Source organism: Brienomyrus brachyistius, chromosome 13 (assembly GCF_023856365.1).
Source record: "Brienomyrus brachyistius isolate T26 chromosome 13, BBRACH_0.4, whole genome shotgun sequence".
NCBI lineage: Eukaryota > Metazoa > Chordata > Actinopteri > Osteoglossiformes > Mormyridae > Brienomyrus > Brienomyrus brachyistius.
In genome coordinates this window covers 24,557,508-25,093,124 of record NC_064545.1, presented here as the reverse complement: position 1 = coordinate 25,093,124, position 535,617 = coordinate 24,557,508, and the positions used below count along the sequence as shown (strand labels likewise).

The 535,617-nt window shown below is 44.8% G+C and overlaps 23 protein-coding genes, 5 long non-coding RNA genes and 1 other non-coding gene across 64 annotated transcripts; 12 read left to right on the top strand and 17 right to left on the bottom strand.

Moving 5' to 3' along the window:
• Positions 1-16,452: 16,452 nt before the first annotated feature.
• Positions 16,453-19,219, bottom strand: LOC125706829 (uncharacterized). Its single transcript, XM_048973668.1, has 3 exons — positions 18,908-19,219; positions 16,871-18,816; positions 16,453-16,467 (listed from the first exon to the last, which is right to left on the bottom strand). The coding sequence occupies exons 2-3, from the start codon at positions 18,074-18,076 to the stop codon at positions 16,453-16,455; spliced, it is 1,221 nt and encodes a 406-aa protein (XP_048829625.1). The 5' UTR covers positions 18,077-18,816; positions 18,908-19,219.
• A 541-nt stretch (positions 19,220-19,760) lies between these two features.
• On the top strand, positions 19,761-29,707 carry slc7a6 (solute carrier family 7 member 6). Of its 2 annotated transcripts, none has more exons than XM_048972979.1 (10): positions 19,761-20,093; positions 22,819-23,336; positions 23,755-23,880; positions 24,077-24,221; positions 25,133-25,256; positions 25,621-25,724; positions 27,099-27,195; positions 27,641-27,790; positions 27,937-28,120; positions 28,415-29,707. In XM_048972979.1, exons 2-10 carry the CDS (start codon positions 22,841-22,843, stop codon positions 28,480-28,482), a joined length of 1,494 nt encoding a protein of 497 aa, XP_048828936.1. In that variant the 5' UTR covers positions 19,761-20,093; positions 22,819-22,840; the 3' UTR covers positions 28,483-29,707. The 2 variants fall into 2 exon arrangements, with proteins under 2 accessions (XP_048828936.1, XP_048828937.1); XM_048972980.1 differs by lacking the exon at positions 19,761-20,093 and adding an exon at positions 20,726-20,820.
• Positions 29,708-34,835: 5,128 nt separating this feature from the next.
• On the top strand, positions 34,836-54,723 carry mmp15a (matrix metallopeptidase 15a). The gene is made up of 10 exons (XM_048973212.1): positions 34,836-35,678; positions 41,118-41,266; positions 41,962-42,084; positions 42,699-43,006; positions 46,625-46,786; positions 47,195-47,421; positions 48,583-48,721; positions 50,011-50,161; positions 50,318-50,433; positions 50,965-54,723. The coding sequence occupies exons 1-10, from the start codon at positions 35,559-35,561 to the stop codon at positions 51,393-51,395; spliced, it is 1,926 nt and encodes a 641-aa protein (XP_048829169.1). The 5' UTR covers positions 34,836-35,558; the 3' UTR covers positions 51,396-54,723.
• A 19,081-nt stretch (positions 54,724-73,804) lies between these two features.
• On the bottom strand, positions 73,805-94,109 carry LOC125706490 (uncharacterized). The gene is made up of 3 exons (XR_007382003.1): positions 93,906-94,109; positions 82,029-82,074; positions 73,805-73,893 (listed from the first exon to the last, which is right to left on the bottom strand). It is a non-coding gene; the product is annotated as an uncharacterized LOC125706490 (long non-coding RNA).
• A 1,640-nt stretch (positions 94,110-95,749) lies between these two features.
• On the top strand, positions 95,750-118,909 carry LOC125706826 (cyclic nucleotide-gated cation channel beta-1-like). The gene is given in 31 exon segments (XM_048973666.1): positions 95,750-95,755; positions 95,921-95,945; positions 96,735-96,828; positions 97,249-97,430; positions 97,582-97,639; positions 99,854-99,929; positions 100,379-100,403; positions 102,330-102,549; positions 102,923-103,180; positions 105,281-105,683; positions 105,782-105,812; positions 106,325-106,721; positions 106,723-106,940; positions 107,752-107,911; positions 109,369-109,419; positions 109,789-109,887; positions 110,315-110,469; positions 110,618-110,803; positions 112,213-112,421; positions 112,564-112,614; positions 112,727-112,813; positions 113,255-113,319; positions 113,482-113,604; positions 113,701-113,842; positions 114,419-114,578; positions 114,711-114,808; positions 115,058-115,141; positions 115,469-115,587; positions 115,926-116,072; positions 116,412-116,604; positions 116,925-118,909. Coding segments are annotated over 31 exon segments (4,371 nt in total). The 3' UTR covers positions 117,174-118,909.
• Positions 118,910-119,366: 457 nt separating this feature from the next.
• LOC125706483 (kinesin-like protein KIFC3) lies at positions 119,367-149,594 on the top strand. 6 transcript variants are annotated; one of them, XM_048973201.1, is made up of 21 exons: positions 119,367-119,630; positions 130,188-130,308; positions 131,402-131,535; positions 133,047-133,218; positions 133,986-134,143; positions 138,910-138,975; positions 139,186-139,326; positions 139,773-140,012; positions 140,197-140,370; positions 141,850-141,997; positions 142,083-142,213; positions 142,287-142,398; positions 142,707-142,882; positions 142,977-143,081; positions 143,173-143,303; positions 144,151-144,274; positions 144,819-144,948; positions 145,583-145,812; positions 146,721-146,870; positions 147,717-147,846; positions 148,681-149,594. In XM_048973201.1, the coding sequence occupies exons 2-21, from the start codon at positions 130,227-130,229 to the stop codon at positions 148,701-148,703; spliced, it is 2,757 nt and encodes a 918-aa protein (XP_048829158.1). In that variant the 5' UTR covers positions 119,367-119,630; positions 130,188-130,226; the 3' UTR covers positions 148,704-149,594. The 6 variants fall into 6 exon arrangements, with proteins under 6 accessions (XP_048829158.1, XP_048829162.1, XP_048829160.1 ...); XM_048973203.1 differs by lacking the exon at positions 119,367-119,630 and adding an exon at positions 119,665-119,680; XM_048973202.1 differs by lacking the exon at positions 119,367-119,630 and adding an exon at positions 125,838-126,031.
• Positions 133,561-138,633, bottom strand: LOC125706491 (uncharacterized). The gene is made up of 2 exons (XR_007382004.1): positions 138,352-138,633; positions 133,561-134,548 (listed from the first exon to the last, which is right to left on the bottom strand). It is a non-coding gene; the product is annotated as an uncharacterized LOC125706491 (long non-coding RNA).
• A 593-nt stretch (positions 149,595-150,187) lies between the features above and the next one.
• Positions 150,188-161,960, bottom strand: katnb1 (katanin p80 (WD repeat containing) subunit B 1). The gene is made up of 21 exons (XM_048973209.1): positions 161,193-161,960; positions 160,679-160,702; positions 160,510-160,554; positions 160,089-160,219; positions 159,796-159,913; positions 159,154-159,254; positions 158,997-159,038; positions 157,930-158,013; positions 157,468-157,583; positions 157,138-157,209; positions 156,885-157,035; positions 156,357-156,541; positions 156,094-156,245; positions 154,873-154,923; positions 154,509-154,570; positions 153,693-153,905; positions 152,958-153,107; positions 152,384-152,460; positions 151,315-151,389; positions 150,980-151,096; positions 150,188-150,603 (listed from the first exon to the last, which is right to left on the bottom strand). Exons 1-21 carry the CDS (start codon positions 161,209-161,211, stop codon positions 150,468-150,470), a joined length of 2,121 nt encoding a protein of 706 aa, XP_048829166.1. The 5' UTR covers positions 161,212-161,960; the 3' UTR covers positions 150,188-150,467.
• A 188-nt stretch (positions 161,961-162,148) lies between these two features.
• Positions 162,149-164,812, bottom strand: tmem208 (transmembrane protein 208). The gene is made up of 6 exons (XM_048973213.1): positions 164,639-164,812; positions 164,237-164,332; positions 164,044-164,103; positions 163,660-163,796; positions 163,249-163,333; positions 162,149-163,156 (listed from the first exon to the last, which is right to left on the bottom strand). The coding sequence occupies exons 1-6, from the start codon at positions 164,642-164,644 to the stop codon at positions 163,019-163,021; spliced, it is 522 nt and encodes a 173-aa protein (XP_048829170.1). The 5' UTR covers positions 164,645-164,812; the 3' UTR covers positions 162,149-163,018.
• A 365-nt stretch (positions 164,813-165,177) lies between these two features.
• Positions 165,178-172,048, top strand: lrrc29 (leucine rich repeat containing 29). 2 transcript variants are annotated; one of them, XM_048973210.1, is made up of 7 exons: positions 165,180-165,964; positions 166,811-166,912; positions 168,162-169,148; positions 169,881-170,099; positions 170,201-170,413; positions 170,516-170,733; positions 171,043-172,048. In XM_048973210.1, exons 1-7 carry the CDS (start codon positions 165,938-165,940, stop codon positions 171,209-171,211), a joined length of 1,935 nt encoding a protein of 644 aa, XP_048829167.1. In that variant the 5' UTR covers positions 165,180-165,937; the 3' UTR covers positions 171,212-172,048. The 2 variants fall into 2 exon arrangements, with proteins under 2 accessions (XP_048829168.1, XP_048829167.1); XM_048973211.1 differs by lacking the exon at positions 166,811-166,912 and having other exon boundaries at positions 165,178-165,964.
• A 361-nt stretch (positions 172,049-172,409) lies between these two features.
• Positions 172,410-198,979, bottom strand: elmo3 (engulfment and cell motility 3). 2 transcript variants are annotated; one of them, XM_048973207.1, is made up of 21 exons: positions 198,822-198,979; positions 195,230-195,328; positions 194,550-194,590; positions 193,182-193,254; positions 192,460-192,510; positions 191,005-191,174; positions 189,741-189,840; positions 189,520-189,671; positions 186,700-186,778; positions 186,008-186,058; positions 185,717-185,839; positions 185,436-185,558; positions 183,047-183,151; positions 182,690-182,798; positions 182,297-182,433; positions 177,796-177,959; positions 176,663-176,775; positions 176,246-176,350; positions 176,015-176,094; positions 175,853-175,933; positions 172,410-175,504 (listed from the first exon to the last, which is right to left on the bottom strand). In XM_048973207.1, the coding sequence occupies exons 2-21, from the start codon at positions 195,305-195,307 to the stop codon at positions 175,292-175,294; spliced, it is 2,148 nt and encodes a 715-aa protein (XP_048829164.1). In that variant the 5' UTR covers positions 195,308-195,328; positions 198,822-198,979; the 3' UTR covers positions 172,410-175,291. The 2 variants fall into 2 exon arrangements, with proteins under 2 accessions (XP_048829164.1, XP_048829165.1); XM_048973208.1 differs by lacking the exons at positions 186,700-186,778; positions 189,520-189,671; positions 189,741-189,840; ... (4 more) ...; positions 195,230-195,328; positions 198,822-198,979 and having other exon boundaries at positions 185,717-185,898; positions 186,008-186,043.
• A 760-nt stretch (positions 198,980-199,739) lies between these two features.
• e2f4 (E2F transcription factor 4) lies at positions 199,740-213,319 on the bottom strand. Of its 4 annotated transcripts, none has more exons than XM_048972972.1 (11): positions 213,299-213,319; positions 211,354-211,753; positions 208,685-208,794; positions 208,269-208,430; positions 207,951-207,994; positions 207,773-207,837; positions 207,085-207,355; positions 206,776-206,946; positions 204,824-204,871; positions 204,694-204,738; positions 199,740-203,374 (listed from the first exon to the last, which is right to left on the bottom strand). In XM_048972972.1, the coding sequence occupies exons 2-11, from the start codon at positions 211,507-211,509 to the stop codon at positions 203,259-203,261; spliced, it is 1,188 nt and encodes a 395-aa protein (XP_048828929.1). In that variant the 5' UTR covers positions 211,510-211,753; positions 213,299-213,319; the 3' UTR covers positions 199,740-203,258. The 4 variants fall into 4 exon arrangements, with proteins under 4 accessions (XP_048828929.1, XP_048828926.1, XP_048828927.1 ...); XM_048972969.1 differs by lacking the exon at positions 213,299-213,319 and adding an exon at positions 213,032-213,170; XM_048972970.1 differs by lacking the exon at positions 213,299-213,319 and adding an exon at positions 212,954-212,976.
• A 5,697-nt stretch (positions 213,320-219,016) lies between these two features.
• On the top strand, positions 219,017-231,336 carry LOC125706789 (cytochrome P450 2F2-like). Of its 4 annotated transcripts, none has more exons than XM_048973620.1 (10): positions 219,017-219,365; positions 227,872-227,945; positions 228,383-228,545; positions 228,635-228,787; positions 229,011-229,171; positions 229,276-229,449; positions 229,796-229,934; positions 230,057-230,244; positions 230,630-230,771; positions 230,915-231,336. In XM_048973620.1, the coding sequence occupies exons 1-10, from the start codon at positions 219,170-219,172 to the stop codon at positions 231,106-231,108; spliced, it is 1,584 nt and encodes a 527-aa protein (XP_048829577.1). In that variant the 5' UTR covers positions 219,017-219,169; the 3' UTR covers positions 231,109-231,336. The 4 variants fall into 4 exon arrangements, with proteins under 4 accessions (XP_048829577.1, XP_048829578.1, XP_048829576.1 ...); XM_048973621.1 differs by lacking the exons at positions 227,872-227,945; positions 228,383-228,545; positions 228,635-228,787; ... (3 more) ...; positions 230,057-230,244; positions 230,630-230,771 and adding exons at positions 220,914-221,076; positions 221,166-221,318; positions 221,542-221,702; ... (3 more) ...; positions 224,046-224,187; positions 224,331-224,443 and having other exon boundaries at positions 219,043-219,439; positions 231,028-231,336; XM_048973619.1 differs by lacking the exons at positions 227,872-227,945; positions 228,383-228,545; positions 228,635-228,787; ... (4 more) ...; positions 230,630-230,771; positions 230,915-231,336 and adding exons at positions 220,914-221,076; positions 221,166-221,318; positions 221,542-221,702; ... (3 more) ...; positions 224,046-224,187; positions 224,331-224,768 and having other exon boundaries at positions 219,045-219,439.
• LOC125706791 (cytochrome P450 2D3-like) lies at positions 219,250-260,441 on the top strand. 6 transcript variants are annotated; one of them, XM_048973628.1, is made up of 10 exons: positions 219,250-219,265; positions 234,690-234,792; positions 235,230-235,392; positions 235,482-235,634; positions 235,858-236,018; positions 236,130-236,303; positions 236,538-236,676; positions 236,799-236,986; positions 237,499-237,640; positions 237,785-238,193. In XM_048973628.1, exons 2-10 carry the CDS (start codon positions 234,775-234,777, stop codon positions 237,976-237,978), a joined length of 1,332 nt encoding a protein of 443 aa, XP_048829585.1. In that variant the 5' UTR covers positions 219,250-219,265; positions 234,690-234,774; the 3' UTR covers positions 237,979-238,193. The 6 variants fall into 6 exon arrangements, with proteins under 6 accessions (XP_048829585.1, XP_048829581.1, XP_048829580.1 ...); XM_048973624.1 differs by lacking the exon at positions 219,250-219,265 and adding an exon at positions 259,977-260,314 and having other exon boundaries at positions 234,596-234,792; positions 237,785-237,897; XM_048973623.1 differs by lacking the exon at positions 219,250-219,265 and adding an exon at positions 244,761-246,577 and having other exon boundaries at positions 234,596-234,792; positions 237,785-237,897.
• Positions 239,379-240,733, top strand: LOC125706793 (uncharacterized). Its single transcript, XR_007382075.1, has 3 exons — positions 239,379-239,859; positions 239,985-240,338; positions 240,425-240,733. It is a non-coding gene; the product is annotated as an uncharacterized LOC125706793 (long non-coding RNA).
• A 137-nt stretch (positions 260,442-260,578) lies between the features above and the next one.
• Positions 260,579-265,521, top strand: setd6 (SET domain containing 6, protein lysine methyltransferase). Its single transcript, XM_048973629.1, has 9 exons — positions 260,579-261,225; positions 262,040-262,135; positions 262,298-262,442; positions 262,817-262,958; positions 263,591-263,785; positions 264,175-264,298; positions 264,405-264,585; positions 264,737-264,879; positions 265,145-265,521. Exons 1-9 carry the CDS (start codon positions 261,199-261,201, stop codon positions 265,463-265,465), a joined length of 1,374 nt encoding a protein of 457 aa, XP_048829586.1. The 5' UTR covers positions 260,579-261,198; the 3' UTR covers positions 265,466-265,521.
• A 43-nt stretch (positions 265,522-265,564) lies between these two features.
• Positions 265,565-290,421, bottom strand: cnot1 (CCR4-NOT transcription complex, subunit 1). Of its 12 annotated transcripts, none has more exons than XM_048973608.1 (50): positions 290,249-290,419; positions 289,909-289,986; positions 287,839-288,126; positions 287,445-287,552; positions 287,206-287,304; positions 287,030-287,098; positions 286,881-286,935; positions 286,571-286,774; positions 286,202-286,370; positions 285,921-286,047; positions 282,027-282,137; positions 281,728-281,898; positions 281,489-281,616; positions 281,085-281,325; positions 280,858-280,977; positions 280,498-280,620; positions 280,187-280,338; positions 279,919-280,069; positions 279,619-279,820; positions 279,342-279,467; positions 278,736-278,860; positions 278,353-278,639; positions 278,186-278,263; positions 277,601-277,841; positions 277,281-277,421; positions 276,925-277,104; positions 276,724-276,840; positions 276,342-276,452; positions 276,076-276,153; positions 275,749-275,926; positions 274,361-274,509; positions 273,913-274,209; positions 273,689-273,829; positions 273,490-273,594; positions 273,288-273,407; positions 272,980-273,174; positions 272,705-272,847; positions 272,251-272,359; positions 271,834-272,003; positions 271,421-271,652; positions 270,951-271,190; positions 270,553-270,716; positions 270,142-270,259; positions 269,957-270,058; positions 269,702-269,875; positions 269,391-269,540; positions 268,859-269,039; positions 268,599-268,731; positions 267,416-267,550; positions 265,565-266,814 (listed from the first exon to the last, which is right to left on the bottom strand). In XM_048973608.1, the coding sequence occupies exons 3-50, from the start codon at positions 287,938-287,940 to the stop codon at positions 266,736-266,738; spliced, it is 7,131 nt and encodes a 2,376-aa protein (XP_048829565.1). In that variant the 5' UTR covers positions 287,941-288,126; positions 289,909-289,986; positions 290,249-290,419; the 3' UTR covers positions 265,565-266,735. The 12 variants fall into 12 exon arrangements, with proteins under 12 accessions (XP_048829565.1, XP_048829569.1, XP_048829568.1 ...); XM_048973612.1 differs by lacking the exons at positions 289,909-289,986; positions 290,249-290,419 and adding exons at positions 288,586-288,737; positions 289,370-289,900; XM_048973611.1 differs by lacking the exons at positions 289,909-289,986; positions 290,249-290,419 and adding exons at positions 288,586-288,737; positions 288,893-289,348.
• Positions 272,551-272,676, bottom strand: LOC125706928 (small nucleolar RNA SNORA35). The gene has a single exon (XR_007382106.1). It is a non-coding gene; the product is annotated as a small nucleolar RNA SNORA35 (small nucleolar RNA).
• A 2,048-nt stretch (positions 290,422-292,469) lies between the features above and the next one.
• Positions 292,470-297,792, top strand: si:dkey-29p10.4 (E3 ubiquitin/ISG15 ligase TRIM25). Its single transcript, XM_048973065.1, has 7 exons — positions 292,470-292,769; positions 293,721-294,082; positions 294,599-294,694; positions 294,904-295,152; positions 295,528-295,550; positions 296,141-296,286; positions 296,760-297,792. Exons 1-7 carry the CDS (start codon positions 292,517-292,519, stop codon positions 297,311-297,313), a joined length of 1,683 nt encoding a protein of 560 aa, XP_048829022.1. The 5' UTR covers positions 292,470-292,516; the 3' UTR covers positions 297,314-297,792.
• A 43-nt stretch (positions 297,793-297,835) lies between these two features.
• LOC125706391 (aspartate aminotransferase, mitochondrial-like) lies at positions 297,836-303,527 on the bottom strand. Its single transcript, XM_048973066.1, has 10 exons — positions 303,328-303,527; positions 302,091-302,247; positions 301,512-301,640; positions 301,346-301,405; positions 301,092-301,253; positions 300,847-300,951; positions 300,265-300,415; positions 299,179-299,344; positions 298,837-298,987; positions 297,836-298,719 (listed from the first exon to the last, which is right to left on the bottom strand). Exons 1-10 carry the CDS (start codon positions 303,411-303,413, stop codon positions 298,597-298,599), a joined length of 1,290 nt encoding a protein of 429 aa, XP_048829023.1. The 5' UTR covers positions 303,414-303,527; the 3' UTR covers positions 297,836-298,596.
• Positions 303,528-311,286: 7,759 nt separating this feature from the next.
• On the bottom strand, positions 311,287-324,818 carry LOC125706759 (calretinin-like). The gene is made up of 11 exons (XM_048973580.1): positions 324,622-324,818; positions 319,127-319,203; positions 318,828-318,917; positions 317,665-317,745; positions 315,690-315,746; positions 313,953-314,030; positions 313,530-313,585; positions 313,379-313,418; positions 313,101-313,154; positions 312,124-312,195; positions 311,287-311,832 (listed from the first exon to the last, which is right to left on the bottom strand). Exons 1-11 carry the CDS (start codon positions 324,710-324,712, stop codon positions 311,716-311,718), a joined length of 813 nt encoding a protein of 270 aa, XP_048829537.1. The 5' UTR covers positions 324,713-324,818; the 3' UTR covers positions 311,287-311,715.
• A 9,256-nt stretch (positions 324,819-334,074) lies between these two features.
• Positions 334,075-341,793, bottom strand: pnp6 (purine nucleoside phosphorylase 6). Its single transcript, XM_048972336.1, has 6 exons — positions 341,450-341,793; positions 338,554-338,723; positions 336,912-337,015; positions 336,298-336,473; positions 335,412-335,596; positions 334,075-335,252 (listed from the first exon to the last, which is right to left on the bottom strand). Exons 1-6 carry the CDS (start codon positions 341,470-341,472, stop codon positions 335,056-335,058), a joined length of 855 nt encoding a protein of 284 aa, XP_048828293.1. The 5' UTR covers positions 341,473-341,793; the 3' UTR covers positions 334,075-335,055.
• A 3,046-nt stretch (positions 341,794-344,839) lies between these two features.
• Positions 344,840-351,785, bottom strand: cmtr2 (cap methyltransferase 2). Of its 4 annotated transcripts, none has more exons than XM_048972335.1 (3): positions 351,671-351,785; positions 348,486-348,640; positions 344,840-348,376 (listed from the first exon to the last, which is right to left on the bottom strand). In XM_048972335.1, exon 3 carries the CDS (start codon positions 348,354-348,356, stop codon positions 346,047-346,049), a length of 2,310 nt encoding a protein of 769 aa, XP_048828292.1. In that variant the 5' UTR covers positions 348,357-348,376; positions 348,486-348,640; positions 351,671-351,785; the 3' UTR covers positions 344,840-346,046. The 4 variants fall into 4 exon arrangements, with proteins under 4 accessions (XP_048828292.1, XP_048828291.1, XP_048828289.1 ...); XM_048972334.1 differs by having other exon boundaries at positions 348,486-348,663; positions 351,671-351,730; XM_048972332.1 differs by lacking the exon at positions 348,486-348,640 and having other exon boundaries at positions 351,671-351,755.
• A 585-nt stretch (positions 351,786-352,370) lies between these two features.
• Positions 352,371-425,462, top strand: hydin (HYDIN axonemal central pair apparatus protein). The gene is given in 87 exon segments (XM_048973665.1): positions 352,371-352,431; positions 352,690-352,820; positions 354,536-354,661; positions 356,984-357,103; positions 357,709-357,843; positions 360,036-360,235; positions 363,747-363,871; positions 368,823-369,027; positions 370,052-370,235; positions 371,438-371,537; positions 373,252-373,370; positions 373,514-373,737; positions 374,524-374,591; positions 374,768-375,003; positions 376,530-376,630; positions 376,725-376,860; positions 376,944-377,108; positions 377,692-377,844; positions 382,545-382,783; positions 383,648-383,740; positions 383,742-383,916; positions 385,647-385,790; positions 387,217-387,360; positions 387,854-388,167; positions 390,121-390,234; positions 391,448-391,577; positions 392,080-392,274; positions 392,525-392,734; positions 393,106-393,246; positions 393,368-393,542; positions 393,858-393,988; positions 395,166-395,296; positions 395,398-395,534; positions 395,690-395,817; positions 395,902-396,096; positions 396,599-396,748; positions 397,443-397,682; positions 398,246-398,378; positions 398,505-398,642; positions 398,973-399,146; positions 399,783-399,938; positions 400,230-400,393; positions 401,088-401,207; positions 401,717-401,900; positions 402,074-402,209; positions 402,373-402,532; positions 402,802-403,014; positions 403,568-403,987; positions 404,286-404,504; positions 404,619-404,818; positions 405,064-405,246; positions 405,384-405,503; positions 405,745-405,904; positions 406,127-406,299; positions 406,744-406,942; positions 407,268-407,388; positions 407,632-407,731; positions 407,988-408,156; positions 408,369-408,607; positions 410,150-410,264; positions 410,405-410,609; positions 411,149-411,384; positions 412,083-412,228; positions 412,893-413,088; positions 413,428-413,533; positions 413,973-414,206; positions 414,750-415,119; positions 415,723-415,878; positions 415,961-416,055; positions 416,762-416,987; positions 417,232-417,453; positions 417,605-417,731; positions 417,876-418,041; positions 418,210-418,357; positions 418,829-419,036; positions 419,215-419,436; positions 419,588-419,757; positions 419,983-420,181; positions 420,297-420,455; positions 420,618-420,898; positions 421,152-421,371; positions 421,614-421,826; positions 422,054-422,217; positions 422,779-422,929; positions 423,200-423,430; positions 423,575-423,799; positions 424,434-425,462. Coding segments are annotated over 87 exon segments (15,348 nt in total). The 3' UTR covers positions 424,935-425,462.
• Positions 425,463-429,119: 3,657 nt separating this feature from the next.
• Positions 429,120-509,754, top strand: necab2 (N-terminal EF-hand calcium binding protein 2). Of its 2 annotated transcripts, XM_048973583.1 has the most exons (13): positions 429,120-429,486; positions 437,237-437,261; positions 452,370-452,478; positions 458,156-458,181; positions 459,266-459,363; positions 487,533-487,669; positions 488,078-488,202; positions 491,937-492,016; positions 497,425-497,481; positions 500,742-500,854; positions 502,126-502,203; positions 508,410-508,501; positions 508,774-509,754. In XM_048973583.1, exons 1-13 carry the CDS (start codon positions 429,169-429,171, stop codon positions 508,800-508,802), a joined length of 1,287 nt encoding a protein of 428 aa, XP_048829540.1. In that variant the 5' UTR covers positions 429,120-429,168; the 3' UTR covers positions 508,803-509,754. The 2 variants fall into 2 exon arrangements, with proteins under 2 accessions (XP_048829540.1, XP_048829541.1); XM_048973584.1 differs by lacking the exon at positions 497,425-497,481.
• Positions 502,095-502,552, bottom strand: LOC125706763 (uncharacterized). Its single transcript, XR_007382073.1, has 3 exons — positions 502,488-502,552; positions 502,292-502,415; positions 502,095-502,176 (listed from the first exon to the last, which is right to left on the bottom strand). It is a non-coding gene; the product is annotated as an uncharacterized LOC125706763 (long non-coding RNA).
• Positions 508,460-512,249, bottom strand: LOC125706762 (uncharacterized). Its single transcript, XR_007382072.1, has 4 exons — positions 511,557-512,249; positions 510,373-510,462; positions 509,745-509,868; positions 508,460-508,539 (listed from the first exon to the last, which is right to left on the bottom strand). It is a non-coding gene; the product is annotated as an uncharacterized LOC125706762 (long non-coding RNA).
• A 21-nt stretch (positions 512,250-512,270) lies between these two features.
• slc38a8a (solute carrier family 38 member 8a) lies at positions 512,271-522,987 on the bottom strand. Its single transcript, XM_048973664.1, is given in 7 exon segments — positions 512,271-512,275; positions 512,402-512,515; positions 512,733-512,847; positions 513,312-513,365; positions 517,032-517,322; positions 520,064-520,279; positions 522,799-522,987. Coding segments are annotated over 7 exon segments (984 nt in total).
• Positions 522,988-525,486: 2,499 nt separating this feature from the next.
• On the bottom strand, positions 525,487-535,186 carry LOC125706731 (oxidative stress-induced growth inhibitor 1-like). Of its 2 annotated transcripts, none has more exons than XM_048973546.1 (7): positions 535,038-535,186; positions 532,740-532,882; positions 532,167-532,251; positions 531,395-531,534; positions 530,782-530,973; positions 528,928-529,019; positions 525,487-528,845 (listed from the first exon to the last, which is right to left on the bottom strand). In XM_048973546.1, the coding sequence occupies exons 2-7, from the start codon at positions 532,755-532,757 to the stop codon at positions 527,897-527,899; spliced, it is 1,476 nt and encodes a 491-aa protein (XP_048829503.1). In that variant the 5' UTR covers positions 532,758-532,882; positions 535,038-535,186; the 3' UTR covers positions 525,487-527,896. The 2 variants fall into 2 exon arrangements, with proteins under 2 accessions (XP_048829503.1, XP_048829504.1); XM_048973547.1 differs by having other exon boundaries at positions 531,398-531,534.
• Between the last annotated feature and the right edge of the window lie 431 nt (positions 535,187-535,617).

Here is a 535,617-nt window from a genome sequence, read left to right as displayed (position 1 = left end):
ACCGAACTGGGGTTGACAAGTTGGGGTTTACACAAAGTTGGTCTATAATTACAGTCCTTAAAATGACCGCACACATGCAGAAACAACACAGATACACCACGAATGGTAGGGAAAGACAAGGAGGTTATATGGCAAAGACACTGCAGGATCAGGCGAGGATCGAGCATAAATGGCACACTAGCTCTCACGACAACGGTTACACACAGGGGCTACTTACAACAGCTCGCAAGCCTGCTGGGAAATGCAAAGTGACCTTCCACATCCACCAGTGCTACAATACAAAGACTAATGAGGAGTAACAAGCAACAGGCGTGGCCACTCAGGCCGACGTCAGGGAGGAGACAGGATGGGCAGGACACTACAGCACAAATTTAGCCTATTGTTTTAAACACCGTAGCTAGGTAAAACTGATAACAGGCGGTGTTTCAAAGTGAGAATGGAGTCGTTAAAAAGTTAACAAACCAAAAAATGCTTGGTGCAACGTCAGGTTTGTGTATTTTCTTATGCTGAAATTGAAGAAAAAAAAAAGCAACTGAGCAGTGAAATAAGCTACCAATGTGTCCTTAACTCACATAACTGATCCCGGACCTCAAAATCATATTATTTTGTCTGTATGTTTGCTGCTCCTGTTTGTTTTGGATTGTATTCTTAGCTGAGTGCTGTAACTGTTTACGTTCAGTGATTATAATTACTCGCCACAAGCTTGGTAAACTTTGTTCTTGCGTTTGTTCAGTACAGTGACTTTATTATGAATTGTCCCATGAAATAAATAAATGACAGTGTTTCAGGGTTTTAAACATGGTATGAATCCATTTCAATGACTATGACAGCTGGCCATTTTCCATTCCATAATAGGTATGAGTTTTCAAAGCCTTGTTAGTGATGGATGTGGAACATAAGATGTTCCAAGTTGTTGCAGACTCACCCACGTTGGCTGGTGTAAAACCCAGATGCATCTACATCAGAGTAGCAACAAAAACAGTACAGTACGAAGAGCTTGTCTTTCAAGGTTTTCTCTTTCATTTAAACGTAAGGGAAAGTGATACAGCTACTGAGCTTAACCAAGCTGGATCTGGACAGCTCTAACCAAACAGACGAGTGCCAAAGCATCTCCTTCCAAACCCCAAGCCAGCAGCACCCACCCAACCCCCCTTAGTGTTTCAGGCCCCACCTCTCATTGCTGGCAGTTGTGAATCGGGGACCCCAGGGCGGTTTGCGGGAGGTAAGTGTGGGGGTGGAGGCGGTAATTAGAAACAGAGGGAGTACAGGGGGGACTGGTCAGAAATAAGATATAGGCTGTTTTTTTGTCATTTTTGGTAGCAAGCATGCATGATTCTCTCTATCACAAGGGCCTTCTGAGCATTAGCCGTGTCTACAAGGGTTTGACAGGTGTGAGCCATAAGCTCTGCAGTGATGTTCAGCGGCTTATCTGCAGGGCCACAGCCAAAACTCTCAAGCGTCAACTCCTGCGATGAGGAGCTGTGAGCTACAGCCACCCAGCCGTACATGATGTTTGACTGCCTTCTTGTGGCACTTCTGCGAAAAAGTCCAGGCTATGGGCTTGCTTCTGTGGAAGTATAGCATGTCCCCAGCAGCATTTCTGCCGTGGATTGGTTGCCACAGATGGAAAAATTAAACAGAACGATGAAAAACTTAGGACAGACCAGCGTGACACTCAAAGATCGGTTACAGAAAGCCCTTAAATAAATCCCACAGCTAACTCTAAGTGTCAAACTTAAGGGGAAAACCTATGGTGTTTTGCACAGTCAAATCTAAAATGCAAAATTAAGGTGTTCATCATGAAGGGTATCCATTGGGTTCTTCCAGTCCAGGACGCACTTCTCGGGATGCGTTCATGGACTTCGGTTATCATCATAAACTAGGCCATTTTATGGTAAAGAATCAGTCAGAGGAACCTTAAGTTGTTTTCCTTACTTTGGTTTCTAAGGTCTTCTGTGCAACCGTTTAATGAACTTTTGGGAATTCCCTACATATAAGACCAAAATAAGGAGAAAAACTTAAACACTTAAGTGAACATTTTAAGGAATCCTTAAGGAAAAGACTTAATGGTGTTTTGTGTAACCAATTTTATTTTAAGGAAACTTAACTCCGGCTTTAAGGGAAATCTTACCGTAAGGAGTTTTGTGCAACAGACCCCAGTCCTTTATCTGTCAGGAAGTGTTTCTGTTTACTTCAATGCCTGAGTGCAATGGGAGGAAATAACATTCAATCCAGTGATTTTCAACCACAGTGAGAGATTGTAAAGTGTACCGTGGGAAATTATCTATGTATTTTGTCTTATGTTGTCTTGTATGTAAACCTGCTTTTAAAGCCTTGGACTAATGATATTTCATTTCATTGTATGCCCACATATTTTTAAATGACAATAAAGTTTAATTTGACTTGACTACTGCAACAGGCCACTGCCTTAAGTAACATTAACTAAGGAGCAAATCAGTCAGCAGAGTCAAGAACGGAGCTCTGTCAGCTTTGATTATGATGTAATTCTCAAAGTCACACAAAAGCACAGCAGCCCTGAACTGTCTGCCAGCAAATCCTCACCTTAATCAACAAAACGTAGCCAAGTGGGGAAAGTGCCAGATTGATTGTAAATCAGGCTTGAAGGACAATGACAGTGACTCCTGGGTCCCATTATTTAAACAGCTTTAAAGCTTTTAGTGTGTCAAGGTGATTCAGCTGACGGTTCCTTTCTAATCATGATGCCACCTTTTCATAATGGAAGCAAAAACTCTGATATACAACAAAGGACTATGGAACCATGGAGCGACAAGAAAAAATGTGGTCAGTAACAGATGAGCAAGGTTCTGCGGAAAAGCAGTGTTTCGGTTCTGTGCTTTACGTAAGTCTCTAATCCAGCAGTTATACACTGAATAATAGCGTGAGGAAAGTCACAGAACCTCAGCGTGGTTTTCATAATTACACCTTCTGCAAATGAAGACTTGGTCACAATAGAATGTTTTTAGTGCAGATGCAGCTAGTTTAAAAAACATCAAACTGTTCCTCACAACTATAGGAATGAGGCAGCTCAGAAATGAGGCAGCACGCAACAGAGAGCTGGAGAGATGATAATCCACCCATCCATTTGTCCTATTCATGTACAGGTACAAGGCAGAGACTAACCCAGGAAGGGGAGCCAATGCAGAGATGATAATGCTGAATTTAATATATCCATCCATCTATTTGTCTATCCGTACATTTTCTGTACTTCCTTGTGCTATGCAAAGCTGAAGGGTCTGGAGCCAATCCCAGACGCTACACATGCAAGGCAGGGAATAACCCAGGATGGTGCGCTAACCCATCACAGAGCACTAAAAAGTAGATAATTATATTTTCAAGGTATTAATTAATTTAATTAAATAAACTTTATTGAATAAGTGGCATTAAAGATGCCTAAATCTATAAATTTTAGCTGTACTACTCCCATTGTGCCTCTTTTCACATATCGCTGTTGTTTTTATGCTAAATTTGATTACCGGTGACAGAGGATTAAACTAGCAGTGAGGAGAATAAGGCAAGTCCCACTTCAGAAGCCTCGTCACTGGACAGGAGATGGTGCTGACAGGCAATCAGCAGCACTGAAGGGACGACAAAGCCTCAGTCTGAGAGTGGTGCTTATCCTCAGTAATGGAACAGCTCACTGTCCTGCTCTCCTCATCTGCTAAGCGACTGTCACTATTGGCTAGACGATCCTCTTACAAAATGTGTTGGTTTTAAGGTAAGGAAACCTTAAAGCAAAACTCAGAGAAGTGAGGATGGTCAGGAGAGATGAGGGTCATCAGGTTACAGCCCACTTTTATACCCCTTCCTGTATCTAACAATCAACACAGGATAAAGCAAAGGCCAAGAGAATGAAAGGGAAAAGCTGAAGCGAATGGATAAAGCAGATGTTTCTAAGTGAAAAGCTTGGTGTGTAACCGAGGGGATTTGGGGTTTTGCCTGGTGAGTGATGCCCAGTGGCGCTGAATAGACAGGCCAAGGAGGTTATGAGTCCGAACTCCCCGTAGGGCCACATAAGAACCTACCCACCACTGTCATTCCCCTAACAGACTCCTTTGGGGGGGGGGGGGTCTTCTTTCCTCCCGCTCCTTTGGATGTGACACTTTTGTTACGTTAGAAGTTATAACAGCTCAATGTATTCAGTATGTGGTGCCTGTCTGTTTTGCACATTTGACTTATTTTAATTTGTCAGAGTCATATAATGTGTACAGGCATGTAATGTGTTAACATTATTTTTAATATTTCTGAAGGTTGCAGTTTTAAATAATATTTTATAAAATTGATCTGCCTCCAGCTCAAACCTCCCCCTTTTTTTCTTCTAAATTGCCCCCACCCCTGCAATTCTGTGACTCTCCACCGGGGGAGGGTGGTGCCCTACATTGTGAATGTACTCCGTCAACATTCACACGCGTTTTTGTGAAAAACACCTTCACTGCGTTCCTGCCTCCAGTCCTTGAATGCAGTATTCTTCTCAGTACTCTAGATGGCGACAAAACGCAGCACATCCGCTACTTTCCCATGAAGCAGGGGCCCATACTCGCCTGATCTGCTGCACAATTCCTGGAGCAGAAACCCCAGACCCTAGACTGCAGATGCCCACTAGGTGAGGGAGTGATCTGGAATACAGCCCTTTAAAACCAGGAAATGCCTTTTTATAAACCTGACACAAAGATGCTTACTGTCTAACTAAACTAACTAAATCTCCTAGAATTTCCCCCCTGGGATCAAGAAGGTTCATCTCATCCATTTTATCTTAATAAACAGCTGCACATCGAGGTTTTCTCTGTGCACTTCACAGATTCTGAGTCTTTATGCATGGAGTAGAATTCACTTAACACCGTGACTGCAAGACTTCTGCGTTTCAAGCGCCACTAACAAACTAAAAACGAAATTCTTGTGGTGTGACAGTATCATATGTCACTGCCTGATGTACTTTTACTTTCCTGTGGTTACTTTTGCTGTGTTAAACCCAGTCAATGACTGACGGCTCAGTGTCAGCCCTCCCAGGTTTCGGAACCACATTTCTCGCATCACTACTGACAACCAGAGAACACAAAGCTCGTCACTGTACAGGCGTCTCTTTAACAACTGCACAGCCATATTACTGGCAGTAGCACTGACCTTCTGACATTTTGTACAATTAGGCATCACACTTTTACACTTTAAAAATAACTAGACAAATATGGGCTGTAATGTTTAAATACAATCAAAGAACGTTCCAAATATCATATACTGGACGACTAAATAAGTAGCTGGAGCAACAGTTGAATGAAGTTCTAGAATCTCTAAAAATTGGAAGCGTTCCACAATTTTGGCCACTAGTGTAAATGTCTTTGGAGCACAAAAAAAGCACAAAATGGCTGAAAAGCTGCACGAACAGGACACTTAGTGATGTCTGCATGTCAACTGACAGCTCGTCCCACTCATTAAAAAAAACTACATATCTGGTATTCTGTTTCCACGATGTTTAAATGAAAAATAAAACTCAAAGCAAAATTTTGGTTGCATGCATGCATAATGCACTTTGCTGCTGGATTGTATGGGTTTCAGTGCTGTTAAGCACTCAGCTTCTCTGAGAGCTCAGCTGCAGAGCCAGACCTAAGCGAGTTTCAAACGCAGCTTTCAACGTGACCTTTCGTGACTAATTGTGACCACACAGCCGAAAGGTGCTACTGGGGATTGTTCTTGTCTGCTGCCATCAGATACCACAAGGCCACCATCCGGCGGTACCCCCCCACCCATAGCCATAATCTTTGTAACAGTAAAAGACTATTTTTTTTTGTTTGTTAAATAGCACATCGGCCAATTTATTTAATACTTTTATCGTTACTTCTTTGTTTATAAGTTTAGTATTTCTCTTTTATTAATATTTATTTGAACATAAGAAATTTACAAACGAGAGGAGGCCATTTGGCCCATCAAGCTCGTTTGGGGAGAACTTAACTAATGGCTCAGAGTCATTAAAATCTTATCTAACTCTGATTTAAAGGAACCCAGGGTTTTAGCTTGTACTACACTAGCAGGAACAGTATTCCATACTCTAACTACACGCTGTGTAAAAAAGTGCTTCCTCAGATTCATTTTAAAATGTTCTCCCGCTAATTTCCACCTATGATCATGAGTTCTAGTATTTACACTAATATTGAAGCAGTCATTTGGCTGAACAGCATCCAGACCTGTTAGAATCTTATACACCTGGATCATGTCCCCCCTTAGTCTCTTTTGCTCGAGGCTGAACAGTTTCAGCTCAGCTAACCGCTCCTCATAAGACATTCCTCTAAGACCAGGCCTTCTGGAAATCTAAGTAGATCATGTCGTAGACCTTTTTGTGATCAATTTCTCTTGTAGATTCCTCAAAGAACTCAAGTAGATTAGTTAAACAGGACCTACATCTCCTATATCCATTGGCTATCCATCAGAATGTTATTTGAATCCAGGTAATCTACTATTTTCACTTGGATTATAGCTTCCTTTACTTTTCCAGTTATGCAAGTTAAACTGACTGGTCTATAGTTTGCTGGATTACTTCTGTCCCCTTTTTTGAACATGGGTGTTATATTAGCATTCTTCCAATCAAAAGGTACCACACCAGTAGATAAGGATTTTTGAAATAGTAAAGTTAAAGGTTGGCTAATAATATTCCTCATCTCTTTTAAAACTAAAGGTAAGATCACAGGGTCCTGCGATTTTTTGTCATTTACAGCCAATATTTCGCCCTATCAGCTGACACCTTTAGGGTCACCTGACTGGGCTCCATCTCACACGCATTTTCAATTTTTTTTTAATTCTGCATTAATTAAACAGAATCCATTGAAATAATGGCGATGTTCGAGAACTGGTGCCCTCTGTTGTGAGGATGGGACAGAGTGTAACAAAAAGCCTAAACTACATCACAAAGACGAAGTGGGAACACAATACAAATTATAAAAAAAATCAACTTTCCATATCTTTATTTTCACAGTATAATGCCTACTGTACTGCAGTGAGAGTCTATACTGTATGTTGTCCCCCCACCCACCTCTGGAGGCGATGGTAGCCAGTGTGCCATTAACATTAACAGTCCATAGTATTCTGTTTTTCAGAATTCTATTTGTGTCCAGTGTACTTTCTAATTTGCTTGAAATATGTTTACTTGTTTACACGATGCATGCGATGACTTTGCACCTTGTCTTTTGCGCTCAAAGCATGTCTGTCTGTGCATTACATGCTCACTGCTGCATGCACAAGAATTTTCCTCTGGGACCAACACAGTTTATCTAATTCTAATTTTAAGGAGGAGAAGTCTTCGTGGAGGTCACTGTGCTGCACATTACTCAGGTCTGTCCAAGTAATATCCGGACACCACATGTTTGGTTTATAAATCTTTTAGAAGATTTTATTTTCTCCCACAGCCCCACGCATAACAGAGTATTTTTGGTCTGATGCACCTAATGCCTGGGAATCTCACCACATACTAGATTGTTTTTTGCTGAAGTGGTGCAGCGTTGCCTTTGTGTAGAATGACACCTGATCTCTGGGCGTTCGCCACTCTCTGCCATGTCATTACTGGCCATTTGATAGGATTTCAAGCTGTTCTGGCAGGAAAGCACTCTTGTGTCCAGCTGTCTGGGGTTTCTGAAGTAGAGCCTAAACATGTTCAGTATACCAGGTTTGAGAAGGAACTCCTCCCAGATTAACTGCGATGTCAACCCTTACGACATAATGAAAAAACAATATTATATATCATTATATATGATATTATTTAGAGGGATGATCCTCACCATTTCAACATGTGCCCCCCATACCCTGCTAAATCTACACCTATAGTTCAGGGTGTTGTTGTTGCAGTACAGGCGGGTGTCAGGCCAATGGAGACAGCTTCCAGCTGGAAGGACTTGACATGGCGCAAATAGGGTTGCCAGATTTTAGACAATTTTATGTCATAACCACAAAGGGAGGGGGACACCCTTTCTTCAGTTGGTTTGGGTGGGGGGATGAGGGCTTTTCAAGTGCATCAGAATAACACAACTCCCAGTAATGTGAAAATAGTTACAGATTCAGCGAGACAGGGCAGCAGTGAGTGGGAAGGACACTAGACTGGCCAACCAGAAGTGAAGGGTGGATGTCTGCAGAAGTAATGGCTGAGAGTGAGACGAAGACAGACTTCCAAAACAAGGATGGGGGGGGCACAAGTCCAGAACATGTGGGTGAGATTAGCTGGTGCCAGGCGACATTTATCACAATTTGGATCAGTGCCAGGATAGATGTCAGCTAATTTGCTTTTAGATCAACGGACCCTGTGAATAACTTTGCATCTTATGACCACGTGCAGATAGATGATGTGTGGACACGACTCAGAGATGACTCTCTAAATCAAGATCCGTGGACCAAGCAGGGTGCAAACTGTCAAAGGCCGAGGGATGGTACATGAAGATAGTGCTGCAAAATGCTGAAATGGTTAAAAAAAACAAGATGGTTCTAATATAAGAATGAAGACATTATTCATTCTGAGGGATAATTACTGTGCCAAGTCATAGCTGTCTCTGCGCAAGATTAAAACGACAAATTAAAACAAACGAAATACAAAAACGTAATTCAAGACGGTAAAAAAAATTCCTTAAAGGTGCTAAACATAAAAGAAAAGCTAAAGATATGAGACAATGAGGTACGGAAAGAATGCAACTAAAATGGCAGCATGCAGGTGCAAAGAGGTGCCAACAGGATTCCGTATAAACGTGATTCTGATTTCCGAGTTCTTGAATAAGCTTTTAAACTGGAATAGATGAGATTTGCCAAACACATTTAATAACGTGAATCTGGATAATGTGTGACTTTGAGGAATCAAATAACCGAATATATAAACGTGGTTTAAATAACAAAAAAAAGACTTTTGAACTTGCAGATCTGATAACTCAGGGAGAGATATAAGGCAATGCATGGGCTGCTAGCCGCCCCATACATGCGAACAGCAGCAACTAGGCTCTCTGTGCAGTTCTGCTAGTATCGTCAGCATTGGGCAGAAGAAATCTAAAACCTCTGGGAAGTTTAGCCAGTGCATGAAGAATATTGAAACCGTACACCAAGGAACAGCCTGAAAACAGCCACAGCCCTCCCTTTTGCAGAGATTGCATCACTCTTCCCTTGTCTGGTATGTGGGCTGCCCCTTGCACATTCTTCTCTTATCCAATGCTTTGCCATGTCTTGGTACAGTACTATACTATTCTATACCAAAGACCAGCTAAACGCAAGTTCTTACAAATGGTAGGTTTGTTAGTTTCACATAGAATACACTCCTTTTTGGAACTGAGGGGGTGGAAATACTCATCCCTCAGTACTTTTGACATAATCAACACTCATTTTAAATTTAATCATTATTCTTTTCCCAGTGAGTGATGTCATCAGTGTCTAGTGGATCCTCCTGCCAGAGCAGAGCCCCCCCCGTTATAGGTGACTGAACACCCCTCTGATTCTGCCTGGTAGCGTTGACTGCATTACATGAATTAAAGTTCTCATTAAAGGAAAAAGACCAGGAGACCTTAACAGTCTATAATCCTATTATTCAAATCTCGGTCCTCAAGGTCCGAGCGCTGCTGGTTTTCCTGCCTTCCTTTACCTGTGAGCCAGGTGTGAATCAGTAATCATTAAACTAACTACCTGGGAGAACTGAAAACCAGGCCTGGATTTGGAATCGAGGTCCAGGTTTGAAGAGCCCTGGTCTATAAGTTGAGAGGAGATACAGAGAGGACTGCTGAGGTATAATTTGATTGTCATGCATGTCAATATCTGAATAAATGCACTTGCCTACTGTCTTCTAACAACATTTGGCTGACCTGTCCCGAGATAATGAGGGTCCATCCATCTTGACAATTCTGCAGAGTACACTATGGACCTGCTCCTTATGTCCTCTGTATAGCTGAAAATAAGACATTCAGAGGCTCGGGATTAATGTAGTGCTGCCGTCCTGGTCACACGAGGTCATTTCATTTTAGTTCAAACAAATGGCCTTTGCTTCATCATGAACTGCTCATGAAAGAAACCAAGTAACAGGTTACGGTTTTATTTACAAGTAGTCCACACACATATTTCATTATAAAATGCAGAAGTGTTACTTCAAGCCCTTCATTGTTATAAACAACCAAACATAGTAAAAATGTACTTGTGAGATAAACAGTGTTTTTCCTAGCTGTGGTGTACAAAAGGCACCGCACCTCAAAGGGAATTAGAATAAAAATTAAAACGAAAAATTCCGAGCTCTGGAATGTATGTGTAATTCACATGCCAAATTTTATTAAAAAAAGGTGATACATAAACATCATTGAATTTTTTTTATTAAAATGGAATGACCCAGAAGTAAATGAAACTGCGCAATCTCAAGTATGTGTCATTTTTATTTGTGGGTAATAAAGATGTCATGAATGGAACTACAGTGAAATTATGTAAGGGTTCCTGAGACAAAAGGTCCCTGAGAACTCTGTGATCTGCAAAGTGGAGGGGATGTTCTACCTCTGGCTCAGTGTGTGGTGGATCAAGATGGACTCAGTGTGAAGTGGACTCTTGTCTGACTGCGGTAATATTGTGCAGTGCCACACATGCCATAATAATGCTCTCTGTGGGGTGACTTTCACACCCTACAGTCATCTCAACCCTGCCTCTAATCCTGCTGTGGGGCAGAATGAAGCATGACTGCAGTCAACGTTACCCTCCGTCCCCAAGAAGAGGCCCATCCAACTGCCCTACAATCACAAGTTACATACCCTGTGCCAGTTTGCTGCACAGTGCACATACCCTATAAGTTCTCGGATCATTGACACGGCTTGGCCATTTCGCTTTGACGTTGGAGATTATATGTAGCACATGATCTTCAGAGTGGATACAGTGAGGTACAAAACATTGGGAAATAAAACCTCTTAATTAGAATAAAGTTTTCCAACACTATGCATTAATGCATTGGACTGACTTCCGGTCCCTGAATAGATTTTTTACTGAAGGATCAATAATGATATTTTGAGCTGTATCTAGGCATAGAATGACATTACAGAACCCTGCATCATTTACATATATACAATTATATTAGAGCAATAAATCGTTCAGTAACTGCAGCAATAAACATTTATATGCCGCTCTTAGTCACAAAGCGAAGTTCCAAGCGTCTTGCACACTGATGTTTAATTACAGCACACTTAGCACTGACGTAAACACCGTAGAACTAAAGATACAGGACAAATACAAAGAAAATACATATTACATATTTGCTAACAATAACATACATACAACGATAAACTCAAAGTACAACATACCACTTTTGCCTGCTTGTGAGCTAAGAGGGAATGTCTGAAAATCCTTGCTTATGGATATTCTCTTAATTTTTCATGCAGTCTACAACTCCAGCGCCGCTCGCAAAACTTATTCCTCTCCCGCCAGCACACAGGAAATGACGTATAAAATATACGTCCGAAACAGTTAAAATATATGCAAAATATTTAAAGGAAACAACCCTTAATCAAATAAAATCCCCTTGCATTCTGCAATGTAAATAATATTAAATATAAATATAACACATATGAAATTAATCAAAAGCAAATGAATCTATTGAAAATGAAGTAGTAATGCCAGCTAATGGTAATAACAAATTAAACCAGATTACAATTTAAAACAAAGTTTACTTCTGTCAGCACACTCCCACCATCACACAACGTGTGATTTTTAACAGAACCTGAGTTAAATTAAGTGTTTTGACAGGAACATTATACAAAATATCTCAATGAATGACCGCACTTAAACTACATGTGGAAAACTTTATGCTTAAATTTAATCAGCTTCAAGTAACAGTACCGTTTTATGTATAGGTCTTTCAAGATAAACAGGTTTACTTGTGCGTGTGCCCTTACTATCTAGTGTTGTATCACTCATCAATAGTTTAAGCCTTCTGACCCTTCCATCACTTCCTGGGAAGACTTCAACCACCTTGGCCATCTTCCACTGATTCCGTGGTGTAGCATCATCCTGGAGTAGGACAATGTCATTTATTTTGGTGTTTCTTTGGTTCTTGTTCCATTTACTTCTCTGTTGCCTCTTAATTTAAAAGGTATTCTTTCCTCCACCGAACCCAGAATTCATTTGCTAGAAACTGAACTCTTTTCCATCTCTTCTGAAGGTAAAGGTCTTCCCTCACGAACTGTCCAGGTGGTGGTGCGATAATTGAGGATTTCATCGTCAACAAGTGATTCGGTGTTAAGGGCTCTGGTCCTGTCGGATCGTTAAGGTGTTCTGTTGATAATGGTCGGCTATTCACGATGGCCATCACTTCATACATGAAGGTTCTTAATGAGGAGCTGTCCAGTCTTCTGGCAAACTGGTCTAAGATCGCAGTTAAGACGCTCCGTACAGTCCGGATCTGCCTCTCCCAGACACCGCCCATATGGCTGGAAGCGGGTGGGTTCATAACAAAGTTGCATCCCAACTCCTTCACACGTTCTGGTTCCATTCTCTTCATCAATTCCAAGAATTCCTTTCTTGCACCTACGAAATTGGTGCCTTGGTCGCTTTGAAGTTTACTTACATTGCCGCGAATAGCAACAAAGCAGCGGAGCGCATTTATGAAGGCATCAGTACTAAGGTCATCCAATACTTCCAAGTGGACAGCCCTTGAGCACATGCAGGTAAATAGTAGCCCATATTTTTTCAGCTCCTTTCTCCCATCCTTAATGTAAAATGGTCCAAAGCAGTCCATTCCACTATAAGTGAATGGAGGGGTGGCTTCCATCCTTTCTGGTGGTAGGTCAGCCATTTTTTGTTCTTGATTACCCCTTCTCAACTTCCTGCACCTTATGCATTTATAAATGAGGGATGAGACTTCATTGCTACATCCTAGAATCCAAATTCCATTGGAACGTACTTCATTAATGGTCATTCCACGACCTTGATGCTTGACCCTTTCATGGCAGTGTTTTATAAGTAACCGAGACACGTGATGCCCTTTTGGAAGGATGGCTGGGTGTTTAACATGAGGATGGAGTGCGGCTTGTGTTAATCTTCCTCCCACTCTCAGGATACCATGGTTGTCTACAAATGGGTTTAACTTGTGTAATTTGGTTGATTTATTCAAAGCTACTTCCTTCCCTTGCTTTAGAGACTTAATTTCATCACTAAACACTTCTCCTTGAACCGTACGAATTATGAACCGTTCAGCATCCATTCTTTCCTCAAGAGTACTAGCTTCATTAGATTTTTGTGTCAAACCCTTTACTATCCTTGCATGGCGTTTGAGTCTTGCTATGGCTTTAATCACCCTCTTCCAATCGGAGAACCTTTTCAGTAGATCTGATAAAGATCTCCTTTCCTCTGCTTCAGTTATGTAAACCTGGGCTCTTTTGAGTTCTGGGTCATCTTCATGAATCTCTCCTGCCTTAGTCTCTTTCTCTTCAGGGAATTCTCTTTGCCACAAAAAATCTGGTCCCGTAAACCAGTTTGACTCTACGAGCTCCCTCGCAGTGAGTCCTCGAGAGGCGTGGTCAGCTGGATTGTTTTCTGAGGCAACATAGTTCCATTGGCTGGGTTCTGTGCTCGACCGGATGCGCTGAACTCTATTTGCCACAAACACGTGGAATCGCCTAGCGTCATTGTTAATATAACCGAGAACAACCTTGGAGTCGGTCCAAAAGTAATCATGGGCATTTTCCAGCTCCAGTTCTTTCTTGAGCAAATCACTCATTCTCACGGTTGCAACTGCAGCTGAGAGCTCCAATCTTGGAATTGTTGTTACCTTAGTAGGGGCAACTCTCGCTTTCCCCATAACAAGAGCACAGTGGACTCCTCCAGACTTTGTCACAGCTCGGAGGTATGAACACCCTCCATAGCCGGACACACTAGCATCAGAAAAATGATGTAGTTCATACTGTTGAACTTCAGTGGATGTGAATGGTACATACCACCTTGGTATCTGTACTGAAGACAGGTTTTGGAGGTCTTGCAGCCAAGCCTCCCAAGGCAGCCTAAGGTCGTTAGGAAGTGGCTCGTCCCAATCCATCTTATCTTGACACATCCTTTGTAGAATCCTTTTCCCAATCAATATGAAAGGGGCTACAAACCCAAGAGGATCAAAAATAGAGGCCACTGTAGACAGCACTCCTCTTCGGGTAAATGGATTTTCCTTCACTAATACTCTAAATTGTAAAGTGTCTGAAGCTATGCACCACTGGACCCCAAGCGCCCTTTCAATTTTGGGTTCTCCTAGAGCCATATCCATGTCAGTTGTGCCTTCTGCGCATTCCTCCCTTGGAATTGTGCTACTTACATCTTTATTGTTGGTGATGAATTTGTGCAAGCAGAGTCTCCCACTGTTACAGAGATCTCTTGCTTCTCTCACAAGCTGGATTGCTTCTACCTCAGAGTCCATACTAGTCAAACCATCATCAACATAAAAATTACGTTGTATAAACTTCACTGTAGCTTGACTAAATTTGTCTTCACCCTGCGCAGCAAGATGCTTAAGGCCAAAATTTGCACACCCCGGGGAAGAGGCAGCGCCAAACAGATGTACCTTCATACGAAACACTGATGGTGGTGCTTCCATGTTGCCTTCCTCCCACCATAGGAATCTGAGGTAATCCTGATCTTGTGGTGCAACATTGAATTGGTGAAACATTCGCTTCACATCACACATAATGGCCACCTTCCCTTTCCGGAAACGACACAAGACCCCTACAAGGGCATTTGTGAGATCTGGTCCAGTCAGCAGATGTTCATTCAGTGATGTATTCTTAAATCTTGCAGAACAGTCGAAGACAACACGGATCTTGCCTGGCTTCTGGGGGTGATAAACCCCGTGATGAGGGATATACCATGCCGGCTGATTGTTTAACTCCATCTCTGGAACCCTTTCAGCATTGCCTTGCACTAAAATATCCTTCATGAAAGCCACATAGTCCTTGTAGTATCGTTCATCCTTTATCAGACGTTTTTTCAAACACTTTAACCGGTGTTCAGCACAAGCCTTGTTGTTTGGCAGATTTGGCCTTTCTTCCTTAAAGGGCAATGGCATCTCATAGTGCCCATCTTGTCTTTGTTTGATCCCTTCTTTCAGCTTTGCTAAAAACTGAATATCTTCTTGTGATATTAAAATTTCACTAGTTCGTTCATTAAAATCTGAATCAATGAGTTTAATTATATCTGTCAGAGCGAACATTTCCCTTATTTGACTTCTAAAGACAAAGTGTACGTCAGACTTGAGCTTGCTAGATGGTGTGATGCTTGGCAAAACTTGTTTGGAGATGATACGGTGACTTACACCTATTTCATCTTCATAGTCATTGCTGGAATTATTGTAACCAACGATACTCCATCCCAACACAGATTTCAGTGCAAACGGCTGGTCTTCTTTGCCACTGATGACATCTCTGGGAAGTAAGGCTTGGGGACAATTATAACCAATTAACAATCCTACTTCACAGTCAAGTTCAGGAGACATTTCATCCGCTAAGTGTTCCAGATGAGGCCAGGATCGTGCCGTTTCACTTGTGGGTATGTGAGATCTATTTACAGGTATGTAATTTCTTGTATAGGTGGTCGGGAGCTTGATTTTTGTTTCAGATTTAATACCTCTAACTTGAAGTCCTTTCATTTTTTGGCATGACACAACCTTTGTTTTTGAAGTTATAGTGGAAATTTTAAGCTTCACACATTCTTTCTTGGCATTCAGCATCTCCGATATGTCCTTGAGGATGAATGCAGTGTCACTCTGGCTATCAAGCAATGCATACACCAGAATTTCCTTATCTGGTTCAGTCACTGTTGAAACGTAAACTGGAACAATTGGTGAGGTATGGGTGTTACCTCTTTCTTGTACAACTCTGTTGGAGGTTGCTTGCTTAGATTCTTGCATTGTTGCTGATTCAGATCCCCTTTCTTTAGACTCTTGGTTCAGCTTTAATTGTTCTTGATAGGTTCTTAGTCCTTGTTCTTTATCCTTCTTCTCACGATCTTGGTGTAGGCATGTGGGGTGACGTTTTGAACATTTTTCACATACGCTTCTGGATGCGCAGCTTTTGGAGTTATGGCCACCCTTCAGACAGCCAAAACATAACTTCTCCAATTGTACAAATTTAACTCTTTCTTCAACTGGCTTACTCATAAGCTTGCGACAACTATGGAGAGTGTGGCCTTGTTTCTTGCAAAAGATGCACATGAATTTTATCCTCTCGGAGGAATTAGTGGTAAACGTTTTGGCACCAAAGTTGCGGGTCCGTTGAGTCCTTTCATGATCCGATGACTTCATCGCTTGCAAAGATGTGATAGGGTTGCACACAATTCGGGCTTCTTTGTTGAGAAAGGCTACAAAATATTTTAAATCAGGGAACCTCATGTGTTCATCCTGGAACTTTGTGACTGTTCTGTTCCATCGTGAACTCAACCAATCTGGTAACTTGGATGCGATCCTTTGGTTTTCAATACAGTCATCTAGAGCTTGTAGACCTTGAACGTAGGGCATGGCAGATTCAACGCTGCTCAGAAAATCTACATATTCGCGTAGATCATTACTGTCTTTGGGGTTAATCTTATGCCATAATTGTATCTTGTCTCGATACGACTTGCCAATTACAAATGGATTACCAAATCTTTCATCAAGTATGTCCCAAGCAGCACGATAAGCAGTTTCTGTTCCAACCAGAAAATGACCTTCAATTGCTCTCTTAGCTGGCCCACCAACATACTTACGCGGAAAAAACAGTTTCTCTTGAGTTGGCAGGTTCTTACGATCAATTAGTGTCTGGAAGGACAGCTTCCAGTCATTGTATTTTAGCGGATCTCCTAAATAAACAATAGGTTCAGGAATAGGAATGCGATTAGCTGTAATTGCTTCAGCAAGTGTTCTCACGAGGTCGTTAGAAGATTCATGAGAGGTAGCAAACGTGGCGGATGGTGGGGTTGGAGTTTCTAAAAACCTGTTTCGTTGTGGAGAAGAAACTGAGGTGAACATAGGAGGATGCAGGGAAGAAGCTTGGGTGGGTATAACTGGTTGAGGGAGAAAGACTGGTAAATTTGGTTGAGTAGGATAAACCTCTTGGCTTTGCTGAGAGGGAGGAGGTGGTAAGCTTTCTTCCTCATCACCGTTAATGCTTTCGACATATACTTGTAGCCTTGCTTGTGCCACATTGTGCCTTTTCAATTCCTTCAACTGTTCAACTTCTTTCCTTTTCTCTTCCAACCTCAATTTTCTAGCTGTGCTTTCTGAGATAAATTGAGCTCTTTTTCTTGCCTTCTCCACTTCAATTTCCCTTTCTTCAACTTCTCTCTCTGCCATTAACCTTTGCTCCTCCACCTCAAGATTTCGAATTTCCTCCTCATACTGATGTTGTGTCTTCATTATTTTAATTATTTCTTGCGTGGCTGCTACATCAGCCGCTGCTTGATGTTTTTTCTGTAGTAACTTGTAGAAAGATTGCTTGGACCCCTTAGAACCAGTCCTTGACTTACTGGTAGTTGCAGAGATGACACTGGACACTGTGGTGTCAAACACTGACTCAGCATCAGGCCAGGATAAGATTTCAAAGTCAGAGACTCCATCGAGGTAGCATCGGACCTTTTCGTTGGCAACCCTAGTGATCGCATGACATGTGTCATTTTTTCTTCGGATTTCAGGTTCTGGGCTTGTAATATCTCTGATTTTGTCATAAATATTATCGACATCAGACTGGATGGTATTAATCATGTTCGCAACCTCATTAATCAAATCTGCATCATCATTGTTCTTAATGGATCTTTTCAAACCGTTGACGTGATACTTCCACCTTCCATACATCCTTTCAAAATCCCTTTTTAGATCATTTAATTTGGCATCTAGCAGCTCTTTTCCCTTTTCTGTGAGTTTACGTATGCGTTGGCTTCTCCTGAAATCTGGAATCTGTTGTATGTTAACTGTCTCTGACTGGTGCTGACTGTCTTGAGCAGCTTCTTCAGTATCTTTACTGGGTTCAGCCTGCTGTCGTAGGGCGAGGTGCTCTGCATCGCCACCTTCTGCGGAAGGGCCTTCAAGGCTTACTTGATGAATAGACTGCAGTATTTCCTCCTTAGTAGTTGACATGTTAAAATGTGTTGCGACAAATACCTTAACTACGTGAATTCAGTTGAAATGTGCCCCTTTCAAGTTGCTAGTTGCTTTCAATAAGTGCATAAATATAACTTAAATTGCCTTAGGTAAACCCTTACATAAACATATCAAATTATAAATGCTAGAATTAAATACTTGAAAATCACAATGAATTCTATAAAGGTCAAACAGTGGAAAATGTTAAACATGTCCTTAGAACAATATTAATATAAATGACACACTTGCATGAAGTTATACGAATGATTAAATATTTCACGCGAAAACCTTAAATTGCCTAATTCAGAAATACGGTATTTATGGTTACTTTACTAGTTTGCTAGTTACGGACAACGTAAATATTCACATTTGCCTTTAAGCACAAATAAGATACGGCACAACTGAAACCTTAGCTGCAGTTTACAAGTACTTGCGCTACTTCCAAGACCCAAATTCAAGGTTCTTGCTTTGCCTTCTCTTGTCTGCTTGCTTATTTATTCAAATGTTACCGCTCCAAATGTGGCATTTCCCATGACTTGCGTGCAGCGTCTCTCTCTCTCGGTCGCTCGCCGACTTCTGCACTTCGCGCGTAGCTTCACTGGACTTGCTCTCGGAGCTTTCGCCGAAGCAGAGAAGTGTTCTACTATGCCGCTCTTAGTCACAAAGCGAAGTTCCAAGCGTCTTGCACACTGATGTTTAATTACAGCACACTTAGCACTGACGTAAACACCGTAGAACTAAAGATACAGGACAAATACAAAGAAAATACATATTACATATTTGCTAACAATAACATACATACAACGATAAACTCAAAGTACAACATACCACTTTTGCCTGCTTGTGAGCTAAGAGGGAATGTCTGAAAATCCTTGCTTATGGATATTCTCTTAATTTTTCATGCAGTCTACAACTCCAGCGCCGCTCGCAAAACTTATTCCTCTCCCGCCAGCACACAGGAAATGACGTATAAAATATACGTCCGAAACAGTTAAAATATATGCAAAATATTTAAAGGAAACAACCCTTAATCAAATAAAATCCCCTTGCATTCTGCAATGTAAATAATATTAAATATAAATATAACACATATGAAATTAATCAAAAGCAAATGAATCTATTGAAAATGAAGTAGTAATGCCAGCTAATGGTAATAACAAATTAAACCAGATTACAATTTAAAACAAAGTTTACTTCTGTCAGCACAATTTATATAATTTATGATAAACCTGCAATTTGGTGGAACTTTATCCTCAGAGATTTATGTCTGGGGGGAAAATGATATGCAGCACCCTATTGGGTGCCAGTACTACTGTGCATAACGCCCGAAATTAAGTTGCTTTGTGTTCAGCATATCACTCAGATGTGAATGCAAATCCACAGAGAGTGATGCTTTAAACGGACTGTTGAAACCTGAAGTGATGAACGGTAATAGTTCTCCTTCTCTGATCTCGGTTTCTTGAACGGAAAATCCAGAAATTGCGCTAATTCTGGAGTAAACATATTGGGGTTACCTGCTAGACACGCTTTCTCCCATACTTAAGGAACCAGCTGTGCGGAACAAGCCCTTGGAATATGGTAAACAACTGGAACAGGATGCGTGCGGCTGCTGTCACGTGACAGACCCAGATGTACGTAAAGTGCGTAAATGTGCGGCATGTGGAGTAAAACCGATGGGAAACGTGCCAGCGCTAGACGGCGTCGGCAGCGAGGACGGGGCACAAAGGCGCAAGCGGCTGGAATAGGGGGCATTTACTGCTGAAACTGGCCAAACTGACAGGGCAGAGAAGAGCGTTTTAAGCGGCGACATTTTCCTTGATGGAGCATATATTCCATAAATATCCATATAGCTATAGTATATTTTAATGCTGTTTTATTATAACGTTTGTGTGAAGGATTTCGCTTCAGCCCGCTGGTTGACGCGCATCGTACAGGGATGTGTCCGTAAACCGTAAATAAGCAGAAAATCGCTTGGTTGTTTCCTTCAGAAATTGGACGCTTCTGCTCAGAAAAGGTAATATATCGCTGACTGCGACCCTGTCATCTTCAAGGCTTATACTGGGAAAGTTTTCAATTGACTGAAAAAGATGAAAACTGCTGTAATATCCCTTTATTGTAGATAAGGAATCTGTATATGCGGTACTATTTATTCATATGTGGCCCCTTTATGCTACATATTTTTGTGGTTTGAATTTCCGTCATGAATTTTGACATTTACTGGCAATGACGCGGAAATTCGCACGAAGTTATTATTGAAAGGAACGGCGTGAATACGATGTTGATGTAAAAAGATTTTTACTCTAAGATAGATCGGTCGCAAGAATTGCCGTACCACTTCGATAATGTTAATTACACGAATGTCGAACTCCCTTTTGTGGTGAATATGTTTTTCAGGCACAAAGAATATTAATTGGCAATGGCAAGTCTTACGCTGGTTGGATATAGAAATACACGTACAGTTTGGACGGATTACAGTGTCTTTTAATAGATCTTTTAAAAGCTTTTTTTTTTTTTTTTTTTAGACTTTTATACCTACGCTTATATCGTAAATCTCTTTCATTACTCTGTGGTTTACGTGAATAGTGACTTTCGTAACTGCAGTGGTGTGCAGGTTACACTGCAGAGATATTCATACACACCTCAAACAGTTTTCTTGGAGATTAGTGCCCAAATGGGAGACCACTGTGCCGATGTCCCACTGTGATTAACGGAAATTCATTGGTGCTGTATCAGCAGCGCAGGTAAATGAATATTTTAATTAATTCGATTAATCATTAATTAATTAATTGCTTGATTAGAGTAAGTAGATATGAAATAAACACACTGACGGTATTTGTTGATACCCTAGATTACTGCCTTTGGGCCTGATGAAGTCACGGTATATCCCTTTTTCCCAATTTACTTTTTAAGTAAACATGTTTGCGCAAGCTAGATAACTCCTCCGTGGATTGAGGGGGGGCTGTGTTCCTCAGGGAAATGATCACATCCAAGCTTGATAGTACCGCAAACAAATCACAAAAGAACATCTGAGACTGCAACAGCTAAACAGAAGCATGAACCAGATTAACCAAGATGACATAATCTGTTTTATGTGTGAAGAAGCACATTCTCTTCTTTACATCTGAGAATAATTAAGTGAACAGGGACTTCTGTGGTTAAAAAAAAAAAAAAAGTGTGTCTGTTCTGCAAATGATACGCTGGGATTGACGCCTTTTGCCATGTGCCTGTTCTGTGGGGGTGCAGAGGATGGGATCATGACTGTGCAATTCTGCTGAATGCAATCAAACTTGGGGAGATGTTGGTACAGTTGACTGGGATTAATTATCTCCTCTACATGCTCCCTGGGTGTCATCCACTACCCAATTATCTTCATTCACAGTTTTTGTTACTCCTGTCAAACAAGCTCATCAAGCGATTGCATTCACACAGCTATATGAAGTTACTAATCAATCTGGGTCTAAATGCAACTCAGTAAAGCGAATATCAGTTGGGAAAGAGTACTCTCCTCATCAGTCTGACATGACATATGAGTGACTTCAGACATCGCATTTAAACAAATACCGGTTAACCCATTTAGCAATGCAAATAATTACATGTCCTGGGAAAAAACTATGGCTAGCTGTCTTTCCACATTTTTTACTGTTGAGTACATACTAATCGACGATGTTATGTTCAGGCAAAATGTTCTTGTTGAGCTGTGTGGAATGATTCCTCGGATGCATGCATGCATATACAGAACTGTGCCAAAGTCTTAGGCAGTCAAAGAAAATCGTGTAAACGATCTTCATGTTGGTGTAACACTTACTGTATCGTCAAAGTGTGTCAGCTTAGCTATTTCAAAGCCTGTCCTAAAATCACCCCAGTATTTCCAACCATGCAATACTCCAGTCTGTTTTCTTGACTAAATCACTACCCCACCTTGTTCGGCCAATCAAAACCTCATAGATTTAGCTAATGAGTTAAGTTAATTAATCAATTAACTGAGATGGTGAAGAAATTTAATGAATGCATGGACTGACTAATGTGCCCCTGGGGAGAGGTTTGGGAACCAAAGCAGTGTTCTTCTAACCAGCCCATAAAATATCTGTAGCTTTTTACAGAGAAAAATACATTTATTTTTGTTGTGTTACTGTTAATTTGTAAGATCTAATGTAAAATTCTGTTTTTATTAAGTGAATGTACATTTACTACCCAGTTGTGGGGACCAAGTGTCTCCATAATGTGATAGAACCTGTCAGAACCTGATGATGTTGTGGGGACCATTTTTAAAATAAAAATCTGTGACTGCAATCAAAAAACTAAAAATGCCCAAAGTCTTGTATTTTGTTTGGTTACTTATGGTTAAGGTCAGGGTTAGGTCAGGGAATGGACAGTCCCCACAAAGATATGAGTGCAGGAGTGTGTGTATTTGTGCTTTGTGTATTCACAGTAAAGTATTCCTCACCTTTGTGGCTTTGTAGAATAGAGTAGTTTGAGGTTGTTGGGTTTTCTTTATAGTGTTAGATTGTCTCATTAGATCGAGTCCCAAATGACAACAGGTAGCCTCATTTTGTACTACATGTAGAATGTTCCCTCCAAGTGCATTGACGCGAGTTGGAATGTAAGCAAAATGAGTAATATGTTTTTTTACTGGTTCAGCCAGCAGTGCTTTGAGTTTGCTATTGCTGGTTGCAGAACACAGATGCAGTTTGGTGGTTGTGGTTTATTTTTTTGTTTTGTTTCTATATTGCTTCATGCAGGGAGAGTTGGAGGTTTGTGGAGATGGGCAAACATCCTGAATCAGGTGAAACATCGAACGGGAGTCCATCGCTGCTCCCAGTCAGCACAGCGGAGCCGGTGAAAGAAGGGATGCAGTTGAAGAAGGAGATCTCGCTTCTCAATGGCATCAGCCTAATCGTGGGAAACATGATTGGCTCGGGCATCTTCGTCTCCCCCAAGGGTGTACTCATCTACAGTGCCTCCTTCGGGCTGTCGCTAGTCCTCTGGGCCATCGGAGGAATATTCTCAGTGGTTGGAGCACTTTGCTACGCTGAACTTGGCACCACCATCACCAAGTCGGGTGCCAGCTACGCCTACATCCTGGAGTCCTTTGGCGGCTTCATTGCCTTCATCCGCCTGTGGACGTCTCTCTTGATCATCGAGCCCACCAGCCAGGCTATCATCGCCATCACGTTCGCCAACTACCTCATCCAGCCGCTCTTTCCCAGCTGCGAGCCACCTTACGCCGCCTCACGTCTCATCGCTGCCGCTTGTATCTGTGAGTCTCTCTGGGATCAGGAACCTGGATGCATTTGCAAGTAGCAGTTCACAGCTAATCTAAAAAAGAATTTAAGCTGTTCTCCAAGTCTAATTGCACCATTATTAAATTCATCCAGTGATTTAATATTAACAAAATAACCAATGCAAATTACTAAGAACTTCTCCATTTGTTTTCCTGCAATTTACTGTCCTGGAGGTTAACCTATAATGTGTGCTTTACTACACTCAATTATGTGGTCCACGGACGTTGTAGCATTTATAGTCTGGGTTTTGTTAAGAATTACATACCATAATTGCTTTTTTTTCCAAATCAAAGTGTTTTTGATACGTTTCATTTGGGTGTGAAAATTTGGGAAGTTCTCTGGCGGAAGCAGCGCTCCCGGATCCTCAGTGTGTTCTCCCTCCCAATCTCGTAGGCTTTTTGACGTTCATAAACTCGGCCTACGTGAAGTGGGGCACTCGCGTCCAGGATATCTTCACCTACGCCAAGGTTATAGCCTTGATAGTCATCATCGTCACAGGCATCGTGAAACTCTGTCAAGGTGGGCGACTGATTAATTCTCCCCAGTTGCTTTGAAATGCCCCTCTTTTCTGCCGCTGTTGCAACTCCCACATCCGTTTGCGCTTTTGCTCATGTCTAGCTGTGAGCTGTTACTTATCACGTTATGGGTTTTTTTGTGCTAACGTAATATGTTTTTCTTCTCACATTCTCATATATGTGTCTGTGTTTGGACATAGGACACACCATAAATTTTGAGGATTCCTTTCAAGGCTCGTCCTGGAAACCAGGTGACATCGCCCTGGGCCTCTACTCTGCGCTGTTCTCCTACTCTGGCTGGGACACGCTCAACTTTGTCACAGAGGAGATAAAAAACCCGGAAAGGTTGATATTGTGTTACTCTTTCCAGAATGTAGTATTCAAGCATTGCTGCCTTGCAGATTTCCCATCACCAGTTTTTCAAGTTCTTTGGCAGTGAGCGCGGTCATCCTGAGCTGAGGGCCCAAATTCTTAATTGCCTGTGATTAAATCATTAGGCAACTTCATGGGTAGCATTGATGTGGCTGCTGTTTGCCCTCTGGATGTTCCTCCAGTCGCGACAGAACACAATCTCGTGAAGCGTGATGACTCATAGTGTGGAGAAAAACAACTTGAACATGGTGACATCAGCTGAGCAGAATCGGCAGTTAGGAAATGCCTTTAATTAAGAAAAGATTTCAATGCGGAGGTCATTGAAGCACACAGTTAACAAGTTTAACTTGTTTACAGCACATATCTCTGCAGAAACATAAATCTATGACTCTCATATGACACAGCACTCTTATTGCTCTGGATTTCCAGAATTATAGGGGACTTTTTCCCTAAAGGGATGGACAGAAATGACTGTATTATGGTCAGTCTGTTTGTCACCGGAGCTGTATATTCCTCACATTGTCCTCTAGTTTGGCCTTTTCTTCAGTGAACCGTCACTTAGGGATACCTATTGTGTGACATTGCACCATAGTTAAGTTGGGGGAGAGGTTTTTTGATTAATTTCTTTTGTTTTATTTTTGTTAAACGTGTTTTGTCTGGCCATTTTGCAAAAAAAGGGGCATTTCTTGGTGAAGGACAGTAAGGTTCATATGTGCCCTTCCCAGAGAAATGGAAGACATGCCGAAACCAAAGAAGATCCCTGGCATACCACAGTAATATTACATTTAAAAAGGGACATTTAAGGACAGATTCCAGGAATGGTTTCCAGTTTGATATGAGAGGTTCCTGATCTTAATGGGACTGGATCTGATGTGTCTTTACAGAAATCTGCCTTTATCAATCGCCATCTCCATGCCAGTTGTCACTGTGATCTACATCCTCACCAACGTGGCTTACTATGCCGTCCTGGACATGGGGGCTATTCTTGCGAGTGATGCTGTTGCTGTGGTAGGTGTGAGGTCACATGGATGAGTTCTGCCTTTTATATGAGGGTCGCTCAGTGGGAAAGGGATCTTTGCCTGTGTACAGAAGGTTGTGGGTTCAAATCATGCCGTCACATCAATAACATGGGTCCTTGAGCAAGGTTTTTATTTCTAACTCCTGGTTATCTGGTTTTGCTCTGCATCACTTTGGACAACAGTGTGTGCTAAATACACATTAATTATAATATTTTTATGCATCTGGTATGAACTGAATGGCACACAGGTAACCAAAAGTAGAAAATGTATTCTGTGTATTTACAAGTTAGTATATGAATACTGAGGAGTCAGCAGTGCCTGTGTGTAAATGTAAATACCGCATCTCCGTGCAGACCTTTGCTGACCACACGTTGGGCGTGATGAGCTGGACTATTCCCATAGCTGTGGCTCTGTCCTGCTACGGGGGTCTCAACGCTTCCATCATTGCGGCCTCCAGGTGAGCAAGCATTCCATAAAAACCCAAGTAAAAGTACTCATTCTGGATACTTTGTTATTGCTTTGTCAGCCTGCCTTTGGCTGTCAGGTTTCCTGTCGTCTCATTACCGTCTTATTTTACTCATCCCGGCCCCAGGTGTGTCTGTGAGCTGTGCAGACACGTACTTCCTGTGTTACTTCAGGTGAATGCCACAAACATGTTGTGTCACAGTGTAATTTCCAGTGAGGGAGGCAGGGCTCACCAAACTGTATTCTGTTTTATTCGCTATTCACTTCTTACATTCTTCAGGCTAACCCCGAATCCTTTATTGTTAATGTCCAGAGGCCTTGGTTTGTACGGCAAACATTCATTAATTGCACCTCTGAAATGCTCTCTGCCTGCTAATTTTCATTGTTTTATTTGTTGCCATCTGGAAGCACTTTATAATATCTGCTGTGACCGGGTCTTCCTTCTGAAAACAATAACCTTTTATAATTTTGTGAAGGGGGAGTTGGCCTGTTCTTTTATATGACGTATTTTTGTCACATGGGCTTGGCGTTGGTGCCCTTTGTGTTTGGCCTGGAGTCCATGAAAGCAGGTTTGAGGCTATTAACAGCACTCGAGGCTATTAACAGCACTCAAGGCTATTAACAGTACTCGAGGCTATTAACAGCACTCAAGGCTATTAACAGTACTCGAGGCTATTAACAGTACTCGGGGAATTCCTTGTCAGATCATTATACTTTTGGACTTTATTGTGACAGATCTTAACAGAACTTGGCACGCTGATCCACAGAACAGAAATTGCACTAGCATTGTCTAGGATGAATATTAAGGGACATTTAAGCTAACAAAGTGTGAATTTATAGCCCTCCCCCACACCCCAATGATTTTGACTGGCCCCCTTAAGTTGCATGAAAATGGTTCTCATATCATTTTAAAGCTCTTTAGCAGCTCTATATTTTGCGTGATACTGTGCTACCCCCAAAATGAAAAATTACCATGATATCATGAACATATCATGAACATATCATATCTTATATGTGGCGTCACATGTCTTCATGTCACCAATGGGCCTGAAATAGTACGGCAAGCCCAGGTGTCATGAATCACATCAGAATGGCTGCTGGATAAAGGACCGATTAGTGATATGAAAGCATGTGATGCCGCCTATAGCATTAACACAAAATACAGAGCTGGCATTTCTGTCCACACTTTATTAGCTTAAATCTCCCTTAATTATTCAAGACGCGTGCAATTTCAGTTCCATGGGTGACCAAATCAGCACGCCGACTTTCGTTAAACTCTGTGACGATATGAAATGGAGTTACCCGCTGTGTCCGAAGAGTGCATTACTGTCTTTTGTCCAACTGCCCTCCGTCTCCCCGCTGACAGGCTTTTCTTCGTGGGTTCTCGCGAAGGCCACCTCCCACACGCCCTCTCGATGATTCACGTAGAGAGATACACACCCATCCCTGCTCTCCTCTTCAACGTAAGGCCTGGCTGCTGTCATGCTTTATCTCTGGGGAAACTGGTATATTACATGTAGATTAAATGCATTTCATCAATATAATATGTATTTTGCTGTACATTTTAATTTCTGTGATGAAAACCAATTATCTAGGGAACTTTTCTGACTGTAAAATGACAAACATAACATTTGATACTGAGAGAAACATGACTTTTTCCTGTTACATGGTGGAATTTGCCATTCATTATGAAAATTACCATTCACAATTCTCAAACATTTTCTGTAAGGACTAATGCAGAATACTCAGAGAACAAGTAAAACTGTACACAGATTTGGAGGCAGGAAACAAAATTAAGTAACTACTCAAACAATTAATTAATTTCAATATAAAGGAAAATGTTTCAATATTTGGTTGCCCCCTGCTGGTAAGATTGATGGTCTGCAACCTTCAACCTTGCACCTACAGTGTGCCATGGCGTTGATCTACCTGGCCGTGGAAGACGTCTTCCAATTAATCAACTATTATAGCTTCAGCTACTGGTTCTTCGTGGGTCTGTCCATTGCTGGGCAGATCTACCTGCGCTGGAAAGAACCAGACAGGCCAAGACCTCTCAAGGTGAGAGTAAAATGACAACAAAAGCAGACCAATTTTTATGCCTTGGTTTTTTTGCATTTAATAAACTTTTCATTTGCTCTCTCCTCCCAATCCTTCCCTCCTCTTGTGTGTGTGTGTGGGCATCCCTTATATCTGTGTTACTGTAGTTGTCTCTGTTCTTCCCCATTGTATTCTGCTTCTGTACTGTGTTCTTGGTGGCTGTGCCCCTCTACAGTGACACCATTAACTCTCTCATCGGAATCGCCATCGCCCTCTCTGGGGTGCCCGTTTACGTGCTCGGCATCTATTTACCAGAGTCCAAAAGGCCGCCCGTCATCAAAAAACTGCTCCGTAAGTAGCCCCCTTCCCTGCACACCTGCTCCCAAACCGTTTCTAGCATCATCTACCTTTACTCAAGGTCACTCTCTTGAATCTTTCCTGTATGAAAATTGTGAGACACAGAAGTTCTCTGTAAAAGAGCTATGGCAGAATAGTTAATGTGCGATATTTCTGCTGAGACACTAAATAAAATTCAAGAAACCAGGCAATGTAGCATGTTTTATGTCGGATATTTGGACATAAATATCGAGGTGGGTGTGCCATCCAGATGCCTGCCTGTGATCCCTGACCTCTGTTTCCTCACAGGTTCCCTCACACACTTCACGCAGTTTACCTGCTGCTGTGTGCTCACAGAGATGGACAAGGCGGACTAGACCCGCGCTCTGCCAAGCACACTATACACTCACCTTGGGGATCCAGTAACCTTTGTAGCTTTCAGTTCGTCACACCGGGGGCAGTGCCTGCAAGACTGAGAAATGTCTCCTTGTTATCGTACCACATCGACTCCTCCAAAGGTCTTTTGAACATTTCAGGACTTCATGCCTTAGCACGAGATGGTCAGATCACCATGTTCAGCAGTGGATGGCTTCACACAGCTTCACCTTCAGGGTTTGTTCCAGTGACAGGCAGTGTTGCTGGGTGCCGCTGGTCGGTGCTCGGCTGTGGAGAACCACAAACAGTATGTATGTGTGGCCTAAGGTGCTGGCTAATGCACCAGGGCTCACTGTGTTGTGGATTATTTTGTTCTGCTTCAGTGCTAGACCTGACATTTATGTTATCAAATGTTCCTCGATACTGTAACACCAGTGTATACCTCTTTAAAAATATATTTTTCAGCTTTTACTATCTCAGACTTTTTAATCTCCCTAAGTATGGCTGCACAAAGAATAAAATAATTGAGACTGGCTTTCGCAAGCAAGGGGAAGGAAGCTTTGGGAAGGTAGAGGTTTCTTTTCATTTTTGGGAAGTTTGTGGAAGGACATAGAAGGTGTTCTGGCTCCACCCAAAGCAGCTCTTTGTGTCCGTGCCCATCTGTGCAGGAAGAATCATCAGCCATCGTGGTACAATGCAGTTATATTTTTCTGTATTGTGTTGTTTTTAGCCAAAAAGAAAAATCGTGCAAGTACCACATACTGCTCTCTGGAAGGTCGAGCAAGCTCACTGCATGCAGTGACATGAACAGCACTGCTTAGTGTCAGCCACTGTGAGCAATTAACTTCCTGACCTCTAAAGAGGCTGAACATCCATTCTCCGTTTGCATTTTACGGTGCTGGGCACCTCTGCCAAAAGATGCCTTTTTGTCTTGCCTGACTTTCCTAAAATTATAATGTTTACAATTTTACAGATATATAGTTTAGCGTTTGTAAACACCAGTGGGGATTCTTATTTTTTTTCATCTATTGAACGGTTTTTGTTCCTCTGGAAACGCAGGCAATGGTTTGTAATGCTTGTGTTGGTTACTGGGCAGATGCTCTGGTGTTCAGTGTGACGATTAAAGTCGTGGGGGGGGTCACATCCAGCAATATAGCTTTAATGTTCAAACAGCTGTTTTGCATAATTTATTCTCAAACTCTAAATAAAGTTTTATTTTAAACCTTACATTGTCGTGATTGTCTCTGAATGTGGGCATCTTTGAAGATCGATATGAACGGCTTATGAAGTATGGGAGGCAAATATGGCTGAAGATATTTCCTCGAGATATATAACAAGGCAGATGCTTTCGTCTGGTTGTTAGGGTTAGGATTAGGATTAGCATGGACGAGGCTTATGGTGCTGTGATCATCCATCCATCCATTTTCCAAACTGCTTATCCTATTGGGTCGCGGGGGGTCCGGAGCCTATCCCGGAAGCAATGGGCACAAGGCAGGGAACAACCCAGGATGGGGGGCCAGCCCATCACAGGGCGCACTCACACACCATTCACTCACACATGCACACTTATGGGCAATTTAGCAACTCCAATTAGCCTCAGCATGTCTTTGGACTGTGGGGGGGAAGCCGGAGTACCTGGAGGAAACCCCACGACGACATGGGGAGAACATGCAAACTCCGCACACATGTGACCCAGGCGGAGACTCGAACCCGGGTCCCAGAAGTGTGAGGCAACAGTGCTAACCACTGCACCACCATGCCGCCCCAGTGCTGTGATCAGAAGGGTGTCAATTCAAATCCTATAGTACAGTGATTTTTTTCACCCTTCAGCCCTTGAGGAAGGCCCCTAACCCTCATTTGATCCAGGAAATGGCCGACCTTGTTTTCTCAATTGGATGTCGCTTTGGATGAAGTAATTTGCTAAACAAGTAAACGAAAATGTAAAGCAAGGGAGTCATCTCATCCGGCACCAGTTTGACATCTTCCTCCAGTGGAGTATTTGTAGACTCGTTCTCATGCTACAGTATCTGCCACAGCATGACTTGCCAAGAGACTTGATAATGTTTGTTTTTATATATTTTCATTTTTTGACTTCAGGCTTCAGGTAAGTGATTAAGTGATTAAGATCAGCAGGCCAGAAGGCACCTACAAGCTGTAATATTAATCTCACATTAGGGGTGTCGACATGGAAATTGTAGGACTGGCAGATCCTTCACTGTAGCTGTGCGGCTGTTTTTTATATTTTTATTGAAATATTTCTGGCATAATTCTGAAGTCTGTATCTGACACTATAACCTTAAATTTCCCCTTTGTCCACATTTCTTCATATAATGTAAAGATCAGTTCTGACATTTCATACTGGTATTGTCACCCTCTGCAGAACTCAGCACTGATATGAGGTCCTCTGAGGCTCTTTAGATGGTGGTGCGATGCATCACATGCGTCAATAAGACTGCGCTGTCCGCATTTCCTACCCCTATGTAGCAGAAGGCCTAGCAAACTTATACAGGCTAGGCAGATATACTGAGCGTGCAGGGAGTTCAGGGTGCAGGACAGGTAGGGCACAGTTAGGGGGCAGGTTGTGTCCTGATGCAGGAGAATGGAAAGCTCAACCAGCTGAGACCAACCAGACAGACAGATGACGCCTTGAGGATGTTCCTCTAACTCCTTCCCTTCTCACTATCAGCCTTTCCACTCTGCAGCAAGGAAGGAGCCACCTCTACTATGGCCAGGTTGAACACAGACACGGGAACCAAGAACCCCGCCCTGGTAACCAGCTTCAGCACTCCATCTGTCAGATAGCACCTTCATTCAATGGACATCCAGAGGAATCACAAATTTATCTCCACCTCTAGCACGTAAATTATACTCCAACATGAAGTTGGTCCTCCGTATCTGCTGGGGATAAGTTCCTGAACCCCCCCCTCCCCTATGGATACCAAAATCCATGGATGTTCAAGTCCGTTCAACAAAATGGCACAGTATTTGAATATGGCCTACATACATCCACATTCTTTAAATCATCTCTAGACCTAATACAATGCGAATTAAGGAAAACAGAGTAGCCAGAGACGTGATTATATCAAATTAAAAAGGAAAAAGAAGAGTATTTCTCATCAATATAGCACTTCATAATGCTAGGTTTGGCTAGACTCCAAATTTAAATTAAAGTTAGGGTAAGACTTAAACTGAGGGCTCCGTACTAAAGCCTACAAACATGATTTGAGTTGAAGCCGTTCTGCATGGAACATCTCAGAATGATTCCTCCAGGGTGCCGTAAAACACAAATCAGGTAGAACAGGAGTTATTTGGCTACAGTCATCACTTCTTTAACTGGCATAACCAGTTACGGATGGTAAGACACTGACTCACTTTCTACCAGAAGGCACTGGATGTGTTCCAGCTCTCCCAGACACTTTTGACATTGTCTGGTATTGTGTACATCCTGAGGCTGAAGACCTGAGTACTCAGTACTGAAAAAGACAGCATCCAGATTATCAGTCCAGAGAAAGCGGACATGTAGAGCACCATTGATATTTCTAAGGGGAAGCCTCACATGCTGATATGCCTCCATCTAGATGATGCCAGCTTCTCCTCCCCCAGTAAGATCCACGCTGCCATTTTACACAGAACTTGTGCTTGACCAACAAGCTGGAAAGTCCAGTACACAAGTCAGACAAAGGCAAAATGTAGGGTATGTGGAATGAGGTAACACATACATGTTTGTCTCATGTAGAAGATAAAAAATTTCCATCAAACCTGTCATAATTTAATTAACAGGAGGTCATTGTCACGCCGCATGCTCCACGTCAGCCCCGCCCACGTAGGCGGAGTTCACCGCGTTTCGCGTGAGGGCAACACAGTCTTATGCCCGGAGCTCTCACCATGTGGTCACCATGTGAGGCCATGTTAATGCGCCTTGCTGAGCAATTTCTTGTCTTCCGTCTCTCCCCTTCTCCCAACCTGTTCCGTCAGCCCATTGTGCTTACCTTGCCTTATCCTCTTCCTTTCCCCAGACTCGCTCCCGAACCTGACCTGTCATCCCTGCTGAGACCGGCCTCTCCTGTTCCCCTTCCCCGGTGTTCTCGTGTCCCGTGGTTACTTGTAGGACAGATCTTTCGGCTTTGGACCCCTGCTCACGGACTTCAACCCCTCTCTTTGACTAGCCCTCTCGGTACCTCTGCTACAGTGCAGAGAATAAACCCAGTGGTTGTGCGCACATCTGGATTCCTGTCTCCTTATTTGGGCCATCATCACAGTCATATCTAAGGCAAGGTTAGACATGATAAAAGAACCAATTATGGTCTACAAATGGACCAACAATGCATTAGAGATGTAAGAAGCACCATAATAAGGAATGAAATGGCCTGAAGAGGTAAATCAGAAGATAAAATTCACTGAAGGCCCCAGCCCAGCCCATACGGCACAACTTGAGGAGGTATCACTGACGTAGGTGTTCAACTATATATGGAACAATGTGATTGGCTGAGCCAATGTGTCAATTTCTCAGCACTCTTACTGTTTTGATTGTGCTATTCAGATTAAAAATGTTTTTCTTTGCTACATACGTGTGCTGTTGTGCTTGTGATAACCTTGTAAAAAAAAGATGTAGGCCTAAGTTATTAATTAATAACTGGGGAATGTGAATTAATTCCCCTTTCACGTCCACTGTGCAGCACGTCGTCATTTTCTCTTGTTGGTAAGAAGCCGTGAGATCCGCACTATGTGGGCAAATTCCAGTGGGCTTTACACAATTTGATCTGCGGCTCTGCTTAGAACCGGACTCGCGTTCGCAAATAATAATAATAGACCTAATTACTTTTCGCCAGCAGAGGCCGCCATCGCCTTTCATAGCATTTGATCCATTTAATTTAATTTTACTTCGTCTTCAAGTCTTTTTAGGGAACACTCAAGCATCAAGTTCGCCTGTTGTACGAAAGCTTTGGGCTTTATTAAATTCTCCTAAAAACGATTATTACCAGCCCCAGTTTCTTTGGGTGCCACCAAATGACACTTTTGTCAAAGTATCTTTAATAGGCCAGAAATGATGAGGAGTTACTAAAATGCAGTGTCGTAAAATCCAAGTGAAGGGCAGCAAAATCAGCATCACAAATGAAAAAAAGTATCTCCGGATTTTTCTTGAGTACATGGGTCTAACTGGAAAGACCCCACACAAACCTTATGAATGCACAATATGAGAGTCAGACTCAACAGCAAGTTTTAATTACGAGGCGGAGGCAACCAAGGGGGAAACGTTTACACATTTTCCTAGAAGTGCTCAGAGTTTTCTTCTGAACACTATGCTGGAAATACGGCAAACAACAGAATAATTATTTATTTCACCTTTTACCCACCCACCCCAGGCCGAAAAAAATGTTACAACACACATTGACTAAAAAAATACGATCTTCACATCTATTTAACGGTCAATTATTAAGCGTATGAACAAAACCCAGAATAAATCAGGTCACGTGGTTACTTAACTATAAATATTCGTTTCAATATCTTTACATCTGCAGTATTTGTACAGCCAAACCCTAGACTGGGTCATAACTTATGTGAGCTTTGTCTAGTTGTTTGGGATTTCTGTATCTGATCAGAAAGTCCATTCAGCTGTTAATAAGCCCCCACCCGATTGGCTTCTCGCTAATTTTACTGTATTGAGAAAGATGCTCTCAGCATCCCTGCCTGAAGCCACTGCCCACCCCATCCCCGCACACAGCAGAATTAAACGTGTCTTCCGGTGCCACGTCCAGATACGGCGCTTAGAGAGAAGGACGATCAGCTTATCAGTCCTTTTGAGGGTTACATTTTACACGCTAAAGATGCTTATTTACAGTCTTACGTAGGCGATTCAGAAGTGGACCCGAAAATGCATATCATGTCAGATGTAATTTACGGCGCGATTGCCTTTAACAAAGCTTTATAAAATGTATATGTACCATTCAGTGCTTAATAAATATGCCCTGAATCACGCAGAATTAATGAATTAAATTATAATTAGTGGTACCGTCAGCACTTGCTAATCTGAGCGTGAGTATATCCGAAGATGCACAGATCATACGCTGGGACACTATTAAAACATCTGGCACAAGCTAAATACTGTCACATTTCGGCTTCTACTTCTATCGTTTTTAGTTTGTTTCACCAAATGAATCACAAAATATTCATCGACACAATTTAATTAATAAATCATACTCTTGTCGGATCGCTATTATGTGAGTAAAGTGAAGTTTAAGGAAGCGTGGTTATATCTTCTTCTCATCCGCCACCCATCGCCAGCCCCCTCCCCATCCAACCCCCCATCCCAATGAGAGATCTGAAAGGGGGCGTCCAACAGCAGTGTTTTATTAAGCTGAAGAAAGAAGGAAGGCAGAAGAAGTAGCCTGCATGTCGGCAGGGTATTATCCGTATGAACTGAAAGGGATCTGGATTGAACCCCCTGAGTGTTTGCTGATTTGCAAGTATATTTTAAAAGTTGCAGATATTTTTTGTCCGTCCTGTTCTCAAGCCTGTTTATTTCGGAACAACTTCTCTGGTTTGGTGGATCTAGCGCAATTAGCTTAAAACCAAGAATATACGGGAAACGGTGAAATGAGCACATTTAAGATGCAATAAGTTTATTTTTTATTACGATTTGCGGAATGAAAGAAAACTGCATAGGGTGTTTTATTAGGACGCACGAGTAAAAATGATCAGTTCTGTTATAATCTGCGCTGTCAGTCTGTTTGTTTGACGGGAGGCAGGAAACGTAACTTACAGCAGCCTGCAAGCGCAGGAAACGAACTTCTGGACATTTGTTCTACAATAAATAGAAATGACCTGTATACTACATGGCAGATTTGGTGGATGGAGCGCGTCCTTGAGAGTGACAGTTCGGATTATTGTCCGCTTCCACAATTTTTGATGCGGCCGATGTGTGTTTATTGCCTCGGCTCAGTCTATTTTTTCTTTTGCTGCACCAAGAAACAAAGGACTTAAATTTCCAAGCTTAATTAAACAGCAGACATCGCGTAAGCAGTTGTCCTTGTCAAGGTTGGATTGATCTGCTTGCTCTGCGAAGCGCCTACATAAGACCATGATGTCGCCGGTGAAATGCTGGACTGTGCTGATGATCAGATGGAGCTCGGTTCTCTCCTTCCTGATTTTACTGAGCAGCAGGACTCATGCTGGGCAAGACCAGTCCTTCAATCCTGAGGTGATGCATCGTTTTTTATTTTTGATTGATCTATTACATTGAATTCCTTTCCATTCATTTTCTTGCACTTTAAAATTCCAGAAATGCAAGGTTTGGTACATTAAATCAGTTTGTAAGCAGTAAAAACAGCAACTTTATCTAGTATTAGAGTCATGTGAATAAAAATGTACACTTGGTCAGTTAACTTCAGCAATTTCCAAACGTGACAGATGATAGTAATGGAGACATTGGAAAGTATATTAATTTCATTCTGACTTACTGCCGACAGTGGTGGACTCCTCACTTTACTTAGACAGGCACTAATGAGTGGATGGTTACTAAAGTTAATAAACCTACTATGAAAATATTACCATTGGCAGCTATCTAGCATATTACACCTTGTACATCATCATACATGACTTGGCTTGGTAGGTTTTGTGGTTATAGCGGCTCGTAAATATGTGTTCTTCATTATTTACAGTACTGTAACGTGGTTCTTTTGATTTCTGACCTTAAGCGGCGCACTTCGCTGCCTGCCCTCATTCCCCCCCCCCCCCAAAGTACACATATCGCCTGAGTTCACCGGCTTACTGGACATGCTCGCAGTGGAGACCATATGTGGACATGAAACACCCTGTACAGTTACTCTTGGAGCAGCGAGGAATTGGTAGAAAACGCACCGCTGTTACCTTGTCTTGATGCCGCAAAAGTTTCTTATTATGAATGAAGCTGTTAAAAGCCGCGTGTGGTTCCGACGCGGTTTGTCTGGGCGGAAATGTCTCATGGCTTCTTGCATGCCCCTTTGCCTCTCCTTTCATTGGGCACTGTAGGCCTTTTCATTACTTCCAGTATCAGGCTGCACTTGCTGTTTTAGTAGGTTCAGTCACTATCCCTCCTTGAATGACCACCCATCTCTTCCTTCCTCTTCTCTCCTTTTTGCTCCCTCTTACTCTCGCCCCCACCTTTGTCTTTGGGCTGCCTTTCTGACACACCTGTCATAAAACGGTCTGCAGGCTTAGACAACAACACTGGCGGAGAAGCAATGGGGGGGACAGGCTGGATTTGCCCCCACTCTACGTCAACAGCCATTGTTAAATGTTGACTGAAGGGCTTGAGGGCGACCACTCCAGACGGAGAGTATTGTCCCCTGAATTTGCATTTATCTGCCTGTTGAGGCGTCTGCTCCCCTCCCCGAACCGCGCCTCGCATTCACTGATCCACAGACATGCAGATAGACACGGTAACTATGCTGCTTTGTTGAATCTTGGTGGGATGTACAGACTGGCTTATGCGATAGAGAGATAGAAGCTCCAGAGAAACACATGAGGATCTGACTCACATTGAAGTGTCTCTACAGCCGTTGTCTGCCTTCCACGTAACTTTGTATGTGTCCATTTCAGACGGGCTCCTAAATGCCTCGAACTACGTCACAGAATTACTAACCCTAATACCCGGAGACCAGATCTCACACAGCAATATGTGGCTGGTCAATTAATGGCCAAAGACGACACCAACACAGTATGTTAGACCTGTAGACAGTGTGTATTTTACTAAGGATTCTTTGTTTAAAAAGAGCTTGTAGTCTGTCTTTGAAAAGGCATGTTGCTTGTTGGAAAAGCTAGTTCGTCTTTGACCGGATGGCGTGGTATTCAGTCCTACCAGACGCTCATCACACTGAAAACCTGGAGGTGGCAAAAATGCCACCAACCAGGAAGCTGAGAGGAAATCATCTCATATGACATGTGGGTGTCTGTCTTCCTGTGGCCGTTTTTATATTGACTTGGTTGGCTCCTCTCTCTACATTTGCACATCTGTCAATGATGGTACCCCATGTTATTGACTCCAGGTTTCATCTCCAACTGGAAATTAAAAAAAGTAAATTTATAACTATATTTTGCATATTGTTTTCTTAAATTTAGCTAAAATAGAAACAATTACATGCTTCTAGAATAGAGGGTAAACTTCCTGTAGCTGAAATAGAAAGACAGATGGTTGGTGGATCTTTGTTGTCTGAAAGATGATGATGTGATGCACTTGAATTTAAACCTGTAATATGGGAAACAAACGGGTTGTTTTTTCCACCACGGCCAAATAAAGGTCTGGTTGAACATGGCTGAAATTAAAGATACAAATACGCTAACCTACACCCACAGAGGAAAGTGAATGGTGCCTGACAGTGTGGAACGTTCCGCAATCCCTCAAGAACATATCGGCAATATAAAACTAGCAGGCCCCACTGCACTACTGCATATATGTTACAGGATTCTGGTTTCTGACGGTTGAGAGGCTTCCAACGGCAAGCGAAATGTAGCATGTTCATCAGAATAATCAATATTGACAATGAGATAATGGCAGTAGCTGATATTTGAGTATGGATTTATCAAGGTCGGTATTGGATTTACCGTGGGACTGTATTTATCCTTTATCCACCTTTGACCACCCTCTATTACATAGATGGCTCCCTTTTTGAGTATTTCGCCTTATTTATACACAGCCTAACATCTGCTCTCTCTCTCTCTGCCTTTACTCAGCCTCTCACTGTGCAATTCTTCATTCCCCACAAGTCTGTCGTTCTTCTTCTCAGTCTGGTATCTCTGACCCAATTCCCTGGGCCCCCCATCCTAAAGGAGGCCCAGCATGGCCCCCCAGGCCCACAGCTCAGCTTGACTGTCTGTCCCACGAGCCATAATGACAGTGTTGTCTGCTCCCTCCAGGGTGGCCAGCCCAGAGCAGGGAGATGGGGGGGGGGCGGGGGGGTTAGGGGCGGTGCCACCGCGGCTCAGCTGCTCCGCTTGTGCCTGCTGAGCAATACAGCTATTTTGCCGACAAACGGAGTAGACACACCAAGGCCTGTGAGGCTCTCTAGCCATTCAGGAGGTACAATGAACGCTGTTGTTCATCCCGCCTTAGTCCCGGCATTCCAACATGGTGCTCATCTGAAGGATTCCTGCATCCGATCCTCTCATTCCGATTTCCCCAGTACTGTGCCGCCGCTTGGGAATGTGAGGGCAGAGCAGCTATTTCTCTGTAATGGGAAGTGATGCCGAAGGAAGTGTCGTTAGTTTCCGAAAGTGGCTGAAAACCAGGATCCAGGAAAAGGTGCGGAACACATGGTATCAGATACAGGCTGTGTATTTATCAGAAACTATTACTGCCATCATCCAAGGATAAAAGAGATTGTTCAAGAATGCAGTAACAAGATCACTACCAAGCTGGGGATTTGAACCAACAGCCTTCCGATCATAAGCACAGCATTCTAATCAGCTGAGCCTATATATATATATATATATATATATAATATATTTCAGATATAATGGATTTAGAGAGAATTGCAGAACATACTGTATGTGGTGGGAATGCAGTTAGGAAGGCAAACGATAGATCAATGAAAAGGTGGTTTGTGGGTTCAGATGGATTCGAATTTCTTTTGTTGGTTGAAGGGCCTGATAAATTGACCTTTTGTTCAAGATCATTATTTGTTCTTTGTGGAACACGGTTGCGGTGTTCATAGTGCATCTACTGTGGAAGCAGCTTAAACTCTTATGGAATCCACCACAGTTCAGTTAAAAACATTCATCTGCAGATGCTCTTTGGCAGAGCACAGCGACAGGCTCTGCTCAGAGAATGCAGACACAGGACAGGTGTGAGATATAATTCCACTGTCTCAAAGCCCCACTGAAATGAAAACTTCCCCCCTACTCTTTCAATATGGTTTCTCACAACCAAAAACACATTTAGTCGGAAAGGGCAAGTTCCCAGTCTTCTGGAAGTTAAACCATAATCCAGCTGTTAGTATCTTGGCACTTCTTAGCCCTGGCCGAGCGACGGCGCATTTTTACTTATCTGTGTCAATCTCTCTGTCAGTGGATCTTTAATCCCGGCACTGTAACTCCAGGTTATCATTGAGAAGCACTTGGCAAGGAAGTGCATGAGTGAAACATGTGTCTCCTTAGATCTCTCTCCTGCACGAGCACCTTGAAGGATGCACTGTTGCTGTCCTGGAAATGGATGTTGGCAGAGAAGCCCCGACACATCCTTTGATTCAGAGTATTACACTGCTTCACTGCTTCACTGCCCTGCAATAAATACCTTCGTACAGCTGATGCCAGGGGCCCTTTTGTGGAACCAAGTGGAGTTGATGGGTGTGTCAGAGCCCCAGTTTCTATTCTTAATTGATTTTTCTTCAGACACACACACACACACACACACACCCTGCCCTCCAAACCTCAATAAACAGGACTGCTTATCTCAAGGTGTAGGTGTGTCACAAACAGAAGGGGCATTCAGACATTCACAGGGCAGCAGATCTGAAAAAAGGAGGCCGTTGTTGCCCGGAATGGGAGCAAGGAAATGTTATAAATGAGTGACTAGGGAGCAGAGAGGAGGAATTGTGTTTTGACACTTAAAGGTTCGATTCGCTTTTCTTTTTCAGCTGTTTTGACGTATGGGGAAGCACTTGGGAGGGTAAAGCTTGCTCTGACCAGACCCTTGGTCAGAGGCCTTAGTGACAGTAACGCACCGTTACCATGGAAATGCAGGGGCGTCGTGCCACAGACAGGTCTCGGCCCCTGCTCGGAAAGGTTTTGAGTGGCACGTCATGTGGCAGGATAGGTCTCAGCACCTGATGGAAGGCCTTAAGCTGGCAGACAGGGTCCTTCTCATGACTGTCATCCAGGAAACACGTCCCACTTTCTCACACGGTCTGGTTCTGGCAAACACTTGCTGTGAGAAGCTTTACAGAGACACGTGGAAGCAATACGGCTTGCTTTATTCTTATAGGATCCGTTTGAACGCAAAGAGCTATATCCAAAATCCTGCCAGCTGTCAATGCACTTCTGAGAAAGATGGGAAATGTGTGATATATATTTTTATCACATTAATAAAAATATTACCATTTGGTTCTGCTTTAGGAAGTTGTTTATCATCACAAGAACATAAGCTCCTGTCAACAAGATCATTTGTCCTTCAACCATGTGCCATTCGACGCAGAAGGAGATTCGATGGTTATTATAATAGTTATACATGCTGGTGAAGTGCAGTCAGACTGCAGCTGAACACATTTTTTCTCAGTCCATGCTTACCAGGGGTCTCCAACTCCGGCCCTGGATAGGTGTGTCTCACCAGAACAGGTGTGTCTCATCAGAAGCCAGGTAGCATAGAAAACCTACTGGATAGTAGCTCTCCAGGACCAGTTGGAGACCCCAGATGTACACAAACAAAACACCGACATTTCTCATGCTGCAGTGATCGTGACTTTTCCAGTAACATGGGCCTTCTCAAGTTGTGATGGAGTCATTGGCAACCAGTTCCACTCTCCCTGTGTCATGTGATCTGCTGACTTCTGACTCCCTGCTGTTTGTATCGCCCACATCGACAGTCCCTCTGGCTGGGCTAATGGACTAATGGTATCTGCTTGCGGTGATGCTGAGCTGCCCCCCCCCCCTTCCTGTTCCTTCCCAGACATGGTTACGGATGTACGGGTACTTACCCCAGGCCAGCCGGCAGATGTCCACCATGCGCTCGGGGCAGATCCTGTCCAACGCCATCAGGGAGATGCAGCGCTTCTACGGCCTGAGCATCACCGGCGAGATGGATCCAGTCACTCAGACGTACGCTGCCTCCCCCACTGTCGGGTCGGGTTGCACTGCAGTCTGTCACCTGAAAACGGTCAAATAAATTGCTCCTGGCCCACTGCGCCTAAGCGTGTCACGGGAGGGATTACAAAAGCAGCAGGAGGGGCAGTGGTGGGGCCGGTTGGCAGTAACCTGATAGCTCTGTGATGGAAGCCTTTTCAGGAAACAGCCCACCCTGTTTCTCTAATATGTCATGTGTAACTTGACTTCATGCAAACGATTGAGAGGAGGTTGTCCACATATCACATATCCTACTGTTGAACCCTGTGTAGCATCTCAGTAGCTCAATAGCTAGGAGAGCAGCATATCACTTTGAACGTCATTGCATTGATTTATCTAGCTGTCTGATGTGCTTAAGTCAATATTCCGCACTACTTGAATTTGCACAAACTACAGTATTATTCACATACCTTTTACATTCACTCCTCTCTGTTGAGTTTTTTGTGTCTGGTATTTAGTCTGTCTGTCACCCCGTTATTGTTAACTGTCTACTGTCATGGTGTATTCAACAGTAGCAAGTTGGACCAATAAAAATGTCCTCCAGCCTTTGCTGTGTGGCAATAAAGATTCTGATGCAGAACACTGACCATGGAGTGTGTTACCCATGGAAAGTTGTACGAGCTAGCTGGGAGTTCCACTTGCAGTCGACGCTAATGTCTCTCTTTGGGCAGGGCCATGAAGAAACCCCGCTGTGGAGTCCCAGACAAGTTTGGGGGTCAGATCAAAACCAATGTTCGGCGGAAGCGCTATGCGCTCACCGGCCACAAGTGGACCAAAGACCTGCTAACGTTCAGGTACAAAATGAAGTTTGAGACACTGTCAGAAAGCTGTACTACACACTAACATATTTTTGATTGTACTTTAGCTAGTGTGTCTCTATGTGCCTGTGGTCGGAAAGTTGCCAGGTCAAGTCCCATTCTCTGAAGATTTGTCACATTTCTGTAAAGCCATTATCCCCTCAAGATGCTCTTGGGTTATCTCATAAACTGCTGACCCTGCATTCTGAACCCAACCTTTGTTTTCCAGAGTATGCATGAGGGCTCTTCAAATCTGGTCCTTTCTTTCCAATTATCCCAAACAGTTAGTTTAATAATTACTGATTTTGACTGATCGCAGATGCTTCACACCTGGCTGATGCAAGGCTGGAAAATTAACAGTTCTTGGCCCTTGAGGATTGTGATTTGAATAGTCCCGGTATACATGTACGTCCCAAGAGTGACAAAGAAGAACAAGATATAATATGCACATATTAAAGAAATATACTTATGCAAATGTCAAAGTACAGCTTCATTTAACTTGATCGTCTTACTGCAGCTAATTTTATTTTGCATAGAATGTTGGAGTGAAGTATATGTCTTGATTTGAGGTATATGTCTTGATTTGAGGTATATGTCTTGACTTCTTCCAGCATACAAAACTACACACCGAAAGTGGGGGAGTCCAACTCATATGAGGCTATCCGCAAAGCCTTCAGGGTGTGGGAGAAAGTGACACCCCTGCGATTTGAGGAGATTCCCTACCATGAGATCAAATATGGCCGACGCAAGGAGCCTGATATTCTGATCTTTTTCGCCTCTGGTTTCCATGGTGACAGCTCACCTTTCGACGGTGAGGGAGGTTTTCTAGCTCATGCCTACTTCCCGGGTCCCGGCATGGGTGGAGACACACATTTTGACTCAGATGAGCCTTGGACAGTTACCAATGAGGACCATTCCGGTGAGTGCGTTGGCCGTCCTAGTAGAATGCTGTGAAAGAGATCGTTGTTCTATAGGAAATCATTTCCATCAGTGACATCACTGCTCTGAAGTAAGTAGGAGGGTGTCTTTGGCCAAGGAACCTCATGTTTTAAATTATCTAAGTTAATTCTGTTAACTGACAGTATGATTGTTGCGAGGCTGACGGTTTCAGCTCACTTTGTCACTCTTTCAGCTAAATGTCGACATGACACCTTCAGTAGTAATGGGAAAATCACATCCGTCTCATTCCAACTTTTATAATTCTACAGAACTACCTACAAAAGAAAATGGAATGTTGAGATCATCTTGTTCTTGTTGTTTGGGCTCCTTAATGAAATTCATTCAGGTCAGTTTATATGAGGACAAGCTGATTCAGGTTGATAGTCTTTAGAAAGAACCTTTTTATTGTTGGTATCCGGGGTTAAAACCAGATCTCAAGTTGCAGACCCTGATCTTCTTGACTCCAAGTCAGCTAAGTAATGCTGATATGATTGGTGAAAGTCTTGAATCTTGACAGCCCTCCATTGGCTGATCGCCACACTTCTTGTTTTTTCTGCTGTTTGTAAACTTCAAAAGGCTAGATGATCAAACCAGCAGGGTAATGTCACCCATTCATTCACTCAGTCCCACCTGCCCCTCCTCACATCAATACTCTAAAACAGTCGTAAAAAATATCGACGGGTTTGAGCTGCCTTGATTGTTTCGGTGTTTTTCTCGCAGTTTGATTCTTCACTTATTTTCTCTTAAGCGGCGCCAGGGAAATAAATGTCTGAACCTTTTCCTGGAATAAAGCAGCAGTTTTGTCATTTCCTGAGTTAAAAGAGGCACAGATGGTTAGCCGCACATTTGTATCGTTAAGTGTGGAGGTATCGTAGGCAGAGGGTGGGGGCAGCCACTTTCCCGGGGCCCTTTTATGGAAGAAATGACACACCGAGGTAATGTGCAAGATAGCAGGTCTGCAGTCCAGGAGACGGTGTCAGGCGCATCTCTGCGCAAAGGTTTAGATACCGTCGTGTAGCGCGTGTAGGCAGTAAGGAGATACTTATTTTAGCCTAAATTGTAGGTTTCATTGTCATTTCAGCCATATGCACAGTATACAGAGAAATGCAACATGCATAGTCCAAGACTATGGTGCAACACAGAGAACAAAAACAGAAATAACACAAGACTATACAAGTGCAGGCAGGACAGAACTATACAGAGTGCAAAGAGAGAGAGAAAGATAAATACAAGGGCAGCAATACAACGTTACAGGACAAGGCAACATACTCGTACAGTGCAGCTGACAGAAGCAGTAACGGTACTGCTGTGAATGGATGCAGTATTATGACTGTATTCCAGCTGCAGAAGTGTGCAAAAAATGCAAGATTGAAGCGGTTAACAATAAATAAATAAAATAAATGTGCAAACAATAGTGGAAGCAGGACAGAGAGTGTGTAGTATATAATAAACAGTATATAATAAACAGTATATAATAAACATTTATACAATATATAATAAACAGTTTACTGTATGATTAATTCCACGCAGCTTTTGGAAGGGGAACAAAGATTTCTACCACCAGATTAGGAGATCCCTAATCTGCTAGGAATTAAGCTGTGTGGTTGTTTTCTAGCGATTGTAGCAAATTCCTAGCAGAACACATAAGAGTCCTTGGTATTATCTTGTGGAAGTGCTCATGGTTAATAACCAGTAATTTACAGTAGAACTGCGACATTTCTGAGACAAAAGGACTACGATGTCTGAAATTTGTCTGCAGAGCCAACAGCTGATATCCCCATATCAGTAAAACGGAACAGACGGCTAAATGCTGGGGGATCTGCTAGGATCTCTGAGCTGTGTATGTGAGCATGCAAGAGAGCCTTGATGTTAATCTATCCACATTTTTAGTGCAAATAGATTTTAAATGGGCCTTTGTACATGACTGTCACATGACTGTCACATGACTGTCACATGACTGTCACAATCCCCACCCCTTTTCCATGCTCCCGCATCGATACTCAGCACCCTAGAATGACTGGAAAGATTGGGGGCCCAAACATCTATATTTCCTGTGACAGCCTCAAGGATAGATGTGATCTCATCCCTGATCTCTCCTCCCCAAAGTCACGCAGCTTTGCAGCCTATCCTGAATCACATCAGGACACGGGGATCCCACTTCGCCAGACTAAATACGCAGACTAAGAGAGAGCAAATCTAGGAAATCGAAGTCTCATGCAGGCTTGAAGAAAACGCGGAGGCACCATTGAAGTGAATGGATTCTGTTTCTGGGCTTTTTCCATTAGCAGGGTGCCGATAGAGGCAGGTCATTGTAACTGTGCTGCTGGAAGGTCAAGACCCTGCTTTACTGGAATGGCTGCACCCCATTGATCAGGGGCCATGTGCATTTGCAGAGTGGAGCCTTTAGGAGGGCGGCCAGCCTTACGTGAAAAGGGAGGCGGTCGGCTATACTTAGGCAATGTCAAATAAGCCATCAGGCAAAAACATAGATGGGGAGGCAATAAAATGGTCTTTTAGGGCTTAGTACATTTTTGCGGAACATGAGAAAACAGCTGACGCAAATGGTGTGGTTCTGTAAAGCACGAAAGATTCTCAGTAAAAGCAGGGCACCACGCAAGGCCTTCTGCGAAACGCCTGGCCCTTATCCATACGACTCCATTAGCATCGCTAACAACTGCAGCGATTAACTCCGCGGGGGAGTAACGTAACGTAATGCTTGCCATTTTTTTTTTCTTAAAACATGCAAGTAAAAGGCTCTACTTGCGCAAACTCACACGTCTCTCCCTGACACGCACATGCACGCACGCAGTGACAGTGGAGCATACGCGTGGCATGCTGTGGGAGGATGGGATATCGCAGGGGGGTCAGTGCCCCCTCGCACTTTCGCTCGCACAATCGCTCACACACGCACTGGCATGCCCACTCACACAAACCCCACTGTGCAGCTCTTCCTGCCTCGGCCAGGGGGAAGTGGCCCAGGGTCAGGGGACTGAGCGAGAGGCCGGACACAAAGAGCTGCTTGAGACTCTACCTGGAACAGGGATCTGCAGTAGCAGGGAAAGCCTGGCTTTCACCATTACTGTATTCATTCTAAAAATAGTGCGGATTTCTTTACTGTACACATTTATTTCTCTCCAAGCAAAGAAGTTCACGCTATAGCAGAAATCCCATAATATACTTTTAATACCTACAGGACACTGGGCCTTATGTGTAGTGAGTCTTGGTCCCGGAGTTTTGTGTTTATTTTCAGAGTTTCTATGAGTTACGGGTTGTGAGGAGCGGTTCTCCGAGTTCCTCGCTTGAATTAGCACGCAGCGATGTAGAGAGGCTATAAACCTTACTGAGTTTGGTGCAATAAAACCACGATTCGGACCGCTCCGAGCCGGTTACGAGATCCAGTGCATGTGCCGATTTTATGAGATGCAGGTACCACTCGGAACCCAGCGGTTTTATAGTTCCAGAAAAACCGGAGCGACTCAAGAACACAGACCACACCTTTAGTCTGTTTATCCACTGATTTAGAACTTTGCAGAATTGACACAAAGCACGGAAACAATGGTGTGCATTTGCATTAAACGTTATGATTCTTTCCGTTCAGGCAACGACCTCTTCTTGGTGGCTGTGCATGAATTGGGCCATGCGCTGGGCTTGGAGCACTCCAACAACCCTCAGGCCATCATGGCTCCCTTCTATCAGTGGATGGAGACGGAGAACTTCGAGCTGCCTGAGGATGACCTACGTGGGATACAGCAGATCTACGGTAGGCCTCTCTGCTGACAGGGCTGCAGCGTGCGATCCCTGCAAACAAGGCACTTGTGTCTTTCTCATTCCCAGCCTCTCTCCCTCTCCCCCGTGCTTCACTTAAACCCCCAAAGGTCCAGCAGGAGCAAAGGGATGCGTATGCTACCCCAAGCTTTTGTGTCCCAGCTCCGTAAATCTGACATTTTTCATTAATAGAATTTATAGAACAGTCTAGCTTAATGAATCACTGACTCAGTGCAGTAGCTTGTATTGGTAATGCTGGGGGTAACTAGTGCTTGACTTTGACCTCATACTGAATGGTTGGTTCTTTCCACCAGATCTCTCTCAGTGTATCCATTAGGGCATTAAGTCATCATGACACCCCCTGATGTGCTGAAGGCATTCCAACTCATTCTGTTTTCTACAGGACCACCAGACAGCACCCCTACCCAGACCTTGCCACCCATCACGCCTCGCAGGCCTGCCCAGCCAGAGCCCAGGCCTCCCAACCCACCAAAGACCCCACCTGGCCCCCCCCCTCGCCGGCCAGACAAGCCACACACCACAGACCGCCCAGACCACTACGGACCCAACATCTGCGAGGGAAACTTTGACACTGTCACTATGCTCAGAGGAGAGATGTTTGTTTTCAAGGTGAGGTGATCACTTGTCTGCAGTGAACAAACAATCCAGAAGAGCAGACATGGTCAGGCATGTTCACAGAGAATAAACACCCTGGTTTTCTCCCAGGTGGTCAAAGTATAAAGACAAAGTCTAAGATGTTTTTTGTGCTCTGAGATAGAGCATGAGGAACCTGGTTATGACTCGAGTTAAGAGGCCTCATCCCTCCATTTTCCGATTCACATTTTAAAATATTTCTTGACAAAGCCACTGAAAGAGGGGCTTTCAGTCTTTGCCACACAACTCAGAGAGGGAAATTCCGGAGTTGCCTTATTACAGTCACAATGGCCGATAGTGTTAGTGTCATTTCCCCTCCTGACTCTCATACTCACAGGATGATTTAAAAACTGCACAGACATGTTCCCGTATTTGAACTGAGTTTACGGCATGAACTTTAAGAATTTCAAAATCAAAAATCACCATTAATTTATTCATGGGCAAATTAATAACTCAGAGTCATTGTGAATGCCAATAAAATGGAGTGTGTAGCTGCGGTGACGCTTCTGTCAGGTGTTCACTTACGCTGCTGTAATTGTCTCTGCGTTCCAGTCTGTCTGACTATAAGACTGTTATTCAGATCACCCATGAGTTACTGAGATATTTTCACATTGACCTTTGAGCTACTACCCCCCTAACTAATGTAGCCCGTGCCTTTAAGAACAGCCTTAAATTACTTGGCAATGACTGGCAGTCACAGTCCATTCTTACACCCTGATAAACAGAAATATATCTCTGAATGCACACAAGGGAATCCAGCATTGTTTAATCTACTGTCAGATGTGTCACACTGACAAACAAGTGGGAAAGAGCGGTGTGTATGTGTGGGTGCATGTGTGTGGGGGGTGCGTCCGCGGGTAAGGGGTAAATTTAGGGGTCTTGGCAGCTTTCCTTCTGCTTTCAATATTGGATAAAGCTGAAGCGATCTCACAGTTTGGAGGCAAGCCAGGGCGATAGGATGTATAGAGGTCAGCTTGGCTGCCAGGTTCTGGGCAGGATTTAAGGCCTTTGTTACTCTGTTTTTAAGGAATGGACTCAAATGTCGGCATTACTGTGCACAGGGCTGCAGTCTCCCCGTGATTAAAGCCTGTCCCTGTTCTCTAAAAGGCCAACGGTAGCTCTCTCTCTTCCCGACAGGGTCGTTGGTTCTGGAGGGTGAGGCGTAACCGAGTTTTGGACAACTACCCCATGCCCATCGGCCATTTCTGGCGGGGGCTGCCTGGTGACATCAATGCTGCCTACGAGCGACACGACGGGAAGTTCGTCTTTTTCAAAGGTGCTTCTCTTATTTCTCTTAGTTGTTCCAAAGTAGATCATATTTCTATGCAATGACTGATAAATTAGCTTTATTTATGTTAATTGGGATCACTAATTAAGACAGTAACTGAGCCTTAGAAACATGACAGATGAGAAATCAAGGGCCTCGGTTGGTTCGTGATGCATTTTCCCGCATAGTCAGGATGTTGACGCTCAGCACCTTTGCTGTAACCGGAGCCTCTTAGCTTCAGTGGATCGGATTTATAGTTTTCCTCAGTTATGCTCACAGGTTCTAACTCACGCTTTGAACACTGGAAAATTCACGTTAGCTTTGTTTGTTGCTTTTCATTATTTGTGTGTTTTCTTTTAAGTTGACATTGACAATATATATTCACACACCCTCCCCCACTCAACTCCACCTTGCTCAGTATTATCCTGGCATGTAACATCCCAGTTTTAAACCAGTTAGACTATAACTTGTCTTTGGGGCGAGGTAACATATTCATTTTTTGGCTTGTTTGACTGTAAAGTGCAATTTTTATAAAATTTTTAAAGTGAGAAACACTGTAGAACTTCCTGGAAAAACCATACTTGTGTCTCTTTAAGACAGTTGGCACTATTCTGGAAAACGTCTTAAGGGTAAATGATGTCACTGCCAAAACCTTCCAAAGTCTGGGTAGTTGCCATTGACGAGAAATACGAGGCAAAAAAAAAAGCAGAATTAAAAAAATAAAACTTGGAACCAAACATCTGGCAGATGTGGAGCTGTGGATTACATCAGCCAGCGGTTTCCAGATGCTGACTGCAAAGGTTTCGCTTCTTAACAAGGGTCTGGGTTGGTGGAATCAGGAGAGATGAAACGGACCTCGGCATGGCGTCTGTTTGCCCGTCGTGCTGCATAACCGTCTCACGCTGTAGAAACGTCCCGGAATGCTGTTAAAACCTCCATTTGTGAAAAGGTCACGTGACCAGCAACTGACCTACATACAACGGTGATGTGGCAAGGATTGAGATTCCTGCCTCGCGGTTGTTTCGGGACAGTGGATAACCCCAGACTGCCATAGTTTCCAACCCCCTGGGAGCTGCACTATTTCAAAATCAGCGAAAAAGACTCATAAACGTGTCGCTCATTTTTGAGTGTTTCTGCACAGTAACAGATACAAGCAGCCTGAGCTGGCAAAGCTGCTAAAGTGGCGTCTGCTAAAGAAATACAGCAGTAATCGAACGCTGCAGTCAGTGTGGAGGGAGCAGCTGCTGAGATTTGGCTACTCTTGACTACTCTTCTAACGTTGCTTTCCTGGTCTGCAGGAAGTAAATATTGGCTGTTTAGGGAGGCAAATCTGGAGCCTGGCTACCCTCAGGAGCTTACAGAATACGGCCAGGGCATCCCGTACGACGGCATCCAAACTGCCATCTGGTGGGAGCCTTCAGGGTTCACATACTTCTTTAAGGAAGACAGGTAGATACACTGCCTTTGTCGGCCAGCTAATCGTCACATTTCTTACTTTTTCATAAGCTTCATTACGTTACCTTTACAGTTTACTGTTCTCTAGCGTGCACTTTGCCCAAGCATGCTGCTTCACGCCGCTGTTCCTCCCTGCTCTCTCTCTGCTAGGTACTGGCGATTTAACGAGCAGTCCCGCTCTGTGGATGTGGACTACCCCAAGCCAATCAGCGTGTGGGGCGGAATTCCACCCTCTCCCAAAGGAGCTTTCCTCAGTGATGATGGTGGTGAGGGAATCGGGGGGGGAGACGAATGGCCAGGAAAATACCTGTAACTGTGCTTCACAAAGGAGGAAAATGTGTGTGTCTGTGTGTGCGACTGTCGGGGGGGGTGGGGGGGAATAAGAGAAAGTAAAACACAAAAAGATAGAGAGAAGGAAAAAATGACTTCATCTTTGACAGCCTTTTTTCACCAGCTTAGCCTCCTGGTCGTTATTCTTGGACCCTTGATTGCCTATGGCAGGGTCCAGCCACTCAGCTGTGGTATTAGAAACTGCATGCCAGATCTGATTCCGGTTGTTTTTTTAAGTGACAGGTGCGCGTCTGGAGTAAAGGAGCCTGCATTTGTTCCACTGGACAGATATACACATGGATGAGGTTGATGCCAGATCTGGTTTCGTGCCACAAGACGTGGTCATGAAAACCTCCCCATTATGCATTTCTGTGTCGCCCCGTTTCCGACGTGGGGGGGTAATCCACGCATGCGCCGCCTCGGCTGGCTTCCGTCCCTAACGATTGCCTGTCATTGTCTTTTTGCAGCTTATACATATTTTTACAAAGGGACCAAGTACTGGAAGTTTGACAATCATCGAATGGCGTGTGAGCCGGGATACCCAAAATCCATCCTCAGGGACTTCATGGGCTGCACTGTGGACCTGGATCCAGACAAGGACACCGACACAGAAGCGAACCCCAGGTGGCCCGATGTGGATCAACCACCGTTCAACCCAGACGCGGGCCGTGACCGCACCAATGACATAGACTACAAAGACGAGGACAATGAGGTGGACGTGATCCTCAAGATCGACGAGAACGAAACTCGCACCATGAACATCATCATGGTGACTGTGCCCCTGGTCCTAGTGCTGTGCATTCTGGGATTGATCTATGCCATCATCAACATGCTGCAGAGAAAAGGGACTCCCAAGATGCTTGTCCACTGCAAACGGTCCCTGCAGGACTGGGTTTGACCAATCAGCCTTTGACTGGAGCCCACCTCCTCCATTACTATCATCGTGTGCACATCCACAAAGTAACACATGCAGACACACACATACACATGTAAACACACATACACCCACTTTACCTGGTGCTCAGCCCAATCTGTTAACTGTAGTCTATTTATATCGAAAAGATTGCACATTATTTTTGTCCTTTTTTCTACGTTTTTGTCTGAATTTATTGTTTTGTTGTGTTTTTGGAATTCGTGTCTACAGTATCTTACTTTCTCTGCCTCGTTCAAAGGATTTATTTCATGACTTGTGTACAAACACAATCTACCAAAAGACTGGAGCCTGCCTGAGAATATCATCTTCAAAAATTTGTGCAGAAGGTGCAGGTCTGTGCAGCGGCAGGCTAACATTATCTTAGGACAGCGGAGTGTTTTGTCGTCATTCTACTCACCAACCCACTGCAGTTCTGATCCTCTGTCGATGAAGGCCTTACGTAGATGTGTACTTAAAAGCCACCGTCGTATTGTCGCATAGCAGTGCTGCAGATCTCTGGCAGATTGACTGGACATCATTCGCAGTTTTTTGAGCGGGTTTGGTGATTGCTGGGTTTGGTACAAAGGCAGATTCACAGTCACCCTCTTAAATGTTAATACCATGCATTTCTGGAGTATGTATCTATATAACCACCAAGATCCCAAATGGAACAGACTAAACAGTATTCATCACAGATGGAAACGCGAGCTTCCAAGGCTTGTACAAGTTTGATAATGTTTATAGAGCTCAGAATTCAGTGATATTTATAAAGTCATGGTCATTCTTCATTTTCTCAATGCTATAATATTCAAGAAGTTGTTGAGTCCATTGTGCTGCAGATCCAGGACAGACCGTGGAACTCAGCACCTTCAGTCCTTTGGATGCCAGCACCTGTGACTCAGTGTCAGTGGTTTAAAGTCCCCTGTGGACCTGCAGCGCCCCCATGTTGACGCCCGAAGAATCCTTTGAAGCCCTTTTGTTGTATTAGACATAACAAAGTCAGCACAGATGGTGCTCCTGCTTAATGGCACATCATGGATCATTAAAAATAAGTCCGTGGAGTAATAAATGCATAAATATAAACAGGAATAGGAACTTTTGGGGGGAAATGATTCAGAAAATAGAGCTGGGGAAAGCGAACTGACTTATTTCAAAATCCAGTCTCTGAGAGGGGAATTATTGCGAAGTTCTTCGATGTTAGCCACACAAGGTGCATTTTGGCCAGACCCCCCCATTGGCCATTTGTCAGTAAGACCTGCCTAATTCAGCCATGAGCCTTGGTGAAGGTCGGTTTCTCCCACGTAATCTGCATCTGTGTAATGCAAACCAGACTGGGCTCAAAAATACCAAGCAGCAAAGGCTTCGCAAACACTCGGCAGATAGGACTGCCTAACGTGGCTCCCTTTGAACCCCCGCAGACGGCCTTCTCTGCGAGCCCCGCTCCGGGTCGCCCTCTTATAATCACAGCGCCTCTGCGCTGCACGCCGATACCGCCAGCTCGTGTCTCTACACACCTGTTGGCTTTCAATGACTGCTAATCTGCTCTTTCTTAAAAGGAAAAAGGGCCAGAGAGATTACCCTCCGCGATAAAGCAGGTCAAGCAGCAAATATGCTCCAAGTTAAAGATTAGCCTTTTTAGTTGCCCTAAATGAGTCCATTGCGACTGAATGGAGCCCATACAGCTTCCAGATCCAATGTTACCAATTTACTGTGTGGGGCTTGAAACTTAAGGCTTGTAACTCTTGCTGAGATAGAGGGCTCTGCAACCCCGGCGCTGTAGTCAGTGATGAATCCTGTTCAGTATGGTTGCTTTGCAGCCCCCTCGCCCCCATTCCCGCCATACACCCCAGTGTCCCTGGGAGGTTCGCAGAAGACTTAATCAGAGATAAAAGCCCATGCACTGTCTGCCGGGGCTGAATGGAGCACTTAAAGGTGCAGGTCAGTGAGAGTCTCTGAGTGGTCTCCTTCACTGCTTACTCGCACGCTGAAGGACTCAAGCTGCCTTTGACAGGAAGGGGGGGGGTGTCAATTTACAGAACAGCTGTATGTTTCTCTCCAGTCTCCCAACCCCCCATGCAATAAAGAATTGGCTTAGAGCCACCCATCTTCCGACCACTTATCCTGGTCAGCGGGACCTGGAGCCTGTCCCAGGGAGAATAGGGGAGCAGGCCAGGGTACTTACTGGGCAGCATGCCACTCCATCACAGGGCAAACACAAACACACACACACACCCCAGGCTCCTTCCACCTATATTGCTTTTGTGTCCTACCCAGCCTTCCCAGTACCATAAACAGAAAGCTATGCCAACGGAACTACACCTTGTGTAGATTTGATTTTGAAGTGGAGAGAAAGATGAATACTTCCATTACCTCGTTTAGATCCTGCTGGACGGCCTCCATTTCTTTGGGTAAAGGAGAGTTCAGGCAAAGTCGATTGAGCGAAGAGCCAAGCAGCGCCAAGCTGACGTGCCAGTGTCTGGCCGCCGTGTGCCAGGCTGTTCTTGCCACTGTCCTTCCCCTTGTCCTCTCCAGTGGTACTCTACATTTCCGGTACTCTGTATACATATACATTCACAGATGACAAGATGAGTTCCATCGTTCCCCAAGTATATCTCTCTCTGCCATCTCTCTTAACCACTAGATCTCACTTCAGGGTATCAGATATTGTTTTATATTTTAAGAACAAAAGACAGCAGGATTGTCATGTTTCATGTTGCTTTCTAGACATTTTTGCCCTTATCGTGCGGCCGATAAATTACAGATAGGAAACTGAAAATATGTTTTCCCCTTTCAGATGTACTTATCGGCACAGGGCAAATGCACGTGCTCTGTAGTGACCAGTGGTGCGGGAGAGTTGCTCTCCATCATGCTGTTAGATGTCAGTAACAGCAAAATGTTTTCAAAGCAGCTTTGTATCCCAGGATTAAGACCATGTGAGCCTCAGAGGGGATCCCAGATATCACCTTACAATCCACAAATGAGTTCAGTCTATAGCAACCACATGGTCTTCATTATAATCGAAAATGTCATCGGTCAAGTAATTTGTCACATTCCTATTGACAATATTTTTTATCTTAATTGTTTAAATTGTAAATAGTACTTGTGTTTAAGAAACATATAATGGGTATGCAGGTTTTTATTTTTTTTTATTTTAATGTTAATTTTTACTTCGTGAGTAACATTCCGTTTTTCCGCTGCAGTCACAGAAAATTTGATACTATTGATTTGCGTGTCGTTCACTGTTACATTGTGTTTAATGATCCATGCTGGACATGTGTAGCTCTTACACAATAAAAATGTTATAAAAACCAAACTGGTCTCTCTTATAAGTGTGATGGGAAATACATGTATTCTGACAGACCATACTGACCTTACAAAATAAGAATAGACAATAAATAGCACAATAAAGTCTTTCAGCTGTATTATCGGAGTGGGTTTGGAAATGTCAAAGATGAAATCAGTTATTTGCATGTACTGTAACTGAGTTATTGCACAATAACAATGTACAGTATAGCACAGAGTACTTGCGCCATATTGGGACGTCAGGAAAAAAGGGTAACCCCGTCTCCTGCCCACTTCCTTCTCCTGCTCCCAGGGTGCGATAATGGGTCACAAGCTCAAGTCTGACTTCCGCTTTTTCAGGACGAGGAACATGTGCTCCATGGGAGTCCAGCCCTTTACTCTCAGTAGGTCTCTTAAGGTCAAACAGGAAGAGAGAGGAGGTGGTAGGTTCCAAGGTGCAGGTGTAGCAATTTGTCAAACATTCAATCCAGGAATTGTAGAACTGAAGGATGTCTTTTCAATGCTGGGTGTGTTCTTGCGTGGATTTTTTTATATGCATATTGCTGCATGCAAGATACCTAGTATATCTCCACCAAGATCTGTAAGAAATAGCAACTGAGCTCCGCAAAGCCTTTGAAAATAAGATGCATAACACCAATATGACTGAATCCTACCAACTGCCTCCATAGAGATGGTAACTTCAAAGAGGAAGCTTCAAAAAACAACAGAAATAGGTCAGGGGAATTTTCATAAAAGCTTCTTCCCTTTTGGCTTGCAACATGCTCCCACATTCGAAGCTGACTTGGGCTCTCATTCATTATTACATCAATGCTTATGTTATCATGCTACAAAAAACACACACACGTCCTTTTTGCTTTTAAACTTCCAGACTAATGCTTGCCGCATCTGACACATCATTCATTCTCTGACCTCATCTTCAGCACAATACTCTTCTTCTTAGAATGGCCCAACTTAGTCCTCCTCAGTTCTGCTTTGAAGTAATGCATCTCTGTCATGGTACTGACACAAACAGATATGGGTTATAAAGTACCTATTAAACAATACCAGGCAACTATTAACTAAGAATATATTACCAAACTGTATATATGTATTTTGCTGCTGTAACTCTCTACTCTATCCCACACAAAATCGGTTTCCTCACACACATTCGGAGAGCATGGTTTTGGCCAACCAGTTTTCAACCTGCATTTCCTAAACAAGAGGTCTCTCCTCTCCTAGGTGGGGCATTCAGCAAGTGGAAAGAATTAGAGAAGCACATTGGGTAAGGGCACCATATAGGCCATGAAACATCTGGACTGCTCAACCGAAGGGCAGCCTGGCACTGAAGCACGCTGACATCACACTCACGCCCGCCCGTTTATTAAAAGTGACAACACTAAGCACTTTTTAAAGGCACAATTAAACAAAACAGGCTGGCACTGGACCCAGGGACCAAACTCTTCGGTATGAGTTTGGACTTGCTGGAGCCCTCTGCAACTGGGCTGTTTATTTTATGTTGAAATATTTGCCACATTCGATCGGCTCTGTATAAAAAAAAGGGTAATTATTTTGTAACACACAAAATTCCGCCTGTGCAATGCACACATGCTGGCTGGGGGACGGCTGGGGGACGGCTGGAGGACGGCTGGGGGACGGCTCGGGGACGGTTGGGGGACGGCTGGAGGACGGCTGGAATACGGATGTGGGACGGATGTGGGACGGCTGGAGGACGGCTAGAGTACGGCTGGAGGACGGCTGACTTCTTCCCAGTTGGCAGAGCTCTCCCGTGTTTCCACTGCACTACTTTTCTCCTTGCAGCTGTAGTTGTATTTGCAATTATATAAATGGGGTGCCTTACCTTTACTCAGCTAGACCACATTTACCCTGGTTCACATTACTAAATAACCAGCCAATGCCCCCCCACCCCCCCAGTGAAGGGTCTACAACAACTACCAAATGCTAAAGAAACAGTTACATTTAGTTGATGTCAGTGAGTCATTCCTAACCTCCCATATTTTATCACGACAACTGATGGGATCAATGGATCGTCTTGGGGTTGCTGCTTTCAGTTGGCTCTTTATTTCTTACAGCAAGCTTTGCCACAAAGGGTCATTTCAGAGACTAGCGATGAGCTCACGCAGACTACTGAGGTCTTTGTACAATTGTACTACTTGGAAATGGTTCAAAAGCAGATTGCATTCCTTCTGGTGATTGGCAAAGCGGCCCTAGCACTGTTGGCTCACATCTCTGGGACGTCGGTTTGAGTCTCATGGGTTCCACGCATGTTTTGCCTGTGTCACCGTGAGGTATCCTCTGGGTACTCCAGTTACCCACCAGCACCCTGAGGTTACTTGGCGTTACCAAATCGTTCGTAGGAGTGCACGTGTGAGGGAATGGTGCGCTGAGTTGGTTTGGCACACTATCCAGGGTCGCTTCCTGCCTTGTACCCGCAGGCTTCAGGATAGACTCTGGACCCCCTCTGACTCTGAACAGGATAAGCGGTTTCAGAAAATGAATGGATGGATGGCAAAGAGGCCCAGGGGAGTCGTGGGGTGAATAGCAGGCAAACTGGTCAACGTTTTCCTAAGCTATGGTTTTGCTTGATACACAGTCGCTTGTCAGCACCTATCGAACCTCAGGGTATAACAGATACCCTGCTAAAGAAGTAGCATTGACGGAAGTCACATAATTCTGGTGACTTGGCAATAATGTAGCTGTGTATCGAAACAATGCGAAATGTATTGCAAGTGATGATAATCTGCTGAATGTCGCATGCAGTTCCAGCGCATGGGAAAAGCCCACAGCTGGCCTGGCGTGTTATGTTGGTTACTGGAAAGGTCACCGGAAGATGAAGTTTTGCTGCTCTGGGTCACTCCATTTCCTGAGAGAAAATCCAATCCCTGACCGGGAGTGAAGGCTCTGCTGGTTCTGCAAGGGGCCAGGGTCCAGTTCCCACAGTCTCTTCAGTGCCTGATATTACAGGCCTTGGACCCAAGAGTATTAAGGACCCAGCGTTGCAGAAACAGCGACTCCATCCCGGGATGCAACAAATGCTGCACTGTTCTCTGGTAAAACCCGGAGCCAGACAGGTGGCCGTTCTGACAGCAGAAAGCAGCCGGGAAATCATTCCTGTAACATTGCAGCAACATCATGCAGTATTACACAGACGCTTTGGCCCACAACATCATTGGGTCACAGGAAGTGAGAAGGCAAATGATTCATCAGGTTGACACCTTCACAATATTTAAAGCATAGGGTCTTCTCAGACAATCAATCTTGTTTGTTTTCAAAACAAAATGTAAATAATTGTCCTGCATTCGTGTTAAGGGGTGTGTGTTTGTGATGGACAGTACTGTGCAAAAGTCTTAGGCAGTCAAAGAAATGCTTTAAGTTATTTAACTAGGTAGTGAGCTCATATTTGCTCATAAAAATGCAATTTACCATTAGTACATATGCATATTAACAGTGACACAATAAAAAGTTGAAAAGTCTCAAAAATTTTGATGGATGGTTATATGAACACCACTTCTGTTCCCAAATCTCTCCTCAGGGGCATGCCTAAAGATAATATGTAAAGAGAGAAATATGTTGCTGAAAAATCGCAATCTTGATTTCGAGTAAAAACATCGCGATTTATATTTTACCCAAAATTATGCAGCCCTACTCCTCTTTTTACATGTTATGTCCGTAACAGACATAACAAGGAACAAAACAAGGGAAAAAAAATAAATTAAACATTAACCAAATAATGACATGGATAAATGCCAAGGGTGCGCACAGTGGGTGCAGGCGCCCACATGTTCAGCATATAACGCGACCAGGTGACTGGCCCGGGGGGGTCTATTTATATGGGGCATCACTGGAAACAATAAAGCAAAACAGCTTCATGACTCTGGATTAGTAAATAATGATAATAAAGAGGAACGAAAAGCATTCCTCCATAAAGAAGACGTGAAAAAGAGACTTAATACGAAGCACAGATGACAGGAAAACAGCTGTAACCCAGACACCGGTGAGGCTGTTTAATACGGAGGAGAGCAGTACATGTGAAATGTCAAAAAGTCAGGGTATTAAGTGTATCAATTTAGACTAAAGAATAAAACGGAAATGTCATAACTGGATTATTGCAGAATACCTGATTTTTTTAAAGCCAAAACTAAAAAAAATAAGTGGAGCTTCAGCACAAAAAAAAATCAATTGACTTATTTTGAGGACCAGGACAGAACACTGAACGCCGTTCATACTTAATATCTCTTCACTGGGACAAATGTAAAAGCAATCAGAGATTTAAATGCTTTACGTTTGGCAGTATGCAGTGAATTGGGTTTGCCTCATTACTCTGTGTGATATTTGAGCCCATATAAAATCATTGTTAGCCAATAGTTTATGATTTTTGTTCTTCTGTTAGGGTATGACATGCTTAAATACATGTCATACCCTATCTCAATACAGATGTTTTGAGGGCTGGTAGACTAAGCTACTGAACACCTGGATGGTTCCCTTCTTCTTCTGTGGTAGAGTTCAATTTTAATAGTGTCCTCCAGAGTTTTATGTTAAACTGTTGTAATATGTCATGAGAATGCGGCTGATTTTACCATATGTGAACCAGATATGGCTTTTTAGCACCATAACTTTTGTCTTACCATTATATGTTGAATACCCTGTGATACCGTTGAGAAGCTACTTTAGAAAGTGCATGAAGAAACCAAAGAGAATTTGTGTTTCACAATATTGTCTTGAAACAGTAAAATATACACGAGGGCTACACCGGAACCATACCCAGCTGCTAGCTTGTAAACAAACTCATTCTGTTTTAGTGCGGATCCCTGCTAGCATGTCCCTCGCCTATGACTGTGCCATATCTGCATGAATGAGCAGTTATTTATATCCCCTGCATTTGCGAGCAGACTCAGCGTATGTGGACAAGTCGTGCGGTCAGTCAGTCAGACATTCCGCATGCGTGATGCCTGTCGAGCGGGCAGATGTCCGCTCTTTTGCGAGCCACACCTGGGAAGATCAGCATCTGGGGACCAGGCAGCTCTGGCCAGTGACTGTCGGCGAAAGAGAGAAGTGGAAGACGAGAGCTCTTAGAATTCCCCAAGTCAACAGTAACAATATGCAGTTGGAAGAGTCTGTTGTGAGGCTTTATCATGCAAGGCAGAAAAGAGCCAGTGAGTCTTAAAATCTCAAATGAAGACGTGTTACTTAATTTATCTTACCTGCAACTTAACACATAACACACCACAACTATGGCTGCTGGTGCTGCTGTTTATGTCATTTATATCTACTGTTTTTGTACATTAATGTGTCTATGTACGTTCTGACCCCCCATGCTCTCTGCCTTCCTTCCCACGTGTCCGGATGGTGCCTGGGGTGGGCACGGTCTGAGCTGCAGTCCTGGTTCAGTCCCATGGAAGGGTGACATTGTCACTGTGACTTACGAACTGTAACATTGTGGGAGCGGCCTTCAATCTGCCACCCTCACAGGCCAGTGTGGAGAACTGACTTATTGATGGAGCTTTGACCTTGATCACAGTTTACACCTTGCTTTTAGCAAACAAGCCCCCTCTTTCCTTTTCCAATAATGGGGGGCGGGGGGTTGCCAGTTGACCTTCGACCCTCAGGGGTTTTTTTTCCTTCCCTAATTTGGAGTTCATGGTTCTTCTCCACCGCTATTGTCTGGTTTTCGTTCTCTTTTCTTTGTCTTTCCTTCTCCCCGTTGTTGTACTATTCTGTCAACACCCATGAAGTTCTAACGTATCACAACAAACCCATGTAAAGCACCTAGAGGTGCCTTTATGGTGAGAGGTGCTATATAAAAACAGATTAAACTGATTTGAGTTTAATTGAATTAATTGGTCTCAGATAGAATCAGTCACTTATCCATTACAGTATATGTGTGTGTGTGTGTGTGTGTGTGTGTGTGTGGCATATATGGTATACCATCCATATGGTATATATTAAATACTCCAGGGGCACTGGTACATGGCGTGACCCTGCACTTGGACCCCAAGCTTCACTCTCACCTGTACATGTTTTGTTTGTGTCTCAAAGCAAAGCATGATGGGAAACGCGAAAAGCAGCATTCCGATGTGCCTGGATTCATACTTGTGCAAAGGGCAAATAATGCATCATTTCATTTCACAGTTCAGTCGATCTATCAGAAGTAGGAAATGCAGCACAGATCACTACACAGCAGAAAACCAAAGTGCTCAGTGCGTGTGCTTGAAAACAGGGCCGTGCATCGCACTACAGAGCAGCTTACAGTTTTGTGAGCTGCAAGCTTCAGCTGTTCTCAATAGACACCTTCACGCCGCCCATGAAAGCGCCATAAATCCACACACAGGATATAAATAATGCAACCTCTCACAAAGAAAGGATGGAATATAAATTATACAATGGACAGGGTGTGACTAGGAAGCCTGCTGACCAATCTTTTGCCTTCTCTTGAAAACAATGGTCTCCTCCCATCAGCACGATATCATTTGAATCTTTGGAAACGATCAAGAGGCAAACATGACTGAAAACCCCTGCAGTCTACTGACAGTTTTACATGGCATCTATTAATACAGCTAGAAATTTCAACCAAAAAACCCAGCTTAGGTGCCTTACTCAAGAACACAAGAACAGCAGGGGCTTTTGTGGGGCGTGAACTTACCCAGTCAAATACACGTGGTCCTGTTGGAAACACCTACAATTAGGCCCAAATGCCACAACACAGTCTCTAAGTTCAGGTAAAAACTAGCAATTTCATTGCCTTGCACCAGTTGCCATTAAATAGTCATAATATCCCTCAAGGATATTTTTCACCCATTCCAATGCTGAAGAAGGCCTTCATTACCTCTCTATGACCTCAGAAACCCTGCAGGGCAGCTGGAGTAATGCAGATGATACTATCGCACAAACTCCCCAAGCAAGTCCTGTTTCCTTTATGGGATCGAGTGCAAGGCCGATAATCACTCGCTTTATGTCAGTCCCTCTTCCTCCATCAGAGTCGTGATTTTGTTTTCATAGCGTTGTTAGCAGTGTTAGTGTTTACGACAACGGAAGGCATTTTTGTGGGTCATCACAGAAAGAGAAGTCCTCCATTCCCTGCACGAAGGAGTCCAGCAATCTTCTCACTTTGGCCTACATTGGTTGAATGAGCTCAGTGTCTGAAACAGGGCTTTAAGCAGCAGTTTAATATGGAGAGAAGCAAGATAACGTACTTGATCAGACAGAATGTGATGGTGTGTTAGTTCTGGTGCCTCATCTGGGTCTTGGAATGACAGGCAGAAGACAAGATCTAGGTCAGGGGCAGTAGCTGTTTCTGCCTGCCTGTTTTAAATATATTATTATTAAAATTTAAGTATTTATCCTAATGCTGACGTGGTCTAAGCCCAGCTGCTGTGGGTTCTTCCTTATTTTGCACTAAAACCTCCCAGAAAGGACCGGTTGCCTTCTCTTACTTACACGCTCCTTTGTAAAATCTGCATTATGTTTAACTGTGTCTACATTTTTATTGTGTTAACTGCAATTTCATTTATTGTCGTACTGTAAGAACCTTCATTTGAGTCTCAGCTGGTTTTGTGTTTCTGGTCGGAAGGACATGCAGATTGCTTAGTAAAACTGACCTAAATCTTGAATCTCATGCTAGTTACATATATGTTCAATGTTACAAGATTAGATGTGTGCCCTATTCAAGCATCAAGTAGGCCTTTATAATCATTTTTAACCACACACTGTTAGTGCAGTAGCACGGTTAGAAACAAAACAGCATTTCTCTTGAACAAAAATGAATAGAAGACTAATATGTAACAACCTAATGACATAGACTGCATAGTGTTGCAATCTGTCCAAACATTGCGGGACAGTGGAAAATGACTGAAACAGCCTTGTAATATCAACCCCGAATTAAAGCCCATAAATGACATGGCAAAGCTGAGCTGATGGATGAGCGCATCTCTGCTGCAGAAGCACATTCCTTCTTCAAAGGCCACAGTCATGAAGGCTGCAGAGAGCAGCAGTAAATGTAGGAGCCCAAGAAGGCCAGATAAGTGAAATGGGAACTCATTGCATCATCTGAAGATGAAAGACGGCGAGAGGAGGATGAAGGCGAATATGTACCCCGGCCCACCCCATGGTGTATTTGGGCAGTATTCGTTCATTAATCATGGAAGCGACAGGATGGCTACTTGATGGAGATGCGGGGGGGGTCCGTCAGGACACAAAGGAGGCAGTGTTGTTATTATAAAGAGAAGCACTGTCCTGGGGTTTCAGAGCCCCACGGAGCCTCCCCCTCCCTCTCTCTGATCACTTCTTCTTCTTCTTCCCTCTCTACTTGCTGTGATTTGTGTTTATCTTACTTTCCCACTGTCATTCCCTTCTTCCTCCCCACACGGGGATACATACTGTTAAGCCTCCCTCTGTCTGACTCTTCCCTGGGCTGGAAGACACGCATTTTTGAGGTTAATGATGTAATAAAAAAGCTATGCACAGAATTTAAATATGGAACGAGGCAAGTGTAACAGATTTCAATAGGACTTCTGTTGTAAGGCTCTTCACCACTCACAGTAATCAATAATCGGGCCATTAATATGATCCATGACAATAAATCCATTTAGCTATCTTCGTGATCTTCTTCTGAAAGTTACTCCGTCTGGTTAACTTGACCAGACCACACAATGAGGCCCTGTCCCGTGCAGCCGAACCTCGACCCATTAGATTACATCAGTCGTCTCCTTCCCGTTACCAGGTGATTACAGATGACAATGGGATGGACACTCGCATGTACAAAGTTGCTCTGTCTTACCCATAAGTCAGTGAAACAACCCAAAGATCTCTCTCTTTGGATCTCCCTGGGTGCAGAGTCTTTGCATTCTGAAGGTATCTATCTTTGACAAACAACTGCCGAAATGAGTCTTCAAAAAGACATTTTATTACTTTTAAAAATATAAGAATGTTTTTATCAGGTCCTACAGTTATTGCATATTCTTTGACAGCTGTAAAAAGTTTGATTGAAATCTTCATAGAAAAAATCACAAACAGAAGAATGCACAGCTGACCAGTGTCTATGGACAAATCTTTGTGGGCACATCACTGCCTGGAACTCTGCAGTCATTACAGCTGTTAAGATTAAAAGAGTAACTGATTATATGTTCACTGAGTCACGGCATCTAGCTGCTGATACAAGGCTAGGCATTTGCAAAATTTGAAGGAGGTTTACTCAACAATTTCCAAGCACATTTCACTAGACTATACACTCTTTTTTTCTGAATTAGCTTGAGTTTGTGGTCTAGTACTATTTGACTTATCTATTTTATCAACTTATTTTATTAGAGGAAGATGTCAACATGATCACGTCACACTGTTTTTCCATTGGTTGGGTAAACTTATATTTTCCAGTATACTGTACATTTCTGCTGAACTATGAGGTCAAACTGACTTGAAATATTCAAATGATATTATACATAAACGTGTGTGGGTGTGTGTATATATATATATATATATATATATTATATTTATATATATATATATATATATATATATATATATATATATATATATATATATATATTTCTCAGCTACAGATAAAAATAACTCAAAACCACTTCTAAAGTAGGATAGGAGCAACAACATCTAAGGCTACACATGGTCTGTTCCACTTCCCATTGTCATAAATAACAGCAAAGTAATAACATTTTTTTCCTATCTGAGAAACATTGAGAGATAGAAGGGATGAATGCCATCTGAATGCAGGAATGCACTAAGGAGTTTGGGGGGATTTAAGGTTACTGTAACCTTCCATTAGAAACCTCGTTAACCAAGAGTAGCTCCCGGTAATTTATTGGCAGAACCTGTTCGAAGGCCAGAAGCTTTACTGTTGGTCTGACCAAAGGACCTGCAGTCGTAATACATCAAAGTTAATCTCTGCAGGACAGCGCTTTGTGTTCACTGAAAGGTCAGGGAGTGCTGCATAGCAGGAGCTGCAAAGGATTCTGGGCCTTTTCTTCAAAAGAAGCAACTTTCAGTCTGAATCTGCCATTCACACTACATTTTCCTTCTCACTATACCGATTCTGTACCATAATTTAAGCATGTTGTTTAAACGCCATCAAATGCACAAGTTTTCCATTGTTCCTTCTTTCATCTGCATTTATGAACTCTTATAAAACGTACCACTGACCACCTTAAAGGGGTGTATGACATTTGCCTGACGGGCGGGTGAACTAAAGAGGTCCAGTGAACTGAGAGGGACACAGCCGCTTGCAGGGGTTAGCAGGCTCGTAGGATTCGTCTCAAACTAAAGCCATAATAACAGAGCTCCACTGTTTATTGCTTTGATTGACTCATCACTGCTACTAACTGAGCTTTTTCCTGGGGAAAATTAAGCAGATTTCTCAGAGAAAACAATTCAGGATGAGAGGGAGAAGAGGCGGCAGGAAAGGGATGATGTCAAAGATCATATCCTGCTGGCGGAAAATTTTCTGATGAATGGAGCTACTGGCCACAACACCAGCCTGGAGTTTCCTCACAGAATGAGGTAATCAACAGATTCCTGTCAAAGAAGATATCACACTGCAATGCACTGCATGGCAGCTGGAATACCCCCACAGATACAAAGTTGATATTACAGTATATTGACACTGCAGCATGTTTCCACTGTACTTCCCCCCCACATTTAATCAGTTCTTTGCTTTTCATTTTTTTTAGCTTTGGCTTCATGATTCTATTGGTTCTATAAGATTCGTGACTATAATAGATGTATTTCCACAAAGATCTGTTAGACACACATGTAAACACATGCTGTATCCCTGAATGCTGTGTGTGCCAGACCACAATGAGCAATTCCCATTTGACTGTAAGATCCTGTCGAAACATCAGGTTACAAACAAAGGATACTAACCAACAGATTGTTGTTCCAGAAAGAATGGTGTGTGCTAGGCCCTTCCTTACCAGTGAGGCTGGCAGGAAGTCTGACATCACAAAGCCATAGTGAGGGCTTAATTCTTATGTTTTGGCTTTTAGAGGGAACCCAGCCCACTGTAAACACCTTTGTGGCAGAGACTGATGCATCATGGTAGGTAAAGAGGAACGCAATATTTGATCTAATATGCTAACATTCTGTGTCATTCATGACATCCCTGATCTAATTATATCAGCAAATGAGGCAATCAGTAAAAATGAATCCGTCTCCCATTAGTGGCCTCATATTTCTTGCAAAGGACATGGTTTCAATAAATCAATAGATCAATTCCTGGAAATAGCTCCAGGGAAATGAAAATGTCACAATATCAGTGCGATATGGATTAAATCTGAAAATTGCGCAGGCCATCATGCTAACCCATATCAATCACTTCTAAGCAATTTTATCACCTGCATGTTGAAGATGCAAATGCTACGTTGTTTTTCAGACAGTTTATTCTACTGATAATACTGGGAAATGTTTCTGCTCCAACTTAGAGTTGAATGTCTAAATAAAATGAACGCAATTCTGAAATCACCAGTGTTCATCTGATTTAAGTGGGAATAACTCCAAATACTCCTCCTGTGAATGTACATCATTCCAGTGGCTTCCACCGCCCGCTTCTTTTTAGCAGTGTACAATTTTAATGGAAAAATGGGAAACCTAAAAAACCAAACAAGTACTGACCCAGGATCCTACAAAAATAAACTTATTCACTTTTTGAAAAAGCTAGTTGGTGTAAATACATACTGCGTTGAATGGCATGACCCCTCTGGAATCTTCCTTCAGTCAACCACCTGTCACGACATCTGAACAGAGTTAAAGAGAACAGAGGTTAATTAGCAAGGTCCTGAGCACAGTGCACCGTCCAGGCAAAAGGGCACATCTCAGACCGCAGCAGCCCCACACGGTCAGCTTCTTAGCCTGTCAGTCCTCTCCTCTTTGGCAGGCGAGCCTCCATGGTGACAGAGCCTGGGGGTCACAGACCATGAGGTATGTGGCTGAGGCAGTCGAGCGGGACACAGGTGCCGAGTTACAATGGGCATCAAAAAGATCAACATCACAGAACTAAAGAAGTCCGGGAAATCACCGTCAACAACACACAGATGATAATCAAAACCTAGATAATGAGCCAAGAGTCAGAAACAGAAACAAACACAAACAACAGATAAAAAAGCGGACAAAAAGCCAGATGAGAGACTAAAACCAAATGGGAAAAAAAGCAAATCTCAAGATTGAGCAAGGAGACATTTACCATCATCATCTGGAGGTGGGCGTGGCCACGGAGGACGACTACGCCTGCGGCTGGAAACTAGTAAACAGGATTCAGGAATATGACACAACCCTGCTTCTAACAAAACACATTTTTCCCCCAAGGAAAAAAAACATGCATTATAAAGAATCATGTGTATTATACAATTTTACCCAACTGAGATTTATTGTGATTAATGGGGTTGGCCATCGGGTGTCAGTTATATTTATGGAACCGGCATGGAAGGAAAAGAAGATGACCAACTGTTTGATAAAATAAAAAAATAATCAACGTATGCGATACAAAGCAATCTGTAAATCTAATCTGTAAATGAATAATATTAACAGTATATTCATTTCACTTCACCATGGACTGTATTTTTTCTATAGATATGCTTAAAAAATAAAATGATGCATATTTTGTTATTTATGATTTTGATGCAGGTGGCAGCAGGGGTGGGAATGTGAACGGCTGGTCAAGCCAAATGATACGCTAATCTATGTCATACAGTCTAGCAGGGAGGTGTCTGAGAGAATGGACTTTGATTCTATCTTCTCATGTCGGTGTGTCACTGCCACAATGCTCGCACTTACATGTATAATTGACAGAATATTTGAGCCCATTGTGTTCACCCCCCGAGACTCTTAACTAGTACAATGGATACATTTTCAGCTCTACTGCTGATGTCATTCGGTAATTCAAAGCCCATCAAGGAAGAGCTTTGGGTTTTTGTTGTCTGCGTGAGGACAGGTACAGCCTAAAGACTCATGAGGAGATGAGCAATCAATTAGCATACGCTTGTCAACTTTGATAGGAAGCAGATGGCAGTAATTAAATTTTACCTATACATTGTGGCTGGAATATACAACCGTTTGGTCATGGTGCCCCCGTGTCTGCAGTAGAAATCAGTATCCTGGCTAATAACCCACCCTGTGAAGACCAAAGTTAATACTCAGGTTTAATCTCCAATCACTACTAAAGCTGTCATTTAAGCCTATGACCTGAGTTCCGCTGGACAATGGTACAAGGAGTTACATCAGGCTCACCTCCAGACTCCAGCCATTGTCACATCATTATCCCGTAGCCTTAAGGTCGGAAAGACGGCCATCGCAACCTTTAATTAACATTTGTCTAACACTGGAGAAGACGGGCTATATTCCCGTATTAGAAAAGCGACACCCGAATGAATTTCAGCCGTCTAAATTAATATTGCTTCTTCACATTAATGCTGAGGGGCTCAGAGACTGGACATCCTTCCATAATTCTATCAATGGTTTAAACATCCACACTGAAAACAGGGCTGGGGTGTCTCCTTCAGCGGACCACACCTCCAGTTCAGAAGGACGTCTGGTTTATATTACTTCCTGATATTCCAGTTTCTTTCCCAGGATTGTGAAAACTTACACAGCTGTTTCTCACAAAGACATACAAACAATAGTTTTTTTTGTGGGTTTTATGTGGCTGGGTTAAAAGCAATAGGTTCCACTAAAATAGTAAATTTAGCTTCCAACGTGTATTCTAGCATAGGTTTAATTCTCCCATGACCGTGACTAAGATGTGCAGTTGGAAGATCAATGGATCGGTCAACAGATGAATGTTTTTCTTCATAATCCTCCATTTTTTATACCACCTGTATAAGGAAGCGGAGTAACACTTTTATACCAAACCAATGAAGTCATGGTTTCAATGTGCATAAAATCAGTTAGCAGTAACGCTTATATAAACATCAGTACATGCTGAGGTTTGGTCCACCTTCACATGCACTAAATTAATATTCAGTTGAAACACTAAACCACAGTAACTCAGTAAACAGATACCTGGCATTGCTGGGAATTTGAAGCCACTGGGGGATAATATATTTGTTACTCAACATAACTTCAAAAGAAGGACACCCAGAGATTTTCATCATGTTCATAAAAGAAACTGAGGTGAAACCTGAAGAGGAAACACACACTTCAGGTTAAATATTAATCCAGATCGTAAGAAGGTCTCCGCAGTATTTACACACTGAGCTCACGCCCCTGCAATTGGTGAAGCACTGCTGCACTTTCAGAACACAGAGGAATTATTTCTTATGATCAATAGGATCCAAGTGATTGTTAGGTGGCAAAGGGCAGCATAATGATTAGTGGCTCGTAACCCAGTGGTTCAAGTCTCAGGAGGAACAGAGGTGTAATACCCAATTAGCAAAATACTTTACCTGAATTTGCATCACTTCAATTCCTCTAATGAAATGTCAAGTAAAATGTTACTTCATTTCAATATTACTTCACGTCAGTTCAGCAAAGACAATTTAAAAAGCTGTGCTTTCAAGCAGGTGAGAGGTCTTTCAACACAAGATGTACGTTTGACCTCAGTCGTCTACCTGCTGTATTTGAAAAAATCGCACCGCAGCGTCACATCAAGAACCTCGTGTCTTATTTGTTTATTACTTTTTCCGTTTGCGGCTGATGCCGTTCTGCATTCCAGACGGACGGCGGCTTTTGTGCTCCTTGAGGGCAGAAAAAGGAGGAGTTGAGTCTAGAGTGGCAATGGGTTGGAGTCAGAATGTCGCCACTAATGAGCTCTAACGAGAAGTGGGACTCATTGAGTCGCCAGACGTGTCCCCAAGCAGGGAAGCATTTAACAGCCAGTGGTACTATGGATGTTGTTTTGTCTCAGTGCAATTAGCCAGCGTTGATGGGTCCTCCTAAGCTGGACTCTCAATACATCTGAGTTGTACTTATTTGACCGGCACAAGATAATGATACATTCCAAGGAATGCAGTCTCCTGCATTTATTTTCTTTCCACATTTCGCAAGTGCCCATTATTCTAAAGAATTTGCCTTTTAACAGAGCGTGCCAAGTACCTGTAAATGAAGTATGTCTTCTTTGCGTTTTCAGCACGCAGGAATTCTCGTAAGTGTCGGCAACGAGGTATGTCGATAAGTTTCAACTCCGCTTTGTAAACACTTGGGGTGTGAATGGTGTTGACAAGCATTTGGAGTAAATGGTCCTGATCAAATGCCTTTGCCAGAAAAAAATTATAAAGTTAAGCAGAATACACAATCACCCTTAAAAAACTAAAAGCATAACATGCAAGGCCCCCACCCCCCAGCCAACACCAACCCCATCTTCTCTCTCCCTATAAATTTATGAGGTCTTTGTCTTTTCCTGTCAATAGTGTATCATAATTCCCAGTTCCCAGGCTAAATAAGATAAAGCTTCTAATGTGATTGAGCGAGCCTCTTTTAGCCTGCCCAGTAAAAGGTTGCATCTCAGAATCAGCCGAGCCTTCAGCTAATTTAATAAAAAACCCATCAGCCTAATGGATCCTAGACTGAATTGACCACAGCACCCCCCCCCCCAGCCCCCCATCTCCACCCACAAACTGCCCGCCCTGCATTCCCTTAATCGTCGTGGGAGCCAATTGGAATTCATGGAGGTACGCTCTGTATCTAGCACATGCCAGAGGAGAAGGAAATGAGAAAGGTGTTGGAGAAAAAATATGAGGAAGGTGAGAGAGAAGGACAGGAAGAAAGGGAGGTGCAATGCCACGGCCCACAACCGGGTCTTTATTAAAAAAAACACTGCGACACTCATCTGTGAGTCTGCAAATGTTGTGCTGGCCCTCTCTCCTTTTCATTTTGGGCTAAAGGTGAAGTTCATTAGAGCCCAGGGTAGTATTACTGCAGTGTTTTTTTTTTTTGGGGGGGGGGGGGGGGTTTCTTTGGAGGACAGGTCTGTGTTTTAGCTTGAGCTGGCCGGAGACTTCGGTGCTGGTGAGCATTTATAGATTCAGGAATAATTTCCCCTCAGCCAGACGCACACAAATGCAAAGACGCACAAGCCTACACACACACACACACACACACACACACACACACACGCACACACACACATCCACACACACGCACGCAGACGTACAGTAAAACCTATGAAGAAACCCACATGCCCAAACATACAAACCCCAGGCTTCACTGTGTTCTCCGGCAGCCTGGTTGTGATTTATTTCCACATGGAAAAGGAAATGCGGACATTTGGACGCGTGTCAGAGAGTCACAAGAGGACGTGTCCTTGAGCTGTAAATTCCTTCCCTTTCCCTTGTATGCAGCCTTCCCAGTTTATCTATGAATGCCAAAGCATTCATCTAAATCCTGTGGATACATGTAGACTGCAGTGTGTTTTTTTCCACTGCTTCCATCTCATTTAGTTGCTCGTGTTGAGGGCGAAGCGTCATGCACATTTGAATTTGGTGTTTGAATCACGTTTCAGTCACAGCAGGCAGCCATTCGTAAAACACATTCTTCTTTTCTATGGAACGTAAGTGAAATGTGTCGGATTAAATCCTAGATGGATCCAACACTGCTGGAAGTTCCTGTACAGTAAGATCGTATATTCAAATGATGCCCCACTTTGACATATGCACAAGTACAAAGGCATTCGTACATTTTTGCTGTGCTTTTTGAGATATCCATGCACATAAATATGCAGGTGAGAGAAAAGCGTGCGGTCGAGGCACAGGGTCGGGGGGGGGGGGGGGGGGTGGCAGGGGTGTTGCTGAAAGGTTCCACAGAGATGTGACTACTCTGCTGAGGACAGAGTGCTACAGGCACAGAGGTCCAAAAGCCAGCTGAGAGTCTATAGGAGGCGGCAGTTTTGGACATCTAGAACATCTCTAATGTTCATTAAGTCGCAGACAATGTCAATTTAGGTGTCACGACTTATGGACGTGCAGAAAGGGTGACATTTTAGAAATAATGGTTTATATTTTTATACTTTTTTCAAAGCTAGGCCCTCTACACAAAACAGTGGAGATGAACTAGTCAATGTCCTGAAATGCAGTGGAGAGTGGAGCTACAGATCATATTATGGAGACCAGAAGTGTGACAGGAATGGCCAGAAAGCACACAGCAAGCAGCACCCTCAGAAACCAAATAAGTCTGTCCCAGATGGTCGGAATCATATAGGAGAAGAGGAATGGTGGAATGGGTGGGGATGAAAGATCTTAGAAGACCATAAACCACATGAATAAAAGTGAAGAGTTTGGCCCTTGCATATGGAGAAAGTGAGAGTTCTATGGCTGGCTGGGGTGTGGAGCCCTTCTCCCCAGCCTCCACTGAGCTCTAGGGTGGGGTAGGCTGGCCCCAATCGAAGCTTGAGCTGGAAAATGGCACCCCAGCCAGATCATGTCACTTTGGCAATCAGACCTGACTACTGACAATCCAACAGCCCTACGCCATGTCTTTCCATGCCTGTCCCTGTCGCCGCCGGACTGGAAGGCTTTTTCGTGGTTAATTAAGGCAGCAATTTGTCGTGAGGGAAAAAGTGTCTTTGGTTACGGCTGCACCCACCCACTTAGACGTAAACGGCTCGCTCCCCACCTAAGAGCCAGGTTAATAGGCATGTATGCGGCCCACGCTCTCAGATCCCGGGGCCGATGCCACAAAGAGCAGCGCAGGATCTCCCACAAACACACGCATGTGCCGGAGTTCACATTTTCGCCGACTGTTACGAAATGCCCACGTTAATGAATCACAGTGAGTACATTTCACGACACAAACACATAGTCTTGGCTGTCCTTCACAGGGAACAACCACTCACTGGTCCCGCTTTTGATCTTGTGTGTAAGAGCTATAGGAGGGACCCAGGATTCGGAAATATTTCCACAAGAAGTTGCGGCAATTCCAACGAGAGACACATGGAGTGCATGTCTGCAGTGTGTCCGCTCGATCCGACAGACGGTACATCGCTGAGGGATACGTGGATGACAGGATCCAAGCTCTAGATCACTTTCCAATTATGAGAAGATTCAGTCTGTTGCTCACTCATCCTGCAAATGCTTTAAGCAGAAAACCAAGGTGCCACACATCCCCACCAAGCACAAACGGCCACTTGATCCAAAGCCAAAGCCCAATCCAACCACAGTTGATTTACATGTACCTCAATTAGTAACTGCAGATTAAGCTCTCTCTTTGAAATGTCCAAAGTGTGGCAGAACCGAATTCATGTTATCCATCCACCCATCCATCCGTCCTTGACCTGCTTGTCCAGTACTGGGTTGCATGGAATCTGGACCCTGGAGCCCATCCATAACTGCATAGGGACAATCCAAAGGAACACCTTGAGTAGAATTCCAAACAACTTTTATTTATTTTTACCTTTTTTCATGGAAATTTTGGGACCAGCCTTTGCTGGAAAGGGAAGCGCATAGATCACATAGTCAGACTTCAATGGATGCTGTACACACTGCGATTTAAGACAAGCATCAAACCCTAGTGCTTGACAAACAGAAGTTCCCAATTTTCCTTCATTCTGTCTTTTATTTGGACTCAGATGTCGCCACAAGAGAAATTACATTAAATCCTCTCACAAAAGATGAAAACTTTTTAAAAAATAAGGAAAAGAAGGCTAATTCTATTTATCGGAATATCTTGGGTTTCCCTGGAAAACTCGGAAGTACACAAAAGTTTTCTACTGTTTCGAAAGATTATTTTAACTTAAACTCGTTATACTGTGTAATACAATGAGCCAACTGAAGTCAGGATATGAAGCATCTGGCTCATGGGCAGCTGTTGTTGGAGATCTATGGTGTTCCAGAAGGATACAACAAAGTCCTCAATCATGGGGCAAAATTACAAGGAGTGTCGGGCTCACGGAGAGAAAGAGAAGAGGATAAAAAAGGAGTGGAGAGGGACATGCTACATATTTCGGGGTGGCTCACCGGAAAGGCTCCGCGGTACCTTGTGTTTGGATGACGATGCCAGATGGACTGGGGCTGAGCCAAGGAAATCTCTCCTCTAGGCTAACGAGAGCTTCTGCTTGCTAATGCTAGTCAAGGCTCGCTCATAGAACACCTCTCATCCTGCAGCAACGTGGGTGGCAAGGGGAGGAAGAGCAGGCGAGGCAGACAAGCGGACAGACAGACCTTAATTGGGCACAATGCAGGGGAACCGCTGGCCTGGCCACTGGAGTTTCATGGAATGGGACCAAGAGTTTACAAGCGACAGCAGAAGCCAGGGGCACCTGGTCAAAGGAAACAGAAAATCATCGCGTACATTTACAAGCTGTAAAATTACTAGCCAGCAGAGAGCCATCCAAATTAATGACCTATATAATTTTAATAGGTAAAGCTCAGAACTGACATCGTGTTTGTCTTTGCCTTTGGATTTTTAAAATAAGATACTTTTCTAAAGCAACATCCCTGTCCAAAACATGTAACCCTTCAACACGTCGACAAATGTGTAGTACAAGGAATGAAAAAGATGTTCATGGAGTAAACAAGTGTGAAGGAGCATGTCTGGGTGTCCTTCAGAGCATCACCACCTTCAGCAAGTGACTGGCAGGTTTTTGGAAGCCACTGGGCCGCCCAAGCGCTGTGCTGGAAGGTAGCATCTAATTCTGACTGCAAACCAAGCTTCCGTGAAACATAAGGTACAAACACGTCCCCTGACACAGAAGGTACAAACACGTCCCCTGAAACAGAAGGTACAAACACGTCCCCTGACACAGAAGGTACAAACACGTCCCCTGAAACAGAAGGTACAAACACGTCCCCTGACACAGAAGGTACAAACACGTCCCCTGACACAGAAGGTACAAACACGTCCCCTGACACAGAAGGTACAAACACGTCCCCTGAAACAGAAGGTACAAACACGTCCCCTGACACAGAAGGTACAAACACGTCCCCTGAAACAGAAGGTACAAACACGTCCCCTGAAACAGAAGGTACAAACACGTCCCCTGACACAGAAGGTACAAACACTTCCCCTGACACAGAAGGTACAAACACGTCCCCTGACACAGAAGGTACAAACACGTCCCCTGACACAGAAGGTACAAACACGTCCCCTGAACCTCGGGCTTCCACTTCCACTATCTGCTCGGCCCGGTCGGTTCCTGGAGGTGGGCACGGCTTTGGGAGCTGATGTGCTTATTTTACATTTGTCACCTGGCAAATGGACTCGCAGTACTTTTGGCTTAAAAGCATAGATATTTTCTGACAGCTTGTGACGAGTTAGGCAACCACTAGAGAAACTGCTGAGGTGACAGGGTCTGTGTGTAGCCCTGCACCGGCTCATTCAAAATGCAACTCTACTGCTTCTGCGTTTCACTTCCATCCCTGCCGAACAAAAACCGGTAACTGGTGCTGATATTAGTAACTTCACTGGCAAGAAATGACTGAGGAAGTCTAAGGACACAAAGGACGAGGGGTGACTTACTGTAATTTTCAATGAGCTGTTTTTCTTTCCATGGACAGTGTGTGTCAGTAGATGTGCATTGAAAATCCTACAAAAATTCACACCTTTTGGTGGTTTGTACCTGTATTAAATAAAGACTGTTGATCTTGGAAGATACATGGAACTGTGAGGGTTTCAGATGTGCTGTAAAAATTGAAAGTTGTCGATCTTCAGTCCTTATCACTGGCTGAGACAAGTCTCTCTCTCTCTCTCAGCCTTTCTCTATTTCACCCTGACGTCTTTTACATCTGTTTCAGGGAATTTTTTTTCTTGGTTACACATGGAAGCCTTACACATCCCAGAGCCATCCTAACCCACACGCACACACTCATGATTTCATTAGAAATGGGTGAAATAAACTCAGAAAGGTTGGGGGATGGGGCGTCGATAGACCTTTTCCTGTTGGAAAAATATACAAAACAAGCCTGCATTGAATTGACATCACATGGTCAGCAGTTATAGAGGAGACCTCTGAGGAAACAGGCCCCCTTACCGGCCCTGCTGATGATGTAAAACAGCTCGGGAAGCAAACACACTGGTGCAAGACTGCCGAGTCAGGGAATTTGATGTCTACTGGGAACCATGAAGATATGGGGAAATGCGAGCATTTAGCATGGTGGAGGCGAAGAGGAAATTTATATTTGATATATGCACATTAATTTGAAATATTATGTGAAGAGGTCATATGTGAAAATAAATACACATATTAATCCAGCACACTGCATGAGAAGACCGGGGGGGCGGGGGGGGGGGGTCTTTGACAGTGTTAGGGTTAGTGTAATGAATCCTGTGATGAAGGGTGATATGAGAAATGAGAGACAAAGGAGGGCATGTTAGAAGATGATCTGAGGATACCTGCTGCTTGTTTGTGGCGTGTCTCCTTCCCGTCAGGCACTGTATGCGTCTTTCTAAGGGACTGACATGAGATCTTAGAGACACACTGCAGTGTGGGTCAAAGCCCATGCAGTGGCCTAAGCAAGGCTCAGTGAACAGGAAGAATTTCACTGCCCATTTTTTTTCCAGTACTCAGGAGTATATATGTAAATCTAGCTGGTCAACAGTATAGGTGACATAGGCGGCTGCCTTGGGCGCCAACTTCTGAGGGGTGCTGACCGGCCAGCCAATTTGACTTTTCCTCAGACAGGGGGCGCCAGTGGGGATGCCCACCTAGGGTGCCACGTTGGCTGGGACTGGCACTCACTGCAGCATGAACTTAAATTACTGAGATGGATGATAAAAGATACGTGTACTGGGGAGCGGGGGGATGGCAATGGTTAAATAGTTTAGACGGGGGGGGGGGGGTTGGGCTTGTGGCGCCAGAAGTTTGAAAAGTCACCAGCTCCTCAGAAGATGCCCTCCCCCCGGGGGACTGCCCATGCTGCTCCTGCCTGAATCTGCCCCAGCACCTGCCAAGAAGAGTCACTGGCATGCAGTGCTGCTGAAAGGATAAAAAGCAAACCTCCGCCCAACTACTCTGATGAACTGTAGACCCTCACACTGACAAATATAGCCTGACACAGGGAAAACAAAGAAGTTCACCTCAGAGCCAATGACAGTTATTAACTGACAATCTACTGCGCAACACTCAGAACGCAGCCGAACCGAAGTGAGCGTGGTGTCACTGAACCAGCATACCTGGCCACTTCTACCTGGGGCCATAGCGGCTCCTCTCTAATCGTCAGGGAATGCAAGGCACTGTCTGCCACAACATGGGGCTGGGATTTCATATAAACGGGGGCTTCATGTCCCATTCCTACATTCCCCACATCACCAATCTCATTACAGGCCTCACTGTATCACTTGGGTCCATTTGCACAACCTCTGCTCCCATATCTTACAGCTCCTTTATTACAGGATTTGATTACAGTATTTCAACATATAAGAAAGCCAAACGATTCTCATAACACTGAACCCAGCACTGTAATGCAATAATATAATCCCGCGCTTATCCAGCCTGCTGTCTTTATTAGTCTTCAGAAACGTTGCCCCAAATAGGTAGTCATCTGGATTATGACACCATAATGGATCTACGTTCCTTTTATTCAGTTTGTAACTAGAAGGAAATCAATACCTATCCCATAATCATCGCTCACTGGCATTCATTACTTTTGCTGCGTACCATCTAATTAGCAGCCTGGTCTGGGCCCTGCACTGGTGCTCAGTCAGCATGATGGGCCATTTAGCCTTGTCCTGCCGTATTTGTTGCAATTAGCGTATGACTTGCTGGTTAATTCAGCTTGTGCTAGACTGCAGATCCCGTAGAGCTGTTCAGGGGCATGTCACACAGCCAAGGGGGAAGTGCGTTTACATTGTAGCTACAAGTGCCATAGAAGGAGAGTCCGTCGGGCTACCCCGTGGCGGAACAGAATGAACCGCAAGCAGAGATTCATGAATTACTGAACGCAGCCCGGTGAATAGGCTCCCTGTGTTTACATCACTGTGTGTGTGTGTGTGTGTGTGTGTGTGTGTGTGTGTGTGTGTGTGTGTGTGTGTGCATGCACGCGTATGCATGCATCTGTGAGCTTGTGTACATGATTTCCTAACTTTCTTCAAAATGCAGCACAATAATAGAGAACCTGACCTTGCAGGGGAGTAAATGTTAATCAATGACTCACAAGTCATGAAACGTTTGGTATCAACTTCCATATGTTTTTGAGGTTTGTTGAGGTGAAACGTGACACTGATGGATGTTGTGAGGAGGAAACATACCCTTGAACCGTTCCCTTGTCTTTGTTACACAAAAACAACCAAACAAGAGATGCATTTAGCTCCGCGCTGACTCAGACGTAACGCAGACCTGAAAGGAGTATCCTGTGTTTATGGAGGATCGAGTCGTTGCAAATTCTGTATATTTTCTAATGTTTTGTTTTTCACCAAAATATCATTTATTTCCTTTTCGGAATTAAATCCTTTGGGTCATAATAAGTCAGGTATAGTAAACAATGCAGTGCATAAGAATGTTTTGAGTACAGCTCTGGAAAAAGTAAAAGACCAATGGCTCACATTTTTGAATTTATGGGTATGTACCTGTGTAATATAAAATATATATATATATATATATATTTCTTTTTTGCAAACTCCAGACTGGCTCTTCCCTGCTTCTCATTGATGAAGGGCTTCTTCCTTCCTTTATGGGTCTTCAGTCCTGCTTCTAGGAGCCTGTTATTCATTGTCCTAGCAGTGCACCTCACACCACTTAATGTTTCCCGTTCTTTTTGAAGGTTACTTAACGTCGTCCTCCGATTTATGAGGCTCTGCCAGATCAGCTGATGCTTCTGCACTCAATCTGGCTGCTTTCTGGTTATTTCTGGTGTCTCCTGCTTCACCTTGTTCTCCTGTATTGCTGTCATAGAATCTTCGAACCTGGCTGCAGCCTGCTGTGCAGTGTAGCCTCCTGCCAGTGGAACCAGGATTAAACCAGGACTTAAAAAATCAGATTAAATAAATAAAATATATTAACATAATATATATATATGAAGTGGTCTCAATTTTTTCCTGAGCTTTATGTGAAATAAGATACGAAAATGGTGTTTAAGTTTGGTGATCAAACACTAAAGAACTATCAGGGCAGCTGAAATATACAGCAATAATTTCTTGCATTCTGGTTTTGAGATAAATCTGTTAGTTCGACATTGTTGAGTCACTGTGATGGCGCAATCGCCCCCTGATTAAATCGTTTACCTCTTGATGTGATGGAGTCATTGTGTCCTGTAAGGCACTGTGTACTAGGGCACAGTTCTTTGAGCAGTTTCATTCATTACCCTTAGTACATTATACATTATTTCAGACATAGTGCCGTTTGAAATGTGCTTTGGAGACGGCACAGTCCTTCCCTGACTGATGATAGCATAATTTCTCAACACTGCCACCCAGAGATTCAATTCCATCACTGCATCGAATTGTGTCAAAGGGCCCCGCGCCTTTTCCGGTTCTTACACCTGTGCCTGTATTCCTCTCGACAGCATTTGTGAACGTGCAGGATGAATGCTATCTGTCAGTCCCACTACCCAAGTGCCCATGTGCTGAGAGAAGGGAGGGGGCGTCGTCTTCCTTGACCAAGTCCAATTGAAAGGAGCCTGTTGATGGGCGATGGAACCATTAAAATGAAGATGCTTATCAGCTGTCTTTACCCACAGTCTTGGCAGGAAGTGCTTCAGTAACTGACAGGCCAAGTCATCAGACGTTTCCAGAGTCACCGGCAGACAGGAACATTTCTAGTCAATTGCAGTCATGTTTTCATTAAATGTTTTGCGTGTGTTTACTTTCAAACCACTTTATTAGCATCGTAAACATTTTGGTAGCAAATATTAGCGAATGAAACTGAGTAATGTTCCACATGGCATAGTTGGCTCAACCTCATGTACACTCTTCGTGATGTCAGGTCGAGACTGCAGTGAAACCCAACACAGGACAGCTCTTGTGGGGCAAGATGGTGGGCTTTGAACACTAAGCTCAGAGATCCCACACCTCTGGAATGGAACCTCTTCCTCTGTTCCTGTCTAACAGTCGACCCCAGGGAGTTGAACCACAACCATCCATAACAGTTCCACATCCTCGTCCCCCATCCCAACCCATAACAAAGTGCTGTCAGCAGAATTACAACCAGAGTAAACTGTGTTTGCTTAACACTTTGTTGCCTGACAGCTGTAGACAGATCTAGGTGTCAAACTTTCTAACAGGAAGGGGACGGGACCCCATTAACTGCTGTCATCGAGGGAAATGGGGATGACTCCCCTTACTCAGAGCTAGAGGCCCAGACCAAAGATCAAAGAAGGTGTCAATAGCTTGTCTGCACACTAAGACACCGCTGTTATTCCCCACTACTGAAAAGAATAAACAGAGAAAATATGGTTAATTCTGCTCTAGATAACTGCATGTGGCATGAATTTTTAGCCTGAGACAATAGAGTGTACTTTGGCGTCAAGGAGAAACCGCAGCGACGAAATCTATCACCGTGTGAAATCCCAAGAGCCATGAGAAAGAGAGGCCAAGAAATCTATAGGTTTCTCTGCCCATGTTAAAAGGGGGTGACTGGTGTGCAGTGGTTACAGACTTGTGACCTGCACAAAATAATTCCACAGAGCTCCGATTACAAGGTGGCAGCCTGGAGTAAACCTTTAGCGAGATGTTCAAAATGAGTCATAAATTTACTATTCACATAAATTGCCTCAATAAAATACCCCAGCTGTTTAAATAAGCAAATCGTACATTGATTTGGAAGAAAGTTTCAGCTAAGCAACCAAAATCTAAAATTCAAAGAGGCAATCATCGTACCTGATTCCAAGCCAGATAATATTCTCTCAGTCAGACAGGGGAATTGAACTATTACCTCATTGCAGCTGTAGGGCAGCAAGGGCCGAGCAGACTGGTGCACTCCCTTGTGGTAGGTGGCATTAACGAGTCTGCGCTATGTCCCGCACCCAAACCAGCCAAGGAGGACATAAATCATATGTGTGAAACGCAAGCCAAAAATGCAGTGGCCGACCACAGCCACATCCTGCTCAATACTAATGCAATAATTGTTAAAGTACGGCGAGGAAGAACAAGATTGGTTGACAATTCCTGCGGCCTTGGAGGGAATACGAAAACCAACTGTTATGGTTTCCGGGTCCACTGCAATGCCCAATTAGGAGTGGGTGCACTGGCAGCATGACCCTCGTTTATTGCCACGGGAGATGTCCCAGCACGTCACTGGAGACGTCACTGCGGTGTGTCTGCTCAAGACGATAATGCTGCTGACCCTTGACGAGCTGATGGACGACCTGAGCTTATTCAACGCCGAGGGGCAGTGAGGGTGGGGAAAGGGCTGAGGTCTGCAGAAAACGTTTCACTGTTTTCCCGAGCACAATACATCTCCCCAGGAAGAGACAGGATATGGGAATAAAGGGGGGTAATAAAGCATGAGTAATAAAGCAGGGCTGCATTTTCATCAAGAATGTAAGGGGTGAAAGGCACAGACTACAGTGCAGTCATTGTGACACTGAACTTGCTGCACTTGAAGATGTCTACCTCAACATGCAAGGGCAGGCTGTTAGCGACTCAGTGACTCATGGCACTCATTCGAGGAGTGCAACATGCAAGTAGGTGCTAATTGTTCTTTTGTTCCCGACCGGCACCTAAAACATTTCCTGAATAAAAAGGTCCAATTGCTTCAAGCTTTCACAAAGTAATTTCTGATTTTGCAGATGAGTGAGAAGCTTGAGTCTATTTCCTATGAAACATTGTCTCTGAAAGTATCTTTTTCCAATAGTGTTAACTAGACTAGCTTTTTGCTCTTTAGAAGAGAAGTATATTCCTAGCGTAAGCTTCGGTCTATTGCATTTATCATCAGATTTGATCAAAAACAGCTTTACAGGCTCTCTGCAAGCTCTTTATAGTGATTAATGTCCATTTTTTATAGCACAAAGAAGCTACTTTTCTGGAACATTCTTAGACATAACAGAAGCTGGCTATATTCCATAGGCAAAATATATTTGATGACAGCTGATATATTTGTAACATAATACTCAGCTGGTTCAGTCTTTGTAAATCGCAAAATTAAAGTATCCTTATGAATCTAGAAGCTGTCAAATTTTATTCAATGTATGAGAATATATGCTTCAGTATATTAGGGGTTACTTACATCACTGACATTTAACTTAATGGGAATCAATAAAGTAAGGAAGGATTGCAAGCTGGTTATCAGAACATGTTGTGTGTGATGTATTAATGTAGCCCTGGAAGTTATTTTGATTCCAAAGTGTATCCCTAGAAGACCTGAGAAGAAGATAGAGTTCAAATGTGCTTTTTCTGCACTGTAGATCAGGGCTGCTTGACAGGAGAAGGACCTACAAAGACCAACTATAAATCAAGCACACAGTCACTGTGGTTGAAGACTAGCTCTGACAAACACACAAATACGCAGAGAGGTATACATACAATCGCCGGACAGGCAGGCCAGGCCGTTAACGGTGCCATCGGCATCCTGCGGGGGAACAAAGGGAACCATGGGGCCAAGCTGAGGAGCGATATGTCAAACACTGTCAGCTGGCCTACATATATGTAAAAGCATAAAGAGAAGAGAAAGATCAAAGAGACAGGCAAGGGTGTCCTCCGTGATATCATCTTACACCAAAGCATTCTGTCTAACCCCTTCCCAGGTTTGGAAAACCATGCTTATTATTTTGTAGGCATAATAAATATAATCAGTTAGAGGGACAGTTGGGAATTCTGCTTAAAGATGTCCAGATTCCAAGAGGAATGCAGATGAGTGAGATTGCTGTGGACTTCCTCTCCGGCACCCCTTCCAAGTTACTGGCTTTGCAACAGATTTGTCCGATCAGACATTTGACAAGTTGACTCAGATGTTTATAACCTTCAGCCACAACCTCACATGCCTCCACACTGTCCCCACAGCGGACACAGAATATTGACAGTGCACAAGCCTGCTTTGAGAGTCCCGCCAAGCCCACATGGTCAAAAAACAATATAGGGGTGACATAATCACCATAATGTTGCTTTTGAGACAGAAAGGGATTCTCAAAGGCTGAGCCTGAGGAAAGTGAACTATAGCCAGGAATATTCTGGGAAACATACTGATTGGGCACATGATGATGGCTCAGCATGGTTACCCAAAGGAGGCAAGGAATCGTACAGAAAATATTGCATGAACTGAGCATCATGTCAAATCAAATTTGACGGGGACAGCTACACGCAGAAATGGACCTTCCTGCTCTGCACACTGATAACCAAAAAGACACTCTTCAACCTCATGCTTTTACAATTAGCCAAATAGCCAAAAGACCCTTGCAATTTTACCCATGTACAGAGAACGATATCTTAAAGGCAGTTAGGCCAAGTACCTTTGAAAGCAGGGCCCTTCCTAGGACTTAAGATGGCAAAGATGCAAAGGTATCTCTTAATTGTGTTTCAGAGGAGTCAAATTGCAGCACCTGCCCAAATAAATCAAAAACCCAATACAAATCAATTACGTCCCAGTGCGTCTTATTCCTCCAACCAGAACCACAATCTCTCCGGGTCATTTTTCAGTTTTTTCCCCATTCTGTGCTGGATCAGCAGTAGGTTGGCTGATCCAGGTGGTTCCCAGGCCGTAACTCTAAACGCTGCATTAGTTTTTATGTCATACTGTGAAGTCAATCGCACACTTTAAAAGGAGCTCCATCAGGAGGGAAGAAGCCCTTTCATCTCCCGTCACCTGGAGAATGGATTAGTCATGCACTGCGGTGGGGGACCCACGGTCAGGTCAGGTTCTACAGATCCCAAGAAGGAAATGGTCTGGTCCCCCATTTCCCAGGTGCTGTGTGTTTGTAACGGTTCAGTATCGTGATCAGTCATGTCCTTAGCCTCAAATCCCAAACACAGTACTGGCTGAAGTCTATGTGGTGCCCAAGGCAAGCTTCACCACCGGCACCCCTGGCCAAGGCAAAGTGAAATTGGCTTCCAAAGTAGACACCCCCTCAGAAGATGGCCCCCCAGTTAAGCCACCTATGTTGCCTAATAGGTGGATCAGCACGGCACAAACCAATATGCAGGAGACATATTTCTTCATTGTCAACTTTGAACAGTGGCGTAGTGTCTCGCTTTATATTTCGCCAGTTGCAGAAGCACTGTCGGAATATTGGGATGCAACTTGATAAATTAGCACAATCAAGCCACAAGGGCATGAGTAAAACATTGAGTAACACTTTGTTTACCGAAGCAAACAGATTAGATAGAGAGGGAGCAGGTAGGATAAGAGAGAAGCACCAGCCAAGGACACATTGGCAAAATGGGAATCCACCACAAAACCTAATCTGTAACCTTCTGAGGTGAAGGACACATGCACATAGTGCACACATGCACATAGTGCACACATGTACACTATACAAGACCCGGACCTGGAAGGAACGGATCGGATAGGCTCAGATCGCACCATTTCTTTACACAAAAAAATGTCTGTTGCTGATGGAACCTCGATTGGCCCTCGGAATCCCTGGTTCAGCTCGGGACCCCGGTACAGTGTAGGATCTACCTATCCATTTTCAGGACGAGCGTAACATGGCCTTCAACGTTTGTATCTCCTTCCAGCAAGTTGCGATGTTGTGTGTGATGTTGTGTGCGATGTTGTGTGTGATGTTGTGTGCGATTACCCAAGGTACCTCTTGGGTAAACCCAAAAACAAAGAGGTAGATTAGAAATTTAGAGCAAAACGGGACATTTCCCACGGATGCACAAACACTGACTGTTGTGTGATGCCCTTTTATGCTCAGATTCTTTGTTTACACGACCTCACTATCCGACTCCCTGAAGGACAAAGGCTGTGAAACATCTACAGTGAATCTTTCAGTTAATGTGTGGATTACCATTAAGCCGTGACCATTGTGTTACAGGAAGGGGTGTCCTGGAGCCTATCGCAGGCTGTTTGGGACACCTGGGGTTTGCCTAGAAAGGAATGCACATAAATACATATACTAACTATATTTAAAGATGACTGCTAATCTAACTGCATGTCTTTAGAGGAAACCCGCTGACACGCGCGGAGACAGGACTCAAATCCTCAAACCTAGGGGTGGACAGTGAGCCACCACACCAACCACAGAGCATGATTATACCACCCAATTGCAGTTTATATGTATCAAAGGAAATTCCATCCATCCATCTTCTTTTACCATTTGTCCTATTCAGGGTCACTGAGGATCTAGACCCTATGGGTACAAAGGCAGGGAACAACCCAGGATGAGGCGCAAACTCATCGCATTGGCACACTCACTCAGGCACACCTACACGCAATTTGATAACCTCAATTAACCACACAATGATACAGGGAGAACATGCAAATGGTGGAGACTCAGCCCCTAACCCCAGTGGTGGGAGGTAACAATACTGGGCACTGCACCACCGTGCGACTCAAAGAAAACCAGCAAGCATGGGAGTAGAGGAGAGAGAGACAGATGGGAGTATCAAAAACCCCAAAGCAAATTCAAAACCGAATACTGACTTCGCAAAGACGCAAAGCAGTGCAGCATTGCCTTTAAAATTTAAACACACATGGATTTTTTTTCTGATACTTTTCCTGTTATTTTTCCATATTGAAGTATTTTGTTTGAAAATTTTGTTTCATGTGACATTAAAGATACACAGTTAACTCGCACTTGTTATAATCAATGTTTTTCCAGCCGTAAGAGTATTTTCATCAGCAGCTCATTATCTGCCATGAGATTCTCATTCCTAGCACACTGTGTTCAGTCTTGTATCCTTCTTTAATGTAAGGCATGCACACATATGCGGTACGTACAAATCAGTATCTTGTATATTTGCACATTTATATGGCATACTGCATGCACCTTTGGCACACACACACACTGCCACTTTAGTTACCTCCTCACATACCTCATCTATTTATCCTTTTTCGTTTTTATACTTGTATTCTATTTTACACTGCAATATAATTAATTTTTCGGTATTTCTAAGCTGTCGCTTTAATCTCTTCTTTATTTTCTTCTACCCCATTCTTTTCTCCCCTATATCTTCCCCACGTTGTCTGACTCTTATCTTACTCAGCAATTAAGCATATTAATCCCAGGCTGTCTGTCTTGTTTTCCCCTGTCTCTTCCAATCATGCTCCTTTCCCAGTAGCTTTAGCTGCCTGCCCCAGTTCACCTTCAACTCCCCAAATTTAACTGCTCCTTTCTGTCCAGCTGGGTGGAGTCCTGTACAGCATTTGGATTCTGTCCTCTGAGGTTTAAAAACCTGATGGATTCATCCCCATTTGGGTCTCGACTCTTAATGTCTTCTTTCTCCTTATCCTGAGTTTTGCACAGTTGGGCAGAAAATTCTACCGTGTTCTAGAGAAAGGTCTAAAATGTAAAGGTGGGGGCCGTTTCTAAGATGCGGGAAACAGCTCATCTGGTGGCAGTGACCACAGCACGTTCAAAGTCGCTTAGAAGATGAATCGTAGCCATTTCATTGCTTAGTGGCAACGTAACTGAGCCTCTTGATACATGCATCTGCATGCTGTATGTATTCAATCGCAGCCACACGACTGGCAGGTTGTACCAGAAGACTGTATGCATTAATGGGCAGGTGGGACATGAGTGTAATAGTGATATTCAATCACAATTTAACTGATACTGTTTAATATGCGGCACAAAAATGCAAGGTCATAAAATGACCCAGGTAGATAAACAACAACACAAATTCGGTAAAAGATAGCGTTTGATACCGTTCTTTTAGTTTTGCTTTTAATAGGATTTCTACAGACATCATAATGCCAAATGCTATTCTTTAAAACAGCACTGGAACAAAAATTTCTGTGCGAACAGAGAATGTGGGGCGTGCTGGGTGTGGCTGTGGCACTGACCCCTACCCTGGCTCTCTTTCAGTGCGCATGGGTCTCTTCTTACTTCCAGCGTCCAGAAACATGTGGCTTGGGTGCACTGGGGTTTCCAAATTCCTCGTGGTAGTGGAGGGTGTGTCCCGTGATGAACTGACGTTCTGTCTAGGACGTCCCCTGCCCTGAAGTTTCAGGGATGGACTTAAAGCTCAACATGAGCCTGCACTGGATGAGAGTTTGTGGGAAATGGATAGTCAGAAACAGGACTGCACCAATCATTACTTTATAGGTCATTACAGGCCAATCAGAGGATTTGAAACTGATCGTGCAAAAAACAGACACCTTACAACATCTCATATTGTTCTTCTGTGTTGCTGCAGGATTTTCTGTATTTTATCTAAAGCCGGACTGATACCTTTAAGGCTGAAGTGTATAGGAGACGTGGTCATGTTGTATTTCCTGAGCTAATCTAGTGTAGCTGAAGAAACTGAGGCTGGTATCTGAAATCCTTTCTTCAGCTAACATGGGAATTATAGTCTTTAGGTAGCTAGTAATCCCCTCAGACCACATTAGCAACCTTATTGTGTCCTGGCCTTCTCATTAGCCTGAGAGAACCTCTATACCTCAGAGAACCTCATAACCAGGCTGGCCTTCTCATTAGCCTGAGAGAACCTCTATACCTCAGAGAACCTCATAACCATGCTGGCCTTCTCATTAGCCTGAGAGAACCTCTATACCTCAGAGAACCTCATAACCATGCTGGCCTTCTCATTAGCCTGAGAGAACCTCTATACCTCAGAGAACCTCATAACCAGGCTCTGGACATCCGTTACATTGTGTTTAAGACCCAACCCTCTTATAGACAACCAACCTAACAGTAAAACAACTAATGAGAGGTAGAAACTGCTAATAATGCATCTCCGCTAAAATGCCCCTTACGTCCTGCATCAGTGGGGGATACACATCTTTACTGTCAGAACTGCGCAAGAATATTTTCACAGCTGTTCCGCGTGACCAATTAATCAGCCTTTTTATTTTCAGTTAAATGCTTGAATGATTCACCTTTCCGAATCATTCCGGAAACTGTCCTGTTTTGCTTTGTCGGCAATATCACACCCCCCAGCCTCACCAGAGCACTCTCCTGGGTTAGTTAAGCATACAGGCACATAAATCCTCAGTCTGTATTCCTCTACCCCTGGTCATGTGTGTAATACTTGTGTATGTCCATTTGTGGTTTGCTCTGTTTGTATGTAATAGCACAATGTCTAGCCAGTATACAAGCGAGAAGCGTGAGAGGCTAGTTAACACTGAAATGGCTTTTGCAACAGTATTAATTAATTGTACATGGTTTGTCTCCAGACTAACCGCCGAAGACACACCACTCATCAAAATATCCAGTACCTGCAACCCCCATAAAAAAAGAGGTCAGAGGTCATCAATTGCTCCAATAGACATCCGAGGGACCCCATGAGGACCCTCACTGGCTTTATGTCAAAGAAAACTTCTCATTGCGTTTTGATCTTGATACGGAAACTGGCCAGGTGTGGCTGATTAAAGAGCCTTTATTATTCTTCGTGGTTTCTCTCTCCAAGGTGGAAGCATTTGCCAGTAACACATCAGCCCTGGAAAGGGACTCGTGAGTCACTGTAGAAAGATGCACACTACACCTCAGTGCCCTCTCTCAGGCTCACGTCCGAACGCTTCATACTCGCTTAGGTGTCCTTTGGGGTTAATCCGGTCTGGCCTCTCTCACGTGGCCTATTGTCCGTCAGGCCGTAATCCTGTTAGCAGAATTCCGACTCGCCCTAATCCACACAGGAAGCCGGTCACTCTCCCGCAAAGGGCTGCCTCATTGCCTCTGGAACGCCAGGGTACAACTGAACCCAACACACAGGTAAAACTTCATCTATCTCCCTGTTCCTGAAGGCAAAGTGTTTGTTGCTCAGGGGTTTCTGAGTTTTACTCAGGTACTGGAACAGGGGCTGCTCGCGGGGGTCTCTGGCATAACTTAGAGTGAGGTAACTGTAAGTCTTAGGTCATTTACAGTAACCGAGACAGAGCTCAAGGCAAACTGCAAAAAGGGATCTGGTGCTAATTTGTGATGCAGGAGTGCGTGTGCGTGAGTGTGAGTGTGGAGCGTGTCTACAGGAAAGTGAAAATTAGGTCATTTGAATGATGGCGCTAAAATGTTTTTGGAGACTAATGGGTAGGCCAGGTCACTGAAGGGAAAACAGTGAAGTCAGTCTAAAATAGGGTGAAGCTCTTTTTCTCCCGGGTGAAAAACACCCGTGTGTGTTTTTTTAGCTGCCTGTGTGTGTGTGTGTGTGTGTGTGAGAGAGAGAGAGAGAGAGGGGAAGCAGACAAAGTCACCTCACCACGCTGGACGGCCCCAGCTCCCTGCTGTCTAATTTATTGTCATCTGGCTTGTTAAAACTAAGCATACAGGTGTATAAATGTCACGCTTTCGCAATACAAATTGTGGGCACCACGCCAAGATGATGCGATCACCCAGTCAGGATGCTGACCTCCTGGAGCAAACACCACGAGGTGCAGGTGCATGAACACTCAGGGAGATGTTTACACAGCTTGCCTCTTAAAAATACAAATTAAAAAAAAAAAAAAAACTAAAGTTCTTTTAGACGGCCTTGAGTTAACATACTCATTAAACCTCGGTCACAATCGACAACCGACCTTAAACACCTCTCCGCTAATGTGTAGGTATTAAAAACCCATCGAATTTGAAGCTCGCAGAATTTGCCAAATGTGCAGAACTGATCCATAGGTGCCTAGAGGTGATTTGTGATTATATAGGGTGAGCTGTAAATCTAAAATGTCTGAACGTGGGTCTGGCAGTTCCAGACACTGGTCTGCACGTGGCCTGAGGTCTGCGTGGTTCTCCAGGAAAGAAGCTGTCTGTTTCCACCACCGATGACAATTCCAGTAGATTTATAGGAAGAGCACGGAGTTTCCCTGTGATGTCTAAGGTTATTTCATTCACCCTTAAGCTCCCACTTTTGGTTGTCTCTGTTCCCCTGCGACAGGAACTGCTGCAGTCAGTTTATCTCAGATGTTACCTGCCAGTCTGCTAGTCTGCAAGAGATTAGGGTCAAAGTTAAATCACTGATGAGGCTTTGTGACCCCCCACCACTAATTACAAAACTGCAGTTTAGTTTAATGCCAATAACAGCAGGGGTATCCATCCTGTTTGACCAGGCTTCTGTGTTAATGTTTGTTTTTCTGCTTTAACACCAAGCTTTTAACGTCGGATAAGATCAGGCGACGTTTTCTTCAGTCTCATGGTTTTGTTGTACTAACTGTTTCATCGGGAATTTTTAATTTGGTATGAGCGAGTACGACTTTGGGACAGAGGCCAGCTTCTGACTGCGACGGATGGACTCTCTGACTGTCCTGCGTGTTAATTTGATCTCCTTGCTCCATTTCAGGATGCTTAGCTGGGTTGTGAAAGTAGTTCCTCGACCTCCAGAGCCTTCTGGAAAACCGGATGAAGGGAAAAACAGCCAGATAGATGCGCAAGTGAGTCTGGACAGTTTCATGACAAAGCTGCAGGTTCCCCACTGTCTTCAGGCGTAAAAGAACAAAAGATTGAAGTTTATACTGCTAATAGACGTTCTTCATTTCCCAACAGGAAAATGGGACGTTTCAAGACAAGGTCACAAAAGGAGGTGAAGATAATTTTTCCAACAACACTGAAAAATCCTTTACCCGTGACTCTAATCTCACGTTTACATGTGCTCTTACTGACAGTACAACTGGAACCAGGGCAAATTACTGCTGTTGGTGGACTGAATAGTTTTGACAGCCAGAATTACAGTGCTTAATAGAGTATAATGGCTGCCACCATAAATACAGTTCTTTATGTACAGGAACATTTGAATTTATATTGTGTGCTAGCAGAAGGTGACATAGTGGTTGTCTTGGTGACCCGGAGCTCTGTGCTAACAGGTAATACCCTCTGGCCCAGATTGGACTGACTGCCATATTGGACATTTTACAGGGTCAGTTAGCTGAATGCAGGACAGGGGTTACAGCAAATCTGGAGAAGCATGGATGTGGTATAACAGCTACAGGTTGACACGTTAAATTGCATTCTGGGGGTTTTAGGGAATTGATGCAGGTTTCTTAAAGGGGCCTTGTCCCATTTTTTTTTTTTTTTTGTTTTTATACTTTGTCAGCCAAAAAAATGCTTAATTAAACCACATACTCCTGTACCTCTGTTCCACCTTTAAGAGATTTCCACCACATACCTCTCAGAATCAATCGTAACAGAAACCCCACAGGTATACGCGATGTGCAAGTATATGCGAGTAAATCCATGTTTTAAATATTACTGTTGTTTTTCTGGTCATTAAAATGTTCACTTTATCATTGTCAGTAGTAAAAGTATTGTGTTTTTTTTTCCTTATTTTTCACCAGAGGCAACGTCTGCACAAAAAACCAAAAGACCGAATCCACAGAAGTAAACAAGTAAGGATGTGACTGGCATGTTGCGTGATCCTGCTTGTGGGGATTTGCCTGTTTGGAGTCATGCGTACAGTGTGCTGTACTTGTGCACATGATTTAAAAAGAGTGCAAATAACAGGAGAGATACAACGGCAGGAGGCCATATGGAGATGGTTTTTTACCAGCTCTCTTTAATCTGCTGACCCTTTCGCTGAGCTGGGGGGGGGGGTGGGGGGGGGGGGGGGGAGTTCCATAAGACAGGTATTAGGGGGATCAGCAGTGTCAGTTTGTGAAGGATTAAGCAGACATCGTAATGGCCTGGTAACAGTCACAGCACTGAACAGGGAAGGAATGTTTGGTTTTTTTAACCCATTTAAACCTCCCTGTCGACCCACAGCAGCCAAGGGGGAGCGCTAAACCGGGCTTTCTAGTGGGGTCACTAATGCATTGCCGCAACCCACTGCATCCCCCACACACACCAAGGTGGGAACCGGAACCGCGCCAATAGATCATTCCTGTGCTATCAGTATACACGATGCATTAAACCAGAGTTTGTCAAACCAGACCCCCAGATGGTCCCACTTATTTGCTCTTCCCCAAGTCTACATTCCCGCTCCCAGGAGCTGGGAGGGGGCAAAAACGTGGGTCCCTGGGAAACGGTTTAACAAACACTGCATTAAACAAATCAACATAAAATCACTTATTTTGCCACCTTACTTGACACTTGACAAGTGCAGGTGAGTAAAAAAACTTGTGTGCGAGTTTCACAACAGCAGCAATGGAGTGCGGGTGGTACAAATAGGAAGTAGAGTGGCACCTCAGTACTCAGGACTCATTAGAACTCCAATTTCTTAAAAGTCCGAACCAACCCGTAAAAAAAAAAAAAAAAAGACCTAGAACTCGATCTGAATCTCAGAAGTCAAACCGTGAACGCCGGCCTGAGGTAACTTGCACGCGCGGGGTAATGAGTCAGGCGGCGCGTCTCTCAGCGGGAAACAGAGGGTGACGCTTCGGTCTCAGCCTCACGTTCGCTGCGATGGCATCATTTGTTGGTAATTGTCCTTTTTTATTGAAAATATCAGGTAATACGCTGTACTTTATATCATTTTGGTAGCCACTGCTCACCAAAAAGGTACGAAATAGTATAGTATTAGAAACCCCAATATACAGTATTGTAACGCTGAATAGCGGGGAAATCAGGACAATAAGCTCAATAAATACAATGAACAGCCACATGAATGCAAGTATGGTGGATTGTGGTGGCTATGGGTGACAGAATGGGTTCATTGACCGGAGCCGTCACCAAAGACCGAGCAGGCAGACAGTGATGCTCTGCCTGCAGATGACGTCTGACTTAATGCCTGCTTCACTTTCTGAATGGAACCTGCCATGAGAGGCACAAGCACCAAAGCTATTACTGCTCAGCTCTCTGCACTCCTCACTCAGACACCCATCCTGCTTCAGTCACATGTGGCTATTTCACTGTCATTTATCCGTCTTCACTGATCCTATAATTCCACACTTAGCTTGTCTTCTGTTTCAAACCCATTCCAACAGATGGCAGCGGAGACCAGGTCAGTGCATACAACAAGCTACATTTACTGTGTCCTGAACAGCCTCGGGACCTAGTGCAATGTCACAGTCAACAGCAAGACGGTCGTTAAGTGTATTTCAAACTATATATTAATTATTAATATAATGTTATTTTAAGCGAAAAGCAAGGCAAACATTAAGATCTCCACCTTCCTGGATGAGAACTTTGATGTGTGGGTGAACATTCAGAGGTACTTAATATAACTTCACTATTGTGTGTTTTCTGTCCTTGTCATGGCAGCAGTAAACCTGCAGGAGAGTAAGTAGACAAAACAATGCTTTCAGAACCTCTCCAACTTCTAGCTTACAAGAGGTAAACCAGCTTAGGCCATTAGTGTCAACACAACCTGAATATTATAACTGCTATGTGTACACATAATGTACACTGATCACTCCAAAAGTAGTTGGTAACACATGTTCTGCTACCGTTGCAAACCTTTACAGGAGCTCCTGTGTACTTATACGCTGTTAATCATTACTATACTGTCAAGGTCACTACAGTCTGTTTCTCTAGGACGCATGTAGTACATAGCACGATATTCCTGCTTGGCTGCAAGCTCAGTTATGTGAATTGTTCCCCCCATCTTTGTATGTGCTGCCCTCTAGTGTCCACCAGCATCTACACTGAGTCTCTTTATAACTGTCTGGTTCGATCCTCTATAGGCACGATGAAAAAGTAAACGAACCAGAAAAATCTCCAGAAATAAGGCCAGAGAGCCAGAAAAATGTCACAAAGGTGAGGCAACTTTCCGCTGTACGATACCGCTAATAATGGCAGACTTTGGGTGAGATGTGCTGCTATTCTGCATTAATGTTGTGTACATAAATCAGGGCGCCTCAAAGTCAAACTTTGCATTGCTAGTCATCGTGTAGTTTTACCATGTCAGCAGCCGGGGGCAGGGGTCCCCCTCAATAAAATTTATGGCAATAATTATCCCATTATTTCCATACAAGTTGATATCAATAATTATCGCGATATAATTGAAGTCGTTATTTCTACTTTTGATTAAAATTCCCCTACAATTGCCCTGAAACTAGGGGTGGAACTCGATTAAAAAAGAATCTAATTAATTAGAAGCTTTGTAATTGATTAATCGAAATTAATCACACTTTAATCACATTTCAATATTTGACACGAGAAATAGGAAATTTAAGCTTGGTTAATGAATAAATCAATATACATAAGCTTAAACTTCAAAATCTAAACAAGATTCCCATTAGTCTACTACACAGACCAATAGACGAGTGCAGAAAACACAGAGCAAACTGTTTCGGGAACACTGAAAATTTTGACCAAAAACGCCAAAGTACTGACTGACACCTGCTCCCACATCGTGTATGAAAGACCAAACAATCCAATTTCAGTCAAAACTCCCTCAAGTCTCCCTGGCCAAAAATAGTCTAACATCTAAAATGGTATAATTACTTACCTGATAAGCTGTTATGTGGTTCGCGATCCGTGAAAAAGGTAACATGAGTTGCGTTCGACTTCATGCAGCCGCTTAAAGCAATGCATTCTGGTCGTGACGCAATGCATCATGGTTAGATGGTCAGATGACAATGCAAAACGTCCCCGCGCGTTACCATGTCACATGGTACAAAACTACGCGAGAGCAAGACGACATAAGACGGGTTGTGCAGCGCCTCTCAGCTGGCTGCACAAACTGGAACCGTCTCTGTGACGACACAACTTTGCCTTTATTAGCTGGAGAGTTTAGTTAAACGCATGCATGCTGCATGATGTTTGTATTTCTCCTCAAAAGCACGTAAAGCAGTGAGAAGTGGTTTTCAGTTAATTTACCTGGTAAAATGAAAAATAAATAAAGCCCAAGTCCAACGCACCCATTAAGAAACATCCATCCATTTTCCAAACCGCTTATCCTACTGGGTCGCAGGGGTCTGGAGCCTATCCTGGAAGCAATGGGCACGAGGCAGGGAACAACCCATTGCAGGGCACACTCATACACCATTCACACACACATGCACTGCTATGGGCAATTTAGCAAGTCCAATTAGCCTCAGCATGTTTTTGGACTGTGGGGGGAAACCGGAGTACCCGGAGGAAACCCCACGACGACTTGGGGAGAACATGCAAACTCCACACACATGTGACCCAGGCGGAGATTCGAACCCAGGTCTCAGCGGTGTGAGGCAACAGTGCTAACCACTGCACCACCATGCCTCCATTGCTGCTGTCAAAACAAGTAGTATTATCGGTCACTAGCTAAGCAGTTTTAGTTTTGCAAATTTTGTTTTCTATTTTCGGATATGAACTTAACTTCTTAATATGTGTTTTTCGGTAGACTAATTAATGTCCTATTATTCGGATTGTAAACCTTCTGAACTTCATTCATAAAACAAGAGTTCTGGCTATTCCAGAGAGGATCGCACAGGTGAACTACGCCAATGTTACGCATAACAAAAGCACTCTCTATTCTCCACTTACACACAACTGCCCTATAGCCTGTACATAAACTACTGCTAAAGAAAAGGGGTAAAGCACGGCAACCCTGCCCATGTTCAGTGTCATTGGCCGCGAACCAGCATAAGCCCCTCCCACTAATCATGTATTTGAATAATAAAATACTTATCTTGAATAAGGAACAAGAACCTCCCTCGAGGATTGTTTCATAAATAAACTGGGCTGCGATGAGGAAACTGAGTGAGCTGGGCAATGAGTTCATGCCCATACACGAGAGAATTAAAATAAGCAAACTTAACCTAACCCTACCTTCCCACAGGAGGCAATCAATCCTTCCCCCTTAAAAGAAATGAGCTGCATCCTCATTACCTATCTTCATTGTCAGCAGCCCTAACCGGTTGTACATGATACTCCCCCATCTCAAAAATTGCCCACAGCCAAACTCTCCAGCGGATGCTATACAAATTACTTGGCTCCGTCGCAGTCATTCTTTATTCCTCGTCCCTCAAAGCTATTGGAGTTGTTTTCAAAAAACCCTCCAAAGAGGGTGTTCCTGCACTACCCCCAAATTATTCATGGGCGGGGCCTTTGGATCCAAAATGAACAGTCTGTGATTGGAGCTAGCTGGTGAATCCAGCATGCGTGTGACAGGTAATGGATGCCATGTTTATTTGTATGTTGTATATAAAACGATATTACAGTACAAATCCCTTTGAGGTGTGCATTAGATCTGTCATGAGTCTATGATGGCTTAACAGGTTACAAGTCCTTGTATCTCCCCAAGTTCAAACTGAATCCCTCTTAATGATCTAACACACTCTTTCAGGTTGAGTGAAGAGTAAAAATGTCCTTATGTCTGTGAGCTTGCCTCCCATCCTAACCAAACTTTGCTCATCTACTTTCATTCTTCTCAAGCTTTCTTCCTGACTTAAGTATAAGAGAAGCTTCACTAGATGAGCAGTTATAAAATGCTGTGAATGATGTCAATTATGATAACAAACGTGAATCTTTATTCTTTCTCAGATATGCAATGCAAAGGATATCCCAAGTAAGTAAGACCAGCTGAAAGACATCAGTCTTTACTGTTCAGCATCATCCATCCATCCATTGTCCAAACTGCTTATCCAACTGGGTCACGGGGGGTCTGGAGCCTATCCTGGAAGCAATGGGAACAAGGCAGAAAACAACCCAGGATGGGGGGCCAGCCCATCACAGGGCACACTCACACACCATTCACTCACACATGCACACCTACGGGTAATTTAACAACTCCAATTAGCCTCAGCAGGAGCAGTGTGTGGCTCTGTGGGCTAAAGCCTGTGTGCCTGTAATCAGAAGGTCGCAGGTTCAAACCCCGCCTCAGACTGTGGGTCCTTGAGCAAGGCCCTTAACTCCCAGCTCTCTGGGCGCCGCTATGGGTGGCAGCCCTTCGCAGACACCTTCCTCTATGAAAAAAGAGCAAGTTGTGGGAGGCGTAAAGACAATTTCCCTACGGGGACAATAAAAGTATCGATTATTATTATGTCTTTGGACTGTGGGGGGAAACCGGAGTACCCGGAGGAAACCCCATGACAACATGGGGAGAACATGCAAACTCCACACACATGTGACCCAGGCAGAGATTCGAACCTGGAACCCAAAGGTGTGAGGCAACAGTGCTACCCACTGCACCACCATGCCACCCCCTAGTCAGCATAATATGGGTTAAATTAAATTAATGCACTGTTAACAGGTGCTCGGCACTTTTGTTAATATTGGCAGTGATGTTTCTGTGTGTGAGTGGTTAGAAGTGTTATTCTCTTGGTGGTGAGATTACTGAGGCTAACGCTGTGCCCAGATGCAGAACTGGTCCCGCAAATATCAGTGTTGGAGGTCATGTCTGACAGAGAGCCTTCAGAAGTGGACAACAATAAGCAACCTCTCTCTCCCAGGTGTGAATATCTCTGATCTGCTATTTTTTATTAACAAACATGTGATTTTTTTAGATGAGGCAAACAATATTGGTTACTCACCGAGTGTTGCAATTTGAAGTCTACCAGTCATCTATATTTTTGGAATGTAAATTTAATGTTACCTTGTTGACAGCATTAGCCAAATCTCAACATGCACTGCGATGCAATGAAGTGCATTGTGATCTGAGCAGCCTTTAGAAGTTAAACGAAAAGACAAAAAGTTATATCTGAGATTTTCCAAAAGCACGTAACTGGACCTGACTTTATGCCCCCCACTTCCTGTTATGCCCCCCCCCTTGTTCAGATGTGTTCTGCAGCCATGCATTAGACATTGAGTAAGGTCTGCTTTCTTTTTGTCAGTAAACCCGAAATTTAAAAACTGCCTGCATTTGTACGCAGAGTTCTTGGCTGGTTGAAGCACAGCTTTGAGAAGGTGATCCCCCAGCCCCCAGAGGTCCACGCTCCTGTCAACACAGAGACCTCTTTGGAAAGGGACACCCTTGCGTCTTCTCCAGCTGCAACTCCATCTTCATCCGCCACGCCACCTCTAGCACCAGCTCCAGCCCCTGAAGTGGAGAAAGGTGGGGGAGCTTATCATGCACTGCCAATCATCTAACCTGAATGAGTCACCAACTTTACCGGTTTCCTTAGGAGTTCGGCAAGCTGTGATTGACCAGACCCATGCCTGGTAGTGCTGGTGCTTTCAGTCTGTTTGTATCTCTCCTCTCTCAGTGGTCTCACCACCAGAAGAGCCATCAAAACACGTGACAGAAGAACCCCCATTACCAAAGTAAGACAGCAAAAAGGGATTTAAAAAAAAAAAATCCCGTTTTGACCTGTAGTCTATCCATCTTTGTCAATATTGAGGTCTATCAAATTTTATAAAATTTATTTATCCTCCAGAAGAGGGCGCCATTTAATAGTCCATGTTCTTAAGACAACGACATATTTGTGGTAGAGGTGATAGCATGAATGGTCACACAAATTGTACTGTTCCAGCAAATACCATAGGGACTGTTTCAGGCAAACTAAGAAACAGAATTATAGCAAAGACAAGTAAAACACAATCACCTCAATCAACTCAGGCACCTAACAAACCCAGAAACAAAATGCAAACCACAAAACTCAGGAAGCAGAAAAACTGATACAAATGAAACACTAGACAACATCCATCCATCCATCTTCCAAACTACTTCTCCTACTGGGTCACAGGGGGGTATTGAGCCTATCCTGGAAGCAATGGGCACGAGGCAGGGAACAACCCAGGATGGGGGGCCAGCCCATTGCAGGGCACACTCACACACAGGCACTCCTATGGGCAATTTAGAAAGTCCAATTAGCCTCAGCATGTTTTTGGACTGTGGGGGGAAACCGGAGTACCCGGAGGAAATCCCACGACGACATGGGGAGAACATGCAAACTCCGCACACATGTGACCCAGGCGGAGACTCAAACCCGGGTCCCACTAGACACGAAAATCTACAAAACAGAAAGACAGAGGTGGATGGACTCAAACACACAACAGAGGGGTTTATAGGTAGACACCCATAGAGCCATCCGGCAGTCTAAGTGAGCTGGTGAAACACACTAAGGACAACAGGGAGTAGAGGATGGCCAGCGACAGAGGCCGGCCACAGAGAGGAGACACGAAAGGCTGGGGCAGCCCGGCGTAGACCCTGACATAATGTCGGGTTACAGTTTTGCTCAGTCACTTGGTATATATGGTACATTTCTCAGATCAGAAATGAAATTCTCATAACTACTTGTACAACCTCCACATCATCGGCTCCCTTGTGCACATCATAAATGTAAAGTCTCTTTTTTTTGTTCAAATTGCAAATGCTTTGGCTCAGTCATGCAAATGATCATGTACAGTCATCTGCTGATTCCTACATTTTCAACTGTTTATGTCATGTTGGTCAAAATGTATTATACTGGTTCCACCACTGGAATAGACGTACCCCCCCCCCCCCCAAAAAAAAAAACATCTAGGCATTAGTTTGTTGCATAAGTTATTACATACAAAATGGATGAACCAGTTGTCATAATTGGTCAAGCATATTCTCTATACATATCTATTACAGTCTTTTTTATATAAATGTGTCCTAAATTGATCAATTGCTGTCAGTTGTATCTTGACTTTCACCAGTAGAGGGGAATGTTTAAGGCGTTAGATCGAGCAGTGATCAGCCAGTTCTCTGACATTGCACAGAGGTGCATCAAGCATTCAGTCGCCAAGCATATATTGACAGAGCAACACAGTGTTGCAATGTGGCAATGGAAGCACAACAAGGAAATGAGCAGGGCAAACAGCCAATGAGAAGAAGAGGAGTGAGGCTGCAACCTCGATGCCCAAAGTTCTCTGCCAGCCTGGTCGATGTGCCCAGCACACAGAGGGTTAAATACCATCAAGCTGATAGTGCTGCAGTACTGATATATAGAGAGAAAATGGATGTGAACCTCTCTAACAGCAATGTGCAGTAGGGTCCATGGGCTCAGCCGCTTCTTTGCTATGTTGCCCAGTTGCCATTTTCTATTATACATATATCTATGTAAACACTTCTGCTCTCATGCTTCTTTGCATATTATGCATTTCTATCTCTATGCCTGCGTTTCTGTACTTATGCATTTTGTAGCTGCTGTACTGCTGGTGTGACAATGAAGCACTACTGCACACAAGTGGTGCAACAATGAGGATTCTTATATAACTTGTTTATATAGAAAGACAAGCGCATCATTTGTTACAGGGGAAACAGTACATTTTTGTTTTGAGAAGCTTGTTTTACAGGCTTTGGCTTTCATGAGTATCTTTATTATAAGGCAATAAAACGGACCTAATGTCGATCTTAAATAAAGGCCAATTTTAGTAGATTACTGCAGCCAGCAGCTGGAGAAATAGTTTGGAAGCTTCTAGATGGAATGGGAGCATTGTGGGGCTAGAATAGGATTGTGCATTTATTCTTCAGTGGCATTAACAGAATGTGTCTGTATGCCCGTCTTGTAGTGTGCTGAGCTGGATTTTGCAGGAGCTGAGCCGCTGGATGCCACAGCCTGCCGTCAAACACAAAGACAGCACTGCGGTGAGTCAGGCGCGAGGACCCTATAGCACAAGGCCATCAGAGTGAAAAGGGTCCTGAGGTCTGCTGTCCTCAGTTCTGATTGGCTGAATAGCAGTGACATCATCTGCTAGATTCAGGGCTAGAAGTTCTATCGTCTGCTTAGTTGGAGCCCAGGAACCTTTGGCTTTGTAAGTCAGTTGTAGAAAGGTAACAAACACATTTACCATGCATTCAGCAAAAGACCTGATGGAACCCCCACGCTCCCCAACACACACACAGACATAGAAGTATGACTTAAATATATAAATGTCTGACCCTGTTCTCTGGCATCAGGATTTGCTCTCATCAGTATCTGTGTGTCTCAGCAAGATGATGATCTGCGTAAATTACAAAGTGCACATGAACCTGTACTCATACTCATACAACTGCCATCATTCTTCAATAACTTTCCCTGTCTTTTTGTTGCATAGGGTCACACTGAGGCTGTACAAAATGGTATGTGACAGTTTTTTTTTTTTTTAGAATAGATTTAATCACATTAGTCGGCTGTCTGCACACAATGAAGGGACAAGAGAATTTCATAAAGTCAAGCCAGCAGGAAATACAGGCTGACATTTTTGAGAAAACACCAGACCTGAACCAATCCTGTCCAGGTTTATGTTTTGTAACACTTCGGCCAAAACCATTAAACACTTACACTTGCAGGACGTACCTAGGCAGAGATCTCCTATGTCAGAGTACAGAGGGGGGCCATGGTGTCCCTGTGAGGCTGTAATGTGAGATTTAGACTAACTCAGCTCCTCTTCTCCTTCCGTTTCAGGGGGGAAGGTGCTGACAGCCTCTCAAACATAAAGAGAATGAAGACTGAGGAAAATTCTGCCACACAGACATGCTGATAGGAACAAGGACAGACTGATAGGCACACAGAGAAACTGACAGGCACATGGACAGGATGACAGGCAGACAGACAAGCTGGCAGGCACATGGTCAGGCTGACAGGTACAAGGACAGACTGATAGGCACACAGAGAAACTGACAGGCACATGGACAGAATGACAGGCAGACAGACAAGCTGGCAGGCACATGGTCAGGCTGACAGGCACAAGAACAGGCTGACAGGCACATAGACAAGCTGACAGGCACCCATACAGGCTGACAGGCACACGGACAGGCTGACAGGCACACGGACAGACTGGCAAACATAAAGAGAAATATGAAGAAAGTATAATTGACTCAAAAACAGACATAACTGCTTTGTAGAGAAACAGAACAGCTAGAACTAGCAGCGTTCACATAGCTATAATGCATTACAAGGGAAATGTTTATATTGCAGAGTAACAGCCAATTAAATTGTCATGGAATATGACCCTGAAATACCAGTTGTCCTTGTTTTGTCCCCAGTTAAAGACTGTGTTGTTTAATTGTTTAATACCTTTAGCATGAGAGGACAAATTACAAGTTGGAAATCTGGTACTTATAGTTGCATCACACCTTGGTGCTTTTAGCTGCGGTGTACACAGTATGGAATTAGTATGTTTCACTTTTCAGTATTGCTGTAATGCACTGGTAAATCACTGCCCTCGTTTGATCACTGCATTCGCTTGTTAGGTCAAACCAGGCAACGATTGATTAGGCATAGAAATCCCCTCCGCCACGAGTCTGCATCTCTCATCACTGTGTTTGAGCTCCCAGTATGCAGCTGCATGTTTTTTGTAGCTGTACCTCTTCACCCCCTGAGTGAACATGATCAGAGCCTGAAACTACAAAACTGTAAATCACTGTTTCTTCAGATATTTCTGTGTGTGTTTTTTCCTTTCTCTGCAAACAGCTTCCGCATGCCTAAGGCAGCTATCTTGTTGAAAATGCTTTGTGGTATAAAATAAAGTCATGAGCCAGAGTACAGAGTACAGTGTGTTATGTATGGGGGGGCATTTTACAGTGTTCAGGGCCTTGCTTGTCCATGCTGCATTACTGTACTGGCAAAGTGTTACTCAACACTGACAAGAGCAGTTAGTCAGGCAAAACACACCAACATCGGTTATGCTGAACCAGAAATTCTTTAAGGTTTCCACAGATAATAGTAAATCTACATATGATTTAATAAAACCATTAAGAAAGTTGTAAGCTCCATTCAATGGTTTTAAGTTTAATGAAACTATTTGGGCAATGTTTAAGGTAGACGCTACATCATAACATTGGTTATTACTTCTAATGCTTTGTGTGACTTAATCACGATCACTGTTTTTTCTTAGCTGTTATTTAAAGGTCATTCTGATGATTGTTATGATTGAGCGTGCCAATCCCAAATGAAAGAAACCTCACTGCTGGTCTTGTTCGTGCTGACTGCCACCCCCGTGGTTAATGCTGATCATGCAGTCAGACTGGCAGCATTGATCCCACACATGGCTGCCTTTCCTCCAGGCTGTCTATATCGCGATCCCGAGGAGATGGCTCTGGAAGATGTCGATCCAGACTGGGAGAGGGGAAAGTGGGAGATGGGGGACGTGAGCGTCCCTCTGGGCCGCCTGCCTCAGGTTATTCAGCAGGAGGGTGCAGGCACACAGACTGGGCGCTGGACCCCTATCATGGACCGCATCAAGCGGGAGGCCGAGGAGGCCCTACTGGCAACTCTGGAGGAGAGGCAAGGATGTAGATTTGGGACCAATATTGTAGGAATACTGTGTGTGTTAAGGGAGCCGGGGGTTCAGGACTGATATGGTCCCTACCAGTGTTGAAATCAAGCCTACGCTCTTGAATATGGTTAAAGGTTCTTTGTTGGCATATATGCCGTAACCAGGCCACCGATTTCAGGAGGAGAACTGGGGAAGATGTCCCACACCTGGGTCTGAGGGTGTCCGGGAGCGGGTCCATGCTGTAGCTTCATGACATAGAAAGATCTTTTCTCTGTTTTGAATTAATCACTTTAGTCATTCGAGAAATGAGACTTTGATAAGCCACGATGGGTGGGGTTACCGTGTGTGTAGTGAGTTAAATAGGCTGGCGATCGCTTCAAGAGTTCAACGCCAAATATACCATGCATACTTCCTGCTAGTCCCCGCCCCAGAATCCTCTACTGCACCTCGGATTGGCAACCGAGCCCTGTTTGCTTTCTCCAGACTCCAACTGGAGAGGCTGGAGTCTGCGAGGATGGCGGAGGAGTTTGCCAGGCGGGCCGTCGAGAGAGCGGTGAGGAAGCTGGCGGAGGAGCGGGTGGAGGAGCGGGCCGCCATGAAGGCGTGGGAGCCTCAGGCGGAGACAGACGGTGGAGAACAGTAAGATATGCAGCCGAATCTCAGTCACCAGCCTGCCCCACACTGAGTTATATGAGAAAGGTCCGGGCACTTCTCCCTCCTTGACTCTGGATATCTCTGTGCTGCCTTGGCGGCGCCTCAGTGGCGCCTTGGCGGCTTCCCGGCTTGCGATAAAAAGCGCTATGTGAGAATGGGAGCTGTGACGTAAGTACGTGGCACGGCAGCAGATCGCCATGACACAGAGACCTCCCAAAGTCCTGTATGAACATCCCAGCCTAACCACTGTTTGTTTCACAAAGATGTCTAGATATCCAGAACCAAGAGAATGAAGAAGATCCAGAGTAAGTCCTGTTCCCATTCTAATTTAGTTTCTGTAGTAGATTAACAAGCCAGCATCACTCAGTTATTTGGCCAAACGAGATGGTGGGCAGCTACCTGACCTTGGGTGCTTCCCCGGTCATGTGCTGCACAGGTTACTGAGGATACAGGAGGAGAGCGAGGAGGAGATCGCAGAGAATTCGACGGCAGTGTAAGAGCCCTCAGCCTGCAGAGGGTCTGCAGGGCGAACATCCACACTCTATGCCTCCGTATCAGTGGGTTTTTGCATGGTGGGATTATTTTTCAGAAGGGTTCTTCAATAATATGCACTAAACTGTTACATTAACAGTGGGGACCAGAGATCCTCTGCATCTTCTGTTCATATATAGTCTGAGCTGCTGACTGTGTAAGGAAATTGCTGTTGTACCACTGTATAATGATACTATTGTTCTTAATAGTTAATTTTCAATACATCCAAAAAACGTTGAGCCTGGAAGCAGCCTGCCGTGCAGTGTAGCCTTCTACTAACAGAACCAGAATTAAACCAGGATTTAAAAATGCAGATTTTTTAAAATATGGAGTGGTCTCTTATACATTACATGATGCACTTGTAGATTCAAAGACAGAAAGACTGAAAAGCTAACATGCAACAAGTCCAATGCAATAGATTTTCTCGGTCTTTTGAAACAGCAGATTGATGCTGAGGTGGAGAGACTTACCAAGTTTACATTACATTCGTTTTACTTAATTTACTTTGTAGTTATTTTCAATTATTTAAAAAGGAAACTAATTAATGCTTTAAATATTAACCGTTTACTTCACTTTTAAACTCACATGCTTTACTAAGTATTCATTGTTGAATCTTGAATTCATTTTTGGCAAATGGTGTTACCCTGAGTCTTTTTCTAAAATAAATTATTAATGAGCATGAAACGACCTTTGATGTGCAACAAATTGACGTGTTTTCCGTAAATGTTTGTGAAGTCATTGTCCCATATGTTCCCGCCTAAGGCACAGAATGCGTTCGGGCTTGTCCCTACAGGCCATCGCTTCACTGTAAACTCCGGAAAATCCCAGTAGGATGTTCATTAATTATTCCCGCTGCTATAGCAACACGCTTCCCAGTCATAGCAACTGCGCTGCTTCTCCTCTGGACGGTTGCCTTAGAAACTTACCTCTGCTTTCATGTTTTCTGCGCTGACACTGCAAAAGGATGGCGCAATCTCCACTTACTGCACGAGAAATATGATTTAGAAGCTCGATTTATCTTTCGCATACGCTTGTTCCATGCGTATTTGGTTGCACTTTATAACTCCTTTTGACATGACTGCTAATGTGTAAATTCTAGAGCCGTCCTCTTTTTTACAGAACCTTCCGGTGGACCTTTTGTAAGTGGATTTTTTGCTATTTCTTTTTTTGTCTTCATTCTAGGGCTGCTTGTAAATATGCTCTACCAGATAGTTACGGTATTCGTCTAGTAGCTGTCGCTGCCGTTTTAAAACCATTAAAAAGTTACGCAACACTATTGCCATTCCCGTGATGTTTTTATTCTTTATTTCATTGTGAATGTTAGTTTGCTGCACGATTTGGATGCTAAAGGGGTTTTTGTATATATTGTGATAATTTCGCCAGTATTTAACATGATGTCACTGTTGCAAACGCTTGGGATGTTTTGTATTTAAAGAGCAGCCGCGATGTAGGCATTGCTGTGGGTTCCGTCACATACTGCATAGGACAGTTAATACTGCACATGCTCCGGGTCTTGAGTGTGTTGTTTTCCTGACATTTTTTGGCTTTCCACAGGTGCTTCGTGTGTCCCGTGGAGAATATACGCAGCCCTCCAGAACGCAAACTACAGTCTTCAGAGACATTAGCTCAGAGCCCCCCTCCACAACCACACAGAAATTCTCACTGGGAACCAGGGGCGGATGAAGTCAAGGCATTATCACCTCCTCTCGAGGACCAGAAATCAGAATCAGTAGAGACAGAGCTTCCTTCACCCACAGAACCTGACCATCTAAGGACATTATCTCCTCTGACTGAGGAACCAGTAACTGAACCATCATCACCGCCTAAACCAGCAGTGGTAACAAAGAAAGACTCACACAGCAGAATTTCCCCATCTGAAGACAACGCGGATTGTCCACCAGTGACCAAGCAGCCAAAGAGTAGCGAGGATCAGTGTCTCGCCCCAGTTTCTGCACAGGTAAGACCAGCGTTGCCTTGCTGCCAAACCATTGTGACATCCTGGTTATGCAGCTCCACAGTTCAGTCATTTATAGCTGTTCATTTGCACCATTGCAGGGTGAAGATGATAAGGGGGTCAAGTGTGAAGGCAAGTCCGCATGCTTCGTTAAAATGAAATTCACAGATGCGCAAATCATCCTTAAATGTAGTGTATGACACTGTGGAGGGCTTGTATGTCTTGCAGACTGCTTATGGTTGTGTTTCTCAACCCAGACAGTCCCTATTTTTGCTCCTTCTCAGCTCACCGGGTGCTGGGAGGGAGCAAAAACGTGGAGTGTCTGGGGTCCCCGAGGACCGGGTTGAGAAACACTGGCCTATAGTGTAATTAACACGAGTAAATAATGTAATATTGTGATTTTGGGCTTTTTGTGATTCCCTTATTGAAACACAGGACAGTTGAGACCATTGTGTCTCGCAGAGCAGAGAGCGCTTGTGAGGTTCTCAGGTTCAGCTTCTTGATGGTCGCTGTCCTTGTGCTGATGCTGAGTATGAATTTTCCTCAGCTTAATAGGCTGACAGTTGTAAAAAAAAACAAAAAACAAATCTGTCAGTTTTGCAGAGCATGAGACAGTGACAGGCTGTGTTGTCTCTGCCTTTCAGCCCCAGGCAGCTGTCCTGCAGTAAAACACTGTCTAATGCGAGTCCCCTACATGCCTGACTGCCTCGACCACTGCAGCCGTCGCCTGCAGGATGGTGGCGTGACTTTGCCGAAACTGCCCCCCATGCCGGAGTTGCCCCCTCAGCTGGCCCAGCTGAACCACCACCTGCAGCTACACCTCTACCAGCTCAACCAGCACCTGCAGCCACACCTGGACCTGCTCAACCAGCACCTGCAGCCACACCTGGACCAGCTCAACCAGCACCTGCAGGCGCAGCTAGCCCAGTTGAAACCTCAACTGCCCCCACAGCTCGTTCAGATACCCCAGCTCAGCCGCCAGTACTACCTCAACATCGTGAACCGCCTGAACAGACTCAAGCCTCAACAAGATGCCTAAGCAGAATCTAGCCCTGGAGTTAGACCAACTAGTGCAGCAGGACCCCGCCCTGCTCTCGCGGACCCCCTCCCCATCCTCCCCTGGCAGCACGCTGGAGCTTCCCAATGTTCCCAGTTACCCCCGCCTGCCTCCCATTGGCCATTCCAAGCTGTTATCAGGCCTCTCTAATCCTAGCTTCCACATTGAGGAAAACCCCAGCCTGCCCTCCGCCCGACCCTCAGGTGAAACATTCGCATCATCCTCTAGTGCCACACAAAGGCAGCTCCATTACAGCACATTTTATCTGAGTTATGATTGAAATCTGGTCTCATTGTATTATCTCAAAACAAAATATCTTAGTTACTTGATAAATACACATTTAAGAAGTACACTATCATTCACCTACTACATATTCGGGTGGACAGTCAAAGAACTTTGAAGCCCTTTTCATCAATTTTAGTGAGGGTGTACAGTTTTAGTGAGGGTGTACAGTTTTAGTGAGGGTGTACAGTTTTAGTGCGGGTGTAGTTACTGTTTTCTGCCTTTATGGGGCAGCCTAGTGCCATGCCGTCACACTGCGGTCACACTGCCGTCACATCCTGAACTGTAGCATGGTGCATCACACTGCCGTCACACTGCGGTCACATCCTGAACTGTAGCATGGTGCGTCACACTGCCGTTACATCCTGAACTGTAGCATGGTGCGTCACACTGCATCCCAGGTTTCTCACAAACATATATAATGCTGTGCTTCTCAAGGGTCTCACTTACTTGGAGTAGCGTTCCTCAACCCAGTCCTCTGTGACCTCAGACAGTCCACATTTTTGCTCCCTCCCATCTTCCAGCGCACCTGAACCCCAAATACCTAGTACAGGTGCATTGGGAGCTAGGAGGGAGCAAAAAATGTGGACCGGCTGAGGGTCCCCAAGGACTGGGTTGAGCAACACTACTTCAGATAATTCAGAAAATTCAGATAGCGGATGTTTGCCACTTAAGTTAGCAGAAAGAGTGACTTTGTGGTTTTAGGATGCTCACTCAGACTCACTCCCTCAGAGAGCTCCAGGTTAAGCATGCACCCCGCTGTCAACGTGGAGGATGTGGACACAGAGGGAGAGCTGGGAGGGGGTCCTAGCTACCTGCCTGAAGTTGTCACCCCACACAAACCCAACCTTAAAACCCTGACTGTGCCCGGCTTGAACATGGCCTCTCGGAGGTGAGCTGACGCCTCCGATCAGCGTACTATTACAATGCTATGATGAAGGGTTAGGGTTATATCAAAGCAAAATGTTTTAATCATTGGCAGAAGAAAGTATTTCTACCTATGCGTTCGTCTTTGGCTCATCAACGTGGAAATGATATCTTTAGGTGCAAACGTGTGATGCCAGTGTTGCTGTATAAGCAGGTCAATGCACTGCAGTTCGTGCATTATATGACTTAAACACACTACGCAGTTTTTCAGTGCACAGTGCATTGGGTGGTTCTTTGTCTCCACAGCCAAGTGTTCAAAAGCGTATAATGCATGGCCCGTCGTGCATTAACCGTGACATTACGGCCTCTTTACATGGGGAGATGATAAAACTTCATTCCTTTTGTATATCTCTCTTTTTCTCTTCGTATAAAGCAAATCAGAGGACAACGAGTAAGAATGCAGCAGAGATGAGATTTATGGGTAGCTGTAGCTGCAGAGTGTACAGTGTATCAGCTTGATGTGTGCGGTTAGACGCTTACACACTCCACCGCAGCTCATCCCGCTCCTGCCCCCTTAGCTGTGCCTTTCTCTTTTCCTGATCTATGTGTTTCTTCGTATTCTGTGAGCCCTGCTTGGTCGGAGCAGTGAGATCCATCCCTCCATCGTTGGTGGCTTTCTAATCACAGGAGCATAGAGATTTGTCTTACATCCCTTGTGCTTCTCCTTCTGTTCCAGTTTTTATTCTAACATTTCCAAATATAAATAGTTATGATGTATAGCAGTGTTTCCCAACCCGGTGCTCGGGGGTCCCCTCCCAGCTCCCCAGCAAAAATGTGGACTGTCTGGCAGGAAGCCGGGAGGGAGTGAAAATACGGACTGGCTGGGGGTCCCGAGGACTGGCTTGGGAAACCCTGATGTGTAGCACGTGATCACATGTGGAACATGTAAAATAGCCCACCTCATAGCCCACCTCATAGCCCACCTCTTAGCCCACCTCATAGCCCACCTCATAGCCCACCTCTTAGCCCACCTCATAGCCCACCTCTTGTAAAACAGCTGGTGAAACATTTCTTGTAGCTCAGAGTCATTTTACCTCACAGTGTAATTGTGTGCAACAGTAAGATATATGACTATCGTTATAAAAGTTGTCATTATGACTGTTTTAGTATAGACGTTGGATGTTATCAGTCTAAAGCAATGTTATTAAAATATTGTGTGCAGGTTACACACATAATCATATGCAAATTACTAGACTTTTACAAGAATGTTTCCAAAGTGTTAACGTTCTGTGTATTTTACACTGCGAATGACAGAGGATTCATCTGGCATAGACAGATTGTATCGCAACTGACTTGACCCCAGCCTGGTAGTTTTACAGCTTGTCCTCTGTCTTTTCATTCCTCTATCCTTCCTTCTCTTTCCGTCTTCCGCCACATCCTGCGGCCCCCCCCATGTCCAACCCATCTCCCTCGTGCGGGCAGATGCATGGGTGGATCCAGAGGCCCCAAGTTGCAGTTATTTTGGACAAAGATGTAAGACTCATCCAAGCAAACCCAACTGCCTGTTGCTGTTGCCATTTACAGTCAGCATCCCCACATCCTGGACATCATATGTTCAGATCCCGCCTGCCCTCACCATGCCTTACGGCTTCACACGTCTGAGTCTGTGACCTCCCCTGCTCCAGATTAAGCAGAATCCAAACAATATCTCCTGCCAGGTCATGTGTGTTAACCCAATAAAGCCCCATTTCCAAATGTCATGCAACCCATTCCATCCCCAAGTGACTCATCATGTTCCTTGGCACAGAATCATGAATCATAACCTGCTGGATGTCACATACACGCGTGGTATCCATCGCGGCTCCTGCTATGCTGCAGCTGATCTTCTTCTGCCCTGTCCAGAAAAAGGCTGTACTCCGAGGATGATAATGATGAGGAAGATGGAGAGAGAACCATCAGGGCCTGGCGCAGCCAGAGCAGCCTCCTGAGTGCTGATGAAAGGTGAGCGGCCTCCTGGGACGTGTGTTCGACATCCCTAAATACAAAGCCTGACATCTATAAATATTACACCCAGCAGCTCAAATTTCTGTTTCAAAAAGAAGAGAAACACAATGTCACTGGAATAAATACCTGTATTTCAAATGCAGCTAATTTTATGCTAAAATCGGGAATTTCTTTTGATTTTAGTATTTTTAGTAGTTTTTTAGGTGTTATATAGGATTCTTGATGATCGTTAATTAAAAAATATATATATATATGATTATTTCTTTATATATGAGGGCTACTAGAAGTGAGCTCTTCTTAATAAATACGCTTATTCCAGCTGTCTTTGCGACGTCACTTTGCCGATGCTTTTTGGTTTCCCTGCAGGCACACACAGTGCTGTGATGTCACTTCCCCTTTGCCAGCTTGTCATTGTTCTCCGCAGCACAAAGGACCGGCCGACCTCCGCCTTAAGCCAAACGAGCACCATTGTCACCGAGCGACTCCAGGAGCTGGTGAAGCATTTTAAGGAAAGGACCGAACGCGTCAAGGAAAAACTCGTCGATCCGGACGATTCTGATGACGAAAGCCCCTCTGGCTGTGAGTAGGCGCGTGTGGGATGCGCTGTGGTTTATTGCTATGGATAGGTAATCATACCTTTTACAAAGCAAGGTTGTTATCTATCTAATATAGTGACATTGAGCCATATTAACACTCGAGTCTCTCACGTTCACCTCTTTATATGCAGCCCCCTCCAAGAAGCCTGCAGAGAATCTTCCTCCAGAGGAAGAGAAGAAGGACGAGGCCCTTGGTCCATCAGACAAGGATGTAGAGGAACACTACTATGAAAGGCTGTGCTGCAAAGTGAAACTGCCCTCATGGTCCAGGAAGGTCATGAAATACCAGCTTCCTGAAAGTATCGACCCCTTCACCAGTGAGAACTTAATCTGCCTGTCCTTCTGTTTACGGCAGTGTGTCCCAGTCCGGGCCTCGGGGACCCACAGACGGTCCACGTATTTGAGTTTTTATTTGTAGGGGATTATGGTCTGCCTGTGCGGCCCTCCAGGAACCACAGCACTGGTGAACCTCATGGATGGCTGCTAGACTTTAACATAGTTAATTATCATTCACTGTTTAATGACAGTGAATGTTTGTACTTTAGAGGCGTGAATATGAACCAGCAGCCACACAGGCAGAAAGACCAGCAGAGTGACTGAGATAATTACACGAATTTAGGAACAAGTGGATTCAGGCCTGTGACTGATTTATTTACATGATTCAGTCATAATAGCAGGTAACTACTGAAGCATGAAAAGGGCCATTTTATCTAATGCGAGAAAGTGAATTTCAGAGGCTTATGGCTTTAAAATGCAGACACATAAATATCAAGTTAGTTAATTACATGTTCAGAGACTCAGACATAATAAACAGGAGAAAGAGGCACCTACGCATGGCTTATCAGCCTGCAGAATAAAACGTGCTCTAAATGGCCTTGGGCTTCTAACTGGAGCAGCCACCGAATATCTAAAGAAGCGCAATAGGCAGAACCGAGGCACCGTCCTCCTTGCCTGAAATGCGAAGGCCACTTTTTTACCAGCTTGTTCCACCAGCCACACTTCAGAAGCGACCATCACAGAGTCTGTCAAGTACGTTAATGCGGGAAGAGAGATTTCAAGTGTCATCAGTAAAATTGCTAAAAAAAAAAAATCCACGGGGAGAATTAGAGGAACCAGAGGCACATGCGAGCAGGTTTCTGCAGTCTGGAGTAACGGGCGTGTGGAATGGAGCAGGTCTTCCAGAAAGCACAAAGGAAATTCAGTGTGTGGTTCCACCTGCTTCGCCAGACCCTCTTCCTGTGAATACTCCCACCTTTTGACACACCCACTAACCATCTGAAATGCTTACTAACCTTTCGACACGCACACTAACCTTTATACACTAACCCTAACCCACTCTGTCCTGCAGAGACTCACGTCTCCATTTATATGGTCAAAGGCTCCTGGGCTACTTAAGCTGTCAGAGTCCCCCCTCCCTCCCCGCAATATTTTCTATAACAGTAAAGTTTGTGGGCCAGAGGGAAGGGGGTGGGGTGCAATTTTATTAAACGAGGTTAGTTGAGGGTCCTAACAGGAGATGTGAGGGAGCAAAAATGTGAACTGTCTGGGGGACTGGGGTTTTCAGAGGACCGGTTTGATAAACACTTGACACACCTCTGAGTGGAATGTAAAGTTAATAAATGGAAGAATCAAAACATCTAGGTGATGAATGTCTCGCAACCCAGCTGGGCCAGTTATCAGATAAGTGTGTCCACACCACTGACTCCGGTTATCTCCTTTGCTGCAGACCTGGTCTATGTTCTCTGGCTCTTCTTTGTCACGATTGCCTGGAACTGGAACATATGGCTGATCCCAGTGCGCTGGGCCTTCCCGTACCAGACCCCGGACAACATCCACCTGTGGCTGCTGGCGGACTACCTGTGTGACGCCGTCTACATCCTGGACGTCCTGGTGTTTCAGCCTCGCCTGCAGTTTGTCCGTAGCGGGGACATCGTGGTGAGTGAATACCGAGCAGAGTGATGGATTCCCTGCTGTATATATAGTTATACAGCTCAGCTGGTCACTTTGCTATAGACGCGGGTTTCTTAGCGAAATCCACCCATTTTTAATGTCCAAATCATTCCGGTTTTTGTTACAGTGTGACAAAAAAGAAATGAGGGGCAACTACACGAAAACGCTGCGTTTCAAGGTCAGGACAATTTTTTCAGCATACTAGTTACTTCATATACTCCTGCATTTTGAGAATGTATTGTCATTGATCCTTTACTGAATGTTTATTTTAACAAAACCGCGTAATACAGATGGATATCGTATCTCTCATTCCACTGGAGTTGTTGTATTTTAAGACCGGCTTCAATTCTCTGCTTCGTCTCCCTCGGATACTGAAGGTGAGCCTTCATGAAACAATCCTGTGTTGTTGAAGTCGGCATTTCCTGTTCCTTTTACACGGCGAAGCTATATGCCCAAATAGGACTAATTCACAGTTATCGCTAAATAAACGTCTCTTCGAATCATATTACTAAATCAGAGGTTCTCAACCTAGTGCTTGGAGTTCCCTACATTTGTGCTCCCTCCCAGTTCCCAGCACACCTGTACCAGGTAGTCAGTGTTCTTGATTGCTTGGGTCAGTTCTGCTGAGAGCTGGGAGGGAGCAAAAATGTGGGTTGTATGGGAGTCGCTGTGGACCAGGTTGAGAAACACTACTGAAGTCCTGGAAGAGTAACACTGTAGAAGTGCACTGCTCTTTGTGATGCAGGGCAACCCTCAGTGTTCAACGCATGATCAATAGAGCATGTAATGAGAGCCCTTCTACCATTTTCAACCAACAGTTCATGTCTTTCTTTGAGTTCAATGACCGTCTGGAAGCCATCTTGAGCAAAGCTTACATCTACAGGTAAGATGATAATGTGGCTGATTAATACCTGAGGGGCCTAAGACCCATTCTTATTTGACTTCTCCCTGAAACTGTCCCTTGGTAGCAAATGAAACATTATACGTTTGAGTTCTATAAAAATGCCATGAGGTTCCAAAAACATGTTTATCCCTCTCATGTCAGAGTCATTCGTACCACCACCTACCTGCTCTACTCCCTGCACTGCAATGCTTGTCTTTTCTACTGGGGCTCAGATTACGAGGGACTTGGATCCACTCAATGGGCATATGATGGATCGGGCAACAGGTATACAGACGGCAGTAACAAAGGCGTAATTGGATTCCTGAGCTCTAATTTCCCTAGTCATGGTTTAACAGATTCATATTCTCTTCTGTTATCCAGTTATATTCGCTGCTATTACTATGCTGTGAAGACCCTCCTCACCATTGGGGGGGTTCCTGGACCCACCACTCTTTTTGAGACCCTCTTCCAGCTGGTCAATTACTTTGTAGGAGTCTTTGCCTTTTCCATAATGATTGGACAGGTAGGCTTGAGTTACATAATCAGCTTGAGGTACATAATCGATCGCTTCCCAACCTTATTTCTCATGGCATACCATGAATATTGGATTTTTGTTTACCTGAGGGTTTAATTTAGCTGAAGGTATTAATTATGGTGCCACAAAGGTAAATGTTCTGCCTTCAGACCTGATATGTTTCCCATTGAGTTGCAGCCATATTGTTTTGAGACAAAAGTAAAAAGGATGAACTATCAATGGGGCAGTGTTTGGCTCAGTGGGCATTCGTTAAGAATTTCAATTGATTATTTATATATGGGGCTTAAGTTGGTCCTTAACAGTTAAGTTAAGGACCGATCATTCTATAGGGCATAACTAGCAGTTACTAATAATTATGACCCCGTTTCCAATAATTGATTGGAAGATGGATGGTTAGATGGGTGGTATGTATAATTAGCACAAATACAGATTTATGTTTGGTTTAAGCCCTCAAGCCCCACAACCTGAACCCATAATTTAAATTGTGTGACACCTTTCATTAATAACCGGCTACTTCCAAACGCCCGTTTGCAGCTGATTCCTCACTTCGCTGCGCTCTTACAGATGAGAGATGTGGTGGGTGCAGCCACAGCGGGCAAGACCTACTACAGAGCCTGCATGGACAACACCATCAAGTACATGGCCTCCTACCACATCCCTCGTGATGTGCAGAACCGGGTCAAGACCTGGTATGACTACACCTGGCAGTCCCAGGGAATGCTGGGTAAGAAGCATCGAGTCACTTACCGGCAAGATACATTCTGTTTTGCTGTTACTGAATTCCGGGCCTTTCCAGGTTTCCAGGAAGCTTTGAGTGTCAGTGTTTTGTGCTTCTTTCCGTTCATCCCGGTGTCAGACGAGCAGGGGTTGCTGGTACAGCTGCCAGATAAGATGAGGCTGGACATCGCTGTGGATGTCAACTACGACATTGTCAGCAAAGTGGCTTTGTTCCAGGCAAGCGAGCGCTGGACCACGTTTCACTTCTGCTACATCCAGTCTGCATAATCACCCCGTTTTCCAATCATTCAAGAGCAACATTATTCCACTTATTTAACATTGTAAACCACATTTTCTTTTGATTAAACAGTGACTTGACTTTTCCTGATGGAGCAGAAATTACCTTTGATTTTAGAGAGTGTCACTGCCTGCTTACGCTCCTGGTTTTTGTTTTTGTGTGGTTTCATATCTCCCTTCTTCTTCCAGGGTTGTGACCGACAGATGATTTTTGACATGTTAAAGAGACTCCGCTCCGTGGTGTACCTCCCAGGTGACTATGTTTGCAAAAAGGTATATATGCCTATCCTCTTTTTTTATGAATCCGCAACAATAAACCTACGTTTTTTACATTATCCTCTCATTTCATTTAATCACTCACTTCTGCTTTGTGGATGTGACTGGAGTAGGGCAAGCCTAGGTTAGTGAACTTCATGTGCTTGTAAACAGGTTACATGCTGTTAATCTTCTAGTAATTTGAACCACCCCCCAGGACTTTGTTCTCTGTAGCATTTCAGTATTTTTTCTTGTTTGTTGTGGGAACAGCAGCATGCCATTGGTCACCCTTGAGCCAATCACGGTCTGTCTAGGAAATTAATGCTCCGCCCTCGGCCACTGCAGGGAGAGATCGGAAGGGAAATGTATATCATCAAAGCCGGGGAGGTCCAAGTGGTGGGCGGGCCCGACGGGAAGACCGTGTTTGTGACGCTGAAGGCAGGCTCTGTGTTTGGAGAAATTAGGTGAGGAGTTACTCCTGGAGTGTTTTTGTTTCAAGTGCTCATCTGACCTGCATCTAACCTGCACATCACTCGCACATGTAATTATTGCTGTTATCATTATTGCTATTATTACTGCTTCTACTGCTACTATTATTAAACACATTTTCACTCATGATTCTTGCATTTGATAACCAACACATTCATTTTGTTTTTTATGGTCTGTGACTCAGACATATGAAGCCTATTGTCCCACGTTCATTTATCGTGAAAATAACTTACTTCACCACGTTACTTTGAGTGAACATGGGGAGGGAAATTCCTCCCAAACTCATCTCTTCTGTCTGTCTCCTGGGGGGAAGCTTGCTGGCATTGGGAGGAGGGAACCGACGGACGGCTAATGTAGTGGCTCATGGCTTCGCCAACCTGTTCATCCTGGACAAGAAGGACCTGGCGGAGATCCTGGTCCATTATCCTGAATCCCAGAAGCTGCTGCGCAAGAAGGCCAAGTGAGAGAGGACTGTGGCCTCTGCGGCCTCCACAACTCCGACATGGCGCTTCTTATCGCAGCTGGGGAATCACATGCTTGGTCATATGACCAGCCCTGTGACCGTGCCAACACAGAGTGCTGCCCAGTCTCTCTGGGGAGAAGGAGGTGGAGCTAGGAAACAAAAAAGCCCTCATTGCATGAGAAAACACATTTGGAAAGGAGTTGGGTAGTTTCATGTGATGAGAAGGAAATGACGACCTTTGGTACAATGTTGCGAGCATAAAATGTGCATGATGGTATGAAAACATCAAAATAACTAATTCATTCATGCTGTTTTTACCATCATTCTCCCTCCCAGAAAAATGTTAACAAAAAACAAGAAGCCAGCGGATGATAAAGGGGAGACGAAGGACACCACCCAAGTGATCCCACCCCGTCCAGAGACTCCGAAATTATTCAGGGCAGCTCTGGAGGTGACAGAAAAGTCTGGCATGAAAGGGATCTTCTCTAAACTGAAGGGCAAGATAAACACATCCAGCTCCACCCTAGAGGTATGACCTTGGATAATCTGTAGACTGACTTCCCGTTCATAACCTCATTCAAAAAATACAAACTTTTAATTTAATAACGAACTTTGGTAACATCTCCATACAATGGTTCTCTCCATGATGAGACACGCACGGTTTGAGTCGAATGGTTTATTTCTCATTAAGCCCCTCAGCAGTTTGGGTGTTAGACCTGTCTGTGTAAGATGTGGGTCTGCAAGCCGGACACTGGGGGTGATTGAATGTTTATACTTCAGTTTTTTAGATGTCCTCCCCAGGGGTATTGATCCTTGTCCCTGTCTGTGGTTTCGTCTCTGTCCTCATAGCCGTCCAGCTCGTCCGCGATTCCCCCTCCCTCCCCCGTGCACCGCCGCTCCCCCATCCCACGCAAGCTCCCCCATGATGACGTCGACGTGGTGTCTGAAAGCTCAGACTGCTCCATGCTGATACGGATGACACCCGGGCACGGTGGGGAGGAGATGCTCTCCGTGGAAGTGTGCCCTGCGGAGCAAGAGGAAGCAGGAGACACAGAGGATGGAGAGGAGGGCAAGGAAGAGGAGGAGCAAGGGAAGTAAAACATAGGAGAGAAGAGAAAGGTGGAGAAGGAGCAAGAGAAGTAGAACAGAGATGAAAAGGAGAGTTCATGTCCGTGCCTGAAAGACTCAGCTCTCCTGCCAGTAAATTATAACTTAATCACAAGATGCTAAAACCCAAAGCCTAGATGCTCGTTTCCCTCCTACAGGCTCTATCATTAGCTGCCAAGTAACCGGCACTTCGAGCCACTCCCAAAATGACGTCGTCATTCAAAATAGAGATAATGTGTGCTTCTATTCCAAAGCGGGTGCTGCCCCTGGAACCACTGATCTGAGTCCGCAGCAGTGCGTGGCGGAAAGCTGCGGTCAAGCGTCTGGAGATGATTATGGTTATGCTTTCAGAATATCTAGTTATATTCTGCATGTCTAGTTTCAGTCAGACTCCGGCATACTGCTCCTTTTTATTTATTTATGCATTATTTTGCTTTTTTGGATGAATCATGTGGTGTTTGTTCCAAATGGAATGCCCCTTGACCCAGTAGGTGACTCTAACACCCAAAACAGGCTGGCAGAATTCATTTGACAATCAGACTGTCTTGATATGAGGAATTGCGTTTTTTATGTGTTATAGGCTGTGATACACAACCGGAACTTTCTTTCTGTCCGTCAGCTGCTGACGAATGTGCTTAGGGGTCTGCAGCAGGCAGTGATTAAGGACCCATCTTATCAGGGACACGTTTATTGTTGTTGTGTCCTTGGAAAGGGTGAATAAATGGAACTGATCAGTGGCTACTCACCTGTGTAAATAGGCGAGAAATGACCTATTTTGAGTTGAATCTGCGCTTAGCAGAGTTTTGCATTGGGCTTGGTGCTGCTGACATTCATGCTTCTCTTTCTGTTCTTGGCCGAAGAGGAAAAACTTTGAAACCCTATAAGTTCCAGGATGAGTGGATATGGTGTTTTTTTTTTTTTTACATTTTTTAGTTTTATTTAAAATGTAATGTAATGATTGAAAGGCAAAGTGTAGTAATATTAAACATAATGGTCATGCAGAATAATAATTTAGAAGAAAGGAAGAAAATCTGAAATGAAAAAAGTTCATTGTTTTTTTTTGCAACCTAGTAAGAAAAAGAAGAGAGACAATTAATATGAAAACTATCCTGTTAGGGATGATGCTTTAGTGCTGATTTTTTGGTGTGTGATGTGTGGCTCTTCGGGTTAGGGCCCTGCACCCGTGATCAGAAGGTTGTTGGTTCAGAGCTCAGGGTCAGCAGTTATTTCACCATTGGGCCCCTGAGTGTGGCCCTTAACTCCAGCTGCTCCAGGGACTGGCTGAGCCTGCTCTCTCAGCTGTACATCAGTTTGCATAAAAGTAAGTAAATTCCATTATTCATAAGGGAACAGTACATGCATCTTGTTTCTATATCACTAGTGTCATTTGTGGGCTGCAAGGGTAAGCATACATTTCAGTTTAAGGGCAGTAAAGAGAGACAGTACATTTAATTAGTGTTTCATACACTTTGATCATCCTCCGATCTGGATAAAGTGCTTAAACAGTCCGACTTTTAATGTATTTAACACATTAAAATGTCGCGAATTGGTACATTGGTTTCAAGGTCAGCATTTTTACCAGCAATACATATTACCATTGTTCATTCTTTTTCTAAAAAATAGCAGGAATATATGTCATTTAATATCCAACACAGGGAAAATAACTGTACAATTCACGTTGTACGTGTAATTCACTGTACAATTGTTTTATTAAAGCTTGTCCTGTACATATGTCGTTACGTATTGTAATACAGTGCACAGAAAGTACTATATGTGAATATAGGGAAATATAATTTTCTAGCAGAATTTTGTAGTTTGTGGTGACATAGCATTAATAATTAGGTTGACTTAAGAACCAGCTGCTGAAACTGCCAGAAATACTGTAAATGCACAACTATATGTATAGAATATACTTATTAGTTTATTTGTAATTTTAAAAACCCGATTGTAAAACAATTATTTATTCTGTATAGAAGCGTACAACTTTTTTGTGTTTACGAACGGTTTTCGTCTTGTGCAGCCTGTAAATAAATGCTGAGTGAAAAATAAAAAGCACCTGTCATATGTCTGTAGGTGTAGAAGTAGTTATTTGACGTTAATAGCGGCCGTGGAAGGTTGGCTGGGAATTGCTGTAATCTCTGCCAGGGCTGCGTAGACGTCGCTGCTGGATGCGGTTTAGCCTCGTCCGGAATTTCCCGTTGCGTCGCAGCCGGATCAGCCCTGGGGTTTCGCTTCAGAAATTCCTCCCCCCGTTAGTAAGCGTAAGTGCAGATGCAGACAGCTGACCGACTGCCTGTCTTCACGATGAAGGCAGTTAGTTAAAGGCGCTTTTGCTGACATGTGCAGCTTCACGCTGCGCGAACATCGTCCCTAAATAGCCGGAATCGCCTGGTCAGGGGAGAAACCTGTAAGTCCAGAAAAAGTGCGTGGAGATCGTTCGGGGAAAAGGTAAGTCAACTAAGTGCTGCAGATGACACCGGTTGTAAATCACGTGTCGTGTAAGTTATACTCGAGGGTCTTGTTGGATATCGAGAGTTATTTTTTAATTGTGGTGATCGATATTTAGCTACACGTTGCACGATTGGACATTATTTGTGTACTATACAGTAACTGTTTGCTGTTACAGTTACTAAAATGGCAGATTGTTTGCTGATCGCTCTTACATTTGCAACATGAGTTTGGCAGAAACCCATCGTTTTGTTTTCTTTGACGGCTCTTACCACTAACTGCAGACCGATCGTTAATAATTAAATTGCTAAAACATTTACAGTTGAAGGCTACTTTCCCCCAACTCATGTACAAGAAATTTTAAGAAATTAGATTGCGCCCCAGTGCGCAGTACATAATGAAGCATCTTGTTGAGCGTTAACTTATTTTCGCTGGATTAATATTATGGTATTGTTATAAAGTATATTCCTGTGTTTTTGCTAGTGTGAGAAAGTCAATTGACAGAGGATGTTAACAAAGAGGATGACGCGAAGCTTCAGGCGACCCAGCCGACGGATATTCGAAAATAGCCTCCAACTCTAGTATATTACACTGGCAGCACGTATCAATGATTAAAAAATTGTAGACCTACACTGCATGCAATTTTTTTACAAGGAAAAAAATACCTGCACCCCTGTTGGACGCTATAATACTTAGTGACGGTGAAAAATGAAGCTGATGGGGGTCCCATGGTAACTGTGTGACATTTTCCCGAGTCCCCCAACCTTTTGTCTTTGGGCGAGGAACCCGCGTATTGGGTCACGGATACGACATTTAATTATCTTGGCTCATTCTGAAAGCTGACAAACCGCAAATGTAACGTATTATCAGGTATTGTTAAGATAAAAGCTGCCATAATAGTTTTTTTTTTTTCATAAGCGGTGGGTTTTTTAATCTCTCGACGTGTTTAGCTCCCGATGAGGAGCATTGACTTTTCTCAGAGTCTGGCATTAAATCACAGAAGCATAAATGACAGCGTTTGGAGAGCAGCCCGTGGCAAAGGCGGTGGAAGCGGAAAAACGTGCCGCAAATGGGCAAGTAATGGCATGTGCACATATCCTGAAACTGGGATTAATTACCGTATGAATTACCGGCTTGTGATCGCTCGGCTTCTTCTGTAGCCATTCTTACCTGTTCGCCAATATTCCTTATTAGCCTCCTGTAATTGATCTGTACATTCTTGGTTTAAATTTGCAAACTCTTAACTCAGTTGCAGGTGCAGCTTTAACTTGTCACGGAGTAATATTTAGTATATTTCTGTATAAACATTGACTAAATATTTAGCTGGTGTTTTCTCGCTAAATTTTGAGGCTGCTTTATGGTCTTTATCTTTGAACGAGTTCATATAAATATGGACTTTTTTTCACAATTAAGCATTAAGATCGAAGAAAAGCAGATTAATCAGACTCCTGTGAGTGATATTGTGATATGTAAGTGGGTTGTCCGTCATACTTTCCAGTGTTTCCCGCAAAAGTGAGTCATGCTGTTTTGAAATGTTGCTCCTTCAGCCCGTAACCAATAATTATAAAAGAAAAAGATTAAAACCAGGCAGCTGGAAAAAAGTAACGGTACATCCAGCAGGGGGCGCTCTTTACTTGACTGCACCATGGCCCTTTACTGAGGGTGAGTTTGAGTGCATAATTTTGTTTCAAAACTTTTCACAGATTTGTCAGTGACTAGTTGTACCTTCAGTATTTTTGTCTGACTTACTTTTGTTTGCTGTTGGAAAACATGTATTTGCAATTCTGTTGACTGTTATCTTTCAGCAGTTAAATATCTCTTTAGTATACATGAAATGGTGATTGGATTGTGGTAATGATCTCATAAAACACTGTCAAATTGTATTTAGTTCATAATACGTTTGCCCCCCCTCCCATCCCCCCCATTTCACACTGTGGAAAATCAAATGGGAATTCATGTGTTGGCAAGTGAGAGACGCCAGCAGATCTGCAGGCCTGATTTTCCCCAGCGGCGCTTCCTGGCTGCTTGCAGACGCTGGCGGGTGGAAACGCACGTCTTATGGTAGCTGTGCTTCATTCTTTTTCTTGGCTTGTCTTGCTTTAAGACTGGATGTGTTTAATATCTTTCTTTAGCTTGCAGAAGCTAAATTGTTGCTCTTTAGGTTCTTTTACAAATGAGGGTTCAGACTCACATGTAATAATAGAAATGATAATAATAGGTAGATAGATACTTTATTGATCCCCACGGGGAAATGAAAGATCGGATATTTATTTGTGTGAGTGCCACTTCTGGCTGTTTTTCCAAACAGTATTCCCTTCCCTTTTCCCTTTGGTGTTGCTTTGTCAACATTTTGTGGGCGTGCTTCTCAGTGAGGGTTTTTATAAGGTGTCACAAACCCAGAGGTCGCTGTGCTGTTTAACGTACTGCGCCGCCTTGCACATTTAAGCAGCCGTTTTGTTATGAACATTGTTTTAGCAGACAGAGAGCTCTGCTTTTGTTCTACCTCATGCATAACCAGAAGTGGTCAAGTACTTTCAAACCTCACATTCTCTGAGTATATCTCTGTGGTTGCTCCGTACATTGTGCCTGCCCAGGATGGGAATCCTGGATGAGAGTGCAATTGCCTGTGTCGCGCTGTGAGGTGGCTGTGAGGATGCTTCCTGGGGCTTACGGGTTAATCGCCGCGTTAAACCCGCAGGAGCCTGGGTATTTGCTGCCACCATGGGCTTGGCGTGATGGAACCCAAGCATCTCAAGCTGCGTTAAATAGTTTGCTTCACAAAAATCTCTCATACATCCGGCTTTTAGAAAGTCATTCATTTACAGGCTTGTGATTGTAAAAACTTGCATTTTATAATGCATCGTTAAAATTCCTTGATGGCTGCTTTTCCTGGAGCGGTTTAGATAATGTCCAGTTCATTAATGAACAATATAACCATGCATGGTGATTTTACACTTCGATAACCGGTATGGTTGCTATCTATCCTGAGCTCTCTGCCCAGCACCTTAGGGGGGGGCTATAATCAGGCAGTGACGTTGATTGCTCCCCCCGTGTGCAGGTATAACACAATATGAAAGCGCCTGTTCCCTTGGTTACCACAAAGACTAACATCATCTGAATTGTCAGGGTGTGTAAAGCCGAGGAAACTTTTCTATTTTGCATTCTTCCTGCCAAGTGCAGGCTTTTGCGTAGACACTTCACTCCACAAGGGAAATAAGACGACCCCTTTAACGTGGAGAAGCTCGATCGTTTTTCAGAACTAGACACATAGCCTACAGCTTCATATTATTGAATTTGGGAAAGAAAATACTTTTTTCAGTAGGATATCAGTAGGTGATGTTGTTGCGCACGGTCGAACAACATTCCATATACCCACCCTAGTTTCTGCCCCAACAAGATGACCTTTGTGTCTGTTTTATGGTTCAGAAATGCAGGCGATACGCACTGGCTCACATCCTCGTTTTCGATTTAATCAGTCCATCGGAAAGATCCCTTTTGTTCTTGAGAAAACAAGGATGTGTGTATAATGGAGGATACAGATGAACTGGTTTGGCGCAGAGCAAGTCAAGTGCACTTTCTGTAAAAGAACGTTGGGGTGGGGAGTGGGGGGGGGGCGGGTGCGGTTTGCTTTGAAAAGTCACAGCCGTGCCCGTGAGGCTCAAAGCGTGTTATGGAAGGCTCCCAGTGGGATCGAGCGCTGGGTATATGGAAGTGCTGTGCTGCCCTGCCACTCTAGGTCACTGAGGAATGAGGTCATCCCACCAAGTGGCCAATCACGGTGCAGATTTTGTGTGTCATGTTGCTGCTCAAACAAGCTACAGTGTTTGTCTGTGTGTGCAAGAGGGGGGTCTTTCAAATGCAGATGATTGTATTTTATTATCCCTATCCAGACGGCGCCATCCTGGGCGATTTCTACTATCTTGACAGACGTTCTGATCATTGGGAGGAAGCAGATCTCCTCCTGCTTTATTAATATGCAATAAGCATCAGGAGACCAGTGGGCTGCTTCTGAAGATGGTCAGAGTGCAGCAAGGTTAAAATGGGTTCTGATTTGAATTTGGATGTGGTGTCCAATGAATTCTGTACATCAGCTACTAGACCAAAATCCTTCAACCTCTGGACACTTCACTGCACTGAAAGTTCTCTGAGCTCTCCCTCAATCGGTGGACTGCTTTTCTTTCTGGAATGTCAAGCACTGGAAGTTCACCATGCGTCCAGTAACCTTGCTGCAGAGGTAGAGGTTGCGTTTGTTGGGAACTTGGATAGGAAGTCGGTTGGTGTGATTTTCAAGGGAAGCGGCTGCGCATTTTTGCAGACCGCTGAAGGAGCCAGAGATGGATGGTTACTGTGTAAATGATACCTGGGTTGTCCAGCAACCTGCCTGTTCATCCAGGAGCTGTACAGCAGACAGAAATGGACAGAGTGTCGCGGCTTTGCAGAATTAAACGCAGTAGCTCCCTGCAGCTATTGCGTATTTTGTGCACCGCTGGTCCTGTCTGTGTACAGCCTCATCAAGATGAGGCACAGAGCCCAAGAAGTGGGGGAGAGGTCCTTTCCGGGTCCAAAGAACTCCTGAGATGGACTATGGCTGCACGTTCAGCACTCTGTCACTAACGATCAGAATCACTAGGACAGGCAAAATAGATCAGAGTATGTGGCCGACTGCAAAAGAAAGACACAGGTGAGACATTCCTGTCTCATTTCTTGAATTTGTATCTAAAGATTTTGTTCTGTACCTAAGAAACAAATATACCTAAAGTAAAATACATGCTTGAAGGCCCTTTGATAATTATAAAGGAATAATGTGCACAAGACGTTCTGCTGGTTCTGATCCGCGCCTCCTGTTATTTGGATAAATCTGCTTTCCCTTTGCAAACTTTCTGCCTGACTCAATTTTTCATTTATGATGCATTTACCTTTTATTTGGTTAGAGTACGTTTGGCAGATATTAAAGATTAATGACACTTTAATGTAATGATTGTGTGACCATTTTGGGAAGATTTGTGGAAGTTGTATTGATAGTTCCTCTGAAGTCTTTCTAGTAGTTTCTAGTGTAGCTTCAGAATGGCAAACCTGGAAGCCCACAGTCAAGACTATAATGGCTTAAATTGTATATTAACGCTTCTTGTATCCATTCTTTCTCATGGCCTTCAGTCTTTTGGTCCCAGCGCAGACTGAATTTTCCATGCGAGGGGGCTAAAGATCACCACTCAAGCCCTTTTCATTTGGTGATGCTTAAATCTGCCATTGGAATGACCTGCAAGGGATTAGCGCTTGTGTAATTAACTCAAAGCTCGGACCCCCTGAGCAGTTCTGCAGGGCTTTTAAGCTGGACGGACGGCAGTCACATGACTGTTCACATGCATAGAGAGACCTTAACTGAGCCAGTGTGTGCTCAGGTTTCACTACATTTGTGGTGGCAATTTTATGATAAAATCTCCATATAGATGCCATTTTGCTCGTCATCATAACAGTTGGTACAACCGTCTAGTTCTCCAGTAGTAATTTGCTGAGTCTGCACCTGATTAATAATTCATGAGCTCTTGCCTCATTGGCTTGGTGGTGGCAGTGGCCACTCCCCTCTTTGTATGTGAGTGATCGGACATAATAATATTTGTCGTCTTCATAACTCTGATCCTCATTTTCCAAAATAATTCCGAACGCAGAACAATATACGTACAACTTCATCATCAAAACCCAAAATTTTCTAACTTGCTGTGCAGTACCTGCTTGTCAGGATTTTTTATCGCACGTGTTTAGACAGAGACGTGGGCAGCTTAGTTTCTCGTGGGCACGACCCAAAATGCTGAGAGCAGGTTTATGTCCTTGATGGATGGTGCTGATCAGGGTGCCGCTGTGCAGTTTAATTGGCCGTTAACGGACGGCATTGATGTTGAAGGCTGGAGTGTTAATTCAGAGCAGTCCTGAGCGTTCATGGGGCTAATGGTGTTCGAGTGAATTATATGGTGTGTATAAGTGTATGATAGAGGGGTCTGTGTCACAGGAGCAGCGAACAGGGAGGGCTTTGTGGGTGACAGAGGAGCCCTCCTCCTACTCCTCACACTGCTCTCTTTGTCACAAATTTCAGGCAAGGAAAGAAGAGAGGAGAAGAGCAGCTTACTTTCATTTGTAGATGAAATATTCATTCTGAGCTTTAGGGGGGGTCTCTGGGGTCTGAGGGGAGGGGGTGCCAGAATTGGGGAGGTGTATTTGTTCCCAAGGAGGGCTCCGGCATCCGCTTGCTGTTACCAAGTAACAGGAAAGAAACAGAGCATTCAGGAAGGAGCGGGCGCAGGGCTAGCTGGGCGTCGGAGGCACGGTGCCCCGTGCACATGTGAGCGGGCAGGCGGGACGCCGGAAGATGACCGCATGGCCAGGCAAGCCACGCTGCAGGCAGGGAGGTGAGTTGGGCACAGGCAGGCGGAGGTAGCATGGTAATTGGCACCAGACGGTGCCGTCTGCATCATATTATCCTGCACTGTTTAGCTCATTATGACCCAGTGCATCCTCACTTTGCCTTTTCTTTGATCCTCTGTGCCAGTGCTTCCACACATTTCTCTAATGTTTGCTCTACACACCTACAATACATAGCAAGATCGCTAGATATGAGATACTAAGATTTATTGATTCCTATTTAGTTTTTGGATTTTGTTTTTGTGGTTCTCTAGAGCGCAAGAAAAATTCTTTGTTTATTCTTACACGCCTGTCATTCAAGAGTAACGATATCTCTAACTGGAGTGACTCGTCAGACTGGATTTTGGTAAAATAATATGACATTTAACACTATCGGGCAGCAGCAGAACATTGCGATCGCACAGCTGCGTGTGTGAAGGGTGCCTTTTGTGGGCACGTGCCTCTAAAAAGGGAGATGACTGATACTGACCGGTGAAGCGGGGGGTGCAATGCGATCCCAGACAAAAGATGTAGAGGCAGCCAGTCCGCGGAACTCACTCTTCTGGGGAAACATGGCTGAGCTTATGGAATCTACTCGGCGTTTAAAAAGCCCCTTTTTACGAGTATAATTTATTCATGGTGAAGTGTGCGTGTAATGACAAGGTACTTGTCGGAAAAAAGGAAATGCCTTGCTGATTCCGGATTAGCGAATACGATGAACTTTTTCAGCGTGATTTCTCTTTGTTACGATTATTACTCCATTTAGACAGGTTATTCAAAAAAATAAAAAGGGGACAACAAAATAAGGGGGGAGTGACTCGGTTTTCGCCTACTGGGAACTGTCTTGTGTAATTTTTTTGTGCTTTGTTAGTATAAGCTAGGAATAGATGAAGGTAATGCCACACTCCAAACAAATGAATGTTCATTTTCTCTCACACACAACACTCCCATGCGCTAAGAGAATCGCGCGCTACTCTCCTCCGTCGTGGTCGTCTGCGCGCTGCCGGTTACCGTCTGGCTTCCCAAAGCCGCAGCCTGGCAGGTTCGCGGAGCCGCTTTCCGTCACAGCCCCGCTCCTGCCTTATGCCTCCTCATCCCTGCGCTCTCGCATCCTGCTGTGCCGACGGCTGCATGCAGAGCCACGCGACAAACACAGCAGCTTCCCGCAACCAAATAAGGAATAAGCGCGGAGTGGCTCGGCGCGCGGACGGGGAGCGCGTGCAGCTGCAGCGCCCATAGGAATGGACGTTAATCTGCGCAGGATCGGCCGCTACAAATCAGCGGCGAGTCCAGAGGGAGCTGCACGGCGGCAGATAACGGAAATGGGCTAATGAGATGCAGCGAGTGGGAGGATGTGATCTAGTTTCTACTACTGTACAGCTAGGGGGTTTCTACTAAGAGCCCTCTCCAATTTGTATGGTGTCAAAAATATTAATATGCAACGTATAATACCTTAGGTCATTGCTGAAATGTGGCAGTCTGGTATGCAGCATGCTGTGGAATATGGATTAATAAGTGTGCAATTAATTGTCTTCATAAGTTCAGTGCCTGAAATGCTATTTTAGGATCTCCAGGTTCCTCCTCTCTTTCTGAGTAGGATTTTTTGTGCGTGGGGGAAGTCCTCCATCTAACAGGTCTTTGTCTGAATATGTAACACACCCCCCTCACGGGAATTCCTTTGTTAGGTTGCAGAGGTAGAAGGTGCTGGAGATATATTCTCTTATGGACGAGGAGCCATACTGTCGTCAGGTGGGGGGAGTGTGTTATGTTTGCTGTTGACATGGTGAGTTAAACTCTAAACTGAAATGCAGTAATTAACTGGTCCCTAAATGCCAAGGATGTGCCTCTGTCCCCTTAACACCCCCACGGGTGCCACATGGTGTCCCCAATGTCACCTTGAAAAACACTGAAGTGCTGATGTCAGGAAACTGTCATGTATGGTCTGTACAGTAGTCTCCGTTTTGCTCTGTTAGTACACAGTCTGTGTGCTGCCAGCAAAGGGTGGTAGAATAGCACTTGTGTTTTTAATAACTAATTGAATGCTCTGAATACAATACTCTAAATGTCTTAAAACAGATGTTCATGTCGAAGCTGTCACCATGATTGTTCGCAGTCATAATATAGTATTTGAACAAACATACTGATATTTATGTGGTCGTGTGATATTTTAGCAAAACCAAATGGATGCTGCAGCAACCAAAAAAAAAAAAAAAAAAACCATCTGCTTGAAAGCTTAAAGGATTATGGGAGAAGAGCTGCTCAGATGTGCGTTAAGTCTGAGTGCAGTTAGTGGGGTGAGGGTAGATCGTCATCGCCCGTAGGAGCTACGTATCGGTAAGCGAGAGGGGCTGTGCGAGGACGCACACACCTGTGAATCCGAGAGCCCGGCTTGGGTGAGGGGTCTGGGAAGGAGGTCAGGATGCTGGGTTGGGTGTGCTCCGTCCTCCATAAGAGCTGGTCCGACTGTGAGCAGGAGAGACGTGCCCACTGGTTGGAGCACGCTGCCATGCGGGAGCATGCAGGGCAGCATGTTAAGGTGCAGTAGCCGCATGACTAGCTTCTACTTTGGCTCGAAATAAGACAGCAACAGCAGAGTTTGTACCAGGCAGCTTAATGACAGATGTACGCTCGTGTTGTGCTGTTTGCCTCACTTGTTTATTTCTTTGGACATGGGTGTTTGCTAAATAAACGCAATACATGAAATAGTGATCTGGTTCAGTGTCCGAGTAACTTCACTTTTGTCGGCCGAATTCCTCTTAGCCTTGCTTGTGTTCAGCTTTGTCATGAAATTAACGTAGTATTGTCGCTGAACTGTTGGCCAGCAAACACTTACATGTAAACAGACTTGTAATCTGAAGATTGTTGCTTGTAGTTCCACATGGTGGCCAGATGTGGTACCCTTGAGGCAAAGTTGTAAACCCATTCGATGACAGAGTTCGTTAAGCAACTGAATGTTTACAAGGTTCATACAACTGGGACAATACTTTTATAACAACAGAGGCTAATTATAGCAAATTATTTCACTTCACATCATTTCAGTAAATAACGGTGTTGTCGGAGATGGATTATTTTGGGGAATATATTTTAGCTCGCTAGATACAGGTATATGTACTTAAGATCAGATTATCCACCCATCTATCATTCAGACATTTAGCAACTGCCAGGCTGGGAGGTGGGGAGAGAGCAGGGCCCCGCCCCAGACAGCATAGGATACAAGGCAGTGGCAGTGGGACGCGACCGATAGCAGCCCATCAGAGGTGCACACATGACCTCACACTACAGGCAATTTTAGAGAACTCAGATTCACCTGAGCGCATGTCTTTGGACAGCTGGAGGAAACAGCAGTACCTAGAAGACATCTGTACACTACAGGGAGACCATGCAAATTCCATACCCGCAAAAACCCCCCAGTCCTGGAGGTGTGAGGCAACAATGCTACCCACCGTACTGCCATCAAAATCACATTATATTCCAATAAATATGATTTGCTGTTTCAGCCATAGTCTACACAGTCCACGCCTCAAGGGACTCATTGTTAATGTACAAATCCATTTGCACGCTGTATATTTCATACCTATTTATTTGCATACTTCAGAATAAATTTGCAATAACATGATGCAGAAAGTGAACTGCATTCAAGCATTTTAGTTCATGTAATTATAAGTAATGGGTATGACCAATGTGTTTGATCAGTCTGAGGGTTTAGGTGCTTCATCTGAGCTGCTGCCGTACTTTGTTACACAGTAATAAAATATAGACGGGTAAAACAGTTAGTTACCTAATCATCTGCTCTTTTATGTGTTATCCTTTGTTGTTGTTTTCAGTTTTGCAAATTTTGGTCCAGACCATTTACATTTGGCAGGGGAATATTAAGGTCTTATGTCGTACCTTAAATAAGGTCTTGGATAATTTTTTTTATAGCACCCCCTTGTGGAGAATATTCTTCGAAGCATGGAAAGACCTGTGACTTTTTATAGGTCATTAAAAACCTGTGATATACAATAGGTCATTATAGACGAGTGGCAGCTGCTCTCTATCACTTCAAGCTGTAATCTAAGCAGGCTACAACAAGTGTGTTCTTTATTTGGTGCCCCTTTACGGACAGATGTCGTCATTTAACTGAATATATGTATTGCATTGTTTTGTATTTTTTTCTTAATTTAGCCACCCCAGTGGCCTTGCACACTCCTTAACCCAGCGGTCATGTTTACCACACGAAGAAGCTGGAACCCTGGTCAGTCTCCTTGCTTGCCAGAGCTGTGGAAGAAAGAAATCTCATTGGATGGTGAGTGTCACATGCAAGGGTAAAAACCTGTGTGGCCGCATTTTTCAGAACATTAAGAAAGGCACCTCCTTCAGATTGAAGAGAAAGTCCGGGAGACAGAGAGTCAGACAGGGCTCTTTGATCTGGACATGAAGGGAGCAGCATGATTTACTGGGAGGTACAGTAAATCTGATCTCTGACTTCTCAGTTATCCGGCACTGGCTGAATCTGATTGATTGAATGCGACATTCTCTGTGTAGGTTCCATGCTTTCATTGAGCATGTATGTAGAGGGATTATTAGTCCACGATCACCAGCCGCTTTCTCAGGGTTATGCCCAGCCCAGAGCTTTTTTTTTTATCACCGTACCATTCAGAAGTTGTTTACATGCTTTTATTTCGGGCAAACTTGTCAAATGCTCGCAAAACTCAAACATTTGGGGGATGTGGGTTACTGCAAGACTTCTCACAGTGATAAAATTCTCTTGTTCACAGAACAAGGACCCCTATTCATGTAACAGTCAGTGCTGGTGCATGATAAGAGGAGCTTAAACCAACACAGTCCATCTCAGCTTTAATATGTTACTCATTAATACAATCAAGAACATGCATGAATTCTATCTGCGTTTCCTTGGATTTCAGTGGACCCTTGTAAAGTGCCTACGATTTCAGTAATGCTGCGTACAAATCCTTACGCGGGTATAAGAATGGGTTGAAACATGCTGCTTACTCTAGTGTCGGAGTAACTGGCATTTTTTAACATCAATGCTTTCATTTTTGATTCACTACTGTGCTTCACATTTACATGACATGTGAATGAATTCTTCTTCAGAAGAAACACACACACACACACCACCGTGTTTCTATTTGTTTTTGTAATAAGTAAAACCAGACTTTAAATTTTTCCTGCACCTCTGCATTTCAATGCCTATATATGTGTTTTGCCAAAGCATTTATGAAATTTTCTAATAGCAGAAATAGTTCATTGAAGTCAGTTATGGAGTTCAATAGAAGTTTATTCAGTCTGTCTCTCTGTGTGTGCGTGTGTGTGTGTGTGTGTGTGTGTGTGTGTGTGAGAGAGAGAGAGCTGATGGCCTGGTTTTCTGATTTCCACAGCAAGCTCAGTAAATTTACTGATGAGCAGCAGTAAGGATAGACCCTTCCAGTCTTCCACCTTCCCATCATGCCATCCTGTGACCTCTGACCTCTCAAGCTCTAGTGAGACAGGTGATCAGCAGCTGCTCATACAAGTGAGTCATCTGTCTGTGTGTGTGTGTGTCTCTCTCTCTCTCTCACACACACACACACCCTCTCTCTCACTCTCTTTCCTGTCTCTTGCCCCTTCATTTCTCAGGCAGTGTGACCCTACTCAGGGTAGTAAGCTGGTCTACTTTCATAATCACATTACCAAGTTTGAGACGCACAATCTTTTGTTCTGTGGTCACACTCGAACAGCATTTGTTCTGGGTAAATTTTATATAGTTCACTATGTATACGTTAATGCTGAATGCCTTTTACTGTACCAGTGTATGAAACAAATGAATGTGCGCTGTATTAGATACCACAAATTTTAAAGACCACTAAGAAATTGTGTAAACCATTATGAATAGAACTTGAAGTGAATGAACTGATCAGAGATATGGGATGCAGCCGCGTATGTGTAAGTGTGCGTAGGTATGGGATGCAGCCGCGTATGTGTAAGTGTGCGTAGGTATGGGATGCAGCCGCGTATGTGTAAGTGTGCGTAGGTATGGAATGCAGCCGCGTATGTGTAAGTGTGCGTAGGTATGGGATGCAGCCACGTATGTGTAAGTGTGCGCAGGTATGGGATGCAGCCGCGTATGTGTAAGTGTGCGCAGGTATGGGATGCAGCCGCGTATGTGTAAGTGTGCGTAGGTATGGGATGCAGCCGCGTATGTGTAAGTGTGCGTAGGTATGGGATGTAAGGTCTGCATGTTGTATGATGATTAGTGTTTGTGTCACAGAAAAAATAGATGTTAAATCAGACATGATGGTGCTGCTTCAGCATAGACAGTCTGTGACCTTTGATGTGCTAAGGCATGTCTTTTATTTCACATTTCATATTTGACTCGAGTGATGTCTCTCCCTCCTCATTCTCACTGGTCTTCTCCTTTTAATAGTCATACTTTCTGCAGAAAGTCACTTGGTCCTGCTGTTGGACATCTGCCCATGTGACCCTCATTTTGATGGCTTAGGCTGCCTGTAGCTGGGGATCTCAACTGGTTTTGCCTCAGGACGCATCATCAAGTCACAGCCCAATTTTTTTGTTTACAAATTTTGAGCCAAATTTGTTTAACAAAAAATAGTGCAGTAACAGTAGCACTATGCTTTCATGTACTATTGAAAAAATATCAAAAAAATATTAGCAAAACAATATGTGGTATAGGTGCGTTGGGAGCTGGGAGGGAGCAAAAAAGTGGACTGTCTGTGCAATCCCTGAGGACTGGGATGGGAAAGTTCGCCTATAGTTTATTGCTATATATTTTATAACAGTGCTGAGATGTGCTAGGTGGAGACTGTTTCCATGTTTTAGAGCACTCCTGTATCTAATGGCCAATTCACAGCAGTTGCACACATGTATCTGGTCCCCTTGGATCCTACAGAACGGCATCTTAGCGTTCGTTCCATCTGCCCATTTGTTATGTAGCGTCAACTGTTCTCTTCACCTCAGTGTACATTCTGTCGGTAACCTTGCCTGGCTTTCATGAGGTTGCTTCCCCATTGTGTTCTGACCATGCAGGCCCTGCAAGATAAGGTGTGCCGGTTCCAGGCGCGCCTGCACAGTGAGGACGCCAGCAGGACGCTGCAGCTGCAGCACACGTGCCAGAGTCAAGAGCAGCATCTGACCGGCATCCACCACCAGCAGGCCACGGCACAAGAGCAGGAGAACCCGTGTGAGGCAGAGCCTTCTGGTAAGGGGTCCGAGGTTTAGCTTATGATGGGCAGTTTTTACTGTTAATATGTTTATTATGGGCTGGCATGGTGGTGCAGTGTTGCCTCACCTTAGTTTGCAAGCTCTCCCTGTCATTGTGGGCTTTCATCTGGGTCTGGTTTCCGCCCCACAATCCACAAATGTGCTGAGGCTGACTGGAGCTACCAAACTGCTTATAGGTGTGTCTGTGTGAGTGAATGGTGTGTATGTGCCCTGTGATGGGTTGGTGCCCTGTTCTGCCTTGCACCCATAGCCTCTGGGATGGGCTCGGCGACCCTGGGATACCCCCCGTGACCCTAAAAAGGACAAGCCGATTCAAAAAATGGGTAGATGGATAGTTTATTATATAAACTCAGAAGTAAGCTCAGCAATTCCTTGGATGGTCTGCCATCAGAGGTTGTGCCTTGGATATGGTTGCATTGTGATCACGTTTTTCTGACCTTGCTATGTTTGCATGGCCTTCCGGGCCTGCTCATGGGTGTATGTTTGCTGGGGTAATTCTGTGATTATTTTAAAGTGAGAAACATAAGAGGAGCCATAACTCAGAGGGGCCAACCTTATCATTAGCCAATCATATGTTATGAGTGACAGAGGAAAGGTCACTCTGGGGGCCAATCAGATTTCAGCTGTGGCTGGGGCCCCGCCCCTAATTCGCTCCTGTATGTGTGTTTCCATGTTTCCTGAGATTATCTCAGCTCCCTGCCTCCCATGTCCCAGTACGCCTGTACAATGTAAGCATGTCTGCAGATTTCAGGCACCCCTGTTTGGGAAGCTGCTCAACCCAGGTACCCCAGAGCCCAGAGAGGGAGACAGCACCGCTGCCTGTGGAGGGGCACAGCACACCGGGCCGACTGCGCAGTCAAGATAAGGACCAGGAGACTCTTATAAACAGCCTCTGCAAACAGGTGCGTTACGCCTAGTGTTTGGGCGATTTTTATAAGGAATCACCGAGGGGCTAAAATAGGGAGGCCTGTCTGACTCGCCTTCTATCCTTTAGGAAAGTCAGTCCGCATTGCCTTGCCAAAGCCTTATTTATTTCATTATTCACTATCTTACAAAAATAAAACAAGGCACAGGACACAGGATCGCGAGCATAACCTAATGCAGGCGAGCAACAGAAACTGACTCGAGTCAAGCCGCCTCAACTTCTTAAAGACGACAAATCTTTGTGACAGGCCTGTCTAAACAGCTAGTCCGAGTCTTGATCTTGACTCGTCTCACAAAGCCTTTGTTGTCCACAACCTCCACGATTCTTCCTATGATCCAAGAATTCCGAGGTGCTGAATCGTCCACAATCAACACAGTATACCCTGGAAGAAAATTACGCCGGACATTTAGTCATTTCTGACGCGCCCAAAGCTGTGGCAGATACTCTTTGACCTCCAGAATAAATCTGACATATATTGAACTTGTCTCCACCTCCGATGAGAGATAATTATCTTTGCAAAACATTTTTGGGGGCAATGTTGGATGAGACTTAAGAAGCAATAAGTGATTAGAAGTTAAAGCTACAAGATCATTTAGATCTGTAGATGCCATAGTGAGAGGTCTATTATTAAAAATCGCCTCCACTTCACAAAAAACCGTATGAAGACCATCTTCATCCAAGTGTTGCACCTTGAACGTGGAATTGTGATGAGATCCACCTGGCGGATTGAACATCCACTTAATGCCTTTCTGCAAGAATTCATCATGTATCTGGTCCTGATTCCACATTTCAATACACCCTTTCAGTTCGCGATAAGCACTATCAAAATTTGTTCCATTATCCAAATATAATTCCTTAACTTGTCCTCGCCTTTACGTCGTAAAGCATTAATAAAGGAATCCGTTTTTAGAGATGTAGCTACTTCAAGGTGTACCGCTCACTGTCAGGCATGTAAATATAACTCCATACTTTTTCACTAACACTCTCCCTCACTTTATCCCAAAAGGACCAAAACATTCCACTCCAACAAAAGTGAAAGGAGGGTTGTCTGGAGTTACTTTGTGGTATGGAAAATCAGCCATCTGCTGACTTCCAGGTGCTCCATGCATTTGTCGGCAGAAATAATTTCGAAATAATCTTTCTTATGGCAACCCCCACGCCTAGAATCCAATATTACTCATACAATCGGAATAACATGTAATTTCTTCCACCATGACCTGTCTCCTTATGTATCTGCAATAAAATAAGTTTAACAACAGGACACTCTTTTGGCAAAATGATGGGATGTTTCGCTTCATCACACAGCAATAATTTATTAAGCCGCCCACCCACTCTCAAGACCCCCTCATCGAGAATTGGACTAAGTTTGTAGATACAGCTTGTCTCCTTTACATTGTCTCCCTTCTCAAGTCTAGAGAGTTCATCAGGGAAACCTTTCCTCTGACAAAACTTGATCATTAGAAGCTCAGCTTCTCTGAACTCTTCCAGAGAAAGCGAGACATGAAGGGACTTCTTGGTCCTCTTCGTTTTACGCTCCAAGACCCTCATTTGTTCTCCACTGTCTAATCCTGGATAAGAAAATTTGACTTCAACCTCTTTTCTTTTTCTCTATAACCCTTATCAACCGAGTCCAAGATGAGGAACGACTTATCAAATGTGTCACTGTATCCACATCTTGTTCCACATGATGTTGTTGGCTAATACACATTTTCTAACTTCAGAATCTGCATCACTCAACCTTACCCAATCTTTAGGAACTTCTGGCCAATCCTTCTGGGAATACATCAGAAATGGTGGTCCGCTAATTCAGGTAAACTCTTTAAGAAAAGATTCCACTTCGATTTCCCTTGAAGCAATATCAGCAGGATTATTTAAAGTGGGGACATACCGCCACTGATCTGGACTAGAAACTTAAAGAATCTCTGAAACTCTGTCAGCCACAAAGGTTCGAAACCTAGAAGTCTCATTCTTAATGTACTTGAGCACTGAAGTGCCATCAGTCCAAAACACTGATTCAACCAGATCCATCTGCAACTCCTTTCTCCAGTCTACCCATACGTGCTGCAACTACCACAGCTGTAAGCTCCATTCGCGGTATGGTAGTCGGCCTTAATGGGGCAACCCTAGCCTTTCCCATAATAAAGGCGATACTTGATTGTAAGAGGTCGTTTCGCAAGAGCAGATATGTATCTGCAAAGTGATGCAACTGAGCAAAGGCTAACTGCCCAAAGTTTGCAGGCTTAAAGCATCTTTAACTCCAAAATTCTTCAGCAGATGGAGACCTTGCACTCATTTCAGCCACAGGAGCTGGTATAACATCATCCCAACCTAAGCCATTCCGACAATTTTTGTATAATCATCTTGGCCTTCAAAATAACGAACTTAAATTCCCAGCGGATCATAAACAGAACTGACTGTGGACAACATCATTTTTACTAAAGAACTGTTTATTATCCTCTGCGCATTTCCACAAAGTTGGCACAGCTTGGGGATGATGTTGCCCCAAACAGATGAACGACCATCCGGTACTCTTCCATTCCCTGCCTGAAGTCCCCATTAGGCCACCAGAAGAATCTCAACAAATCAGAATCTTCAGTTGATACCCGTACCTGATGAAACATGGCTTCAACAACCGCTGTCAAGACAACTGGTTCTTTTCTGAATCTAGTAACTACACCAACCAGCAAACTAGTGAGATCAGGTCCTTGCAACAACTGGGCGTTAAGTGAGGTTCCCTTGAACGAGTCAAATACATCCTTTTCTTCATAGAATGGTAAACTCCATGGTGTGGAATATACCATATTCTACCTTGGTCACCCTGTAAGTCTTCCACAGGAACCCTTTAGGCATAACCCTTAATAATAATGTGATTCATAAAGGCAATATAATCAGAATGAATGAATCTCACATACAGTCATCCTCCATTTATCTCTGAACTCATAAGGAAGCTTCTTTATAACCATCAGCATGTTGCCTGGTGTATCCAACTCAAACATAAACTGAACATCTTCCACAGCATTACTGCATCCTCTCAAAAAGAGGCTATAAGCCTGCAATGCTTTTACATCATTAGGCTTAGCTGGTGGCCATAAGAGAAACTTTTGCAAACAGACTGAAGCTATCTTCTGCCCATCACCAAAATATTCCTCCAAGAAGCTCTTTGCCTTTGGATATCCTCTCTCTGGTGCCATTTGTTGACAACTCCTTACAAGCTCTCTTGATTGCCCCCGAGTGTACTGTTCCAGAAAATGCAAACGATCACTTGGGTCGTTTGTTCCATCTTCAACACTCTGCTTGAAAGCTCTCAAAAAGGCATGATAATGAAGAGGATCTCCATCAAACACTTGAAGGTCTCTCCTTGGAAGAGACGAACGATGCTGCTGCTGTACCAGCACAGGTGTAATTTCATTTTGTTTCTCCATTATGGACAGCAGAGCAGCATAATTAACGCAAGTAGCTCCTGAATTGAAATGATTTTGGCATATCCTTTGCGCAATGGGCTCCTGTACAACACATCGGCTCTCCTCTGGCCTAACTCCCTGGCCATCGTAGTCAGAAATGTTCACTGTAGTTGACTTACCAAGTCTTACATATTGCATGGGTTCAAAAGGGGCTGCACTCCTATTAAGTATGCTGGCCTTTCCATAAACAGGCTTTACACTGTCCATTTTATCCCTTTTATTAAAATGAGCCCATGCCATCAGACACAACACTTGGTGTCGCCACCGTTTCAGCCTTCAAAACCTTCACTTTAGCCACCAATGCCACCCCATTGCTTTTATTCAATTTACGTTTGCATTAACTTTGAATCATTTCAATTCGAAATACTAAACCCTTTTGAGTGAGAGCACCAGGTCGTCTTGGAAGTTCGATACCAGATTCATTTGCTATGGAACCAGCCTTTGATCCACTCATATTGCCATTCATATGCACAATACTATCCCAACAGGATCAAGCTTCCGCAAAATTCAAAAGCAACGGAGCATTTCCAATGTCGTCATCCAAAACAGTTCACATGCCCAAAGCACAATCCATCTCGGTACAATCCAAAAAAGGCGGCAACTTAAATGTCGAGAAACATATTCCAAAAATCCAACGACCAGCAACAGTTCCAAATAAAACAGCGACAGCTCCGAACAACAGCTTAGCAGCTTCAAAGATTTCACCTGAACATATTTCACATACCGCTGTTTTAATGCGCTGTGGTGAAGGCCGTGATCCACGCCGCTTCTATTAAAACTTCCCGTCCACTTCAGACGAAGCGTCGTCTAGCTGGCTGCTAGCTGGAATCGTCGAGGGGCTAAAATAGGGAGGCCTGTCTGACTCGCCTTCTATCCTTTAGGAAAGGGTATTTCCTTGCCAAAACCTTATTTATTTCATTATTCGCTATCATACAAAAACAATAACACAAGGCACAGGACATAGAATCGTGAGCATAAATGTAGGCGCTCAACAGAAATTAAGATTCCCACATTCACCCCTTCTCCAGGTTCATTAGCGAGTGCTCAGGCAAAATCACAATTCAGTGCGCCTAACACCACGTGATGCACACCCTTACCGTAAAACAGCGAAAGCAAGCGCAACATGAATCAGACTCATCACCTAGGAAAGTGCACCTGCACTGAAGATGCATTTTCATGGAAATGCAGATGTATATGTAGCAAAGTTTTCACGATGAATTATTCAGGTATTTAGTTAGTTACCATCAGGTGAGGGTCTTCTATTCAATGTTCTTGTAACCAGGTGGAGGACCTGAAGGTGAAGTTGCTGGATCAGTCCCGGGAAGTGGTCAGACTGCGCTCTGAGCTGGTGGGTGAATGAGAGGAACAGCGTTTCTCACCTTCGGGGAAATCTCCGTGGATGCATTTTTGATTACTAAAATTGTATAATAATAAATAATAATAGATTTGTGAAATTGGTCCGTTTTCAATTTGTCCTCTATGGTCCCTCGTTAAATATGTGTGTGATAACCTAACAATGGCATCTGTGTCTGATTAGAGATTATACTGCTCTCTCTAGGGAGCAACAGACCTGGAGAAACACCTTGAGATCTTGGTGTCTGAGAACGAGAGGCTCAAACAAGAGCTGAGCACCTGTGGGGTGTCACTGCCTGATGCTCTAGTGCATCTGCCTGCCTGCATCAACTGCCCGCACAGCCAGGTCAGGGTCCAGCCTGGGGTCGAACAGGAAACCGGCTCTGGGTATAAGTAACTAATGTACATGTAAGATGTTCTGCTTGTGTGTAGCTCTGTGTGTGACTTGGAGGGATAGACCTCTGTGCCTGTGATCAGATGGTCATGGGTTTGAATACCTTGCTCATGAGAATGGTCACATCTTCAGGGAGCCCATGAAAGGCCCTTCACTCTCTGATTGCTCCTGGGGTGCTGGATAAAAGGCAGACCCTTTGCTCAGACCCCAGGCTTCACTCTCTGTAAATGTGCGTGTATGTCTCAAATAGAGAAGTACTTGTGCAAAAGGCAAATTTACTATCATTTCTTTTACGCAGAAAGTTTATATTTGACTAATTTTGTGCATGTAAGCATCTTTCATAATATTCGACGTCCCCGTTGGGCGACTGACATGCGGCGTCTGGCTGCCGGCTGTAGGATGCGGAGTCTCTGCGTGCTGAGGTGGCACGGAGAGACCAGGAGGCCCAGCAAAGGGACGGCTGGCTGGCAGAGCTGGAGAGGAGGCTGCAGGAGAGGGAGACCCAGGTGGCGGAGCAGCAGCACCAGCTAGAGGAGGCACTGAGGGCTCGCAAGGAGGTGGAGTGGACTCTGGGCGTCCAGCTGAAGGAATGCCAGCAAGCCCTGTCCAAACAGGCAGCTCAGCCCCCTCAGATAAGGGTGAGGGCTTATAGGACCCTTAGAACCAATCAGAGATGAGGAAGTCCAAAAAGGCCTCCAACTCCCAAATACTAATCAATTACTCAAATTTAATTACAATTTGTATTATTTATGTACAAAATGCTATATTTCCATACAACTGAACATGAATCAATCCGACTCGCGTCTCCCGCCTCTCCTGCAGTACATCACTAAGAGCGTAGAGGTAGAGTCAGCCCAGGCTAAGGCGGCGCTGTCGGAGGCACAGGGTCGGAACGAGGCTCTGCAGGAGCAGCTGTCGGCACAGAGGCGCCTCCTCTACGAGCTCCAGCAGCAGCTGCAGGAATCGCAGCGGACAGGCAGCCAGCTGCGCGTGCAGGTATGCGGCACATCTGCGGGCTACGGCTCGCCACCCCTGCATCGCTGGCTGCACTGATCTCACTGTAGCATGGTGGCACTTAATTGACCATCAGGGAATGTAAATAAAGGGTACAGCAAATTAATTGCTGTATTATGGGTTCCGTTATCAGCTTCAAGAACTTGGTTGCATGGTTTTTATATAGAATACACGTCAGTTCTGCAGTGTAAGCTTCTAAGACACCCTGGCATCCTCAGTGTGTCTGCTGGTCCCTTTGGTTTCCTCTAATTCTGCGACACTGTGACCCAATTAATAGTTTCCCCCCCAACCCAGCCACATGCTGAAAATATTCCTAATTTACCAGAAGCACTTGGATTCACCCTGGACAAAATTCTTCCAAGGATAGAATGGATCCATTTATCACACTTTTATATTGCAGCCTATTTCTGGGGCATTTTTCTTGTGGAATCAGCCCCCTGCTGTGTCCCGCTCATACCTCAGTAACAGCGTGTAGCCTCTAGAGCTTCTGTTTAATCGCTGTCTTCACTTGCGTTCCAGCTGGGGAAGGATCGGAGCCGCCTCTGCAGCCTTATTGCTAAGGCCATGGGGCGGGGCAATGGAGAGATCATTCGTAGGTTGTCAAAGGTTGGCCTTTTATTTTAATGCTTAGGGGTCAAAGATAAATACAGTAGAAGCGGAGCAAGGCTTTCAATGAGAAGGCTCTGTGGGTTAGGACTCTGTGCCAGTGATTGGAAGGTTGCTGGCTCAAATCCCATGACTGGCAGAGTTATGCTACTGTTGGGTCCTTGAGCTAGACCCTTAACCCCAATTGCTCTGGTGATCCTGCTGTCTGATCCTCACTTTCACATTGCTTTGAACAAAACCTAAATTAAAAAAAAAATGCTTTGATGGCTATTGGGCTCATGTGACACCCACAGAATAATTCTTGTGTTGAAGAAGTTCCAAAGAGCTCCATGTTCAGGTACACTTAAGGATACTGCTTTGCTTTGAACTTTGAATGATGGAAAATATTGGTCTCTCGTTGAGTCTGGTCTATCGCTCTACGGCCCCCAAAGCTCTACTTTATATATGTTGCCACCCTTAGTGCTTCTCCTGAATCCCGCTGTCCTGCAGACTTACTGTTATCAGATACAGTGTCTGCACCTCAAATTTCTCGCTGTAGACTGATGTGACCAAACCATTGCCTTGAACTTAGCTAACCCTAGACCCCCACTTACTACCCATCTCATTGCTTTCTTCAACTCTGCACTCCAATAAGGAATATTTTCCGTACTGCTCCAAAAATCAATGCCTACAAACAAAATATCTAAGAGATTTGGTATAAGGAGCTGACTCAAGGATGAAGAATCAGCATCAACAAGAAGAGAAAACCAGAAAATGGATTCATATTTCATTCAAGAACAGTGGTGCAGGGTTGAGGTGAGAGGAGCCCCAGAGTGTTTGGTTAGTCCTCATGCTGTGTGGTGCCTCTCCCGCCAGATCCTGGCATATGAGGGCGAGATGGAGCGAGCCCAGAGCCAGCTGGAGGCGGAGTTGCAGACACTGGAGGAGGAGAAGAACCGCATAATCGAGGAGGCCTTCATCAGAGCTGAAAATGAGATGAAGGCTGTGCACGAGAACCTGGCGGGTCAGTCCCAAATATGTACATATTTATGAATTTCTTGTCTATAGTAGTACCTATAACATGTGAACGCTGCTGACTGCCCGCTTAGGTGTACGGATGAAGCTGCTAACCCTACAGCCTGCCCTTCGCACACTCACCTGTGACTACAACAGTCTCAAGAGGCAGGTGCTGGACTTCCCCTTAATGCTGAAGAAAGCCATCGCAGAAGCCAAACAGGAGGTGAGGAGGCCGAGGTGCTTCTGCACATTCATATGACCCTGAGGCCTACTAATCCCCGGCCTTGATCCTACAGATCAGCCAGGTGATTGAGGAGGTCAACGCTGCGAACCAGGAGCTACTGCGAAAGTATAAGAGGGAAATGAACCTACGTAAGAAGTATCACAACGAGCTTGTCCGACTCAAAGGTAGGAACCAGGGCAGTGTAGAGCAGTGGTCACCAACTGGCTGCCTCCTGTCCGAATCTGTTCCCAAAGGTGTGCAAATCTGGACAGCTATTTTGTGTTGCCAGTAATCTTAAAACTCACATTTTTGAAAAGGCACAAAGTAAGCCAGCTCTGCAGGGCTCTGTGGGTCCTTCAGTTGCAGCATCTTACCCAGTCATTGTTTTCCAATTTTAGTTGAATTCCCCTGGAATAGACCAATGCTGTTAATCACCTTTTTGGGAGTATGTGTCAGGAACCTCACTTTAATTCCATCCTCGCTGATTTCCCAGGAAACATCCGTGTATTCTGCCGAGTTCGGCCGGTCAGCCAAGGGGAGCTAAATGAAGACAAGAACGTAGTAACCTTTGACCCCAATGATGATGCTGTCCTGCAGTTGTCCAATAAGGGAAAACCACTAATGTTTGAGCTAGACAAAGTGTTCCCGCCTGAAGCCACTCAGGAGGAGGTGAGTTTTGAATGCAGCAGTTCCTTCTGAGTCCTGCTCAGTGTATTTAATTGGAAACATGTTAAATGAACATTACACTTTTCTGAATGACCAGGTTTTCCAGGAAGTTCAGTCTCTGATAACCTCCTGTATCGATGGCTACAACGTGTGCATTTTTGCCTATGGACAGACAGGCTCAGGGAAGACATACACCATGGAGGTAATCAATGTCCAGCTCAACATCAGCTGCCCCCTGAAGTCTTATTGATATGGATTTTAATCAGTCACTGCCTTTCCCCCCCTTGTCAAAGGGAGTGGAGAACAACCCAGGCATTAACCAACGCGCGCTACGGTTGCTCTTCTCGGAAATATCAGAGAAGGCTCCAGATTGGCGCTTTAACATCACTGTCAGCATGGCAGAGATCTACAACGAGATACTTCGGTGAGAATACATTTTAGTTTTTTTATAGATTATAAATAAAGTTCTGAATCGCTTGTATCTTAGGCTGGAAAAATAAGGATGGTCTGGCTATTTTCTTCAGCTTTTGGGGGGCTGCTTGAGATTGGTTGCAGTAAAAGCTTCTGATAAGTGTTGGTGAAGCAGACATCACAGTATGACTAGACCTCTAGTGTCATGGTGTAAGCAGAGCAGACCAGTCACTGCATGGTGTAGGCAGAGCAGACCAGTCACTGCATGGTGTAGGCAGAGCAGACCAGTCACTGCATGGTGTAGGCAGAGCAGACCAGTCACTGCATGGTGTAAGCAGTTTGTACACTAATGCTGTCATCAGCATTGTTATATAACCTATGATGTCTTATTTAGTCCCGGTAGGAGTTTAAGATGGATTATTATTGCCTGGGCTTGGCCATCTGGCTCATAAGCGACTTGTACACATCCAGCTTTAGTGAAGCTCTGTTGTACAACACCTAGCATAAACGTAGCTTTGGTTAGGCTAACGCATTCACTCTCCTGTGCTTGTAACACCGGTGTGTGACTTTTTCTAACCTAGTTATAATTGCTTCAGTTAATTAGGTTCAGCAAAACATAATAGAGGATGAATGTTAAAGTACAGTGCAATGTTCCCTCATCTTGTGGAATTTTCCACTAGCATGAAAACTGGCAAATGACCTTCAAGCACTTGTACCTGGAAACTGATGTGTATTATGCATGAACGAAACAGAAGGGCTTCTGGAAATGAAGATCAGACCATAGTGCCCAATGTTACATTTCGTTCCAGAACCTTCATTAGTTTGTGATACAGCTTATAAAATATGGCATTTCTTCTCAGGAACCTACTGGGAGACAATCCCAGTGAAAAGCTGGACATTAGGATGTGCCCAGATGGCAGTGGTCAGCTATATGTGCCTGGACTGACGGAAATTACCGTGCAGAGTGTAGAGGATATTAACAAGGTGGGTGTACACCTGAACCCAGGGCCAGCCCACCCCTTTATCAGGGTCCTAAACAGAATTTGAATTGGAGCTTCTTGCCTGAACATACACACATCACAGGCTGATCAGACGGGGCGCCCCCTGGTGGCCACTGAGCCCTAAGCAACCACTTAGTTCTCTTATGCATTGGGCTGCCCATGCCTGAAACTGTAAGTCTCACCCCAGATTTACGTCATTGTTTCTGCAGGGTGTGGTTTCATCCCAGACAAAATGAGGCAAATTTTTCCCTCCTTCACTGGGATGACTTAATGTGACAAACACCCTGAGACATGCACTTTTGGAACCGGGGATCTTGTGGAACGTGTTTGAGAAAAGACGAGAAGATCCTTAACTGACAGCCTAACAAAAGACTGGCTTGTGGCTTTTCTTTCTCCATGTTGAAGCATAAAGTTTTAGGGTGGCAGCAATGAATCATTACTTCCATAGGAACACCAGTTACCATGAAGTTTTTTTCTAATACATTTTATAGTTCTATAGTGTAAGCAAACTCCTCCTTGCCTCACAGATTTTTGAACTGGGCCATGTGAACCGGGCGACAGCCTGCACCAACCTGAATGAACACAGCTCCCGTTCTCACGCTCTGCTCGTCGTCACCGTCACCGGCTTCAATACCACCACTGGTCATCGCACAGCAGGTCAGAGCACGAGCACCGAACCTGCGCCCGAGGTGACCTTCTGTCACCATACCTGTAACTGATTAGCAGGCCAAAAACTCACCTCCTAGATCGTCAGGAGCAACCACTGTTTAGATTCTACTTTTTTCTTTTGGAGTCCCATTATGTTAAATGTACACTACCTAGGAACACAGGGACAAATCTAGGATGTTTAAGGTGGTGCCATATGAGGGGCCAACCTTATTAGCCAATGATATGTTTTGAATCGGTGAGTGACAATGGAAGGGGCTCTCCAGGGACCAATCAGCTTTCAGCTGGGGCCAACGCCCCTGTGGACTCAAGCCCTATATACATTATATGTAAATATTTGAGCATTTCAAATATGCAGGAAAATAAAAAAAGGGGATTAATAAAGGGGGACATATCATGGATTATCACTGTTACAGTCACTAATCCTAGCATGTTATTCCATTGTTTTTACTTATATTGCTTGAATTTGTACTTAACGAATCCTTTTAAGTGTCCTAAAAGATGCAGTCTGTGTGAGAATGGGACCTGAAGTAAACCTTGACAGCGATTGGCTAAAAGGCTTTTATGCCGAGGTGTGTGGCTCCGCCCCCATGAGACGTAACAGACGTTTTCGCCTCCCCTGCAGGAAAACTGAACCTTGTGGATCTCGCCGGGTCGGAGCGCATCGCCAAGTCGGGCGCTGAGGGCGGCCGTTTGCGGGAGGCGCAGTGCATCAACAAATCCCTGTCTGCCCTGGGAGACGTCATCCACGCCCTGCGCTCCAAACAGCCACACATCCCCTTCCGCAACTCCCGCCTCACCTACCTGCTGCAGGACTCGCTGAGCGGGGACAGCAAGAGCCTCATGATGGTGCAGGTATGGGAGGGCTGCCGCTCCTGCCCTGTCAGCATCAGGCAGATACGGCGAATCAGGGCATCCAGGCAGCAAGCAACCAAGCTTAAAAATAACCCCCCATGATGTATAAGCTGCCGATAAAAGTAATTATACCACAGCACTGTTGGAGTTTCAGATTTGATTTGTCAGAAGGGCTTTGATACATTTCCTATAACCACATACATAATGACAGCTAGATAAATCACAGTAGTAAATCAATATGCTATTATAAAACAAGAGGTAATTTCAAACTAACGGCTGGCTAACAGTGCAGAACTGGGAACACGCCAAGCTTTTTTTCGGCCATTGGAAGTTGAGCTACTGATGAGAACCATTGACTCCTGTCATGCTGGTGCCTGCAGCACAATCAACCACTGCTTCGGCCAGCTGAGCATGTTGAATTGGCATCGGAGCTAGTTACTGAAACTGACTCTCCGATTGGGCTGTATGTCACCTCTAGTGGTACCGGTGTGTTCCAGTACAAATTCACACAATCGAGGGGGGGGCTGATTGTTTGTTGGCCTTGGCTGGCACTAGTTTATTTTACTGTAGGCTTGGTGTTTACCCAGGTTTAGGGTTAGTGAGTTTTCAAATTAATGATGATGGCTTGGATCGTATCCCAGACAAACGTTTAATCACTGGCAGAAGGAAAGAAGTTCCACTAATAAATGAAGTTCATAAATGTAAAAATAATGTCTTTAGATACAAACGTGTATAGCAAGTGTGAGGTAATCATGGTCTAAGCTTGTATCGCATTAACTCTTTAATTGTCTTTGTCCTTTTTTGGAGAATTTAATTTGGCTGTTTGAGAATGAGGTTTGCTTTCGATGGTTGCTTTTTTTAGCTCAGTCTGATTGTACGAGAGTCACATGACCTGCTCCCTCCTTCAGATATCCCCATTGGACAGCAACACGTGTGAGTCCGTTTGCTCCCTGAAGTTTGCCCAGCGAGTGCGGACTGTGGAGCTGGGTGCCTCGGCTGGCCGAAAGCACGCCGAGAACTCCTCCACATCTTCCTCTCCCACCAATGACAGCCTGGAGGTAAACACACGGAAACACATAGTCCTGGCCAGCCGCAGACTGACGCTGCACTGCATCTAATCCCTCTTCCCGCCAGTGTCTTACTGTGGAAAATAACGCCCTGATGACAAAGCCTTTATTCTTCTGCATGGTCGGCACTCGACGCACATACTCAGGTGTACAGGTGTACCCCACTTACGAGTCTAACACGATTCTGACAAAGTGAAATCAATAAGAATAATTACCATTCATTTGAATGGGAGAAAGTTTTGAGCACTATCGTAATGGATAATCACAGGGGTCACCAAACAGCTTGAAACAAAGGTGTGGAGATAGTAACTGTAGACAGGAACAGGTGAAAGGCGTTACTAGAGAACTAGGTGTGGCTCCCAGGGCAAAAATTCCCAAATCTCAACTCCTGTTACTTCTAACTGAAAAAATCAGCCTCATATTTGTTCATAATTTGGGAAAGAAATTAGTTTCAATTGTATATATAAAAAAATCAAAGGATCCCTGCACCGTGCATGATGTCAGCTGCCGGAAATACTCCTAGCGCTCACTCTGAACCAATAAGCTCTTCGTGTAGAGAGTTACTCTTACCACAAGCTTTGTATATTTACACTACTTGAGTTTGCAGCTACTTTATCAGGTACCACGGATTTACTCCTCTCTCTTGTGCATCTTCTGTCTTGCATTTATTCTGTCCTCGTTACGCCCTAATTGTTACTTGTCACAGTGTCACCAGCAGAAGCAAGTTGTGCCAACAAAAACTTTACACTGGTCTTTGTAAGATATGAATTATGCAGTTAGTACCTGTAATAGACGTCCTACCCAAGCATGACATGGTCTGGGACTTGCTTTATCCAGCTGGACTCCCCACCCATGACCCCCGTGTCCCTGCCCCTGTCCCGTGCCAGCAGCGTCAGCTCCCTAATCAGCACGACGGCCAGGAAACCGGGCAGCACGCGCAGGAGGTCACCATCTCAGCAGGCCTCAGGTCAGTGCGTCCTGCTGGCTCCCTGGACACCACTGCAAGCCAGGTTTGATTTATAACTGACATGAAAATAATGGTCATTTTTCACACTGGTTTGCCTCCTAAATTCCTAAAAGGATAATTTTTAGCATGCAAATTTCACCACAATAACAGCATTTAAAAATGTACTTGTATTACTAACACGACTAAGTAAAACTGAAGTCCTGCGTGCAAAGTAACAGCTGATTAAATAAATGAAGATCCTGACTTATAACAGGGTGTACACTGGAAGACAGCTTATTGAGCATGATCAAAGAAAAGCAGCCAACACTCTATAAGCTGGAATCGCCATACAGTTTTCCTTAGAGTTTATATATTGTCTATTCTGCTTATGAATCTAAACCCATTTCCAACTCTAAACAAAAATATTTAGTAATTTTACCTTTAATAGTCGCACGCGTGCATCAGGGATCATCGGACAGTTCCGCACTGGAAATCTTTCTGCCCTGTGCTGCCCTTTGGGCTCTTACTGCCTCCCAGCTTTGCTCACTGTACTGGTTCTGACTGGCTGGTTAATTTACAGACTGATATGTAAACAGAGACAATGACTGCTGGGGGACAGTAGCCAGGTAGGTGGGTTTTACAGGGAAAAAAAAATATGCTATAATATGTTACACCCATCTGTGTAAACGGTCTACCAACGTACCCACATTTAACTGGCCTGGGATACTTGAGTTCATCCATCCTCCTTCCATCACAGCTGCTGACACAGTGCTGGCCTGCATGTTAAATCCTGCTATGGATTTTCATTAGCGGGTAACAGAATGCTAACTTTCTGTCTTTCCCCACCTCTCTTAGGAAAAACAAAACTCTTGCAATGAGACGACAGAGTGCTAGATGCATAAGTTTAAGGTCACTGAAGCTCTGAAGAAAAATATTGTTCTACGACGTATGGATATTTATTTGTTGCTTTTATGAGGGTGGAGGGGGGGGCAAGTGTAAGTGTTGGAGTCCAGTTGTTCAGACTTATCTGAAGCTTTTGGTTGCAATCCTCGGCGTCCTATTTGGGCTGTCCGCACTAAAGGGGCCGGGAGATCTTCATTACTGTACATGAAATACGAAGACCCCGATCCAGTCTTCCAAGCATCTATCACAGTTGGGGGGGGGGGGGGGAGTCTTCCAGACACAGTATTTCCACATAATTTGCACTTTAGATTAAGACGTTGTTTTTTTGCATTTAATAACATTTGTATTTTGTAAAACAAAAAAAATTGTCTTGAAAGCAGAGATGATGCAGCATTAGAAAAGGTTCCTCTTTGCACCAAATAAACTATATTTAAATAAATGCTAGAGGACCCCATAAACTTTTGTACACCTTGTGGCAATAAGCAATATTTTAATAATGTACAGATTATTGGTTATCTGAGAAATTCCAATTCATGTTTCAATGCATGCATTTTTGTGAATGAAAGGACCTGTGAATCAAAGATTGGCAGGAGCAGAAATGCCATTTCGCCTCCACAGGAAACATACAGGGTACTGAATTAGTAAAGATGTCAGAAATGTAATTGGTTCAGATTGGTAAATGACTGTTTAAATACAGCAGTGTAGAAATGAAGAGGCCTGGATGCTTGAGGCTTTGCTTGATATCCGAACAAAGAAATTTGTGAAAATGAAATGCTGTTTGTATCTACTTACATCTGCCTGTTTGTACGAAACTGCTGCAGATTTATATAGGGTTTTGTACTTTTAATAAACACATACAGTCTTAATGTGTAATATTTTATTAGTCTTACTCTACGGAAATTTGGGGTATGGTAAAATAAATTCACATTGTAATCATAAAATGAGTTACTGACCCACCTGACTTTGCCTATAATCATGTGCTCGTTCTAATTTAGCTGCACTTACCTACAGAGAAGGTTCTTACCTGAGAGAAATGTGATGAAGTTGCTTCCTGCTTTTTTTGGGTCAGAATAAGCAAAGAATTAAAGGTTAAAAGAACTCAAAACAAATATCAGAATTTGGGTGGCAAAAATACACACGTAACAATAGATTTTATTTCACTGTGTGTGTCTAAAAGGGAGTGGTGTTATAATCTTACATGCATAGGACAGTGATGTTCGCCCTCTAGTGGCTGCCAGATTGCACACAGTTGGGTTTCTGCAGTGTGACTGATTACTATGGAAGGGAAGGATTGGCCCTTATTGTAGAAATGGGTGTGTCTTGTACACTTTATCCATGGTAAGTACAAACTTTGCACGCGGTCATATTACATTTCAGAAATGAATAGAAATGCATGGTTACTTCCAGCACCGAAGATGCATTAATTATACTTTAACTTATTGCATTGAGTAAACAAAAAAAGTTTTCAAAGTTTATTTATTGTAAAACTTTTTGACTGACAACTTTCTACAGTGTGGCTTGTTTCAAAAAAGTAAAAAAAAAAAAAAAATCAGTTAAAACCTTTACAGCTCGCAGAATTATATTAAGATGATATACCAGCTGGTAGCAACAAGTGATTTAGTCGCGATGTTCAGATGAACGATTCCACATGGGGAGATGTGGACAGCGTCCGGTGCCGTGGTGCACAGAGGTGCGGGCAGCACACCAGGGGGGGGGGGGGTTCCTTCATGACCCTTCTATCAGTTGTCCAGAGGAGCCATGAGAAGATGTAGTTCTTTGAAGGCACTTCCATGTCGACCAACCTGACTGGCCTTGTTCTTCACAACGTTGCTGAGGTTCTTCAGCAGTTTGTAGCAGGCTTTGCATTTTTGGTGTCTGCACAACACAGTGGTCACGCCGAGGACAAACACATACGACCAGAGGTGGCAATTTCAGGTCCAGAAAGTAAAAATCCAGACCATGATTTACTTTCAACCAACCAGTTGAGCATAAAGAGTCACAGAGTACTCATCTGGTTGGTTGAAAGTAAATCATGGTCTGGATGTTTAATTTCTGGACCTCAAATTGCAACCTCTGCATACGACCAACAAGATCTCATTTATGATAATCATGATACCACTAGTTATAGCAATGCGCCAATGAAATATTTAAAATATTTAAGATGTATTTTGCCTCCCAAACACACCACATGCAACTTCTGGCACACAGACTTTGCAAACGGATAATTTGCGGGCAAAAAGCAAAACCTCACCTTTCTTCACGCGATATATCCACTCCAACAGAAGGGGGCGCTGTTAGCGTGTCTGAGATCAGAGGCCAGAAGCGTTTCAAGATGAGCTTTAAAGAAGTGCATCCAGTCTGGACATAACTAATGCAGAAAACGGAGGTAGTAGTGATCAGTCTGGCAAAAAAAACCCATTTTGTATTTATACAAAATTTATGATGTAAAATGTAGCCGATAGCAGAACTATGGGGTCCTTGCTGAACATAGAAATTCTATAACAGCCAGTTTGAGTCTCTGTACCGGTGGAGCACTGGACAGTACTGCTACTGCTGAACGTTCCACCCCATTCGTGCTGCTCTTACCTCTCATATTTACTTTGCAGCAGCTCTTCTATTTGGGGGAGGATAGAGGTGCACAGGTCCAGTTTCCACAGTGACCTGGTGACAAAGTACATATCAAACCACGGCCTTGTTTGGCAAACTTTCATTAGGATCTATACAGGAAGAACGTCCCGGATGCTCAATACCAAGTGAGACCATTATTCAAGCAAAATACTTCCAGGGCTACTGAATATTTCAAAAGGAAAGAGACAAATATTTCATCCTTCTGTGAGCGTTTACATTTCCATCTCTGGTATAGTTAACAGTTTAAATATTAAATTGACCATCTTTTACATCAATTATGTAAAACACATTTACAGTTGACTTAACATATGCTTTTGTCTACACTGATGTATCCATCCATCCATCCATCCATCCTCTAAAGTGTCTTATCCTATTCAGGGTCGCGGGGGGTCTGCAGCCTATCCCAGAGGCGGGGGGTGGAAGGCGGGGGACAACCCAGAATGGGGCACCAACCCATTACACGGCCACACACACACACACACACACACACACACACCATTCACGCCTATGGGCAGTGAACCCCAATTAGCCTCAGCATGTTTTTGGACTGTGGGGGAGAAGCCAGAGATCCAGGCCAAGGCAAATAATACATTACAAGCATACAGCCCAAGGAGAAAACGAGGCGCAAGTGCAGCTGATCTCCCAATGAAAGCCCAGTACCAACTGTAAGCAGGTTCAGAGCAAGACGTCTACAGCACATACAAACACAGCAAGATCTTAATGGAGCTTTTCCAATAAAAAGAAAAAGAATTCAGGGTTTCAAAACACACAGGAGACCAGCTGAGAGATCAAAGAGCAGTACAGTGAGATCAAAGAGCAGTACAGTGAGATCAAAGAGCAGTACAGTGAGATCAAAGAGCAGTACAGTGCTGTATGGGGTGGTCCCAGAACCGGAATGTCCAGTTATAACAAGTGAGACAAATGCACAAATCAGTGATCCAAAGGGAGACGACTGTACTCCTCCTTTGGGAGACAAAGCTGAGGACAGATTTCACATAAAAAGGAGCATGGACTGATGCTCACTTACGGTTTGAGGTTGAGGATGTTGAGGATGTCGACAACAATGGACAGGTCATTAATTGAGACAGCTGAATCTAGGGAAGTCTGAGGCACAAAGCAGAGGACTTGCGTCACACCCTGGGGTGCAAAGTCATGTACGAACTGCCAGAGCTCCGCCAAGTAAACACTAACGCGGGCCAAGGGATGACAGGAACCATTATTCAAGAAACAGATAATCATCCAGCATTACATCAGCAGCCAGAAGGTATATCTCCAGTAATAAGGCTACCAAGCTGGTTAGTGAGTAGGCTTGTGAGTTGCCAGTCAACTAGTTTGACCAACTTCCCAGTGGTTATCGGTTTGTATTTGTTTAAACAAAGCAGTGATCCCCAGGATAACCTGTTCATCATGTCCTCCAAGTGGTAAGTTACTAAAGCACAGACGCCTTCACATAACCCTTCCTTTTGTGATTCATAATTAAAGTTACCCAAGGTCGCCATGGGAACCACTTCTAGTCTTTAGCCGTGTCACACAATCAGTGTTTTTTTCCATCCCATCATACCCATCTTGGTTATCTAGGAGCCACACATGGGAGCCCTTGCCTTGACGTCTCCGCTGCTCCAAACCGTCCTGACGGATTCTAGGTTCTTGTGCCGGCTGGTGAGCATGACACACATGGTGTCGTGGCCCTTGCGGATCTGGGACAGCGCGTCCTCATCACTCAGCACAGACACTTTGTTGTTCTTCGCCACCTGAGGAAGCAATAAAACATTCAGCACCGACCAAAAGAACAAAACAAAAAAAAAAAAAAAACTAAATTAAAATTAAGCTGCTAATTTCTTCATGCTCAGAAAACTAGCACCAGATAATTAATATTAAACATTTGTAAGAGTTTGAAAGAAAAGCCCACTTCTAAGGAAATTATAAAGAAATCCATACCAAAGGAGGACATTTCAGGCCCAGAAAGTACAAAACCAGACCAAGGTTTTACTTCAACCAGCCACTTTAATACTCTGTGACTCTTTAAATGCAACTGGCTGTATGGAACAAAATCTTTTTCTGGATTTTTACTTTCGGGACCTGAAATTCCCACCTCTGCCAGTACCAAATATACACAAACCCATTTTATTAGCATGAATATAAAGTGTAAGTATACAAGACACTTTAAAAGCATACTGAACAGCAAAAACCAGTTCTATTCCATCATTTCCCCCAGTGTTGTCTGCCCATACTGGGATAAAATATCCCTTTACTTTACAACAGCCTGATATACAATTCTGAGCATCCCTCACAGGGGTGATCAGCACAGGTACAGGGGCAGACAGCACCTGACTAACCTGGAGGAAGTCGCCCACGTTGAGCCCAATGGGCTCGTTTCTGGAGGACAGGATGACCGTCGGTTCAGATTTGGGTTGTGGTGGGCGGGCAGCGTGCTGTACTGCAGGGGGCCGGGGGAGCACGGGCTGAGGGTGGCCAGCGGCTGTGACTATGGTGGGCTCTCTGACGGCGGGTGTGGATGAGGCGATAGGGATGATCTTCAGGTGACCAGGCTGAAGGCACAAGCAAATATTTACATCGGGGGGGGCAATCTTATCCGCAAAAGGGTGTGTGTGCAGGGTTTCGCTGCGACTCTCTAATTAGGCGGCTAATTAGAGGACTGATTGGCTGAAGAGTCCTCACACCTGGGTGTGAACAGCTGACCTAAAGGTTACCCCAAAAACCTGCATACACACACCGGCCCTTTGCAGGTAAGACTGTCTACCTCTGATTTACATCAAATACTTATTCTGCTCCACCTCCACTTCCACATACTTATTCAACATATATTGTAACTTAGCACAGAAATATATATTTACAAGTACAGGTTATGTTGGTGTTCGTAAATTTTAATTCAGTACGCCTAACAAACATCATAGCCTAGCCTTGAACTCTTACATCGGCCTACAATTGGACAAAATCATTAATACAAAGCCTATTTCATAATAAAGTGTTGTCATGTAATTTATGTCATGTAATTTACCGAATAATGTACTGAAAGTGAAAAACATTTTCCCATCGTAAAAAAATGCTGTAACACGGACCATCGTAACCCAGGAGGCGTCCATTTTCCTCACAGTTATATCCATTTCAGACTTAATCCCAGCTACACTTACCATCAGTTTGTCAGGCACTGGGGTCGTCTCCATCACTGGGCTGGGCCTCACCAGGAAACTCTCTAGAAAGAAAGATTTGATGTGACCCATAACGCTCATTCATGATGTTCAGAGAGGTTCATAAAATGACAGACTTCTATGAAAACATTTACATGCATTTTGTGTGTAACGTTTACGTGGCTCTGGGTGTCTGCTCTTTCAACCCTCTCTTTGAGAATATTGACAATGGCGATAATGACTCTTCTGAAGAAGCCAACGTCATCATGAGAAGTGATGGATGAAGACAGACGTCTGACCTTCCCCAAGAGTGAACGACCTCTGACACAAAGGGCCTTGTCTAGTCGGCAATATTCAAAGCACTCACCATCTTCAGGGGGTGCTGGAAATGGCTCCGTTGTCCTTGGGGGTGTGCGGGCTACAAAGGACAAGTGAGCAGATTATGAACTGGACTTGAATGATAATTAGGGTGTCAAGATTCATATAACAGCACATTCTTCATGTGGCTTAAAAAGCTACACCACTGTTATTCAGAAGCAATATGAACTTCAGTCATAAGCTGTTTATATCCATGCGTCCTAAAAGATGCAGAAATATTAGGTCAGTGATTTGCTATTTTCCTGAATAGACACATAGCACACTAATGCGGTCATTGGTTGTAAGTAGACAGCAAAGGAAAATGAAAAGATATGGACAGTATTGTATTCTCTTAGAGAGACTGGTGGTTATCCATCAATCCATCTTCCAACCACTTATCCAATACAGGTTAACAGGGAGCCAGCTAACCTATCCCAGGCACCCTAGACGTGATGTCAGTTCATTAGAATTTAGAAACAGAATCTAGTGATCAGTGATCATTGTTGACACACCACAGCACACAGTGCACAACAATGAAATGCATCCTCTGCATTTAACCCATATGCGACATAGCAGGGGGGGGCAGCTAATTCAGCGCCCGGGGAGCAGGGCTTGGGGGCGGTACCTTGCTCAGGGTACCTCAGTGGTGTCTTGCTGGTCAGGGATTTGAACCTGCAATCTTTCAATTACAACTGCGCTTCCCTAACCATTAAGCCACCACTGCCCACGGCGCATGCCACCACTGCCCACAGCGCATGCCACCACTGTCCATGCCAGCAGCATAAACATACAATCACAAAAATCACACGTGCCTTGGCAAAACGATTTTCCTGGGGATAAATGAAGCACCTGGGGGTTAAAGGCCTCGCTCAGGGGCCAACTCAGATTTGAACCAGCAACCCTCTGGTCACAGGAACAGCATCCTAACCCACTGAGGTGCACACGGGGCTTATAAAAAAAAATCTATAGCTCCTTAAAGAAAAATATTTTGAGATTACGTGGAGGGAAAATATGAAAGTGATTCAACATATTCAAAACACATAAGCTGCTAATTAACTTGCTTCATAGACCAATTAATGATACGAAAACAAAAATATGCATACATCACGGTCTAATTAATGAACTATTCAGCTGGAAGACAAAGACATTGCCGCCCCCCCCCCCCCCCAAGGGTGAGTCTAAGAATTACTGAAGGTAAGGGGGGAATTTTCCAGTAAGCAGCGGGGCTTACAGATGGCCATCTTCGGCTGAAAGATCTCCTTGTAATCTTCTGCATTGCGAATCTCTGCAGTAGACTCTTTCTCCTCCTTCTCCTCCTCGCTGCTGGGGCTACGCCTCTCGCCCTCAGGACTTCGTCGGTCCGTGTCCGGATTCTGCTTCACTCTATGCAGAATTGGCAAATTAGCCGTTTATTTTTAAACGCCAGGAGTATTCGGAGATTTCGAACAAGGAACGAAGAAGTATTGTAAGAGGACAGAGCGTGACAGACGTCACCTCTGTTTGCTACAAGTTGTCAGTGGACGCTGGTAGTTGCGGCGGATGGTGGTGCCCTTGGGCGTAGGGTCTGCGAGAGGCTTGTCATCCTGGATCACCCCCTGGATCACTGAGCCGGACTTCTTCACACGGTTCAGGTCCACAACGTACGAGGAGACATTTGTTAAGTGATATGAGACTCCAATCTGATAGGAGAGAGAGCGTAAGAGAGGGAAGGGGGAAGTAACACAGCAGCTTAGTTAGGACGACAAAGTGAAAAGATTAAAGCCTTAATGCACTAATATCATGTCCAAATCTTCTTTATGCATTTATACAAGCAGGTAGCATAGTGATTAAGAACAACCTAATGTTCGCCTCTAAGTACCAGAATCAGCCCTGGTGTGAACTTAACTTGTTCGAGGTGAATATTATGTGGAGTCGAGTGAAATATGAAACGGTCAAGTGAAAGACGGAACTAGTGGACATTTTTCCATTGCATTCCTAGTTAACGGCTGCTCAATACAGAGTGAGCAAGCGGGAGTGACACACCAGCTGGTTGCTGCATATGGCCAGATCAGCCACCTTGCCCCAAGCGACAGGCACCACGTCAAAGCAGCGATCGGGCTCCCAGCCATAAACCCGCAGGGCGTCCTGAGCGCCGCTGTACAGGCAGCATCCGTCCGGGTGGAATGAGATGCACCTACAAAAGACAGAGTGCGGCGTTCGGGTCACAGGGATCTCAATAAAGGGGGGGAGGGATGGGGTCCGTCCAGAAGTCGTTTCAGTAAAACCCAAGACAAACCTCACTGCTCCCGTCTCTCCTTCAGAGGAGCCGATCATCTTAAACTTCTCCAGATCCCACAGCTTGATGGTCCTGAACCACAGAACCAATCACAACAGAGACAGATTAGCAGTCATTTTCTCCTGAAACTGTCCATCTGGCCCAACTTTTACCTGTTACTGTCATTTTCATTTCTTACTAGTGAATCCTATACCAACAGCACTATACCATCGAATTCCAGCGATGAAATACCGCGGAATGTGAGCCCAAAGCCTTTCAGGTACCTGTCAGAGCTGCCGGAATTCCAGCGATGAAATACCGCGGAATGTGAGCCCAAAGCCTTTCAGGTACCTGTCAGAGCTGCCGGATGCCAGAAGGTACTCATTGGGATGAAACTGGACGATGTTCACTGCACCAGTATGAGCGGTAAATTCCGTGATCATCTTCCCAGCGGTCAAGTCCCACAACTGATGGCATGAAAGTGAATAAGAGGCTGGAATTTATTTTTTGAAATCCTCAAACTGAGAATTATGGTTTTCACTTTGGAAAAAAAAACTCAGACACCTGACAAGGGCAATTCCAACATTTGGAACGTGACACTTAGACTCATTTTGGCAAGCAAAGTTCACGAGCTTAGTATTAATAAGCCTATTTCCATATATTTTCATGTAACCTACTGGACTGAAAAGGCGAGTCTTCAAAATTCATATATTAATTTACAGGTTCGAAATACATCTAATCGGCATTGTGGATGGTGGAATTACCTTCACTGCTTTACCCCCACAGTGAGACGGCAGAGCGGACCCCACTCACCTTCACTGTGGAGTCGTCACTGGAGGACACGAGCCACTTCCCATCGGGGCTGAAGGACAGACACCGGACTGCCTGCGTATGACCCTGTAAATATAAGAATGAATATCAGCTCAAAAGTAACTGGGAATATATACTATCAAGTGCAGGGGCTCAACCAAGCACAGCACATGGACCCACACAGACACACAAACATATTAGACTTGAGGCAGCAAGTTGCCGTTTCGTTTTTTTGTACTAGAATGAATAATATTTTAATGGACCATTTAATTTTATTGAAATAATCAATGTTCATTACCACTGAATATATCCGTCCGGTCTTTTTATTAAGCACTTGGCAGAGGCCGTGATTCATGCTCGATCTATGTGAGCAGCTATTTTAGAGCCTGGCTGTGACTCTGGGACAAACACCAACTCTCCTCGGGTGGACTGGCTAAACATACAGGAATCATTTATCCACATCAGCTTAGGCTCAGCTCAACCAAATAAGGAAGAGCCTCTCTGCAGGTTGTCAGGGCTGCAAGGGCTGGGGGGGGGTCCTCTCTGTTAGATATCCTTTATAAGTGTGTTTACAATTTGTGATTCTGTGCATGCAATAATTCAATAAACATACAGTTTACACACTCATTTCTGTGCAACTCTTTCAGGACGTATGTTTGATGGCACATATATAATTATATAACAAGTCACTGTAACAAGCTGAGAATTCGATATGTACCAAAAGTCACAGCTATCATACACAAAATGGTTTGCCGTATTTTTTTTTTGCTTTCTCTTAGCCATTGGATATAAAATACTTATTTTACTTTAAAAATACACACTGCCTTGTCAGTTTCATTAAAAATGACCAATTAAGCAGCTCATTCACACCACAAAAGCACCAGTACTAACACTAGTTTAGACCATCTGCCAAAAACGCAATGCAAGGTAGAAAGATCCGGTTATTTTTACGGAGCGTAAAATGCAACGATTTTTAAGTGATCATTTTTATGTATATAAATAATGTATGTAACGGCAATAGGAAAAGCAGCACTTTCTGCTTAGAATGGAAGTGAAAAAAAGCTTTTTACCTTATATCTAAAGACACACCCTTTTCTTCTAACATCCCACAGCTGAAAGAGAAACAGGGCAAAGTAGGTGCAACTTTAGGTGGCAGCCAGAAGTTCAGGTGCGTAACCCAAAGTAAGTGTTAGAAAAGCATGTGAAGTCGAAGTAGGTCGTTTTCACCTTGATATTTGTGTCCATGGAGCCTGAGGCTAGATATTCCCCAAAAGGATGGAAATCGAGACTGCAAATGTTCGCCTTGTGTCCCATCAGAGTACGAAGTACTAGACAGGCAAAGGACAATTTAATTCAAGCTGTACATTCAACATATAACATTATTCAATATATAACACAAAAGCCCAATTCAGACAGGATTGGTTTTACCTTGGTCGGCTAAGTTTGTAGTATCAAAAAGGGATTTGACTGGCCAATTCAAATGGGATAAGAAATGTGCAATTTTCAGAGTTACCAGAGATAGCTGGACATAAAACTAAACCTATCCAAATATTAACATCAGAGTTAGCGAATCTAAAAAATTAAACGACAGGAGAATTTTATTTCTTATGTGCCCTATTCCGTTAACAAACTAAACAAATACGAACATACGGCAGAATCGAAATGGATGTAAATTATGGACCACGTCGGTAACAAAATGTATCCTAAGGTAAAAATAATTCTGTCTGAACAGGACTAAAGATATAAAACAAGCAACAAAGACCTAGAAAAACAAGTTACAGCACTGCCTCTTTATGTATTTTATCATGTCGTGATGGGATGGAGAATGTTGGAGAGAAACATAACAAGATTCAGACAAAACAGACTGACTTTTGGCTGCCTCCAGGTCCCAGACACGCAGTGACCCAGACTGTGACCCCGCAACCACCTGCTCCTCCGAACTGCTGAACTGCATGCACTCCACCGGGCTGGTGTGTCCCTTCAGACTCTGCGACACAGACAGAACACCTTCCATTACTTAGAAGGCGCAAGACTACAACACTATTTGGTATAAGGAATGGGAAAGACTCGGGAGCAGGAAAGGTAAAAATCCAGACCTGACAAGTAAAGCTGAATACTGAACTGGATGGGAGATAAAATACAAAAAGCTCTTTGCTCAATACCATTATACAGTTGGGCTTGCTGACCGCCCAGATGTTCACCCGACAGTCTTCCCCACCCGTGGCCAGCAGCCTGCCAGACGTTTTTCCCAGAGCCAGCGAGGACACGTTGCTGGAATGTGCCACAATCTCCTCTGTAAAAGAATCGAGGTACAGCAATGGAGTGCAAGCACAATACAAGATGAAAATTCAAGTGCAGCCAAAACCCCATTAACCTGTACACTCTGTACAACAAACATTCTCCTAATTTATCTAATGACAAGATCCCTTGCCAGTACCCTTTGCCTTATATTGCGTTCAGCTGAGTATATTCGTTCAGTTCACAAGACATTGATTTTTATAATTAGGTGTATGCTGATACAATATTTTCTACAAGGAAAACATCATCTAAAAAAAATCTGTGAAAAATAAGGGTGCAACTCACGCAATCGCCATGACGTCTTGGTTGTGCTGACCCCCGCCATGCTAACTGAACGAGTAACGCAAAAAAATAATGGCAATCTTTTCACGTTTATTCTGCGGTTGGTTCTTCAAATATATATGAAAAAACACAAGAAATGTAACTGTTTAATTAATCAACGACGTCACTTCACTTTCATTGCAGTTGCTTCCGGTGCCTGTAAAGAGAAGAAAGAGTTCAATAATGAAATATTTTATAACAAAAGGATCGAGATACAAGACAGCGCAAATCATTGTCATTGTGAGCAATTTACATTGTTATCTCTATAGGTGTCACTACGGGATGCAGAAAGTGTTCGAGCAAAGTTGTTAGCAGAAGCATCTCTGCACAATGAAACTGGAAAAGTAAAAAAGTAACAAAATGTGCTGTCGTACTAAATACAATCAAGCAAATGGTATTAGGATCATGACTACTGAATACCGAACAACAGCTACACGAACAACTAGCAACCACAATTAAAATCGTACATGGCTGTTAGCAAAATGTCGCTATTAAAGTATAGAACTTGGATATTATAAAACAAAAAACAATTAAATGAACCTGGCGTGTTACTGAGCTGACGTAATGAGAAAACAGCTAGCTAGTTAGTTAGTTAGATTGCATACTCAGCTAATTCTCTCAAATGCAAGTTAAAATGGGGTACGTACCGATGTTCAAACACTTCATAAATAAACTAACATTTCCAGCTGAGTGGATTTATTTTCTTTTTAAGAAAATGAACAGTCTATCCGGGCATTCTTAGCCAAACTGTTGACATGTTTGTTTTCGTTGCCCTCGGCTCAGGCAGTCTGGACGCCCCACGCAGGTACGGTCTTTCTGATTGGTCAAAGTACGCTTAGCAACCCTACCATGCGTCTTTGCTCTATGATAAATATAACTGCTGCAAATAATTATTCGAAGTTTATCAACACAACTCTATGGGTAAGAGATCAAATTCTACTGCTAAATGAGATAGCGAGTTTATATTTTTAACGCACGCCTCAGTTTTCTGCAACACGGGAGCACGTGCGGTACCGCCCTAGTTACTACCAACCAATGAAAGTCATGAATAGTCCAAGAAAAAGTGACGTCATTCATTTTGCGCCCCACCGAGGGATCACAAGTTCGCTGTTGTAATACCACTCATGCGAAAGTATGGCAATTATTGGCACGATATGAGTTATATGCCTCACTGCACGACTGAGTAGGTACAGAACTAAAATTATACTAGGAGCCAGTATAATCAGCGTTTTTCAAAAACACGAACACTCTGAATACGTGCATAAACAATGAAAATTGTAAGTAACAGATATAAAACTGTCCAAATAGCCTTATAGGAAACAAGAATCATTACAGCAGGGGTCTCCAACACCGCTATAATCCAATAGGTTTTCTGTTCTACCTGGCTTCTGATGAGGCGCACCTGTTACTGGTATTTACCATTTACCATTGTGGCTCATCGGAAGCCAGGTAAGATAGAAAACCTATTATAGAGTAGCTCTCCAGGACCGGAGCTGGAATCTCCTGCATTACGGGGTGGACAGTGCACCTACAGCACAGTATCAGTCGGTCACAACATTTTTGCGCCAAGTACTTTGCACCAATTTTCATTCAGACCAAGTAGTTCTGTTACTAAATTTTTAATCGCAAGAACTGTAGTAACTGGTTTGACACAGCTGACACACACCAATGTTAACCATTTTCATAATTCGTTTATAAAGCCTGTAGGTATATTATACTCTTATAAAATTATAGCAATATTCCTCAATTCCCTGCACTATTTATAATTTCATTCCAGTAATGCATAATGTACTTCCAGAGCACTTGCAATCTTATGTATTTTATCAAAATAAAAGACAAAATATATGATCCTAATAAAGCTGTATAACCCCATCAGGAATGACACAACATTCCTGATTGAACATATTTCAACATGCATAGTCCTGGTGATTTATGAAACAATGAACACCATGGAATTATATACCAAATTGTAATACTGAAGCAAATGTAATGTATTAATGACAGCAAACAAATGAAAGACTAGTCTCAGGTTCTAATACAGATCAGTTTGCCTCAGGAATATAAAAATACAGTTTTAGAGGAGTCTATTTTTGAATCCCTTCTAAAAATCATGTTACTTACAGGGGATCTCTTATTAGACATTCAAAATGTCACGACAACATCTAACAACTCAAAAAAAAAAAAATTCCCAAGCCTTTGCACATGAAATGGCACCTGAGGAACAGTACAGCCATTCAATGAGCACCTTTCACCAGACAACTCAAGGTAACAGTGAGGAAAAACAGAATAATGGACTCAATTTGATTTTATATGCTTAAGAAAGGAAAAAAACATTGTCATTGTCAGGACATGCTGATAAATTACAGTCAATGACAAATTTGCCAGTTGGGGCCCTCATTTTTAGCCCAATATGAGAAAAGCAGATTATCCCATAATAATTTAAAACATTATCAGACATCAGTATTTTGCCAAGCTAAAATTTCTTGATTTGTCGTCTCTCCTGTCTTCTCTGTTTCTTCTCGTTAACCTCCTCTGTGGCAGCCGGACTCCCCGCTGAAAACCAGGGACCCAGGAAGTTTACCCAGAGCAAATACAAAGCCCGTACGGGAGCCTGGAGAGCAGAGACAGTGTGTGGTAAGAAAGACGAGCTCAACAGCAGTGAGAAAATAGGTGTGCAATTACCGGTGTTCTGGCAGATCTTACCAGAAGCCAGAGGTACCAGAAGTAAGATGATATTGTGCTGAGAACTTGTACAATGGCAGTGAGCAAAATCACATCTTTAAGGTGCCTAAATTGAGAGAAACAGTCACTAAATTGCAAGGGTCAGTCCCAACCTTAAAAAAAAAAAAAAAAAAAAAAAAAAAAAAAACACACAGGAATCCACGCTAAACCACAATAAAAGTACTATTCCCAATACATCCACACTGCTTCTGCTGGCACACAAGAGAAATATATTTAACCTGAACTTTCACACAGAAATAAATTAAATTGTTTCAAACCATGACTAATTTAGACGAAGCTGTATTTGTTTGTGCCATGAGCAGCTCTTGGTACAATACAGGGCACTGCAGTGGAGAGCAGAACCTGCTCACCTGATGCAGAATCAACACTCACTCTGCCATGCCCTGCTCCATGTTCAGATCTATTCCACCATCCAGTAGACTGCCATCATCTGCAAAGGTAGGTTTGGCCATGGCAGACATGGACTGGTAACTCCCCATGTAGACCGACAGGGCAAACACCAGCAGGATCTGCAGAACAGTGCAGCTGTTGAACTGTGACAAAACCTAAAAGTTCCCTACATGCTAGATTGAACATGTTGCGCATATATCTCGTTTGTAAATTTATTATGTTCTAGTTAACAGACTATCCAATGATCCACAACAATTAATATCCTACAGTGCCATATTTTTAATTTAAAAATACATGTAATGCAAGATATGTTGTTGCATAAAAGTTATCTATAAAGCATGCATGATTTCAGTTAGTCAATCTTACCCATGTCCAAACCGTTGAACTGCTATAATAGAGCATTAGGTTGATAGCAACGAATATTGCCTGTGAAGAAACGTGAAAACGTGCAGTATGGGTCATGCAGATCGGGAAAATGGCTCTCCTTAAAACTCACATAAATTTCAAACATTTTTTATTCATTAATGCAATTCGATAAACACCGCAAATCGGGACTTACGTTTGCTCCAAGAATGACTCTTGTATAGAATTTAAGCGTGGCAATATTCTCTTCATATATCTGTTTCTTGCCTTTTGTTCCCACCTTTCCTTTTGGCTGAAACAAATGTTAGTAAAGGAAACAATGCAGACAACTGATTAATAGGATAAAGAATTTCTGTGTGAAATAAAATCACTATTCAATAAAAAAAAAAAAAAACAAAGAACTATAGCGACCTAACAACACCTGTCTAATAGACAAAATATCACTATATATATCCATCAAAATTACTGTCGATTCATATATGGTAATGGTATATTATGCCATTTGTCATACACGTTTAACCAAGTATAGGAGTGATCAGGCTAGCTAATTATAGCAAACTGGGAACCTTTATCAAAACCTGGCATTAGCATAACATACCGGCATTGTGTATTTCAGACCCGTAGTATGTCGCAGAAAATATTCTAACTATCGACATCCACGTCTAGAGGTGTATTTTAGCTTAATTTCTGTAGTAAAGAAATGATCAAACAGCCAACTACAGCAACACATCAGCATTGAACGAAAGTAAGTTCGGCGCGCAATTTATACGTCATTTCCTTCGCCTGCTTCTTCCTGGTTGAATGGAAAATCGCTAGTGCTGTATATATACGGCAGTTTATATTTTGGATAGGAACTGTCATAAGTGACACCAATAAATCATCGGGTTATAGCGATATGAAATTGTATCGTTTTTGATTTTTATTTCTTTCTCAAGAAATTAGCGCTGACAACACAGACAACGTTTTGTTTCCTTGGGAAAATCTGCTTATTAGGAGTTGCTTTGTCTTTTATACTAAGGATCACACGGAACGTTATAGAGCACGGGATAAAATATGCGATGGTCGTAATATTAATTTTATTACAATCGTAATATTATTAATCATATAATATGCCTATGACTGGGGTAGTGGCGGCCTGATGGTTAGGGAGGCGCTCTTGTGATTGGAAAGTTGTTGATTCTGACTAGCACGGTACTGACCCCCCCCCCCCCGGTGCTAAATAATTGCTGCCCTCTGCTATGTTACATATGGGTTAAATGTAGAGGACCCGTTTCCCTGCGGTGTGTGGACAATGTTTCACTTAACGTAATTTTATTTTATTTTCAAATTACCACTTGTCTTACACGAATTTAAAAACTACCCGTAAAAACAGTACAAATCTGAAATGTATGATCCAATAACCAACTTCAGGGGACAATGGTTATCTATTTTGTTTGACCATTTTCAATAAAAACTAAACGCCCCAAAGGGTCTTCAAATCAGAAAGCACATGTGATGAGTTTGTGGTACACTTATGCGTCCGGCATAATATAAACGCTCAACCGTACGGTAAGACACTCTCTGTATAACTGTTATTGCACAGTGAACTACGTATCCCAGCATTCAAGGCGGCATTAGAGTGACGTTTGGTTGGCTGGGATTGTTTCTGTAGGCGGAGTGAATAGCAGCGCAGAGACATCCACTGTACGAAGCTGGCGATATAATGTAAATTAATCGTGGTCGAAGTCTAACCAGATCTTTATCACAGGATCAGGTGAAAGGGTGGAAAAAATCCATAGATGAAGATGACAGACTCGTACGTAGGAGATCGGTGAACTGCAGGCGGTCAGGCGTTTTTATGAGACGACCCGAGTGCCTCAGTGTTATAACCTGCTGACTTTGGGAGACTACAGTTATAATGGAATCCCCCGAATTGCCAATCGAGGTAAATATTCCGATATTTTTGGCTCTATGAAAATGGTTGGATGACCGATATAACTTTTGAATTAAATTCGTATTAATAACCTGACATGTGACTAATCGTGCCATGCATGGGACAGCTTTAAGTGGTTTTACCTGCGGACAGGGAGTTTTTATTAAGTGGCAACACGACAGTCAATGCAGTATCTAAAAAAGAAAAAAAACAGTGGTTACGATGAACATTCATAAGTAATTAAAGATATTTGCTAAGTATAAGCGTATATCTGGTTGTGGCTCAGTGGGTAAGGAATCTGTTCCTGTAGGTTGTCGGTTCAAATCCCGGAGTCGGTACAGTGATTTTACCGTTGGGCACCTGCAGGGCCGGACAATCCTATTCGTAGCCCCTAAGTTCTGAGGGAACGTCGACTTGTTAACCAATTTCATTTTGCCTCGGATGTGGGCTCTTGGTGGTGATGCCCGCCTAGGGTGCCAACATAGGCTGGGATCGGTTACTGGGCACTGACCAAATCCCTTAACCTCCAAATGCTCCAGGGACGATAATCTCCCGATTTTATTATTTAAAAAATTGCGTCACTTTGGATAAAAAGTGTCTGGTAAATGTTCTGTAAAGTATTACTTATTTACTTATTATTTCTGCGTTTTCTTAATTAAGTCTCGTTGTATTTCCAATTAGAAATTATATGCAGGTCTGTAACCTAACCCTTATATACTAAAGTGAAGGACATTTTATTGCTTGTGTTAAATTTATGAATTTACAATAAATAGAATTGAAGTTTAATAATCCACCAATAAATTCCTGAACATGTAGCATATTTTATACTGGCACATACATTTTTGCCCCTCTGAACAGATAATCATTTACATACTCAAGTTCCTGCAAGTGCATGACAGGAAGGAAGCCTCGCTGGTCTGTAAACGCTGGCATGTCGCTAGCCAAGACAGTCAGTTCCAGGTAATGTGTTCAGTGTTTTCAATTAAAAGTCATTTTCTCGTTTATCTTAACAATAAGCTGTGAAATGTTTATATTGCCAGTAGGGCTGGACTATAGACGACTTGAATGTTTCCTCCATGACCATTCTAAACATTCCATCAGCGTTTACTTTTATATTGTGTGTCAATGCCACTATCGTGCGCCCCCCCCCCCCATCCATGTACTTAATGTGTAGGCCTACATGGAGCATGTTGGTCCGGGGCGAGTTATTTTGTGCCTCCGTATGCAGTATACTGAACATGGTTAGTGTGACAGTGAGGTCTCACTTGATTTAATATTTAACGATATTTCGATTTATTGTTTTACAAAATTTAAACAATAAGCAAAGAAAAACTCACACCTGGGCCTCCGTGAAGCGAGTGGGGGGGTAGGTCCATGGTTTGGATTGGAGGCCCAATATAATATGATTTCATGGGGCCCAAAATCTGAAGCAGTACCCCTGATCTGAAATGTCGACGATGAAAGCAACAGCTCAGCAGACACATCGTCTTTTAAAAATGGAGATGTTGAGGATAAACAAGATGAAGGACACTGACATTGTGGCGGATCTTTGCCGATTTATTGTCCTACACAGAAAAACCTGGTACTGTGTACTGTAAACAGCCGAAAATCATGCCAGCTAAAACTGGAAATACTGTGAACATTGCCACTCAGTTGAACACACAGAATGCAACTGCTTAGTCAGATACCAACATTTAAAATAAAGGACCCCATCGCCCCCCTCGATAATATTTGCAGAGCAGGGGTTAGGGGGTAATATGGAATAAACTGTGTTTCAAAATTGAATTGAGCTTGGTGACGATCCCGTAAAATTTAGGATGGGTGGCAACCAACAATTACAAAGCCGTTCCCTGGAACGGGCTGCGAGGCAGGGAGGGAAAAAACGCAACAAACAGTACTGGCGTTTTCTACGACAAAAATAAGTGAACAAACAACGTTTTGTATGATTTATTAAAACTAGACTTCCGTTTGCACTTCATTCATATTTTTTCATGGTCTTAATCTGTTTTAAGGGATTCTTAAGATAATTTGAGGAAAAATGTAACCTTGAAGTAAAAAAATAATTATATTGTGCTTATTTGTCATATCGTCTGATTCAAAAATATTTTGATAAAATATTTTGCCTTATAGCCCAGCCCTAAATTTGTCAGTAAAAACATTGTGTAACAAAATATTAGTGTTATGAAAGTTTGTACTGGATCCCTTGCAGAAAAACCTAACCTTCAAGCTGCCAGCCTCTCTGTCTTCCCTGGATGTTGTCCGGGGGCTTGCCAGGCTACCTCACTGCGGCCTGGTCATCAGCCACCTTGACGGGTCTGCGGTGTCCCGGGCAGTGCTGACGGAGGTGGGCCGCTACCTGGGTTCTCGCCTGCAGAGCCTCTCGCTTCCGGGCAGCAGCATTACGGAGTCCTCCCTGCTGGCTCTCTTACCCCAGCTCACTGCTCTCCGGCGCCTGGATCTGAGAGGCCTCGACAGCCTCTTCATGTCAGGAGCGTTCCTCAGCCAGCAGGACAGCCGGCTGGAGGTGCAGGAGGCGCTGAGACACCTGGAAGAGCTGGACCTCTCTGACCTTCGCTACCTGTCCGACCTGACCTTTAACCGCCTGACAGGTTGCACCCCACACCTCAGACGGCTGTCTCTGGCCGGGTGCCACATCGCCTTCGAGTTCGACCCATACCGGGGCTGCCCCGTAGGTCCAGACTCCTCTGCGATGCTTTCTCTGCGCAATCTGCTCAAGCTGCTCCAGAAGCAGGCTGGCACCGTGCGTGGGCTCGACCTGAGCAGGACCGGAATCACGCCCGAGTCCCTCAAGTCCCTGTCCAAGATTGAGGGGCTACGTCTGGAGGAGCTGCACCTCCAGGGCTGTAAGGAACTGACCGACCAGGCTCTGATCACGCTCTGCAAATACCAGCCCGCGCTGAAGACCCTGGACCTCAGCTCATGCACCGAGCTCACGAATGCAACGGCCCAGGCCGTGGCCTCCGGCCTGAAGGACCTCCAGCATCTTCACCTGGCCCGCGTCTGGAGGGTGACGGACAAAGGTCTGTCAGAGCTCATGATGCTCCAGTACCTGCAGACCCTGGACCTCTCCGAGTGCATCCACGTCAGTGGTGTGGATCTGCTGAAGGGCCTGCAGTCCCCCTCAGCAGCAGCTTCTCTGGTGGCCCTCAGCTTTAGGGACTGCTGCTACGTCAGGGTCAGTGTCTGGGATAGACGGCCTTTCATAAAAAAGACGATAACTGCCACTATTACTATGCTAATGTATTTTTTGTTGTTAACATTTAAACATGCTGAAAATGCTTTACAATGCAGGATGTACATTAGTGGCAAAACCATGGAAACACCTAACATTTTTTGGTGGTCATGTTTATAAACAAAGTTTTACAAATATTGTATACAAATATAATACACTGGATGATTAAATAAGGGACTGGAGCAACAGTTGAATAAAGTTCTCCAAATCTGAAAAAACTGGAAGCATTTCCACAATTTTGACCACTAGCGTACAGATTCTAGCCCTAAAGAATGGAACAAGCAATGAAAATATGCTATATCCATATGTAATAATCTAAACAACCTCCATAAAATCCGCAAATGCTCTTTGTAACGTAAATGGATTTCTGAAGGCATCTACGATTTTTAGTCTAGAAATCCTGTATTGTTGTTTAAGTCTCCTAAACCCTTTTTTTTGTTGGGGGGGGCAGTCAAAGGTTCTTGCATATTCAGAAAATCATTTTACAACCCCTCTCAATTACTTGGTGACCCCCAGGGACATTGTGATCCACAGCTTTAGAAGTGCAGGTTTAAGGTTGGTTGGTGGTTTAATTAGTGCTTGACGGTTGGGTCCACAAACCTGTACTGGATAAGCTTTGGTCATTGATGGTCATATTACCAGGCTCAGGTTTTCATATGGATTTCCTTCTCCCAGGACATATCGATATTCTCATTGGCCCAGCTTCTTGGCCCCTACATACGCAAGCTGGACCTAACGTCCTGTCAATGCCTGACTGACCTGAGCGTACAAGCCATTGCTACCTACCTGCCGTCGCTACTGGTGCTCAGACTGGGCGGGTGCAAGGAGATCACAGACTGGGGGCTGCTGGGAATGGTCGATCCCGCCACGGAGTTTGGCCCTGACAAGGATCTGGTAGGACAGTCAATCGGCTAAGCAGCGTAGCATCCAGCCTGTACATTGTGCTTAAATGTTACGATCAGATTTGGTTTTCGATCGTTTTCTCGGCTGTGCAGGAGGTGAAGGGCCCATCCTTCACCCGGACCTTTGGGAACATGGGGTTCTTCCGCCCTCCGCCCATGCCTTTTGTGGCAAAGCCTCGACTGGTGACTGAGGACGACCTGAAGACCTTCCGGGAGCAGGAAGGAGTCTCCCTGCTGGCCCTCCGAGGCCTTCAGGAGCTGGACCTGTCCGGCTGCAGCAAGCTGACCGACACCAGCATCACTCAGGTAGGGAGGGGGAACGCTACAAAGCTAGCAGCACATTCGGCAGTGTGTCAGCTGACGTGCTACGGAAACGGCCGAGCTAACACAGCTCCCCTCTCTGCCTAGGTTCTCCGATTCCCTGACTTGCAGCGGCTCTCACTCTCCATGCTAAGCGACATCACGGACCAGAGCCTGCTCTCAGTGGGTTGGCACTGCCGAAGCCTTATCAGCCTGAATCTCTCTTACTGCCCTCTGCTGACCGACCAGGGCATCGTCGGAGCAGCACCCTTCCTGAGGAGATTATGGAGCCTCCAGCTGGCTGGTTGCAGCCAAATTACTGACAAGTAAGAGAGTCTCTTATCGTATACAGTAGTGTTTCCCAATCTGGTCCTTGAGGACCCACAGTCAGTCCCTGTTTTTGTGCCCACCAAGCTCCCTGCCAGACTCCACATATTTTGCTCCCTCCCAGAGCAAAAATGTCGACTGTCTTTGGGTCGACATACAGAAGTAAGGCAATCAGCCAGAAACACAAAGCTATGGCCCTAATGTGTGTATTAAAAGTTTAAACCAGAAGTGCAGTTACACTACACAGTAGCTCAATGGAGTAACACCCAAGTTGAGCGTTATCGGTGACCGGAGTTCCTCTTCCCCAGGTCCCTGGCTGCCATCACGCAGCACTGTCAGAGCCTGCGGACTTTGGACATTTCCGTGTGTAAGGGCGTCACCATGACGGCGGTGGAACAGCTCCAGTCCCACCTGCCCTTCCTGGACTCTGTGAACCACTGCTTGGTGGGTGGGGCCAACCCTACCTTCATTCTCTGAGTCGCCTTTAGAAAGGTCACCTTAACTATGCAGGCCTCACCTTTGTTCCTGACTGGACTTGAACAATATCAGGTCTGTAATGCTAATCGAGCTACCTCCAAAGATGGCTGCAGCACTTCATTTGTAAGCAGTGGCCCATTTAACAGAGAACTATTTCGGGTGTCTTAAGCCAGCAGGGCTGGCTCCTATTCATATACCAGGGGTGTTAATGGGGCCAAACAGCTCTCAAGATGGAAGTTTCTGTTCCTTGTACTTCCGGGTTCAGTTATTTCCCGCAGATACTCCGAGTGAGGACACTGCGATTCAGTCATCGTTCCGTAATAATAGACCTGTATGTGGACTGATGTTTTATAAACAGGGAAATTCAGGGAACTGGATGTAATCGATGAAAGCTGAAGGGACAGAAGACACAGCTGCACTGGAAAACTGCTCATTCTCAACGAGTAGCTAGACGGCCAATATAACAACACTGTGTAGTAAATTTAGGAAAAGTGTAAAGTTTTTGTGACACAATGCTGGGGATACGGGTGCAATATAGTTCAAATTCTGAGAAGGTATTTTAATGTCTCACTGTCTTTAGTAGATATTTCTCTACGAGAAGTCTTTAGCAGAATTTCCTGTGAGCTGAAAAGCGCGTAATGTATGTGTGCGTCCTGAAATAGAGACAATTGGATGTTTCCATTTAAGACGTCCACAATACCAGTAATGGTCAACAGCTACAGGCTGCTGCACAAATACTATGTTTTTGTTTTTTTTTGAAGAATATATGATGTGTAACTTTTTAAATCAATGTGTTACAATCATATTAAAAGACAGACGTACAGGTGACAGATCAGATATGATACACAGTGATGTCTGCCTTGCTGAATGCTGTAGGTGCCTGTATTTGTCAAGTCAATAAGAGCAAAACGTATATATTTATATATACATACACACACACACCACGCATACATATATGTGTGATTGTTTCTGTGACGTGTGTGTGTGTGTGTGTGAGAGAGAGAGACACACACATACACACACATCATGCATACATATATATGTGTGTGTATGTTTCTGTGATGTGTGTGTGAGTGTGAGAGAGAGAGAGAGAGAGAGAGAGAGACACACACACATACGCACCCACACACACACACACACACTTTCCAAGCTGAACCCATGGTTTATTTGCTAAAAGAAATTATTAAACTAAGCAAACTTCTTGTGGTAACAACATGACCTTTACTGCAGGAAGCACAGGGGAACTGATGAATACTAAACAAACACTGTCAAGGTCGTATTACCTTTTTTACTAAAGCTTTTCCTCCTCTTTGGTCTTGGTTGGTACCGCTTATGTTGATGTAAAAAAAAGCCTTAACACATTAAGAGTTTAAACAAAAAAATGAAGGTTCATATAGATGTATTTATAGAAACACATATGCAAAATGTCTCGATATAGAAAACGTTCCTATTTACATCATGCATTTAAGTTTTTAATTAGTTCGATGGAGATTAACCATTTAGTGGAAAATAAAATATAAATACATTGAAGGAATTCCATATTATGCTACCAGATCAGGTCCCACATCATTCCGTAAATAAATTGGTTTAAATAAAAGTTGACATACACGTTAAACTCTTCTGCTTTCAAACTACCCATATCATAGGTCTTTTCTGCCTGCTGTGACTATATTGGCGGGTGGTCAGTCTTACAGTACAATTACAATTAATTAGATAAAAAACAATACGTGTAAATACAAAACAAGCATCACTCAGTTTTCTTGTAGCCTTCAAAATTCTTAAAAATACAGTGACCCCACACTGAAGCTATTTATTATTATTATTATTATTATTATTATTTAAAAAATAAACTAAAATCTTCGACCAAAGTGTTTATCGCAAAAAATGTAGGGACCGGTATTCTTAGGTGAGAATTGTTTAACCAGCAAATCAGTTAAGTTCCCCCTCTTGATTGAGTTGTTAATTTCATTAACACTGATCTGTTCTTTAACAACCTTGATTAAATTAGATTATACTGCAGCTTTACTTGCGCCAAACAGATCTTGATAGTCAGTTAGGGCTACACAATGTTGGCACAGTCTACCCCTGTTGATGCTAAAAACATTCTCCGCTTTCTTAGAAATACAGAAATGGGTTTGTGTGCCTTATGATCAACCTCATTAGCTCCCTGCTGTGGGACAGAATAATGTGAAGCACCGGTATTGTCATCAAGCTAATATGAACGTTTTAAGATCGCCGAGGTTCATGCCAGCCCATCAAACCACCAGTTTAGAATTTAGTCACCAATTCCTTTAAATCTCTGTCTTCCCGACGGAGACAAATGGAGCCAAACAAAGAAATCCAAACATGGTAAGAATGGGGGGGGGGGGGGGGGGCACAGGCTGCTGGTGTATTATTCACGTTTTGTATACTCATCCTGCCAGCATGCCACACTAGTTCGCTTCAAAGAGGTCAAACAAATCGCGGAAAAGTGGAAATGTAGGCCATACAGATACCGAAGCCAGTCAAGTAATTCCATGTTAATGCTGAAGCAGTACTCAGTATCCGTGTTAATGCTGAAGCAGTACTCAGTATCCGTGTTAATGCTGAAGCAGTACTCAGTAGCCGTGTTAATGCTGAAACAGTACTCAGTACACGCCATACTGGTGAGTGCAGCAAATTCCAAAATTCTGTTCCGTATGAAAACGGGACAGCAAATCTCCCAGTTTCATGCAGGATCGACACCTACTCATTAGCCTCTACTCAGTGAAGACCTGAGATGGACATTTCAGGTCCAGAAAGTACAAATCCAGACCAAAATTTTTGTTTCAACCAGCCAATTGAGTATAAAGATTCACAGTCGCAGAGGACTCAACTGGCTGGTTGAAGCAAAGCGGTCTGGATTTGTACTTTCTGGCCCTGAAATATCCACCTCTGGTGAAGATAATTAACAACTTCTCAGAAAGTACCATTAAGTATAAATATAATAAATGCTGGAATAGGTCTAATTGGCACTATATTATTTTTGGCAATAATTTGTGGTTACTGGACAAAATAATATATAGACATGATTATAGCCATCTTCGGTGTACCTGTTTTACAGAAATCTTTCAGTTTTAGCTTTCATGGTAAAGAGCTGTTATGACAATAGCTGTGACCCATGAAGAAATAGTGGAATAACCTTCACTACCGACTGCATCGCTTGCTTGACGTTCCTTCGGAATACATGCCATGTTTATGGGGGTATATATAAAATCCTTAGATTCTGCCATGGTAAGTTTCGCTGTACAATTGCTATGGGTTTTTTGGTACTCAGAAAGCCAAAAGGCTGGATTCTTGAATCAGTTTTCATCCTACAGCTCATTGTCACTTCATTCCTTTACCATATAGGCAGGAGACAAATATTGCACAAGACGACAAAAATCATCATCAACTTTTCCACCAGAGCAGAAGCGAAAGCCTACGAAAACCTTAATTACAATTCTCTCCGCACTCGATGCCATTTTTAAAGAAAGGTGTAGCAGTTTACTCCGTAACCAGCAACCGAAACAGGAGGGATCCGAGCTGGGGTGTCCAGGACGGAGCAGACAGTCTGCCCATTATTAGAATCCAGTTATTTAGGGACACCAAGGGTCTCTGAAGAGGAACACAGCAAATTATTTCAAATAGAGAAATGAGGTGATAATGTACAAACGAGAATTAATTCAATAAAATGAATACCCTCCTCCTATCAGGAAGCTTAATATCTCCCGCGAGACATAAGTGCCATCTGAGTGAGGTTAATTTTGTACCGTTAAACATTAGTAGCACCTCTGTGTTGAAATGCGTTCATTGCATGTGTATCTCCATCCACTTCACCCCTCCCCAGTATCACCGTTTAGAAATCATACAAGCCTTTATAAATTTTCACCTAGAAACTCTCGGAACTCACAAACCGTCTGACCTTAAAATAGGCCCGGTTTCTTTCAAGATTACACTTCACATCCCTCTTACACACAGTTACACCCACTGAACATGACCACAATTGCTCTACTGATGTAACCATACCCCTTGCTATGTCCCTCCTACACCTCAAGAGGGCGCTCCACCCCGACCAATGTCCTACTGCTCAGTCTGGCTGAAGTCGTAGCAGAAGTTAAAGCTGCTCGGAGGTTTGGGAATGGGGGGAGCAGTTTCGGGGATGGGCACGTTTTCCAGGTCGAGGAGTCGGAGCTTGATTTCCATGGAGAGCAGGATATCCAGCTCGCTGCGCATGCTCTCACTGGTCATCTCTTTCCCCAGCAGAACATTCAGTCCGTCTGTCCACAGGCAAAACTGGGAGGGAGGGAGAGAGGAGGAGGTTAGGTGGTTTAGTTGGTTACATGTAGAATTATAACCATGGACAGCTCAGCCACAGACTGAGTGACAAACTAATAACTTGGTGTTCGCATGGCAGCTGACACTGTTCCTGCAGTCACCAGCCCACGACGAGGGTGTGTGACGAGGGTGTGTGACGAGGGTGTGTGACGAGGGTGTGTGACGAGGGTGTGTCCTGTAGGCACGACAGCGCCTCATTCAGGAGATCGATCTGGGTTTGTGTTAGACCATCTTAGCCACTGTACACACAGCGGACAACCGGAGTAAACACAGCGGGTTAGTGGGAAAAGACCCAGAAAGACTCACATCGGTCCTGGAAGAGGCAACGAAGTTGAGGCTGTAGTCCTCGACGTCGTAGGTGATGCTGAAGGCCAGATCTAGGACTTCCTGCAGAGAAACGACATAACTTACCCTTGGCCCTCAATCAGTGAGCATTAAGGTTTGTGCTTCGACGGCGACAGGACTGACCCTATTCTGTCTCCCCCGGGCCTCTCTCATATGGGGACAGTCTTTCCCAGTCAGCAACATCTTAATGTCTGACACAGGAACTGAAACAAAGAAGTTGAGCCGAGTAAGACAGCATGTGCACAACACCATTCTGGAGTGGAGGTACAGTGTGGGGACCTGCTCCGAGGCAACCCAGCAAAGAGCAGAGCTACATGAAGGCCAGCTATCGGCACTCCCAGAGTGTGGTCTCACTCTTCTCCTGAAGGGTCTCGATGGGCGGAGTCTCCGTTTCCTTCTCCACGTCGCCATAGTGCAGGACTTTGTGATTGGGCGAGAGGCGGCAATACCACAGCTTATCTGTCAGGGCGAAATCAGGAGTAGTCAGGGCGGGGGGGGGGGGGGGGGGTCCATTTTTGGAGAGCATGCAGAAACAACACCGTGCATTTCAGAAGGGGCCTCACAGCCCCAGGTCCTTAATCACATGAAAATGACCGAGTGCAACTGATGCCAAACTCCACCAAGACCGACAGGGCTAAGGTAATGAGCCTAAAACCAACACACAGTGCTTCTGATCCTGACCTGGGGCTACAGGTAAGGGCTGTGCAGTGGGACACAAGCTCAACATTCCAGAAACACTGGAGTCAGGCAGACAGTTTCCTCTGGACTAACCCTGCCTGCGGCGGCTGCTGATCTTCCGGAAGAGCGTCCCGTGACACAGGCGGTTCAGCCGCTGCTGCCGGATCAGCTCCAGGAGCTCGGGCTTGAGGCGCTCCTTCAGCTCACTGGCGGGACGGACGCGCATAAGGGCAGGAAGAATAGGGAGATGCGCAGTCAGAAGTGCAGATGGGCGGGATAAACGTGGAAATGCGCAGTCAGAAGTGCAGATGGGCACGACAAACATGAAGGGGTGCGATCAAGATCGCACACAGGCAAGACAAACCTGGAGATGTGTAGCCAGACACGCAGATGGATGAAAGAAACATGGGAGATGTGCAAGTCAGGACCGAAGACAGGAGGGACAGACTTGGAGATGTGCAGTCATATGCACAGACTGGTGGGACACACATGAAGATGTGCAGTGAGGCACACAGACGAGTAGGACAGACGTTGGATTGTGCAGTGAGGCACACAGACAGGCAGGACAGACATGAAGAGGTGCAGCTAGTCAAGCAGAAATGCAGTTAGGCACCAACAACTCACTCACATCACGCATCAACAAACAAAATCAAACATAAATGGAAATGACGTCAGCTAGGGATGTGGGTATCGATTGGCCAGAGCCATTTCGTACAGCCTGTGCCATGTGAATCTGGGTCTCACATCCTAAGCACTGACCTTGCAGTTTTATTTACACCGCTGTACATTATGCTGAACACACAGCAGCAGGAATGAGAATGGCCGCCGTTACGTTAGACTCTATTCACAGAGGTGATCTTATTCTCCTTTCATGTCAAGTAAAGGGGAGTGAGAGACAAAGCCTTCAGTTAGAAAGAGCCGCAAGCCTTCGGCACACGGAATCCATTATTTATAAATGTCACGAGCACATTACTCTACTGACTGTACAGCACTAAATCCAGGGGTGCATGAATCTCCACGTCCTCCTAATCACTGTGCCCCCGCCCTCAGCCGCAGGGGCTGCCGAGGGGCAGATACCCATCAGAGAGACTGCGGCGTGTCGTGAGAATCTCGAAGATACTGGAAGCCACAGTGCATGCTGGGAAAGCGGCGGCATCATGGGTGCAGCAGCAAGTGTCATGCAAAGAGCAAATTAAAAGACGGGAGGGCGGAGGCCTGAAACCCACAGCACGGGCGGTGCGAGGGTCTCTTCCTGGTGGAGGCGCTCTGTCTGACGCAGCTTGAGGATCTCGCTGTAGTTGAGCTGGTTGACCTTGTTCTTGAAGAGCTCCAGAGAGGTGGGCTTACTGGACAGTGTCCGTGTGATCTGCTCCCGGACCACCTGCATCACCTGGGGGAGGGCAGAGGGGGAAGAGGGTGGAGTGGGCGGGGCTTGTTGAACTCGGGTGGTAGCAAGATACGTGCAAGACACGGCTGGTCTTCTGTTAGCTCTGAATTTTGCACTGATATTGATCTACGCTCTCCCTGCCTACAGCAGCAGGGGGTGGGGTGGGGTGGGGTAGGGTGGGGGTGCCATCAATAGGAGCCGTCGATATCTCTAAGCGGCTGTTATCATGTAAACTGCCCAGCAATGTTCAGATCGCGGCTGATTGGCTTTGTACTCTTCACCCTTCTGTGTGAACAGCCTTAGGCAATCCTAGTGGCTACGAGTCGACCGGGACACACCCTACACCACTGTAATCCTCCACGGCCGGGTTTCCCACGCCAGGGTCCTCGAGGACCCACAGACAGTCCATGGCTTTGCTACCATCCTCAAGGACTGGATTGAGAAACACTGCACTGCAGGACACCAGCTGGGGGTGTTTATTCGGCGAGTGTGTGTGTGTGTGTGTGGTGAGCAAACAATGAGGCAAACACACATATTCTCTTTCCCTCACCGTCTCCATCCACACCACCCCTGTCCAGACAACAGGCTGCCGTATCCTAGGCGATGGCTGGCGTGTGCACACGTCATCCACTGAGCTCTTACAAGAAGAGCAGACGGAGCATGGCACCACCTGAGAGCGGAGAGGCTTCTGCGGTACGTAGGCACCAGATTTCAGAAGCAAACCGAACCGCAAGCTGCTCCTGAGCAATGTATGGAAGGGCTGCACGCGCAAGCAAGCACACACACATACATTCCTACCATTGTGGGGACCGTCCATTTCTATGGGCATAACCATAATCCCAGTCCCTCCATCATAAGTAAGGCCAACACAACACAAGTATTTCGGCTAATGTAGTTTTTAAATTGCATTTACAAATTTTTATAAAATTGAAAAATGTCCCCACAAGCTAAAAAGTAATAGGTTTTAGCACATTATTGGACCAAATGTCCCCACAATGTGGTAAATATAAACTCGCAAAGGCAGGCGCACACATACACACACACACACACACACACACACACACGCACACACACACACGCACACACACACACACACACACACACACACACACACTCCCCAACAGCTAAATTTCACACCCATATTTAGACAAAAGAAAAAAATCACAGGGTCTCTTTCAGTTTAGCGATTATTTCAAATGTTCAAATGTGAATACACTTCATATTCACCTTAATTAAATAAAACAATTTTAATAGCTTACTGTCACAAAGAAAAATTGGCTGCAGTAGTATATTTGGAAATATAATTCAACCTCTGGCACCCTCATGCCATCGTAATATCGGAAATAATGCAGACAGGAGGGAGAATAAAAAAGCAACCAGCATCTCCCCGATACGAGTATCAGCACCTTATCGTCAGCCTGCTGTTTCAGGATGATGCAACTTTAAAACACACAGCTTGAAGCCAGTCACGAGTGAAGACAGACACTCTTACCGGCGGATGCCTGCTAATGCAGGTGCCTAAACATACACTATCAAATCAAAAACAAACAGACACGCAAACTCACCAGCTAGCAGCAGCCTCAGAGTGTACAGAGGATCACCTTCATGTGGTCAGCGAGGCAGAGCTGGACACTGGCCCCGCGACGGTATAGTGAACAACACCCCAGCCACCACCCGACGATGCCCCCCCCCCCCCACACCCACCCCCCAGGACCAGCTGGACGTACTTCAGGAAGCACTAACAGCTGTTTCCCTGCGGCTCGGCCGGTCAGTACCGTCCTTCCTGTCCACAAAACGATGTGTGAGCCCACCCTCCCACAGGGCAGCGGTGATATGCGCTGCACCGCACTGCCCCCCTTCACACCCCACCCCCCCCTCCACCAAACACACCCTCCCTCACCCTCCAACTGACAGCGACGCGCCGCTAATGACCAGGAACTTGTGGAGAAGCAGCTCAGTCGCAGGCTTACTGAAGAGGGACGCGGCGAGTCGAGAAAGCAAGAGAGCGAGGGAATGAGGTGTGTGCATGTGTGTCTGAAAAGGGGGTGGGGGGGTAACGGATAACAGGGCGGAGGGGAAAAAGCACTTCAAAAGACTGGCTATTGCTAAAATAAGGCAGGCAAAAAAACTACAAAGTCAGCCCTGCTACAACGTGACTAATCTGTTCCTGAAACACCTCCTGTTCGCTAAAATTGCATAATAAAATACACATATCCACTGGGGATGGAACGGAAAGAAAAATTAACACAGTGATACCAGTGCAAATAATGCATTTTAAAGAAATAATAATACAGTAATTATATAACTAACATCTCCTATGGGTCTCAAGAGAATTGCCTAGTAACCAACCACTTCAACCAAACGCCAAACTCGCTCAGTAAAACTCCCACGGGCGAAATAAACCCCTGATTAAATCACATTCCTTTATCCAGAGTCGTGGCAGCGTGTTTCCAGAGGTAAAGTTCTGTTTATCATCCTAACAGCTCAATCTGATCATCACTTGTGGTCTGAGTCCAGGCCAGCAATTAAGAGTAAAAGTACATGAACTCCACCTCACGGCTCCAGACTGATCAACAGATAATATGTAGGTTCTAGAGCAGTGATTCTCAACCCAGTCCTCAGGGACACCCAGACTGTTCACATCTTTGCTCCCTCCTATGTGGAAATGAAAGAGCGTTTAGAATAAAGTTATATTAAGAAAAATGGCTGGGCGGCATCAGCATGCCACGTGACAGATGTAATCACACACTAGCTGCTGACCTACGTATAAACGAAGGCAGGCACAACACACACCCAGGCTGCGAGGCTATTTGTGTGCACTGTGGACAATGCTAGCCTTGCCCCCCGTTATACGTGTGTGTGTGTGCGCTGTGTGTGTGTGTGTGTGTGTGTGTGTGTGTGTGTGTGTGTGTGTGTGTGTGTGTGTGTGTACAGTGGCGTGCCTAACTAGCCCTGGGTGGGACACTTTTGCCCTCAGAACAGCCTGAATTCAAGGCATGGATTCAACAAGCTACTGGAAACTTTCATTATGGAACTTGGATCCGCAACATTTCTTTGCTGTTCTTCTGTTAGCTTTAACCTCATCTGACTTCTGTTTCTGCCCTCAGAACTGGCACTTTAATTTATCACATCGCAGTCAGTAAACCCTAAAAACACTACAGCGTGAAAACCTCAGGAAGGAGGCCATTTCTGAGATGCCCAGACCAACATGTCGGGCACGTCTGGCAAAATTGCTTTCATCAGCCGTGTTGCCCATTCTTTGCCAGGCAGGAACGGATCCTCTCAACTCCCATCCGCAATCATTGTATTGAGTCAGTCGCATAAGTCTCCGTTTGTAGTAGCTGTGTGTAAATGAGCAGGCGGACCTGAGGGGTCGGCCGCTGGTTGCCCACACATACAGAGAGACGTTCTAAATTTAGCAAGCGCTTTAAAAGCGTAGCCCTAGGACAGGGGCAATAAACCTGCAGAAACTCACATCCTAGCATTTTACCGTGGCCAATTAAGTTGGCTGCATAATTTTACAAGCCCTACAACATGACAAGAATTTTACAAGAACATTAGGTTGTATTTTACCGTTAAGCTTATATAATACACTCATTAACACCGATTCGATCAGAATAACCAACCATTAACTGGACAAGAGCTAGTGGTACCTCTGTTGTTTACAGTTCGCATGGGACACTCCAGTTCTCCCCCAGCTTGGTGGATCCTCTTTTCAGACAGTGGTGGGAATAGCACTGACCCACCAGTCCCGGAGTGAGAGCACCTCAATCCGAGCTGCACGTGTCCATTTGTGTCCGACAGTGAGTGAGTGAGTGTGTGCTGCTCCTATCAACAGTGTCCCTGCTGCTGTCCATCGGTATTTTTATGAGTGGGGGCTGGTGGGGGGCTAGTGCCAATGTAGCTAGTGATTGCGGGGCACTGCCTTCCTGTTCCCACTGCGCTCTAGTGGGGATTCACTTAGTGCCGCTAGTACCCCCAGTTAAAACGCACATACTGCATTGTTCCTGTCACACGTACGATGTGATTACATGCTGAACATCTCCCATGGGTGGGGGGGCGGCTGAAATGCTCATTACAACAGTGCTGATGGGGGAGGGGGGGACATCCCAAATAATTCAACCCAAGACCTGTTGTGGTGGGAAAAGCAAACGGCAGATCTGTGAGATTCTCCCAGTTTCTTTGCATTTCTTGAAGTGATTTAAAATTGATAAATGATCCTGATGTTGGACCGAACCCCCCCCCCCTCCCCCTCCCCATCCCAAAGAGCCTATCTGTGAGTTAGCAGTGGCTCGGCTTTCTGCTCTGAAGCCCAAACGTTGAACCCTCAGTCCAGCTACCTTGTCAAAGTCCTCCTGAGTGGCTCGCATCTCCTTCCAGGTCTTGTTGAGGAGCAGGATGCAGACGCAGAAGAGCTCGTAGAGAATGCGGTCTTGAGAGAAGAAGATGGGGTGATAGTCCGAGCGGGTCTCTGATGCTGGGGGCGGGGCGAGAGAGGGACAGAGGGGACCAATAAAATTCAACGCCACATTTGGTCATGTGATCTAAATGTAGACCCAAAATTATCCATGAGAGCCAGCCTTAGAGAGTCATTTACGTCAACGATCTGATAAGCAGAGTAAAGGGGAGAGAGTCTTTATCAACCAGTGCTGCGAAGGTGCATCTACCCAAAAAAAAGCCCACACGCTCTCGGGGTCCATTCCCCCCAGCGTCGAGACGCCCCCCCAACTCACACGGCTCGCCGATGTGCAGGATCTCACACAGGATGAGTGTGAGCTGGATGCTGCTCCGAGCGAAGGGGCACTCATGCTTGTCCTCACGACTGCTGTTCTCCAGCACAAACTGCGAGGGGCCATTAATGTGGGTCAGGGGCTTACACTCAGGCCCAAAAAAGCCTTTCTAGATTAAGCCCTCCATCTTCAATCATGCTATATCTAGTCTAGAAATATAATCATGAACAGTGTTCTAGAAACACAAACCTTTAGCAGAAGTCTCACGCCATGACTTCTATGGTATATCCTGTCCTCCCCTTTCACCTACTTCCCCCCGCCCTCATTCTTCCTCCTCCATTCGTGCCCCTTGTCCCTCACCCTGCTGTACGCATCGGGGTAGTGGGACGCGAAGTATGTCATCGTCTCCAAGGCCAGCAGGCCCGGGGGTGCCCGGAGCAGGTCCTGTCCAGGGTTGCTGTTGTTCTGTGGAGGAAGATGACCATTCAGGCTGATTAAATAGGGTAAAGGAGGACTGGACCGCCCATCATAAGGGGCTGAGAGGGCGATCGAGAAGAGAGCATGATGGGTAAGGGAAGGCATGAGGAGGCCGTCATCAATGAAAGGCTGCAGGATTAAGTCTCCCTAAAAGCCCTGTCAAAGTAATGGCAAAAGAACTTATCTAGTGAGCATAATGTTTAAAAAAAAGGACAATGGGCTAAAGCAGGAGAGAGAGAGAGGGGGAGAGAGGGGGGGGGGGGAGAGAGAGGGAGGGGGAGAGAGAGAGAGAGGGAAGGGGAGAGGGAGCAGCCAAAAAAAAACATAGGAAAAACAAACAGAGAGAGGGGGAAAAAGGGCAGGGGGCGTGTCTACACGCATGCAGGGAAGCCGGGGGTGGGGAGCGAGCAGGGGAATACGCACAGCCTGAAAGAGTAAGGGGGGTGGAGGCATACTGACAGAGAAGGGGGGGTACACAGAGTAGGGGGCCGCACAGAGGGACACTCACACAGAGTAGGGGGGCACACAGAGGGACACTCACACAGAGTAGGGGGCCGCACAGAGGGACACTCACACAGAGTAGGGGGCCGCACAGAGGGACACTCACACAGAGTAGGGGGCCGCACAGAGGGACACTCACACAGAGTAGGGGGCCGCACAGAGGGACACTCACACAGAGTAGGGGGGCCGCACAGAGGGACACTCACATAGAGTAGGGGGCCGCACAGAGGGACACTCACACAGAGTAGGGGGCCGCACAGAGGGACACTCACATAGAGTAGGGGGCCGCACAGAGGGACACTCACATAGAGTAGGGGGCCGCACAGAGGGACACTCACACAGAGTAGGGGGCCGCACAGAGGGACACTCACACAGAGTAGGGGGCCGCACAGAGGGACACTCACACAGAGTAGGGGGCCGCACAGAGGGACACTCACATAGAGTAGGGGGCCGCACAGAGGGACACTCACATAGAGTAGGGGGCCGCACAGAGGGACACTCACACAGAGTAGGGGGCCGCACAGAGGGACACTCACACAGAGTAGGGGGCCACACAGAGGGACACTCACACAGAGTAGGGGGCCGCACAGAGGGACACTCACACAGAGTAGGGGGCCGCACAGAGGGACACTCACACAGAGTAGGGGGCCGCACAGAGGGACACTCACATAGAGTAGGGGGCCGCACAGAGGGACACTCACATAGAGTAGGGGGCCGCACAGAGGGACACTCACATAGAGTAGGGGGGCCGCACAGAGGGACACTCACATAGAGTAGGGGGGCCGCACAGAGGGACACTCACATAGAGTAGGGGGCCGCACAGAGGGACACTCACATAGAGTAGGGGGCCACACAGAGGGACACTCACATAGAGTAGGGGGGCACACAGAGGGACACTCACATAGAGTAGGGGGCCACACAGAGGGACACTCACATAGAGTAGGGGGGCACACAGAGGGACACTCACATAGAGTAGGGGGGCACACAGAGGGACACTCACATAGAGTAGGGGGCACACAGAGGGACACTCACATAGAGTAGGGGGGCACACAGAGGGACACTCACATAGAGTAGGGGGCCACACAGAGGGACACTCACATAGAGTAGGGGGGCACACAGAGGGACACTCACATAGAGTAGGGGCCACACAGAGGGACACTCACATAGAGTAGGGGGGCACACAGAGGGACACTCACATAGAGTAGGGGCCACACAGAGGGACACTCACATAGAGTAGGGGCCACACAGAGGGACACTCACATAGAGTAGGGGGGCACACAGAGGGACACTCACATAGAGTAGGGGCCACACAGAGGGACACTCACATAGAGTAGGGGGGCACACAGAGGGACACTCACATAGAGTAGGGGGGCACACAGAGGGACACTCACATAGAGTAGGGGGCCACACAGAGGGACACTCACATAGAGTAGGGGGGCACACAGAGGGACACTCACATAGAGTAGGGGGGCACACAGAGGGACACTCACATAGAGTAGGGGGGCACACAGAGGGACACTCACACAGAGTAGGGGGCCGCACAGAGGGACACTCACACAGAGTAGGGGGCCGCACAGAGGGACACTCACACAGAGTAGGGGGCCGCACAGAGGGACACTCACACAGAGTAGGGGGCCGCACAGAGGGACACTCACATAGAGTAGGGGGCACACAGAGGGACACTCACATAGAGTAGGGGGCACACAGAGGGACACTCACATAGAGTAGGGGGGCACACAGAGGGACACTCATGAGAGGAGGGGGCACTCACAGAAAAGCCGAGCTTCTTGAACTCCTTGGCACAGAGGGAACGGCGGCGTTCGTGGCTCAGGCCGCTGTCACTGTCGGCCTCGAAGGCCGACTGCCGCAGGCTGTGTATCTTGTCCCTCTGCTCCTGTGGGGGGAGGGAAGGGTGGCGAGTGATAAGGGCAGACAGCAGAGCATCTGACGGGGGGGGGGGGGCAGACGGTCGGCGTGATCCTGGTTCAGCTCTCCGTCGGTTCGGTTGCTCATCTCATGCTTGGTTTCCATCGGAATGAGGCTGAGCGTCACCTGGCTGAGGGAGTCCAGCGGGCTCCTCATGAGGGGCTCCAGGAGGTTCAGGCTGACCGACTGCAGCACGTACAGGTAGTGCGCCATCTCGTTCCCCACGGCCTCCGAGCTGTGGATGATGTTCTGTGGGCCGATACACCAGAGACGCAGGAAGATCCGCTTTTACGAACACGGCCGTCTCTCTGAAAATGGGAAGCCGCTCTCTCCTTCACAAGAATGACGTGCAGACTCGCAGATGTCAGCCACGACATTTACTGCCAAATCGAAATTAAAGACATAAAATTTCATTACCTTGTAGATGTACTGACGAAGGTTTTTGCTTGAAAGATAAGCCAGTAATTCCTGACAATTAGAAGCAGAAAATGGAAAACAAACATTAAAGGCATTATTGATTACAGGAAAAGAAACAGCTATTTGAATGACAAATTTTTCTAAACAAACCATATTAGGGGTTCTCAACCTTTTATTGTTTGCCGACCAGTTTATGTTGTACAAACCAGTAAAACTAGTCAACTGGGGGACAAACTGCATCCTGTATTGGTTCTACATGAGAAACAGCATATTATTTTTTCCCAGGACAGGTGTAAATTCTGAGGGGTGGGCGATTCGAATTCGTCGATCAGCAGATGAGATTTCAAAAGTTTAACGGTCTCCATGTTTTCTGACGTGATTGGAATGCAGGGGCTCGCCGAAAAGGCGTCGGCTAAATAAATATAGTCGATGTAGTTCATTAAATAAACCCTCCACCAAACCGTCAGCTTTCCCCAGACACAGACCGGTAACGGTCTGCAAACCGCAGGTTGGGAACCCCGACACGAAAAGGCATAATCGCACCAGTAGATGGCAGTCATGTCACTGCAAAAACCTCAACTGTGCAGCGTATTAAGATTAGCATTCATCTGACTCCGATAAAATTCGGAGTTACACTCCCAAAATCTGCATTAAATAACAAAAATGTGAAGAATAAGAGAGATTTCGCAGACCTGCCGGTCAGCTTCCAGCCCAGTCTGCAGCAGGGCCATGAGAAGAGCCATCGCTTTGGTCTGGATCTGCTGATTGGTCCTGTCAGAATTGAGGACCAACAATCACAAACATATAACACACTCGTATTTATATAGTCGGTTGCATTTTCACACAAACTTCCTGCCAAGTAACCCTGAATCAAACCAATACTCGCCCTGAACTTTGCTTTCACTTGCCGTCACCTTTTGCAAGCGAACTTTACTTTGTTCTCCCTCTCACTGACTTAATGCGGTTATCATTGTCATCACGGCAGATTTTTTCATACCAGTTGGAAGCAGCACCTTGTTCTGATGTTAAGCAAACTTGTGTCTTTTGCACACTTTGAAATGCTTTGCGAGCACAGCCCGGAGCCCCCCCCCCCGAAACCCAGCGTGCTCCAGCACGCTGGCCGTAAAAGCAGGCCTCTCCAAACAGCGAGACCGCGTCCACATTCACAGAGGAGGTCTGCCGCTTTGTCAGGTGGTATGTCAATTACCAGTTCAAGCCTCAGCTTTCTTAGAAATGTAATGAGATCACGGGGGGGGGGGGGGGGGTTCTACATTCCCCGGCTACCCAAGGGCAAACCCTGTGAATACTTCCGTAGCATCTATACACCACCAATATTTGCTCACTAATATAGACCACCAGGTTATTGTTTTCCAACTTTTCCATTTCTTTCATCAATTGCAATTCGATTTTTTTTATTGTCCTTAAGCACTGGAAAGTTGAATAAACTGAATTTAAATGAAAATAAAACAAGTTTCCTTTATAACATGGAAAGAGTATGTAACAGTGCATGTCTAACATCCTATTAACTGGTTATGTGGCATAGTCAGATTCTGGAATGTCCTTTAACTTTAAATGCACTAGTTAACTTTTTCATCCCATGAAACGGAGCAGTATTTGACGTCCATTGCAGAAAGAATGCTTCGAGCTTACTTTGATGACTCAAAGACACGACATTTCCTTGCTAATAAAGATACTCAAATGGTCAGCACACTGTAAATTTGTCAGCAAAGAATACCAAGTGCATTTTTAGTAAATGTCAAGTGTGTAACATGCAAACGTTTGACAGGAGCAAGCTAATGTTCTGCTTCACCTACATTGGCTTTAATGCATGTATATGCTATATGCGTGTTCCGTAATTCTGCAAGTACATACAAAAACTGCAAGACATCCATTTCTATTGAGTTCCATTATGTTTTCAACATTACAACACCCTAGTGAGACAGACACAGCAAATGATACAGAAGTGTCAGAATTGTGGTCTCCACCAAAAGTTCACAACCCACTGAAATCACATGCTTACCTAAAGAAAGACTCAGAGACCGACAGGCTTATGGAAAACAAAGGCAGAGATGTACCATAATCAAACCTGGGTAGCAACACCAAAGTGTGCCGCGAGGGGTGGAAACAACATTTTGTGATCAAACACCACATGCATGGCAGTGGAGCCAATCGCTGACTGACATTCAGCAAGACCTGCAGGTCTGACAATGTCTGCCTGTCACTGAGACTCACTGCTGGCTCCTGCTTCGGGGCTAGCAGGTCACAATCCAGACACCATTTCTTAAACGACGACTGCAGAGGCATGATCAGCCTGGAGCTTTCATGGCTGAATGAACGTGAATAAGCACCGAATGATTTGCTTCACTCTGATGTTTTAAGATGACTAAGTCTCAGATGTCTTCAGATCCTGGCTCCACCCCTGGATGACTGTAGGTACAGAGTCCATCGCTTTACCAATATTGCCATTCCAGGGAGATATGACTAAGACGGGTGGCGAGTGGTTCGGCAGGCTCAGACTCTGGGCCTGTGTTTGGAAGATTGTCGGTTCGAGCCCCAGCCGTGTCAGAACAGTCACAAGGGCCTTAACCCCGAGCTCCAGGGTGCTGTACGGTGACTGACCCTGTGCTGTGCCCCCCCCCCCCCCCCAAGCTATGGAGAGCAGGATGGGGGTGGTGAAGAGAAGCATCGCGATGTACTTGTGCAAACGGCAAGTTAAGGATTTTAAAAGCCCTGAATGCAGCTAAAGAAACTGAAGCTGGAGGTAAAATCAATTAAGAAAACACAGGAATGATTCTCAGAAATATTCAATTTACATTTACGTTTGATGAAGTGGAGAACCAGCTGCCACATAGCATATGTTCAGAATGTCTAGCCAAGAAGATCATGAATCTTTCAAAACTAGCGCAACAAATGATTGTGAAGAAAAACCCTAATATTTTCAAGAATTATGGCGCCTTCAGGCTTGTATGCAAGTTAATGATAACGCACTGATACAAGAATTGCATAAAAAGAAAACCACACAATATAGCAGAGGAACTGCTGCGTTTTCTGACACTGAGGTCGTCTGAACTGGCCTCTCAGACGTGAAACGCACAAGTTCGAGACACCAGTGCGATTCTCCGAAAGACTATAAATAAACGTAGACTCGCTACACTATATCCAACCAGCTGAACGTTTAAAGAAAATTCTACAGCACTGCCTAAGAAGAAATTTCCACTATCATCACGATGCCGCATGATTAATCACTTGGCTTTGCTAAAGAATGCAGTGAAATTCCTCCAGGAAAGTTCCAGACTCTCTTTGGAAGTGAACTTCAGCTGCCCTGGTGATTCCTGGTGATTACTGGTGATTCCTGGTGATTCCTGGTGGTCCGTTTCTCTGCTTTAAGCTGGCATGTCACTAATTCTGAAAGTTACCCATATAAGACACCATCTACAAGTACCTGAGGAACATAACCGGCCGAGCGATACCAAGCATGTGAGCATCGGTGGGAGCTTCAGCACTATACTCACACTTGCAGGTGGGCGATGAGTCTCTCCAGGTTCACCTCCTCCTTGACCAGCTTGAAGAGGCTGTTGCTGCTCAGAACCATGTTCTCCAGAATGGTGAGGGACAGACGCTGGATGGAGGCATCCATGACCTTGGCGTTGACAAAGGAGGCGATCTGGCAGAGATGGAGAATGTCACTGGAGGAAGTGCAAGGAAAGACCAACAATGCGTGAGAGTTAGGTACCTTCTTAATGAAGACCAGGGAGAGGTTCTCCCAGGAGACAATCCCATGATCCATCAGCTCTGTGAATCCTGTCAACGCGTGCGTCATTATCAGTGGCGACCTGAAAGGCCAACAGGGGGAGCAAAAGCATGAGGGGGAGTAACACCATATAACCACCATGACAGAAATATCAGCTTCACACTAAAGATGGTCAAACCACACCCCATTAAGCAAGTTTATTTTCAGTAAGCCAGACAGATGTCAAACACATATACTTCCCAACACACCACTTGTAACACATTATTTTTCATTTAAAAGCTGACCCTGATATTTCTGTGCCTGACCAAAACTAAGTGCCTAGACTTTTCATTCAGAGCTTTTCCATACAGAACCACCAACAGAAAGACACCAAAGTACACCAAAGACTATGCATACTATTCAGCGCAAGGGTGATTCTTTGAGTCTGTGAGGGACAGGGGATGGGGGCACTCTGAGGGCCAATCAGCTTTTAGCTTTGGCCAGCACCCCCGTGACATCACTGTTGAACAGCCCTACCTTCCTTGCCTCCAAAAACCAGAACCACTACGCTCTAATCTGTGTGGTATTGGAGGTCACAGCATGCGAGCCGCTGCAGAACGCGAGCAGGCCAGCGCTGCAAAGACTATAGTGACGATAGTCCAACAGCCCACTTCCCCATTCCAGACGGCGGCGTGCCGTGGTACACAGCTCCCTGCTGCACGGCAGCACAGCCCAAGTCGCCAACATTCCTGCAGCAGGCGGCAGAGAGGAGGTGGGGACCCAAATGCCGAGAGGGAGCGGACAGCCCAAAGGCACGAATCTCTGGATTGCAGCCTCCTAAACCAGGCGGGGGGGCGGGAGGGTTGGAGGCTTTACTGTAGCAGCCACAAAGTACTAATGCGTCTGTCAAACAGCACCCAGGCCGATGGCGTCTCAACACAGTCGCCGGGAAAACAGATGGGGGGTTAAAAAATAATGAAACTATCCAGTTTGGAGAAAACAGTGAACTATTCTCCTTAAACGTGGCAACCAGGGGAGTGGAGACAGTAAGGTTGCCGACCAAGGACACTTTGGCATTTTGTCTTCGGTTTGGTTGTAGGACAAGCCGTGAGATTTACATCTCACACCCGTGAGAAGACATAAGGGGCTAAATTCTCAGAGGTAACATGCGAGACTTGACAGGGATACCCCCCCCCCCCCACCGCCCCGCCCTCACAAACACGCTGACGCCCCCCAGCCTCCACGGCTGCGTCAGCTGAGCACATACTCCTTGTCCTCCTCCACGATCTGCACCAGAAGAGAGTGTCCATCCCGGCTGATGAACTCCTGGGCGAAGGTGATGTCTGTGGACACATCTGCCAGCTGCTTCAGGGAGTCGCATCGCACCCCCGAGTCTGCATTCTGGATGCCTTTGTACAGGTCCTCAGCACAGCGGCCCTGAGACACACACAGACACACACACGCGTCACGCACTTCTGCATATCTACACAAACCCACAAAATGCGTCTTTATTAAGAAAGTGAACGTCATCCAAAGCCTCTGAGACACTATTGAAAGTGGGCTTCTCTACACAGAGATCACCGATGCCTTGTAACCGGATAACCTTGTCCGCACACGGCATCATAAACACTTGACATTATCAGCAAACAATGACAGTAAATTCAGTGGAGTATTTGCTATGGTACGTCGTATGGCTGGTGATGGGTCCACAATGAGCCCTGCGACTGGTTTATGCCTGAAAACCCAACCCTCACTCTTATACTGTCCAGCTGGGACAAGGCTCTGTCCACATATCCAAGATCATGCTCTGTAGGCGCAGGGATTAGAACACACTTAATTTCAGACAGACACAGACAGACAGACAGACGGACACAGACACAGACGGACACAGACACAGACGGACAGACGGACACAGACACAGACACAGACGGACACGGACACAGACGGACACGGACACAGACGGACACGGACACAGACGGACACGGACACAGACAGACACACGGACACAGACAGACACACGGACACAGACACACGGACACAGACACACGGACACAGACACACGGACACAGACACACGGACACAGACACACGGACACAGACACACGGACACAGACACACGGACACAGACACACGGACACAGACACACGGACACAGACACACGGACACAGACACACGGACACAGACACAGACACACGGACACAGACACAGACACACACACACACACAGACACACACACACACAGACACACACACACACAGACACACACACACACAGACACACACACACACAGACACACACACACAGACACACACACACAGACACACACACAGACACCTTCTTGGAGGGGCAGAAGCCACACATGCACCTTCTTAATCAACACTTCACTGCCCTGCATTTACCACCTTTGTGAGTCATAAGCAGAGAATTAAAGGCCTTATCCAGAAGCAGACAAAGGCTGTTTCTGGAGACACAATTCCAGCTTTGTTTTGGCACAATATGGGAAAAGGGGGCCGAGGGTATGGGAGGTATGGAGATCCAGCTCTGCCCAGCCTCTGCCCCCACAGATACAAGCAGGCAGAACAAAGAGAATCACGTTTCATCACAGAGGCATTCTGCCTGTTTTCCAGCTTCGACCGGGCGATATCTGGAATTCCAGGGACCCCCCCCCCCCCCCCGCCAGCCCCCTCCTACAATTTCTTAGAATCCTTAGATCAAGGACTCACCGGTGCTTTCGTCAACCGGAGGATGCTACCGTTCTTGATGTCCAGTCGATTCTGGGATTGGGGGGCAACATGAGCAAAAAGGACACGGGCATCAGTCTGGAGCAGACACAGCTGGTAGAAGTAAGAGTCCCCGACTCACAGTGACAAAGCAGCATGGGGAGTAGAGCTGCGGGAAGGGGAGGGTGGGAGGTGCTGGGTGGTGGAGGAGAGAGGGGAACGTGTATCTGCTGGCCCTGAGAGCCTGCTGGAATCTCCCAGCCTGCCAGCACAGCTCCTCTCTCACCCACATAAACACATGCCTGGCTCACAACCCTTCTGGAGAATCTCCTTTGATTTCAGAATTATGAAATTAGGGTGAGACCAGAGACAACGTTTGACCAGGGTCAGTTGCTGAACAGATTTTTAACACTTCAAAAGAAAAGAAAATGGCACCTTTGGGATCTTTGAGTTCTTGTCTATGTCTGAAATTCACATCTTTGATCTGACATTTTTATTTTAATGTTTTAAAAGTCTATTCAACAACTGACGCCCATCAACACTTGTCACCTACATGCCTAACCCTAACTTAGTCATTTTTAAAAACACTTTAAAGCCATTTGTTTTGCGTGGACAAACGCAGCGTCTGTGTTCTCAACATACGTCCATCCGAACTTCTCACACACATCTATAAGAGACTAATCTTTTGTTTGGCAAAAAGCTACAGAAGGAATGGGTTTGCTCACCGACTCTGTGATGTAGGTCTGAACGGCATCTGCATACTGGAGAGCATAGTTATCAGGGCCTGGAAGGTTCCACCTAAACAGACACAGCAGAGTCACACATCTTTCACCACAGTCCTAAAATAAACTTCCATCTGGGGCAGCCGCGTCTAGTCGATGTCGGCGATGACACTGATGCTGAAAATCCGTCAACATCAATATTTTAAACCAACGCATTTTTTTATTCTTATTATTGTGACAAAATTACGCCTATGATCTCTAAAATTCATTATAACAATAGTTCTCCTTTAATATTAGTATGTGTTTATAGCAGAAGTTCAAATAATCACTAAATAAAAAGGTAGTTTGTAAACTGTGCAAAGTTTCGATAGCATACCACAGCGGTACTAGAGCTATGCATGAGCGCCTTAAGAGGAAATTACCATTAGTACGGAGACCTTCTTATCTTTTGTCTTTGAAGCTGCTAAATATACACATTATTAAAGAGATCAATTTGTCTGCCTACTACCTTAGAATTTCAAGTGAACAAGTGTTTGTGAAAATGTTTAGGCTAAAATCTGGGCTTGTTCTACACCGACTGACAGTGCCAGTGTGCGTTTGTGTGGGTCGGGCGCGTCTTTTACCGTGTTTATCCACAATTTCTCCTCTTTTAAAAGAAGTGGCTGCTGAGCTGCCCCTTTCTTCACCTCCACTTCAGTGCTAATCGTTTCCATGATTTACCAAAAACAGTAGCATGTGGTGCAACACTAACCAAATTTAATAAGCGTAAAGATACGCCGAATTCACACACATTACTAACTTCTGGGCATCACAATACACATCAATATTTTACACTAATCTGCTAATCAGAGAAAATAATGTCCGTACAGAGCCGAAAAGCATGTGTCTATTATGTAAAGCGCATGACATAGAGTTTGTCGTTGTCAAAATAAATTGAATATAACTTAAATGGCAAATTTTATGTTCTGAAGGAATATTAACTGTTTAGATCAAATCGACGAAATAGTCTATAGATTAATCCATAGAAAAATAGTCATTAGGGGCAGACCTACATCCATCCCAACACTGACTTTCCTGGTGAACTTCACTAACAAACTAATTCACGTCAAGTCACTGTGAAATTTCATTTTTTAAAAGTTTTGATGTGCAGTCAGGGTAATTAACCTCTGACCTCGCCTACAGTACAGGGGAACGTTTCTCTGATCGACTCGCAGTTACCCAGTGGCTGCCCAGACACCTGTATACCTAAGGAGCTACACACCAGCCACACACATGTACAACGGCTGCAGGTTGTACCACATGACACATAGAGACGCATTAGGATCACGTTACGTCACACATGCAACAGGAGAACGGAGACGCCATGCTTACCCGTCGCAAACCTCCTTGATGACAGCCGAAAGTGGCTTTTTCTGAAAAGACAAGAAGAGTCTTTGTTGAAGGAACATGAGAGGTGTCTCACAAAGGAAGCTCTTAAACGCCTCAAAGGGCACGCTCTTCTCACTGGATCACGATTACAAGGAACAAGCAGCGGGCGTGTGGCGAACCAGGATAATAACTGACAAACGGCCCACACAGCGCAACATGAAACAGAACAGACGGAAAACATCCATTTTATCCCAACGGCGGCAGGCCGCTTACAACTGTGTTTGACTGCCCTGTAATTTGTGGTCTGAAATGTGGTAGACCAATCAGAGGTTCTGCGGAGAGCTTACAGCCAATCAGAAGCTGGCCGGGGCGACCTGCGGTAAAATCCACTTAAGGAACATTTCCCTCGGGCAGGAACTGAGGCCACAAAAACGACTTCAGGGTCAGCAAACATATCATTGACGCTTCACAAGCACTGGCTCAATCCCCTCCAGCACCTGCTCCAAGAATTTTATCTATAATTGTTGAGGTTGGAGGTAAGTGTAGCCAAACGTTCACCAGAGCAGTATGTTTGCGTGTTTGTGAACGGATGCCTCACTACTAATACTTACATCCCGGCCTCGGTCCAGCCTTGCCCAATCCCAAAGGTGGCTTGGTGTCCCACACTGACCCGGGATCCTTACCTGATCTAATTCGATGAGCTGGGGGTACGCCCCTGGCATCTGAATGGCAATCTTGACCACATCCTTTTGAGGAGCCATGACGGGGTCTGCGCTAAAAGCCTGGTTCATAAACAGAAAGACAGTAAGGAAATATAGAGCCACCTGAGAAAGAGAGCAAGAAAGTGAGAGAGGGGGAGGGACCGATAGGGACTTATTAATGTCACAGTCCACACCCGATACTGTGGTCAGCCATCTTCATCAGCAAAGGGGGAAGTAGGAACCATCTTACGGAAAAAAAATAACATCCATTTGTTATTGCACTACTTCAATATCTGAAGCAGATATGCGCTCACACACACACCTCGTTCTCTCAAACTGCCCACTTTTACTATGACAGATCTGTACTTCCTTACTGAATCAACAGGCTTACTCACTGCTACTTCTCTTTTGCTGGTCTGGGAAAGGCACGATCCAGTGACTGCTGGCTTGGCGGTAAATCCACAGCCTGTGTGTGTGTGTGTGTGTGTGTCTGGTCTCACAGGGTCGGTGCTCGTGCACCTCAGTGCCCAGCACTTGCACACCCGTGCACATTTTTCCTCATAACAAACAGGAGCCAAAGTACATTTGCCAAACCGCCTCAAGTGTTTCCATATGTGCCGGAGAGCACCTCATGGGGAAAGCAGATAGAGTAAGCGCCAGGATGAGAGACTGCGGCAAAAAAAGGAAGAGAGAAAGGGCGTACCCCTGTATCGACAGAGTCAGTGACAGGCAGGCAGCTGGGTCATTCTGGGGTTGTCATACGAAGCACACATCCAACACCACGAGCAGAAAAAACTCAGAAAAGCTGTGTGTCACTTTCGATGGATGCGCCTGCTAGAATGGCTGGCTGGCAGGCAGGCAGGCAAGCAGAGACAAAAAGATCCAGGCAGACAGAGACAGACAGACAGATAGGCAGGGAGCGAGGCAGAAAGACAGACAAATCCAGACAGACAGGTAGATGGAGACAGCCAGACAAATACATCCAGATAGCCAGACAGAAACAAATAGATCCTGACAGCCAGGGAGAGAGACAGACAGGTAAATAGATCAGACAAACAGGCAGACAGTGACAAAAACAGTGGAAACTGCGTAAAGTGATCATGTCTGTCTGGGTGAAATTGATCACTATAAGCAGATACTCATTATAACCATTTTTTTCTTTATGTCTCAGGCAGAATACCCTCTGACAATTATATATTTATTACCTTATATTCATGTAATAAAATGGAGTGTTACTATTTACTTAATTTTACTGAGGATTTCAAAATACAATTCAGCTGTTTCAAACGCTTTCCAAATTACAGTACTGTAAAAATCACTGAACTGTGTATAACTCAGAAATGGTATAATACAGTACTGTACATAATTCACTTCAATTTTATTTATACAGCACATTTTCACATTGTCTCAATCGCTTATTGTACTTCCGCTGCAGCATTTTGGAGGTTCATTTTATTCGGTTTATAATAAGCTTTGATGAATCTGTATTTGTCACTGAGAGAAATTTACTTTTTTTTTCCCAGCAATGTTTTTAGTGCACGCCGCAGTAGTGTTCCTTCAAGGGCTCCCCATGCGCATCGCCTGTGTTTCTAAACGTCATCTTCTAGAGAACAGAGACTAATGACCAGGAATTAGGAGTCTCTGTGTGATTTAGGTGGTGCGAAGTTGGGAGAACAGAAAGATGGCGCGCCACTCAACAGCTACAAAAAAATAAATGGACAAGAACAGGAAAGATCAACAATCTGCAACCTCACCAAGCTCACAGTCCAACAGCCTGACTTTCAGCAGTATGTGTGAAAACGCGTGTGCATACTGACAGCGGCAAACCCTTTGTTACATGCAACGGTTCACAATAGCAAAACTCTAAATATTCTGTCACATGAGGATCTGGAACTGAAACTGAAATTTCATTCTAACCTCAGAGGGACATGATTGAAGTTCATTACTCGGGGAAAGAAAAACTAATCCGAGTGCAGTTTTATTAATAGGGAGGAAGTGAGTCTGGAACCTGACTCGAGATCTGTGGATTTCCAGGTGACTCTCACAAAATACTGGGGAAGAAACTCCTGTAAATTTATGCTAATGTTCTGCACACTCAGCTGCTGATCAGGCTTCACAAAAACACACACAAAAAAAATCTATTACATCTCCTTACTGTCACAACAAGCATAGTTCTAGGCCTCAAGATCACAGCAGTCCACCCCACATACACACCTCAGAGAACAGAACCTTATCAAAGTACAAATCTAATCCACTCACGTTACGTGCTTTTGCTCTCGGCCCCAAAACAGCCAATCAGAATCAGTTTAAGATGTGAAGACCAACAGATATAAATCTAGGCAGAGTTAACACTAGCCCTGAAACCCCTGCCAAACAACTGCAATATTTATGTTCTTGTATCATTCTGCATCATCTTTAGCTCAGCCACTCGTACAAAACTTTTGCCAGAAGTAGGTGTTGGGTTGTTTTATCAGATTCAGCACAACTGAACGAGAGGCCTGCAATGATTCTGAGAAGCCTCGATCGTACATCAGGCGGCATGCTAGACAGACGTCAACAAGTCCGTACCAGATCTGGCGAGTGAGGACTGGCTTCACCTTCAGCTACCAAGTGCATGTGTAGGAGTTTTAAGGAGGGGTGAGGTGGGCTGTTATAAAGTTCACCAGTAACAACCCCTTATGGCCATGCCACGCTCTCTTGAGGGGGACCCACACATTGACCACTTCTCATTGTATTAGCTTATGCTGACTGCACTGTCAACCTCAATTAATCAATGCCTTCAAAGAAGGGGACAGCTACTGCAGACCTCCCGACGGACCAGTCTGCATACTGACCACCCCAAGACACCACATTCACGGAGGTGTGCAGTTACCTTCCTCCTGAACTCAAACTTCGGCTGTTTTTAAAATCACGATAAGAGTTAAACACATTATTGAAGTCGAAATCACTTAGGAACGAATACAGATTAACCTGCTAGCAAATCTGTACCTGGCACTGCCCCAGTCGGTGTGTTTGGAGCAGAATGCGGATTAAAATGTCCAGGCAAACAAAAAAATTCGTCCAATCTTTATAACTTTCCACAGGCCTATGCGGATATCATGAATATAACAAATGAATAAGGATGTTACAGCCATAAATCATTTTGCGGAATACTAAGGGCAACTAATTCGTTACTAGAGCAATTAAATCAGTTTCTTTAACTTTTTTCCTTCTGTTTGATGTTGTTTGACACCTGAGTGCACAGAAATATTACAAGTTACAGTCAGAAATGCTGAATAAATTAAAACACACACAGCTCTCTGGAGCAGCACTACTACTAAATACTTTTAAATCTGGCAGCTTTTTAGACGTTGGATGTTACGTGAATAACTAAGAAAAAAGCCAAAGCATGATGAAGTATTAGGCTACATGGTGTCACTGCAAAGGTTCACATTTTAGTGATACTTGTAGCGACAAGACGGTATGAAACAGGAGCCATTATGCTTACGAACACTCCGGTTAGCCGACCGCTTAGCCTTTCGGCAAGCGAAAACAAACCCCCCTTTTGGAAAAAACTTCGCCCTGTTTTTCCTACCTGCTGGAAAATGTGAAGCTATTCCGCCAAACTTAAAGCGCCGATCATCTATTTCCCCCGTCCGAAGCGACAGCGAGCGGCGTCAGGCGCTGCGGTGCTGAAGTTCGTTCCCAACTTTGCGAAGTAATTGATCACTTTGAGTTCCGGGTAGTGCTGCCGCCCGCCGGCCGCCTGAGCGCCGACCGCCCCCTGCCGCCCCTTGGAGGACGGGCCGCCCCCTGCCGCCCCCTGCAGGACGGGCCGCTCGGCCGGTGAGTGCGCGCAGCGTACATTAGATACACTGCTGGTCAAAATTATGGAAAGTCCTGGCATTTTCGGCATTACGCTTTAAAAATCACTACGCGAATATTGACGGTAATGGTTACAAACAAAGATTGTTACAAGTATTATATACGATTAAACAAGTAATAGGAATAAAGTTCTGCGATCTCTAAAAATTGGAAGCGTTTCCACAATGTTGGCCACTAGTCTATATCACCATAAGCACTTCTGGTGTTATTAAAACCTGAAATTACGGTCTGTTTCCTTTTTTCAATGTTCTTGTTTTATTTTTAATTAAAATGAAGTGAAATGAGAAGGCAACAGAGGCGCACCAATCACACGCCTGTCATTTGTTCTGCTTTATAGGAATTGATACGGCGTGGATGAGTGTTTATTAAACATTAAAAGTAAAGCAGCACGCCGTAATTACTTATCACGCCGATAATTTAAGTTTGAACTGCAGATTACTCTAAAATGTAAAATTATTACACACGTTTTGAACTCTGGTAAATGATTTCTTGGTTTGGGTTGGAAATAGTAGATGTGTTGCTTTTGTAGTTGAACAATTGAATCTACTGGTTAGGCCTGACAGTTTTGTTATACCAAAATTCCAACGAAAGTCAAAAAATGTATATGAAAAATAACAGAAGCGACAACTTAGGAAAACATATAAAAATCTTTATTTTGTTTTCTTTTGGGGAAGAGGGATAACTACAACTGTCTGTTACATACTTTTCATTCAAAGGTTCTAAAAACATTGTAAGTTTAGAAAAATACAGAAATACTTCCCTGGAATATGAATGTTTCAGGGACATATCCAACACCTTCCAACGATTTTGGGAGATGCAACTGTTTTACCGGGTGTACTGATGTAAAGTGCTGTTGAGATGACTTGGTTCAATACAGACAACTGAATCAATACAATTTCAAACTGTATATAACAACTATCGAAACATTTGTTTTATATGACAAATATAAAAATAAATGTTTACTTGTATAAAACAGAAGAGGCTCTTTGAATAGTATGAACAAGAAGGAAATGCATCACTGCCCTGTGAAGAACGCATTAAAAATGCGACTCAGAACCTTAAAAACATATCTGGGTTAATACAGGAGTATCTGGTCAGTCACCAAGAGACTGAGAATTTATGAAACCACGACACACAGGAAAGGGCTGCTGTGATCCTCAGGCACCAACAGAAGTACAGCCGGAGTTTTCGCCTGTTCTATGACAACTTTAAAAAGCATTCATACAAATTGCTCTCGCGCACAGAAGGCAAAAACAAAGTCAATGGAACAAGCAACACTTGTGTTGTAAAACCTGGTAGTTAAAGAGAAACTTGAATGGCAAACAATGAGGGAAAACACAGAAGTAACGTTACGCTGATTTTTTTTAAAAGAGGAACGACCCAAAATTACCTGATGCAAGTGGCAGTTAAACTCAACACTGAGTAGAGAGTCACTCCCGAGCCGTACTGAACCCCTGAGCTGTGTCCAAAGGCCTCCCTCATAGCGACAGTGCGTCCAGGCAACCTTATGAAAAGGTTTGTGTGTCAATCAGGAACGTGTATCGCTATGCTGATTCTCAGTTCAATACACATGGGTATGTCTAAGTAACGCGACAAAACAAGGTAAACAGCAAGCAAACAAAAAATACAAATGAAATACACTGATTTACAAGATACTTCCTACAAGGAAAGCAAGCACAGTGATGCTGTCCTGGCGCGTAAACATTTTTACGCAGTTGTGAAAGTTGTTCCGAGACAAAGTCTCCAGAGATGAAAGTTAAGGATGAATGCTGCGCAGAACTTTCGTTAGACCCAGCTGCAGAGGTACTGGCTGGCATGTCAAGGCCCCCCCCCAGTCCTTAAGAAGTAAAAGAATGCACTGCAGCCCCTCCTCTCACATTAAAGCGAGACATCGGACGGGAACCTGAAAAGCAAGAGAACTGAGGGCGCAGGCTGGTCTGTGCATCCAAGCTGAGCATGACAACCTTCCGGAGCTGACATCCCACAAGACTGCTGTACCATATGTTGCAAGCGCACACATCCCTATACACATCCCCCCCCCCGAAAACAGCGTTACTGTGACAAAAGCCTGATGTGCTAAGAATAACAGGAATACAGAAGGTAAGAATATGAAGGACGTGCAGGATTCTGATTACCTTCAACCACATTTAGCACACTGCACAATAGAGTCCTTTTATATGTGTTACAGAAGCCAGTTATTCTTTGGGGGGAAAACAGAAGAGTGAGTAGAGGTGGCTGGAACTCCAGAGCTCCGCTAACAGCCACATCATAAACGGAGAAGAATCAGGAACAGAAATCTGAAGATGCATGTCATTACTACAGGAGCAGTAGAACTGGGTAGCTGTAAAACTGCAGTATGCAAGGTTTATTTTCTGAGGCAGTAAAATGGGAATATATGGCAAAGGCACAAGTGCAAAGTATTTACTGCATGTCTGCACTCTTTCTATTGTATAGACAGGAAAAAAAAATCTGACAGTATTGTAATAGCTTACTGGTTTATGACATCATCCACGTGATGTCAGCATAGCCTGCTTTCAGCCAGTGTGTAAATATGACTGTACTTTCTTTCACTGGAGGAAATGCACTGTACATGCAGTTACAGCCAAAGTGTCTAGAGAAGACATTACCTGAGTTCGAGGGCACCTCGTATCAATCAGCCAGTGTCTCTCTCCGCAAAAACACAGGGCTGCACACTGCCTGTACTTTGCTCCGGTTTGCAGTAAAACCTAGAGGTCTAACCATCCGGGCACCTTAGGGATGGCCAAAAAACATGGGACTGCAGCAAATGCTATATTATATTATTTTATTCCAAAATTCCAGAATTCTCTCAATTTCGACTCCAAATAAGTGGGGAAAAAATGGAGCAAAATATGAGCACTGTAGAGCTCTGATCATTTGTGTGTATACGATGACATGCAGGAGAGTGTAGTAGCAGTATTCTGGACCGTGGTCTATGATATAGGACTAGTCATCGTTGTAGCCGAGAGCCCTTTCACACTCACCTACTACTCAGCCCTGGAGAAAGAGGAATAAGGTCAGTGATTTCCGGGGAAGAAACTCCAATGCTATTAAATTTGGCCTGCAATACAGAACTATGGAAAAGCCAAAGTACGTAAATCTGTTCACAGGTACAGCCTCATTACGGTTCCATTCTGCATACATGACTGCAGAAACAGAGAGATATATAGTGACATTGTTGTTCCATATTTTTTTACAATCGCCACTTCATGCTTTTTGCTCCAGTGCACACAGGATATACCCTCACCCAACCCTATTCAAAATATATATTTATGCATGTATATATAAACTAAATATCTCCTTCCTATTTCTACAGACCATGGTCCTTGTAATGTGGCAGTTTAATAAAACTTTGTGTCTCAAGAAGCTACATGAATAAATGGATATCTGGGGCGGAGCTGTGGTACATACGGTACGGTGTGACATCATTGGTTGGGGGGGAGGGGGGGGGAGAAAAAAATGCTACAGAGACAGGTGACGAGCTGCTGGTGCCGGTCTGCCAGCAGCCGCCAGCTACACTGGCTGCGCTCTGGTGACCCCTCCTGGAGAGACTCAGAATTGCAGCTTGGCTGCTGCCGCCGATGCCGCTGCAGCTCACACAGCTCTGTCAGGTTCGCCTTCTCCATTCCCCTCCGCTTCCTTTAAACTCCAGCAGGCTCTGGCCTCTCGCTTCCTTATGCCAACTCACTCCAATAAGTCTGCGTGTTAAAAGCTCCTTAAAAGTCGCAAATCATGTCCGCCGTCGTTCAACCCAGTTCCTTCCTTAAATATGGTCGTGACTGATTACAAAAGGCATCTTGGTCATGCAGGGGCCTCGCTCTCATATTTACAGCTTGGCAGCTGGAAGTAATTCACTTTGTGTCCCAGGAGTGTCTGTGGGCAGGATCTCGGATACCAGGCCTTCCTGTTTGAGTTGATGGGTCTTAAAGGGAAGAAAAATAATAAACTGCAAAATAACTAAACACAAAAAAATGTCCGTTCATTAGATCAGCTTATAATACAACAGGAATCCAAAAATAGATTAATTCTTCCTTTGTTCCTCAAAAAAAAAAAAAAAGGTCAAAAATATTATCCTCTTTACTTTTGGTTAAATCCTTATTCACAAATGCCCCCCTGGCCGAGTTCGTGATCAGAGGTTCAGAACGGGGACGTCGAAAAGGTCACAGAGACCTTCGCTTTCATCGAGGTTGTAGATGTAATCGTGGTCGCCCGGCGGTGGGGAAAGGCGAAGCAACGGTGAGAAGACTGCAGAGGCGGGGTGGGGGGGTGGGAGAGTGGGAGAGAGCGAGAGAGGAGTCAACCTGTGGACACAACCTCATTAAGGCACCAATAAACACAACATTTTACTTCAGAGACCTGCAATTATGTTTATGTCACACTGCAGATGCAGAGCCAAGGCGACACGATTATACCCTGTAAAACATACATATACCCTGTAAAACATACATATACCCTGTAAAACAGGGCATAATTATGAGACAGTTCTCAAAAGGTTCTTAGGTCTGAGGGAAACTTCCATCCATCCATTCATCCATCTATTTTGAGAAACCTCTTATCCTACTGAGGGTCATGGCAGGTCCAGAGCCAATCCCGGAAACTACAGGCAAAGAACGACCCAGGACGGGGAGCCAACCCATCACAGGGCACACTCACTCACCACTCACTCACACAAGCACACCAATGGGCAGTACCAATTAACTTCAGCATCTATTTGGCCTGGTGGGGTGAAACCAGAGTGTCCGGAGGAAACCCCACGATGACACGGGGAGAACATGCAAACTCCGCACACATGGAACACGGATGGAGACTCGAACCCCAGTCCCACAGGTGTGAGGCAACAGTGCTCACCACTGTGCCACCAACCCTCTTCTAAGGGAAACTTCAATGATCCAATTAAAAGGCACTCGGCAATGCAATTACACTGCCCCCCCCCCCGGCAGATGGATACACACACACACTTACAAATACAAAGGAGTATTTCAATAATAGACTGAAGAATTTAAATTGTAGACAAATTTATGAGATACACACAAATGTAACCACACTGGGGGTGTCACATTTACTTAACCCCTACAGTGAAATAACAATGGACTCATGAGTAAAAATGAGCAGAACCTCACAGGCATGTCTGAGAAGGTATAAGGACAAGTGGACCTCTGCAGGCCTGGGAGAACTAATTTTTCCTGTTTAACTCACACGAGATATTTGCCTGTAATCATACAGTGAAGGAATTAGATCATGAAGGATTTCTACTTAGAGATGATAGACTATTACTCTTTAGTATTCATTTTATTTATCTATGAATGTAATTGAATGAATGCGTATGCACGTCTGTGTGTGTGTGTGTGTGTGTGTGTGTGTGTGTGTGTGTGTGTGTGTGTGTGTGTGTACGTACATATACACATTTATATAACATATTAGATGGCATGTGGTTTGTGCTAATATGTTGTCTGTTAATGTTATTCTAAAGCATAAAAGACAGTGCGGGGGGAAAAGAGGTCAGAACTTCCTGTACAGGCTTTGGACTGTAATGAGCCCAGCGAGAACAAAGTCTGGTTCCTCACCTTCTGAAGCCATGAGCTCCTCCAGAAGATCAGCACTCATTATCTCTGTGGAGAGGGAGAGAGCGGACAAAGTCAGCTGCGGCTGCGAGAGTCAGACACCTGGCCGTCATCCGCTTTAACGGACACCTACCTTTCGTGGGGTCAAACATCTCCGAGAGCTCTTTCGGGAAATCCAGCACTAGGAGAGAGAAGGCAAGTGGAAATATATCTCAGGCACAGCAATAGAGCGTTTGCTAATCCAAGCATGGAGAGAGAGACACCTTCAAGTGGGCAAAGCCTTGGCAAAAACAAGGGCTGCTTGTGCCCCCCTACCGAATACCAAACAGCTGACATGCTACATTTCAAAAAGAAAAAATGGCAGAGAGAGAGAGACAGCAGAAATGAAAGACTGAGAGATCCTGGAGAATCACAGACAGGGTCCCTTAGCCCCGAGCACACCGACGTACCTTCATGCCTTAATACATCTTACGCTGAGAAATCAAACACGTCTCCAAGAGAGTCAGGGGACAAACAGCCACAGAGTAGCTCACCCAGCAATCGACTGTATGCCACAAGTGCATCTGTTCTGCTCTAACAGGTGGCAGTCACATTCCCAGAGAAAAATGACATGATTCAGGAGGACCAAATGTTTCTGAGATAGACCTGTGAATTCAACCAAAAAGCCAACGGCCAATCCCAGCAATGCCCAGTGTTTAAAAATGTTTTAAATAGAATTTGTTTCAAAAGCTATAAATTAATAGGTGAGCATGTTTAATTGCCCCTTCTACTTACTACCCTCACAGAAAACAAGTAAAGTAGCCTTGAATAATCCTAAGTAGATGGGATTCTGCCTTCCTGTGTTGAGTTTCAAATGATGTTAAACCAAACATGCAAGATCTGGTAAGAGACAGACACAGACACACACACAAGCAAATTAAGGGAACAAATACACTCACCAAACCCAGTGTGTCACTCTGACAGGCATTCAAAACCATTTCTTTACATTTAAGCATTTAAATTTAACAAAAAACATGTAAAAAGCAAGTACTAAATTAACTTTACAGAACGCTTACTTAAAATGAACAGTTAAATTAACTTACTTCTGATACAAACTAATTGGGTAAAAAAGAATATATATACTGACATTTCTTCAACTCAGCGCTTGGTATCCAGCATAGTACAGTTATGGCCAAACTAGCAGTGCTGTAACTTCCCATTCATTATTGCAGGGATCCGTTTCTTTCTTTTTTAGCCACACAACCCACTTTCCTGCCCAGGTGTGAGTTCAGCACCCGGCTGCAGATCCCCGTGGGACAAGGCAGGCAGACTGTTGGAGAGACCTCCCAGCAGATGGGGGCGCTGTCTTACCTGCCTCCATCTCCCTCACGCGCACAGAACCTCCGTTGCCCAAACTTACACATGCAGCCAGCCCCCTTATTCTATCAGTTTATTCAATACAGAAAATGAAGAGCCGAATGGGGCATTCCTGCATTTTAATTCAGCGGTCGGCATTCTTGCAATGCGGATGCAAGAGTAGCAGAAGAGTGACTAATTATGCAATTATGCAGGAAGATGTTTCACACATCTGTGTGGCCTAGACGGTAGCGGAATCGTGAACAAGCATCTCGGCGTACACAAATGCACAGTCATCAGCCTCTCTGGGGGGGACGAAACCGATACCGACAGTACACTCATTGCATACCGTGAGCTGTCCTAGATGCAGACCCGGGGAGTCACAATGCACTCTAAGCCAACACACACACACACACACACACACACACACACACACACACACACTTCTTTGCTGCCTACAGTTCAGTATCAGCTCTACAACAGCTCGCTCATAAAACAGATGTGCAGGTTTTACCACAGCCACAGATAACGCCAGACTCACGCTGTACTTTAACCACAGCCCTGTATCTACCCCCCCGTGACTGGTGAAATTTACAGTGCTTCAGTGGTGCAAATCGACAGTTTATATTCAAAATAGCTTCCTAATGTACAGCGAAAGCCGCGGAGATCCCCTACACTCTACAGGCGGAAGGGTAACGGGCTGGACGTATCCAACTGTTCCGTGGGATGAAGCGCGGCAGAGAAACTCACACTCCGACGGGTCAGACTTGATGGGCTCGAAAACCTCCGCGGACGCCGAGATGGACGAACCATTGTCCAGAGAGGCGGATGACTGCAAGGGCTGCGTCTCCAGTGACTGGGTCTGATCCATTACTGTGACTTCAGGAGCTGGATCCAGGGAAGTGCTGTTTCCGGAAGGTTCTGTCACAAGGGAGAGAGAACTGCGCTCACTCTGACTGAAATGAAATGTCTGGTGAGACACTGACACATTCTCATTAATTATGTCTGTTGGTAAAAAATGTGCAACTGCATCCCAACCCAGGCCTGCCGAATTCATACCCGAGACGGGCATGGCGGGGGGGACCGTTGATGCAGGAGAGGCTGTGGTTGGGCTGTGGCTGCTGGGGGGGGTCGTAGCTTGCTGTGTCCCAGGCTGGGTAGCCGGCTTTGGCGTGGCTATAGTCGGAAGACTCTGGAACATCTCCTCAGGAGGCGGGACGGGCAGGACCACAGGAGCTGAGCCTGATGTGTCCTTGTTGACCAGTAAGACCTCGATGGGGCCAGATGTGCTCTTTAAGTGGATCTGGTACTTCTTCTGTCCATTCATCACCTACAGAAGGACAAGAGGCAGCGTTTAGACAGCAAAACAGGGGGGAGAGCATAGGCTATGAGCAAAACACACCACATGGGGGCAGTAGTGAAGGAAATATCTATGTGTGAGTCACATATAATATGGGACATTATTGCTGGAATAATTAAAAGGGTAGGGGGAAAGTGCAATTTAAAACAGTGTTTCACAACCCAGCCCTCAGGGACCCCCAGAAAGTCCACATTATTGCCCCCTCCCACTTACATCCAATAAGGAACGACCACACACCTGCTACAGGTCTGTCCGGAACTGGGAGGGAGCAAAAGTATGGACTTATTGGGGGTCTCTGGGTTCTGAGTTGAAAAGCAGAGATTTTTTTTTTTTTATATAAAAAAAGGCTTCATGGTTGATAAGACCAGGATGTACAAACGCACTTACAGCCTCTGGTATGGGCACCTCCAGCTGTGTTCCTGGGGGTGCACGAATGGCCAAGAGTGTGTCACCTGGGCACACACGCGCAAGACAGAGAGAGAGAGAGAGAGAGAGAGAGATTCAGGTCAAGCACGCTTAGACCATCAGCTGCGCATGAGCACTCAGCCCTGAAGAGGGAGCGTACCTTTAAAACAGCCGCAGATGTCATCGTGGGTAACATATGCCTGCGTGTGTCTGAGTTAAGGGTCAAATGTTGTGCAATTCTGTGGCATCCCATTCCAACAAGGCCGGCCCAAGGTCTACTCCAGCCTGGCATGAAGCAGGGCCAAGAAGAACTGTTCTAGAAGAACCTCTTTATTCAAGCCAGGAGCCCTAGATTTATTGCCTCTCAAACAATCTTCACCTTGCATGCACTTCTTACACGACTCGTCAATCGCATTCCGGGTAGAAGATGAGCTCTGTTCCCCTGCAGCCCTGTGGAGGACGAGGCAGTGAAGGATATCTGCTGTTCTGCGTGTCGTCTGTCACGTTCTTGATGCTCTGCTGCACCCAGACCCTCTGCTGGTCCAGCTCGAGTTCCCGCCGGTCGAGATCCTCCAGCTCCGCCTTCAGGTCGATCAGCTTGTCGGTGATCTCCCGTGTGTTGCAGCCAGGACCCACACCCCTGCATCATGCAGCCCCAAGCAGATTACATGCTGCACACACATTCACGGGGGCAAAACATGATAGTTTCCACTCTACACCAGCTACTTTAATGTATATGGTTGAGATGTCAATAACGCTGTACTACTACTACTACTACTACTACTACTACTACTACTACTACTAACTATTACTAGTAGTAGTAGTTTAATCATCCAACTTAATCATCCGCATGCTTCAGTGAAGCTCTACACGTCGGAGCAGCCCGGGACTCACTTCCACTGAATGCTGTTCTTGGATTTCTTCTCGATGAGACCGATACCTTCCAGCACGTTTGTGATGTCATATATGCGCCTCTTCTGTCTGACAGCCAGAGTGTCTGCAGCCTGAGAGATGCACAGGATCACACACGCATCACGCCTGCTGTTAGCGAACCCAGGCACCATGACGGCCTCAAAATATTCCTAGCGAGACAGGATGGAATTTTTTTTTTTTTTTTATTCAAAGTGCACCATAGTTTTAATTTAGTAGAAACTTGGAAAACGTCAAAATGTCATAAAATACGTCAAAAAACGTCAAAAATACATATATACACACCAGTAGGCTGAGAGAGACCTGCTGAGCAGGCCCCTACTCAGCAAGCACACTCAGGTGACGATAAACTAGATAATCTTATCGGACGCTGTCCTTGCATTTCCACAGCCTAGAGTAACTTCTAGAGGACATTAATGAGCCTGTGTGGCAAAGCCTCGCATTCCTGTATCTGTGTGAGACAGGGAGGCTTGAGGGGTGGGGGCAAAAAAAAAAACAAAAAAAACATGCCAGCTGTCAGCTAAAGCCCCCCCCTCCCTCAGCCCCTACAAGCCCGTTAGCATGAGGCCTGCTGAGGCAACCTGGCAGAAGAGAGCCAGATGGGCTCCAAGAAAATGCCTGCTAAACCGTCCCATGAAGGAGACGTAAGAGTACGGCCGGCATGGCCCACGCGACCCACCCCGGCTGACCCTAAACACAGTGGCAGGGCGGGAAGTCCATGTCTTACCAGCAGAGACAATGAGAAGCCCAGTAGCAGCAGATGGGAAAGTCCCTCCATCAATCTCCGTCACTATCTACTCCAATAACTCAAGTTCAATTCCGTTTGCTGTCGCGGCATGATAAACGTTCATAACAGCAAAGGGTCTCTGTGGCGGCGCCTCCCGTTCCCTCGCTCTCACACACGCGGGTCGCGGCTCCCGCGGAGAGCAGCGTGACGCTTCAATGCTCACTTTGTGTGCGGCTGAGGGAGGTTTTGCACCAACCGCTGCGTATCTTTTTGCGCGGGGAAACGCCGCAAGGCTTACTGACAATCTCTGCGTAACGCCGCTCATAAGAAATGCATCCCCTCAGAAATTCCCCAGGACTCTATAGTCGAGTCTCTCATGAAGAGACTCCCTATATAAGATGACTTGGTATATTTCACACGATTAGTAAAATAGTATCTAAACTGTGCACAAAGCTTTGAGAAAGTTACTTAGAGGTGCACAGGCCTCTCGCCAGTCTCACCAGCTGCCATGGGTTCGTCTCCACAGACAAACACGCAGTGCATATGCCGGGTTCAGATCCATCTCAAAGGGAGAACATCAGGCAGACTCAGACGTGACCTCTGACACGGCCGTCTCAAGACACAGCAACAGACATCAAACGCGTTAGGGAGGGTTTCCCATGAAGGGGCAGCTAGGAGGGGGGGTTAATCATTAGTGACAAGTGGGTCAGGTTTGGTAGTGGAGGCCTTATCATGGCGGGCAGAGCAGAGAGCAGGATGACAGAGCACTGAGCTGCCGAGGTGCAGGGGCGGCACTGCAACAAACGAAATCATCATCACTGCAATAGTCGCGGTCAGGAACGTTACAGACAAGGTCACCTGGGTCAATAAAAAGCGGTAAAAACATTTCACTGGAGCCTAACAGATGGACGCAAGGCTTCCAATTAAAACAATATAGCCCAATAACACCACAGAACTCACTGCAGCACAAAATCAAGCTAAGAACTCAGAGGACACCACAGGCGGTGGGACATGGGGTGCCTGATGGAAAGCTGCAGGACTGGGAATGGGTGGCCAATGCAAGTGCAAAAAGGGGCAGGACTGGCAGGGCAGGGCAGGGCAGTAGGTCTTATCACAGCATAATGTTTAACAAAAGCTTCTGGTTTATTGCCATTTATTCCTGAAGACAGCCCAGTGCTTGGAAAGCGAAATGAAAACCTGGGATTTGACTTTTCTGAGAAGCAAAGCCTTAGCTCATTAGAATGATAACACATTCAAAAATCAAAGGTAAAACAATGGGGGGGGCAACCATGAAGGTGTGAGATAACTGCCAAAACACAGACTTTAAATAAGTTCATTGGCATGGCTAATCCTTCCCAAAACCGAAATCAATGGAAATCCCCATTCAAACAGTCCTGGACAACAACGGTCCGCTAACACGGGTTTTAGTCTTTCAAAGGGCTTAGCGTTGCCACCGTCGACAAATGCATCCTGCAAACGCCCCCCTAGCAGTTACACGGCACTTTAAAAGCATCGCTTATAGTGGTGTAAGCTGGATGGGCTGCGCAGAGGCAAGCGGCCGCAGTCCTGAGGGCATCCCGGGATCAGACCTGTCACAGGCGACCGCGCTGATCGGGACCGTCAACTCGCATAAGTGACTCACTCGCCCATCTGACCTCCGCGAAAATGAGTCAAGCTCATTTGGGATGAAAATGTGGGTCCCAGCGGGGGATACGTGACAAAAATATGAACCAAAACATTCCAACTTTACAAGCAATAACTGGACTACGATCAGCAGTATATACGCGGTACCTACTTGTTCCGAACCGAATCCCAGGCGTATAAGGACATACAGACAGTGAACTTTCAAAGCATCCGGATTCAGAATGTGTTCGCACGTATAAAACTGCTAATATCACACGCTTACTATTTTCAGGTCGAGAACTCCGTCCTTCGCCTCCTGAAGCAAAGTAACGAACTTGGTGGTGAGCAGCCCCAGGCTCTTCTCGTGGCGGCTGGGAGTTTGAGGCTGCAGAGACTCGGCCATGGCTCGCAGGTCGGTACCGGCCAAGTCCACATCCATCAGCACACTGCCCGGTCCGCCTTGCTCGGTCCGTTGTTGTCCCTGCACGCAGTCCTGGCTGCTGACCTTACAGACGCGGTCCCCGCCGCCGGCGTTGAGCCGCCTGGAGCCCCCGGGCTGCCGCGGTCCGGTGCCGGAGTCGGTATGGCTGTCCGGTCGAATAAGGGAGATGGGGCGAGTTCGGTCCGGTCCGGCTACCTGCCTCCTGAATCCTTTCGGCCTGCAGCCACCCGGCAATGAGGTCCTATGGTATGAAGCCGTTAAGGACACAGTGCATGCTGGGATGTATTTGAAACACAGGGACTGTCTGTAAAGTGACGCAGCATAGAGAGATACGAACGATGCATTTTCAAGCGGGCGTTAGTTATGGAAAATGTTTTTCGTTATAACTGAACATAATATTTGTGATCTGACGGACGGAATAACGTCACAATAAAGTGGCCGAGTGTTTGCCGTATTCGTCAACGATGAATGTTCAAAGGATAATGTATGTTGATCTTAACACCTCAACCGCTAACAAATTAAGATCTAAAAAATATTTATACCACGTTTAAAAAAAATCGAAGCTGCTTGCATCACAGAACAGACGAATACTTTTCAGCTTTAGCGTAGGAAAAACTAAAATAATATACTGTCGCCGTGACCATAACCAGGATAAGCCTTCGGAAGATGGATGATAATAAAATATATAAGAAAATTTAGCCGTTGTCAGAAGTTTCAATGTGTAACAATAATTCTGTTTCGAAATGTCAAAAATGTATCAATCTATTCATTATCAAACCACTTAACTCGGTCGGGTTAAAATACGATAAAGCGTTAAAAGTGTTAAAATTATAACACTGACGTTTAGATATTATTCCCTAGTATTGTTCTTAATTTATGAAATTAGAGAATTGGCGTTTAATAAATTATGAAATTCTCTAGATAGCCAAATGGATAACTTGTTAGCCTGCCTGTCAGAAAAAAATATACATAATTACAGCTCATCAACTTAAGGGACCGTACACTGTCAAGCAGAGACCACGTTAAGCGCATAACTAGTACACGCCACACAGGGGCTCCGCGCTGCTGCTCTTTAAGTAAAACGGCCTCCGTCCTTCCGTCCTCCTCCCATTCGCTGGGAGCTGTACCCGTCGCTTCGCAACCAATGAATTGCCAGCTCATCTAAGGGATTCTCGTACAATTCCAATGAAAGGAGAGAACGTTAAAAGCGAAATCTGTACACGGTACACGCGTCATTTTAGGACGTTCCCGTTTCGGAAGTTAAAATACTTAGGAAATTGCACAAATGTCTTCAAACAAAGTTAGTTATAACTAAATCAGATGTAAGAGCGATACCACTGAACACGTTTGTCTCCAATACAGGCCTATTCCTTCCTGACTGATAAAACTGAATGTCTTTAGACCAGTTTTTAATGATCTCTATAAATAAAATTTTAATTACCAAGTTGTTTCTTTTCAAAATTTCATAAAACGAACATAATCGGTTTAATCTTTTGAACGATTAAAAAAGAATATTTACTTTTCCGACGATTAAAGCGCAGTCAATGACGTTTGTCCTTTTGATCGCAGCGGCTTTATAGTGACGAGCGCTGGCAGAGAGGCAGACTCAGTGAAGCAGATGTTTATGAAGTTCAGCTGAATGGGTCACAGACTGTTGGCCACTAAACCACTTAGTGACCTTTATGTGGTTTGGAATTACAGCACTGTAGCACTGTCTGAATGGTAGGAAATAGAATACCAGATGATGGAGCTGAGCTTTTCAGTGCTGCTGTTGTACTCCACTCACGTTTTCTGAGGTGATAAGTAGTACTTGGCCTTTTGTTGTCTGGGCTGCTCGACTATCTGTTGTCAAGTCAAAGTTCACACACAGCATGAGTCTGCTGGGGGGGGTAGGACACTTTGCATGCTTAGGTAATCTTCTAGATGCTTTTTCAACCTACTTGGTGATCGAAAAACAGAAGACTTCCTGTACATTTTTTGCGACAGTTAAACTTCAGATGCAGTCCATTACACAAGGCAGTTGTTTTACTTGTTATTCTGATAAATCTGGTGTTGCATGAACAAAACAGAAGAGCACAGGTCTCTGTTTCCTGTTTGCAGTCTGCTGGCTCAAAGTAAAATGAAGCATTATTTGATTGAAGCAATATGTTATGATCTTTAACAGAAGTTTCACATTCTTCTCAGACGACAATATTTGCTGCAAAGGCTGCAATCTTGATCTCAAGGCTTAGCAATAAGGAGCTGCATCCCTCTGCCTATAGTGTTTTGTAAATACCAGCACTGTATAAAACAAATTAAAAAACTGGTAATAGCACGAGAGGTCTGGGAACCAGTGATACTCAGTAAGCAGGGAGTTGGGTCCATTCTGGAACGCATTTATCAATTCCAGTCCAAATCAGCAAATGGAACTGGAGTTAGGATTGGAAAAAAATATGGCGAACAGAATTGGAATTGAATTTGAATTTTATAGGGAAATTTTAATTCCAACTCCAGTTTTATTTCCTGATTTGAATTGGAATTGATAAATGCATCGCAGAATGGCCCCGACCTTGCTTAGTAGCCTCGATTTCCTTCAACCAAGATTGTCCTCTTATCAGCTCCAGAACACCCCGATCCCCCTCTGCAAGGTACAGATTGATTCTGTGATTGTCATTGACGTGAGCAATGCCTTTATGAAATATCATTTTATTATTAAGCAAAAGTTTGAGATCCAAGGTATAAGATTGCCGTTAAGTAAGCCTAAATTAAATATCTCAAAATGTGACATAACTCATAGAATTGCATTTAATTGTAATATACCTCATGCATAAGAAAGAGGCAACAGGCCAGTTTTTTTATAGGAGAAAGCATGACTAGGTCTACATTAGAAATATTTACAAAAAAATGCATTGGCCATTATTAAAGATGAGGTGAGGGGCAGTACAGGCTCACCCTGGAGGGGATGGCAGCCCAAAGCCACATACACACACACTGCAGGCAGCTCAGAGACACCAATTAGCCTGCCTGCTTGTCTTCGCACCCGTGCCTTGTGCCCTCTGTGGTCTGGGATAAACTCCAGGTCTCACAGCAACACTGTCCAGGATAAGCAGTTGGAAGATGGACAATAATAATTGTAATAATACCGATCTATGTAAAAATTACAAGACTGAGTTAGATTATATTTAACAAGAAAGGTGTATATTGATTTGAGATGTTAGTTAAATGCAGCGATTTTGCTGTTCCTTTAAATTCCAGTAAAATCTTATGTGTCTAATCAGGTTAAAATTCAACTTTTGGCAGGGTGTCCATCTCATTATTTTGTACTTTCATCTCAGTCACTCCTCTCAGATGATGCCCCCCCCACACACACAGTCGTACATCACTGGGGTCGGGGGGGTTACAGTGCCACTGGGAACGGCCAGCTCCTGCTGGGCCCCAGTCTGGACGAGCAGCTGTCAGCGGCAGACAGTGATCTGCAGAGGTGGCCTCGTCTCTCAGCGTTTCACTGCACTTCAGTTTCTTCAATTTAACGCCTTACTGAGAGCGCTGCTTAGCTCTGGGGTGGCTGAAGAAAAGGCCTGTGGGAAATTGTAATTTACACAATATTACCAGCATTTTAATTTAATTTAATTATTTATAGTAATTATTAATGATAATATTTATTGAAATATGTTTTTATTTCCTTAATATTCCAATATTATATTTTTCTGGAAATTCTGTTTCCATCCTGTGTATCCTGTGTATTTTTTCTGTCTTTGCACCTTACGTGTCTTTGCACTCGATCCATCATGCACTACATGTATAGCCCTATTAGTCTGTGCTTTATATATCTTCTGCTGAATGCACAAGAGTTTCCCTCTGGAATCAGTGACGGTCCTGATCACCAGAAGTTGCAAAGAGAGAACGAATCCGTCCGGATATTAACGTCGGAGTCAGCACATCTAAAAATCAAATAACAACAGAATTGTCATTTTTAGGTGACCTGTCTCTTTAACATGAAACACAAAAACTGAACTTTCTCCCATCCCAACCATAGAGTATCTTACAGAGCAGTGTACTCAGTGGTGCGTTACTCATGGGTGTTGTTAGGTATGATCATTCAGGGCTATAACGTCGAGTATTTTAAATAATTCCGCATTCGCTGAAATGCATCAGATAATTCACTCCTTAATTTTTACTGAGGGCTTGTAATAATTACAGATAAGGGGCACCGCTAGAAATTTTGGACCCCATGAAAGCATATGATATTGGGCCCCCAACCCAGACCAATCCAGTTATCTTACAAATTTGGAATCACCTTAAGTCCCCCCTCCTTTTACGGCGCCCCTGATTACACACCTGCCAGATTCGGAATGCATTTAGATTACGGACCTCTTTGGCAATTGCTTCAGCTGGGCTACATTATGGCCTCAGGTAAAACTAGTCCCCTCTGAATAGGGCTGTAATATTAATATTCCCACCATTCCGTAAGTGAAATTGAAGGAAATTAGATGTGTGAACTGCACAGCACCTGAGCAGCCCCCCTTCACCTCTTAAGGAGAAATGGGAGATGGTGGAAGGTCACATGGAAGGACGGGGGTGTTTTCCTTGGTGAGACACCCCCAGGCTGACATTGGCTGGGTCACGCAACCCACAAGCACCACCCACTGCCGCATCCCAACATGTGCTTAACCCCGTCACTAAAGAACGAGCCTCTTATATTCCTAACGCTCGTCTCATTAATGGGCGGTCAGTGCTTGGGGGGGATGGGGGGGCGTTTTGGCTTACTGCAGAGTGACAGACATATGCCATGAATGCACAATGAGTGGCTCCCACAGTGCCCCTCCCACCTGCTCCCAGGACAGAGAGGGTACGGGGTTGGGGGGGGGGGGGGGCACATTGTTTCAGACACAAAAGGGCAACTGTGGCTTAGCCCCTGCGCATTGCAGGTGGTCCCTGGGAGAGGAGGCAGGGTGGGGGGATGCTCACCCCCCCCCCCCCCCCACGTGAATTACACCACCGGTTCTTTCAGCTCCAGTGAATCAGCATGAAGAGGATTAATACAGGATGGGGAAATCTGGAATCACTGTATTTATCTGCTCCAAACAGGCAGAAGCTTGTTTTATACAGGCTTTTGTGTAGCGTTACCAAACCCATCAGAATCGGACAATTACTGTAACTACATCCTTGCTGACCCACCTAAATAATGCATCATTTCTGCATGACAATCCATGGACGGTCTGGAGCCAGTGGGCACGAGGCAGAGAACAACCCAGGATGGGGTCCAAACCCATCGCAGGAGACACTCACACACCATTCACTCACATGTAGGGACATGTTATTGGACTGTGGGGGGAAACCAGAGGAAGCCCCATGACGCCAAGGTGAGAACATGCAGACTCCACACACAGAGATAATGGATCACCACTGCCCCACCGGACCACCCTCCATAACACCGTCACACGTGAAATTCTGTTGGTGAAATATTCTACACCACAAATATTCCAGAAATGGAATACCTATGTTGATATTCAGTTACATATAATTATTTCATCTGATTATGACAAGCTAACATAATTAATATTTACATTAAGATTTACTGGTAAATGTCTGATAAATTGTCTCCCCCTAGTGGTAAAAAAATTTAATTCTTCAATGTATTGATGCAAGAGCTGCTGTCATTATCTTCATCTCCATAACTGCTTCTCCTGGTGAGGGTCGCAGTGGTAACGAACAGGTCACCCAGACTCAAGGTCTTTTAGGGGGATCTCATGACATTAATAAAACAGCAAGGAGATACAATTCCTCCGGCGTGTCCTTGGTCTGCCCCAGGGCATTTGCCAAGTGGGATGTGCCTGGAACAGCTCCCTTGGAACAGCTCCCATGGAACAGCTCTCATGGAACAGCTCTCTTGGAACAGCTCCCTTGGAACTGCTCCCATGGAACTGCTCCCATGGAACAGCTCCCTTGGAACAGCTCCCATGGAATAGCTCCCATGGAACAGCTCTCATGGAACAGCTCTCTTGGAACAGCTCCCTTGGAACTGCTCCCATGGAACTGCTCCCTTGGAACTGCTCCCATGGAATAGCTCCCATGGAACAGCTCTCATGGAACAGCTCTCTTGGAACAGCTCCCTTGGAACTGCTCCCATGGAACTGCTCCCATGGAACAGCTCCCTTGGAACAGCTCCCTAGGAACTGCTCCCATGGAACAGCTCCCTTGGAACAGCTCCCTCGGTACAGCTCCCTTGGAACAGCTCCCTTGGAACAGCTCCCATGGAACAGCTCCCTTGGAACAGCTCCCTTGGAACAGCTCCCATGGAACAGCTCCCATGGAACAGCTCCCTTGGAACAGCTCCCTTGGAACAGCTCCCTTGGAAGCCAACCGGTTGGCATCTGTAATAGACACCTGAACCTCCCCAGCAAACTCTTCAGAATCTGAAGGAGTGGCAGATGTATTTCAAGGTCCCTCTGAATGTCTTACCTCACACTGCACATAAGTCTCATTTTAGCTGCTTGTACTGATGACATTTGTTCTGGTCATTTCCCAGATCTCGTAGACATTGGTGAGGATAGAAACGTGGAATCACTGATAGACCATGAGTCTCATCTCACCACGGATCACCTGCTTCACTGACCCTGAACCTGCTAAGTGCTTGCAAACCTTCAGTTGCTGATCTTCCTGCCAGTCTCATGTTTCTTCTCTCTATCACCCATGAAAAAGCACAGCATTTTTGCACAGCATTTTTGCACAAATAACCTTCGCTGCTACTGTCACGCCCGGACAGGCAGCACCCACCAGTATCTCCATGTTAGCTCCGCCCACTTAGGCGGAGTCCACCAGATTGACGCCCTGTCTTAAGTCCTGCACGTCCCTCGGTCTAGTGCGAAGTATCGAGCCATGTTTATGCGCCATACCGAGCGATTACTTGTCTTTCGTCCACCCGTTATTCCGAACCCTCTCCGTTTGCCTTGTGTGTTTACCTTCCCTTCTCCTCTCCCTTTCCCCAGACTCGCTCCCGCACCTGATCCTCTGATCCTGCTGAGACCGGCTCCTCCAGTTCCCCTTTCCCCGTGTTGTCGTGTCCTTAGTGTACACGTAGGACTCACCTCTCGGCTTTGGACCCCTGCCTCCGGACATCGACCACTCTTCTCGACCAGCCCCTTCTGTACCTTAGCCCTAGTGCTCGCATTAAACCTTCCTGTTGCGTGCATGCCTGGATCCTCGCCTCGTTCTTTGGGTCATCGTAACAGCTACCATACAGTAACTTAAATACTGTATCTTTTTTCAGAATGTTACCACCGTTAATTTGCACTGTATGTTGTCTTGTCGTGTCAATCTGCACTGTTATGCTGTCCTGTCTGCACCATGATGCTGCTCTGTCTTTGTCCTGCTCTGTGCTGCACCATGGTCCTGGAGGAATGTTATCTCATCTCTCTATATACTGTGTGCATGGCTGAAATAACAATAAAACCTAAAATGAAATGACGTGACTTGACTTGACTTGACTTGAAAAGACCCAGGGTACATAGACTCACTCACTAAGGGCAGATTATGCGATGAACAATCTACTGATTTCCAAAAGAGGACCTTGGACTCAGATATGGAGATTCTCATACCCATTGTTACACAGTCAATGGTCCTTTTGTTGAATAAAACAACCTTCCATTTGTGATAATATTTGCTCGCCTGGTCTGGCATGTATGCACAGCGACTTTTCACTCATGGTACAAAGAGCAGTGGGAGGAGAGAACGACTCTGTCTTTCATTAGGCTGCAGAGAGCAGAGCAGTCAGGTAACAGTCACCATGGTCGGCACGCTGCTCCTGCTTTGGATCGGATTCTTCCTGCTCTTCTTCCTCTACAGGTCTCAGAGGCCCAGAAACTTCCCCCCAGGTCCACAGCCGATACCAGTCTTTGGGAATCTGCTGCAGTTAACCTTGGATAATCCCGTCGAGGACCTGAAGAAGGTAGAGTTGAGAGGCATTCTTAGCTAATATGCATGTTAACTTTTAATTATACTGCTCAGAATATAAAGTTGTACTGGTTTATGCAGCTACTGAAGATTAAAAACATTGTTGCTGTAAATGAGGATAATTTCCTGATCACTGCTTAGATGCAGATCATTATAAACAATCTGTATGCAGAACCTATATCTAATGCTTGTTCTACTTGTGTGTCAGAGGTTTGGCTTGGTGCCATCAGGCATTTACATCAGGCTCATGATTATTTCACAGTAAAGTTGCCATTAATTGACTGATGCTCTCTGCACCTCTTCTATGCATCTTCAGGCAAGCTGCATGTTTCCATGTATTCTAAAAGAAAAACTCCCCAAGCAAGAATAGAAAGTCTGTAAGAAATGTTTGGAGACCAATTTCTCCCAAATATTATGCCCATATTTGGAAGGTTGTGTGCCATCAGGCATTTAGAACAGCAGCCACCTCTTCTATGCATGTTCAGACAAGCTGAATGTTTCCATGTATTCTAAAAGAAAAACTCCTCCCATCTGGCAGACGCTATCGCAGCATCAGGACTCGATCTTCCAGGCTGCGGGATATCTTTTTCCCACTAGCCATTAGACTCCTGAACACACTTCCCCCCCCACACACACCCAGACTGCTAACAAATTGACTCCTGCACATCTGCACTTTACACACAAACTCTGCTACAAGCATTTTTGCACTTCTGCCACTTATTTGCACATTTTCCATATATAACTATTATGACCTCCTCTACCTCTATCTCCAAGTATAGTATATTTTTTGTATACCTTATATTTATTTACTTTGTTTACCACGTGCCTATTTGTTACATGTCTTTCTCTCTTCTGCACTGAAAAAAAACTGGAGCCACGTCATCTAGTCTCTCTATGTACCTGTACAGTATATAGCAGAGATGACAATAAAGTTTACTTTGACTTTGACTATAAGCTGACTACAAGAAATATTTGGAGACCGATTTCTGCCAAAGAGAATGTTACTTTTTGCACATTCCACATGTTATTCTTTGTATTTTTCCCCAGTCTGTTAATTTCTGTCTATAAAAAATAAAATTGAAATAAAAAAATTAAAATGTTAAGAAATATGCCACATTTACATTTGTGACCTACAGAGGTTCTTTTAAACGCAATCAGCATATATAACAGGGGTGTCCAAATGTTTGCACACAATTATAAAAATATTTTGAATTTATTTTATTCCTTTATCCTCATTTCATTGGTTTCCAGTCATTGGAATCCAACGCCAATGGGTTTGGGATTCTAAATTGCCCTGTGAGTTAGCAGTAGGCGTGTAGCTCTAAGCCCATATTTGGAAGGTGGTGGGTTTGATTTCCAGGCCTCCTGCTAAGGGAGCGTCTAAGATGACCAAGATGGTACAGTTATTCAAGGGGGAATTTCCATTACATGGTTTCCTGAAAATAATATACGTCTGACTCTTTGTCCAGCTATCAGCGCAATATGGGAAGGTGTTTTCTTTATATTTTGGAGGAAGGCCTGCTGTGGTAATCAATGGCCTGCAGGCAATGAAAGAAGCAATGGTCACCAAGTCTGTGGATTTCGCAGGCAGACCCCAAGGTCTCCTGGTCAGTCACGTCACAGAGGGAAAAGGTAACAGGCATGGACAGCCGAATTTCAGAAAAGGACACTCCACTCCGCTTCTAGTGACTGCTGATAATAACATTAGTTCATTTTTGAAGGGGTCGTAATGGCTGACTATGGTCCCAGCTGGAAGGAACACAAACGTTTTGCCCTCATGACCCTCAGGAGCTTTGGTCTGGGGAAAAAGTCAATGGAAGAGAGGATCCTGGATGAGATTTCGTATGTTATTACATGTTTGGACAGAAGTGTTGGTGAGTATGATCTTTTTCATGCCTACCAGCAAATTCATATAAACTCTTCAACTTACAAAGAAATTTGTTCTGTTTACTACATTGGATCTGTGACAATGTATGTTCATCTGTGAAGCCATCCTTGGGCCCAGCAGTGAATCATGTAATGTACACAGAACATGCCACGTGATCTGTGAACGGCACAAAATGAAGAATCAGTAAATCACGTTGTTGTCTTTGGCAGGACGGTCCATGAGCCCACAGACTCTATTCCACAAAGCTGCTGCCAACATAATCTGTTCCATCATTTTTGGAATTCGATATGATCATGACGACAAATATCTTGAGGATATGCTTCATAGGTTCACAGAGACTGCCAAAATTTTCAATGGACCATGGGCTATGGTAACCATACAGAATTACCTCATTCTCCACAGTTCAATTTGTCTCAATTTCAAGAAATGATATGCATCTTTCATACAAATGACCTTTTCAATTTCACTGTTTCAACCACAGATCTACGATACTCTGCCCCTGGTCCGCAGCTTCCCACTGCCTTTCCAAAAGGCTTTTCAGAACGCTGCTGTGTTGAAGAAGATGGCTGCAGACATGATCACTCAACACAAAAGCACACGTGAGCCTGGAGAGCCACGGGATTTAATTGACTGCTATTTGGATGAAATAGAAAAGGTTCTCAGATTAGTTAGTTATATGCTGGCACATAATTTATCACTTTTTTAATTTCCTTAGAATTTCACCCAACAGAGGGTTTGATTGCATTACTAACAGTAAGAGTTCAATTGTAACCATATCGCTGTAATACAACCTCCAAGCAAAACGTCTTAGCGTCACTGTCCCTCTCTCTAAATGAATTGCACTCTCGTACATTGAGAGAATAAGTTCTTTACACTTTTGCACAACAAGGCTTAAAGATCCACACCTCCAAGTTAAGGAGTCATTCAAAAATACAAACTTGCTGGTGATAACAAGGATTCACTTAATTTTAGCATTCTCCATGGCATATTTGTTCTCTTCTCAGAGAGGTGACAAAGACTCTCCTTTCTTTGAAGACCAATTAATAATCTACATTCTGGACATCTACTTTGCTGGGACAGACACCACCTCCAACACTATGCTGTTTGCTTTGCTCTACCTTATGACCAACCCAGACGTTCAGGGTAAATAAGCAGATGTGAATTTCCTAATACCTTTTTATTTGTGTCATGAAACTTCCGATTTGGTGTCACTCCTGTCGCACACCTGTATGTCTGCTTGTATTTACCAGCAAACTGTCAGCAGGAGATTGATACTGTACTTGGGGAAAAAACCACTGTGTCTTTTGAGGACAGACACAAGATGCCCTACATACAGGCCACGATCCACGAAGCTCAGCGTCTCTCCAACGTGGTTCCCCTCAGTATCTTTCATTCTACTACTAAAGACACCCAGCTTATGGGCTACAACATCCCTAAGGTGAGGCTCCATGCACATTAACAATCCATAGGCACATTTCCCAACAGCACTGTTGTTATCAACTAGGAGAGTCACCAGCAACAACGTTAGCAACTAACATAGTTGGAACCATGGTGCTGAAACATAGCCCGTATTCGGAAACATAGCCCATATTGGGAAACAGAGCCCATATTGGGAAACATAGCCCATAGTGGGAAACATGCCCCATATTGGGAAACATAGCCCGTATTGGGAAACATAGCCCTTATTGGGAAACATAGCCCATATTGGGAAACATAGCCCGTATTGGGAAACATAGCCCATATTGGGAAACATAGCCCATATTGGGAAACATAGCCCTTATTGGGAAACATAGCCCATATTGGGAAACATAGCCCTTATTGGGAAACATAGCCCATATTGGGAAACATAGCCCTTATTGGGAAACATAGCCCATATTGGGAAACATAGCCCATATTGGGAAACATAGCCCATAGTGGGAAACATAGCCCGTATTGGGAAACATAGCCCATATTGGGAAACATAGCCCTTATTGGGAAACATAGCCCATATTGGGAAACATAGCCCATATTGGGAAACATAGCCCTTATTGGGAAACATAGCCCATATTGGGAAACATAGCCCTTATTGGGAAACATAGCCCATATTGGGAAACATAGCCCATATTGGGAAACATAGCCCATAGTGGGAAACATAGCCCGTATTGGGAAACATAGCTCGTATTGGGAAACATAGCCCATATTGGGAAACATAGCCCATATTGGGAAACATAGCCCATATTGGGAAACATAGCCCATATTGGGAAACATAGCCCTTATTGGGAAACATAGCCCGTATTGGGAAACATAGCTCGTATTGGGAAACATAGCCCATATTGGGAAACATAGCCCTTATTGGGAAACATAGCCCATATTGGGAAACATAGCTCGTATTGGGAAACATAGCCCATATTGGGAAACATAGCCCATATTGGGAAACATAGCCCATATTGGGAAACATAGCCCATATTGGGAAACATAGCCCTTATTGGGAAACATAGCCCATATTGGGAAACATAGCCCATATTGGGAAACATAGCCCATATTGGGAAACATAGCCCATATTGGGAAACATAGCCCTTATTGATTTGTCGATTGTCTTTGACTGCTGTTTGAACCTTCATTCCTCCTCTGGGATTAATAAAGTTCATCCATCTACATCTGCCTCTGATAGAATTAACCGAAACACCTTGTCCTCTGCATTCACCCTGTCTCTCATCTTCTGGACCTGCTGCAGGGGACCCTCATTATTCAGAACCTTTCCACTGTCCTGCATGACGAGGGCCACTGGAAATTCCCCCATGACTTTAATCCCACCAACTTCCTGAATGAGCAGGGCGAGTTCGTGAAGCCTGACGCCTTCATGCCCTTCTCCATGGGTAAGAATTTTTAATAATGCCCTGAATTCAGGTGAAGTATGTAGTTCAACAGTGATGTGTTCATCCAGAAAACCGTGATGGTTTTATACCCAGAAATGCTTCAGGTTCCTGGCCTAATGGAGGTGTGTATGATTTTTTGACAGGGCCTCGTGTTTGCCTGGGAGAAAACCTGGCCCGCATGGAGCTGTTCCTCCTTTTGGTGAATCTGCTACGCCGTTACCAGTTTGTTTGGCCTGAGGATGCCGGGGTGCCGGACCTCAGCCCTGTGTGGGGTGTGACGCTGTCACCAAAACCATACAAACTGGGGGTCAGGCTCAGGGGAGACAAGACAGGTTGAAGACGTCATGGAAGCCAATGACTACATACCAAGCCTGACTCATCACAATAAAACAAGTGTGTTGTATTCGACAAATCGTGTTTACATTTAGAAGAAATGAAAAATGACCAGAATAGACTAATACTCAGTTCAAGAGAAAGTCAAAAACGATACAAAATATTCTTACGTATCAGCATCTTTTGTCTTAAATGTTGTATTTGAAGCAGTAAACTTTGTGAAAATAAATACTTGTGTCATTCGTAAAGCTTTTGGCCACGACTGTATGTCACGTGTAAGAGCCACGTGGTTTGTGAAAGTGAGTTTTGTCACCCATCTACATTGCACCCGACCCCCAAGGCTCCCCCCACACATGGTGGGCCCACATGAGGACAGACCAATGTTATTCCTTCGGTCTATGCATGATCCAGCCCATGGGTAGAGGCCTGGCCACCAGGCACTTGCCTTCACGTTCCTGCCCAAGGCCTGGCTCCAGGGCGAGGCCCCGGTCTCTCGGATCCAGGCAGGGGAACATGGTCCGTTGTATTATCAGTCATCATGGGGGGGCCCTGAATCACACTTAGTCTGGCTGCTCACTTAGGACCAAACTGCCTTGAGAGACGCTACCAGTGGCAATTGCACCTGACACGCAAACTCATCCACCACGAAAATGTGGAGATTCACATAAGTACGCATAAGTCTCCAGTATAAAAATATGCCGGATCACTGATTAGCTTTTAAGTAGCAATTAACCAAACTATAGGAAGAATACAAATCTGAGGACATCTAGTTTGTATCAATTTTATTGTGTGGAGACTTAAGAAAAGTCAGCAGCAGTCTAGTGCACATCACATTCTGCAGTACTAATTTTTCCTTTCTTCAGTGTAAAGTACGGTAACCATTTCCACACAGCTGACGTAACTGATACCGCAGAGCAGCTAGCCATCATGTGACCCTCTCGTCTGGTTTTGGTATGTCGCACTAAGGCTACAAGCATTTTCACGATTTTCAGGCTAGACCCAGACCATGGAGAGAGAGGGTTACAGTCACGAGGTTCATGTACGCCTGTCTAATTCTCCTATGAGCAGATACACCGAATGAGTCATTAAATTGTGAATATTAAAATATTAAACCATCTGTGTGTATTTATAAACTGCCTTTACATCTACTGCATATATGTTAATGTCAATTTGGCATGTGGGGTGAGCATGTAATTAGTTTACCAGTGTTTTCTGTAGGAAAAACAGTGGTGACTCTCCCACAGAGGCCCATAGTAAAAAATGGCGGAAGAATTTCTGGCCAACTTCCGGGTCATGGGGACGATGAATAGTTCCAAACATTGACCTTCACGACAGAGAATCGCGTGCAGTTCCATTGCTTACCAATCACTTTAAGCGGTATGTTGATAGAATAGATTTTGGAAACATTCAATGCCTTAGCTGTTATTAATATAGTAAATACTGTTATTCTTAATATGTGCTCAGCATGAACTGTTAATGATTATCTTAATGAATAGTTATCAGGTATCTTAGCAGCTACAGAGGCTACCGTTCCCATTTCACTGCTGAGCTTATTCGTCACTGTACTTGGGTCACATGATTCCCATCAGTGTAAATTTACTATCAAATTTATGGCGAAAAAGCTTAAAGTTATTTTGTGGTCATTCATTTTTCCAAAACGTTAAGTGTTTTTCGCCAAGGTCTTTTGTGTTTTTACGTGCTTTTTTAACGGCTGCATTTGTGTACCATGCTTATACTGTATTTCTCATTATTAATTTGGTCTCCAGTCTGAATTCCTTCTAATACCACTAAAATACCAACTAAAAACTTATGTTTGTCCATATCAGTAAATACCTGTACTGGACTGTGGGGGGAATCCTGAGGACCCAGAGGAAGCCCCATGACGCCAAGGTGAGAACATGCAGACTCCACACACACAGAGAGATAATGGATCACCACTGCCCCACCGGACCACCCTCCATAACACCGTCTCACATCAAATGTTTCAGAAATGGAATGTCTATATTCATCTTCACTTACATATAATTATTTTATCTGATTATGACAAGATAACATAATTAGTATTTATATTAAGATTTACGGATAAATATGGCATGCATTATAAAAGGAACTGATTGGGAGTGTTTCCCCCTAGTGGTAAAAAGAATCACTGCAGTGTTGTCATTTCTAAAGCGGTCAATTCAATCTAAAAATTAAAAAACGACCTTTGGAAATATTTTTTTTGCAAAAGCTGCTATTATTTTCATCATCTCCATAACTGCTTGTGACATTCATAAAACAGCAAGGAGATACAATTCCTGTGGCGTGTCCTGGGTCTCCCTTGGAACAGCTCCCTTGGAACAGCTCCCTTGGTACAGCTCCCTTGGAACAGCTCCCTTGGAACAGCTCCCATGGAACAGCTCCCTTGGAACAGCTCCCATGGAACAGCTCCCTTGGAACAGCTCCCATGGAACAGCTCCCTTGGAACAGCTCCCTTGGTACAGCTCCCTTGGAACAGCTCCCTTGGAACAGCTCCCATGGAACAGCTCCCTTGGAACAGCTCCCATGGAACAGCTCCCTTGGAACAGCTCCCATGGAACAGCTCCCATGGAACAGCTCCCTTGGAACAGCTCCCTTGGAACAGCTCCCTTGGAAGCCAACCGGTTGGCATCTGTAATAGACACCTGAACCTCCCCAGCAAACTCTTCAGAATCTGAAGGAGTGGCAGATGTATTTCAAGGTCCCTCTGAATGTCTTACCTCACACTGCACATAAGTCTCATTTTAGCTGCTTGTACTGATGACATTTGTTCTGGTCATTTCCCAGATCTCGTAGACATTGGTGAGGATAGAGACGTGGAATCACTGATAGACCATGAGTCTCATCTCACCACGGATCACCTGCTTCACTGACCCTGAACCTGCTAAGTGCTTGCAAACCTTCAGTTGCTGATCTTCCTGCCAGTCTCATGTTTCTTCTCTCTATCACCCATGAAAAAGACCCAGGGTACATAGACTCGCTCACTAAGGGCAGATTATGCGATGAACAATCTACTGATTTCCAAAAGAGGACCTTGGCCTCAGATTTGGAGATTCTCATACCCACTGTTACACAGTCAATTGTCCTTTTGTTGGATAAAACAACCTTCCATTTGCAATAATATGTGCTTGCCTGGTCTGGCATGTATGCACAGCAACCTTTCACTCATGGTACAAAGGGCAGTGGGAGGAGAGAATGACTCTGTCTTTCATTAGGCTGCAGAGAGCAGTCAGGTAACAGTCACCATGGTCGGCACGCTGCTCTTGCTTTGGATCGGATTCTTCCTGCTCTTCTTCCTCTACAGGTCTCAGAGGCCCAGAAACTTCCCCCCAGGTCCACAGCCGATACCAATCTTTGGGAATCTGCTGCAGTTAACCTTGGATAATCCCATCGAGGACCTGAAGAAGGTAGAGTTGAGAGGCATTCTTAGCTAATGTGCAACTAATATGCATGTTAACTTAATTAAACTGCTCAGAATATAAAGTTGCACTGGTTTAATCACGTATTAAAATGAGAAATATGCCATGTTTTCATTTAAGACCTACAGAGGTTTTTTTAAATACAATGAGCATTTTTAAGTATACAATTACACAAATATTTTGAGTTTATTTTATTCCTTTATCCAAATTTCATTTGTTTCCAGTCAATGGAATCCAACGCCGATGGGCTTGGAATTCTAGCAGTAGGCGTGTAACTCTGTGCCCATATTTGAAAGGTTGTGGGTTTGATTTCCAGGCCTCCTGCTAAGCGAGCGTCTAAGATGACCAAGATGGTACAGTTATTCAAGGGGGAATTTCCATTACATGGTTTCCTGAAAATAATATACGTCTGACTCTTTGTCCAGCTATCAGCGCAATATGGGAAGGTGTTTTCTTTATATTTTGGAGGAAGGCCTGCTGTGGTAATCAATGGCCTGCAGGCAATGAAAGAAGCAATGGTCACCAAGTCTGTGGATTTCGCAGGCAGACCCCAAGGTCTCCTGGTCAGTCACGTCACCGAGGGAAAAGGTAACAGGCATGGACAGCTGAATTTCAGAAAAGGACACTCCACTCCGCTTCTAGTGACTGCTGATAATAACATTAGTTCATTTTTGTAGGTGTCATACTGGCTGACTATGGTCCCAGCTGGAGGGAACACAGACGTTTTGCCCTCATGACCCTCAGGAACTTTGGTCTGGGGAAAAAGTCAATGGAAGAGAGGATCCTGGATGAGATTTCGTATGTTATTACATGTTTGGACAGAAGTGTTGGTGAGTATGATCTTTTTCATGCCTACCAGCAAATTCATATAAACTCTTCAACTTATAAAGAAATTTGTTCTGTCCACTACATTTGATCTGTGACAATGTATGTTCATCTGTGAAGCCATCCTTGGGCCCAGCAGTGAATCATGTAATGTACACAGAACATGCCACGTGATCTGTGAACGGCACAAAATGAAGAATCAGTAAATCACGTTGTTGTCTTTGGCAGGACGGTCCATGAGCCCACAGACTCTATTCCACAAAGCTGCTTCCAACATAATCTGTTCCATCATTTTTGGAATTCGATATGATCATGACGACAAATATCTTCAGGATATGATTCGTATGTTGACAGAGAATGCCAAGATTTTCAATGGACCATGGGCTATGGTAACCATACAGAATTACCTCATTCTCAATAGCCCAATTTGTCTGTTTCAACACATGAATCTTTCATACAAATCACCTTTTCAATTTCACTGTTTCAACCACAGATCTACGATGCTCTGCCCCTGGTCCGCAGCTTCCCACTGCCTTTCCAAAAGGCTTTTCAGAACACTGCTGTGTTGAAGAAGATGGCTGCAGACATGATCACTCAACACAAAAGCACACGTGACCCTGGAGAGCCACGGGATTTAGTTGACTGCTATTTGGATGAAATCGAAAAGGTTCTCAGATTAGTTAGTTATAGGTTGGCACATAATTTATCACTTTTTTAAGTTCCTTAGAATTTCACCCAACAGAGGGTTTGATTGCATTACTAACAGTAAGAATTCAATTGTAACCATATCGCTGTCATACAACCTCCAAGCAAAACGTCTTAGTGTCACTGTCCCTCTCTCTAAATGAATTGCACTCTCGTACATTGAGAGAATAAATTCTTTACACTTTAGCGCAACAAGGCTTAAAGATCCACACCTCCAAATTGAGTCATTCAAAAATACAAACTTGCTGGTGATAACAAGGATTCACTTAATTTTAGCATCCTCCATGGCATATTTGTTCTCTTCTCAGAGAGCTGACAAAGACTCTCCTTTCTGTGAAGACCAATTAATAATCTACATTCTGGACATCTACATCGCTGGGACAGACACCACCTCCAACACTATGCTGTTTGCTTTGCTCTACCTTATGACCAACCCAGACGTTCAGGGTAAATAAGCAGATGTGAATTTCCTAATACCTCTTTATTTGTGTCATGACAGATTTAAGAAATAAGAGAGAGATCTGGTGTCACTCCTGTCGCACACCTGTATGTCTGCTTGTATTTACCAGCAAGCTGTCAGCAGGAGATTGATACTGTACTTGGGGAAAAAACCACTGTGTCTTATGAGGACAGACACAAGATGCCCTACATACAGGCCACGATCCACGAAGCTCAGCGTCTGGCCAACATGGCACCTTTCAGTGTCTTTCATTCTACTACCAAAGACACCCAGCTTATGGGCTACAACATCCCTAAGGTGAGGCTTCATGCACATTAACAATCCATGGGCACATTTCCCAACAGCACTGTTGTTATCAACTAGGAGAGTCACCAGCAACAACGTTAGCAACTAACATAGCTGGATCCATGAAATTGAATGGTTCCAACTATGTATGTTGCTAACAGCAGCTTTTTGGAAACATAGCCCATATTGGGAAACATAGCCCATAGTGGGAAACATAGCCCATAGTGGGAAACATAGCCCATATTGATTTGTCGATTATCTTTGACTGCTTTTTGAACCTTCATTCCTCCTCTGGGATTAATAAAGTTCATCCATCTACATCTGCCTTTGATAGAATTAACCGAAACACCTTGTCCTCTGCATTCACCCTGTCTCTCATCTTCTGGACCTGCTGCAGGGGACCCTCATTATTCAGAACCTTTCCACTGTCCTGCATGACGAGGGCCACTGGAAGTTCCCCCACGACTTTAATCCCGCCAACTTCCTGAATGAGCAGGGCGAGTTCGTGAAGCCTGACGCCTTCATGCCCTTCTCCGTGGGTAAGAATTTTTAATAATGCCCTGAATTCAGGTGAAGTATGTAGTTCAACAGTGATGTGTTCATCCAGAAAACCGTGATGGTTTTATACCCAGAAATGCTTCAGGTTCCTGGCCTAATGGAGGTATGTATGACTTTTTGACAGGGCCTCGTGTTTGCCTGGGGGAAAGCCTGGCCCGCATGGAGCTGTTCCTCTTTTTGGTGACTCTGTTACGCCGTTACCAGTTTGTTTGGCCTGAGGATGCCGGGGTGCCGGACCTCAGCCCTGTGTGGGGTGTGACGCTGTCACCAAAACCCTACAAACTGGGGGTCAGGCTCAGGGGAGACAAGACAGGTTGAAGACGTCATGGAAGCCAATGACTACATACCAAGCCTCACTCATCACAATAAAACTAGTGTGTTGTATTCGACAAATCTTTGTGTTTATATTTAGAAGAAATGAAAAATGACCAGAATAGACTAATACTCAGTTCAAGAGAAAGTCAAAAACGATACAAAATCTTCTTACGTATCAGCATCTTTTGTCTTAAATGTTGTATTTGAAGCAGTAAACTTTGTGAAAATCAATACTTGTGTCATTCGTAAAGCTTTTGGCCACGACTGTATGTCACGTGTAAGAGCCACGTGGTTTGTGAAAGTGAGTTTTGTCACCCATCTACATTGCACCCGACCCCCAAGGCTCCCCCCACACATGGTGGGCCCACATGAGGACAGACCAATGTCATTCCTTCGGTCTATGCATGATCCAGCCCCATGGGTAGAGGCCTGGCCACCAGGCACTTGCCTTCACGTTCCTGCCCAAGGCCTGGCTCCAGGGCGAGGCTTCGGTCTCTTGGATCCAGGCAGGGGAACATGGTCCGTTGTATTATCAGTCATCATGGGGGGGCCCTGAATCACATTTAGTCTGGCTGCTCACTTAGGACCAAACTGCCTTGAGAGACGCTACCAGTGGCAATTGCACCTGACACGCAAACTCATCCACCACACAAATGTGGAGATTCACATAAGTACGCTTAAGTCTCCAGTATAAAAATATGCCGGATCACCGATTAGCTTTTAAGTAGCAATTAACCAAACTATAGGAAGAATACAAATCTGAGGACATCTAGTTTGTATCAATTTTATTGTGTGGAGACTTAAGAAAAGTCAGCAGCAGTCTAGTGCACATCACATTCTGCAGTACTAATTTTTCCTTTCTTCAGCGTAAAGTACGGTAACCATTTCCACACAGCTGATGTAACTGATACCGCAGAGCAGCTAGCCGTCATGTGACCCTCTCGTCTGGTTTTGGTATGTCGCACTAAGGCTACAAGCATTTTCACGATTTTCAGGCTAGACCCAGACCATGGAGAGAGAGGGTTACAGTCACGAGGTTCATGTACGCCTGTCTAATTCTCCTATGAGCAGATACACCGAATGAGTCATTAAATTGTGAATATTAAAATATTAAACCATCTGTGTGTATTTATAAACTGCCTTTACATCTACTGCATATATGTTAATGTCAATTTGGCATGTGGGGTGAGCATGTAATTAGTTTACCAGTGTTTTCTGTAGGAAAAACAGTGGTGACTCTCCCACAGAGGCCCATAGTAAAAAATGGCGGAAGAATTTCTGGCCAACTTCCGGGTCATGGGGACGGTGAATAGTTCCAAACATTGACCTTCACGACAGAGAATCGCGTGCAGTTCCATTGCTTACCAATCACTTTAAGCGGTATGTTGATAGAATAGATTTTGGAAACATTCAATGCCTTAGCTGTTATTAATATAGTAAATACTGTTATTCTTAATATGTGCTCAGCATGAACTGTTAATGTTTATCTTAATGAATAGTTATCAGGTATCTTAGCAGCTACAGAGGCTACCGTTCCCATTTCACTGCTGAGCTTATTCGTCACTGTACTTGGGTCACATGGTTCCCATCAGTGTAAATTTACTATCAAATTTATGGCGAAAAAAGCTTAAAGTTATTTTGTGGTCATTTATTTTTCCAAAACGTAAAGTGTTTTTCGCCAAGGTCTTTTGTGTTTTTACGTGCGTTTTTAACGGCTGCATTTGTGTACAGTGCTTATATTTCTCATTATTAATTTGGTCTCCAGTCTGAATTCCTTCTAGTACCACTAAAATACCAACTAAAAACTTATGTTTGTCCATATCAGTAAATACCTGTACTGGACTGTGGGGGGAATCCTGAGGACCCAGAGGAAGCCCCATGACGCCAAGGTGAGAACATGCAGACTCCACACACACAGAGAGATAATGGATCACCACTGCCCCACCGGACCACCCTCCATAACACCGTCTCACATCAAATGTTTCAGAAATGGAATGTGTCATGCCCGGCTCGTCCGCTCCTCGTGTGTGCCACGCCCCCTGATTACCCACGTGTGCTTCCCTGATCGTCTCCTGCTGTGTCCGTTTCCTTTGATTAGTCTTTATGTATTTAAGTCCTGGTCTGACCTGTTCCCCTTGTCCGTCATTGTAGTTAGTTGTGGATTCAATGTGGTCTGGTGTTGGTATCCTGCTTGTTCCTAGTTTCCCTAATAAACCCCGAGTTTTGCCCCGATTTCGCCTTGCCTGCCTATTCCATACCAGCCTACCCTCACGATCGCCACTCAGCACGCCCGCGATCGTGACAGAATGTCTATATTCATCTTCACATACATATAATTATTTCATCTGATTATGACAAGATAACATAATTAGTATTTACATTAAGATTTACTGATAAATATGGCTTGCATTATAAAAGGAACTGATTGGGATTGTTTCCCCCTAGTGGTAAAAAGAATCACTGCAGTTTTGTCATTTCTAAAGCGGTCAATCCAATCTAAAAATTAATAAACGACTTTCGGTAATATTTTTTTTTTGCAAAAGCTGCTATTATTATCGTCATCTCCATAACTGCTTGTGACATTCATAAAACAGCAAGGAGATACAATTCCTCTGGCGTGTCCTGGGTCTCCCTTGGAACAGCTCCAATGGAACAGCTCCCATGGAACAGCTCCCTTGGAACAGCTCTAATGGAACAGCTCCCATGGAACAGCTCCCTTGGAACAGCTCCAATGGAACAGCTCCCATGGAACAGCTCCCATGGAACAGTTCCCTTGGAACAGCTCCAATGGAACAGCTCCCATGGAACAGCTCCTTTGGAACAGCTCCCATGGAACAGCTCCCATGGAACAGCTCCCTTGGAACAGCTCCCTTGGAACAGCTCCCTTGGAAGCCAACCGGTTGGCATCTGTAATAGACACCTGAACCTCCCCAGCAAACTCTTCAGAATCTGAAGGAGTGGCAGATGTATTTCAAGGTCCCTCTGAATGTCTTACCTCACACTGCACATAAGTCTCATTTTAGCTGCTTGTACTGATGACATTTGTTCTGGTCATTTCCCAGATCTCGTAGACATTGGTGAGGATAGAGACGTGGAATCACTGATAGACCATGAGTCTCATCTCACCACGGATCACCCGCTTCACTGACCCTGAACCTGCTAAGTGCTTGCAAACCTTCAGTTGCTGATCTTCCTGCCAGTCTCATGTTTCTTCTCTCTATCATCCATGAAAAAGACCCAGGGTACATAGACTCGCTCACTAAGGGCAGATTATGCGATGAACAATCTACTGATTTCCAAAAGAGGACCTTGGCCTCAGATTTGGAGATTCTCATACCCACTGTTACACAGTCAATTGTCCTTTTGTTGGATAAAACAACCTTCCATTTGCAATAATATGTGCTTGTCTGGTCTTGCATGTATGCACAGCGACTTTTCACTCATGGTACAAAGGGCAGTGGGAGGAGAGAATGACTCTGTCTTTCATTAGGCTGCAGAGAGCAGAGCAGTCAGGTAACAGTCACCATGGTCGGCACGCTGCTCCTGCTTTGGATCGGATTCTTCCTGTTCTTCTTCCTCTACAGGTCTCAGAGGCCCAGAAACTTCCCCCCAGGTCCACAGCCGATACCAGTCTTTGGGAATCTGCTGCAGTTAACCTTGGATAATCCCATGGAGGACCTGAAGAAGGTAGAGTTGAGAGGCATTCTTAGCTAATGTGCAACTAATATGCATGTTAACTTAATTAAACTGCTCAGAATATAAAGTTGCACTGGTTTAATCACGTATTAAAATGAGAAATATGCCATGTTTTCATTTATGACCTACAGAGGTTTTTTTAAATACAATGAGCATTTTTAAGTATACAATTACACAAATATTTTGAGTTTATTTTATTCCTTTATCCTAATTTCATTTGTTTCCAGTCAAAGGAATCCAACGCCGATGGGCTTGGGATTCTAGCAGTAGGCATGTAGCTCTATGCCCATATTTGAAAGGTTGTGGGTTTGATTTCCAGGCCTCCTGCTAAGCGAGCGTCTAAGATGACCAAGATGGTACAGTTATTCAAGGGGGAATTTCCATTACATGGTTTCCTGAAAATAATATACGTCTGACTCTTTGTCCAGCTATCAGCGCAATATGGGAAGGTGTTTTCTTTATATTTTGGAGGAAGGCCTGCTGTGGTAATCAATGGCCTGCAGGCAATGAAAGAAGCAATGGTCACCAAGTCTGTGGATTTCGCAGGCAGACCCCAAGGTCTCCTGGTCAGTCACGTCACCGAGGGAAAAGGTAACAGGCATGGTCAACCGAATTTCAGAAAAGGACACTCCACTCCGCTTCTAGTGACTGCTGATAATAACATTAGTTCATTTTTGTAGGTGTCATACTGGCTGACTATGGTCCCAGCTGGAGGGAACACAGACGTTTTGCCCTCATGACCCTCAGGAACTTTGGTCTGGGGAAAAAGTCAATGGAAGAGAGGATCCTGGATGAGATTTCGTATGTTATTACATGTTTGGACAGAAGTGTTGGTGAGTATGATCTTTTTCATGCCTACCAGCAAATTCATATAAAGTCTTCAACTTACAAAGAAATTTGTTCTGTTTACTACATTGGATCTGTGACAAGGTATGTTGATCTGTGAAGCCATGCTTGGGCCCAGCAGTGAATCATGTAATGTACACAGAACATGCCACATGATCTATGAACGGCACAAAATGAAGAATCAGTAAATCACGTTGTTGTCTTTGGCAGGACGGTCCATGAGCCCACAGACTCTATTCCACAAAGCTGCTTCCAACATAATCTGTTCCATCATTTTTGGAATTCGATATGATCATGACGACAAATATCTTCAGGAAATGATTCGTATGTTCACAGAGAATACCAAAATTTTCAATGGACCATGGGCTATGGTAACCATACAGAATTACCTCATTCTCCACAGTTCAATTTGTCTCAATTTCAAGACATGATATGCATCTTTCATACAAGTGACCTTTTAAATTTCACTGTTTCAACCACAGATCTACGATGCTCTGCCCCTGGTCCGCAGCTTCCCACTGCCTTTCCAAAAGGCTTTTCAGAACACTGCTGTGTTGAAGAAGATGGCTGCAGACATGATCACTCAACACAAAAGCACGCGTGAGCCTGGAGAGCCACGGGATTTAATTGACTGCTATTTGGATGAAATAGAAAAGGTTCTCAGATTAGTTGATTAGCCCCCAGCAAAACCTTTTATATTCACTGTCCCTCTTTCTAAATGAATTGCACTCTCGTACATTGAGAGAATAAATTCTTTACAATTTAGCGCAACAAGGCTTAAAGATCCACACCTCCAAATTAAGGAGTCATTCAAAAACACAAACTTGCTGGTGATAACAAGGATTTACTTAATTTTAGCATCCTCCATGGCATATTTGTTCTCTTCTCAGAGAGGTGACAAAGACTCTCCTTTCTGTGAAGACCAATTAATAATCTACATTCTGGACATTTACATCGCTGGGACAGACACCACCTCCAACACTATGCTGTTTGCTTTGCTCTACCTTATGACCAACCCAGACGTTCAGGGTAAATAAGCAGATGTGAATTTCCTAATACCTCTTTATTTGTGTCATGACAGATTTAAGAAATAAGAGAGAGATTTGGTGTCACTCCTGTTGCACACCTGTATGTCTGCTTGTATTTACCAGCAAGCTGTCAGCAGGAGATTGATACTGTACTTGGGGAAAAAACCACTGTGTCTTATGAGGACAGACACAAGATGCCCTACATACAGGCTACGATCCACGAAGCTCAGCGTCTCTCCAACATGGTTCCCCTCAGTGTCTTTCATTCTACTACCAAAAACACCCAGCTTATGGGCTACAACATCCCTAAGGTGAGGCTCCATGCACATTAACAATCCATGGGCACATTTCCCAACAGCACTGTTGTTATCAACTAGGAGAGTCACCAGCAACGTTAGCAACTAACATAGCTGGAACCATGGTGCTGAAACATAGCTCGTATTGGGAAACATAGCCCATAGTGGGAAACATAGCCCATATTGGGAAACATAGCCCATAGTGGGAAACATAGCCCATAGTGGGAAACATAGCCCGTATTGGGAAACATAGCCCGTATTGGGAAACATAGCCCGTATTGGGAAACATAGCCCATAGTGGGAAACATAGCCCATAGTGGGAAACATAGCCCGTATTGGCAAACATAGCCCGTATTGGCAAACATAGCCCATATTGATTTGTCGATTATCTTTGACTGCTTTTTGAACCTTCATTCCTCCTCTGGGATTAATAAAGTTCATCCATCTACATCTGCCTTTGATAGAATTAACCGAAACACCTTGTCCTCTGCATTCACCCTGTCTCTCATCTTCTGGACCTGCTGCAGGGGACCCTCATTATTCAGAACCTTTCCACTGTCCTGCATGACGAGGGCCACTGGAAGTTCCCCCACGACTTTAATCCCGCCAACTTCCTGAATGAGCAGGGCGAGTTCGTGAAGCCTGACGCCTTCATGCCCTTCTCCGTGGGTAAGAATTTTTAATAATGCCCTGAATTCAGGTGAAGTATGTAGTTCAACAGTGATGTGTTCATCCAGAAAACCGTGATGGTTTTATACCCAGAAATGCTTCAGGTTCCTGGCCTAATGGAGGTGTGCATGATTTTTTTGACAGGTCCTCGTGTTTGCCTGGGGGAAAGCCTGGCCCGCATGGAGCTGTTCCTCCTTTTGGTGACTCTGTTACGCCGTTACCAGTTTGTTTGGCCTGAGGATGCCGGGGTGCCGGACCTCAGCCCTGTCTGGGGTGTGACGCTGTCACCAAAACCCTACAAACTGGGGGTCAGGCTCAGGGGAGACAAGACAGGATGAAGACGTCATGGAAGCCAATGACTACATACCAAGCCTGACTCATCACAATAAAACAAGTGTGTTGTATTCGACAAATCGTGTTTACATTTAGAAGAAATGAAAAATGACCAGAATAGACTAATACTCAGTTCAAGAGAAAGTCAAAAACGATACAAAATCTTCTTACGTATCAGCATCTTTTGTCTTAAATGTTGTATTTGAAGCAGTAAACTTTGTGAAAATAAATACTTGTGTCATTCGTAAAGCTTTTGGCCACGACTGTATGTCACGTGTAAGAGCCACGTGGTTTGTGAAAGTGAGTTTTGTCACCCATCTACATTGCACCCGACCCCCAAGGCTCCCCCCACACATGGTGGGCCCACATGAGGACAGACCAATGTTATTCCTTCGGTCTATGCATGATCCACCCCATGGGTAGAGGCCTGGCCACCAGGCACTTGCCTTCACGTTCCTGCCCAAGGCCTGGCTCCAGGGCGAGGCTTCGGTCTCTTGGATCCAGGCAGGGGAACATGGTCCGTTGTATTATCAGTCATCATGGGGGGGCCCTGAATCACACTTAGTCTGGCTGCTCACTTAGGACCAAACTGCCTTGAGAGACGCTACCAGTGGCAATTGCACCTGACACGCAAACTCATCCACCACGAAAATGTGGAGATTCACATAAGTACGCATAAGTCTCCAGTATAAAAATATGCCGGATCACCGATTAGCTTTTAAGTAGTAATTAACCAAACTATAGGAAGAATACAAATCTGAGGACATCTAGTTTGTATAAATTTTATTGTGTGGAGACTTAAGAAAAGTCAGCAGCAGTCTAGTGCACATCACATTCTGCAGCTCTAATTTTTCCTTTCTTCAGTGTAAAGTACGGTAACTATTTCCGCACAGCTGACGTAACTGATACCGCAGAGCAGCTAGCCGTCATGTGACCCTCTTGTCTGGTTTTGGTATGTCGCACTAAGGCTACAAGCATTTTCACGATTTTCAGGCTAGACCCAGACCATGGAGAGAGGGTTACAGTCACGAGGTTCATGTACGCCTGTCTAATTCTCGTATGAGCAGATAGCACCGAATGAGTCATTAAATTGTGAATATTAAAATATTAAACCATCTGTGTGTATTTATAAATTGCCTTTACATCTACTGCATATATGTTAATGTCAATTTGGCATGTGGGGTGAGCATGTAATTAGTTTACCAGTGTTTTCTGTAGGAAAAACAGTGGTGACTCTCCCACAGAGGCCCATAGTAAAAAATGGCGGAAGAATTTCTGGCCAACTTCCGGGTCATGGGGACGGTGAATAGTTCCAAACATTGACCTTCACGACAGAGAATCGCGTGCAGTTCCATTGCTTACCAATCACTTTAAGCGGTATGTTGATAGAATAGATTTTGGAAACATTCAATGCCTTAGCTGTTATTAATATAGTAAATACTGTTATTCTTAATATGTGCTCAGCATGAACTGTTAATGTTTATCTTAATGAATAGTTATCAGGTATCTTAGCAGCTACAGAGGCTACCGTTCCCATTTCACTGCTGAGCTTATTCGTCACTGTACTTGGGTCACATGGTTCCCATCAGTGTAAATTTACTATCAAATTTATGGCGAAAAAAGCTTAAAGTTATTTTGTGGTCATTTATTTTTCCAAAACGTAAAGTGTTTTTCGCCAAGGTCTTTTGTGTTTTTACGTGCGTTTTTAACGGCTGCATTTGTGTACAGTGCTTATATTTCTCATTATTAATTTGGTCTCCAGTCTGAATTCCTTCTAATACCACTAAAATACCAACTAAAAACTTATGTTTGTCCATATCAGTAAATACCTCTACTGGACTGTGGGGGGAATCCTGAGGACCCAGAGGAAGCCCCATGACGCCAAGGTGAGAACATGCAGACTCCACACACACAGAGATAATGGATCACCACTGCCCCACCGGACCACCCTCCATAACACCGTCTCACATCAAATGTTTCAGAAATGGAATGTCTATATTCATCTTCACAGCAAGGAGATACAATTCCTCTGGCGTGTCCTGGGTCTCCCTTGGAACAGCTCCTATGGAACAACTCCCATGGAACAGCTCCCTTGGAACAGCTCCTATGGAACAGCTCCCATGGAACAGCTCCCTTGGAACAGCTCCCATGGAACAGCTCCCATGGAATAGCTCCCATGGAACAGCTCCTATGGAACAGCTTCCTTGGAACAGCTCCCTTGGAACAGCTCCCATGGAACAGCTCCCTTGGAACAGCTCCCTTGGAACAGCTCCCTTGGAAGCCAACCGGTTGGCTTCTGTAATAGACACCTGAACCTCCCCAGCAAACTCTTCAGAATCTGAAGGAGTGGCAGATGTATTTCAAGGTCCCTCTGAATGTCTTACCTCACACTGCACATAAGTCTCATTTTAGCTGCTTGTACTGATGACATTTGTTCTGGTCATTTCCCAGATCTCGTAGACATTGGTGAGGATAGAGACGTGGAATCACTGATAGACCATGAGTCTCATCTCACCACGGATCACCTGCTTCACTGACCCTGAACCTGCTAAGTGCTTGCAAACCTTCAGTTGCTGATCTTCCTGCCAGTCTCATGTTTCTTCTCACTATCACCCATGAAAAAGACCCAGGGTACATAGACTCGCTCACTAAGGGCAGATTATGCGATGAACAATCTACTGATTTCCAAAAGAGGACCTTGGCCTCAGATTTGGAGATTCTCATACCCACTGTTACACAGTCAATTGTCCTTTTGTTGATTAAAACAACCTTCCATCTGCAATAATATGTGCTTGCCTGGTCTTGCATGTATGCACAGTGACTTTTCACTCATGGTACAAAGAGCAGTGGGAGGAGAGAATGACTCTGTCTTTCATTAGGCTGCAGAGAGCAGACAGGTAACAGTCACCATGGTCAGCACGCTGCTCCTGCTTTGGATCGGATTTTTCCTGCTCTTCTTCCTCTACAGGTCTCAGAGGCCCAGAAACTTCCCCCCAGGTCCACAGCCGATACCAGTCTTTGGGAATCTGCTGCAGTTAACCTTGGAAAATCCCATGGAGGACCTGAAGAAGGTAGAGTTGAGAGGCATTCTTAGCTAATGTGCAACTAATATATGTCACGCTCGTGGGTTGCGGGTGAGGCGCACGGACGGGGCGACGGGCAGAGAGGCAGTCGAGCAGGCAAGAGCAGGGTGAACGGGGATTTATTAGTCAGACGAGGACTGGGAAACATCTCACGAATACGTACACTAGGTAACATCAATGACAGACAACGGGTTCAGGCACGCCTGAGACTTAAATACATCAGACAAAGCAAAAGATAACAAGACATGGCTGGGCACGATCAGGGAATCACACGTGGGTAATTAGGGGGCGTGGCACACACGAGGAGCGGACGGGCCGGGCATCACAATATACATGTTGAATTTTAATTAAACTGCTCAGAATATAAAGTTGTACTGGTTTATGTAGCTACTGAAGATTAACAACATTGTTGCTGTAAATGAGGATCATTTCCTGATCACTGCTTCGATGTAGATCATTATAAACAATCTTTATGCAGAACTTATATCTCATCCTTGTTCTACTTGTGTGTCAAAGGTTATGGGTTGGTGCCATCAGGCATTTACATCAGGCTCATGATTATTTCACAGTAAAGTTGCCATTAATTGACTGATGCTCTCTGCACCTCTTCTATGCATCTTCAGGCAAGCTGCATGTTTCCATGTATTCTAAAAGAAAAACTCCCCAAGCAAGAATAGAAAGTCTGTAAGAAATGTTTGGAGACAAATTTCTCCCAAATATTATGCCCATATTTGGAAGGTGGTGGGTTTGATGTCTAGGCCTCCTGCTAAGGGAGCATCTAAGATGACCAAGATAGTACAGTTATTGAAGTGGGAATTTCCATCACATGGTTTCCTGAAAATAATATATGTTTGTCTCTTTGTCCAGCTATCAGCGCAATATGGGAAGGTGTTTTCTTTATATTTTGGAGGAAGGCCTGCTGTGGTAATCAATGGCCTGCAGGCAATGAAAGAAGCAATGGTCACCAAGTCTGTGGATTTCGCAGGCAGACCCCAAGGTCTCCTGGTCAGTCACATCACCGAGGGAAAAGGTAACAGGCATGGCCAGCCGAATTTCAGAAAAGGACACTCCACTCCGCTTCTAGTGACTGCTGATAATAACATTAGTTCATTTTTGAAGGGGTCATAATGGCCGACTATGGTCCCAGCTGGAGGGAACACAGACGTTTTGCCCTCATGACCCTCAGGAACTTTGGTCTGGGGAAAAAGTCAATGGAAGAGAGGATCCTGGATGAGATTTCGTATGTTATTACATGTTTGGACAGGAGTGTTGGTGAGTATGATCTTTTTCATGCCTACCAGCAAATTCATATAAACTCTTCAACTTACAAAGAAATTTGTCCTGTGCACTACATTCGATCTGTGACAAGGTATGTTGATCTGTGAAGCCATGCTTTGGTCCAGCAGTGAATCATGTAATGCAGCGTTTCTCAAACTTATTTGTCCTGGGAACCAGTCATGTCAGGCTTTGGGGCTGCAGGGCCCTGCATAAACAACACCCTCTAACCCCCAACCCCCCTCAGATGCGTATCCACATAGATAGACAGATAGACGGATAGACGGATAGATAGATAGATAGATTGATTGATTAATATTATTATTATTATACCTGACCTGATCTGACTGAATTTTAATTGGTGCAGAAGCGACCCTCCGTGTACCGGCACGAACCCTCTGACAGACCGGCACCGGTCCTCGGCCCATTGTTTGAGAAACACTGATGCAATGTACACAGAACATGCCACGTGAACTGTGAACGGCACAAAATTAAGAATCAGTAAATCACGTTGTTGTCTTTGGCAGGACGGTCCATGAGCCCACAGACTCTATTCCACAAAGCTGCTTCCAACATAATCTGTTCCATCATTTTTGGAATTCGATATGATCATGACGACAAATATCTTCAGGATATTATTCGTAGGTTCACAGAGAATGCCAGAATTTTCAATGGACCATGGGCTATGGTAACCATACAGAATTACCTCATTCTCCACAGTTCAATTTGTCTCAATTTCAAGACATAATATGCATCTTTCATACAAGTGACCTTTTCAATTTCACTGTTTCAACCACAGATCTACGATGCTCTGCCCCTGGTCCGCAGTTTCCCACTGCCTTTCAAAAAGGCTTTTCAGAACATTGCTGTGTTGAAGAAGATGGCTGCAGACATGATCACTCAACACAAAAGCACGCGTGAGCCTGGAGAGCCACGGGATTTAATTGACTGCTATTTGGATGAAATAGAAAAGGTTCTCAGATTAGTTGATTAGCCCCCAGCAAAACCTTTTATATTCACTGTCCCTCTTTCTAAATGAATCTCGTACATTGAGAGAATAAGTTCTTTACACTTTAGCGCAACAAGGCTTAAATCCACACCTCCAAGTTAAGGAGTCATTCAAAAATACAAACTTGCTGGTGATAACAAGGATTCACTTAATTTTAGCATTCTCCATGGCATATTTGTTCTCTTCTCAGAGAGGTGACAAAGACTCTCCTTTCTGTGAAGACAAGTTAATAATCTACATTCTGGACATCTACTTTGCTGGGACAGGCACCAGCTCCAACACTATGCTGTTTGCTTTGCTCTACCTTATGACCAACCCAGATGTTCAGGGTAAATAAGCAGATGTGAATTTCCTAATACCTCTTTATTTGTGTCATGAAACAAGAGAATATTACTGTGATTTGGTGTCACTCCTATTGCACACCTGTATGTCTGCTTGTATTTACCAGCAAGCTGTCAGCAGGAGATTGATACTGTACTTGGGGAAAAATCCACTGTGTCTTATGAGGACAGACACAAGATGCCCTACATACAGGCTACGATCCACGAAGCTCAGCGTCTCTCCAACGTGGTTCCCCTCAGTGTCTTTCATTCTACTACCAAAGACACCCAGCTTATGGGCTACAACATCCCTAAGGTGAGGCTCAATGCACATTAACAATCCATAGGCACATTTCCCAAGAGTATAGTTATTAGCAACTAGCATAGTCACCAATAACAACGTTAGCAACATACATAGCTGGATCCATGCAATTGAATGGTTCCAACTATGTATGTTGCTAACAGCAGCTTTTTGGAAACATAGCCCATATTGGGAAACATAGCCCATAGTGGGAAACATAGCCCATAGTGGGAAACATAGCCCATATTGATTTGTCGATTGTCTTTGACTGGTTTTTGAACCTTCATTCCTCCTCTGGGATTAATAAAGTTCATCCATCTACATCTGCCTTTGATAGAATTAACCGAAACACCTTGTCCTCTGCATTCACCCTGTCTCTCATCTTCTGGACCTGCTGCAGGGGACCCTCATTATTCAGAACCTTTCCACTGTCCTGCATGACGAGGGCCACTGGAAATTCCCCCATGACTTTAATCCCGCCAACTTCCTGAATGAGCAGGGCGAGTTCGTGAAGCCTGACGCCTTCATGCCCTTCTCCGTGGGTAAGAATTTTTAATAATGCCCTGAATTCAGGTGAAGTATGTAGTTCAACAGTGATGTGTTCATCCAGAAAACCGTGATGGTTTTATACCCAGAAATGCTTCAGGTTCCTGGCCTAATGGAGGTGTGCATGATTTTTTTGACAGGTCCTCGTGTTTGCCTGGGGGAAAGCCTGGCCCGCATGGAGCTGTTCCTCCTTTTGGTGACTCTGTTACGCCGTTACCAGTTTGTTTGGCCTGAGGATGCCGGGGTGCCAGACCTCAGCCCTGTCTGGGGTGCGACGCTGTCACCAAAACCCTACAAACTGGGGGTCAGGCTCAGGGGAGACAAGACAGGTTGAAGACGTCATGGAAGCCATTGACTACATACCAAGCCTGACTCATCACAATAAAACTAGTGTGTTATATTCGACAAATCTTTGTGTTTAGATTTAAAAGAAAGATAAAATGAGCAGAGTAGAATAAAACTCTATTCAAAAGAAAGTCAAAAGCTATATGAAATAAACAGAGATCTTTATAGGTATCAGTGTCCTATGTCCTAAATGTTGTATTTCAGAAGAACAATTGGTTTGTCAACATCTAACAACAATAATCACGAGAAAATTATTTTGTAGCTCGAAAAAAAGTTGCAAATGGATTTAATAAGAAAAATTGTTAAATTAACGTCAGGCAGTTGTTTAAGTAACAATCCATTGACTTCACAGATTCGTCAAGCACTATCTTCTTTATAAAGTCTTGATAACAGAAGATTTCTGCAGAAAACTATTAGGTCAGTCTTTAATATTATATTACACATTTCAAATTTGAAATGAACTGCATTAGATGCTCATGTTACTTTTCTGAAAGAAACGTCACATTTCTGTTTAATCTCAAATCTCACTGAACGCAGCATTAGCAACTAAATTCTACAGTAGCCCTGTTGTTAAACTTACCACCTATGGTTAGAAAACGTTACCAAACAGCATTAACCACTAGACAGAAATGAATTTGCTAACAAATTCATGGTGAAAATAGTTTTTAATTATTTTGTGGTAATTTATTTGCCAAAACGTAAAGTATCTGTCCGTAAAGTATCTGCATTATTTCGTCTCCTCCAGTTTGAATTACTTAGAATATCACTGAAATAAACTTGTTTGTTTGTCCATATTGACCTATATTTTTCCCCTTGTTACCCCCAATCCTACTCTTTGTCCCTAAAGTGCGAGGTGTGAATGAAACATTATCTAGTGGAAGTTTTTTGGAATGTTTGCTCAGTTTAGATTGTTTTGTGGAAAAAGAATGATAATGGATTTTGATCATTGGACCCTTTTGAGGCGTTTTGCCAATGAAATAAATAAAACACTGTTGCACTGATTAGGTTGCCACTCCACATACCAAATTGACATTACTATATACACTGCCCAGCCAACAAAATTGTCACCATTTGAATTAAAATCAGCAAGTACTTAAGAGCCAATGATTGGATCATTATTACAGCTCAGCAAAATTATGCAGCAATAAAGTGAAATCAGCTGAGCAACTGAATATCCTGATAGGCCAGGTTATCCCATCAATGGATTTTTTCTTCCCTGTTGGCATGGGCATATTCCAGGACGATAATGCCAAGATTCATCTGGCTCGAATTGTCAAAGAGTGGTTTAGGGAACATGTGGAATCATTTTCACACATGAATTTGCCACCGCAGAGTCTTGACCTTAACCCCACTGAAAATCTTTGAGATGTGCTGAAGAAGACCTTATGGAGTGGTTCAACTCACCTGTCATCGATACAAAATCTCAATGAGAAAATAATGCAGATCTGGATGGAAAAAAAATGTTGAGCTGAAATTCGGGCAAATGTTAAGTGTGCCCTCTCTGAAAACTAGACAGGATTTGTGTGGTATTGTTTTGGTGTTTCACTAAAATGAAATTAATCACTCAAATGAACTGTCTCTAATGAAAAATATCTGAATTTGTTAGTTTAGATTTGTTTTATCATCATAGAGCAGAGAAACACAGCATGGCTTTGTATGTAAACTTAACTCATTGAAGATCTTGCATCATAACTACAAGTTGATCAATAAAAGGCTATAAAAGTAGTGGAATAAGTGTCTCATTTTGATTAAGTTTCATAAATATTATTTGATTGTGCAAGCCACAGCTGCTTAACAGCATAGCACAATTAGCAAAACATAAAACACTGCGGTATACAGTGTTTGTATCAGTCACGATGCTCATCCCACCATGTTTGCTGTTAGGGCATAAAAATGAGTAAGAAGCCGATCAAAAAAACTGGGACAGGTCTGGCACTTATTTGGAAAACACCAAGTTAATCAGTTACCATGCAGGAACTCGTGGACTGCTGGAGCTGACACCTTATCGTGGTGGAGGGGTTTGCAGTGATCTCAGGAGCTATGTTGTCTGGGGCTTTATGCCTGGGTGAGGAACCAGAAGAAGTGCGGCTCAGAAGACTGCTAAGAAGAAAAAGATTTTGGACCCATGATTTCCCTTGCGGGGCGGCATGGTGGTGCAGTGGTTAGCACTGTTGCCTCACACCTCGGGGACCCGGGTTCGAGTCTCCGCCTGGGTCACATGTGTGTGGAGTTTGCATGTTCTCCCCATGTCGTCGTGGGGTTTCCTCCGGGTACTCCGGTTTCCCCCCACAGTCCAAAAACATGCTGAGGCTAATTGGAGTTGTTAAATTGCCCGTAGGGGTGCATGCGTGAGTGACTGGTGTGTGAATGTGCCCTGCGATGGGCTGGCCCCCCATCCTGGGTTGTTCCCCGCCTCGTACCCATTGATTCTGGGATAGGCTCCGGACCCCCCGCGACCCAGTAGGATAAGCGGTTTGGAAAATGGATGGATGGATGGATTTCCCTTGCTCGGACGCGGGTCACCGGGCCCCCCCCCGAAGCCAGGCCTGGGGGTGGGGCTCAAGGGCGAGCACCTGGTGGCCAGGCCTACACTCATGGGGCCTGGTCGGGCACAGCCTGAACAAGGCACATGGGTCCCCCCTCCAATGGGCTCACCACCCATGGGAGGGGCCATAGGGGTCGGTGTGATGCAAGCTGGGCGGTTGCCAAAGGCAGGGACCTTGGCGGTCCGATCCTTAGCTGCAGAAGCTAGCTCTCGGGACATGGAATGTCATCTCTCTGATGGGGAAGGAGCCTGAGCTGGTGCGCGAGGTTGTGAAGTTCCGGCTAGATATAGTCGGACTCACTTCGACGCACGGCTTGGGCTCTGGAACCAGTCTCCTTGAGGGGGGTTGGACCCTTTCTACTCTTTTGGGTGGGGGGACGGGTCCTGACTGTTGTTTGCGCTTATGCGCCAAACAGCAGTTCAGAATACCCACCATTTTTGGAGTCCTTGGAAGGGGTGTCGGAAAGCGCTCCTCCTGGGGACTCTCTTGTTCTGCTGGTGGACTTCAATGCTCATGTGGGCAATGACAGTGAAACCTGGAGGGGCGTGATTGGGAGGAATGGCACCCCTGATCTGAACCCGAGCGGTGCTTTGTTATTGGACTTCTGTGCTCGTCATGGATTGTCCATAATGAACACCATGTTCAAACATAAGGGTGTCTATATGGGCACTTGGCACCAGGACACCCTAGGCCGCAATGCGATGATCGACTTTGTAGTCGTGTCGTCGGACTTGCGGCCACATGTCTTGGACACTCGGGTGAGGAGAAGGGCGGAGCTGTCAACCGATTACTACCTGGTGGTGGGTTGGCTCCGCTGGTGGGGGAGGAAGCTGGCCAGGCCTGGCAGGCCCAAGCGTATAGTGAGGGTCTCCTGGGAACGTCTGGCGGTTTCAACTCCTACCTCCGGCAGAACTTCTCCCATATCCCGGGGGAGGCGGGGGACATTGAGTCTGAATGGGCTATATATTCGGTGGGCTATTCCATTGTGGAGGCGGCTGACCGGAGCTGCGGCCGTAAGGTGGTCGGTGCCTATCGCGGCAGCAATCCCCGAATCCGCTGGTGGACACCGGTGGTGAGGGATGCCGTCAAGCTGAAGAAGGAGTCCTATCTGGTCTTTTTGGCCTGTGGGACTCCAGATGTAGCTGACGGCTACCAGCAGGCCAAGCGGGATGCGGCTTTGCCGATTGCTGAGGCAAAAACTTGGGTGTGGGAGGAGTTTGACGAGGCCATGGAAAACGACTTCTGGACGGCTTCGAGGAGGTTCTGGTCCACCATCCGGCGGCTCAGGGGGGGAAAGCGGTGCAACATCAACACTGTTTTTGGTGGTGATGGTGCGTTGCTGACCTCAACTCGGGACGTTCTGGGTCGGTGGAGGGAATACTTCGAAGACCTCCTCAATCCCACCGACACGCCTTCCGATATGGAAGCAGAGTGTGGGGACTTGGGGGTGGACTCGCCTATCTCTGGGGCGGAGGTCGCTGAGGTGGCTAAAAAGCTCAGTGGCTGGGCCCCGGGGGTGGATAAGATTCGCCCGGAGTTCCTCAAGGCTGTGGATGTTGCGGCACTGTCCTGGTTGACACGCATCTGCGGCATCACGTGGATATCGGGGGCAGTGCCTCTGGACTGGCAGACCGGGGTGGTGGTCCCCCTCTTTAAGAAGGGGGACCGGAGGGTGTGCTCCAACTACAGGGGGATCACACTCCTCAGCCTCCCTGGTAAGGTCTATTCGGGGGTCCACCGGATTGTCGAACCTCGGATTCAGAAGGAGCAGTGTGGTTTTCGCCCTGGCCGTGGAACAGTGGACCAGCTCTATACTCTCAGCAGGGTTTTGGAGGGCTCATGGGAGTTTGCCCGACCAGTCTACATGTGTTTTGTGGACTTGGAGAAGGCATTCGACCGTGTCCCTCGGGGAGTCCTGTGGGGAGTGCTCCGGGAGTATGGGGCACCGGGCTTCCTTTTAAGGGCGGTTCGGTCCCTGTATGACCGGTGCCAGAGTTTGGTCCGCATGGGCGGCAATAAGTCGGACTCTTTTCCGGTGAGGGTTGGACTCCGTCAGGGCTGCCCTTTGTCACCGATTCTGTTCATAGCTTTTATGGACAGAAATTCTAGGCGCAGCCAGGGCGCTGAGGGTGTCCGGTTCGGTGACCTCAGGATTAGGTCTCTGCTTTTCGCAGATGATGTGGTTCTGTTGGCCTCATAGGACCGTGACCTTCGACTCTCACTGGGACAGTTCGCAGCCGAGTGCGAAGCGGCTGGGATGAGTATCAGCACCTCCAAATCCGAGACCATGGTTCTCAGCCGGAAAAGGGTAGAATGCTCTCTCCGGGTTGGGGATGGGGTCCTCCCCCAAGTGGAGGAGTTTAAGTATCTCGGGGTCTTGTTCACGAGTGGGGGAACAATGGAACGGGAGGTCGACAGGCGGATCGGTGCGGCGTCAGCAGTGATGCGGGCGCTGCATCGGTCTGTCATGGTGAAGAGAGAGCTGAGCCAAAAGGCGAAGCTCTCGATTTACCAGTCGATCTACGTTCCTACCCTCACCTATGGTTATGAGCTATGGGTAGTGACCGAAAGAACGAGATCACGGGTGCAAGCGGCCGAAATGAGTTTCCTCCGCAGGGAGGCTGGGCTCTCCCTTAGAGACAGGGTGAGTAGCTCAGTCATTCGAGAGGGACTCAGAGTAGAGCCGCTGCTCCTCCGCATCGAGAGGAGCCAGATGCGGTGGCTCGGGCATCTGATTAGGATGCCTCCTGGACGCCTCCCTGGTGAGGTGTTCCGGGCATGTCCCACTGGGAGGAGACCCCGGGGAAGACCCAGGACACGCTGGAGAGACTATGTCTCTCGGCTGGCCTGAAAACGCCTTGGGATCCCCCCAGAGGAGCTGGATGAAGTGGCCGGGGAGAGGGAAGTCTGGGCCTCCCTGCTGAGACTCCTGCCCCTGCGACCCGACCCCGGATTAAGCGGAAGATGATGGATGGATGGATGAACTCAGAATCATTTAGTAAATGTCCCTGACAGAAAGTCTCATTTATTGCTAAGGAGAGATTCAGTAAATCTCCTATATTTACTTCTATGGGTCTTTCGGAGAAGATTGTCTAGTCGCTACTTTATGTGTGTTGTGATTCTTTCCGGAAAGTTAGAATGTGTTTATGAGAGAAAACAGGGTGCAGGAGAGTGACGGGCATCACAGTGGACCCTGAAGTGAGGTCTTGTTTCCACGGTACAGGGCCTGACATTTGTGGCAGAATCTCGCGATTTGTGCATAATTTTAATTATTCCCGCAAATTCAGCATACATGATGTGGAACATTATTGCACTCAAACTTTCATACTGTGAAGGTGAATATCAGTAACAAAGGAAAGATAAATTTATCTTTATATATAATAACTATGACGGCAGTATTTTATGGAAAAAATGAACTGATATTGACTACAGAATGAGACCACAGAATCGCCGTATAAGGCCACATGACGTCACACCTCTGACCCCGATATATTCGCCCCCCCCCCAAAGTTAATATGAAGCCTACGCCCATGCTAATGACACAGAAACAACACGTTTAGTGTTGCACAAGAAACGTACACGGAGAAAATAACATTTTATGTCATTTCAGAGGGGCAAATGTGTGCATTTCAATGTTTAGGTCACTTTTCAAAAGTTGCTGAAAAGTTGCCAGGGTAGTCGAAAAGTTGCTAAATCTAGCAGCAAAGTTGCTATGTTGGCAACACTGATTTGTTTGGAACTATTGAAGGCATGCATGAACCATGTGACTCCGTTGCAGCCAGATCAATCAGTGTTGCAATTCTTTCTCTCAATGGCTCTCGGTTGCACCAATCAAATTCAATAGAGGGATTACAAAATTTCATAGCAGCTATCAGGTGTTATGACCCCAAACAACTAGGGAAAAAATAGGGACTCGTCAGTCAAAAACACTTCAGGTACATGATTATCATAAATAGCAGTTATGATTCTGGAAAGATTTCATAACTGCAGTGTACAGGTCAGCGCTGTCAAAGGGGTGACTATTTAACACAGGCGGCATCAGATTTTTTGACCCGAGTGTGTCTTTTCAACAAGCAACAATACACCATTCATGTTTATGCCAAAAAATATGTTGAGTGGATCTTTAAACAGATATATTCACCGTCTTTACACACTTCAGAAACTATCATCACGTTATATCCAGCATTCTTTATTAGGGTTGCCATCTACCCCTTATAATACAGGATCGGATGGTATAATACGGTACGCAGCACTTCACGTTCCAGTATGAAACGATAGCACATTACATGACACTCGTGGCAAACTGATTTTTAATTCTGTCAGTAAATATAATGCACTACAATACATAATATGGTGCATCACAAAATTGGCTGCATCAACCAATTTGGTAATAGTTGTGTTTTATCATTTATTTCTTTGAAATTTTACCTTTACATACACTGTAAAAAAATCAGACTAGCTATGTGTTTTGGAGCTCGGAAATGCCCACTCACGTAGCCTCTTGTGTATTTTGCGAATTGTTATTTTGCAAGAATATGTGGTTCTTTCCCCCAGTAACTCTTGAGACAACAGAAAAAAATAAAAATAACATCACAGAATAAAAAGCACAATGGTAATGCCTCAGAAAGGTAAAAGTAATTGCATTATGAAAAATGCGTAGAGGGCAGGCACACGTGAATGAGAACCTCATGTTCATTCCCACAGCATGTGAAGCGGCACCTCTAGGCTTGCAAAATTTGATGAAGAAAGAATTTGGTGTAACACTGGTACCAGTCTGGTACCTGGTGCAATGGAAAAGCACCCCCTGCCCCCTCACCTGGGAGGAGCAATCTACTCATTTCCGAGAGAGGACCTTGGTCTTCGATTTGGAGATTCTGGAACCCGTAGACATCAAGCAGAGACCCACAGACTCCCACCGAGCCCCACCCTTGAGACCGCCGAACCCATGCAGTTGGGGCGGTCTCCTCTCTCCGCAGCTGAAAGTCGGACACGAACCCAGGGAGGTCTTTGCTTGTACTGTGGGGAGGCGGGACACACCATCCGCTCCTTCCCCGTGAGACCTCCCCGGGAGGAGGAAACACTCCTGGTAGGTGGCTCATCGCAAGCTAATTCTACTCCCCAACAGTTAACCGTTCCATTGATTTTGGGTTCTCAGGGTAACCAGGTGGTGATTCGGGCGCTCGTAGACAGTGGGGTGGCAGGGAACTTCATTGATCTCACCCTTGCCCGTCAGCTGAAACTACCCCTCGCCCAACTGATCTCAGTTTTGGGAGTCACAGGAGAAAGAATTAAGGAGGGGACAGTCCAGTTCCGCACCTGCCCCTTCTCTCTCCAGGTTGGAGTCCTCCATGTCGAGGAGATAGCGGTATACGTCCTTCCACATGCCAAGGACCCTCTAATCCTAGGCTACCCCTGGCTACGACAGCATAACCCCCAGATAGACTGGAGAACCGGTGAGCTAACCGCGTGGACCAGAGAGTGTATGACCTCCTGCATGTCTCTACCATGTCGAGCCTCCAGAGTAGAGAGCCCCGAGCCAGAGGATCCGGACCCCAAAGGAGTACCATGACTTCCGGGATGTGTTCAGCAGAGCTCGAGCCTTCTCACTACCCCCGCATCAGAATTGTGACTGCACGATTGAGATCCTGGACGGTCCCACTCTACCCAAGGGGAGACTGTACCCTGTCTCCCTCCAGGAGGAGGCGTCGCTGGAGGACTACATCACGGAGAGCCTGAAACAGGGGATAATCCGTCCCTCCACCTCGCCGATTACCGCGGGATTCTTCTTTGTGAAGAAAAAGGATGGAGGTTTACGACCGTGCATCGACTATCGTGCCTTGAATGCCATTTCCGTTAGAAGAAGGGAGCCCTTACCACTTATCCCTTCTTCCCTGGAACAACTTCGCGAAGCACGGGTGTTCACTAAATTCGGAGTGCCTATAACCTGGTTCGGATTAGAGAGGGGGATGAGTGGAAAACATCATTCATAACCAGCAGGGGGCAATACGAATATCTTGTTATGCCTTATGGTTTAGCGAATAGCCCGTCAATCTTCCAGGCTTTCATGAACAATGTGTTCAGTGATATGATTCATCGGTTCGTGATCGTCTACATAGACGATATTCTAATCTATTCTCCCAATATACAAACCCACATCCAGCATGTCCGCCAGGTCCTGCAGAGACTCTGAGATCATCAGCTATTCGCCAAGAGGAGTAAGTGTGAGTTTCATCAAACCCAGGTCCAGTTCCTCGGCTACGTGATTCGACACGGGTTCGTGGCGATGGAGTAGAAGGTCGCAGCTATCCAGGAATGGCCGAGACCCAGGATGCTCAAGGAACATCAACAGTTCCTGGGGTTTGCTCATTTCTACCGCCGTTTCATCCGTCATTTCAACCAGGTGGCGGCCCCACTCACTTCTCTCACTCGAGGAGCCCCAACAAGACTACCCTGGTCCCCGGAAGCCGAAGTCACCTTTGCTAGACTGAAGAGGGATTTCTGCTCGGCTCCCGTCCTCGCACAACCCCGACCCGACCTTCCCTTCGAAGTTGAAGATGACGCTTCCGAGGCTGGGGTAGGAGCTGTCTTGCTTCAGCAGGATCCTCAGTCTGGGAGAAGACACCCCTGCGCTTACTATTCCCAAAAGTTAACAGAGGCCGAACGCAACTACCTGGTAGGAGAGAGAGAGTTGCTGGCCATCCGTTTAGCTTTAGAGTGGAGGCATTGGTTGGAGGGAGCTCGTTATCCCTTTATGGTGCTAACATACCATCGGAAACTGGAGTACCTCCAATCCGCAAAGCGCCTTTCTGCTCGACAAGCCCGCCGGGCACAATGGTTTGCCCCCTTTGTTTTCAAAGTCCGTTACCTTCCAGGAAACTGGAACATCAAGGCCGATGCCCTCTCCAGGCAGTTCGACCCTCCTACCAGCGTGAGTCAGATCGATCCCATACTTGACCCATCGTGCTTCGCTGCCACCATTACCTGGAACCTAGACAAGAGTATTCAGCAGGAGACCGAGGGGAGGAATCCTCCTACTGGCTGTCCCCCCGATGCCAGATTCGTTGCCCATAAGTTTCGCAGCGCCCTGCTCCAGTGGGTTCACTCCCACCGAGGAACCGGACACCCGGGGGTCGCCGCCACACAGCACCTGGTTTCCAGTCGCTACTGGTGGCCAGGATGGAGGGAACAATTACAACGCTACGTGGAGTCCTGTCCCGAATGCACACAAGTCGTCCTCTCAAGCACCAGCGGGTCTCCTACAACCTCTCCCGATCCCCTCCAGACCCTGGTCCCATCTAGCGATGGACTTCATCACGGATCTACCTCGCTCTGAGGGTAAGACCACGATTCTCACGGTGGTAGACCGGTTCTCGAAGATGTGCCGCTTAGTGCCACTTCCTAAGCTCCCCTCCGCAACTGAATTGGCTGAGATCCTCATAAAACATCTATTCTGATATTACGGGCTGCTGGAGGACATAGTCTCCGATCAGGGTCCCCAAATCAGTTCCCGAGTGTTCAAAGAGATCTATCACAAGCTCAACATCTCCCTGAGTCTGTCCTCAGCATATCATCCTCAATCGAACGGCCTGGCCAAGTGGACCAATCAGGAGGTATCCAAGGCTCTCCGGATGCTGAGCAGGACCAACCCCTCCAAGTGGGCTTCCCACTTAGTATGGGCGGAGTACGCCCTCAACGCCCGGGTGAGTTCAATCACTCACCTTTCTCCATTCCAGTGTGTCTTAGGGTACCAACCTTCCACCAAGCTCAACCTTCAACCCCTCCCAACCCGCTCCCCGACCGTGGGGTCATCCCCACAAGCACCGTCGGTCTCCAGGAGGCGGCCGTCGGGGGGGTACTGTCACGCCCACGCAGGCAGAGGACACCGGACGAATGGGGTTGGCCATCAAGCCTACACAGGCGGGAGCTGCCAGGTGTAATACGTTGCCACCAATTAGAGAGGGTTCAAAAGAATCCAACTTGCCACAGCCCAGTCTGAAGTATTGAGCCGAATGTTTACAAGCCGTACCGAGCAATTACTTGTCTCTCGTCTCCCCGATATCCCAGCCCTACTCCGTTTGCCTTATGTGTTCGCCTTACGTGCCTTCCTTTCCCACACCAGACCCACTCCCGTATCTGACCTGCCTTCTCCACCGAGACCGGCACGTCCCGTTCCCTCATCCCCATGTGTGCCTGTCCCGTCTATCAGTGTAGGACAGATTCCCTGGCGTTTAACCTCAGCGCTTCCCCTTCGACGACGATTTCTGCCTGCTCCTCTTATCACCGTGTTTCTTGGTTCTCCAATAAACCCGAAACTTGCTTGTATACCTGGATCCTGGTTTTCCTGTGCAAGAGGGTCTGACAGCAGGTACGGAATGGGGAAGCAGGCACAGAAGTCCAGGAATTCGGGGGAACGAGGGATTCGTTTGGGGAGACCACACTCGGGAACACGGAGCAGGACTGACATCAATGACCTGACTAGCAAAAGATAACAGTGGGTTTTCACTCATGATACAAAGGGCAGTGGGAGGAGAGAATGACTCAGTCTTTCATTAGGCTGCAGAGAGCAGTCGGGTAACAGTCACCATGTTCGGCACGCTGCTCCTGCTTTGGATCGGATTCTTCCTGCTCTTCTTCCTCTATAGACCTCTGAGGCCCAAAAACTTCCCCCCAGGTCCACAGCCTATACCAGTCTTTGGGAATCTGCTGCAGTTAACCTTGGATAATCCCATGGAGGACCTGAAGAAGGTAGAGTTGAGAGGCATTCTTAGCTAATGTGCAACTAATATGCATGTTAACTTTTAATTATACTGCTCAGAATATAAAGTTATACTGGTTTAATCGCATATTAAAATGTTTAGAAATATACTATATTTTCGTTATTAACCTGCAGAGGTTCTTTTAAATACAATTGGCATATTTAACAGGGGTATCCAAACGTTTGCATACTATTGTACAAATATCCATCCATCCATCCATTTTCCAAACCGCTTATCCTACTGGGTCGCGGGGGGTCTGGAGCCTATCCTGGAAGCAATGGGCACGGGGCAGGGAACAACCCTGGATGGGGGACCAACCCATCGCAGGGCACACTCATACACCATTCACTCTCACACGCACACCTACGGGCAATTTAGCAAGTCTAATTAGCTTCAGAATGTTTTTGGACTGTGGGGGGAAACCGGAGTACCTGGAGGAAACCCCACGACAACATGGGGAGAACATACAAACTCCACACATATGTGACCCAAGCGAAGACTCGAACCCGGGTCCCAGAGGTGTCAGGCAACAGTACTAACCACTGCACCACCATGCCGGCCCCTTGTACAAATATTTTTTATTTTATTTTATTCCGTTATCCTCATTTCATTTGTTTCCAGCCATTGGAATCCAATGCCGATGGGTTTGGGATTCTAAATTGCCCTGTGAGTTAGCGGTAGGCGTGTAACTCTATCCCCATATTTGGAAGGTTGTGTGTTTGATTTCTAGGCCTCCTGCTAAGGGGGTGTCTAGGATCACTGAGATGGTACAGTTATTCAAGGGGGAATTTCCATTACATGGTTTCCTGAAGATAATATATGTTTGTCTCTTTGTCCAGCTATCAACGCAATATGGGAAGGTGTTTTCTTTATATTTTGGAGGAAGGCCTGCTGTGGTAATCAATGGCCTGCAGGCAATGAAAGAAGCAATGGTCACCAAGTCTGTGGATTTCGCAGGCAGACCCCAAGATGTTCTGCTCAGTCACGTCACCGAGGGAAAAGGTAACAGGCATGGCCAGCCGAATTTCAGAAAAGGACACTCCACTCCGCTTCTAGTGACTGCTGATAATAACATTAGTTCATTTTTGTAGGTGTCATACTGGCTGACTATGGTCCCAGCTGGAGGGAACACAGACGTTTTGCCCTCATGACCCTCAGGAACTTTGGTCTGGGGAAAAAGTCAATGGAAGACAGGATCCTGGATGAGATTTCATATGTTATTACATGTTTGGACAGAAGTGTTGGTGAGTATGATCTTTTTCATGCCTACCAGCAAATTCATATAAACTCGTCAACTTGCAAAGTAATTTGTTCTGATCACTACATTTGATCTGTGACAAGGTATGTTAATCTGTAAAGCCATCCTTGGGCCCAGCAGTGAATCATGTAATGTACACAGAACATGCCACGTGATCTGTGAACGGCACAAAATGAAGAATCAGTAAATCACGTTGTTGTCTTTGGCAGGACGGTCCATGAGCCCACAGACTCTATTCCACAAAGCTGCTTCCAACATAATCTGTTCCATCATTTTTGGAATTCGATATGATCATGACGACAAATATCTTCAGGATATTATTCGTATGTTCACAGAGAATACCAAAATTTTCAATGGACCATGGGCTATGGTAACCATATAGAATTACCTCATTCTCAATAGCTCAATTTGCCTGTTTAACACATGAATCTTTCATACAAATCACCTTTTCAATTTCACTGTTTCAACCACAGATCTACGATGCTCTGCCCCTGGTCCGCAGCGTCCCACTGCCTTTCCAAAAGGCTTTTCAGAACACTGCTGTGTTGAAGAAGATGGCTGCAGACATGATCACTCAACACAAAAGCACGCGTGAGCCTGGAGAGCCACGGGATTTAATTGACTGCTATTTGGATGAAATCGAAAAGGTTCTCAGATTAGTTCATTAGTGGTTGGCACTTATGGTAGTGGTGGGGACATGCTGTTGTAATTGAAAGACTGCAAATCCCTGACCGAAGTTCCTTGAACAAGGTACCGCCCCCATGCACTGCTCGGAGGGCACTGAATTAGCTGCCCCCTGCTATGTGACAATGGGAGATATGTGATAAATGCAGAGGAGACATTTTGTTGTGTTCTCATGTGTCAACAATAACTAATCTTAAGAGTAATTTATCAGATGCCACTTTTTTAAAGTTCCTTAGAATATCACCCATTCGTAGTGCTTGAGCCGGGTCTTTTGCAGGTATGATAGCACAGGTTCACGTAAGATTTCAATTAGAACCATATTGCTGTCACCCACATACAACCCCCCAGCAAAGCCTTTTACCGGCACAGTCCCTCTCTCCTAATGAACTGCACTTTCATTCATGGAGAGAATAAGTTCCTTAATGTTTAGCTCAACAAGGCTAAAGATCAAGACCTCCGAAGTAATCAGTCAAAAACACAAACAATACGGACTCGCTTAATTCTGATTTTTCCAAGGCACTTTTTTTCTCTTCTCAGAGAGGTGACAATGGCTCTCCTTTCTCTGAAGAACAATTAATACTCTACATTCTGGACATCTACATCGCTGGGACAGACACAACCTCCAACACTATGCTGTTTGCTTTGCTCTACCTTATGACCAACCCAGACGTTCAGGGTAAATAAGCAGATGTGAATTTCCTAATACCTCTTTATTTGTGTCATGACAGATTCAAGAAATAAGAGAGAGATTTGGTGTCACTCCTGTTGCACACCTGTATGTCTGCTTGTATTTACCAGCAAGCTGTCAGCAGGAGATTGATACTGTACTTGGGGAAAAAACCACTGTGTCTTATGAGGACAGACACAAGATGCCCTACATACAGGCTACGATCCACGAAGCTCAGCGTCTCTCCAACATGGTTCCCCTCAGTGTCTTTCATTCTACTACCAAAGACACCCAGCTTATGGGCTACAACATCCCTAAGGTGAGGCTCCATGCACATTAACAATCCATGGGCACATTTCCCAACAGCACTGTTGTTATCAACTAGGAGAGTCACCAGCAACAACATTAGCAACTAACATAGCTGGAACCATGGTGCTGAAACATAGCTCGTATTGGGAAACATAGCCCATAGTGGGAAACATAGCCCATATTGGGAAACATAGCCCATAGTGGGAAACATAGCCCATAGTGGGAAACATAGCCCATAGTGGGAAACATAGCCCGTATTGGGAAACATAGCCCATAGTGGGAAACATAGCCCGTAGTGGGAAACATAGCCCGTATTGGGAAACATAGCCCGTATTGGCAAACATAGCCCATATTGATTTGTCGATTATCTTTGACTGCTTTTTGAACCTTCATTCCTCCTCTGGGATTAATAAAGTTCATCCATCTACATCTGCCTTTGATAGAATTAACCGAAACACCTTGTCCTCTGCATTCACCCTGTCTCTCATCTTCTGGACCTGCTGCAGGGGACCCTCATTATTCAGAACCTTTCCACTGTCCTGCATGACGAGGGCCACTGGAAGTTCCCCCACGACTTTAATCCCGCCAACTTCCTGAATGAGCAGGGCGAGTTCGTGAAGCCTGACGCCTTCATGCCCTTCTCCGTGGGTAAGAATTTTTAATAATGCCCTGAATTCAGGTGAAGTATGTAGTTCAACAGTGATGTGTTCATCCAGAAAACCGTGATGGTTTTATACCCAGAAATGCTTCAGGTTCCTGGCCTAATGGAGGTGTGTATGATTTTTTGACAGGGCCTCGTGTTTGCCTGGGGGAAAGCCTGGCCCGCATGGAGCTGTTCCTCTTTTTGGTGACTCTGCTACGCCGTTACCAGTTTGTTTGGCCTGAGGATGCCGGGGTGCCAGACCTCAGCCCTGTGTGGGGTGGGACGCTGTCACCAAAACCCTACAAACTGGGGGTCAGGCTCAAGGGAGACAAGACAGGTTGAAGACGTCATGGAAGCCATTGACTGACTCATCACAATAAAACGTGTGCTGTATTCAACAAATCGTGTTTACATTTAGAAGAATAGACTAAAACTTAAATGTTGTATTTCAGAATAACAATGAGTTACGAACTGCCATGGCAAATCTTTAAATGCGTGTGGGAATTTGTCTGTCTATGCAGGTTTTGAGGTCTTAAGGCTGTCGCAGTCCCAAGCTTATGAGTGTGGAACGCCGTCAGGGTATAAAACGTGATACAGAATATCTCCCCACTCTGATTTTTCCCCTATCTATACGACTCCACACGGTGTTTTTTTTACTCTCTGGACACGGCAAAATACCTGTGTTGAGACAGCATAAAAATATGCATTAAAAAACATGCATTTTAATTCCGTATCATCGCGGTACAAATGTACATGTTAAAAAAGCCTTTCAGTACTAAGATACATCTACGCTAATACGTTTTATCCAAGGGCACACAGTTCAAACTGTACTGCATTATATTGGATGCCAAATGATAACATTTCGACTTTTAATCATAACCACTGAAACTCCAAATTTGTCAACATTTCAATTTGTAAATTGCTTTATCTAATATGCTGAATTAGGCCTATATGTCTGAAAGCAAAATTAAACCGTGTTGGTAAGAATGCGTCTTCAATAGTCCAGATAATGGTTATGTTAGTCAAAACATATTGCAATACGAAATACGCATACGAAGCTGGTTACTCACACGGATTCTTTTACACATTTACAGATTCCTATACACAGCTGCAAATCTCAGTACTCATTTACAAATTCTTTTACACATTTACAAATCTGATTATGCACACACGGATTGAAATCACACTCTCCATACACATGTGCAAATAATTTTGCGGCAATAACAGCGCCATAAAAGTAGCTCTTACACGAAACCTACCGCCTGTAGTTAGAAAACGTTACAAAATATTTACCACTAGAAACACATATGAATCGAGAAATCACTAACTGTATATTGCGTCATCAACGAGGGACACTGGTCCTTTTTCCATACAGGCTGAATGGCGCAGATATAACACGCGTACGAGCCACGTGGTTTGTGAAAGTGACTTTTGTGAACAAATTCAGATTATCTAATATTGATGTAATGTTCCTTTATGGAATATGGCATCCGATGCAAAAAGACTGAAGGTTTGAAAATGACTTTTGTTTACATATTAGTACATGCAAAAACAACCCCGCTTTACGACCGTTTCACTGCGGTGGCTGGCTAATCAACGAACTTAAAATTTTCTGAGGCAGCTGAAATGTATATGATTTGTCTAATCTGTACCTTAATCGTTTTCTAGTTTAACCATTATGAATAAACGTATTGTCAATTCTGTAATATGCCTGATATATTTAAGCGGGACAGTGAATTGGTTGCCTTTTCGATTTAACTTGATTACTCGCGTTGATTTAGTACTCGATTTTCTTGTACAAATGTGTAGTTTAGGACACTGACGCTCCATTAGATAAGCACATATGAAAAAATGATAGATGGATTAACCGTCTGATTTAACTACCTGCTTTAATACGCTTATCAGTGGAAAACAGTACCCATAAAATATCCAGATTATTAGGGACCCAAAAGAACTACGTATCGTGGCAATAAAACTAAAATTATATAGAAAACGTCAGGATTAAGACAGGTAATTTGCAGTAAAAATAAGTTCAGTCCAAATCAGGGGCGCTTCTAGCTATTGATAAAATCCCTGATAAAACCTGGGGTTTAATTTTTTTTCTTAAGAAAATATTGGCATCTGGGCGAAAATAGTCGGGACTATAGTAATCGCATGTAACGACGTCCATGGTCCAAATGTCTTTCGATCTCCCCCTTCAAATGTACGCATACAAAGGATGAATTTTAGGCCAAACTCAAGGCAGTATAATCTTGCCCTAAGATCACGTTTCAGACCTAATTTGGTGAATTTATATTAAATAAAACTAATATTTTGTGTTGCAGAGAGATAGCAGCCAGACTATAGATAATTCTGTAGATCTACCACTGAGGAACTTCCTCTCCTGGTGTGAAACAGTGGGGCTAACCCTGAGCGATAAGGTAAGATTTTTAGAAAACGATGTACACACATTACTAATTACACAGTAAGTGTTAGTTTTTGAGAACAACTTTATTATGGATTAGCACTGATTCTCCATGTTAATCAGGCTACTGATGTTGGCTTTGGACTTGATCACATGTTCTGGATTTTCCTGCACCCAGGTCTATTTAAGTAAGGAAGGCACTGTGGCTGAGTATGGCATGCTGGCGAAGGATGACATCGAGGAAGGAGAGACCCTCTTCCTCATTCCCAGGAGAGCTGTTTTGTCTCAGAGCACCACGAAAGTCAGAAATGTGTTAGAGGAAGGTAAGGTGGAGAGGTGATGACAGTCAGCACACACTGAAATGTTAATCCATGTTTTATTTTGGATGACACAGCGATGGGGTGACACTGTGGTTCAGTAGGTAGCCCCTTGCCCCCTGTTCTGCCTGTGTTCCTTCAGGTACTCTGGTTTCTTTTAGAGACATAGAGTTAGGATATTTGACATGTGTGCACGTAACGTAGGTGCCCTGTGTTGGACTGGCATCCTGTACTGGATGTACCCCTTCCTTGTCCTCTGTGCTGTGGCCTCCCTCAACAACACTGACCAGGATCAGCGGTTGGAGCACGGATAGATGAAACCATGATGAATGAGAATGGATATCTGCCATCACACTGACTCTGTTTACAACTTGCTTCAGGTAAAGACTCCCTGGAAAGCAGTTCTGGTTGGGTGCCCCTCCTACTGGCTCTGATGTTGGAGTATACAACCCCCGAGTCCCACTGGAGATCATACCTAGCTCTTTGGTCTGATTTTAAGATGCTGGACCATCCCATGTTCTGGTAAGCATTGTTTAGGTATACCTATATATAGTAAATATGCCAATGTAATCCTACGCAGGCAGTGGCCACTCAATAAGCTTGTAGGCAAGAGTGGGTCCACCGAACGACTTCAGGGGTAGATGGAGTATGCGCAGAAATGCCATTCTGCACACTTTTGTGGGCTGAGCTGTTAATTTTGCATTTATGGCTTTTAGCAAATGTGGGCAATCTCCTCCGACCTCTTATTGACAGGCTCACGATTCTCTCGTTTTCTTGATGTTTTGTGTTCATTACACTGTTCTGTAGTGTACGAAAATCCCAGGATTTCTGGGATGCTGGAACCATCACGTCTTTCACCACCTATCACACATTCAGAATCGCTTAGGTCCTTCATCTCCGCCATTCTAAGGCTTATACACACACCACCTGGATTTATTGACCCTTTGCACGCTGTATGCATTTAGTTGCTGTAAAGTGATTTGCTGACTGTAGGAGTTTGGCTGTTTGCATCAATAAGCAGGCGTACCCGACTCCCGACTTTCAGATTTTCTAGTATCCTTCCAATGTTTCATGCTTCTCATGGTAGAGTAATGAAATATAATATTTGCCCGTTGATTGTTTTGTTATTTGTGATGCTGTGTTTCCCGGTAAAGGTCAAAGGCTGAGAGGGACAGCCTGCTTCAGGGAACAGGGGTTCCAGAGGCGGTGGACACCGACCTCGCCAACATCCAGAATGAGTATGCCGACATCGTCCTGCCCTTCATCCGCTCGCACCCTGATCTTTGGAATCCAGAGACGCACAGTTTTGAGCTCTACAAGAGCCTGGTGGCTTTTGTCATGGCCTACAGGTGAGAGGGTCGGTAGGAAAATGGTACATTCATCAAAATCACAAAACAAACCTCTACAAGCAGAAATGATCACTTTCAGACAGGTCAGTGATCAGTTTCACATTACATCTTCATTTTAAAAGATAATTATTGCTTTTCATTGGTGTCAAGGGTGGGCTTCTCAGCTATAACCAGTGCTGGGGAAGTTATTGGCAAATTCTAATGAGTCACGTACCTTTATTTTCTCAGGGTTACAGATTTGTCTTTTTATTTTTATTTTCGGGGTTTATTTGTACCTGTGATCCCTTACAGTGATTTCGTGATGGAAAAGTGATCATTGATGGAAAAGCACTGCTGTGAGGCTCACGCAGTGCTTTAGGTAACCGTATCAAATCACAGCGTCCCTGCAGTTTTCAGGAGCCTGTGGAGGACGACGAAGATGATGAAGCTGATCCTAACCCTCCCATGATGGTCCCAATGGCTGACATGCTGAACCATATATCCAACTACAACACCAACCTGGAATACACACCTGTGAGACATATGACCCGTTAAGAATAAATCTGTGTTGTTTTTTTTGTGTTGGTCCAAAGTCAGGACTAAATTGGATAAGTTGGAGATGATGGTCCTACCTTTTTAGGAGGCCTTGAGGATGGTGTCATTGCGCTGCATCAGGGCAGGAGAGGAGATTTTCAACACCTATGGACAGATGGCCAACTGGCAACTCCTGCATATGTATGGATTCATTGAGCCATATCCCAGCAACACAAATGACACAGCAGACATACAGATGACCAGTGTCTACAAGGCAGCTCTGCAAGGTGAGCTGACCAATGAATTGTTGCAGTTGACTGGTCACGTGTGAATGCGAGAGTCTAACCTCATTTTCTGTGGTCGTACTTAAGTTGTGTTATGGTCATATTCAGGACCGTTGGTACGGTGGTATCATGTTTTCATCTCTGGGAACCACAGGGAGCCAGAGTGAATCTGAAAAGCGCTTACTGGTGGAGAAGTGGGAGCTCCTGTGCGAGATGGAGATGGTGGGAGACAAGGGCGTGTTCATCTTCAGTAAAACGGTCTCACTCACTGACACGGAGCTCTATGCTACGCTGAAGGTATGGAAGTCTGCTGGTTTTCAAACGTGTAATTCAGAAGGGTGAAGGAATTCTCTAGTGGTTCAAGTGATGGGTGGAGATCAGATTATCAAGCAGCAAAGGTCTAATAATACCTCAAGTACCTAGACACATTCCATACACTACATTTGCAGATGGTAGGGTGGTTTGCCATGATACTCCTCCTCACCCAGCCCACTTATTACAGCTATATAAACACCAGTCTTCTCAATGAAGTCAATTAAGAAAAGGCTTCATTCACGCCTAGATCCTTTGCCTGTCCGCTGAGGAGTTTGAAGAGCTCAGAGCGAACGAGGCCTGGGAGGAGATAGAAGACGAGCAAGAAAAGATGGTGCAGGCGTTCTCCGCAGAGGGTATCTCCAAACTCAAGCCCGCCTGGAAGCAGCTGCTCTATGGTGCCACTCGCATCACCTTAGACTCGTTTGCTGGGGACCTGGAGGCTGACAAAGCGGTCATGGACGATGAGAGGGCTTACGGCCAACTGAGCTGCAGGCAGAAGTGTGCGCTACAGGTGCGCTATGGACAGAAGGTGATCCTGCACCAGCTTCTGCAAATGACACAGACCTGAACTTCTGCTTTATGTCATAACCTTCATGAGAGATTAAACCTCATCTGAAACAACCACACATGAAGTTCTGCTAAAGTTAACAGCACCATCAGCACTAAGTTCTTCAAAACATGCGTTTATTGAATCTTTTTTTTAAACAAATATACAGTTCTAAAAATAGTTCAACAGACCACTGAAGACAACTCTTCTCTCCTGCACATGGCATTGTCATGCCATCTAAATGAAGTTGAATAAAGCAGTTGAATTCAAATACAATAAATCACTGACAGTATACTTCTGGGCAAAAACAGAGAAGGGGGAAGGGGGGGGGGACACAACTTAAATTCAAGTAATGGTCATCTCCCATTTGTCTCAAACCCCTGCAAGTGTTTAATACACCATGCACACTAAATGCATGACATCGGAGACAACAGTGCAGTTGAAGACTTTAATGTATTAACTACAATATGCATACATACAGGAAATAAGTGGCAGGAACTAAAGGCAAAACTATGAAGTACTACAAAATACAACACATGGACCAATACATTTACAAAACATTCAAAAACCTTACAAAATGGGCTGCATTGGTCCTTTCTTGTTGTCATTTTGTAAATTTGGATCTTTATACAAACAAAAGCTGCATATTGCTAATCTGAAACTTGTTTTCAATATTACAAGCATCAGGAAGAATTTTCACCCCATCTTTGAAATTAGTCATTCACTACCCCGTCAGTTAGTCTGGAAAAACTTATCTTGCAGGAATAGACTATTCTCCATCAATCCCTCCTCCAAATTATTCCAATTACAATTCATCTCCTTTAAATAAAACTAGAATGAGTTGAAGCTGTCGCTATTAGATCAGAACGGAACAGAACATCATTAGGGGAAACAAATTATCCTGAAGGCAAAACAAATCCTCAGGGTGGGGGGATGGGGGCACGTTTAGCCTGGTGGACTGTTTCATAAACTACCAGAAGCTGCCTTATGCGTTGCTACTCGTGTTTCCTCAATCATCTCTGCTTTCATCCAGTTTGAGTAACTGCAATCCCTTCTTATTTACATTATCTTCAAAATTATATTCACAGCATGTCCAATTAAAGTTTTATCTCCTGGTTAACAAAAAACAATTATATATAATATCCACAAGATGAAGCTCTGGCAAATGTGTCCAACATCCTTGCCAGGGCTGTCCAGGGCCACAGCATTGTCCTGTATTGGGGGTGGGTTGCTGCACACAGTGGGCTGCTTGGAGGAGGAAATAGGGGTTGAAGCCCGAAAGCCACAGCGCCTAACTGGCACCAGTGCCCTCCATCACTTGCTGTGCTTGTTTTTGTCCCATGCAGCACTGTGCAACTGACTGGAAGAGCCTGATTGGGTAGAGAAAACAAGCTGAGGAAAATTCCGAAGCACGACACAGAGCATTTTACTAAGGATGAACTGCCATCGTCAAATTTCACACCGTAATCCAACTATTTAGGGCCAACAAGGAACTGAGGCTGTACCCACACCAGCAGATCCATGCGGTTTCCGAGCACGTTTCACTAGTGCGATCGTAGTGCGCTTAAGCAACCCTGGCCCTCTTGGAGAGGTGGGCCGGAGCACGGTTAGTGAGCCTCAGGTCAGGTACGAACACAAACTTCACGTCAACGACGCGACTGACACAAGCGTGAACATGTACACTATACATGAACTGAAACCAGACTCAATGGATTGGGTAGGCTGTACAGACTGCTATGCGTGTCTTTTTTCACAAGGTGATTTTGTCGGGGGAAAAAGATACTCCATTCCGCCGTGCCTGCAAGGGTACAAGGCAACCGGGCACCAAGTGTGAGGTACGCCTCAAGATGCAGGTTTAATGTAAGCTATAGCTATTCTGCTTAAATACCTGCTGTGTATTTTTGCACGAGCAAGTCTGGGAAGTTTGTTGGAAGCCCCCGATGTTTACGACAGACAGAAAACGAAGCTTACTTCTCTATCTCTGGTGCACAGTGCACAAAGTCATGGTTCCAAAACTTGAAGGCTGGGTTCTTGATAAGCTCTATGAAGGTGATCAGCAGGCCCCACGGATGTGGCCGGTTCACGATCAGCCTCTCCAGCAGGACCCTATGAAACACACAGTTTGTTCATCACATTAGCCCTCTTCTGCCAGACATCCTGATCAAGAGTCGGTCAAACAAAGGGTTAGTGCTGCGAAGCATCAAGCATAGTCACAGGCAAACAATCCAAAACTTCAGGTGGCCAAGTCACCTAACGTCCATTTAAATACCTGGTGTACTACACTTTCCCTATTTTCTATCATCCAAGCTTTTTATTTCCCTTTCACAGGATGTAGGATGCAATGGCACGTACATATACAAGAAACTGTATGTTATCTCACTGCAATCATGTGGTGCCACTGCAATAAGTACCAGGGCTTTAGATGACGGGCGTGAAGATTTCTCTGGATGCCAACTATATGGGTGTTTACTTACGCCCACAATTTGGTAAGCAGATTAGAGGCACGCCTAAAATACTAACGAGATGCCCAAAAGTAAATCTGTATCATGTCTAATAAATGTCGGACTTGAAACCGGAAAAAGTTCCACCACACCACAGATGTCTTTTGTACCTTGTAAATCCACAATCTCCTCTTTCAAAAGGCTCTGTGGCTGCTGAGCTGCCCCCTTCCTCACCGCCACTTCAGTGCTTACAAATCGCTTTCATGATTTACCCAAACAGGAGCATGTGGCGTCATCCGCTAACCGAACAAACATAAGGATACGCCAAATTTATATACAGATTGCTAACTTTTGGGCGTCACCATAAGCCACACATTATTATTTTAGGCATCCTACTAATCTGCTTACCAAAATGTGGGCGCAAGTAAACGTCAGTTTGGTACTGAAAAGTCGGCATCTGGACAAATGTTTACGCCTGTCATCTAAAGCCCTGGGGATGATCACGCGCGCACGATATCACCATGCACCATAAGATCCGCTTTAGTATGAAAAATGGACAGAAGATTTTCTAAAAACACAGCTTCTGTTAAGATGTACTTCGAAAAATGCAGCCCAAACATCCTTTGCGCACCATACCCTCACCGGGCTTCCTTGGATCAGTGGAAGTTCATCTACCACATGTGGACCAGAAAATCAGTGAAGCAGCACCTTACCTTGTAATCTGCTCCTGGATGGCCTCTGTGTTGGCTTCAGCAAACAGATACAGCATCGTGCAACTGAAGTAGTGAGTGTGGCTGTTAGGATAACGCAGCTGATTGGCAATAGCGTTGAGGAAAAGATACCGGCCTGAAACACAAGGGGAAGGTTGCATTAGTGCATAATGTTACCACCACAAGACGACTCCAGATTAGATTTGAGCTGTACACCATATGGCTGAAACATAACTATGAGGCCCTTGCTGCTTGCAGCTCACCCTCGGTGTCCAGGTCCACAGCCAGGTTCTGGAAGATGTCCATGTGTGCCGAGTGGGTGATGGTGCTCATGGAAGGAGTACTGCCTTTGTTGTGGATATGGGCAATAGCTTGAGTTCCCACATAAAGCACTAGTGCATTAATTAGCTGGATATTGTAGCGATTTCCTGGCTCATTTGACACCTGAAACGTTTAAAGAAATTGCAGTTAATGCCGGTGGTAGAAAGATTATAGGAAAACTAGTCTTTACAGAATCAGCACCGGACATCGGGTCACCATCCCCACATACAGGTTCATTTTTGTGCCCCCTTTAGAGTATCGTGGCAGACGACTCAAAACTGAAGCCCTGCAGGTGCTTTTCATTTCTGCATATTTCTTTAATGGGGCAACATCTAATGACTGCGGCAAGATGCACCATAACTGAACAGCTGAACACAGAAACTGTTTATTCAAAGCTCCGAACAATTTCCACATTCTAAAAAATTTGGCAGAACACTGTACCTGTTTCCAAGGTTCCGCAATGGCACCCCCTACCTGCAGGTTGCTGCGGAGCTCAGACAAAAACGTGACTGGGGAACGGGTCTTCAGGTAAGAGTCCAGATCCTTCTTAAACTGAGATGGCATCACTCCAGTAAAATTAGTGAGGATCCGCGGCGCGATATTGATTTCACTTAGCATGTCCACCTTTTAAGGAAAAGGGTGGAGGGGAGTCAGCAAGCCATTTATAACATCAAGGCAGGTTTGCTTTATTATTAATTGGGACCCATTATCAATACCATTTCAATCCAAATGTAAAAATGGACGTTTTAGTTGAAGCTAAAATGGACAGCAAGATGGGCAGGTACCTTCAGGTTTGGAGTGAAGGGATCAGGAAGCCTCATGTTGCGTGGAAAGGCACTGAGGATCAGGTTACGTAGCTGGATGCAGTTTGGTGGTATGACATCACAGAAACCATAGTGATAGTCACACAGGAATTCTGGGAAGTCATGAAGAAGGACCAGAAGTACACGTAGAGTGCCCTGAAAAAGCAGAAGTGTTCTGTCATCCCCTTAAACGAGAGGAGGGGGATCTTTTGGATATTCCAAACTGTCCAAGTTTACCTTGTAGAGAATTTGCATAGGTTTGTTAAGCTCAACATTCCTCAAGAAGGGAGCCAGGTACTTGAATAAGTCGATCAGCAGCTGGGCATACATAGGCCAACCCTGCAGAGAAAAGGGAAATTGGTAAATGGGACAGATCTCAGAAAAGCAGTCAACACATAACTACATTTGGGCAGCAGTCTTGCCTTCTGTTGCGGGGTGTGCGCCAGCATCCTGGCAATGAATATGCGGTGAGAGATCAGCTCCAACCAGGCATACACAAACCCCGGAGCTTTGGTGGGCCTCAAAATGTGGAACGTGTTACTAGGAATGAGAACAGCAGAATTCAACACCAAGAAGTTAAGTACAACACACACGGCTACAGAAAGATCCCAGCTGCCCCAAAGATTCCACAGATATTCCGTTTCCCAGCCCTGTCCTCAGGGACTCCCAGTCGATCCACACACATCTTTGATCTCTCCCATCTCCTTGTCAGACAGTCCTCGTTTCTGCTCCCTCCACGGAACTGGAGGGAGCAAAAACGTGGACTGTCTGGGGGGGTCCCCAAGGAGTGGGATGGAAAACACTGTCCTAGGTGGTCTGTCAGCAGTGTTTACCAGAAGGCAGTCAGGGTCTGGAAGTTGATAGTTTCCAGCACATGCTCAGGTGCATTCAGCTCCAGAAGAAGCATAATGAAGATGCGGTGGTAAGGCAGCTGCTGGAACTCCGTCTGACGGACGTCGTGGTCTTGAATCAGGACACCCACGACTATACCCAGAACCTGCAGAGCCAGCAGTTACAATCAGGGGTCTTCGCTTTTAAAAATCTCGTATAAAAGTAATGAAAAATTTGATGTGCCCAAATCAAATTTAGGCTTCATTTCCACCATGGAACATCAATATATTTTTGCACTGGTAGCGGACACCTAGCTTACACACTGGTCTCAAATCTAGACTTCAAGCTCAACCCCTGACCAGCGAACGCCAAGACTCATGGCTTCCCCGCCCGCGCCCACCTTGTTGAGCAGATTGATCTTGGTGACCGTGTTGGTAGCTTCCCCCGAGTGTTTCACCAGCAGGGCGATGAGGCGCACGAACGCGTCCAGGTTGTGGTAGCATTTGGCGCGTATGATGGCAGCTGGGTTGTGCTGTTGCTCGGCTTGAGCGCGATAGCTGATCTCCACGCACATCTCCGTGCACAGCCGGAAAAAGCGTGTAATAAGGTCATCGGTCTTCAGGATCCCCTGCTGGTGCATCTGAAAGCAGACAACATGGATGACTACAGTTACTTTGGGGGAAAAGTTTAACGTGACTTCACTTAAGAATTTTCTGGAACAGAAGTACCTTGCTTAAGCAAGAACCCTTGAACAAATGACTGAGGGTCCAGTGCCCTCAACTAGTTCTTTACCCTCTTATGCTGTCAAAGGACTGTATTCTATTTATGAAGTCAGCGTCATGCCCAGAACAGAACGCCTCATGGGAGTACCTGTCCCACAAAGGCAGAGAACGCCTTGGTGCTGTCGCGCCCTGCAGCGGCAGAGTGGTACAGGCTGACCCACTCCCTCAGCAGGTACTCTGCCTTCTCCCTCAGGCCTGGTGGGTCATCGTATTCTGATGCCTGGGAGATCCCAGAGTGCATCATGAAGTTGGGCCCTCCGTGTGCACGATCCATCATGGCTTCATAGTTGGAGCGTACCACTTCCATAAGCTGGGGGAGCCTGGGAGGGTGGGGAAACAGGAACAAGATTAGCCAAGAAACATCTGCAGGGAAAAAAATTTACTTTTCTGCACTTCTTTTTCCAGTTCCTTACTTTTGGGTGGGTTTCATGGAATCCTTATATTCATTAAATGGCCATTTGAAAATGACCCTCCCATCTAACAAAAATCCTGTGGTCTTACCCCTCAGGGGCATTGGCCCTGGAGTGGGCGCTGGTCCTCATCAGAGTCTCGATGGTGTGGAAGAGGTCAGCCTCTGTGATGTGGCTCACAGTACGTTCATCCACCAGCAGCAGTTTCACGAGCTGCATGGCAAACGCCACTGCCATGTAATGCAGCCCGTTTTCCATTGACTGGGGGGGGGAGGGAAGATGGAGTGAATCCAGGGTTCAAGAGTGCAAACTCACTACATACAGTCACACATGTCCCCTGCACACAACAAGGGACCAAGCAATAAGGACCCCAGTAAGATAATCTCTGCCTTTTTCTGGCAGTCCAAGGTAAACATGACACTGAAAACGCAAAACAAGGGGTCTAAAACCTGAGAAATATGGAATTAGTTCACATTTTCCCTGCAAGACTTAGGAAATACAGCGTTACCTGGGCCAGGTGCAGGTCGTACTGTGGCATGTTCACCAAGTGGTTTCTGATCAGGAGCTCCACAGCCTCCACGTTGTACTTGTACTCGTCTCGGCACTCGATCAGGCATCTGGAACGCAATGACATGATGAGTTGTGGGGGGTAGGGGAGGCAACTATCCTTATACTGGGCCAATAACCAGTCAGTGCTGTCAGCATTACTGAGGAGTGGGGAAGTTCTATGCAAGATCCATTCAAAACAGGACGAGGAAGCACATGTGCGATGAAACCAGAGGAAAAGCAAAACCCTGCAGAGAAACCAAACTGTTTCACCCTTTATAAGAGCCACAGCAATGGCGCACTGGGCCCTGTATAAGTGTGAGTTGTTTTGGCACTACAGCGTAACCTCTTCAGTCAGAGTACTTAAGAGGCTTAAATAATAGTGCAACAACCACCCAGTGACGGCGAGCACCTACCGGGTGATCTGCTTGTTGCACCACTGGGGGCCGTAGGCACGGCCGTCCTGCAGCGCCTTCAGCACGAGAAGGTGGCACTCCCTGTAGCGTAGCAGCAGGTCAGGGTCAGCAGCGCTGGTAGCGTCCAAGAGGCCCTCCACAGCCTGAGGAGGACAGCTCATTTACAGCCAGGAAACCCGCAAACGTACATCGCTTAACTGGCTTTCCACAGTGTAGATGTTACATGAGAATAGCTTAAAAAAAAAAAAAAGATATGCAAAAACGGTGTCCCTGACCTTCTGCAGCAATCCGAGTGCAGCGATGCCATCCCTGGAGTTTCTAGCCAGGACCACAGACTCCAGCAGGCTGCGTAGGGCCTGGGTCTGTGGGTTTATGGCCAGTGCCGGGGGAATGGCGTGCAGGTGCTGCTCCAGGTCAGCGATGCACTTGTCATAGATCTGAGCCACGTCATCAGTAGCCCAGGCTTGTTGCTGAAAAGGGGACAGATGCGAAAAATTGCAGCTGCATTCTACTGCAGGTGGACACAGTACTAGCTGTGTAATCAAAGGTCACCAGCACAGAGCACATCAGGAAGACTGCATACCTTCATAGGCTGAGCAAGGAAGCCGGTGGGCTGAGATAGGTCATTGCTGGGTAAGAAACCCGGAACATTCCGGGCAAACTCTTCATAAACCGCTAGCTGTTTAGGGTCCACACCGCCAACCTGTAATACAGGTATATATATTAGGAGGCATGTAGAAAGGCTGCAGTTTTCTCTGCCAGATCAATCCAACCGGTGCATGTACCTTCAGGCGGATCTGCTCAGGCATACGCTCAGCCTGGTATGTCAGTACCACAGGGTCGCAGTAACGCCGGCCCTCCTGTCGAGCGTGCTTCCTCAGCTCAAACTCCTGGTTGAAGGCATGAGAGGGGGGTGGTAGCTGGGTTACACAAAAAGCAGGACTTTGACAGAGCCATCTGGTCGCTAGCCACGTTGACACTCACAGTGGCCAGCCTCTTGTCCATCTCTGGGCTGGCCTTCTCCACAGCGGTCTTCTGGATGAAGCAGCAGGCCAGCTCGCAGTTGTCTTGTGCAATACGGGCTGCAGCCTCCTCCATCATTTCCCTCTGCTGTGGAGTAGGAGCCTGGCGGGATCAGAGAGGGCAGACGGGTCAGTGGATGGTCGCTAGATGTGGCAGTAAGGCATGTTACAAGGCGGACGGCATACCCTGAGGGCAGCAGCGAAGCTGTTCTTAAGGTTGTTGGCGATGCTGACGAGCAGCGGCTCCCTGCAGGTGATCATGGCCATTCCAGCGGTCAGATTACGCATCATGTGATGCGCCGCCACACGCATGCGTGACTCCTCAGAGTCCAGGGCAAAGTCCTTCCTGACTATCTGCTCGCAGGTCGTCATGGCGATCTTGATGGAACGGTCCACCACAGGGTGGACGAGCTCCTGGACCGCACGCTCAATGGACTGCCTCACGCACTGTTTCAGCTGGGGATGGGCTTGCAGAAGTGGGATCTGTGGAATTGGTGGTGGTTGGGGTTAGATCATCTTAGAACATTCCATCAGCATCAGTATTGGCAACATTATGGCGAGTTCTGCAAAAAATCTTAAGCTTAACCCTGAAGCAGAATGATAAATCTCAGGTCAAATTTGCCGGGGAACTTACAGTAATGTTGATGTTGATGTGAGGTGCCAGGCCAGCCAGCGAGTACACATTAATGTCATGGTAACTGAACTGTGGAGTGGGAGGGCCAGTGGCTGTGCAAGTTGTGGCTGTAGAAGCGGGAGGCGTAGCTGTAAACGGAATAAAGTCTCCTGTTGGTCAAAGAATGCCTTTGTGATTAACAAAATGGTGAAGCGTTTCACAATTTCCAGCATTTCAATTGATGTTATACATTGCTAAGCTAATTAACAGTCAGAAAAGGTAACAATGAGTACAGTCGAACCTCGTTACTACGTACCCCGGATACAACGTTTTCACCTTTTCAATGTGCAGGTTTCTAATTCCCGTTTTTAGCCTATGTATTATTCCAATAGCAGCCATTGTTTACAGCGTACACCCTTACAGCATAAACTTCGATACAACGTCCAAATTTCTAGAGAGAATACGAAAACTAACCATCGTTACAACGTACAGCGCTCTTCCCGCGCACCACAACTTGTGTCGCTACACCTACCTGTATCTACCTGATCTTCGCCCGACAATGCACATTTGTCTATTGCATTGCTTGGCATTTAAAGTAAAATTCAAACTTCCCACGTTAAATGAGTTGCCTTGACCGATCGTTACTGGACTGCGTAGTAATGGCTTGTTAAGTGTTGTGTGTGTATTCTTTGTTTATTAAACCTTGTGAAATACCGGTCATGCCGGTAATTGAGAATTCAGAATAATAATGGAAGTAAAGGATTTTATGATTTAATATAATATCATTAATATTTTCAGGCCAAATGCCAATTTGGATGCGAATGTTTATTTTTAAAATCCATTTTGACCAGCCGTTGTGTATTTTCGTTGCCGTGTATCGCCGGCCGGCACTAAGTAATCGTGAGTAATTTAAGGAAAATTTCAAGGATCCAAATGAGCTTTGTTGAATTATTTAACAAGTAATAATGTGTTCGTTTGTTTTGTAGTCAATTTAAGGGTCTGTTCTATTAAAGTTTTATCATTTACGTGGATATTTCGTGAGTTCTTTCATCCATCTTGCACTAAGTGGTTACAACGTTCTATGCTTATAACGTACATGTTTTTGATATCCTGTCTTGTACATAATAACGAGGTTCGACTGTATTAAGTCAAATGACATAAGCTGTATCACACAAGTATGGGAGAGTGCACAAATGTTTTTAGAGGAAGCTACTTGCTCTATTACCCCCATTAGGAATAACAAAGCATTATAGAGATTAATCTATTAGAGCTGAATGAAATAAACCATATCACCATTCAGGATCACCAGTCACCTTAGCACAGCATCCCATTAACCTTACATAGCGTGCTAGACAAAAGCACAAACGAGCAGGATGGAGCCAGTGGATAGAATGTGAAGCAGAGCGCACCTGTCGTGACAATAGGCAGAATTTCTTCAGGTGGTTTGGCTTCTTTCTTTGGTGCCGACAGCTGCTCCTCCAAGTTCTTCAGCTTTTCTTTGTCCTTCAGCAGGTTTCCAGGCTTTAGATCATTGATGTCCAGTGATAAGTTCTTGCACAATACCTCAATCTCAAACTTCAAGTTTAGCTACAGAGAGAAAATCTGTCATTAAACACTGAAATATCCATTCCATATTTGGGTGCTTACTGAGACAAGGTTAGACTGGTTTGATAAAAAAAAAAAAATGGCCAGGGGAAGTATTTGGACCAATGAAAATTAAAGAAAATGAAGAGAACCTTCAGATCATGTTCCTGGTGAAGTTCTGCCAGTACATTCATAATGGCCATAGTCCAAGGGTTCTGGGGTCGAAAAATCTAAAATAATTAAAGAAAATCAAAAAGTGAGAACCCCATTTTTGACTCATGGACTTATGTAAATTACATAACACAAACTGACAGCACTTCAAATCCACATTACTTGCACTCAAGCAGTTTATACACAAGACACAAGAGTAGCCAAGAATCAGTACAATGCGTATCATGCAAACCACAGAGGACATTACCATGCTCCTCAAACTGGATTCCAACACTTTGGCAACAAAAGGGACCACATAGAGTAACTCCTGCTGTCCTTTCACGTAGGCTTCCAGCAAGAGAGACTTCAGCTCCAGGTCCTGCACGGCAAGACAACGGCAAGACAACGGCAACATTCAGTCAAATTTCTCACACATGAATCCTCAGGATGCCATCTTGCACATTTGTTTTGTTTCCATGTAAGACAGTTTCTTGAACGATTCAAATCCAAAAAGGATTATGCAACCTGTCAAGTACATAACTACAGAAGTCTTGAACAGCTTGGAGGGAATTAAAAGCAACACCAGGGGCTTAAACTGAGTTTTATAACACAGTCTGTTCCAAAATCTCCATGCAGAAACATCTACTCACTGTATACAAGATGGGTTTGTTTTTGGCCAAAGTGATCATTCCAAGCCAATGCCCCAAATTTTTCAGCAGAGAACGGTCAGAGAAATTAGCTGCTGCCTTATCAGATGTCAACAGAACCTGCCAAGCAGAAGCACAGCAGCGAAAATCAGTTCAACTGTATTACAAGACAACCGTCGAATAAGCAAAACAATCTGAGCTCACCTTGATGTTCCTGTAGGTCTCATTAAGGACCATTTTGGCAAATTCTGGATTCTTCAAAGTATCCAAGAAGTTTGAGTAGAGGCTGTGGAAGTTTGGCTCGATGCTGACCCTCTTCATGACAAGGTATTGAGAAACCCAAGGCATGAACTCGTCCTTCACCGTCTCCTTCAATTCTTCAACCTTAAAGCAGAAGCCAACATTTACAAGAGTTAGTCCAGACAAAAAAAAATAAAAATAAAAATGCACTTCTATAGAGAACATTCCACTTTTCGCACAGTATTAGTGTTTTAATTCTGGTGAAGTTGTAAAGAGACATGCATTCTATAATGAAGAATTCGTAGTACAGAAAATCTCACCTTCTGCGTCATGTTGGATTGTGACAAGTTGTTAAATATGAAAGCAATCTTTTCTTGGACATTCTCTGGAGGTTCAACAATTCTCTCTGTTTGATCTGTTGCCACCAGCAGTGTATCAATATTGGTTGTGTTTATAGAAGGCTGAGAAAAAGGAGGAAAACACAAAAATCTATTTAACAATTTAAAAATGTGCACAAAAAAATTAAGGAACACTGATGACGCGAAACGATCAGGAATGAGTGGAGTTTATAAACCAGTTTATAAACAAACAGTCAGACAGAGAGAGAGAGAGAAACTCTCCAGGCATTAAGAATACTGACCGGCACATCCTTCTTGAAGTTAACAGCGGTGGGTCGGGTGATGGTAGTGGTTTTAGCAACAGTGGTTGTGGTGGATGTGGTTACCATGGTGTTGACCTGTCCTGGCATAGGAGCTTTAGGGGGAACCTGCGACTGGGCCTGGGCCTGGGCAAGTGCGAGGCTGCCTGGAGTCGTGATAGAGCCCTGCATCTTCACAGGAGGGTCTCGTGACTGTTGTCCATACTCAATATACTGCACACACAGCATATAGAAAACACAGAAAGGAATATTTATTTACAAGTACAACATTTAATTGGAAAAAAAAGGAAGGAGACTTAAAAAATGCTTAGAATAGCTTAATTGATCTCACCTGTTAACTTGGGTTTAGACCAGGGGGGTGTTCCATGAAGCAGGATGCCTCCGATAGCTGGGTTAACAAGCTACAAGTCATGACTGTCCAATAAGCATTGAGGTAAGGACCAATCAAATGGGGGGAAAAAATCATGACTTCTAGCTTAAGTTAACCCATCTATCTGAGAAATGCTGCTTTGTGGAGCAACCCCCAGGTCACTGTGTGAGAGCAGCAATAACAGAAACCTATTTACCTCCTGTAAATGATGAGGAAACTGAGCAAAGTGAGTGATGGAAGCCAAGTGCTGACAATACTGGGGATAGTCCTTTAGCCTAGTCAGAGAAACAAAATTGCAAGTTAATATTCGGAACGACCAAAAAAGTGTACTAACAGCAGATTTATAAATAAAACTAGAGCATACCTGTTCTTAAACCTATCCAATGCGGCAATCCCAAAGTAGTACATTTTTGATCCAAAGGGTTTTCTTAAGGCTTCTAGGACATAGCGCAAGGCCAGCCCGAGGGCCATGTACGTGACCAGACCCTTCTCGATGATGCCACCAAAGAGACAGGCAGTGATGTGCAGTTCCTTGTCCGGATATTGAGGGAAGAAGCGGTACTCCTCAAACAAGTTCCTCAGCATACAGTTGAACACCTCACGCTCACGTTTGATGCTTGAATCCTTGAACCTCTGCAACATTTCTAGCACCTAAACAAACAGGTACAGCCTTCGTTGTAAAACGGGGGGGGGGGGGGGGGGGGGGGAGGTGACAAGTATTAGACAAAAACCAGGACGGGCACTTACCTCGTCAACAGACATTGTTGGATGTGGAGGATGGTTGTAAATTCTCTGAAAGTAGCTGTTAGCCTCATCATCAATTTCCTTACTAAAGTGCTGGTTTGCCTCAGGCCACACCTGAGAAAGGTCAGCTGAGAGCGAAAAGGGACAAAGTCATCTCTCAGCCAGCTTACTGAGCCGGGACAAGCGACCAGCTAACAGCAGAAGGACAAGGTCAGTGCAAAACCAGAAAAAAATACCAATGCAGACCAGCATTCATCCGTGAATTTACAGGGCAAATGTCTGTAGTGCAGTACAAAGTGGTTATTAAGGATCAAGTCTTAAACTGAAGCCGAGCCAATCTGCTCTGGCCAATCATATCAGCCAACAAAAGGGGTCACTTACAAACTGGTTACCCTGCAAACTCCCATCTATCCACTGAAAAGGAAGACTGACCTGTATTTCCTCTTCAAACCAGTGATTTTTTTTTAACAAAACATTTTTTTTGTATAAAGCAATACAAGCTTCAAGAGAGCCTTTTAGAAGCTTTGGATTCCAAACACTGATTTTGAGGAATTACGGCAGTGATTCCTCTCATTCAGTCACAACACAACTTATAGGCCTTCATCTTACTCTGCTGAAAAGTGGGAGGGTTTAGTCCTGGCGTGCTCATCTTTCTGGTCACAAATGGATCACTGTTCACAGCAGGCATACCGATTCCAGACCCAATACTAGTAAGGCTGCCAGTCCCCAAAGGACCTGAGTAAACACAGGGAGCCAATTCATGAGTTGCTGCACGAGAAGGACCAGAAAACAGCTATATTAGTTCCAATGAGATGTGCTGCTGCTACAGGCTGATGTACGCCTGCCTCTGGACCGAAAATACAGCATCTGCAATCAGCCTGATTACCTGGAAGCTGGGAAGAAAGGCTACCGATCCCTCCAAATGGGGTAGTGGGGTTTGGGTTCGACAGGGCAGGAAAGGCCTTTGCTGGCGACTGAGGGTTGCTAAAGGCAGAGCTCAGGGGTGTGGGGAAGCCCTGCATGCTCTGCGTGTGGGAAACAGTTGAACTGCCAAGGCTCAGAGAACTCATGGCAGACAGAGTGTCCATCTGACAGAAGAGATGAAAACAGATTACATGGTATGAAATTTGCACGAGAGACACAAAATCGCAGGTGTTATTTTTTTAAGGCTGAGACGGATCGATACCTGCACTGGGGAAATAGCATCCAGGCTACTGGTGCTTGGAGCGCGTCCCTTTGGCAAAACCCCTGGTGGCGGCTGTCTAGCCTTGTTCATCACACTGCTACAATTGGCCACCATGGTTAAGATAGTCTCAGATAACTCCTGAGACACACTCCTGAAATAATTGGAATTTTTTTTCAATTAAAAGCTGCTCAAGGACACTGGCAGGCTGCCTTACATGCTGGAGCAAATGGCCACACAGACCGCAGCAAGCATGCAAATATGTTTGTACCCTGCACAGGACTGCAGACACGCCAGCGTGGTAGCGAGCGTTTCAGGGGGGAGCTGGGCACTCTTGGGCTGTTCCTTTTCTGGAGCCAAGCTGCCCATGATAGACGGACAGCGCCTTTTCAAGAATGTTACACAGGCCTGGATGAAGGGTTCCTGGAAACAGAGAGCGCGCCAGTTAACCATTCAGCTAGCCAAAAAAATCAATTCAGTGACAGCTTATTCCTTGAAGACACTCTGAAAGGCATTAACCAGGAACTGGAATTCAATTAACAGTGCAAACTGCCAAATTTTCAGCGTGAGAACTGGACTTACCCCGTGTTCTCTGATTTTGTCAGTCAGCCATTTGTCAAGTTTGAGGTATTCACGGCGAGATGCGAGTGCAGCAAGGTCAATTACAAAGGCAAATGGAGTACCGTTTAGCAGCATCGAGAGAGACTGGAATCAAAACATAAACAGCCGGTTGGTAAATGGCCCAAATCATTTGAGTAATTTGCAAAAAATGATATATAATCAGTAAGTTTAATTAAAAAAGGAGCTCAGATTAAACATATGGGGGTTAACTGCAGAGAAAAGTGACTCCCATGGAACACACACATCTTTCCCTCACTGGTTGTTTCAATACGCATAACACAGCCCAAATCCTAAAACGGCACTCCAAGAAGTCTGCCCTACCTTTAAATCCTGAGCCACATCCAGGATGCGGGAGAGCTTAGCCTGGTCATACTGTTCCCCTCTCATGTACCATTCAGCCATCGAGTGCATGATCAGTTGACGGATGGAGGGGGACTGTCCCTGGAAAACACAAATCAAGTGTGATCAGCAGGCGGACCAGGACATTCTGCAGAGAGCCTCTAGTCTCAAGGCATAAGGATGCTCGTGTATGAGACGGGACAGCCCACCTGTCCGTGCCATGCGTAGTGCAAAATGATGGCTGAATTGGGGTGGTTGCCCAGAAAGATTGGCATCAGGGTGGAGATGAGCTCATGGCGCAGGGTGTGCCAGGAGGTGGAGATCTGCAGCAGCGCCAATACTAGCATGTCAGGGCAGTGCTTGATGGGAAAGCTGAAGAGCTGCTTCACCTGCTCGTACTGCCCAACTTCTGACAGTCGTAACAGGCACTCGACCAGGTCTAGGCTCTTCCTGCAATGATGAGCAGGTCTTACAAAGCGGAATGAGACACTGACAAATAATACTCACATTGCCGTCTATATCACACAAACCTAAAGTTCAGGGGAAAAATGTATCGAGATTTATCAAAGCCTTGAAGCCGATAATGTGAAAATACCAAACTGGATTATCATACCACGTTGCTATCTCCCGATTATCATCTTCAGGGGGGGCCTTCAGGATGTCAATAGCAACTGTGTGACATGGATAGTCAGCAAAACAGAAGACCTCTGGGCTCAGGAGAGAATGCTGGATGAAAGATAGCTGGAGGGGGCACAGAAACACAGCTGACATGTGAATAAATTCACCAACGTCTTTCTCCAAAACAAAAAGCTTTCTGATTCGATTCATTCTGAGAGTTAAGTCAAACCTTACCTGCCCTTCAGCATGCTTCCAGGGCCTGTAGATGAGATCCACAGGAAAGACCTCCATACCTAGACCTCTCAGGATGCCATACACTACTATTTGGAGCCCCTTGCTGTCACGGATGATAAACCCCAGGTGGTCTAGCTCATAGGTCACTTCTTTGAAATTCAGATTGGGGTTCTGTAAGAGCACAATACACAAATTTACTCAGACAGGCTGTAGAAAGATGCTATGGCATGCCTAACGTCTTTGGCAGTAAAGACTAAACACGACTACATGACAAGAGCATCTAACAGAACAACACTTACTAGTTCCTTGACAACGTCAATCAAGACTTCCACATTCCAGGTGTGCGCCTGCGATCCATCGCTCTTGTCCTTCCCATCGCTCCATATTCCGCTCCCGGGTGCAGAAATGGACTAGAACACGGAGCAAGTGTCACCTTCAGAATTAAACACTTTTAAAAGGCTGAAGAACTTCAATAGGGAGAAATGAATTCCAAAAGGAATTATTGGCACATTACTAACCAATAAGGCTTTCACCTTAAATGAAAGAAATGATTAGATACATACGCTGCAGCTACCTTCTGCTTAGTAGAGTGATTACTACAGCTTTACAGACTGACTACTCAGAGAGAACCACTAAAACTCACATTTTTTTCACGTCAACTAGTTAACCCTTCTGCATCACAACTTTCCCCATCACAGTTCCGATATTACAAGGTTGGCACAAGAAATTAAATGAGAATGTTTTTGGGAGTTTTGTAAAAGAAGCAGATGAACACAAAGTGTTTAGTAACTCAAATGCATAAATACATGTACAGTGCTGGTTTGGAGGATGGCAAGTCCGTTTACGGCATCCTCTGACATATCATCACGCAGCGATCTAACGTTTCTCATCTCTTTTTGCTTCAGTCGCCAATGGGACCAAAAAGAATTGTGTGGTTTTTTGTCATATTGCAGGGGATCTGTACCCTTAACCAACACGACATAGGTTGAATGTACTTTGAAGTACATAAATATAGGGATGTGTGATCCTCCCATAAAATTATACCGTAATGACGACACCATCATGACCCATGATCTGAATTGCGATCTTTCTTCCCCAATTTTGAAATGCACTGTCAAAAACATCCAAACTCAACAAGCCTAAGGATTCATCTATTAGCACCATTTAATACACAATACTGCAGTAAATACATGGTTTTCAAAATGGTAAACTGACAAACTTTACAGGCCGTGCCTGTATTCAGGAGCTGAATCGCTCCAAGGCTGCATTTGAAGAGCAAATGCATCACAGCAACACGCCAAGGCTGTCCCATTTTAAAGGCTCCTTCAAATGAGGTCTAGAAATGCATTCTTCTTTTGCAGAGTTGGGCAGATCCTTTGCCGCACAACATATCCCAAGATTCATTGCACGGACCTTCGAAGGACACAGCCTACAAAGGCTTATGTAGACCGCGTCCTTTGAAGGATGCAGCCCCCAAATTCAGACACAGCCGCAGATAACTTTCCTTTGTGAAATACTTGACTCTGCACGCCACATCTGTACCCCACATCTGTGTATGCGCAGCATTACACGACATTTTACGATGGTGCACGATTTGTACCGCTTTATTTCATGACATTTTCATGACCCAACCTGATCCTGTTAATCTCTCTTCAGCTACATTATGTTCATCTTATGGACTGTTTGTAAGTGATCTATACCAGCCCAGAATAAAATACATTAAGCGAAATATTCTGATTTGGGATACTTTGTGTTATCAGTCTGTTTAAAAGACACAAGTGCAGGTGAGATGTAGAACTGAGAGTTAGGTGCCCCAGTAACAGTGAGGTAACCGTTTAGGTCCCTACATTAGAGAGGGAACCAAAGCTATAAGTATGTCATGTCACTGGATAGCAGCAATTTCAACTGATGGAAATATAAAGTAATATTTCAGATATGGGATATTTAGGTGTTAATCCAAAAATGGAAACGAATGACTGGTGTGAACACTTAAAACGACAAGCAAAGAAAAAAAATAAAATTCCAGTCAGCGGAATGAAAAAAAGCGACCACTGTAGTTTGTGGGAAATATGACAGCATGATTGGCCGTTAATAGCAAGAAGAACAGATCGGACAGTTGCCAAAAAAATATAATGCAGTGCAGGCATGCTTGACAATGCTGCACAACTGCAAAAGTGGGAGGTACAAATGGGACAGGTGGTACACATCTGTGCTACATTTACAAACCAGCAGAATGACTTCCTACTAGATAGCTGTGCTGATAGACACATGATGATATTTGACCAATCACAGGGTCACATGCATGAAATGTACACAATTTAACGTGAGTTATTGCCATGGCGGGTGAGGAAGTGTGATCCGGATCAGGCAGTAACACGTTACTACTGCCCAAAGTTTCATGCCAAGTTTGGAAATAGGAGGAGGACGTAAGAGATCACAATTTCTATGATTCACATGAAAAATAGATTGTGGATGCCTTCAGGATCGATCACGATACAAAACCATGAGATCGTCCTACATAAAACGTACTCTCTTTTCGCCATTTTATACTTCAGGTTTATATAAATCATTTATTGTGTTACATTTGTAGGGACTATGCCATTCTGTAATAAAAGGAAGGGGAAAAACTGGGGTTCAACGAGATGAAGAGGGAACAATCAGCAGAAATAATGGCACAGCTGCTCCAGCTAATCACTAATATAAAACTATGTTTCCAGACACAAGACTTCTTGGGTATAAATTCATTTCAGTGACAGCTTTTCCTTGAAGACCCTCTGAAAGGAAACGCAGGGTATATAAAATATGCCGCAAGCCATATTCAGACCTAATGTAATTCACAGCTTAGCCATGAAAATAGCAGCCAAGATACAAATACTGAGTTCAACATCACACAACAAAAACCACTGTGATTAAACACAGAACCAGGAACATTAATTCTCAACTCAAATTCTCAACTGAGATGTGCAATCGCATTTCACTTACTAAACCACTAACCTAGGGAGAAAAAACAAACAAACATGTATTTGGTCAGAGTGAATTAGGCCCTCAACAACTACCTGCAAATCGGAAGCCAAAAACTCTGCTGCAGTGGAAAGAAAGGCTAAATCCAACATTTCAGCAAGGTCTCAGTACTGGACAACATAAATACATCAAGCCTGTACCATGTGCACCTAAGAGGTACATTTATGAAATGTCTCAAAGTTACCAACATCCAACCTTATTTAGGAACACTGCTGTTCTTGGACGACCCTCACATGAGGATTATTACGGGTAATGTACCAAACGAAAACATCAAATTTCCGTAGTCCTCATTCCTGGACAGCCAGCCACCTCCAACCAACTACACCATGCACTCCCGATAGTCATAAGCACCAAGCTAGATTTTTAGCACAACTGGCTTACAGATACATAAGAGAGTAGCTAGTGATAATTACTACAGCAGACACTGGAAAAAAAGTAAATCATACATTTTAAGGCCACATTCCCATTTTGCATTCAACACGTCTTTAAGAATATCAAAAGCTACTTTTCATATCCAAAGTAAATTTAACAGCTTTTAGTGGTTTGCGTGTATAACACTGATATTTCTAAGGTCTCCTGCTGGTACACACATACTTTTATCTTCCAACTGTGTAAGCAGTAGAGTATCAAGCGGAGCCTATCACAGGCTATGTAGGACACAAGGCAGGGGAATATTCCGCTTAGGATGCCATTTCATCACAGGGCATACAATAAGATACTATGGGTAATTCAGAAGCTCCAATTTGTCATACTGCATGACTGATTGTTGGAGGAAGCATTCAGGACAAAGCTGACAAAACAGATGAGCTCCTCAAAGAGCAGGGCCAGAATTTAATCCCCCTAGCTACCACCGAGTTACCTACATATACTTTCATAACAAGCAAAAACACTTTCAGCTTCAAGCAATGCCCTTTGCCCCATCTTATGACTTTGCAAGAACAAAGACTTAGGCTAAACAATGCTTTTTTCTGCATTGTTCAGCTTTGGAATTACATATATACATGAAACCGTTTAAAACAGCCTTTGCATTTACGGACACAATCCGGGAAGAATCAGTATGGCACATAAGATCCAAATGTTGACTTACTCAGACTTCAGGGACTAAACACAACCCAAACAAATATATTGATTACTCTTTAAGGATTCAAAAAGAATCAGTCAAATGCCAATACCTGCAAGGGAATCCCATCTGACAAGCCAGAGTGGGTACGAGCCATCATACCCAGGACACGAGCCACCTGGCTGGCAGTAACCTCCCGCGCCCCATACTGCAGGATTATGTTGCGGCACTCATCAATACTAAAACAAAAAGACAGTTGTAATGAGCATTCAAAATAACACATTCATAAGACATTCACAATTGAAAACCAAACAAAAAGCCAAATAGCAAACACTGAAGGGACCAGAAGAGAATAGACTATACTGTGAAATTGAACGGACATTGTAAATTCACCTTGCACAGAACCCATAGCCAACTTCTTGCATGAAGTCTGCAAGCGAACTTTCCATCATGGTCTTTGCTATCCCTCCAGAGTCTGGGAGAATCCTGTCCATCAGAATGTCCCGTTTTTCAGGGTACAAAAGTGGTGCAAGCACCACAGGACAACGTTCCTGCGGGAAATCTGAACCACCACACAAGCACACTTAGCCAGAGAAACAATGCAAAACTTTAAACAAATCAAAAAACTAACCCTAAGTAACATCTACTGGCCGAGAACAAACCCCAAACAAAAGACAGAAGTTTACCAATGTACAAGGTCCCTATTATACCCCTTTAAAACCATATAAAATATAGTTCACTTGTATGAATAGCTCCACGCACCTCGGCACAGAGTTTTGAGGAAAGCGTCAATCTGTTCCTGTCCAACCCCACAGGCTCCCTTCTGTCCAAAAAGGAGATGGGAGAGGAGCAGGTGAAGGACTTCTATAGCAATATCTTGGAATCCACCTTCTTGGTTACCCCCGAGGTCTGCGTCCACGTATGAGCGCAGAAGATCGGGAAGCTTCTGTTTCACAAACTGGGATGCTGAGGAAAGATGGAGGAGGGAGATATCAACTTATCCATTTCAGCATATTACATGGAAATAAACTCAAATGAAATAAGTAACAGCAGCAAAAATTTGTACAATTACCAAATCCTCTTAGGTCTGAGCTGGACGAGTTCAACAAGGCAAGGCCAAAAATCACCTGGAGCAGACAATGCAGGGTTAAAGACTTCAGCCGTGCATTTGCACTGGCAAATGGCAAGGCCAAAAATGAATACAAAAACCAATGACATTACCTCTTGAACTTTGCTTAATTTAAGGACTTTACTCAGTTGAGTAAACAAATGGGGAGATGGCTTCAAACTCTGGAAACAAAGAACATTCGTTAAGTAGGCATTAACAGAACACAGCCTTTACTAAGCTAGAAAACGTCAGGCATCGTACAAAATCAGAAGTAAAATACATTTCCCACCTTCTGATAATGTAACGGATTGTCAATGGCGTAACAAAGGGTTGAGATGAAGTTTGGCTTAGTAATCAGCGACGCACACTCCTGGATCAGAAACTGTGTCTTGGACAAATTGATAAAAAAGGCAGAGAATGACTGATGACAAAGGTCCAAATTTAAGCCGTAAAAACTGCTCAAATATCACATTAGAGCCTATATTTATAGATGTCACAAACTGATTCTTCGATTTAAAAAAAAAATACCTGATGAAAATCTTTACCACTGCTTTTACCATCGCCACTGAAATCCACATGGGAGAAGAGACAGCGTAACAAATGCCTGTCTGCTTCGGGGCCGTGTCGATTCACGATCTAAAGGAGAAAAACTGCTCATAAACAAACTCGTCCAAGCCTACCACCTTCAGCGTTGTGTACTGTGTAACCTTCTTCCAGAGCAATCACACTCATCATAATCAATCGCTATGATCATGATCAAGCAAAATATCATTTAAAACTAAATGCTATTCCAGTATAACTGAGAACAAAGTTAGTGATGGAAGTCAGTCAAGCTTACTGGTGCAAACTTTCAAATGCCTGGTACTTGAGAAAGAGATGAGATGGTACTTTATTGAACCCAGGAGAGAAAATTGGAACTTACATGCTGTATTTCCTGTTGGCTGGCTCTATAGTTTTTCTTAGTTAAATTGTCCACTAGATAGCTGATTTGAGACAAAGCCAGCGAAAGCGAGTCAAGATTCATTGCTGGTCGGGGCGGAAGCAGGTGGCCGAGCCCGGCGCAAAATCACCATTATTCCCCTTTAGTCACCTCAGAGATAGGCTAATTCTGCTTTTCACCCAGTGTGTAAAAATCAGGTATATTAATAGTTTTTGGTTCCGCTTTTCTTGACTGATGTTAAATCCCTCAATCCAACATCAAGTTTGGAATCTAAAACAAGGAAGATAACAAAAGTTTGAGTGTTAGACAAAGCAAACCATATTTTGTAATTCACTCCAAGAGTATTTCTTTTTAATAACGTGTTCAGAATCTCAAAAAGCACAACCACCTTAGGTATATCAACACACTACGCGGAACGTTTATGTAAATTTGTCATGTTGAAAGGGACAGCAATATTTTTACAAACTACACAGCCACACGAAAAGCAAAAGCAACATCGATGCACAACAGATACGATCAACAACAACAAAGACAGTATCTCCACGCGAACAAGACATAACTATCGCCGCAGAAACGCATTACCATTGATTAAAAATATTTTCAATATTGCCGAACTAAAGACTACAGTGAACATCTAGACCCCATCATAGCACGTAACCGAATTTACTCTCTTCTCCACTAGTTACAGACCTAGGCCTCGGGGCCTGCTATGTTGTCCAATTGACTTACCAAAAATACACGGAAAGAGTTTTCTTAAAATGGCCTTCGAGTTAAAACATTACCATTTGGTGCTGGTGACTTCTCGAAGCCTTTCGTACAGGCCATATGTGGCACCATCTACATACTGCCCGTAGTACTGTAGGACTACATCCGACGCAGAGCTGCAAATTGAATTTCTAGATGAACTTTATCCGCCAAAAATCTATCTACAACATCATCACCTCGTAAACGCTGAATTCAGAAAGAATTGTGTAGTTTAGTATAGCCAGGAATAATCATTACTGCTATGTGGTTAGCATGCTAGCCGATCACCCACCTCATCGCATTGCCTTGACAACACGAACATGGTAAGATTAGCTAACTTCCTAGAACAAGCCAGATACGTAATTTCTCAGGGCATATAATACCACGGATACAAACTGGGTTAAGTAAAAGAGCCATCATTTCCCTTGTAAATATTAATCTTAAATCCCTGCAGAACAATCGGCCCATTTAAAAGTCAAAATGGTAGCTTATTTACCAAATTAGCTATACTTAAACATCGATGGACACTAGATGGATGAATAATTTGCTCACTAGTAACAAAAATACATAGATGTTCCACTTTGGCTACCTATCTGTATCAAGCCACAAACAATCTGCAATTAAAATGCATAAATCTGATGCATAAGTCTAATGGAAATGCATGGCTTGGTGGAGCGATTGCCAAATTTACGCAAACTCTCCACGCGTTTATTTCCAACTCAATTGAAACAAATTTTGACTCATAAGAGTTACGAAATAACCAACTCACCGACAGAACAAGTACCCTTTGGTGCTTTTTGTAAATACTCTCCCTACTTTCTCCTCAATGCATTTCCAAAAGCCCACAAAACGAGGTGAGCGTAGCCAGCCGAGCTAACGGGTCAAGCTGATGGACACACCGATTAGAAGTGCGTAACGCCGCGGCTGCACACACGGGCTCTTAATGCCAATACGGCCACCAAGAAGCAAACGAGCCAAAACGTTTTTATGACACCGGAGAATATTAATATTACATCATTTCAGCGATATACGAAAAGCCTTCATCCAGCTATGCTAATGCAGCTAACCAACCCCCTGGGTTAGCTGGCTAGCTACCTACTAGGAATGTCACACTGAATCAATGTTAGCGAGAAGGATTTAACGTCACAATACGATATATGAAATACACAATGTACTACTCTAATCAGTAGTGGCCTCAGCTTTAAAACCCATTAACTCCCGACTTCTTGTCCAGCTTTCGCTTTGTTGCCACGCGAAACTGGCTAGCCAGCTAACGACGTGCCCAAACACGCTAGCTAACTTGCTAACCGGAGGCTCCTTTGCCAGGCGAATGTGGCCGGTTAGCTGCCCATTCATGTAGCAGGTCAGTCAAACGATGCATTTCCACTGCAAAGAAAGTAGCATTAGACTTATAACCATATATAAACGTACGTTCCGCCCCGCGCGAATATCAGTACATCACGCTTTTTAAAGGAATCGCAAAGAAAACACAATTCAGCTAACGTGAATTTCAGTCACAACCCAGGACCCAGCTAGCTCGGCTAAGAATAAAACGGGTCTCACACTAATCAACTACAGTTATAACCACTGTTCGTTTAACCTATAGCCATTCATATATATAGCACGTAAAACTTTATGCTTTGGTTACCTTGCTTCTGATTTTATTTGCAGAAGTTCATTTCTATAGGCTTTACCACTCCCCAAGTGTTATCAAAATTAACGTAGCTTTCAGTCCTATTCAGTTTGGTTTGCGCTACAAAATGGCGACGGAAATCTCGCGCGCCCTCACAGCGCCATCTTCTTCAGCTCGAGCTCGCGACATCGCAATATCGTTTACAAATAAAACAAAAGATTGTATGTGTTTAACGTAGCGCAGCTAGCATAACGTTTTAATTAAAACCAAGAGATTGGAATTATATAAAATAATCTGGAGATTTGATTTGACACGTTTAATGTGCGATTTAGCATGTTGAAAAGTGATTTCATTTTCACATTTTTATAATTCACTATTCCTATATGGATCCTAATGAACATCTTTATCATGTTCAACAGGTCTTCGTGAAAGTTTGCCCTCAGTAATTATGTTGGAAGTTATGCTCATTGAATTGAATTCATGACAGATATTTGATTAACGTTAATAAAATATAATAATATTATAAATATAATAAATATAATAAACATAAAAATTGTCCAAAATTTTGTGGACAGCTTCTTAAAATAATTGTGGTTACCTTATACGATGTGTCACATCTGTATCTCAGACTTAAGGTTCCTATAGATATGCACATACACAGTACTGTGTGAAAGTTTTAAGCGACAAAAAAAATCTGTTTATCTACATCTGTTCGAGCATTAGATTATATAGACATAAACAGTAACACAATAAAAAGTGACAAGAATTTCTGCTTTTCTGTAAAAGTTACATCACTTGAAAAAAGTTGTGCTGGTGGTGCACTGAGTACACCAAATACTGAGGTATATTCGGTACCCCGCAGGGACATATTGAGAGGCACAAGCTCAGCCTTTGACTCATATTTAAGAGGCATTCAGTTCCTATAAAAGGAGACATTTCAAATAGTTTAAACAAAGAGGTAGGTGCTCAGTCACCTCAACACCCCCCCCCCCCCCCCCCCCCCACTGCATGTGCCGGGGTATATACAGTATAGATGATAACTGGAAATACTAGGATGACTCGAGGAGATGATTTTACACGGGTAAGCTGGCACACTTCACCAGGCATGAGAAGTATTCTGTGATCTTGTAGGACATGTTGTAGTTAAGAAATGCAACTAGTTGACCCTAATATCTGAAGGATCATAAAGCCAGGAGTGACAAACACTGGCAAAGTGTTTTACGGAGCAAACACAAATTTGAAATATTTTGTTCGTGATGAACACAAGTTAGTAAGAAGTACATTGATTCCCGTCAGCAGCTTCTTGTGACTTTTCATCGCCTGAGATGTATTTCAAAAATGGTAGAGAGGACCCAGTCAAAACTGGTGGAACAATGGGTACCGAGTAACATAATCAGGTTTCGATTCATCGTGGCACACCTTCAGGAAAATGACTGACATAAACATCATCTTTCAAAGTGATAATGACCTCGACCACAAATACAGTTGACACCTACTATGAAAGGAACTTTGCAGATGGAACATCTACAGTGTTAGATCGCTCAACCCACAGCCCTGATCTCAACAGAACTGAAGCTGTGTGAAGCTCTGTCTGGTCGCTTGGACAGCAAGAAGAACAAAAAGCAGCCAAAGGCAGAGTACTTGGTGGCAGCACTGAGCACAGTGCCCCTCGGGCAGCATGCCAGGTCATCGCGCACACACAACGTGGGGTATTAGCCTAAACGCCAGTCTGATCTTGGACAGGATGCCTTACCGTCGTAGGGAACATAATCACAATCACAAACGATGTTAACACCTGTTCACCTAAGCATATGTTTTTAGAGTTTGTTTAACTGGTTTGCGCTGGGCTGTTTGGGGCAACCTGACATACATTTTATAAGTGAAATATGTCACGTTGGCTTGGAAAACGCTTAGCATAAATAAGGTGGTAGGAGTCCTGTATCACATTTGTCTCAAACCCGGAGATCTGAGGCGCTGAAATCCCGCTTCTATGACTATGGACCTTGCATTGGATCTTCGATCTTCTCCCCCTGTAGTGTGAGTTTCCTCGCACAGTCAAACGACATGCATTAGGCCACTTGTAGTCGTTTGAAAGAATATGTTACAATAAGTATAGTTTTAAAAATAATTGCGCGCCTTATTCTTTCCATGGTGTATTGAAGATCCTGCACGCAGTTTATTCCGTGTTGTATCTTTAAGAGAATAGAAGATCGACGTCTAAAATTAGGCTCCACCTTCACTTTCACTATCTTTCGGTTTGAACTACCCAGCGGTGGCAGTTTAATGGCTGGAATGGGGGCTGCGATGGAAACTGCGGCTGACGTTCGCCCCCCGACGTGCCCTGTATGTGGCCATAGTTGTAGCGAGCCCAGCACGCTGAGATGCGGCCACTGCTTCTGTACCAACTGCATCCAGGAGTTATGGAGCGGCTCCCCGACGGGCCCCTACTACTGTCCGGAGTGCAGGGACGAATACAGGAAGCTGCCCGCTTTCGCGAGGGAGGACGTGGATCCGCCGCAGCAGCGCAACGTTGCAGGTACTATACATACATATAGGTACGGGGAAACATTTATAAAGTTCTGCCTTTGGCTATATATATATCAACTTACGACGACTCAAAACTTTTCTTTTTCAGAAATACCTGACGTAGAACTTCTATATTCTTACTCGACTCTTTTTCTGGTGTGTGTATAAAAACAAAAAAAAAATTCTGCACTACTCAACGGAGTTCTCAGAGATAGTATTCATAGCTTGGGTCCTTATTGAGCTAGCATCGGAAATTCATTGCAGAGTCTCAAAGCACTTATGTAAGTCGCTCTGGCTAAGGGCGTCTGCCAAATCCTGTAAATGTAAATGTAAATGTAAACTTACCATTACATCCCAAAGGTAATTGTTCCTTTGGAACATTTGCTTAAGGATTCAATTATAGGTATTGTATGCAGTGAGACTATAACCTGCATTAAGGAAATTAGAGGTGAACTCCCCCATAATAAAAACAGTAATAGCAATAAAATAATGACATGTGAAATACCGATTTCATGTTTGTTATTCATCGATGAATCATGATGCATCTTTTTCCTCAAGTAGTGACTATATTTGTCCATGATTTGAACTTCAGTAGTGAGTTATTACTAAGCGTTAGGGTCCGCTTAAGTAAAGTGATACCGAAAAAGATAATAAATGTTAAAAATAAGCAGCAGAAAGCTATACAAAAAAATAAAGGAAAAAAACACAGATGTGCAGCAGAAATGCATGTATATGTAACTGGAGCCAGTTTTATAAGGTTGTAGATGTAGGAAGATATTCATGATCTAGAAAAAGCAAAATATATATTTTCTTTAATGAATTGAAATTATTAGGAAAATTACAATTATATTTGATGGTAAGATCTGTAGTTATAGAAAATTGTACAGTAACTATGCTTGATTAGTGTTTCTGATGGGAAATTTCTTATTTTTTCTTGTTCATTTGCTGGACCAAACTGAAGAGCAGGGATATGAATTTTCAGCCTCTCCTGCCAGCTCACCCACCGCTGGTGGCCCTGCAGTGACCTGCCATTACTGCCCCGCCACTGCAATGGGGCGGCCTGCGGCCATGACGTGCCTGGTGTGCGGGGCCTCCATGTGCGTGGAGCACCTGCAGCCGCACCTGGAATCGCCCGTGTTCCAGAACCACCCGCTGGTGGAACCCCTGGCGGACATCTCCCAGTGGCGCTGCCAGGAACACCAGGAGATGAACAAGATCTTCTGCCGCGACTGCGGCACTTGCGTGTGCACCGTGTGCACCGTCATCGGGGTCCACCGTGGCCATGCCTGCATCAGTGTCTCTGAGGCTGAGAAGGAGCTGAGGGTAGGTCAGGATAGAGAGGAAGGACTCGGATACCTGAAGTGTGTGCTGGCTAACAGGTTAATCACAGCCACGGTGGCCTCTGTAGCGCGTCGGCCTGTGAGTGGTTCACGGCCCACAGCTGACTCTCCTAGAAAACTGCTTTTGCTGGCAACTCCATTCCTCCTGCCTCCGCATCAGTGCGCACCTTCCTCCTTCTCCTCCAAAGCCCTGGTCTTGCTTCTCTTCCATGCTGTAAGGTATGGACCTTCTGTCTTACACCATCCCTTTCCTGCTGTGTCGGCGCTGCTCCGGTGATACGACTTGCGGTCGCGCCAGCAGCTTATTTGACACTCTCTGCTGGTGGGCAAAAACAGGTTCTGTTTGGCCTGTAGTTTATTTCTGGTTCTGTCATCTCCTGTTTTAAGTTATGAATAGCACAATATTATTTGCAGAAATGTTACATATCGAGATATCGCGCAGCCCTAGTATCTGCGTTAATGTCTGCTTTAATGAATGTGCTTCCACTTCCGTTTTCAGGAGAAGTTGAAAAGTCAGCTGAAGACGGCGCAGAAACAAGAGAGAGTAGTGCGGAACAGAGTCGATTTGCTCACACAGAAGAAGGAGGATGTTCAGGTGAGCAAGAAGAGACCTGGATGAAGGCACGGATCGTGATGGTGGGATTGTACCGTCCTTTTCGCTGCCCATCATTTTTTGTAATTCTTACTGTCTTTTTGACACTAATTTGAAGGATACACATAAGGAATTCAATGTGTATACATGGCAGTGGTGAGGATAGTGATGGAGATGATAATCGGTGGTGTGCATCTTCCGTGGTCCGTCAGCTGCTTCTGGACAGTGCTAGAAGCAGGGTGCAGGAGCAGTACGCGGCCATGCGAGAAGCTCTGGAGCTGGAGGAGCTGCAGGCCGTGCAGAGCCTGAACCGGGAGGAGAGCTGGGTGATGGGCTGCGTCGGGCAGAAGCTGAGCCTCCAGACGGACCTCCTGAAGGACATGCAGCTTGCTGTGAGCAGCCTGAAGAAGCTGATGTATGACAAGGAAAGGTCCCGTATGCAAGACCAGGCGTTCATCACGGTATGGAGCGGGGGCTTCAATTACAGAACAGCAGCAATGCTGTCTATGGAAAACTTGGGTTCCTTTGGATGGTGAACAGAGTCATGGGGATGCAGGATGGAACAGGAAGGTCTGTAGGCATCCTTGAGATGTGTCAGGAAGACAATCCCCATGTAGTACAAAAATAGCTTAAACGATAAATGTGAGAACGGGGCGATTGCTGCCGGTTGCTCCTTTAACAAATACATTTCACTTATACTATTAATAAAGTTTTTCTTTTACAAGAGAATTGAGGGGTCTGAGTGTCACATGGTTTTTTAAACTGTGCCTGATCATCAACATGCAGTTAAATCACTCTGTATATAACAATTTTAAATTATCTTTGGTTTCCAACAGGAGTACAACAAGATAACAAAAAGGTAAGAAAATTTATATTTTAATCGATGACTTACTGACTGGAAAATGTGGGCACTACTATGTGGGTACTACTGTTATGACGATACAAAAAAGAGAGACATAATTCACTATTCTTGTGCAACCAATAGGACGGACCTCCCTAATGTGACGTCATTCTCTTTGATATGTAATCGCAGTGTTGAAATGACAATGTGTCTGTGCCCCCTGCCTGCGGATTCTAGAATAGTCTCCATGCTGCTTTAATATATATTTACTTGATTATTTCTGGTTGAATCATGTTACACTACTTTCAGCAAAGAAATCATTCCCTAGATGTTTGTTCCAGAACACAGGTTGGGAGCATACAGTCTGATAGAGCGCACGATGTCTGCGAATATTCAGGGAAATCAACAATAACCATTGAATACCAGCTGCATATTTTTGAATCCACCATAAATTTTAAATGGAAAAAAACTGAACCCGGATGACTTTTTATATACAATTTTATTGCTTTCAACCTGTTATTTAAAAAAACAAAAACAAAAAAACAGATGTAAGAAACATTCTGTCTTGTTTTACCGCGAGACATTTTCGATTTGCGGTCCTTTCCCAGCCTGAGTGGAATACCCGAGCCGGCAGAGGACTCCGAGCCTGATGGGGTGGACAAATATCGGCTGCAGCAGTTGCAGGCCTGGGCCGCGCGGAGGGTTGGGGAGGTGAAGCTGTCGATGCCCAGCAGGGATGCTCTGCGTCTGCTCTGTGAGACGCTTCTCATTTCAGCTATTTCTCATTTATCTTATCATTGCATATATTTGTCATTTATTTGACTACTTTGCAGGGTGGTTTTCATAATGTGCCACCAATAAGGATTCATTAATACAAATATAAATGCACACCTTATAGTATTAAGCTCATTCTGTATTTTTTGTTATTTGTTTCTGCATTTCTTTATCATTACGCTCACATAGATACACGCACACATATAAAATTCTTTCTGGTTCTGATCTATATGAATAGTTTTTTACTGACTCTAACTCATGCCACATATGCTGACACAACATTAAACCCAAAAATGTGCAGGGCTCTGGCCCCCCAGGACTGGAGTTGGGCACCCCTGCTGTAGGGTATTCACAGAACATGGACCCAAAACACTAATCCTGATTACTGACCTTTTTTCACTCATGAATGTCATTGGATGACTGCATGTCCCTCGTACATGTTTCCTTTCACAGATGGGACTGTTCCGTCTCTGAACCCAGATACAGCTCATCCGAAACTGGTGCTGTCTGAGAAGAACAGGAAGGTGACGTACAGCGAGGACCCGCAGCCGTACCCCGAACTCGCGGCTCGCTTTAGCGTCTTCCCACAGGTGCTGGGCAGCCGGTGTCACGAAGCGGGCCGGGTCTACTGGGAGGTTGAGGTGTCGAGCGAGGGCCGCTGGAGGGTGGGAGTTTGCGAGGCACTGATCGAGCGGAAGGGAGGTGACAACCCCAGCCGACTGGGATACAACCGCCATTCCTGGTGTCTGTTTGGGGAGCGGAATAAGGTGGAGGTCCTGCACGACACGGTGACTACCCACCTCGGGGACAGCAGTCCACAGAGGGTTGGGGTTTACCTGGATCTGGAAGTGGGCTCCCTGTCCTTCTACAGCGTCACCGAGGGTGGTGACCTAGCCCTACTGCATAGCTTCCAGCACACGTTCACACAGCCACTCTACCCCGCGCTGGCGGTCTCTAAAACACAGCTCACCTTCTGCAATCTGTTCCAGCCGACTGACGACGACTAGAAGTCAAGGCTGCACTGTGCCAAACGTGCGGAGCCTCGGATGTGTCCTGCGTCACGTAAACTACAGAACATTTGGAAAAGGATTTTGAGGGCAATACTGTGTTTTTACTATAATCTTCATAGTTCATTAGCTATAATACTTCTGGAGGTAAAAAGCACAAGACATATTACTTAATTTATTTACATAATTATGTAATTATCTTTGCAATTATGTAAAGGATATGTTACAGATTTGAGTGATTTTACACCATCTATTCAGTAAGCCACAGTAAATCTATACTTTTGAATTTCTTTCCTACCTTATTAGCTTTACACATAAAAAATGCTAATTCATCCATTTAATCAGGTGATTTTTTTTTAGGGATTTAACTTCATGTTGCTGATCTTGAATTATTGCAATAATGAACTGGACTCTTTATTTGCACCGAATGATCTGTTCGACGAGGTCATGGTTTTCATTAAAAACCTTATGAACTTCAATGAGGTAAATTTATATTATTCCTTCAGAAATACACACCAAGGCTTAATGATTATAAATAATTTTATTAGAGATAAATATGACATACAGACGGCATGAGATGAACCATCTAGGCTTACTGTCGATACAATGGCTTTCTGCCACTGACAGACACCGCTCGTGCAAATGAAATATTTTTGACACACACAAACATTACATCCTAAGCAGTGATTGCATTGCAATTCTTAATTAGAAATAATTAATGCTTGAGCACACACTATGGCCTGTTCTACAGCACTTCCAAGCAGCGGTTCTGGGATCTGTATGTTACAGTTAAAAGCTCAATAAAGAGAAGTTTATTTGCCCAGGAAAGGAAACGTAGATGGCTGTGGTTAAAGTTATTTGTAAATTATACTGTGGTTAAATATTTTATTGCTTTGAGAATAAAATTTTAAATGCTTTTTAATGATAAGCAAAGTAGCCTTAAATCAAGAAAAATGTAACGTTATACCTGCCACTGTCCATATTTCGTAACTCAGGTCCACAGAGTTGTTCTGGTTTAACCTTCTCTAATTCATTTCTAATAATCTTGCAGGAAATGCAAAGAGCTACATTTATATTCATTGGCTGAATGCACCAATCATTATTAACTAAAATTAAAAATATTAAAAAGTGAAACAAACGATGGGCAAAAATATCCTGATGCCAGGACGTTACAGTTACAGTAAGGTCTACGTTCCATGAGAGACGCTTTCCGAAAAGGTTGGCGGCAGTGATGTCATCGTTCCTTTGCATTATGGGTACAGGAAACCGTAACGATTTACGGTTCATTTGGTCACAGCATGGATCGCATGTGCCAGGTAGCCAATGTTGTCTGAGGTGACACCTGCCATGGAGATGCGACCGTCCTTCGTCATGTAAATGGAGAATTCCTTAGTCAGCCGCTCCACCTGTGTGAAGCCACATCACCCCCAGTGAGACTCACTCTATGTTGGAGATGTGGCGATGTAATCGTTTGGATATTAACATAGATCTTAATGATGCTCCCCTCCCCACCATGGCCATACCTGCTTCGGCTTGAGGCCCGTGAAGCAGAACATGCCAATCTGGTCGGTGACGTGCTGCCAGTTTCGGGTGGAGCCCTCCTTTCTCAGGTTAGCTACCAGCTGCTCCCTCATCTGGATGATGCGGTTGGCCATACTATGCACCTCCACCAGCCTGGAGGCGAGGGAGAGGTCAGAAGCACACTAAGGAGGTGATAATTAAGGGAGGAACACTCCTAGCCCTGCCCACACAGCAATCTACCAATCACCTAAAGGTGGGTTACTACTCAACATGTGACTCCTCTTCTACCAATAAGAGAGCGGGCAGGCAGAGAGTGGTGGAGAATGCCATGGGGTGCTGCTCACCACTCCTTGCGTAGCTCAGGAGTGTTGAGAATGGTGGCAGCGATGCGGGCCCCGTTCATGGGCGGGTTCGAGTAGATGGGCCGGATTAGGATCTTCAGCTGCGACTCCACACGCCTGGTCTCCTCAGCATCCCTGCACACCACAGTGAGGCCGCCCACACGCTCTCCTGATTCACGGGGCCGACGGACAATCTCCATCAGAGCATTACAAACAGAATGGAGCGAAAGGCATGTGCAGAGCCCATCTCTGTTCTGTGCGTGTGGCCTTGGCACAACCTCAGGGATGGGGTCGCAGCGGCATCAAACCCAGCTGAAAGCTAACTGGTCCCCAGTGCCCCCTCCCAGTCACTCACTGATTCAAAACATACCTTTGGCCTCTCTGTATAAGTTATAGCTTCTCTTACGGCTCCCACCTTAAACAAATCCCAGGGTGAATCTCGATGCCAAGGACACAAAGACTGTACCTGTGGTCTTGACCAGACCGGCCTTGCTAACTTGCCTTTCAAGAACGAACTTGGGTCATAATGAATCATAGGATTAGTTTCGTTTGGTAAGAATGCAACCGATCTATCCTTGATATTTGGGGCAAGGGAGACCAACATCCGACGATTTTTACCATCCTCTGTACTTGTGTTCTTAGTATTGGAACTGGTCTTCAGCAATGGAAGATGACATAAAACGGGTACAAGCACGGTCAAGTACTCATATTGAGATTCACCCCTGGATACGTGTTTCTTCCAGGTACTCCCACAGTCCATAGACATCCAGGGTTTCTCATGATGTATGACTGTGTGGGTGACTGTGTGTATGTATATGTGAAATCTGTAAAATCTAGCTGAGGTTGACTCTGTGTTTCACAGTGCTGTGAAAATGGATACGTCGTGCGATATGTGATGTCCGAATCCCAGAAAAAAGGTGCTTGTGATTAATCACTTTTACATTTTAAAAGAGTGCAGCCCAGACTGCAGAGAAGCTGTTTGTGATGCATGTTGCAGGAACAAAACGTCTCGGCTCTACAGCAAAGGATATGAATAAAAGAATTATAGGGATTATCTCGGGCAGCTGCTTGCGTAAAGACCGTCCTCACCGTACAGGCCCATGTTCTTGGCAAAGGACTGCGCCAGTAGGATGTTGTGTCCTTGCCCGATGAAGTAGCGCACGGCCCAGGCGTCGTGGTCAGTGTCCCCACTGGCAAAGCCCTGGTACGCCATGTCGAAAAAGACCAGCAGGTTCCTTTGCTGAAAGAGATCAGATGATTTATTGTTGTCTTAAATCTTATTGTTGGGAAAAAAAACTAAACAAAACATATTTGATATAAATTTACTGATTTATTAATACTTTGTTATCAATACTTTACTAATACTTCAGGGGGCAGTGTGTAGCTCCTCAGGTTAGGATTCTGCGTTCAAATCCCAGGCAGAGTGATTCCATCACTGGGTCACTGAGCAAATCACCCAACGCTTCAGGGACTGTACCTTCTCAATTGCATGTCATATTCGATAAAAGTGTATTAAATAAATAAAAATGTAAACATCCTTCCATCCCATAAATTCTTTAGGTATTTTTGTCATGCCAAACACGGAGCCAGACTCAAAAGGTGTATCAGAAACCTGTGCACCCCACAGAAGCAGGGTGGTAGCAAGATCGTTTTGCTTGTGTTACACCTGACCTTCACCAGAGCAGCAATCTCCTTCCACTGCTCGGGTCGGGGGTCCACCCCTGTGGGATTGTGGGCACAGGCATGCAGCACCATGATGCTTTTCTGTGGGATTTTCTGACAGGTGAAGAATACAAATGGTCAGAAACCATAAACACCTGGTGACGACGTTGCTGCTGCACAATGAGACCCCCCATGAGGCATCCCATCATAAGAGCCTCAACTACCGCCATACCCCAGATCTGTGGCCGTCTCACCAGAATGTCATCGAGGGCTCCCTTAAAGTCAAAACCACACGTTTTTGGATCATAGTAACTGTATGCCTTCAGCTGAAAGCCTGCGTCTCTAAATATGGGGGTGTGGTTCCCCCAGGAGGGCTTGGGCAGGTAAACATCACTGGTCGCAGTGTGGAAGCGGGACTAGAAGGGAAAACAGCCAGCATGTAAGTTGCATGTCTTCGCTGACAAATGAATTTTGTAAGTGAACTTGGGATAAAATGAAATGGACGTACCAGAAAGTTGGCCCCAACTCTCAGTGACCCAGTTCCGGAAATGCTTTGGACAGTAACGCTCTAAATTGAACACGAGAAGGGTCAATGGTCAGATTAGGGATGAGACAATGAGTATATTCAGGCAGGCATAGAGCAGGGCACACTGTCGCAGTAGCAGCAGACTTACCCTGCCACTCTTGAGCACCTCGCTATCAGGACCCAAAGCCAGCTCTGCGCAGGCTTTGCTGAAGTCTCCAAGACCTCCAATGGGGAGATACTCTTTGTCTAGCTGCTTTGCTGCAATCTGAGCCTCTGCCTTAGTGGGAGAAGCAAAGTTTGTGGAAAGATTCTGATAAGAGCCATTTAAATGTCATGCTAGCAACTGCAATGCAGCCAGAATAACATGCATTATCCTGAATATCAACGCAGAAACAAGAAGTATAGGTCTACTGACAGAAAAGCCGTATTCATAAGCGAACAAAAGTACTATCTTCACGCTTAAAGGCAATATCCGCATATACAACAATCGGAATACTTCATTCATGGATTGTTGTCTGGATTCTGTGCAAAAATGTGCAAGTCACACACTATATAAAGCCTGGCTGATTCCCACAGAAATCCAGATAATAAAATGCTGAAACGCCATTTAATAAATTCAGCCAATCTTGGAATGAGCCCCCATCGATGACCCAAACTCCTGTCAACATCTGCATCCCAAGCACACACACACAGACACACACACAGACACAGACACACACACACACACCTTGCGGACGCAGCTGAGGATGTAGGGTTTGCCCTGGTCATCTCGATAAGCCCCCACACCAAGGTTCATCTTCTTGGGGTTTGTATCCCGCTTGAAAGCTTCTGTGACGCCCAGGATTGGGTCAGGGGGACCCATCTGCACCCCAGACCACCAAGTGCTGAGATACAACAGCAAGCAAGAGGAGAGAGCAGACATTAAGGTAGATGTGACATGACATTTGAAAAGGTAAACGACACAAAGAGCAATTCTTTATATTAAGTATAATAACTAATAGTAATCAGGCCATGTGTGTTTTAAACAAGAGCTGATTATCAGTCCTAACAAGTATCAATGTCAATGTAACCAATCTGAGTCAATTTCTATTACAATATTCTTGTCTCCTCCCACAAATAAACCATGATGCGTATCATAAGTGGTTATAATAGGGAACATTTGTAAAACTCTGAACCACATTGGCATCTTATTAATAGCAGTAATGCATTGAGGATCCGAATACGTCCTTTGAACTGGTAGAAGGACTTTGACTTCTGCCATAGTTCAATCTGACATAAAACTAACCAATAAGAAACAGAGGGTCCGTACATATCGGCCAATCACAGTTAAGCTTCCCGAAAGCCGCAGTGTTCGAGGATCAATGAACCATCAAGCGCACAGCAAACAGTGCGTTCAGAGACCTTTAGACCAGATACGAAAGACACAAAAAGCGATGCAAATTATCTATTTTTATCATCAGCGTCCTTGGAGAATGTTATTTTCACAACGCTGAAAACCGCCATATGATAAGCAAACAGGTAACTGAAGTCCGAAGTCGTTTTCAGCTTTTTTCGTTAAAATGTACATAGGACAGGTTTACTTATAAAACTAATTAAGAAGTAAAATAGTGTGTGTCTGTCTGTCTGTCTCTCTCTCTCTCTCTCTCTCTATATATATATATATATATATATATATATATATATATATATATATATATATATATATATATATATATATATATATATATATATATATATATATATGATGAAGCAGTGAGCAACCTCTTTTAATGCTGTTTTTCCTCTTTTTATACATATAAAACCTCTTTTAACTGTTTTAGAGAACAGTTATAACTGATTAAAATTGTTAATGCAATTTCAAGGACTGAAATACATAGATAATTTAGTTATCTATTCCATTCACATTAATTTGGTGGACTTCATTCACTTTACCCAGTGCAGACGCAAAAGTAGAACGCCTTTACCTGGCACGTAGAGGGGACCCTCCGAAGGGGGGGGAATAAAGCCCCACACTTGAAATGCGTCCGCAAGACTTCAGCATGGCCATCATCAATGGGGAGACGCTGAGGTCTGTTACCAAACCAGTACCACGCTGCAAATGTGTGAAAAGAGACCAGCTGTCATCCAGGCAGGCGAAGAAACTCAACCGTACCTTTAGAAGATTACGTAACTCATAGGAGTGTGAGGTCATCCTACAGCGCCACCTTCCGCAAAACTGATATCGTACCGCCTCTCTGGAATACTGCTCGCGCGCCAATAGCGGAGCCAGAAATCTTAGCATTAGTGCCAGGATCATAGGGCACAAATCAGGGAACATCTAGGATGAGAAAACAAATACATACACAAAGGGAAATCGGGGGTCAAAAAGTCACCTGCATGTCTTCAGACTGTGGCCAAAAGCAGACTATATACTCATTAAACACAGCGAAAACATGCGGATGGAAGCCGCTGGGACTGCATTCAAACCCACAGTTTTGGAGGCGTGAGTAAGCCACGGTACCTCTACAGCCACCATATTCACGCAGGCTTTGGGGGTGGGTCCTAATTAACACCTGTAATATTTATAATATTCTGTAATTTAACAGTAAATATGTACATCCTGAAATACCATGACATAATCTCTGAAAAGAGAATATTATTTAAAATGGACAGACACCAAAAACACATAGTCACTACACTGCTACTAATAGTTGAGCACTACTTGCATTAGAAAAACATTTAATATTGGTCCAGTATTATAAGCATGTATATATTGAGAACTAGTGTGAAATTCTGCTGTATAACCACTTGGAGATGCTGTTGTACTTTTGGTAAATCTCCTTTCTCTGCGTTACGTTACTGTTGAACTCTAGGCCAGTCTGACCACTCTATACAATCATTTTCAGGTTTACCTTTAAAATACACATTGATGCACTTATGATATGTGTCTATGAATTTAGCCATTTGAAAGTGGTATGTGTTTACGGAGTGTGTTTCAAATGATAATTTCTCCTTTGGTGGAGGTATACTGCTTACCTGAAAAATTAGCTGTGGTTTTTCATTGATTGTAGCTAATTTCTGTGCATTTTAGCACTGGCTGGTAAAATGACTATTCCCAGGGAAAAAACAATACAGTAAGGAAAGAAGGAAAGGTGGATTAGGGAATCCCACAAATCCCTTAATTTATCCACCAGAGGGAGCTAGAGGCTACTATTCTGCAGACATATAAAGGAAAGTCGAGCAATGCAATAATAAAACGCATACTGTCGAGTAATGTGCATTCATAAGACAGCGATTTACAGAGGAGAAAAATCTATTGATCGATTTATTATTACCAGCTTTCCAGTCACTTTCATCCAAAAGACTTTGTATTTTTACACCAGAATCAATACCGTAATGTGTATTACTGAAATGATATGGTGCCTAGCTCAGTAGGCTGAGGTTGTGTCGTAAGGTATAGGCTACACAAAGTCTCTCTCTGGAGGCGTAGGCACTGAGGTACCAGGTCTGCTGTTTATTTACAGGGCTGCCAGGAAATCTTACGGCAAATGTATATTATTCCATTATGGACCTACAATTAATAATGATCATTTATTGATCCCCGTGGGCAAACTCTCTTTACGCCTCTTCCAACTTGCACTTTAAGTGACAGCAAGCTGTTCCAGGGAACTGGGGGTTAAGGTTCTTGTGCACGGAGCCACGGAGGTGCCGAGGCTGGGTTTGAACCAGCAACCTTCTGATCACAGGCACACAGCCCACTGAGCCACACACACGCAAAACTGCTGGTGTAGTTTGCAAAGCCTGCAAACTATTTACAAGGTAATGCATGTAAATGCGTGTGCGGACTTCTCTCGAATTGAAAATCTCACTCCTGCCAGCTGACCAAAGTTAGGAACGATTTATTTACGGATCGATTTCGTTTTATTAATAGTCACACTTTAGCCTTCAGATGCTAGTTAATAGTTCTGTTTCTTTATTTAGCCCAAGTTGGAGTCCATGGCGATAAGAACTACCCCATTAGGCTTGTGGATGATTCAGATCAAAGTGAATCATGGCTGAAACTGAGCAATGCAGCCAAAGAACCTTGAAATCTCCAAGGCTACAAGTCTAAAGGACGTGAATTACTCTTTGTGCTCGTAGTTCCCCAGGGCCATGTTATTACTGCCTAATTTAATTTTAATCAATAAAAGAACTTTGTCTTATGTAGCTTAGGGTTCCTCGTAACAGGGCAGATATAATTAACATATTGAAAGGTCAGACTCATTTCCTCATTATCACTTCTGGGTAGTTCCTCTGTATTTAATCCACCTTAAGTCGCGCATACCTTCAAAATATTTAAAGAACGTTCTGCTTTGTATTTATCGCCGTTCTTTTTTCATTTCAGAATTACCATGTTGATCAAATCGTAACATAAAAGACTATGTGGTGAATAATGCACCGTTAGCCTTGGACGCGAATGGATCCCTGTGCATTAAAAACTCCCTCTTTCTCTCCTTTTATTTTCCGGCTCCTCCTCAATGATCCGGTCTTAATTAAGCCAGTGCTGCCGGTCACTCATTTCTGTCCTGCTGTGTAAATATAATGTAAAATCCTTTTCCACGCTTCCAGAACAGTTATCGCTGTGGTTCATGTGTTTCTTACAAGCAGTTCTCCCTGCGGCTTTACTCTGAACTCATCCAGGGCTGCTGGTCCATTTACCGGTTGAACAGCAACGCTGCAGATTAAATTTGCCTACAGCGTGATGTTAGTCCCGTCCTCTGTGCTTAGCTAAGCCCGACTGGAGGAATGACTCAGGGCGACGGGAATTAGCGAAGGTCACACATTCTGTTGGCTTTTTGAAGCCTGTAAAGCTAAACAAAATCATTGTAATAGCTAATTATGCCATAATAAAATAATATTGCTATTCCAGGCCTGTGTTTAAATACTAGAAGTAATATAATTGCACATTCAACCATATATTGTAAAGAAGGAGACAAAGGTCCATGTGCCGAAAAAAACATGCTTTAATCACAATACATGTATCCAAAAAACAGAATCCAAGTTGGAAGACAAAGGTTCATATACACAGGTCAATTAACCAAGATAATCCATCCATCCATCCATTTTCCAAACCGCTTATCCTACTGGGTCACGGGGGGTCCAGAGCCTATCCTGGAAGAAATGGGCACGAGGCAGGGAACAACCCAGGATGGGGGGCCAGCCCATCACAGGGCACACTCACACACCATTCACTCACACATGCACACCTATGGGCAATTTTTCAAGTCCAATTAGCCTCAGCATGTTTTTGGACTGTGGGGGGAAACGAGAGTACCAGGAGGAAACCCCACGACGACATGGGGAGAACATGCAAACCCTGTACACATGTAACCCAGGTGGAGACTCGAACCCGAGTCCCAGAGGTGTGAGGCAACAGTGCTAACCACTGCACCACCATGCCGCCCCTAACCAAGATAATGGTACTAGGAATACTTGTAAACTCACAATACCATAAAAGCTGACCAGTAAGTTTATTAACACACTGAGCAGTTAGTTGCAAGGTGATCAAGACTCCAGTGAAGCTGATCGGAGAATGCCAACTTGGTTTTAGGACGATCTTGGCTGCCTCCTGGTTCCCGTTATGTGATCCATGACATACCGGTATATGCGATACTGTATAGCAAAATAACACTGACTCGATGCCTAACGCTAAACTTTGGTTTCTGCTCTTGTTCTGAGGGTCTGAAGTTGTGTGTGATAATATAAGGATGGATAAAGAAGGTGATGATTATCAATGATACTGATTGTGTCCAAATACCCATTTTACCCAATTGTGGGCATGATAGAGAAAGCTTGGGTTATCTTTCCTTTTTTACTGAAAATGGGCAAACCGTTTGGGAACACAGTATAGAAACACATGAATCGTTATATTTGTCCTCTTAGTCCTTAGTAAAGTTCTGAAACGTGATACGTACCATTTCTCCATATCCACTTCTTCCATCTCCTCCCTATATGATACATTTCTGTGCCCAGTAGACTTTGTTGAAAAAATTTTATCAATTTGTAAATATTACTGATAGAGGGTTAACAGTCTTAATAGCATGGCTGAGTGTTTTTGAAGAGCTGCAGGTGCCCAGAACATATGCATCCTTTTCACTCACTTGTAGAGCTGTAGTATTGTATACTTCCTCACAAGATCAGAAAGGCATTAACCTTCATCTGCTCTCTGATATATTTTTGCTGCCTTAGTATAAATGGAATATTTCTGACATAGAGCTTTTGTTTATACGGTATGTGGGAGATGTAGACGTGCTGAGACTCCATTCCTGTTGTTTACTGAGAGCTAATTTGTTCATTAGCTAGAGATCACACCTGCGATCGTGTGAATCCCAGGAAAACTTTGCCTGTTGAAGTTCTGAGATCAGTGGGCTGAGGTGCTTAGCATGTGTTTACGGCATTTACAAAATAACTAACATATTTCTGAATAAAACGTGAAAAAATACTCCAAGTATGATTAGTAAATCTGGCTCCAAATCAAGATGAATTTAAGATGGACACTTGAGTTTTCCAGCTCCTGTCATGTACAGCTGCGTTTTGCCAGAACTTCTGCTTGCGCCACAAGTTGCTTTAGAGTGAAATGTACGTATTACTAATAAATATCGATCAGCGATCAGCACCAGGGCATTCAAAGGACTGGTTCAGTCACAAAAAAGTTCCGAAGAAGCCGTGTAAAGAACCAGCTAACCGAAGCAGGGAAACAAGAAGAACGAAAGCACAAATAAGTCAACGGACAGTGTAGGTGTAATCTAAAGATTATAAAAACGATCCAGGGCGGAGTGAGACAAACTTGCAATATTCACACAGCACAATATTTGTGGGGTTGTATGTAATATATGTGGAGGGCAACGGTGCTTGCGATAGCTGGCCTGAAATGGGAGGTTGGGAGCTGGCAAACTGGTAGGTGCTGCTCGGAGTGTTGGATGGTGGGAGAGGCGATGGCTGAGCCTTGGGTAGTGCTGGGTGTGGGATAGTGGTGTGTGGGTCTGTGTGGGCAAGACTTGTGGTGCATATAACCAAGTCACTGCTAATGATACAGTAAATCCGCAGCTCTTTCAGGCACATTGTTCTTGGTTTTGCTTCCATCAGCTGTCAAGTCGTTGTCCTCAGTATCAGAAGCACAAGGCCACACACACGGTATATGTATACGTACATGCACCATGTGCTAGGAAGCATCCAATGAAGCGGCTGAGAGCCCTTCCTACAGTTGTCATGGAGACTTTTAAAAAATTGAAATTCCAGTACAGTATTTGAAATGATTTCCTTCCTCCCTCTTTCTCTTTTTTAGTTTCAGATGATGCGATGTCTCCCAAGGGATACCCGAGTGGATCTAATTACAGTGAAGTTTGATGTGGAGAAGCCCGGTTTAACTCTTACCTCGCTAAAATCTCACATGTGCAAAAAATTGCAGCCCTGCAGATGATCTGGTAGTAGGATATGCTGGAGTGCCGGGAAATAGCAATGAGATCACAGACCAAGTAAACTGACAGGGAAATAGTACTAACCCACACCTCCTTTGCAGACTGTTTTCCATAAAATGCAAATTGTGAAAGCTGGCTTAAATGCTCCTCAATGCCTTGCCTTTTCGCATTACAAATTAATCTACGTGAATAAGCAAATTGTGTGTTTTGAATGGTTTGTGTTTTTTGTGCATTGCATCACTGCAGGGGTCGCAGGGATATTTTGGCCTCTGTTTGCGTGTCGTTTGTGACTCATGTTCATCATCATCTGATTTGTCGTGTGACTCTTTATTTCTCAGCTCAGGAAGTTCAGTACAAATATTGTGGAACTTTTCATTCAGAAGAAGCGAAGCGTGCTGATTGGCCAGGTGGTCACCACCGTATGGCCAACCAACAGCCGGGAAAGTAAACAGTGTATAAAAATGCACACAGTACATCGCTCCCTTCCCAGGGATAATATGGATTTTTTAGTTGGCAGAATGATTTGGAATCATCAGCAGCCTTCTGTTGAGGCTCTTATTATTTTTGTTGAAAGTGTGATTTTAAGATGTTTTATTTACATCTCTGCAGTAATGTCTTTGCAAACAGTGCATTAGATAATCAAAATGCGTGTATCATCTATTCAGAGTTTTGCAACAGATAATGGGAACAGTGTAAAGTGCTTGAGGGTCCAGGGTGACACAAGGAAACAGCTTATTTTTCATCTTCTATGGGACATACAGCGATTTGGAGACGGACGTTCAAACCATTTTTATCAGTTGAATATTTAATCTCTAAGTGAAATAAAACTTAATGTTAAATTAGCCTTAGGACTGTGCCTTTCCACCACTCCACTATCGTTTATGTTAAAAATCTATGTTCTAAACCAGTTCTAAACCACTCTACCTGGCTGCTTGACCTCATTGTCACGGATTTGTGTTCACAGTACAGCAGCCATTGGAACTGTCTGCCTCTGTGCCTCTCTAGATTTTATATACTTGACAATGAGAGCTTCATTGGAGCTTATGAAGTATTATAGTCAACGTTATAATTTATAGCTGTCAATAGAAGGTGCTATGATGCTTTCTTAATACTTATGCCGGCCATTATAACGCATCATGGATGGCAGCTGTAGGTAAAGTGTTACGTATATATTATTGTCTGTTCAGCCATAGTTGAATCTTGGTCTCTTGTCATCAACCTGTTTCCTATTGCACCTCTACTATCTGTCACACCCCCCTTCGCAAACCCCACACCGACCTGCAAATTAAGATAAATATTTAATATGACAATCCTATCTGTAATAGTCTGTAATCCTTTGACCAGGATGAGGGGTTAAAAGATGATTAGATGAATGGATGGAATAAAGCACGGACAGTCTATGTAACCGATGTGGATTAGAATAATTGTAACAGGATGCTGTGGTTCTCATAGCTGGCTCACAGCAGACCATGCTGCATTTTAACTCCCTTTCATTTACAGATCAGCCTTTCTTACAAGAAACACAATAAATGAATAAAGCCAAAATTGCTTTTCCTCCAAAGCCGTGTTGGAACTCCAAAGGAGTCACACATGTGTTGTTGTTGTAATTATTGTTGCTGAGTTGCCATGGTTGGAGTTCCTTGCCCAGTTTGAGGTGCGTTGAGGATTGTAATCTCCGTCGCCCAAGGTATTCCTGGAAATGGTTCTTCATTCATTGCTTTGATGGGATAACATGAAATAAAGAGGAAGGCGATTGTTCCAAAGCACAGTTTGCCTACCAATACTGCTACTTTCAGTGCTGGCCCCTCTTCTGAGAACTAATCTCTTCACAATTGGTTCATTTATCCCAGATAAGTCTGGCTGCATTTCTGTAAACATAGACAGCAATGTAGCGTAAACAGCTATGGTGTTAAATGATGAAGAATGGACAATCCCATAATATGCAGGTTTTCTTTTTTTTTTACCTGACGTGCTGAACTTTACTTTTCCCCTTAGGAGGCCCTGTACAGTGTGATAAAATACAGATTTATGTGGAGAATCCCTTCATAACACTGGGAGCCTTTTGATGGGAGCAGGTTCTTCACTGTAATGAAATTGAGTTTGGTGCAGCTGTACTGTCTCTATGGTAACATTTCCACATAACCAGGGATAAATAGTAAACATCCTAGCAGGGCCCAGATTTCTAATGCAGGGACATGAATTATTTTGCCATATTTCAGTAGTTTTTGAGCTGTACCCAATTTTTTATATACAGTGGTCTTTGCCATATGAAATGGATACATACATGAAAGTCTCTTCGTGACACGCTGCTATCTGTTAGCCACGTATAGTGACTCACATCTAAAATTACTTATAAACTGATGTATTGGAGGCTAGGAAATCTGAGCTCAGGAATAGGTTACGTAAACAATGGGGTTTGACAGCTCACGATGCTTTCACAAAACGTGAGAATGACACGAAGCAACAAAACTACAGGCGTACACGGCAGCGGTCTAATCATCTGGGACCTTTATTGTTGTTTCCTTATTGTTACTAAAACACAATACTCAAATAACAAGGGGATAAATTAACGAGATAAAGCGCAAAAGGGCAAGAAAACAGGGTGATGAAGCTCACAAAATAAATAAGTGAGGAATTTCAATAGGAGATCGGAACTCGGACCAAGGTAATTAAATTAGCATATTGATATCTTAAGCACATTTATTATATCTTACTTTATTTCAAGTTCAAAAAATAAACAACCTATTTACTATCGTTTTGCTATTTTCACAAGGGAGTGTGAGGGTGGGCGGCTGTAGGCGAGAGGCAGAGCCCCGCTTGTGCTTTGAAAGGTGTCTTTAGACCGACCAATGGAGAGATCCGCACATGCAATTGGTTAGAGCACAGTTAGGGAGATCTGGGCAGAGGGCAGGGCCGTCACAGTAGCGACTCCTTGCAAAGCACGATTTCCAGCTCGGTGCGGTACAGCCGGCCTCTGTCGGACAGGGTCATGATGCTCTTCTTATATTCCATCATGCTATTGGCATCTATTTCCTGATGAAACGCAAGGGGAAGAAGGAAAACTGAGTCAGTTTGCTTTCCTTTACTCTCGCCTCGCCAAGGGGAAAACTCTTGCTATTCAACAACACGGATAACTATAATTTGCCTGGTTAGCTACTGACTAACTGCCCATGAGCTACTGACTAACTGCCCATGAGCTACTGACTAACTGCCCATGAGCTACGCGGAGGCAGAACTTGTGGGCGGGATTACAGGTTGCAGGTTCAGCCCCAGTAAAGCTTCAGTGCACCATGCTCAGGGAGCCAAGCTCAGTCCCATCTATACCTTGTTGTTCTTCTCATAAAGGTCTTTCAGCAAAGCATCCAGTTCCTGTTCATCAATGTAGCCATTTCCATCCTGTCAAAATAAAACACCCATAAGTTCAGTCTTATTAATTCCCTTTATTATATATGGCTCTGGAAAAAATTAAGAGATAACTATATATTTTTAAAAAATCCACTTTTTTAAATCCTGGTTTAACCCCGGTTGTGTTGGCTGAAGGCTACACTGCACGGCAGGCTGCTTCCAGGCTCAACGTTTCTAAGACAGCAGGACACAAGAACGAGGTGAAGCAGGAGACACTGGGAACGACCAAGAACCAGCCAGGTAGAGGGAGGAAACTACTTCCTAAAGCCAGAGATGGCTGTTAACTTATCCGACAGAGCCTCATAAATCGGAGGACGACGTTAAGTAACCTTCAAAAAGAACGGGATACATTAAGTGGTGTGAAGTGCACTGCAATGAATAACAGGCTCCTAGAAGCAGGACTGAAGTCCCATAAAGGAAGGAAGAAGCCCTTCATCAGTGAGAAGCAGGGAGGAAATGGCACAGTTTGCAAAAAAAATGCGTATTTCACACAGACACATACCTATAAAGTGAAAAATTAGTGAAACTAAAAATTTTGCTGTGGTCCCTGAATTTTTTTCAGAGCTGTATGATATTTTCCTTCAGTTTACAATCGAAATGAAGAATCATATAATAGCAGTAGCTGTTCTTTGAAAAACACTGTCTTTTTGGATGATACAAAGTAATAACAATTGTCTTTTCCGAAATATACTATAAAGTACAGGTTGTTATGAATGGGCATTGAAAGCAGATTAATCACCGTGCCCTCAGCAATGCATTCCAGCAGACCGGCCCTCCACACACCCCATCCATCTTCATATGCACCAGCCCGACACCGATAACGCCAGTTTGACATGAAATGTACATCGTTTTTAGGCTTTAACTACACACCTCAACAGTATGTCTCTCTTATTTACCTTGTCGTAGTACGTGAAGATGGCATTGAACTGGTCGGAGTTCAACTTGACACCCTGTTAACAGATTTGGTGGAACATTTTAATGCAATTTGAACTGAAAATCGATCTACATATTATATGTACTATGAAAACTGCAGCTTTCTTTTGTTTGTCAAAAAGCACCGTAAAATCCTCTTTTCACTTTTTTTGTTATTGAGAAGGCAGATCTGTTGACCATTGCGTATTTCTAAAAGTTATATTTCTATAATTATATTCATTTTGAAGAGTGATGTCGTTACCTTGAACTTGAGTAGGAAATTTTCTTGAACAGGTAGCAGCCTAAAGTGACAACAGAAAAAAGACCTGCTGGTTGGTAGGGAAGGTGTCATGTGACAAGGTGAGTAATGTCAGATCCCATCATTCATTGGTTCAGGAGAATCTGTCGCCCACCTGGACATTTCAGATAGGCCCAGCTTCCCATCACCATTCAAGTCGAACATCTTCAGCTAGAGAGAATGACGTTCATCATTAAGTAGGTGGGAGTCCACCGGAGAAGGCAGGTATTACTCATGATAACAGCAGCCTGCCATCGCTACTCGTGGTGGGTTATGAAAGAAATAAATAGTGACACTTTATTGATCCCTGTGGGGAAAATGGGGCCCAGTTAAGGTTAAGAACCTTGCTGTAGGACCCAATGGTAATACCACAGTGCAAACTTGATACCATACTAGAAAAAAAAATCTAAATTCAACCCTCCCCTTATTTTTGCTGTGGTGACATAAGCATCCAAGGTCAGGGTATGTCCAGGACCCAGATTCATGACGTGCCCATCAGTATGTAATACTAGAGTGACATAACAGCATGAGTACTCACTATTGTTTGGGTGTACTCGTTCAGCTTCTGGTCGTCGTAGTACCGATTGGCCTTCCTCAGCAGGTCCGACAGGAACCCCTGTAACAGGCAGTGATATTAGTTCTAGCACTTTCTTCCTATATGCTACTGGCGTAATGGTTCTGAAACGGAGACCAAAACCGCGACACAAACTTTCACAACGTCGTGTCAATATCCAGCCAAACCCAGCCTCCTCCCTCCTTCCCCTAACCCCCCCCCCCCCCCCCCCCGAGTGCCCCCCCCCCCCCCAACCGGCGGATGCCACCCAGTTCAGCTCTCATCACATTACAACGTTACAATGTTACAAAACTCATTTTTCATTTCACAATTGACACTATTACACATGTAAATCACCAACATTTGTAAGTACTACACATTACACCTTCCAGTATATACCGCAGATGTGGGTCTAATCACGATTAAGTGATCGCGCCTGCAGTAAAAGCCAGGTCAGTTTCATTAGCTAAAGACGGATAATAACCCAGTGATTGCGGAGCACCAGGGCACATTTAAGTCAGTGGTGTGGGAACATTTTGGTTATCCAGTAGAGTATAGTAATTTATTTATCGTATTTAATTTATTTTTTCCCTACATAGTTATTATATGTGAAGTTAAGGAAATCTAACATGTTCTTGAGTGCTCTTCCGTTAGTTGGAGATTTATAAAAATTGTTACATGCCTACTATATACTAATGGTCACACAGCTCATTTCCCCAAATACTGTCAAGTTGCACAAACACAGTAAGCGAACGTGGAACAAGAAATGATGAAACATCTGCCAGAAGAACCCAGAGAAAAACAGAACAGAACTAAAAAAAACAGGAAAACATCCTGAATGATTATCACATTTCCTATTAACATCATTCATTTCTATTATATCAAAGCTTAAGCAAAGTCTTCCAAGTTACGTTTATTTTTTTATTTTTTAATTGCTAGCTGTCTATTTTTGGGAATCGGCCTATACTGAATCGCTGCCCTGCCAGTGTGCTTTAAGCATATTGAGGGATTTGTATAAGCGATTTGTTTGGCTGTCGTGGAGGCCTGGCTCATTTGAATTCATTTCCATTTGCCTTCTTCATGTGGTCTTGAAGGATCAAAAGGCCCCTCAAAGGGAGGCCACAGCGGGCACCTAAACTTATGAAAAATGATTCATTTCCTTTTCCAACAATATTAAATATGCCGCGAGGTGCAAAATGAATAAAAATGCTTTCATGGACCGTAGTCCCCTAGCAGCATCTAACATACATTGATATCTGGACCCCATGCTCATTAGTGTAGCTAGAATCGCAAAAATAATTAGTGCCCTGCTTCACTGTTATTTTAATGATTCCAGGTAGTCCGATCATTCAAGACGACAGGTCAAGACATAACTTTAACCAAGACCGAACTTAATTTCACCAGACCGTCGTCCTTCTTGGGTGCTACTTGGCCTCATCTAGGGTTTGTGTCACTGGCTGGGCTACACAGTGTGGCCTGTGTTCCTATTCTGTTGATCTTTCTTAGTTAACGTAATTATGTATTTTTATGTAATTAGCATAAGCCATTATCCAAAGCTTTTATTTTTTTGTGGGGGGTGCGGCAGAGTGGGGTTTGACGGTTCCTGGAGCAGTCGGGGTTAAGGGCCTTGCTCAAGGGTCCAACTGTGAAATTGCTCTGCTGAGGCTGGGATTTGAACTGGTAACCTTACCCCCCATACTGCCCCCAATTTTCTGACCTTACCTTGAGTTCATTGGCTTCAATGTATCCACTACGGTCTGTGTCATATTTCCTCCATGCCTATAGGGTGAATAAACATGCAAACATTATATACAGGCCACTGGGAACTTATTGCTTGACAATGGACTTACATATCATCGTTGTCCCATGAAAACCACATTTGCTCACTTTTTGATAATTGTGCTTTTTTACTACAGATGGAGCACAGCCATTCTCCTCTGTCTACTAACAGAGTCTGACATCTAACTGACCAAAGAATTGATCTTTTATGAAGTCATATATTTAAGCATTATTTAGGTTTGTACTAGTTAACAATTGCATTAATGATGTTCGTTTGTATGGGTTATTTTACATCACTAATTTTAACAACTTAACATTGGTAGCTAAACACCTAGCTATGCAACATCATTGTTAATTGTGAACATAAAGCGAGATTTAATTTGTATCTTCTTGACACTGAAATGTTTATGTTGCTGACAAGAATCCATGTAAGTCCTTGTACAACATTAAACCATCTTTTGATCGCTGTGCAAAGAAAGGGTTTCTCATTACATTGTTTTAGTAGTTTCTAAGAAAATGTGTTTTCCACCCACACTACTGCAGTAATGGATTTTTGGAGATATGTGTTTTTAATTGGACAGCAACAATATGCTACACTTTCTGTTAAGTGCTTGAGCAAACTTTACTGTATTAGAAAGGGACTATGTCAGAAAGGGTAGTGTTTCTAACCCCACATAGATCAGAAAGTTTGTGAATAATTTTTGTGTGTAAAATGTCTTTCCTCTTTAATTGAGAGAAGGGGAAATGCACCAGTTTTGCACCATCCTTGAAACCTTACTTTAATGCAGATTTTGGCGAACAACTGAAAATGGACTAGGAATGAAAAATGCAACAGTCACAGAGCAGGGTGTGCAATAAGGTGAGAACCAGTTTGCAGAGGAGAGATGAAATTAAAAGAAAAATTGTTTTTCATGAAAGATCTGACACACGTTTCCAATATTTTCCATTGACTAATGCATGCACAATAGCAATAAATATATTTTAATTTCTGTTTGAATCCAGCAGCTGTCCAAATTTCTGTGAGCACAGATCAGGGCGCCAAAGGGAATCCAGCTCTCCTTGGGTCTGTGAAGAATCGAGGCATCAATAATGTAAGACATTCTTATAATATCTTTTTTTATTATTATTCAGCTCCGTTAAAACAGATGCTGGGTGACAAAGAAAATCCCTGGCAACATAACCACAGTACTCTAGTTAACTGAAACAGATCTATGTGAAATCTTCTACATTCATTTAGCACTTTTCCCGCTTGTGTTTTTCTAGTGACAACTGGAAGAGTTTTAATTAGAATGATGCAATTTCAGCCTTCTGCTCATTAAAAAAAAAAGTCATAGTCTATGCAGGGCTTCCTCTGGCTGCCGGGGACATAGTAGTTAAAAAGCAGCATTAACACTGAAGAAGCGCAGGGGTGACTCGCAGGGGTTTGTGGGCATGTGCAGTGGACAGCACTCACTGTGCAGTGGACAGCACTCACTGGGGATGTTCATGGGAAAAGGCGGCAGGAGGCAACAAGGCGTGTCTGAAACCTTCATAAGATTCTCACAAGGAGCCCAAATCTGTGCTGGAAACTCTGGCCATGAAATGGACATGGAGTATCTTACTACTTCAAGATGTGAGTTAGGATAGAATAGAGGTACAATTGGACCGCATCCTACCGAAGGAGACACACTGGATCCAGCCTTTGAGCCACTGATGAAATTTGGACCTCAGGTTTAAATTAAGTACTCCTGTAAAACTCGATATAGGGCTATGGCTCCTTTCAATAAATATCCATACACAGGACATAAATCCGAAATATGATCGTAAGAAAGGCAAAATGACTAAATGGATGACTGTAGTTTTTAATTACAGTTTTGCTGCTGTTATAATTGTAGTTGCATTGCTATTTGTCGCCATCGACATAAATTGGTCCGCTTACCGCCATGAACTCAGAGCTGGATCCTACGTACTGTCTGAAGCAGAGCAGAAAGTTCTCTTCTGTGGGCAGAATCTGAGCCAGCTGGGAATGAAAGGAACAGGGGATGAATGGAAGAAGGAGGCTCCTGCTCTCCCCACAATAGCAGCATCAATATTGCCCCCTTTGGGACTATACAGAGCATGAGGGGTAATGAAGGGTTAGAAGGACCTCATGATTTGGCTCGATTACTCATCCTTTAAATGTTTTCCCAAAGAGACTCTAGTTTTCTGTAATAAGCAGGTGAAGCCCTTTGCTGACTGAACCAAAGCTTATTTAATGTGCAATCCCATGCTAACTGACCGCACTCAGGCATTCCAGCACTGAGTCCATGCTACACGCTACCAGATTACTGTAAGGTCATGATGGTGGTGACCCTCAGGAATGGCTGTTTGTGTCATGCAGGACCACCCAGTATCGCTAAGCACATGATGATCGTTACTGAAGGTCTGCATCCCAACATATATGCTAATACGCCTGCATTTCTGCATCTGTTATGTGTACAACAGCAGAGCAAGCAAAATATTATCGGCACAACCTCAGTGCAAGTAAAAACAAAAGAATAAATGGGCAACAAGGCTGTGCAGTATTAAAGCAGTTAGAAAAGTATGTTATAGACTGCAGTATTAAATCACTTAGAGGAGTATGGTGACGACCACAATATTAAATCACAGTCAAAGGAATATGGTGATCCCTACAGTGTTAAATCACAATTAGAGCAGTGTAGTGATCCCTGCAGTGTTAAATCACAGTAAGATGAGCATGGTGATGAATGCAGTGTTAAATCACAATCAGAGCAGTGTAGTGATGCCCGCAGTGTTAAATCACAGTAAGATGAGCATGGTGATGAATGCAGTGTTAAATCACAATCAGAGCAGTGTAGTGATGCCCGCAGTGTTAAATCACAGTAAGATGAGCATGGTGATGAATGCAGTGTTAAATCACAGTTAGAAGTTTGCAGAGACATCCGCCGTGTTGCAGAGATAAGAGTTCTTGCAGTATGTCCAGCTGTCAGTATAGGATGTTTCGTCTTCCACTTCATATCACTGTTAAAAAAATCTGTAGTTTTGAGGGGAAGTTCTTTCGCATTATTTTATTTATTTAATTGCATTTATTGTCAAACATACCTCTGACATCTCAATTTTCCCATCAGCGTTCTTGTCAAATTTTTGCATGAATTCTTTCATCTTTTCTCTGAAACTGGCATTGCCGGGGTCCTGTCAAGCGAGTAAACATGTGGTTACCTCAGTTTAAACATAATAAGGAGGCAGAGTTGTATCGTACCATCTGTAAGGCCGACTTGGCTGTCATAATGTGGAAGTCAAATATCTCAGCATCTTTCTTGCATGGTGCTTCAAAAGGACCTTTCTTTGATGGACCTGGCGATTCCTGCGCCCTCCTTCCTGGGCACAGCCCCCACACTCACCATGCCTGCCCCTTTCCGTGCTATCTCCAGCTGGCTGATGAAGTTCTCCAGCTCCTTGCCCTCAATGTAGCCATTTTCTGCAACAAAAAGGAGGCCACATGGGATTCACATTTCAGTGCAGCACTCAGGAATATTGTGCTGAAACTAGGCTTAGAGTTCAACCATGACAATTTCTTTATATTTAATTTTCATACGTGTGTGTGGATTATGTTTATATTACATTGTGAGGACCAAATGTTCCTACAGTGTAATAAAAGCCTGTTATTTTGACTTTCTGGATGTGTGACTGCAATCAAAAAACTAATAAAAGCTATATGATTATTATTGAAAATATTGTCATTTTACTTTTGTGTTCTTTGCAGACCATCACCCATCCATCCATCCATCCATCCATCCAGGGAGTAACCCAGAATGGGGCGCCAACCCATCGCAGGTGCCCTTCATTGCCATGAATGGGAAGTAGAATTATTAGAGATTGCAAACCATCTGTGACTTGGAGTCAAAGACGACAATGTTACGGAGGAGAAGGATAAGATGACGCACTGGAGTGAAAGCGATGGAACAGGTTTCCACAATGATCATCGTACCACCACACTGGAAAAACAAGCACCACAGGAACATGCGGCACCCTGGACAGCATTACCATCACCTGGTCAAATACACCATCGCCTGGTCACATACACCATCACCTGGTCAAATACACCATCACCTCGTCATATACACCATCGCCTGGTCAAATACACCATCGCTTGGTCAAATACACCATCGCCTGGTCATATACACCAACACCTGGTCATATATGCAATGCAATTTTATTTATATAGCGCATTATCACAACATTACATTGTCTCAATGCGCTTTACATTTCTGCCACGTAAAGACCCCCCAGTGAGTAAGCCAAAGGCAACGGTGGCAAGGAAAAACTCCCTAAGAGGAAGAAACCTTGGGAGGAACCAGACCCAAAGGGGGGGCCCATCCTCCAGGGGCCAGCAGAAAAAATCAAACAAAACAAGAATTATATAGTTTAAGCTAATATGCAGGGGAGGAAGGAGAGGCATCCGTGAGCCAAGGGCAGGCAGGCTGGAGGGTAGTTGCCGGAAAAGGTGGGAGTTGCACTAGTATACACCATCACCTGGTCAAATACACCATCGCTTGGTCAAATACACCATCGCCTGGTCATATACACCATCACCTGGTCAAATACACCTTCGCCTGGTCATATACACCATCGCCAGGTCATATACACCATCGCCTGGTCACATACACCATCACCTGGTCATATACACCATCACCTGGTCATATACACCATTTTTTGCAAATGCAGCCTTGGACCATGTAATCACACCATGTTGTCGGGAGAATAATTAACAGTAACCGTCCCACCATAATGTTTATGGGAGTACTAGTGCCCTAAATGACTCGTATCTGTTCCTAGAAGAGGCCACCAGGTGGCAGGATGGTAAAAACTGCTAATTCGACCCCTGAACTTTTCCACCTGTATGAAGGGATAAAATCTGCATGTTGATTTGGACAAATGCCTCTCATGTTTATAATGAGGGGGAAATAGCGGTTTTCTCTTGTCAAACCTACGCGCTCATAGACTGATCGGTTGGCTGCGCTGCGACTGCGGGGAACAGCTTAATTAAAATGTGGGCTGCCATGTAGCACATGAGGCTCTCTAAATGGGGGGGGGTGTTTACTGCCTGCCGCCCTTATAGATCATTCGGAAAAGACAAATGAGGGAAATCTTTTGGGAGACAGAAAGGGCCCACGTCTGGTGACCTTACTGGTGATCTGCCGACGCTCATTTCCATCAACCGAAACCATCCAGAGCCTAGAAATGAATGAATGATTTCCCCCATATTTCTGTTGGGAGTTTGCCTTTAAAAGGCATTCACTTTAAAGGAGAAGACGAATGTGTGTATGTGGGCGGGGACAAGTCTGCGGTCGGCTGCAGAACATCTCACTTTCTGTATCTATTTTTACAGGTTGTTTATTTGTACCCATTTGGTTCTTACAGTATAACCAGTAAATAAAAAACAACAAAAAAATAATTGGCAAGTCATTCCACCACCATGAGAATAAAGGCATACATCACACGACTGACCCCATACTGTCATTCAGCCAGACGACAGTGACACAGGGCTTGCAGGCACTATAATGCTGCCATTTATTCAGCAATCCTTGCCGTAATCAATATTCTGATAATCTGTTTGGTCAGTGGGGCTTACATTATGACAGAGTAACTTACGGTCACGTAACACAACCAGGAAGATTCTAGAATATTCTAAAGTGGGAGGCATAAGAAAGGCCACAATTGCTACTGAGGAGCCAGCCTTATCATTAGCCAATCATATGTTTGGAATCGGTGAGTGACAGGGGTGTGGACACTCCAGGGACCAATCAGATTTCAGTGCCCCTGTGGCTCCACCCCCGGATATGCCCCGGTTTTCAGCTAATCGCGGTATCATGAGTGATCATTCCATCTGCTCAGTCTGACTGCTGACACTGAACCGCAAAACAAAAGGCATACAAGGAGCAGCCTGTAGGATGTTACTGCTGACCTTGACACGTCCTTTATTTAGCCACTTTGTTCAATTTCCCACAAGGAATCCATATGAAAATCTCACATATGACTAAGATCAATCCCTCTTTAGCTGGAATACTGAAACAGAGGAATTATTATTGGAGACGCATCTTCATGACCCATGTGACCCTGACCTGGATTCAAGCAGTCAGAAGATGATGGACGATGAAGGGGTTAAAAAAAAATCAATGTACTTGGCAGCTCTTGCTTGTGAATAATATTGACTGGAAGTCTGTCTACAGCAACATCGTACAAAAAATAGTAACGATAGTAACAATTATTATGAATGCCCAGTCTCCCCCCAAATATATCATGCTATACTGTGTGTAGAGATATAACATGTCGTAATATACTGCATATTTAGTCCATAGGAAACTAAACAGTAAAGCTGGCGGTGTTAATTTGGCAATGAGGGTGTTAATGTAACACAGATGGCGCCGACACCGTTAGCATTAGATCGATAGAATCAGATTTGCGCCATAGGCCCTTGTTAGTATTCTGGGGCATGCGGCAGCACCAAGGAGGGGGGAAATCCACGAGCAGATATATAGCATAGAACCGTCACAATCAAATCTGCACTTAAAATGGTGATTCTTCATTAGTGTTAAATCGACTTGTTTCAAAAGAAATGGGAGACACTTTTTTAGAAAACAAGTAAACAGACATATGGATAGGAACCCCGCTCCCCAGAATAGCTCGGATTCCGCTGGTATTACCTGAAAAAACAGGCACGTAAATGACCTTGAGATGCTTTCTCATGTATAACTATTTTCAGCATTATCATGTGGTTTAAACGTCAGGCTCCATTTACTCGTGATGAAACAAACGTCGCTGCAGCGATGGAAAGAAAACACTGAAGGGACGCGCAGCGTTTAATTACCGTATAACGTACGTGGAAAAGGAAATCTGCGAAACGAAGTAAAATAATTGCACATTATTTCTAAGGGTACTCTACGAATTAGAAATATGACTGTTCCGTTTAATTAGAGAAAAGAATCTTTTCCCCTATTTCAAAATCGATGTGCATCCCGTTACATTGACCGTCACATTGTCACCATAATTTGCCAAGCCCATCCTCCAGCATTTGGATATACCACTGCTTCAACAAGTCATTACTATTCAACCGGATCATTTGCGTGGCACCCATGTTATGCATCATTAAATAAGATTAAACCTGCATTCCTTGGACATCTAAAATGTTCAGTGCGTCTCAACTTAAAAAACTCTGTTTCATAAAGGGACTGACCGTTTTCTAGAAACATTTCTCTTAAGAAATCTTGATAGATAGATAGATAGATAGATAGATAGATAGATAGATAGATAGATAGATAGATAGATAGATAGATAGATAGATAGATAGATAGATAGATAGATAGGTTTTTTAGACTTTTTGCGGGGAAGGGGGTTGTGACCTCTCCAATTATCAAAACCAGCCAATACAACCCCCACTCCCATATCAAAATCTCGCCTACGCCTGCTCCTATAGTTCATCATGGTAATAATAATATAGCGATGGGTACCCGCGCTACAATAATATCCTTAATGTTTTGTATTGGGTGCATTTGTGTGATAACCATTCAACCTTGAACATCCTTCTTGGCGCTTTAGGGGTAAATCAGTACTTTGTCAGACCCAGGTGTGTGAAAAAAGATAATCCGCAGGTCTGAGCTGCGGGCAGCAGAAGCGACGCCAGAAGCCGCGCAGCAGCCGCCCCCCGCGGGAGCGTCTGCTCGCCGCCGTCCGTCCCGCTGCGCCAGTGTAGTGGGGATGCGACTCTGATCATGGATAAAATAACCAGTAATGTTATCCTCACCTTCCTCGTGAGCTATCTATCTATCTATCTATCTATCTATCTATCTATCTATCTATCTATCTATCTATCTATCTATCTATCTATCTATCAAAACAGCTGGATATTCTCGTAAGCTATTGGAATGAACCTTATTAAACCGAACCGTGCCACCTGCAGTACATTGCAGAAAATAAAAGTTATAGTTGGTAAAGCAGTCTGTAGGACAGACGTCCTACATGTCAGCTTCGTATGAGAAGTGGGTCACAAATGAGAAGCGACCTTATAAACACATAAACTGAAATGAAGACGGAGCAGCTCAGCACCCAGCGACGCCACATAACAGGTAGAGGATTCGATCCCGGCCCGGTTCTTCATGTACGGCGTTACGGGTGAAATGTGCCATTTTCATACGTTATTCACATAATGTAAACTATTGTATTAGAAGCAACTAAGATCGTAACAATGCGACTTGTTCGAATAAACATATTGTAAACGGTGTGGGTATTTCCCCTAATTGGAAATCTAAGGATAATAAATGAAGAAACTGACGGTAAGAATCTGCAAGGTGTTTCTGATACTGGGTTGTAGCCCGGAAAGAATATGTGGATATTAGTGTCATGAGTGACAGTTCAGGAGTAAGACTCCGAATAAAACAAATGCGCGTATTAAGTTTTCATTATCTAGATTCCCCGATGTAAGGACGCACCCACAACCTATTTCAGGTTTACTGCGCTTTAAGAATTTAAAAATATCTCTCTTCTAGATCGTTTTATACGCAATATGGCTTATGTACTATAAATCTATTTACCACAAACACTGACAGAGTTATGTATATATCAATAATGCATATATAGCATTAATACACATTTCTAACGATTCAAATTAAAGTGAAATTATTATTATTATTATGCTCGAGGTTGTTTAAAAAGCTCCATGGTAACGAAATGACCACTTAAGGCAGTTAAATCGATGATGTTTACCATTTTCCCCATAAAATAATTTTGCTGTTATTATCAGTGCCAATGAGCATCCATCTTCTGTGCTTTTCAAACAACTTTCGTTCCTGTGAAAGTTAACTTGCATTAAAAATAAAATTATTTACGTCGCGGTACTGACCATCACTGTCGAAGTGTCTCCAGATTTCGAGGAACTGGGAAGCTGTGAGCTCTGCCAGGTGGAGGTAGGGAGCCTGCGCCTTGTTGGCCATGATTTCTGCTCTGTGCGCTTTGAAATCCCGCGCGAACTTTTACACAATTAGATTCCGATGCTCACTGTGTCTGATTCTCTCTCAGTCGTCGCTTTTAAACCCCCCGTCATCGTGTTATACCCAGAATGTCCTGAGGGAGGCGCAACGGCTCCAAGATCGCTGCGATTCACCGTTTTTTGCGCACGTCAGTGTATCAGTGTCTCCTTAAAATTCCCCACAACATCATAATTCTGAGAGCGGTGTGTTCATGGTACCGCATGCAGGGCCACCCAGTGCATCGAATTTTAATAATTGTAGAAATGATTTTTTTTTACACAAATTTTTACCTCCATAAGCAGGAAATGACACTTACATTTTAAAACAACGTATTTTTCGCATACCTACACGCTAAAGCAAACAAATACAGCTTACTTGTATGTTTGCTCGTGGAGGGAGACCGCTGTTGTGCTTGCGTCATGTTTCACCTAAACTGTGAACTTCTCGGAAAGTTCACTCACTGGTCACTGATAGAAATCGACCAATTTTCCTCGTACTCCCAGGAAATTCATGTTTACTCCTGCAATCGACCGGCTCGTTGAAGAAAACCGGAGCCGAGGGGATTTGAATGCATGGCAGCGCAGTGCCGCCCAACAGGGAAAGCAGAGCAATAATTGTGCTTGAAATAAGCTCTTTCAAAAGGTAGTTAAATGAGTTTCCCCCTTGTGACTGGGATAAAGGCCAGATTAATTTGGAAGCCACACACTAATCACACCTTGCACAATTACCGAGAGCCAGACTTGAATAGTGTATTTCTTTTTCAGAATATCAGATAAGCTCCGTTCATTTGAAATAACCTTTTGAGCTTCTCAGGTATGGTCGGTGAAAAGATTCACATGACACAGGGATTTTACAGCAAGGGCCACGTTTATTATAAAATTCTTGTTACTCCAGGGATAGAGGAAGATGGACCAGGACTAACGCAGCACCTGACAACACAAAAATCCAAACAAATACCGGACAGACACACCAAAGGAGATTCTGGGTCTTGGGATAGATATCATCCTGGGTTCTAAGTGAGGGTGAAACAACGCAGAACTAACTACATCTTAGAACATCGAGGGGTCAATGGAACTCATCAACAGCAAAAACAACCACTCCCTGGACTTGCTATTCCTAAATCACCAGTGGCCACTCCCAGCCCCTCACTGGTCATCTCCCAATTGTTGAAAATAAAATGAAAACTGTATTTTAGCAGGTGGGCAGATACTAATGTTGTTTTCTACTGCATTCTTTTTTATAAAACTGCATTAGATGTTAAATTTTGGACTTGATATTGCTGCTTCTGTAATCAATTTATATGTTATGGTTGCCACTGTTTACATTTAGCAAAGACAAATATAACAATCTGAATATTTTAAGAAGAACTGAGACAAACTTCCCACATCAAACGCAGAGCAGAATATATAGGTAATAAATATCCGCCTCACTGCACACATATTTCTTATTCTTCACAGCCTATCCTGCAGTAATTGTTGTTTTTATTTTCTTTCCAGTGAAGCAGACTCCTATGAGTGTACAGTGGGCAAAGCCCCAGTGCATGCTGGGTAGTCATTCAGGTGGGGAGAGGGGAATATGGATCAGCTCCTCCCTGGACTGTAATTAGCAACTGCGATAATTCCCTCTGGAATCTCTCTTGTTTATTTCAAACTTACACCAGTTAACCTGTATGCATGTCTTCTGTCATGCTTTTCTGGGGAAACATGATTGTGGATTCAGGTTATATGATTGAGGACTATTCCTATTACCTACAAGATTACCATTGCCTCTTTGGTCCCAGTTAAGCCTTTAGGGGTGATCTTATGTCGGATGGCTAGCACGATCATCTCAACCACCATTTGTCGAGCTTCGGTTGGCTCATCACTGAGGGTGCTGATAGGTCCATTTGGGAGCGCAGAACGCTCAACAAACGCTCAGTAAGGACGTCTGGGACCATCTCCTCAGTGTCTCTCTGTGCTGCACCATCGTTACGGTTGTCATGTTTGACACTAGGAGGAAGTGATGATACATATACAAACTTGGTTTTAATGGAGGAGGGAGGCTTTACTACAAAGAGAGCGCACAATAACAGGAATCAAGAGAACCTGCAGGGGTCAAGCAAGAGGGAAGGAGGAAGAAATAGGGCAACCTAAATACAGTGACCATATGGGGGGGGGGCGGACAAGGGCAGGGGCACATATACACAGACAATGAGTAACAAATGAGAGACAGGCGCCAATAACTGACGCGGTAAGTGGAAAACAATCAGGTGATTAGAGGACGACCAGCGACCTCTGCTGGCCAAATGGAAACATGACAGGCTGACGAGACAGGTGCTTTCAACTGCCTTGGTTGGCTGAGCGGGGTATGGCAGCTAATTGGTATGAAAGAAGAACCATCTCTGTGCTCTGAGGCATTGATCCACAGACAGGTGTCTTTGTTCACTTTTGGAAATTTCTTCTTGCTATTTTTTGCTTCTTTTTTCCTTCCTATATCAAAATACCACTGATTTGATTTTGTCAAGATTCAGTACATTGAAGTTCAATGAATTAGCATTTTTAATGATAGCTCATCACAAATAATGTTTACAGTAAACCCTCTGGTTTACAAATGCCATAGGAGTATTTTTACTAAAAAGGGAAATTAAACCTTCTTGCAAAGTATATTTATCATTAAGCTCTGTGGTATAATGGGCAGTTTTTCATTCCCTGAAGTGTCACCATTGTTAAATTATACTCAGACCTGAATAATACTCATCTAAAATGGCTTTTGGAAGAAGGGACCAGAGAGCAATTTGACTGCTGGTGATGTAATGAGTGATGCTGGTGATGTAATGTGTGATGCTGGTGATGTAATGCGTGATGCTGGTGATGTAATGCATGATGCTGGTGATGTAATGAGTGATGTATTTTTAGTATAAGATTAAAGGATAGCTAAACACAGTGGAGCACTACTATAGGTGTGGGAAAGTGGGACACACACAGGTGTATGACAGAGAGGGAGAAAAGGGGAACTAAAGTGAAAAGCTTGCAGTTGTGACACCATTGATTTAATGTAGCAGGTACTATGAAGGAGCTGAATTATTTACAGTAGATACTATAACGTAACTAGTTATTGTTAGGAAGAAGTTACTAAAGCAGAAAGCTTGTGGGTTTATGTGCAAAAGTAGAAGACCAAGATGGAAAAAACTACAGGAAATTGCATTTGTCAAACCTTTGCATTGTAAATGATTTAATAGAAGCAGCGTGAAAAATACACTCACTACTGAATATGAAATGAAACTGTGACTATTATGTCAAAGCATCAATTGATAACTATAGTTCTTCAATGGAAATTATACTGTACAGAAGACACAGTCTTTGTAAAACACACAGCCTCAAGGTCTCAAGGAAATTGTTCCTTCATCATTGTTTTCTCATGCTATCGAGAAAATTACTCTGCTATGATGGGAAAACAGTATAAAAAAATGGTGAGATATCATTGTCTTTCTCAGCTTTGGTAATTCACAGATTTCCACACATTCAGAAAGGAAAAAGAAGGCAGTTTTTTGGGGGCGCTGTGGTCCTTGTAGGAGGGGTTAGAGCACCCCAAAACTCTTCCCTGGCACAGCCACCGAGGGCTTGCATCTTCAAGCATGCCATTGTGGGCATCTATCAGGCAATTTAAGGGGCTCACAGCTGTGCCAAGATCGACTGGCAGGTATGTGGGACTGTTCCTGCCAGGATCGTTACCTGTTCTGCCCCCTTTCTGTATGTCAGTTTCCCATTTGGCCAACAGGTGTCGCTGGCTATTCCATTATTCTTAGCTCCTAGTGCAGGGGTGCATAATCTTAGGGCCACTGTATATGCAGGTCTTCGCTGCAGTTCCCACATTAGCTTACTGATTGCAGGACTGATTGGATGAAGGGTCTCACACCTGGGTGTGAACAGCTGACCTGAAGGTTACCCCAAAATGTTGGTACAAGGCCGACCTGATATTCCTGAAATACTATAAGTAAAACGTTTGTATTTGAAGAACTAGAAAGATTAGACTTTTAATGTTTTATTAAGCAGATACAATTTTATGTGAATTTAATATGACTAAAAAACACATTTTTAAATATTTCAGTTTTATGTTTTACTTTCAACACAGAATTTGTGTTTGAAATCTTTGGATCCAAGTGGTGGATGTGCACTTTGTTTTTAGAATGTAAAATTTTATTGTCGTCATGCAGAGTGCACGAACAATGGCGATGAAATACAGCTAGCATCTGACCAAAGGTGCAAGATTAGGGTTATTTACATAAAGCAGGATAATAATTTACAGTAATGTGCAGGAGGACGGGGGGGCGGGATGGGGGGAGAGGAATGGAGTGATCAGCGCCGTGATCTGCAGCTCAGCAAAGTGACAGCCATGGGGAACAGCTGTTCCTGAGCCGACTGGCGTGGGCACAGATGTTACTGTAGCGTTAGCTTGGGGGGGGGAGAGAGTAGTCTGTGATTAGGGATGGAGCCATCTTTGATTTCCCTTGCCCTCCTATGACGATGATTAAGGTAGATGTTCTCGATGGTGGGGAGCCGGCTGCCAATAATCCGTCGAGCAGTTTTCACTACTTGATAAAGAGCTATGCGGTGAGGAGCAGAGCGGCCGCGGTACCATATCGACGTGCTGTTGGTGATGATGGTGCAGCGGCAGAAGTCCAACAGCACATGGAAGTAACCAGCACGGCGGAGCTGATGGTCCAGGTGAGATCCGGACGAAGCAGACACCGAGAAACCTGAAGCTGGGCGCATCAGCGATGTAAACTAAATAGTTATACTAGTAAATGAAAAGTATGTTCATTCCGTACCACATAGCACGTACCATTGTACCAGCTTTAAAAATACTCTTAACATACTCTATGTGCAATTTTGGTGTGCTATTGTGCCATTTAAGATACAGTAAAAATATACCATTAATACTTAAATATAATTTAAATAGTATGTGGCCAATATGTTTTAGCATCATAAATGTGTGATTAAAATGCATTATGTTAAATCTATTTAAAGTTTATATAAGTATAAATTAAGCTGGATCAAAAGAATCCAAAGTTATTACACTGAATGTACTTTTAGTGTATTAAATCCATATCATTATCATAATTTTAGTATATTAAATGTACTTTAAGCTGGGTCAAAGAAGCCTGATAAAGGAATGCTATAAATTGGGTGTGCTTAAGTGTGTTAATACCATATTATTTTTTCACAAGGGAATAAAAATGTAATCTTCTTAAAATATTAAAGAAGTGTGTTGTCTTTAATTTTATGCCTTTTGGTTATCAATTCTTCTTCTGCTCACTTAACTATTCACAGTAACAGACATTTAGAGTACAAACTTTTGCATTCCGCTGTTTATTTGGGAAAATGGCCTTTGCCCTGATCAGCCGCTATTGATCTGCTTGTCATTGGGACTGTGCATGCATTCGTAGCTGAAGGCTGTGAGTAAAGGGGACTGGCTGGCTGTCGGGATCCAGATGGAAACTGAGCTGCATGATTGTTTATCTCTGTGTGTAGGTTTGCGAATGAGTGAAAGTACAATAAATGGGCAGGACAGGAAAAAATCCCCGAAAAATTCCAAAAAAATGAGAATGACATCATCCCATCCTGATGCCTTCCTTCATTTGAATATTCCACATGCTGACTCTGCTGTTGGAGGTATGGATGAGAAACAAAACATGCCGCGTTTCCATCCCTATCCTCTCAGAATCCTCTAGCTACAGTGAGGAAAATGTATGGGGATATTTAGAAACCTTGTAGGACAGCTAAAGTCAAAACCAACGTTCTCCTAAATGACTAACAGCTAGAGTCGCCACCTGTCCATTATAATATGGGATCATCTCACATTGGAGAATAAACTGCAGCGTCCCATGTTATACGGGACGGGTAGCAACCTTACTAACAGCAGGCAAAATGTCAGAAGTGTGTCTCTCCAATATCCAATCAGCTGTTTCGGTGCTGATATTCTGCAAAATTATGTGCTACATCCCTGCATAGTTTGCAGACGATCCATACTTTCACTTTGTAGACAGTTTATTAGGCACACATGCTCAAACGGCCTGCTCTTCCAAACAGCCAATCATGTGGCAGCATCTGAAAACATGCAGCATGCAGACAAGGGCACGCTGTTCAGGAATTGGCTGAGCCTTAGAACAGCTTAGGTATGAATTTGCACTACACTGTAGATTTGCACTACACTGCAAACATGCACAAAATCAAACATAGTTTTGTACGCTATTTATATGTTTATTTACATTTTTTGCATTCTACTGTGTTGTGAATGTCAGGCATCTATGTTTTGCATTTGTATCTATGCCCAAGGGAAATGGATTTTCAGCACACTGAGCACTTATACATGGATGTGTTGACAATAAAGAACCTTTAGTCTTGATTGGATAGTTGAACTTGTGTCCCTTTACATCACCATTGTCTGAACGAATGAATTCTTTTCTAGAGGCTTTGTATACTAGCATTTACTCCTTGTGTGACTGAAATAGTGAGCTTGGAGCCTCCCCATAAGAAAGCGTGCTGGAGGCCCCCCCAGCCGATTGATAAAGTCATACTGGGTCGGCCCAGCTTAGACAGCGGCACTGGGCCTGGGCTCCCCATTGGCCTCCGTCACACATTTACAGGGCTTTTATGTCCAGACAGAGCTTTTCTTATTAGTGGCACAGCAGAGCAGTTCAATTTGCTTTTTTTCCTGTTGTTGAGGATTAGATCGCAGCCGTCGTGCTCTTTAAATGCCAGCAAAGGTGAGTTAGGTCTCCCATACTGCCACACCTTATGCTGGAGTGAGACGCGCGCTTGTGTGGGGTTGGGCAGGCTGTAGTCCTGTCTTACATTCAGGTAATGGGTAAAACAATGAAGCTCATGAGCTCACATGTAGCTCCAATCTGCAAAATGCCCAGTACTGATAGTGATGTCTAATGAGCTAATGAAGGTGCACTAGGGTGGAGACCTCGTACGTACATAACGTCTGCATAGAACATCTGCGCATGTGCTTTATTCTGATTATTTTTGGTCTCATAAATGTGGCAATGTGGTGTTTGACATCGGGGAGGTTCAGAAATCTCTAGCATCAATCTATCGTTTGAACAGCCCAGCCATCAGCAAATGGAAGTATCTGTAACTGAACTTAAACTTTCATTGGTTTACGTCAGCCTGCATTACTTAAGGCACGCTAATGGGTTATGGAAGCTACTTTTGTTGTGTACCTGCGTCTGCTGACCTTGATGCTCTCCATCAATGCATCCGTGTTCAGTAAATGCTTATTTGATTGTGATCTGCATCTGTAGGCTACGTCAGGATGCACGAGGTCTTCTGCAGCATAAAACCTCATTTTACTGTAGCACATTTATACACTGACACTGTAACTTTCCAGGGTCACCTAAGCGCCCGAACAAATTAACTTTGGAACAATGCCCAGGACTGGAGAACCCTGGGTGTCCAGGACAGCCCTGACTTTCATCCTTATATTTTATTGCGTGATTAATCAAAAGTGAGACTTCACAAAAATATAGGGTTAGAGCTTCTTTATGTGATACACCTTAAACGGATCATCGGCAACGTATCTTTCCTCATGTTTGCTAGTTCACCACGATTCCTATCAACATGGACGGATTACATACCGGGCCAGCAGGGCCGCTGCCCAGGGGCCCTTGGGGTGCCCGAATTATAATATCTTGTACCCAAATTTCTCTTCATTATACATTTTAAGACAAGCGACTTTTGAGGTCTAAATAGTCTAAACGGACAGTCGATTTCGCTGTGCAGTGATACTAATGTGACGTCTACTTCCCGCTCTGTGAAATTATTTGCATGAAAGAGTAGATGTGGGTTTCTGCTTGCGGGTAAACGCACCTGATTCGGCTGATGTTACATAAAATTCCCAAAGAAACTTTCCCCAGCTTTCAGCCGCGGCTGGTTCTGCTCGGCTCCGAGCTGATTTCGGCGTTGTGCAGTACATAACCCTCTGCACGGCCTTAATCACTAAGGTCATCACAGACATTGTCATTTTCATGGCCCTCATCATCGTCAGCTACATAACAGAGGTGCTCTACTAGTTATTTCTCAGTGTATTGTCACGCACACCTCTTTTCCAGCAGAAGGAAGATGGATGTCAGATTTCATTAGCGACTCTCCGTAATCCTTGAAGCAGTCACCAGCCAGGATGATCTAACTCTTCCTCAACCAGCCCCATCACCATGTGCCTTTATCTGTATTAATCTGAGTCGCTCAGTTTCTTGACTGAGATGGATCAAATCCATTTATCCTCTAGACACCATGCTGTTTTCAAGTGCTGGAAGTTAATTCATTATGACATTTAATCCTGGCGCCTTTCCTCAGGTAATTTTATGTCTGAAACGGGCTAACGTGTTAGACCTTGTGACTTTCATTAAACCCCATTGTACCTTTGGACATTACTCAGCCATCTGTAAGCAAGGATTTGCCATGTAAATAAAGTGCAGATGGCAAAACAAACAGGAGAATCCAAAGATTCCTGCAATATTAAATTGAGGTTTTAACTTCGAACCCACAGACACTGCTAATCCCACTGGAACACACTCAGAAATACTTTGTACAAAGTGCATGTACATTTTAATGAGCCTCACTCAGTCCAAGGTTATTGCAGTTTATAAGCTCATACGTAACGGCATCACTGCCCGAGCTTTTGCATGATATGTGCGTATATAAGCATATAATGCTGCTATAACTATATGCTATAATGAATGTTGTCAGAAACCAAATATTCCTTTACACTTACAAAGCAAACTGCAGATGGAAACAGGCAGAGTGAAGAGGTTCATGTACTGCTTGGCTAAACATTAGAACGACTGAGATGTGTGACATTAGCGTTTTTGAATATGCTGTGATTGTTCCAACATCTCAGAAACTGCCACCCTTCTGGGGAAAAACACCCAGCCACTGGTAGTTCTGCGGGAGAAAACCCCTCATTAATGAGAGGTCAGAAGAGACAAATTAAAGCAAACGGGAAGGCCACAAGGGCGAAACCGATCATCAGTGTGGAAAAAATGGACCCCTCTCTGTTGAATGATATATGCCTCTTGCCAAGGCTTTACTGTATGTGTGGCTGTAATTAATGGATCATACCATGTATCGAATCATGGAGGGGTCAAGCAATAGTAATGGCCAGAGCAGGAGAAACTTTCCCATCTCCATTGATTTGCTGAGTCAAGAAGCATGTGGCTGTTAAAGGTGAAAGCTCAGTAACACGGGAAAGGCCGCATGAGTGATGCTTACAGAATGACACCAGTAGGGAACTGGCTGAAGAGAACAATCATGATATTAGGAAATGATCCAAAAGCCACAGGAGCATCTTCACTACCATTTATTTTCATACATCAGTAATCAACATATTTTGATTTAAAACATGAACAAAAATGAAGAATCGTGTCTCTGCTCTTGGTAAACTGATTGTGCACGCATACGGTACATGATTAGCTTGCATTAAAGAATTAGGATGCTTTACATTTGTTTTAATATTTATGTAGTAAGAACCAGTTTAGTAATTCATAGCAAAATACCCATAGCAATAAAACATTTGTGGAAGGCACATTGTCTGCATAAAGTGCATTGATTATGGAAGACTGAACCACCACATGGACACCAGCAATAGAAATGTAGCCAATCGCCCATCACCAAATAAAGCATTTTTGGCTAAATACCATGGATTGCAGCACCGGGGGGGCCACCCTCCATACCCCTCCCAGTCCCCGCCCTCCCGTACTCAGATGCCTTCCACGGTCCATGCTGAAAACATAAAGAAAATATAACACACTGCAGAGTCCACCCTATACCCAGAACCCCATCTCTGCCATATCCTTGTCAGTTAGGGTGGCCACCTAATTGGGGGGGGTCACTTTGAGCTACTTCAGGTTTTACAATCTACTTTAAAACTGTAAGGCTACTGTGTTTGGCTGATTAGTTCAATTCTTCTTTGACTGGTTTGTTTCCTTGATTGAAAGATTCATGCAGCTGTTTCACATCAACATTAGTGACACATGCATGATTATAAGAGACTGACCAACCAGCACACAGCAAGAACATGGATTAGGTGCTCACCTTAGTGTCACTTACACTTATAGATGCTATCCACAATTACTGGAGATTCTTTTAAGGCAAAGTGCAGTGTCATTTTTTTAATGAACCTTGTATGTGAAAGTGCTGTTAATCAAGTTAGGAGTGTATACTATTTCTGTATTGTAAGGCGTGGGTTTTGACAGCACAATTGTAATGACTGGTTAACTTGTGATTATTATTTCATAGGAAGTAGCACCCATCCACACCAACAGGTCATATTTGGGACACCAGGTTGCTGACCAGCTTCTGCAGATCCTTAGCCCTCCTTTCAATGGCCTCCAGCACCTCCTCGTGATTGGCATGGTTAGTGCAGTTATAGTCACTCACCACCATGTTGGTGATGATGGACAGACCAAGAACACGGAGGCGGCAGTGGCGGGCCACCACCACCTCGGGCACCGTGCTCATCCCTGGATGGCGGAGCGACAGAGATAAAGAAGGACAGACAGGTACGGAAGAATGAGAAAAACCTGCCCGTTTTATGTGAAGAAAGAAGAATTAGGTAGACTTGTAGTGGTGCATTGTGGGTAGACGTGTCATAACGTGCCATGTGACAGATTTAGACTCACCGACAGCATCGGCCCCCAGAGTCCGCAGCAGCCTGCACTCAGCGACAGTCTCATACGTGGGGCCTCCCACCATACAGTACACTCCCTCCTGAAGAACGCAGTTTTCCTTTTCTGCGGTCTGCTTGGCCAGGCGCAGCAAGTCCTGGTCATACGCGTCTGACATGCAGGGGAAGCGAAGGCCGAACCTGAGGCAACATCGACAAGGGGGGCGGAGTTACAGGCCACATGCGCGGGGCATCAACAAAACGCTACATATGAAGGAGGATGTGGCTTTGACTATTAAATCGCAGAATCCTTTGGCTTATTGTACATGCATGTTAACATATATCACACATAATGCTGATGATTTCTGTGTATTAATATTGTAATTCTACATACAGACATGTTTGTCTCCCTATGTGTGTAGACATTTCCTGTTTACTCACATATTAGATGCAGTTGACAAGCCGTAACCTGTATATAACCATCCATTCATTTCCATGGGCATAACCCTAATCCTAACCCCAACCCTAATCCTAACCCCAACCCTAATCCCAGCCCCAACTTTAACCCTAAGCGACCAAACAAAACACGAGAGTTGTGGCTATTTTAGTTTTTTGATTGCATTTACAGGTTTTCATAAAATTGTGATTTATATTGTGGGGACCTGAAAAATGTAATATATACATGACTACACACAGACACACACAGACACAGACACAGACACACACAGACACAGACACACATAGACATAGACACACAACCCCCAAAGAAACAAAATTCAAAAACGGTAACAACAAGCAAAATATTATAATTTTTTTTTTATTATAGTTGACGAGCTGAAAGAGGTATTTTAACAATTGACCCACTCACACACACACAGGCAGATAGACAGACTGCTACTCACCGCTCTTCATTGGGGCCGCGTAAGGGACTCTGGCCTGCCATTCCGGGGAAATTAATGTGGTCCTTGATCAACATGATGTCGCCCACCTTGAATGTGGAGTTCAGTCCCCCGGCAGCGTTAGTGACAATTAACGTCTCCACCCCAAGTAGGGAGAACACTCGTACTGGGTATGTCACCTGGAACAAAAAGATGGGGGGGGGGGCTATCATAGAAAATGTATCTTAAATTCAGTCAGTTGTGGTAGAAAATCTGGAAGTGCTGGTAAAGGGGACTGGAGCAGAGGTGCATGCTGGGATAGTGGTCAAGCCTCGGCTTCTATGTTTGTGTGTGTATTTCTTAATGTCCTTGTCCAGGCAGGAAGCTGAGGAGAACTGAGACAGCAGCATGCTAGGTGGAAAGAACACTGTGGATTTTCCATGGGATGGAAAAACCAGGGAACTGCCCATCAGGATAAGAGAACATACTGAAGAGGTGACCCTGGTCCTGCAGAGCTGGGCAATAGTATTCATACTGATATCCAGTTGCACATTTATTATGGCAAAATTGTATCGGTTTATCCAGTAATTACTTTCATATTTACCAATATAATCTTCTATTTTATCTAATCTTCTCACCTTAGAGCAGCTGTAACCTTCGTAAAAGTGGAAACGGCCTTGCATGCAGACACAGAACTTCCCATTCAGCTCTCCAAACACCAGCTGACCAGCATGACCATGCACTACGGGGGGGGGGGGGGGGGGGCACATCGGCAAAGTCATGTTAAAAACACACCGGTGGGGGGTGGGCAGTGTGAGCCCCCAAAGCACCGCCGTGCTAAAGAATTCCACAACAACTAGTTCACAAATACAGGATTTGTCATGTAGCCAGGAAGGCAGTTGCTGTATTTATACTGTTAAATCGTAGTTTTCCAAACCATTTGCATGCAACTTTAATTTAATTTAATTTAATTTAATTTAGCAAATGAAGGATTACATATAGTAACACTGCATACTATAATACACTGATTACAAATTTGGACGACTATATACATTCATATCTGTTTCTGTGATTCACAGATTCATTTTAAGGCATTTTTAAGGCTGTTGATTCTGGATCATTAACTGGAGACTGCATTAGATGCCGCTCTCCCAGTGTCATGTACACGTCAAAACCCAGGTAATGAGCTAGGGCAGTTGGGTAAGGTGACCCATGGGAGGATCTCTGGAATAGAACCTGCATCACCTGTTGTCCAAATCCCAGGAGGCCTGATTAATGACATCTAGGGCATCGGTGGGAGAAAAATGACACGTGTTTTAGTGTGAAGCAGGTACAGCAATCTCCTACTCTCACTTTTATGGTAGCGCAGTCACCAGGATCTACAATATCACTAAGCACTTTCACAGTAAGGTTCCAGAACCTGGTCCCGGTTTACAAGTTCCTGGGCTGTCTCGACCGGGAACTTTTATAGCTAATAAGCGTTTTGCAAGCTTAATCACTGGCACCAACAATATTAAACACAAGTATAGGGGTTATCCATTGAATTTTGCAATGCAAAATAATATAATGGAAATGCAATCAAAAAATGCATTCATTGATGCATTAAGTGTAACACAGGTACAAAAATAATTCCATCGGTTCGGTTTTTGCTCAACTAGTTCTAATCTATTTCGCCTGCATTTCTGTGTAACTTCCAAGTTGTTACCAGTGCTTGTTGTCAACCGATCAGCAAGCTACTGCTGTCGGTGCCTCTAGAGTAGCTTGTGTTGAAACAAAGAGTTCCGGAGTAGGTACTCCTATGAACTACAACTAGGCTGAGTTAGTTCCTGTGGTATGAACACAACTAAAGTCCCTGGTTCTGGAGAAAGGTTCTGGCTCAAAAAAAAAAGTTCTGCTGGTGTGAAAGCACCTACTGTAAACAGACCTGTTGTTAGAGTAAAACTGGTTGCAGGAGCTTGGTGGTTTACAGATGACACTGCATGAGGTGGGGGATTTATTTTACTCCTTATTGCATGCTACTTCATCAATCTTGACTACAGTTAATAGTGTTCCGGCCATATACTGGATATACTGATTGTACCGAAGCTACTCGAGTCATAATTAAGGTTACAAAACCAATCATTACTGGCTCAACGTGAGCAGAAGTCCTAGAAATTAACCCCGATCCTTTTTCTGTTTTGTCGTTGATTTATTATTGAGTCACGATGCTGGCAGTGTTGTGGTTGAGTCATTGTGATGTCATACCGACGTTCCCTGGCCTTGTACAGAGACCCCACTCACCTGTGCTCTGGGGGAAGTCTGGGATCTCTTTGTATGACAATACAGTCTTGTTCTGCAGCAGATCTGCTAACCCTCCCAGACCGGAGCCACAGATGATGGCTACTTTGGGCTTCTGTTCTATCGTAGCCATCAGCCAGTCTGCTGTTTTTTTGTAGTCCTCGTATGTGTAGCTGAGGGACAGACACAACCTGAATAATATGCTTCCTCATTCTGACAAAGAAGGGCAGTATGATGGCCTCCTAACGTAACGTAGGTTTCCTCCAGTCCAAAGACATGCATCCAGGCTAACTGTCTCTAAACCGACGTGAGTGTGTGCCCCTGTGATGGATCTGCCTCCTGTCCAGGGCGAACCCCAGATTTTGTCTATATGCTGCTGACGCTGATAAGCGGTTAAGAGATGGGTTAGAAGATCAGCAGGGTTTCTGCTGATTGCAGAATCTCTGATCTGCAGGAACATAAAGGCATCATTATTCATACATGTAAACTATGCAACATTCATCACAGTATTGCCTCTTTGTTTATGGTCTCCCAGGCTATTATATGTTGTCTCTGGCCCCAAGATAACAGATCATCAACTAGATCCACATATTCATGTGACAGAGGGAATGGATCCATATTTTGGCATGATGACATCTAGCGTAGTGACATCTGTGTAGGCAGCAGCCCTCTGTCTCTTAGACCACAATGGCAACACCTTACTTAACAGGGCACAGATAATATAGCATTATACTCTTACTTATGTATTCATTGACCACAAACTAAGTCTTAGTTACATACTGATCTCATGTTCGTTCATCATTAATGAATTGTGACGTTTTATCTCAAGCAGTTGCTGTCTTTGTTAGTATATCTATTAATCCTGTAAACCTCTGTCAACTACTGAAGGTACTACAAAAGGAACAAGTAATGAATAATGTGAAATACTCATGTTTGTTCATTATAGGTGAATCGTGACGCATCTTTTATCTAAAGTAGCTACTATATTTGTTCATGATCTGTAATTCAGTAGTACCTGAGAGTTACTACTAAGCATTTGTGTCCCCTCAAGTAAACTGTTACCAACCAACAATCAAGTTTGCCCTAGTTTTGTCAAGTTTTGTCATCAACAATCAAGTCTTCAAGTCTTTATAAATACATTATGGACAAAAGTATTGGGGCACCTGGCCATTACATCTACAAGAACTATTATGAGATCCCATTATAAATCCTTTGGCGCTAATATGGAGTTGGCCCCATCTCTGCAGCTATGACAGCTGCCACTCTTCCTGGAAGGCTTCGCGTCAGACCTCGGTATGTCTCTGAGACCTTTGGCCCATTTACCTCTAACAGCATTTGTGAGGTCAGGCACTGATGTTGGACGTGAAGGCCTGGCTTGCAATCTCTGTTCTAGTTTATCCCAAAGGTGTCCACTGGGGTTGAGGTCAGGGCTGTGCGTGAGCCAGTCAAGTTCTTCCACACCAAACTCACCCAACCATGTTTTTATGCACCTTGCTTTGTGCTCTGGGGCACAGTCATGCTGGAACATAAAGGACCTTCCTTCCCCAAACAGTTCCCACAAAGTTGGAAGCATAGAATTGCGGACCTGGCTTTTCCACTAGGCAAATTTAAAATGTAGATATGTACAATGTGAGTTTTTATTAGTATACATTGAATTATATGGCGGATATCTACAACATGAGTCTTTACTAGTACAAATTGAATTTTGGGTCAGAGAAGCAAAAATTCCATGTAAGTCAATGGTAATACATGATAAGTAAAAATCAAGTTATAGTTAAACCATAATGTGAATTTTTACTAGTAAAAATAAAGTTCTAACGAGTGAAAATGATTATTCTTCATACTGCAGATATCTTGGATGATCTCTTCACTAATATGCTATAATAATTACACTACACTGGTATGCGAGTCTGTCCTGCAATGAGGTGGTGCCCCATCCTGGGTTGTTCCCTACTTTGCGTCCATAGCCTCCAGGACAGGCTCCGGACCCTCAGTGACCCTGAGTAGGACAAGCGGTTACAGACAATAATGGTTGGATGGACTGGATAATTAGACTATAGACATGTTTTGTTTTAAAAATTGTTTAGCTTTGTATCTCATTTTTCAAGGTTTACATTTTTATAATTTAAAAAAATCATTTTCGTAGTGAAGCCATAAAAATCACATGAATAGCTATTATGACTGTGTTTTTTTCCTATCTTTAAATCATGAGTACGAAGCGTGCAGCATCCTGTCCCTTCCGGAGGACCTGTAAATGTCCAGGGTGCATGTGCACGTGCACGTGCCCTGGGGGGCTGCGGCAACATCAGCGTTTTCCATTCAGCACTGAGAGCGCAGGACACCCTTGCTATACCCGGCCATATAACGCTGAAACCTTTCATTAATGACACAACAGACACATTTTCCCCCACTTGACGAAGAGCTTCTCGTGTGGCACATTTAAATGGATTTGGCATGGGCTTTCGTGGAAGCATTTTGCTGCATTTAAATATGCATTCACAACAAGGATGCTTCACAATGCTAGTTATTTGCCCCCCTTCAATATGAAACCATTTAGAATATCACATAAGACTGCATTTAAATTATTCAAAACCTGTTAAAGGGTGACCGGTCGCAAGTGATATTGCAGACGGGCGTTAATGAATAAAGCCATTTTTATATATATATAAATAAATATATAATATATATAATGATACAGAATGTCAGTACTTTTCGATGGGTTTGGCGATGTCTCCTTCCCTGACAATATTCTGATATTGATATTCTGAAATATTATTCTCGTATTATTGTTCTTGATGAAAGAAAGTGTGCTAAGCAGATGCAAATCGGGGTGTCAGGATATAGTAACTGTAATAAAACATGGTCGATTATAAAGATGCGTTTAATCCGGTTACTTTACCTGCTCTCCACAGGCGACGACATATCGAGAGCTGAAGACACCGTTATCGAGTTTAGTGCAGAAACTTGAGGAATGAAAGAAAATGCCGCGTAGGTGTGGAGACAGGAGACCGAAACTGGTCCAGATAAACGGGGCCTCCCCACCTTCGTGGTGGCGTGATGCGGGGCGATTGGCTGCCGACTCGCTTAGACTTTGAGAGGCTTTTATAAAACCAATCCGCTTATTTTGCCGATAGACTTACGGATTGACCCAAACGGGAACCTTCCTGCCTGTAACTTGAAGTAGATAAGAAAAGAAGAAGGTGCTCTTCACCTACAGCCCTTTGAAAAAAATAATAATTATCCAGCTAAGGTTGCCTCCAGTCTCTTCAAACATGGGAGGATCCTGGATTGTGGCGTACTGCCAGCTCCATGAATAACGCGATTTCTTAAAGTTGGACCTGAATAGTTAACAAACCAAGGTTAAATGCATCCATGCAGGGAGCCTCATCCAGACAGCACATAACACAATGCGGGGGTACACCTTGGACGGGATCCCAGTCTACCATTAAACACACACAATGAGACACTTGTCAATGAGACTAGTCACCGAAAGCACTGCGCATTCCCAAGTTGCCATAGTTTCAGATGTTCTTTTCCCAGCAAGCATTAGTGATTGCTACTCCGTACTGAAACCCTAGCCTATAGGCTAGGTATTTTCATGAACGCCTCTGTTATCATAGATCAACAACAAAATGAAGAACTAGATATAACCAGGCAAATGGTGATACAGAATCGCATGGCGCTAGATCTCCTCACTGCAGCGCAAGGAGGAGTGTGCGTGCTGTTGAACCAAACCTGTTGTACATACATTCCTGATAATGTGCATTCACCCAACATGACTAAGGCAATGCAAAGGCTGAAGGACTTGCAAATTGCTATGACCACCGACACAAGGACGCAGAACGACTATTGGATGTCCTGGTTCACTACCGGGGCTTGGTGGTCCATATTACTCAAAATGTGTATACCATTTTTCGTATTCTTTGTGATGTTCTTCTGTTGTTGTATCACAGTGATACCTTGTTTTCGTATAATGATTAATTCTGCCCTGAGCTCTGCTTTCCGAGCCCAGGAGAACATGCTTTTGTCCCTAACGCAGAACATGGAAATAGATGCGGATGAAGAGAAACACGGAGTGGATGCATGACTCCCCATGACGGACGGGCCGAAATCCTCACCGGCATGGCCCAGTCCCGAAGCTTAAAGATGCTACACCCCTGTCTCTTTTATATCACAGCAACTGTATATAACATGATAAACAGGAGGGACTGTTAGAATATTTTTGTTCGTTTTATCATATTATCACTCTCTTAACGTATGTACGTACAAACCCTGAAAACTAACCCATGGCCCAGAGAGAAGTGCAGACAGGATGTTCTCTTCAGGAGCGTAATAGATTGTGAGAGCCTTGAGAGAGAAAGGAGATAACATCTGTCGACAAAGCAGGGGGCCCACCCTGAGGAAGTAATGCTTTGTATTAACCCTGTTGCAAGAAGACCTTACATAGCATTAACTAGTGCTTCCTCACCACCCATGTAACCCCTCCCCTACCCTATAAATAAAGAAGCCAAGGGACTGTCCTGTGTGACACTCGACAGAGGCGCAGATATTGTCTGTTGCACCTGAGTGGGCACCCTTGCGCAAGTAAAACAGAAAGACGTGTGCTGTCTCGTTATTCCTGGGTCCTAGAAGTGGAAGTGTGTGAGTAGTAAGCTGCGGCGCTTCCTCACACAGGAGATTGTAGGAGTGAAAGCTACGGCGCTTTCTCCAACATAACTAGAAGTGGAAGTGTGTGAGTAGTAAGCTGCGGCACTTCCTCACACAGGAGATTGTAGGAGTGAAAGCTACGGCGCTTTCTCCAACATTGTGTGAAGCTTTGAGTCTTGCAAGGTGCCAAGCAGCATCTCATTCACAGCTCCTCCACTCCTGCATGGTCCCCAGTAACAAATCTTTTGCTGAGGGGCGTTTCGAAGATGGAGCTAATCCTGAAGCTAATACAGCTCGACTCCCAGAAAAGTCCCACTGCCCGCTGACTTGTTACGCACTCCTGTGTGGGCCACGATCCGTACAGAGCAGGGGGCCTAACATAAGACACGGATTGGGGGACGGAGATATGCATCACCAGCTGGTAATATGTCCAAGGGGCTTATGGGTCTTAATGCTTGGTGGTGTCAAGGATTCAACTGGGGTGGAGAACCTTCCATTAGTATGAGCGCTTCATCCTGGAGCTTAGCAGTAGCGTGGGACAAAAGAGACGGCAGGCGGCATACTTACCAAACGGTCTCGTTGCTCTACCTGTGCGATAATATGCAGGAGGAATTAATTTCATGCAACTGTGATGTAGATTAGAAGAAATTTACAAGGTAGTTTTCATCCATCCATCCATCTTCCAAACCACTCATCCTACTGGGTCGCAGGGGGTCCGGAGCCTATCCTGGAAGCAATGGGCATGAGGCAGGGAACAACCCAGGATGGGGGGCCAGCCCATCACAGGGCACACTCACACACCATTTACTCACACATGCACACCTACGAGCACAACCCCAATTAGCCTCAGCATGTTTTTGGCCTGTGGGGGGAAACCGGAGTACCCGGAGGAAACCCCACGACGACATGGGGAGAACATGCAAACATGCAAACCACACGTGTGACCCAGGCGGAGACTCGAACCCGGGTCCCAGAGATGTGAGGCGACAGTGCTAAGCGCTGCACCACCATGCCGCCACAGGTAGTTTTCAACAAAACCAAATTATGTCACACAAGTGTCCTCAAGCAACCTCGTACCTAAACGTGTATTATTCTGGCTAATTACTGAAAACACACAGCTAGGAACGTTTTAGCAGGAATAGCTTTTAATCTGTCCTTACTGGAACTTCACTTGCATAGTGTGCTTGTGCAAATTGCTTGTTATGGCAGATCTTTAAAAATCTTTAATAGAAACAGGACTTAAGGAAAAGGAAATGAAACCAGACAGGGAGAGTATGGGGCTGATATGAAGAATTTCTATTGTACCCCTAACCACAAGCTGGTTCAGCTCACTTTCCCTTGCTTATGTTGTTTGTACCATTACATTAAATCATGCATCAACCGACAGCTAATGACAGCTCTCCCCACTACGTGCTTGGAAGCCTCGAGTCTCCCTTCACTACTAATTTACATCAATGTTCAAAACACTGAATGAATACCATTCTTACAGATTCATAAATCAAGAGTTCTACGTCCATGAAGATTTCATGCCTCAATACTGATACTGTATAGGGATTCGCTGCAAGCAGACAAAGAAATAAATATGCACAATAGACAGACTGAACATCTAAGGTGAAGTTACATTAGAAAAATAACCATCAACAAGTTTTACTTGCATATTTTATTTGCAAATGGCAAACAAAAAAGCTTTAAAGATTCAACTTTAATATATACAATCAACCAAAATGTACCCATACCTTCTAGATTTTTCCTGAACACAATGAAACTGTTTATGCATGTATTACTTAACAAGTTTAATAAGACTGATCCCATACTGTATGCCTCTACAGCAGTGGAATGTTCGAGACCTTTCTCTGAACCAGCTGTCAAAACCAATTCCACGCTGCACTTGATGATGCAGTCCACCTTGCCAATACACGTACTTGTTCATCAAAATGCTTGCATTTCTTAGTTTCTATCAAATCCTTAATCGTTGAACCAACAGGCAGGAAACAAAAAAGTGAAAGATTCTGAAGCAAGAGCTCACTACCTGCCAATAACTGAAATTACGTACTTTAAATGTCAGAGAGAATAGCTTGCTTTCCCCTGCCAGTTAAACATTCATTTACTTAAACTAGAACATTTTATATACACACACACACACACACACACACACACACACACACACACACACACACACACACACACACACAGTGTTTGTATATTAGACATTTTTTTCATAAAATAAAACCTTCACATCATAAAAAAAAAAAACCTTAAACTAATTCCATCTTAGACTGCTGCATAAAATAGGCAAGGAAATAAATCTAGATTTCAAATGAAAAAACAAGATCCTTTCAAAGACAAAATTGGATTTGTTAAAATATATTTAAAAAAAAAATTGTAAATGCATATATATGAATTTGACCAAAGAACACAGACAGAGAGGGAGGGATCCACTGTTTTCAAACGATGGCATTTGACTTTTGAGCCACTTAGTCATTTTTTGGTATTTACCTCACAAAAGAAAGAACACCCTCCCCAATAAACTGTAACAATAGTCACGTTTCATCTGTATTCAGTAGTATGGTATGGCATTCCAGCATGTGTTTGGAAAACATATTGCATAACATAGGAAACATCAGTGAGAACTGAAAAGTCTCAAATAAAAATGCACCATACAAAATAAGACTTTTTAAAAAACTGTACTCTGTCAATTTTACAAAGAACACAAACTTCCTTCAGTAACGTATATAAAGGACTCAAAATTCAAAATATATTTCTATTTTCCACATAACAGGCAAAATTCCACGCTAAACATGATTAATCCTGACTGAGCGCCAGTACAAAATTTCAGGTGCCGACATTAGTTAACATAACTCATTGGATCTGGCTCTTTGCATCTGCAAGCTCTGCTCGGCTTCCATCAGCAGGTGCAGCTTATACCTTGCAATGGTCATGTTCATGTTCCACAGAAACTCCGGCAGCGCCCCCTTTAAGAGGACCTCCATTGACACAATCTGCAGGATCTGGGATGCCTGGCTGTCAGGCTCTAGCAAAGTGGACATTTGGCACTGCATGTCTTCCAGGAAGGTCAGTAGTTTACTGTTGGGCTGTTGTTGATAGTCAATGCACAGCAGCATGGCAACAGGGCCCAAGGCATCAGAGGATATGGGGCACCTGAACGTGACAGAGCGAAAGCACTGGTGCAAGGCAAGAACCAGCCCTGCTGTGACCCGTGTGAAGGCAGAGAGCATAGGTACCACCAAGGATGCCCCCACTTGAAGACTTTGGAGCGCATGCAAAATGCTGGTGAGAAACGCATGCTGATATCGTGGCTCGCCATCATGGAGCGTTCTCCGATGCGATGTACGACAAGGGGGCTCTAGAGTGAGCTTCAGTAATGCCTTGTCCATCTCTGGTAAATGGCTAAGCAAGGATGAGCTCCCCACGACCACACACTGACACCCCTGCCCACACACACTATTGTCCAGTTGATTGCATTTCAGCACCTCAGAAAGGATGGAGGGAGGCATTAGAACCGTGCAACAGCTGCAAGGATGTACAAGCGGTCCTGCAGATCCACACTTTCCCAACTCTGACTGCTCCAGAGCTTCGTTTAAATGGCTCAGCAGTGCCAAGTCACAAAAGGGAGTGCTCCTGATTGTAGTCAACTCTGGACCAAGCAAGATGTCCCAATTAGTGTCTTCTGCTGGTCCTTCAAGCACGCAGTCTGTTCCCATTCCCTGCAGGGCATGTTCTTCAGCCTCATCCCTGTAACAGCCCTTTAAAACCTTCTCCCTCCAAGTCATGGACTGCTGTTCTTTCCTTTCATTAAAGGACGCTGACTGCTTTCTACGACCCCAAAGTTTGCAGTTCACAGCGCAGCCTGGGATTACATTTTTGGAGATCCACTTACTTCGCTGGAGGTACTGCACTCGAAACTGTCTGAGGTAAAACTTCACCGCGCAGTTTCTCAATTGTTCCAGTCTCCGTTGCTGTTTGGCACTCATCGCTTGGAATAATTGCAGGTTTTCGTTAATCGTTTGAACTTGATACTTATGAAAGTACTGGCAGATTTCTTTGTGCTGTGTGAGGAAAGATTCCGGAATGAGACTGTTGGGGAAGAGGGCTCCGAGGCTGGTGATATCAGGGCCAAAATTCCGGATCATTTTAGACAGCAAGGGTCTCACGGCTTCTTTCCTGCAGTAGTCTAAGCAGACCACGTAAACCTCCGAGTTACCGGCCTTGCTGGTAGCCGGCTTGAAAACATTAACCTCGCGGAAGCAACAATTCAGTAGGTAGAGCAAGCAGACAGAGGAGTGCTCATAGAACGTGAACATCTTCAGGACAAAGGAGCCCCCCACTCCAAGCAGAAGCAGCGCAGCCACCGTCTCACAATAATGCAGTGGGGTCACCAGAGCTTCCTGCTCATCTGGGCTTCCCTGACAGTCAAAGCTTCCATCTGCCGTGACCAGATCAACGGTGGACATGTTCCTGGTCAAATCCTGCAGCTGAAGCAGATGCTTCTGAAGCATAATATCTCCAGTATTCTCACTACCGAAAAACCAACAGGGCAGTGTGTTGATAATCAAGCGATCATCTGTAATCATGGTGCCAGTGGAGTTGCCTTCGTGATAAGGGTTCAGGGTGTTGGCAACCCACTGCCAGTCACCGGAAAAGGAGTTGGCTTTGAGGTAGTGGTTAAGACTGGCAATGAAAGCGCCTGGAGCTTCACAGAGGTGCACGGAATTCAGCTTCCCACACTGTAGGACCTTCTCAGGAATCAGATGGAAATTGCTCAGGATCTCATAAAACTTGCACCAGGCCTGGGTGCAGATTTCTGCATTAGCAGCGGCACGTACCTCGGCTATTATCTTACCAGCTCTATTGGTGAAGGACGTGTGCTGGTGCCACACCTCCAAGTTTTTGTCACTCAGCTGGTTCTTGACAGCATTTAAGGAATTCTTCAGAGCTTGCAAGCAGCTATGTTGCTGGGCGGTGGGCGTAAATGACTCACTGGGGTCTGGAATATCCCAGTCCCCTGACTGTGGTTTAACATATTTCATGGTTTTTTTGAATAGTTCCTTGATTTCTTCAGCAACATCCACACGGAAGGAGTTAAGATCCGATGATTTTCCAGCTTTAATTTTCCTTCTCCCTCCTTGGGCTCTACTCATCCTCTCAGATTTCCTTATGCCTAAATCATAAATAATAAACAGACAGGTAAGTAAGTGCACGTATAATAAGCAGATAAGATTCTTGGTGAACAGAAATACAATCTATACTTAATGCAGTTTATACCCTACCAGTTTGCAGATGATGCTACGCCACACAAGCGGTGCTGTTGCTCTTTCTTGCATGTGGGTCTTACATTAATCTGGATTGAAGGTCATGTCCACCACAGGACATGCGAGAAAATCATCTTGGTCGGCTGCTTTCGGTCTCACTTGTTTGCATGAGGCTGTGGCATGAAATGTTGTACATCTAAAAGATGAGATGCTCATCTAAAAGTAGCAGTAGTAAACTGTAACGTTAAACACATACTAGATGTTCTTGAAAAGGAGGAGTCATTAAAATGGAAAAGCTTCTTAAGTTTCGTTTCCTATAACAATACAAATGTTCCAACGAAACGTAAACCCCACGCTCTCTGCCAACTTTATCACCAAGATTTCTAAATACTGGAACTATGTTGAAAATTAGCCTTGCTTATGAAAGTAGGCAAGCCAGAATTTCAGGTTAGGATTTCATTGTACTTCATTGTACTTCATTGTTCACACGCCACTGCTTTCTCAGCTCAGACTGAATTCAGAAGCAGAAGAAAACATAAAACCAGACTGAGGCCAGATATTTTTCTGGTTTCTGAGAGCACCAACAACATCACAATCATGGCTCTGACAGTGTCGAGTGTGGAATCAATGCAGAAAACATGTGGTGGCCATGATGAATACACAATCACATTGTGAGCATCGAGTATACACCAACCATAAGAGCTACACGTTACAGAAACAAGTAAATGCAGACAAACCAGAGTTATACCTTACAGCTAAATATACCTATATTGTCAGGGTATGTCTATTTCAAATAGTTACTGATTAAAGTTGGTTCTCTGTATGGCAAAGTAACACCACCAAAGAATCTACTAGAGGGAAGAACAGCACGCTGATTACAGCACGGTGCCACAGGACAAACCACCTGATGGATGAGAGTGGGCGAAACCTCAGCACCACACTGATCAGAATGGAAGAGTGTGACTTTTTTTTTTCCCAGTGGCTCGAGTGCCAATCCTGCCACCAACCCCCAAGTTATTCCCTGTAAGTTGGAGGACCTCCTTGCAGGGCTGGATGTAGATTAACATCATACCCAGGAAGAAGCAACTGCAGGTTAAGGGCCTTACTCATGGGCCCAACGGAGGAGAATTACTCATGGCTTTCACAGGATTCAAACTAGCAACCTTCCACTTAGCACAGGTCCCTAGCCTCAGAGCCACCAGTCTGCCTCCATTCTTTTAGACCTGAATAACATTTCTTGCGTAAGGTTTTGGGTGAAAAATAAAAAAAGGCAGATTTCACAACAAGCTTAATAGTTATTAGCACATGTAACATGCTGATTTAACTTTAAAAATCAAGCACAGTAACATATGTCAGTAACCCTTTCATTTCGTGTTTGATTAAAATTTTAGAACACGGATTGGGTTCAAAATGAAATTATAATGCTTCAGCTGGGTTTTGGGTCGGAACTTGTTACAACAGCTACAGATTAGGGTTGGGTGATGCCTACAGTGAAACATAGCGATAGATAGGCTCGTCATGTAAAGGTACTTCAGATTTTTGCTGGCTCAACACTGGTATGCCTCTCGGCCATCAATGATAGACGATATAGCACTGTCCATCAGTCCAACTCCACTACAAATTTTATATATATGCTGAGCTTGAAGAAAATGTTTTTTTTAACAACTTGCCAACGATGCACTAAAGAATGATTTCTGGTTTTCATGGAAGCTTGTACTCTATTTTAATCAGTATAAAGTGCTTTGTATAAGTGTGATTTAGTTCAGCCAGCCGTTTCTGCAAATTTTATTACAATAGCAGAAGAGGGGCGTAACAGTTGTCAGCAGCTGTATTATTTAATATATTTGTTGTACTTGTCAAAACACTCCATTACAATAGTAAAATATGAATCTTATCGTGGAAAACTGGTTCAGTGAAAGGGAAAAATAACATTATCACGCAATATCTGGCAGAAAAGTAACAAGCGCAGTGTAACATCCTCCTCACCTCTATCTCTACATATTTTAATTCAAAATCTTCGATATTGAAATAAAAAAAATTTAAGGGTGCGTTTTATGGATATTTAGCACACGTGTTAGATAGACTAAAATATTATTTGATTAGCATACCTCGGTATTTTGTGGAAAACTTTCTGGCAGCTGCATGCTACTTTGAGCTAATCTAAACTGTATACAAAAATCTATAGATCAAACTTGTTTTGGATTAGCATATTTTGTAAGATTTACATTTAGTGGATTAATGGTCATTAACAAGTAAACCGATTAACACGGCTGGAGAAATTGCGGTTAAGCACCGTAATCGTGAGAGCACAGACCAACCAGGACCTTTATTAAAGCCTTTAAGTTACAAGTCCATATTCCTAACTACAACTAGCATTCTGGCAGGATCAATCGGGTCATTTTCTGTAACGATCACCAGAGTGATGGCTTCCTTCTTCCATGTAACACAACATACTTTTGTACATTGCCAACAGGCCATATATCAGCAATTAAAACGTCCTATTTAGATATTACCTTTGACAACCCACAGAAATATCTCAAATGCTACTACTGACGATACCCACACAAAGTTTTCAACGGACAGGTAAATCGCACAAAACACGCAACTTTAACTGCCACCAAAGATGCTACAACCAAACAAACATCAGCGGCCCAATTAATTTTACAATAGTTTGGCCGCAAAACTGCAATTGTTCATCGTGACAGAATAACAAAAATCCCAGGAGAAATTTTATTACAATAGCGGAAGAGGGGCGTAACAGTTGTCAATAGCTGTATTATTTAATATATTTGTTTTGATTTCAAAACACTCCATTACAATAGTAAAATATGAATTTTATCGTGGAAAACTGGTTCAGTGAAAGGGAAAAATAACATTATCACGTAATATCTGGCAGAAAAATAACAAGCGCCGTGGAACATTTTTGATATAAAGAATTACGTTTCAGAAAAAAGCTCAACTTGAGAGCGTCTGTAAAGGCGGACAAAACGCCAAGAAAGCGAAAGAACTTCAGGAGAGCACGGGGATCTCCGAAGGCCTACTTCGGCTAAAACTTGGTTAAACTCGAGCGGTCTGCAGGCATTTCACGCCGAGTCCGTGGACTCAGATGCCGCCACACCACGTACCGAAAATGACCCCATTTGGTTAGTATAGTCACCTTCCACATTTCACTACCCTTAACCCGCGACGAAGCAGTTACCCACCTTGGCTGCAGTTTCTGAGCATGCGCGGATGCCTCGCACTGCTGTGACGTCACTGCTGTAGCAAATGCCCTGTAATTCATACCCACAGCGGGGAACGGCTATTGAAGTTAAATTACACCAGCGCGGCTTTGTGTAGCAGCTTAATAGCTGACTGTCGTACCCGTTCAGCATCGATCACCGATTAGTTATTGTTATTTAAACCGTTTTAGAGTTTATTGTCCGTTCAAATTAATAATAGTACTAACAATACTGAAATTAAACAGCATACAAAGAAATATTGTAAATTAAAATTGATACAATAACAAAAACAGAATGGGGCGAAATTCTGATCACCCAAAACAGGAAAATCTGAACGACAGGTACGGTGAAATGAATGCAAAGTTGCAAAAGCACACTAGAATTAAAAGTGACAGAAGAAAAATTACACGCCAGTTCATTTTTTAATATTCAAAATACTTTCGTTTTGTGCTGTCGGCATTAGACATAGAACCGCTAAGCACAGATAAATCGATCATTATAATAGTATTACAAATGCCTGTTGTTTATTTCCGGGATTCCACGATAATACTAATTTATCTGGGTTTTATTAACTTCACCAAACCCTAATGCCTTCAATCTGAAGTCCAGTCCAATCAGAATGACCATAACTAATTTAACAAATCGGAAAGCAGTTTATTGTAGCGCATGGAGATGCGGTGCTATGGCAACTACCAAGCTAAAGACTCTGAAAGATGTACAGAGAGAGAACAGATTATATTTCTGTAAGTATAGTTACGTAGAGCATTTAAGACATATAGTGTATACGTCGACCGGCTTTACCCACCTGAATGCATTTAGAAACATTGCTTGTTTAAGGATAAATCTTTTTTAAAGGTATTATATCGTGTTTGCCAGTTTCTGGGTAACTAAATTGGTACGCCGCAGTTCATTACATTGTAAAGCACTCGTGTTAGAAAGAAACAACACTTTATAAGTTACCTTATGTTGCTTATTTATTTCATGCTTTATTCCATTTTCAGATGCTCACAAATTTGAAATGCTAAGCGGAATGGACAAACCTGCACCCGCCGTTTTGTCCCAGGGCTTGATGAGCAAAGTAAGGGCATCACGCCACCATAGACTAGTCGAAGAGCAACACCAGCAAATTAGAGTAAGTTTCCTTTTTTTAAATAGATCTTTATTGAATTAATTAGCCCAAGATCTTTTTTTTTTTTTTTTTTTTTTTAGCAAATTTCCTATTTATTTTACAATTTCATGTAGTACGATTAGATTTAATATACTTATGCTTAAATATTCATCAGTGTGTATTTTGCAGAGGTGGAAATTTGTGGTCCAGAGAATACAAATCCAGACCAAGATTTTGTTTCAACCAACCAGTTGAGCATAAAGAGTCACAGTCACAGAGTACTCAACTGGTTGGTTGAAACAAAATCCCGGTTTGGATTTGTACTCTCTGAACCAGAAATCTCCACCTCTGGTATTTTGCTATGTTCAAAGTCATTTTGGTTGCAAAAAAAAAGAAAGTTCCTTTATATGAACTGTATCCCGGCTCTCTTGGGGCAGTTTTATCATTAACAAAATAACAGGGTTATAAGGAAACTGCATGTTACAAAATATTGAATCCTTTCAGTACTGAATACTTGAATATTGATTACTTGAATCCTTTCCTTAGGGTTATTTTCAAATCCACTACTTGTGCCTCTGCACATTTTAATTGAAATGAATTGATGTTTTATTTGGCATTTGCAAAGTACAGCTATATTGTAATGTTTCTTTCCATATATCCCATCATGCTCTCCTGTGAGACACATTCCATTGGGAGTGAGGCTTGGGGTCCAAGTGCAGGGTCTCGCCATTTATCCGGCATGCCCCTGGAGCATTTCAGGGGGGTTTGGGTCCTTGCTCTAGAGCCCTGTGGACATATGACTAGTCTGCCAAAGACTTGAAGCAGCAACCTTTCGGCCACAGGCCCAGAGGCCTAACCTGCAGAGCTGAACACTGCCCCAAATATGCATTTCCAATTTGTTGGTTGGCTGATGTGGCAAAATAATTTGCAAGTTTTCCCACTCAATCAAGCTGTTATTTTGATACTTGTCATGTTTGGAACAATGCCAAGCTTAACTTCTGGTATAACTCTTTTTGACATTCAATTTTAAAGCACACAGTAAGTATAAATGAACGTATCTCTGTTGAAAATCATGTGCTTTCATTTCAGTGTAACACAATATAAAATCGCTTAAGGTATCAGAGAGTGACATGACTCCTAAACGATGCTCTCTTAAAGAATGAGAATTATAAGGTAACTGAGAAAATAAAATATATCTCGTTCGTCATATATCTGTGTTTTGGGATAGTGTACACTTTGCTGCCCTTTTCTGATGCCCTTTTCTTATCACTGCCCTAAGTGCAAGTCTGTGTTTTTCTATTCCAGGAAGATATTCATTTATGAAATAAGGAAATATTCTTGAAACATGCTCATATAAAACACTTCATGAATAGATATTGGATACATGATTTTGTTTTTGACGAATATCAACAAGCTATATTTTCCCACTGTTAATTGTTTTAAATTTAGCACTGAATAGCATATTAACATTTTAATCTATTGATCTTCAACTAATCTGCTGAAGTGCTTTGTCTATTTGGCTTCTAAACATACCTGGCATTCTTATGGGTAATTTTCTTGCAGATTATTATTGCCACAGCAAGAGCAGCACTCTGAAAGATTTCCATACTGCAGTATGCTTTTCGGTAGTAATTCAAAAATCTGAGACTTAATTAGATGTGCTGATGATATTTTCTTTGTAACGTTGCAGATATATTAGATTCAGTGGTTGTTGATTGTTGTCCTTTTCTCCGATTCAGATGACTCCATCTGCGTTTGCCCACGAAATGTCCCTATCTACAGAGCAGCGTCTGGTAAACACACATGCAATGCATCCGCCTCGGATTCTGGAGGTCCTGGATATGAGAGAAACCACTCACCAGAAGGTAAGAACAGAATGTATTGTTATACAGAGGGCGATTATGCTGACCCACGCATACTGAAATGCCTGCGATAATAACACATGCACCCCGTATTAGTCTTAAGGAAAATACCAATGAGTAAGCATGACTTAACTGTACTGATTTTTATTTAGGCCTTCTGTGTTTAAATATTGGCCAGTTATTAAACAAGATGATATCTGTTCTGTTCGCCCTGGAAATATAACAGAAAATAAGATTTGCATATTCTGTATTCTTTACATAAAGTCTCCTCCATGAAATAATATGACTTTGTGTTCATTTTATGTTGCAATGAGATCATAAAAATGCTGTTTTATAGGATTCTTCATTCGAAGACAGAACTAGCACAACCTGACCATACTGTAAAATCATCCTGCTTTGGTTTATATCAATGCATAAAGACACAGAGGCATAGTCATCTATGACAGTTTGGGAGTGAAACTTGTGTCTAGGAAGCTGTGTCTTTAAATCCCTGATTGTAACTGTAGTATTTAACGGTACTATGGATAAGCCTGGCTGATAATCGCACAGTGGCATAATGGCATTTCTGAATTATACAGAGGAGCGGCATGGTGGTGCAGTGGTTAGCACTGTTGCCTCACACCTCTGCGGCCCAGGTTCGAGTCTCCGCCTGGGTCACGTGTGTGCGGAGTTTGCATGTTCTCCCCATGTCGTCGTGACGTTTCAAAACATGCTGGATGCCTAATTGGAGTTACTAAATTGCCCGTAGGTATGCATGTGTGAGTGACTGGTGTGTGAATGTGCCCTTCGATGGGCTGGCCCCCCATCCTGGGTTGTTCCCTGCCTCGTGTCCATTGCTTCCAGGATAGGCTCCGGACCCCCCGTGACCCAGTAGGATAAGCGGTTTGGAAAATGGATGGATGTATGAATTACACAGAAAAGGCACATTACTAATCCATTACCCTCTGACTCCTTAACGTCAGTGAAAAGAATGGATGTGACATCTCTACACTGTCCTGTAGGCTCATCGCGCTTTTATTGGTCCGTTTGAGCAACATATTTTTTACAGAATAGATGATACTCAAGCCTTTGTTCCTTGGACCCTGATTCAGTACAGCAGCCAAGGCCAAAGACAATGGTGTGGTAATTGCATTGGCCAAAGACTCTGGATGTAGACTCTTAGGGATCAAATAATCTGGATAATGGATCTCCTGGTTTGCACTTTTCTGCATTATTTTAGCCTTTTCCCTTTCTTCATGGCTTAGGACAGAATCTGAACAGGCCGCTTTGTAGATTCCTGTGCACTTGTTGGGGCTTATTTTATGAATGTCTCTAAATTGTTTCTGGATTCATATTTTCTTCCTCTTCTCAACAACAAAACAAAATCAATACACCTTAGCTGTTCTCAGTTTTCCTGATTTGCTGTCCTTTGCCACATAGCACAGAATGAGCAAGACTAGATTTCGAGTCTCTGGCCATCTAGAATGGCTCAGTGCAGCTAATTAAATAAAAAGCGATGCCCTGAAATTAAGAGAAAGAAGCGGACAGAAGGAGGTGATGGGTGGGGGATGTTGGGCTGGGGTTAGGGGCTACATTCTCACACTTTTGTTTGCGATTGTTGGGACTGATGTCCTTGGTCCAATTGCCTGCAGAGGCAAATCTGTGAAATGGCTACATCAGACATCAGGGTATAATGACAAGAGTGAAGTAAAACTTTCTAAGCCAATATGTGCTCGTGAAGTTTTCTCCAGCCGTCACGGCAAATATGTATTTTTATCCCATCGTCAATCGAAGGGTCCCTTCCATCAAATCTTTGATAAAAAATGGTGCACCGACCAGTGACTTGACAGTATGACATAGACCTCCGTCTGCTAAAAGAGATATTGACACACACTCCATCACTTCTAAGGTGCAGCAGTCAGTCAGCATCAAGTGAAAAGCACTTAAGGACAGCTGATGACTGTCATTTTTTGAGCAGAATTTATGTTTGTGCGGCACAGCTTGTGTCTGTGGTGTAAGTGATTTTAAAGGGACTCAGAATTTTCCTGGTTTAATAAACAATTACCTCCATGCAACATGCAGTGAAAAAGGGTTATCATAGGTATTACTTTACTTGAGGGGGAACAAATAGTATATTAAACTGTTATTTATGTATTAATTAACTGCAAGCTAAGTCTTAGTTACATACTGATCTTATGTTTGTTCATCATTAATGAATCCTGACGCATGTTTTATCTCAGCTATCTACTGTATTTGTTCATGATTTGTACTTCAGTATAGTAACTGAGTTAGTACTATTTGTGTTGATTATAATGACCCCTTTCCATTCCTTTTTCCCATTTTCAGTTTTCATCTGTAGACATTGACCAGGCTTTGTTCCAGCCTTTCCCTTCAGAGATAGTGTTCCAAAACTACACTCCTTCTGAGTCGTATGAGGTACCGCTGGTGCTTCGCAATACTGACAAGGTAAGGCAGATGTCAAAGTGGAGAAAGTTTGGCAGGCTTAATGCATTCATTAGAGGCAGAAGTCAATGATGCCATAAGGACAAATGACCTGTATACCCATCTGCATTGTTTACATTTGCATTTTATATAGCAGACACTTTTATACAGAGTATCATACACTTTTTCGACATCAGTGTCAGCTTGCTTGGGGGGTAAGGGCTCTGAAATTACTCTGCCAACTCTGGTATTTACTCAGCACATAATGTTGTTATCACCTTGAAACTTGCTCACGGAGAGGCATCATATCTTCTTTTGTATCCTCATACTCCCGTTTACCAATCTTCTATACACAGGATGTATTTTGGCTTTATTTTAAATTGCAACTATTGGATTAATTGATGGTTACCAAGACAAAGGAGCTAATCTGTTAGACTTGAGATTTCCTACAATATTTGGTAGTGCAGTTATTCCTTTTCAGTGATAGGAATATCTGGTTAGGCCTTTTGTAAATGCATTGTGCTCAGTCATGCCATCATTTTTCGTTATGATGTTTCACTGCAGACTCACACTGACGCTTTCGATGTTCGCTCGGTGTGATTCAGCGTGTATGTGCTGTGGCTTCTCAGATCCCGCGCTTGGTGAAGATTGTGGAGGAGGAATCCTTGTACTTTACAGTAATTAGCCCAGCGGACGTGTGCAGTAAAGTCGCTCCAGGGTTGGCGTCCACGTTCACTGTCCTCTTCACGCCCCAAGAGAACAAGGTAAAGCGTGGAGGGTGACTCCGTGTCACACATGCGCTTGCAGTGCAGCTGCCCAAGGCCTGCCTGAGAGTGATGTGCAAATGCAGCTGGTTGGATTATGTCAGCATACATTATGCATTTGATAAATAACAATCCAGTACTGGCACAGTAGAGAGAGACAAACTGCTGTGGAAATTCACAGTCACCGAGAGCAAGATTAACAAAAACGCCAGCAACAGATATTTACATCAGTCTTGTCAATGCCAAGAAGTAAAGGGGAAATCGCATGATTGCCTTGCACAGTCCACTGTGTGCAAGACCTCCTTCACACCCCACACTGTGAATCCTCTCCAGGTGGAACCCTGTAAGTCAGTTTTTCCCAACAGGGACCCACAGACTATCCATGGTTTTGCTCCCTTCCAGCTTCCTGCCAGACAGTCCACATTTTTGCTCCTACTGGGAGCTGGGAGGGAGCAAAAACACGGACTGTATGTGGGTCCCCGAGGACCGGTTTAGGAAACACTGCTGTAAGCAGTAGCGGATGGGAGTTCGCTTCCATCTGTGTTGGGAGCATTTATTCTTGTTTTTTTTCTCCGGCTGTTGACATTTCCTAAGATAAGTCACATGACTGCTCTCACGTGGATTCTGGTTGATTCTGAAATGCTGGACAGGTATTAGGAACTCAGCTGTGCTGAATGACATATCAAGTCTTACATAAAAATGTCAAGGTATCTTGTAGGTGAGTTTACATGTTCTCTTAGGATATAACTCATAATAAAAGTTTCTCTGACAAAATTTTGACTTAGTTTTCGTATGATGCATCAGACAGACATTAATGCACGATACTATGAGAAATATCCTTCTGAAGCAGATCTATCTGTAACCATTTGAGACCCAGGGACAACAATGTCATGTCTCAGTGGCTGCTTTCTCATTTCTCTGCAATAAAAAATGGGTTAAGACTGAATGCCACCACCCATGTTAGTGCTCCACCAAATGACAGCGGCAGTGTGGCCTTTGTTTAGCTGCTGCGGGCACGAGGCCACACCCACCACGAGGCCACACCCACCACGAGGCCACACCCACCGCCGCCCACTTCTGTCCCTTCATTGGCCACCATCCTGCCTCTTCTTTGCCAGATTATTGTCTTTGCTATGAATACAGAGGGATAGGCTGCTAATGACATCGCTTTGTTTTGATGCGCAAGGGAACATGGGGGCTTTCCCTCCCTGTGCCTCCGGCAGTTTTAGTATTGTATAGAATGCAGTAAGCTGGTTTGACGATGATGGGGAAATAGCAAATTCCAAGCTTTAGGTTTTATTTTAACACGCACACAGTTGTGTAAGGAAGTGCTTTTCCACCTGCTTTCTGGATTTCCTTTGAAGGAAGTAACGCAAATGCAATGCAAACTAAAGCAAAATATATATAAAATAACGCTAAAATAAAATAACAATAAAAGTGACTGGAAAATAGGAAAGGAAAAATGAGCAGAAATCTGTGTGTTTTTCTCACAAGGCTTTGTAATCTTACGATCTGCTTTATAGCTCTCAGCTCCTATTTAATTGGCTTCCTGAACTGCAATAGTTCTGGAGGAAGCTACCAGGTCTTCCCATGAATAGTACGTGGGTTCATCATTCTCTCCGGGATGCAACAGATGACTGCTAGAGGGTTGCGCATTTCGCATTCTTTTCAAATTCATTCAATTTGTCTCTGTGCGACCCGTTACAATTGCCTCAGATAATTAGCAGAGGTATTTCAAGTTGGTATGAGTTAAGGATGGAATAAATTTTCATGGAAGCGTATGTAGACAGTAGCTCCTTGCAAATAGCAGAACCGTTTGGCATCTAACTGTTCACGAATATGATTTTCACTATTCTTAAATGCAGTTCAAACTGGACACACTTCAATTTTTTTCTCTTCAGGTGACACATAATTTATTGCTTGGTAAAATTTGGACTCTCTTATTTGTACAGAATTTGTGCTCCCAACAGCAATTCCCAGAATTGCCCAAAAGGGGATTTATTTTTAGTTTATTGTAGTTTCTAATTTTACCTAATGTTTTTTATTCATTTGTACTGCAGGGTATTTTAAGATAATTACCAGGCACAAAGGAGCAGCAGCAGAGTCTCTCCTTCAGGTCCATGTCCTCGACCATCATGCTGCCTGCTACCATCCTGCTGTCGTTGAACCTCAGAGTTTCATTTTCGCTGCAGGACTACGTCCACCGCGTCATATGCGTGACCGAGAGAGAACGGTTTGAGGTGCCCATCCGGGCTGTGGGGCCAAGGGCCATCCTGGATTTCCCAGACCACGTGCACTTCTCCGTCAGCCCCGTGAAATGCCTCTCCCAACGCACCCTGCTTGTGCGTAATGTGGGGAAGTGTGAGGCCAGGTTCCAGCTTAACACATGCAGGTGAGAGCAAGTTGGAGGTATAAAAACATATACCTTCACTACAGCTAATGTTGGCAGTTTGGCAGTAGTGTTTGCGCCTGCAGTGTGGGAGGCCTGGGTTTGATTCCTGGCCAGTGTGGGCATTATTCTTTCGGGGGCAGCGTGTGCCTTAGCGAGTCAGGTTGCTGTGTTTGTGATCTGAAGGTTGCTGGTTTAAATCCCAGCATTGGCTCCAATTGTTCCAGGGACACTGACCCCATTCTCTCAAAAAAGACATGGACATTGCTTTAGAACTTCTGCTATATAAATATAATATAAAGACAGATTCATCCTGGGCTGGGTGTATTCAAATGATTCCTATAATGGAGATTAGAGTATAAAGTAGATCTAGCCTGTAATGGAAGTGTAACACCATATTCAAGGGAGTTTTACTTGCACAAAAATGTTCTGAAGGCAGAATGAAAACTTACTGGTTATCTCTCTGAACCAATCGGATTGTAGAAGAGGTGAGTTCAAGCAACTAGAGGAGGTGGGACCAGCCAATCAGATGTCTTGGTCCCGCCTCCTCTACAATCTGTTCTCTCTCTGAACCAATCATTTTTTCGTCTGCCCTCAGAACATTTTTGTGTAAGTAAAACTCCCACGAGCTAAAACCGTGCATGTTTGCCACACTGTGTGTAATAACACTTGGTTCCAGCTGGTGGGAGGCCTCAGGTAACCCTACTGTACTTCAGAGTGCTGTGAAAAATTAATGCAAAGCCCTGTACTCTAAACAGTAGCCCTGCCTGGGAGTTTACCAGCATCGCAACAACATGTGCATCAGAATGGCGTTGCCGTCTGCGCCGGCTCCTTAGCCTGCATTGACCATGCTAAATGGAGGGGCAGTGAGTCACAAAAAAGCCCCTGAGGTTTCAGGCTGAAGCATCAGTTTTCATAGCGCATCAGATATGTTACTGACAAAGTCCTATTTCTCTAATGCAAGCTGAATTCTAAACCTACATTTGCTAAACCTTCACTATATATTTGCTGCATGGATGATTTTAGGATGCATCAAACCACCCTACCTGTAGCCTATGATGAATAATATACTGAGAAATTTGAAATCTGAAAGAATCTAGAAAGATTCTATATATGCTGAGATATATATCTATCTATAATATTTTAGCGCTGCAGTGAATATGTCCTGAATATATTTCTTGTATCTTGGATAGTAAACTATTAATTACTTGGCCATGTTTGCTGTGCAATACTGATTGAACTTGAGTGATCGTCTTATGCTTCCACATTGACAATATGTGCTGAAACTGCCATATAGTTATAACCAAATTCTGGCTTGTTAAGGAATGGGTTTATTTTGTACCATAGCACCATCCAACCATCTACTAACCACATGTCCTGATCCGGGTCATGGGGCCCCAAAACATATCCTAGGTAATACAGAGCACACCCTAAACAAGACGCCAGTCCATTGTAGGGCACACACATGCAACACTTCTACCAAAGGAAACCTACGCTACACAGGGAGAACATACAAACACAATACACATGGAATGGGGTGGGATTTTACCCCAAACTGTGGAAGCACGAGATGACTGTACTGCCCTCTGACTCATCGTCACAGAAACAAAAAGCCCTGAGAATAATATTCTGCTTTGGAGGGGAAAAGAATCATATACAAAGAGGCCTGTCACGATAACAAATTTTGTTGGATGATTAATTGTCCCAGGAATTATTGCGATAAATGATAATATTGCCGTTGTGAGACCATTTTCAACTGATGTAATAATAATGGCATATTAATGCAAGTACACCCTTTCAACAATCAATAAACTTTAATTTCTAAAGAACAATTAACAGCGGGACTGGAAGACATTTTTTATATCCAAAATAAATAAACAAAACAACCAAAAACAATAAATAAAATGGATTATGAAGTCTCTATAAACAAAATCACCCTTGAAATATTAAATATTAGGTTCAGACAGGGAAAACAGGCAAAACTGTCAGTTAAGACCTCTGTAAACAAAAAGTGCGAACTAACAACAAAACACTCCATATGAATAAAAGCAGGAACCTCAACAGGCCGTATGCAAATCCGTTGCTACTTTAGTCTGGCAAATTCCGAGCAAGAAACATAATTTATTGCATATAATCATATTCATATAATTTATAAATATTATTTTACCGCTCATAGTGAACACGTCTGCCTGGGCGAAACTGATAATTATAATCGGATGATCATCATAACCGATTTTTTTCTTCTTCATGTCTCAGTCTAACGCCAGCCACTAAGTTCAACGAATAAGACTCCCCTTCGTATCCGCGGATGTAAGACAAGGCAAACATCTTAAAGTCCTTCTCTAATTTACTCGTTGGTACTTTGGAGAAGGATTTACAAAAGCGATGTACGTCGTTGATCATAAGTTCGGCTAAATCCTGTAAACGGCATGTCATTTTTCACAGACCGGAAATGAGCGAGCCGCATTTCCATGAACGCGGACGCTGTTGGGCAAAGAGCCCACTGGCACGAGAGTTCGTGCCTCATTACTAGTAATGTGCCGTTCGCGAACGATTGGAGCCGGTTCCTGTTCAAGAGCCGTTTTATTAATGTTTATAGAATTGTCCGGGTTTTTGAGCTGCCTAAACATTAAGGACGACAGTGGCCGGAACACGTTGTCTTCCGAAAAAGCCCCCCCACGAGACGGCGTCTTATTTTTAACAAGCTGAAATCAGGTTATGCTAATCGGCATCAGGTTAAACGAAGAGAGGGGCGGGTTTAAAAAGAGCCGTTTAGGAGCCGAAAGAGCCGGTTCTTTTTGGTGAGCTGAGGTAAATGAGCCGGTTTGCTAAAGAGCCGATATTCCTATTTGGTAGAGAGAGACACGAGGAAAACAAACAAACAAGCAAGCATGCAAATGGAAATTATCGCAGCCGGAAAAATTATCGACCTCATTTTAATTATCGTGCAATTAATTGATTTATCGTTTATCGCGACAGGCCTATATACAAACAAATATATTAAAGCAGCACTAAAATGACTTTATTGAAAAGAAATTAAGAATGGCTGAAATCAGTTAATTAGGCTCTCTTGGTGACATGTACTCTGGAAAAACAACGTGGGTCAGGGAAAAGAGCAACACATCTCCTAGGAGTTGATGAGGTTGTTGATTGTGGCCTGCGGAATGGATGCCCACTGATCAGTGTCTCTGTGAAGTTGTCTGGTATCGCTGGGAGCTGGAACTGATGTACATGCTGATCCATGAAGGCCACATGGGTGTGAAACTTGAGCAATCTTGAGGCATTTTGTTGTTCGACAAATCATGCTGAGCTACATTTTGATATGCCACACTAATGCCGTCCAGTCAAACGAAATGTGACATTTTATTTTGCAGATTTGAAGGTCATGAGCTTTTTGTGTGCTTATGAAAAAAAATCTGGATGCAAAATGGGAGCAAACAAAAACTGTTGCATCTATAATAATAGTGTGGCTTCCTGCACTATGTAAGTCCTGCTCTGTGCTCTTTCTTTGCAGTCCTTTTTCAGTGGACCCCCCCCTTGGGACCCTGGGGGTGGGACAAAGCATGCAGGTGACAGTGGACTTCTTACCCAAAAAAGCTGGGGACTACAGAGAGGACCTACGGCTGCATTACCACTCAGGTAACACGCATATCGTGCACAGGTCCACATGAGATGCAAAGCCTTACCCCAACGGCAATGTACATTCCCTTTCTGCAGAAATATTCTCGTTTCCTTGAAATATTATTCTTGTTCTGCTCATGTCACAAGGCAACATGCAACCTCATCCTGAATCACGATTCATTGCAGCATAACATCACACTCCGTCGCTGTTTTTCTATAGCACTGGAAAACTCAGGTCCATATCTGGGCCAGAACACAATTGAAGCTGGACCACATGATCGACCCCCCCCCCCCCCCTCAAACCTCCCCCAATTCGACAAATTCTATCATTGGGGGTGCCCCTTCCCGGTCACTGTGTTTTTTCCAGACACAGTGCACCTGGGCTTTGTGTTGCTGATGGAATTTGGCCCTCGGTGAAAAATCACCTGGGAACCCTGTTCTATAGTCTGGGCGAAACTGCGAATGTGTGTCCAGGAACTAGTGTATAAATAACCCAATGCATGAACGTCCTGCAATATAAATGACAGTCTCAGTCTAAATGTTAGCAGCAGTAGCATAAAAATTTGTTGCAATGTCACAGTAACACTGAGAGAATTTGATTGCGTTAAGCTTGCCAAAAGAAATAAAAATGCAGCCCCCTGTAGACAGGCTGACCTTTCTTCCTGGTGATTCATAAGCAGTTACAGTCCTGGCCACAGAAAAGCATCCAAGTGGAGAAACTGCGCCATCTCAAGGTCATATAGAGCATGGCCACTCGCAGCCTGACTGCATGGAACACAGTCAGTATCCTAGGGATTTGCTGCCTGTGATTGTAATTTAGATGCAAAGTCAGTGACCTGTTATTACCTTTGAGAAAAAAATAAAATAGCAAGAGGAATAAAACATTTTAATGGAAGTTTCTTTACTCCGACATTTCCCTCTAATAAAAAGCCAATATAGAGACAATAAAGATTAAACGAGTACTGATGGGGTATGTATTGGTATGTGTAACATTGACTAGCTCTTTTAAAAATATATTTCGATCGTTAGGTCTAATTCCTTTTCCTCTTCTGCTTATATGCAGATGAGAAACTAAGAGGGACGCAAAAATGAAACTCTGAGCTGTTCCCAGCACACAGTTAATTCTAGGCTTGTGACTGAGGTGTCTGGCTCAAGTGACACTTATGACCCTGTGTGGATTAGCAGGACTAATTAAGCAGGTGCCTGGGAGCGGAGGGGTGGTAACATTACTGCCCCCCCCGGCACACTGTGGGTCTGCCGCTAGCACCCTCGGTATCCAGGCCGTGCTCAGTGCCGTGCTGGTGTGGTTATGCTATTGGGGTGTTCTTGCGGACGTGTGTGTGTGTGTGTGTGTGTGTGTGTGTGTGTAGAGGCGACCGTTTATGAGGACTCTGTACTGGATGCCCGGTCCCATCAGAGAGGCAGCTCTCTCAAGGAATAAACATGCGGCCCTTTAAAAGGTGGCTTTGTCAACATTTTATCACCTGCTTTAATTGAAGAGAAGGCTTTAGCTACATGTGCTTTTTAATTTAGCGACTGCCCCGAGGATCCTCCAGGGATCCAAGGTCAAAAAGCTTTTATATAGTATTTTTGCATAAATTAAGTGTTGTGATGGTAAAAATGCACCCCAGACAGGTGACATCATCTTAAAGTCTAAATGTACTCCTTAACAGGACTTAAAAGAGCGGTATCTCTCTTAAAAGAGTGGTGAAAAAGCATAAAGTCCTCTACCAAGGGCGTAGGTTTGGTTTCAACATGGATAGGGACCAAATCAACCCCAAACCTCTCGCCCCCGATAAACGCACATGATAGTCCGACAATATTGGTGGGGACACGTCCCTGGATCTCAGGAGGATGTGGTGAAGGTAGTAGACGTTCAGGTATTTACATTTTGTGTAATATTTTGTTGCCTTCACAAATTTTTCCCTGTTATTGTATAAACCATTAATAATCATAATAATCAATACTTTATTGATCCCCGTAGGGAAATTGTCTTTACGCCTCCCACTACTTGCTCTTTTTTAAATTTTTCGCGAAGGGCTGCCACCCGTAGCAGTGCCCAGGGAGCTGGGGGTTAAGGGCCTTACTCAAGGACCCGCAGGCTGAGGCTGGGTTTGAACCTGCGACCTTCTGATTACAGGCACACAGGCTTAGCCCACAGAGCCACACGCTGCCCCCAAATTGCATGTGCTCTTCTACTGAGATGTAAACATTCTCTTTAATCTGTGGCATAAATTGTAACTCCAGAGCAGTTGGGTAGGTCTTACACTTAAATGGCACTTTAAACCCAGTGGTCAAACGTGAACACACACCCCGCATTTCACATTCCACATCTGAGGCTGTGAACTCATCTTTCTGTCTTCGCACTGCAGTTTTGCCACTAACGTACTTTTTATCGTACATCATGATTCTCTAAACAAATGCGACTGGTGCAGACAAGCATTCCCTCAGTATGCACATGACACTTGGTCAGGTGATGTGGGGAAATACAGCGAATGTATAATTTATGTGGAGGAAATAAGATTCTGCAGCTTAATTAGTAATTTTCCAGGGATTTGCTGGGGAGACTTTCGGCTCCTTCAAAAGTGTTGATTGCCGGTAAGTAAAATTTTGCTTTGTGGAGGGAAGGTGGCGTGTCAGTTTGGAAGACCCGCATTACATAAGTGAAAAGGGAAAGTGTGAGGTAGAAAGGCAAACCCAGGTTTGCAAACGGGGATGCAGTGTGCGCTAATCGCAGAGGCCAGTCAAATCCATTATGAAAAAGTACATCCTTACATTTGCATGTGCAGGGTAACCCCTGCGTGCTGTGGCTGATTCCGATTGGCTACCAGTCATGTCTACTGAGCCTTGGGGTTGAATCAGGGCTGCCTGCATTGCGGAGTCTCTCACAGACAGCGCATGCACACACACAGAGGGCCCTGCACACAAGGGACAGGCCTCACTGTTGGAGATTGTTGCTCTGTAGTCCCCCATCATTCCTAAAATATCTCTTAAAAAATTATATATGCTTTTTGTTAGGTACAGGCTTTGTATCCTTGACACGAAGCCCTATTTGCCCCTTGTGTAACATTCATTACGGCCCGCGTACTCGCACCCTTTTGCCCTGGTAATTAAGCAGAACATGGGGGTGGATTTATAGCGACGTAGAGTGTGTAAAGCATGTTAATGAATGCTAATTGCCGGGAAGATGGCATGCATATTATTACTGTACAGTGTCTAAGAAGTATGTAGCAAAGACTTGGATTGGTGGGGATTTCTAACATCATATATGTATTGGGAGAATGTTACACTTGGTATTTCGCATATATGCTACATTTATAGCCAGATACACGCATTAGAGCTAGACATTAACTGGATTATGTATAGTATTCACATTCATGTTGTAGATAACATACCCAAGAGAACAGAGGGGAATAGTGTTTAAGCCATTTCGGTTGTACTAATCCTCATTTTCGCTGTTATGTTATCTCAGCACAGGTGCACGCGTATTTCATCGAATACGCTTCGGAGTGGAGGCCGTTCTTTGGTAATCGTATGCAGATGAGCTTCTTGGACAGTTCCTCTGCGTTTTCCCCCGAGGCTCTGTACTCTCATGCTCACTGTTTACCTGCCTTGTTCTTCATCCTTTGTGTCTCTCCTGCTCCGTCTCGAGTCGCTTTAAGATGTCCTCCCTCTATACGTATAAGTGTGCTCTGAGTTGCTGGTTTTCTCACACGCTCCGAATGCACGGTGCCCGGGATGCGTCAGGCCGTGCAGTTTATGATTCATATCACCAGCGCGCCTTTGTTCCTCCTCCTTCCATGTTCTTCAGAATACTTTCCAAGGATTCTGCTGGCACCAGTAACTAGCAGCGTCTGGTGGCGTGATAGAAAATTCCTCCTAAATCTAGCTGGGTTTGCTATGCTGTGAACGTTAGGGGTGCCAGAAGAAATATTAAGAAGATGGATTCCAGCAGAAGTTCACATTTGGTTTGAGCCAGTGTGAAATATTTTACCCCATTGCTTCATTATTTGTATATGTAATTCAGATACGGCAAATCTAGTTACAGTAATAGCGGATTTTTTATAGCGTTATGTGGGGAGAGGGGGAGTGCAAACTGGGTATAATGCAGAGCCAATAGGAACACAAGGTGCTTACCCAAGTGCAATGCCCCTTGGGTAATATGATTGCCTTCTTTAAGACCACCCCCCCTCCCAGGAATGTAAATGCGAGACATGGTTTTTATTTGTTAAACAAATGCTGTGTGGTAATTAGTGCCTTTAAGAACTAATTTTACCCTCCTTCATTTGCAAAGTTATGGTGTATATAACTTGAATGGAATTGTAAGAATTAACTTCTGTGATTCTTTTTGTTTCGACCTTTTGAAATATTGTAAAGTAATTAAAAAAATTAAGCATGCTTGTGAAAATGCTTGCAATTCATTATTACTTTTATTTCTTGTACACTGATAAGGTTTCATTTAAGAGATTTCAAATGTTGAGCCACAATAATCTGCTTTGAATGAAACAACCAAAACACAATGCTTTCTTTAGCTTATTTCCATGTTGCAGTGGCTGCCTTATTTATTTTGCATGTCTCTGTTTTGACATCTGGGGTTGTTGCAGGAATCATGTGACACAGGATTCCATGGAGACTTGTTTGCTTTGATTGGTAACTCGGTAGGGGTAGTAACTAGGTTATTTAACCCAACAGTGCCATCTGGGTGGAAGCTGATGGCAATGAACCAAACCTCTAATGTCATTTTATAGACCCCATGTTTTGCTCTGCCCTTGTCTATGAATCATGCTTGTCTATGGAGTGTCTAAAAGGGGGTTCGTGTACTGAACTGTGTGACACACGTAGAGTTGAATCTAAACACCTTCAGGTGGTGTACTGTATTCCGTCATGTCCTCACGTCTATCAGGCGTATCTGAACTCATCTAAGGTTCATTCTTCCCCTGATGACTTTTTGACGTGGGTGGTGTTTCAGGGGAGGACCTCTGCATTAGCATATATGGAGCCGCCGCGGACGTGAACGTACGCTTGGACAGGAACTCTGTCCTCATGAAGAGGACCTACATCTCCATGGCTAGCCAGCGCTGCGTCACCCTGGCTAACAGGAGCGATGTCATCGTCCACTACCAGTGGAAGTGCTTTGGGACTGAAGAGGAGGAGGAGGAGCAGCTGAAGCTGAGGTGAGGATGCAGCAAACCGTCCCTATCAGTGAATGTGGTAAATTTCACTAGCCCAGTATGTGGAGAAAGGCACCTAACCAAAGGTCTATGCTCCTCCCCCATGCCTTACACCAAGGCTTAGCTGTTAGGATTCTATAGTAGGTGATCCTGCAAAAACAGTAAATGAAGCCAGATCTGATCGCCGCATTAAAATGATAACAACTGTCCAAAGAGGTATCACCAGTTAATTCAGTTTGCTGTAGGTCAGTGTTTGCCAACTTGATCCTCGGGGGCCTACAGATGGTCCACGTTTTTGCTCCCTCCCAGCTCCTGGTAGCAAAAACATGGACTGTCTGGCTGGGAATTAGGAGGGAGCAAAAATGTGGATGGTTTAAGGGTCTCCGAAAACCAGATTGGAAACACTACTGTAGGTGGCCTGGGAACTTACTCGGCATGTACTACCTCTGGGCAGCCTGTGGCTCAGTTGGCTAAGCCTGTGTACCTATAACCAGAAGGTGACTGGTTCGAACCCAGCTTTGGCACGTCTGTGGGTCCTTAGCAAGGCCTTTAACCCCCAGGTCCCTGGGTGCCACAACACATGGCTACCCTTCGCGGCCAACTTCCTCTCCCAAGAGCAAGTTGGGGGAGGTGTAAAGAGAATTTCCTAGCAGGGACCAATAAAGTATCAATTATTGTATTATTATTTACCCGGCTTTCTGGTCATTGAATAGTAATAGTAGTCTTGTTAGATTCTTGCCTTGTTTGGAACCTGATGGAACCTTGTGTACCTGGGCATTCACTGGAAGCTCAGGCTAGCTGCACTTGACAGCTCGACTCTTTGTAATGTGCTGTTTGTTATATGCTGCGTTGTTTTGGACAAAGGTATCTGCTACAAAAAAATAAAGGTAGAAATGTAAATCCTCAGTTAAAGGTAATCAAACCTAATATACTAGCATGAATACAGTATGTCAACCACAGTAAATGCAGTCGCTAATCTGTGAGGGCTGTTGCTTCTCTTCCTTACTCTGGCATCATCCTTGGCCAGGCCCTCTTCTGACCTGCTAAGGGAAGAAGAGAAGAAGATGGAGCACTTTCTGACCGAGTGCACCGATGACCCCGCATTCCGCGATCATCTCTCGCGGCTCTCCAGAACCTTCTTTAAGCAGCAGAGGCAGCTGCGCGAGGAGCGCCTGGTCTTCTCCGGTGACCACATCACCATTAGCCCCACAGTGCGTAGACTCGCCCTGGACCACTAAACCGGAAAACAGTGCTCGTTTTCCTGAGGCTGGGGGCTCAGAATTACGGGGGGAGCTGGAGAACAGTTCTATAGCAGAGAGTCTTGGAGCCCTACATGTATGATATGTACGATATTTAGTGTAGCAGTGATTCTGCTAGATGTCTGTTGGAGTCATTCAGATATTTACAAAGGTGCCAGATCTGCTTGTATCGGTTACGTACTTGTCACGGACTCTTACAGCAGAGTGTTAGTGTAGCGGGCAGCACCGAAGTGTTTGATGCGATATTCATCAGACTTTTTGTTCCCTTGTGTCACTGACTTATTTATACAGCAGCTGTCAAGCCAGTGACAATGACAGATTTATATTTATTCAGTTGGACCAGAATGCGTGTGCTATGCCACTCCTTTTGATTATATACCAGCACCCGCCCCCCGCCCCCGGTTCCTCACATGCAGTTAGCTGCACTTTTCCCAAATGTTCATTCCCTCATTCCATTTTCATAAGACTTATTTTTCATTTTTAGGGCCAATATGTTTTGCGTGTACTGATGTGATGAAATTGGAATATGGATTGGAATATTTGGCCATGTGTGATATTACCCAGAGAGATTTATTGCCCTCTGTACTTCTGTGTGCGTGACAGATGTGTAATGCACATGTGAATGATGTTCTAGCAAACAGCTTTATCTCTATGTGTGGGACATGGGGAGAAGAGCAATTGTGTCCCCCACAGGACCAGGCAGGATTAGGGAACTAATTTCTTACTGGCAGCTTGTGATGCCCCATAGAGAGCCAATCAAACTTTAACTGTCATAGCTGTGACGGTGTATCACAGGGCAGTTCCCAGTGAGTGTGAAAAACACTGCATTCCACTGGGAACCCGCCTTTTTTTGCACAGCTTTTGTTTAGACGCATCAGGCTGTGCCGTGCAGGTGGGTATGACACAGTGATGGCACAGCGGGCGGAGTCGGGTCACTTTGGGTTTTGCCGTCTTTAATGATGTTGCGTCTGCAAATTCACCGTCCTCCGAAATGAAAGGTACTGCAGTTTCCGCAGCCCGCCGTCTCTTGGCCATCGGCATCCAAGGCAAAGCGCTCTTGCTGTGCTTCAGTGCTGTGACCGTAGTACCAGCCAAACGTCGAGCCGTTTGATAGCTCGTGACTTTCAAACGGCAGTCTGATCTCCTTTCCCTAGGAGGGGGACATCTGGCCCGACTCGACGGCCGAGTTCACCATAACTTTTAAGCCACAGGAGGTGAAGATTTATCAGCAGACTGTATACTGCGATGTTACAGGTGAGGAAGCTGGCCGTTCCCGCGGCATGCAAGCTTGATGCGATCATGACAGCATGCGGAAGTGGGTGGGGTGTGAGACAGTGATATCCTCGCATACAAAAAAAAAGTCTAAGTCACTGGAATCTGGAAGTATGGAGCTCCAGTGTAATTCACATCCTTCAAAACTCATTCAGTTTTTGTTTTGGAATAAAATAAAAATATTGTGCATTCAATCATATTTTGGTAAGCTTCTGTTCCAAAGACTATTTTAACCGCAATTAGGGGTGTTTAGTGTTTTGATTATGCAGTTCCAGAGTTCCAGCTTCAACCAAAGACTAGATTAAAAAAGCTGAGAATTGCAGAGCCCTGTCTTCGCTGAGGCCTACCCCTAATCCCTAACCCCTCCTACTTCAGCTCACTGGAATCTTAAGTGATCAAACAAAAGTGATAAAATTGTTCTGCTGTTTAACAGCACAAATAAAATTCTCTTTTAAGAGTGAATGGATTTACATTTCACCACAATTTATATCTGCGGCTCTGATTTTCATGATTTTCTGATGTTCCCGATATTGGGAATGGCACTGCCTTTGAAATGCAGGGGGGGGGTCAGTGTCTGCACTGGCATAAACACTGGGTTATGAGCTCCAGCAAAGGTCATATTGATTAATTAAAACTGGAAAAAAACAAGACAACCTCTGTGCTGGCAATTCTGTAACTGCTTTATGGAGATCAATACCAGGGTAGATGACTGCCTTTCCAAATGATGCCCTTTTGGTAATTATGGGATAATCACAGATTCCATGTCCAGATGTCAAATCCCTGTTAAACGTTTAGAAGCTGGTCACGTTTTTATTGAAGTACAAACTTTGTTGTGTTACGGTCATGAAATGAATGTATTAATCCAGCCAAGAGCAGATCGTTCCTTTTCTCTGGCCTGCCTTCATATATTAATAAATTATGGTTATCAGAGAGGCTTTGAAGCTGAGTCACACTGCTGGTCCGGCCCAGAAGAGTCGTTGCTGTAACATTAAACCTCATCAGGAGGTTCTTTTTGTTTGTTGCAGTTGAGCGATGGTGTCTCTTTCCTCTGACAAGGCCTGTTGGACTTTAGGTGTAATATAGCTCTCAAGTTTGTGGCTGTAGTGTAGAAAATGTGGACCTATATAAAGGGGGCATGAAACAGCCTGGTGGATTTATGTGTCACCCATCCTTCATTACCAGGACAAAGCTACTCATTTCTGTCTTCTGAACCTTTACGAGTGATGATGTCTAACCCTTTTAACACCGGCGAAATCAAACCCTAAAACACTATAGTCTGCAGTAAAGCAGTTCATCTGCCACCCAGTACATTTCTGCAGAAGGGGCAGAAGAAGGTTCTGGATGCAGCTTCTGAAGTTTCTGCTCAGTCTCCTGCAGAGAGCAAAAGATCAATGCTGGCGGCTCTCTCGGTTCATTACTGCCGTCTCACTGCTGCTGGGAGATGCAGCGCTAGTCTGGGTTTCCGTACTGCCTGCAGAACAGAGTACACTGTGAAATGTGAGTGTTTTACGGGGGTGGGAGGCTGGTTTGTGAGCCTCTGTGTCTGAATTCATAGACATAAATTCATTCACTGGATGTGTCAGCTTCTCTTGGTCTTCAGATTGGTTTACTTGGCTTGGATCTCAGTGCTTGTTCGTAAGTGGCTGTTTTTGTAAACAGGTTATGTAGCCGTTTCCCTTCACCTGATCCCATGCAGGTCGAGAGAGTCGCCTGCCTATGCGCATTAAAGGGGAGGGCGTTGGGCCCAGGTTGGAGTTCAGCTTCGACCTGCTGGACGTGGGCAACGTCTTCATCCACTCGAAGCACAGCTATGAGGTGAGAGGTCAGAGTGCCTACTGTAGCAAACCTTTGCATGGTGCCTAACCTGAGCTGCTCCAGTGAAGTCAGACCACCAGCTCACCTATCCCTCACCTCTGGTTCTTTGTCTTCCCTCCTCTTTGGACCCTGTTCATCTGCAGGTGCTCTTGTCCAACAAGGGCTATATTGACGCCCCATTCCGCCTGGTGCCGCCAAGTTCTGCCCAAGGCCGCTGCTTCTCCTTCAGCCCCAGTGAGGGCACGGTCCCCCCAGGCTCCTGCCACGCCATGGTGGTCTCCTTCTCCTCGGGCATCCTTGGGATGTTCAGTGAGGAGATCCTCTTTGCCGTGGAGGGGAACCCCCAACCAATCAGCCTTACATTCAGGTCCTTCATCAGTCTTTCATTCAGCTCATTTCCATACTCAAGACTTGCATTCTGGCTGGATTGATGGGGTTTATGTTTAATTACAAAGGCCGGTTTCAGGTTAGGGTTATGGTGACTTTTCATTCTGACGCTTATTATTGCAGCCAAAATACCCATATTATACAGTACCAGTCAAAAATCTAGACACATACTAAAAATCATCTGTTTTCCACAAGATGACGACCCTAAGCACACCTCCAGGTCATGTAAGTACTGTGTTGTCTTGTGAACAAGGAAAGAGAGTGCTGTGACAGATGACCTGGCCCCCACAATCCCCCCCAACCGGAGCCCCACAGAGCCGGTTTGGGATGAGTTGTATCAAAGAGTAAGAGCAAGGCAGCCAGCTGGTGCCTTCTGGACTGCTGGAGAAGTGGAAAGTGAAAGAATTTGGAAAGTGATGGAAAGAATGGCAAGAGTCTGCAATGTTGTCGTCGAAGCTAAGGGGGGCTAAGTTGAATAGTCTAAAATCTGAGAGAATTCTGACACTTCTTTGGGTCTTTTCAATATTTGATATGTATTATTTCATTGCCACAAGGCCTTTTACGACAAGGTGAGTAACATAGCTAAAATAGACAGAAATGCATTGAAAGTATTTGTGTCCTGACTTTTGACTGCTACTGTACATATAGGATTAACGACTGTTTACTCACTTCTCCTTTCGCCCATCACACAGCCGCGTTTCACCTCCGCTGGCTCCGCCTCGTACAGATCGAATATCATAACCGGTTGCTCTTCTGCCTCTTGCAGGGGTCGTGTAATGGGACCCACCTTTCAGTTCAGCGTTCCCGAGCTCAACTTCGGCGATGTGTCCTTTGGTGGGTGCCTGGAATGCCCAGCTTGCTGTCTGTTATTGTGGTTCTGGCAGGCGGTTTGATTCTCCTGTATCGTGTTTGATTAATTATGCCTGCCAACTGTAACAAGCAGCTCCTCCGTCACCCTGTTAGGGACAAGCTCATCACTACAGGCTTTTTCTGTTTTTGGTTCTTCTCAGGTTTCCCCTGTACCCTGACCTTCCAGCTTAACAACACCTCCCTGATACCCATGACCTTCAACCTTCGCATCCTGGGTGACGGCAGTGGCCCCCCAAGCATCCGCAGTATGGACCAGGTCTCTGACCCAAACCGCACTGACTGGGCCGGCCACAGTGACCCGACGGTCCAGCCAGCGGAGTTTGCGCTCAGCCCCAGTTCCGGCACCATTCATGCCCAAGGGCTGATGGACATCCAGGTATTAATTTGGGTGCTGCTGCGTTTAATTGAAGCCAAGGACATTTTAATTAAAGCTAAAATTAAAATATGGGACAGAAATAATAAACAAGACTGAATTTATCTGTGGATTTTCCAGTTGGTTCTAACTAACATTGACATAACATACATGCATATTATTACATTCATAATTTCTATACTACGGCAGTGCTGGATTCTCAAATCTGATTAGTCAAAAGGGTTTTGATTTTTAACTGCACATGTAGTGGCAGCCAGTAATAAATCAATGTATGATTGTAATCTTCAATACTTGACTGATGTTAGTTAACCTCCTGGGTACAGAACAGAATACAAAATGAACATAAAATGTTTAATCATTGGCAGAAGAAAGTAGTTTACTGGTAAGTGCATTTTCTGCAAATGTGTTTAAACGTGTAAGCCAGATGTACTGCAACCATGGTGTAAGTGGGTTAATGTACTCCAAGCCATGCATAATGCGTTTCGAAATGCACTTCACAGCTATGCATTTAAAAACGCATAATGCACGGCTTGTCATGCATTAACCCTTACATAATACTTACATAATACTTATTATTCTAAATTACATGTATAATCATATCACTGTGAGTCAATAAGCCTGTGACTGTTCTCGCATTTTCTATTTGAAAGGTTTTGAATCAGTTTAAGAAAGACTGTGAATTGTGAGCAGTATTGCCCCCCCCCCCCCGCAACACCCTGCCCGCTTCCTCCACCCGCCACGTACCTCGCGCTGTGTTTCTGAGCGCTGGCCGACTCTGCCTGTCACGCCGTGGCCATTTCCTGTTACTGGGAGCTCCCCAGCACCCGTGGTGATGCGTCTTTCAGACTGGTGTCCCCCCCCCCCGCCCAGTTTTTCACTCGGGTGCCATTTCCATCCCGCTCTGACCCTTTGTCCGGAATATACATGAGAGCACAGGGGGATGTGGGCTCTGCAGAGCCGCTCGATTGGGTGACTGACAGGCGGTCGTGCGACTCCCAGCACGCCTTCAGCGAACTGACACCAATCTGCGACGTGCACCAGCGCTAACAAAAGCGCCGGTGTGTCATATGTCAGGGCCCCTTCCGCATCGATCGAGAGCTCGGCTCCCGTCAGCATGACCGACCTCGCGCCCATTAAGGCATCCTCACACCACATTTCAGCTTCAAATCGATAGATAACAGTCTGGTTTCCTGCACATCCCTGTCACATGATGGTCATGAGGCCCAGTGGAGCTCCTCGCCCCTGGGAATCCCTTGTCATGTGGTGATGCATTTCTTTCTGTTCAGTGACACATGTCTAACATCAAAGACAACAAGCGCTCGGCTGTCAGCCATCTTGAACCAGACAGGCACAGCAAAGGCACATCATGCCGATGATGAAAGCAGGGCAGGAGGCATATTCCTATTTCATTTTTAGTGGGGCAGGTTGGGTGTTTTTATTGAAACGCTGTGCTGTTCCAGTGATTTGTATGATCATTGATCTTTGTAGGCAGTCAGTCATGCTCCCTTTCTCTCTCTTTGAATTCGCAGGTGACTCTGTGCCCTAACTGTGTGCAGATGTGCAGCCTGGCCCTGGTGGTAGATGTGGAAGGAGTAGGGGAGGAGGTGATGTCCCTGCCCATCCATGCGAGGTATGGGGCCCCAAGCGGACCCAGTAAACCTGCCCAGTCCCCTTCACACTCCTCAGTCTGTCTGTCTGTACTTCCTGACTTCTGCTCTGCTCAGATGCCTGGTGCCCAAGGTGCGCCTGGTCAAGCCCACGCTGGAGCTGGAGGGCTGCTTCCTGAACCACCCCTTCACGGTGTCCGTGAAGCTCACCAACGAGGCTGACCTGCCTGCCTGCTACGGTCTGCTGCCGCAGGTCAGGAGGAGAGCTTCTGGGAACCAACCTCTGGTCAATGCTCGGTGTTCCCTGACTGTTTGTGTCCGTGTTCCCCTCCGCAGGAGTACGAGGAGAGGCCCTCTTTCCTGTACTCCAGCCTCCATCCCCGTGGGATAATCCAGCCGCGAGGTGAAGCAGAGATCCCTCTGCTTCTGCAGGCCAAGACCGTGGGCAGGCTGGTGGTGGCCGCTCACATCGCCGTGTTTGGCAGTGAGGAACCCCCACTGGTAAGAGCATCTGAGAACCTCTTTACATTCTTGAGATGCCCTTATGTTGCACTTCTACTCCTTAAATAGTCTGTTTAGGTTATTTAAAGTTGTTGTGTACAATCTCAGAAGAAGGGTAAACATTTGTACCTTTTCTTGTCTTCTAATTGTACCCTGTAGATAATTGTATGTTTTGAGGTACAGAAATGGGCTTTGATGAACATTTATGTACCATTGATGGTACATTAATGCTGTTTGTACCTTTGGGATGTTCCTCAGAGTCTATTTCTGTACCTTAAAAGGTACAATTACAAGGGTAGAGTGACAAAGAAAAGTACACATTTTTACCCTTTTTTTCTGTAGTTCATGTGTAGCTCCTGCTCTAATACTGCTTACACTGGAAGGTCAGCCTGCAGTAGCTGAATTTATGCCTAGGTGACTCTGACAGCATGGATGTTTGCACGGTGCTTGTATGTTGGTTTGGGCAAAAGCACCTGCTAACTGTGTAAATGTATGCTTCTGTATGTTGTGGCCCTTGCATGCTCTTGGCGTGAACGCTTAGGCATTATAACAGAGAGTCTGCCCGCACCATCCCGCCCCGCAGGAGCTGATCCTCTCCTGTGTCGGAGAGGGTCCCGTCGTGCACGTCAGCCCCACAGAGCTAGACTTCGGCAGCATCCCGGTCTTGACCGACGTCTCCAGGACAGTGAGGCTCCTGAACCAGTCTCCCATCCCGGCCCCCTTCTTGGCCCAAATGGTGCGTATGGCCACCCGTCGAACATTTCAGGCATGTCTCCACACAGATGGGGAAAGCGGAAGAAAGGGGGGAGCCAAAGGTCAGCAAAGGTCTATCTTGGTCCGTTTGGTTTTAGCCTGACATCCGGCTTTATTCAGCCTCCTCTAATTGTGTGATTAATGAAGCCTTTTGCTCTGTGCACATCAGGCTGTTGTCGTGGGAAAAAGGGTAGATAGTGACCTTTGTCTGAGGGGCCTGTAACTCTCACCCTAGCAGCATTTCTGTCATGCATTTAGGTTTTCTGCACTGCTAGAAAACACAGCATTATGGGGAAGCAATAGTTTTAAATAAGGCCTCTGAATTAACTATAAGAAAAGTAGTTTCCTGTATGACAGGAAGTATGAAAGGTTATGAAGGTTTTTCTTTTGCAATTACTATATTTTATTGCTTAAGAGAGTGATGTTATTACAAATGCTCAGTTTATGAAATGTAACAAAACGAAACTCATGCATGTATGGAAAGAAACAGCGTGATGCTTTTTCATTAGCCTTTCGGGCCCATAGCCATGCTAGCCGTGCCATCTCTGCCATGCTAACCGTACCACCTTTGTCATGCTAACCGTACCACCTCTGCCATGCTAACCGTACCGCCTCTGCCATGCTAACCGTACCGCCTCTGCCATGCTAACCGTACCGCCTCTGCCATGCTAACCGTGCCGCCTCTGCCATGCTAACCGTGCCGCCTCTGCCATGCTAACCGTGCCGTCTCTGCCATGCTAACCGTACCACCTCTGCCATGCTAACCGTATCACCTCTGCCATGCTAACCGTACTCACTTAAACAAGCTTCGGAGACGTGCACTCGCCTTTCCTTCATCTCTGTAGAATTGGCTCTGCGTTCGCTTATCTCTGCAGCACAAACGCTCGCACTCCTTCTCTCTAGTTTCCATCCCAGAGATACGTCTTTTGCTTTATTTTCATATAAATGCCTTTTCTATACTTTGATACTTAAGCACCGGTCCCAGGTGTGATTAGTGGACATACTGGCAGAAACCTGGAGTTTTGGAAACAATCCTGTCCCATTACATCCTGAGTGCCCAGCAGCCCTAAGGAATTTTAATAATGTAGCAGCCACAGCAGTATTTAGTCCACAATATAAAATATCGTGCTTTGAGAGATATCGCTGTATGCATCCATCTTCACTGCTGTATGCATCAACTTCTAACCACTTATTTTGCTCTGGGTCATGGGGGGTCTGGACCCTATAACACTCTGCTTGATGGTAGGAGTGCGCCTGAACAGGATGCTGTAGTAATACCGTACACTTCTGGACCACACATGTGTATGCGTGGAGGCGTCTGTGCGTTCATACAAATCTCACATCTTCCATGTGGTACAAAATGATCTCTGCAACATTTAGCATGACAACACAGTTTGTTCAATTGCGTCTTGATATTTTGTAACTGAATAAGGATTATTTTTTTTCAGAAACAGAACACTTTGCCATTGTAAATGGATAAAACGTCTTTTCTCTTTTTCCCTACTTCTACTTTTTACGTTCCTGCGGGAGCGCTCATCACTCACTCAGACCATTATTAAGCTGGAGAGCCAACAAATCAAGCGTAATTAGCTTCTGGAAAGTCCAGGACGATCCAAACTGGTGGCAGATTTAATGTCTTTGGTCCTGCTTGATCCGCGGGCGTTAGGCCCCAACCGCCCCCCCCTTTGAACCAACCAGAACGGAGGCTAATGGATTTATGGCCAAGGAACAGATTGTGAAGCTAGGAAGGCAATATCATTGGCAGGTGTTGGAATGGTATGCTAATGAGAAACTATAGAATGTTACTTCAGGAGGTACGGATGGGCAGTGATGAGGGCACCGTAAAACATCTTGTAAATGAGTATTGCTTTATTGTAGAAACATCCTGAGTTTATAGAAGCTGTCCTCAGTTTATGGTCATTATACAGACATCCCAGCTTAGGCATGTTTGAATTCAAGGAGCCGGGAGTTCTGCAGGAAGGAGAGGGGGGGGGGGGGGGGATGCTGGCGTTGAAAGGTGTCAAGCTCCTTGCCTGCAAATTTAACCGCCACTAAATAACAGAAATGACACATTTACGAGTCGTGGGAGTCAGGGAGCTGCTGTCAGTCTGTGGGAGACTCCCAGTACGTCCGGGAGAGGTGGGATGTCTGATTATATAAATCGTGTGGTAAGACAATCACACTACAGCTTAAAGCAGTGTGTTCATTCATGTGTTGGACGATCTGAGATTTGATCCCTTTCTTGCCTCAGAGTTTCCAGGAATTCACAAGGTGGGTCGATTCAAAAACATCACCAGATGTTAATCAATTGCAGCTGCCCTAGGACTGAATGATGACCACTTAAAGGTCTGGCAAAGACGTACAGACCTACCTTATAACCAAAGAAAATTAAATAATACGATACACGTCGCAAATGAGTGTTTTGAACTTGCGAATATGTGTTTCAGTTCTAATTAACGCTTTAAAGTCATTAAGGAGAATGAGTGCATGTAAGTGAGATTTACATTTGGCTCCATTTCAGAGCTCCATCTTCTTAAAAGTAATTTGGTTTAGAGAAATCGATGAGATTAAATCTCCTTAATGCAGGTCTGATCTGATTAACTGGAATTAAAATGCATGCATTCCACCCCCAGGGTAAAATCCCCCCCTTCTAAGTATCTTCAGAGTTTCTTTGAATTAATATATTTCATTCTCATTTTGGCTTTTATTTAAAGACTATGAAGGTTATCATTGGCAGTTAAAGTAAAGGATGCATTAAGCCAGTGATGAAACAGATGGAACAGTACATAGACGCATCCACAGGTTTTTATTCCCATCTTCCATTCTATCTAGATGTGTTTATGGTACAATCCCAAAACAGCACTTAGAAAGCACTTAAAAATTACTTGGATTTTACATGCAGTATGTAGCTGTGAAATGGTATCACAGATGTTACTTTAAATATTATAGTTTTAAAAGTGTAACAATGCCACATTCACAATGTTAATGAGTGATTCATGAAGTAAGGGAGCTAGTTATTTAAAGGACGGCGCAATGTTACAGTCCTGCAGGCAACATGACGTGAATAACTAACAGTTACTTCCAGGACCTCTTCAGTGAGTTCATTATACAGTGAATGATTGTGATAGAAGATGCCGAGGACCATTGAAGTGTTCATTATGTTTGGAATTGAAGCAAAAAAGCAGCATTATGCAAAATATATTTATGCTTTAAAAGCATGAAAACATTATTCATATTTTGAGAATGGGGGTATCCCAGTATCGACATTCCATGCTAATTAGCTTATATATATTTTAGCTTATATATATTTGTGTATAAAAAGCGCTTAAAGCTTTGTTGAGATGAGTCGTACCTGCGATGGCCCCCCCGTAAAAGTAAGTGAAAGGAAATGACCCATTTGAAAAAGTAGCTGTTAGGGAAGTTGATGTGTTTGGGAGATTCCTTCAGGTGAGGTGTTTTCTAAGGTGTTTTTATTTCTTGGCAAACGGATCCCTGGCTGCGACATGGATCAGTAACGGTGCCCTGTGGTTGTTTACTGATGACTTGCAATTTTGCCGAGAAGTTTCCTGACCTGAGTAGGAGTTGGAGGAAAGGAGACGATCCCAGAGCTGACTCCATTAAACTTGACGGATATATCGGATGCTAATTCAAGGACTTCCATGCCGTAAATAGCTCAAGTAAAAACATCTTTCTGTAGCCAGATAATTCCATTCGATCATCCAGTACGTTAAAAAACAAGGTGAATCATTACACTTTTTAATCACCTGAATAATGCTTAATAATAAATTCCTTTCGTTTACGGAAACTATACGCGATATAGGCATTCCAAAGCAGCCCCAGCCTTTTGTCATGATGAAGTGATGCTGGACAGGAAGAAAAGTGTAGCACCAAGGTGGACCTCAGGGCAATGATGGGTGCTCTTACTGGGGGGGTGTCAAAGTCCCTGCTTTTATAGATTATTCAAACAGAGTGATGTGATGTTTTACACCAGGAAATGATACAAGGTGGGAAAGGAAGTAGCCTTCATTAGAGTAGAATTATCCTGCAAGAATGCAAGGAAAGGGGGGGGGGGGTTGCTCTGGGCAGACTGGTCAGGGAGAGGTCTCTGCCTTGTCCTTAGAGTTACCTCGGCTGTGGTTTTGCTACCATGGAGATATTAAATATAAGCCAAATATTAACTCCTGGATGTGTGCTTTGGGCAACACAGTGTCAGTGGGGACCGTCAGACTGAGGGGTGAGATCCCACGCTTGCTCTATGAGTGTGGAGTTTGCACGTTTTCCTCGTGCTGCATGGGTCACTCTGCTATCCTTCTGCAATCCAAAGACAAAGTTCAGCTAACAGCCTAATCTCTAAATTGACCAGTGTGCGTCTGAGCTCTGTAGTGGCCTGGCATCCAGTCCGGCATGTTCCCTGGCTCTGTGCCCTATTCCCCTTGTGATCCTGCCCCAGAAAAATGTTAGGAAGATGATGCATGTGCACTTTTTTAAACACAGAGTCACTTAATGGAAGTTTTTGGGTATTTAACACTTTCAACTGGACCTTTTTAGGGAGGGTTTCTGTCTTTTAAACGGGGCTGCTTATCAGCGGGTTGGTCGTAAGTCTGGAAGGTCGATCGCGGACGCTGCGATATAAGCTGCTCCGCGCCAAGCAGAATGAAGGTGAAAATGCCCTCTGGGTGGCAGGTGCGCCGCCGGTCCCAGTGGCGGGTGGAGCCCAGCGAGGGGGCGGTGGCCCCAGAGGGGGAGCTGCAGCTGACACTGGTGGCTTTCCTGGATGACACTGTGCCCTTCCACGACAAGCTGCACCTGGCCATCGAGCACAGTCAGGCCCGCAGCATCGGCGTCTCCGCCAAGGGCGAAGGCACCACCATCGTCACGGACCGGCCCTTCGCCCCCAGCCTCCACCTTGGCGCACACTTTAGGTAGCTAGCCTCCTTGAATACGCATATGTGTTTGAATAACGGGTGTGGGGGGGGGGGGGGCGAGGACTCTAACGATTATTACTGATGTGGAATAAAGGGTGAAGGAGGTGGGTGATTTTATTGATCTTGATTTATAGACTTAAGAAGCCTTATTCCGAGTTAATCCCTCAAACACAGACACATGCCGATGGAATTCCCCATTCCTGAGAGCGGCATACAGTGAAAATGTCATATAAATGCCCCCCCCCCCCCTCAGCTGTTTTGTCAGATGTATACCGTATTTTTTGGACAATAAGACGCACTTTTTGTCCCCCAGAAGTGGGGAGAAAAGGCTACTGCGTTTTATGGCCCGAATATTGCTCTGCTCACATGCTTTAACCCTCTGGGCTCTAGGCGATGCAGCGTACTCTTAACGTCTATTTCAGTTTACATCTTGCTGAAATCTTAATGTAGAACCATGAAAAAAAAACGCTGTCTAAATCCGTAATCTGTCTTCTTTTCAAAACGTCCATTGTCGGAAGTATTAACATTTTTAAAATTAGGTTAAATCGGGAAAAAAAATTATCGATGTCACCTTTCTCTGTTTGACCTGCATCGTGGGAGTGTAGTGCCACCCTCACCTGAAGATCGCTATTCGCACTGGTTATGAGCTCCAGTGGGCTATTAAGCCTGTTTGTGTGACATTGAGCCCCTGGAGGTAAAGTTCACGGTTTCTTCAGTGTTCATGGATAGCTTATGCATAGAAGACTGGGCATTCATACATTTATCCAGCCAGTTCTATGACGCCTGTGTATGTTAGAGATGTCAAAAAATGTTGTCATATATTAGTTGTCATGACGACTCACCCATCCCCCCCACTTCCAGCTCAGGCGTGTTAAGGTACTGCTTTAAGCTGACGAACCGAGGCCGTCACTCCCAGCAGCTCTACTGGATGACTGATGGCTTCCCCCCCTTTCTGGCGTCGTGCTGCCCCACCTTCCCGCCCCGAGAGCTCCGGGGACGATAAACGGCTAGAATCCCTGCATGCCCCAGAGTGCGACGGGCCCGTCTTTACCTTGGATCCCCCACGCCTGGAGCTGGCACCCGGCCAGTCTGCAGACATGGTGTTGACGGGCGCCTCGCACACGCCCAAGGTGAGAGTCGCGCCTCTTACCAGCTGCGTGGTTATATCTGTAACAGCAGCATCAGCTCTCTCAGTCAGGAAGCTTTTTATTACACTGCTGGCAGCAGCTGATGCGGTCATTTCAAAAACAGTATGACCCAGCGACACTAAGCCCCATGAAAACATATCATATTGGGCCCCCAACCCAGACCAATCCAATTATGCTCCTAACAAAAATGTTCTGAGGGCAGAACTATTGGTTATCTCTTGGAACCAGTCAGATTGTAGAGGTCAGTTCAAGCAACCAATCAAATGTCTGTAGTTGCTTGGACCCACCTCCTCTACAATTTGGCTATTTTTCTGAACCAATCATTTTTCATGCAGCTTTCAGAACACTTTCATGTAAGTAAAACTCCCACAAGCTAATTTTTAAGACTCCTGTCACCCAGCAGCCTTTGGAATCATCCTAACCCCCCCCCCCCCATTTCCATTCAGTTTATTCATAACATAAGGAATTGAATTGTTCATCTTTGATCTCTCACCCCTGGTGGGACCAGTGGAATTCTCCTCACATTCTCTCCACATACGCTGCCTGATATATTCTGTAGCCGAAGACCACAGGCTTTGTGTGATAACAGGTGTGTTGCTGGTGTGACCTTATGGAACCATAGGACGTGATTGATTTCTGTCTCGGTGGTTTTATGCTTATGCCACCAACCTCTTAATCAGTGGAAAAATAAGAACATACAGGTTTGAGTTAAGTAACTCCAGGCAGCTGGATTTGCAACACAGTTTATTTGTAGCTCTGTATAACGAATAGAAACCAGATGGATTAAATGATGCTAAAAATTGCAAATGAGCTAATTTGAAAATTGTTAATGGATGCAGTTGTATAATTAGTGAAATTCTTCTTTTGTGGTTGGGAACACCAGGTGTTGATTCATGCCGAATACAGCATGTAAAGCAGTGTAAGGTGCATTTGTTTAGATATCAGTGCAGGTCATTGCACAGACCACTAATGCTCACTTCCTTATTTCCAAAGACCGTCGCATTTGCTTGCATTCATTTGGCAGTTAGCACAAAGCTAGTAAAACATGGTATGTAGAACATGGTGAATCTGTATGAATGTCTGCATGAATGTCTGCTGGGCATCTCAAAACCAAATAGCAGAGAAACAGTATCAGTATGTATTCACTACTTCACTATGCGGTTTCTATTCACTACTTCACTAGCTAGTGAATCAAGTGGCCATCTTCCTCAGATATTGCCCTACTTCTCACACTTCTGATTTGGAGATTTTGGAGATTAAAAAAACATTAAAAAGCAAGAGCCCTGGATTCTGCACCCTCCTGCTGTATCTGCAGTGTGTTTGCACATCTGTGAGCTTGCCAGTGAGTTCATTCATTGGTGGACAGTGTGTTTGCACATCTGTGAGTTTTCCAGTGAGTTCATATATAAACTGTATTACACTCATTGTGCTTGTCAGTGTGTTGCTGAGTTCAGGCATGTGAGTATTATTTTGAAACAGGTTTTGCTCTCTCTGTACTCCCCCCCCCCCCCCCCCCCCCAAAGACGGCACCTCCTGAAAATACATACCCACACAGCAAAGACTTTTTTTGCCACATAATCTCCTTACAACAAAACAGCCAGATTTAACATGTTTTTGAATTTTGCTTGGTTGGGTTCCAAAGTGCTTGCAGTGAAAGTCAGCGGGATGTCTGGAGAAAGACGGAGGGCCTCTTTCCATGTTTTCACTCTCAGGTCGTCCGGGAGAGGCTGGTGTGTCAGGCAATCGCAGGACCACAGGGAGGCAAGAGAGTGATCCTGACGGCAGACGTCACATGCCACTTTGTGTCTCCTGTCCTGGAATTGTCCGCCCAGGAGCTCAGCTTCTCTGTGAAGAAGGTGTTTCTTCATCATTACCTGCATTTCCTTTCATGTTCTGGTGAAATAACAACTCTGTCCATTTGCAGAGGTGGACATTTCAGGTCCCGACCAACATTTTTCAAATAACCAGCTGAATATAAAGAGTCACAGAATACTCAACTGGTTGGTTGAAAAAAAATCTGGATTTTGGCCTGGATTTTTACTATCTAGACCTGAAATGTCCACCTGGTCCTGTGCTCTCATCACCTTCACCGCATGATTCCTGAAATGAGTATGAAGGACTATCCTGATGCATTGGGCTCTTTTCTGCTAAAATCATTATTTAAGTGTTTCTTGCCCGAACGGAGATGCTCATGACAGAGTGTTTCCTGGTCGTCTCTCCCCACTGGTCGCGTCTCATTTTATTCGCGACATGGCAGTACTCATGCGATATCCTCCCCACGCACCACCGAATCAACGGTCCAACTCCTGTCCTGCTGTGCTGCTGCAAATGTCAAAATGTCAAAGCCATCTCCACTCCTGTCTCCAAATATCTTTTTTGAAAGACACATTTTGCTTTATGGAGAGATCCCGCTCGGGGCCGCTTTAAGGATTTCGGAATTCCCTCAACAGTGTCATCACAGAAACGGGCATCATCCCTGAGCTGCTTGAGTTCCTCAGCATACTTTTCTGCCCCCCCCCCCCCCCCAATCAATAGCAGGCTGTTGACACGCTGGATTCATTCATTTTAAACATCACAGCAGAAGCAGATACATTCACCCACTTGTCCATGTCCCTCCAGCTGCTGCCTTAGCGGCTGCTTGCTAATTTGCTTCTACATCTTTTTTATTTAATGTCAGTCGGTCCCATTTGTCTGTTTTGACAATCCAGCCTAAGCAGGAAATCCTCTTCAGGGATAAAGTCATTAGAGCCCTTAAGCGTCTGCACATGCAGAGTTAAAAACACGGACAAAGAGAACAGGAGATGAGGGAAGTTCTACCTAGCAACTTAGCAAGCATAGCATCTGGCGTTTAGCGCCTTCCTCAGTTTTTAATTACAGCGAGGCAGTTAGCCACAGATTACAGCCCCTCAGATGCCTCAGTGACACGATCCTGATAGTCTACTCTCACTGGCAGATGCCTTCCCATCTCCAGTGCCATCTTGGTCCGCCCTGATCTACTGCAGGTTTACTGAGGTGTCCCATTTTTGTTCCATATAATCCTTTCATAAAGTTTTAACACTTAAGCGCTTGCCCTGCAGTCCAGCTATGCCTGGGATAGATTACAGTCTCTGAGCTCATTCCTGGGATGATGGGAATATCGCGTCCTGTTTGGCTTTGTGGTTTCTATGGAAACCGTTCATTGTACGACGGGACAGCTGCAGCGAGCTGGTGGTTCGGTAGGTGTGCGAAGTGTGTGTGTGATTGGCTGAGAAAGGTAGCGCCATAACACGCTGTTCTTTCCAGGTCCCAGGAAAATCCCTGGTTCCCCTCTTCCAACCTCTAGTCCTGACCAATGCGTCCTCACTCAACCTTTCCATGCAGCTGGTCCTGGCCAAACCATTTGGTCTGTGTGACGACCCAAATGACCCTTCGTTCACTACATCAAAGGTGATCACCCCCCCGGACTGGAGTCTGTTTCATTTTACCTACATGCAGTAGTACTAAAGAAGCCTGTTATGCTCACTAAAGTCTGTCTTAACATTCAGTGCTAATAATATTCATCAGTGTTATGAAATCACTTTTTCATTTTGATTAATCTTGATTACTAACATATTTCTTGCTGTTAAGCCTACTATTGCAGTAATTGTTTACTAATGTCATTCATTCTGTAGAAGACCAAACTGAAGACTGAATTTCCTAAACTTACTCAGTCCATTTTTTGCTGCTGTTAAGATATTGGGAATCAAAACCCACTCAGTCCTCATGCAATCCAACAAAGACCTTTTGTTAAATTTCTGAAACTCACCAAGCCCACAGAAATGTATCTTGTGGATTGAGTGAGATTTAGAAAACCACCCTTCAGATTCAGATGGTAGGTATGGGCTTTTCCTGTTTATTATGCTGAGGGCAGTAATCACCCGGGACGCCTCCTCACTGGCAGCTCCAGGCGCTGGCCGTGGGTCAGCAGGTCAGGCTGTGGGTGCGCTTCGACCCATCCTACGGAGGGGACAGCGTGACCCGGGTGGCTGAAGAGGACCTGGAGATCCGCCACCTGGAGCACCCCCAGCGGGACAGCGTCGGCCTCCGTGGGGAGGTGCACTTCCCCAACCTGCACTTCTCCAGCACCTGCCTAGATTTCGGCTGCATCCTGAGCCACACGGAAACCCAGCGACGCCTCACCCTGACCAACCGCGGCCTGCTGCCCGTGGCCTATCGCTGGCTCTTCCTGGCAGGCCGGCGGCATTGCCGCATTAGGTACAGAAATCCCATATTGCTGTTTGGAATGATCCAGTGCCTCAGGGTAGTTCCTAGCTATCGGAATGATCAGGAGCTAAGTCAAGGTCACCTGCGACTTGACTTTTAGTTTTTTTTTTTTTTTTTTTTTTTGAAGGAAGATTTTAGCATCGGAGCTAAAATCAAGCCTAACGCCGTCCATGCGGTGCCCCATCGATCATGAGGCCACAAGCTCCAATAAGGAGCATTTCTATAGGCCTTCTAATGTAGCTACTGTCAAATGAGTGTTTCCGTTTATTCATCAGGTGCAAAATATGACACACACACACTGAGGCTGCGGTCCCCACAATTTCTTACAGGTTAATAAATCTTAAACGGTCAAAATCAAAACAAGTGGCTAAATAATTAGAACATGCTTATGGACGATATGTCGCAGTCTGTCTCTCTGCCCTGCCCCTCTGTGTTGTTCTCAGTCTGCAAACTGATTGGCAGCTCTTTAAAACCCAAATCATTCCAAAAAAACTTAATTCCACATGCCCTGAATTTATACAAAGACCGACTACTTTCCTTTTCGGCTAATATCTTTAACACTTTCCTATTCCTAGCGAGAAAGATATGCAGGACTTGTCGTTTTTATCCTACTCAACAGTAGGAGTGGCTGCTAATTAGCAATGCATTCATGAATTTTTAATGGATGGTATTAATCCCCGGGGGGCGGGGGTGAGGTCACACACTGACTGCCCTCTGCCGCAGAGCTGTCCCGTAATTAAGCACTTGGAGCCAATCGCCCATGTTGACCAATCCAAGTGCCACACCTGAGCGGTCGTTAGAGGAGAAAGCGCATCGACTGATCTGTAATCGATGCCGGGATGAAGGCCGCAGCTCACGGTGCCCTCGTTGCTTTTTAAATCTCTGAGTGAGTTTTTCTGTCTAAATCACAAGGGCAGGAATTGCTGTCTAGTTAAAAGCATCTCCACACTTATCACACTGATGCATGATAAAGAACAGCACAGGCCTACGTGTCTTATTTCAAACGCTGCAAAATATCTCGTAAAACTTGCACACTCTCAAAATAAAGTATAAAATAATGAGTTTTGTTCTATATTTATATTTATCGTTCTTGCCAGCTGGTTGCCAAGGAGTGTTTTACATAGAAATGTAGCAGTAATATTGGAAAAAGTCATGAAAATTTAGGACAAAAAAAAATTTTTGTTTTTGAAATTGGTATGTAAGTATGTTATCTGTTTCTCAGTGGGGACACTTAAAAAATAAATGTTTAATTATAGTAGCCTACAGTAGACAGAAGTAAAAATTGTGCTATACTGCAAGCATGTTAATTCTTGCTGCTGGGGTGCTTCAGTAACGATAACTATGATTTTTCTATGCTTCTTAGCTCAGATGTGTAGATTTCTTTCCAAATATTGTGGTAAATGCTGTGCAATGCTTTTTTCCATTTATAAATTTGTTTTTGTGCTTCAGGGGCCTGCTTAAATGACGCGGTTAGAGCCATAAGTGTGTGAATGGGTCCCCTGCCCTAAATGTCCATCTTCCAGCTGCTTCCAGCCTGTTCAGGGTCTGCGTGTCACAGACCTGCCACAGCTACCCGCACCCCCCCACTGAGATGCAGTCTGCCTCGTTAACTGCATTAATGAAGCATTTTCTGAATTAAATACCGAGATCAAATGGCTCATTTATCACTTTTAGAGCAACATATTACCTGCAACTTGACATGGGGAGTGCTCGTTTAGTAGGGGAGTGCTCGTTTAGTAGGGGAGTGCTCGTTTAGTAGGAGAGTGCTCGTTTAGTAGAATTAATCTACTGAATCAAGATAAGCAGGGTTAAATATTTACAGGCTTTGTTGTTGTACTCTAATGCCTTTACATTGACTCCTAACCATGTACTGACTTACAAGCAACTGAAATGTTACTGATTTAAACACTGGTGCATTAAGCAGGTGCTGGTATCTTTTCCAAGTAGGTTCCCTCAGGAGACGACTCTGGACCTGGGCCACATCCCGGAGGAGGAGAAGCAGAGAGAGAGTCAGCTGGACGGGTCTGAAAAGCAGGGTGGAATCAGCCAGATGGACTGGTATACCGTATTCTACCATATTATACCGTATTCTACCATATTCGTGGATGGAGAAATGCCCCGTATAACTGTAACCAGGGTTATATTGCATGAATTTTATTGATCCCAAAGGGAAATTCTCAAATGGATAATATCTGCATTAGCAGGGAATCAAACCCAGGCCTCCCATCTAGTAGACAGGAATTCTACCACTCAACCACCAATGCAACACTCAATGCTCAACATGACATCATGCAGTATAAATTAACATGACATAATGTACTATAAATGGGAATACTGTCAAGAATGACCTCATGAAAGTCTGAAGTACATGTACACTCATTTACTGTGAAAGGGAATCTTTGGCATCGTTCTGGGCAGCTAACTTACAGTGTTTTCTTTCGAATGGACTGTGTTGTGGGTCCCAGTCTAGACCACAGACATAACGATCCCTCCTTTTCTTTTATACCTGTCAGTTTTGGGTAATTGAATTCCTTTTTTCCCCTCAAGCTTGTCTGTGCGGTGTGAGGGGATTAGGTTAATAAAAGACAGCACACACAGGTGAATGGCGTACGGCTTGGTGAGAGAGTGTGTGCCTCTCTGTTTATCCTGAAAAAGGATTGGAATTTAAATCACCTTTTTGAGAAACAGCGTGCTTTATGTTTCCCCAGATCCCAGCGGTACAGTGTAAATTAATTATCCCTGTTAGATAATCACCATACATACGGTCTGTGCTGCTTACCTCACATTCATTTCCAATGCAACTATTGCCCTCTGCTGGTAGGAACAAGGCACGCTCACTTTCTGCTGTGAGGACAGTTGGAATTGAAGAAGGAATTAAATAAATAGGCAAGGATTTAAGAAATATGGTGATAACTAAAAAAAGCCAATTTCTACTGCAGTAACCTCAACTGCTGATTCATATATTCTGTCAAAGAGGGTCTGTGCATCTGGGCTGCTCCTTTCCACCTTCAAATGACGGTCTCTCTCATCTAGAACCTTTCTCCCTCTTTCCAGCTAAAGCTTTTGTGGTAGTGGGAGTAAGAATAAAAGGAGATCTTTCCTCTCGCATTCTCTACATTTATGTGTGAAGGACAAGGGTCTTTAAAATCCCCCAGAGCAGTTACTGGATGCACATTTTTTTGTCTGTCATCCTTAATGCACAGATATACTGTAAATAAATGAAGGCAAACAGTGAATGTGTTCAGTGATTGTTGATGTTATGGTACCACAGGAACACTGAGTTTGTTAAAGCTATGGAGAAGCAGCTGGAGAATGAGAGAAACGACCCTGGGGCTGAGACCGCAGACGGGGGAGGTTTTGCCAGGGAGACGTCCTGCAGCAGCTCTCTGCTCCTTGGGAAAGTAAGAGGAAGGGCTTTGTACACACGCACGCACACACACACACACACACACACACACACACAGAGGTTTGTAATCATACCTTTGTGGGGAATCTCCATTCATTTCTATAGGGAAACTCTAATCCCAACATGGCGACCTTAACCCCTATCCACCCCTGACCTTAACCATAAGTAACCAAACAGAATACAAGACTTTTGATATTTTTGGTTGCATTCACAGATCTTTCTGGGGACCAAAACGTCAAAAAAAAAACACACACACACACACGCACGCATATATATATGACAGAGTAATTTCGCTATCAGGCCCTTGAGTAATGCTCTTGACCGCAATTGCTCTAGTCTATGGACTGACTGACGCTGCCCTCTCAATGGTATGTCTTACGTATATGTAACGCAGCGATAGTAGGTGATATGCATGCCTAGAAGGTGCAATATGATGGTGCTGCTGAATCTGATCTATAGATTACTGTTTATGTGTTATATCTGTGTCTTATATCTAGATAGTGTTGGATGGTAATGCACAAGAAATACATAAAGTCGACCAGGACCAGAACACCAGTAGTCTTGAAAGTCGAAATGCTCAAAGTCTCATAGATGTATCTCGCCATGAAGAGTGGGACAGGACTTCTTCAGTCCAACACCAAAGAAGCTTCAGCCAAAAGCCCATGGAGAATTCCAGACTAGGCATAGAAGAGGTACAATCTGAGATAGGATACTGCTTCAGTTTGGATTTCCTTATTGTTATTGCTTATCATTCCAGAGTAGGTCTTGTCTGTGGTGCTTTGGTGGGTGTTTCCTGTCATACCACCCCCCCCCCCCTCCCGGAATAACATTGACTGAGTGGTCTGCCAATTCGCTTTCTTTCTTGCCTCATCTGTTCATCTCTTTCCTCACTTCTACCTCTGTAGGCCTTTCACTCACTTTACCACTTTCTCCATCTTCTAGGTATTTGATATTCTACCGATTTTTGGGGCATTACGGCCAGGTGAAAGCCAGCCGGTGGACGTAACCTTCTACGGACACGCCGGTATCAGCAGTGAAGTGGTAGCGCTGTGTGAGGTAGAGGAAGGACCTACGTATGAGGTTACCCTGAGAGGAGAGGCCTCTCGAGTGACTTATACCCTGGACAGGACTCATATTGACTTTGGTACACAGGTAACGTGAGCCAGCAATGATAATGCAGTCACATTCTCACTGTTAACACAAGTTTGTTCACATTCACCTTGTCGGTAGCACTTTACTTAAGGCCATGTTTTGAGTAATTTATAAAGGCATTCATAACAAATAATACATTCATAAAGCATTATAAACATGGTTAGAAATATTTATAAAAAGCATAACACATTATAGCCATGTGTATTATGTATTATGACTGCTTTATGAAGCTTTCATTTATAACGCACTTTAAGTCATTCAGTCAGTCTTTGTGAAGACACTTGGATTAAGCGACTTAATAACAGTTGGATATTTCCATTGCTATGGGAGATGGCTCCGCCCCATCCTGCTGTCTGTTTTCTCCCCCCCAGTTGTTTGATTGTGTATCGGAGGCCGAGCTCCTTCTCAGGAACACTGGTAAAGTTGACTTTGAGTTCAGTGTCCTGCACGACCAGGAAGGCATGACTCCCAGCCACCTGCAGCCTGGCCTGCCCCTGGTCCTCCCGAACAAGGTGAGGAGGTGACTGAGGCACGGCCTTGTAACTTTGATGTTTCATTTATTTATAGGTCTGTTATTATTTCACTGTATTTTTAGCTGACCGAGCTGCTTTTTCCACTTCCTGTGTGTCAAAGGGCCGTGTCCAGGCAAACACGGAGCAGAAGCTGACCCTCTACTACTTGCCTGGGACACCTGAGGTTTTTCACAAAGCCTTCCAGCTGCAGGTGTCCTACTTCGAACCTGAGATGATCACTGTGAGAGGAGAGGGCATTTTTCCCAGGATCTTCCTTGATCTGCCCAGAAGTCTGAGTAAGTGACTCTCTGAGGCCTTGAAGGGCATCTGAAGCTTCCTGTATGTAAACATAGCATCGATTTAGCAGTAGATTTAAATACCTCAGGTACACAGGACAGGTATCACCTACCCAATCTGTGAAAACATTGGGGTTGGTTTTGAGGCAATTTTTAAAACATTAGGGCATTAATCTGAGGTCATTATACAGCTCAGGGAACAGACTGGTTGATTTAAAAAGCAGTCATTTCTTTTGCCAATTCCCTAAAGGAATTGTAGCACTTGTGATTTAGAATAGAATGAAGTTTTATAACAACAGTTGCCTCCCCATTCAGATGAGGAGAAGTACAGCCTGGTCCTGAAACAGGCCAGGGAGATCCTGGAGAGGGAGAGCCAAGTAGGAGCCGACATGAGCAGACCAGTGACTGGTGGTGGTCTCCTGTCTGTGGATGTCTGCATCCCAACTGTGAGTGACTCTACATCCTTTAAGTCAGTGTCTGTATAGTACTGATTGCCTTGCATATTCCTCCATTTACCGTCAGGTTCCTTGTAGATTCCAGCATGTGTTTGCTGGTTTTAATAAGCATTAATGCACCTGAGGTGTACAGTCATTGTAGCAGTGGTGTTGATGTGATGGTTATCTGTATTGTGTCTTACTACTGCACACTATATAGCCACTAAACAACCTGTTCACTCACTGTGATTAGAGGAATTTTGCTCATTATGCTACATGCATTGCTAACACAGGTGTAGTCAAGTATGATAGATCTGAGAAGGTGCCCTGCTAGAGCTACCCCAGTTAACTCTAAGTGAAACAGCTGTGAAGTGGAAACATTTATTCACGTTCATCGGTGAAGTAGGAGGTAACACGAACTCTCAGACCACCGAGTAGAGGGTTACGGTCACGTGTCCTCAGCTGGAACACTGTCAGTTTCTGGAAGCAACATCTGCAGAAGAACAGTACATTGGGAGCTTGACAGTATGGGTTGTCATGTGCGAGCGGCCATACACAGGTGACAGCTGGAATGGACCAAAGCTCGTCACCACTGGACTCTGGAGCAGCGGAAATGCGTTCTCTGGAGTGATGAATTCTGCTTCCCTCTCAGGCAGTTTGGCGGATGCTTTCTGCCCGAATGAATAATGCCAACCATAAAGGTGGAAGAAAATTCATGGTCTGGGACTCTGCTTCCAGTGAGAGAAGACTTTAATTCTGCATTCTTCACAAGCCTGTAACCTCAACCCAGCTGAACACCTGTGGGACGAACGCCGAGTACAAGCCAGGCCAACATCACTGCCAACCTAATCAGTGCACTTATGGCTGAATGGCAGCAAATCTCATGAATAATATTCCAGCAACTAGTGGACAGCCTTCGTGGAAGAATAGGGATTGTTACTGCAGCAGTTGGAAGAGCCAAATTGATATTAATACCCTTGGTTTCACAATGAGAAGCTGGACAGACAGGTGTCCGAATCGTATTAGCCGTATAGTCTATCTACAAAAAAAAATCACTTTCCATATCAGTGTCACATTAATCAAATGTACAATGACTATGAAATTCTTCTGCTGATACATCTGATAAGGCCAGAATAGTTTTCTCGTCTTTTTTCTACATTCCTACCTGTAAGTGCTTTACCATTCACAGTATGATGCTCTGCTGCATATGGAAGTCGAGCGGCTACTGGTCAAAGAGAATGCCAGTGTTGTGGAGAGTAAGGACCTGGGCTCCAGGGACACACAGACGTCTAGCAGCAGTTGGCGTAAGACCCTCACCAGGTGAGGGCACAGTCCACCTTCTCTATCTGCTCCTGCTCACAGCGGATGTGCCCTTGTGCCATGATATCTGCTTGATGGTTTTGGTCTCTCTTGGCATCCAGGTTCTTGTTGCCTGAATATGTGTTGGACTTTGGCTACGTGATCCATGGTGATGTGCCGACCCACATCGTTAAAGCCACCAACACTGGACTAGTTCCAGTATCCTTCTGTGTTGACCATCATCACCTTGCAGACTCTGGTATGTCTCTGCATGATTTTGCCAGAGTCATGTGGCTCTATTTGAGTTTGGTTTGGATCATTTTTATTACTTTCATTACTAAACCCTGATCCTGTTGCGTGCCAGGAAAAATATAGCTCATAGAACTTGGTTGATCTGCCTTCCTTGCTCCGCAGGGTTCAGCATGGAGCTGGACAAAGTGAGGAACTTGCCTCACTGTGAGACAGAGACATTTGAGGTGAAGTTTGACCCACGTGGGGCTAATCTAGATCTCGGAGAGGTTACCGCTGTCATTCACATCAAGGTAAGCGCTGTCTCAGCCCAAGCTTTGATATTTTTAGCAGTTACATCAGGAATCAGACCAAAAAGCACTTGGTATCATTGGCAGGTGTCAGGTGGACCGACCGTGCCAGTGCACCTCTGTGCAGTCGTTACCATGCCTTCGCTCTCCATTTCCACGGACACTCTGCAGTTTGGCACCATCCAGTGTGGCCAGTGTAAGGTGGCCACAGTCCAGCTGTTCAACCCTGAGCCAGTGCCCTGTCACTGGAATATATCTGGGAAAGATCATGCCAAGAAGAAGGTGATAGTATAAGATAATTACTACATGTTGTCATCTATCTGTCTATCTACAGTGTAATTATTGGCAGCCCTTGTAAAGATCTGTAAAAATGGTTAGAAAAAATATACCTCTTAGTGAAGTGGCCTCATTTTCCAACCATTCATTAAAATATATTTTTATTCAAAGAAAAACAAATCCTTTGTTAAGAAATAATCATTTTTAACAAAAACACATGTGCCACGATTATTGGCAGCCCTGCATTTAATACTTTGTACAACTTCACAGTCACAGAGTACTCAGCTGGTTGGTTGAAACAAAATCTTTTACTTTCTGGACCCAAACCATCCCTTTGTGTATAACTTACATCCCTGTCAATGAATAGATTGTGTTTGTAGCCAAAATATTAACTAAATGCACAGAATTGCTCCATCAGTTCTTATTTGAATCCACGCAAGTTCAGATGGGCGTGTTATCAATGGTCTGTCTTTATCACAAAAAAATTCTTATTTTTCCTTCTATATAGATCGACAAGCACATCCCGCTGTACCTCCGTCAGAAGTCGGGGCAGGAACCAGAGGCCCAGCCAGCTGTGTTCGAGATGCTGCCTCCCACAGGAGTTCTGCTGCCGGGAGAGAGGCTCAATGTGCAGGTCAAATTCACCCCCGCAGAAGGGGTAAGGATGCAGGCCCTCGACTGCCCCCTCGCATGCTCTCTCGTGCTGCGTCCCACTGCCCATTTCTCTCTCGGCGCTCAGCCCTTTCAGAAGCTCTTCATTTCACTTCCACCATGCAGCGTCATTCTGGTTTTTGAACTTGTCAGTTACCACATGGTCCCCGGCGAAGGTGAACGGACGGCATGTGCGAGCAGAGACTGTGTTTCCCTCGTCCGTCTCTGCATGTTCAGTTCTCCTTCCTCATTAGCATGCATGCGAAAGAGGGGGCAGGCTCTCTGGGAGGGGCACCTGGGACTGTAACACATCCATCCATCCATACAGTTAATATACCCACACATACCAAATGTTCATTTATACTGGTGTTTGATTTGAAAGCTTCTTAAACCCAATGAGAAAAGAAGGAGGGTGGAGAAGCGTCATCTAAGAAATGCATCTGTAGAACTGGAGACTTTGTCATTTTAACAATTTATTCCTGGGTTCAGTGAGTGAAAAATTATGTTGTATGTTCTTAATTTTGTTATCATTGTATAGGCCATTCACCTGTTAGAACACATGCACAGAAAATGGTCACTCTGTAGCTTGATGCTCTGTGGTTTTCTCGTTACTCCATTCCCTTGTGCAGTGGTACAGCCGCTTGTTGCCAGGGGGTAAATACTGTCCTTCTGAATTTCAGTGCTTGTCTGCTTCCTTACAGCGGGCATACAGCCAGCGCCTAGTGATCTCGGTAACCCAGAGCATCCAGCGGGTGCTGCTGCTGGCCCTGGGGGAGGGTGAGGAGCCTCAGCTGCGATTCTCCTCCACGCAGCTGGAGCTGGGCCCTGCACTGCCCTTCAGCGAGGGAGAGGAGGCGCAAGTGCTGGTGCAAAACTCCTGCTCCTTCCCAGTCGAGTTCTACTCCCTGGAGTTCGACAAGCAGCACCTGGAGGAAGAGAAGGTCTGGTCATGTGTTTGCTGCTGAAAACCTCTGTGATTCACAGCCTGCTTCCATGCATAGCAGACGCACATTCACATTTGCATTTCACGTTATTAGCAGACGCTTTTGTCCGAAGTGATGCAGATGTGAGGCAAATAGCACGTGAATGTATGCTGACAAGGAGTCAACTAGACAGAAGTGCAGCTAGGCTGAGCTTCCAATGATGTCCAGGTACAAGTGCAAGCAGGACTGAAGCAGAAGGTTCACAACAAGCTCTAGCGAAGCAAGAACCTGATAAAATTATTCATGGGTCAGAAATGAAGCAGAGGAGTTTTTAGGGAACACTAGCAGCTTAATGAGGCATCATGCAGGAATTCATGGAATAGTGGGATCTTGAGGTACAAAGGGAATCTGATGACCACACTAGCAGACATTTGGTTAACAGGAAGGCACACATTTCAAATGACCATTAGTGTTAATTGAAGTTGCGTTTATGCAGCTCAGGAATATCAAAAAATGAAAGTGTCTCTCCCAAGAAGACCTCGTTCTTAGCCACTGTGCATCCTACCTTTGCTCTGCCACAGATCCTGTGTATGATGAAGGCGTACGCATCAGATAATGTTCTGCTGTTACCCCCCCGTGCCCCTGGGGAGACGCTGCCCCCGGAGCTGTTGGATTTTTACAGAGAGCAGACCACACAGAAGCAGGAGGAGGAAGGTCTAGAGCTGCTTGGTGACTGAAGCCAAGCTTTGTGATCTTCTCCAAGTGTTTCTGTGAAATTATTTGTAAAGCTTTTGTTTGACAAGTGATGGTAAGGTATTGGTGTGGCTTTCTGGGTGCCAGAGCCGAAGGCCAACGTGTCCCAGGAGAGGGAGAGTCCTGAGGCAGCCCTGAAGGATGAGAGGAGGGACGTGGTGCTACCAGGGGACCACGAGTTTGAGGAGGACAGCAAGAGGGCCATGGATGAGTCGCTTAATCGAGGTTCTCCTTGTAGGGAGTTGAGGAGCTTTAATGAAGCCCTGGAGCCTCCATTAAAAATGGGCCTCAACTGACCTTGTTTATTAAAATTTTTCTCCCCACCCCTCCACCCACTTTGTTAACTGTTATCATTGCTACTGACCCGCCACCCTCCCTCCCCTTCAACATTTTCTTGTGCGTCTGGTAGACAGGCTGGCAAAGTCTTGAGCTTTGGCCTCGAAGCCAAGGAATATTAGTCAACCCTGAAATGGAGCCTTTCACATGCTCGCTATCTGTCTTCAGTTTACTGAAGTAGCCAATTTTTATTCTTTACCGTGATGCTCTTTTTCTCAGGCCTGCTAAGAGATCAGGGCGGCAGTAAGGAGAGTGTCTGCGTGGGGGACCTGGAACTGAACCCTGTTTCCAGGGCCGTCGCCCGTCACATGGGCATCGACCTCTCGCCTGCGGCTCAGGCAGCTCGAAATCGCAGGGGCATCGCCGTCATCGTATACGGAGCTCCGCTTTCTGGTATCTGTACCTGTCCCCTTAAATGCTGCATTCTCATTCTCTCTTAATGTCTTTTGTCATGAGAAACAGGCAGTAAGTTGAATGTAAGTCCACTCGGGTCGGGACTTGGCAGGGAAAAGCATCTTTATTGGCAATATTTTCCCATTTCAGGGTTAGTCAGGAGCAAGAGGAAATTGGAAGTGGTGTCAAATTAGCCTCTGAGTGAGTAGGGTGAGAGGAAATGGAGCACACTGATACAGAAAGATTCTGAGTTCAAGGGAGGAAACAAATCAATATGAATGAACTCACACAGGTGCAAACCGTACATTTAAGATTTCCTTCCTCCTAATTAGGAGTCATGATTTGTGACTATTTGTGACTATTTGTGTCAATTTGTTGCTCTAAATCAGTGTTTCCCAATCCAGTCCTCCGGGACCCGCAGTCAGTCCATGTTTTTGCTCCCTCCAGTCTCCCTGTCATACCGTCTACATTTTTGCTCCCTATGTGGACTGTCTGTGGGCCCCAAAGGACTCTCCCAGCTCCTACTTAGTACCAAAATACAGGCTTAGTATTTATTACTGTGTGGAGTTTTAAAAGGAGTTTGGGGTGGGAAGCTGTAAAACGATGCGAGATACGAAATGGCCTGCCGCTTACCAGGTAAAACGGAGACGGCGGTGACCCTGGCGAAGTATTACGGAGCGGCGAGCCTGAGCATTGACGCGGTGGTGCAGGAAGCCGTCTCCAGTAGGTGTAGTACCGCTGGGCTCCAGGCGAGGCAGCAGTGTGCCAGGGCTGCCCAGGAACAGGATGCCGGTAAGTTGTACTGTGCTCCCACAGGCTTACTCGGTGTCCCTTCTTGCAGGACCTGCTGTAGTAGAGCCTGTTTGTCAGCTACGTTTGGTTTCATAGACCTGATGTTGTACATAGTGTTATCTTTGTAGGTGTACCGGCTTTATCATGATAGCTGGTTGAGTTAAAAATAAACTATGAATCTCTTCATATCTCTAAGCCGTCTTTTGTACAGTGTATAAATAAAACTGCACGCCTCTGTTAAGTAATGGTCTTCTTACGGTTCTGAAGCACGTTGTGCCCCCCTGCTTCTAGCTCAGGCTGTTGTAGATCCAAAAGCACCAGCTGGGGCTGGGGCCACCCTGAGCGAGGAGGTGTTGGCTGAGCACGCGACCGAGGACAACAAGGCCACCGGGCACAAGCCAGCCCCGATCTCCATGCACAACGAGACCAGCCCCGCAGATCCTGCTAGAAATGAGGTGGGCGGGATTACTGTGCTGTCAATCACTGCCTGGAAGCTAAAGTATCTATCTGCCACACTTGTGATAATCCCACAGCTGGAGTTATACCATGGCGCTGTTGAATCATTAAATCTGATTGGTTGGAAGGGTGTTGATTAGTGATGTTTCAATAAAGCTTCATGAACCGTTTGCAGTATTTTCTGACCCCACTAGATGGTGCTCTCTGTTCATAAAAGGGCTCAGAGCATGCACCAATGCAAAGGTCACCATCTAGTGTGGTAAAAAAATTAAGCAAATGGTTCATGAAGCTTCATTTGCCCATCAGTAGTGTTGATAAATTTTCGATAACTGCGCACACAGTGCCAGCCAGGTGAATTACAGTAAATCAATGTGCAATTATAATCTCTAATTCTTACAGACGTTACTTAAAAATCCAGAAACGGACCACGATTTAAAATGAACAAAAAGTATTAAGGTGTTGAATTATTTGACAGAAGAAAGTAGTTTGGCTAATAAATGTTTTTTGCTTGTAAATATGAAAATAATATATTTAGGTACAAACGTGTGAAATGTGTAGTTACCGTGGTATGAGCGAGTTAATGTTCTCCAAGCCCTGTACATCCAAGCCCTGCATTGTGCATTTTTAAACACAGTCCTGGAGGCGAAGAACCACCCACTGTGCATTGTGCATTAACCCTTACTCATCCTGCAGGGGGCCCCGGCGCGTGGGGAGCTGAGTGTGGGGGAGGCGGTGTGGGGGGGCAGCGCAGAGCTGGGGGGCTGTGTGCTGCCGGGGGAGCTGTTGGTGGACATGCTCTCAGAGAGGCTACAGGTGAGAGGGGCCCAGGCTCCGTGAATATAACAGCCCACGTTATTACACTTTTGGTTTTCTAATTTTATTTTTATTCACAAGTTTCATTTGAAATCCAGTTTCATTTTAGTTTTCAGCATGTTTTATTAGTTTGTTTGGTTTTTAATTCCAGTTTTAATTTCAGTTTGTTTAATTTTAAGTAGTTTTATTTAGACTAAAAGTTGTAGAGGTATTTTATGTGCTTTATCTTTAGAAAATCCAACATGCATCCACGGTGTACATTATATATTCAAAACAGGAGGAAAAGCACCATTCCTGGTTATTAACAGTCATCTGAAAGCGATATACTGCGTTACATTTCCCAGAAGATGAGGGCTTCCTGTAGCTGCTGACAAACACAGCTCTACTTTTGATGCATGTTTCATGTCATTTACCCATATTTCATGTAGTTTATCCTTTGGATTAAAGCTGTAATTCTGGCTCATGTGTGTGAATCGTGATGTGTTGTTTGCCTCCGCTGCGCGGCTCAGCTGAGCGACTGTCACCACGGGGTGGTATTTGACGGGTTGGACACGACCTACTGCCACTCAGCGGCCAGCGCTCTGCAGCTCCTCCTCAGGGCCTTTGACAACCGCCGCTTCATCTACGTGGTGAACCTGGTGCACACCTACCAGGACTTCCAGGCCCGGGAGAAGGCACAGAGGGAGGCTGAAGGTAAGCAAGGTGGTGAGGAGAGCCAGTCTGGAAGGGTAGAGAGGAGAGGAGAACGGACAGGATGGAGAACAAGGCATTGGGAGGCGGTACCTGAAGGAAAGGAAGCAACGAGGTACGGAGCAGGATAAGGAGGTGTAGAAGAACCTGTGTTGTTCATCTCTGTCGTTCCTCAGAGAACCAGCAGAGGGAGAACGAGGAGCGGGAGAGGCAGCGTTTGCAGGAAATGGATGAAGATGAGTATGACGCCCTACCAGAGGAGGAGAAGGAGCGCATTGAGCTCAGGCGTCTGGAGGAAGTGAGAAGACGCAGGTACAGGCAGACTGCTGCTGGAGGACCCTTGTAGGAGTTCAGCGTTCACTCGTATGCGACTGATCACATGTATTAGCGGCCAGTGTAAATATCCTTATGTATTATGGGCGGGAAGGTATTTGTATATATTAGTGGTAGTATGTATCATACACATGTTTTACAGGCAACGAGAGCGGGCAGCACGAGAAGACGAGCAGCGGAGGTACCTGGAGGAACAGGAGAGACTACAGGAAGAGGACTTTAAGAAGAAGAACAAGAGGATGAGGAAGGAGCCTCTAAAAGAGGATGCCTCGGGGAAGAAGAGTCAGCTGGGTGCAAAGCAGGTTTCTGTCATGAACATTAAACAATACATGTAGAGTCCTCTGTGGCATGCAGGGGGCATATACAGGGGCGGGGCCATAGAGGCACTGGGCTCAGCTGAAACCTGATTGGCCCCCGGAGTGCCCCTCCTCTGTCACTCAATGATTCAAAACATATCATTGGCTAAAAGTAAGGTTGGACACTCTGTATTTGAAATCCTGGAATCACCCTTGGCAACATGGATGTCTGTGAAATTCTCCTGCATATTTAAAAGCGGCCCTGTCTTCCACAGTCATCTGCTGGTCTGCGCTCTGACTCAAAGCTGGACCAGCCCCTCAAGGAGACAAAAAGGACACCCTCCGTGGATAACATGGAATCCAAAGAATCCCCTGCAGAGGGCACCAGAGAGCAGGAGGATGGGGCTAAATGGAGGAAGAATATGGAGGGTAAGGGAGGCGGACAGGAGGAGGTGCCGATGCCTGGTGACGATCCGGAAACAGAGCAGGTGACTGTTGTCCACACAAACATGCTACTATTCTGCCAAATGTCCATTTTCCTCATCTTTAGATACTTCCTGTGCATATCCAGAAGAAATAATATTTATTATCAGAAAAGGTTAGTTTTTAAAATTCTCATTCATTTGGTTTATCCTTTGACTGCTACTGGAAGTTAATTGTAAATAGGATGTTTGGCTTTGAACGGCTGCACGTCCTTACATCTTGTTTCTTTTCCTCAGTTTAACTGACTGCAGATTCATTAGCGAGACTCGCATAAATAAAGAAATGCTTCTTTGTTTGTTATTTGTGCTTGTTTTCATATTTCATGTTGCTCTCCTTTTGAGACACACACACACACACACACACACTTGAAAGCAAAGCTTGGGGTCCAAGAGCAGGGTTAACTGTTTATCAGATGTTCCAAAACACTTTTTTTTCTGAGCCACACACAACCCTCCATTTATAGCGCAGCCTGTCATGGGCCAGGTTTGAGTAGTTTTAATTTTCCAGTGACTGTCCTGCTGTTTCTACCCCCCCCCCCCCCCCCCCCCCTCCGAGCAGGGCAGGAGCAGCAAGTGCCACAGGCTGCTGCAGTCTCGCTTCAGGCAGTACGAAATGAGCCAGGCCCAGGTGATCCACATCCTGCAGCACTGGGACCGGACCCAAGGTCTGCTCCTCCAGGCCCCCTCCCTCGAAGACCGACTGGAGGAGTCGGCACCCACCTCGCGTGAGGGCCAGGCCTCCTCTGGCAGGAGGGGCAAAAAGGAGCGGGAGCGAGAGAAGGCGGAGAAGGAGCAGAAGAAACAGAAGATGGACATCCTCGAGCCCAGGCCGCTGCCACTAGGGGGCGATGGCCTGGAGGGGGCTGACAGGGAGGTTCCCTCAGAGGGGGTGCCCCACCTCATCGTCCCTGTGAGTGGGAGGGGCCAAAGCAGCGGCACAGAGATCCTGCAGAACCAAGAGCTCCCCCCACTGGAAGAGGTGCCCTTTCTAACGCAACAATGCAGCCACTTACGCAGCAGTATAAGAACCAAACACATCTTTGTAGTCGTTCATATGCCATATGCAAATTCTACACTTATGACCTCACTTATCTCATTTACCAGGCTGTAGTGCACATCCACAGAGGCTGCTGTGTTATGTTGAGTTGAAATTTTAATTAAGAAGTATTAATCATGTTCTTGATGTGCTACACAGCTTTGGATTTTCGTAGAACATGTGTTCTATATAACTGAATGGTGAGAAGTCGTGAGATGTCACCAGTACGTATGTCCATAAGGTCCTGGATGGCCTGGGACTGGGACCCAGAGGACCTCCTGTCCCTCCTCCAGCTACCTTCTCCATGGTGTCTTTCCCCCTGAGAAGCCGCGTTGCCAGCGAGCAGCCCACCTCCACGTGCTTCACCTTCATGGTACCGTCAGCGGCCGAGGACACGTCAGATGACCGGAGGGAGGTGGAGAAAGATGGGGAAACACTGACCTCCACCTCTCCGCTTAAGGTATGGAGAGCCTTGGCGTGCATGTGGAACCAGCTGAGGGAGAACTAGTGGAACAAATGAGTTGTAAGCAGTAGAATTGAAATATTCTGATGCCGGCATTGGGCCCGCTTACAGGAGGAGCCTGAGACCTCCACGAAAGGCAGGGGGAGGAAGACTGATGTGAGCAGGGAGGGCCATAAGGAGAGGCGTCGAAGCCCAGCCAAGAAGGGTGCAAAGGCCCTCGACGCCCTCCCCGCCCCCATTACGACTGGTGCCCCTAAGCTAGAAGCAGAGCAGAGCACCCAGGCAGAGGTGCAGCAAGAGCGAGACCAGAAGTGAGGCCGCTGCTTGCAATATAATCAAGACCCCCCATAACCTTGAAATATTACAAGTGGTTACAGAAGATGGATGGATGGATGGATGGATGGATGTTTGAAATAATAATACTGCTGTCTCTACTAAAGAATGAATGTACCTGAGCAGGGAGATCCCGCCTCTTGTCCGCCCCTTACGCACACACAGCACCATCTTCCCCCTTCAGGATTTGTCTCGCTGTCACGTATGCCTGTGTCTCTCGCAGACTGACCACCTTTCGCTGGGTCATTCCTCCTAATGGGACAGTGACGTTGAAGATCAGGTTCTACTCATCCGTGCCAGGCAAGTTCGACCAAGTGCTGAACTTTGAGGTGGTGGACACCAGGAGGCGCTATCAGCTGCACTGCAGGGGAATTTGTGGTTTCCCATCCGTCAACAAAGACTACAGGTGAGCACTTGAGTGCTGTGTCTCGGCTATGGAGACGAGTCTGCTGGCATCTCATTACTGCAGTCATAGACCGCAAGGGCGTGTGGTCAGTAATACAGCGTGTAAGTGGTCTGCATTACTTGGTCCCTGTGTTGCAGGGTTGTGTTTGCACACTGTAAGAAGGCCCAGCTTCCCGGGGGCAATGTGAGCAAGACATACATTGCCGACTCTGGCTCATACGAGTTTGGCCCCCTGCTTTGTGGGAAGAACAGAGATAGGTAAGGCATGGTTGGCCTAGACAAAACACTAGAACAAGCTTCTTTTGCATAATGATATTGGGCAACTACTCTTTCGGTTCATTGTGTGTACAGCAAATGAGCTGTATCTGCATATACACTGCATATACACTGCATATACTGTATATATACTGTGTGCATGTATTAAGGTATGGGGACAGAGGTTCAGTTTTCAGTGTAACTCCCCTATCAACATCTCCTTTCATTCCTACCTGTGGGGCAGGTATAAGGAGAGGAGGTACCCAGAAAACATGGAGACGCTGCTCATACACAACTGCTCGCCTCTGAAGGCCGAGGTTCATTTCTGCTTCCAGCATGACACCAAGGCCACGACCTTCATGCTGGACCCACCCAGCATGGCCCTCAACCCCGACGAAAAGCAGGTGCAGCGGCATCATCTCCTAAGATCTCATTAGAAACTACAAGTACCGGTTTAAACAATCTTTTTTTTGTTTTTGCATAGATTTAGGCATTTAGACAGATTCCGTATTTATATTTTAGTCGTTATTCTTTATGCGTTATTCTTGGATTGTGATGGGCTGCGTTTGCTGCACGGCCGCGCTGAGAGGTTACAGGTGGTCGCTTTCCCCTCTGCCCTACTTCAGGGCCTGACAGTGTGGGCGTACCCCACCACCCCAGGCCAGCTTGAGGACAGCATTGTGTGCTGCGTCAAAGAGAACCCTGAGCCCACTGTCTTCCGTATCTCCTGCTGGGGGGTCCGGCCTGAGCTGGACTTGGATTGCAAGCAACTGCAGTTTGACAAAGTCCTGCTAAACAGGTCTGATTATGCACCCCAGCCCACCTCCATGCAGCTGGAAAACACTGGTTTTGTGTTAAATGTACACTGACTGCTGCCCAGAGGTGGACATTTCAGGTCCGGAAAGTAAAAATCCAGACCAGGATTTTGTTTCAACCAGCAACTTGAACATAAAAAGTCACAGTCACAGAGTACTGAACTGGTTGGTTGAAGCAAAATCCTGGTCTGGATTTTTACTTTCTGGACCTGAAATGTCCACCTCTGCTTCTGCCATGCTGATACCATGATTTACATTCCTATGTAATGAAATGTATCAGGTCATTTCTGCTTTGCTTCACAAGTTATCGATTCTTGTCTGCTTTAAGTTCTATCTCTTCTACTTGTTATTTCTCCTCATTTACCTCTTCTTCCTCCACCTCCTACTCTTCCTCTGTGTAATTCTTGCTCTGCCTTTCACCACCTTAGGAAGGTCACAAAGAGCCTGTGTCTCCGTAATAACACCCTCTTGCCCGTGGCCTGGAGCCTGAGTGGTCTGCAGGCCCTGGGGGAGGAATTTACCGTGTCCCTGGACCGGGGCGTCATCCAGGCACAGTCCGAGTACAGTCTGCAGGTTCACTTCCGAGCCAGCAGGCCCACCAGCCTTAAGAAGTCCGTTCGGCTGGAGGTGCGCCACTGCTCTTTGGGGAACGATACAGGAAGCAGGAAACGGGAAACAGGAAACAGGAAGGAAGCAGTCTGACTGTGAAGGGCTTACACAGTGGTTTAGTCCTTGAATGAAGAAGTTTAATGATTTTAATTACTAAATTCCTGTATTTTGCAATAATCTAAATGAACACATACTATTTAAGACTTTTCAAACCAAAAATACAAGTGAAATAGTAAGAAAATAACATATATTGAGTCTGATTTTTATTAGGTACAGCTGCAGTACAAATGTTTCGGTTAGGATTCCCTATCCCTTGACGCTGATCCGTATACATGGATCCCAGGTTCTAGACGCGGAGAACATCCTCGGCGTTGTCCATACAGAAAACATCCACATCCAAGCTGAGGCCTATGATGTCTTGTTAGACATTACATTCCTGAAAGGATCTGACTCAAGTGGATCCAGTAAGGATAGTTTCTGAAATGAGTTTGATATACAAGATACATACATGTTTTGCATTCTTGTGACCTATAATAACCTGCTCCATGTAGTTATATGGCATGCAGATTTTGTATATAACCTTTGGCACGGTGGTTTATGACTTTGACCTTTGTCCTGGTGGACAGGGTAATTCATCTTAATTGACCTGAAACATAGCCGACGTTGTGTTTTGAATCTTAATTAATTTATTTGTGTTTGCTTTACAGAATCTGACAGCATCCTAGACTTTGGGACAATTAGAGTGTTGGAGGAAGCCAAACTTTGCCTGGCCTTGAAAAACAAAGGAAAATATGAAGTTGCTTTCAAGTGAGTTATATTTGCAAAGCACAATAGGCAAATGTTACAGTATGTATACTACTATATATCTCTATACTGTATAGTTATGGAATAACCTTTTGTGAAACATTATAAGGAACTGAAGTTTAAATTGTTAAATGACAGATTTGTAACCTATAATTCAGATATGCCCCTAATTATTCAGGTTCTGTCTTCTCTCTGGTTCTCAGTCTCCATCCTTCCCCTCATTTTAATCTCTGTCTTTCTTTCTACCCGGTTCTACTAGGTTCCTGCTGAAAGGCGCTGACCAGCTAAGGCCAGACCCCAACTCCCTGATTACTGTCACCCCTTCCAGTGGCTCACTCCATCCCAGTGACCGGCCCAGCACTGTGCAGTTTGTCTTCCAGCACAACAAAGAGGTCTTCATCAGAGAGCAACCAATCATATCCCTCCAGGTCAGGTCACCCCGCCTCCACAATATTCTGGTATCAAGCAGACGTTCCTGATGGATAATGCAATATTTATACGTCTGCCTGCTTCTGTTTTTTCAATTCTCTTTTCATTCTTCTGGATTTGATTATATTTCATCATTTGACACATCGCAGCACACAGGTATGTGTTTGGTAGACAAGTTAGTGTAAGTAAAGCACGTTGACGTCTCTCCCAGGTGATCGAGCCAAACATCAAGGAGGAGGGTGAGGTCATCGGCATCATGCCTATCAAGGTGTCGGTCCAGTCCCTCTTCAGCAAATACAGCATCTCGCCCTCCGAGATGAACTTCGGCCCGCTGGTATACGGCACTCGCAAGTGCCTCACCTTCACCATAGAGAACAAAGGAGCGTTTGAGATGCGTTTCAGTATCTGCAGAATGCTCCACGACCAGTCTGTACCCTTCCAGAGAAAAGGGTATGACCCCCTTCCTCCACCCCCAGGGCTGGCCCGGTCCAAAGCCGCCCGGGTGGAACCTCCAGTCCGTGTGTGAATTCTTGTCCTGCTTCTCCATTTCTCTTTTATCTGACTCCAATTGTAAAATTGTAATTCAAATTCAAACTGCTTTAATGACATGAAATATATATGCTGATTATTGCCAGGACATGGTGGAAATTAATCTTCCAAATCTATGGAAACTGTGAACAATTCAGTTGTATCACTCTATTTTCCTGGGCAGCTGCGGCAGAGAGATACAGATTGTTCTGCAAGTTGACGGCTGCTGGTCCTTCTCCTAGAAGAGCTTTTCTTTGTTCCGTATCAAAATTCTGGAATTCTAATTTGGAGCCACATGTGCTGTCCTTCCCTGCATCACATGTGTGCCGTCCTTCCCTGCATCACATGTGTGCCGTCCTTCCCTGCATCACATGTGTGCCGTCCTTCCCTGCATAGCATGTGTGCCGTCCTTCCCTGCATCACATGTCTGCCGTCCTTCCCTGCATCACATGTGTGCCGTCCTTCCCTGCATAGCATGTGTGCCGTCCTTCCCTGCATAGCATGTGTGCCGTCCTTCCCTGCATAGCATGTGTGCCGTCCTTCCCTGCATAGCATGTGTGCCGTCCTTCCCTGCATCGCATGTCTGCCGTCCTTCCCTGCATCACATGTGTGCCGTCCTTCCCTGCATAGCATGTGTGCCGTCCTTCCCTGCATAGCATGTGTGCCGTCCTTCCCTGCATAGCATGTGTGCCGTCCTTCCCTGCATAGCATGTGTGCCGTCCTTCCCTGCATAGCATGTGTGCCGTCCTTCCCTGCATCGCATGCGGCGGAGGTCTGCAGCTACTGTAGATGTTCTTGGGCCAGTGCCGGCCCTGTGTTGGTGAAAATGAGGGTTACCGAACGCCTCTTGCCAAATCACATTTCTTGGTTGGAACTATCTGTTGTATAATCTCAATTACAATTGATTTTTTTTGGCTTAGGCATTTCTTGGCTTCACAGGCTAATCTCCATGGCAACCAGCTCATTTTTTTTTCTACAACACTAATGGGTGTTTAAAATTTTAAATTCTTGGATGAAGTCTAATTAGGTATTTAAATAGCTCAAAAGCCTAAATTTTATATATTTTTCTTCTCTTTGTTTTAGTTTTCTTACCTTTTCCGCGTTTGATTCTTCCCATCCTTGTTTATTGTTACAGATCTATAGCAGTAAGATGATTTTTGGTGGGGGGGGGGGGGGGGCACAGCGGCACTATTGCCTCGCACCTCCAGAGTTGGGGGTTTAAATCCCACCTCCGCTGTGTGTGGAGATCACACGTGTGGGTTTCCTAAGCGTACTCCATGCGTCTCCTCCCATGCATCAAAGATGTTCATTTAGGCCAACTGGCATCTCTAAATTTCCCATAGTGCCCTGCAGTAAGCCCGCATTGGGCCCCATACTGCCTGTGATAGCGGATAGAAGATGGATGACATTGGGCTTCACATTGGCTCTGTGCATGTGAATTCTCACGCTGGCTGTGTCCTACAGCATGGTGACTGTGAAGCGTACACGTTCACGGGAAAGCTACTCTGCAAAGCCCTCTTCTGGCAGCAAAGTGCGTCGCACCGAATCCATACAGCGGGAAATAGGATTATCTTCACAGGTGATCACGCCACTTATTCTCATAACTAAAGCAGAGCTAATTTAACTATTAGTATATAAAATATATCAAGTATCATTTTCCCGACAAATAGAAGTCGTGCCTCCTTTTTGGACAGCGCTCTCTCTCCACCCCCCTCCCAGGCTCGCTTGACCATGGGGGTGTTTTCCGTGTCCCCCTGCGCTGGCGTCTTGGCTCCCGGAGCTCAGCAGGTGGTGACGGTGGACTGTGTCGCCGACCAGGTGGGCAGCATGGAAGAGTGCATTGCGGTGGACATCTCCGAGCGCGACCCCAACGACCACCCCAACGGCATCCCTTATCGGCTGGCAGCCGAGGTCTGCGTGCCAGGTGTGCATGGGGTCGCGAATGTCAGATATGAGCACTGTACACCATTCTTAGCATTGGATATCTTCCATTTCTATCTTATGTTACTGTACTGATTTATTCTGTGTGTGTGTGTGTGTGTGTGTGTGTGTGTGTGTGTGTGTATGTATATATATATATATATATATATGTGTGTGTGTGTGTGTGTGTGTGTGTGTGTGTGTGTGTGTATATATATATATATATATATATATATATATATATATATATATATATATATATATGTAGTTATTTATATATGTTTTATTTATTGGGGCAGGTTCTGGTAGTATCCTAGGGGTTTTTTGTAATGCATGGATAACAAAATGTCTTTATTCTAATGAATTATCTGACACAGACATACTTTATAACCTTCTCATCTTATCCTCTGGATTTTTTTAATAGTTTATCCTATTATTTTATGCCGCTTCAGTTCTCTTTTTCATCTGGTTTAATGTTTATCAAAAGCACCCAGCGCCCCCCCCCCGTATGGTCACATGACCATAACCCATCTGTCCACGTAGAGATCGTGTGTGACGACATGGCGTCTGTGTTCGAGGAGCATCGCACCTGCAGAAACAGCAGCCAGCTGGACTCTGAGGAGTACAGGGACGCAATGGGCGTCTACATCCAGGATGAGAACAGGTTCATCTTCAATAATGTGCTGGTGGGCCAGAGTGCCAGCGTCCGGTTTGGCATCAGCAACGCGGGGAAGGTGCCCTGTGAGCTGAGCCTGGCCATCAAGTCTGCCATGAGCAGGGTTAGTGTGTGTGTGTGTGTGTGTGTGTGTGTGTGTGTGTGTGTGTGTGTGTGTGTGTGTGTGTGTCTGTGTGTGTGTGTGTGTGTGTGTGTGTGTGTGTGTGTGTGTGTGTGTCGCCGCCATATATATTGCGTTGTCCCCACAATATGATAAAAACCTTTTTGGTCTCCACAAGGGGAAACTCAATTTTGTAAAAATCTGTGACTGCAATCAAAAAATAAAAATATAGAAAGCCTTGTATTTAGTTTGGTTACTTATGGATAAGGTCACGGCTGGGTGGGGGTTAAGGTCGTCACGTTGGAATTAGAGTTTTATCCACAGAAAAGAATGGTTGCGCCTCACAAACATGTGAATACAAATGTGTGTGTGGGTTTGTCTTTGAGACATTGTTACATCATACACTAATGATATTTTTCAATTCAGGTCAATTCGATTTACTTTTACGTAGCACCTTTCATAACAGAGTCACCATAAGACACTTGACCACAGACTCACAGAATGGTGCATGAAACGAGAAAGAAGGGAAGAGAAAGAAAGAAAGAAAGATCAGAAGACAGGAAAAATGATATTTTTATAATTTAACGCTTGTTGAATTGAAAGGATTAATGTGGAGAAGATGCTGGAGGTGACCTGCAGCATCCCTGCCGGTGGGAGGAGGCTCTTCTGAAGTGACAGGCAGGTGCTTTTGCTGCTTGCAGACATCCGGCCGCTCAGCCGAGGTGTTCGACCTGACGCCCACCAAGCTGTGCATCCCCAGCCACTCGCAGGCCTTCGCGGTCGTCACCTTCTCCCCGCAGAGCATGCAGACGTACAGCGCTGTGTTTGAGGCCACGCTGGAGGCCAGGTAGCAGACCGCTGTGTGTCAGTGTGTGTGCGTGTTTAGCTGTCATTTAAGGAGGACACAGACCCCACGATGTAAGATAAGATCAAATTTAATTATTCACTGTGCCAGATTAAAACAAGAGCTTCAAAATACCAAAAATAAAATATACAATGTAGAGATCGTCGTCGACTGATTTTACAACCGTTCCGAGACTGCAGATGTGTCCCCACGAGAAAATGCTGATAAAAAGGTTAAAAAACGATATGACTTCATGATGATATAATTTTTTAATACAGTGTACCATACATATCATAATTTTTGCATATAAAATGAAGAGCCGCCTTCCAATGAGGAAGCAGAGTCTCGGGACTTGGGGGTGGACTCCCCTATCTCTGGGGTCACTGTGGTGGTCAGTCAGAACCAATAGTTAAATCGTAAGTCGAGGACAATGTCTAATAGAAAAATACAAATATATTACAAGTGTAATGAAAGTAGAACACGTGTATAAAGTCTAGTATAAAGACAAACTGCTTTGTAAGATCTTATTTGGTTTACACGAAAACTTAAACTGCGGAAAACCTGTCTGCTGCCTGGCTTAATCCGTTTCTGAGCTTTAGTGCTTTAGTGGACTCGGAGATCGTTGCTTGCGGTACTTGGGTCATCACAAGCTCCTCGCTTGCTGCAGCTCGGCCCCCTCAGCCCGGACGAGAGCCCTGGCGTTTGAGCTGGGGGGTGACGGCCACCTGCCCCGCGTGACGGTCCTGCGGCCACTGCTGCGGACCCCCCAGGGCGGCCTGCTGCTGCAGTTCAGGCCCCTGCTGGTGGGCCGCAGCCGGACCCTGCCTCTGGTGCTGAAGAACGACGGCACTGTGTCCGCTCAGGTGGGAACGGGTCGCTCCGGACTGGAGGGTCAGGCTCGCGAGGAGGTGACTGTGGCCATGGGAAGTTTAGCCATTTTAAGAGAATTAAGCTCTAGTTTCATGTAATATAGTCTGTGTATATTGCAAACGGAATTGTGTGAACTTTTTTATTATTATTATTATTATTATTATACATTTTTTAAATAGTAAATATCTTTCAGAATGAAACCTTGAAATTCCAGAAGACCTCATTCCATTTCACGGGTCTCCCAGTCAGTCTGGGAGGTTTGGGAATTCTATGGCGCAGTAACATGACACATGTAGCATTACTAGTTATCAACGGCAGCCTCTGCTTAACAGGTTCACATCAGTCTTCTGGATGAGACAGGCGTCTTCACTCTGAGGGCCACTGCAGAGCCTGTGGAGGACCAGGACGCTCTTCACATGGACAGCCAGGCTCACAGAGGTAAGATGACCTTTGACCTGTTGTCTCATTTACTATCATTTTTCGTTTAATATTTTGCAGATCCCCCTGTGACCCTGAATAGGACAAATGGTTATGGATGGATGGATGGATGGATGGATATTTTGTAGAATAGTATTGGATTTTTTTATTCATTTCAAACCACCACTCAAAATGCTTTCTTTATTGAATGTAGTGTACCTTCATATATTTAAATAAAAAACCTTTTCAATAATGGCAGTTGCAACACAACAGTTAGTAGCCCATTAAAATATAACTGTTGCGTTAGAGCCCAACTATCCCGAAACATTGTAAAATGAATTTCTGAAGTAAATGGCCACTACCAGATTTATTATTCAGCACAATGCAGTACAGTAATACTTCCTCTAGAGGAAAATCACATTTAATGATGTAATAACCTGTAACACGTTACCTTCTGTAGAGGGCAGAGCAGCACAGAGGGCCTCCCTCTTCCTCGCTGTGAGGCAGCAGGCTGACTTCCAGGTGGAGTTTCGACCCACTGCAGAGATGAGCTTCGAGGCCAAAGTGCACCTCCTGGTGGTGGACAACCTGTACGAAGACACGATGGTCCGGCTGGTGGGGGATGGGTACAGGGATGTCATCACCCTCGACAACGTTGGCAGCAAAAGTTTACCTGAAAGTGAGACTGCAGATGGTAAGAAAGCAGAGCATATCTACCAGCTATATGGTCAGCATCATGTCTGGAAAAAGAATGTGCCGGAGGTGTATTAATGTGATTTTATATAGAAATCAAGCTACAAAAGCCACGGTGCAGGGCTGGGGAACCTGATCCACAGTGAGCTGCTGTGAGTCTGGGTTTTTGGGATGACCTCTATCAGCCAATAACAAAGCAGTGCTTCTCAACTCCAGTCCTGGAGACCCACTGTGATTGGCCGATTGAGAGGTCATGCCAAAAACCTGCACCTATGGCGTCTCTCCATTGAACAGGTTCCCTACCCCTACCATGGTGGGTTCAAATTTCTGTCCATCTCAGCCTAGTTCAAGCCAACGGGGTTTACATTGACTTACTTAATCTGACACTTGTATCCAAAGCGACTTGCAGTAGAAGGAAGGGCTACAGTTTGTGTTCTCCCTGGGATTTGAACCCAGTGCCAGATACTACTTGAGCCAAAGAAAGCTGGTTGAGTTGTCACTGTAATGGCACTGTGACTTTTGAAGAACGCTCTGCTTCTTTAAGGAAACACATCAGACATTCTACACTTCGGCGCCTGTCATGTGGCCAAGCCCTACCAGGAGACCTTCACGATGACCAATCACAGCAGCTCCGACGTCCTGAGGTTCGAATGGCCCCCTGAGAGCCGGCAGCTGCGGTTTTCCCCCCGGACAGGTCACCTGCACGCCAGCTGCTCGAAGGAGGTGACGGTGACGTTCTGCTCGGAGCAGCCGGTGGTCCTGAGTGCCCAGCCCGTGAAATGCAAGCTGTGCAGGGTGGTCTTCACACAGCCCATCGACCAGGTGCCCGACTGGGATGACCGGCTCAGAACCATCAGATGGGTCGATGTCCTGAAGCAGGCAGTCGCATCCCAACCAGCTAAGATGAAGGTGACCTTCATGACCTCCTCTTCTACAGTATTGTTAGGAATAAGCTAAAATCAATTGACCTCATTTAAGACTTACAGTTCTAAAAATGATTTACAGCTGTGGATAATAATTTGCTGTTTTTTATGTTTGTTTATTATTTTATTGTATTGTTGTTATATTAAAGGCAAGGGGCTTAAAAGTATGGTAAATAGGGTACATGTCCATGATTAATGTAGATGGAATATTGTTGGAGTAAAATGTGGCCACGTTTTAATTAGGATGAGGGAATGGATTAGTAAATCGTGACCACGATATATATCATTTTTATCGGTATCGTTCCCACCAATTAGTTAAACATGGCCACGATATATACAATGTTTATCGTCGTGTACTGAGCAGAGCTCTGTAGCGGCTGGGAGGGAGCATTTTGTTTGGACTGTCTGAGTTGAGAAACACTGATGTTAGTGTGTAATATTGACCCTGTGGATATCGGTGAATGTTTATGGTTAAAATGCATAGTAACCCTATGTAGGATACGTCTAAAGAAGACCATCAATGGTAAGCCTCACTACACATTGGTCAAAAGGCTGTAAGAAATTCACTAGAAAAGTCTTTTTGACTCAGGTGACCCAGAGTGACCCTGAACCGGCCCACTCCGTGGTGGAGAACTCGTCCAGGGAGCTGGAGTTGCGTGTTAATGCTGTGTGCGATTATGCCAGCTTCACCTGCAAGGCGGAAAACATTCACTTCAAAGACACAATGTTGTACCAAACACGAGTCTTCCAGTAAGTAGTGTGTGTCCTCTGTGTCACCTGACCATGGTAAATTAGCATTTTACTGTGCATCACTGAGTTTCCCTGCTTTTAGGTTCCAGATGATAAATTCGGGTGATATACTGCTCGAGTTCACTTGGCAGGTGCTAATGGAACAATCTGGACGGGCCGTCGGCTTCGATCGAGGAGGTAACTGTGATATAGTACACCAGTAAAATCGGTTGTATATTCTATCACTCCAGCTAAATCTAGTAATATCTTACAGTACAGCTGAGATTCCAACCAGTCAGTCTTCATCTTGCAGTTCTTCCTGCCATGTGCACTGTCCTGATGGAATGTCGCACTCTGTACTGTGGTACTTCAGTACCGTCTGGATGACAATAAATATTAGCATCCCAATGAAGGTTTAACTTCTGTGATAATGGGTCTGGACTGTGACCTTCAGATCCGGCTGCTGGGGGCCTCTTAGCACATTTGTTAAAGGTCATGCTGCATGGTAGGGGCCCGTTTGTCGTCTCCGCAGGCCAGCCACGGATTTAGCACTTCTCTGCTTTTCATGCTTCTTTACATAGTGTGAGCGGCGATGAACTGCAGTGGCCAGGGGGGAGGAGCACCGATTAACTCCCTTCTGTACTTCTGGAAAGGATGCGGTTGCTTTAGCTAATGCCAGGCCTAAGATGGAATCAGAATCAGCGAATAAGGGGAAGCACTTTACTGGAGGGGGCACAAACACTTACACTGTATGGGTAAAAAGTACTGGCACACACCTCTTAACCAGTGAAGTCAGGTGTTTCATTCAGACCCATTGCCACAGGTGTATAAAATCAAGCACCCAGCCATGCAGTCAGGCTTACAAACATTTGTGACGGAATGGGTCGTTGGGTGTCTTTCTTAGGAACCCCCCTGCCTGCAGCCCCTCGTTCCCAGCACGCCCCCAGGGCGGCCCCCCGTCCAGCCAGCGCTTTGGAAAGTGTTTCAAAGTTGCTCCTGGGAGACCCCAACCTGCCACCGTTCTCCGTGGAGCCCAGTGCCGGGACCATCAACCCTGGGGACCGTCTGACTTTTTGCGTCCGGTTCTCCCCACTGGAAGTGTCCGAGTGGGAGGGTCTGCTCATTTGCAGGTCAGGCACCTTCTACCCGGAGAAGAGCAAGGGACATAACTGAAGGATGCAGATCATTTGACCAAAAATATGTCACTGCAAAACAAAGTCAGGCAGGCGCTGGTTATGAGTTTAATGCTAAATTCCTTGCCTGCTGCTGACATGAATAGACTTTTGTAGTCACAGTGCTGTTGGTTGAAGGGTGACTTTGCCTGAAATGCTGTTTTTTTTCGGTTTTCCGCTGTGTCCTCATCTGCCTGGGCAGCATCCCCAACCTACAGGACGACCAGGGCCCCTCATTGGCTGTCAGGGGCCGCAGCCTCCTTCCCGACTGTCACTTCCATCTTGAGGACTCAGACTACCTCATTGGGGGCCGGCGCAACCCTGACATGCAGGGCCCCAGTGGGGCCCCTCCCCGGGCCACCCTGGACCCCAACACAAGGGTCATCGAGGTGTCATCAGTGGGCATTGGAACACCCATTGCAAAGTAGGTGACATCACTGTGGCCTGCAGAAATGCCAGAATGATCCATCAATTGGAAAATGGGAGATACTGGCACAACCATGCTGTAGAAACCAAAATGCTTGCTTTGACGCTGATTTTTTTTCAGGTAATTGTCGCTCTTCTGCTCTCCACAGGGTGTTCAGTATTGTGAACCCCACAAGCAAGTCCTACTCTTTCATGTGGACTTGTGAGGGCTTACAGGATGCCACTTTCAAGTGCCTAACTCCCAAGGGCTTTATCCACCCAGGGGAAGAAGCAGAGGTAGGGTGTGTGTCTGTTAGATATTCTAACAAAGACTGGGTAACCATGGGAACACATGGAGACAAGGTCTCCTGAAAGAGACGCTAATTTGTGGTATCTGCTCCCCTGCATAACTACACCAATGTGCCACTTTTTTTCCTCTAGGTGTCTTTTGAGTTCCGGGCCCAGAACCTGAACATTGTGGAGTCCCTCTGGACCTTCATGATCCCAGAGCGGAATATCTCGGTCCCTTTCCTGCTTGTGGGCATGGCCCGTGAGCCAGTGGTGTACCTGGACCGGACCCATGTCAACCTGGGATATTTGCTTATGGGTGAGCATCTCTCCCAACGATTCCTCTGAATATGGCTGTTACTTATGTTAGTATTTTGGCAGCGTTATGTGGCACCACTGGAAATATTTGTAGGACAATCCTGTTGGGCGTTAAGTGCTTCAACCTCAACGCTCCTGTAGTGTTAACTTTGGGTGCGACACTCTACAGGCCGCAAGGTGCATGAGAAGGTCTACATTCTGAACATGGAGGACGTTCCGTTCCACTTCTCCATCCGGCAAGCTTCCTGTCACTCTGAAGCTTGCCTCGACAGCCTGCTGCTTGAGCCGTTGATGGGGACAGTGCAAGCCCGTGACAGGTAGCCAAGTCACACAGCATGAGTCCTCCCTGTCCCCTTTGTCCAAGATCAAACTGTCATCATTATGGAAAAATATAATATTAAATATTAACTGTTATTAATTCTTTCCATCCATCCTTTTCCCATAACAGCTTACATTTGTAATTTTGTTTCTTGGCAAATGGTCACATCTGCTTAATACTTCTGGCAAATGAAAGTAACATTTACTTGCTTGTTCGATCATCTTCATCAATCATATGATACGTGATATAATATATAAAACATGATCATTCAAAGTGACCTACAATTTTAACCCATAGGGTTGAATATTTTATTGGAACAATTTATATTAAGTCCACACTTAAGGGTATAACAACAGACTCCTCTCAGACTCAGACCAGCAATCCTCAGGTTATGAGTCCTTAACTACTCCGCTTAGCTGTTGAGTGAGATTCAGCGAGTCATAGTTCAATGACATGCGCTCTCTGCCAGGCTTCCCCTGGTCATTTCCTTCAGCCCTACACAGGAGGGGCCTGTGACCTTCAACCTGGCGTGCGACGTGAGAGGGAAGGTGAACCCTTTGACCGTGAACGTGAAAGCAGAGAGCTTCACCTTCGCCGCTTGTGTTCAGTGGCAGAGCGCGGAAGGCGCGGTCACCGAACTGTGTCCAGGAAACCAGCATCAGGTGGACCTCAAACAGGTGAGCAGCTGGAGGCACTGGAAAGCAGACGCACTGCAAAAAATGGAAAATCCAGAACGGGAAGTATGTTGCTAAAATCTTCCCAGGTTACCGCAGGAGTGAAAAAAAAATCAAACGGTGAGGCTTGCCTCCTGATTGGCTGTGCTAATCTGACACTTGTTTATCAATCTTTGAATAGGTTGAGCTGGGTGACAAAACTTTGTGCCACTTCCTGGTTTCGAACCCTGGAATGTTCAGCTTAGATGTACAGTACGAGCTTTGGGGCCCGCCGGAGATGCAGCGCCACCTGCAGGTGGAGCCAGGCAGTGATATCGTGCCTGCAGGAGGACAGAAGAGCTGTACTGTGACATTCCTTCCGGTACAGAAGTGTGTGCTCAGGAACTCCGGCCTCCGTATCAGCGTGAGTTACCCTGACCTCTGAATCGCCGTCGGACACCACGGGGCTTGGGAGCCACCTTGGCGGGGTTGACCTGATAACAGAACCGTGATGGTGGACTGCAGCTAAACCTGTGTTTGGATTCATCCAGCGTTTTCTGCTGCCTCTCTTTCAGGTAAAGAACGGACCATCTTTCAAGTGCTGCTTCTCTGGCTTGGCAGTGAATCCCAGCATCCACTTCTCCTTCCTCAAGCACAACTTTGGAAAGAGCTTCCTCTACTGTGCTGGAATGGTGCCTCCGACGAAGACGCTGGTCATCTCCAACAAGGGAGAACAGTCACTTAGGTAACATAGCAACGGAGTGAAGCAACTGCATTTAGTTCACCACTAGCATTACATGCTGGTTATTATATAAGGAAGTATTTAATGTAGTGTGGAATATGGATGAAGCATCTGTAGCCATGGATGGATGGACGGATGGATGTAATAGAACATGGCTCTGAAAAGCCTGCTTCTTAAATACAACCTGCCTACAGTGTAATGATGTAACGTCTCATGTCTCCTCTATAGCTTGGGATGCTTGTACCACAGTACAGCACATCTGGAGGTGGGCTTCCAGCCCAAAGTGTTGCTTCCTGGTGAAACCATGGAGGTGCCTATTACCTTTTATCCACGAGAGGTCCTGAAATACAAGGAGAAGGTCTTCTTTGAAATAAATGACTCCGCAAAGCATGTGGTGGAGATCCTGGGCCAGGGCGTTGACTTGAAGGTTAGGAGAAGAAGCACAAACTTGTGTAGTTATGCAGGCTTCCGTCGCTTTATGGAAATTCCATTTGCTTGTGGCTTTAAGATCCTGAGATCTTCTCACATGGCCATTCTTTCAGATTCATGTGGAAGACCCCAAAGACAAGGTGGTAAACCTCGGGGCCCTCCAGGTTGGTCAGAAGACCAAGACAGTGGTTCCTGTGGTGAACAACAGCCAAGCTCCCGTGACATTTTCCTTGCTTCTGAGCCCATCTGTGCAAACGCTGTTGGACTCCAAGGTAGAGGAGGTCCCAGTCCATTGACTGGTATCGATCGAAAGGAACTGGTGTTAAAAACAGTGTTTAAGTCAGTGATAAGCTCCCATGGTTATTGGTGATACTCAAGAAGTCGTGGTTTTGAAAAACTTCATCTCTCCCATCGCTGGTGTTCGCCATCCACAGGTGCTTTCAATGAGTCCGGCTGGAGAGGTGACTCTGAAGTCAGGGGGGGGGCGCTGTTGCATTGAGTTGCTGTTCTCCCCCTGCTGTCGTATGGCCCCCTTCAAGGAAGAGCTGCAGCTGGAGTGCTTGGGAACAGTGCGCCCCCTGCTGGTGCTGCAGGGCTGCTGCCATGGCATTGAGGTTCAGCTAGACCAAAACCACCTGCCCTTTGGAGCAGTGGCTAAGGGCAGCCAAGTTAGCCGGCGCATTGTCATGAGCAACACAGGAGACATGGGAGCCCGGTAGTGATACACACACACACACACACACACACACACACACACACACACACACACATGTACACACACACACAGCTTTCTCACTTTCTAAAGCTGAATAACTTAAAAGGGGGTTTTTTCACTAGGGGGACATCGCCACAGGCAAGTTCTAAAAATGTTATATACACAAACTGTCTTTACAAACACAGCCACATAACTATATTTATAACTTTATTTATAAGATAACTGTATAACTATATTTCTGGGCATTGCTCAGGTTCAAGTGGGAGGCGAAGGCTTTTGGTCCAGCGTTCTCCGTAACTCCCACGGAGGGCTACATCTGCCCTGGTATGGTGGTGCCATTCCATGTGACTTTTGCCCCCACCGAACTCAGCCAGGATCTGCGCTGTGACAGTGTCCCCTGTGCCATCGAGGGGGGCAAGCCCATCAAACTGACCCTCTCGGGGTCTTGCATCGCCCCCCCCGTCATCAAGGAGGTAGGTCCTTATGACAACCCCCCCCCCAGCTGGACGTTTAACTTCCATTTCGGTATGTCTATAGAACTAATATCTTACAGGAGCAATTCAGGATAAGGTCTGTTTCTAGGAGTAGCAGTCTGACAGTCCACAGCACCTACTGTCCGCATCTGTCCTCCAAGTCAGTCTGACCCTTCCCTTGCCGTTTTTCTCCACCCCTCTCCACCTTCGCCCTGTCTCCGCTCACGTCTGTCTCCCGCCAGGTGCTGCACTTTGTGTGTCAGGTGCGCTCTCAGCACACCCAGGCCATCCCCCTGTCCAACCGCAGCAGCCAACGCTGCACTCTGAAGCCTGTCCTGCAGGGGGAGCACTGGAGCGCCCCATTGACGTTGGTCCTCGAGCCAGGCCAGCAGAACAAGCCCTATGAGATCACCTACAAGCCCCTGGTGATGACTGCCGATGGGAAGAAGCACCAGGTGTGCAAACTGTCCTTATCGTCACCTTCTTTTCTACAGAAGTTCATCTTTCTCCTGAAAGCAAATATTGACACTGAAGACATTCAAGCTACTAAACTGCATACTAACTAATGTCCTTTGAATCCAAAGTTAGACTAGTAACTTGACAGCTAGTAATAAGCATGTTACCTGTGTGTCTCCCTCATCCATGCTCATGTCTTCTCCTTGTCCCATCTGTTCTTCCCTAGGGGTCCATCTTCTTCTCCTTCCCAGATGGGACAGCCTTGCTGTACAGCTTCCTCGGCACCTCCGAGCCGCCCAAGGCCGCTGGTACCATCTCCCACGAGGTGCCCTGCAAGACCCACTTCACGGGGGTTCTGCCGGTGCTGAACTGGCTGTCCCGGCCCCAGAGGTACACAGGCCTGCATGGTTACGGGCGTAGCGCACATTGCTACCTGCCCCCAGCCCACCTGATTTGCTAGTGCAGAGATTCGCAGTGTAAACACACTGAGCAAGCAGCCCGGCTGGAGTTTAATTAGAGCCGCTCACATGGGTCGTGTGTGACAGGCCTCGGCGTACAGTGAATTTCAGGCAGCGTGGGCGTGTCCCTCCTTCCACACCGCCTGCCTCGGTAGTTTTCTCTTGAAAGTACACATTAAATACCAGTAGGCTTTGGGGGAAAATTATTGCAATTCTCATCCCTTATGAATAGGTCTGGGCTCCCTCCTTTCTCTCTGTAACTTCCTGGATTTTAAATGAATATTTTACTGGTGCCATATCAAGATGCCCAGACTTTTATTATTGTCAAAGAAATGAACTAATCAAAAAACATGACAAAATGTCTTAATAAAACGCCAAAGGAAGAGCCTGAATTGCTCAGTAGGGCCACTTAACTTTTCCTAGGTGGGGGGAGATATTGCTCGGTTAAATCTCCGCCCCCTCACTCTCACTGGATCACTTTCTCTCCCCGTAGGTTCCGTGTCGTTGTGGAGATCCTCAAACCCGAGCGGCCTGACAAAACCATCACCGTGAAGGGGCTGGAGTACCTGGACGTCCCAGCGGCCACCAGGCGGAGCTATAAACTCGGCTTCTTTAGCTACAGAGAAGGGAATATTAGCGCCAAGGTGCGAACTGCAAACTGGAGAGTTTCATAGAGAGTGACGTCCTGAATGTGCTGAAGTCCTTGTGCAGAGCAGCTTTTCAGCAGACATTGTTATCACGTTGATACACGCTGATGAACCACGTCAGCCCCTTGACAGCACGTATGCCTGTGATGTGCTGTTTGCCTCACTTGTATGTCGCTACGGACGAAAGCGTCTGATGAATGAATGTAAATGTGATTGTGGGGTTGGAGGCAGGAAGCTCTTTTTAAATCGGCCCGTTTTCCTGCCCAGGTGACGTTCCGTAATGAGCTGACGCAGGAGTTCCTGTTTTACTATGTGAACTTCAAGGCCACCGCGCCCAGCGTCCTCCAAATCGTGGAGATGGTGGCCTTGGTGAGGCAGGTGGCCTCAGCCGCAGTGACCGTGGAGAACCCCCTCCCTGTCGGCCTCTACTTAACCACCGAGTGTCGCAGCGGGGACATCTTCATGCCCCCCCAGCTATCTGTGCCTGCATTGTCCTTGGTGTGTATACCGTATCTCTCTGTCCCCCCCTCTCTCTCTCCTTCAGGGCTGTCTGTCCCCCCCTCTCTCTCTCCTTCAGGGCTGTCTGTCCATCTCTCCCATTTGCTCCTCTGCTCACTCTGCCTCCCTTGCTGATACGCACAGGCCTCCCTCACTTTTGAGTACCAGCCCCTGCGGCCAGGAAACTCGACCGTCCGTCTGACCCTCTTCTGCGGTGAGTTGGGCCACTTCCACTACGAGCTGCTGCTCCGGGCGCTGCCCGCCCCCCCTGAGAAGCCCCTCTGTTTCCGGACCCCCCTGGGCACCGGCCAGTACATCTGCGCCAAATTCACAAACTACTCCCGCGCCAAGACGGAGTATATCGGCAAGGTACGCGCGGCTTCCTCTGGGTCTCACCTGCAGGCTGCAGGCACCTTCTCAGGCTTTGCTGGTCTCTGCACCTTGGCTTCTCCCTCAAAGTCCCCGCTGGCAGCCCCCCCCAGCTGCTTGTCCCGTCGTTATTCCTGAAAGCTCACACCCACCTCCCCTCTGACCCCCTCCTACCTGTCACAGCCCCTATCATGTTTAAAACACTGGTGCTTACCTTCAGCATAACCACGCATGTGGCATCGTAATACCTGCGATCCTGAATCATCCCCCTACAAGACTGCAGAAAAGCCCCCGGCCCCCAGGCCCCCGTACACTGCACAATCCCGCACTTACATAAGTGCCACACGTATGAGATCACACACTGCGTGATATATGTGCTTTTCCCTGATATAGACATTGCAGATTGAAGTGCAAGCTTTCGATTTGTTGTAGTTTAATTGTTTATTGACTCTCAGATTCTCTGTAATATTCAGCATGTCTTATGTAAGACATAAATTCTATTTATGAAATTTATATCTTCATAAATATAAAACAACATCTCCTGAGGTGGCTCTGAGCTTCATTAGGAATAAATGACTGTAGGAATGTAATTCAAGAATGTGCTGACTGTGTTTTGTGCTCCTGGCCGCCCCAGACGGACGGGCCGGATTACACGGTGGAGAGGAGCAGCACGGCACCAGCGGGCTCCCAGGCCGGCACTGATGTCTCCGTGGACGTTTACTTCGAGCCGAGCCAGCTGGGCGAGACCCGCGCCACTCTCACCTTTTCCTCGAGCCTGGGGGGCGACTACATCTTCCCGCTCATCGGCACCTGCCTTCCGCCCAAAGCCCAGGGCCCCTTCACCATCCGTTCAGGCTCCAGCATCTCCATCCCTTTCAAGAACATTTTTCTGCAGACCACCACCTTCTCCTTCCTAGTGGACAACCCCTGTTTCACTGTCAAGGGGACGGAGACAATTCGCTCCAAGAAGACCCACAATGTGGTGGTGATGTATGAGGGCCCTTCCCTACACCCCTGCACCGGTAAGCTGACTGTCTCCAGCCCGCGCTCTGAGGGCCACGGGCAGGGTGTCTCCTGGGTCTTCTACCTGAAGGGCCTGAGCTCAGAAGTGGCGTCCCGAGGTAAGGCCTCCTGAAGGCCTGCGAGGTAGGCCGTCCCGAAGGCCTGCGAGGTAGGCCGTCCCGAAGGCCTGCGAGGTAGGCCGTCCCGAAGGCCTGCGAGGTAGGCCCCCATTAGTGCCCTCAGAACACAGCACCTGAGGCTACATCCTGCAGAACTTGCTGAGATCCAGCAACCATTTCTTGCTGCATTCAGGCATAGTAGTTATTTAAACTGTTCAAGTGAATATTTTATACGTATTATACAACATAGACTTAAATTGTAATTTAATTGCATAAGCAGTTTTATGTAGATTACATTTATCTGAGTACTTGGATTACATTCAGATACTTTCTTACATAGTATAGTACCTTATATTTTCTAGTTTCATGTGGTTTTTCATACAAATCTTTCCTTTTATTGCATTTAAATTAAGATAAGATAAAGATACAATATGGTGAAAGCTTTGTTGTCAGTATACTTCAGTACAACAAAAAGATGTCCCATGTATTATCTATGCTGAACTGCAGTGTGAGCGAATAAAATAAATTATTGAACTACTCTACTCCTTGGATGCTTTAGTTTCTGCCAGGTCTGTTTCAGCAGATGGTTCGTCTCACTGGGGCAGTACAGTGGCTCAGTGTCTGCAGGTTTCCTCCTGTGCTCTAACGACATGCAGTTAAGCTAAATGCCATCTCTGAATTACCCACAGTGTGTGTGTGTGTATCCCAGGGCAGCATGGGACAGGCTCCAGGCCTCCCTGACACTCTGATCCAGGATAGGCCTTTTGAAGGTGGGTGTATCTATTCTTTAGTTCTTGATTAATTTACTTTTCTTCTTTTTTGCCACCAGGGGGCACAGTTGCCCTTTTTCAAGAGAGCTAGAATAGAAATAGTGAGCTAAGAGACCTAACATATCCAGCAGTACTTGATGTAGCCTGGGTACATGCAGTGGATAACTTCCATCCAGCCATCTTCTACCTGCTTGTGCTGGTCTAGGTCAAAGTGAGGCAGGGGAATGGAGCCCACCCAGTACAGGAGCAATGCTAGAGTGTACAGCCTGGATGGTATCCCAGTCCATGTCAGGGCGCATACTGTACACAGACACACACGCAGTAATGGGCTATGAGCGATTTTATAGATGCTACATAGCCTAACTGCATACCTTGCAGTAGGAAACCGCAGTACCTGGTGGAGACCTGTATGACATAGACAGAACATGCAGACTCCACACACACATGGAACTGGCAAGGCAGTTGAACCAGTTCAGGTGGGAGGCAGCAGTCCTCACCCCAATGGATACCCTCTTTAGTCTGTTTACTATGCATCTTGTCATGGAATATTTTGACACATAGAATAGTCGTTCTCATAAAAGGATGTGGCAGAACATTAATTACAGTGACAAGTTGATTTACTCTTCTTTGGGGAAAACGTGAATTACATTGTGTTTGTGTACTTGAAAAATACAGCATTAATTATTAAGTAATTACCATGATTAACTTTTATAATTTTTAGAGATTAATAAAGGTGTGTACTTATGTATAATAACAAGCAGTAGATATTTGTCACTTGGATGGTCAATGGAGGACTTCAGTGAGTGCAGCGCTTCAGACATCTCTGCCAAATGCTGACATTCTGCTACTTTTCTCCTCATTCAGCTGGAACCGCTCACTACCTGGTGGGTATTAAATGGGCCGATCCCTGCCTTTGGCCCAGCCTCATACGTGGGATGTTTCGGGGCCGTCTGACCTGACGGGTTCAGACCAAACATCTGAGGTTTATCTCGCATGCCCTCTCTTCCTCCTCCTCCCCAAATTGAGCTGCTAAGCTACAACGTAGATCTGAGTGACAGTAAGAACTAACAAAAGTGCAAAACCGTTTCACCGTCTGCTCCCTATCTGAAAACAAGCTCTTGAATCGACTGGTGCTGTCTAATTTTAGTAGCTCTGGGTGGGATTATGCTAAAGCACCAAAGATGGACATTTCAGGTGCGAAAAGTAAAAATGCAGTTCAAGGCTTTGTTTCAACAAACCAGTTCAGTACTCCATGACTTTGACTCTTTATTCTTAGCTAGTTGGTTGAAACACAATCGTGGTCTATATTTCTTCTTTTAGCACCTGAAATGTCCACTTCTGTAAACATCAACCACAGACAGAATATTCATTATCTCACAATGCATGTGCTGAACTGGTCAGTGGCAGTTTCTGATAATTACACCCAGCATGCATTAGGAACCTGGTTTCTCTGATCCCTGAAAGACCAAAAAACATAATCCCATCAGACCTGGTCATAATTGTTTGTGTGGTTTGGAACTAGAGGCCAGAATTTCTCTGGAAACCTTGTTCCAACCCCAGAGTGCTGGTGGAGCTGAAGTGCCGTCTAAATTTATGCTGCTCTAACTTATTAATAAGACAGAAATGGAAATTTCTGTTCTTGCTGAACCTTAACAGCTCATAAACCTGTTTCATCTGAAGGATGTAAAGGGGGGAGTTCTTCCATTCTGACATTTGTAATGTGACCTTTTACAGTAGTAATTAGACTTTTATGTACATACAGTATGTTCTTGTTTATTGTGTGCCATTTGTAAAGCATTGTCACAAATCTGAGCGTAAAGATTATCCAACCCAAACCATTTATATGGGTGTTTTATTCGCTATTTCAAGTGCCAGGGTTTTCCTGCTCAAAGCGGAGACTTCTGTGTACGAGATCATTAACCTGACAAGAATAACAGAGACCCAACTTTGCCGAAGGAGACTCAAGTCGACAATGCATTATTTATACATCATAGGCCACGTTTTTTCCTGCTGGGATGGATCACTGTACAGCAGCTCCTGGAGCACTGCATACACCAGCCGAGCGCATGGTGGTCACACCTCCCTGGAACCCACACACTGATTTTAGCTTTTCCATTTAAAAATAGACAAATAAATAAATGAATGGCTATTAAAACCTGAGTAATTGTGCTGCTGGTAGTATATATATTACCCCTGTTACTCTGCTACTACATCAAGTGGTGAAAGTGAGCTTTAGGCAAAAATCCCAGCATGCATTTCAACAGTACAGTGACTAAAGTGTATGGTGTTCAAGTGTCACTATAAGTACCTCCACTGCATAGCCAAACAGCACGCACTGCTGAATACGGTAGATCCATAACTCTTCCGTAGAAGGCTTGAGGTAGCCTACTGTTAATGATCTAACAGTTTTTGGAATTCATGTACTTCAAGAGGAAACGGCCCTTCAACTTGGTTTAATATGTCTCTTAAATTAGTCCTACATCTCTGGACTCCCTTGGGTGGTTAGCTCCTGATCCAATTACATCCTGAGAATTTGAGATGGTATTAGTTAATCACCTTTGAAAGGGCAAGGCTCTGGAGCACTCTCCCGGTCCCGGTATCCTTCATAACATCTCAAAGCAGAAATGATAAGCCACAGTTTAAAGAAACCCAATTTTCAACCATGAGCCCTTCACCTTTCAGTGTTCAATTCCAGAGCTTTTTCATCTCTAACAGGGGTGTTGGATTTAGGCAATGGGGTGCTAATCTGATCAGGGAGCTATGAAATAACCCACCCTGAAGTTAGTGGACCAAATAAATCTCCTGATATTTGGACCATTTCTCGTAGCTGGAAGAATGTCTTAGGGTGATGATACAAGGCAAAGTTATCAGGTAATGTTGCTAACAAATGTTGCTTGGGCATTTCACATTGATAACGGGCAAGATTTTTCTACTGGAAAAATATTGATCCACAGAGGGCAAATTTTCGGGATCATCCTGATCCAGATGAGTTGCCCTTTGTCTCACCTGGTTGACAATTCCCTGGTAAAAAGTTGCCCTGTGTATCATCACCTTAAGACTGATGGTGACAGGTTGCACAAATCACCTACTTGTCCTTTGCGGCTATTGCTTGCAAGATGGGGAATGACCCAGGACAGTGTGCCAACCCATCGCAGAAGCTTTTATTCGTGTATTTAAAAGGTTACAAAAAACTACAAACTAATGTAAATGATGACGAACGATCGCTTCACCTTTACAGCTTAGAGTTTGAGCTCTTTGTCTCACTGAACATGCTTATATTCTAAGCGTAATTCGCCACGCTGCACTCAATATTGCACTCTTCTTGCAATGCCGAAGAAGATTGCAGTTTCTCTCTACCGCTCAATTGTGCACTGTAGAAAAAGAGGGTATGTGTTGGGGGTGTGTACGGCCGATGATGTAAGCGAGGAGGGAGGGAAAGCCCCCTTAGCGCTCAGCATGAACGCTCTGTAGCAAAAGGATGTGCGAGCAAGCAGCGCGCTACTGCAGGGACGGCGTCCAAAAACTGCTCCACAAAGAACAACCCAAACTCCGGGCCCAGGACAGCAAAGATCAGCCGAAAGCCGGAGCACCGGTCAGCGAGACAGCAACGGCTGCACAGTCCGGCAACAGCGGCGCCCAGTCCGGCGGAATAGACGGGCTTGTCCGCTGGATAGTAACCAAGATGAGCGACAACAAGAGCATCTCTTCCCGGGAATATGTGAAAGAGGAGGCGGCGGTTGCCCAGGAACAATTTTTCGCACCCGAGCCTCGAAAAGGCACCTCCGTTATCTTGGATGTAGGTATTTCTTGCCTGTAGTTACGTTTAATTCATTGGCAAAATCAAACGATGAAACTGAAGTAGATGTGAGCTGACGAAATTTGCATCTTTGCCTCGTGGTTAATTAGTTGAAATGCACTTTATTAAAGGCAAAAGTGCATTTTAATTATGGTTACTTTACACTGTTGTGAAATGTTTTTCAAAACTTTAAAAAAATTGACTCAAGTAGCATTTTAGTGTTATTTAGTGTATTTAGTCATTCAGTGTTATCTTTCACCATTGCTGAATTTTATGCTTTTTTCATATTAGCGTCTATAAGAAGCACGATTTCACGGGGACACCAAACTTTTAATTATTAATTAAGAATGTCTTACCGTTTTCATGCAAGCGATTACTGCAGCTGCTGCAAGATCGCGGCAGTATTAATAGGTCAAAGTGGAGCCTGAGCGTGGAAAAATAGTTCTGATTTGCACGTCGTACATTTTGATATTAAGAGTTAAATAAAATCCCGTGGTAAAAACTATCTTCCGAGATAATGAAGTGCAGCAGAGAGGGCAAAACGATGGACGTAGGTGTACATAGAGACAGACAAATGTCAACATAAGACGAATCAAAGTGCAGATATTCCTTGGCACCCAAATTCAGATCGGGAACATTTTAGGAAGCGTTCTTCATTCTCGCTTAGGAAGATTTAGATCCCGAGAATGTATATATAAAATTATTCATATTTATGTCACAAACTTTTGAAATTGGTCTGAAGCAATCTTGGGAGATTGCAGGCAGGAATGATTTAAATGTAGCTGTCGTTTTACATTACCGATACATCTGGCTTAACGTGGCATTAATTTAATATGAACCCAGAGAGCAGCGCTCGGGTATGTGGGAATCGGCTGGGGGGCTGGGGCTCCGCGGCGAAGCAGCGGCTCTGGCCGGCAGCGGGACGGCGGGCGCGGCGCTTTGTGGTGCTTCCGGTGCTCATAAAGTTTTAGATAGACCAAAGACTGACATATTATAAAACAATAGTCTCAGTCAAATCAAAACTGTCTCACTCAGAAATATGAGAGCTGTTCGTCCGTACATCTTCCGGCTGTTCGTCTAGTAGTGTTGTGGGGACGCTTGCAGCCAGTCCCCGTAAGCACTGAGCAGGGAACTCCTTAGTCTGGTATTTCATGTACATAAAGTAAAATTATTAATCATTATTAATGCTAGTATAATGATATAATTATAAATTGTGCCTGGGGGTCAGGTTTGTACGGAAGCCTCGGTGCTCTGCTTTTCGTTGTTCATGTGCAATGACAATAAAGATGTTCTTCAAAACTAATTCAGCAAACGTCTAAATGCTGAAGAACACTCAACTGAGAAATAAATGATGGACTTTATATGGTTTGTATAACATGGTAATGTAGCCGTACTGGTCATTTTGTGTGTCAGTGTGGATTCAGTGTCGTCTTCATGTTTTATTAGGCAAGCTAGCTCTTCAGCAATGCTCTGGTGCTGGAATGGGGTGTGGTCAGCCTAGCAGAGAGAGACAGAGAGAGATGGAGATGGGGCAGAGCGTGGAGAGATAGGGGTCAAGCCCAGAGACAGAGGGAGAGAGAGACAGGGGTCGTGCTCAGAGACAGAAGGAGAGAGAGACAGGACAGAGTGTGGAGAGATGGAGACAGGGGGAGAGAGAGACAGGGGCTATGCTCAGAGACAGAAGGAGAGAGAGACAGGGCAGAGCGTGGAGAGATGGAGACAGGGGTCAAGCTCAGAGACAGAGGGAGAGAGAGACAGGGGCCATGCTCAGAGACAGAAGGAGAGAGAGACAGGACAGAGCATTGAGAGATGGAGACAGAGGGAGAGAGAGACAGGGGCCATGCTCAGAGACAGAAGGAGAGAGAGACAGGACAGAGTGTGGAGAGATGGAGACAGGGGGAGAGAGAGACAGGGGCTATGCTCAGAGACAGAAGGAGAGAGAGACAGGGCAGAGCGTGGAGAGATGGAGACAGGGGTCAAGCTCAGAGACAGAGGGAGAGAGAGACAGGGGCCATGCTCAGAGACAGAAGGAGAGAGAGACAGGACAGAGTGTGGAGAGATACAGACAGGTGTCAAGCCCAGAGACAGAGGGAGAGAGAGAGAGACAGGACAGAGTGTGGAGAGATGGAGACAGGGGGAGAGAGAGAGAGGGGCCATGCTCAGAGACAGAAGGAGAGAGAGACAGGACAGAGCGTGGAGAGATGGAGACAGGGGGAGAGAGAGAGAGGGGCCATGCTCAGAGACAGAAGGAGAGAGAGACAGGACAGAGTGTGGAGAGATGGAGACAGGGGTCAAGCTCAGAGACAGAAGGAGAGAGAGACAGGGCAGAGCGTGGAGAGATGGAGACAGGGGGAGAGAGAGAGAGGGGCCATGCTCAGAGACAGAAGGAGAGAGAGACAGGACAGAGTGTGGAGAGATGGAGACAGGGGTCAAGCTCAGAGACAGAAGGAGAGAGAGACAGGGCAGAGCGTGGAGAGATACAGAAAGGTGTCAAGCCCAGAGACAGAGGGAGATAAGGGCAAAGTGTGGATAGAGAGACATTGGCCGAGCTCAGAGAGAGTGAGGGAGTGAGACAGGGCACAACGTAGAGAGACAGAGATGGGGGGCTGAGTTCAGCGACGGGGAGAGAGAAACAGAGAATGAGAGGAAGAGAGGTGGGGGCGGGTCAAGAGCGTCTTACCCCAGTGTCATCACTGCGGCAGACTCAGTGCTTACATTTGCAGCTTGTGCCTTTACTGGAACCCTTGATTTGTTTTCTATTACCAGAATGCTCTTGCTACATGATTTCTGTGTCACGCTTTAATATTTCAAAACCTTCACTGCTCAGTTACTCTCAGACAGCTGCAATTATCAGAATGGTTTTGTTGCAGGTTAGTGCTGAACTTAGCAGTATGTGTTAAGCTTATTGTTTTAGCAGTTTTGGTGTTAGAATTTTGAATATAGTTTCCTAACAAGGTTGATAATCATTTGTTATGGATTGTGTGAAGTTTCACACATTAAAAAGAAATGAAAAAAAAAAAAACACTGGAAAGACACCACATGGAACCCAAAGGGTCTGAATATGTTTCTAAAATCCTTCTTTTCTTTTGTGAGTTTAATTATTTGTTAAATCGCATTATATACAGTACAGTACATAAAAGTAATTGCGTGATGCATAATCTTATTAAAACACCGTAATAGCGTTTTTCTATTGATTTTGTCCGATTTTTTCGAAGTTATAACTATACATTCACGCTCAGTGATTTGAGAAATGCGATTTTTAAATATGTAATTTTAATCATTCAAAGCAATTATGCCCGGAATTCATTTGAAATGAACTGAAACTATCATTGTTTTCAGTCAAAATTACCATGATGAACAGGATACGGAACGAAGGCACCAAATGTTAAACAACGAAACTAAGACTCGAGATGTGACTTAGACTGAAACAAATGTGAGCATTAACCTGTTTGAATGAATCATTTCCAGGACATGTCAGTTAATGCTCACTGCTTCAGTCTCAGGCCTCTGACTGAGAACCGTATGTGGAGATGATCCATTTTCAGGACTATTTCTGTGTGGCTGCCGTGCTGTGACAGGTTAGCCCCTTTTTTGCTACCGTTTAACTCTTCTTGTCTAATCTGATGAAAACACAAGTTTGAGGATAAATGATCCCAACTCAGCTGACAGCAACTTTTCAAAGCCACAGTGCAGTTATCGCGCAGCCTGTCTACGTTTTCTTCCAAACAGTTTTCAGTCGTCTCAGTGTTATAAGTAGCGGTTGTGGGCAAACCCTCCGAGTGTTTTGTTATACTCAGAGTTATTCTTAATTGAGGCCTCCTTCTGAGCTTGGAGCGACTGAGAGGCTTTGAAATGATAGCATGTAGCTACAGTACGACTCAGTTTGGCACCCCGAGAAGTTCAAGGCTTTGCCGCGCGATCGCTAATGATTATAGAGCGTGGTAGCAGCCAGGAAGGCAGCCTGACAGATCGAGGCTGGAATCCGAAGGATACGGAGAATATGTTTATTTCACAGGTTATGAGAAACTCATTGTCAAGTTAGCGACCAGTTTTAAGAGAAATTTTATGTGCGTCGGAAATGCAGAAAAAGTGAGATGCAACTGATTAAGTGATCGTACCCCTGGGATTTTGTGTTGGTGCTGAGTGCTCGTCATATATTCTTTTAATTCGTGGTTGAGAACTGACAGCTGCTTCTAACACAATTTGTGTCTCAAACAGAAGACAGAATTCTCAGTAATAACTGCCGGGGGATTGGGCCAGCTGGCTCTCATTACAGACCACAATACTATATGTAGTCCATTATGTAGTATTGGAGACATATTGCTTTAAATCCCTCTATGGGCAGAATTAGGGTGTGCCGTCAATCACTGATTGGTTGAACCCATTGGGAAAAGGTTTGTTCAGTATTGGCGATAGAGATTGTTCAGCATTGATGCTGGAAACCAAAATTTCTCCTATGGAGCCCAGTAGAAAGCTCTGGTGATCATCATACTCTAAGCTCTTCAGATCTAGATGTAATATATCTAGTTCTTGCTCAGCCGTCCAGAATAAACAATTAGATCTGTCCTCCCAATTGTTCTGAGGAGGACAGATGGGGAGCAGGTGTATTAATTTTTCTTTCACACTCATATTTGTTGCTTTGACATTTGTGACATCTGCACTGTAGCACAAAGCCATTTTTTTCCAAGCCCAAGAAGAGATGTAAAAATGTTCTACCGAGGCACGTTATTTTAATTGGCCTGTATTTATTTATCATTCAATCTAGGAAAATGCGCAAATGATATGCAACGTTTTTGCACAAGTTAAAGGAAACGGTGATAATTCGATTTAAATGCCGTCATTGCCACTAGCTACGGTCTGGCCCCATTGCGTTAGGATGTTCCTTGGCTTATTAGACACAAAACGCGTAGGGCAGCTAATGACACCACAGACACTGAGGGAATGATTGATTCAGTTCATGAATGGCAGCTGACTGGCTCAGCGATGCCCCTGAGCCTTGTTTCTGAAACCTGCTGATATTATCCATTACAGATTTCTGGCTACCGGGTCATTTTTCTACAGAAGCAGTGACAGATTGATGTCAGCTGTATTCCTCGTGATCGATAGCACTTTGAACGCACCATGCCGTCTAGAAAAAATATTTTAGCTGATCTTTACATGCGCTGTTAAAGGGTGTAAGGCGTGGAAACACCAAATTTAGTGAAAAAGTACAGCTCCTCCTCCCCACTAAAGAGAAGCCTGAGAGTGGCACTATAGTGCAGCCATTTATATTATCAGCTGTATCTCTTGAACCAACAGTTTTACAGACAAAATTATTTGCTAACACTTCACGTGAGGGGTGCACGTAAGTTAGTAACTCAGTTACTGCACAAGCACAAATCGTGAACAAATATCGTAGCTGCATGAAATGTACGAACTGCATTAAATGAAGAACAAACATGGGATCAGTAAACAACTAACAATTAGTTAGTTTCTGGTTAATTAATGCATTAAGTAAGAGCGTACTGATACATTGTGCCCCATCAAACGAAGTGCTCTTAATTATATTTCCCATGGCCCATGCCAAACGGAGAAGCTACAGCCGGCCCTCGTTTATCGTGGTTAATCAGTTCCAGACTCTACCGTGATAAGTAAATTTTCGCAAAGTAGGATTCTTTATTTATAAATCGAATATTTTGTAGTTAGAGCATAGAAAACCTTTTTACGACCTCTAAGTACAGTTTTTAACGTTATTGGACATGAAATAACACCCTTTAGTCACCATTACTGTTCTTATTGCTGGACACAGAAGCAGGAATGGGAAGAGGAGGAATCAGGATCGAAGGGTTTATTTGGAATCACTACAAATGCAGGACACAGGAACATGTAACATCAAAACGTCAATGACAGACCTGGGGTTACAGACTCTGACGTGGACTTAAATACACCGGAGGAATCAAACTGACAGGAAACAGCTGGTCACAATCAGGGCTGCACACGTGGTTAATAAGGGGGCGTGGTTAATAAGGGGGCGTGACAGACAAGAGGATCTTACAGGCCGGTCATGAAAATTACACCCTATCACCCAATATATTAAACAAAATAAGACAAAACAAGACATTAGACGTTACAAATATCATATTATTATTACTGTACATTTAATTACGAAGAGCAAAGATGCTTCCGATGCGTAGCGATGTATCATTTTCAGTCTCAATCAACTTTTTAATGAATATACAAAAAACCGCGATAGAGTGAAGCTGCGAAAGTCGAACCGTGAAGTGGCGAGGGACGACCTTCTTAGATTTCTTCTTTATTTGCATAATTTGTAAAGCCTACTTTTGCAAACTGGTCATAACTTGACCTGATCTGCACAAATGTAATCTTGGAAGAATCAGGAGACTAAGTTCACCGATAATTATTTAAAAAAAATGTTGAGTTTTATGAACAGGATGGCCACTAGCCAAAATTGTACCTCCACTGCCCTTGTTCTACATGATGAGCTCTGACTCTGGTGTTGCATGGCTTAGGGTTCTGTGCCTATAATCTGAAGGTTGGTGGTTCAAATCCCAAGGCCAGCAGAGTGACGTCATTGCTGGGGTCTTGAGTATGACCTTCGACCTTCAATTTCTCCAATCTGACCCGACTTTCTCAGTTCTGCGTTGCTTTGGAAAAATATGTAAATGAATGCTGTCCCCAATCTTCCCCAAACTTGAGGGGCCAGTGCAGAATGGTGTTGGAGGCTGATGGCATCACATTGGTGCACCATGAATTATATCTGGTTTTCAGCAGCCATTTTACATGCATGATAATGACCAATTAGGAACAATGTTGGGGGCACTGGATTCCTATATGCAGCCTATGCTGGCGTATAAATGTAATTTGTCTTTGATTTGCTGAGAGGCCCTCTGCTGGATAATGGTTCTGGGACCCTGCTAATTACGGCTTGCTGCTCTTTTTAATGATTTGATTAACATTTGTCTGGATCAAATGAATCGCATTTGGTTTCAGCTGTATCACTTGTGTAACATGGGATTAAAAATGCATGGTAGTTATGTTGTGACTTTGAATGAATGAATGAATGAATGAATGAATACCAATTTGCACTTGAATAAACGAATAAAGACTGAAAACAGGTGTTCATGCAACCATGGTTGATTTGGTAGAACATAAATAAATGATTGAATGGTCAGCGTGTTTTTGGTGTATATTCCCAAAAGAATAATTAATAATGCTGTAAATCACAGAGTTTGCTCATATGTCATTAAACTGTGTATCACACACCGGCTGTCCTTGTTGTTTTTATGATAAAAATTAATCAAATACTTTTGACTTGCATTTAATATAATATTGATTATCTAGAGTCTTTTGGGAATAATTATCAATATAACAAATTTTTAACCTGTCTAACTCACTGAATATTGACTCATATACGCAACATGACATTTGATATAAATTTGATATGGTTTGTCATCTAGTAAAAATGATGGACAGGGATACCAAAATATGTGTCATGGGTTTATTTGTGCGTTGGAGTTATGGTTTTTGTTGATAGTGATGGTGTTCTTTGCACTTCCTTCCGCTGTAGAGAGCTTAATTCTTCCCTAGTTGAGGCCGAGTTTCCTGTGAAGAGTCCATTCATCGTTTTAATTAGAAAAACAATTTCACACAAAAGTGTGTTGTTGTGTCAGTTGACGTGATTTATTGTGAGGAGTTCTTGATGTTGCCTGAAATGGATTATTGACCAATGCTGTCATTTTTCTCTCCCCAGATATTTCGAAGAGCAGATAAGGATGGTAAGCATGCATTTCTATATATATTTCTGACTGAGCAGTTTAATTAGTGCCCAGTCACACTCCTGACTTTTTCTACTTTTCTTTACGTGCATGTTCTGATTTACGCTGTTGGGATGTGGGCTTGCTCTCCCTGAGTGGGAGCCTCTTGTATGCCGAGCACCCTTATACCACTGGGGCACCACTGCCCTGGTGCCCCAGTGCACAACTGGGACTTGTGCTTCTTCACAGGAATAATGGAGGTTCAAACACGAGAGGGCGAGGGGGGGATCGGTGTCTAGTTTGCCCAGAAAAATGCCAGTTAGCTTAAAACTCTGTGTGTGGCGAAGTTCCGACTTCACAGGGGTTGGTATGTGTTATGGGCGCTGAAGGCCCGTTCTGATACAGCTGTCATCTGCTCCCTCTGTGGGGCTTGTTTCCCAGCTAACAAGGAGAACACCGGCAAGAGTTTGACGCCCCATCCATCCACTACAGAACTACAATTTTTCATGACAAGATAGATTGTACATTCTGCTAACGTGATACGTTTAGAATTTGGTGTACCGTGAAAGCTGGTGATGTTTGATTTGACTTTTTTGTTATCAAGATTACAGTACCCGGTGGTTTTAAATCTTCTTCTGTCAAATGTAAATGTGAGGGAAAATATGCTTTGACAGCCCCCCCCCCACATTTAATTTATTCCTGGGGCACACAGATTCTTTGATATATTATTCACTCTGTTTCCTTACTTTAGTTGATCCTTATTTGTTTGCCTAGTTCAGAAAACACTAAACATTTAGCTGTGTTTGTGTGTATGTGGAAGCGTTTATGCGTGTGTTTGCAAGCACTAAGTGACAGGTGGGTAAGAATCTGTCGTTCTGGTGGGGTGGGGGCTCTACGTTCCACAGACAAGGAGAATAGTTCTCATTTTCTGTGCTGCTGTATCATTCCCTCAGACACTTAGGATGAGAACAATTAAAATTCCTTTTTGCGCGTAGCTGCAAACTTTCCACAGTGAGGTCGGTCTGTAACAGTAAAGAGAGAATAACCCTCCTCTATTTGAGGGAGCTCTAATTGTGGGTATCTGCAACACCCACTCACTAGTCTGCCCACGTACCGTGAAGCAGGCCGCATGGTTCTCTGCTACAGTCACTCTAAATACATGACAAGATGTGCAGTGCATGCTGGGATACAAGTGTGGGACATTATTTCGGTGCTCAAGCAGTAAGGACTCATATGCGGTTCCAGAGAATTTGCACGTAGAGCGAGGGCTACTGGCTTTGCCTGGAGTAGTGAAGAGCTGCGTGCACCTTAAAGCTTCCCGGACAAGACCCTCTTTATCAGTCCCCCTCTTATAAAACCCTCCGAAAATAAGGCCTCTACAGGAGGGGAGGCGCGGTAATTGTTGATAAGTGGCCAGCAATGGAAATTTTAGTTTTGATGACCATTTTAAATTCTCTCTCCAAAAATGCTTACACCGCCACAGAGAAATCCTTTCGTTTTACCAAGCGGAGCAGAATCAAAGCAGCACTGAGTCTTCGCAGCCACTCAGAGTGCCTATACGTCAGTGGGCCGAGTTGTTCGTTATCCGCGTATGTATGCAGAGAGGGCGGACATTTTGGTGTTTTATTGATGATGAACACACCCTGTCACTAAGCGGAATGGGTATGTACTGCCCCCCACACACACACTTTTGAAAAGCAGAACGGATCTATTTTTCTTCTTGCTAGCCCTTATGTTTTATTCATTGCAGACATGTTTGGGTCTTCGGAGCTGCTTCTGCAGCACCCCCTCTGGTTGGTAGCGGTAATGCAGTGTCAGAATACTAGAATTGGTGGGGTGCTTTTGCCTTTAGTTATTGTGACACACAAAGATAGCATTAAGTTAATCATCTCGCAGAGGCTCAGTGGCAACATAATTATTTCTCCAAAAAGATTTCTCAACCACCACCAAAAAACGATTCAATGATGCTGCCATCGTGTCCTCTCTACCATTTGCTTATTCCTTCGCTGTGGAGAGAGTAACTTCGACAATCAGTATTTCATGCGTGTTAGCTTGCCGCTAGCTGTCGGTAGCTACTGATGATACAAAAGAACTTCAGTAAAGTCTACTGGCCATTCCGACTTTCAGCACCCTGAGCGTCTTCCATCCTTCCCGCAGGAGTGCAGGGTCAGGGATCGGACACCTTTGGAGAGTAGGAGGAGGCTGCAAAACCTTCCATGGAAATGAATCGGAATATATGGGAATAAACTGGAAATTTGCTAAATTAGCCTATAACAGGAAGCTTAAATGTAGTTGCACAAAACATCTTGACAGCACTAATAGTGCTTTCATTGTGTAACCAAGTGCTTGTGATTGAGTGTGTGAAAAAATAAGCATCTGTATCAAACCACATACCAAAACTACCAAAACATAATATTCTATTATGTATTATTCACACAGTTTGCTTTCTTTGCTGTATCTGGTGTCTCACGTGGAATTCCATGGAGTTTTGAAAATTCCCGTGGAAAGTTTCCAGAAACGTTTCATCCCTTTGCAGCCCTGGGTAGGAGGACACGACGGCAGGGATCTGAACGTCCTGCTCAGCCTGATAAAACATGCCTTAATGCACCAGTACCGGTTTTAATAGCACATTGCTAGGGCAATACCTTGCACACCATTCACTGCTGTGCCAGTGTGAGCAGCATGTGTTACGGGCTACTTTGAGGGCAGAAATAGGCCACCGTGAAGTCACATGTTTGGGCTGTGTGCTTCAGAACATAAATAGGGTGAGGCAGCACCATTTGTGGGCACTTAATGTGGAATGTGGAATGTGTGCTGTAGCTGTTCGTTAGTAAATGTAGTGAAATCCAAGGCTGGCGTGATGTAGGTGGGGTTCGCGCTTAGCTGAGAGGACATGGAAACAAATTAGACTTTCAGCGGGTGATGTCATCTACCACACTTTGGGCCAAGTGTGACCAGTCGGGTTCTCAAAAGCATGTAGCGTTTGCTAGCAGTAATACAGGATAATATTACTCTTTTTAGTTTTTATTCGCCATATGTAATGAACCACAGGGTAGGAAAGATTTTAATTTTGAAAGATTCTAATTGTGTTTTAAAATAATTAAAAATGAAAATTATCGTATCAGGTTGGGTAATTCAGCTGGTGATTGGTGAACCCAGCAATATCTGGGCTGACAGTCATTTATCAAGACGATGGTTTATATAAATATTTATTCATTATTAAAATACATTTTATTTATGTTCTCGGTTTGATATTTTTCAATTAATGCAATGTCTTTACTCTTAAAATAGATTTTAGTTATAATGAACAATACTATGTACCATTAAAGCTTTTCTAAAGGTAATTGGTAATATGTGTGAACGTCAACTGATGTTAAATTGGTTTAGTGACCACATGTAACTTCAGCCACTTCAGTGTTTGGCTGTAAAATTGCAGTTGTCATTGTAAAGTGTGGTGTCTCTTTCCTGTCAGCCCTCGAATTTTGCCCATTCATTTTACAGTGTAACCATCACTCTGCAATCCCATACAGACGGCAGCTTCTAAGAGGCCCAACTTATTACAAAATCAATCATCCCACACAAAGAGTGTCAGGTCCTCACCTGCCACGTCTCATGACAGCAGCAGATTCTACGCCTCCATCAATCCATCATAACAATTGGAAAATGCCTGGCTTGTGATCTTTATTTGTGGGACAAACCAGGAGCCTGGCAAGCAGGATGTGCTGTGCACTCTGCCCTGCACACCCAGAGGGAGTATTGCCTCTCTTCCCCTTGCACACTATTGCTTTGAGGTGTCCTGTCACAGCTCCAAGCATGCAGCCAACAGGGATGCTGAAGCGGCTGCCCCCATATTACGCTGTGAGGAAAACCATGGTGGTGGGCTTTGAATTAGGATTCCCCCCGCCGCGGGACTAATGAGGACCAGACTGCCACACGATGTCAAAATGCGATGCAATCACGATTATATTGCACATGCGCAATAACCACTGGGGCTTTACATTGCGGGTGAAACGTTTTGTCTGGACGCCGGCTTTTCAGTGCTGTGCATTTTTACTTACTTAATGAGGTGTATTGTGACGACCAAGAGTTATAATCTGTATAAATTTGGCGTATGCTTGTGTTTATTAAATTTGGTTTGCGGAGCACGTCACTTGCTACTGTTTGGGTAAATCATGGAAGCTATTTATAAGCACTGAAGTGGAGGTGAAGAAAGGGGCAGCTCAGCAGCCACAACATCTTCTAAAGGAGGAGATACTGTAGATGAACAAGGTAAAAAGATGCTGGTGTGGCTGGTACTTTTCTTGGCTTAAAGTGAAGTTTATTAAACATAAAGAAGGAAATTTATACAAACCACTAACTTTTGGGCGTACTACTAATCTCCTTACCAAATCGTGGGCGTAAGTAATGTCTGTATAGTACTGAAAAGCTGGTGTCAGGACAAAGGTTTCGCCCATCATCCGATGCCCTGGTGATTATTGAGCATGCGCCATATAATCGCAGTAAGACATCTCGCCGCCCTACTCTCTCCTCTAGTACTCCTTCAGTAGGAGTAGCTGCCTATGTGTTTATATATGAAGGCGCTGCCAGCATCACCCAGGTCTCCAGTGTGGTTACTCCCTGTGTGGTTACTCCCAGTGCAGTTACTCTCAGTGCGGTTAATCCCTGTGAGGTTACTCTCAGTGCGGTTAATCCCTGTGAGGTTACTCCCTGTGAGGTTACTCCCTGTGCGGTTACTCCCTGTGCGGTTACTCCCTGTGCGGTTACTCCCTGTGAGGTTACTCCCTGTGCAGTGTTCCCCCAAGCTGAGGTGGATAGTCCAGGTGCCTGAGAGACATTTCATGCACCTACCTGGATGGGCTGCCTCAAATTAAGAATTTAGCTCTGCTGTGCACCACAGTCCCCAGCAGGTCTGACCCCCATTGGCTCTCCAGCGGTTTCGACTCCTCTGGGGATACTGAGGTCTTTCGCCATCCCCTTCATGTTGCTTGTTGCCTTCCTGTGGCGATCTACAGCACAGCTTCGCCCACAGAGAACAGAAGAGTCTTGTCCGCTGTTGGGTGAAGTTTTTATGGTGGCTGGAGTACCAATCCTGCCACCTACCCTCAAATGTTTCCCCGCAAGTTGGAGAACCTCCTTACCGGGCTGGATGTAGTTTGTCATATCCGGACCCCCACGTAACAACTGGCTGCAGCAGATGGGCATTTTCAGAGGGTGGGACTGGACCACATATCGACCTGGGGGGTCGCCAACTGGGATCCTGAAGTGTTTCGCTGTGTGGTGGGCACGGCAATGTGCAGTGCCGGTGCATGCTCCCCAACCTGACCTGACAACCAGTAGAGTAGGAGTCAGTCACAGAGTACTCAACTGGCTTGTTGAAACAAAATCCCCCAATACGATTATCCCCCAGTGCAGTTACTCATAATACAGTTATGCTACAGTGCAGTTACTCCTACAGTTATGCCCTAGTACAGTTATCCCTCAGTGTAGCTACTCCTACTACAGTTATCCTCCAGTGTAGTTATCCTTCCACAGCAAAGTGCCAGTGACATCTGCTCCCCCAAGCTACAGGCCCTGTTGGTGTTGCCTGATTTTTAAGCTCTTACATTTTCTTTCCTTTAATTGGTTAATTGATCTGCAAGCCAGACAATGAACCTGAGATTTAAGAGGCAGCTAAAGTTACTCTTGGCTGGGGAAGAAAAATCTGTCCCCGGCTTCTTTGGTGAGGTACTGGCTTAGGTTTTAAAAGGAGCAAGCAATCGCGTAACGCTGCACTGGACAGACCTGCACAGCGCCTTTGATAAAGTCTGTGCAGAGGAGCAGCCACTGCAGAGGAGCAGCCACTGCAGAGGAGCAGCCACTGCAGAGGAGCAGCCACTGCAGATCATGAGTGCAGATTATAGCTGCCCGCTTTGGGCCTCGGCTCTCGCGTAGCCGTGAGGGTCCTGTACGCTGGAGCTGGGTGTGCATGTTGGTTACCATCGATTACTGCATGTGAATGAGAAGAAAGGGGAGTGGCCTTTAGCTGTTTTTTTTTTTTGGCATGAATTAAATTGTTAAAGACCGTTCTGAAGACTTCCTGCAGCTAAAGCTCTGTGTTTCAGCTATGGGCCAGGATGTGATTTTCCAGTTAATTGGATAACTGATGCCGAAGTGGTTTGAACAGGTAGAGAGTGTGTATTTTCCAGGAGGGAAATGGGTTAAGTGTGTATGAAGTATGGATTTACGAATGAAGTGTGAACAGCCCAGCGTCCTGGCACTGGCGTCCGCCGGGGAGAGCGTGAGCCACGGTAATTCAGACCTGCCGAAGGATGCTTGCATTGTGTGTGAAAGCCGGTTTAGCTATATTTGGACCTAAAAATGCATTTGGCTCTTGGTAAGGTGGGGGTGGGGGAGGGGGAGGAGGGTCTGTGTGAACTTCAGGAGTGGCGAGAAAGGGACATGGAACTGTGTTGTTTACGTGACACACGGGGCATGGAGCCGCATCGCACATGGCGCAGTCAGGGCCCCTGCAGACCCCTGGCCACCGTCAGAAATGCCTATAATGGAGACACAATTGCCAGAACTGAACCTTGGAAAGTGGCAGAAGGATGTCTGGTCCTATGAATCCCGTTTTTCTCTTGCATGGTAGAGATGACTGGGTACATGTCAAGTATCTCTGGGATGCATTGGACCGAAAAGACCGACTCACAGCTATATAGCCCCATATGGAGCAGGGCTTCGCGCCCCCTGTATCAGAGCACATTATTCTCCTGGCCATCATCATCATCATCATCATCTGTCATTTGCACGACAGCAGCACAATCTGTTGGTTTGTACTAACCTTCACTTACATCCTGCAACCACTAGTCCTGGCCGCCCAACACCCAGTTGGCGATTCATGGATTTTCCCACCTTAGACCGCTCTCAGTAGGTGCTCACCACGGCTGGCCATAAGGTCCCCACAAGCCTCGCTGTTTCGGAGATGCTCTGACCGATCATCTGGCCGTAATGATCAAGCCCTTATTTGAGTCACTCAGATCTTTATCCTGCCCATTCCTTCTGTATTCAACATGTCGACTGTTTTGCCTGATCAGTGTATATGGATTATATTTTCAAGATGACATTTGAGGTTGAGATGCTGTTTAACACAAAGGTGGCCTCACGCTGAGGGAGTGTGGGGATTGTTTGGGTTGAGTATTTAAGCCCTAAACTCAGCATGAATGGGAAGGATGTTGATTTCAGAGATCTGGCCGCATATGCGGTGCCCCGGGATCTCTGGAAATGTGAACCACCCAAATGAACTGCGAGGATTCTGAAAATGGAGCTGTAATGCGATGTAGAGGAGGACTAAAAGACGAAGAGGACAAAAGCATCTGCCAAATAAAATAAATGTAAATGTATGAATGAATAATACATTTATATACAGTAGCACTTTTCACAACACTAAAAGCAATGGGGAGCCACTTCAACCCCCACCACTGTGTAGCCCCCACCTGGATGATGCGACAGCAGCCATTCTGCACCAGTACGCTCATCACACAGTAGCTAAGGTGGTGAAGGGGCGGGAGAGAATTCACCAGTTAGATACAGTGGCTGATTAGGAGGCCAGATTTGATAGGGCCACAGTGGGCTATTTTAGCCAAGACATTGGGGTCCCACCCCGACTCTTTCTAAAGGTGCCCAGGGACCTTTTATGACCTTAGAGAGTCAGGACCTCAGTTTTATGTCTCATCCAGAGATGGACACCATATTTACAGCACAGTGTCCCCATCACTGCACTGGGGCACTGGAATCCACACAGACCGCAGGAGGGGCTTCCCTGTTGGCCACAGTGTCCCCATCACTGCACTGGGGCACTGGGATCCACACAGACCGCAGGATGGGCTTCCCTATTGGCCACAGTGTCCCCGTCACTGCACATGGGGCACTGGGATCCACACAGACCGCAGGATGGGCTTCCCTGTTGGCCACAGTGTCCCCGTCACTGCACTGGGGCACTGGGATCCACACAGACCGCAGGATGGGCTTCCCTGTTGGCCAGAGTGTCCCCGTCACTGCACTGGGGCACTGGGATCCACACAGACCGCAGGATGGGCTTCCCTGTTGGCCACAGTGTCCCCATAACTGCACTGGGGCACTGGGATCCACACAGACCGCAGGATGGGCTTCCCTGTTGGCCACAGTGTCCCCGTCACTGCACTGGGGCACTGGGATCCACACAGACCGCAGGATGGGCTTCCCTGTTGGCCACAGTGTCCCCGTCACTGCACTGGGGCACTGGGATCCACACAGACCGCAGGATGGGCTTCCCTGTTGGCCACAGTGTCCCCGTCACTGCACTAGGGCACTGGGATCCACACAGACCGCAGGATGGGCTTCCCTGTTGGCCACAGTGTCCCCGTCACTGCACTGGGGCACTGGGATCCACACAGACCGCAGGATGGGCTTCCCTGTTGGCCACAGTGTCCCTGTTACTGCACTAGGGCACTGGGATCCACACAGACCGCAGGAGGGGCTTAACTGTTGGCCACAGTGTCCCCGTCACTGCACTGGGGCACTGGGATCCACACAGACCGCAGGAGGGGCTTCCCTATTGGCTACACCAACACCTCTTCTAGCAGCAACCCAGCATTCTTAGGTAGGAGACCAACTAAGTACTGGCCAGGCCCAAACCTGCTTAAATTCAGATGGATAACCTAGTCTGAGCCGCATGTGATATGGCTACAGTAACTAAGCTTGTGAAGAATCTTGCCATAATATGAACAAACAGAAATGATGTCACTTCCCTGACCTACCTGTACTAGTCTGCTAAATCATCACTCTTGTGTTGTTCTGGAGAACTATAAACCTGAATGATGGGTTCATTCTAGGCCGCTCTCTGATTCATAGGATTCCTGCAATGGTGTGACTCCCCTCTGCCATTCAGGCCCTTACTTTTCTGGATTGTCTATGTTCCAACACATCAGTTTTCATATTTTCATGGCCATCATCATATTCATAAATGCCATAATGTGACATCACACAGAGCTCGTCCTGCTGCCGGAACTCCTGCCAGCGCATGGTGCTGTTTTCTCAAGCATCTGTCTGTTACGAAACATGGCATTCATCATCTGGAGAGAATGGCAGCGGTACGAGGAAACGGACGAGCTCTGAAACGTTCTACCTTCAGGCTGACGGAAGCACCCCTGTGGCGTAATGGTCCAGGAAATGAGGTCATGAATCTTGTAAAGGCTTCATTAAATCATGTCTTTGGCTGCATTGTTAAAGGCATTGTTGTGTCTTGTCAAGGCCCTTGTCAAAGTCTAGATCCTACAAGAACCTTCTGGACGTGCTTTTATCTCTGTCAGGGACATTTCTCCTTGGAGACTGGCAGTCCCAGTGCCGGCATATCTTGCCAACAGCCTGTAAGGAGCACAAATCTTGACAAGGATCAGGCAGAACTTTAACCCCTTTGTCTATTCAGCTGCGATTGTGGTTTAAATATGAACCAGCCAGGATGTCATAACCACCCTGGAATCTTGACAGTCTCTGTAAGGTTGTGGTTGTTGTGTCCTTTGGAATGGACAGGCAACGGAAAGTGAATCATGAATTAAACGAAATGCGTGTGTACAAAGTGGCATGAGGACACCTCTGTCCAGGTCAGGAGATCTCTGTGGTTAGCAAGACCTGTGTTCAGTAAGGTCATTGTTGTGGGTACAGATTCATGTTAATTAGTGTTTTGGTTAATGCTGTGTGTGTGTGTGGGTTTGTACATTAGAATGTATCCTGTTTAATGTTAATATTTTCTGAGCAAAAAATAATGGCTATTACATGTTTTACCTTGATTTATAGAACATGCCCACTAAAATGACATTCATTGTAACTGCAGTTTATATACAACAAAATCTTTGAAGGCACATTAAAAGCAACAATTATTAAATTACATGTTAAAAGACTGTATTTAAGGATCACAATGTAGCTGCTAGATACTAATCAATTGTAATTTTCTTTATACTTTTCCCAATATCCTTTCAGCCACTAGGTTTTACCCATTTGTTAACAAGAAGTTTTTGCAAGGAAGTCAAATTCATTAAAAATGCAATTAAATTTAGTTTGATCACATCTTCTCATATATATCATAATAAGTAAAGGTTAGTATAAGTGTGTTGTTTCATTCTTATATAAATATGTTACACTGAATGCCCATAGTTTGTTACCCTGAATGACATTTTAGCAAAAACAAATTAGATTGTAACGGTATTGTCATTGTTTGCATAATAAAATGTTTTTAGCATTAGTTCATTATAGGATCATTATATTGGTTAGCACTGGGGGCGGCATGGTGGTGCAGTGGTTAGCACTGTTGCCTCACACCTCTGGGACCCGGGTTCGAGTCTCCGCCTGGGTCACATGTGTGCGGAGTTTGCATGTTCTCCCCATGTCGTCGTGGGGTTTCTTCCAGCTATTACTTGTCTAATAGCTGAAGTGCAGAATTGATGCAAATATTACTGATATGAAAATAATATTATGGACGTACAGTAGCTGTTTGTTAACATGAGTGACATGCTGTCAGGATGGGTGAATATCCTCAGTGGTCTCTCTCGAACCTGGGGAGCAGATGGCACAGATGGGTTCAGGTGTGCGGTCACACTGGCGAGGACCCTGCCCTCCCTTACATCCTGCTTTGGGTCCTGTGTATAAACAATGTAACAATCATGTTCTTTTACCGGTGAAACGGACACAGGTGTAGGACCTGAATTTAGGAGAAAAGTAGCTAAATCACCTATAGACATCAACTCTCCTCTGTTAAGTGGGATCGCTTGTCTTGTGTTTTGACAGGTTTTTATTTATTAAACTGTGTCCCGCCCCCCCCCCCCTCGCCCCCGACAGAGATACTCAGTAAGCAATATTGAAGTTATTCTTTTAAGCCTTCATTTCTGACGCTCATTCATTTTTCCGCCAGTCCTCCGCCTCAGTGCACTCTAATCAGTTCCCGTTTTGTGCTGCTCAAAGAAACAAAATGACCCTTTTCTGCTCCTGGGAGTCTCTAACAGTGGCTTCATTCGGAGTGCATCTTCAGCTCCCGTGATTGGTCATGGCCAGAATCACCCTAACTTGATGGCAGAGCGGTGTGGCTCCGTGGGAGGCAGATGATGGGGCCATAGTCCCGGGGTGACCGTGTGGGGTGGGAGGGCGGGGCTGTGACGTGAGGAGGACGGTATCTTGACACGGTCTCTTCTTGAGGGGGTGTTTGCCCAGAAGTGGGACCTTCCCAGCCAACAAGGCATGGCACCGGGCAGGGGGCATCCTCCCAGCATGCAATGCGTTCACCTCTTACTTCAGATGGGTTCATGGGGGTTCCTGTCAGTTGCTCTACCGCTACGGAAAGGACCGTGGAAGGTGCCAGAACACTAGTTGAAGTGCTTCAGTGATATGGTGGTCAGCAACCCTTTAACACACGAAATTAAGTTTTAGGCGGTAGACAGATGTCTTACTGAGTATATATATATATATATCTATAATTCATGGAACCAGTTTAAAAAGTTCTGCCTGAGGTCTTAACGTTAAATGCTGGATTTCTTCAGTCCATTGCATGTGTGACATGCTTTCCTCCTCGCTGATGACGCTCATCGCCTCATAAACTCCGCAGCAGCCGTAAAGCACATAAATGGACAGAAATGTTCTTCAGAGTCATTCAGTTTCTCTCTGGATGAGGGCTTCCGGCCCTAAAGGGCCTCAGGCGCTCGGTCTGAGTTACACCGTAATCCGTGGCAAACTGGCGTGCTGTTTATTCTGCCGCGGCTCCGTCGTGATTCTGTTACAGTTTCAGTTAGAAATCTGGGGGACCACATCCAGTACGGTTTAGGTGACTTACAGAAAGTAGTGTAGAGTTCTGAGAATCTTCCCCAGCTACAGGCAGCTCTGCCTTACGACGGTAAAACACAGTAATACACTGACACCGAGACTAAGAAAAAGGGCTTTAAAGTTCCCCATCCACCCAAATGTGTAGTAGGCAGCGGTGGAAAGTTCTGGTCCAGAGAGTACAAATCCAGACCAAGATTTTGTTTCAACCAACCAGTTGAGTATAAAGAGCTGCCCTGGGTCTCCTGCCTTTTTATGGTCTTGCTCTGCGCTGCAGTGATGGTGCATGGCGGCCTGTGGAGACGGAGCGAGATCCCACTGAATCTCATGGCGCTACTGCGGACTCTGTCTCGGGGATAATCAGGCGGTTCAGCGTTATCTCTCCGAATGACTGATTACTCCGTGAGTGGCTCTTCTCCTCTCTCCTCGATGGTTTGCCCAGGTATATTTGCCTTCTCAGGTGGATCTCCTGCCTCTTGGTTCGTTTAATCTCTTCGTTTAATGTGCACTTTGGAAAGCTACTGCTCTGGAAAATAATGAGACCACAGCAACATTTTTTGTTTCACTCATTTTTCAATTTATGGGTGTGTTATGGGTGTGAGTTTTTTGCAAACTGCAGCCTGGTTCTTCTGCTCCTCATTGATGAAGGGCTTCTTCCCTGCTTTATAGGTCTTCAGTCCTGCTTCTAGGAGCCTGATATGAACTGTCCTAGCAGTGCACTTCACACCTGCACTCAATGTTTCCTGTTCCTTGTGAAGGTCACTTGAGGTCATCCTCCAATTCACGAGGAACTGCAGGATAAGTTAACTCTCATCTCTGGCATTAGAAGCCGCTTCCGCCCTTTACCTGGCTGGTTTCTGGTCGTTCCCAGTGTCTCCTGCTTCGTATTATCCTTGTGTACTGCTGTCTCAGAAGTTTTGAACCTGGAAGCAACCTGGTGCTCAGCGTAACCTTCTGCCAGCAGAACCAGGATTAAACCAGGACCAGCTGTAAGCCAGCTGTATGCAAACATGATCTCTGTGTGAACTGGGCTCATTGGCTGCTTAACCACATGACAAAACACTACCTCAGCTGCAAATACATAAGTTTGTCTTTTTTTTGTGGCACCCCCCCCCCCCCCATACCTACAGGGAAATTTCCCTCTGTGTATTTGTCAGGTGTCTTTTAAATACACGGTTTCCACACGAGCGCGTGTGCAGAGAAATGTGTCCATTGGGGAGGCGCGATAAATGAGGAACAGGAGGCCAAGAGAAGGGAGATTTGGAAAATGAAGGATTTCTCTCCTTAAGAACGCAGCTCGGGTCAGAATGATGAAAACGGGAAATGTGAGAAGACAAAGGGTTCGAGCAGTTAAGTGCCGAGTAAGAGTGATGAAGGAACCACGGAACCATTCTAGTTTCCATGACAACAAACACCCAGAATAAATAAAAAAAATAGAGGAACGTTTTTGTTCAGTTCCAATATGAGGACTAGTGCTAATTGCATTCCATTGATCATCTGCACCAGAACCGCTCCAAGTTCTCCAGGTTCTCCAACTCCGTCTGTTCCGATTACTATTATTTATATCTGATTAAAATAAAAACTTTCAACCTCTTGAATAACACTTCACGTTAGCATACACTCTAAAATGAACCGAGAGGAACTGAAATAGATCCGTATGTGATCCTGTAAAATGCTGCGGCTTCTGCTTTGCTTGTGGAACGAATCGTAAATGAGGGTCTCGCTAACGGTGTCTTAAGTGCGCAGCCCCGCTAACGCGGCGCCCATCCTGGAGCTGAATCTCTCAGTGGGTCACACCCTAACCTCACAGTGGGCCTCTTTCCCACTCTGGCTCATGTAGGCTCTCTCTGGAGACCCTAGTCTTTATGTTGTACCTTCTAGCCAGGTATATAACCTCAGTGCCTCTAGTAAAATGTCAGCTATAAACCGTACAGAGCAGGGGTAGCCAACCCTGACCGTAGAGTGCCGGTACCCCGCAAGTTGTCCATCCTACCTGACCCCGTGAACCAGACCTGATCTGATCTTTCTTAGTGTTCTTAATGCACAACATCTTCCAAACAAAGCAAGAACCCAATAAGGCTACGACTCGAATCAAAAGACGAATCCCCTGGATGGTGACCTTCCAGCCAATCAGAATGGAGCTCTCAGTTCATGAAGCGCGAGAGCTCTGGCCGCCATGGTTACCGTGTGGAAAAACGACGCTGATGTGAGACGTCCTGGACCAGAAAGGACAGGAATATCTGCCTTTACCAGTATGTTGCTCATCTTCTTTCCCACCCCCTCAAAAAATAAAACCCCGGCCTCTAGTGCTTTTTACAGCTGTAAACTGGGTCGGTCTTTAATGAACTGCTTGGCCCATTTCTCCAGTCCCCCCCCCAACCCCTCGCTGATGGAGTCAGACAGTGCTGGACTGAAAATCAGTATCCTTTCAGCTAGCAGATGCTCTCCTGTCCATCGCATTGCTGTTTCTGACCAATCGATGCACTGAGAATCCCAGTCCGAGGCCAGTAAGGGCGCCAACTGCATCCATGATCGTTCCTCTAGAGCAAGGCTATAGATGCCGGGTTATTGATGCTCGTAATGACTGTGAATATCAAACAATCCCATGTGGTCTCCAGGAATTGGTACAGGTGGTTGTCTCTGCTCACAGGAATGGATTTCATATGCTGCTTAATCAATCCATTAACAGCGCCAGTGTTCAGCGATCTCTGCATTTATGTATAGGCAGTGTGGAATCTTTTTTCCTTTGTAAGTGACTATCCGATGGCCAAAACGCTGTTCCAAAGGTAGACGCGCGGTAATGAATATTTTACTTTGCGGACCTGGAAGCCAGAAGCTGAGATGCTCTGGAGACCGGGATCCTCCTATAAAATTCCACTGTCATTCCACCGTCAGTGTGTGGTTGCTGTGTGTGGCCCCTATGACCTGTAAAATATAATGGAATACTCGTGTTGTGAGAACCAAAGAGCAGAAAGTCCACTTGTAACTAAAGTGATAGTTCAGGTCCTGGGGGGGAGGGCGTTTGTCTTATATACTCTCTGAAGGTGCCTTAAGAAAAATGCCGGTTTTTTTTATTTACATGGGCAAAAGTAATAGTGATGGTTAGTCTGTGTCAGTCCATCTAAGCGGTAAAAATATACAGGTATGTGAGGTGTGTTTGCGGCCTTGGACAGACGTCTGATGCAGGCTGTCTGGATAAGGCTCAGGATCACTGTGATCACACCAGAATATTTGGATGGGCTTGATCTGTTAATGATCCAGGCGGTTGTTATGGTGACACTGATGCTGCAGCATCTGCTGTCCACACAGATGACGGAAAGCTCTCCCTGGACGAATTCCAGACCTTCTTCTCGGATGGCAATCTGAACGAGGAGGAGCTGGAGAAGTTGTTTCACACAATTGATTCCGACAACACCAGGTAAGGCGTGGTCTCTCCCCCCCCCCCCAACAACACCAGGCAAGGCGTGGTCTCTCCCCCCCCCCCCAACAACACCAGGCAAGGCGTGGTCTCTCCCCCCCCCCCCCAACAACACCAGGCAAGGCGTGGTCTCTCCCCCCCCCACCCCACGTTTCCCCTTTGAAGCCTCTGTGACTGGGCACATCTTTTAAATAGTCACTTCCTCTAACATGGGGCTGCAGCTCTTAATTTTGTGGATAAAAGAGGAGGCACCGCAAAGCTAAACGGACCCCCCCTCCCCCCCCCAGCATGCCTCAAACCTCCTCGTGCTCCTCCTCTCCCGGGATCCACCTAGCTGTGTTGATGATTGATGTAAATTCAGAACAGGTCATACTGTAGTTGCTGTTTGAAGACTGTATTAGTCCACAATGATGATGCTGAGGGTGCTGGATGAATGGATGAATAAGTATGAGTTTGACTGAAATGAAGCAAATGGATAGTTGTTATACATCAGCCCGCAGGTCTGAGCATGGAGGTGTAAAGTGCTACCTTAATGAGAGGAATTGGAATGTGAGTGAGTGAGTTACAACAGCTATGAACGGCCCTTTCCAGCAATATTGCAACAATACATGATCCAGTGATTCAACGTTTACCTCCGTGACAACAGTAATTATCATGTCTTCCTTTTGACCAAAGGAGACCACAGCCTCATCTTGCATATTACAAACCTCTCCTGATTGCTTCAGCAAGTGCGTTAGCTGATGAAGGATTCCCACGCCCGCCTGTGAACTGCCTCACCTCTCCTTCATTGCACCATTTGGCTGGCATGATGATGCTTTTGATCAGGTTGACGTGTGGGCGGGGAGATCAGTTCCCACTCAGACCACTGGTGGGCCGGCTGTGGTGGGGATTATGTGAATCTTTTGGAGGTTTTGGGTAATTACGTTTTTTTGGCCCTGTTGCCTGTTTTAAGTCAGGAACACAGTGAAATTCTGATGCTGCAGTTGCCAGTGCAGTAAACATAAACTAGGAAAAGAGCAACTTGTAGCTTGTTGCTCTCTTGTAATCTGTCCAGTGCACGTTACCATCTTCCAGTTTGGCAGCAGTGCCTGGTTCCTGAGGTGGAGGGCATGTAATAGGGGTATTGGTCTCTGTGGTCTCACCACTACGCATCTCCTCCATTTAAAGCCACCTCCTTCATTCCCATACATGCTATTGCTTAGCCCACATTTTTATCCAAAACAATTTGAAATAGGAAAAGCAGGCTCGGCCAGTCTAAGGAACAGTCTTATTGGTATCCCTTTACCAGTGTTCACTGGGCTCTTGTCTGTTTAAGTCAACCAAATTGAAAATGAATTAGTAAATGCGCAAATCTATTTTTAAAGACCTTAAAGATTGTGGTTTTAGAACGAAGAGCTTGTGGCAGTACATAGGCACAGCCCAGGTCAAAAAATTTTATATATATATACATGCTTTCCAGTGATCTTGAATGAGCATGGATGTTGTGCATTTTTTCCCCAAAATGAATAAATATCACCTTCTGTATATCAAACATCTGCTCTCTAAGGAAATGGGAGACTTTCATTGATGTTTCATTTGACCCGGTGGAAAAGCTGTAATGAAAACCACCATTAAAGGTCCTTACTATTAAAAACAGTATTTTATTGGTCTACAGAGTTACATTCTGTACTACAGGTTTGCAGTGAATGCCTGCATTAGGATATTCTAGAAGCCAAACATAAGTTTCCTGTTTTCTGCTTGACTTGGGTGAACTTTTCACTTGTACGGTTTCTTCCCCATCCTGCTGTTGCCTTTGCTTCCTTTCCACATTGCAGTGAGTGATGTTTTTTAGGTGGTGTGGGTGCGATAATGAAGGGTGGGCAGCTGTAGTCCAGAAAGGCTGAAGGCTTTTGTTTCAGTGTCAGGTGGAACCAGGCCCCTTTTTTGCCCTGTAAGCGTCAGAGCCACTTCTCCCCATCCTTTCAGCTTTCCACACTAATTTCTCTTCCTCTCCTCATCATCACTATCTTTGCCTCCTGCAGTGGGAATCTGGGCACCTGGTTCATCAGTTGGAGACCAGAACTCCAGTAGTAGAGATTGATCTCAGCATCTTTTGCCTGCTGATCCAGTGCAGCAGGGAATACCCTTGGATGGGATGCCGGATTATGGTGGGGAACCCCTTTGAGCAGAGGGTCCCCGACAAAATGTCACCATGAGCCCCCACCTCCATTGTATGACCTCACCTTGTATAAAGTCCTGGTTTCAGATTCAGCTTTTCAGTTGACTGATTTGGTGTATTTGATTTAATCCATTCAGTAGTGGGGGAGTTGTACACTGATTTGTAGAACATCCATATATGGTTGTGTTCATGGCATAATCAGTCTTTTGTTTTTCATGACAATGCTTGTGTATTGCTTCTAGGTTTAAGCAGATAAAACTTGCTAATCATTTAATTGTATTATTTTATTATCCTAGGGCCCCCTGGGCCCCCTGATTCTGGTAGCGTATCCATGCCCCTACTGCGCCCCCGATTTGGAGACTCCAGTTAGCCTAGCTGCATGTCTTTAGACCTTGGGAGGAAACTCTCATGATACAGGGATAACATGTGAACTGCACATGCAGTTCGTCAGGCAGCAGTGAAACACGGAGCCACTCAACCAGTGCAGATTTAAATAAAAAATCTTGCTGTCAGCGTCTAGACCGGGCTGAGGGGTGGACCAGACACTGGACCAGGAGGTCAGACATGACTTAGTGTGTGTCAGCTAGTCACTTAGATGTTCAGGAAAGCTTCTGCTGATGTGGCATCATTGAGACATTTATGTAACGGATCTTACTGACTAAGCAAGGGATAGGAGTAAGAGTAGCAAATTCGCTACTCAACCTCACCTGTCCTAGTGAAATAGCTGAGATATTTGTGAAAATTTGTCTCCAGTGACTATGGACTTGGTCACCCGCCAAGTAAAGACGTCAGATATTCATTGCATGCATTGAACTTGCAAGCTTTTCATATAAATGCATGCAGTGATTCTGTCACCTTCCATAACTTTGTGGCGGAGTGAACAGAAAGTGTGACGGAGATGTGAAATGAGTCTAGTGTGGATGTGAAATGCACTGAATGAGGAGACGTACAGGGAGATTTTGCGTTGATATCTGATAGTAGATGCTGGATCTTTGCATCTGGGTGTTGAGGCTGAGCCTGTGTCAGCTGCCAGATGTTAGCAGGCTAACTGCAAGCTTTAAGTCATTGTGATCTGTCAGTGTTGTCATTCGCGTCAGTGACTCCCTTCCCTCATTGGCTGTTCACCGAAATCAAGCCTATAGCTCAAGATTTGTTGGTGAACGTTGCATAAACATTTTTATTTCCGGCTGACAGCGCAGTGCCCATCAAATGTGAGTTATCAATTTGTCATATGGCTGAAAAACATCTTTTCTTGTAAACCAAGAATTACTACATATTAATCTGCAGTGTTTTTATAGATAAGTGTTGGCAAGAGGTTTTTACAGTATAGCAGATGTATGCTGCAGTTTCAGGAATGAAAAAATTATTTGCTTAAGTGTATAATGCCCTTTTTCAGATTGGGATTGTTTTATTACACCTGCTTATATATTATTCAGTAATTTAACATCATGTCCAAATGATGGATGGATTATCAAAGCGCCACTCTTTCGACATACCTTGTACTCTGTTTTTTTTTATTGCCTTTGGAGTTAATTGCTTTGGCTTTTGAAAGCTTTAATTTTCACTCTGAGTCAGTGCGTTTTAGTGGTAATGTGGTTTATTGACTGTTCAGAGGGCAGCCAGCTCGGTGTGTTAGGGCCCCTGCGGCGCAAGTCCCTCTCAACCCTAGTCTGCTCTCATTCCCTCTCTCTGTCTTTCTCTCTCTCTTCCCCTTTCTCTCTCTCTACCCCCCCGCCTCTTTATCTCTCTATCTTCCCCCTCCTCTCTCTCTTCCCCCTCCTCTCTCTCTATCTTCCCTCTTCTCTCTCAATATTCCCCACCCCTCTTTATATATATCCATCCACCTCTCTCTCTCACTCTCTCTCTCTATCTTCTTCCTCCTATCTCTATCTCCCCTTCCCTCTATCTTCCTCCTCCTCTCTCTATCTTCCCCCTTTCTCTCTCTATCCCCCACCTCCTCTCTCTCTATCTTCCCCCTTTCTCTCTCTATCCCCCACCTCTCTCTCTCTATCCTCCACCTCCTCTCTCTATCCTCCACCTCCTCTCTCTCTATCTTCTTCCTCCTCTCTCTATCTTCCCCCTCCCTCTATCTTCCTCCTCCTCTCTCTCTATTCCCCACCTCCTCTCTCTATCTTCTTCCTCCTCTCTCTATCTTCCCCCCTCTCTCTCTATCTTCCTCCTCCTCTCTCTATCTTCCCCCTTTCTCTCTCTTTCCCCCCAGCTCTCTCTCTCTCTATCTTCCCTCTTCTCTGTTTTCCCCCCCTCCCCCCCCCCACCACTCTCTCTGTCTTTCTGCACTTATAAAACACTCGTGGTACAAGGTCTTGCTGGTACCAGCAATGTTGAAGGTAATGTACCACAGACGTGGACCACAGCCCAAGCCCTCTTAATAACGTAGGTGTGTTTTGTGAAATTTATAAAGGAATTAAATGTGCTACAGGCTGTGCAGGAGCAGTTTGATTGAGGTGTGATGGGAGTGCCTGGGAATGAGCAAAGCGCCCGCCTGCCAGGTGCCCACAGCTCGCTGATGAAATGGTAACACTGGCATGCCACCATGGAGATGGCTGAGGGACCAAATGCCAGGCTTCAATATGCAGCCATACTGGCCAATTAAATAACGATGATGTGACAACATTTACCTCTGAAGAGCAGCATCTACTGAGACCAGACCATGAGGCGGACGCATGTGCAGAATTTTTTTGAGACACTGGATTAGGCTTTGCAGGGCCAATAATTTAATTATTCAGTGGGCCTGAAGTGAAATTCATTTTAGGAACTACATATTTAATACATTATTGTGCATTAAAACACTTGTGAAGATCTTTGTCCATTTGAATGATTTCCTATCTTGCATGTGCTGTATAATGAAATGTATTTTATTGTTGGGTAAGTGATAAATGCTGTCTGCCTACTTAAAAGCACTGTAACTACATTTAAAAAAAATCATAAACACTTGGGAGGTTTGCGTGTGTTTAGTTGACTAATCCTGTGATGGAGATTACTGACTGGACTAATTATATACCAGTTATTGCTTGTATGAGTAATGAAGGAGTCATTAATATGTAAAGTCTAGGAGCATCAGGAAAGGGTGTTGTAAGAGATCACCCAGAATGCACTGGGGTCACCAAGATGGCTGCAGTTCCATTCACATCTTTATTTTATGTTCCTCGGTCCAATTTGCCATTAGTTATATTCCCTCTGCTGGTCAGAATGATCATCTAGTATATGTACCAACAGCAACGGTCAGGCAGCTCCTGAGGAAAATGTTCACGGGGGGAATGTAGAAGGTTCCCTCTTTTGGGTACCTCCAGTTAAGCAGGTGAGCCTGTGGCCGCCGGTTCTCCCTGACGTTTCCTGGCCGAGCCAGAGGACACGTCACATGGCGTCCATCCCGGCCCCCCAGCCTCGCCGCCTTACCTTCCTTCTGTCTGCTAGCTTTTCCTGGCCTCACCTTCTCTCCTGCTCTCCCTTTCTCCTTCTCCACGCCTGTCTGCTGCTTCCTTCCCCGTGGTCTTTCAGTAATGTCGACACTAAGGAACTCTGTGGTGAGTACCTGACGATCGCTGCTTCCTCTCTGTGCCTGTCTGCCTACTTAGCGAGCTTTTCATGCTAATAAAAGGAGGACTGCTAATGAACCCGTTGGACCATGGATGTAAATTATAGGGGGATGGGGGGAGTCTGGGCCCCCTTAAAATGGTGGAGACCTCAACTTTTGCGCAACCCAAAGTTATGCCGTTGCTTTGGACCCTTCGCTCCTCTCCATTGCCCATTTTAAAGCCAGTGACCCATTATGTGTCTGGGCAATGTAAGGCAGAACATAACCAATGAGAACTGGAGTGTAATAAGGACAGTAGATCCTATGCCACCGAGAAGCCTGGGGGCCCAGATAGAAGGCAGGATATTACCATCACCAGATGGCAGTTATATGACAGCACTTTTAGTAATAGGAGCATTTGGGTGCCTGGTGATAAGAGTTAGTAATGAATGAGTAATCTGAATGGTGCTGGTTCAGTTTTAATTACATCAGTAAGATATACAATTGTCAGAAGGGTCAGAATTGCATGTTACTTTGGGCAAAAGTGTGAAAAGTTTGTGTTTAGTTGTATTGATTGCTTAGTTATTAAAGTGTACAGTAAAGAGCACATGGCCTCAATGAACCTGATCTGTGTCTAAATGTAGACGAGTGTGTGTGTGTGTGTGTGTGTGTGTGTGTGTGTGTGTGTGTGTAGGTTATGTGATAAAAACCTGTTATTTTGATGATGTGGGAACCATTTTTTGAGTCACCACAGGGGGAAACTCAGTTTTATAAAAACCTGTAACTGCAATCAAAAAACTAAAAGTGCCAAAAGACTTGTGTTTTGTTTGGTTACTTATGGTTAAGGTTAGGGCTGGGTGGGGGTTAAGGTTAGGCCTGGGTGGGGTTAAGGTTGGGTTAAGGTTAGGGCTGGGTGGGGGTTAAGGTTAGGGCTGGGTAGGGTTAAGGTCGTCATGGCTGGAATTAGGGTTTTTCCCATAGAAATGAATGGATGGTCCCCGCAAAGATATGAGTGCAGGTGTGCGTGTGCGTGTGCGTGTGCGCGTACGCGTGCCTTTTAAGGCTGTGTGAAAGCTGTGGTGCTATTCCTCCAGACTACTTTGTGAAACACATGGGCGACTACGAGGGTGTGCTGGCCTCGCTGGAGACACTGAACCTGTCTATCCTCAGAGCCATGGACTTCACCAAGAAGGTAAGAACGAGCGCCGTGCCTGTCACCGGGCTTTTACTCTGCCATGTCCTTTCTCGCTCAGACATGGTGGGACCAAAGCAGACCGGGTACATTGCATCCGCAGTTCAGCTAGTCGACATCCCGTCATCAGGTCGAACATCGCTTTCTGTACTCTTCTAATTTATCGTTAAACATGGTTTTTGCAGTGGAGGTCACTGGTCATCATCAATAAGTTGCTTTTTGTGCTTATCCAGGTCAGCTGAACCTTTACACAGGGTTTAACTTCGGTGGGCAGTGCCGGCCTAATGGTTAGGGAAGCACACTTGTAATTGAGAGATTGCAAGGCACCACTGCCCTGAGCAAGGTACCCCCCCCCCCCCCCCAGCACTGCTCCCCGGGGGCTGAATTGTTCACACTGTGGAGTGTGAACAATGTCCACTGATCACCAAATTCTAATTCAGGTCCTTCGGTGTAACTTCTAACTGTGGTCATTATATGTGTCTTGTAACTATGATCATGCCGTTAACCTTCTAACCACTTTCCTCTCTTGAGTATTTCTCTAGTCTTGTGCTTTAGGTATCTTTGAAGTTTGCATTTGTGTTGATGTTACTCAAAATCGGCCTTATAAGACTACATGACGTGGCTGACATTTCAAGCAATTCATTTAATAGCCCTTGATAGCCTTTGATAGCGTCTGTTGCTGCCCTCTTCAAGTCGTGACGTTATTTGCCATTGTTTTATTTTTGGACTCTGTCGCGATGTAAAGAACACTTAAGCCTGACAGCAACAACCTGCAAGCAATTTAATAAAAATTTAATCCGGAAAACAAACAAAACAGGCATTTTATGTGTGACGGTGCTGGAAAGTTTGTGAAGCCCACGGCATCTGTGAGTTGAATCTGTTCTGTGAGGGAGGAAAGGGCTGAAATTCCTCCAAGCTGAGATGCAAGACTGATCAACAGTTAGCAGAAACATTTGGTTGAAGTTATTGCCACACAAGCGGTTCTCACCGGATACTTTGTCACGCCCAAATATGTAAGATTTGTTCATTTTCCTCAGTAAATTAAGATATGATGTTCTCGCGTCACTTGTTTAATTTGGTTTTCTTTATCTAGTTTTAGGACTCGTAAAAATATGACCACGTTTTAGGTCATAATTATGCAGAAACTGGGAAGATTCTAACAGGTTCACAAGCCTTCCAGCACCACTACATATCAGCCCTGTGACCCGACCCTCAGCAGCGTGCCGCTGTTCTCTCATCCTGCGGCTCCTGACCTGCTGCCTTCCCCTCGGGCACCTGTGGCAGGGCGCCACGAGCACACATCCAACAAGACGCCGGAACAGCCCCCTTCTGCTTTCCTCGTGCTGCGGGTTAATGTGTCTCCCCTGCAGATGGTATTTGATGGACCGCAGATGATCTGCTGCGGTTTGAGAGGTTTGGTCAGCAGTTTGGTTGGACTTTAGACGGACAGACCCAGATATAACCTGCTTATTTGGCTATCGTGTCTCGGTTTGTGCCGGCGTTCATTCGGCACCGGACCCCTCGGACAGGAGGAGACTCTGCTTGTGAAGCCGACTTGCTTCCACGCCTGAACATCCATTCCCAACGAGAGCGACTTCTCTCCTTTTTGGTCTCCATTATTTCCCTCAGCAGTTGCTTCACTGTATATGTGCTCCACTAATGATGTGAAGAGCCCGTGTACAAGCAGGATTTATGTGGAATAAATTCCGGTAACGAAAGACCCCGCTGGAGAGCGAGGTGCAGTGTTTGTCCTGGCAGCCGACACACAACGGGCATCATGTGTCAGCTGATATTAGCCGTCTGACAAACAGACGAGGACGGCAGGGATCAGAGGTGGTTAGATAAATGTAAGTTTAGACGTGTTGGGGTGGAATATTTCAGGTTTTTCTCTGCCGTGCTCATTCCGTATTCATAAAGTTGCAGCCCATATAGGTGCCCCCTAATATTCGGCCGATAAAAATTTCAGAAATACTCCAGGGATGAGCCTGATTCATCTTTTGTTTTCAAAAATAACAGGCAATCAATAGGATGTAAACGCTTGTTTTAAATTCTGTATGTGGTTAGTAAGTGCATGTGCAGACATGCACATGGAGGTCAGCAGGCTGGTACCTCGAGGTGATGGTATCGTCAAATGAAATGCCTAAACATTTTTTTTCCAATTATTGATCGATTGGTTGTTTTGGTTGAGATTAATTTGAGATGCCTGTCATCTGAACAGATGATGTTGTGTTCAATGGGAAGTGGTGATATTTCTGTGTACAGTCGATATTAATTTCACTGCCTGATTTCGTTTTTATTGTATTTTGTATAAAAGTCTAATTATATGTGTAATACTGCAGGTGAGATTTTGGAATTTATTCCATCCTGGGGGGAGACATCTGGGCAATGAACTCTATTTTTCTGCCAGTATTTCATACCCACCCCCTCCTGAGCCCCCCCCCCCCCAACCTACCCACCCATGAACAGTTGCCACAATGTTGAGAAATGCACCCCTTCAAAACGATTAGACAAGTCTGTTACACTGCCTTGTTTCCATGGAGACAAGCCTGTACACCGCGTGCTGGAGGCTCACTGCCTCGCTGGTGTTTAAAGGCTGCACTGTCACTGTTTAAAGTAACTTGAGCAAGGCTGACAGCGATCCTGCCGTCATCCGTGTGAACAGCTCGCTGCTATTCCGACGCTAGTTAACGTTCGTCGCGCGTGACCTTTCGCACCGCCTCCGTCGCACGGAATAAATCCCGGAGACTTTACGGGGAGGGATGCTGCCACTCATTATTAATGCCAGTTCCTCATTTCCCCCACAATTCATGAAATATTAACAGCACAGTGTCAATCACTGCATTTTCTCTACTCAGTATTAGGATGTGACAATTAAAATGCGACGCTTGGGTCACCCGCCTAGTGTCATTTTCCAGTTAAAAGATGCAAGGTGCAAACCAACACGTTACAGGTTTCCAAACGGCAGATGTTTGTTCAGCTGAAAATAGAATTCACTGGATTTGTGTCTGCACACATGCATTTAATATTCCTTCTAAGAAAAAATATTTTCCCTTCATTTTTAAATTCACTCGAGTTAGTCTGTTCACTGACTGTTACCTTGTCTATTTTACAGCTGTGGTCCTACTGTGATTACATTAGATTCACTCTGTGCTGAGCTGTTTGTGGGTGCATGGTCTGTGTCCTTAAGCTGTGCACATTTTTTTTATTTTTTTTGAGTTACCATAGTTACCATAGTGATGCCCCCCAGTTTGTTGGACTAATTCCTCTGATATGGAGTCTGCTTTACATTAAGAATATGGCATTTGCATGTCTAAATGAGTAAATGTGCCCTATTGATTCTAGTTAAGATTTACCCAACAAACAAAGATTTACTGTGGGTTTACTTATTTGTTGCTGGGTTTGTGTACAGTATGTGGCAGTTCGGGAACTGCTGTGAATGCTGGAGGTCGTGTGAATTCAGCAGCTATCACTGTGTACGTGATGGAGGACGTGGTGATTAGGGTTGTCTTCACTCCTCATCTGCAGGTTTTAATTATATACACATACATCCATAGCTAAAAACAAATAAAATAGGTGAGAAGCGGGGGGGTCTCTCTCTGGGGGCAGAGCTGGGAAACCACAATAATTCCTACTGATTTTGCTGTTCCCCATCCCCAGTGTCCATAGTAAGCATGTTGTGCTGTTGCGTTGGTAACCCATCCAGACCAGGGTCCCCCTTCATAACCCATCCAGACCAGGGTCCCCCTTTATAACCCATCCAGACCAGGGTCCCCCTATATAACCCATCCAGACCAGGGTCCCCCTTTATAACCCATCCAGACCAGGGACCCCCTTTATAACCCTTCCAGACCAGCGTCCCCCTATATAACCCTTCCAGACCAGGGTTCCCCTATATAACCCATCCAGACCAGGGACCCCCTTTATAACCCTTCCAGACCAGCGTCCCCCTATATAACCCTTCCAGACCAGGGTCCCCCTATATAACCCTTCCAGACCAGGGTCCCCCTATATAACCCTTCCAGACCAGGGTCCCCCTTTTATAACCCTTCCAGACCAGGGACCCCCTTTATAACCCATCCAGACCAGGGTCCCCCTTTATAACCCATCCAGACCAGGGACCCCCTTTATAACCCTTCCAGACCAGCGTCCCCCTATATAACCCATCCAGACCAGGGTCCCCCTTTATAACCCATCCAGACCAGGGACCCCCTTTATAACCCTTCCAGACCAGGGTTCCCCTATATAACCCTTCCAGACCAGGGTCCCCCTTTATAACCCTTCCAGACCAGGGTCCCCCTTTATAACCCTTCCAGACCAGGGTCCCCCTTCATAACCCTTCCAGACCAGGGTTCCCCTATATAACCCTTCCAGACCAGGGTCCCCCTTTATAACCCTTTCCAGACCAGGGTCCCCCTTTATAACCCATCCAGACCAGGGTCCCCCTATATAACCCTTCCAGACCAGGGTCCCCCTTTATAACCCTTCCAGACCAGGGTCCCCCTTTATAACCCTTCCAGACCAGGGTCCCCCTTTATAACCCATCCAGACCAGGGTCCCCCTATATAACCCTTCCAGACCAGGGTCCCCCTTTATAACCCTTCCAGACCAGGGTCCCCCTATATAACCCTTCCAGACCAGGGACCCCCTTTATAACCCTTCCAGACCAGGGTCCCCCTATATAACCCTTCCAGACCAGGGACCCCCTTTATAACCCTTCCAGACCAGGGTCCCCCTTTTATAACCCTTCCAGACCAGGGTTCCCCTATATAACCCATCCAGACCAGGGTCCCCCTATATAACCCTTCCAGACCAGGGTCCCCCTTTTATAACCCTTCCAGACCAGGGTCCCCCTATATAACCCTTCCAGACCAGGGTCCCCCTTTATAACCCATCCAGACCAGGGTCCCCCTATATAACCCTTCCAGACCAGGGTCCCCCTTTATAACCCTTCCAGACCAGGGTCCCCCTATATAACCCTTCCAGACCAGGGACCCCCTTTATAACCCTTCCAGACCAGGGTCCCCCTATATAACCCTTCCAGACCAGGGACCCCCTTTATAACCCTTCCAGACCAGGGTCCCCCTTTTATAACCCTTCCAGACCAGGGTCCCCCTTTTATAACCCTTCCAGACCAGGGACCCCCTTTATAACCCTTCCAGACCAGGGTCCCCCTATATAACCCTTCCAGACCAGGGACCCCCTTTATAACCCTTCCAGACCAGGGTCCCCCTTTTATAACCCTTCCAGACCAGGGACCCCCTTTTATAACCCTTCCAGACCAGGGTCCCCCTTTTATAACCCTTCCAGACCAGGGACCCCCTTTATAACCCTTCCAGACCAGGGTCCCCCTATATAACCCTTCCAGACCAGGGACCCCCTTTATAACCCTTCCAGACCAGGGTCCCCCTTTTATAACCCTTCCAGACCAGGGACCCCCTTTTATAACCCTTCCAGACCAGGGTCCCCCTTTTATAACCCTTCCAGACCAGGGACCCCCTTTATAACCCTTCCAGACCAGGGACCCCCTTTATAACCCTTCCAGACCAGGGTCCCCCTATATAACCCTTCCAGACCAGGGACCCCCTTTATAACCCTTCCAGACCAGGTTCCCCCTTTTATAACCCTTCCAGACCAGGGTCCCCCTATATAACCCTTCCAGACCAGGGACCCCCTTTATAACCCTTCCAGACCAGGGTCCCCCTTTTATAACCCTTCCAGACCAGGGTCCCCCTTTTATAACCCATCCAGACCAGGGTCCCCCTTTATAACCCTTCCAGACCAGGGTCCCCCTTTATAACCCTTCCAGACCAGGGACCCCCTATATAACCCTTCCAGACCAGGGACCCCCTTTATAACCCTTCCAGACCAGGGACCCCCTTTATAACCCTTCCAGACCGGGGACCCCCTTTATAACCCTTCCAGACCAGGGTCCCCCTTTATAACCCTTCCAGACCAGGGACCCCCTTTATAACCCTTCCAGACCAGGGTCCCCCTATATAACCCTTCCAGACCAGGGTCCCCCTTTATAACCCTTCCAGACCAGGGACCCCCTTTATAACCCTTCCAGACCAGGGTCCCCCTATATAACCCTTCCAGACCAGGGACCCCCTTTATAACCCTTCCAGACCAGGGTCCCCCTATATAACCCTTCCAGACCAGGGACCCCCTTTATAACCCTTCCAGACCAGGGTCCCCCTTTTATAACCCTTCCAGACCAGGGTCCCCCTATATAACCCTTCCAGACCAGGGACCCCCTTTATAACCCTTCCAGACCAGGGTCCCCCTTTATAACCCTTCCAGACCAGGGTTCCCCTTTATAACCCTTCCAGACCAGGGACCCCCTTTATAACCCTTCCAGACCAGGGACCCCCTTTATAACCCTTCCAGACCAGGGTCCCCCTTTATAACCCTTCCAGACCAGGGTCCCCCTTTATAACCCTTCCAGACCAGGGTCCCCCTTTATAACCCTTCCAGACCAGGGACCCCCTTTATAACCCTTTCCAGACCAGGGTCCCCCTTCATAACCCTTCCAGACCAGGGTCCCCCTATATAACCCTTCCAGACCAGGGACCCCCTTTATAACCCTTCCAGACCAGGGTCCCCCTATATAACCCATCCAGACCAGGGTCCCCCTTTATAACCCTTCCAGACCAGGGTTCCCCTTTTATAACCCTTCCAGACCAGGGTTCCCCTTTATAACCCTTCCAGACCAGGGACCCCCTTTATAACCCTTCCAGACCAGGGACCCCCTATATAACCCATCCAGACCAGGGTCCCCCTATATAACCCATCCAGACCAGGGTCCCCCTTTATAACCCTTCCAGACCAGGGTCCCCCTTTTATAACCCATCCAGACCAGGGTTCCCCTTTATAACCCTTCCAGACCAGGGACCCCCTTTATAACCCTTCCAGACCAGGGTCCCCCTATATAACCCTTCCAGACCAGGGTCCCCTTATATAACCCTTCCAGACCAGGGTCCCCCTTTATAACCCTTCCAGACCAGGGTTCCCCTTTATAACCCTTCCAGACCAGGGTCCCCCTTTATAACCCTTCCAGACCAGGGTCCCCCTTTATAACCCTTCCAGACCAGGGTCCCCCTTTATAACCCTTCCAGACCAGGGTCCCCCTATATAACCCTTCTAGACCAGGGTCCCCCTTTATACCAGACCTGAATGTTCATGCCCTAATCTTGTCAGGTGCACTTTATGTTAGGGATGGACGATACCACTGATTTTCTTTTCAATCCCATTTGGCCCAATACCAAGGTTGAAATCACTGATCTAATTTTCCGATATCCTTTGCAGACCCCACCCTGACAGTAAAATTTGCTGAAGAGGGGTGGCTTGGGGGTATTAACTCCATATGGGCTGGCCTGCCTAGTAATAGCTAATGTCCTGGACGCCAAAGTAATACAAACATTTGCATTACTAGGTAAAAAAAAAAATATATATATATATATATATATATATATGTATGTATGTATGTATATATATGTATATATATATATGTATATATATATCTCTTAACCTTAGAATCGATTCTCAAAATTGGGGGCAGAAGAATCGAAATGTCAGTGTCGAGCCACACACTTCACGTCTAAGAATAAGACTCTTTATTGTCATTGTGTCAGAAATACAACGGAATTTGTTTGTTAGCTCACAGCTCAGCAGTAAAGAGGGTTACATTCATGTGCCACATTAATATAAAATACAGTTTTGTAGACATGGTGTAAATATAAATAAACCTAATATAACTATTGGTAAAATATAAAATAAGAAGTATATTCCCTAGTGCAGTGTGCTGGATGAAAAACTTATTCACAGATTTAGGTATTTGCAAGTCAGTGTGATTTAAAGTGACCAAGTGCATATCAGCAGCAGTACGGAGGTGTGGATGTGAGTTAATGGTCAGTGTTCTGTAGTGGGAAGGGGCGTAACAGAGGCCACTGCTCTCGGGAAAAAGCTGCTCCTCGGTCTTCCCATTTTTCCCGTTGTTTCTCCCTTGACTCCCATTTGCCCCTTAAAGGGTCTCCTTCTAAAACCCTCCCCCTCGTTTCTCGTCCTGCACCGACTTTGTAACTATCACCGATATATTTGTGTCTAGTATCAGTGATCGATCCCGATAACCGCCTAACCTGTGAGCCGGCAGTGAAAGTCACTGAGCCTGCGGACGCTCTTTAGCGGACTGACATTACGTGGTGCTTTTATCCTGTGGAAAATGGACTAGACTTAATAATAAATTAAGGACACGATATGGGCCGTATAAAATTCATTTCCATCATTTTAGCAGTCTTTTAGCTCTGGGGCGGCTAACTTTGAATACTGACTAAAGTATAAATATAAGTATAAATATCGGCCAGCCAACATCAGACCAACGCTAACGTGTTGTTTTGTAACAACACCGCTTTCATAACCAATATATACTGTATATATACTGTATATATGTATATATACATCTCCATGTGTTTTCAGGCCATCTGTAGTATACATACCCCTACATATGAACTTCAGCACAATGTTGTATCATAAAGAAATGGATAGCAGATGCGAGAGGCACCAGTCACTGCCTTAATCTATCATGTCTCTTCTGCTGCTTACGCTCTATGCTGTAGATCTATGTTTCCCCCTCCCCCATAGCATTAAAGTGCATTTTTCACTCCCTGCCATAAAGTCGACTTTATTACATGCCGGAGTGTTTTCCTCCCTTTACCCTTGTGTCTCTGCCTGCGTTTTCATTTGTCACATCGTTCCCACGTCAGGCAGCTAATGCAAAAAGCAAGTCCTGAAGACCGGCGCTATCATGTAAAACAAAAAACTTTCTTGGAAGCATTTATGCGCAGGAAACAGAGTGTTTCCCAGCACTAATACGCACTCCGTGGCAGAAGGGAGTGCGGCCCAGAGGTGTGCAGGTGCCCCTGGTGTGGGGGACACTGACGTGCATTATGAAAATAATTAAGGGAATCTGAGTGTTTGGAATATAAAAATAAGTCATAGAAAATTTTGGGAAAAAAACAGTTTTAGGTTGAATGCCTTTTCTTTGTCATTAATTCCTGTGAGGCATAGAATGTCAAAAAAAATTATGCTAATAAAAATTTTACTCTAGTTGGTTACACAACATCTTACACAAGCTAGAATGTAAGCCCCCACCTCGATTGTTCCATAAAAGAGATCAGCTTCCTAAACCCAGAGCTTTACGCTGGATAGTGAGACCTCAGAGAGTTTAGGGTGATGACCGGTTTACCTGGTTAAGCTGAAGTTTACCTCAGGTAAGCGACTACACACCTGGGACTCTGTAGTTGAATTATGTGTCTCTTTGGATCCAGTGCTGTACAAAATACCGATTTATCGAATTTATCTTAAATGCATTTAATATCTCAAGTTTGATCAAATGCATTTTAATCAATGTATTATTTAGGGCTCTTGACATGTGAAAATGAGCTATGAATTTAATTTATTTTCCCAGTATGTATTTCCTCAGCAAACTTGTAATGCTAAATCGCAAAATGCAAAAATATTTTGCAATGTCTGCTGTAAGACCAGCATAATAGGAATAATATTCCAAAAAGTGGGCAGTGCAGTTCAGTGGTTATCCCTGTGGTTATCTTTGTACTTCCCTGTGCTAACCTCTGTGTTTAATCCTGTGGTTATCCCTGTGGTTAATTCTGTGGTTATCCCTGAGGTTAATCCTGTGGTTATCCCTGAGGTTAATCCTGTGGTTATCCCTGAGGTTAATCCTGTGGTTATCCCTGTGGTTTATCCTGTGGTTATCCCTGTGGTTAATCCTGTGGTTATCCCTGAGGTTAATCCTGCGGTTATCCCTGTGGTTAATCCTGTGGTTATCCCTGTGGTTACCCCCTAGGTTACCCCTGAGGTTATCCCTGTGACTACCTCTGTGGTTATCCCTGTGGTAAATCCTGTGGTTACCCCTGAGGTTATCACTGTAGTTATCCCCAAAGTTATCCCTGTGGTTATCCCCATGGCTGCCTCTGTGGTTATTTTTTACACTGGCAATATCCTTTGTCTAATACCAGTCATTTCCCGTATTTGGCTCCTAGCTCACTGTACCTCATATACTTCACAATATGAAAGCTGTTTTCCTTAAGCTGCAAAGCAAAAATAAGTTCTAATGTATGTAGGGGAGACAAGTGGACAGTTGTTGAATCAAATCTGGTATCTATTAACTCATTAATCTGTGTACTTTTAGTAATACAGCATCAGAGCTTTTGCCAGAAGCCTTAAGCTTGCATTAGTGTGTTAAACGTCTGTCCAACAGCCGACCCCATTCAACAGCTATCCCCAGTCTACCCTAGTGCATTTTTATGGCTGTGCTGATTAGTATGATTCATTGAATACATCTGTGTGTTAACTAAAGGAGTTCAGGTTAAGTAGCACAGACAGGCAGCCACTCTCGGGATCCTTTTCATTTATTCTCGTCTCCTGGCCAGCTACCCCATTTCCTGCTCCTGCGTACAGAACAATGCCAGGCGTGTTGTGTATGTAGGTCAGCGGGTGGTATGTAGTCAGAAAGGTGGCGTGTTCCACTTCCAGGATGGGCTCTGCTGCTACCTGGCCGCAGGGAATCTGAATTATCTGAATTATGTGGTCCGTGTGTATAAATGAATCAAATTTTCGCTCGGACAAAAGCGACCTGCAAGCCGCAGCGCAAGAATAATTATGAAGTCCGTCTCTTTTGTGAGAGTCTCTGTTAAGAGTCATTGTGTACTCGGGAGAGTCTGAAAATGAACAAATTCACGACATCTGCCCGATCACATCAGTGAGATGGAGCTGCTGCTTGGAGAGAGCCATGGGGTGTGGAGAAAGGCTGAGAAGATGGTGTCATTCCCGCCTGTTTGGACGAGGGACAGGCCCTGTCACCCCGGTGTTATGGGTGACTGGCAGCTCTCACAGATGGGCCCTTTTCGGAGGGATCGTCGCAGCGAGCAGTTCGGCCAGAAGGCTGTGGCTTGTTTGGGGAAACCGGCGTCTCTCCACAGGTGAATTCACTGCCAGTGTGAAATCCGTCTGTCGCTTTTAAAAGGAATTACCTGCTTTTCCATCCCTTCCACTAACTGTCATCCCCTCAGCCTCCTGAGTGACGGACCATTTAGGGTAAATTAGAATCCCTCACGCCAGACAGAATCCCAGGGCCAGACGTTCTGCTTTACGACTCGCAGATGTGATCGTCGGGGGGGTCTGATACGTTTCTGGGGGGAGCAGCGGGGCTCCGATGGAGGCCATCGCTCTGTCTGATGTTTATTTGCAAAGAGAAAAGAGCTGAAGTTCGGCTGCGAATTCAGTGGGTCGCTTTAGCTCCCGCTATTACGAAAATCCTGTATCGATACGTACGGAATGTGCTCATTCACCGTTGCAAGCGCTTGTGTTCCAGCTGTTATAAATATAGTTATGGTAATTAGAGTGGCACGTATTTCTAAGCCCATTTTAATTGCCTCTTAAACAGGTGGAAGGCTCTGACAGTAGATACCATGGGTGACAGAAAAAAGCCCGAACGGGAACGCTGGGTTTATTAGAGCCTACTCACTCCACCGCCCCCCCATCCGCATGTGGACTCAGCCTGCTCGGGCCGCTTTAATGAGCTGGTCTCATTAACTTGCTCTCGGCTTCCCCCACCCCCACCTCACCCCGGATGTGGACGTTTTCGGCTGCAATGCAAGCGCATCGCTCCCTGCTGTATACCAAACTCACCGGCAGAAACGCGTTCTAATGTTTCAGCTGTGTATACATACATAAAAGGCCTGATTTTGTTTTATGTCCCCTGCCTGTTCCATTTCTGGCACGCTGAGTAGATCCCTCTCCAAACCAGGCTGACGTCCCTCTTTCTCTCTGCCAGCAAAGAGCCTTCAAAGATTTTTTGAACTAATAAAGACTTTGAGAAATTTCTATGGGCTTCTGCCTTTCTTTGGAGATCTGTCAAACGAGAGCCTATTTTCTGCGATCGTTATGAGTAATCTTTTTGTGAGGCTCTCATATATACAGTATATTAAAATACAAGCCATTTAGACTAGTGTCACTAAGTCAAGAATCATTTAGTGGACGTGGATTCTCCCCTTTTTCTGGCCTTTATTTGTATTTTTTTGTATTTTTTTCCCCTAATTAATTAATAATGTATGACGATGCAAAATGTGTAAGGGAGAAGACTGGGAAAAGACTGTAAGTCTTTTGGTGGTAATTAACTGTGGAAAAGACGCATTAAGATCAGGATTAAAAGTAGCAATAGGAGAATTCCTTTGGAATGCACTGCCACGCTCTGCAATGGAAGTACCATCAAAGAAAGTCATTTATTCTAAGAGTTGTGATTTATGTTGGGAGAAAACCGGGCATCTATAGCAACAGGAATAATGTTGAATCCAGGTGCTATTGATGCAAGTTTGTTTAAATTTAATAGTTTTTTTTGTGTACTTATTGTTCCAGATTATGGTTTAGCTTGTCGGACTCTTGGACTGAGAGCCGAAATCTATTTTCTGGGAAGAGTCAGCTGGGGTGACAACTGTTAGGTAACAGTGACAACCACTCAGATGGGGCCGAAGCTCTTTGTTGCCGGATGTACAGCAGATCTGAGTGTGAGCTGAAATTCTGCAGTGCTCGCATTACAGTGACGGGTTGAGATATATGCTGTCAGTCTCACACTGGTTTAACTCAATGGGGTCTAATAATGTAACCAGTGAGAGGCTGGTCGAATCTGTCAATGACGGCGCACTGTGCTCCCAGCCAACATAATGTTTTCTGATCACTAGAGAATTCTGCAGAATTAAAGCAGTCTTTAGTTGAAAAGTTGGGGGAGGGGCATCTTTGAATATTCACTGTGGCTCGGCTCTGCTGGGACACCAATCCCACCACTTTGTTGGCAGAAATCAGTGGTTTTGTTCTTGTTCGTCTATATCTGCCGCCCCCCCCATTCCCTCTGTGTTTGTCAGGATCTGCTGGAAATGCGGCACCTCGTTTGAAGTGATAATGTTTGTTTGGAGAACAGAACGAGATGCTTTCAAAGCTGACCAGATTGTGACAGACTGTTTCACTTGTAAGCACTATAATTAGACTACTGCTGGAACCAGAAAAAATAACGAAGTGTAAATATGCTTCCAGTGCTTCCAGTTAACAACAGTGATTTTCACTAGATATTGATGATATAATCTGATAGCAGCCTTAAGGGACAAATGAAAGATTTTTGTTAGTCCTGATCTACCAACATTTTTTTTTCTGTGCTAAATAAGATTCAAATTAAAATGCTCTTTATCCGGAGTGGAAAGCAAGAGAACTGCCAATTCACCCCCTGTACATGGAAGTGTAATTAGTGAGCCTGTTATTTTTATGTGGTGCTACAGTAACATCAAGAGCACATGAGGCTCTGAAAGATGGCTGATGGGTGAAGATAGTGAAAGAGTAGGATGTTGACAAGACAGGAAGTGATGTCACAGGCTGCGGAGATTTGCTGATTAATTCAGTCAGTCATCCTTTGGTACTCACCCCCTCCATTGCTACCTGCCTTTTTAAATTGTACTGCATTGAGTTTGGGTCAACTGCAGAACATTGACCTCCTTCTGGCCCTGGTGTGTTTCCTATGGCCCTGGGGCTGCCTGCAGCACTCGGTGCTGATCCATCTTCTCTTCTCCCCCGAGATCTGACCACAACTGCTTTTTGCTTTGGCGTAAGAGTGTTTGTTTGATCCACCTATAAATCAAAGTTTGCTTTTGGGATAAAATATAATCTTAGCGATTATATGTAGATTATCTACATTAATGAGTGGCAAACTGAAGACAGAACTAGTGATATGTATATATACAGAACTAGTGATATGTATTGTCAGAATTCACGATTCTCAGACTACTGACAGGAAACCTGAAGCAGCTGGTTTGGATTTTTTCCAAAATTCTTCCCAGAATCTGCATACCTGCAAGAGAAAACCGAAACCTCGGAAATGCGTTCCCATTATAAACAGTTGGTTTAATCGCCTGCATTGTGCTTGGTGCAGCAGAATTACGGGCTGTGACGGAGGTCGATGTGCTGGGTGTTTGTGCTGCTCCTGATCTTTAGACGCCTTCCTTAGCCAGCTTCCCCTCACTGCAGGCGCTGGTGTGGATTCCTCTTTCATTAAACGCCATGTGATGAAGGGCAAGCAAACGCAGAACGGTTTATGTCCTTAGTAGCATCAGCCTGCACCACACCTCCCAGTGCCCTACATCAGTGGTTCCCAAACGTCGAGCCACAGAACGGCCAGTATTACACTGGGCCGGAGAATGCTGGGGGTTTGGGGGAGGGGTTAATTAATTTTGAAAAATATGGAATATATTTTCAAGCTTTTTAAAAAAAAATGTTTTAAACCATATTCATTCTGGGGGGCGGCATGGTGGTGCAGTGGTTAGCACTGTTGCCTCACACCTCTGGGACCCGGGTTCAAGTCTCCGCCTGGGTCACATGTGTGCGGAGTTTGCATGTTCTCCCCATGTCGTCGTGAGGTTTCCTCCAGGTACTCCGGTTTCCCCCCACAGTCCCACAGGCTAATTGAAGTCGCTAAATTGCCCGTAGGTGTGCATGTGTGAGTGAATGGTGTATGAGTGTGCCCTGCGATGGGCTGGCCCCCCATCCTGGGTTGTTCCCTGCCTCGTGTCCATTGCTTCCGGGATAGGCTCCGGACCCCCCGCGACCCAGTAGGATAAGCGGTTTGGAAAATGGATGGATGGATGGATATTCATTCTGATAGCATATGAAGAAACAGGAGCTAAGGGCCCTGACAGATATCAGCCCCCCCCCCCCCCACCATCTTGGGAAAGAAAGACTTATTTAATCTGTCGCCTCCCCCTCCCCCTCCCTGACTGATCTGCCACTACCCCACCACCTCACGCTCTGTTAAACTGCGCAAGTTTGACCACCCCTGGAGATGGGAAAAGTCTGCAAAGAAAAGTTAGCAAACCAGCTGCGATGATGGCAGTGTTATCATATGTAATCCAGTCAGTCAGACCTTCGCCCGATATATGCTGGTCTGTGGTAATGAAAAGGCCCCCACACTCTCCCTCTATAGCTCTTAATGAACGAGCATCCGTAAGCGTCCTTTAGTCTGTAATGTCTTAACTAGTTTCTTGTCTTGTTTTTTTCAGTAGGCCGATCATTCATTCGTGTTCTCGTTGTTATTTTGGATATCGGAAGCACTTGAACTTTCGAAATGTTTTTCTATGGCTTCTCAATGGCTTCCTGTGCTGTATGTTGACACAAAGGCGAATGTCATTGGGTTTCCGTTACTGTCAGTGTCCAGGTATAGAATTGGGGGGGGGGGGGGTATTGGCTAATGAGGTATAAAGTTTACATGAGTGTGGTGGGGAAAATCTGACATCCCTGTAAGCATTCCACCCCCTCATGTCAGCGCTCCGGTGCCATTTGGTCGGAGGCCTTTGAGAAAAGGGCAAATACCGCTGTGAATTAAAAATTAAATCGTCAGACTGTCATTTAAGGTCAAAAATCAGTTTGTTTGAAGGAGCACGACATGAGCAGGATTAAACGCAGTTATACCCTGAGGCTCTCATGCATCTTCTCTGTATTCTATACTCTTGTTTTTTCTTGCATCACTTAACCAAGAACCTTGTGAGGTTCTAGTTATGTATTTTTTTTATTATAGAATTTCACTGCGTTATTTTTATTTCTGTTTGCATCTGGCCAAACATCCCGATTCACGTAATTACCGTCGTTTGCTTATTTCTTGGGCTCTCATTAAATTGATTTTTATCAGTGAAGTGGCTCCTCAGTAGGTCTTCACAGCTATAATGCAGGTCCACCCGCGGCCAGTTAAGTCAATTTAAGTTCTCCAGCTGCAGGGCTGCTCGTCACAGGGGAGACAGAGTAAGTCTGAGCGTGTGAGCTTGGATAATGGTAGTTTTGGTTTGGAGAAGGTGGGATGTCCATTTGGTAGAATTGTTCCAGTGCCCAGCCATGTCTTTCTGTAGCCCTGTCCAGCTGTAACTCTGAAAGAAGGTGACTCCTGGACACCCAACTATTTAACACTGAGTGAGTGTTGCAGCCACCTTTTCCCATGACCGCTCTGTCGAGCCTCTGTTTGTTAACAAGATGCTGAACCCTGTCGGGCCGGACTGAACTGGCAGCTGCTGACTGAATTCAAGAGAGATTTAAATCCATCCTTGGAGTCCAGAAGATGCTCATGCATGTTACCCTGAGCTCCCCTGGACCACCATCTTTCCCACTAGCACCTGAGCGACCGGTTCTATCAGCAGTGTCTGTCCTGTAAATTTTTGTAAACCTACATTAATAATGCTTACTAACAGTTTTAAATACAGTGATCACCCGCTGTATCGCGGTTCAGCTATCGCGCCCCCCGCTATATCGCGGATCAGCTATCGCGCCCCCGCTATATCGCGGTTCAGCTATCGCGCCCCCCGCTATATCGCGGTTCAGCTATCGCGCCCCCGCTATATCGCGGATCAGCTATCGCGCCCCCGCTATATCGCGGATCAGCTATCGCGCCCCCGCTGTATCGCGGATCAGCTATCGCGCCCCCGCTATATCGCGGTTCAGCTATCGCACCCCCGCTGTATCGCGGATTTTTTCCCCATGCATCATAGTTCTCTGCGTATCGCGTACCTTGCTTGTCGTCTGATTGTTGTGAGAACTTTTTTTGAACTTTTCGTTTTGTTTTAAGCCCTATACCATGGCTCAGAATCGTACCAATACCGAACTTAAAATGTTTTTATTTACATATTCCATTACGTATACAGAAAGAGACGTGTATATATACATATATATTATTATTATGTTACTGACATCCTTAGCCCGACATCCACATATCATATGTGTTTGCAAAGTGTGTTTTAATACGTTTACATGTGTTTAAAGTGTGTGTGGGGGGTATTTTAACGCTTAAGCTATAAAAAATGTGTATTTATATGGTCTTTCTATATCGCGGATTTTCACCTATCGCTGATGGGTCTGGAACGTAACTACATAACTATCTGTGTTTGTGACACGTGTACTTTTTCATATTCTGTTGTTAAAATAAAAAAGAACAACAACATTTATTGCTAACCCTTTTTGAATTCAGATAAATTCCGCTAAAATCGGTGTATATTTCACTGTATTGAAAATATTGATCATGTGTTACTGAATGAAATCGAATCATATTGTAGAAACATTTTAGAAAATCACCAGATAATCGCTGCATTGCAAAATCAAGCCCGAATTTCATCATGGAGAAGCTTATTTACCCCCCTGTTATAAGCTGAAATTTACCATAGTATCCTAATTGGTACAACCTCTGATAGGGTCCACAGAATCGCGCCCTGAAAGTCCTCTTGGGAGCTGGTTCACTTCGACAAAGAATGATAATGAATTGTCCAGGCGTTGGCCAAACGGATCGAAATCTAAGCAGGGTTTCATTTGCTCTCAGCGTTTCATACCTTTTCCTTGGCCAGACTATTCATAGATTGTATTGATCACACACTCATGTCTAATAAACTTTTCAGCTAGAGGAAGAAAATAACACTGCAAAGGTAATGAAACCGGAATCTCAAATTGCTGTATGTAGGTTACAAGACCGTAATTACATGCCAACGCCATAGTAACCGATAAGTCTTCTCCTGCCTCCCCCCTCCATCATTTACAGCCACATAGGTTTTTAAAAAGGAGAGACAGGTTATGGAGCTGTTGCTAAGCAATTAAACCATGGAGACTGTAAAGACAAAGAGAAGAGCCACTTTCTGGGGCAGACATTTACATTTTCATTTACATATTTAGCAGATGCTTTTGTCCAATCAGATGTACAAGTGAGGCAAGTAGCACATCACGAACCTCCATGCTGTCGTGGAATCAACTATGTATAAGTGCAGCTAGGCTGAGCTTCCAGTGAACGGTACTGGTGCAAGCAGGACTGGAACAAGAGGTTCTTCTTCAGTCTCTTCTATATTCCTGCTATTCTCCAGGTGACCAAGTGATTGTGCCCCTGAGAATTTGACGACGTGGAGCTTTTCCTTAGAACTGAGGCAGATTCCCTGCAAACATCACCGGTCCATCTCACTGTTAATTCTTCTGACTTGTATGGGAGAAAGGGTTTGTTTGTTTTCATTCTTTGCTTTATAAACTTTCAAGACAAAGGCGTCATTATGTTAATCCCTCAGTAGCGATGTGGCTAAATCCTTCACTCTCTAAGTGGTGCTTTATTAGCTCAAGGGACACTGTTAGTCATCTTCCTGCCCTGATTCTTTTAGCGGCATTCTAACGAGGGTATATTTATGAACAGCTGTCATCCGGAAGACAGCCGGGGTGAGGCCCTTTGGGGGTTGGGAGTCAGGGTTCTCCACTCAAACCAAACCAAATCAAGTAGCTTGCTCCGTGTGGGTGCCGGGTCACGGCTCGCTGCCGAGTCCTGTGTGCACTGATCTACGTTTTTCTTCAATGGCTGCAGCCTCGACGTAGTCCTAGTGGTTGGTGTTTGCTGCCTTCTGTCTGAACAAGCGGAGAGAGTTTGCGATATATCGGTTACCCTATCAGTACCAAGCTCCTTAAAAATCGAGACATTGGCATCAGTCTAATGTCTCAATCTTGGCCGATATTTCCGACCCATATTTAGAATTTAGTCTTCGAAGGTAACGACACCAGAGCTAAAGACACAACTCAGGGCTCTCAAACTTGCCAGTGAAGATTAATATAGACCTCACATCTTTTTAAATGAAATCTGCAGCTCAGACTTCAAATTATGTAATGGGTCATAAAAAACCATCTCATTTGACCATGAAACTACCAAAATAATGGAGATGATTGCATTGGACGCGCAGCCATTTTCCATAGTTTCTATAGTTTCATTGGACGACCAGCCATAGTTGCATAGTTTCATTGACTCTATGGTCTCCCAAGGTGGTGCTGCTTTGCTGACGTCTCACTGCCTGTAGTATATGACGAGGTTGCTGCACACATTTACGGGATCTTAAGAAGTAACGTCACCAGTGTTTCACTACAGATTTGTGGAGCCTGTTGATGCTATCGGCCCGGTTGATGGAAAAGGCCAAAATTTCCACATCGGTGCACCAGTTTAGTTCACTGCGAGCTTGGATCTAGCCCTCCGAAATGGTGCCTTATTTATGCCCCTAATTAGGCATCAGGCCTCCTAACACCAAGCGACACACCAGGCTTGCATTTACACACCACACTCATCACTGGCGGTGGATGATTGCTAACATGAGCAGCTCTATGGTTTTATCAAGCCCAGTTGTTTTGTCATAATTGGGTGCGTTCTAGCTAAATGATGATGATTTGGAATTGAACAAATGGTGAGAGAGTTATAGAGGGGGTGGGCGGGGGGGGGGGGGGTCTCAATCTCCCGTGCTTGTTAACGCGTGGAGCCTTGCAGGTGTTGCTGTAGAAACGTGTCAGTCGCTTGATGAGGCCGGCCCGCCTTCGTGTCTCAATCAGGGGGTGATACATTGCCGCTGTCTTGACGCATTTGTCATCCCGCGGCATGAGCATCCGGAATTGGAGGCTCTACACGGAGCTCACATTTGCACTCATGATTCCCAGCAATTGTCCGTCTGATGAAAATTACCTTGACGGGGCAATTGCGATGAAGATGCTGCCCCTGTTACAGAACTGCCGGTACTGTGGGGTGAACGGCCACTGATATAGCTGCCGTTTTGTGGGTATAGAGTCATTTTGTCCTCCTTCAGCTTCGTTGAACACCCAGGCTCCCCCTGGAACCTGAACAGAATTACACATGTTGGTGCGTTGCTGTCGGCAAGTGCCTCAACAACCTCTGGAGTGTGTTGTCTCCTGCCAAGTCCCGACTCCTCGGGCGAGGCGATTTCGCCAATGAGAAGCCGTCTGCCTCTGTGGACGATCTCCGCCGTGGCAGCGGGATGACTGCTGGATGGGATCGCGGCCCCCACCTCAGGCTGTAGCTGTTTCAGATGACCGCGCAGGATTGAGTATCCCAGAAGGCCAGGCACGCTGCTGATGCCTTTAAAAACCTCTGTCCATATCAAGCTTCAGTTGAATGAATCTGAACTCAACCACAGTCATGAGGAAAAAAGCAGCTTTTGCCGTATCTATTGATCAACTATTTTTCCCCTCCTTGTAGCTTATACTTAGTCCATGAATTCACCATTCCCTTCCTTTCTAGATTTAATTAAAATGGACTCTTTCAGTGCTCATCTTAACATTCACTGAACTGAAGTGCTTTATCCTCTCAGATGTTATCAAATTACTGTATTCTTGCAGTATTATAAGAAAAATGTGGTGACTTACAGCTCTTTTCTGATTAGAGCTGCAGCTCTTGGGATAAAATTGCTGAAACTGATTAGATTTATGAAGTGGGGGGGGCATCTTGCACTTATTACTTTACATGGTTTGTAACGGCAAGATTGGAGGCTGTTTACTTCGCTTGTACTATTTGGTGGTTGGGGGAGGTCCAGTGAAAGCGAATGTCTCACATTTCACTTTCTGCAGAAAGGCTGTTTTTGAAATAAGTTGTGTTAGGGAATACTGTGGGTGTTTATGGATTCACCGCCATCTCCCAGAAAGCTGGGAAAAGGAGAACATGTAGCCTACCGTTTTTCAATATCACTCACTATTTTTGCCACTAACATCATAGCGTCGACTTGAGTGTGATGTATGGCTTTTTGTTTTGCAGGTAAATGATGAAGAGCTACCATCTATCATTACCAGGGAACATTTGCTTTTAAGGCTGAAACAGACAGATTGTGCACTGGTTTCCGTAGCATTGGGCGGGGGGTAAGCTGTTCAGGAACAAGCTAAGGCCCTCAATTACTATAGTGAGCCATTCCAGTACACGGATTTGCACTGGAGATGCCACAATATCATTTATCATTGGTCCGATCCCAATACCGATATAAAAATTTTGAGTATCTGCCGATACCAATCCGATATTTTTTCCACTTTATCAACTACTGAGAATTAAATAATATTTGAACCAACGCATTTTACATAACAAGGCTAAGTACACACGTTCAGTGTTGTGGTAGCATCGTTTGAGTATGCCAGGAACCGAAATACATGGTCGGATGGCAACATTACTCAAACACAAGCTGTGTCACTGTACCACAGCACTGTGTTACAAGCAGAAATCACAACTTTCACAAAAATGAACAGAAATATTTCTCAAAGTACAAATTGCGTGACCTGTTCACTAATGAAATATAATAAAGAAATCAATCGTAGAATTATCACTGTGTACCAAACTAAACATTTCAAGTCAGGAAGTACACAAGTTTCCTGTATAAAACATACAATGGATCACAGGCACAGCTTCTAAGTAGTAATTAACCAAACTTTTAGAAATAATACTCTCAAGACATCTAGTTTGTATAAATTTTAGTGAGCTCAGGGTTAAGAAAAATCAGCCCTCACCTTATGTACATTGCACTCTGGGTAAAATACAGTAAAGTAGAGTAATACCCTTTTACATTTCTGAGGAGTAGAGGTGGAAGATGCCTGTGAATGTGAAAATTCGTAAATAGGGTTCATGGTGAAGCTCAATCTATAACCGTCTGTTAGCCTGAAAGATAACATAAGTCTATTAAAAACGTCTAAACAGTACTGTACAATTAGCATGTTGAATTACTTTGTGTTTTCCTATCAAGACCTTTTTTTTGTAAATTGTAGACCATCTAAATTATGACCCTGTATATGGAAGACTGCTACCATATGCATTGGGAGAACTACGTTTTGGACTCTTGGATTATTAAGAATGCTAAATTCATGGCAGATTCCACTGTCAGAAAGGCAGCTGACAGGCCGAGCGTACTATATTAAATATGTAGTATGCATTTCTGCTAACAAACATTGTGTATCACTAATATTATATGGTATGATTTTTTTTGTTATCCTGTTAATTTTCACTGTTTGTTTTTGGCTTTACATCGTGTGTGAGTTTCTGTAATTTTGCAGTTCTAAAAGTTTAGAAGTTCTAAAAATATTCCCATTTACTTGTTCACAGTCAGTTTGCGAATAACCAAAACCGTGAATGTGAAATGCCTGATTGGAAAGGGCTTACCGTATTTCCACGTAGCCAATACGACGTCTGACATGCATGTGTTGCTGAACAATTAGCCGTCCAATGACCCTCACTTCTGCATGTGATGCTAAGGCTACGTGCTGGAACACCTATTTCTGATGGAAAATCAAATCGGTTTCTTACTCCGCCTGCCCCGATATCCGATCCGGCATTTTTTGCCGGTATCAGCACAACATCGATAGTGAGTATTGGATTGATGGCATCTCTAATGTGCACCAGTAAGAATAAGGATCACCTGTGTCTTCAGCCAGTGATAGAGACCGTCTCCCTGATGACCGAACACTGCTGCAAGGAATACCGATGAAACGTAATGTACTGCTCAGACGTTTTGTAAGACTGACACTGTAGTAAAGTCAATAAGACCTTAAGGTTAGCCTAACCTTAGGAGGAATCTCTCTTTACGTAGCTCTAAGATCTCATAAATACCTCGGGACAGGACGGACATGACAGTAGGCTTTCGGCTGGCCTCTCCCTGTGCGGATACCCGTGGAGCCTTCACAGAGCAGAATCATTTTCTACATGTATAATGCCAGCCGAGTCTGCATCTTTTCAGAGAGGCAGGCCTGTACATCTCAATTTCATCTCCATTCTCCTCTGAGAAGAGGCTGAGTTTGTTAAGGCTTCCTGATGTGTCTTTGTTTGATCCACCTGTAATACTCTTCTGATGGATTTTCAATCATGCTTATCTGCTTGGCCTGGCTGCGACCCTGTCCTAAAGCACCTGCAGACCCATGGCTTATTTTTTTGCATTTCCTGTTACTTTTCTGACAAAACAAAACCTTCTTTAAGCTGCAGAATATTGAGTAGGGAATTTATTTCCCGGCAATCCTGTCTTCATCCTCGGTGGTCCATGTATGTGATGAAGAGACATTTGGTAGATGAATTTATGAGACGTATCTGTTGTGCTTTCAAAGCTTCTGTCCTTGGGAAATGTTTATTAGAAATGGAATATATATGTGTAACATGATCATTCAGTAATAATAATTATAATGATGATGTGCTTTTCACCTTTTAGTAAACAATGATCTAACACAGAGAAACTATTTGTACTGTAACAGTTCTGATACTGAGACCAAAACCACAATACAAACATTTGCGATCTCGTGTTGTGGTTCTGGAAGACGGAACTTGCAGTAAAAGCTAAGCTAGTTTCATTAGCTCAAGATAGATAATAACCCAGAGATTGCAGAGCATCTGAGCGCATTCAAGTCAACGGTGCAGGAACATTCTGGTTATCCATTAGAGTGTAGTATTTTATATTTGTAATTTTGTAATTTAATTTTATATGGTTATTTTATGTAAAGATAAGTTAATCTCACATATTCTTTAGCATTATTCTGTTTAGTGTTACAAATGGTTTGTGATGGAGGTGGATAAAAAATCCAGAGCAAGATTTTGTTTCAGCAAACCAGCTGACTATGAAGAGTGACAGGCACAGAGCACTCAACCAGCCGACTATGAAGAGTGACTGGCACAGAGCACTCAACCAGCCGACTATGAAGAGTGACTGGCACAGAGCACTCAACCAGCCGACTATGAAGAGTGACTGGCACAGAGCACTCAACCAGCCGGCTATGAAGAGTGACTGGCACAGAGCACTCAACCAGCTGACTATGAAGAGTGACGGGCACAGAGCACTCAACTAGCCGACTATGAAGAGTGACTGGCACAGAGCACTCAACCAGCCGACTATGAAGAGTGACAGGCACAGAGCACTCAACCAGCCGACTATGAAGAGTGACAGGCACAGAGCACTCAACCAGCTGACTATGAAGAGTGACTGGCACAGAGCACTCAACCAGTCGACTATGAAGAGTGACAGGCACAGAGCACTCAACCAGCCGACTATGAAGAGTGACTGGCACAGAGCACTCAACCAGCCGGCTATGAAGAGTGACAGGCACAGAGCACTCAACCAGCCGGCTATGAAGAGTGACTGGCACAGAGCACTCAACCAGCCGACTATGAAGAGTGACAGGCACAGAGCACTCAACCAGCCGACTATGAAGAGTGACTGGCACAGAGCACTCAACCAGCCGACTATGAAGAGTGACTGGCACAGAGCACTCAACCAGCTGGCTATGAAGAGTGACTGGCACAGAGCACTCAACCAGCCGACTATGAAGAGTGACAGTAACAGAGCACTCAACCAGCCGACTATGAAGAGTGACTGGCACAGAACACTCAACCAGCCGACTATGAAGAGTGACAGGCACAGAGCACTCAACCAGCCGACTATGAAGAGTGACTGGCACAGAGCACTCAACCAGCTGACTATGAAGAGTGACTGGCACAGAGCACTCAACCAGCCGACTATGAAGAGTAACAGTAACAGAGCACTCAACCAGCCGACTATGAAGAGTGACAGGCACAGAGCACTCAACCAGCCGACTATGAAGAGTGACTGGCACAGAGCACTCAACCAGCCGACTATGAAGAGTAACAGTAACAGAGCACTCAACCAGCCGACTATGAAGAGTGACTGGCACAGAACACTCAACCAGCCGACTATGAAGAGTGACTGGCACAGAGCACTCAACCAGCTGACTATGAAGAGTGACGGGCACAGAGCACTCAACTAGCTGACTATGAAGAGTGACTGGCACAGAGCACTCAACCAGCCGACTATGAAGAGTGACAGGCACAGAGCACTCAACCAGCCGACTATGAAGAGTGACTGGCACAGAGCACTCAACCAGCCGACTATGAAGAGTGACTGGCACAGAGCACTCAACCAGCTGACTATGAAGAGTGACTGGCACAGAGCACTCAACCAGCCGACTATGAAGAGTGACAGTAACAGAGCACTCAACCAGCCGACTATGAAGAGTGACTGGCACAGAACACTCAACCAGCCGACTATGAAGAGTGACTGGCACAGAGCACTCAACCAGCTGACTATGAAGAGTGACGGGCACAGAGCACTCAACTAGCTGACTATGAAGAGTGACTGGCACAGAGCACTCAACCAGCCGACTATGAAGAGTGACAGGCACAGAGCACTCAACCAGCCGACTATGAAGAGTGACAGGCACAGAGCACTCAACCAGCCGACTATGAAGAGTGACAGGCACAGAGCACTCAACCAGCCGACTATGAAGAGTGACTGGCACAGAGCACTCAACCAGCCGACTATGAAGAGTGACTGGCACAGAGCACTCAACCAGCCGACTATGAAGAGTGACTGGCACAGAGCACTCAACCAGCCGACTATGAAGAGTGACTGGCACAGAGCACTCAACCAGCCGACTATGAAGAGTGACTGGCACAGAGCACTCAACCAGCCGGCTATGAAGAGTGACAGGCACAGAGCACTCAACCAGCCGGCTATGAAGAGTGACTGGCACAGAGCACTCAACCAGCCGACTATGAAGAGTGACAGGCACAGAGCACTCAACCAGCCGGCTATGAAGAGTGACAGGCACAGAGCACTCGACTGGTTGGTTGAAACAAAATCTGGGTCTGACTTTTCACTTTCTGGACCCGAATTATCCACCTCTGGTTGATGATTAATAAAACCCAGAAATTTTTCCAGCTTTTTTTTCTGAACCAGATTTGGAGAATCGCTACACCCCTAAATATTATAGGCCTTTCTCAGCCTATATAAAGCGTTTGTGACCTTGCCTTTTTATCATTATCCTTTATGTGCCGTTCCTAGGTCTCTTTAGAAATTAACAAGATTACAGGATATATCACATTGCACTCATACACTGAAATCGTGTTGTTACACATAATACTGTAACTGTAAAGCTGTACTATCCTGTAAGGCTGGGGGGCAAATGCATCCTACGCTACAGTGTAAAACTATAGTAAAACCACAGTGTTGTGGGACTTAATTGGGACATTAATGGTCCCTTTTTCAGCTCCTGCATTAACTGAACATGGCTCATAAATATTCCATCATAAACACTAGTGCTAATCTATTTTGAGATTCAAACTCTTCTCTCTAGACATCGCAGTGACTGATTGGACTTGAAATGCATTAATTGTATCCTAGCAACCGCAGTCAATATTTCTTGGCAGCAGCACTTTGCTCTATATGAAAATTATATTTAAGAAACCAGAGTATGGTTTTAGGTCTTCAAGAACGACGTATCTGATTTTCAGGTCTCAGGCCGTCCCTGACAGTGTAAGTCGGCAGCAAATGGTGCTTCTTGCGAATGCTTCAGTCTGCTGGGATCGGAATGTACCATTTCAGCCCGAGCAGGCTGCCTTTATCCAGCGCTCTCACGCATTTCTTTCCAAATGCTGCCACTGCTTTGCTTTGACCTGCAGTCGCTCTGGCGTTATGTCATAGTGTCCAGATGTTACCTTTTTCCCCAACATTGTTTGCTTCACTGGATTCTCTAAGATCCCAGCTCTCAGTGTCATTAGCAGTCAGTTCATTTCACTCTTCAAAGCAGCATATCTGTCATGCCTGTGCTACTCTCAAGACGAGAGATGGCATTTAGACTAGCCCTCACCTTCTGCTTTTAAAACATCCATGTGTGTTGGAGCACACACACCACAGCCCTTCCTTTAATGGAACACTCCACTAATTGTTTTTATGCAAATTTCACATGGAACATTCTTCATGTGTCTTTGTATTAGATTAATTCAATCAATGAGCCTGAAAAGCTTGCCTCCTAAGCCTCTCAATGATCATTTGATTCACTGCACTCGTTTTATTCAACTGCCAGTGCTTCAGTGGAGAATTGCACCTGCACTGGAGCAGTATGGAACTGTACTGAGACACTGGACTGGTTGATCTTGGACAATGGGTGGAAATATTCCAGGAAAAAGAAGCACATAATTTTTCCTGGGCCTCATGGAACCTTATGGAACCTGTATGGAACCTTTTGGAACCTGTATGGAATTTATGATTAAAATGATACTTTTGGGGTTTGATCAAGTCGTCCTTTCTGTTCTTTCTGTGGTCCTGTATCTTCCTTGGTGAATCGTCAATGTAAGGTATTTCAGGTGTGTTCCATGTTGGTTCCTGTAAGGAGATCCCCATGGTCAGTAACATCAATCCAGCTCCTCTGCTCTATCTGTCCTCCTTCCTTTTCTTTCTTCATTTGCTTTCCAGTTTTTCTCATTAATGATCCTTCACTTTCTCCCTCGGTTGATGAAATATGATTAAGGGGGATGACACTGAAATGAAAATTACAGCAGAAAATATGTGTTGTCTTCTGCAGGGGTGGCTGACGGGTGACAGCATTGTTGGTGGAATTCGCTTTGTTCAACAGCTGGACTCTGAAGCTGGAAGTTAGCCAATGCTTGACATCTGTATAGGCTTACTCAGTGCACAGTTCAATAACGGCTAAGTAGCTTGAAACTGGTGTGAAGAGTTTGTTCTCATACACCGATATTCCAACACCCTGCGCAGCACACTGTAAATACATCTGAAAGTCTGCGTATATATATTTGCATATATTTATGTATGTAAATTTGTAGTAATTAATGCAATTTTCACATGTTTCTATGATTTGCGCATTGATCTAATATGGCATGACTTTAACATTAAGATTATATGATATGAAGGTCCCACTTATCTTGAGTATGAAGTATCTGCCTAATTCACTATTTTTTCTGTCTGAAATAACATCAAATTAGGTTTGTGACTAATGCAATGACGTTATTGGCTCAGTCCTCATGTTGATGTTTTCGCCGAGTGGTCCGTGTCCTTACTCATATGAATGTCCAACTTCCCTTACAAAGACGTTAACGTTGTAAACCCTTAGACTCAGTTCTTAGACTCAGCTGCTTCTTAAGTTAGATGAGAAAGAGGTTAGATTTCACTGAAATGAGTCATGCCACAGTGTATCTGAGATGGGGCATCTATACCCAACCCTCTCCTACCTGAAAGTCAACATGTACTGTAGTAACCCTATGTACAATTTTCAGTAGATCTGTTAACTTATAAGATATAAAGCTGGCTTCAGGTCTAGCTAAATGTTTTGGTGCCATTGTGACTGACCAATTGCCAGCAAGTATTTTATTGAGGGCAATCTTGTTCTTTTTGTGTCTTACATGCAGAAGGAAAGGGGAAAAAATAATAGTCTGCACCTTGGGGCTCCTTGAGAGTTTTGTGGCCAATGGTTATTAATTTCAGTTTTGAAAAATGCTGAGGAGACTCTGGCTTTGTCAGGTCTACGAGCGAGGGACCAACATGGAGCAGTTTGTGACGCGCTTCCTGCTGAAGGAGTCGGCCAATCAGATCCAGTCCCTGCTCAGCTCCGTGGAGAGTGCCGTGGATGCCATCGATGAGCAGCACAGCCAGTCGGGGTGAGCTGGCTGCTTCAGAGAGACTCAGCTGTGGCGTTTTTCACCTTCACCACCTTCCAAACCACGGGAAGCCGTGATGCTGTGCTGGCGAGAAGGCAGAGACTGGGCCTCTAAATGCTTGTATGACTCATATAATGGGAGTTTAATGGCATTTCACTGGCTTCCAACCCTCCTTAAATTAAGACCCAGGAGAAGCTCACCGTGCCACATGGCACCCCCGCCCGTGTCTCTTACTGCCTTCATAAGCTCATACGTACAATTGGTGTCACCTTATTTTTCTACCTGTTTATATATATTTTTTGTCTTGATTATCTGTTTAATTGCATGTTTATCTCTTTATGTACCAAAAGAAATTCCTTGTACTTTTTTTTTCACGGCGAATAAAGATTCTGATTCCGATCTCGGCAGGCTGTGTCCGAGCAAGACGAGCCCCCGTGTCCCAGACGGCCGCTATGTGAGCCCCGTGCCCGACTACCCCCCCAATAACAGGGCCAGCGCCAAGGTGACCATGCGGACCGTCAGCCCAAGCGCAGGTGAGCAGAGTCTCTGCCGGCACCTGCTCCCTGAGGCGGAGCGTGAGCTTTGGCGTCCCGCTGCACTGTGAGCAATGAGCTTTTCCTGCAAAGCAGTGCACCTCACGGCATGTCCTTGTTTTTCTTTTATAAATGAAATAATTCTCTTGGCAGAATGGAAAAGCTCTACATCAGTTGCTGAACAGAATAGGGTTTCATGGCAAACTTCACATACGTGTTTCATTCCTCCCTGTCTTACCTGTACCATAATAAGCTGTAATTCCTGGGGGGAGGGGTTAGATATTTCCTAATGGTGTGTTGCAGATAGATTCCCCCTCAGCCTCACTGCATTCATCAACCTATTCACACAACTCAAAGAGGTGTCTCTGCTTGAGGTGAAGACGGCCTCCTGTGTTTTGATTGCTGTTTCATTGTCAGATTGCTAATGTGGATGACGGTTCAATTCAGAACCGTCGTCGTTCAAAAATAAAGGCTCTTTCTGGTCATTTCAGGGATGAACGCAGGGTTATGGGTATGACAGCATGTCACAGAGTGCGTTACCACTCACTGTCACTGGCGTGTGTGTATTTATAAGCCAGAGTTGCTGAGGTCTTTAACCCTTTCTTGTCCCCTGTTGTCACAGGATTTTTTCCAAATATTACCCATGTTCTCTCATCCAGTCTCTCCCATTCACACTCCTATTCTCTTTTCCCATGCACTTGAGTCAGCGGTCTAAACTCTAATTCCGCAAACCTGATGTTCCTCGTCTGTTTTGTTTAAAAGCCCTTTATTCCCATAGATTTCAGGCCCTGGGTAGGAACAGGGCCAGTTCTACCTTCCAAGAAATCCGATGATCGTTTCGCTTCCTGTGTAACGTAAGGTAATTCAGGGGCCCAAGGGAGCTGCCTATTCTGCCTAAAGCCAGTCGGCCCTGGGTAGGAGTTTAGCATGAATGAAATCTCTTGCTCCGTGTGGAATATTCGGTCGTCCGCCAGCCGTGCCCACAGACGAGAGAGAAGGGCATTCTGGGTCAGCCGGTGTGCTGAGCATAGGGAACGTTTGTTAGCGGAGTCAGCACACCTGTGAGTGCAGGCCCTCCTCTGTGTGTGACTGGAGTCCGGGAGAATGAACCGGGTCCAGCGACGAGGACGTTTGCTTCCACTCCGCAACCATCAGTCTCCGTGCTGAACGTGCTTCACCTCACACTCTATGCTGTTTATTACAGGTTATACTATTATATGCTACCTTTCTCTTCTCCAGTGACCCTTTACTGGATTTAGTCTTATTAGAAGTCGAGCTTCTTCCATAAGGGGAGAAAAACGGGAAGATTTTCAGGACCCAGACACTAGAGGGCCTTGGGTCATGGAAGGTTTGTTTTGTTCGGCTCTGTGCTCAAAGAGTGTAGAGAAGCACATTCCGCGATGGACGGGCTTAGGTCCAGTGGCATATCTAATAATACATTAAAAAAGCATTTTATACAGTGTTATCGGAGCACATCGCCCTTTCCTGATCTCTTATAGTACTGGTTTCAAAGTGATTTTTTTGAGTAATTTGGCCGCTGCTCCCTGTAACAGAGATTCTTACGATTGCGTGCATCAGAACATCATACCAAGAGGACCCCTAAAACCACAAAGCTTGACACTAAGGTCCATTGGTTTTCACAACACCCTGCTCCCACATCCCACGAAGGCCATCATCTCTTCTGCTTTCATGTAATAAATGGACCCTGAGCCTCACGTGTGCAGGCAGCGAGCTGGGCAGGCCGTTTCGGTTTCACTCTGTGGTGCCGTGTGATGCACAGTGGAGATGTTCTTGACTGGGAGGCCTCATCATTAGCGCAGGAGATACAGATGCCGAAAGGCCGAAGTACTGCTGTTAAAAAGGGGTCGAGGATTTCCGGCGTACATCCTATCGCAGAGAAAATAGGTTTGTATGTCCGGAGGGGTGCTAAGCCACTTACTGCAGAACACACTAGGCATCGCCGGGTGATAAAATGTTGATTTTGATGCCGTTGCAGTAGAGAGGGGATCATAATTAGCCTGTTTCTCCTAATTACCCATGTGCCACCGTCCTGAACCCTCGCCTGCCCCCCTTTCGTGGTGCCCAGGCCCTGAGGGAACTGCCCTCCATAGATGCAGCACGGGTCTCTCTTCACGGGAAGGGGCTGAGTACGACTGCATAGAGCAGGACGGCCGCTGGTCTAAATTTAGCTGTTTTGGAAGGAGAGCCGCTCCGCGATCGGTGATGGGAGAGAGTGTGCTATCTGCGTGGAACATGCTCGCCCAAGGAAGGACTACCCCTAGTCCTGTGGGGGGGGGGGGGGGGTCTCAAAGGAATCGCTCTGCCCGGTTCTGCTCAGCTTCACACGGGCAGTTTGCAGGCTCCAGGCTGGTACCTCTGTACCGTGTTACCATCAGGGCCAGTGCCAGCATTTGGGCTGCAGCACAAATCAGCAAATTCAGCAGAGTAAACATACAGCTTCAGGCCCCCAGCACAGAAAGCCCCCCCCCTTCCTGTAGGGGGACTCCGAGGCCCATTGTGGCGGGGGGGGGGGGGGGGGGGGGGGCAACTGCAAAACTTACCAAGAGGGACCCCATCCCCCCCCCCCCCCACTTGCTGCCTGGCAAATTTTACTGATTGCCCCTTTTGATAACCGATGATCCTGCCCCCATCAGACCCCCCCACTGTGAGACTCCTCCTCTTCCCCTGCTGAGAATATTAACATTTGAAGGAGGAACAGAGAGGTTACCGTCATTTGTCCAGGTCTCCAGTGGTGCTGTGCTGTTCTGGCTCTTGTCCAGGATTAGTTACCTTCCCATATGTCTCCTGTTGCCTTCGGAGATGTTCTCTCTGCTCTGCTTTGATCTCCTTACTTAGGGCCTGCCTTTCCGTTCGTTATGAATTTCATGAATCAGTGAGCTCTGCAGTTTTTAAAAGGTTTCGGATTGTTTATGCTTCAAGCTTCAAGATGGATCCTCTAATCCAGGCATTAATGTTCTTCAGACACAGAGCTGACTCCGTCCAGCGTCAGCAAGATGACTATGGGCTTTTATCATTAATGCCTCCCTGCTTGTTTGGGTCTCCCAAACTGACCAGCTACCATATGCTAGGCACACAGAGGGGTGAGTACAGGGTTGGGTCAGAGAAGCACCCTGTTCCCCTGGGATGGTGTTACAAAGGCCCTCAACTCCCGTATAATTTCCCAAAACACAAAAGGTACATTTCTGAACGGCTTCCCATCTCTTGCGGTAATGGTACGTCCCAGATTGACTGTATGTATTGCATGTCCCAAATGTCCCACAGAGTGATAAACTTATTTTGACATTGTATGATGGTTGTCATAGTTGGGATTAGGGATAGAAATGAATCTGTCTGTCTTTCTGTGTGATGCTCGTTTTAAATAGCGAAATCCAGAATCCTGCTTTATCCAGTTCCTCTTACAATCCTGGGGCCAGTGTTCCCACTGCCCCAGTACACTACAGTGGCGTTTTCCTTCGTCACTGCCCTCCCCTATATCACTATCACTTATCCCCAGATAAGATCCCCATTGTCTGTTCCCACTGATGCCTCCTTCGCTGTCCCAGCCGGGGCAGTTCTTACAAAGGGGCAATGGGAGCCTCTTTGTACTTCTTGAATACAGTTGACATTTTGGTGAGAGTGCTTTTAATAGCTGGGCACTCAACCAAAATGAAATGTTGTATGACCTGTGAAGGAGCGATATTGAAGGAGCGATATTGAAGGAGCATGCTTTACAGGAATGGGGGAGGTGCAGAAGGAGGGGCTGGAGATGCAGATCAACCGGCTGGCTGAGCTGATTGGACGGCTGGAGAATAAGGTAAGACTCATCCCAGTCATCAGCCCCGGCTGGGGCATCAAGCATCCGCTGGCAGTGTGGCTAATGGAACAATCCTGCAGTGCTATTTAAAAAATAATAAAGGTAAACATGAGTTGTATGCCTGTTGGGATCTGCATGACAAATTCGCAGAGCGGGCCTGAAGTAAAGATGATATTTCCTGCCGATCCTAAAGATTGGAGCCTGTCCCAGCCAGAATAGGGCAAAGGGGGTGAGGACACCATGTCAGGCTATCAAAGGGCAAACACACAATCACTCACCTCAGTTAATTTGACTAACGTAAGTGCATCTCCTTGGATGCTGGGAGGAAACTATACAGAGTATGCAAATTTGGGGATTCAAACCTGCAACCCGGGAAGTGTGAGGCACCAGTGCATCATTTTGCTGCATGCCCTAAGTTTATACCTGTTCATGGAAGATGGCTCTAAAAATTACTGCAGCCAGACTTAACCCCTGGGTAATTACAGTGTGAGAGAACCACAGGTCTGTAATGCGAGCCAGGTCTCGCTTGTTTTGGGTAAAGCGGACTAATCTTCTGTGTGATTATTATTGTTTTGCTTCACACTGAAATGATTTTTCCTTTTCACTGCTTGCAGTGTGGGGGGGTGTAACAGAGCAAGCGAGTGACAAAGGGAGTAATTACAGGGTCTTGATAAGAATCTGTTGCAATATCAATCACACTCTCCCCCGCTCTTTTTGCAGGTCTCAGGTCTTGTAGTGAAAGACCATTGTGAATTAATGGAGTGCCTAATTAATACTGCAGATTCTGGACTGCAGGAATACGTATCGCTGCAGCTAATCGCATTTTGGCGTGTTTATTGTAGCTTAGGTGAATTGGGCTTTGAAGGTACACAAGCAGAGTTCTTTCTCAGGACTTCCTGTGCTGTTTCATGGCGTAAAAAGACTCTGGGGCAGCAGATCTGTCCTTAAGGAACAGATTGAATGATCAAAGCTACCAAATATGGTTACACATGTTTTTTTTTTTTTTTTTTTGATTTCCTGGGTTCATCATCTGCAACCTGGAAAATCTAGACCAGTGTTTTCCAACCCAGACAGTCCACATTTTTGCTCCCCTCCCAGCTTCCAGCCAATCAAGAACACAGAATACGTGGTTTGGGTGTTAGGAGCTGGAAGAGTGCAGAATTCTGGACTCTCCAGGGGGGTCCCCGAGGTCTGAGTTGGGAAACACCGGTCTACATCAGACCCCCAGTCAGTTCACAGTTTTCCTTCGTCACATTTCGCTGCATACCTGCACTGAACAATCAAGGGCATCAAATACCTGGTTCATGTGTGCAGGGAGCTGTGAGGTTTGAGGAACACTGATCTAAACCTGTAAGTTTCACTCATTCATCTTTAACAGGTTAAGTTCATGAAGCTACTCTTAGTATGATTAGCAGATCTCATGGTAAGAGCCGATTACACTCACAAGTGTTAAGACTGAAAGCATAGCGCATGCAAGAGAGGTCAAGTTAACCGTAGAGTAAAATCCTGATGGTGTTTTTCACTGGACACCTGGCTGTTTTTCTCCTGCTAATAGATGCATGAGTACAGGCAAGCCTACCTGATTCTACCTTACGGAAAGGAAGATGAGCTTCAGATTACCTTTCTGCCTGAGAGCTGCGTGACGGATGATCCTCGTAAGAATTCACGCTGGCTAGGAAGCCTTCGCTGTGCCTCTAGGGAGTCATTTGTGTTGTTTCTGCTGTACTGTTATGAAGACCTCAATCATTGTGGCAGGCTTGTCATAACGATGCACTCTTTCATTCAGTGACTTGCGTAGACCAATGGAATGATGGTTTTGGTTTTCAGTCGGTGGTTTTACTCTGTGTACACTTTCTCTACTGGGAGCTGAGAGGGAGCAAAAATGTGGACTGTCTGGCAGGGGGCTGGGAGGGAGCAAAAATGTGGACTGTCTGGCAGGGGGCTGGCAGGGAGCAAAAATGTGGACTGTCTGGGGGTCCCAAGGGCCGGGTTGAAAAACACTGGTTTAGTGGTTTTACAGTTTAGTTTTGAGGAGTGATTGATCTTGGATAATAGATAATAGCATCGCCCCATTCCGGATTCCCTCTATTAACAGACATTTGTCACACTGAATGATTTCACATCTTGAAACAAACATGTAATATTAGTCACCGCAAAGATTCTAGAAGCAGAGCATGCCACGATTAAAGGAAATTTCAGAAAAGATGGGAAAAAGGGAGCTGAAATATATCAGGCTGGAAAGGGTTACAAAGGCACTGAAGCTACTGAACTCCGACGAAGTAAAAAGAATGAGATCAGACTTCTTTTGTTTGCGGAGCAACTTTTGCTGTCAAGACCAGGTCCATGGGCTAACTGGTGAAGTCCCTGGAGATGGGGATATCCAAGTTCCCAGGCTAGTTGTTAAGTTTGAGAAAGGATCATGGATCGCAGAATCATCAATCCATTTGATCTGAAGGATGGTCTGATCAACGATAATAAAAAAAATTCCCCCAAAAGCTATAAAAATAGGCTCTTACTGCTAAGTATAGATATGCACATGCCTAGTGTACCACTACAGAATCAATGCACTGGCTAGATGTTACAGGGTTAATCCCAGTGCCTAGTAATTAGTTCTAGTTGGCTGAAGCTGGGATGTCCTGGTGTGTTCCTGATGGAATCTGCCCGGGAGATGCAGAGGTCATCAGCTACCAGAGCTCTCATATATATGACTTTTGGATGCGAAACTTTTCAATGACCATTCATAAAAGGCAAATTTATATTGTTGTCGGAGGGAATCTAGCTAAGGATGCCAAGGTGATTAAGCCAAACATCCTCCTTGTCTGAACATTCTGTCAGTGGTTTTACATAACCTTATAAAATCTGTGTATGCTGAGCTGTTTTGTCCCCGGAGACCAAACCAAAGTCACTCATAAAATTCATAGTTCTATCAACTGGCAAAATTTCACAAGCATAATAAGGAAATTTCTCAAGTATAAATACCTTTAAAGACCAGACTTATTTACATAGATTTTCACATGTTGCTTACTGAGACGATGGAGAGGAAAGTTCAGAATCTGGTGGCTTTGGAGTGTTTGATTCTAAGATATATAGAGGTATATTCTACCTCATAGAACTGACCTCCAAACTCCAGAGTTCCAAAATACCATTGGCATTAACCCCCCAGCACAAAACCGTGGAAACGTGTTCTGTGGAGTTACGAATCACGCTTCTCTGTCTGGCAGTCTGATGAACGAGTCTGTGTTTGGCAGATTCTAGGAGAACATTACCTGCCTGATTGTATTGTACCAACTGTAAAGTTTGGTGGAGGAGGGATAATGGTAGGGATGTTGTTTTTCGGGGGTTGGCCCCTTAGTTCCAGTGAAGGGAACCCTTAATGCTTCAGCGTACGAGACCTTTTGGAAAATTCTATACTTCCAACTTTGTGGGAACAGTTTGGGGAAGGTCCTTTTCTGTCCCTTCATAACGGTGCCCCAGTGCACAAAGCAAGGTCCATAAAGACATGGATGGTGTTTGGTGTGGAAGAACTTGACTAGCTCGCACAGAGCCCTTAACCCCATCGAACACCTTAGAATGGAGATTGCAAGCCAGGCCTTCACGTCCAACATCAGTACCTGACATCAAAAATGCTATTCTGGATGAATGGGCAAAAATTCCCACAGACATACCTCAAAATCTTGTGGAAAGCCTTCCCAGAAGAGTGGCAGATGTTATAGAGGAAAGGGGGACTAACATATTTATGCCTATGGATATAGAATGAGATCATAAAAGGTCCTATGGGTGCAATGGTCAGGTGTCCCAATACTTTCAGGAAAGTAAGAAAGAGGAAACCCCATGACGACATGGGGGCTCCACGCAAACTCATAAGACATGGTCCCAGAGGTATGAGGCATCAGTGCTAACCACTGCGCCACCAGACCACCCCTAGGCAAAATATATCATATCTAAATATTGAGCTCACTATGTTAAGGATGTAGTGATTCAGAGTGTGTATTGAGACTTGGAGAGAAGATGGTTTGTGCTTGCAAGAGAGTAAAGAGGCTCCCAAGCCTGTATCTCTGTAGAGCATTCTGTGTGAGTGTTGTGTGGGTTTCCTGGGGAGTGAGTATTAATAGCCTCTTCCCATTTTCGTTATAATGGGTGTATCACCCAACCAAGCTACAAAAATAAGCATTTTGAAGGCAGTTTCGGGAACAGTGATGAGTCAACACTCCATTTGTGCTCCTCAAGACTGCTGAATGCTCTCTTATTGATTCGGATCCTATTAAAGCCCGAGCGTATTGTTTGGGAATTAACATGATATTTTGAATGAATCACAAGCACTGTATGTTTGAGTATTTATATACAGTGACATGACAGAATGAAGGAAATGTTTGGTAGAGTATTTTACAAGGAAATGTAGCACGTCACTGCATTGAATGTGTGCCGGAAACCCTCGTTTTCTGCTGGGGTGACTGCAGAGGGACAGACCTGGGTCTGATGTGGAGACGAGGCTTTATATGCACAGCTGCATTGGAATGCTTATGCCACACGTGCCATCTTGCTCTTGACAAGAGACATACACATATGTACAGTTCAGAGAGAACTGTGGGAAGTACAAGGTCAGCTGTTTATATATCACCCCTGGAGCATTTCAGGCGGTTAAGGATATTGCTGAAGGCCCCAACAGGGCCATACCCATTCTGCTGAGGATGGGACTGGAACCCGTGACCATCAGGTCACAGGTACAAAGGCTTAACCCACTGTACACACACCACCCAATCAAAAAGAATGCATCAAAGCCAGCACACACTAGTCCTGATGAACCCCACTCATTCGAGGGAATCTTTTCGGGCTCCTTTAGGGTCACACGCCTGGAAGCACAGTACATGCTCAGCACATGCTGAGTGAAACAGGCTGCCCAAAGGATCTGGAAGGCTTGTTCTTATAATGAAGCCCAAAGCTCTATTAACATACAACATCCAGCATGGATTAAGAGCGCTATTTTGGAATGAGTTAGTAAAATGTGCTTTCAAGATGTGATGCAAGATATCTAGGATTGGCAGTGACCTGTTGGGATCATGAGGTGGTTGGCATAGAGAGGGCCAATGGGGTAACTGTGGGATCTTCACTGCCTTGTAAGTTAGAACAAGCTTGTGAAATGTTTGAGCCTCCTTCTGTGGTGGCTCATCACCCAGATCAGTGTTTCCCGATGAGGTTCTCGGGGACCCACAGACAGTCCACATTTTTGCTCCCTCTCAGCTGTGGCAGGGAGCTTGGAAGGAGCGAAAACATGGACCGATTGTGGGTCCCCAAGAACCAGATTGGGAAACACTGATCTGGACCACAGTGTCCCAGTGGCTCCCAGTCCTGGCTGTGGCACAGCGAAGTCTTTAATCCACGTGTGGATTTTCTGTTGCTTATTGTTGCAGACAATGTGGTTTGACCTTCACCAGAGGCTAACAGACTCCGATGGCGCAACCAGTGCAGTAAGTAGCATCTTCACCATTGCAGAGCCGTACAGTGGTTTGGAAGAGCCTCCCTGCCAAGTGCAGCTCTCCTGGGAAGTGCCTCTTAGACAGTTTCTCCGTGGCGCCATGCATCCCTCCAAAATCCTGCTTATGTGGGTGGTGCCACCACTTCTCCACATGTCTGTGTTTCCCAGCATGCCCATGGAATGTCTGCATGAAACACGCATCTCATGCAACGCCATCCCCACGCTTGTAGGACATCTAGCCGCGCCATCGAAGCCGCCACAGGAAAAGGTCCAGATGCGCGTTTAGCAGCATGCATGTGGCCCAGAGATGCTGATTATCCTTGGCATGGGATGCGTATGTTTTCTGCGTTGATGACTGTATGTCAGAGCTTGTTGTGGACCAATGGCCGCATCATAAATGAATGACGTCCGTGAATGAAACCCCTTTGCACACACTCATGCACAGGTATTGGAAGGGGGCATAAAAGAGCTCCTGAGTGTATATCGTTGTGATATTCACATTTTTGCTTTACAAGGCAAATGCCCTGAATCAGTATAGATGCATAATTTAGACACCTAATTAGACACTAAACAGATGTTTGCCTGCCATGTCATACAAGGAACGCGGACAAGATGTTAGGCTTCGCAAAACGAATGATGAATTAGCACAAAGCATACAGGCATACTGGTGGAAGTACAGGCCGCACTGGAGCCCACAGGAACTGGAAGGCTGATGGTGCCGAACGGCTGCTGCTGACCTAATCCCTGACAGGAGCCTTTCTCAAAGTTGCATTATAATCAGAGCCGTCGTCCTTGGCGTTCGTCATGCATTGGCTTGTGGGTGACAAGCGGAGGAACTGTACACCCTCCTACCTGTGGCATGGCCGGGGTCCAGTCAACCCATTAGATCGCAGGATGAAATCCAGGGTGGTGGTACTCCCCAATGCTATGCATTCTTTATGTGTATCTTCCGCACCCCACCCAAACACGAGACCTCAGTACAGTATTTATGGATTACAGCTCATCCAGAGTGAGAGACGTTTCCTGCAGAAACATTCGTAAATATTATTCCGCCCATCCTGCTTAATGTGTAACGTGAAGGTTAATGTTGGATTTTATTGCTACCATGAATAGTGAATTTGCCAACCCATTATGGGTCAGATATCTTTCTAAACTGCATATACCTGTGGATGAATACCGGGAAAAATTTGTGTGCGTCTGATGGAAAGCAAATCTGAATCGTGTTTATATGAATAGCGCATTCATTATGGTAATTGTTATTCGTTCAGGATCATCAGAAGTGCTTTTAAATGTCTTTAGATCTTAAAACCCTCCCTTAAAAGTGACACGTGATGTGTTCTGCTTTACGTGGAAGTTGAGTACGAACCAGCAATTTGAGTAGCAGCATTATCTGCAGCTGCCTGAATGCCTCCATTGTTCACCCCTTTTTCTGTCGTGGTACAGCCCCACTGTACATGCAGAAGGTTTAATGAATTTGGCAGCGCGGGATAGAATGGGGGGGATGGGAGGGAGGACAGCCGTGGCTGCAGTCAATTCCATGAACAGGTATTCATTGCTCAACCAGTTCTGCTCGTGTGAGGTAGAATAATTTAAGACTGTGAGTCCCTGATTGGAAGCTAAGCTACGAGAAAGACTGGTGCTCTCAGAGAGCTCAGCAGTACTGACACTTAGCAAGATGCTTAAGCACGCTTTCATTCAGTAGCATCTCTGTCACTGTGCCTGCCCCTCTTTAGAATAGAAAAAGAAATTGTTGCAATAGGACCTTGTAAATTGCTACTTGCCGGTAATTGCATTTAAATGTGCGTTCATTAGTGCATTTGCCGGAATGAAAAAGTTACTTCTAAAGCTTTTAAAATATTTTTTAAGTATTGAACATTTATATTTCATAAGACAACAGAAGGGAAGGGTTAGGCACAGGAAATCGTGGGGGTCTCCAGGCCCTGTTGGAGAGGCGGGTGGTGGTATTTCCCAGTTTCCATAGTAACTGGTAATGGGCTCCTCCAAGATGATTCCCTCTCCATTCTTCCTCTACCTTTAAGGACACCTTCTGCCTCCCAAACACTCATTCACACACACGTGCACACTCACTTTGCCTAGGTAGTAGCAGTGGTGTCATATGAAGCCGAATTCCGGTTGCCATGTTGGCTGATATCACCTTGCTTTCCCCCCAGAAATATTTTTTAACTAGCTTTCCCTGACAGTACGGTATGCTGGCAGAATATCTTCCATGTCTTGGGTGATGGAATAGTTTTTTTCAGGTTAAAAAGGTGCCAAGGTTAAATCTGTCTGATAAAAGACCAGTAATAATATTCAATAGTAATTATGTTTATGTCCAGCTGTCAGGGTTCTGCTCACTTGTGCTGAATCCCATGGAATAACTGCCGTATATAATGTATAGTGTGAATTTATAGCATAATATTAGCAGTCTTCATAGTGTATTGCCCTAGGTAACGTTCCTGACTGCCTCTGTGGTTAGTTTCCTGTGAAAACACTGTCAGAAAGGTAGTTCATGATTATTATCCTTATCACCTGCTTTTGTCTGAAAATTTTGAGGGGGGGATGACTGACTAGATTAGTAGAGCTATTGAAATTAGGAATTAGCGTTTGGTTTGCTTCTGAGAAGAGAGAAACAAGCTCATTTTTCTCCCCAAACCTTAATTGCTACGAGCTTCATTCAGTTTTTTCAGTACCTGATCTGAGAGACAAACCAAAGAGATAAAGGAGGGTTGCAGACCTGGCACTGCGCCAGTGCACCTCTACGCGATCACAGCACACTGCGCTGAACGTTTCCACAGGAAGCCGTCAGACTGCAGTGTATAAGAAGCCTTTTGTGGGCTCAGCATCGCACCGACAGATGGAAATGCCGCGCGGCTCTGATCCGAATTTGCGGAATACAGCTTTTCAGCGAAAGGGAACCGGGAACAATAAAAAAAAAAAAAAAACAACTCCAACTTGAAATGAGTCTGACAAGCCCCTCCCAAAAAACTGTACACCTGGGAACACTTGGAGTAGGGCTCTTAAAAAGGGCAGCCAGTTAACAATTGCGGGGTCATCGCAGCCTCAGAAACAGGAGGGCTGCAGTCTTCCGGAAGCAGAAGGAAGGCGGGGTCTCCAGCCCGATGGTACCGGGTCAGGTTCTGCTTGGGGCAGCCTGTGTTTGGGTCTCATCACCAGCCAGGTCTGACCTCCTGCTGAACTGCTCACAAAAGAGGGCCTTAATTTCCCCATTCCTCTCTCTCTCCCTTGTTCCAGTGTCTCTACCTGATCCGCCAGGAGATGACCGTGTCCCAGAAGCAGCTGGGGGAGTTCTGCGAGGCCCTCAAGCAGTATCTGAAGAACGTCTCTGCACAGCAAGACTGCTTCCAGTGAGAGCATCTCTATTACATTCACATCTGAATGGCTGCCCCTCTTTCTACCCAAATATTCTTCTGAGCAGAAATTCCTGGCCGCTGAGCAGTCCCCCACGTCAGTCTGCACATAGATTCTTTATTTTATAAGACTTTGTATGTCCTTAGATAGTGTCCCGACTTTCATGCTCAAAGACTTTGACAAAAACAAAGGTTAAAATAGTATCAGGTCGTGATAGCTGTGGGATTTGCTGCTACCGAGAAGCTCGAGTAGATGATTCTGCAAATGCCATAATAATATTGACAGAAGGGCGAAGGAGAATCACTGTGCTCTTGTCCAACGATATGCCTGCTGCAGTCTTAGACCTGCAGATGGGGGGCAGGGGGGGACCAGCTGGACTAACTTTAAGTCACAATCAGAGGATGGGGGATGTTTGATACAGAAGAGGGAAGATCTGATCCTTGTTTGCTCTATAGTTTTCATTAGCAATGTAAATCTCAGTATGAGGGAAGTGTGACTGAGCCAGTGTTCATGAGCTATGAGAATAATGTCAAGATCCCCGACAGCCCTGCTTCTGCGGGGGGGATGTTTTTTTTTTTCTTTCTTTCTGTACCGTTGCCAGAATGCCATTTTTATAGGGATATGCATCCGTGTGGTGTTTATGAAATCCTCTCCAAGGGGGGGCCCTGATTTAGACCTAGAACCATCAGCCACACTTATTAGGAGCGTGATAATGCAGGATGATAAATAATTGATGGGTGAGACCTCGAGTTCCGGGGGGGTGGGACCGCTGACAGGATTCACTCTGCGGCCACCCACTGTGTGCATAAACATTCATAAGTATGGAATCAAATGCAAAATCTGTTCCTCAATCAAAATTTAAACATGACCCCCTTATTAATTTATACACCCGCATATCCGTGAGTGAACTTTGCGTTAATTCTCCTTACTCTATGCTTATGAATTTCATAGTTCCTGAACTTACATGAAACCGAAGATCTTCCTCACATTCTGAGCACTGCCGGCGTAACTGGCATTAATGGGGAGGTTTCTACGGCACCCCGACTCTGCGACACACTCCCCATGATCAAAGCCTGAACAGACTGTAGTGCCATTTCATGCGCTTAGTGACAAAAATAAAATTAGAAAGCACTGCCCTCTAGAGGTGGATGTGAAAAATACACCAGCTTATGAATCAAGTTCACACGATGCTATGCCCTCTTGCAGAAGAATCAAGTTCGTTTGCCATGTCACCCTCTCATCATATCCTGTTTTTGCGTTTGTCAAGTATGACAGCAGTTCGGCTACCGGATGGAGTCTCCTTCGTAGTTTACGAATTCTGGGAAGGAGAAGAGGAGTGGAAAAGGTAAACCTATACATTTAATACAACGCAAATGTAATAAGGTTGATTTAAAGTAGTAAAACATCAATGATGGTTGTACTTTTCAAAACACCTGGAGTCCTGCAGGGGCGACTCGGTTTGAGGACAACATGGAGGCCAGTCAGATAAGATGTGATCTTCAGACAGTGGTGGTCAGGATCACTAGGCCAGTCGATACTTTTGTCCTACGTTCAGTACTGTGGAATATGGAGGGCATATGGAGATCAGTCACTTCACAGCTCAGATAACTGGTTCAAACAGGCGCTCACCCTCTCCTCTCTGCTCGGTGGCTGTGAGCGCATCGGCGCAACGTCGGATGAGGAATTGATATGATTAAAGCAGCAGCCCATCCTTAATGCCGCCCTTAAAAGGATCGTACTTAAGGAACAGCACAGCGACACACACAGCAGGCAAACGGCACACAGTAGCATAGTTACACAATGGCTAGGGACATACCAGGATGACATGTACAACAGTGGCAAGGATACACATGACAATAAGGAAATACACTCTATTGCCAAAAGTATTGGGACACCCCTCCAAATAATTTAATTCAGGTGGTCCAATCACTTCCATAGCCACAGGTGTATGAAATCAAGCACCTAGGCATGCAGACTGCTGCTACAAACATTTCTGAAAGAATGGGTCACTCTCAGGAGCTCAGTGAATTTAAGGGTGGTACCGGGATGGGATAAAACCAGTGCAATAAGTCCATTTGTGAAATTTTGCTACTAAATATTTCATAGTGAACTGTTAGTGGCATTATTAGTGGAAGAATGACAGCAACTCAGCCACAAAGTGGTAGGATGTGTAAAATCACAGAGCGGGGACACACATGCTGAGGCACACAGTGTGCAGAAGTCGCCAACTGTCTGCAGAGTCAGTAGCTGCAGACCTCCAAACTTCATGTGGGCTTCAGATTAGCTCAAGAACAGTGCATGGAGAACTTCATGGAATGAATGTCCATGGCCAAGCAGCTGTATCCAAGCCTTACATCACCAAGTGCAATGCAAAGCGTCGGATGCAGTGATGGAAAATACGCTGCTGCGTGGTTGTTTCTCAGAGGTTGGGCTTGGCCCCTTAACTCCAGTGATAGGAACTCTTTATGCTGCAGCATTCAAAGCCATTCTGGACAATTTCATGCTCCCAACATTGTGAGAGCAGTTTGGGGATGGCCCCTTCCTAATCCAACATTGACTGCACACCGGTGCACAAAGCAAGGTCCATAAGGACATGGATGAGTGAGTCTGGTGTGGAGGAACTTGACTGGCCTGCACAGAGCCCTGACCTCAATCCGGCAGAACACCTTTGGGATGAATCAGTGCGGAGACCCCGAGCCAGGCCTTCTCGTCCAACATCAGTGCCTGACCTCACAAATGCTCTCCTGGAAGAATGGTCAAAAATTCCCATAAACACAGCCTTCCCAGAAGAGTTGAAGCTGTTATATCTGCAAAGGGTGGGCCAACTCCATATTAAAGCCTATGTATTAAGAATGGGATGTCATTAAAGTTCATGTGTGTGTAAAGGCAGGTGTCCCAATTCTGAGGGGCCACATAGCAAGTTGAGTCTGAACCGGATCCGGGTAAAAAGTTGTTCAGAAATCGCCACAGAGCCGTAAACCGAATCTGCTCTGACCCGTACGTTTCGAGAGTCAAAATTACGAAAAGACGAGCGTTGAATGGGACTGGTGAGTGGCTCAGTGGGCTAAGTCGCTGCGCTTGTGATTGGAAAGTTGAGGTTGGCGGTTCAAGCCCGCCCTCAGCTGGATGGATACAGGGTGGGTCCTTGGATGCGCTGGCTGACCCTGCAGTGTGGAGGAGTATGGTGTGTGTGTGTGTGTGTGTGTGTGAGAGAGCGAGGAGTGTGTGTGTGAGAGAGAGAGAGAGAGAGAGAGAGGAGTGAGAGAAGAGAGAGAGAGCAGGATCAGTCAGTGTGCTCAAGGGCCTGCCCTGTAACTATTCCGCTGAGGGCAGGCTTGAGCACACTGACCTGATCACAAGCACAGAGATTAGCCACTCACCAGCCTTTTTTGAAAAAAAAAAATTTTTTTTTTTTCTACGATTTATACTCCTGTACCTCCTGCGGCTCCTCCTCCTCCTCTGTAGCTCCTCCTCCTCTGTAGCTCCTCCTCCTCCGTAGCTCCTCTGCTGAGGCTGGTTTCGAACCAGCAACCATCTGATCACAGATACAGAGGCTTAGCCTGCAGCGCCACTCGCCACCCCTGCTTGTATGCTGTTTTTCGTATATATGTTTTTATTTTCCCGTACTTGCCAAATAAAGGATTCGCGCACATATCACCTATCTCTTCTGCCAAGGCCGGCCTCGAACCAGGAACCTTCAGATCACAGATACAGAGGCTTAGCCTGTAGCGCCACTCGCCACTCCTGTGTTGATGCTCTGTTTTTCGTATATATGTTTTTATTTTCCCGTACTTGCCAAATAAAGGATTAGCGCACATATCACCTATCTCTTCTGCCAAGGCCGGCCTCGAACCAGCGACCTTCAGATCACAGATACAGAGGCTTAGCCTGTAGCGCCACTCGCCACTCCTGTGTTGATGCTCTGTTTTTCGTATATATGTTTTTATTTTCCCGTACTTGCCAAATAAAGGATTCGCGCACATACCACCTATCTCTTCTGCCAAGGCTGGCCTCGAACCAGCAACCTTCTGATCACAGATACAGAGGCTTAGCCTGTTGCGCCACTCGCCACTCCTGTGTTGATGCTATGTTTTTCGTATATATGTTTTTATTTTCCCGTACTTGCCAAATAAAGGATTCGCGCACATACCACCTATCTCTACTGCCAAGGCCGGCCTCGAACCAGCAACCTTCTGATCACAGATACAGAGGCTTAGCCTGTAGCGCCACTCGCCACTCCTGTGTTGATGCTCTGTTTTTCGTATATATGTTTTTATTTTCCCGTACTTGCCAAATAAAGGATTCGCGCACATACCACCTATCTCTTCTGCCAAGGCCGGCCTCGAACCAGCAACCTTCTGATCACAGATACAGAGACTTAGCCTGCAGCGCCACTCGCCACTTTTGTGTTGACACTCTGTTTTCCGTATACATGTTTTTTTCCCTATCTTGCCAAATAGATTCATGCACACATGTACCACCTATCTCTATGTGTTAGAGTTAAGGCTGTTGCTCTAAGGCCTGCGCTGTGACTATTCTGCTAAGGCGGAATAACAGATACTAGTCTGCCCAAGGCTTGAACCGAGGACCTTTTTGCCCGCAAGCACAGTCACTCAGTGTGTCGCGCCACCATCCAACCTTCAACCAACCATCTTTAAGGGTTCAAGATGATGATGTGCAGGGTGACAAGACGCAAAAACAGAAACCACTCGGCCCGAGGCTTGAACCGGGGACCTTCTCGACCGCAAGCAAGGTTACTTAGCGCATCGCGCCACCATCCATCCTCAATCCAGCCACCCTTAAGGGTTCATGATGATGATCTGTTGGGTGACGTGACGCATAAACAGATGCCGCTCCGGCCGAAGCTTGAACCGGGGACCTTCTCCATCGCAAGCAGGGTCACTCAGAGCATCGCGCCACCATCCATCCCCTGACTGGCCACCCTTAAGGCTTCATGATGATGATCTGTCGGGTGACGTGACGCAAAAATAGACACTACTCTGACCGAGGCTTGAACCAGGGACCTCCTCGATGGAAGGCACAGTCTCCCAGCGCGTCGCACCACCATCCATCCGCTAACCAACCTCCCGTACTTGCCAAATAAAGGATTCACGCACATACCACCTATCTCTTCTGCCAAGGCTGGCCTCGAACCAGCAACCTTCTGATCACAGATACAGAGGCTTAGCCTGTAGCACCACTCGCCACTCCTGTGTTGATGCTCTGTTTTTCGTATATATGTTTTTATTTTCCCGTACTTGCCAAATAAAGGATTCGCACACATACCACCTATCTCTTCTGCCAAGGCCGGCCTCGAACCAGCAACCTTCTGATCACAGATACAGAGGCTTAGCCTGTAGCACCACTCACCACTCCTGCGGTGGTGCTCTGTTTTTCGTATATATGTTTTTATTTTCCCGTACTTGCCAAATAAAGGATTCGCGCACATACCACCTATCTCTTCTGCCAAGGCTGGCCTCAAACCAGCAACCTTCTGATCACAGATACAGAGGCTTAGCCTGTAGCACCACTCGCCACTCCTGTGTTGATGCACTGTTTTTCGTATATATGTTTTTATTTTCCCGTACTTGCCAAATAAAGGATTCGCGCACATACCACCTATCTCTTCTGCCAAGGCCGGCCTCGAACCAGCAACCTTCTGATCACAGATACAGAGGCTTAGCCTGTAGCACCACTCGCCACTCCTGTGTTGATGCTCTGTTTTTCGTATATATGTTTTTATTTTCCCGTACTTGCCAAATAAAGGATTCGCGCACATACCAACTATCTCTTCTGCCAAGGCCGGCCTCGAACCAGCAACCTTCTGATCACAGATACAGAGACTTAGCCTGCAGCGCCACTCGCCACTTTTATGATGACGATTTGTTGGGTGACGTGACGCAAAAACAGATGCTGCTCCGTCCGAAGCTTGAACCGGGGACCTTCTCCATCGCAAGCAGGGTTACTCAGCGCATCGCGCCACCATCCATGCCCAGACTGGCCACCCTTAAGGCTTCATGATGATGATCTGTCGGGTGACGTGACGCAAAAATAGACACTACTCTGACCGAGGCTTGAACCAGGGACCTCCTCGATGGAAGGCACAGTCTCCCAGCGCGTCGCACCACCATCCACCCGCTAACCAACCACCCTTAAGGGTTTAAGATAATGATCTGCTGGGTGGCGTGACGCAATAATAGATACATGGTCTTAGTGCAACGGTGCCACCCACCCTTATTTTGCTTAAAAAGGATAAGGATGTTCTTTCCTTAACATTAGTTTCCTACAGGTGCCGTTTCAGGTAAACTAGGAGACCACGTTGGTGAGGTTCTGTACTGGCTTCTGTGGTTTAGTGGGCTTCTGGAGGTCATAGGTTCAAGCCCAGCTTTGGAATTTCTGTGCCTTGGTACGTTTGGGGGAAAAGATGAGAGTTTAATGGGTTGTGTGTTATTTTTAAGTCCTGCAGCTCTCATTCTTATTTAATAATAAGTTGCGGGGGGGGGGGCTCAGTGTGGACATCTCTCTTTTCTAACTGCATATTTTGTGGGGGCCCTTAGTGTGGCTACTTGGGGGTGCACTAAGGTAGCAGTAGTTGCTGTCAGGATGGTGGGTCTTGAATCCTGGTCCTGTGGGTGTGAGGCAATGGTGCCAACCGCTACCCTACCAAGCTGTCCCACGCCCTTGTTTCACTTCTCCCGTCCAAGTACTAACCAAGCCCGACCCTGCATAGCTTCCGAGATCAGACGAGATTGGGCGCATCCACAGTGGTATGGCCATAAGCTTACTTAGACTGTATGAATCGTGAGCTGCCTGGAATGAAGGTTGCACTCTGGATGGGCATCTTAGCAGCTGAAACTGAAATGAAAGCTTAAGACCAACTCTGCCTGAAACGTTTATTGGCTGCGACAAAAAGCAAAAAAGTCCAGTTCAAAGCGATACGCATAAAGGGGATCAAATGTTTTCCATCTAACGGGATCTATTTGGCTGGCATGTTTTGTGTGAGCCTACAGAAGCAACATTTTTTCGTATCGGTGATTTCCCATGAACATCGGCCCGTGATCTGATCGCTCCCTGCCAATGTGCGAGGGTCCGGACTGGGTCCGTACTGGGTCCGGAATGAGTGCCAGATGACTATGGAGGACACTGTGAAAGCGCTGAGCTTGCTGTACGTCTCAAGGGGCTCGTGAATGTTTCAGACACACCATGCATTTCATCACTTGTGATCCTCTTATACCAGACAGATGTCAAGAGGGTTGAGGAGAGTAGGATCCGCAGTGAAAAAGTGGGCACTTGTGTAGCACTGGGAGAGGAGAGACCTCACGCTGGGCTTGTATTCTTCGGCACACCTGGCTCAGGATGGTCTGTCCGTAAAGTGGGACGTGTATTGCGTGTGTAGTGTACTGTTGTATATTGTTTTTATACAGTATTTATTGTTCAGTGTTTGTTGTTCCACTGTTCTTTGTTATAGCTCTGCACAACAAAATGTAAATTCATTTCATGTTGTAAAAAGAGAACAAAGTGATTGACTTGCTGACGGCCTTCTCCTTCCAGACACGTGCAGACCGCTGCCTACAAGGCGTTCCAGCACGTGAAGGTGGACACACTATGCCAGCCTGAGGGCGTCGCCTCCATCGCAGTGCCAGGTGGGAGCCAATGGCCGATCAGAAGCAGCTCCTTTTGCCTATATGATTAGTAGGGGAATAAATTCAGCCACACGGTTGAAAGGGTCTATGTTTTGGTACAGTGTTTTACAAACCAGTCCTTGGCGACCCACAGACGGTCCACGTTTTTGTTCCTTCCCAACTCCCAGGGAATTGGGAGAGAGCAAAAACATGGACTGGTTGAGGGTTCCTGAGGACTGGACTGGGTTGAGCTGTACCAATGACTGTAACTGCCCTCTCCCCTCTATTCACAGCCGCCTGGTGCACCCTGAACAAAGACTGATTTGGTCCAACTTCTCCTGATGTGCTCGTCCGCAACAGGAGTCCCTGTACACCCCCCAGCACCCCACCCCACCCCCTTCAGTGACTTGTTTCAGATACATCGGTTAGGTATTTCAGGCCATGTGCGGTGGAGAGATTGCTGTCAAAGGCAAACAAATATAGATGTAGCCAATCGAAAAAACAAACCTTTCACTAGTGCTCTTCCCCCAGGCTGAGCTAAATGTTTGTGGCTGAGGTCTGGCTTTTCATGCACCAAGCCCCGACCAGTTTAAGCACAACCTATACAGACGATACTTTAAAAAAAGCAAACCATATATCAAGAACTTCTGCTGACATTCTTTAAAAGAGCTGTTGCCTCTTCAGAGCATCCTTACCGTTTTTTTTCCTCTCCAAGCTAACAAGTGGTTTGAGTGATTTCACCTGGGTAATCTCGCTTTGGAGGCCAGACTCTGTATTGCATTAGATATAGATAAGGGCTGGCTTTGGCGTGAGTTTAGCGTAGCTATCATATTTAGGTTACGAACAGAGTAGGTTTTCAATATAAGCTCATGGGAGTAAGACTGTCAATAACATCGTAGAGGATGTGGGTCTGAGCAACTAGAGGAGGCAGGACCAACCAATCAGATATCTTGGCCCCACCTCATTTACTTGCTTGGACTCACCTCCTCTCCATTCTGATTGGCTCAGCAAGAGAACCAATCATTTTTCATTCTGCCCCCAGAACATTTTCGTGTGTGTAAAACTCCAAGCACAATGAAAATCAGAGGAATTCTTTTAAGGGGATCAAGGATCAAGACCAAACTAAAGAATCCACTACTGTTTCCCTACGGTTTGTTAGCTAGTGCTTGGCTATGTTTAGCAAGTTTGTGTACTGGGCAATCTACAGACGTAACACCTAAATTCCTGCACTTGTATCTGCTGGATAATAGTGGCAGTAATTTACCTTGTTTTTGCTTTCCTTGACCTGAGTGCATGTTACTCTGGATGTTAGCTGCTGTAGAAGTAGATGTTTTCCTTAGGTGTGTTGTGTGCATTCCTCTCTTTTATAATAGTCCTAGGATTTTAGCCTGAAGTAAGAAGAATGATAATCGGCATTTATGGGCTTGTTTCAGTAAAACTGCTTTCTCTACAACAGTGTATAAAGACTTGAAGAGATGCAACTGTTTTGTCTGAAGTTTGTCTAACTCTTGAATCATGTAGATTAACGGTACTCAAAATAAAATTCTGGTTTAAAAAAATTCCAAAGATCTAGCTCTTTCACCGACTTGCACCCTGCGTCGTGGTTTTTGTCCTCATGCAGTAGCTATCAGCCATCAGAATTATGCAGTGTATGAAATGGCTGCAAACCCACCAGCTTAAATCTACTTTTCAAATCTACCAAGATTGTGGCCACAGTCAGGACACTCACTAAGTAAAGCAAATTTCTCCAGCTAAACGTTACATTCATGGGAAAAGTTTACCACCTTACCAACATTTAAAATGCTTTTATAGAGATTTTCAAGCTTTATTTGTTAAAGGGAAACTCGCCTTTAAATGTAAAAGCCAGATTGGGAAAGAAAATGTGAAAATACCATCTAAGAGCAGCAATGCCAGGAGTCCAAGCCAAACAAAGTCCACCAGGATTTGCCCAAGATAAAACTGCTCCAGTCTGGTGAGAAAACCTGCAGGTTGAGCAAAAAATTCACAGCAAGTCTCAGTCATTGCAGGGAGGTTTAAAACTTGACCAGGAGATCCATTATGGCAACAGCTGTACTCTGTCCAAATATAAATACGCCACACAGCAGGGTGATGGTGCCCCATGATGTCAGGGCCACTCTGGACAGAAGGTGGGAACAAGATGGAGATTTAATAAAGGATGCAGACTGGAAGGCTCAGTGGAACCATGGAGATGTTGGATGTGGACTGTCAGAAACCTCAGTCAAAGCTCACAGGGCCGAGCACACCGTACCTCCTTACCTTGTCATGGGAGACACTGGCACTGACTGCATGGAGAACATCAAGGAGAGGCCCACAGAGACCATGGACAGACAGGGTTATGCTTCATGCTTAGGTGTCCAGCAGCAAACAGTTATCCAAAGTCACAACAGTGGCTTCTAATCTAATACTCTACACTTTTACAGCTCGTGCTCCTTAAGTTGTCTCTTCAGATACTAGAAGTATAGTGAAGAAGAACAGTGCCACGCTTATCTTCCACAAACTATAGGTCGGTATGGGTAATGACAGGGCTTTAGCTAACGGCTATAAGTAAGTAATGTGTATGAATTTGGCTTATCTTTATGTTTATCAAAATCGGTTAGCGGATGACGCCACATGCTCCTGTTTGGGTAAATCATGAAAGCGATTTGTAAGCACTGAAGTGGCAGTGAGGAAGGGGGCAGCTCAGCAGCCACAGAGCCTTTTGAAAGAGGAGATTGTGGATTTACAAGGTACAAAAGACGTAGGTGGCATTACTTTTTTGCAGTATAAAGTCCAACACGTTTAAGTAACATAAGCATATTCCAAATTTTTGTAGATGACAAACTTTTGAGTTTAAAAATATGCCTCTCGTTAATATTTTAGGCGTACTTCTAATCTGCTTACGAAATTGTGGGCGTAAGTAAACGCCCGCTTAGTACTGAAAAGCCGGCATCCGGATAGATTGTTATGCCAATTATCTAAAGCCTTGTAATAAATCTTATTAAAAATTAAGATTTCTTCTGGACAATAGGCAGAAGTCATCTCTGGGCCCATGTCACTGCAACCAGCATCATCTCACCCGGAAATATGAAGATGAAGAAGGTACTTATGCCCCCAATGACGTTGATGTCGGGGACGAAGTCGGCAACGAGGAGAGTGGTGCCGATCCAGGCCACAGTGAGCCCCGCGTTTGCACGCTTCTCGCACGCCCAGGTGAACGGCAGGAGGTCCTGAAGTAGCGACCTAAGGGGTACAGGAGGCGGATCAAGGTACCAAGGGAAGTTCCAGACACATCACTGCAAGCAATTCACAGTTAGCATTCAGTAACACTGGAGGGTAGATTAGATCCATCCATCCATTTTCCAAACCGCTTATCCTACTGGGTCACGGGGGGTCCGGAGCCTATCCTGGAAGCAATGGGTACGAGGCAGGGAACAACCCAGGATGGGGGGCCAGCCCATCGCAGGGCACACTCGCACACCATTCACTCACACATGCACACCTACGGGCAATTTAGCAAGTCCAATTAGCCTCAGCATGAAACCGGAGTGGGTAGATTACATACAAAATATAATAGTAACATGGGGATCCCCCTCCTGCTCCAGACAGTCCACATTGTGGCTCTGAGGGCTGGGAGCGAGCAAAATCATGGACCGTTTGGAGGCTGCCGAGGACCGGGTCAAGAAACATTGGTTTAGAGGAAGTCTTGGGGTCAGAGCATAGGGTGAACCAGAATCCGGCAGCCCTGCAGCATTCTGAGATATCGGCCCGGCTAAGGGGCCCAATGGTGGCATCACACTGACAGGCCCAGGATTAGGATCAGTGACCCTCTGATCATAGGCATACAGCCCTAATCCAGAGGGACTCACCACCCTTTTGAAAGGGTGTGTATATATATATATATATAAACACACACACACATACTCAAAAGAGAGCAAAAAAGCTATCGGGCAACGATCATCACCAGGTCGTCTCCAGGATATGACATCAGGATGTCCACCGCAACATCCTCCCCGAATGTCATGTATCCAAAAATCCCTGAAACTAGAAGAGGGGCCACACAGAGACAGGAAGTAAAGCCAGGTGCCCCTGAGTGGATCAGCGTGTTAAGGGTAAAAGCACATGCAGTAGAGGAGTGGTAGATATTTCAGGCTTCCGGGCCACGCTAGGCCAGGCCACTCTCACCATTTCACTTCAGGCACAAGATGGCGGAGTGGGTGGGGTTTTGTGGCGTTAGCTGATACTGACTGACAACCTGTAAGGGAGTAGATGAACAGGCAGACGAGCATGGACCCCACAGGGATGAGGGCCCAGTGGGGGAGAGCCTTGTTCTCCAAGCCGCTGTAGATGGAGACAGTGGCCTCATGGCACTGCGAGGGGGCGTGGCAAGGGGCGCGGTCAGAATGGAGCTGAAAGCCTGCTTTTACCGTATCACATGAGCAGCTCCAGGTGACATCTGACAGTAAACACTGAACAACAAACCCCCCAGGTCACCTCAGCTCATCATACTGGCTTTTTTCCCCCCTCTCCCCAATTTCAAAACCAAATCCACAATTTTATCGCAAATTGCCACACAGGAATTCTTAAGTTGCAGACAAGCAATTAACAGGCACAGCGATGCATAGCAAGATCTTTCCTCCCCTCCTTTGACCCCAGTGCTTAAACCCTTTCCTCCAGTTCCTCCACTGCAAGCTGTTTCCCCTCTAATTTCTTGCCGGCCTGCAATAGCAGTGGCCAGTTTTTTTTTTCCACCGATGTCACTGTTGCATGACACTGAACACAACTTAAAACCCCGAGTGAGCAGCAGGAGGGTCTGCAGCTGACTGCAACTCACCTGGACACCAAGGCAGACGGTCGGCATGACAGTGTAGAGGGCCAGGAATTTACACTGAAAAGGGGGGAACACTTTGTCAATTGATATAGCGCCGTTTACAATACAGTAACTCAAAAGAGCATGACAAGAGTGTGTGGCAACCATTACTACACCGTTTACAACCCAGTTTCCAAAAAACTGTGTAAACAAAAACACTGTGTAAAATGTAAATAAGAACATATACACATATATACATACACACATACATATACACACAATTATATATTACACACACACTATAAAATTATTATTATTTCATTCATATTCGTTGGATATAAAACAAAATCCTGATAAAATATTTTTATATCACCAGCCCAAAAAGAAAGAAAGGGAGCCAGAAGAGCAAAAAAACAGAGTAAGGAGAAAAAAAACTCTGGGGGTCCAAGGTCGACTGGCTGCCCAGCCTCGTCCCCCCACCCCCAGCAATGCTAACATTATAGAATACAATCAAAATGAGCCTTGATTAATAAAAGCAGAGTGGAAGCTGTGAACAGAGTCAATTGGTGAGCCGGTTCTCCAAGCAGGTCTGTGTCTGCCAGCAGGTTTGTAGACTGCAGTCACAGTGTCACAGATCGTAAGCTGCGCCCACAGTGTCACAGATCGTAAGCTGCGCCCACAGTGTCACAGATCGTAAGCTGCGCCCACAGTGTCACAGGTCGTAAGCTGCGCCCACAGTGTCACAGGTCGTAAGCTGCGCCCACAGTGTCACAGATGGTAAGCTGCGCCCACAGTGTCACAGATGGTAAGCTGCGCCCACAGTGTCACAGGTCGTAAGCTGCGCCCACAGTGTCACAGGTCGTAAGCTGCGCCCACAGTGTCACAGGTCGTAAGCTGCGCCCACAGTGTCACAGATGGTAAGCTGCGCCCACAGTGTCACAGATGGTAAGCTGCGCCCACAGTGTCACAGGTCGTAAGCTGCGCCCACAGTGTCACAGGTCGTAAGCTGCGCCCACAGTGTCACAGGTCGTAAGCTGCGCCCACAGTGTCACAGGTCGTAAGCTGCGCCCACAGTGTCACAGGTCGTAAGCTGCGCCCACAGTGTCACAGGTCGTAAGCTGCGCCCACAGTGTCACAGGTCGTAAGCTGCGCCCACAGTGTCACAGATCGTAAGCTGCGCCCACAGTGTCACAGGTCGTAAGCTGCGCCCACAGTGTCACAGGTCGTAAGCTGAGCCCACAGTGTCACAGGTCGTAAGCTGAGCCCACAGTGTCACAGGTCGTAAGCTGCACCCACAGTGTCACAGATCGTAAGCTGCGCCCACAGTGTCACAGATGGTAAGCTGCACCCACAGTGTCACAGGTCGTAAGCTGCGCCCACAGTGTCACAGGTCGTAAGCTGCGCCCACAGTGTCACAGGTCGTAAGCTGCGCCCACAGTGTCACAGGTCGTAAGCTGCGCCCACAGTGTCACAGGTCGTAAGCTGCGCCCACAGTGTCACAGGTCGTAAGCTGCGCCCACAGTGTCACAGGTCGTAAGCTGCAGGCACAGTGTCACAGATCGTAAGCTGCGCCCACAGTGTCACAGATCGTAAGCTGCGCCCACAGTGTCACAGGTCGTAAGCTGCGCCCACAGTGTCACAGGTCGTAAGCTGCGCCCACAGTGTCACAGGTCGTAAGCTGCGCCCACAGTGTCACAGGTCGTAAGCTGCGCCCACAGTGTCACACGTCGTAAGCTGCAGGCACAGTGTCACAGATCGTAAGCTGCGCCCACAGTGTCACAGATCGTAAGCTGCGCCCACAGTGTCACAGATCGTAAGCTGCGCCCACAGTGTCACAGATCGTAAGCTGCGCCCACAGTGTCACAGATCGTAAGCTGCAGGCACAGTGTCACAGATCGTAAGCTGCGCCCACAGTGTCACAGATCGTAAGCTGCGCCCACAGTGTCACAGATCGTAAGCTGCGCCCACAGTGTCACACATTGTAAGCTGCGCCCACAGTGTCACAGATCGTAAGCTGCAGGCACAGTGTCACAGATCGTAAGCTGCAGGCACAGTGTCACAGATCGTAAGCTGCAGGCACAGTGTCACAGATCGTAAGCTGCGCCCACAGTGTCACAGATCGTAAGCTGCAGGCACAGTGTCACAGATCGTAAGCTGCGCCCACAGTGTCACAGATCGTAAGCTGCACCCACAGTGTCACAGATCGTAAGCTGCGCCCACAGTGTCACAGGTCGTAAGCTGCGCCCACAGTGTCACACATCGTAAGCTGCGCCCACAGTGTCACAGATCGTAAGCTGCACCCACAGTGTCACAGATCGTAAGCTGCACTCACAGTGTCACAGATCGTAAGCTGCATCCGCGATGTGAGGCATCAGGTCTGACTGAGACGCATACAGCCCTTTAAGAGCCACTGATCTTCTCGCTGAGACACCAAGATGAGAGTTCCGAAGGTGACATCACAGTGACAGCCGGTGGACGGACAGGCAGGAAGGACAAAGAAATGAAAGCAGTCCTAAACATAAAGACAGTTCACTCCACTGCCAGAGAGGAATGACACCAGGGACAGAATGAGCTCAGTCCATGCTCCTAGCAAACTTTCTCAGTTCAAGGTCTGGCATCTTTGATTTGCGCCAATTCAGCTAGTGGGCAGAGTGTTTGCCAACATATTCCTTTAAGGTGTCCGGCCACATCACCGGGTTATATGTGATCATCAGTGCAGTGTCTGCCTCAGACAGCAGCGGGGTGACTGGGAGGAACTCACTGTCACTGCATCCACACTGCAAACAGGATATCAACTTCAGTAGGGCGACAAAATATGTTGACGTTGAGGGAAAAAAACATTAGAGTACATGGATACATGAGCTTCTAACACTTCAATAGATGAAATAAACACAGATGGGAATGCAAATCTAAATGGAAATATAAGCAGTTATGCAGAAAAGGACACCCATTAGCAGGTAACAGGTTACTGGTTTCTCCAGAGACAGCTTTAAATCAGCATAATGAGGCTGTCATGAGCTGGGGCGCTTAACCGGAACCTAAACAAGAGTCCCGCTGCCTAGCGAGGGGGTGTCCCTTTGACACTCCACGCGCCTCTGTCATTGTCAGCACTCTCTCACATTCAGGGCGGCACCGCCAGGCCGCTGGTGCCAAACTGGCTTTCAGACTAATGAGCTGATGTGTACTTCACTGCACCGAGGAAAGCTCTCAGGAAAATCACCTCGTCTCCAAATGATACATGGCTCCTGGAATCGTTACAAAAATTCAAATCAATACCCTGAGGCCGAGCCCTTCCATCCTATAATTTCAAATGCATGTAAGTACAGGTAACATGTTTAGTGCCTGATGTAGGAGATTAGAATTATGACTAATGGACAGAGGGGCCATCTGGCACGAAGCATAACATAACCCTGCCAGCACAGATACGCTGGAGCAGGCAGCAAAGAGCCAGAGAGAATGATGGCCTTTCTGAGATGAAAAAAGCCATATTTCCACAAAGTGTGTCCAGACACCCATTGACATCTAACACACCAATGAGACGCTGTGCACCAGTCACACCCTATCGACTCATGAGGGGCCAGCGGTTACCGAAGAGATACTTCACAGACTGTATTTTTCCATCTCCCCCGTCTCCATAGTGACACAGTTTTCTATGTACAGAATGGCTGAATGTGCACTTACCGTGTCCTGCTACGAACTACCGTCACCATCAGAGGGGCAGGAGGTGAAGGAGGAGACACTAACCTGCCACCGAACTGTGGGGAGGCCGTTGGCTCCTCTCTCAGGTAGTACCTCACGACGACAGCCACGGTGAGGTACACTGCAGCCAGTGTGCCCAACACGCTGGTGGGAGAGAGAGAATGGGGGACACCCAGGGCAGAAGTAATAACCACAGCACATCATCAACAAATGGATGGCAGCAGCCGTGCAGCGTATGCCACAGCTATATGCTCTCTTCCGAAACACTCCACTGCATTCCTTCATGCAGCGTATGCCACAGCTATATGTTCTCTTCCGAAACACTCCACTGCATTCCTTCATGCAGCGTATGCCACAGCTATATGCTCTCTTCCGAAACACTCCACTGCATTCCTTCATGCAGCGTATGCCACAGCTATATGCTCTCTTCCAAAACACTCCACTGCATTCCTTCATGCAGCGTATGCCACAGCTATATGCACTCTTCCAAAACACACCTCCACTACATTCCTTCATGCAGCGTATGCCATAGCTATATGCTCTCTTCCAAAACACTCCACTGCATTCCTTCATGCAGCTTATGCCATAGCTACATGCTCTTTTCCGAAACACTCCACTGCATTCCTTCATGCAGCGTATGCCATAACTATATGCTCTCTTCCAAAACACTCCACTGCATTCCTTCATGCACCGTATGCCACAGCTATATGCTCTCTTCCAAAACACTCCACTGCATTCCTTCATGCAGCTTATGCCATAGCTACATGCTCTTTTCCGAAACACTCCACTGCATTCCTTCATGCAGCGTATGCCATAGCTATATGCTCTCTTCCGAAACACTCCACTGCATTCCTTCATGCAGCGTATGCCACAGCTATATGCTCTCTTCCGAAACACTCCACTGCATTCCTTCATGCAGCGTATGCCACAGCTATATGCTCTCTTCCGAAACACTCCACTGCATTCCTTCATGCAGCGTATGCCACAGCTATATGCTCTCTTCCAAAACACTCCACTGCATTCCTTCATGCAGCGTATGCCACAGCTATATGCACTCTTCCAAAACACACCTCCACTGCATTCCTTCATGCAGCGTATGCCATAGCTATATGCTCTCTTCCAAAACACTCCACTGCATTCCTTCATGCAGCTTATGCCATAGCTACATGCTCTTTTCCGAAACACTCCACTGCATTCCTTCATGCAGCGTATGCCATAGCTATATGCTCTCTTCCAAAACACTCCACTGCATTCCTTCATGCACCGTATGCCACAGCTATATGCTCTCTTCCAAAACACTCCACTGCATTCCTTCATGCAGCGTATGCCATAGCTATATGCTCTCTTCCAAAACACTCCACTGCATTCCTTCATGCAGCGTATGCCATAGCTATATGCTCTCTTCCGAAACACTCCACTGCATTCCTTCATGCACCGTATGCCATAGCTATATGCTCTCTTCCGAAACACTCCACTGCATTCCTTCATGCAGCGTATGCCATAGCTATATGCTCTTTTCCGAAACACTCCACTGCATTCCTTCATGCGGAGAGGGTGAGGCGACGGTCCATGTACCAGCGGTATGCCGTTTCCACCTCTGAGGATCCTCATTTCATCATGTGCAGGGAGTGGGACACTGGAGTAGGAGGGATGAGGAAGTAAAAACCAGAGGACCAAACACTGAGCCACACACACACACTCAACTCATTCATCTTCCCGACCATTTGCCATGCTAATGGAAATGATCCTAAGATAGGCCTTGGCAGGATCCAACTGTTCATACCGTCCAGACATTATATCACGGTATGGCTTCTTTTTTTTACAGTATTTCCAAAAGCAACGCTATTCATGCATTTTTAAATGTTGGCGCAAAAAATTGGTCTGTGTGTTTGTGTGAATATGCTTATATCACATTGACGGGACCAAATGTTTCCCACAATGTAATAAAACATATCTGAATGCAACAATCTAAAAACTAAAAATGTCAAAAGTCTCGTAATTTGTTTGGTTACTTATTGTTAAGGTTGCCATGTTGAGATTAGATTATCCCCCATAGAAATGAATTGAGAGTCCCCACAGATATAATTACAAACCCGTTATTTTCAGTATTTTCAAAAGCAATGTTATTCCTGCATTTTAAAATGCTGGTGCAAAAAAATTGGTCTGTGTGTGTGTGTGTGTGTGTGTGTGTGTTGGGGGGGGGGGGGTTACGGTTTCTCCACAACAAGTTTGCTGAACAAGATCATGAACGAAATTCCTTGAACCTCCCCCAGCACACTTCCACCAAAACTCGCCCTAAGTTTAAAAAAAAAAACGCACACACTGTATATGCACACATACGCACAAAAGCACACACTGTATATGCACACATACGCACAAACGCACACACTGTATATGCACACATACGCACAAACGCACACACTGTATATGCACACATACGCACAAACGCACACACTGTATAAGCACACATACGCACAAACGCACACACTGTATATGCACAAATATGCACAAACGCACACACTGTATAAGCACACATATGCACAAACGCACACACTGTATATGCACACATATGCACAAACGCACACACTGTATATGCACACATATGCACAAACGCACACACTGTATATGCACAAATATGCACAAACGCACACACTGTATATGCACAAATATGCACAAACGCACACACTGTATATGCACAAATATGCACAAACGCACACACTGTATATGCACACATATGCACAAACGCACACACTGTATATGCACAAATATGCACAAACGCACACACTGTATATACACACATATACACAAACATGGTTTAACAGAAACCCCCTGTTCTCCATTCACTCTAATGGCAATGCAATACTCCACCCCCTCCTTAAAACAAAATGGTCCAAATGGGAGGTCTGGGAGGGTAAAAGATACGCCGTGGGCAGCGGATGTGGGATTGGTGACGCATGCATGTTATTCTCGGTCTCGGATTCAGACTGGCAGTGCCAAGCTTCCCCTCGTTCCAGAACACGGGAAGGTCCACAACAGTCAGGGGAACAAGAAGAGGCCCTGGAGAGTGAGGGTGGCACCGGAGGCAGCAACTCACACTTTTCCAAGTGGTCCTGCATCACCACCAGGAAGGCCACGGAGACCATGAAGAGGCTGAAGAGGAAGCAGCCACTGCAGAGCCGGCCGGCGGCAACGGCACACAGCTGCCGCACCACACCCTGGTAGGTGCTCTGCCCACTGGCTAAGGAGGCGTGACCCAATATCACCAGGCCGCTGATCAGAAACACCAGGAACACCTGGGGGGGGGGGGGGGGAGAGGGTGGGCTGTAAAGAAAAGGGGGCAAAACAACAGGGGGGGGAGTAATGTGCGGCTTAGCGGGGGAGGATGCTGATCCTGAGATCAGTGGCTGGCAGAGTGATTTCACCACTGGGCATCTGAGTGAGGCCCTTAAGCCCTCACTGCTCTAAGGACTGAGCCAGTGTGGACATCTCACTGGAATAAAGGAAATAAAAAAAATTAAATATACTGGAAAAAAGTTAATGAGAAGCAGCAAAACTGGGAGAGCATCATTTCCATATACTGTAATTCTATATAATACACGTCCTTAAACTTACTTTACAGCAAAACATGCAAAAATAAAAAGGTTACTTTAATCTACCTTATTTATAAAAGACAGAAATTTGCAATTCATCATTAATATTGCTTCATCTTCCAGACGGAAATTTACTTCAGCAGTCAGAAAATACAGCAGACTGGCTAATTTAATGGGACTGCTTGTCGTTCCTGATTGTGCGGCATGTATAATTTTGTAACCTTCTGTAACCCTAATTCAGTCCGACGTGCCCGACCAAAACCTTTTTCCAAAGATGAATCCTGCATTTTGCGTTAAATTAACGGTAGCTCATTTCAGCTGTCGTTGGGAGGCATCGCTTGATTAAAATTACCGCACTTAACGTTACTAGGCAACACGGTACTTCCAGTATTTTCTGTGCCCCCCCCGTCCTATTTTCTGATCATTTCATTTGTGCGGAAAAGGCAGTTTTAATTCTGCAGTTCTAGCTAATCTCTAGCCAACCTCTAATCAGCTTTTCAAACTAAAAATAATTAACTGTGAATAAAATAATTATATTTGTGTTCTTGGGACAATTATTTTGCTTCTCTGCGGGGGGTTCTGCCCCCCCCCCCCTCCGTGACCTCTGAAGGTTATGACACAGCAGCTGCTGACTTCCATTTATCCAGCAGACACTTTTATCCAAAGTGACGTAAATTTTGTGAGAAAGAAATCACTCTGCTGACCCCGGGATTTGACCCAACAACCTTCCGACGACAGAAACAGCATCCTAACCAGCTGAGGCACACAATTAGACAGTACTATGCTGTGTAATTAACCCTTGTGAGCCAACTTTGATGGCTCACATGCCACCGCCGACGTTTAATGCCCATTTGAGGACGGTTTGTCTTTTCAAAAAAACCGGCCTGTAAGTCAATGTCATAACACTGCGAGTGTAGAACTTTCTTCCAGTGTTGCCTCTACAGCAATAAGGATAACGAGCGAGCCTCCTAGCTTATCCAGAACCACACGCTGGGAAGAGAAAGTTAATCCCTCTTCCACTACATCCCAAACAAATGAGGCCCTTTATTAAATACCGTCCTGGGGATTATCACACTCACTACCCAGGGGGGGAATTTAGAAATCGATGAGAAGTACATTCAGGAGCCTCTGGCTTGTACACCAAGGTCAGCGTGTTTAGGGTCAGCAGTGAGCCCCGGGGGGGGGGGGGGGGGGTTAATGATCTGTTCCCCATATATACATCTTCCCAATCTCACACGTGTGTGTCACAAATCACACAGAACGCCAAACAGCCCCCCTTAATCAACCGGCCAATGGAGCTGCTGCTTTCGCTTTAAAGGCTTAAGCCCTTTCACTCCCTGTTCATGCATCCAAGATGGGAAGGATTTATAATCAAATGCAGAAACATCTCAGCTTGTGAAACTGCCATATATGCAAAGGCACGTGTAAGCCATACATGGGATGCCTGTGAGCTAAGGTGGCACTGCAAAGAGGGTGCGGATGGTTCTGGAATCCTTGGGTCTGCTTTACCCCTTCCCTTTAATTAGCGACTTTGATGCCCCAGGTGAAATATCACTCCGTCCGCCGCCCGGTGAGACAAAGAGGGTTACGGCTCAGTAAGACGGACAGCCAGCGGCCAGCGGAGCTGAGATGTGAGACACCCACAGATGTGCCTGCCCACCCAGCTCAGTCGCCCCTTTTATTCCCCCCACAATCACACACACGGATCAGTCTGTGATGGAATGAGCCAGGCGCGATTCTAGGATGAGACCTGCTAGGCGGGCTCCCACTTTCAGTTTGAAGAAATACGGGAGGCCACGGGAGGGTCCCCCATGTAAAAATTTGCTGACTGAGGAGGGTGGGGTGGACTATAATATTTGTGCAAAATGTATAAGACAAATCACCAGACAGATTGTTTCTTTAAAATAAAATCGTGGAAATCACAATGTGAAATTAATCACTTCAGTTGTAAAGCTATAGAGTTTGTGTAAATTATTTAAAACTCGCTTCATACGTTCATTTAAAATATATTATTTAACTTTTAATGATGGTGTGATGAAAGTGAACTGAAACAAGGTTAAGGGGTTAAATATGCATTTCGAACATTAAAAAAAATCTTTCTATTCATGACCAGAAGACTATTATGTCACGTATGCTAGTTCTTTAAACCATAAAGGCGACTCTGTAAAGCACGGCTTTGCCTTCTGTGTATATTTTTGGCGACTAACAATGTCATAACTCACCATTTCCACTCCGACAGCGGCGCTGACACCGCCGGCTTTGTGGAAAGCCCGGGGGAAGTTGAGCAGCCCGGCGCCCAGCGCCGATCTCAGCATAATAAAAGCTGCTCCGGCGGAGCCCAGGCGCGGCGAGTCGGCGCGCGGCGCTGCTTCGCCCAGCAGGCTGATGCTCTACCCCGCCAGCCCTTCCATGCTCGGCCGGGCCACAAGCGAACTGCGCAGCGCCGACAGGAATCTGGGAAATCAGGGATGTCTGTCGGTTTTGCTTCAGTGAACCTTTCCTGACAGGTGGGTGGGTGGTTAGTTAGTCGGTGCCTTTCCAAACCAATGAAAACCCTCTGCCCCTATTAGAGACCCTTATAAATCCCAGGCCGCTTCCTATAAAGGCATGAGCTTTGCTTTAAGTTGCATTAGTTCGGTACCATATCAGCTGGTTTGGTACATTTTAAGCGTGGGTTTGCTTGGGTTTTCCTTGTGAATATCCCATGTGAGAAGAGCCACCTGACTCCCCGATCATCCCCAGTAATATAAAAGCAGGGTTGCCAAATCTTTCAGACTCTCACCCTCGCGTAAAAAATCTTACGGCAAATTAAAATTTAAAATTGCTCGATTATAAACCTAAAATTATCTACATCAATAGCATTGGGGTAGTTTGCAAACCCTACAGACGATTTACACGGTAATAAAATTGGTACATACATTGCGTAATTGCGTGCGCATGTGTGTGTGTTTCGAATTGAAAATCCCACGCCAGCCAGCTGACCGGAATTGGCAACCCTGTATAAAGTTTACTGTAAATGATAATAATAATGATAATAATCGCATGCATTCTTGCTATAAATCGGGGGTCTCTGATAAAACGGCAAGATAAAATTTCGCCGCAGAATACAGAAACTATTAAAAATGCACTGTAATTTTCTAAAAGTGTGCAAACAATCTGGCCCGTGAATATCTACACCTGTCGGGTTGTAGGACAGTGATAAGAGACGCATTACGTTTAGTGTGTGAGACCTTACGTCATGGATTTTTGAGAGGTGATGCATATATCCTCGTTTAACTGAAGACGATCTATGTCGATCGAGATCCAAGTGGGCTGTCATCTCTGCACATGTCGGGAGTAAATCGCTGGCTTTCACTCTAAACCTGGGGCTGGTAGCGGAAGTCGCGAACAAAGCTAAGAAGCTTCCAGGAAAGCAGGGCATATGACCTCATTTAGGACGAGATCTTAAAATCCATTTAGCCCCAGACATTGGTCACAGGGTCAGTTCCCATGTTCTGCAGATAATTAGAGCCCATTGGAGCTGTCATCCGAAAGAGCATGGTGACATTTTCACAGGCGGCGTTGCCCCATTAAAAGTGGATCAGTGGGGTTTAGGGCTTCCAGAATCTTTAAGGGAATTAGTAGACTTCACAGCCCGGGGAGATTGGGAAAACTGGCCGGCATAGAACCCGAGCCAGGATCGGTTTGTGCAACATTTCTTTATTTTGTGTGTGTGGGGGGTGGTTATTTCATGCGGCATCGGTCCCTGCCTTTCTAGTCCCCAGAGAGCCTTTTCGCCGTACCCTCCTCTTCAGCGCTAGTCATTCTGTTCACAAGCTGCTGCTCATTCAATTAAAAATCCTCTAAAATTCTGCCCATACGTTGCCTCTACTTTAAATTTGTTTCGAATAAAAGTCCATTTTTTTACAAGTAATTACATTTTCGCTAGTCTAGTATTGAGATTGTTTAAGCTCAGACAGGCAGAAAGAATCAAACGCCTAACCCACAGAGATTACATGGATTTTACAGACTGCCAGTGAAGAGATGCAGCAAATAGGAGCAGTCCTAGTGGTTACACTTTTGTTCTGTTGATTGATTTTCACAAGCAATTATAATATGAACTACAGTCACCATTAAAACAGTGACGATGCTAAATTTAAAGGAAATTCGGCAATTTCACTGAAACTGAACAATGAGTAGGCATGTTTGATTTCTAAGTTTAATGATAATGTTTCCTGTAAGTCATGTTCAGTCTGGCCTCCTTAACTGCAGTACCGAATAGACAGCACTGACTCCATTGATCGAGCCTGAGTGTCATTTTTACTGGCATAGAGGAACAGTGCGCAGCCTTGTGACCTTAAACATCCAGCACTCTGCGTGCGATTCCTTCGCTGTGTCCCATTCCCCGTGTCTCCTGCCATATGCATTCCTGCGTGGGATCTGTGCTTCTGGGAATTTTTGAGACTACAGTTAAATCACAGTGGGTAATAGGCAGCAAAAGCAAGGCATAAATATTACATTGCTGGATACGAGTCTTTGAGTCATTTTGTCACCTTCTCCAAAATGACGTGAGTGACATTTTGAGGGCTATTTACCCTACATTTAAGACTATTAGTTTCAACTGAAATTAATATGAGACACAATTCAGTCATACATCATGCAATTGGCTTATTTACCCAGCTATTACTAAATATCCGTTTTCTAAAGATTTGGGATTTGTGTGCCGAGGTAACGTGTGACTCGGGGGCCAAGAATAAGGCGAGAGTTTGGTTGGAAAGTGATTAATTGTCATTGTTGACACATTACAGCACAGCGACAAAATGTGTCCCCCCCCATCCCAATCAGGCTAAGTAGCCTCGGTCAGCGCCTCTCGATAGCGTCATGTTCAATGTGGACGTAGTTCTGACACAGAAGCGCAAAAGCAGAGCATATCAGTGTAAAAAGCCCCTGCATTTAATTCTAGTACTTCCTGCCTTACCTTCATATAATTAGTATTAATCACTTAATACTTGAAAAATAGCACACATTTACGAGAGAAAATACATTCCGTCTTACAACCACTTATTCAGCAAATGGTTGCAGAGTATTAATGGGTATCAAAATGTAGAAGGACAATGAATATGGAAAAACTCTCCCAGTTTTAAATTTTATTCATGGGCCTGATGAGGAATATGCGCTTGAAGTGCTGAAGTAACTACAAAATATGTAGAAATTCCAGTATTTTTTCAAGGAAAGGACTGCCTGCTTTAGGCTGGTGTGTTTCCCTGCTTCTCTTATACTGCCCTCTACCGGCAACGAAAACAATTGGGATCCAACCCCGCTGGTACTTGTACTAAAAATGAATTAGTCAAAAGCTGCTGGTTCAATTCGAAGCAGCTTTCCCCTTTGCTGAGAAATTGTCTTACACAATATCTGTAAGTGTATAGCTCTCGTACCACCCTAACTGTACTCATTACCATTCTTTTCAAATTTGTTTCCAATTTAATCTACGCTTACATGTCCCGTGCACTGCTTCCAGTTTTGAAAAAATGTAGCGCCTAGACTTGTTCAGTTTATATTAGACAAGTTACCTATTGTTGCAAAAATGTAACAGAACAGTATCTGACATTCGCTGCCATAACAGAGCTTTTCCTCGTCGGGGTGAATGCGACGTAGCTTGACAGTATGCATGTCAAGATATTTTGGGCAATTCTATGCTTCCAACTATGTGGGAACAGTTCAGGAAAGGCCCTTTTGTGATCCAGTGTGACCGCGCCCCAGAGCGCAAGCCATGTTCTATAAAGACAAGGTTGGGTGAGTTTGGTGTGGAAGAACTTGACTGGCCTGCACCGAGCCCTGACCTCAACCCCATCAAACACCTTTGGGATGAACAAGGACGGAGATCGCAAGCCAGGCCTTCACGTCCTACATCAATGACTCCCACAGACACACACCAAAGTCTGATGCAAAGCCTTCCCAGCAGAGTGGCAGCTGTTACAGCTGCAGAGGGGGGACCAGCTCCATATTGATGCCTATGTAATTATAATGGGATGTCATTAAAGTTCCTGTAGGTGTAAAGGCCAGGTGTCCAAATACCTTTGTCCATATAGTGTATTACTAGCGGCAAAACACATCCTGTGACATAACTTGATCTTCATTTTACGTTATACTGCGTCATAAACCAGTTGCCACTACCTTTTATACCACATTGTTAGCATTTCTGGCCAATCTTGGCTAAATTTTCAGTCATGACTGATTAAGCGCCCAACTGGCAAGGTGTGGTATGTGTGTGGTCACGCTCGCTCTGTGTAGCTGCTGAGAAGGAGACGTCTTGAACAATAGTTACCCAGGGGATTTTGTAAAGGTGTAAAGGGACTTCGAAGTAAAACAACAGCAAGAGAGAGGAAATATCGTTCTACGTTTGTCATCAAAATGGCAGAGAAATTTTTAGTTTAAAAGCCATGGTGTGACACAGGAAAAAGTGTTCGCTGTGAGAATAATTATAGAGTGAATTAGGGGTGAAACACTTAATGAATCCCAGAGAAGTAAATTAATTGCATGGATCTAGTTAACCGTAGACAGACAGAATGTTTTTCAGAGTCCATTTGATGCTAAATGAGCTCAACTGAACACTGAGCACAATTAACTCGCCAGATATAATTATTTTCCTCTGTCTGAAATGATATATTACAAAACAATTACAATCTTTCACAGTAAGGGGCAGGGCTGATCTCAGTGTCCATTGTGCAACGTGAAATTATCATAAATATGAGTAACCTAATCACACAGGATGCAGCGACAGACATACATAAACACATAATTAACTTTAAGCACGTTTCCACGATACAAACACTGAACATGTAAAGTTGTTTTGATGATGAAGCCGTCTTTTACGTGACATATCGATGTAAAAGCATGAATGAAGTGGTCGAAAAGTCAGAGACCTTCATGTGTGCAATTCTCAGTCATACGTTTCTGTACATGAATCAAATTTTAAGGCACCAAACATACATATACACATACAAAACGGTAAATTAAGTATATAAAAATGTATATAAAGGAAAACTAAATATCGATCCAAGAATTCCAGGCTCCACCTACCTCTTTCGGAAGCACTTGGATTAGCACTTTCAGGATTATACTCCTGGAAAAAATTCATTACTTGCCAAGAGTTTTTAGAGTGATTGTGTGGCTAGTAGGGATCTGCTGAACCAGCATTAGAATGTATTGACTGGTGAGACTCCTAAGCACGTATGTTATAAGCCGCTCAGGCTTTTGGGCCTCTTCCCAATGCAGTAAATGTGAATGTAAGGTTCAACAGCATTTATGAAAATGTCTGCACAGGCAACTAGTGATGATGGGCTATACCAGCGCCTGCTTCTTCATCAGCGAGGTGGCCACACCCAAAGCCCCGCCCTGCAGGAACCGCACAAAGCTGTCACCGGCAAGGGGGCCCAGGGCGTAGAGACCCTGCTCCTGCATGCACTCGTACGAGAATGAGTCAGTGTCGATGGGGTTGTGCTTGGCATTGACGGGCTGACTGGGATCAAGGGCGAGGCCACGCCCACCGTCAGGAAGGAAAGACAGATTGGGGTTGGAGCCGATCAGCACCAGCGCCATGGAGATGCTGACGACCCTCTTCTTGCCGGTGGCCCCCTCCTCCAACGTGGCCGCCCCCTCAGGGTGGAAGTGCAGCACGCGGTGACCGGGCAGGCTGGTGTAGCCGCGGTAGGACCCACCGCCGGCGAGCGGCTGCTGGCTCATCATGGCGTACACCTTGTGGTACTCTGGGAACATGAGCGGGGGCAGCTGGTTGAACACGAGGGCGGAGTCTCGCACGGCACGGCGGAAGGTGTGCAGGATGGGCACACTGCCGCGGTGGGCCAATAGCACGGCGTCGGCCGCCGTAAGCCCCGCCCCCACCACCAGCAGTGGGTCAGAACTGGGACCAAGTTGGCGCTCCCTCAGCGCCCTCTCTATGTCCCTGATAGTATGGAAGACCATGGGTGGCTCCTCTCCCTCCACACCCAGCCGGGTGGCGCAATCGGAAGCACCCGTGGCCAGCACCACGTTCTGGGCATAGAGGCAAAATGGACTCTGTTCGCCATTCGCTGTTTCCCACACTCCCTGGACCTCAAAGAGTGTTCTAGGGAGATCTGAGGACTCATCTTTCCAGGCATCCAGGGGAAGCTTCCGGACAGAGGTCACCAGCCGGCCGCTGCAGAAGTGCTCCTGCAGGGACTTGGCCTGCACGTAATGCTCGTAATACTGGCTGATGTCCCTAGTGGTCGCGCGGTTGTTCCTCAGCTGCCTGTCAAAAAAAGGCACAAAAAATTAAAGTACAGTATGGTTTCTGACTGAAAGCAGAATCAAATAGCAGCCACTTTTTTCACCTTCCCCTCTTCTTTATCCAGTCTCTGAAGGGGAGGTCTGGTAGCTCCATCCACTCTCCTAGGCTGAGAGTCACCATGGAGGGCTCCATTACCTGGGATGGGAGTACAGGCAGGGGAAGGAGGCGAAGGGAGAGAGGGAGAGAGAAAGAGAGAGAGAGGAAGAGAGAGTAGGAGAGAGAGAGAGAGGAGGGGAGAGAGAGAAAGAGAAGAGGGGGAGAGAGGAAGAGAAAGTAGGAGAGAGGGAGGAGGGGAGAGAGAGAAAGAGAAGAGAAGAGGGGGAGAGAGAGAGGAGGGGAGAGAGAACGTAGAAGAGAGGGGGAGAGGAAGAGAAAGTAGGAGAGAGAGAGAGGAGGGGAGAGAGAAAGAGAAAGTAGGAGAGAGAGGAGGGGAGAGAGAGAGGAGGGGAGAGAGAGGACTGCTTCAGCTCCTCAGGTTATGATCGAACGTATTCAAAAGGTTAACTGTCCGAGTGGTACAAGTGGTACAAGCAGACAAGTACTGAGTAAAATGAGATGCTTACTTGTGCGTTTCCCGCAGACATACACACATAAAGTGTAGCATATAGAGCACGCTACGTACACTTCCCTGTATCCTTATATGTACCAACATTCAAAATAAGGAGACAACAGCTGAAAAAGCACTTCAGCAAGTAATCTCTCTACTCCATCTACGCTACGATGGACAGTCCGACAGTGCATTACGTCCCAGGCAGCCTGCCTGTGCTGCACCTCCTAGCTCACCTCCTTTTGTTGCTGTGCTTATGTAACCAATAATGTAATCCTAATAAACCTCTGTATTATATAAAATTAAAGATTATTACCATGGAGGATGCATAGCAACATATGGCAAACAAAGACCTTGAGTCACCACTGCATTGGCAGGGGTCTGCACATACCAGAAATGTTGTTTTCTCAGTATTCGAGGTTGTATTAGTGACTGCAACATCATCGATGGTCGGGCACGGGCATGTAACAGGGAGACCAGCAATATTTGCCTGGCAAATGCATTTGTGTATAAGAGTGTTTTTTCAGGGTGGGGGCAGGTACAGCAGCGTCTGAAAAGTCACGCACAGACACTGTCCTGGCAGGTTCTGATTGTAATTCTGGGAACTTCAGGGTAAACATAATGACATTAAGCTATAAAAACGGCAATAGCCAAAGATTACTTGGAAAGACTTTGTTGGTTAAGGCAGGGATTGGTTGCCTCCCTTTGTATGACTTCATCATTGTTAAAAAGTATGTACTTAATAAACCCTATTTTTAAAAATCCACCCTCAGGCTAAAAACCCATAAACAAAAGCAGAAAGAGATCCGAAGCATCTCTTTTTTCACTAATTAAATGCCATAAATACTTTCATAATTCCTGTGTAACAGCAGTCTGCAGGAAACACGCAAGTACGTGTCTCATTGTACTCAGTATTCGTACCAGGACAAATGACAATATGCACCATTCTGAATTCTTTGAAACACACAGGTCTTAAAAGGCAGGTCAGGGATTGCTAGAGGTTGCGCTGCCTTTCTGAACAGAGCGTAGCTCTCGCTCTCTGGCCAGGGTGCGGAAGGGGGTGAAGCGATGGCGGCCATATTAATCTGACAGCTAAGCAATACGGGGAGCGAGGAAACAAGAACATTTGGATTGACACTGACAACATAAAACTGGAAAAAAAGTTTAATTATAGTAATTTGAGTAACATACTGTATTTACATGGTGGGAATTGACTGAACTTCCCATAGCCTGATAAATAAAATTTGAGCACTGAAGCCTTCAGGCTACCTATAAATACACCTGGAAGTTTCTAGAACGAGCCGGTTTCTGTCATGCTTCGCCGTTTCTCAGTCTGGCAGCAGTGCTTACCTGCCAGGCTCCTCCCACTGGACCTTTTCCCAACACGCAGTGCGCGACACGGTGCTGGGGCTCTCGGCGCCAGGAGAGCAGCGGCTCCGCCGGCCCCCCCAGGTCGCCATCTGGGCGGAGCAGTGCATCCAGCAGCAGGCCGAGCGGGCTGTGCGAGCGCCCCTCCAGCCCCTCCGAGAGGTACTCCAGGTTCTACAGGGAGACCAGGTTAGGAGGAGTCAGCTGGTGGAGAAGCACAGCATGTTCCCGGCGTGGAGGGTTCACGGTGGCCCGACACGCAGATGGAGAACATCTGAAGAAGCTGACTGAATGTTAAATATCATACATATGTGAGGAGAAATGCAGTAAACAATTAGCCACACGTAATCATGAGCACTGTAACGCACATGGACGCAACACCACACTGATTCTGGATCAGTGGTGCAGAACGCCGTACAAGTCTCTGCTGTGATAAAACTTTGCCTGCTGCCCTGCGATGTAACTGGCGTGAAAATCTGGTCCGATTTCCTCATCAGCATGAAAATGTGCTCCTTGAGAGTACAGAACCAGAGTGTAAATGTAAGCGACCACATCTAACACACACAAATGTTAATTCCTGGTAGAAGGTGCCCACTACCTGCTCCAGCAGGCACTTCCCGCCGATGTCCTGGAGCTTCCGATGCAGAATGGGATTGGGGTGAGACGCTCCTGCCTTCACATAGGGCCTGTGGCCAGACAGGAGGTAGGACAGGCAGATGCCAGACGGGCCGTTACCTGAACACACCATCATAAGAGAGATTGGATGCTTTCAAATGTACGATGCCAATCTTTCAGCCAAATACAACTGCTGCGTTATTAGCTTTCAGTTTTGCATTGTAGTGCTAGATGACTTTTCCTCAAAGTTTACTGTGCTGTTATATGTAAATATGATTGACATGCGACTTAAGTACTGTATAATGGAAACTTACTGAATGTTGCAATCACATACTAACATGAATGTCATTTGTAAAAGAAACACACACAATAGCCTTGGATTGCATAGGAGGTGAGGTCATAACGTTTAATCATTGCTGGAGAAGCCCACATGTGCGGTTCTACTATGACTCACTTTCCCTTACCCCCCCATTCACACTTCAAGGCTTCTATCAATCATTTACTGCGACCGGTTGGAACTTTGACCATGAAATCAGACCAGCCTAGCTGGACCGTGTCTTTAGTCTCACAGCATAGCTGAAAGGGCCTCAGAAAGGAAAGACATTCAGACAGAGGTTACAGAGGTTACGCTGTGTAAATCTCACCGCCTGATTGTAATTCGCTTTGTTCCTTTGTTAGTCTCAGTTGCATAATTGATTTTTGATGGTGGATGGGGGAGGGCATTAGCAGCACTGTACACTGGGGGCGCTTACCAATGATTACCACTGGGAGGGGGTCATAGGGGTGGAGTCCTGAGGTCCTCTGCAGTGCCAAACCCACGCCAGCATCTTGTGAGGTCTGCGGGACAGAATTCAGGAGCTTCAGTGCATGCAGTTACTTAAAAGAAGAGTAACAGTCTTTCATATTTGGTGGTATCGTTCACGTTCACGTTATTGCACTGCACACCAATGACGAGGCACCTGTGTGAATGAATCCACACACGCGGAAGCAGTTTATATATGAGCATTAGTGATAAAACACTCATAAAAGCATGTTCTGAAAAGCACCATTTAATAGGTCAGAGGCTCTCGCTCCTATCCGCTGATATGTACACCTGACTTATCTGAGAGAGTCACGCTACGAATAACATCAGCGAAGAGCTGAAGTACATCAAACTGCCGCTTCGCGGTCGGCTGTCGTTTCTTGCCATTCCGAAACTCGTTCCCGCTTCAGCACTAGCCAGGCTGTCATGCGTCTTGCATAACTATCGGCAGCGAAATAGACATTGTGGAGGTAACTAGCATCACAGACATACAGAGAATTTGCATCGGGAAAGGAGCCGGTACCTGATGCTGGTCACACATGCTTGCCAGATAGCTCACAGAACTGTCAGCGAGGAGAGAGCTGAGGTGCTTCACCTGTCTGAGCAGCACTCAGCCCTGCCACAGAAAGACTACTACAGGTGGGGGTGGCAGAGGGTGGAGCTTAACTGAAAGGAGAAAAAAAAAAAAAAAAAAAACTGTTGGGTAACTGTGATTCAGCAAAGTATATCCTCAGAGAGGAAATAGGGCTTTTGTATTGCACACATGCCTTATATGGGTTTGTACTCAACAGCGTATGATACAGCTTGGTTTTTTTTTTTGGGGGGGAGAGGGGGGCACACAGCTTAATTTCAATATAAAATTCTATCTGTTGGGGGAAGTTATTAAATCCGAATTAAATATTGGGAGATGCATGCCCCCCTGCTTATACCAAACTAAACATTTAATGTATGCTACCCCGCCCAATCTATTTTTCTTCTAAAATAAGATTGTTTAAAATGTTTTAAATGGTAAGAATATATGCAGACTATTTCATTTTATTATTTATAGCTTATTTTTGACAATTTCCCATCTAAGGCATTCAGTGAAGCTTTACGAACAAGCACATTTTATATTTTTAATTCATTATTCAGCTAGAATTAGTAACCTGGAAAAGCACGACAAAACTAGACATTTTTACATGCTCACACCTGCAATTACAGTCTTGTCTGTCATTCTCTAATCCCCTGACAGTTAATACCCCTTTGCAGAGAACGCATAATACTCTTGCTTTTAAAAACCCTTATCACTTGCATTTTCCCTTCAGCGCTGACAAACTTCTACATATCGTAATACTTATCGTATATGCAAGAATTCAGTTGCATTCATTCCATTTTTGGGAGTGTTTTAAGCCCCAAAGAATATATGTATTGTGCATCAGAAAAAAAAATTCTAAATCCCAGAATCCAATTGAAAGCAGGTACTTTAGTTCCGATCCAACATACGTTTCAACATTCTTGGCAAACCCTTTCATTCTAAATGCAAATATTTCAATACAATCCTGAATGATCGTAGGATTAAGACTATTGTATAGATGTATTCATTTATTTATTCTGCAACAGTGTCCGCTGAATAACGTGTTCAAATCTGTTTTTATAAAGTACATAATATCTATTTTTCTGCTGCAGCTAAGTGTAATTGGCCTGTTCGTGGAAAAATCACAATCCAGCCCCTCATTCTGTGGTATACTGGGGGGCATGAATCAAAATTCATGAACAGCTAAGGACTAGAGAGGCAAAGCTGGGTCACAGTGGCAGGAAAAAGTCTCCGTTTCCAAAGCAGAACCTTTACGCCCCACGTGATCAAGGACGGTGGAAATATTTGTTGGCACAACTAACTACTGCTGGAGAAACCATGACAAAAGAAAACTAACAATTAGGGCGTAACTAGAACAGAGAATTAACACTTAGATGTACAACAGAGAGGAGTGAACCCAAGATATGTGATAAATAGGGCTATTTGTGCAAAATCAAGGTTTCAGGTCTTTTAAATATGCATTTATATAATTATTTTTGTTTGTGTGTTTGCTTGTTTACTTACCTATTTGCCACATAACCTAGGTTAGTAGAACCCATGTCTGATACGATACGTTAAACTCTGCAGATAAAACATACATGGACAACAGACACTCCACATATTATCATCAATACTCAGTTATAACAATACAATGACACAATACTATACAATGCAATATCACACACAACAACCTGAGTACTGAGTAGTACACATGCGAGTAGTGTGTGAGGAGAGGAGTTTAGATTCCTAAAAGCGATGGGGGGGAACTATGAAGCGTTTAATAGTAGTCTGTGTTTTTAACCACAAATGATAAGAATTATAAGTGTATTTTCTTAGTCCAAGGACAGTGACCTGTAGAACCTGCCTGAGGGAAGGAGCCGGAAGATGTGATGAGCAGGATGAACACGGTCGGAGGTGATCTTGTTTGCTCGCTGTAACTTCGGGGGGAAATATTCAGGTGAGGGGAGTGGATCACCTATGATTTTGGATACCTTATTCACAATTCTCCGATTTTTTGTTTTACGCGTTTGACTATCTAAACTGCCATACTATAGTATAAGATGTAATGAGAGACTGAATAATGGCCAAGCAAAACAGCTCCTGTTTGTGTCGGCAGCCCGTTTGGCCGTCAGGTTCGGCTGGCCGTCCTGTTCACCACCCTGTCTCTTGTCCTTCGAGTCCCGGCTGGGTTTCCCTCGTCCCTTAGACTGCTGCATAGCTCAGTGGCTCGAGTCGATACCTGTTTTCAACGCTGGTCATGAGTCTTACCTTTGGGTTAACTTATTGGTTTTATTTTCCTTAGTGTTCGGTATATTCTTTGTCGTTGCTTTGTGTTCCTTCTCTGCTTGCGACTTCTGCTCGCGCTCAGTCTTCTTCCTGGTGCAGTCAGCCCTCTATTACGTTCCCCAGTTTCTTGTGCCATATATTGGTAATTTATTTCACCTTTTGCTTGTTGCTCTGTGCCTTGCCGATTCGTTGATGTTTTTGATGATTCACACCTGACCTTTGTTAGGCCTTATTACCTTTGTGTTTAAGTGCCTGCCCTTGTTAATTTCCCCAGTCAGTCATTGTGAGCGCACTCTGGGCATGTGCAGTTTCCTGGTGTCATTATTTTATGGTTTCTTTATTTGGTTCTTGTTTTAATGCGCGCGTTTGATTCCTCGTGGTCCCTACACTTTGTGTTTTACACAGTCTCTACTCTTTAATTCAGTAAATCCTTCTTTGTCTAAGAGTGGATTGTTACACTCTTTTTCCTGCCTGCACCTTGCCTCGCCGCAACGCGATTCAGTACTTTTTAAGCTACGTAAGAAAATAGTCTTTGATTGGCCTGTGTACTTAAGGTTTACCT

Excerpts from the sequence above, each read along its gene's own strand:
- si:dkey-29p10.4 (XM_048973065.1), top strand. The coding sequence starts at position 292,517 with ATGGCTGGAATGGGGGCTGCGATGGAAACTGCGGCTGACGTTCGCCCC. Across the intron at positions 294,083-294,598 it reads AGGCTGAGAAGGAGCTGAGG|GAGAAGTTGAAAAGTCAGCT; the intron begins GTAGGTCAGGAT and ends TTCCGTTTTCAG. Across the intron at positions 296,287-296,759 it reads GGATGCTCTGCGTCTGCTCT|ATGGGACTGTTCCGTCTCTG; the intron begins GTGAGACGCTTC and ends TTCCTTTCACAG.
- mmp15a (XM_048973212.1), top strand. The coding sequence starts at position 35,559 with ATGATGTCGCCGGTGAAATGCTGGACTGTGCTGATGATCAGATGGAGC. Across the intron at positions 41,267-41,961 it reads ATGGATCCAGTCACTCAGAC|GGCCATGAAGAAACCCCGCT; the intron begins GTACGCTGCCTC and ends CTCTTTGGGCAG. Across the intron at positions 43,007-46,624 it reads TACCAATGAGGACCATTCCG|GCAACGACCTCTTCTTGGTG; the intron begins GTGAGTGCGTTG and ends CTTTCCGTTCAG.
- LOC125706391 (XM_048973066.1), bottom strand. The coding sequence starts at position 303,413 with ATGATGGCCATGCTGAAGTCTTGCGGACGCATTTCAAGTGTGGGGCTT. Across the intron at positions 300,416-300,846 it reads AGATTGCTGCTCTGGTGAAG|CAAAGGAACCTGCTGGTCTT; the intron begins GTCAGGTGTAAC and ends GATCTCTTTCAG. Across the intron at positions 299,345-300,264 it reads CAAGAACATGGGCCTGTACG|GAGAGCGTGTGGGCGGCCTC; the intron begins GTGAGGACGGTC and ends CCCGTGAATCAG.
- cmtr2 (XM_048972332.1), bottom strand. The coding sequence starts at position 351,692 with ATGCTCAGAAACTGCAGCCAAG. Across the intron at positions 348,377-351,670 it reads GCTCAGAAACTGCAGCCAAG|GCATAAGGAAATCTGAGAGG; the intron begins GTGGGTAACTGC and ends TTTATGATTTAG.
- e2f4 (XM_048972972.1), bottom strand. The coding sequence starts at position 211,509 with ATGGATGTGGACTTGGCCGGTACCGACCTGCGAGCCATGGCCGAGTCT. Across the intron at positions 207,995-208,268 it reads GACGACACGCAGAACAGCAG|GCAGGCATATGTTACCCACG; the intron begins ATATCCTTCACT and ends ACTCAGACACAC. Across the intron at positions 204,739-204,823 it reads GATGTTTGACCCCACGAAAG|AGATAATGAGTGCTGATCTT; the intron begins GTAGGTGTCCGT and ends CCCTCTCCACAG.
- cnot1 (XM_048973608.1), bottom strand. The coding sequence starts at position 287,940 with ATGAATCTTGACTCGCTTTCGCTGGCTTTGTCTCAAATCAGCTATCTA. Across the intron at positions 286,936-287,029 it reads AATTAAGCAAAGTTCAAGAG|GTGATTTTTGGCCTTGCCTT; the intron begins GTAATGTCATTG and ends TGTCTGCTCCAG. Across the intron at positions 267,551-268,598 it reads ATCCAGGAGCAGATTACAAG|GGTCCTGCTGGAGAGGCTGA; the intron begins GTAAGGTGCTGC and ends TGTGTTTCATAG.
- LOC125706791 (XM_048973625.1), top strand. The coding sequence starts at position 255,982 with ATGTTCGGCACGCTGCTCCTGCTTTGGATCGGATTCTTCCTGCTCTTC. Across the intron at positions 257,783-257,885 it reads TCAATGGACCATGGGCTATG|ATCTACGATGCTCTGCCCCT; the intron begins GTAACCATATAG and ends TTTCAACCACAG. Across the intron at positions 258,773-258,894 it reads GACCAACCCAGACGTTCAGG|CAAGCTGTCAGCAGGAGATT; the intron begins GTAAATAAGCAG and ends TGTATTTACCAG.
- LOC125706483 (XM_048973201.1), top strand. The coding sequence starts at position 130,227 with ATGTTTACCACACGAAGAAGCTGGAACCCTGGTCAGTCTCCTTGCTTG. Across the intron at positions 130,309-131,401 it reads GAAAGAAATCTCATTGGATG|CAAGCTCAGTAAATTTACTG; the intron begins GTGAGTGTCACA and ends TGATTTCCACAG. Across the intron at positions 139,327-139,772 it reads TCAACTGCCCGCACAGCCAG|GATGCGGAGTCTCTGCGTGC; the intron begins GTCAGGGTCCAG and ends TGCCGGCTGTAG.
- tmem208 (XM_048973213.1), bottom strand. Across the intron at positions 164,104-164,236 it reads GAGTCATTCTTGGAGCAAAC|GCAATATTCGTTGCTATCAA; the intron begins GTAAGTCCCGAT and ends GTTTCTTCACAG. Across the intron at positions 163,157-163,248 it reads TCTGGTACCTCTGGCTTCTG|GCTCCCGTACGGGCTTTGTA; the intron begins GTAAGATCTGCC and ends TCTGCTCTCCAG.
- pnp6 (XM_048972336.1), bottom strand. The coding sequence starts at position 341,472 with ATGTCGTCGCCTGTGGAGAGCAG. Across the intron at positions 338,724-341,449 it reads TCGTCGCCTGTGGAGAGCAG|CTACACATACGAGGACTACA; the intron begins GTAAAGTAACCG and ends TCTGTCCCTCAG. Across the intron at positions 335,597-336,297 it reads CGCGGCCCCAATGAAGAGCG|GTTCGGCCTTCGCTTCCCCT; the intron begins GTGAGTAGCAGT and ends ATGTTGCCTCAG.
- LOC125706731 (XM_048973546.1), bottom strand. Across the intron at positions 531,535-532,166 it reads CCTCCCAGTGGTAATCATTG|GTAACGGCCCGTCTGGCATC; the intron begins GTAAGCGCCCCC and ends TGGTGTGTTCAG. Across the intron at positions 528,846-528,927 it reads TGGATAAAGAAGAGGGGAAG|GCAGCTGAGGAACAACCGCG; the intron begins GTGAAAAAAGTG and ends TTTTTTTGACAG.
- LOC125706789 (XM_048973620.1), top strand. The coding sequence starts at position 219,170 with ATGTATGCACAGCGACTTTTCACTCATGGTACAAAGAGCAGTGGGAGG. Across the intron at positions 219,366-227,871 it reads GCCCAGAAACTTCCCCCCAG|GTCCACAGCCGATACCAATC; the intron begins GTCCACAGCCGA and ends ACTTCCCCCCAG. Across the intron at positions 227,946-228,382 it reads CCATCGAGGACCTGAAGAAG|CTATCAGCGCAATATGGGAA; the intron begins GTAGAGTTGAGA and ends CTCTTTGTCCAG.
- slc7a6 (XM_048972979.1), top strand. The coding sequence starts at position 22,841 with ATGGGCAAACATCCTGAATCAGGTGAAACATCGAACGGGAGTCCATCG. Across the intron at positions 23,881-24,076 it reads CATCGTGAAACTCTGTCAAG|GACACACCATAAATTTTGAG; the intron begins GTGGGCGACTGA and ends GTTTGGACATAG. Across the intron at positions 28,121-28,414 it reads CGTCATCAAAAAACTGCTCC|GTTCCCTCACACACTTCACG; the intron begins GTAAGTAGCCCC and ends GTTTCCTCACAG.
- katnb1 (XM_048973209.1), bottom strand. Across the intron at positions 159,255-159,795 it reads GGACCTGGAGGCAGCCAAAA|TACTTCGTACTCTGATGGGA; the intron begins GTCAGTCTGTTT and ends TTGCCTGTCTAG. Across the intron at positions 150,604-150,979 it reads GATATATCGCGTGAAGAAAG|ACACCAAAAATGCAAAGCCT; the intron begins GTGAGGTTTTGC and ends TGTGTTGTGCAG.
- necab2 (XM_048973583.1), top strand. The coding sequence starts at position 429,169 with ATGTGCGAGCAAGCAGCGCGCTACTGCAGGGACGGCGTCCAAAAACTG. Across the intron at positions 492,017-497,424 it reads TTGGACGGCTGGAGAATAAG|ACAATGTGGTTTGACCTTCA; the intron begins GTAAGACTCATC and ends TTATTGTTGCAG. Across the intron at positions 497,482-500,741 it reads CCGATGGCGCAACCAGTGCA|TGTCTCTACCTGATCCGCCA; the intron begins GTAAGTAGCATC and ends CCCTTGTTCCAG.
- elmo3 (XM_048973207.1), bottom strand. The coding sequence starts at position 195,307 with ATGGCTCCTCAAAAGGATGTGGTCAAGATTGCCATTCAGATGCCAGGG. Across the intron at positions 186,779-189,519 it reads CTCATCGCCCACCTGCAAGT|GACCAATCAGCAGATCCAGA; the intron begins GTGAGTATAGTG and ends CAATTCTGACAG. Across the intron at positions 182,799-183,046 it reads ACCCCGATGCGTACAGCAGG|TTTGTGCTGGAGAACAGCAG; the intron begins GTGAGGGACAAG and ends GGCCCCTCGCAG.
- lrrc29 (XM_048973210.1), top strand. The coding sequence starts at position 165,938 with ATGGAATCCCCCGAATTGCCAATCGAG. Across the intron at positions 170,100-170,200 it reads TTGGCCCTGACAAGGATCTG|GAGGTGAAGGGCCCATCCTT; the intron begins GTAGGACAGTCA and ends TCGGCTGTGCAG. Across the intron at positions 170,414-170,515 it reads CCGACACCAGCATCACTCAG|GTTCTCCGATTCCCTGACTT; the intron begins GTAGGGAGGGGG and ends CTCTCTGCCTAG.
- LOC125706759 (XM_048973580.1), bottom strand. The coding sequence starts at position 324,712 with ATGGCCAACAAGGCGCAGGCTCCCTACCTCCACCTGGCAGAGCTCACA. Across the intron at positions 319,204-324,621 it reads GAGACACTTCGACAGTGATG|AAAATGGCTACATTGAGGGC; the intron begins GTCAGTACCGCG and ends TTTTTGTTGCAG. Across the intron at positions 311,833-312,123 it reads TTTATGAGAAGAACAACAAG|GAAATAGATGCCAATAGCAT; the intron begins GTATAGATGGGA and ends GCGTTTCATCAG.
- LOC125706829 (XM_048973668.1), bottom strand. The coding sequence starts at position 18,076 with ATGTCAACTACTAAGGAGGAAATACTGCAGTCTATTCATCAAGTAAGC.
- setd6 (XM_048973629.1), top strand. The coding sequence starts at position 261,199 with ATGGCATCCGATGCAAAAAGACTGAAG. Across the intron at positions 263,786-264,174 it reads GCTTTTGTCATGGCCTACAG|TTTTCAGGAGCCTGTGGAGG; the intron begins GTGAGAGGGTCG and ends GCGTCCCTGCAG. Across the intron at positions 264,880-265,144 it reads AGCTCTATGCTACGCTGAAG|ATCCTTTGCCTGTCCGCTGA; the intron begins GTATGGAAGTCT and ends ATTCACGCCTAG.